Below are 576,716 nucleotides of genomic sequence, written 5' to 3' on the forward strand. Positions count from 1 at the left end.
TTCATTCAAACTGCCTGCTGAGAATAACACCTGGATCTCCCTATGTGTTGAATTCCGTCCAGTAATTATTGGGGAAAAGACTAGTTGGCATATGACAAACTCAAGCCATGTTCTAACAGTTTACTACTATAGATGATCGCATTCCATTACCTGACAACATTGACAGGAAGTGTTTAATTTAATTAAGACACAGCCTCAGTATACCATAATTTATCTCAAAATATTGATTTATGGACATACAGAGTTTCATTTTTAATATGTTATTTTGTTCAGTGTTGCAGTTCTTTGCTCTACGTTGCGTTTAGGTTTCAAAAAGTAATCTTTCCAATTTGTCACCATTTCTTTCAGAATTCCCTTGTTTTGTTAGATTTAATGTTCCTTTAAGACTGCAGTATCTATGAACAATTGTACTTTCAGTGATACTGAAAGCATCTTGATATCTGAATTTGGCATGTCCCAATATTATTTTACAAATCACTACAACTGTATCTGTATTTCTATTTGTTGTTTCTTTTTCTTTTTTTTTCTTCCCATGAAAACGTACCTGTTTCCAGGTATTGCAACTGACTTTTGCTTACGTCCTCTTCTTGTATATACCCACCCTTTCCACTTGTCTACAAATGGGAACAGAATGATTGATAATTCATCAGTATTCTGGCTTGGTTATTCAGCATGATGTGCTTTATTAAATTTGACAAATATTTTGTGGTAAGCTATGTTACTATGATCATGGAAATTCTACTGATACTGTGTTTGTTGATGTGTCAAAACTCTTGGTTTGGTTAATTGCATGAGAAATTAAGAATTTAGGGGTTTGTGATCAAGTGGTAAATTGGTTTTCTGGTTACTTAATTTTCAGAAAACAAATTGTGAAGCTTCAAGGTACCTTATCGCAGCCTTTCTACATTAGCTTCCAGGGTCCTACCAGACTCACGGTCTTTTTTGCTTAGGCATTCTGTAAGTGACCTGTCAGCAGCTCCTACATCCAGTTATTCACTCACATATAGTACATATCTGACTACAGTTCATTGTCGTAGGAAACCTAGCAAATATAACATAGTTATGATTTATACAATAACTTTTAAAAATAGAATATCCTTGAGTCATAGTGGGGACTGGCTGCCCTCTTGGGGATGGGGAGCTGCAGGGGCTCCCCATGGGGGCGGCAGGAGAGGGACTCACCCGTCAGAGAAACCCAACACCCCAGCCAGGAAGCAGGGCAGGCTGAGCACAGCCAGAGACAGACCCAGCCCTGGGCACTGGGCACCTACATGGGGACAAGGATGTGCCACGGCCATGCTGGGACATTAACCCACAGGTGAGTGAGCAAACTGGTGGTTTGTGAATTGCATGTCAACTGATTTCCTTTAACATTTTTGGCAAAGTGATTCATACAGAAATACATGAAAAATGTCACCCTTCAAGATATTTAATTTTGCATTTTTTTCATTAGGCTAGAGACTATTAATATGAGGAAAGTTAATTAACTTTTCAATAACAAATATTACTTACTGATATTTGATCATTTATTAATATAGATGTTAAGATAGATTAAAATATTGAGAAAGATTAGTACTAAAAAGTCAACTAACTAAATCAAGTGATGCACTTGATAACTGCACAGGGTATTTAAAAAAAACGTACTAAAAGTTAACAAAACCAATAGTTAATTAAAGCCAAAAAGGAAATTTTTTTCCCCTTAATCAACTCTCTTCATTAACTTGCATTAGCAGCATTAGCTCCAGTCACGTCTCAATTCATATACAAATTTTAAAATTGTCAGGACAAAGATCACACCTCCTTAAATTTTACAGATTACTCCAAACATCAGCTTGGGACACTAGCATTACACTACTAATAACAATAATCAGTAGTGCCCTATATGCCCTCTCAATCAGTAGCTTTAAAACAGATCCCTGGATTGTTTCATGGGTTCTACAGAAACTACCATATTGCTCTGGCATGAATCTTAGGCACGTAATCTGATGAACTTTTCTGTATGCTTAAAATGAGATATGCGCTTAAGTATCATTTTAGAAGAGGCATTTGTGGACTTGAGAGAAAACTTGTACTCGAGCCTCCTAACTCTTTGGGGTATTTTTGTTGGCTGTCCTTCCAAATCATGAATAAATTAATTTTTCAGTCAATGTTCAGTAAGTTTGTAGTCCAAGAAGTAGTGCAACATACAACGGTATCTGTTTTAATACCTCATCCTCAGAATATACACAGGCAGAGAAATAGTATGCAATATTATTCTTTAAATTAAAGCAAAATGCAAATTTAGGAAATACAGAACAAATTATATGAAGGAATACTAATTTATTTATTTGTGTATACTTACTCAAGGACCTATTACAAAATATACTAAAGTCAATGGGTACTGCTTCATTATTTCTAAACTGAGTCTTCAGTTACTTGAAGTTAATAGCACACTTGGAGTTAATTTAAAATTTCACAAGAAAAAAAAGAATACAGTAGAATAGATATAGCAGAAAAACAACAGTACAGCTAGAAAAGTTTCAGAGAAGGTGACACATGTGACAAAACATCTGGAACAGCCTCCATAATGAAGATAGTGAAATCATACAATCACAGAAGTACTAGTTGGGTGACACTTCTGAAGGTTATCTAGCCCAGCATTCTGCTAAAAGCAGAGTTACTGCAAATTCTAGATCAGTACAACCACGGCTTTGTCTAGACAGATCTTGAAACTTCCAAGGACAGACATTCCACAGCCTGTTTTGGTAGCCTGCTGGAGACAGTTCTAGTACTGCCTTACCCTCCCCCAGGAAAAAGGATTTTCCTCATGTCCCAATTCCACCTTCAGTCTTCCAAGCCACAAATTCTGATTGTTGCCCATGGTCACACTACCTGCCACTACAGAGGAGTTTGGCTTCAGTATTTCTGTAGCTCAGAGATTCAATTGTGAGCTGCTGCTTTGTTTGTCCCTTCATTCTAGAAGTGACTGCACAATGAGTTTCTCAGCCATGAGCTCAGGGCACAGAGCATCCTCTCACCCTCCCACGCCCCTTCTGTGAGTGTAACTGGCTGTGTTCAAGCAGTCTAATAAGAGCTGTTGTGAAGAAAAAGCAGAAAGAAGTCTTGAAGTGTGTCCGTCCTTCATTCATTTGGGAAATAAAGCAAAAACATACTGGAGCTTTAGCCCCCCACAAATGTCCTGCTGCTGCCAGAAATCTTGCTGTAGGAAAGGAAGTCTTACAAGTCCACCCAGTTAATGTTAAGTGCTCCTGAACAAGCAGAAAAACAGAAGGGGAAATAAATCCACTTTAAAAGTCTTGAGACTTTTTTTCAAGATTTCTGGTGGAAACACTGAGATAAGGTTCACTTAAGGTATGCTGGACAGAAACCAGGAGAGATGCATGCACGTCAGGAGAACAGACTAGACTTTGTTCTATGGCTTGTACAGTCTAAGGGCATGAAGAGTAACTGAGGTGATGCTGTTGAGAACAATTTTCAATGGAATGTTCATTAAAATGATCTAATTCTCCCTGCAGATGTTGTGGACTCTGGAACACTACGTGGCATGTTATGCTAACGTGAAATCCTTAAAGAGTTCATCCTTAAACTAGTCCAAGGAAAGATTATCAAGGGGATCCAACTTAAAGGGAGCAGGCTGTTGAAAGAGCATTTAGAAGAGTGTAGTATTGTTTGCCTGAAACATTGTATTAGTAACATTTTGTCCACTGGGAAGCATTTCTGAAGAGTAAAAACTTTCTATTCCCATTTCATGTGTAGGCAGCTTGCCATGCTGAACATAATTAAGTGGGTTACCTCAAACAAATGGGTAATACTGATTGCAGAGATGAAAGAACCATACTCTTCAATATACTAAACAGCTTCATTTCCCTCTTCTATTCCCTGCAGGACACATGCTTTATAGCCCTGCCCATCTCTGTACCTGTCCGCTATGAAGGTTTCTAGTTTGACATAAAATCATAGAATCAAAGAATATTTTGGGTTGGAAGGGACCTTTAAAGGTCATCTACTCCAGCCTCCCCTGCAATAAGCAGGGTCATCTTCAACTAGATCAGGTTGCTCTGAGCCCTGTCCAGCCTGACCTTGAATGCCTTCAGGAATGGGGCATCTGCCACCTCTCTGGGCAACCTAGGCCAGTATTTCACCACCCTCATTGTAAAAAATCCTTGTAAAATCATTGTAAAAAAATTGCCCTCTTTTAGTTTAAAGCCATTGCCGCTTGTCCTATTGCAACAGGCCCCACTAAAAAGTCTGTCCCCATCTTTCTTATAAGTCCCCTTTAAGTACTGAAAGGCTGCAACAAGGTCTTCCCAGAGTCTTCTCCTCTCCAGGCTGAAAAAACCCAACTCTCTCAGCCTGTCTTCATAGGAGAGGTGCTTCAGCCCTCTGATCATTTTTGTGGCCCTCCTCTGGACCCGCTCCAACAGGTTCATGTTTTTCCTGTCCTGAGGGCTCCAGAGCTGGACATAGTACTGCAGATGGGGTCTCATCAGAGTGGAGTAGAGGGGCAGAATCACTTCCCTGGACCTGCTGGCCACACTGCTGGGGCTGCAGCCCAGGATGCCGTTAGCTTTCTGAGCTGCAAGCACACACTGCAGGGTCACGTTAGCTTCTCATTAACCAAAACACCCAAGTCCTCCTCAGGGCTGCTCTCAATCCATTCTTGGATTGTTGAAGTTCATGAGGTTCGCACAGGCTCACTTCTCAAGCCTCTCAAGGTCCCTCTGGATGGTATCCTTTCCCTTCAGCGTGTTGACCGCATCACACAGCTTGGCTTCACCAGCAAACTTGCTGAAGTTGCATTCAATCCCACTGTCCATGTCACCAACAAGGATGTTAAACTGCACCAGTCCCAATACCAACCTGTGAGGAATGCCACTTATCACTCATTGCCACTTGAACATTGAGCCATCGACTGCATCTCTTTGAGTGCGACCATCCAGCCAATCCCTTATCCACCAAGTGGTCCATTCGTCAAATTCATGTCTCTCCAATTTAGACACCAGGATGTCATGCGGAACAGTGTCAAATGCTTTGCACAAGTCCAAGTAAATGATGTCCGTTGCTCTTCCCTTATTCACTAACACTGTAACCCTATTGTAGAAGGCCACCAAATTTGTCAGGCACAATTTGCCCTTAATGAAGCCATGCTGGCTGTCACCAGTCACCTCCTTATTTTCCATGTACCTTAGCAGAGTTTCGAGGAGGATCTGCTCCATGGGCTTGCTGGGCACAGAGGTAAGACTGACAGGCCTGTGGTTCCCTGGGTCTTCCTTTTTTTTCTCTTTTTGAAAACAGGGGTTATGTTTCCCTTTTTCCAGTCAGTGGGAACTTCACTGGACTGCCACGACTTCTCAAATATGATGGACAGCGGCTTAGCAACTTCATCCCCCACTTCCCTCAGGACCCGCGGCTGCATCTCATCAGGTCCCATGGATTTGTGCACCTTCCAGTTCCTTAGATGGTCTCAAACTTGATGTTCCCCTACAGTGGGCAGTTCTTTGTTCTCCCAGTCCCTGCCTTTGCCTTCTGTGACTTGGCCAGTGTGGCTAGAGCACTTGCCAGTGAAGACTGAGGCAAAAAGTCGCTCACTACCTCAGCTTTCTCCATATCCCAGGTAACCAGGTTTCCTTCCAAGAGAGGGCCCACATTTTACCTTGTCTTCCTTTCATCACTTATGTACCTTTTCCAGCCTGTTACAATGCCTACAGTTATTCTTGGTGAGCTTCATAAAGCTTCTGTTGACCAATATTGACTCCAGGGATTCTCCACTTATTATTAGCCATCAGACATCAAGCCATTAATCATCATCCTTTGAAGACGATAGTCTACCCAGTCTTAAATGCATCTAACAGTCCATACATTCAGTGTATATTTCCTAGAATAACATTCTTCAGCCTGGAAGAGATAACTGAAGATGAACATAATAGAGGTCTTTAAAATCAAGGCTGCAATGGAGAAATTCAATAGAGAACTGCGTCTTCCAGTGCAACTGTTAGAGGTTATAACCTGAAAGGAGCAGGTGGTAAATTCAGAACAAAGAAAAGAAATAACTTCTTCTCAGAATGAATGGAGAATATTCACAGGTCTTCACCAAAATGCTAAAAAATTAACTGGAATAAATAAAAAAATTGAAGAAAAAAATCGAAAAAGGATGCAAAATTCATCAAAATTAGAGCTACCATTTCTGCTTAGCAGAGTACCTGTACTACCTGCCACTTTAAAGTGGAAAAGCATAGCAGAAAAGTATGATCAACCCATTTCCTATACTCCTCCACTGACATATAGTATTGACCATTAATTAGATGGTGGGTGAGATGGGTGCTTGTTCTAGCACTCTATGCTATTCATGTTTTACAAAGACATTGTATTGAGTAAGAAAAAATAAACATTTTTTCTTATAGGAATGGAGCCTGGCAGTGTATTACTCCCTACTTTTAAATGAAGTACAGCTGGTTACATAGGAAATACAGCCTATTTTTAAAATATTTATCTACTGAAATACAATAACAAATCACTATAATATGACAGCCAAAAATATTCATCATACTCTTCCATCTTGGTCATCTGATTTGATCATAGTAAAAGCCCAGTGAAATTATCAATATAAACTACCTGCTGTTGCTTGGACTAAAGCTGCTGAGGGGAGATAAAAATGTGAAACATGTTTTTGAAGTTTTGTTTCTTTTATCCTTTCCATTATTTAATGACTAGAGGTGCTTCATCAGGAAAGAAAAAGACAAGAGATTTTCTTTGCAAACAAGAACTAACTTGTTAGAAGTTACTGTTTCAAGTGTATCCTGTTGTTAGGGTGACTAAAGTTCTAAAAATACTTTAAATAAAAAGGACATCACCTTAAAAGCTACTCAAGTAGCCATAGCAACAGTATTTTTTAGAATAAAAGCAGTTCATAGAGGGTTTTTTTCCTCCTGACCTTAAGCTTTACAAAAGTATACAGACAAATTCTTTTATAAAGTACGTGTGTTTACCCAAAGTTAGACAAAATCCAAATTAAGAATATGCTGAAGTATCCCAAAGCATTTTATGTATATATAGGCTACTAACCAACTTAAGAGCACTTTAAATTTTGTATTTTCTGTATTTCCAGAAAGTATTTTGCTGTTGCAGAGTGTTACAGCTGCTCATACCAAAAAACGCTCTCAATTTATTTGAGATTCATCTTGGTGCACCATAATAAGTATGTATTTTAGAATTGTTTTCAAACATTCATATACATTCTATATTTATCAGATGGATAATTTTCTCTATTTTTTCTCTCAAAAATAGGTGCTAATGAAATTTTACTCTCTTTTTAGCGTTAAAGACCTCCACTCCTACACTGAAGAAATAAGACTTACTGAAACCTGACATACAATTTTATTATACACCGCGATTACTCAAAACCAGTGGTTTTTTGTAAAATACTGACCCTTCTGTGTACCTCTCTATTACATTGCTCTTAAGGGTAAATTTGTAAGACACTGGTATTTTCACGTATGTATTCAGGGAGTTGTTTAAAATTTGCCTTCTTAAAGAAGAATAAGTAATACTTTTGATTGTTGTTACTACCCAACATAGCTAAGAGCAAATAAGAGGGGTATTAAACCTTCTTGCGCTTCATTAACAGAGTTGTTAAATAAAGGCCTTATTTAAAGCTAACTGAAGTCAGTATATAGGCAGTCATTGTTTTCAATAGCCTTTGGAGCAGGCTTAAAATCTATTTAGTTACAGGTGTCTCACCACAATGAAGGTTATGAAATTACAGAGTTATCATTGAGGACATAATTTGAAAGTAATGGAATTTCACCTGTAACCAAGGGCCTAATTTGGCGTGTCAATCCTTATTAGCAGTGATGACAGATACAAAGAGAAGAACACAGCTTGAGCCTGACAGCTTAGGTTGTGATTTCAGGAGTGAAATTAGAAATAAATACAATAACATTGTAAATATGCACACTTGATATCATTGAGAGGTATCAGGCATAGAACTCATGAAACAGTGACTCTTTAGAGGAAAGATATATTGAAAGTTCCCTACCATCTCAGAACAGAATATTGCTTCTCCTAAAACAATAAAAAATTCATTTAGACAAATAGTATCCATATTTGGAGTAAAGCCAGAAGAATTTAATATTAAGTAGTCTTATTTGTGCATGGATAACATTTAAGCTTCTGAGAAGTTTGAATAGAAGCAGCACTGATGAGGGATTAAGGGAAAGAATATGGGTGAACCATGCATGTGGCACATTCATATTGCCTCCCACAAAATGATTTTTGTCATATATCTCTGCAAATTATCAAAAGATTTTTATCACCATCTATGTCATCAGTATTTTAAAATGTTTATGGAACCACTTTAGAGAAATGAAAAGACTTACAGATGCTATAATATATAGAAAGATGCAAAAAACAGCATTACAAAATCGTAATCAGGTTATTGTTAATATACAACAATGGCAAAAACATCTTTGTGAAGAAGCCAGAGAAAAAGGCAGTTAGGTTGGAAGAAAGCAAATAGTAAGAGTGAAAATATAATGGGAGAACAGTTGACTTTTTCTCCATTGCTGGTAAATATATTAGTAATAGTAAATCTTATCAGTAAATATAGGCTGAAAAATCCTAGCTTATTATGAATTCTAGTCAGGAGTTGTGAAGATAACTGTAAACTGTCAGAGAACTAACTTTCTCAACAGTTTTCAAATGGTGGTTTAGACATTTCCTGTTGTTACCTTTTGGAAAAAGTTTATAGTTGCTACCAAGATTTGTAGGCTTCAGGACTTAATAGTCAGCATATTCAAAAAATTCTTGATGTAAGAATGTGACTGTATGTATTTCTTACTCTGTTAAATAAAGAAAAAAAAAAAAAAGATGACGTATTGTGAAATACTATGTTTTCCAGGCTGACAGCACTCTTATGAAGGCTTCCCCAGGGAAACCCAAAGGAATGGAACTTCATGTTATGGATCCATTTAGGAAGCAGAAGTGGGTAAGTTTTATTAGCCAGTCGATGCTTATACCCAGTTTTCAAAACAAAATAATCTTCATAGTCTTTGACAGATACACATCTCCTAGACCACATCTTCAGTCTCCTTTGCAAGAAAGGAGAGAGCTCCTTTGCAAGATGCTTACATGCGGCTACCAAATCAGGGAGACTGAGAGACCAAGGGACCAGTTTTCTCATCCCTTGTGGATAAGAAATCTGTGCTTATTTTGTGCTGGATTGAGCACAGAATAGGCAAACACAATCCTGTGAAATGGAATGATTAAGTGTTTAAAATGATGTTTTAATTCAATCAATTAAAAGCATAAACAGCATGAGTTTGATTGAATCAGTTTAAAGAATTACGCAGAAGCCAATGTGGTTGTCAGCAGGGGTGAAAAATTCATGTATCACCTACACACAGCTTGAATTCTGTATTTCCCAATTAGATATCACAAACAACCTACTCTACTCTATCACAGAACAATAGCTCTTGAGTAAAAAAAAAAAAAACATAGCAAAGCTTTCAAAACATGTGCAGTTAATTAAAATTTAGGCACTCAGCAACCACTGTCAAACATTTAATAAATATGACAGCTTGATTAGCTTTCATTTGTTCTGTGTCTTCCATAGACAATTTCAAGAAAATGTTTAACAGATTTAACATTTAAGTATGCTTTTAAGAGGAAAAAAAAAAAAGGTTTTGCATTTAATGAAACATCTGCCTTTTAAGAAAATGTCATTTTTATATTCAGTAGATTCATTCCTAAAACACAATAGATTAGAAATAACCATAAATATTTAACTACTGTTAATTGTGTATCAAGTACTTAAGAGACAGCAATAAGAGAGCCAACAAAAACAATTTGCAATTGTAATATAAAATTGTTTTTATCCTACAATACACACATTTGTATGGTAATTTGATATGATAATGTTATGGCAAGACTTTCAAGAAATGCTCAGTTTTGGCCTAACCAAGTATTTACATCAATGGTAGAAATCATTGCCTTTAAGAAAACTTTGGTTAGATGGAAAATATAGGAGACAAGCTGCTTTTAAAAAGATATGTTCCAAAAATTAACACAAAAAGATTAACATCCAATTTCTTATTGGAATGTATGCATTTAATTCCATTCACAGTTATATAAGGATAACCTGATTATTGCAGTAAACTAATTTAATTTAATCAACTTCTGCACCTTAGCTGATGTACCTCTGCTGAACATTTTTGTTCTATTAACTTTAGGTTTCATTGTAACCAATATTTGATACTTCGTTTTACCTATTTTATCAGTATAACCTTTTCAGATGGCTACTTGTTGTTTAAGGTATTACCATCATACTAATTTCTTCACAGAAAAGCTTTGATTGTCATAAGAGCTTAAAAGCATATAATTTTTAAGAATAATATAAAGAAATATACACATGGAAGCAAATAACACATTCAAAATTAGTATTCGCTGCTTTGATTCTTCTCACCTCACACTTTGTTTATCAGCTTTGCTCCAATAGCCCATCAAGTTTTAAAAGAAAAAGAAAAAAGATTAAGAATAAGAATATTCATTGGACTTACAGTGTTCATATCATTCATACGGTGATGAATACCTTGAAATGAGCTGATGTTAATATTTTAATAAGAAAATTTAGCTCTTGATCTACAAAAAGGGCTGAAGTATTAAACTGCTTCCAGTAATCTAAAATAAATAATTATAAACCTCAAAATATCTTACACGCCAGTGCAAGAGTTGTGCAAGCAAAGAATTGGTGAATTAAAAACACATCATTCAGAAGACCTTGGCAAAGAAGGTGCTCTTAAACATGATGGAATGCTATACATCAACTGGATACCATATTACCCGAAAATAAGCTATCAGAAAACATACTTTGGGGACTAATACTATACCTGAAATTTGCCTCGACCACTTATGAGATTACATTTTCAAGCGAAAAGGATCATACAAACGGTCTCAGATTGTATGAATGCTAGTTCACAAGTCAGGTCACACTGCAAGACCAGTGAAAGGTTACTGCATATGCAGTACTAAAGGAAAAAGTATAGTAAAAGACTTCAGGAACTTCAGATAGCTTTATTCTAACTACAGACAGCTATATAACAATAACTAGATGTTATACTGGGAAAAACTCTAGGAAAGCAAATTTTTCATAATTTTTATTAGTGGACTTTTACAAGAACTAGTTTCAGATACAACGAATCATTATATCTTTGCTATCCTAGGAATCACATCATTTTTTGCAAAAAGTGACCATAAATAATCCGTGAAGCAACATTTTCAGTCTCCTTAGTTAAAAATTGTGCAACTCGTGTGATCGCAGTCATCATCAGAAACAAATCTATGCATGTTTCTGTTCCTCCAACTGGGTAAAGACTGGGTTAAGTGATTTCACTTCAGAGTTTATTCAAGATTTCCTTATCAGTATTTAAACAGACACATTTAATAATTCATAATAAAAATTTTATAGCCAGGTGTGATTTGGAGGCCCATGTGCACATCACCCACCATTCATTGACACAGCAGTGAAAGAAGCAATTTCATAACTGGCCTCAGCTCTTATTTTCTTTTCACATTTCTCTTTTGGCTCTGTCATGGATAGAAATATTCGACGCAGTTATGATTCAGCAGCAATTCAAAATGTACTAATGATTTGAGGCAGATCAAGAGGTTGAATTTTAGCAGCACTCAATCATTAACCAATTTAAGGATTTACAAGATGATTTAACAAAATAATTGAACAGTGAGTTAATTACAGGTTCAAAAATTACAAGATTCGCACTGACTTCCTATAAGGTATCCCAAATCAATACATATGCATATCGGCACAAACATACAAACACACACCCCTTGAGGGGTCCCATGCACACCCCCCTGAGTCTTTGACTGCTAGGACCAAGGTCCCTTCACAGTGGGGGACTCCAGTGAGCCGAGATGGGTGCCCCTTTTGACTCCTTACGAGCACACAGACAAATGGACAGAAAGTATTTGGATCATAGAACCACAGAATGGTACAGTTGGAAGGGACCCCTGGAGATCATCTAGTCCAACCCCCCTGCCAGAGCAGGGTCACCCAGAGCAGGTTGCATAGGAACGCGTCCAGGCGGGTTTGGAATGTCTCCAGAGATGGAGACTCCACCACCTCTCTGGGCAGCCTGTGCCAGTGCTCTGCCACCCTCAAAGTTCCTTCTCATGTTTAGGTGGAACTTCCTATGTTCCAGTTTGTGCCCATTACCCCTTGTCCTGTTGCTGGGCACCACTGAAAAGAGCCCGGCCCCATCCTCCTGACACCCACCCTTTCAGTATTTATAAGCGTTGATAAGGTCCCTCCTCAGTCGTCTTTTTTCCAGACTGAAGAGACCCAATTCCCTCAGCCTTTCTCCATAAGAGAGGTGTTCCAGTCCCCTAATCATCTTGGTAGCCCTTTGCTGCACCCTCTCCAGCAGTTCCCTGTCCTTCTTGAACCAGGGAGCCCCAAAATCACACCAAGCACTGAGTAGCCTAAAGGAGGGGGGGAGGGGTGGGGGACTGCGCCAGCACAGGCTCCTAACACATTCTGCCTTTGCTTCTTTCTCCAGTACTACTTCAGGTTGTTGAATTCTACACCTGTACCCTGTTCTAATGGTTGTGCCTGATGATGAAACCTAAAGACTTAAGCATCCTGCCAAAGAATGGAATCTTACTTCATCCTACCAAATAAGCTTCAGAGATTTCATATATTTAATAAAGACTCAGGTTACTTCATTTGTAGGCCCAGCTGACAGGAATCCAGAAACCATATCCCGTGTTCCAGTTTAGCACAGCTCCTTCCGTGTTTGTACAAACTCTTGATGCACTGAACCTGCTCTGGCCTTGTTAGTTTAACACAGACTGCTAGTACTTTGAAACTGTCTCAGTAAATGCTGTTTGTTTCTGGTACAACCTTTTCCTTATGTTTTGTTTATGCTTTATGTTTAAGTTTTAAATTATTTTAGTACCTTCTACGTTATAACTGGTGCCCACTCAAGTGAAAGCTGAGCTGTATGAGGAGCCTTTGTTTAGTATTTCAGTCCCACTCCAGCTCACTGAGTCCTCTAGACTTTAAGGTCTATGTTGATGGACACAGTGTAATTGTCATACCCACAAGAATATGGATAGCAACAGAAATTTATTTCTTCGGGACTTTCTTGTATTTTCTTTGCAGCAGTTAACCAGACCGTAAGAGCCTCAAATTGCCTGTGAACTAATCTCTTCATTGAAACACAAAACTCTTATAGACCACTTGATTTACACCTTATTCTCATACCAAATAGGCTTATGTCACCCCTACGCTTCAAAATTTTAGTATTTTATGATTGAAAGTTTTACTCAGAAACTTAACAGTTTCTGAGATGGAAGAGGCTGACTCACCCCTTTTCCTACGAGAAGGTGGTTTTCTTTAAGGGAAAATCTGTGTTGTCTTGGAATGCTGTATATTGGTCATCAAACAACCCAGAAACCTAGGAAATGTATGACTTTTTGGTGCTTATCCAGAAGCTCTACATGTCCTTTTGGATAAGGGACTTAAAAAGTTTAGCTTTGATTTTTCCCCTTCCTTGACTCAGTGTTTCAGCAGAAATGACACTGGTTCAGTCAACTCATAGAGCAAAAGAGTCTAAAACTCCAGAAAAATATAAAATGTCAACTGTGTCATCTTAGAAAATGAATATTCTTTACTGAATATGAAATATTCAGGTTACTGTAATGTCTTCTACAAGAAGGAGAGAACAAAACGTATCTTTGCAAATTAGACTTTGGGTGTAAGTGTACAGCTTAGTAAAACTAGTCAGATGATAAATACAAAACCACTTTCTACAGCAGAAACAAATAATCTGAGTATTTTTTACACTTTTTTGGCCTACTTAATGTGTCCTAGACATTTTTCTGGGACATTTTTGTGTGGTATTAGGATTTATCTGATTATTTTCTAGTACAGTTGGGTCAAATCCATGTTTCCTCAGAGAAGACAGATAATCTTAAACAGCATATAACAACATTCTGGGGAGCTTGTGTTATCACCATCTGTATATCAAATTAGAAAAATTGCACTTCTTATCTGCAATAGAATATCTGTGTCACAGCATTTTTCTGGGAAGTTGAAAAGACTCCAAGAGGAGAGGACTGTATCTACAGTTTTTTGGAAACCTCAGCACTTCCTCTTGTTGCCCAGCTTAACTGCTGCTTCACTAAAGATTTCTGTCAAGTAAGCTCTCTCATATTTGTTAAAGAACAGTATGATTCATACTCAGCATCAACTCCACCCAAACAAGCAAACACATCTGGAAAAGGCAAAGTCTAACATCCTGGTCCTGTATGAATCTATAAACTTCAAAGTGAGAAAAGGCCTGACTTGCTAATCTAAATCTAATCCAAATCTGACTTGCTACACCTAAAAAGCTCCTCAGCTTCTCACACCTTCACAGTTTCTGCTCAGATTAACACAGTTATGTGTTGCCTTGCTCTATTAGCCTTTCATACGTCCCTTTTAAATTCCTTAATACAAAAGGAAATTGTAGGTGGATAAGGAATAAGACAAGGGTGACCCTGAGGTGTTTCACTAACTTAATGATCCTTGATTAGATGTCCTAGATCAATAGTGAGGTGGCACTGACAACTTTCTTAAAATGAATCCTCTTTTTATCCTTCATCGCTTTTTCAGTTTTTACTCCATTTGAGTCACCTTCTTATTCTATCCAGGTATCAGGTCATTCTGATAGTAAAGTCCAAAAAAGTAAAAGAATTTTAATAAAGTGCATGACGCAGTCATAAACAAAAGTAAAAGTCTAAATAGAATAAATGGAAACAGTTTAGTGGTAAGCATTTCACAGAATCACAGAATGATAGGGGTTGGAAGGGACCTCTGGAGATCATCTAGTCCAACCCCCCTGCCAGAGCAGGGTCACCCAGAGCAGACTGCACAGGAACGCGTCCAGGCGGGTTTGGAATGTCTCCAGAGACACAGAATGTCTCCGTTCAAATGGAGTCCACCACCATTTACTGATTTTAATTTTTTATACGTATATTATTATTTTTCTATATATAAATACATTGTCATTTTATAACATACATTACAGAAGTTTTCTGTTGTTGCTTGAAACATGTCCAAGAAAACGTCAAGTTACAAGAAAAAAGGATTTTTTGGAGGTGAACGCCTTTTTTCCTGTTTTCTATTTCTGGTGGTAGGCACCTACTTACATTACCATTTGTTGGGTTTATAGGAAAAAAGCAAAGTAAGCAAATTGCTTTCACTTATAAAGATCTTCTAAAAGGGAGGGAGTAGCTGATTTTAAAAAGTTCTGGCTAGAAATTGAACAGTAAAATCAAGAATTAACAAAACTCCAATAAAAAAATTTATATGCACCACTGACAAATGACATGACTCAATTTTGCATTGTTCTTGAAAGAATGCTGGATTTTTACACATCAATAAATAATATATTGGAATTTTAATCCAAAATTATAAGAATAACTATTTTTAACATTTTGGTTGATTTTTTTATTAAAAAGTGAAATTATGCAAGTGTTCTTCAAATTTTAGCTCATGGGAATATTTGAAAGGACTAGATGATCTCCAGATTCTATGATTCTATGATTACCCCCAAGCAATTCTGAACACCTCATGTTGTAATATATGTAACTACACACTATAAAGATCACGGAAACAGTTTTAGTTAAAATAAAAGTCAGTCTAAGTGTTGCTGTTTCTATCCTGACACCAATTAAGTACCTTAAAGGATTAGCTGATGAAGTGTTATAGCTTATTAAGCAGTTAATTATCATAAAAAATCATATTTAAACATGCAGTGCAAAAAAAAAAAGAAGTGTAAGCTGTTGTTGCTTGATGTTCAGAACAATATGGAGTAGGGTAAATCTTCCATTTAGGTGACTTTCCCACCTAGCTTAGTTGGACCCCATCTACTAACCTGGTATTTATCTTATTCTGTATGTCATTTTATATACATGCTTATCTAGTAGATGAGATACTGAATAATCAATTATAAATACGTTCAAAAATCCCCCCAAGCAGAAAGGAACACAGAAGAGACTCTGAACCAGTAAAGCAAGCTACAGCCTATTTCTTCTTATCATCTCCAACTCCTTTCCTTACTCATTAACGATAATCAAATCTTGTAGTATTCTCTGAAGGTCATTAAATCAAAGAAAAAAAAATAAATAGATTTCATCACTGTAGCTCCAATCATCTTCCTCTAATTTATATAAAGAATATACAAATCCAGATGGACAAATTCTGATTTGTCAAGCTATTCGGAATCAACATAGATAGTTACTGTAAAGTTAAACTTAGGAAACTGAATACAGAATCATACATGTGAATTGGTCAGGTTAGGTTTTAAAGATTGGCCTAAAAATATTTATCCATTCATTTTATGCAACAGTTTAGATTTTAGTAATCCATAATTCTTCACATTCACAATTGAACTGATGCTACTGATTGTTTCATTTCTAATCTATCGTAGGTCTTATTCCACCAAAACAGGGGAGCGGAGAGAAGAGGACACGAGAAGGGAAGGGGAAAGAGGAAAGTTTTGCCCTAAATGTAAAATTTAAAAAGCACATAAATAATAGCAGAATGACTACAATGGTAATACAGCGATAACTCGTGACATCAGAGGGCTTCAGACATTAAGAATTTTTACATGAGTAATTGAATTTTAAAAATTCCCCGTCTTTTCCACAAGTTTCATGTAGTTTATAGCACTAAATAAAATGTCTTTTTGTACATATAACTGTGAAGAAAGGTCTTTATGAGATTAAGATGGAAACATTCAGCTCTGATGATTGCCTTTAGCTTACTAGCTAAATAAAATCTAGGCTCAAAAGATCATTAATGGTCTTCAAATGTCAACACAATAGCTTTCTACAGCCCAACCACGGTTTTAAAAGGAAGCAAATGATCATTTGATTTTTCTTGTAATGAAAAAAAAATACCAGAGTAAACAAATAAAAAAAGCATAGGATTTTTCTTATCAGTAACATAATTGTAATTGCAGTTAGTTAGAACACATTACACTGTATTGTTCCCAGAAGTTTTTACGTGAACTTGTCCAAGTTCTATTTTCATCAAAGATCACACTACAAAAAAGATTAGGAAAAAACGTTCCAGAGTTTAACACTCCTGAAGAGCAGGAGAGAGACTTTGAAAGCGAGTTTGACGTTTGGGTTATTGTGATTTTCCTCAGGAAATGTATTCCTTTGCACTGACTTTTTTTTTTCCTATTAAGAATTACACAGATGAAAAAGTGATTGTAGAGGCCGGGGGGGGTGGGGGGTGGGTGAAGGATCAGCTTGAATTTCATGTTACTACGTATATTTTGCAGGTTTAGACAACCAGCAATCTGTTGTAAGACTTGCTAGAAGGAATTATTTGTGTAACTGGATGTTACCAGACATTATATGTCCTCAAGAACATATGTCTGCATATATGAAAATCCATCTGAAAAAGCTGGCATATACTTACTGCGAAGCACATTCTTCATTAGCAATTCTATCCTCTATGTATGGCTTACCAAACTCATGTTGAAGCAACTTCATCTCACAATCTAGAAGTAAAGAAACATTTTAAAAATGTTAGGCAGAATCATTAAAACACTTCAAAATATATGTTACTCCATATGCTATGACTGCTATGAGTATAAATGTACTTGATGTATGTTTATGGTATTTTAAAAAGTCATGTTTTAAAGTTAAATGTTAGTCCTTTTCTGGATAATTCTATCAGAAAGCTGGGGATACCTTATTTCCAAAAGTATAAAACATTAATTCTGAATTCAACAGGCTATATTTAACTGATTTATAGACATGGCATTTTTTAATTTTCTGATCTGGATATGCATGCAGTTTGGGAGGAGGAGGAAGTGATTCTCTGGAAAGCAGATCCAGCTTTAGAATTATGGTCTCTAGGAGCCTCAGACTGGTCGGTGCAGGGGAATTCAGAGTGTTGGAATGGTCCCAAGGCTATACATAGATGAGAACAATTTTTTGTTTTACCCTCTGCTCGTGGCCTAGTGTCAACTTTACTGACAGAACCTCTGTTCTTCATGCAGTTGTATTAACTATGTATGGAGTCAATGCCATTCTGTCTGGTCTCTGTGCTAGTAGGGCACACACATCAATCTTTTTTTTTTCTGTTTTTCTTGTCCTGTAGACAGCTAGACATGTTTCTTACACCATTTTCAATGACTTTTTGCTAGCACAGCTTTAAATGGTTCACTGAATTCTGCCAGCTTATTGTTCCACAGACTACAGAGCAAAACATAAGGAATTTTTTTACAGTTACATTTCCTTATACTTGAGACCTGTAAACTTTCTTACTCTAGATTAATCCCATCATTTGTTTTTCTTACTTAAGCTTTTTAGCACCTTGCCCTGCAGCCCTTTGTACAAAGCTTTTTCCTGTACATACAGTCTTTACTTCAGCTAAGCTTGTTAATTATCTCCTCCGCTGATATAATAATTGTTTCCCACATAGATACTAACATTTTAGGTTAATTGCTCTGTAAAGAGTGGGGAAAATGGGAGAAACACAGAGGATCTTGCCATGCACCTAGCTGGACAGAAAGCCTCATGATTAACAAGCATATGATCAGAGATGCATGGCTGATGTGCCTCTGCAATGACTTGCTTCTTCAGGCACGGGGTTAGTTAAAGAAGATTGTGTCTAACTCCGAAGCCTATATAAGAGTCCATTACTAGCAAATGCTGGCTGATAACAAGTCAGCACGATCACAGGAGCTGCAAAGGGAACCCTGCTGTTGCAGTGGCTTGCTGTATAAAATCCTGGCAAGAACCAGAAATAGTTCTTGTACTGAAGATGTACCTGGAGGTATCTTTGCTCTTTGAACCAGTGACTACATCTGACCCTTAATATATTAAAATTGTGTAAAATATTACCATAAGGAAAGTGGAAGATGTTGTCAATACTGACAATCTTCAGGCTGCTATAATGATACTTACTTAACTGTAAGGTCTCTTCTCCTCTAGGCCTATACAATGATCTGATACTTTACTACAAGCCATATGCAATTTTTTTGCTAAGCAGATAATCTGGTACTGTTGTAATTTATTTCACACAAAAACAAAAAAATGTAAAAAAAAAAAGAATGAGAGAACTATTATCAGTTGTAAAAAACTTTACTCAGGATGACATTTCTGAGCAAAGCAATGGTAATAATAACGTTCAGCTGGCACATTCCAGCCTGTAACACTATCAGCTTGGTTATAGTCACAAACATATTCAGGATGGGAAACTAACATCAAATGTTGGCTAAGTGCTTAGTTGGGGCTGTCCCAAAGTCTCCTGAGTTCCCAAGAGGAAATCCGAAGTGCTGAATCTCAGTTGCTTCAACAGCACTGCGACATTTAGAACAAGCTTTTGCCAGGGCTGAATAGGGTGGTGACTCACATAAGGTCTGAGGTATTCATTTAACAATCCAATAAGAGTAATATATTTCATACAATTCCCTTCCTGTGTTTTTCTTCCTTTCACAGAGAACTGCTTTTATTGAGGCCCCAATCAGATAAGTAGGAGAAACTTGTAGAAAGGAAAAGTCTAAAGACGCAACAAATTGCTGGATGAAGCTTTCTTCATTTTAAGCAAGCAGGAAGGTCGTTTATTGCCTACATCACAGAAAATCTGAATCCTTTTCTTGCCTAATCATACTTTCCTTGTATGACCTTGCATGAGTAACTCAGCTACTGCACGCCTCTTCCTCTCTACCTGTTCAAGATACAGAATATTTGTCCACAGAGGAGGAATCTAGCAAAGCTAAAATCATTCCCATGTCCTCAAGATTTCTGAATATCTTTGTATACCATTTTTTGTAACGTGTTACTTAAAACTCCAGGTTGGTAATTTCAATTCCTTTTTTTTTTTTTAATTTTAGTTAGTCATCATCTGTCTCTTTTCTGCATAACGAGGTGTAACTTTATTGTAGAAATCCTGATATAAAATAAAATTTTCATGCAAGACTACAAAGGATATGTGTTTCAATAATTAGTTCTCCCTACACACACTCCTACTGCCTGGATGGATATTCTTACTTTATTTTAGAAGCTCAGAGTGGTTTTATCACACAGCTACAAACAGGAGTTCAATTTTATTATATTAAGGTTAGCAAAACTTCTGTAAAACTTGATTAATATTCATAAACATGTAAGTAGATGTAAAATTAATTTCTTAATGGCTTGTTAGAATCTACCAGAAAAATAAAATATTTTCTGAAATGTTTAGTTATACATTTACATGAGTTTTCTCCCTTTCCCTCCTCTCCCTGATTCTAATAACTGTAAGAGACCCGCTTCATCACTGCCCAACAAATCAGAGAGGTAACATTTTTTAACCGATTTTGCAATGTTAGAAATGAGTACACAAGCCAAAGCAATGAGTAATCTGGCCCCAAGTCATATTTGCTTCAGATGCAACAAGACGGTAAGACCATTATAAGAAGTACTGATGGAACTAAAACCCATGTAGGGGTCACAGAGACAGAAGCCGATGGGCTGCACAGATGTACCTAAGAACAGAATGTTGTCTGCAAGCTTTAGCAAACAATTCAAGGAAAAGGCTAGAAGGTATTGCTCCATGTAATGTGCTTGCTGCTGTTAAACCTTTGACTTGTTAAACTCAGTTGCTCTTTTATTGCTTGACTGGTTTTTGTGAATTTATTTTTTTTAACAGAGCTCATTTCACCTGCTTTTAGTTCACTAGCTTTTGTTAATGTTTACTCCATATTATAAACCATTCTTATTAAAAACACAAACATATTCCCAACCACACTCCAAATATAGCCATGGCTTTGGTGTTGTCTAAACATTTTGGGGTTTCTATTATTTTTTTTTTAATTATTTGGAGGAAACAGGGAGCAGACTTTGTACTTAAGATGACTCAAAAGCCATTACTTTTGCAATTTGGGGCCATCTGTCTCAGGGCAGCCATTTATTTTCTGAGTGTTCTAGAATAGTTTTTCCTGCACTAAGACTACTTGAAGGAAAGGGGAAAATGGAATACTTGTTTTCTTGGAAGCAAGATGTTTAAAATATATTTAAAGCATTTGGTGTTTCTAGTATACAACACTTGGAACCAGGTCTTACTATAGAGAGACCTTTTTCTCCAGTTTTACAGTCTACAGAATATAAACAGTCCAGAAGAATTCTGCACAGGCAGAAATGGCTTTTTGAGAACAAAGGGTAGATATTCAGTTTTGGTCTTTCCAGCCAGGATAAAATATTTCGATTTAGTCTTGCCCTAACACTTAGGGTGTGACTATGATGTAGAGCACTGTACCCTTGTTTCCAAGGATATATAAGGCAATGAATTAATTGGGAAAAAAAAAACAAACGCTAACTCTGTTTTTTACTTAATCTGGGTCTCTACTAAAATATGGGTAGTCATAGAATTTCTCAATCTAATTACATCTGACTGTAGTTAAAATTATACTTCCTTGCCTTATGTCCCCTCTTCTCTAGATCATCAATAAAGCAAATGAGAGTGATTTTTTTTAAATGTGTTGCAGAGAGTGGTAAAATCTTAGAACAAACTCTACACTACTTGTATAAGGACTACTTATTTGTCAGGGTACTACAAATATTATTTAAAGTATAAAAAAGGAAAACATAATTCTTCAAGAAGTGGATCATATTTAAGAATGGAACCGCAATCATTTTACCTCAAATTAACTCATTCCCTTCTTGTCTACCTTATCTAGAAAAAGTTTGTAAATAAACAGCATTGGTCAGGATATTGAATACTCAAAACAGAATTTTTTCAACAGATAGATAACAGATAAAATCACTGGTAGCAAAATGTTAAAAAATGTTGATTTTAAAGTTGTGATTTACATGAGAAAAGGTTTTTCTTCATTTTTACATGCTTAAACTGGACGGTGTTTTCTTTCCATTTCCTTTGCTTGGGATTGGTTAGGTTGTTGGTTTGGTTTGGTTTTTGCTAAAGATTCTTTTTTCTATAAATGTCACTGAAAATAACAAAAACACAACCCAACACACAAACTTGTATATCCTTACCACTCTTTACTCCTATTTTCTGAAGGTTTTTTTGTTTGTTTATTTGTTTTGGCTTGGCCGTACTTTCATTTTCTCCTTTTTACTTTAATTCTTTTCATTATTATTGGGGTTTGCTTTTGCGATCTACTTAGTTTTTCCTAACATAACTGTTAGCATGGGTTTTGGATGAATTAGGGAGCAGCAAGAGCAGGGCTGCTCCACAAAGAAGGATGAGCCATGAGCCAAAGGTGACCACAGCACAGGCACTGCTCTCACTAGGTGAGGATACCATTCCAGGGTCTGTCTTCAGCATGCAGAACAGGGTGCTGATAACAAGATCCAGTAACAGCCCCAGTTTATCTGAGTTCTGAGTTAGTTTTAAGTAAATAGAAAATTATTCACATGCTAATAGTACTCCATTAAATAATCCTTTATGACACGGTTCATCATTAAGTGTGAACTGACCCTCCTGCAGTTCATATGTATGACTAGGAACATAACAGTATGTTACAGCACAGGAAACACATCACTTCATACACGCAAACAAGTACAAAAACGGTAGGGTAAGGCTTTGTTCCAGTGTCCTTCACACCTGGATTAGGCTGTAGTGCTCAGACTCCAAGTGCCACCTTATTTAATATATATTGAAATTACAATAGAGTACTGGATTGACCTGTGTCTTCCCACAATACACACTTATTTATTTGTATATATGCTTTTCTGGTGCACTTGAGAAATATAGTTCCTACCAGTTGCCATGGTTGCTGCCTGCAATCTTAATAAACTTCTTAAAGTGTTTTGAAGAGTGCACAGAAATACCATCCTAGGCAGGCTGCCAGCTGGAAGGATATTATAAAATACTGCACTTGCTCACCAGGGGTTTCCCACAATATCTCTCCAGCTGGCAGCCTGCCCTGCTAGACAGGAGCCTCTGGGAGGGCAACACTGTACTTGTTGCTGGCAGATTTGATCTCACAGTAGGGGTGGGAGCGTCCTAGGAAGAGCTTTTAACAATTTCTTCAAGCCTAGACATTTATGTGGTTTTACCTCCCCTACAACATCTCTGTGCTTGATAGAAATCTGCCTGTTTTAAAAATAACGTATGAACTGAAATTTTCCCCAGTTTATAGAAATCTGCACAGAATATTCAAATTTCTAAAGATTGTCACACTAGATTTTGGAACTCTAAACCTTACATTGTTAGAATAAATAAGGTAATATTGTACCTCAACCGTGATGTGTAATGCAGATGTCAAATAGTTCCCTCAGATTTCATTGGTCAACTAAATTAATGTTGATTGCACCGTGTTTTAACATGAGCAAGAGTTGCGGCTTCCTAAGTAGTTTAGGACCATAACTTTGATAGGAAGAAAAAAAAAAAAAAGGAAGGGATTTGTGTCTCACAGTTTCACCCAAACTAATTTTCAAAATCTCTCAAAACAGTTTTAGGGTTTCTGACTGCCTGTAGGACCATAACAGAGATTTCTTGGGCTAGTTTTTCATGAATGTAGATCCTGCTCTCTGAAGTTTAACACATTTTACTTTATTGAATGAAGATTCAGCAACTAATAAAAAAATTAAAAAGCAAAAGTTAACCCAAGAAATAACCTTTTAAAGTATAAATCAAAACCACTAGTGGTAATTCAGATAATTCCAAACGTTTCCATCTGTGTCTGCTGACAGAGTACAAATCTTGATAGATGATAAACACAAGGGAGAAGAAGGAGCATAACTGCCAAACTATGCACTTTCAAACATAATATTTAGTCATTGGTAACTGGGATCATTTTTTAATTCTGCAGGATGCCTTTGAGAAGACTAGTAAGATGACAGAGAGTGTTTAAATTTCATATGAATCAGGAAGTCTTGAATGCATCTCTTGGTCAGACAAGCAGGTTTCAGCATTTTCTCCAATTTGGGCAGATGTATATTCACATAAACTGTTCAAGGTGCCATTTTCTTCAGCCCTTGCAGGTATAGCACAGGTGTTGGTAGCAGAGTTTCTGATCTGATGTGGATGGCCAGATTGAGCTATGAGTCAGTCCACTGCATACGAAACAAATATATCCAATCTGGAGGACAGCATTTTGGTGCCAAGTAGCAGAGAGCAAGAGCAGGTGTCCAAAACATTGTAAAAATTAGTTCCTCAGGCAAACCATTGGAGTTTAGAAGTAAGCAGGCCTTGATTTTGGCAGTCATACTTACCAGATGATGACACTAAAAGAACTATCAGGAACACGGGCTGGGTTTCAGTGGACACTTTTTCAGGGCAAGACATTATTTTCATAATGCCTCAACAAATCAAATGTGAAAGATGTACAGAATTGTGCTTTCAAAATATTGGTTTATGGCAGTAGTTGTCAGGGAGCAACAGGAGTGGGCTGCCCCACAAAGATTGTGAGCCAGGAGGTGGGGGCAAAAGCAGGGCAGACAGAGACAGTTTCCTTACGAACAAGGGGCACAGTCCCACAATACCTAAGAAAGAAGAGCAGAACAGGTCCAGTGACAGTAACCAGGTTCAGCCAAAGGTCAGGTTCATCAGACAAGTCCACAGTGATGTCTAAGATCAACCAGGAAGTCAAGTCATCAATCAGGAAGGTATGTGGCCACGCTCACATATATCTACAGCACAGGTCACACAAGGACCACGGCCAAGGGCGTGAGCTTAAAAGTAGTTCCCATGTGCAGTGGGGAAAGCCTGACAAAGCCTCTCAAAGCTGTTTTTCCACACAGATCTTTCCTCATCAGCCTAATCCAAGGTTATATGCATAATATCAGATTTGGTCTTTAGCACGAGCAGCTAACCCTGGAAGAAAAACATTGCAGATCCTGTCGGTGCACTCAGAGCCCTGACAGTAGCTGTAAAAACCTACCAGAATGAAATGTAAGATTTTAAGTCAGAAGTCCTGGAACCAAGTTTCCAAGCCACAGGGAGGTCTACAGGAACAGAAAAAGTTTCAGGCAAATAATAATATATAAAACAAAAAAATCAGTAATAGTTTTGTATCAAATGCCTTTATTTTGGTATTTGAATTGGCAATTGCATAAGATAGCTCCACACTGTTAGCAAATCAATAATGGGCTTTACTATAGTTTCACTATCAGACCTTCACTATTTATCATACTGCAAGCAGAAGTCAGACATATATGTCTTGGCAAAAAGGGCTCTCATTTTCATTTATTTCCAAAAAACTGTGCTGGTAATACCTTTATCCTAAGTGCTATAGCCACAAAGAAAAACAACACATTCTATGAACAGAAGTCTCTTTAATGTTTTTGAAAACCCGCAAAAGGAGAAAATTTCAAATACCTTCTAATACTATACAAAACTGTATGAGATAATTGATGCCACGGCACAGAGATCAAGATCTTCCTCATTGTCCCATGAATGAACAAACTAAAAAAAGTAGGCTGACAGAATCTGGGGGGGGAGAGTTCCAACCTTTCACTTCCTACTGTGTAGGGTCCTTCAGAAAGGTCTATCTAACCAGATTTTAAAAAAAAATAAATCTACCAGCTCTTAGTGTTACACAGTTACAAGATTTTCACTTCAGCAAGAAGAAAGCCTGTCTGTTAAGTATCAAGAAATTTTAATTTTCTCCTGGAAACTGGTCAGGAATAGCCTTCCACCTGATGGGAAAAAAAAAACATTGATGTCACATTACTTGAATCTTCTAAATTTTATGATGTGATCCAAATCAGCAGAAGTAAAGTATCAGATAAAAACGTGAGAAAGTCTGAAAAGATACATGCTTCGAATAAGACACAATTTCACCTTAGCCTCCTGGGCCTTGTGCTTGAGTATGACTTGATCAGCAACATCCAAGAATCACTTTGGACAGAATCATTCATAACTTCTGCTGCCAATTGAGGATCACAATGTAATAGTAATTTAAATATGATAAATACATATGATAAAAATCTGTTCTGGGACCCAACAGGCTGCATCCAAGGGTGCTGAGAGGACCGGTTGACGTTTTTGCAAGGCTGATGACTTTGAAAAGTGATAGAAGAAACCGAGTGATACTTTCAGAATGAAGTTGCTTACTCAGATGATGTAAATTCACATATATGTGAAGCTTTCCTTTGGGATAGTGGACAAGCTGTTTGTAGTGATGATACAGGCTATATTGATCAAATACTAGCACTAGCAGTCCCTGGGACCCAGACTGAGAGATGCATTCACCCACAACATGCTGTAGAAGAATGAAGGAATATTTCAGTCTCCTTATGAATGAAGAACCCCCAGATGAGCCTCAGTTCTGCAGAGAGTTTGCAGAATGGACACAAAAGGCTTTTCTCTTTTTATTTTCTTAATTTAGGAAAAAACTAATGTATTTTATGAGTATGAAAAGTGCCGGCTTTCATGATTGGATTCTTAGCACTGTCATTGTTGTACTCCAGCCCACATTTTAAATTTGTGTCTTTCATCACATCTGATTTTATTCTAGATTATAAACGATGGAACAATATTATGTAGTTTACCACATGGTTCATAATTGTGGTCTTTGTGGGCTACCATTAATAGCCATTTTTCAATAGCTATTACGCAAAAAATAATTGAAATTAATTTAGCTTTCTGCTTCACCTAAAACTTAGTTTAAGAATTCCGAGAGCTCAATTAAACTAATGCAATGCTTTAATACCGAAGATCCCAGTATCAAGTGCATTAGTCAGGATGGCAGCCTTCAAAACACAAATAGTTCTCTTATTGCTCATAGCTAACTGACATGGAACAACCGGAGATACCTGGTGATCTTCCATTTGGGTGTTTTTGCTCCTTTGAGAACTCTGTGTGATGTAGAATTACATGAGTCAGAGAAGGAGGATACACATTTGCAAAAGTGGCCAAGGAATGGCATAATTGCATGACTTCTGGGTACACTCCATTTATACCAATTTTTTTAAAAGAGCAACTTCAATGGAGTTCTTTTAAGTGCTACAGAGCAAAGTAGAGAAAGAGAAAGGAGCACAGATGTAGAAAGAGACCAGTTACTTAGTCATTGTATTTTACAGTGTTACACACTGGGACTTGCTACACCTTAGGGCAGGCAATAAAATTTATAATCAGAGCATTAGAGAAGTCCTACGTCTACAGAGGAACTTCCTGAGTTAATCTTCTGGACGGCTCTGTGGGGTCTGTGATTAGAACTCTAAACATCTAATGCAGACCGACAGAGAAATATTTTATTTACACAAAACATGACAAAGAATAAAGCTTTTCCCACCAAAATCTGAACAAATTGTCCCTACAAGTGTTGGACAAATCAAAGAATATTGCCTTTAAATTGCACAAATTATTAATAATTATGAGACAGCAACTGACACTGCAGCAGTTACCTTGATCATAGCCACCAAAAAGGAAAGCACAAAACACCTGCTTTAGCACAGCCGTTTTCTGGGATTATTAAACTGAGCTGCTTGGATTTGGAATTTTTTAACATCATTTAACTGCATAACTGTACTATAATTACAGCAAGATCAATTTAAGATAAGTGAGTTTAAGTTTAATAAACTATTAATGATAATGCACTCCCTTGGTACCTCTATATCAACAATTCTGTCTATACAAGTACTGAAATGATGCATGTAATTTACTTCAACCTCCTTACTTATTAATTTATATGTTCTCACACTTAAATTTTTCTCTAATATGAACACTATCTTATTCATATTAGAAGAATTTTTTAAGTTCAGACACTTTCAGAAGCTTGATAACATTGCTAGAATACAGCCACTATTGATATAAAGCTAAATAATTGAAACTTTCCCATAAGCTAACACAAGATACTTGAAAAGTGGTTTTCATACCATTTCCTTTTCTTTTTTGTTACAGCTTTCTGAGAAAGAGGCATATGAATATAATATTTTCAAGTTTAAATTCAATCCTACTGAATTTTGGAGAAGCAGTTAGGGAGCTATCAATAGATATTTGAGATAAAGCTGTAAGATTATTCTGGAAGTGATTTTGCTTTATAAAAACTATTAGTACTGAGAAATAGCTAAGTCAGCAGTTAACAAACTAATCACAATTCTGTGGTTTACTTAAGGAAAAAAAAATCATAGCCTTTAAATTATTAGTCAAGACTTTTAAAATACAACAGACCCAATAAGTCCTGATCTTACCAGGAAAAAAAAAAACAAAAAAAACAAACAAACCAAAACAAGGAAATGACCCATTAATTTATATAGGAGGGCCATGAAGATGGTCAGAGGGCCGAGCACCTCTCCTATGAGGACAGACTGAGAGAGCTGGGATTGTCCAGCCTACAGAAGGCTTCAAGGAGACCTCACAGCAGCCTTCCAGTACTTGTAGGGGACCTACAGGAAAGACGGGGAGGGACTCTTTATCAGGGAGTGTAGTGACAGGACAAGGGGTAACGGTTTTAAACGGAAAGAGGATAGATTTAGATTAGATATTAGGAAGAAATTCTTTACTGTGAGGGTGGTGAGGCACTGGAACAAGTTGCCCAGGGAAGTTGTGGATGCCCCATCCCTGGAGGTGTTCAAGGTCAGGCTGGATGGGGCTTTGAGCAGCCTGGTCTAGTGGGAGGTGTCCCTGCCCAGGGCAGGGGGTTGGAACTAGATCTTTAAGGTGCCTTCAAACCCAAACCATTCTATGATACTGTATGTGATTATGTAACTAAAAAATTGTATCCTAATGCATATAGATACACACAGGAAAGTCAAATCAAGGCTGCAGCAGCATTTGGCCTGTCCTTTCCAAGTGCTAAGTAAAGCTTCCTAGCTATCATGCTGAACTATATTGCTTTGATAGTCTCAAAATCAGCAGTATCTTTATTTTTCCCCCAAATCTAACAATTATAAGTGCAACTCTATTATTTCATGGTGGCCCCAGAATTTTGGGGGGGCAATTGCATTTATAAATGCATAATGATATATAACCAAAAAACTTACGAAATACAGTGATAACTGCTTTCATATGATAATCTTGTTATATGTAAAGTTTGATGTAGCTGGTAGAGAAAGATGCATACCTTTCAAGTTATAAAATCAACTTATAATGCAATTCAACAGCATAATATAAAAATAAAAATGAAGTATGTTTAAGAGCACCATATCCATTCAGATTTAGTTAAAATGCAATTTAAGCCTGTGGTAAAATAAGGCTTGTTTGTTGGGAATGTAAGTTATAAACAGATGTATCAAAACGAACACACACAACGCATTTCAAAAATATATCGTGTGTTTGTTTTAAACAGTTTCAGAGTGCTGAGAGAATATTATTATATTGATAGAATATCTATTAGTGTTTTATCAACAGTAAACATTTACAGCTACACTATAAATGACGCACAGAAAATTACATTTAATTGTTGTAAAAATATATTCCAAAGATTAACCTTTGGACCTTAACAGAACAATAATTTAGAAGCTCCTCAGGTCTATGAAGTTATTTCTAGCTTCTGCCAGATTAAAGCAACAATTGATACTGAGAAATCTTGGCAAAATCCCAATACATTTACCGATTGCAGCTATCTAGGTATGATCTTGCCAATGTTTGTTGAAACAAAGATCAATGCTTATTTTCTTTTCTAGTTTTCCTAAATGTACATATGTTCCAAGTCCATAACACACTCTAGTGATTTCACTTTTCAAATATGTAGTTTAAGAGATTAGGGCTAGTCAGAAATTTTCTGCCAACACAAAAAAAAATTATGGGAGAGAAAGCATTTTAGCCACTGCTATTTTGCAGTGCAAATGGTTCTATTCTGCTGTAGGATGGAGTTTTAAACAGAAACAGGAAAAGATTGCTATACAATACAGTAGCCAGTGGTCAAGGAGTACGCAAGCAGGTAAGAAGCCCACTTTAAATCTCCTTATTAAGAAAGTCAATGCTTTAAATCCTTTTGGGGACATAGGAATACTTTAATCACCAGACTTATAAAGTGTTTATAAAAGGTGTCTCTCCAACTGTCTTTTGGGGAAAATAGCCTCCTTTTGTAAAAATAGTGGTAATTGTGCTCAAAAGAAAACAAAAAAGAAAAAGCTAAATAAGTGTATTTAAGTGGTTAAAATATTCAGATGCATTTTGGATGATTCCACATTTAAGACTTAAGTCACTAAAGACTGTTCAATTATACATATAAAATGACACTGGCACGAGGAAAATGGGAGAGTACAAACTGAAAATAACCATCAGTTGTTGGAGAAATGATAGGAACAGTGATAACAGCAGGCACCCAATTTGAAAGCCCTCACTTAACAATAACAGAGACTTGATGTGGTCTGATGAATCTTGAATTCCTTTTCTACATAGTGGAACAAATTCACTCGGACAAGCAGGGAATACTACAAGACAACTTTACTGTTAGCTGGTGTGTCAATCTCTTACTTTTTAGGTGAGGTTCAACAGCCTTCTACAGTCCAAGATTTTTGTATTCTCTTGTCTGACGCTGTTTTTTTTGTTTGGTTGGGTTTTTGTATTTGTTTTTTGTTTTGTTTTTTTTTTACTGTTAGTATTACCCTTCCTCCCTGTCTACGATCACCACATTGTATCAGTATAGGAGGCCATAAAGAGCAGGGACATTCCACAAGGAAGAGCAACCAAGAGTGTCCACAGCACAGGCAGGACCGTGCCCTTACCAACTGGGGTGGACTGGTCAGTGTGCTGATAAAGGAGACCAGCAACAGCACCAGACAAAGAGATGAACCAGTTACAGGGTCTCTCTAAGGAAGCCAGTTAGAAGCAGCAGAAGACAGGACAGGAGACAAGATATAACATACCTATGAGAAGTCCATTCATTAGACAAGCTACCTAAAAAGTAAGTCCAAGGTCCATCCACGAAACAGGATCAAAATCAGGACTGATACACTTAAGCCACAGCCCAGGCTGGATGATTGTCGTGGTTTGGCCTCAGACGGCAACAAAGAACCACCTGCCGCTCACTCAGGCCTTCCCAATACAGGAAGAATCGGAAGAAAAAAGGCAAAACTCTTGGGTTAAGACAAAAGCAGTTTAACAGAACAGCAAAGGGAACAAGAAAACAACAATAACACTGATAAAGGAATATACAAACACAATTACAGAACTGCCACTCACCAACCAGACCAAGACACACCAGCCCACTCCAAGCAGCAACTCCCTGCCCCCTCCCCCAGCACCTCAGGATGGGCACAGCTCATATGGCACGGAATACCAGGGAGAATTAACCCTATCCCCACCAGCACCAGGACAGTGATCAAGCCTCAGTTTAATTGAGGCTCCTGGGACCCAAGGCAGATGGTGTGGGTGGAAGCCTCAGGTGAGGCTGGTCAGGGTCATTAAGACCTATGGGTATCTTAAGAGCTCTGATAATCATAGCCTTTAAGCTTCTTCATGTGACCACAACTTAGGAATTCAGCCAAATAGGTTTCTAGTCAAGCTGGACTCAGAAACAAAAGCAGCCTAACTGTACTATCAGATTTCTTAGCTCAGGTATCAACATGAGATTGTATAGATACAAACATGACTTTTATCAGATCAGTTGTTAAGCTCCAAGTGCATAGTTTCTTTACTAGCCAAATTTCTGCTTTTGATAATACTGAGAACTCTTCCAGGAATGTTAACTAACAAGGGACTCAGCTTAGGCACAAGGTTTATCACCATCCACAAGACAGTCTATGTCCCACTTCTGCTGGAATTCTCATGGGTAAAATTATCAGATTGGTTTCTATCCAAAGTTTGGCCAAGTAACTGGGAGAGGAATTACAAGTAATATATACATTTATGAGCTTTTTAAAAAAATGTTGCAGCTGTCTACTTGGACGGTAGACAGAAAGGCTATGGGGAAAGTAGCAAAATCATTTTCAGTCTTTTCTTGGACAACAAAATGTTAGATGGCCATAATGCGAGATCTTGTGAAAAATGCACAGAATGCAATGCTACTTAGAAAGACCATACAAACACTCTTTTAAAAAGAGGCTGACTTCTTGTCGTGCCTAGAAGACTGATGCATTTTTTTTTATACATAGCAAGAGTTCATTCCCTTTTGAGTTATCTGTTGTTTTAATCCATCATGGGACAGAGAAAGTCATCACGAAAAAACTTTGTATACTGAAAAGAATACAGAAAAAAAATTTAAAAATCTGCCCCTGATTTTCTAACACAGGGCCTGTCCATTCCTCTGTCACATATTTCCAATACTAATCGTCACTTCTGCCGCTCAATATTTAGGACATTGGACTAAATACTGGTTTCAGAAATATGTCAAATGCTACCAAGCCACCACAGCCAATAACTTCATACCTAAGACAGAGAGACTTCATACACAGAAAAAACTGAGAGAAGTAGTTTTTCTTTTTGTAAAATAGACCACTCAGTCTCTCAAAAAAGCATATAAAAGACATAGGTTTACTTGACAAGAAATCAAAAGAAAGAGTTAGAATCATTTACTATGAAAATAAAAATCTTTCAAAAGCAACATTTTCCTATAAAGTTTTTAGTGCTTTTATAGCAGAATATGTGACATTCTGACCTGACAGAGCAAAACAATTGCCAGAAAAAAGTATTATTTGTGACAAATTATAACTTTAATTTACAACTTCATACATATTTTCACTATGTATTTCAGAAGTGCCATTATATTACCCATATGTCAATTTATTTACATTTACACCAGTTCTAAAACTGTAAGTTTATAACAGAAAATAGCCTTGTAAGTATTTGTGAAATCCTTTTAGGATTACAGTAACTTCACTAATAATTTTTAAAAATAGATAAATCTCACAAAAGCCTTCTCAAAAATTACCAAAATTAACACATTACAAGACTTCAGTGTTTTCTATTTCATTAATAGAAAATAAATTTCTAAATTTCATGTAATTAAGAAAATCCATGCTTTGTTTATGCTAAAGGCAACTTTTTTCTATCATGCCTATACACAAAATTTTCAACAAGACAGCTTTCTCATGAACCTACCTCTCTTTAATCACAAAAATTACCCAAAACTTTCACATTGTCAGAAATTGTCCCTTATGCTTATCCCACAAAGTGCATTTAATTTTAAATACGTATATAATTATCTCTGCATCCTCACCTTCCCAGAAATATCTCAGCCATCTCATTTTGAGCAAGAACAGACATCAATCAGTTCAGCATTTGACACAAGCGAGGGGAACAAGCATCTGAAGTGGGACTAAGGATTTCTAATAGGGGATCTTTCACTAAAGTAGTAAGTTTCAATGCCATTAGACACAAAAGCACTTTAAGAGGCTCTATAGTTTTGCTGTTGTCACTGCTTCATCCATACCCTTACGAGTTGGGCTGAAACATCTGTCAACTGTGCATGAGACCATGCTGTGCAGGGACAAAAATTTCTCCCTTGAGCTGTCAAAAGAAATGTTTGGGAATAAAATGGAGAACAGGTTAAAACAATTATAAAAGGAAAACCTGTGATTCCTTTACGGTCATTCGAAAGGTGATCATCACTTAAAAGGCCAAGCTTTGACTTTTTTGGTGAAAAACAGAAGAACAAAAAGATAATTCCAGAAGAGCAGTGAGGTATGCATCAAAAGGGTAAATTCCTCCCTCAGTATCTCAAAAGCAGCAGTGTCCTTTTCAAAAAACAGAGGTAAGGAAAAGAGATTAATTTAGCAATGTATTTAGAAGATCAAAGGGTTCATTTCTATTCAGTTTGATTTTTATTTGTCTTGAATTATATACATCAAAAGTACATACCTCAGGCTTAAGAGAAAAAGAATAAGAAAGCCAAAGCACTGAAATTAACATCAGGGGAACAGAACAGGAAACAACTTCAAGACCAATAAGTAGCTATGACTTTTTCTGTTACAAAGATAAACATTTTGACCTTTTTAAAATATGACTTCTGGAATTGCAAGGGCAACATAATCAGGGCACTTTCAAAGGACACTGATTCAATGCAATAAATTGAAGAGTTCTCAAAGAGCTGGAAAAAAGTGGAACTAATAAAATGTTAAACCACGATTTACTTGTTTTTAATAATCTTGGACATTTTAAATTCAAGTGTTAGAACACTGATAGATTTCTGTACATTTGATAGCAAATTTCAAAACTTATTTGAATTATCAATGCAATGGAAACTTTTTCAAGGGCTTTCTGTACAATGGCATTGCAACTGTAAATGTAATGCTACCATGATCTTATTGCTAAGTATATATTTCTTATTGCTATGTACATATTTTTTATGTATATGAATGAAAACATTGTTATTTTTTTGTGATGCAGTTCCAGGAAGTCCTTATAAGATTACAGAAAACACATTAACAGAAAATACCATGCTGCTCTGAAAAAAACACAGAAAACAGGCTTCTGTGAGAAAAATAGCATGCAATGGGTCACCTATCTAAAAAAAAAAAACAGAAAGCTGTCTGTAGGGCTGAGCTGAATAACAGCTGAAAGTATTTGCCTTTTCCCTGGGGCAAATGACTGATGGTTTAGAAGAATCCTTTCTCACCCACTTGTAACTTGTTCTCTGAGCATACTCTTTATTACGGAGAAGTGTGAGACAGCAGGGAACCGGGTGCCCCAGGGCATCCCCGGGCCAGGCGGGCAGGGCCTGGCAGCCAGGGCCTGTCCCACCACCCCAGCTGGGCAGCCAGGTAGCTGGGGGAAGGCAGGGATGGGCTGAGGCTGAGCCAGGACATGGGCCCACAGGTGGGCCTGGCTTGGTGGGCCCATGGCTGGGCAGAGCTGTGGGGACATGGAGATCAGTCCCCCTGCGGCGTCACTAGGGCTGGGGCTGACGGCCCCAAGGCGCTGAAATGGGGTCCTGGGCCCTGGACAGGGGTGCAGAGAGGTCCCACGTGAGGCTGGGCAAGGCCTGAGAGTGTCCTCAGGGCCCTGATGCTGTTAACCTGTGCTTTTACATCCAAATAATCTGTTGACCTAGCTTCTATTCTCTCTCTCCATGTTTTAAAGCCCTTCTCATTACCCTTTATGATTGTCTTCTGTGTCTTTCCTCTTGACACCTTAAAGCACACAGGTCCATTGTGGGCATTTTATATAGAGTGAAATCAGGCATAAAAGTACTTCTGATTTTGCAGTTGGAGGCAAACATTATTTGATATTAGAACAAATGCAAACTCTGAGGTCATTACTTACTGTTTCATAAGTAAGGTCAATGCTTAGGGGCTAACGTCACATAAAGATTCAGCTATATTTGCAAAATCTAACTTTTAATGTCTCTATGATAAAACAGAAATCTATACTTTGAATTAGGTAAGTAGTGTCATTATCTGGGAGGAGTGAAATATCTGAGAAACAAATCCACAAAGGCCAGTGAGTAAGAAAGTACTTCTATTACGCTGTAGAAAAAGTTTGAGACTCAGTCTTCAGCATTCTCCTGATTAAAAGGCAACAGAAGAAAAGATGCTCACGAGTGAGGTCCTTTTGTCCTTCCCTGTCAGCTTTCTCCTGGCCCTTTTTTCCACATCTCTTATTCTGCAGTAGAAAGGCTGGTGTGTATCATCTACCTAGGAATCGTAGCAGTTCAGTTTTCACTCCTGCCTAGGAAGATCACTGACAACTCCAAGAAAGGCATGGAAATTACAAAGCCAAAAAAAATTCTGCAGTGGGGAGTGAAGAATTTGGGGTCCCACCGGGAAAGACAAAGTTCAAATTCACCTGGCTGCAGTGTTTCATGGTAGAAGTATAGATTTCTTAGTATAGAAAAGAAAACAATGCAAGTACATTGGTCAGCCTAGTTACTGGAGTCCTCACTGAAGCAAGGATAACTCTGGTTCTAATTCACGCTCCAGTTATTTTAATGGGTTAAAAAAAAATAGCTTCCAATTGCAAACATGCTAATGCTGAAGTTTCTGTTCTCTTGAGGAACAGCTTTATTCATCCTCTCTTACCCTTGCTTTTTCTCTAGCCTCCAAAAGCGTTAACAAGAACACCTTAGACCCTCATCAACCTGTCCAATCCAGAACAAACTGACTATTCGAATACTCCTCTGAGAGCTCCTTATTTCAGGCAGAAATACAATCAATGCCAAGTCTTTCACATTCTTGATAATGCTATAACTGTTAAGATACTACACAAAGGAACTATCCTTTCTTCTGACTCCTTCTGGGACAAGAATGTTGACACAAGTATCCTGGTTTTGTCTGGGAGAGAGTTAATTCTCTTCCTAGTAGTTCATATGGTGCTGTGTTTTGGAGCTGTGACCAAAACAGTGTTGATAATACACCAATAGCTTAGCTGTTGCTGAACAGTGCTAACACACCATGAAGACCTTTTCTGTTTCTCATGCTGCTCTGCCAGTGAATTGGCTGTGGGTGCACAAGAAGTGGGGAGGGGACGCACCCAGGACAGCTGACCCCAACTGCTCAAAGGGATATTCCATGCCATATGATGTCATGCTCAACAATAAAAGCTGTAAAGAGGACATTAAGAGTTACAGTGTTTGTCTTCCCAAGTAAACGTTACATGTGATGAAGCCTTGCTTTCCTGGAAGTGGCTGAACACTTGCCTGCAACGGGAAGTAATGAAAGAATTCTTTATTTTGCTTGGCTTATATGGGGAGCTTTTGCTTTACATATTAAACTACCTTTATCTCAACTCATGAGTTTTCTTACTTTTACCTTTCCGATTCTCTCCCCCATGCCACTGTAGGGGAGTGAGTGAGTGGCTATATGGGGCTGAGCTGCCTACTGGGTTTAATAAGTAACACAGAACTTAAGTTATTTATTTGAGTAATATTGCTTGAGTAATACCATAAGCAATTGTGTAATTTTATGTAAATAAAAATCATTTCACTATCTAGTAAATCTTCTGACTAAATAATCAATAAATTAGGAAGTGCTTAGGAAATTGATGGAAATTAATATTTAAAGTTGGCAAATTAAAGAATTTCATAGGGAAAACATTCTGTAGAGGTTTTCCTTTCTACTAAGGAACACAAAGGAACTAACTGATGAAAAAAGCATAGAGGGGAAGGATCCCTCAATCTGCTGGCAACACTCCTCCTAACACAGCCCAGGATAATTTATTTTATTAGAAAATTTTAAAAATGTTAGTTTCTGATTCAGTGTCGTCCTGTAACTCTATGATAGTTTTAGTATGACTGGTCAAAGAATGACCTAATGAGTGTCACAACTGTTATTGCTTTGTAATTCCAATCCAATAAGAAGGTCAACAAATCTATTCTGCAATGGCTGCTTTGGCATTCAGTTTACAGTTTCTTTACCTTAATTTCATGACAATATTCTAGCTACATCATCTTATCCTGCACTAAATTATTTCTCTCTGACTTAATATTTAAATCCATTGGCTATTTGTAGCCTGTTAATTTTCCCTGCCCTTTATCATTGCTGAGTCAAGTTATACACACTTTCTTCTTTTTATCTTTCCTCAGAAATCAATCCTTCTATCTCCTTGATCTTTTTTTTTCTCCTGTCCTCTGACCTTCATTCAGTTTGTCAGTATGAAATGCCATATTCAAAATATATTCCCTCCAGAACACCACAAAGAGAGTTGTTTCCTTGCTGGTTGAAACCATACCAAATTCTTTGCTACCTTCTGACCGCTTTGTGCTCATTATGCCAGTTGCTAAACCATAATACACCTCCAAGATCCCTCATAATAGATACATGTATCTATCATTTGTCTAGCTCTATTTGACCGGGCTCATAAAATGATAGACTTATTTGGAATGCCACCAATGAAGGGATCTCTCAGAACTGAGCACCACCGGTAATGAAGGCAGAGCACAACAGAAACAACCTTTGTAAACGTGTTGCCTCTCTTACGCTATCTTTACATTCAAAGTTTACATCAGACTTTCTAGGTTTTGTAGTTTTCATCAAAACTACACAGGTTTCTAGAATTTGTTAGTAGTGTAAGACCACTAAGGACCCAATAGGTCATCAGGTTTATTTCCCCAGCTGTCATAAATTATATTGTATGGTAACACCTTTATGATTTTACCAGGCTCCATCTCACAAGTGCAGCTCTCCTGCCCCACATTGCAAATTACTCATAATCATAAGGCAGGGATAAAAACTGCTGCTTCTGTTTTGCAAACATGGAAATTAAATGTGCAGAGTCTAAGAGATTTTTTATTATCTTAAAGGTGTTTTCCAACCTAAATGATTCTATGATTCTACAATTTTCTGCTGGACACAAAGAATAGAATAGAGATTGCCATCTCTGAGGTATAGAACTAGGATCACGTAGGTTGTCCGTGCTAGATTTGCTACACAAAAATCAATGAAAAATAGAAAAAATAAAGAAATAACCATGTTCTTATTTTCTGACACCACTTCTTAAAAAATGCATGTGTTAAGATGCACAAATATTAATAGATATATTAATAAGGAAATGAAAAACAGCTCTAAACTACAATGCAGTTGTATTTTTTTCTGTTATAACTACTCCTGTTAGAATTGCACAGTGAGAGTAAGGAGTATCTTTTTTAGCTGTCTACTAAATCATATACCCATGCAGTCAGAATATATAATGTGAAGTAGCTATCCTTAACCTCAATTTCTTCTGTGACTTTGAAGTTAATGTAAAGAAGAAGAAAGTCTATAGAGTGATTACAATTAATCTGTATACCTGGCAGTACCACACAATTGCTAGCAGGACAAAGAATTTGGTATTATGTGATATTTAGTACATTTGCTGTATTCCTGTACTTGTACTCAAAAAAAGAAAAAAAATTGTATTTTTTCCAAACTCTGAACCCCTAATTTGTTTTTTTTTTCTGTTCTCAATCTCAATAGAAACTTCAAAATATAAATCATAAAAATATCCTTTTTCTTTTTAAAAAGGTCTGTGATGTTTTTTCCATCTTTTTCAGTCAGCTGTAGCCATTAAAAGCTTTACTATGTCAAAAGTGAACCTTCCATTTCTTTCTCTCCAGAAGCTTCTGTTTTCATTTACCAGCTATGACGATAACACCATCGTCCCTGTCATACCTCTGTGGGGTTGGGATTGCCTTCTGTTTGCTTTCCTTTATTTGTCCTGCATGTGTGGGCTATTTTCAACTCTTACACAGACTGTGACATGCTAAGCCAACTCTAGTTCACACAATCACTGAGATAATTTTGTTCATCATTTTGTTATCACTCCCTCATCTTTTCTCTGCACTTCCCCAAACACATGCAACTGCATCAAGCTGGATTTCTCAGGATATATCTTTCTTTTCTTACACAGTTTCACTCCTTTTTACTTATGCTTTCTATGTTGTATCATATATATCTCTTATACTAAAATTTTGGGGGGTTTTGTTACTGTTCATTTTGGTCAGAAACTTGATTTCTGAGATGGTCTGCAAAGCTATTTCAAGAAAGGACATTCAACAAGCTTTTGGGGTTACCAGTTGTAGTATCATACTATCTTGTTAGTGACAATATTTTTTTCTAATGCCCAGTCTGAACTCTGTGCAACCATATCAAGCTGCTGCCTTTTGTTATACTTTCTTACACCTTACCTCCACCATATCTTTAACTCTCTGTCAAGAAGTTGTGGGCTGCCATTTAGATTGCATCTCCCTCTTCCCTTCAATGTATAAAACAAGCCTGGTTCTCTCAGTCTCTCCCTGCAGGATTCTGTGTATCTGTCTTCAAGTTTGTGAAGATCCTTTTGGACTGAATTTGCTGAAAAAGAAATTTGACTTGTCATCGAGGCTGCTGGTGAAGATATAGAATAATATTAACACAGTATCAAACACAGAGATACTCTGCTCGTTACCAGCCACTAAATGGATATCAAGGCATTGATCCTTAGACCCTTGTGGTCCATCCAAATCTCTACCCATTCAGTTGTTCAGCCTATAATTCCTATATTATGAAATAAGCATATTGCAAGAAAAAATCTTACAGCAGTCAAGGTGTATTTTATTCATTGCTCTCCCATTCTACCCATTGCCATACAATGCACTGTTGAAAGCAAACAGGTAGATTACTATGTTTTGCCTTATTAAAACTATGTCAACTGTTCCTGGTTACCTTCTTTTATTGTACGTGCTTGGAAATGGTTTTCAAGAGGAAATTCTTCATGATCTTTCCAGGGACTGAGGTTAGGCAGACCTGTCTGCAGTTTTCAGGTCTTTGTTGTTGTCTTAAAGACATTCATAAAACTCTTTTTTTTTTTTTTCCCCAGTTGCCAGGAACCCTTTTTTGCCCCATCACCATGATTTTTCATTTATAGACAGCAGCCTCGCGGCAGCATCAGCCAACTCTTTTCAATGAGTCTCTAATTCATTTTCCCCTATAGTTGGTTGTACTTTTCCTGCCATTTATATCATTATTTTTAATCTACAGCCAATAACATGACACTAATTGAAGTATACAAGAAGAAAAGAAGAGCAAAAAAGTCCTTTTCCTGTAAAATCATGTATTTTATTTAAGAGCACTATAGATCTGTTTAATGGGAACATCTGGCTTATTATTATGTGACGGAAATTTAATTTACCAAAGATTTTCTGGAAAATTAAATTCCAATGGATACATGCTGGTCAGACTCCCTCAGGAGAAGGTCCTAGTGCTTTATCCCAGCATTATGCATTCTTCTGGGTCTAAAGGAAACTTCACAATTTTAGATTTCAGAATTCTAGATGTCGGTTTACAGCAGTTCATATCAGACTGGCAGCTTTCACAAGACAGGCACAATTTAAAAATTAATTCCTGAAGCACTGAGATAGTACAAGTCATCACAACTAACTCACCATAACTGATTGTAACCAACAGAAAACAGTGAAAAGGCAGATAGGATTAAACACACTATATATGCTTCTTTTGGTGAATTCAGTCCTCTGAAAAATTATTTATTAATGAAAGCCATTTACTTTCCACAGTTCAATTTAACAAATCTAAACGAAGAGCTAGAGAAGCTAGCGAAGAACTTGTCAATATATGTTTTCCTAACTTTCCCTTATGATAATTTTTGGCATTTCTAAGGGGAATGGAAAAAGAAAGTGTGCTAAAATGTGATGAAATACAAAATGGTCTGTTGGTAGCATCAGTTCTGTTGCAGCGTTTCAGTATTAAATTTATTCCATTAGTTGCTAAGTAACTAACCTTTTAGGACCACAGAACTTAATTCCAAAACAAACCCAAGGAAGTAAAATATGAAGGGAAATTTCCAAGAGAAGGAACATACTGATGTTTTTCTCACAAAGTTCCTTTATACTTCAGTTGAATTCTCTCCTTCTCAATAAATACTGATTCTTAAAATATTGCTAATAAACTTCACAGTTGATGTTTGGGCATGCAGAATTTTCACAGTTATTACAGCAGATACCTGAAGATAAAGCTTCCCAGTCTTTTTTTTTTTTTGAAAGAGAGTTATTTTTCACTATGACAGAAGTCTATCGGCTTTTTTGATCTAAGGAATTTGGAAGCTGAATCCACTACAATACAGGAGCAAAACTGCTACAGTCCAATAATTCTGCATCATTGGAAAAAAACAGAAAAGACAAGTTTTACCAATCATTCTCTATGAGGGTTTTAAATGATAACAAATTACTGGTACTAGTGCTGTGGCCAAACCCTTCCAGATGTTTATCACAGTACAAAATAGATAAGGATATGCTTTGCCAGGGTGAGCAGGAGCCATCCTTCCGGTAAGTAAGGATTTGTTGATAATATTAACAAACCCTGGAGTTGCAGCTTGCAAATAATTTGAATTGATTAGTGAACACTGGATAAAGAAGTGTACAACTAGGAAGAGGAGGGCCGAAGAGGAGTTCAGGAGGAGGTATAAGAATCAGTAATGTCTACTTAGCTTTTTTATAAGAGGTTCCTTGAATGAAAAGACCGTGCTAGCTAGATGACATCGTGACAATGGAGTCGTCTGGTGATTTGACATCAGAGGATTCAACTTTTGTGGCTTCTAAAGAAAGAAATGAGTTTTTTTTTTCAGCAGGCAAGTGGTTGTAAACACCACAGACAGATTCACTACATCTGCTTTTCTCTAGTGTGCTACAGGGTAGCAATCCTGTTTTGCTCATGAGATTTGACAGCATCAGTACATTGTTATCTGCTACAGCAGATGGTCTTTAGCTGTGACTTCCCATATTGTGGAATTAAAGCCATACAACTGAAAATTTCCTGAGCATATCTTTGTAAATATTTTACTGGACAGAATTTCAGCCACTTACCAGATTTTTATGGGTCATAAAAAAAATATCTCCACAGCAGGTTCTCCAGAATTCATGCTCAATACTCAAACCACCCTGGCTAAACCTCCAGAACCAATGCTTCAGTGCTAAATAGTTAACAAATATGTCAATACGTAGGATTATCAGGTATATGAATGGTGGCTATGTTAAGACTACAAGTACCCTCCATGAAATAAAAAGTTTCAAACAGTTCAAATCAGAGATTTATTTAGGTAACAAAAAACTTCTTGTCTTATTAAACTTAACTTCCAATTTTTTTAATTAAGAATTAAAAAAGCGACATGCTTTTTGCTTTTTTAATGGAGTTCAAACTGATAACCTGGGCAAATGCAGTTGTCTGCAGATCTCTTTAAACTGTTGCCTAAAGGTCCTAGGAGTCCTATGCTGCAAGAATTCAAGCAGTTTCTTGGCACAAGGATGTATATCATGGTGAAAAGTACTAAGAGAATTTACAGAGATTAAAAGAGTAGGGGAAATTAGGCTAGTCTTTTTTTCACAATATCCTAATTCGCACTTAATGCACTGGCAATCCATCCAAGGGATGCAAATGTGAGAAAAATCTCTATTTCTTCATCAAGTGGGTAAAAAATGGAACCTCTTTTTGGTCTAATCTATAAAAAATCTTAATCAGGTGGCCTGACAGAACAGTTCCTGACAAGGCATACTGACAGGTATAATGAGAGCAACTTTAAATTGAAGCATGCTGAGGTAAGGAGCATAGGTTGGGGAAATAATAATGTAGAGAGAATGATAATCAGCTGAAGATAAAGTTACTGTAATGGACTTTAGGACTCCTGAAACTGTGCAATGAGATGGGGTCAGAGTATATTTTTATTTGTTATCAACTGAACAAAAAAAATGGTGCAATATTGTATCATTTTAAGGTAGCTACGTGAAAGCAAACAAGTGAGAGTCAAATATTAAAAACGGGGGGGGATGAAAATAATTCCATTCTATCCTTTTTTCGCCTTTCCCTTCTGTATGCAAATTGTCTAATTAAACTGAAAACACTTCAGAACAACAACTTACTTTCATGCATGACTGTAAAACATCTAATATACTTCTGCGGACCCTACATGAATTTCCTGTAAAATGGCTTTAGTGACATTATTTAGAATGATTGAGACAACAATATAAATCATGAAAATTAACTCCTAGAACCTTTGAAGACAATAGCAAGATTTTAACCTCACTTGAGACAAACGTTCAGTACAAATATTAAAATATCTTTAAATATGGGCATATACGCCCCATAACATGCATGTCCCTAAATTTTTTAGGCTTTTCTCTGAAAGTAAATCTTCACAAAAAAACCTGATTGTTTTTTCTGAAGAGTTGTGCATTCTTTGAAGAATATATTCAAATGGAAGGACTTAAGTCCTTAAGGCTCGCATTCCAAAGAATTCGCCTTTAGGGAAAGACTCTGTGTCAACCTAAAATAGCATCTCTGAGCAGCCCAAGTAAAGCTACTGCGTCCCTAAGAGAAATGAAATTCAAGAAAGTTGTTTTTAATACATTTTCTAGGGACTATAACTCTAGGCAGCCTTTTTTTTTTCTAGAGAGTGGGATTTTTGTTTTCTTTTCTTTTCTGTGGAATCCATTGTGAAGTGCTTGTTGTTTCCTTTCAGTATACATGGAGCCTAGGTGTTCAACCCAATATTCAGGAATGGTCAGTCCCTTTTTGGATTCTATCTCGAGCACCTACTGATACATCAATCATGAAAACTAATACAAACCTTTTCAGATACAAGTCTACGCTTTTCATAAATGGAACTAGGGGAACCCAGCAAACATTTTTACCTCAGCATCTTCATCTGTAAAAGGCATTGGTAATATTCACTTCATACAGAGGAATATTGTGAAAATTAGTGTTTGCCCTGCATTTTGACCACATCAAAGGTTATGAAATGCTATTAGTATTTTTTTCCTGCTGCTTAAGAACCATTACTGCTCATTCTGTACTTGTTGGCTATTGAAAATAATTGATCCCTTCACTTTTATTATGTCCCTTTGCATTTGCGTAGATAGCTATTACATCTCTCCTTAACGTTGTTTTCTTCAGGCCAAACAAAACCAGCTCTGTTTTAACCATTCTTTCCAGGTTCAATTATCCAAACCTTTCATCATGTTTATTTCTCTTCTCTGAACTAGATTCCATTTCTACTGTTAATTTTGAACTCCTGCAATTCCTTGGTGATTGAAGGGCTGTGACTGAAGTCTACCCATTGCTGAACAGAAACATTTTTTTAAATGCACTTTATTAGATTTCCATGAGCTAGTGTTTACATTTTGATTGTTACACCAACACAATGACAAAGATTATTTTCAGCTACATCAGTTCCCTTATCCATCTCACTGCAAAGCCACAAGAACATCAGTGTTGACAGAAGAGGGCAACAGACAAAACCTGGGCAGTGGGGAAGGCATAACTGCCCCTTTCATAAGTACTGTTTCCTTGCGACAAATTAAAGTGACCAGCTTTATCCTAATACCAATTCCTATTGCCTTTCCAATCCTAAATCATTCCTGATTGCATTTCATTTTCACTTTATTTTTAATAGCTGAAACTTTCCATAGTTCATTTGTCTTCGAGGTTTCCATGTACAATTTCTTTCACAAGTTCCTCCTAGGATTTTTTGCAGTCTTTCTGGTAATAGCTCAGAAATCCTAAAAGGAGTGTTCTCTATGTCAAATGAAAGTGTTATTAAATGAGGACAAAGACGGAGGTAAATATGAAAGAAACCATAGCCCCTGGCTCTATGTTCCTGCTGGGTTTGAAAGTCAATGGAATGTGGGAGTCCTTCCTCTTCTCAGAGGCAAGATATTTCTAATCAGCACTATCACGCTCTAAGGCAATAGCTTACAACACCTATCAGTTGTAAACTCAGCAGGAAACGTAACTCCCTATCTCTCAGAGAAACAATATTTTCCCTCTGTGTGATGCAGATTATCCAGAAAAAGGGAGAGGAAGAGATACAAACCAGAGGTGAAAATCTGCTACAGTCCCATTCAAGCTGCTGTTGACAATGCATTGTACAAAAGCCATGATCCCACAAGCTATTGAGTATTTTTGACTTAAATGAATTTTGGTAGGAACAGGATTTGCAGATTATTCCTCCTGTGTGCGATGAGCTCCAGGGATCAGGAAAAGATTGACAACTGAATTTTCTACACTTCTACTATTAGGTGTAGAAGAGAATATCCTATCCTACAAATGAACACAAGCAGTATTGAAAGGGGATAAGCATGCACAAATATCACAGTAAAATGATCACTTTTTATGTGTCTAGGAGCACTAGACACATACCCAAATACATTACTGATCTCCTCAGTAGCCTTTGTTGGTAGCACAGCAAGTAAGGGCTGGCGGAAGTTTGAAACTGTTCATTTAGGCAGAGTTGCAATAAAAGCAGGCTTTGATCCTCAACCTATCTTCTTGGAATTAATTGTTCTTTTGATACAAGTATTATAACAGATTCAGATTACAGTTCTTCTATTTCAATCCCTACATAAAACATACCATTTATTATTTCTATTATTATTTTTCAAAGAGGTAGACAAGGAACTGACATGGAACAGGTCAATTTCCTTTACAAAGATCAGAGCTTGTCGGGCAAAAATATGGACGAGAAATGAGTCACAGAAGCCTTTTCTATAGAATAAAATAGTTTTCAATGAAGCAATGATAGCAACTTGAATATTTAGAATGGAGCCACCACAGTCTTTGTCTCACAAAATACTCCACAAAAATAAAAGACTGGAGAAAATGAAGATTTTTTTTTTCTACTTATGCTTGAGATAACCCCCTTCACCATTTGCCTGAAGAAACACTCATTTGATGGCACATCATTGCCTTTTGCTGAGACAGCTTAGAAAATTTCAAAACCTCATACTTTATTTCCCATCTCTTCACATTCAAATACACACTTTTTCAGCTTCAGCACATCAAACTCACAAGGTTCATTAAGTTATAACAATCTTCATGCAAAAATTTTCCTCCTCACAGCCCCCTGTCAATTATATTGCAAGAAAGCAAGAGTTGACTGAATTAGACTGCATATATGCTCAGTATTCAAATATTGTCTCCCAGCTACATGAGAATTAGTAAAAATACTTAGATCTTTGCCAAGCTAGAGAAGATTTGTGAGCTTTGTAATAGGTAGGTTTCTGGCTGGAAATGAAATTGATTACATACGTTCTTGACATTTAATGCAGTTTAGTTTTACAGGAAATATACTCCAGTCTTATTTGGGCACTGGTGCCCAAACTACAAAGTGATAATCCTGCTAGAAAGTACATAAAAATGCCATACAGTCAAGCCCTGTTACTAATATATAAAATAACAGGAAAAAAATAGAGAGACAGAGAGTGCAATACCACTGTTTTCCTCCCGCCCTTTTAAATATTTTTTTAATATTTTTTAAATATTAGAATAACTCCACAATCAGTTATAAAAAGTATATTTTTACCGAACAAGACTTTTCTATGGCTAATAAAGCAAGGAACAAGATTCATCCAAATTGGATACTTAAACAAGTTGTAAAAGTTGCTTAGTTCTTTCTGCTGATGTAAAATGGTATAATTACCAGAGCCGCAAAAGAGCTATTCTGGCTGCAAAGGAGCTATTTCCAGGAGAACCATCCAAAAAGCTCACATATTGGAAAAGCAACCAATATTTAGAGATGTGAAGAATAAAGTCAGAGGTGTAATTTCCAAACACAATGTTTTTATTGTGGGCCTGATAATTATAGCCTTCAGAATGATGGTGATACCTTGCAGAAGGTGCATGAAACGTGCAGGCACGCAGAATATTCATTGGGAGCAGGGGTGGAGTTCTAAGATTTCTGACCTGTCTGTGTGCCCACTGTAGTTTCTTCTCATTGCATGCTGCAGTGACACTACTGCATGAGGAAGGTTTATGTTCACTGGAAGCGGTTCATCTAGAAAGGATGGTCAGGTTTCCTACTACGCAGAGTAATTTTCATTTCTATATTAGGTACCTTTGCATGCCTTCTAACTGGGGGGAGTTTATTATATTGCTATACCTCCCACCTAGGACATTTTCCTTCCTGATACTTAGTTTAAAATTTTATTACTTCTAATTCAAATTATGACCTCTTTAATTAGACTATGCACATCTTTGCATGCCTCTTTTTATGGTGGTACCATAATATAAGTAAGAGTAATATAAGAAGAATTCACCCCTAATTGGATCTCAGGCAACACTTCCTCTCTTATGGGTAGGAGCATTCACCTCTCCCCTCCTTTACAAATCCTTTCTAAGATTAATAAAAGGTAGCTGTGTCATGAATCTTGTCCTTGTATACATCAGCTAAGAAATGTCAGGGGTGTCCTTCACCTTGTTCTCTTTCAAATTTTATTAAATCACTTACTATCTTCAGTGCTTTAGCAATCATCTTTCTGTATAAAATATTTTCTCAAGTGCAGTGGCATTTTTTAATGATTCAATAATTTCAAAGGATTTTAGGAATATTACACATCTGTTGGATATCCACATGCAACACATCCTTGAAATTAAAATGTTAGTGTTGAAAAATGGATATGAGGATTTTTTTCATTCAAAATGGAGAAATTCTAACAAAAATGGAGGACACATTAAAATGGCAAAGGGTGCTCAGCACAGCATGTTGAACAGAGGCAGTAAGACTGCATCATTACATTCCTATTCTGCATGATGCTCCTTTTGCCACCACTCTCATTGAAAGGCAGAGCACGACTAACAGCCTTCAAGCGAGCAGAGGAAGAAGCTGGAAAAATTCACGTTTTTATTTAGGTTTCTGCTGTTGACCATGAAGTGCTGGAAAACCCTTATAACCCAATCTCCTTGGAAAAATGGTAAAGATGAAAGTTTACAAGAAAGAGATAATGTGAAGGGCAATGAGGGGAAAAGTCATTCTTCAGTTCTTATTTTTCCTTTTCTCTACTTATGGCAGAGAGTACAAGATCAAAGGCTCTTTCCTTTATAATTCTTCATGTGAGTAACCTTCCTTCTGTCCTCTGTATTCTTTGTAGGTAGCAAAAAGCTGCTTTGTGTTAAATTCCACTTAGCCTCTTTGTCTACACAAACCTCAAGTTTGAATTAAATGTTTCCTCTGAGTGACTTGTAAGTGGTATCCTCAGCAAAGTGTAAAAGAAACATAAATGAACAAATACAATAAGCCACATGCAAAGGCTGAAGTAAAGTGCTATTTGAAAAAGTTCAAGATTTTAATGTTATGGTTATTATATTGTAACTGGTAACTATTATACAACTTATCCAAAGTCAAAATTCTTCTGCAAATACAGTGTATTTATTTGAGCGACTAAAAGAAAAGGCTTGTTTCTGATCAACAGTATTCTGACTTTGTCATTTTGAATAAACTTTACTTATGCTATCCCTGGTGATATATAGGCTCTTCTCCTGATGGATACAGTTGCATTTCCTATTTCTTTAGGATTTCCGTTTTCTATAATGTTTTCCATAGCCTAATTCAGACTGTTCATCTTATTATTGAGAATGAATTAACACATCATACAGAAGGTTCTCCACTGCAAGACAGTCACCTTAACACGTAGGTGGGCTGCTGAGGTTCTTCCTCATTCTCTCCTGTCACCTTAGAGCATCTCAGTAAACTGTGATTTTATAGTTATAGAACATACTCCAAAGCTGAATCACAATATGGCTACCCCAGGTTTCCTTATCATTGTGCTTCACGTAACCAAAAGTATACCCCTAAGTAAATACATGCAAATCTTTAAGAGAAAGAAAAAAAAAATAAATAAAAAAAGGGGAGCAAGAAGCAGGGAAATATAGTTCTACTTCACTCAAAGGTCACAGATATCTTTCGACTGCAGACATTTTATTGTAATAGACTATGTGCCCTGCTATCCCAAAAGATTTCATTAAATAATTCCATTCATAGCCTTTCCAATATTCATTTCTCTCATGCTTAGAAACATTTCTGTAACCAATAATAACCTAAATTTAGTCACAGAGAGTTTATACCTGTTTGTTCTTGTGCAAACATTGTCTTTTAGCTTAAGTCATACTTTTCTCTGGTATTTATTTCTAGAAAGCAAACATATCCTCTCCCAGGCTTCACTTTACCAAACAGACTATGTTCATTCTGTAAAATAAAGTTTCCATCCTTCTGGTCATCTTAATAACCTTTCTGTACACCAGATCTTAAAAAAGATGTCCAGAACTATGCAAAAGATTCTATATAGGACTTTACCAATGCCTTGTAAAATGTCATTACTACTTGCTTTTCTGTAACATAAATACCTTTTCTGACAAAGCCTCTGATGTGTCCCGCCCCTCACCTCTCCCCCTTCCACCTTGGAAACTCTAGTCATTCTGCAATTGCTTAGAATGTTCATTTCCTCCACTCTGGATGTTTTTGAGTAGAAATATCCCAGCTTATAACAGAAATTATTTTCATTAATACATAAATGGATGAAGACCCATGATTTCATCCCATTTTTAAGGTCATGTAATTCTTCCCATCAGATAGTCTGAATTTCTTCTGTATTGATGATAACTTCCAATTGTCTGTCATCAGAAAATTTCAGGAGTACCTTACAGCTTTTGGTGAACATTAATGAAAATAAAATTGCCACCTCAAAGATTCTTTAAGATAAAGGTAATCTAATGGATAAAGTTTTCTTGGTTTCCAAGGGCTTTGAAAAGTTTCTTGCCAAATGCATTTAAAGAAACTGAGCAGCAATGGCATAAAAGAGATTTGCAAGGTTAAATTATTAAACATAGGAAATGAAGGAAAAGTCGGCCAGTTCTCAGAGGAAAGAAAGTTCAACTACTGGGGGCCTACACTGAGCTGGTGGTGGTGAGTTACACTGATACGGCCTGTGAAAATATTCATACACAGCTTAGCAAATGGGCAACAAGCAAAGTGACAAAGTTTTCTGGTGACAGGAGTTTATTCCAGATACTAAGGATAAAGGCTGATTGCGAATAATTGCAGAAGGAACTTACAGAAACTGGGTATTAAATGGCAGATGAAGTTCAATATGAATAAACATAAGACTAAAGGCAATAACAATTGTCTTCATAATTCTAATAAGAAATTTAATAAACCATTCTAACTTCTCGTAAAAAGTGATCAGCTCTGAGCTGACAATCAACTCTTCACAAGCATGGTTTAGGGTTACAAAGCAGGTATCATAAAAAATATTAGCTCAATATTCAGTAGTGGTCATAAAAGCAAATCAGGATATTAGGAGTTTGTAAAAAAATTAATATTAAATGTCATATTTTTTCCACTGTACAGATCCAGTATTCTCCTACAGTTTAAATACTGTGTAAAATTCTGTTTCATTCTACTCAGTAAGAACAAAATAGAAATGGAAAAGGTTCAGAGAATGGAAACAAGTATGATCAAAACTATAGAAAAGCATCGCTAAGATCAAAACCTTAGTATGAGCAAAAGGAAATGCATCATAAATATTATAAATACATATAGCCAAGAATTTTTGCTCATAAAAACTGAGCAATCTCATCAGAATAAAACAAGCAATAATAATCCAGCAATGATAGTCTAAATGAATACAGAAAGCCTCATTAATATTAGTACCTTTAATTACTGTACATGAAAACTTAATTTTATCTTTACTCTGCTGTTATGCTCATCCCTCTAAGTCTAGGGATGGTCTAGGACCCTCTAGGTCCTAAGGTCAATGTCACTGGTCTTCCTCAGGCAGAAAAGAGTTGGAATCAAAGGGAACTGTCACCATCCTGAAGGGGAGGTCCCTCCTTCTTCAGTGTTGGGATCCATTTGGGTACTATTTCCTATGTTTTCTAATCACAGTCCTCTCCTCCTCACTGGTTCCCAGCTAGTTTCCCCTCAACTGACAAAGGACTGACAAAACTGACAGTTTCATCACAGCCCTGCCCTACCCCCCGCATCTGGGCCCAACCTGCACACTGATGGCCTGGCCTGGCCTCAATCTCTCCTCCACCCCTCCAGCCCTGACCAGAAATCCCAGGGCTATGTCTGACACTGGTCCCCCTCACCAGGCCCAATCCTGACCCCAACATGCAGGCTGATGTCCCAGGGGGGCTTCAGACCTCCCCTGCCACCATCAAGCTCCCTCAAAATCAGCCTGTTTCTGGCCCTGGTCACTGTCATTGGAGCTGATCCTGACTCACAGAATCATAGAATAGTTTGGGTTGGAAGGGACCTTTAAAGGTCATCTACTCCAACCTCCCTGGCAATAAGCAGGGACATCTTCAACTAGATCAGGTTGCTCAAAGCCCCATCCAGCCTGATCTTGAATGTTTCCAGGGATGAGGCATCTACTACCTCTCTGGGCAACCTATTCCATTGCTTCACCACCCTCATTGTAAAAAATTTCTTCCTTATGTCTAGTCTAAATCTATGCTCTTTTAGTTTAAAGTCATTACCCTTCATTCTATTGCTACACTCCCTGACAAAGAGTCCCTCTCCACCTTTCCTGTAGGCCAGCTTTAAGTAGTGGAAGGCCACAATAAGGTCTCCCTGGAGACTTCTCCAGGCTGAATGACTGCAACTCTCTCAGCCCGTCTTCATAGGAGAGGTGCTCCAGCCCTCTGATCACCTTTGTGGCCCTCCTCTAGACTCACTCCAAAAAGCCTTCTTATGTTGGGGGAGCCAGAGATGGATGCAGTACGCCAGGTGGGGTCTCACAAGTGTAGAGCAGAGGGGCAGAATCACCTCCCTTGACCTGCTGGCCACACTTGTTTTGATGCAGCCCAGGATACAGTTGGTTTTCTAGGCCACAAGCACACGTTGCCAGCTCATGTTGAGCTTCTCATCAATCAACACCCCCAAGTCCTTCTCCTCAGGGTTGCTCTCAATTCATTCTTTGCCCAGCCTGTATTTGTGCTTGGGATTGCTCCAACCCACCTGCAGGACCTTGCACTTAGCCTTGCTGAACTTCATGAGGTTCGCATGGGTCCACCTCTCAAGCCTGTACAGGTCCCTCTGGATGGCATCCCTTCCCTCCAGTGTGTCAACCACACCAACCACACCACACAGCTTGGTATCACTGACAAACTTGCTGGGGGTGCACTCAATCCCCCTGTCCATATCACCGAAAAGCGTGTTAAAATACATTATTGCTCAATCTAGAATGGTTGGATAAACAGACACCCTTCTAGCACTATTATCAAATCTGGAATTTACTACATCTGCAATTTAGCCAGATACAGCATTACATGAGTGTCGCTTGATCTGTTTCAGTTCTAGGTCATCCTTTTTTATCAGAAACCCTCTTTATAGGCAGTTTAGTAAATCCTAAACTGAAGCTAACGAAGAGCGCTCACATTTCCTTCTATTTTTCATTTTCTAATTTCTTTGTCATATTCATGAAGTGATACCTTGTTAGAAAATACTTTGTAGTCTTTGAGAAAGGCATTTCATTTCCCTTGCCCCTCAAATGATCATTAATGAGCAGTAAAATAATTCCAACTGCTACAGTTTGCTAGAATATTTTTTAATCCTTTCCAAGGCAAACCACAAGATGTAATTATTCTCTTAGTACTACAAGTGTCTGATTGCTAGCAGTCTCGCATCTCTAGATGCCTGTAATTATCCATAGTAATTTGTTAGCTCATTTGATTAATTCAGAAGGACTGTCTGATTCTTCTCATACAGAAATATATAATGATATGGACCTCTTACCTCACACAGTGTACTAATTGCTAAATTTTATTTTGTATAACAGTATAACAACATTTGAAGGTTCAGTGAAGAGATTAACCCCCCCAGTCTGAAGACAGAATAATTAGTCTTACAAATTAACTAGCCCTCTCTCTCATGAGTGAAGAATCTATGTAATTGATGGTCAGTTCATATACAAAAAATTAGTATCAGCTGTTCAATCATTATTTGAATATGTTTGCAGTAGCTGATATAATTTATCTGGATTTTAAATGCAAAACAATGTCAGTGAGACTGTAACATGTATTAAGCATATCATTTAATAAATGTAATTTATGAAAAGTACTGTCAGGAGTATAATTCACTGTAAGAAATAGAAGCACACAATGTACTACACACTAAAAACATATGCATCATGTAATTGCAAATTCTTTACTGAAATATTGTTTTTAAAAAATTACAAAATCTCCCAATTAGATAATTTAACACTGTGTGCAGTAAAACTTAGCAAAGAAATGCAGACATACATGCTGTAACCAGTATTGCACTTTTGAAAAACTGGACCTAGATACATAAAAGAAATTAGGGATTTAGTTACACAGAGTGTGATTCAGGCTGAATTGAAATATCAAACTATAAATTTTGTTTTCCCAAGTTCCATGCTTACGTATTCATCTGTTAAGTAAAGTTGGTTTCCTGTTACTTGAGGAACCTATCCAGTGCCTTGGTGACACTGTTATCCCTATTTATTTGATAAACCAATTGTTAGAAAGCTGCATCAAGAGGCCTTCAGGTTTTCCTTGAACTAAGAAAATTCAAACCCATGTATTTCTCACCAGCTCCATCTGCTACTGTACTTGTGGTAAGAAACAAGGTCATCATTTTCTCAAAATTGTGTCAGTACATTGAAAGGAATAGAAGATCTATAGACAGGTATGCAAGCAGAGCTCTGACTCCGCAGTTTACTTTCAGGTAACTCAGTTATAAGTGCAGAGCCAGGATGTGAATCCCTGTTCTTTATGTATTTGGCATTAAGCAGTCATTGGACAAAAGTCAGAAAGAGTCATGTCCCTTCAGAATATAATCTTCCAACTATCTGACTTTTTATGATATTTTTTCATTTGCAAAGTGACTTAAAGTCCGCCAGCAAATAGTCTAAAAAGAAGTCTAGGGAATCACCCTCACTCTTCATCTTCTGCTGTGGGCCAATCCATGTTTAATTATTTCATGCAAGACAGGAGTAAATGGGTGAGCTCCACTTAAAGCCGGTGGTTAGGCATATACTGCTAGAGAATTCTGCTAGAAACTGATTAAATTCGTCACAGGTAAAGGAAAGAACTTAAATGGCATGTCTTCCATTTAAGGTGCTCTAACCTGTATAAAAGGGGAAGGTAGTGATATTTATATAATATTTAGCTGTGATCCAAATGTGCAATGTCCAACTCCAGAACATTATTCAGGTTTATGAAATTCAACTGCAAGTTCTACTTGGTCAGACAAGTAGCGTCAATCTATTTTCTGTTCCTGACAATATGACACATATTAATCATGAACAGATTTTCCATCAGACATTAAAGAGAGAAAATAAAATTTCATTCTTTGTAAATAGCTTTGATTTTTTCAGGAGAGAAGAGGAAAGAAATATTCAATAATTACTATTATTATGAATCACTTGTTTCGCTTTATGAAGAAATTAAAGAGAACAAATATCAAATTCTAACATCTAGCTTGATTCATATTACAAGGATGACTCGTAAGCACACAAGCAGATATAAAAATAGAAACTGTTTATCAACAATTGCAACTATGTATCTAGAAAGCATGTGAAGAAAGATCAAAATTCTGTTCATCTACTAGACATGATTAGTTAAACAAAGTAGTAAGTTTTAGTTGTGTCCCTCAAAACAGGTTAAATTCCTTAAATCATTATTGTGTCAGTATCAGGGTTACCATTATCTCTGGTCTTTCCTGACATATATTAACTTACTCATGCAACTGTTAGAAGTATGATTAACAGATCTTGTGAATGTGAGCTATGAAGTTTATATTTCACAGCAGCATTTAAACATTTCCTAGTGAGGAAGCACATTGTGTCTCACAATGACTTTGGAACTTGTTAACTGGCCCAGGGAAGTAGTGGAATAGCCATCCCTGGAGGTATTTAAAAAGCGGGTAGATGTGGTGCCTAGGGACATGGTTTAATCGTGGTTTTGGCAGTGTTAGGTTGATGGTTGGACTTGATGATCGTAAAGGTCCCTTCCAACCTAGATATTTCTACGATTCTAACAGCTCAGCTAAGCACAGACAGTCATTAACTGTCTGCCATAAACCTCATATTAAAATTGTTCAGTCCATTCATAATGCAATTAGTATTTTCAAATAAAAATGTAGGAAACTGGCTTGTTGGAAATATAGCTCAAGACCTTCTTACTTGGGTTAAACAATAACAAATAAAGAGGAAAGTAAGAGAAAACTATTATTAACCCAAGTAACTTCCAGAGTGAGGAATTAATTACAAAGACATCCAGATCCGGAAACTTTTACAAAGGCTGAAGGACTATGTGGTTGGTGTAGTCTTTTTCTGCAAGTTCAATGAAATGTAGACCAGTTTGTCACATGAACCTTGAGGGGAAACAAATATTTTGCATTCATATTAATTCAGCTATCTTATGTGGTGAAATGTTAATTGTCTAAATCTTAAGCATTCTTCTCCTTTGCGTTTGAGTAGACAATCCTAAAATTTAGTTACATGCAAAAGACACAGAGGTGATGTTATGTCTGTGCTACCAAGGTAAACATGGCTGGTACCATTTTCTGACACTGATGCCAACTAAGGAAACATCTCACATTCAAACTTTCAAATTTTTTACTCTCCAAAACAGGTGACCATTTAAGGATTTTTCTCTGACCTGTGTTAGCTTCCGAACTGTGCCCAGGAACTGTTTGGGCAAGTCCTACAAGTCACACAGCAAAAGCATTTTCAGGGAACATTCTAACAATTTTAAAGTATGAATAGCAGAGTTTCAGAGCCTGGAAATGTGCCCTGCCTCTGTCTAATTTACTAGAATTTCTTTGTGTGACCTTGCTTCATTAGCAAGGAAAATCCTGTGACATGCCTCAAAGTCATGGAAAGCTAGCCTGCATCCTGACAGTGCTGAGAGACACACAAAATTCCTGCATTTTGCTTAATTTAAAAGACAATCGTCTTTCACTGGGAGCCAAAATACCAAATAAGTTCTTTAGATGGTTCACTAGCTAGTGGATTTCAAAGTGACTTTTCTCAATGTAGATAGATCCTGGGAAAACTATAAAACTATCCTTAATAAAGAAGAATGAATATTGTTGAATATCACTGGAGAAACTACATATATATCATGACAAAGTTAGAAATGCTCCATTAGCCTACGTTTGCTTTGAATCCCAGATGTTTTTTCTTTCCTTGGAATTCTATCACAAGTGAAGACAATAAGAGTAAAATATGATGTGTAACATCAAAGAAGAAAAATTCTTAAGGAGAGAGGATAATATAGGAACGGCTAGTGTGCATCATACTGGAAGCTTGTATGTTTTCTGGCAGTGGCTAGTATGGAAACGTAAAACTCCAATAAAGAGAGAGAAGGAGAAACCTACTCCACAAATTAGAAGTCATCCTAAATTCTGATAATAAAAATTGTCTTATGATATAAAGATTTATTTAGCATTAATTCCAATTTTATGGGTTTTATTCTTAAGGCCAACTGAATATTTTATATCCATGTTATAGGTCCAGTTGAGTTCTCCCCAGTGGAGAAAAAGAAAGAAAAAAAAAACCTTACATTTTTTGCAGGAATAGTGCTTCCAGATCTAAGTATTCTTAGATCTCCAGAACTGACCCCTAACAATATCATTCATGTTCTTTAAATGCAAGGTTTTTCCAGACCTCCAAATTTGTAGATAGTCCTTTTTTTTTTTTTTAAATAGTTCTTCCTTCCAGACGTACATACTATGAGACAGATACAGATGCCCAAACTTTACACAGATATTGTGTGGCTAAAATAATAAATATAATTCCACAAACAGAAAAATATTCAGATTTTTTTTTCTCTCCTTCCCCAGGAGCTTTCTTAAACTCAGGACAGTCTTTCAGAGAATACAATATCGTTCATTTTCATCTTTTCATCTCAGTCATAGAATCATTGTGTCATCACCCTTGCACAAAAAGATCACCAACTGTCAGGTAACACCCAGTCAACCTTTCCAGATAATTACATACAAATAAATCAGTTGCCAGGGAGGATCACTAGTCTTTGAACAAAAAATTCAAGTTACCTTCGAGGGTGCTTCCCTATCAACACAGAATAATTAAATCCACTATTAGCTCTCATTTGTTACCCTGGAAATGTGGGACAGAAATGGAGATAAAAAGTTGCAAAGAATCAAAAAGGAATTGTAAAGATAGCAGTGGTTCTGCGGCCTGTACTATCAAATGAAATTTCTACATTTTACACAGATGCATTCCTCCAACTGTCTTTGCTTCCTTTTACATGAATAGAGTTAAATTACTTCCCACACACCAAGGAATCCTCTTAGATTTTTCCTTAAGGGCAACCCTTTACTCTTTTTTTGGTTTAAATGTATATAACCATTCCATAAAGTAATCTAAGTATTCATACCAATATATAGTTTAATTATAATATATTAGGTTGGGTTGCGTTGACATAGGCTGGTAAGCCTTACTTCATTTCTGTGTCAGAGTCCTTAGCTTACTCACGAACTTCTAGGAGTTTATCTGCCTGCACTCAAAGCCAGCTGATAAGAATTGCCCTGAAGAAAAAGCTGGAAAAAGCTCCAGTGAGGCCCTACACCTCCTTCCTGTAGAAGCTACTTTTAAACTGAGGCCCTTTGCCCCACTTAACTACTTTGCGTCTGCATTGCCTCTGTGCCTGACCGTGTACCCCACTGACTCACATCCTAACCCTCACCCACAGACTCACTTCCCAGCTTAACCTCAGACCTGCCTCGGCAACGCAGACATTTTTGATGATCTGGTCTGTAGGCTGCCGCCAGCTGCCTCCCCTCCTTAGCCTGCCCTGCTCCCTTGCTGGGGGTGGTAGGATGAGCCCTTGCTGCTGAGGCCCCCGCCCTGCCAGAGCCCGTGGGCAGCGCCTGCAGTTCCTGGGCCCCAGGGAGCTGCTGGACAATGCTGCACCTTGACATTCCAGATAAATGCGCTGAAACCACTTTTCTGAATTACAGAAACTGAATTACAAACCACCTCAATAAACTCATCATGAGCAGGATAAACCAGCGTGGCTTCCATAAAGGAAATTCAAGCCCTCCTAATCTACTAAAAGAGTGGATAAAAGAGAACAGGTTTATATAATTTGTTTTGACCTTTAAGAAGTCTTTAACAGTGCTCCACAAAAGCTTTTACTAAAACTTCCTAGTTATGTCATGAAAGGTATAATACTGTGATGCATTATAAACAGATTTACATATAGAAAATAAAATGTTAATGACAAAAAAGATAATTGAATTCCCCAAAGGTTTGCATGAGGAATGTGGTTGTCAGATACACTCAGTACTGATATGGAAAAGAAGATGAAGAGGAAGGTGGTGATATTTGCTAGGAGCACACCATTACTCAGATTAGTCAAGATTGCAGAAATTGTATAAGATTTCTAGAGAAACTGAAATTTACTTCCATAATGACAACTGACATTTAATTCTGATAAATGGAAGTTACTACACGCACAAAGAAATAATTTCATGTACACAAATAACCTGCAGTCTTACATTAATTCTACCCAATTACAAAGTTAGGTTATTGTATCATTATGGCCTATTAAATGGAAACTCCCACTCAGTAACAATAAAATAGTAAAATGTGTAAAGAATTAACTAGAAAACATAATTTAAAATATTCTGAGGGAATAAACACTATTTTCTGACATAAAATATCAATTTTAATTCCCTAACAAATACATGTACCAGAAAAAGAGCAAGCAATTCTTCAGTAAGGCTAAGGTTTGTCTTTGTATCCCGTGTGATCAAGATAGAATCAGGAAATAGAAATAAACTATTCATATTGATAAATTCATGTGGTTTTCATATTGTATAGCATAATAAGTATATAAATGCATATATAAACACATACATTTATTTTGTTTCATTATGAAATCTGCACTGTTGCTCATGTGTGGGGAGGATGGTTGAACTTTCAAGCCCTAGTATTTCTGTGGGTTTAATTTTTACTGGTTTAAACTCAGGAGACAGAAAATAAAAACGAGATTTGCTGACCGAATTTAGTAAGTTCTTTCTTTTACCTATTTTTTTTAATTTCATCTTACTCAAACACACAAAAAACATCATTTTAATAAGCTAAGAAAATCATAGAGAAATCCGGTCTTGTTCACAACTGTGATGATGTGAAGATTATGAACTAAATTTACTAAGTGAACTGTGAAATGGAAGTTCTTAAACTTACTGAAAGAAAAAGATGGATTTTGTAGTATCCACTGACGCTTTCTTTAAACATTTTCATATACAGAAAATACTGTATATGAAATAATTTAAATGAATAAACCTGCATACACTTATGGCATAGATATAAATGGCAGATCTATCTTTACATTGACTAGGCAATTATGTAACTGTGAATGAAATGAACTATTAGTTTTACAGTTGTTTGATCTTATTGTTTTTTGTGGAAGAAATTAAAATATGACTAGATAGAAATTCACATTGCAGATTCTGTTACAGCTAGTCAATATTATATTCTATTAGCCTAATTCTTCCATTTAGAGATCTGCATTGTTACCTGAAGGATCACACAAAATTGTATCTAAAAAAATACCATTAGTGATAAATGGAGCCAGATAACAGAGAATATCGTTAATGACTCCAGACAGACAACCACATTGCATTCCTCTGATTTTTAAAAACAATCTGCATATGTTGTGCCTAAAGCAACAGTTTGAGTGTTCAGATCTCTTTTTTACCCAGGAAAAAAAATTATATATTTGTGTATTTTTAGTTTTTATTTATAAGTGACACCCTTCTAGCTGAACAGCCCTAGACTTCTTGTTAAGCTTCGCTCCTTGTAGAAGGTTAAAACTCTCAAATCCCATCTCATTCATAGAAAATGAAATACTCACTATTGATGTCTTTTTGTCTCTACCTTTGATTTCCTTGTATTACTATGAGAATTAACAATCATGATTTACAAGATCTGTAATGATAAGGAAAAATATAACTCTTCCACTCCACTAATGCACCACAAATGAATGTACGTAAGATGAAACTCAGTTTGTGGAGTAGACAGATTTTTTCTAACGGTTGCACAAGGCTCTGGAAATGTGTCTTCACTAGTTCTTTGTTATTGTGTGTTCTAAATTCAACACACATTGCTTTGACATCAGCCAGACAAATAAACCTCATAAAACATCTCATCACTACTTTATTTCAGGGTTAAAAGTTGTAGAGAAACCACCAAAAAGAATTCAATTCAGATGCTAACTCACAGCTCCAAAAAGGTTCTGGGGTAAGAATCTATAGAATATTTTTTCATTAGAACAACAATCAATTTTCTCTTCTGTTCCATTTTCAGTGTTAGAAGTATGATGTGGAGGAAGAACTATCAGTAAAAGTATTATGAAAAGAAGAAAGATACATTATTTGAAAAATAACAATTCAAACATCTTCCAAGTCATTTGTTATAGCTGGACCATATCTATATTTATGTGCAAATGCATATTTATGCATGTACATCTATGCATAAACTTCTATTTATTTTTATAAACCAGCAGCAGTGTCAATATCAGTTTTTGTTTTCAACTGAAATAATTTTTTCCCCAAAGAAGTATACATATCCAACGTGTGACAACACCTGGCTTAGAAGATGCACTACTGATAATGATTTCCCTAGAGGCAATATTATCTGGTCAAAAAGGGATAAACCAAACTACCTATCAGATTCTAATGGGCAGAGGTCAGTGTAACATCTGCCCTGTCTATTTTCTACTTGTTTCTGAATTCATGCACAGCATTCCTCTGTCCCAAAAGTTGTTCAAGCATGTAACCGCAGTACCAATGAATTGAATCTTTTTTTTTTTCAGATGATATTGTGACAAACTGTTTTTCAGCTGCAGGAGCAGCTTATTTAAGGGGGTTTTTTTCTAGCTTTGTTAAGAGTGAATAAAGTGGCCAGAGACTGTGTACGTTAGAGTCTCCTTGCTACAAGAAGTCAGTGATAATGAGCAATTTGTGAAGTGTGATACCTATGCTCTAGTATCAAAAGTAATATTATCCAACGGATTTTTCAATTTGTACAGCAGCTTCTTTGCTCCTTTTTCAGTTTTACTTTGCTGGTGGCACTAGCTTTTGAAGCCACCCTCCTTTTTAATCCTCTTTTATAACAGGAATCAACTAGTACTCAGCTTGTATGTCTACTGTAATCCATTCCTATAAGAGAACCTTTGAGAGACATAAAGAACTCCAGACTCAGCAGAAGTTCCTGTCTGCAGACCTGCAGACTGCAGCAAACTAAGTTCCTATCTTAGTTCCATTTCTGCAGACGTTGGAAGAAATTTAGAGTAACTGGAACCAGAACTGAAGCTTGTTACTATAATTAATTTTACTTCATCACTTTTACACTAATAGCTTGGTGTGTTTGGTCTCTTTTTCTGATGTGTTTTACTAACCTCCTAACAAGGCAAGAGAAATATAAGCAAAACAGTAAATCTGGTTAGAAAGAAAATGTCAAGCCCACTGATCAACAGAATGTTTTTTTCAAACAAAACCTTGGCTCACAATGCAAACATAGAAAAGTGGAATGAAATGGCAGTGTGTTAGCAGAGGGTTCCACAGTACTATGACCTTTTAGTTCATGATCAAAGCCAGTATAGTTCAATGACTTCTGTGATAGCTATGGGTTGTCCTGGTCTTAGCATATGCACATATCATACAACAAGAACAGCACTGCAGCTGACAGTAATGGATTTTGCTCTTGCAGCTTGAACAAAGATGCCAAGAGCTAAGTGAGCTTTGGAGACTGAACCAGCTGCTGATCACACCATGTCAGAATTCGCAATTATGCATGGAGAAGGAAAAAAGAAAAAATCTCTATAACCATTGGGCTACGTGAGATACACTTGCATATAAAAGCTAACAATACTGTGCTGCTTTGTAAGGCATCATTTCTCTGCATGGACAATTCACCTTCTGCCATACACATGTTATTTTGGGAAAGGCAGGAATGTGCACTGGGGATACACAGGACTAGTCTGGGAACGAGGTTTTACAAAATGTGACAGAGTCTAGGAGTGCTGGAGCATGCCTGAAAAGGTTAACTGATGCTGCCTCGTTCTGCAGCATCAGTACAAGGGTTAAAGGGACAAGGAGACAGGATTAGGGGTTAGGAAAGCATTATTTTTTCTCTCTTCAACTCCTGCTGAGTTCAGATAATTGTTCCTTTCCTGAGGGGTCTTTCATATGGGACTCTCCTTGCTCTTCTCTTTGTGGTTACTTGATGCAGAAAGACCTCAGGAAGCAACCAGGAGGTGTGAGAGAGAATGGGGAGGGACACTGCCACAGAGAAAGACTGAAGATGGTGGTCAGAAGTGAGCCACTCATCTGCTTGCTCATTGCCCCTCTACCATAATCCTCTGATTTCTGAACTTATGCTTAATTCTGATTCTATTTCTTCTAACCTTATACATTTATTTAATTTTATGCCAGTATCCTTGTGTCTATTTCCCCTGTTGCTGTACTTATTTACTCACATGCATCATCATGCATAATTGTTTGTATACAGAACCGAAGGCAAATGATGTGTCAGTGAAGGTGCAGCACATGCACAATGGCCAGGTGCAGGCATTTAGAATGAGACAAGTAAGGAGTCAGTGGCCTTGGAAGGTCTGAGAGCAAATCACAATCCACAAAGAACAACTGAGTATGAAACATAAACAGTGAATGAATGGAATACAAGTGACTGTGTCTATGCGATATGTAGAAATTAAATACTTTACATGTAAATATATGTAATCTGATACAGAATCATAGAATTGCCTAAATTGGAAGGGACCTTTCAGATCATCTAGTCCAACCATCAACCTAACACTGACAAAAACCGTCACTAAACCATATCGGAAGCACCACGTCTACCCGTCTTTTAAATACGTCCAGGGATGGTGCCTCAACCACTTCCCTGGGCGGCCTGTTCCAATGCTTAATAACCCTTTCAGTGTAAAAATTTTTCCTAATATCCAGTCTAAACCTCCCCTGGTGCAACTTGAGGCCATTTCCTCTTGTCCTGTCACCTGTTACTTGGGAGAAGAGACTGACCCCCACCTCTCTACACCCTCCTTTCAGGGAGCTGTAGAGAGCGATAAGGTCTCCCCTCAGCCTCCTCTTCTCCAGGCTGAACACCCCCAGCTCCCTCAGCCGCTCCTCATAAGACTTATTCTCCAGACCCCTTACCAGCTTCGTTGCCCTTCTCTGGACGTGCTCCAGCACCTCAATGTCTTTTTTGTGGTGAGGGGACCAAAACTGGTTGCAGTACTCAAGGTAGGGCCTCACCAGTGCTGAGACAGGGGGACCTCCAGCCTACTTGCTGGCAGGGCAGCCTTTCTGGACACCCTCAACGAGCATGATGTTAATAACTTTAAGACATTTGGGAACAATCAGCTTTGAGTGTAGACTGGGGTTCCATGGAGCTCCCAACGTTTTTTAGACAGGTGCGAATAGTCATGAAATTTATGACTACATTACAGTAAATATCTAAGTGTGTAAAAACAGTATGGAAATATCCCTGAGTACTACAGATAGAAGCTCCTCTTCCGTGCATTAGAATTTATTTTTTTTTCTTAATTAAGCTTAGTAAAGATAGAAACCTATAAATCCAGTGGACATTTTGTCTAGAAGCAGCTCTCAGCAGCCTGATGAGGAAAAGCGAAGAAGGGTTCAGAAACCACCTCTTGAAGGTACTTATATTTAAAATTATATAATTTTAAAATTATGGCAGCAAATTTTGCTATAGAAAGAATGAGATATGTCTCATAGCCACAATAACTTTCGGTAACAGAAATTTAAATACCAGCAAATTAGGAACAGACATTTAAAGGAGGCATCACTGAACATATGATGAGGGAGGTTGTCTTTTTCCTTTATTCTTCCTGAAGAATAATAATAAAAGTTGCAACAAGTACCTTAGGTGAAAACAAATCTGTTCAAGCAATGTGTACCACTTCTAGAAACCAAATGAAAAATTTTGGAACCAAGGGATTCAATGTGTATCGGTTTTATTGGTTTTATTTCTCTCTCGCTAGCAAGTAAAGGTAAATTCTGCTGTCAGCAGCATAGTGTAATGAATGCTAAACATTAGAGCTGAGCAGAAAACTGAACTGCATCACTACTGTATTCACTGCTTTTATGATTGCATAGAGTTACATGATAATTAATTTATATTTAAAGGTTAAAACAGGTGGTGTCAGGAACACCTAAGTCCTCAAAGGCAAACAGATGGCTTTTTTTCCAAGTGCCAGAGGACACGACGTGCCTTTGTACAGAGACACAAGTTAAGCTGATTGCAGCCTGCACCAGTCTCTACACTAAAACTAATGCTAATTAATATACTTTAGCAGAAAAGTAGTGTAGGAGTAAATGCAACTATACCTGTGAAGTTGTGTTTCCTCTTAATTTTGTAAAACCACGTTGTGTTACAAAAATATAATGTATGTATAAGTATGTATTACAGATTTCACAGTCACTCTAAATTGAGATTTCACTACTTCTCCATGCTTCGCATCTTACTCCATAGTATGTCCAGCTCTAAAATATACATCTAGTTGTGACATTTTACACTGATAATGTGAGAATTAAAGCACTAGTGTTCTCACTCTGAGATGAGAAACTGAGCCATACACAAGTATTTAAATGCAGTATATTATTCTTACTGTCAAAGAATGACGTCTTAGGGGAATTTGTGTTGGAACAGTTGCTTCCATGACAACAAGAACATCACAAAGATTTTAAGCAGGACTGCTGGCACCACCTATTATCAAGGTTGGTCAGTGGTTCATACTTTCAGTTGATTATAACTTTGCTTAGGTTCAACAGTCTGAACTCAAATTTTCCACGCTGAGTGAACAACTCGGGATGAATTTATTTGCACTTTTTTCCACCATAGCTGTTCAATCAAACAGATTCCCAAGAAAGTGTCTAAAGAATACAAAGCAAAATAAAATATAGTTTCCTTGTATCAAAAACTCTGCAATGCCACACATTTTGGAAAAGAGATTTTTTTCAAAGTCTGTCAAAAATGTGTCTGTGGTTATCCCATTAAAATCTTCAAATTTGCTCAAGGTATAAGCCCCTGAAAAGCTTTCACATGCTCATCATTACAGAACTGCTAACAATAAAAGCTATGTGGAACTGACTGAATCTTTCCTCAGATAACAACTATACTGCCTGGAACTTCTGACAGCCATACTGGCACTAAATTCAGGAAATTCACTTTCTTAGGCTACTCTGATAGAAAAGTAGCCTTTTTCAATGCAGAAAGGGACCTGCAATAAGTTAGAAAGAGGACATGGGAACTGGAGCTAGGAACACGATGGACAAGGAATGTTGGACTCAGCGCTCACTTTTTCATGAGAAAGAGCATGGGACTAAAAGACTGAGAGAGAAGAGGTCAGTGGGTGAACAGAAAGGTCAAACATTGAACTTGTGATGGTAAACAGAAATGACAAGGAAAGATCTGAGAATAAGCACGACAAAAGAAATGGAGATGATTGGTGAGGAGCCAGTGTATTTAGGTGAACCCTAACTGATGGCACAGAGATCCTGGATGAAAGAATAAAGGGGATAAGTGAAATAAGATGAGCTGGAAGAGAGAAATGGGAGCAGGCAGAAAGGCAATTTGGTTAATGACCAAATTATAATGGGACAAACTGGAACTCTTCACTCTTCAAACTATCAGTGCAAGCCAAAGAGATTTTTATTAACATTATGGTGGTGAAATACTCACTCTAAGATTAGGAAGACTGTGATTTCTATGGTTGTATGATGAACCAAACTATGTGATAGTTCACTGTATGTGTACCCCATTGCATGCTCCGTCTATAGGGAATGGCTAAACAACAGGGAAAAAGGCTACTTGTCTAGGCTGCTGCCTTCCCCGTTGAAATGGGGAAGGGAAGACTGCTCTTTTAAGGTGAGCATCTGGTCAGCTTGAAAAATACTGGGTGACGCAGGCAGAGACTGAGGCGGAGCCCACAGGATGAGGGAGACTGAGACCTTGTGAGAAGCAAAGGGCCTGTTAGGTAGAAAAAAAAGCCAAGCCTGGGGGGTAAGAGATTTCTTAAATGCTTGGAGGGAATCCATGGAGTTTGTTCACTCAGAACATGCGGAGTTAACCAATTAAAAAGCAAAGCTACAAAAAAGACATGCTGTAGTAAGGGAGAATTCTTTCAAACCTTCTCAGGCAATTCTGACATATGACAGAGACTACCTCTAGCGTTTATTGGGGAGGTTTTTTTGTGGTGGGTTTTTTTTTTATAAAAAAGATTACCTTGTTTCAGTTTATGTATTTTTATATTCTAAATAATCCAGCTTTAAAGACTGAGAGCCTTTGATGTCTTTTGGCGTGCTCACTTTAAAGAAAGGAACACGGAGACCTACTCCTCTCAAGGTTCTCCTCTACTTGGGTTTGTCACAGTCTAGCCATGCAAAAACTTTGTTCCGGGGGGGACAGGGTTAATCCTCCCCAGGCTCTGGCAGGGACACAGGTATTCCATGCCATGTGAGCCATACCCAGGCTGTAGCCGGGAGCTGCCGGGGGAAGGGGCGAGAAGTCGCCACTTGGAGCAGGCTGGGGCGTCCCGGTTTTGGTGAGTGAGCGGTGGGACCGTCATCGTGTTTGTACATTAATTTATCCGTGTTATTGTTGTTTTCCTGTTCCCTTTGCTGTTCTGTTAAACTGCCTTTGTCTCAACCCACGAGTTTTGCCTTTTTCTTCCGATTGCCCCCCCCAACGGCCGTGGGGGGGCGAGAGAGTGGCCGCCTGGTTCTTTGTTGCCGTCTGAGGCTAAACCACGACAGTGACACAAAGTAGAACAGTTAACTCACGCCATTTACATCAAACCGTTTTCACGCAGCAGGCTGTGAGTTCCTCCTATTCTGGATGTACGTTTAATACGGTGAATGACTAAACTGCTGACCCGCAGGACACCTTCAGCTGTAGTTGAAGATGCTGGGAACAGTACTCCAAACTGAAGGGCTAAGTACTCTAGAAATAAGTTTCTAGGTACTCAAACCAGTCATAGATTTTTCAGATAATGCATCTCAGTGTCCCAGTCATAAAAAGAGGATCATTCTATCTCTTCACCTCTCCAATCTATTTTGAAAATAAATTCAATAATATGTTGTGAGGCAGTCAAATACCATAAAGTTACGGCTGCTGTAAAAGATGATGTTAAAATTAACAAGCTTGTTAACAAACCCATTCGGAGCAGGTTATTATTAGTGTGACTTTAATAAAACATCAGACATGTTGAAGAATGCTTTGCAGTGAACAAGACCAGGAGTCGTTTGGAAAATAGAGCCACTGTTCATGTTGAAAACAGTATCAAGAGAGTGGATATTATTAATGGTGCAGAGCCAGGTAAAACAAAAAAAGAAACTTATTTACAATTGAATAATTATAAAAAAGTAGAACAACTTTAGATTTATAATTACTAAAAAGGAGCTAGATAAAAATTTTGTATTATACATTTAAATATCTTCCTTTTTAAAAGATTGTCCTTCCAAAAAAAAAAAATCAGCATCAAGGCTATTAATGTAATTAGCACTTAGCTATTAAAGGTATTTTCAAGATGTTCACAAATGTCAGAACTAATATCTCATTTTTACTCATCTAATCATATTTTTTGAAGTGTCACTTTTCTTTGACAGTTTTAGCTCTGGATCTATTTTCCAGACATTATTAGAGTCACTTTTGCTGCACTCAAAGCCTCAATAATATTACACTCCACTGAAATCTAAACAACTCCCTTCAAAGGTCTAGGCCTCGGTGTCCCAGAATTTGCTTAAGAAATTGAGTGTAACTATTGAATAGAACTTTTATAGAAGTAAGGATTTATTCACCTTAAGGACTTAGGCCCTATCTTAAGGGCTAAGTGCTAGACATAAAATAATCTGTATAGGAAAGCTGCTATCATCATAATACTTGGATTGCTACGTGCCAGATAGAAAATGCTGTATTTTCAACAACTCTTGCATCCTAAGTTTTCTTCAATGTTGGAAGCTTTGCACAACTCTACCAATTATTTTTCAAATGTAATTCATAGTAATTTGTTAAGAATATTTCAGAATCTGTAGGTGTGAACTATGATAATGTTTTAAAATCAAGAAAGAAAATGTTTTAAAATCATGACATTATCTAAGCAAAGAACAAGATTAATTTTGAACTAGAGGTCACTAATTTAAAAGGGAAAGATAGTGGCAGATTGTAGATGTATTCTCTCTGATAAGATTTGGGGATTTCTTTTTATTACAAAGATATTTGTCTGCTCTTAACTTTTTAATGAAACTACAGTCTTTTTAAGTCCAGGTCAGAAATGGTAGTTTAAACCTGAAAGAGACATGTAAACATCTGAAGACTGTAACTTAGAATGGATTAAATATGAAGGATGGAGCAAAATATAAAGGATTCAGAAGGAAGTGTCCTCATATTGTGTACGAATTTTAAAGAAGACAACAATGAACTGGCATTTTCTGAAGTGCCTGAAAAAATCAGTGTGCATTATGCTTAGAGTGTTGAATTGAGGACTTCTGAGCAAATTTCTCAATCTTGCTAATTTTAAGCATCAGAAATATGACAGTGAAGGGTTTGAGATCATAAACTTGGTGAATAATTTAAGAAATTCTGCTACTATTTCTTGTAAAGATAGAAAAACAGTAATACTATCACACAAGTCACAAGTGAGAACTTACCTGAAATTCCGTGACCAATAAGTAAAAAAACTCAGAAGTTCAGAGGAAGACTGGTGCGACAATTTAAAGATTAAGAAATCCTAGCCGAAAGAAAAAAAATCTTTAACAGGGATAAAATAAACTTTTATAATTGTTTTTAGGCAAAAACAGGAAGCCAGGAGACATTTCAAAGGATGACTGTCATCCAGTATCAAATTTACCATTAGTATAACTGACAGTCAAAACCCACACAGAATATGAAAGAACATTGCCAAACTGCTGAATAATATCGTAAAAACTTTTTAAATGTGAGACAAGAACAACAGAGATGAGGATCATGGAGACAAGAATCCTAGATTTTTCCAAGAGGAAGCCTGAAACATTCTACTTACATGTGGAGTTGTACGGAGTGGTATGGATTATGAAGGAGCAAAAGAAACGCAATCCTAGAAATTAAAGTTTGTGAAATAGCACTTCATGTGTCTGATAGTAAGAGTTTTAGCGTAACTTTTAGTTAATTTTTCTTCAAAGTTTCTGCTGGTCCGTGCAGAAGTGAGTTTTGTTGCCCATAGGCATCATTTGGCACCATGAAGAACAACAAAGGTTCACCTTTCTCTAAAGCATCGAATATAGATGACAGAAACAAGAGGCTCCTCTTCTTCATTAATGTTTTTTCACGCCTTTTTCTAAGCAAAACGATGGAAAAGGCATCAGGAATAAGTTTGGCCATATAAGATTAACAGAAACTTCCAAGTTTGAAGAGTTTGGAAGAGCAAAGGGAGAGCAGAGCCTACGACTGATACGTGTCTGCCTTCTAGGTGAAAATACTCAGATCCCTAGTATTGTGGATACCCAAGAAAGCAGTTTTTTGAGTCTTTTGAATTTTTACACTGAAAATGTAGAATTTATTAAGAGTTTTTGAGATGGATTTCATGCCTTGCAGTATGTGACAGGGTACAATGGTACCAGAATGAATATTCTCTTAGTCCCTTATCATTTAACATGTACTTGCCTCCTCTCACCTCCTGTTATTGAAGACAGAACTGAAGGACTCAGAATATCTTAGGCAAAAAACCAAAAATCTACATTTTTTCCTTTTGCTTTGTCTTCTTTATTTGATACATGCAGGTGTAAAATAGTAGTCAACTCCAGTGTTTTAAAGTTAAGAATGCCTGCACTGATTTCACTTAGCTGAATAGGAGATTTATTGTCCTGAGAGGATAAATACTGATGAACTTGTCTTCATTCAGCCTGGATAAATTTATTTTCCCCGGCAGTCTAATTCAGGTAAAATTCTCCCAAACGTTAGTACTTTCCATCTGTGAATGGGTAGATATTTTTTAAATAAATAGAACTATTTTAATTTACATTTATTACATTCACAATATTTATATAAAAATAGATCTTGATACTTACAGCAAAATGACATTGAAAAACACCTTTTCTCACCCCTCTTCCAGGCTCAACTTCTCTCCTTCACTCCCGACTCCTCTCTCCAGCCCGAGCGGCACAGGGGCGATGGGTGGGGGTTATGGTCAGGTCTCCCCTGATGCTCCTTCCTCTCCACGCTTCTCCTCAGCTCCTGTGTGGGTACACCATGGCCTCCAGTCCTTTGGGAACATCCATCTGTGGCGGCACAGATCCTCCACGGGCCGCAGGGCAATATTAGCTCCTCCATGGAGCACCACCTTCCCCTCTTTTTCTGACCTTGGTGTTCGCACTGCTGTTTCTCACTCTTTTTCTTCCCTCCTCTTCTCCCTCTTCAGCATTTTCACAGAGGTGCCACCATTTTGGCTGAGGGGCTCAGCTGGGTCCTGTGGTGAGTCTGTGGGAGCCGGCTGGAACCGGCTGGAACCGGCGGTCCCCTCACGGGGAGCCGGGGGCGGGGGGGGGCCTGCAGCCCCTCCTTGCTGCCAGCGCCTCACCAGGAAGCCCAATACTTCACGTGGACGAACATTTTTAACATGTTTAACGAAGAAGATAGAAACACAGGAGGGAACAACAAGGACAAGAACCCAGGTATCTTTCTTTCTAACTGAAAATCTTCATCGCGCGATGGCCAAAACACACATTTTCCATTCCAGGTGTAGAGTTAGCCTCAGGTTCCAGCTACCTAAAAATTACATCCATCGCTGAGGCAGCATGCTTCCATTTTAGATCTACCCTCGACATGCTTTTATAAAGATATGTTTGGATCTTAATCAGTGCGCAGAATCAGAGGCACCATAATTTTCCATTGCTGTATTTTCCTCCTAGGAACAAAGCACAATTATGGACCATCCTGTATTTCGTTGCAGAGATATTACCTACAGTTATGTAAAGTATAGGACATAATTCAGTTTGCAAGCCTAAGCCTAACAAGTAGATGCTTAGGAGCATTCCAAAATTCTAAAAGCTTTAGCAGATTTCCTTCTGTTTTCAAAACCGCCAAAATGAGCAGTGTGGTATTTCTGTCATGCAGGGCACTGCTAATGCTCAATCTAAACTCCATGGTTACCAGAATTTGATTCAGAGTTGCAGCTCTGATGCTGTACTGCTCAGCATTATTTTCATTACTGGAAGTATATTAGTCTATTAATATATTTCAGAATTCTAAAGAAAACAAAAATGTGCATTCTGTACTGTTCAGCTGACATTACATACCTACCTTGTCAAACAGAGAAGCTTTCCAGAGTGGATCCAAGCAAGAACAAAATGTCACTGCTGAATGGGATGGAGGGAGTGGAATGATGTCAGCAACAGCTGTTTATGTCTACATACAGTATGTTGTTACAGCTAGCATATTTTAAGGCAAAGCGAGACAAAACAAAAAGGTACATGACCTCTATGATTTCTTTTCCTATCGACTTCTTCTGGCAGTATAACTTAGAAAAATGAAATCTTTTTATTTTTGGTAAAAACAGGGTTACAAGTGATATTTGTACCTTCATTTCATGTTTGCATTCTATTTTCAAGGGAACTTTAGAGGTTTTTTATTTATTCGAGGCATTATATACCTTGGATGAATGTTATTCTTTTTGCAGTGGTTGCTTACTTTAATTTCTGTTTGATTTCCCCTTGGCAGATCTGTGTTTGTAAATATTTATCTGAATGTTAAGCAGTATTCTAATGCAGCTTTCAAAAAGTTTTTTGTCACTCTTTTCATACCTTCCGCATAGTTACAATATTCTTTCTCAAACGGTTGTGATACAGGTAATCCTGAAAGCTGCTTTGTTCCCTGAAAGAAGCTTGTTGGAGCTTATCAGTGTGGATTTGGAAGAGATGTATAACCGACTCTACACATGATTAGAATCTGGATCTGTATACTTACTAAACCACCTGACTCCCCTGTCCTCAGTAAAAAGTCTAATTTTTAGCACTGGGGCAGAACATGCAGTATCAGAGCCATACTTTTAAAAAATTACCTTAGAAAAATTTAAATCCTCCTACTTTTTGAGCAAACCATAACATCTTTTTGTTCACACTGGCATATATACTCCTTGTACCTGCTGTGATGATTGTACCTGCTGTGATGGCCTGCCTTTTGTCAATGGATTGTCATAATCACTCACAAGTTGTAGAGGTATAGACCTTTAAACAGAGGTCACTGTACTATTAAAATAATCTGACATTTTTTAGCACCTGAAACTGCCATCTATACTGAATAATAATCAGTGCTTTTAAAGATAGTATCAATCTCATTCTGTGGGATTAAAAATTAGAAAATTTGGAAAGTATTTTTGTTTTCAACCTTTTTGTCCTGTTGTGCAAGCCCCAGAATAAATGTAAGAGGTACAAGATTCTCTCTATATCTTCTCAATAGAAGAAGTATTTTTTTCTGTGCTTCTCACATTCACATTGCTATCAAGCTTTCATATGATATTATTTCTAATAACTTTAAAATGCATCTAGAAGTGAAAACGATATTGTTAGACTAGTGCTAAATTTGCAGACAGAAAAAAAATCTACAGAGATGTCTTGGTAACTGATTAGTTTTAGCTACTTGATATCAGAAAGGTTTTCTGCACAAAGAATAACTACTTATAAATTATGTATAATTATTTTATAATAGGTACACTATGCCTATATGAAGTCCAGGTTCAGTTTGTAAATCTGTGGATGTACAGAAAATATTTTAATGAACACTTTGCAATCCCTAGTAATGCAATTAACTAATTACTGGGAGCAATTACTTAGAGATGTAAATATGTACTACTTTGTGAGTTTATAAGTTTGCACTTATAAATATTAAATCACATAAACAAAGTTCTGTCTTCAGGCTAACTTAAATACATTAAAAGAAAATTCAGAATAAATCTAGGGAGTACTTGTGCTATGTCATTGCTTTTAGATATTTTAGGCTGTAGGATAAAGTATTTTTTATAGGGTGAGCAGAGGTAGAGCGCAGAATATGCTAATGTTCATGACTTGTATTGTATACCTTGTAATTTTCTTTCAATATTTTGCTCCAGTAACTTTCACTGAAACATTTTGGGCAACAACTACAACTGACTTAAAAACCAAAATGTATTCAACAAAACCACTAAAAGCTATGTGATGCTAAGTTTTCTTTTTAATATTTTCACAGTGTGGTGTTATCATTAGAGTGAATTTTGTAGATTGGAATAGAATAATAGAATAATATAAATTCTTAGGATTAAAGCTATGGAACTGAAAAAGAATTAATTGACAACTGGAGAGTGGGATAGCAAATGTCTTTTGTTTTGTAAGACTAAGATGGAGAGACGGACAGATTTCGGAGAAGGAGGAAGTTAAAGAAAAGCAGAACTGGATGTCTTCTAACAAAGACAAAACAAACAAAAAGAATAAATTATTCAAAAACAAAAGAGCAATTTCTACAAGTAAATAAGGTATTAATTAATGGGTAAGAACATCCTAATGGTTGGGCTCAAAACTTAACAGAAACATCTGAATTCTTTACTTTGATACGGAGTCAGATTCTTTTGCAGGATGTAGTTAAATGCTGTAGGCATCTGGAACAAAAAAATTGCATGTGATCCTTTATTATTTACTATAACACATGATTTTTGCTGGTAAAATATTAACACTAATAATTGACAAATGCAGTAAAGTGCACAGGCCTTTCAAACACACATTAATAATATGTGTTGATTTACCAAAATAGGTTCTGAACGCTCTGTTCCTTGGCCTGTCAGGATTTTGTCTGTGATCCTGTCCAAGACATCTAATTTCTTTAAATCTCCACTTTACAGATAAAAAGCATCAAGTCAAAATCTATCTAGGCATTTAATATTTCATGTATTCATCAGTACATGAGAGATGCACAGAAGTAGAGCTGACAGAAACCACTAAAACCATAACGAGTCTGTCTTTTATTTATTCTGTTTCTTTTTTGGAGGAACTGGTAGCCACCATGGCATAGTACCAGAAAATATTAAAACAGGTATTTATAAGGCATTCTAACTCTAATGTAATCTCTAATAAACTGTTGAATTTTTTTTTTTTACTTCTGTCTTCTTTCTGAAGTTCATACATTCAAATTTTTCTGCCTAAATCAAGTGAAGACTGAAATCTGCAGTTCCCTGGCTGAGTCTCTGAAGGAAGGAGTAGTACAGCAAAAAAAGACAATGGGTACTTTGTGGCGGTGTGCTCCACCGTTAACCTGACCTTTATCTCTTGTAACGCTGCCCAAGCGACAATCACTTGTGGTGGTCACAATAGGTGCATCTAGTCATGACGTCTGCATCCAGCTCAACCTGGTTTTGGGGAGACAGATAACAACACAATAGCCAAGGGCTAACTTGAGCAATGCTGGTGCTGTGGTCAATGTGCGAATACGACTATAAGTCAATCATCTTACCCGCATAAATAGTGAACAGCCCAAGAGCCCTTTGAGCTCTCCTGCACGGCAGCGGGCTGCACGCCAGCATCTCCCCTTGAGCAGGGACGCTTCTCAAGGTTACGTCTCGAGATTCAGAGATTCCTTGCTGCAACAGATCCTCAGTAAGCGACTAACAGCATGCTAAACTTTGAAATCTTAGCTGAGTGATATGAGGGATTGATTGCACATATATAATCCTTTAGACATAAATTGTTGACCAAGTCTGGGACTAGGATTGGATCCAGCCACAGCTAGACTTCTAGGGTCTCCCTGACAGCTCTGTCTGACCCCATCCTCTGTGCAGTAAATAACCAAGTGTGCCTTGCCATCGAACTTTGTTAAAACACTGTTGCATTTACTATAAAGCTTTGTTAAATCGTTGTTTTGTAACAATAAATATATTGCTGCTTCTCTCTTACGAAGGAAGTGCATCACTCCATCCGTGACATACTTGCAAGCTCCACTGTCAAGTATTAATTATTTTTATTTGCACTTCATTCACAGTTTATTAAAAAACAAAACAAAACTATAAAGCGCCACTTCTGAATACCCTGCTATTTGCAGCTGATGTTGGTTTGTCTTTTATGTTGTCAAATTCACGTGTTATATGTACCAAAAGTAAAAATCTGCTGCCAGGCCTAAGTAAACACGTTCCTCAAAATACCAGTTAATTATAATGACAAGCAAAAGTATTAGGAAAAGCAGAATTAACTTTGAGAAGTTTGGTTATCATTCAATAATAAGATATACTAATAGAATAGAGTGTTTCCAGTGTTTCCAAATTTGCTGTTTCTTTCAGTTCCTTGAAACTGGATTGGCAGAGGCTGGAAATTTTTTGGGCTATGACATATATCCTAGGCACAAAGATTGCATATCCCTTGAAAGTGAAGTTCTGAACTTACATTTTTTTTAAAGATTCGAAGAGTAGCTGAGTTCACACAGCTTTACTGAATAGACAATCTGCTCTATATTCCTTTAACGGACTGAGGGAATGAATAAAAAATGAAAATAGGAAACTTCTTAAGGCATAGTAAAGAGTTTCTGGGAAACTGAAATATCAGTATATGGATGTACGAGCTTGATTCAAATTTTAAAATACTATAGTAGCTGAAGAAGTTTCCCCTGTATGAAATTCACTGCACTCCTGCAGCAATAATTCGCGATACATGGCTTAGCATTTTAAGTATATACCAAATTTAAGTGTAATACCAACTAATGTGTTATGAAATTACCCTCTAGGAGGACATAATAAGTAACTTATAAGATGTCTCCACAATACATCTATCAGTTATTGTTTCACCTCTGTTCCTTTCCTACCAAGTGGCTCAGTTTACCAAGGAGCAAAATCTTAGCATATGGAGAGAGGCCATATGACATGTATATACTCATCCAGACATAAATATTCAGCCTCATCTCTGCATCGCAACATGTCTGCAGTTACTTTCCAGTACTGCTTTCCTCTGTAGCTACTGAAATATCCTACTTAGATCATGAGAGCATACATTTATTTTTCATTCTTATTACTGCTACTAATATTATTTCCTAACTCTGACATATGTTATATTGTTTTACTTACAAAGGGAGGTGAAAGAGACCGTTGAATATCTTTTCCTCTGAGTCTGATTCAAATGATTCATTTGATTTGGTATGAATTTATTTTACTCTGTAGTAATATGTACTGGTTTATTCTTCATTAGAACTTTACATCCAGCATTCTGTCGTCATATTCCCTTGGGACGTTGTTGCTTTTCTTCTCCCATCCCTTGATTGTACACATTCTCTAGATCTAGTTTTTGCTTGCTCTTTTAGAGGGAACGTTATGCGTTGCATCACCGCCATTCACTTTGAAAATTCTTTTTTCTGCTTTATTGGACATCCAACTTCTCAAGAGGGCATAGTACATGGAAAAGTTGAAAGCTTTACTATGCCTTGCATACCACTTTGTGACCTTTTTCTCTACCTTTCCTCATGATCACTTAATACTGAGGAGTGCTCTCAAATCAAGGGATCTCTAAAAGAGTGCTCATCTGTATATTCAGCATAAGGCAGGTACTTAATTTCCCTTCTGAAACAATCATAATAAACCTTTGTCTTTCACAGGAAAAAAAAATAATTCCAAAAGATAGGCTATCAAATTAGAATCAGGTTTTTTGCTTCGTTTTAGGTTTGTTTTCACTAGAAGCATGACATCTGAAAGAGAATGCCTTCTTAATAGGAATGATAGTTAAAAACTACAGTAGAAGCTGAACATTACTCATAAGAGGAAATAAACATGCATCTATTTGTAATGAAAAGAAATTTCATCTTCTAATGCTAAAATTGTAAGTAATTATATAAGACTAAACTACAAAAAAAATAAAACCCCATCAAAATACGGGATCCACGGATCTCATCAGGGTGGTAAAATCATGCGAATTCTTGCAGCTCAAAACTATATTGACCTGAATCTTTCTGCTGATGTAATTTATTCTTATTTATTTTGCCTGCTGGAGCCAAACACTTGTCGCTATGTGTAGCCCTAGAGCCAAAAAGAATGCACAGCTCATGTAATACCATAAGTGCTATCTCCAGTCAGGAAGTCCCTCCTGTGATATTTAAGTGCCAAAAAAAGATGATCTGCAAAGTGGAGACAAGTACATAGAATTCCTGAGTATCTGAAACTGCCAACAAGACAAATTATTTTTATAGTAAGTGCCTAAGAAACCCATTAGTAGCACTTCCACTTGGAAGCCAAAATGAATGCAACATAAGAGCCCAGTCTGTTTGTAAAGCAAGCCTATGGCAGACAATGACATTGTTGGCACCTGCAGCATAAAGGAGGAAATTGAGAAAAGTTGTCCTGAGTGTGGAGATAACTAATTCAGTACTATTAAAGTGAGCTGCATCTGTGGCTGGATTGAGTTTTACCCACACGCACACAGAGACACCAAATCCTGCAAGCTGCACAGCAGGAGCCCCGTACTCAAGAGTGCATATTCTGAGTTTCTGCCATTTTCCTTATGCGACACATTTTCAAATGAATGAATGTCAGGAAGCAACAAATACATTCAGCTTCACTGGATAAATACCTTTGCCTGATTGATGTCTCAGGTAATGAGGTCAGTCCAGAAATGGATAACACTAAACAATGAGAAAACCTCCTAGTCTTTTTTGGTTTATCTTTCACCTAGCCTTCACAGTGATTTTATCTATGGACTGTCATTCACAATATTCCTGATATTTAACAGTTAATTAGAAGCGAAAATTGAAGACATTATTTTTTAGATAACTTCCAACTATTTTCAGTTTTAACTGTCTTTAAAAAAATGCCCACACTCAAATTGTTCTCTAGTTGTTTATGTATCTTTTTGCAAAGGTCCTAGATCACTTGGATAGATAACTTTTATATAAATTCAATTATCTTTGTTGCTGTTTCAACTGGTTTTGCTGACAGCTAAGAAGGATGTGATATTGTGTGTGTTGACGTTGAAAAGTTATCCTCACAACTAAGAGGGTAAGAAAATTCAAGTTTCACCCTACAGGTTTTTTCTCATGGAAAAAAAACCGAAACAAAACAGAACAAAAACAACTGTTGAAGGACCAGGCCTTTTAGAAAGTTTAATTTGTTTGTTTTCTCATTACAAGTTTATCACCCAACACAGTTTCTCAAGAACTGGAAATCACATTATAAACTTAGTCCTCTAAATTTGTGACTTTCAACTTTGTGTTCCTAGTGTGAAAAATAAATCCAAAATGCTCTGGAAGGGTCAAATTAATGTCTCTTCTAGATTTTTCCGTTATAAATTGGTCAATATTCTTAGTATGTCCACTAAAATCATGTTTGTGCTAGATTTTTATCTATTAAGCAAATTTGTTATTTCTCAAGCTTATAGCAAAGTTCTTGCTCATTTCAGTAGGACCTGATGACATCGTTTCTGTATATTTTCATGGAATAACAGGTCTTTCACAGTGTTTAACAGATGATTCAGAATTTGACAAAGTATAAAAAACGGAGCAATAGGCAGACATTTTCTCTGCCATAGAGGAAAAATGTTATATACTCATTCAATGGAAACAGAAGAAAACCCATCTAAAACTTCTCAATATATATATATCCATATAACCGTTTTTAAGCATGTATATTTCATATTTTATAATGAGTTTGCATTTACTTGTCTACAGGTCTGGAAGAAAGGAAGAAAATAATACTCTATTTCACAGATTGTAAGGCTGAAGCAGAGAACATTTCTGACCTACAAGTCACAGAACAAATCTGCAGTAAAGCAAATACAATCTACATCTGTAAGTCATGATCTGTAGATATCTATCACTCTATAGATAGATAGATATCATACATATATCTAGATATATAGATATATTTATATATCAAGAAGTTCTAGCTGGGCTTTGTTTCTCGTATATTATGAAATATATATTCTTTTACATCTATATACATAGATATTCATAATTATGCTGCTAACATAGTACCATTTTTAAAATCAATGTATACTTTTTCATGGCTTCACAGACAATGACTTCTCAAAGTGGTATTCATTCTTCAAAAAACAAGTACGAACACTAAAAGATACAGTCAGTCAATAGTGTGTGGAGGAAGCCTGTACTGCAAGTAGCATGTTTGCAGTACTAACTCCTTGATTTTGTTTCCTATTTGTCAAGAGACATTAAACTAGAAGGATCCACACAACCACACCAGAACACACAGGTAGGGACAGTTTGTTCAAGGATCTTCCTAGTTGCTTTGTCTGCCACCTAGTGTCAAGTAAGCTGATCATTTTGAGACTCTAGGGTTTTTTTAATATTTATTTGCTGGTTATGATTCAGTTGGAGCTTCACGTTGAAGGAAACTTCTAATATTCAAGATAATATTAAATGCAAAACAAAATACATTGGGGTTTGATCCAACATCTTCAGAAGCTTCTATTTAATATTCCAAATGTAAATTTTGAAAAGACAAAAAATGGAAGAGGTTAAAAAATATCAGTCAACGTGATTTTTAGGTCCATTCTGAAATATACAGGTGGACAAAAGGGGGCTTATAGGCATGTTAAAATCTAAGTAGCCTAATTTTAAGTCTGTTGAACACTCGTAAGTCTCATTGGCTTCACGGGATTTATGGAGAGCATGTCTATTTCAGAACAGGAGAAAATAATGATCTGTGAGGAAGATCTACAGTGGGCATTCTTATTTAGTAACTTATTTTATTTCAGGGTTAATCAGATCTGATTAGGTATAAGATGTATTTTAAATATTGCACAATAATTAAAACATCTACTCCAGGGCTGCCTGCAAAATTGGTGAGGTGTCCTTGATGACTCTCATCCCTATTCCTGTAACAAGACACACATCCCCAGTATTTATTATATACACGATCTTCTCTCACCTGCTGATTACTTACGAAGAGTTTCAGACGCTGATAAGCTTACAGCCTAGGCACTGAGCTCTGTGATGTCTAAGCCCCTCCCACCTTTAAAGGGTCTTTGTCTCTTGTCCCCTTCTCTTGTCCCCTTCCAGTCTATAGAAAACTTTTCTTTTGGGAAGCCTTACAAAGTTGAGGGTAGAGCAGCATCTTTAGTCAGAAAATAGCTCAAGGGTGTTCAGCTGCAATGTCCAAAGGGCTTTCTCTTACTGTGCAGCAGGCAGCTGCAGAAATTGATCTTGATGTGACAGAAGGTGCCCAGTACAGAAAGCTAGATATGTTTTCTTTGACCAAAGAAGGATGTTCTTTGGTTTGCCCATGCCAAAATGGCAACCATCTTCTGTTTTTCATCAGGTCATTCTAATAACTTCATGAAGAGATAAATTGAATCTTTTGTCATGATCTGTGGCTAAGCTATCCAAAACACTTCATTCAGATTTTTGTGAAAGCATCCTTTTCAAAGGACTGGGCTTCTACTTGTTATTTGTGGGTCAGAAGTCCACAGTGCAAATATTCTTTAATTGACCTTCTGATATATACCTCTTAGGCTTCCAAATACAGAATCATCTGGCCTCGGTCTGTAAAAATTTCCCCTTGTAAGTCTGAAAGCAGTATGAGTATCCAAAGATTAGAATGCATCTTTCTGAAAACAAAATGTGATTTCTTTGCACACAGAAGCGGTATTCACTGATGAAAAAATGCATGTGCATACTCTCCTGCGTATGCTTGGCATTTCCTTCACATCTAGATGGACACAATTATCCCTGTCTCCATTTTGGTCTTCTATTAGACCTGTTTTCCTGTTATGTTTCTCAGCCATGTTTGCCATCCATCTGAGTGACTCAGGCAATAGTCACTGAGAACTCCCCCATGTCCTATCCTGCAGGATAGATCTGTTATCTGAGTGAGCCTTTTGTTTTGGGCTTTATTTTTAATGGCTATGAAGTGGTGAAGTCATAGAGTCAGCTTTCCACAGCTATTTATAGGGGCTTCTGTGTTCAGATGTTTGTCAGTCCGCTCCTCAGTCAATCCTTACAATGCTTTACTTGTTTCCAGGTTTTCTACATTATGTGCGAAATGCCATAGGAAATGGAAATGATGGTATAACAAATATTATTTGACATCAACAAGTGTGTGCTAATTGTCATTACAATTAAAAACTGAGAGTAACCTTCGTCAGATAAAATATTACACAATTTATTCTATTTTGTTTAAAAGTTTTTCTCAAGAAATAGTAATACAACATTAATTAGAGTAATGAATTCATCTCAACTTTAATTAAACAGTTACAATTCAATATAACCCGAAGATAATTACATCTATAGAGAAATATAACACAATAAAAAATAGTTAAACTGGTATGGTGGGAATAAATGTTACTTTGAGGATCTCTAAACATGGAACATTTGCTTACCAACAAAATAACATACGGATCCAAACAATGTGTAACTCTTTTAAAGGAAAGTACTCTTCCAGGGCATTTTATTGCACTCTGACTTGAAAAAAGAACTTAAAATATTCTGTCATCAGCAGAGGATACACATATCTCATGTTTAAAAGTAAACTAACCATAACATTGAAGTGGTTCAAAAAGATCTACCACAGCCTTAGTATTTCTCTTAGTTGAGAATAATTGCAATTGCAATTGACCAGTAATACTTGGCAACTACAACAAAGTCAAAAACAAGGGTGAGATAAAGATTAAAACTATTTCTGTTGAGTTCAAATGTAGGTAAAGCAATTGTCTGTGTGCTGTTAAAATCAATGTGAATAAACCCTGGACTGATTCATGCAATGTTCATAGAGAAGGCTGTTTGCAAGCATGGCTTCAATGATCTTTGCCTGACTACACAGAGTGTTGTGCTAGTTCACATGAGTAGCTATGAATACCTTTAAGGGCTCACTCACAATACAGCTTCATTAGCCTAGCCAGACCACAGTCGTGACTCTGAAGCTTTTAGTTTAGATTTAGTTTGCATCTGTACAAATTTAAAGTATTTGTATTTGCAAAAGATTTCACAGACGTGCCTCAAGAGTGGTTTTCTTTACCTGTGTAATGAGGGTGGCTTTTCCTACCCAAATTCCAATAGCACTGCATTTTTTCAAATTCTAAAATCCAATTTTTCTGAATGAAAACATAAGGATACACCCCCAATGAAGACATACAGGATGCATTTGTTTAAAAGTTCTCCCTCAGAGCCTTTTGTCTTTTATTTTATTTTCTTTTCCATTTTAACTACAATTAATACAAGAAAATTAATATAGGAAAAGGAAATGCATTAATGTTGTTTTAATGATTTGCCTTTAACCCAAGAAAGTAAGAAAATTCAAAGATAAGGCTTCCAATTAATCTTTAACTTGTAACATAAAAGCACTGATTTCAAGCCTTAACAACGTTGCAATTATGAAGACACAGGGGGAATGTACTGTGGACATAGGCAAAGTTTTAATCCTAAATATGTCTGGCTCTTCTGAATTTATTAGAGCTTTAAAATTTAACATCATTTCTGTGTATGATATAAACATATGTGTTCTTGACCCACTTCGAAAAACAACCACAAGTGAAATACCATTTGCATTAATCATTCAAGAGCTTTGCAAAAAGATTGGATCTCAAGAGATGATTTTTCCACTGAAGTTTACACCATTCGGCTTGGTTTCATTACTTTTTACGTATATTGAATTGCAGCAGCTTGTTGTTCAGAGCACTGGTTGTAGAACTTATTCCCATTATTTCATTCCAAAGGTAAACACTGTCACTTAATATCCTGAAGAGAAAAATTAATTTCTACGTAATTATAGTTTTACACTGACAACTACAAAAATTTCATTGTAAACTAATACCTTGCAAATGAAATTCTATTTTTGTCCTTTAATCACTATGTAATAAGACTATGAAGGAGATGTTTGTACCATATTGAAATAATAAATAGAGACAACAATTTTTCACACTTTTCACTAGATTTTTTTATTGAAATTTTTATGGAAATAGGAATCCACACATAGGAATTAGGCTCTTCTTGCAAGACTAAAGACTAAAACCTAAGATTATTATGTATTTGTGGAAATTACTTTTTCTATCCAAGATATAATGTTACATTATGTTGGAAATATTCTGTGACTGTTATTAGCACTACGATGACAGTAGTATTTAAGGAATCATAGTAAATTAATCATTGAAGCCATATATCTGAATGTTAGGCTTCACAAAATTTGGCATTTCTACGCCACAGTTTCTTCATGGTTCTAGCTCTGAAATCCTTTACTTGTGAAGAACAGAGTTAAATCAAGTTTGAACATTTTAAAATCCATATGTTATGTTTACCTGCCTGTGCAGTAAAAAGGATAAGGAGACTGAGAAATATTGATAGTTGAATGCTTGTGATGAACCTTAGGAAGCTGCCTGATCCTTGATACTTCAACACCTACGTCAAATAAGGAAGATATCCTTGATTCTTGAACTGAATACTAATTTCATTTTTTTACTTAATAGAAAATTAGATAAAAATCTAAGCTTGTAAGAGCAGGTGATGCAGAAAATCTTAAATTAAATATGAAAGATGCAAATTGTCAGGCACAAGTCTTTATTATTATGCTTGAATTAGTGAAGCTCAGTGCCTTCAGAAGGGTCTCTGGAATGATAGTGACTGCAATATTAGTTGAATACATTTCGTAAGTCCTTTTTCAAAACTAACAGGATTGGTAATATTATCCAGCATTAATGTTTTCAGATACTTTCTGGACAAAGCTATTTTCTACAGTCGTTTATTAGCTCGCTAAATGATGACATTTTGATCCACAATTTTCTTTGGAAATAAAGTGGGACAAGTCCATTTCAATTTTCTAGAAAACAGTAACTACGTGTGTTGTTTTGCTAGCGTTAAAATACCTGTGACACCTTTTCTTTGAAATGTTCTAACACCTGCCTATGTTGGAACAAGGTCTTGGAATTTGGTGCGAGGAATGGGGCTTTGTGGCAAAGATACAGACCTGAAAACAAATTCTGCCAAGTCTGGAAAAGTCCTAAGGGTGCAAGAACTGTTCATGCTGCTGAGTACTTCATAGTGTTTACCTAATAAGTTTCTGACTATTTTTTCCCTCAATAAATATGCTTTTATCACAGCTCCAAGTGTGATCAGACTGTGCATACACCAAAATACGCAGGAAATTAACATCCAGCTCAGAGGTAGGAGAGAACAGGGGGATTTTTCCTAATGTCAGTTGCTCTAGATTAAGCCTCAATGCTTGAATTACAAGATGAGAATCTGCTTCTCCTGTACCTGAGTTACCATCCACATCACTGATAAAAAGAAATTATGAAAGATTAACCCCTTTGACTCAAATACGTAGAGGATTTGGCCTGGAAAAGGCAATGGATTCCAACAAAGTCTTCCAAGACTATTAGTGGAAGTGGAGACAGGAATAAAGGGCTGAGAATTTGTGGTGGGTTGATCCTGGCCAACAGCCAAGCCCACACCCAGTTGCTGACTCATTCTCCCACCCCAGTAGGATGAGGGAAAGAATCAGAAGAAGGGGGAAAAAATGAGAGAAAACTCGTGGGTCATGATAAAGACAATTTAGTAATTGACGAAAAGAAAGAAAGAAAAAAAAAAAATGGTGCAAATGCAGTTACTTACCACTTTCCACCACCAGGCTAATGCCCAGCCAGTCTCCAAGCAATGGCAAAACTGCTCCCTTGCCTACTAGTTTTATTGCTGAGCACGACGTCATATGGCATGGAATATTCCTTTGGTCAGTTGGGGTTAGCTGTCATGGTTTTGTCCTCTCCCAGCCTCTTGGCCACCTCCAGCCCACTCCTTGGGGGAGCAGAGTGAGAAACAGAGAAGTCCTTGACATTGTGCAAGCACTGCTCAGCAGTTGCTAAAACATTGGTGTATTATCAACACAGTTTTGGTCACAAACCTAAAACATAGCACCTTATGGGATGCTATGAAGAAAACTGACTTCATCCCAACCAGAGCTAGTACAGAACTATGTCAGTTTGACTGGAAACTGCAGCAGAGGAAAACTGTAAACAGCAGGGAACAGAGAACAGAACAGATTGAACAGGAAGGCTCTTCAACATACAAAATGAATAGACCTCACTTCTGTATCTTAATTGAATGACTTAAAGTTTTATTTATTGCAGACCAATCATTTTTTTCTTATTTATTTTAATTTTTCTGAAGGGAGAATTATTAATTTATGTATTAGGTTTTCTGAATTAATTGGATGTTTCACAAGGCCCATAGATGATCACTCAACCCCAAAGCATGAGGGATGCTGCAATAGTTTGTTTTTTCTAAGTAGAAAGACTCAGAGAGTACCACATGGTACAAGATCTTTTGGAACTGAAAAGAATAAGAGCTGCCCTGCTGAATGATGGTAGTATGAATGTAGGACAGCTGGCCTGGTCAAGATATTCCCATGAAGGCTATGAAGTGCTGCCAAACATATTAGCCACACATACAGCTGCTTTGTACTGAAGCCACAACACTGCTTTTTTTTTTTCACATTCAAAGAAAATGTGGCTCCCTGAATTAGCATCTTTCTTCTCCAGTCAGCATCATGTTTTCTTGTTACTAATGGTACCATCAGTGAAACTGTGTGATGGTATGAACAGAAAAACATCAGTTTCACCCTGGAGTTACATTACTATTAAATCAAAAAGTTGGTACATTGTGAACATAATTTCTAGCTCTCATTTTGATTTGCATCTCTTAAAAAATGGTTGTTCGAGTAACAAGAATCACTTGTACTAAACCCGAAATTCACTTTACCTGATATTATCAGCTAAGCCTTTGAAAGAACATTAGAAGCACCTGTTTTTTAAATTGCAGCTGATAAAACAGCAAAGCTCTTGCTGAAGATAATGACCTAAAAAGGGATAACATCACAGTGGAATCAGACAGTGCCATTCAATTGTCTGTTCTGCCATTTGTAAAGAAATGTGCTATTATTTCTTGATTTAAGATTATGAAGAACACTGCTCAGGTAATATTCACTTCTTTTGCAAAGCTTTTCATGCACAGAATCAGATAAACAAGATGCTATCTTCTGAGACTGCTGAAAACCTATTGAACACAACAAATTCCTTTTGTCTTTTTAAAAAGTCAAACAGTAAGCTTTCTCACATTATAAGCACGTTAGCATGTGATTCAAGATCCAAAACTCAAGCCATAAATATAGGTCTCATTGAGTTTTAAGATGACTGAAAGAAGAAAGAAATTGCCTAGGGCTGTCAATGCTGAAGCAGCAAAAAATAGGACAAATGTACAATTTATTGAAAGGAATTTGTTCATAACAGAAAAAGGGTAGCCAGCTCCTTTGAAGAAAACAGCCATCTATAACTGGTTCAGGTCTATACCTTTAGACAGTAATCTTTTTCAATACTTACAGAGCAATTATACACTCTAGTTATAAAAGATGAACTTATTAATATTTTAAAAACAAAGGAAAAAAACTAAAGGAAATTCCCTATGAAATTGTTCAGTGTGTGTTTATCATCCATGTAGGTGGGTGTACGTGAATATAAGATGTTTCTTTACACTTATACATGAGGCATAACAGCAAAAAGGCACTAGAGGATGTAAAACAGGGAAGGAAAGCCCAGACTTCAGCTTTAACTAAGATCATGTTTTTTTTCTTATGCTAAGAAGAAAATAATGGCACAAATTACATCCTTTTTTCTTTTCTGTTCTTCACAGAACTGATAATCAGAAATGTTGGAGCAATTTTCTTTTGCACACTACAGATTAGTGCTGAGTGAAATACTCACTACTAAGGGGAAAATGATTCAAATTTCATCAAGCTTTTACCAACATTTGACCTCGTGAATGGTACTTTTGTCTATTAAAATGCACTTAAATAGTGTATGTTATTTCTTCAAAAAGCTAAGTGTTTTCTTCTAATCTCTGAGGTATTTTAAGCGTGGATACAGATAAATTTTAGAAAATGCTACTTTTTCCTTCTCGTAGATAAGAACTGGTTTTGATTTTCAAATGAAAGACAGATAGCTGCACTTAACTACTCTTTGTTTTAAGAAAAACCGAGATATCACATATTAACATCAGAAAAGCGTCTGGTATAACCCTTGCAGAATACTGAAGTATTTTCTGGCTTTTTAAAGAAAATTAAGAAATGAACTGTTATGCTGTCATTAAAGGCTTTATCCTATGGCTATGAAAGTTGACAGGATCATTGTTCTCAAAGTTCAAGCTCAAATTACTTTCAAAAGGAAATAAAGAAAGAGCAAAGAAAATTAAAAAAGAGGCTGGAGGCCAGGATGACTGCTTTCAACTGACAGATCTAAATTCTAGGTGTCTATCTCTGTGAGAGAGGTGAAGAGAAATCCAGTTCTTAGAAAAAACAGGGCTTAAATTCCCCGCTTCATCAATGAAGGAGGGGTGGCATTTCTGAAAATCCCCATCACACCTGTATTAAGTTCAAAAAAAATCTCAATGGTGTGATTCACTATATCCAAGTTAGGTGGCTGCCTTTTTCCATTAGGCAATTCTTTCTTTCTGCTCAGGACCGAATTTGTCTCAGCTTCTTCTGAGATGGATACCTAAAGGTGGCTCTTTTAAAAGAGATGTAGCAGTGGGGTTTTTTTACCGTTGGCTTAATACTTTATGTCAGAGCACTTTCCTAGGAATTTGGAGGTGGGTTCTGTGCCTGCTTCAGCTCCAAGGGATTTAACCTTGTATCTTAAGAAAATGCTGAAAGGGAAAGAAGCCTGCCACTTAAAGCTCTCCTATTTTTTTTGCTTTTTTTTGTGTAGCCAGAAATATGAAATTCCCGACGATAGAGTAGAATAAGAGGGACCTAGACTCTTGTCTGGGAAGGATTAAAATTGAAAAAAGTGCAGCCTATGTCCTATTCATTGTAATACATATTTGTATTGTGCGAGGCCACCACTGAAAAAATAACGGAACTATTTGCTGGGAGTAGACCCTCCTGTATGAAAGTACTTAATCATTTGGAGTCAAACCTCTGCTTCTTTCAGTACTAGGTTTCTTCACAGTTCAGTAGGAATGCAAAGGTGGCTTCCCAAACTTTAGAAGACAAAAATTAAAATCTAAAAAGGAAACTTTTAGATTTGTCTGACAAGTGCTACAGGCAGCAAGTGATTGTGAAGTAGCTGAACAGCACTACAAGCTAAATGATCAGAATTATGGCTGTTTTTTTCAGAATTCCCTTGTAGATCTGAGTGCCTGTTTAGCTGTGCCTTACTCAAGCAGAGAAATAAGTATGAAATAGATAATTATGTCCCCAAAATAAATACCTCTAAAAATGTATGAAAGCATTCAAGATGTCAACTAATCCTTTAGTTGCCTATAAGCTTAGGCAGGGCTGTAAAGGGATACACATATATGGGACAGGTGTTTAGGTAGGACTTCAGGTGCCCTTGATAAGTTTTCAGTAGAACCAACACCAGTCAGAAACACTGATTTGTTTCAAAGCTATTTTTAGAACCAAACAAGTAATTTGAAGCAGGAGATTAGGTTGTCTTTCAGATCAAGTATATCTAAATCATACCATATAGTGAAAAGTTAGGCACACAAGGAAAGAAGGCATAATGCAGCCCTAGGAAAAAGGAGAATGATTTTATGCATATTTTAATGGGTTTTGGGTACCTACTTTTTCATCCACCTATGACTATACTATGACTGAATTTTTCTAATTCTTTCCTCTTTCATTGGATTAAACAATAGCACTAATGTAGAAGACAATGGAAAATGGGACACAATCCGCAATCACTTACATTTCATGGAGTTAGCTAGCAAAATGAATGACAAAAATTTAAAGGTAAAACATACATTATTAAACTACCAAGTAGCAGTCTTATTCAATATGTACCTTTCTAAGTAATAATTTTTAAAATTGCCACAATTTTACACCATTTCTGAGTGTGTCTGAGGAGTGACTGTACTGATAAATGGACACATTCTCCAAAGTCACCAAGCACATGCATATCCTAAAATTCCTTAAGCGTAAACTTTATTAAAATCAATGCAAGGTTGAAAATGTGTTTTGATGGATCTCGTCCAACTGTGATTATCAATAGTATTCTCCCTTTGGAAAAATTACTCACCTGTTTAAAAATTCCCAAATACTAGAATGTCAGAAAATGAAAAAAAGATGGAATCTAGCCTGTTCCTGCTAAGATATAACTTTTCATTACTTGTTAGCACATACCTGACAAATGCCCTCCCCCACCCCAAATATGTAAAGATGCCCAAAAGTCAATATTTAGGAGATTGTTTTGGATGGAGTCTGTAAGATATAGCATTTTGTAATAAATCTAGGATCAGAGCACAAGTTTAAAATCCAACCTGTGTGTACACAGCACCATTCCAAAGGAGAAATGGGATCAGGCTGACTCCATCATTATCAGCTTCTTCACCACTTCTGCTTTACAGTTTCTTTTGTTCTGTGCTAATAAGGATATCTTTCTGTGTCTGTCTGCACTTAGGCAAGTGAGCGAGATAAGTAGTCTGCTCAGGGGAAAATGGTTTCACGCGTCCCCTTCTTGCCTGCATTGGCACACAATAAAGTGAACTGGTATTAATTTAAGGGTTTGACTTTTCTCTTAGTGGTGACATTTGTATTTACATATTTTATCTCTTCATTAACATCCGTTAGTATGAAAAGGTATAAATACGTCTTTCATACTTCAGGAAAAGGGTTTATGGAAATAGCTAAGAATACTTGTAATGAACTGAAGTTATATGCTGCTTACCTGTATGAATAAGGAAAAGAAAGTCAGGGAGATAACCTTTCTCCCCTTTCTTTCTCTGGTCTCTGCGGTATCTGGAGGTAGAGGAACAAGAGGGCAAAAGTTATGGAGAAAAGTAATTTTGTTCATTAGACCAACTGATAAAGTTGGCAGAGAAAAAGAAATTTTTTGTGCACAAAAGCCTTTCTTCAGAGATAAATAAGCACTGAAGCACCTTTCCCTGAATTGCTGGTTAGGGTGTAAAAGATGTGAAGGGTTTCTTCCCTGCACCCTGTTTCTGCTGCTGCACTCGACACAGCAATGTGTGAAAGTTTCAAAGTCACTTATCCCCATTAAAGTTATACTGTGGTATTGCAAATATTAATTGCTAGATGGTGCCTTGCAGGTAGAATTGTCCTTTCTGCTGTGGTTCCAGTAAATGTTACAATGACTCCTCTTGAGAATGGTGACAAAAGAACAGTCAGTCACAGTTCGTGTCCTCCTTTTCTCTGTTGTCTGCTTGCCCCAGTGCCTGAACATCTCATCGAATTTAATCCAAGTCAAACAAGACAGAAACAGGGTTTTAAAGCCATGTTTCCTAACCCAGCATGTTTACTGAAGTAATAAAAGATAGCAAGCTTGATTTAGAAATATATTTGACTCTTGCTAACACGTACAGAAACAGTACACGCTGCCTACAAACTTTACCAGGATGCACATGCATACAAGTATTCTTCAGAATATTTTCAAATGGCTATTTAACCATATTTTAAAAGACAATATGCATGTGCAAAATATGGCTTTTGAAGTCCTGCACAGCACTCAGACATCACAGTCCAGTCTTGCATAATGTGTGGAAATCACTCCCACAAATTGGGGCTCACCGTGTTCTAAGATTCTAAAAAGTGTCAGGACAATTGTTCCAATCAAATTTCTTTTACATATGGTAAATTCATTCTTGACTTCTGAAGAACCAGTTTCACACTAAAATTGGCATAAAACCTTTTTTAGCATTTTTTATTATACCCTCTGTCTGATTTTACCCCGCTTGGAGTGTTATGTCTAAATTCAGGGATATATTGGTTCTGTATAATAAAAAGAAAGCAAGAAAGAAAAAAGAGATAATAATCAGATGACTTTCCTTTAGTGCTGAGAACCAGCAAAATACATAGGATAAAATGACATTGCTTTAATACAGGAATCGTAAAGGTCTAGAATCATTTGGACACTGTTATTATTACCAAAGTTCGGAGAAAGACACACTGTGTTTTATAGATTACAGAAGTTATCTTCAGCTTTTATCCTCTGAAAGAAAAGCAGGAAAGTTCAAACAGGTCCAAATTTCTATAAATAAGCAATACTGTATTACAGTGTTCTGTGAATGTGTCAAGTCTTGAAGAGCCAGATTGTGATCCTGGCTTTGTGCCCACACCAGGAATTATGAGGCTGTTCAGCATTCGTGCTGCCTACATTTGCTGCCTATATAACTGCTATCAAGATTAGATGCAAGAAGCTTCTACAGGACCATTGATCCACCCTCTTTACAAGCGGATGGAGAAAGAACAACTGGAAAGTTGACCATAAATGGTATAGAGCTCTCCAGTACATGGGCTGAGTAGTCATATGAAGTTACCTGCTCTAAATAAAAGGCTGATACATACTGGCATATTTCCCTGCCTGAAAAAGAGAGCAGAAAAGATGTGTGAGAACACAGAAATCTTTGTGGCTTTGAGTCATGATGGGACTTTTTTTAGGCTTGTGCATTATCATTGTTGCTAACCTACAAATTAATCCTAATTTAATCTTTGCACAATGGGGAACGAACCTCATTGCTGGTATCTGCAGTTCCAACTGTCCTAATAAATGAAGGAAGTTGCTCAAGCACTAGACCTCTGTTCATCTACACCTGCTTAATTGGCAGTTCCTTCCCTAGTTATGCTTTAGACTGCTCCAAATATCTCTCTTCAAGACAAAGTCTAAGCAGGCTTTTGGAGACGGTTTACTTCATGAACTGATCCCAGAAGTCTATGCAGATGAAACTGCCAGTTTTCCGCCAGTTTTCCGCCAGTTTTCCCTCTGTGTATTCTACACAGTCCTCCAATACCATCCTCACAGAATAATCATCCAGTTGCACATCACAGATCCTCATGTCACACCTCAAAACTTCCAATACATGATCCTCTGAGTTTCCTAATACAAAATGCTATTCTAGGAAGCTGCAACAGTTTTCACGTTAGTTTGGGCACTTTAATCTGGTGGGGATGGGGGGAAACCACCTGACCCAAATCCCACGACCTGTAAAATAAAGGTGATCTCTCAGGACCTTAAGAGTTTAGCTGAAACACAGGGGCAAATACGATGCAGTGTGGATCTGGTAAACCTATACAAGACTGGCTGTCTCTAACCAGTGTGGAAAGGAGCTAATCCTTTTCACTTGATCTCAGAAACTGAGGCCCTCAATTCTCAGAAACTCTCACCCCTTGACTATTTTTCACTTAATAGTGTGAACATAGCCTCCAGTTACTGTCCATTCACTGGCCATTACTATCTATCTGTCCCCTGCTGTCTGTCTATTAATTTCTTATGAAAAATACCAACAGTAGAGCACTATCCTGAGAAAGCAAATGTGTGGATGCAGGGATCCATAAATACAAATCATAATTTTAAAAAGCAGACATTTACATCATTTGGGGGTCTTTTACACAGACACTGTTTATCATATTCTTCTTCAAATGCACTAACAGATGACTGTAACAACTTCTAGTGCTATTGTGAAAGCAGACCTCTCTTTTATAAGCTGAACACTCCAGTCGTCTTCCCACTCATTACATCCTACATGTTGTCAATCTTAGTTTCAGAAACTGTCAGTCAGAAATGCAGTGGGTGATATGTGTAGTATTTTTTTTAACCACACTAAGGTGGGCATTTCTTTGATTTTCCTTTATTCTCTTGATTGGAAAGTACAGTATGTGTCTTACGTGCATGCAAGCAAACACAAAAGTACATGAAAAACAGTATTTTGAAAACTGAAAACAGAACTTTGGTACAGTAACCATTACAGCTAATCAAAGTCTTATTGTTAGTCAGACATCATCCTGATTATTTAATACAGTGGTTCCAGATATTATAATTTCCTCTTTAGACTTAAGGTTATTGATTTAGTAAGAACAATGATGAAATATTAACAAAAGAGAGAAAATAAAAGTCACAATAATCTGCTGAAGCACATTGTGACTTCTACGGTTATATTAGTATCTGTGATCAAGCTGCCAGGAGAAGGATAAAGAGGAGAAGGAGAAGGAGAAATAAGGAGGAGAGGTGGCACAGGAGTGCAAATAAAGACTGTATTAGATGGGTGATTAATCTGACCCAGAATGGGAGTTTTTATGTTTTAATACTAATACAATAATTGCTACTATTTTTATAGATGTACAGATGTCTTGTATAACACCAAAAACTACAAGCAAAACACTGCTCTTATTTAATTCATCTATGGAATTTCTGTGAGAGATTTTTTTTTTTTTTTTTACTGTTTGAGGAACCACATTGTTGACAAATACCTCAGACAATCTCAAGAGGCTTACCTGCTGCCATTGGTATCGCTTATCCTTTAAAGCCTCTGATGACATGTAATTTAAATAACTTGCCAGACTTGCTGAGCTGGTTTGCCTCACAGGCATTAAGGCTGACCGGTTGGTGATCTATTACAGTGTTATAGAATTGGTACTGAGATTATTTTAGCAGTAGGTATACACAGAACATAAAATCTTCAACAGAGAAGAGAATAAATGAAAATAAAATTGCACTTTCTATTCTAGCGCTAAAAAAATATTTTCTTCCTGTCTTCCCGAGTAGCTGAACTTTTTTCAGTGACGATTCATAGAACTGCTTGCTGAGGTACTTCAGCAACAGGGTACATTTCCAGTTCAGACCTGAATGACCTCATGGGTCTTGTGGGATGATCAAGAAGTTAAGAACTGATGGTGGTTATTAGATCTTTAAAAAATACTCTACTTACACAGTTTGAAATAGCTAATGTCTGACAAACCTTGCTTGTAAAGAAAATATTTACATTCTCCTAACTACAGAGACTGTCAGATGTTGCTAAAATTACCAGTCTTGCACAATACTGAAGGCAACATGAATGATTGTCAGCCACTAAAAGAAACAGGTTCTGTGTTCCAAAAAAGCCTTATCAACTCTAGCTTCTCATCTTTTTAAAACTTCTTTCCGTGCCTCAAAAAGTACTGACTTTCTTTAATGGGGCAATGTTATCACTTCTCTTTCAATCCTTGACACACAGGATACCAAGAGAATAGACTCATTTTCTATTTGTCTGACTGCTGTTTTCTGCAAGTACTGTTTGAACTATAACCTATTTTATGGCTAATCTTTTTAGTTTAATTCCCTATTTATTGGCATAACTGACAAGGGAGAGGTAGTTAAATAGCATTCCAAACTCCTCACCCTATTAAGAGGCAAAGGAAGTTAAGTACCCAGAGAATGCAGATATGGTACAGATGAGCTTTCACACCCCAGTATTTTTGACACTATATTTTGGGCTTTCTCAACATTCTCATCCATAACTTGCTTTTCAAGGTTTCATTGCTTTATTTCTAGTGAGAAGCAGGTATCTGTTCCCTGTCTACAGAATGGTAGATGCAAAAATCTCTTGATTATACCTCTGTGTCCTTGTTCTCTGCGTGTCACATGCAGAAATTAGGGTCATTTCTAACAATGAAGTTTCAGAATAGAAGTAAAGTAATAGCTCACGTGACCAGAGTCACAAAGTAGGACATCCTAAAAACATACTAAAAAACTGTGGAGAAGATGGAATAGAGCTAATTTCTGAGCAATAGTTCAGAGGTTGGTACTTTCTCATACACGTTCTGAAGTGCTTCTAACCTCAGCTTGCCTTGCCTTTCTTACTTTTGCAGAGTACTTTGGAAGTACTTTCAGAGGTTTTTGGAAAAGACACTATATAATGACCACATTTTTATTTCAGTAAGATACCTATGCATTGGAGTAAGGAAGACTTAAAACAAAGGAATACAAGAATATGCAAAATTAATTGGATATTGTACATTCTCTAAGTCCATCCCTTTCCAGAAAGCAAAGATGTAAGATAATGGCATGATTTTCACCTGTCTAGAGTTGGTGAACCAAAGTGAGAGTGAGTGGGAAATAATATAATGATTTGTTGGTGGTACTTGTCAGTAACAGTCATCACAATCTTAGTGCCAAGGTGGCACAGAGTTGATTAAGACTTTCTAGAACCACTGACCTCCCCTTTGAATGCTCAAATAGGAGCAATTCCTGTTTAAATTTACTGAGTTTTGTCCTGGAGATTCACCTAGCCAGCCCTAAAACAACAGCTAAAAATGGCAATTTCTCTATTAAATGTTTGTAGAATAACCAGAAATATATTTACAAGTACTACAGAGTGGTGTCGATCCACAAAAGTGAATCTTAAACTGCATGTTAACTTTTCACTCCATAAAAGAGAGAAGAAAGTGGAAAGACAAACATAAGTAGTAGCACTCTTGGAGAAGGAGAAAGAATAATTCTTGACTATCTGTCCACATCTAATTGCTATATAGTATGATTCTTCGTAACTCAACTGAATTGCTTCCTGTTTGTGTTCCTTTAAAAACACGGTTATACAGACTTTGAGTAAATGAACTGAGAGATAGCAAGAATTTTTTTGAATTGTAAAAGCCACTGGAAAAAATGTACTGGGAATTTGATTAAATTATGCAGGTGACAAGATGAATTCAGCAATTCTTTAAAATTTCATATTTATAGAATAATCCGTGAGTATAAGGAATTTTAAATCCTTACCAAATCATTCCGCAGAGAGTAGATTGTGAAAAGGAGATCTTATTAATACAGACTGTATGGTTTTCAGCATTCATTTTTCACTCTGACAAAAGTACCAAGTAAAAGAAGGTTCTCCCAAATACTGAAATAGACTGTGGTAAAGAAATTGGCAAAATTATGAAACACATACATGCCAGATGGCTGTGTTTTCACATTCCAATGGAAGGCTGTTGTAATTCCATTCTTGACTGCAGTTCTTTACATAAAAGACACCAAAAATAGAACATATCAGAAAACCATATTCTACTGTGAGTATCAATTTTAGGAGTCCCAGTGCATAAAAGGAAATGATTGGCTACATCACAATTATTTAAAATGTTTAACATCTCTGTACAATAAAAATTGTACAGATTTAGCACAGGCTGCACAAAAAGCTATCTAAAGCTATCTAACAAAGAAACACTAAGTATAATTTTGCATTTGAGCTCCTATTCCTTTTTCTAGATGTTAGGTGTCTTGTCCAATCAGAGCAGACTTATCTTTTGAGAGTACCTAGAGAGATGAATAAAATTTGCCTTTTTTAAACAGTGACTAATTTTCCAGTTTTGCACAGCAATTTACACAGAAATTCAGAAAAGGGCTCAGCTCACCCAGAGATATTCAAACCTACCTCTCAGATCTGTCCTTCCTATCAAAGTTGCGCTACAATTCAGCCATGTATGCAGGAGTTCCCTGGCCAGAACAAGAGCATGAAATTTCTGTAGCATAGCAGACAACCACTTTGGGTATGGTCTGAATTTTGAGTTTGGTCATTTCATACCAGAGATTCACTGAACTAAAAACCAAATATGAAGAGAAGGCAGTTAGCTTGGAAATCTAGGGGTTGAGCTCCTTCCTGCCTGTTCTTCTGGCCAAAATCCTCCCTCTTCCTCTTAGACAGTGTACCAGAGATTGAGGATCACCTCAAATTTAGTCCAAAATGTGAGTTCCTCCATTATGAACTAAGGCTAATACAGATATTCTGAACAGTTTTTTTAAATGTAGGAGTCTAATTTCTGCTTAAAGTCTACTTCAAGTGTCCAATATGAATCTCACTATCAATACTTCATTCAGGTAACCAAAAATTTGTGTTGTACTACTAGACAATGTTCTTCCGATGGTATTTTAAATAGCAGAGTTTGAAATGACAGGCCTTTCCAAAATTAGAAAATACTTCAGATTTGTTACATACACTTTCTTATGGTTAAAGAAATTAAAAAAGCACGAAGGATTACAGTGGCATGTTCTCAAAAGTTCTCTCTTTTTTTTTTTTTTTAGTCTCATCTCTACAAAGTGAACCAGGAAAATTTCTATTTAAAAGAAGTCAACTATGGATTAGACAATACAAAACAAATACTGATGTAATCTACTACTGTTACTGCAGATATTTTTACTGAAATAAAATTTCTTACAGAAATTTGGATAAGGGAAATGTAAAGGCAGACATAGAATTTTCTAATAATTGGATAAAACTAGACAGAAGTAGGGTGTTTTGGCAAAAAAATGTGAAAAAATAACAGGCATGTTAAAAATAAAGTAGAGATAATAGAAATCATCACAAGTAATTTTGAAATTTCACAGTATCACAGTACACTTAGAGAGTGGTCTTTGAAAATAAGGCCTTCTTCTGGAAATAATTTTTCATAGAAGAAATTGTAATTTAATTGTTTCCATGGTGTATCAGAGATGCATTGAAAATGGAAAAGCTGAGTATTTTGAACATAAAAAGCTGAGTAAATGCAGGAGAAGTGAAAGACATTGACACCAAAATGTCTTCAAAAACAAAGAGGTGTACATGAAAGAAAAGGAACTAGTTATGGTGTTCATGTCTTTGTGCAGGAATCTTTGCAGAGTTAAGTGAAGATACGAGAATGGTGTTTCAGGGTATGTCTCCTCAGGACATCAGTGCCCTACAGAAATAGTTGACAAGATATGTATGAGCTAAATCACCTGTGCATGCTGTCAAACAACTTAGCACTCCATTTCACTTCCATCTGCAGTTCATTGACTGTTCACACTGCTTGTATGTCAGTTTGCTCCTGGGCTCTCTTTTGAAGTGTCACAGCTAGTTTTCTCTCAGGGAAACTTCAGATGGGGATAATTTACTCTAAAGTAAACCTATAGGCAGTATGCATCTGCACCACCAGTCATACACATGCACGTACCCGCCGAGTCTTCCTCAGCAAAGCCAGACCTCGACTGCCCACAAGTTGTCATGTCATACTTCCAGCCATGCAACACACACTTTTGGTATAACTTTATAAAAACACCACTTGTGGTCTACACAGGACCTTAGACTTCCCCAGGAACCCTAAGCCCTATGAGGATGGATGACCACATGTCCTGGTTTGAGTGACACAGGACCAATTTCTCTCTCAGCAATTTTACTTTCCAATAAGATCTCTTCTAATGTTTCAGAAAACTGCATTTCTAGAAGACTCTAGTGTCTGAATTTGTGAAAATATTTACTTTATAGCCAGCTGTGGTATGTGGGTTTCAAGGTCTCAGTGGTTTTGAGCCATCGCAGGTGTAGGGATGAGGGGGAGCGAGACCTGGGCACTTGACCCAGGCTGGCCAACAGGATTATTTCATACCATGAACGGCGCATTCAATATAAATTAGAAAGTATGATGAGGATTTTTTCTCTTCTATGATGGCTGCAATCCTGAGAACTTCTTGCCCCGGTGCCAGACACCTGAGGTCTTCCCTTCCTCCCAAAGCTGCAGCGCTCGCAGTGTCCTACATTTGCTGTCCACTGCTGGGAGTGCACAGCTTCCTGCTGATAGAATGGGCTCAGTATAATCCTTGTATATTTTATAGTGGTATCAGGCTCAATACTGGTTCTTTGGTACTATTAATGATAATTATTTAGTCTTATTCTATTAAATCTGTTTATATTTCAGCCCTCGGGTTTCCTTGTTTTTTCCTGATTCCCCTTGCTGGGTAGGGAGGCGTCATCGGGTGATAGAATAATTGTCTGAACGGCAATAAATTGTTGTGTGTTCCTCAAACCACAACACCACAGCAATGTAGATCACCTGCAATGCCAGAAACAGTACAGCTGTATTAGTGAGGTGCTTAGCCCAGATTAGTAACCCTCTTACTAACTGTTCTATTACGCTGAATAAATACATATTTAGAATATCCACTCCTATGCCTGAATTAATACAGCAAAGTTCATATAAGACAGGGCTTACTGGGTTCTGGCCTGCTGTATGCTGTGTACGCATACACGCTGATAGTTTCTCAAAACAAATAAGTAAAACAAAAGGTATAGGAGTTCAATATTCAACAGGAACATGCTCTCAGGGTTGCAGATGCGCGTGTTGGTGGATTGTTGAAAAATGGTTCAGTTCAGAACACAAAAGCTTCACACCGTTAGTATTATACATTTAATATTGTATGACATTTTATTACAACATATCTCAAAGTTATTTACAAAGGAAGCTACCGTCTTCCAGATACCAGCAGTACCATGAGAAAACCCTAATGAATGCGTGATGAGTTCTTCATACTCTAACTTCTTTACCTATTCACAGCACAGGGAGCCAAGGACACCGGCTAAACAGTTTGAACACACAGTCCATTCATGGAATAAATTTCCTCAAAATTCAGGGAGTATGTTTAATATCCAGGGTCCTTTGGAAATAAATGTATGTGATAATATATTAAAGACAGCATGATAGGACTAAATGAAGATTCTGCAACTATTTCTATGTGTATGAGCACTTATCTTTTAAATTATATCTTTTATTACTGGTTCACATTTACATTTAGCTAACACACAGCAATCTTGTTATCAATCTTCTCACTCAAGTAGATATACCTGAACTGAAAACTCATTTTTATAATACTGGTTGTATTTTTCATAAGAATAAGATGGTATCAGGGGCAGCACCACTATTTATGCCTAGAGCCAAAGAATTAATGTTATTTTCATTTTTTCCAAAATTTTTAATATGAAAATGCCACAATCTGAAACTAGTTAGATAGCTGAAAAACTACAAAAAATTATTTGAAAGGATTGGAATATTTATCATATTATTTATCTCTTTTCCCTAGTTATGGAGAAAACTTTACAATACTTAGATAGCAAAAACAGATCAGGGGAAGAGTACAAATCAAGAAATATTTCTGCTTATGGGACCAAAACGTACTCTGCTGTGGCCGGTTTGTCTGTCAAAAAAACAACAACAAAAACAAACTAACAAAACCCAACCCAAACCAGAAATAAGGGTGAGAAAGCAAAAAGCAAAAAATGAGGCTTCCATCTTTATGGCTTTGACACTATGCTGGCTCTCACCCAAGATTTCTGTGGAACAGTGTGCGGAGGCAAAATGTTCTGCACTGCTTCTAGGACATACACTTCCCTTTGCCAAGTACGCCAGGGCTCGCTAACATACTCACACAGCCAACACATTGTCGGTGTTTAAAGTCTAATCTAAAAAAAATCCACTCACTAATTTGAAGGGAAATCGGTGTTCACGTCTTGAAGAAGATTTGAGTCAGACCTACCTCAGTTTAAATCACTGGCTCAGAGAATTCAAACATTTCCACTATGTTTAGATGGGTAAGCCACTCCCGCCAGCAGTGCCTGAAAGAGCCATTTCTCCTCCATTTCTTCCTCTCCTTTAAAATCAGTTTCTCTCACCATAGGAAACATGCTGGCAAATTGAGAAGGGCAAAGAATTATTAAGATAAGTTAGTGAAAGAAGTGGGAATAGAAATCAGGAACTCTAGGCCTAATTTGTGTGCCTGAGGCTAAAAGAGAATTATATAATATAAGGTTTCCTATGTAAGACACCCACTATTATACATTACACAAGAAAATGCCTCTCAGAAATTTTTATGGTAATGCTTTTTCCTTGGTTGGCAATGCCAAGGTATCAGCATCTTTTAAAAAATGGAATAAGAAACTACTGTATATTCCATGCATCTTAATGTTTCAATCTATATAAAGAATTCACTAAATTTATTATACTATCTACTTGATTTGAAGGGGGAGGAATTAATGAAACGCCAAAATCTAGTGAGGCATGTTTCAAAAACTTACTAAATTACTTGTTCTGTCACTGTAATGATGACATTTGAAAAGGTCTTTACTGAGCTCAGAGAACTGGTTTTTCATCACATCTTTCTGTGGGAAAAGCAAATTATTTGCTATAATCTATATTCAATATAGTCTTTCACAACTAGAAAAATAAAGTATATCAATCAAAGAATTATTTTAAAACAGAAGAATGTGACAGGAAAGATAGTCATTCCAAAATTGCTTCTAGGCATTCAGACTCAGCATAAAAATTAATCTTTAGGAGACTTTCGCACTACACTGAGAAGTTTATTTTTCTTTTGTTAGTATTAAGGTCATTTGTAAGGCCTTTGGTGTGAAGATAGGCAGGTAGGGAGTTTTCTACTGCCATCTGTTGATGAATTAGGAATAGAATTGAAGTCCACAGGAGAACAAGCTTGCTCCTTCCATCCTTTGGTGAGCAAGAGGGAATTAAGCTTGGAAAAAAGCATCAGCTTTCCTCGGGAAGCTTTTCAGGGCTCACCAGAAATGCATGCGAATTCCACATGGCATGGAAAGAAAGAAAAGGTTCTGTTTTGTGGTAGGGCTCCGCTCAAAGGTCATGCGATTGATCCCATCCTGCCACCAAAGGTGTTGCAAGGGAATGATACAGATGTGAAGGCAACTGTACAGTAAAAGAGCACTTTGCTAAAATGGAAGAGGGGAGCAGCAAAAAAAACCTAGTTCTGGTTGCTAACTTCCACTCTGATATGTCCCGAAGATTTCAGAAGTTAACCCAAAAGTACAATGGATCGAAACACGGTTTTAAATGTGCATAATGCCTCACGGATACTGTATTGCAAAAAGACGAAGAAAAAGAGAAGCATATATACTCAAACTCAATACTTGAAGGACAGTGTTTCTAGTTGAATAAGAACATCGTTGTTTGGTAGATAGTTTTTTGCAAACACACAGACTAAATATGCTTAAATCTGTGTTCATTACCAATTTTGGACAGAAATATAGTCAAGATTAGTGCTGCAATTACTTTTTTTTAAATTTTTATAGACATAACATTCTTAGTACATGATCTTTGCAGAGAATTACAAAAATAATTTCCGTATTAAAAGCTGATCTGTAAGAAAGCACAATTTCTAGCAGAAGCCTGATAGATCTACTTTTTCTGCTTACTTTTAGCAGCAAGTCTGTAACACTTTCTTCAGTATTCACTGTAAATTGATTTAACATTCATGAGCACTTCTACATTGCTGGGAAGAATGTAGTTAATTGTCCATTTCTTTATCTTTTCTAGCAAAAAAGAAAAGTAAAAGTCTTACATAAACCTTTTTAAACTTAAAATTAATTGAGACTAGTAGAAATTTGCCCCAAGTACCAGTTTAATAGCTGCAAGATAGTGGAAAAAGTTGATATCTAGCTTCAGCTGCTCATGAATAGAATGAAGCATATTGTTTCTGTTCTGCTCTCTGCTTCACTGCTGATGTGACACACATCTCCAGCCTTACTGCTTGGGAACTGGTGATTTTCAAAACTCATGGGGTGGTAACTGTTCTTATAAACAACCGGCTATTTTGTTCTTGGGACACTTTTTTGTCCCTGGTTGTCAAAGCTTTAGGAGGCTTATGGAAAACAAGTTTCACTCAGTGAAAAAAAAATATCTCAAATTAAAATGCAAGTTCACCTGCTGAAACACAAATATTTCACATCAAACACAAAGGACTCTCAATCTTGAATTTGAATAATCACTCATTCCCTACTGCAACCAGAAAACTGATCCCCTTCTAAACTGCTTATGTGAAGACTTGATCAGTAAGTAGCGCTGAGAGACCTATTCGCCTGAGAGTATCTCAGGTCTCCAGATAACACAACCCACCGACACCAAACTACGACTAGCACCAGGCAACTAAAGAAGTGACACGACAAAGGGAGATTTGCTTATCTAATACAGTTTCCTGTGATCAGAGAGACAAAACACTGGCAACAGGCTTTTCTGAACTATTGTGTTGTCCTTTTCTCTCCCATTTCCCATTTTTTCACACTGCTGTACTTGACCATCTTCTTTTCTTCAGTTTGCTACTGCTGGCAGCGCCAGTCTGGGCACGGAGCCTAAGTTAATACATTCATCGGATTATACTCTGTTCTGTGTTTCACCTTTAATGCTGGCACGTTTCTCTGGTGAGAGCAGCCTCGCTCATTGGGAAACACTGAACTAAAGGACTAAAGTGCAATTGGTGTTTTACTAATTGTTCATATAAACCAGTGGCTGATATATTCTTCTGGAGCTTTCCCCACATAGATTATTGGGTTCTTCTATGCAACGTTGATTTATTTTTCTGTGGTTTACATGTCAGTTCAGTACCTGCATTTGCGTTAACATTGCATATTAAGAGACACAGGGAAGGCATTTTATTTTTCTAGGCCTTTTAAACGGAAGTTACAGTTAGAGGTCCTTGCAAGGGCCAAGTAGAAATTTTCTTCAGATAACTCGACAGAAAGACTACAAGTAAAAGCTTTTGATTTTGAAATTCAAATGCAAAATTCTATAGTAAAATTTGATTGTTCGATTTTCTTCAGCTTTTTTCTCCATGAAGATTTTTCTTTACAAGATTTTCTGACGTTGGGTCTTTCTATGGTAGTAGCTGAATTTTCCCAGAATGTCTAATTCTTTATGTGTCTAAGAACTACGGCAGTGAACAGCCCAAATTTGGTCACATCGTGTGTGAGAGGCACACTCTTGTAACGTTTCCCTTATTTCCTCTCCCACTACCTCCACAAGACAGTAACCTTCACACTGAATGAGAATAGCTGGATGCAGCTTCCTGCATGGCTTCTCAATTGCTGGCAATTTAGTTGGCCAGATGGGGTTTCTGTGCAGAAATGTGAAGGTTAAGTGTGCTCCTGCAGAGCTCTTGGCTCCTGCTGACTCAGCAAGTGAAGGACACAATCAAATAATATAACTCCCACCTCTTTTCTCCCCTTCTTTATATCCCCTTCTATTTTCCCTCCTTCCACTCATCCAGGGCTGTGTCTGTCCTACTATTTCAGGTGACTTTCTTTTTTTTTTTTTTTTCCCAATTAGGATCTGCAGTAGCTTGAAATTAAGGGTATCTTTACCAGTCTTACCCTAAGTTCCTACAGGGAAAATGTGAAGCCACTGAGACTAAAGTGAGGCGTGAAGCTTTAGCAGACACCCGAAGCAGGAGCAGCGTGCGTAGATAATACGAAATGGTAGCACAGAGCTCTTCAGCCAGGAATGGAGGATAGTGCGGTGTCTGCATATTGTCTCTGTATGAGTAGCAGAGTGAGGCATCAGTTGGTTTCTGCTCTTACCGATACTAGGAAAGCATTAAGAGCAGGAGCGGCAGCCGAGATATAATTTTTTTCCGGAGAAGCCTTAAAAAAGACTAAGTGAGGGCAGATATTGAGGGAAATGAGATTTAAGCCCCATTATAAATGGAAATGTCTTCAAATAGGGTAATTTTGAAAATGTGCTGAGGCACCAGTCCATTTAAAAGTCATGGGAACATATTCATTAACCACATTAAAGTGAAGGAAAATCCCATAAGACACGCTTACATTTACAACTGATTGACTTCAGAATGCCTTAAATTGGCACATAGATATTTTTATAAAGAATAGACAGCTTTGGGAAACAAAACACTGAAGAAAGCCAGCCAGTCAAACAAAACAGCATATCAAGAGCAGGCTACAAGCAAGTGGGATTCTGGCCACAATACGCTTGTACCTCAAATATGAGAGTTTGGCTGTCTGACATTCTTCTTTAAAATGGAAATGTACCCTTTTTTTAGAAAGGTATGCTTTTTTCTTCGTAAATTTATGTCTTAAATCCCATGAAACAGACACAAGATGGGAATATTTTTGTCTCTAGTTTGCAAAAAGGTTTAACGAAGAAACACAGAAATCTTACTGCTGTAAAGATAAGGCAAGAGGTGGATGTTTAAAACCTTTCTTTTCCCTTTATAAAGAGCAAATTATTATTTTAAAAATAATATTTCATGACTGATTAGTCCTCAGTCAGGCCCAGAGATCAGGTTTTTTGAACCGGCAAGTGAGACATGATAGTGGCCTTGAATGGTGGTTTTGATGAGAGTGCTTGTGTGGCGAGAAAGCACTGTTACATGGGCTGTTCTCAGTCTCAGCCCTTGAATTTCCAGCATGACTGAGGATCAGTTATGATGTTTCCATTCTTCTACAGGTAATTAGTTGACATCTAATACTTCTTGCTAATTAAAAACAAAGCTATTTTCTAAAAAGCTACTATTTCTGCTTTTAAAGTACATATAACAAAAGCAGCCTAAATTATTAGTTCTAGGTCTTTCCACTGATGAATCTAACCTGAGAAAATTGACCATATTCTGTACATCGCTGATAAATAATTTTTATGTCCTATTGACAACTCTAGCAGTTTGTAGAATTTTACACCTGTCAGCAGCTGCTTGCCAAATATTTTCTTGCTATTATCACGTAACCAAATATAAATATATTTACAAATATATACATACAAGTATATGTATATATGTTAGTTAGGAATCTCTGAAATTGGGCCCAGGTAAATCAGATTATCTGGTATGACATTTCTCCATTTCCCTCAATAGGAAATTATTCTCAGGCTTACTGACCTGTGTCCCCAAGGTGGTTTCTTCCTACATGAGATATAGCATAGTGGACAAGAGGCTTGCCAGAAGTTGGAGGAAGGGTGGAAGTGTAAATGAGTTTTGCTGGAGGAAAAGGAGGGACAGAAAACATACCTAATTATGTAGCCTAATAGGTAGGTTACTTTATTGAATATAGGGTGGCTGTATGTCAAATGACTTTAAATAAGTTTTCTAACTGCTTCTATCTTTTAAGTTACATATTCCTTTGAGAAAAACGGAGAGATCCCTGGATGAAAGGAACTGACTCAGAATCACCGAATCACAGAATGGTAGGTGTTGGAAGGGACCTCTGGAGATCATCTAGTCCAACCCCCCTGCCAGAGCAGGGTCACCTAGAGCAGGTTGCACAGGAACACGTCCAGACAGGTTTGGAATGTCTCCAGAGATGGAGACTCCACCACCTCTCTGGGCAGCCTGTGCCAGTGCTCTGCCACCCTCAAAGAAGTTCCTTCTCATGTTTAGGTGGAACTTCCTATGTTCGAGTTTGTGCCCCTTATCTCAGGTCTACTCTTACACAGATAGATGTTCCAACCTAACCTAACCCCAGTAAAATTATCGAAGGCAATTTAATGGGTCATCCAAACGTTTGTTTCCAGAAAAATATTTACATGTCATTACATCTACATTGCCTCTCTGGACTTGACCCTTTCTAATTCCTTTCATGGAATCCATTTCACATCCAAATCTTCTATCTTTCAAGTCTTTCCACTAAATTACATTCCATCTGTGAAGCCTATAAAGCCTTAATCATGCCTTCTAACAAATGTTATCACACTTATATAGCAAAAGACGCCCAGAGAGGAGACTAGAACATTTGGGAACTTTTACCATCTGTGCATCTCCGGCTTATGCTTATTCAAGAGTCCTTCCCCTTACCCCAGTTCCTTCTCCTCCAAAGTGTTGTATAGCTGAATTCATTTCCTTTTGCGGAGACAGGGAACTTTGCTGTCCTCTGCCTACAACAGAAACTACTATATGCCACACAAATATATTAGAAAGGCATTATTAGGGTTAAAAGATTAAATGCTTATTTCATAGTTAGAAAATTATCAAAATGTAGTTAGAGGTGAAATCATAGTTCCACTCACTTGTACTTGTGCCGTCTGACATAGTCTTTCATTAGAGTCATATTTTTTCCCCTCAAGGCCCCTACTTTCTTCATTGTACAGAACTGACCTTCTCTGAAGTGGAGGAAAACAATGTTTCATAGTGTTAGAACATTGTACTTTAAAGCTGGGGACTGAAACTTCCGTCATGGATTTCCCCCATGATATTAAGTCACAGAACAAAACATTTTGCATGTGATTTTGTCTATTTCTGAGCTCTTACCTGAAATCCTGAGGCTGATTTGCAGAACAGTGAGCATCCCCAGACATACCTTATGTCAGTGAAAGTTTTGGTTTGCACATGTAAAAGCTATGTATTTCTAAGCACTCCCCAAAATATGGACCTAAAAGGCTCAAATTAGATAACCTAAATCTGTGCATATTTTTGACCCACACCCTTCCCATTTGTAATACTGGAATCACAGTAACCCCCAGTATAATACAGTTCTTTACAAATTAAATAACACTTTTGAATATTTTAGACAATGTAGTAGTGTACATCATAAAAAAATCCATTTAATAATTATGTGTCTGGGATGTTATTTGAACAATGTGCAGTAAATAAGGTCTTGAGACAAACACTGAACGTGGAAAAAAAAAAATATTAAATAATTTCTTATTAACTGCAACCTTACACATTTGTTCTGTGCAATTAAATAAAAATGTGGTTTTAATTTATTAATATGTATTTGTTTAATTGTTTATTTATTATGTGTTTGTTCATTTGTGTTTAATTTATTTATTTACTTACTTACTTATTTGATTCCAAATTGAAATCCAGTGGAGAAAGAGTATGTAAACATGTAATTGGATTGCAATCAAACATTGCAATGGATGATGCAGCGGCATCTGAATTAAGGGTCTGCTGACAGTATTATTCTGATATTTTCTAACTTCTGAGTGTTTGATCTGGCAATATGAATAATGTTCTTGATGATAGTTCGGGGCGGGGGGAGTGTTATATCATTTTTTTTGCTATATCGTTTCCCAGCCAAAACCCAATCAAACAAACTGAAAACGGAACGTGTTTAATGATATGCTATCTTAGTGATGCTTACGTGCTTGTTCATTAGGACTGTATCATTTTGATCTGCTGAATAAGCCTTTGCTATTTGAACAAGAACTAAACATCTACAATGTTACCATTGTTTATGGACAGCATGAATGGGATAATTTTATAGTAAATTTCACAGTTATCTTTTTACATCATTGATACTTAGGACAGTCAATAAAGTTCCTTCATCCTTTTCTTTCTATTTCGATCTAACTTTCATCCCTCTGTGTTCAAATACAGCAGCTTCCTGCTCCACATTGTTACGTCCCAAAAGAGAGGTCACATAATACTGGAGGAAAGTAGATTCTGGGCAAAGAGCTGAAATTGTCAAGAAAGTATTAGTCAGCCACATGTTGCGCTACACTCAGTGTGAATGAAATCTTTCAGGAATTTATCTTTTAAAATGTAAAGTCCTTACCAAGCTTATGCAAAATTCAGTTTTTTAGTTGATTGCAACTTGAGCAAATTTGGGGGGAAGAATTTTAATATTCAGACAAAATACAAAAGCTAGCCTCTTGAAAGCTCAAGTTCATAGTGAAATGTATGAAAGTGCTGAAATAATTTAGATTGTCTATAAATCTCACCATTGGTAAAATTATCTTGCTTCTTTATCAGGTATCATTGAGCCAACCTGATTTTTTAAAAAATCTAACTATAGCTTCAGACATGGAAAGAAGTTATGTGCTAAAGCTCAGTAAAGTAATAAACAACTGAAAAAAAAAAGAGATATGTTATTTGAAGTGTCATGAAGTCATAATAGCTGATGTTATCCTTACTTATAACTTTCAGAGTAGTAATAATACCAAGTTAAGTCAATAACTTCTTCCAAGAATGACACATTGGATGAAAACTAGAAAACTTTTCTTCTCGTTACTTTGTGATCATGAACTCTTTGGAACTGTAGTCAATTAAATGTATCCTCTTTAAACCACACTACGAGTCATGTATCTCCCTTGAGAAAAAAAAAATTAAAAAAAATAGAAGCTTAGCACAAAAATGCCAAAATGTTTTTAAAAGAAAAACGAAGGTTAATAAATAAAAGGTAAATTTAAAAGTAGGTTCACCTGGCTGTGCTGCTGCATAGTTTTAAAATGAAAATTGGAACTCCCTCAGCTTTCTGAAATCTGCTTTTTCTCATTTCTCCCTTATAACATTTGAATTGTATTTGTTGATAAAATTAAAAAAAAACCAAACAAACACAATAAACCACTTCCTTATCTTCACCCCCTCACAATTCTATTCCTAATCTTCTCTTTCTGATCTATCTCTCTAAGCTTCTCTAAGGTACTTGACAGAAGAATCTTCATGGAAGAATATATTCTAATATCCAGATTTTGCTTGTTCATCAAGGACTTGTATATACGTCGGTACTTTCTGTATATTCAGCCTGATAACATCTCATAACTGGTAACATCCCTCTTCATTCAGATTGACCTTTGACATTCTGGACAGCTGTGTTCTTGTAAAATGCCAAACCCATGCATGTTTTCAGTTTCTTTTCACCTAGTTCTCCATCTATGCACTATTCAACTCTTTGAAGGTGCCACGCTCCTTTTGGTCAAATATAGACTCTTTTCTCCTGGAATGAACTACCTACCTTTTCACGCTCATTCTCCGTCTTTTAATATGAAGCATTCAGACCTGCAAAATAACGAACTTGGACATGAATGATGTAGACGATATGTAATACAAGACAGACACACAAACATGCAGTAGCAAAATAGCAGAATGTGTAAATAGTCTATCACCTTGTAGACTTGAATGAAATGCCAAACCTTTAGATCTTAGTCAGAGAACTGCTAAGAAAGCAACAGCTTCACTTTTACAGAACATGTTATAAGTAAGCAAAAATAGAGTATATTTATAATTATTCAACTAGAGATACCCAAATAAATTATACATTGTTCCAGCTTTCAACAAGGATGGTGATGTTGAAATGAGGAAATTGATTAATGAAAGTAAAGGTGTGGAAGAAGAATTATCACATCTGAAATAAAATTAATTCAAAAACTACAAAATACTCAAATCAAAGACTCTTCTAACCTTCACTGCAGAATCCTGAAGTAATTAATACATACATCTGAAGGGTCTAGAACAAGGATTCTTAATAAGTGTATCGGGATGAGCATTTACAGAAAATAGCAAATGGCCTGCCTACCTTTGAGATGGGAAGCTGAAGGGAGGAAACAAATAGCTCTCTCAATGTGATTTTTAGATGGTTTTAGAACACAAAGCTTCAGAGCAAATTTTGAAGCAAAGAATGAGTAATGGCACAGAAGTACAAAGCAAACTTAATAAAATCTATCTAGAGGTTTCAAAGAGTAGATGATACCGTTTACTTGATATCTTTCTTTAATAATTTATCTTCTAAGCCAAGCAAGTGGAGAAGATCTCACGTATCTGGATTTCAAAACAATTTTTGACACTATCTGATAGGAAAAGTATTAGTTAAGATTGAGAAGATAAAGAATTGACTAACGAGGAGAGAACAACAGATTGTGTTAGGTGTTTGCATCGTTACATGGTAACTGTTAAGGGGTTCTTTGTGGGGAGTCTTGCAATAGACCTTTTTGATGCTTAAAGACTAGATCACAAAAACTTGGAGCACGCTGCTGACATTTGCTGGTAAAACAAGTCTGAGAATCATCAAAATGGTAACAACGTACAGGAAGAATCAGATGACCTTGATGACTTCTATAACAGAAATGGAATTAAACTTAATAGTACAAAAAGCAATGTAATAAGATTTTCTGCTATAAACTGTGAGTTCATCAGCTGGAACTGACAGAGAAAAAGAAAGATCCAGCCAATCTACTGAAGAAGGACTATCAGCCACCAAAGCATGCTGTAGCTATGAAAACTCTAATATGGAGTATTAGACAAGGTATTTCTGGGAAAGAAAGGAATGTTTAATGCTATTACATCAGGTAGCATACACCTTCATGATGGAAATAATGAAAAATTCCTGTTCTCCGTATTAAAGAAATAGTCACTGAAAGATTCACTAAAAATGGAGTGGAGGTGAAGGGGAAGTCTGTCAGCATGATGTCAGGAATGCAGAACCTAATTCATGAGAGGAAATTGAAAAATCTTGTATTATTTTGCAAACAAAACTAAGATGGGAGAAATGCTCTCCGTAAACACATGAATGGGTAAAAAGAGCCTGCGGATGTTTATAGCGATGTATTGAACTTCAAGATCAATACCAACATAAGAATTTTTTATATATATATATAAAAAAATGAGGTTTTATAGAACATGAATGCTTGCAGTAGTGGGGGATAGGACTCGGCATCCAGTGGTCCACTGCCTGTTTATTCCGAGTCACAAACATGATCTCTGCGGTCAGGCAAAATAACATTTACACCACAAGTGGTTTAATGGCATTTATTGTCATTAAAATGCAGATCATTTTCTTCTCCACTCATCTGCTTAAGGTCTACATGAATGCTTTAAACATCATTCACTCACTAGGTGCCTAATGCAAAGCTTATTTAGTCAAAGTACTTCCATTGACTTTTGTATGCTTTGGATTAGTTTCTATATCCTTACCCATCAACCAGCTGCTGCAGGCTTCCAGTTTTATCACAATATTCGACTGCTTTTCTCTTTTCCCCATCATCTTAAAAGGCAAAGAAAGAGGTATACGTTGGTTTGCCCTGTCTGTTCTTTAATGTGCTTAGATTGCAGTTATTTCCTGCTGAGCTCTGGATGAGGTTTAGTTTGTTGAAGAGCAACTTTTTAATCATCTCACAGAATGAATGAACTGGAAGATATGTCAGGCTTCTATCAGAAGATGAAAAATGTGGAAACTTATCAGTACCTCTCTTCCTCTAGTTATATTGTAGGTCATAAAAACACACTCTGTGCAGTACTTATTACTCTTATAAAGGAAGCTAAAAATGTAATTATGTGAAGGATGATTACCAAAAAACTTTGCAAAACAGTTAAAGCAGGCATAAAAGTATGGCTGCCTGGGCATGGCAAAAAGTGCAAAGGAGGCAGCGGGAGAACAAATAATTTCAAAGACTACAGCCCCTTAACTCTTATTTTGGAGAATTAAGGTAGCAGTGCAAAACATTTCAGAAGCAAAGCTGATCAGGGTTGTACCAGCATATAGATCAGTGTTTAACAGCCAAAAATACAGGTGGCTACTGGATGGATTTGGCTTTACTTTTTTCCCATTGGTGCTTACAGGATCCTGTTTCAGGGTGGTATAAGCAGGGCCTTCCCCAGGCTCTAATTCTCATTTTGGCTAAATCTCAAAGCTCTTCACTAGGCCTGTTACAGGCAGTTACAGGCATGGATATATATGTTTATGTTTTAATCTAGTTCAGGGAAGGGTGCAAGGGACTCCACCTCTTCAGACCTGCTTTTTTTTGGTCACCTGTAACAGTAGATGGTAGCAGGTGAATAGCCCTTACTTTTTTTCAATGAATAGTCATTATGCCTCTGTTAGGGTCAAACAAAGGATTAAGGAAAAAATGGTGTGCTTCTGCACTGTACAGCTAAATAACTGTTATAACAATATGACCTCTATGGGTTCTAATACTGCACTTTTCTTATGAAAAGAAATAGCAAGTCTAACAGAAAATATCCAGTAAAGCAGTTTTAATCATTGCAGCACAAGGACAAATAGACTGTCCGATAAGCAATCAACAGCTTGGTCCTATTGTAAATTACTTTCTTTTCCACCATATTTATTTCCCTAATTCATAACAACTGTGTATTTATACAACCCTTATTTCAGCCGAGAGCAATGACTATTTATGATAAAGTAGACAGAAACATTGAAGCACCCAAATAATCAGTGAGTATATGTGTAGACTTAAAAATTACATTTTAGGTATAGCCAATAACATATATTGGCGTTAACTTACAGAAGGGAATAGAGCACCACAGAATTCAATTATCCATAACAGCATTCAGATTTTAATATCAAAGATTCTTCCTCTGAACGCTGCAGAGTTGCCATCTTTCTTGGATATTTCCTCTTCTACTCAACAGGCAGCCGACACAGTAGATTCATGAAGACATCACAGATCTTTTATTCTATCCTGAAATATATTAATAATAAATTAAAGCTGCACAGGATGCACTAGGAATATCAGACAAAAGATTTTAGGATCTGGTGATTCTCATTTAAACATGAAAGAAAACTTTAACTCACAGCAAAGAAACTTGCAGCATCATAAAAAAAAAAAGAAACCCACACAAAAAAACCCACCACAAAAAAACCACCAAATGTAGCACGTAGAAATGAAAAAAAAATATTAGGTTGAGAAGCCTTCAAGAGTGTGTGAAGGCAGAATGGTTTTAGAAAATCTGTGTACTCAGTTCTGTATATAAGGGATAGCTGACAGAAATAAGTGGGAGCAGGAGCTGAGAATAACTGTATTTCAATATATCTGTAACACTTTAGTATATTTTACTGCTATCCATCAAATTTCATGATACGAGACTTTCCTTTGTAGTTCTCTGGAACACAAACTTGTTTTAAACTCTCTTCAGAATGAGCTTGTTTGACTTTCCAGCAGTCCATCAAATAAAGCGGAAATTATTGCCATTTATTAAAAAACAAATATTGAGGTAAATCCAGACTATATTAAAAAAAATATAGAAGTGCAAAACTGTGGTCTGGCGAACTTCATCTGGAAAGATGCATTGTAAGTGGCTTGCTGGGTGACTGAGCAGGGACCTTAAGTGGGCTTACTATTGATATCAACCTTGGGAACATTATATCAAAAAATCCTACATTATTTCCAAAAGTAACTGGTGTTCTCTGCTAGTGAATCCATATGCATATCAACCGTACCCATTTAATATTTTCAGTGACAATGAATACATTTTTCTTTCTTTGTCAGTGCTACCTGGTTCTCATACATTTCATTTAAATTAAATCCACCTTTAATTATCTCCCCTGAATGTCTCATTGTATCTCTTTATGTAGAATATATACTAATGATTCATAATTTCCCTCTATTTTTGATGGGAATTCATCCAAACTCACTTTAAATGCTTTTTTTTCCTCCTATAGTTTAGTTCTCATCTAGAGAAATTGAACAATAGTTCAATTAAAAAATAAATCTATAAAATAAAGGGGCTGGATGCAGCACTCATTTATATCCCTGCAAATCCAGGAAAGCCAGCAGTTGCCTATGAAGCATAAATCTAAGCAAAATCTGCCTTCCCTCATGACAATTCATATGCTTTTTTAAGACCTTTCATTAATTTTTCCTTCTGATTTTAAACATAATTTGTCTGTCATTTCTACATGATTTTGAATGGTTAGATTTTTTGTCAGCATCTGAAAAAATCCCACTCTGTCTGTAAAAGACCTTTCATGACATTCCATAGAATAATAATTAAAACCTCAAACTCAATCATTGTGATTTGGAAGGAACATATATACACTGCAAAAATCCTAGTAAACAGAATCACAGCCACTTTTGCTAAATGTTACTTTTCATCATTCTTTATAAATGTGAGAACTCAGAAATGCTGATGGAATCACGCCTATGCAGGAACCCTTTATTTTGAACAGACCTCAAATATTACTTTAAGAATGAGCAATTATAATCATGTGAGATTTAACCACTGTTATCCAACACAGATTATTTTTGCTGTCAGCAACTTTTATGGTGCATTATCTGGTTCAAAATTCTCACAGAGAGTAAAAGAGAGAGGATTTAAACTAACTGGTTCTATGCTTAGCTGCCATCCCGTTAAATAAGCACGGATGCAGTTGTTATCTGCTTAAAAGTAAACCTGTGGTTTCCTTATTTAAACTCGTAAGTTTTAATGTCCATCAGAAAGGCTGTTGCTGCAATGAATAATTTAATCACTTCTGACTATTATGTGCTACTACATAGCAAGCAGATTTGCAAAGCTGTGAAAGACACCGGGCAAGTGTCAGCACCCCCTATAATTCAGGCGACCTCCCAGTATATTCACTGCCACCAGCTCAAGGAGCTCAGAAGCGGCCGGGGGGAGGCTGTGGTAGGGAAGGGAGGTGAAGAGATCACGGCAGAATTGCACCAGATCAGCACGACACTTCAGCAAGATGAAAGGTCAACGAGGGCTTAGTGCTGCTGCGGTGTCATTTCAGCTCTTTGTCCCTTGGTGGAGTTCTTGAGTTAGTTTCTCCCTCCCGTCAAATGGCTTTAACTGCTTTATGTGGGGTTTTTGTCCTTGTTTTTCCCCTGCTTTCGAATTTGCTGTCATGTTTACTGTATTTAACCTTTTCCTCGTATTATTATGAATATGTTACTTTTAAGCCCACCGAATATTTTATTTTTTTTCCTTCGGGAGCTTCTTCATTTGTGTGCGCGCGTGTGTGCACGCAAATAGTAATAGGTAATATGTATTTGTTAATGTACAGAGTGGTACAGATATTTAAATAATCTGTCTCTCTTTAACCCGAGATGGATTCCCACTGCAGATCCCAGACGTAATTTTCCAGCGAGAGCCACCGACATTCCTAAACTGCCAAAAAACAAGTTGCCGTGGGCTGAAAAGCGCCAACTGCGGCCGCGAGTTGGGACGCCGGCGGCAGAAACCGGACTCCGCCAAGAAATGCAGATAAACTAGCCATTAATTGCATCTGCATATTTAAGCCATGACCCCTGTCTTTCCAATCAACAGCTACAACAACGACAACAAAGCCCCGCTGCAGAGCATCGGGAAGGGAGCTTCGGGGCGGGGGGGGCGCAGGGGAGCTGGGAAGCTCCCAGGCTGCTTTAGGATTCCCCCACGTACAGCAGCCTGCGAATGTCAGCAAGACGGATTCCTTCCCACACGCGAGATGCCGCCTCGGTGGCCTTATCAGATGTTCCCTTTAAGGACACAAGCTCTTATTTCCCCTCCGTGTATCTCCAGCATCTCGGGCTATTTTATTTATTACAGCCGATTACATCCGTGATCCCGCTTCCCCACTTGATCTCGCCGGATCAGGAGGACAAACGCCGCGCCGTGTCTGAGCGCGTGTGGGCGTCTGTGTGCAGCTGGGGGGGGGCGGGGGAGCCGGGCAGGGAGAAGGCGGGGGGGGGGAGTTACACTGCGCAACAGATTTGACCAAAAGGGCTAAACCTCCCCCGCCCGACACAGCTGGGCTTGTTCCTACCGACACCCAAACAGCTGGGCGAGCACTGGCCGCGGGGCCGGGGTGGCGGCGGCAGTCGTTCCCCGTTGCCCCCACCTCCCCGCGCAAACGGGCGGGATGGGAGGCGGGGGGGAGGGACGACACACACGGTCAGTACAGCCCCATCCGTCCCGTCCCGTCCCCCGTCCCCCCCCGCGGCAGCCGGGGCACGTGGAGCGGGAGCAGCGCTGCCATCCACCATGCAGCGCACGTCGGGCCCATTTCCCACGCCGGCCGCCTGCCCTGGGGGAGGAGAGGAGGAGGAGGAGGAGGAGGGGGGGGGGGGGGGAGGAAGGGGGAATGGTAGGAAAAGGGGGGGGCCGTTACCTCTGATCCGAAATAGGAACCAATCCACTGTGAAGGACGCAGCGCTCCCGAGCAGGAAAGACATTGCACATTCAGAGGGAGATTGCATGTGAAGACACTGCAAAAAAAAAAAAAAAAAAAGAGGGGGGGGCGCCGGGGGGCGCAGACCGCATGTGAAAGGCGTAGTGTGTGTAAGAGAGGCCAGGGAGGGTAGGAAGGGAAGGGGGGAGCGATTGCACATGGCAAGAGAAAGAAATCACTCATTCGCCTGAAAGAGGCTCTCGCAAAGCAGACCGTGGTAGGAGTAGACATGGGAGACAACGGGGAAGGAGACTCAGACAAGAGGCGAGGTGTCCATGCCGTGCAACAGCCCAGAATCCGATTAAAGTTTATGGCGGGGAGGTTAAAAGCGCTTTCATTCCGCCCCTCCCCTGGCGAATACATTAAGTTTCCTGGCTGCGTTTAAAAGCACAAAGGGAAGGGAACAGCGGGAGCTTCGGGTTGCAATTGTACTGCCAGTGCAGGGAGCCAGTGTAATGCAGTATGCTGGTATTCCTACGTACTGGTATGTCTGGATCCTACACTGTGGGCAAAATTTCCTCCTCTCGAAGCTCCAGAACAGCGAGGGGGAATTTTGATAAATTCAAGTTGCTTGGCAAATATAATAGGGATTTGGTATTAATCCTACTTAACCCGCTGCGAAGATGCTGAGCTCCCGAGCCCCCCTCCTCCGTCCGGGACTGCGGCGGTGAACACTGAGCCTGCGCCGAGCCGGGCTTTCTCGCTGATGCTGCAGATATAAAGCCGAGTGTCTCCGGCATTGGCGGGGGAGGGTTTTCGTGTTCTGGAGAAGCCGGGAGAGCGGCCGGGGCCGGGGCCGCTGCCGCTGGAGGAGCAGCCCTGCGGAGCGGGGAGCGGTCACTCGCTCCCCAGCGCCGATTCCACGCGGCGTGACTCTGCCCCTCTTGTGCCTCTGGACTCCCCGAGGACAGAGGTGGCAACCTGCCCTCCCTCCCGGGCTCGCTCACCGCCCCAAATGACAAAGACGCTCTGTGACCGTTGCTTTGAACCACCTCAACACATCCGGCCGCTTGTCGCTCGAACGTGTCAGCGCGGTGAAAACACGAGACATTTCTCTTACATTCGTCCGCATGCGTCTTTATTCAAAATAACCGTTTAACACGAGGAATGCACACACGCACACACAGAACCCGCAACAACTTGTTTTCCCACATGTGTTCGCAGGAGGAGAGAGAGCAGCTGGATTCCTGCCACCGCCCCCCCCCCCCCCCCCCGCTGCGCGCACACACACACACGCACTCACACACACGCCAGTTCTCTTCCCAGTGGTTGCCCCATGCTCGCCCAGGTCCTCCCTCTCCTGCCAGCCTAGCGGAGTCTCCCTCTTTTCCCTCCGGGATCCGAGTGGAAAGGACGGGTACAGGACCAGGCATCACCCGGGGCGCAGGGGCAGGGGCACGCAAACGCCACAGGCGGTTAAACGGCACAAAGGCAAAAGGAGAAGCGAACTAGGGACGCCAGAATAAACAAAGTTGAGCGGCGAGCTTTAACGTTAAAGTTTATTTCCCACTTACCCAGGTAGGTGACGCTACATTTTCGCAATCATCGAAGCAGCAAGTCTCCGTTCGGAAATAAATCTGTTACTTCTTACATGTGTTTATTCTACTAACCCCCTCGCCCCCTTCCTGATCATCTTCTCCGAGGGATTTTTTTTTTCTTTCTTTCTCCTAGGAAACCCACAAACACGCTGAAAAGACACATTCAAATGATGGTAATAGGAAGAACATGAACACAAAGACCAAAAGGCTCGAACAGCAGTGGGAAACAGGACGAAAGTCCGAGCTCTAAGGCAGCCCCCGTTCCGCCCTGGAGTTCTATGCAGTTACAGCGACTGCAGCTATTTCACAGAAGCTCCAACACGCCAGGGGAAGGTGGGAATCTGTGCGAAACGAGTTTTCTTACCAGCGTGATTACGCAAAATGCAGAGCCCCCGAACATGCACCAGCTCTGCCTAAAAGAAAGGCGAATAAACATTTGCTTTAAAAATCGTTGCTCGGTTCACAGTCTACAGCGGAGGTGGGGAGGGAAAGGGTAGGAGAGAATCACTACGGATCACGGGTTTGAGAAGGCAACAGCGGCAACACTCGGGCGTGTAATGAGGCTGGGTTTTGAGGACTGAACTGGTGTTTTGTGACGAGCAGCTATCCCACTTGCAGCACTAGCAGCAGCAGAGAGAGGGTAAGGCTGGGCTTTCTGGAGTGCAGCGCTTGACTCGTCCTCCCTCCTCCTCCTCCTCCTCCCTCCTCCCCCCCTTCCCTCCCTCCCTCACTCTCGCTCTCTCTCTTTGCTCTCCCTCTTTCTCTCTCTCCCTCTCTCTTTCTGTGTGTATGTAGCGCAGGCGGCTCTGCTGCTGCAGCGTCAGGGAAGAGCTACCGAGAGAGGCTTCAGCAGCTCCCACCACTTTGGGCAAACTTGCCGGTTTACTGCTTCTTCTTCTTCTTCTTTTTTTTTTTTTCCCTTCCGAGTGGGAAGCTTCTCAGTTGCCATTCAACATTTTAAAGCACAAGCCGCTCTGCCGTGAAAGCGCCTGAGCCACACTTCTCTGAAAGACACAGGAGGGAATACACAATTGCAGATTTCACCCACCGTGGCGGTGCAGATCACAGGAAACAACTGACTGATATCATTTTATTTGCAAATAGAACTCTGTATTTTTGTTATTTTTTTTTTTTTTAGCCGCGTCGCGGATCTTTTCCCCTCCCCTTTGCCATTCCGCTTATATGGATGTAATTCAGAATCTGTGTTAATTCACGTGGGGGATCCAGTTACATCTTGTTCCGCTCCGGGTCTATTTACGAGAGACCAATAATCGCCTTTGGACACATAGTTTTGTTGCTAACCTTTGAACTGAAAGGATCAAGTTCAGATCTGGTTACCTGCATTGGGACGGGAAGGAAGAGGAGAGAGAGAGAGAGAGAGAGAGAGGAGAGAGAGGAGAGACTGCAATCTCATTTGTGAATCGCTCTCAGTGCTGCAGATCCAGATTGCTATAACACATGCAGTGCAAATGCAGGTAAGGCACACACACAAACTGCGGATGCAAAAACAAACTTGGGACTGTTGTGTGTGTATGCTCATATCTCCAGCCTTGCAAATTCTGGGCAAACGGCTTCTGCAGTTTCTGTATCGTTGCTTTGTGACTAATGACCTTGCGCAGAGTTGTTAAAAAAAAATCCTCTCCGGAGAAAGAGCTGAACATTTTAGGCGATCTCTGAAGATGGATTTGGGTGCTTTTCTGCCAACCAGAGGGGATATTCTGTGGACTGCTCTGTAATACACGGGGTTCTTCTCCTATCAGCTGTGCGGCTACCGACATTGTTGGGATTTTTATTTTTTTTCTTTACATTTTTATTTTTTTAAATAACTGCCCATTGCTAAGAGGATTTGGAGTTTTCCCGGACACAAGCCCTTTGAATAAAGCGAATCACATTTTTTTTTTCCCCGTGTGTGCAGAGAGGGGGAAGAATAAAGCTAATGCCTCGGTCGTAAACGGCTGAGAGAGAGGGAGAGAGAGAGAGAGAGAGAGAAAAGAGAGGGAGAGTGTGTGAATTGTAGTTAACTCTAGTGTCGAAGACGACGACCTGGGGGGCTTCGAATCGCTCAGTGCTTCTCCTGCTTTTATTGCAAACCTTGCAAAGTGATTACAGTAACATCAGAGAGGAGGAGGAGAAGGGGGAGGAGGAGGAAAATCCCATCCTATCTACCGAGATGAATCTTTAAAAAGCAAAATACACTGTCCCGTGAACTGTGAGTACATCGCAACTGGAAGGCAGGGAGAGCAGCAAAGGAGCCAGCAGCAGGGTTTTGACCACCAATTGCACCAGCCATGAGACAATAAGTTCCCAGGAACAGAAGGATTTTGTAATTGATCACCCGGACGCTCAGCCGCTCTGTTGGCTTCTCAGGGGAGTTTACTGGGGGGCAGGTGGGAGTGAGACGAGGGGGGGGGGGGGTCGGTGCGAGGAAGATGAGAAAGATGCGGACTCTCCTTGGCTTTGTGCATTGCTGCTGCTGCTGCTTCTGCTTCTTGCTCCTCCTGCCTCCGCCGCTCTGGGTCAGCCTGGCAGCGGCCAAGCAGCTCCTGAGGTACCGGCTGGCCGAGGAGGGACCCGCCGACATCCGCATCGGCAACGTGGCTTCCGACCTGGGAATCGTGACGGGCTCCGGAGAGGTGACATTCAGCCTGGAATCGGGCTCCGACTATCTCAAGATCGATAACATGACCGGGGAGCTGAGCACCACGGAGCGGCGCATCGACCGCGAGAAGCTGCCGCAGTGCCAGATGATCTTCGACGAGAACGAGTGCTTCCTGGACTTCGAGGTGTCGGTCATCGGCCCCTCGCAGAGCTGGGTGGACCTCTTCGAGGGCCGGGTCATCATCCTGGACATCAACGACAACACCCCCACCTTCCCGTCCCCTGTCCTCACGCTGACCGTGGAGGAGAACCGGCCCGTGGGGACCCTCTACCTGCTCCCCACCGCCACCGACAGGGACTTCGGCCGCAACGGCATCGAGCGCTACGAGCTGCTGCAGGAGCCCGGCGGGGACGGCGGCCGCCGCGCTGGCGGGGGCGGCGGCGGCGGCGGCGGCGGCGGCGGCGGCGGGGGAGGCTCGGCCTCGGCGGCCTCCGAGAGCGCCCTCTACCCCGGCGGCAGCAAGCGGCGGCAGGAGGCGGACGCGGCGGCGCGGAGCAGCGTCTTCGAGCTGCAGGTGGCCGACACCCTCGACGGGGAGAAGCAGCCGCAGCTGATCGTCAAAGGGGCGCTGGACCGGGAGCAGCGGGACTCCTACGAGCTCAGTCTCCGCGTGCGGGACGGCGGCGACCCGGCGCGCTCCTCGCAGGCTATCCTGAGGGTGCTCATCACCGACGTGAACGACAACAGCCCCCGCTTCGAAAAGAGCGTCTACGAGGCAGACCTGGCGGAGAACAGCAGCCCCGGCACCCCCATCCTGCAGCTGCGAGCCGCCGACCTGGACGTGGGGGTGAACGGGCAGATCGAGTACGTCTTCGGGGCGGCCACCGAGTCCGTCAGGCGCCTGCTGCGGCTGGATGAGACCTCTGGCTGGCTCAGCGTCTTGCACCGCATCGACCGGGAGGAGGTGAACCAGCTTCGCTTCACCGTCATGGCCCGAGATCGGGGCCAGCCCCCCAAGACAGACAAGGCCACGGTCGTGCTGAACATCCGTGATGAGAATGACAACGTGCCCACCATCGACATCCGGAAAATTGGGCGCATCCCACTGCGGGATGGGGTGGCTAGTGTGGCCGAGGACGTGCTGGTGGATACCCCCATCGCTCTGGTGCAGGTGTCGGACCGGGACCAAGGTGAAAACGGCGTGGTGACCTGCACCGTGGTGGGCGACGTGCCCTTCCAGCTCAAGCCGGCCAGCGAGGGTGAAGGGGAGCCACAGAACAAGCGCAAGTATTTCCTCCACACCTCAGCCCCTCTGGACTATGAGGCTGTCCGTGACTACAACGTGGTGATTGTGGCTGTGGACTCGGGCAGCCCCAGCTTGTCCAGCAACAACTCCTTGCTGGTGCGGGTCGGGGACACTAACGACAACCCTCCCGTGTTCAGCCAGGCCGTGCTGGAGGTCTCCTTCCCAGAGAACAACTTGCCTGGCGAGAGGGTGGCCACAGTGGTCGCCACGGATGCAGACAGTGGCAAGAATGCTGAGCTCACCTACTCCCTGGAGGCCTCACCCCTCTCCTCAGAGTCGCCAGGCGGCATCTTCAGCATCGACCCTGACTCCGGGGACGTGTCGGTGCAGGCGGTGCTGGACCGTGAGCAACGTGACACCTATGAGTTCCAGGTAACGGCCCGGGACAAGGGGGTCCCATCGCTGCAGGGCTCCACCACAGTGGTGGTGCGGGTGGCAGATCGCAACGACAATGAGCCACGCTTCATGCAGGATGTGTTCACTTTTTACGTGAAGGAGAACCTGCAGCCCAACAGCCCCGTGGGCATGGTGACTGTGATGGACTTCGACAAGGGCCGCAATGCTGAGCTCAGCCTCTCCATCCAGCCCGGTGATCACGACCAGGCAACTGGTATCTTCTCCATCGAGAACGACACCGGAACCATTTTTTCCACCGTCTCTTTTGACCGTGAGCAACAGACCAGCTACACTTTTAAGGTGAAGGCAGTGGATGGAGGTGAGCCACCACGGTCTGCCACTGCCACCGTGTCCCTCTTTGTGATGGACGAGAATGACAACGCACCCACTGTCACCTTCCCCAGCAACAGCTCCTACACCGTGCTGCCACCCTCCAGCAACATGCGCACCGTGGTGGCCACGGTGGTTGCCACCGATGCTGACACCGGTCTCAATGCTGACCTCAACTACAGCATCGTCGGGGGCAACCCCTTCAAGCTCTTCGAGATTGACCCGGCCAGCGGTGTGGTGTCACTGGTGGGCAAGCTGGCCCCCAAGCACTATGGCCTGCATCGCCTCGTGGTACAGGTGAATGACAGTGGGCAGCCACCCCAGTCCACCACTGCCCTGCTCCATGTCTTTGTCAACGAGAGCCTGTCCAATGCCACCGTGGTGGAGGGCCAGGTGGCCCGCAGCCTCCACACTCCCCTGGCCCAGGACATTGCTGGCGACCCCAGCTACGAGCTGAGCAAGCAGCGGCTTAGCATAGTCATCGGCGTGGTGGCTGGCATCATGACCGTCATCCTCCTCATCCTGGTGGTGGTCATGGCCCGCTACTGCCGCTCCAAGAGCAAACACGGCTACGAGGCTGGCAAGAAGGACCACGAGGATTTCTTCACCCCGCAGCAGCATGACAAGGCCAAGAAGCCCAAAAAGGACAAGAAAGGCAAGAAGGGCAAGCAGCCCCTCTACAGCAGCATCGTCACCGTCGAGGCTTCCAAGCCCAACGGGCAGCGCTATGACAGCGTCAACGAGAAGCTCTCGGACAGCCCCGGTATGGGGCGGTACCGCTCGGTCAACGGTGGCCCGGGCAGCCCCGACCTGGCCAGGCACTACAAGTCGAGCTCGCCGCTGCCCACGGTCCAGCTGCACCCGCAGTCCCCCACTGCCGGCAAAAAGCACCAGGCCGTGCAGGACCTGCCCCCGGCCAACACCTTCGTGGGCGCCGGCGACAACATCTCCATCGGGTCGGACCACTGCTCTGAGTACAGCTGCCAGGCCAGCAGCAAGTACAGCAAGCAGGTAAGAGCGCTGCGCCCCGCGCAACCCCCGCGCGGCCCCCGACGCTCACACCCGCACCCCCCCACACACACCCCCCGCGGGGGAGGGAGCGGCGATGCCCGCCTCCCCCCGCCTCCCGCACCGGCACAAGCAGGCACCACCGTCAGCTTCAATGACCCGTTCAGCCTGGCATCCCCGCCCCCCTTCCCCCCCCCCCGCAGGTAGTCAGGTGCCCAGAGCAACACACAGCACGCAGCAAGGAGAGTCAGAGATCTTTATTGTTATCATTTTTTTATCGTTCCCTCCGCTTTTCACACCCGGCAGCCAACCAGCCCGACGGTGCGGCCGCATCGACGGGGGCGGCGGGCACGGCGCCCCCCCGCCCCTTCCCCCGGCAGGCGCAACGGCGGCCGGGCGCGGGGCGGGCCGGGGACGCGGTCGCCAGCCCAGACAGCGAGCTGTGAGGCAACCTGAGGTGCCTTTATCAGCCGCCCGCCCGCAGGCCAATGCCGGCGGTTGCGGGGGGGAGAATCAGGACACACACGCACCCCCCGCCGTTCCCCCGGCGGAGCCGCGCTCCCTCCGTCCGCCCCCGCGGTCCTGCCGTCCTCCCCCCGCCCCCGGCTCCGCCTTCCGCGGCCGATCCCGCTCGCCCCCCCCGCCGTGCTGCTTTCCCAGCCTTACAGGCAGCGGGCTCCGGCCGAGGGGGAAAGTTTGGCCTCGGCAGCCAGGTGTTTTGGGGGAAGGGGGGTGGGGGGGCGGGAGGGACTGTTGCCGGCCTGACCCTTCCTAAAGCTGTGGGTGAGAGAGGGTTTGCAGCCGCCGCGCCGAAGCGCTCGTGGCTGCAATTACCAGGTCGTTCATTAGGACCAAAACGCTTAAATAATCTAGAAAGCCTGTCTGCGGTTTAATTTACACCCCAGAGATCGCACTGGTTGCTCTGAATGCGCACGTTAGCGGCCTTAGAATCGCACACCAGTATGTTTTCAGTGCCTTCCTCCCTCACAACTTCCCCCCCCCCCCGCCCTTGTATATCACATGAAATTCATTCATTCAAGTTGAGAGGCCCTAATTTGCCAGCCCAGCTGCTGCAGAGCTCCGTCTGCGGAGCGCGGCTGCCGTGAGACCTCGCAGGGCGAGGTGTGACACGGGGGACCGGCTCCGATCTGGGCTGTGGTGGCGGAGATCGGTTCAGCGCAGCTCCAAAAGCCTAAAACCGGCGATGGCAGGGACTTCTTGGCAATCCTTGAAACAAAATAGGGGTAGCACAGAGAAGGATCAAGCTCCTAAGTGAAAGCATCTGTTTTGTTTATTTTATAAGACACATATGTAGCCTGAACAGAGGTCACTCTGCTGTCGGGGAGTGCTTTTTGGGTGATAGTACAACGAGATACTTCACACCTGGTGATTTCCATTACATCTTTTCATGTAAGAGAATATTCTTAATGTTTCCTTAGCTACAGTGCATGTTACACAAGAATCTAGAGATAAATGAACGCTGATTCATGTAAATACAGAGCCAAGTCTGGAACAGGGAAATTCTGACTAGTTTGACAAAAATGCTTTCTTTTCAACTTATTAACATGCAAATATGGTACACTATGACTTTTTTTTTTTATACTTTGAAACTAGTCTGCTAGTCTACTACAATTGAAGGTTTACGGTGTGTTGCCAGTATTTGCATTCTGCTCAGAAATACTTAAAATACTGTATAAGAAAATGAATAATATGAGCCACTCAGTCTTCCAGATCACAAAAAAAAAAAAAAAAAAGTGTGATAGATGTACTATCTGCCAGTGGTTTTGTGTATGTTGTTTTACAAGTCATACAGATTTATAGAACGTTTGACACGGTAGTTTCTGGGTGATACATTTCATTAACTGTCTCCTGGAGAGTACGTTACAATTTCAGTTTGAAAATAGTCTGTATAAAATACAAACTACTAAGAAAGTTCCTAAACTTCCATCTACTAAGACTTATTAAGCACATAGTGGATTATGCCTTTTTGGTGAACACTGGAATAACAAAGTAGCAGTGGCACATATGCTAATCAGATACTACTTCTTTCCTGCTGCTGCAGTTCATCTAAACATGTGAATTATAAACTGTCAAAGTGTAATTTATTTTCAGTGTAAAAGAACGACTTGCACGCTAACTGTAGGAATGGTAAAGGACAACACCATACAACTGACTATTTTTCTTGATAAAAAAAACCTGATTTAGGATTACATTAAAAAAATTTTTTTTTAAATTACTTCACATTTTTCAAGGATATATTTTGGTATACATTATAAGGCTTCTTAGTAGAAGAAAATGGCTTTATTACGCTTTTACCTGCAACAGTCAAACCGAAAGAAGCACACGTGGAATTGCTCCAGTATTTATCTAGTTTGTTACAAAACCAATTTCTCAGCCCCGATAGTTTTCCTGTGCTAAACACTTAAGTTTGTTATGAAGGTTAGTTTACCTGAGGAGTTTATAGCCTATGTTCTAGTGCCTTGTCTGTTTTATTTTTAAATACGTAGAAAGTATTTGCACGGTTGTAAAACGGGCACGGAAGTTAAGGAAAGCGTCCAAGAAAACAGTGAAGATAGTGCTAAATAACAAACTTTAAAGGAGATATTATTAGGCACAAAACTTCCGTTACCGCTTGCCTATGAGCACTTGCCAGCTTGTTGCTGAGGGACGTTTATATAGTTTTGTTCACGCTTTTGCATAATAGTGGGGACATTAAGACGTATTTGCATAAGCAATAAGTAGACTTCTCACCTCTCCAACACTGCCAGCGCAGCATTTCCCGGTTTCTCGGGCAAAACACGTGAGGATTTTTAACACCCAAACCACGTGGAGCTCGTTCAGCCCGGTCTTTAGAGAGAAATGTGAAGCAGTTGCAGATAAAGGGTTCTGATGTGGTGTGTATCAGATTATTTTGTGTATCAGGTAGAACCAGTGGCATAGTGACGTGCCCATGCTGGGGAGACTGGTTGAAATCCCTGAGGCTGCCTTTATTTACTCATTGGCACTTCCCTTTGTTCTAATGAGATATTAGAAGGTGTATAAAGTTTTAGAACAAATAAGTGGACACAGCAGAACGCACCTGCTCTGAGTTACTGGAGATGAGAGCAATACTCATTTCCCCTTAGTGTAATTAGAATTGGTAATTGATACTTTCGTATATCTACAACATAGCAGTCAGGAAATAAAGCCTCTACTTAGGTGACCGACTGGTGTACCCCAGTGAATGCAAGTTGTTTTCATCAGGATTATTTGATACTTCCTTTTTAAGGTAATGCATTGGATTTCTTATATGAGTTCCCAAGTACGTCTCGTTGGACACAGTGCTGTATAGGAGAACTTCAGTGGAGAAAAACAATCAATTTCTAACTCTCCTCCTTCTTGACATCAGGTGTGTTATACAGAGTTTAAGTTCTGCGTTCAGTAGACTTCTGACATTTCACCGTCCCTTTTTCAGAAGATCTTTCACAAGTTTTACTCCTGTTTGTGTCTTATCTGGCATGATGCTACTCTGAAATACTCTTTTAGCTTCCCTTTTATCCATTCTCGCCTAGTCAGTCAAGCACTAACATCTACTTAACGGCAAACAAATGTTTAAATCACGTAGTATTCCGTAGCTCTTAATCACTTGCCAAAAGTTAAAGCTGTACAGAAGTGTTTTGCTGAATGGGAATGAGTTTAAGCAAGTGTTTTCCTGGATCACAGATTTAAAATCTGAACCCTCCAGGTGCTGCACGTTGCCTGTGAGGAGCCTGGATGTTGCGAGCTTCCAGCAAAGACAGCCAAAGATAAGGAAAGCTCAGTGTTTAAGAAGAATAATTCGCAGCTTGGAGGGTTGCATCCTTAATCATGATTCTAATCGTAGATATTAATTATAAATAATTGTTTATTTTCTAATGTCAGTTACAGCTATATCTTTATATTATATGCTTGCATTTCCCTCTTGTTTCACGGTGTAAAATAGTGGTATGTGAGCAGGTTTATTTCGCTGAAAGTTTTAATCACGAATATGAGATTAACACGTTAACAGCCACTGTTTGAAGAACAGGCCTTTTAAACCCTGTTTATATGTTTACATTTTTTGGTCACATATTCTCTTGGATTTTTTTTTTTTCTACTCAACCAACAACGATTATTGACTATTTAAAACACTGCAATTGTGGTGGTGGTATTTTGGTGGGTTTTTTTGTTTGTTTGATTTGTTTAGTTTTTTTTTTATTTAATTTTAAGAGGTATTGGTCACCATTGGGAGAATTAGCAGAACCCCTACAGGAATTTCTGAGCAGCATTATTTCTTTGCTTGGGGTATTGGCTTTCTGGCAATTCTGTAATCCTTTATGGATTACCCCTGTGCCTTTTCTCATTGGAAATGTACTGTTTAGTGAAGAGAAATGTTTATCATACCAGAGTGTGCTGACACACTAATCAAAACTAGATGAATTTCCTGTAAAGTCTTATTTCCAGGAAAGCAAAATACACAGAAATTAATTTTTGAAAACATTCTTTGTACGGCAGCCAGTTAATTTGTTTCACAGCGTTTCAAACATTAATCAGCCTGTTGCAATGTAGAAGCATTTTGACTAGTTGGTTATCATGTATGTGAATTGTATCTATACACTAAATGGGTCCATTTCGTCATAAATGTACACATATAACCAGCAGCCTTAATAGGATCCAAAATTCACCCATGAAGGGGGCAATCAGTTTAATCACGCAGAAAAGCTTTTTTTCTTGCCTATGTACAGACACACACATACATACAGGGGCTTATCTCAAAGACTGCTTTTTATAATCACAAAGCAACTCTTGAGTAAAGCTTTTCACAACTTTCAGCTACGCAAATGTATAATAATAATCGTAAACATAACAATGTTATGGTAGCACTAAGTGCATTGTAGAGAAAAAAATGGGAACGTTGTCATTAAGTGTAAACGTTTACATTGGCGTCTTCTTTCAGACGTTTAATTTTAATAGTGTTTGGTGCAAAGTGTACAGAAGTATAGTTCAATTTTCTGTTCTCAATTTGCATTATATTAAATACTTCACAATTAGTTTTTAAAAGTGACCCACATTTGACATTCAGTAACAAATTATGATGAAAGAGGGGCTAATTAAACATGAAATAGATGGATTGTTGATGCTTTAATTATCTATATTTAACACAAAGTGTTCCACTGATAAGTGCAGCCTTTATTTTTTTTCCTCTTCGGTAAAGTCATCTTGTACAGTGCGCAGATGACTAAGTTACCACTGAATCATTCTGTGCTCCCAGGAGATGGAGAGAGCCAAAAGGGACAGGATCTGAGTAAAGGAGGATTCATGCTCTGAATAAGTAAAGAACTGTACTATTATAGGCAAGGGGGTAGCAAGAAGCATCTTTAAAAGGATAGAATGTGATATATCAACTCAGACAGCTCTCCGGCATTGTACATACCGATACGAACCTGGGTTCTAACCCTGGTTAGCAGTTCGACGGTTGCCGTGTCAGTCGTTGTGCTGTAGCAGTGTATTTCGGAGTGTTTCTTTTTCTTTCTCTCTCTCTCTTTTTTTCTTTTCTTTTCTTTTCTTTTATTTTATTTTATTTTTGTAATGTTTAGCTGCCTTGTTTTCCGGTATTTGGGATGTTTGCTGGTTTGAGCAACTGTCAGCTGTGTTTCAGAGAAATACCTGTCCTGCAGCTTCAGGCACATTTTCCTTTAAGGATTTTCTTTCAAAAGTTTTAGAAGGTTTATACAGTTAGTGAGCTGCTGGGCTACTTTGAGATGTAAAACTTATTGAATTGGTTTTGCGTTAAAATAGAAAAGAAAATGAACAGACTTCATAAGTAGTTAGCATTATGCTTATGAGTCAATTAACTAAATCCTTCACAAGCGCTGTGAACTCTTCACTATATTTGCTGAACATTTTAGTATTTAATTACTAACCTTAACAGAACACATCATTTTCATTTTCTTTGACTATATATACAGGAAAAATTGATATAGATATATGAGCAATCCAGTACAGTATTTAGCAGGCTGGCTTTTGAAGTTTTCTAAGCAAGTCTGCTTCCAACAGGTATTTAGAAACTGTTAGAGCAGCAAAACAATTTCCTTTTTTCAGTCTTAGTCTACGTGTAATATGTTCCATGTAATTTATGTTCTACACTTCTCTTTTTACTTATTTATTACCTTTTTAGTTGTTTTTATCTCACTGTGTGCTCAGGCAATGCTATTTCTGTATTTTTCTCCTCTGGTTTTTCTTTCCTAGAAGAGTAGATTTATTGTCTGTCTGATACCAAATTTTGGACTTTACTACCTTATACAACATACTCATCAATAATTAAAACAAGAAAAAATAGACCAACAGTTACTATCCAGAATCAGAAGAAAGTTTTTAATTATTGGGTTTTTTTTAAATATATAAAATTTGCATTATTTCAATTTTTGAATCGAGATTGTAAAAGAAACTCCGATGTTCATATGGGTGTACCTCAAGTTTATTGACTGTGCGTGTTAATGAAAAGTGTCTTGGTAATATGGACTGTGCAATTCAAGTTATTCTAACAGCGTACACTGCATGGCCCAGTAACAGTATAAGGAGAACATTTAAAATACTGTTATTAAAAATATCTTAAATTATTTTCTTTCAGTTGAACTTACAATGCTCAAGCCTTGCTAGCTTCATATCCTACAAAATGCACGTCGCTAGGTAAATAGTAAAAATGAAACTCACCTATAGCCTTTCATTTTTTTCTTTTTTGTACTAAGTCGCACTGCTTGAAATTTTAAAACCTTAATTAAGTGTAAGTAAAAATAATTTGTGAATCTAAGGTCCGAGTAAAACAGCAGATGAGGTAAAATCATGGTGTCCCTTTGAGTTTTGACTTCTATGAAAAAAAAGTCTAAGGAGAGGGTAGAGAACATACGCATACAAAAAAGTTGGGACTGACTTACTGGCTTCCATATGCTTCAGGCAACAGAGACTTCCCAGGGTCGCTTTTATTTTGCTATTGTGGATAACAAAATACCACGCTAATGCTGGAGTAACTAAGGTTAGTTGGGGCATCTAAAATGTGATTTACAACAATGGAAGAAGACAGAGGAGGACTTAAAACTTCTTCATTTCTTATTTTAGTGCAATTTCCTCTATAAATATTTAACTGAGAGCAGGTCATGAACAGATGTCAAAATCTCAAAACGTGATTGGTTATACCAAAGTACCAGTCAGTCAAGTTCCTGAATGGTGCCAGTGACGCACGTTGGAGTTGTCCTATAATGTCCTATAAACTGTGCTGAACAGGAGTTGTTTGCTCGCTCTTGTGTGCCCATTTTCACTGACAAGAGTTGTAAAATTACAAGTAAAAGCAACTTTTGCCTGCATTCAAAAAATAGGGAATAAGTTTGATATATAAAAGAAATGAGCAGTGTGGAGGAATCACTTTTTTTTTTTTTTTTTTTTTTTTTTTGTGGAAGGAGAAGATGGGATAACTTAAGAGTAAAAGTTTCAGTTTTTAGAAGTTTGAAAATAAGTAATGTTCTGGACACATTTAAAACTGAAAGGTATGTAAAAGTGATATGCTTTTTTTTTTTTTTAATCAATCAAACAATCCTCTCAATTAGGTAACACAGCTGTTTTGCAAGCATTAGCTTGTAAAATGCTGCAGCGTAACCCCAAAAGTATAATTTATTTTTACTCAGAGTGGAGCACAAATGACACAATTATTAGAAGCCGAAGAAAAGCATTATGTTTGTCTTTCAAAACTTAATTTACCTTATTAACTGCTGACAAGAGTCAGTATATTTTTTTTTTAAAGGCAAACGTCGTTCTGTCAGATGAGATTTTGTTACAGGTTTTATGTTCTGAATCAAACAACCTAATGGCTAACTTTGTAACCCCTGAAATAAGATGTTGCAAGTAGCGTTCCTGGAGTATTAGGAAGCAATAAAATTAATATTTATCCAAGTATTTCATATAGGGTCTTTTATTATCTACAGATAATATGAAGTAAAATTATAGATAATGTGAATTCAGTTTTTTTAAGACTAGGTACAGAAGGTGGCTACTAGCTAACGTGCTGAAAATCACTCAGAGAATACGTGGTAGAACTAGAGTACAGAAATACTGATTCCATCTGCCATAAATTCAGAGAGAATTTTATCTTGCAGCCTTGTCTGATCCAAATCCTTTATGGTACCATATTGTAAATAACAAAATACTTGTCACCTGACAGGATAAAAATTCCTGCATTATGTCGTCACATGATAATTGTGGAGAATCCTCCACAAACTCCCTGCAGAGTAGTTTCTTGACTGGGGATGTGGCCAGGATGCTCAGGAAGTGTGTGTCTTTTGTGGTACGTGCCAAATGTTTTCTCTGTGGTAGCTCTTAGAGAGAAGCCGGAGGGGCTGCCGTAATTTATTCTGTCTGTCCATGTATAGATGTCAAGGGCTTTTCAGCCCTAGAAGAGTGTAAAATATGAGAAGTAGCCCCTACTTCCTTTGGATACCAAATCCATGTGAGGCAGAATCGCTTTAACTTGTTCTCGGAGACTTATCCTTGGGGAAAATAGTTCTTTATTGGGACAATACTTTTACAGGAATGCAACTTGATGTAGAATTGTGTTTCTGAGTTCAGCGTTATGCTGAAAATGGAACAAGAGGAAATTATGGAGACTGTCATGGTGTTCTGGGTGTGATTCAGCTGTGTAAACATAGGCATCCTGGTGTCACTTCAGATACCCTAAAGTTTCTGAGATACCTGCGCAGAGCTGCACAGACAGGCTGTATGACGCAAGGCCTGGGTGTCTTCTGGGACACTCTTCCGTAGCTGCAGCTCAAAGCCAAACAAGAAAGCAATCACTACATCCTTTGGTTTACTTAAAGAAACAAGAATTAAAGTAAAATTAAGCACTCTGTGAATGTAGTGCATTTTGGCAAGGTTGAAAATGGTTTTTCCAGCCAGAACTTCAGCACAATTTTCAGATGCGTGTGCCATACACATGCCTATTAATAGAACATGCATGTGCAGATATTTGTTCACCTATACACTGATGTTAGGTTAATAAGTTATTTTTGAATTGACACAAACTGTCTCTGTTTTCAGAGAAACAATACGGTCAGCAGGTAGCTCAACCGAACTTCCATTCATCTTCAGACCTCTCAGGCTGATGTTAATCTCGTGTTAGGTTAAACGATGGGTAGTTCGACAAAAGTCCATCAAATTCAACTAATATCAATCGCTGTAAGTTAAATCGGGTGATATAATATTCAGAGACTGCTTTATATTAGAACAAAATATATAGAAGATCAGTTTGGATGTTATGCATCAAAATCTCCCGTGTTTAACTTAGCAGCATGTATATATGTATAACTTGCAATAGGTTTTCATCAGGTATTACATCCAAATGTAAAATTTTCTTTGTAACAGGCTCTGTGAATGATGTGGCTTTGATGACATTTCAAAAAGTATGATTTCAGTGTTAAACAAGTTCTTACTCAAGCCAATGGTACCGCAAGAGTACGTATGGCGAGCTACCTCTGTTCAGTTACTTGACAGGTCACGGCGTTTGTTTGTGGAGTTGCCTGTTACCCCTCGTAGGCATACTTACGAGAAACACGGGAAAATTCATATCCATTTTATAATGCAAAACTTTATCTCTCAGATGAAATCTGGCCATTTGCTTCGGCAAATCTGTTTAATGTATTTAGGACTCCTTTTTTTTAAACGCTATATTTAACCAGAGAAAATACTTCATTAGTTTGCAAACTTTCTAAAGATGAAAGACAAGAACGGAAATATAGATAATAAAACAGCAAACTAAAGTCTTAGTTACTTCACCTGGCCCCAACATTTTCACAGTGATATTTTAAGTCCCTGTTCTACCATCTTCACTGTTAACAACTTTTATGTCTGCTGGTTTCAACATACATTTGGTGTCATTCTCCAGCACGTCACTCCTGTTCTAAGTGAAGTTACATTGTCATAAAATTTGAGTAATGAAATGGTGAATCAGTTCCATCCATGTGTTTTAAATTGGTTATAATGACATAACGTGTGCCTTGCGTGATAGTGAGAGAGGATATCCATCATTCTGTTGAATCAGACAAATGCTATTTTCAATGAGCGTGTAATTATGTTCCAGTTGCAGCACAAGTTTACAGAAGGACAGTAATTGATTTCTCTGAGAGAGAAGTATTTGTTTCCTTTCCAAGTAATGTTGTGAGTTCTTTTACAGAAGGAGTAATTGCACTGGAAACTAGAAATCTCTACTCAAGACAGGTCACTACATGCTCAGCCACTGAACCTCAGCCCAGATCTTGGGTAAGATCTGTCATGTAGATTTAGCAAATTCACTCAGAAGGCTCCTCTGACTATGTACTGATGGATTTATTCTGCTTCCTGCAACTTAAGGGCCTGAACCTATCACTTTATTTTAATGGTATTTTTCTGAATACGAATAAAATTCAGCTATTTCTGGAACAGGTGTTAATTCATGAGTAAAAGTGGGAGCAATAGGTGTGAAACAGAGCAGTACCTGTTTTTGTGGTGGCTTTCAGCTGTGAGTGTTTTTCCTAGAAGTTACAACATGTAGTCTGGCACACGTATTTTACCCAATTTATTACTATATACATATAAAATAGAATAGAACAATGTATCTGAAATATCTAACGACAGCACGGATGGGAGTAACGGCAAGGAACTACCACCGAGGTGCCGTAGGTGTCTCATCGGGATGTGGGTTCCGTCAGTAGGTTCAGACTTGACACTGGGAGCTCCCTCGAGCAGATACGAAACCAGTATAGGTTGGTGCAGCACGGTAACTCACCCTGTCTAAATCCTCCAGGTTCGTATCCAGAATTGTATGTTACTAAAAAAAAATAAATTGCTGTTTGTGGTGTTTTTATGTGCTTTTCTACATGAATTGAGAAAAATACGTGACATGAGAGATTCAGTTTAGAAGTGAAGGAAACTTGTTTAACCGTTAGCAAAACGGCACTGCCTTTGCCATTCTGTATTTAGTAGAGATCACTGGACACTTACATAATTTGTCCTATCTTTTTTTTTTTTTTTTTTGTGGTGCAACACCAGTTCTTTAAATATTTATTTATTAATTGTTGCTAGTATTCTGGATATTTTTTGTTGCTCTTTAGCGCAGAGGAAAAGATAAGCACCAGTGTGAAGTTCCTCTGGGCAGAATAAGTTAAGAAGATTTTGTTATCATTATATTGTGAAATATTTTATCACTTATGTGACATTCAAGGAGACTGCAGGATGTTATATTCAATTGGCCCTTCAGAAACTGCTGAATGAATTGAAAATTCCTCTTGGACTTTCTAATACTGAATATTAGTGCACCTTTCTAGGAACCTTGAATGCTAAATTTATGGGTTTTTTTTTTTTTCTTTTCTAGTTCTTAATTAAATATATAAACTGACTGAACCCTTCAAATTATACAGTAACCTTCCTGGAGAATTAATGTTACAGAAATATGAAAGGACTGGCTAAAGTGTCACTCTATCAAATGTTTTTAAAAGGCTTTATGTATTTATAAGGCTTCATGATCTACTATTGATGCAAATTACTAAGGATAAAATAAAATCCATCTGTTATCAAAGAAAAAAAATAAATGAAATAAGTCCAAGGATTTGAAAGACTTAGCATTAAGGACTGAGAATTCATACTTTGTGATGGGTTTATAGTAATTGACAGTAGAAAAGACTTCTTTTTAGCATTCACAATGTGTGTGGCTTTTTTTTTTTAATCGAAAGAAAATGACTTTGCCATAAAAGCTTCTCATGTAACGTATCCTGTTTCATTTCATAATTTCATATTCTTCACTGAAATGTCTCAATTAAAATATGAACTAGGCTATTTCATGTTGCATTGGGCATCGCTAGTTTTGTTGTTATTACCCTTACATTTAATGAAATTGTCTGTAGCTAAATAAACAGCATTTCATCAAGAGCCGTTGGTTTTCAATCAGCTAGGAAACAGATTACTGGCATGAGAACAGATCTAAGGCTGGTGTCTCCGATCCGCAACTAATTGTGCGCTGATAATAGTACTGCCCACAGGCAAATCTTACTCGCTGTCCTGATCTATGATAGATTTTCCTCTATGTTAATATTAAATCAGATGGAGACATTTTGTAATACTGTTACAGTTACTATCTTTAACCTTTCCTTTTTAATTTGAAATATATACTGTTTGGAGATACCGTCTCCATGTTTCATTTCTGAAAAGAAATGAAGGAAAGAAAAAAAAAGTCTCAAGGAAAGCATAATAGTCATGCTTTTTTCTTTAGCTTCTCCTCTTAAAACAGTCACTTCTTTAGGAGATAAAGTACTGTTGACACTTAAATAAGAATTTGCCTGTAAAATCACATATTTTACCGCTTGGCTCAGAGGGGAGAGGAACGTGTCTGACAAATGGCAGCAGGAAGAAGCGCTTCGCTCTGGCTTGGTGGTGGGCTAGCAGTCGTGAGTGCAGGTGCCAGAGTACTCTCTGGATCACTTGTAGACCACTAACTGTCTTCCGTACATGCAGATTACTGCATTAAGACATCATTCACGTTTTTCCAGTGTGAAAATGATGAGGAGGTACACAGGAGCCCCTGTACCGTACCGAGACTCCATCATTTCAGGCTCTTCACAAATGCAGGTCGTGCTGTTAAGAGCTGCTTTTAAACAAGGGATACGTAGAGGGTAGAATAACACGTGCTGTAGTCAGCACATTATAGTGCTCTGCAAGAATACTGTCTCCTGGTCTGCGTACGTTGTTCTTGCGAAACGATTCCAACAGTTCGAAATCTGTTTTTTCACCTTGCTAGTTATGCAAACAGCTCTTCACTTTTTCACTAAAGCAAGTGGGAATTGTTCACTGTCACAAATAATAAATAACAAGAGTACCCGATCCGCACAGCATGGAAGTGATAAAAACACATGCTTATGAGTGCTTGAGATTTCACAGCTATTAATTTTGAACTTTTTGATTGCAGTTTCTGTTTTACAAGAGTGGATGCTGTTAGGGCAGCAGTGCGCTGCGACAGTGAAAGATTATGACAACATGCATTTGTCATTACGAGCTTGAGAAATTCAGTGTAAGAGATGGTCAGAAAATGCCCTTAAACCTGAAGTCATAAAATGCATCTTGCCTTTACTGAAAATTAACCATTATTTCATTACTGCTAATAATCTTTGGTGCTAATTTAGTACTAACATTAATATGTTTGAGAAGGTTTCTTTGTGCATAATGAAATCTACATCTCTTATCAATATTAGTAAATTCCTTAACGTGTACCCCGAGGGACACTAAGAGTTTAAGTGCAGAATGCTATTGTGTATACAACATGTATTCACATACAGAAAGGTCCTTTACAAACGGTCAACAAATACTATAGCACATTTGGGCTTAAAAAAAGTCAGGAGGACTCTTCAGGCTTCGAAGAACATTTTTAAAAATTTTTGAAGGCACCTTAGCATTTAACATCTAAATTACAAGTTTTGCCTGAAAGTATGCTCCCCAACGACTTCTATGTCAATTAAAATGTCTTCCATTTTGAGATTGCAGCATCCGCCGTGTGGTAGGAGTGTTTCAAACCAGAAACCGCATTTTTAGTTTAAGGGTAGAAACAGGATTTCAGTAATAATTAGGCATCATTCTGAAGCTGTGTACTGTAAGACAGCGGAACACAAAGAATCTGAATGCTGAATCTGTAGTATTTCTGTTCAAACTTCACATCCGTAACAGGGAAAAGAGATCCTGTGGTATACAGCACAAAAAGTCCTGAATAAGGGAAGCGGTTGAATAAGAACATGTCTAGAAATGTTAGTACCTCAATTTTTTTTTTTTTTTTTTAATCTTTATCATTCTAGCGAATCCATCTCCAGCCTTTCTAAAATCCTCACTGAGCTGGTAATTTTTTTCGCATTTTCAGAATACCGTCAAAGCCATGCTAATCTGGACCAAGGGCATGTCTCAGAGTCCCAGAATCTCTGAAGAAAACATTTTGCTGTCTTTCCTATTTTTTACATAATAGAGATTCACCTCAAACTTTTTAAAAATATATAGAGAGGACAGTTGGTTTATTTACAAGGCAGGTGTTATAGGCTGCAATCAACAGTTTATAGTTCATCACAAGATTAATAAGAATTGCAGACCCGAGAGGCATATTCAGTCAGTGAACGTCTAGTTCAATAATTAGGCCATCTGACTATTGACTGCCACAATAGGTTTGATAGGTTTGACTTTGATAGGTTGTAATGTGTATCCCATGTTTAAGGCATTGTAAATTTGTAATCTGGATGAGGAAAAGCAACAATCTCATGAGAAAAGGAAACCCAGCTTGTAGTAAGTACACCTGTCTGCCTACCACTTTTTTCTGTAGTGGGAAACTGCAGGTATTTGTTCTGCCTCCCAAAGGAAAGGCCTAGCATTTAGCAGGACTTTTCTCAAAGAAAAGGAGAACAGTTGCAGTTCTGTCTTTGTCTTTTTTCTTTCTTTGTTTCTTTCTTTACCCCCTAGAATTCTCTTTGGAACTCAGAAAGAAGAGCTATTTTCTAATCATTCTAGCACTTTAGTTTCTGGCAAAGTCTTTTATGGAATAATTGAAAAAATATTTTGAGATGGCTTTGTCAAGTCAAACTGATGTTCTCTACCTTCCTCTTCGTCAAAAGCTTTTAGGACTCTACTTTTAGGACATTGGGGGATATAGACAGGAAAGCTGCATCTTTCTAGGCTTTTACGACTGCTTACTTTTTTTTCTATGCTTATATTTAGAATGATTTTGAAGGGACTCTTACATGAAGCATGGGCTAGCTAACTAATATGAAGAAATTAAGGAATAAAACAAAAAGAACCTGTGATGGAAACGATTGCTTCCAATTTTTTTTTTCTCTCTAGTTTTTCTTTTATTTAAACATAAAGATTCTGATGAAATAAATTAATCTAGTGAACCTTAAAATAATCACTTATATGCTGGCTTTATGAAGGGCTGTTGTAAGAGCCAAATGACGTCAATCTTTTAATTTTTGGGTTTTTTTTTTTTTGGAGGGAGAACTTTTATTGAGGCAACAGTAGAATATATATACTGACATATATGGGAATTTTACCATAAAGTACCTTAGAGTCCTATAGTATTTTTATTCTAATCTCAATTGTCGTGCTCTGAGGTTTTTATTCTTACCTTCCCAATGTCAGTGTGAAGATTTCTAGATTTTCATTTCAGTCTCTGTTCTTCCAATCAAACCAGTTTATTTTTGTAACATAAAAAGAGTCGGATACTACTGTGCACTATGGGGTCAAATGTTAAGAAAATGTGGAGTCTGAACATTATTTAAATTTTGTTCTTTCTGCTGGATTGTAGAAAATGTTGGAGATCTAGAAGTATGTTAGTATTAGGTTCTTGTTGGTGTTGGCTGGGTTTTGTTTTTAATCATTAGCTTCTTCCATAAAACCTTAAATATTTGAAGGTCTGAGCATATATGGTGAAAGGTAAGACAGTGGAGGCAGGAAAGATCTTCATTTACAGAGTCTCCCTGTCCCATAGAACAGCAGTGCATGTCCGTATGACGTCTTGGACATGTTTTCCCAAACAGGGATCTCTTCTCTGTTATAATAATGACAAAACCAAACCAGCCAAAAAAAACCCCACCAAAACAAAACGTTCCCCAAATCAGGCAGATTTCTGTTTCTGTGAATTGACATCCCAAGTTAAATTCAGAACCAGCCTGGCAAACACCTATGTCTGACCTATGCTGTAAAGAGTAAACAGAGGAAATGTCAGTTTTATGACTAATCCTCTGTTTTTCAAGAAACCTTTTCTTTCCAAAAGAGGCTTAAGTATTTCGAGCACAAATGAAATAGCGCCCATCTTCTCTACTTTTCCATAATTCAAGAGCCAGGATGTCTGATTTGTGAGAAGCTTATTCTGTGACTTTGTGTGTAATTGACAGTGAAGGGGGAAAATAAGGCAATGTTACGCCTTTTGCTAGCTTTTCTTAAAGGAAGGAATATACTTACTCATTAATGACCCAAGCTATGAATAGATTCATGGTTTATAGCACAGCCTTAGAGGAGGTTAAGAGAATTTAAGGGTTTGTCACACAGCCTTAAAGGGGGCTAAGAGAATTTAAAAGAAAGATATTCAGACTGGAAAATTCCGGGTAAACATTTCCCTATCTTCTTGGCAGTTCATTATTAAATTGTGTGTTGGCATTTTGGAAGCACATAAAGAAAAGAGAGGTACAGACAAAAGAATAGAAGCACACCGATGACCTATTGTTAGAGTTTAAGCAGAATAAACGATTAGCATCTGAAGTACGGAGCAGAGGTAATAAAAATCATTGCAAACTACTATCCACAGTGCATAGTGTCCAGTAACACAATTTAGTTCGTTACATTATCGCATGATGTAGTACTGTATGCTGCAGTATTGTTATACTCTCTTTGTGGTCTGGGCTTAAACTTGTTCAAAGTCTTGGACTAGTTCTAGACAGTAGATGTTTCATGATGACCTGCAAATGAATCCATTAACATAATTGTAAAATAATGAAATCACATCAAAGTGTGGGGGTTTTTTTGGGGGGTGTGGGGGTTTTTTGGGTTTGTTTTTTCTTGTGTGTTTTGTTCTTGGTTTGTTTTTTTTTTTTTAAATCAAATATTTTTATTTGTGTTTAAGGGAAGGGGGAAAGAATCCATGTGGGAAAGAATCCATGAGAAATACAGGACTTTGTTAACAGGGTGCATTCATCAGTGTCTTTTACCATAGGTTCAGATCTGTCTTATTCTAGCCATGCCCTCAATATTATGCTTTTAGGTTTCTTTTTCGTAAGAAGGGGATAATAGCATTTTTTTGCTTCACAAGGATGTTACGAGTTCGGACAGAGATCAGTAACAGAACTGATGTTCTTGCTGCGTGCAGAATTTTGTCCACACTCTGGATTCTGGACTGCAAGTCAGAGTCCAAGCGCTGTGAGGGGCAGGTTCTGTGAGCTGGTTGTGCTGTCGTACATCCTGAGGGAAGTGCAAGCAAGCACAAATTGTAAGGTTACTATATTCAGCTTTTAGAAATGTTAGGGTTCTTTTTGTAGGACAGTTTGAAAGGACTCTGATGAGATGATGTATCATATATGTTTATAGAGATGGCTTACAGTAATGGATTTCAACAGCTTAACAGAGTTTAAATATGGTTTCCTCCTGTTTATTACATCGGAATTAAATTCCTGTTTACTGATTTATGTTGACAGTGGGATAATAGATCTCTACATTCTTTACATTCTCAACCTATATTTAATTATTAAAATACAGTAGATGTTTCAGCCTAATATTATAGCATAGTGGTCTTATTTAGCACTATTAAAGTAAGCATAACTTCATGCACATTGACTGTACAGAGATAAGGTTTTCAAAAGTTCCCTGAACAAGTCTAACTCTGGGTTCCCTGCAAAGATCTAATTAACTGGGATAGAACTATGCTTAAGTCACTTGTATTAATGTATTTTAATCAACAGAACTGTTGTTAGATCCCTATATGTACATTAGGTTGAGTTCTAAAGGTAAGAATGAGGTACAAATGCCAATTTTAATGAAGAATTTTATTTTTTTAAAGTTTGCTACTTAAAGGTGTAGTTTGGCCCTTAGGCCAATTTGTCTCACCTCAGCTTGCTTGTCAACTGGCACAAGTTACTTACCCGGAGCCACTTCAAAAGAAGAGGGATAGATACCTTCAGAAGTCAGGCTATTCCATCTACTTTAGGTATGTTCTGTCTCCTGGACCTCTCTCTCCATTGATCATAGAAGAAGAGTAGCTTAGGTGGCCTCTAAGTCACTGAATTGGGATGAGATTCCAGCTGTACCGTGATTTTTCAGAAGCAGACATCGGTTATGATTTTACTGGGTGTGTGCTATATTCCGTCTGTACAAATAACTGTGCAGACCTATAATAAAAATATTTTAAGGTATTTCTGTACGTTTGGACTGTTGGAGAGTGGAGGAGTGTATTTGGTAGTGGCAGCTGGTGGCGGGAACACAGGGCATAGACCTGCCGGCGGAGTGCAGCTGTGCTTCCCTCTGCCCTCTCACCTGTTGGCTGCGAATGCTTTCTGGAAACGTGCGAAATGATTGAGGGGGTTGGGAAAGGAAGCAAAATGTAGGTGCTTTATAGATATTCTCTCCAGACACCAGGTTATATCATTATTTCTAAAAATGGTAATTAGCTCATTACCATAGTTATTTTAAGTAACAAGTGACAATGACGGAAGTGATAGCGCTGATGTGATGCTGTCCTGATATAAGAGGCTGTGAGATCGTCATCAGGATTCATGCGGGTTTCAGTTTCACCTGTGAAGGATTTGCAGATAATTTTGATGCTTTGCTTTGTCCTCTTGCCCTGGGCAAACGTTGTAGTGAGTAAACATCAGAATTAATTAAAAAAAAAAAGGACTTGCAGTATTTATTGCATGTCATAAATAACATTGATAGATTTTGCTGTTTCTGTATTCAAGCCTAGAAAATGAGGAATATGCAAACTGAGATACTAGGAAGTATTTATAGCCTTCCTAATAACTAAGATAACATGCAGCAGGCACAACTTTTTAAACTGTTTTATGTTTTGTCCTCTATTTGGCATTTATGTAACAAATACGCTTTGAACTCTTAATAGTCAAGTGAAAATACCGGGTAGATTAATTTTATGTTACGATATACACATAGAAGTTGTATATACATGTGCCAAAGACAGGGAGGTTGTTTTGTTGTGATTGTAGGAACATCTGGTTTTAATAATGCAATGTTTCTTCTTTAATCATAATGTCAGTGCTGAAGTTTATGAAAGAGGTTTGGTAAATTTACCTAAGTTCAACCTCTTCAGGAAGAAAAAGGGAAACAAGAACAGGATGGAGGTATTTGCAATGCTCATACTCAAAAAGTTAATAATACCTTTACAATTTCACCTTTTTTGTTAAAGAAGTCCAAAGAAATCAAATTCCTTTTTGTAAGATTAACCCTGTTGAGGACTGTCTGTTAGATAAAAACATACTATCCTGGCTTTGCGATAACACGTTATAGCTTTTTGTTATAATTTCTGCAGTGTTTCTTATACTGTGAGTTTATAAAAACTGTTTCTGTCATTGGTCTTTCTTTACCCTTAAAATAAACAATTTATTTGTAGAAATACAAAATAAGGTGAAAGAAGGAATACAGTTGCTCTAACACACGAAGTTTTCATTTTGAAAACAGAAAAACTACATTGTTCTGAATGTCAGATTGAGAGATTTCCAAAATCTGTGCCTGTACATTCAAAGTCACGTCCTTTTCCCTCTTTGCTGAGCAACAACTGACAGTTTTGCGGTAGAAAAAAATCATGGGGTAGATCAAGGAGATTCAACTGAGAAAATGACAAGTGTGCATTTTTCTTTCCCTAGGGGAAGAAAAAAAAAAAAACCGCCCCAAACGTGGAAATATTTGCACACAGGAATGTAGCGGCTGTCTGAACAGGGAGATAGAGGCGCATCGGGAATCTTAATAGAAATTGTTCAGAAGGGTCCATCTGACTAACGTGGATTCGTATGTCCTTAATAACTGTCTGGCTAGCTGCAGATGAGAGCTGTATGGGATACTATTGAATATGTCTTCGTGAAGGGTAAGATGCTGTGACAGAGAGGTCCTTACAGACGCTCACAGTGGCTACGGAAAGGAGCAGTAACTCAGTACCACGAGTTTTTATGGCAGGTTCTGTAACTGACTGATTTCACACATGAGTTGTGTAGGAGACCAGGATATGGTTGTTATTATCATCTGATTGTTTATACATGACCTATAGACTGTAGGCTTACTCTCCATGCCCAAACAACATAATTTGTAGGTTGCCTTTTAACTTTATTAACCTTTGTTCCTTCAAATAAATAGGTGCCTCTAGATATTTCTCACACATAAATGTTTATGTTCCATAAATAAACCTCCTCTTTCACAAACTTTTTAGACACAGTCTATGAATTTCTAGGGGTCTCTAAATCTCACACTGATAAAAAGAATTTTATAAACTGTGCAACTAGTTCCTGTGGCTGCTTTCTCTAACATTACAGGACATTAACGTCAATCACTGCAAAAAAATTCGCAAGGCCACATCTTGGTTCCTGTTCTCGCAGATTTGTCATCTATAGAGCCATAAAACAGGCAAAGGGCCAGACTGAGCGCATAGTTAGAAATGTCATCATTCTTATGTTATTAGTCCCTGGTTTAGTGGATTTGGAGAAGATCTGGAAGATTTAGTTGTGCCTGTCTCCAAGCTATTGCTTTAATGCAGGTTCGACTCGTGTTTGAACAACCGACGGTTTGGGGAGCAGGGCTCTGCTGAGCTGTAGCTGTTTCTGTCATTCAGGCTGGGGGGGGTGACCTGTACAGAGAAGATGACGATGACTGTCAAAATGGTGTAAAAGAGGTATTTTCTATCACTTTCTCTGATCTTGAACTGAACGTATTTTGAAATAAACCCCCTGTGTATCAGTGGTTTAGTATTTCCATCTCCCATTTTTAAAAACAAAGAAGCGGAGTTCACGTGTGAAACACAGAAACAAATCAAAGGCAGAGTCCTGCGTACTCTGATGAACCTTGTGTTTACAGGACTTAAGGTTAATATTTTTTTATATACTGTTTATTCTTAGACTTACTATTAAATCAATAGAGTTGTTATTTTGAATACCTAAAGCTCCAGCTTTTTCAGTAATTAATGTTTTGTCCAATACTAATCAAAAAGTGCTTTTTGTTTGCTGCCTGCGATATAGTTTGATTCATTTTATTTTCCTTAAATAATTAATTATTACTCTGCAATGTTGAATTATTTTTTGCATGACAAATTAATTATTAAAAATATTTATTATAAGTGAATATACTTATATTAATAATTATTTATTATAATAATTTAATTATTTTAAAGAGAAACGGAATAAAATATTTTCTAAAAAAGTTATTATTCTGTATTTTTCTTATCAGGTAACACGTTAAAGAACTTTTGAGACTTAGCACCCCCACATGTATATAAGCCAGTTTGCATTTATTTTAGTATAATCTTTCAACTCAAACAGTAGATAATTTAGAAGAAAAAAAGAAGTCATGTCCATATGCACTAGCAGTGTATTATTTTACCTTTTCATAGACTTAATATACTATTTTTAACCTTTGAAGCTTAATTTTTTAATCAAACTGGGCATTCATGCAAAATGTGTTATTTCAAAGAAGAGTACTCAAATGACGAGGGAACCGTGAAGTGAAACGGTTGTGGATTAAGAAGAGGCATGGGAAATATTTCAGAGCAGAGAGAACCGGGAAAAGTTTGTTGTATGAGTGTTTCTACTATTGTATTTAACATCATTGATACAATAATATTTTATCGGACTGAATATTAGAGTTACGCAATGAATAGTGTTGTTACTTTCCGCTTAATTTTAGAAAGAAACTTTTAAAGTTGTGTCTGTGTCCGTTTGTGTGGTAAGGCAGACCCTGTTCAAAACGAGAGGCTTATTGTTACTTGAGCATCAGACATGGTGCGTTAAATACCACCCCTTGTTCTCGGTTTGGTTTGTGGTTGTGGTTCTTGCTTTGTTTTAAGAAGCGGAGCCTGCCGGAGCGCAGAGCTGCAAATTCTGCCATGAATTTTATGCGCTGGTTGATCACCATTGGGTTTCGTTGGTTGCTGGTGGCACCGTCTCAGCGCAATACATTAAAATAATGCGTTACATTTCTAGCAGCTACTGAAAAGTGATGTTCTTTTGATGTTTCTGTGATGATTTAAGATTCTTGGACGTAAAAATTCCTACTGCCCTACATAAGGAAGGATTCTGGCAAGTCGGATAACTGTGGAACTGTTTCATTCACCCGCTGTGAAAGTGATCGGGGACTAAGTACCTTATGTAAGCGTCTGTCGTCTAGCTTTCGGAAATGATCGAAATTCACTGTGATACACTCAGGAGTATCCCATTCTTCCCCAGTAATCCCAGCAGGCAAAGTCCAGTAGAAGAGAACAGCTAATACAGTATCTGTGATAAGGAGTTACAAATGTCAGCATAGTCTCCTTCTAAGTTATCACGTTCCCAGAGGATGCCGGAGAAGTTAGTACATTACTCGTTGCAGTTTCAGCGTTTATTCTCTGATGAGACCTACTTGAGGTTAATCTGCATTATGCGTTCTGTGTAGGATCCTGCGGTGCAATATCACAGTAGAATTTTATTTTGATGCTATCTCGGTAGAAGAAAATTAGAGGCTTTTGCTTTCTTTCGAAATAGCCGCTAAGCCAGTGATATCTGCAGTTTGTTTCCATTTCTTTTCAAAATTTGACCTTGTGTGCTGGGGCTTTGACCTTTTTCTGTCTATGCGTATGAATTGTGATGTTACCAGAGTATTTTAAAAAAAATGTAATCTTTCTTTTTCTTTACATAAATATGCATGTACATTTATAAAATAAGAAGGTGTCTATTTCCGGCTCTTACCCCCAGGTATCAGTCAAGTAGCTAATGCAGCTACAGTTGCTGCGGAGTTTTGGCAACTGTGTTCCGGAATTACTGTTTTCATTTTGTGCTTCTTACATTTTTATGTAAAAAAAAATGTATTTAATTAGCATTATTTAATTCATAGGATCATACCTGTTCTTTGTAAGAGCAGCTACCGCGCTCCTCTCACCCTCCAGAACAGGATGGCTGGGTTCACACTAGCCATTGGGAATGGTTCCTGGCCCGTGGCAGCTGCGGAACGGTGGCTGAGCACTCCTGGGGACCGAGCGCTGGTTGGCATCAGCTAAAACTAGGCTGAAGGTCACGCCGATAATTTAGTGTTATGGATATCCACTTGTCAGAAACTGGGCACGTGCCATGGCCTTGCGTAGTCTAGTGCTATAGACAGTGCTTTGCTGTCCACTCAGAAAGCTTTTACTATATTCCAGTAATGGACTTATTTTCTTTAAAAAAAAAAAAATTTTTTTTTTTTTTGGTCACAGCTGCTTGCCAAGATCTTCATGTATGTACATATTTCCATATGGAAAATAGAGTTTTATGTGATGACTGAATATAAATATACTTAAAAGATAAAATTAGACTTTTAAGTGACTTTGCTTTCACAAATACATTTTTTTGCCCCGCACTTAGAAAAATGACTCATAAACATCAGGCTTGTGATTCTGTGCAGACTATTACTTGTAGGCTCATTGTTTTTAATTTCACATCTCACAAAAAAAAAAAAGTAAAAACAAGAACAAAAAAGCAAAGTAATACCCATAATATTATTTGGTGGGTATGTGTACTTTTAACTAGATTTAATTTGTTTTTCTGACTCTCTAAAAGCTTAATTTTTTTATTTTTTAATTTTTTTTTAGGTAAAATCTTTCTAATATACATATCACCCTCGCTACTCTGATTACAGTGCTCTACAGAATCAGGGATCTTTTCCTCTTTCCAATATATGACTATTAAGCAAAATCTCATAGGAAGAATAATGCCCACAGCATTTCCCACTAACCACTTGCAACTGCTTTTTGTAGGAATATTACCAACGGAACTGTGAACTCAAATTCTCATTTCAGCTTAGGTATAAAAGCACACTAGAAAAATTATCCTAAATTTACATTTATATAACTGAAAGTAGAATACGTCCCGTGATACTTTTACCATATATACCTGCAAAGCGTCAATTGAAATATTCCCCCACTTATCACTAAAACTGAAATCCCTACTGTCGGGTAGGAACTTAAATTCCTGTTATTGGGAAATACGTTAGCTCAGGATGGCCATGGGTACCACAAATTGCCAAGAGCTGTCCCTGAATAGAGTGTAACTAAGTAGTTATCAGCAGGCGTTGGTGGTATCGAGTGAACCTCAGGAAATTCTGACAATGTAAAGTTCTGACAGGTTCTTGTTCACTTCTTGAGGCAAGATTGTAATTTCCCATTGCAGTAAGCTAATAAAAATGCATTAGGGTTAACAGTAGGAGCTCTGGAAAGGTTTTGTTAACCTCTTCATTCTGGGGATCCTCATTAAAATGTGCTAATGCAGATATGAAAGCTCTGAAATGGCTAATACCAGTGAAAAAAATATAGTACAACTGCTAATATCACAGTTTGATGCGGGCTTAAATCGCTAAGGAAAGAAGTACTAAATCGCTTTTTAAGTGCCAAAAAAAAAAAGCTCACCTAAATATCATTCTTTCACACTCAGATAATTCCCAATTGTCTGGAGGGACAGTATTCAAATTGGGGGTGCGGGGTGGGGTGGGGGGGAATCTGGCCAAGTATGAGAGTTTTCAGCACCCAAAATAAACTGAGATTACATGAGAAATAGCTGCTGAGAATAAAAGTGCTATTTCAACCTCACCGCGTATAAAACTCGCAAAAGCAATACCCTGAACGTGGATTATTCTAGCTACATAAAGCAGTTCAGTGAGACTACTGCGGCATGCCATTCCAAAGCCCCTGTTTCTCAAATTCAAATACTTCTGGTTTCAATCAATCAATCTTTATTATCCACTTAAGTGCTTGAGATTGATCAAAACAGCTGGTAATGCTTGGAAAAAAAAAAAAAATGTATCAGGTGTGCGTGAGCTGCTGGCCTTTAACATGGTTCATTAGAATACGTCCTGAAATCCCTTTTGCTTCATGCAGGACAGGCTGTTGTACGCTCACAAGTCATCCATCAAATAGCTGGGAAGATGGCTGTCATATGGCAACTACAGTAGTGATATAAGCACAAATGTATCACTTTTTTTTCTTCTTCTTCTTCTTTCTATGGGAAAATATGTGTTGATTTATTTCAAATTGTTTGGAATCTGAGAGGTTTTCTACTTGCGAGAGTTACGAATTGAAGGCACTAAAATATAAGCTTTTAACAGGAATGAAATTCTCATGTAATGTAAGAACTGTTAGTCTGGAAAAAAAAAACCAACTTGGCAAACTCAGGGTATTTTTTGGCTGTAAAAAATGAAGATCACATGATAATACTGTCCTGGGAATTATATGAGATTTTAAAAGATTGATTATAGCAAGTATTACACACTGGTATATTTTCAGCAATCCTGGTGTTCTTATGAGGTTTTCAGCTTTAACATTGCTTTTTTTTTTTTTTTTTTAAATTATAATAAACTACTTTGGCCATTGGTGGAAGTTGACCCCAGCCAACAGCCAAGCACCCATGTAGCTTCTTGCTCACTCTCCTCTCCCACGGGAGGCAGACAAAATAAAAGGAAGGTGAAAAGATGTGCAGATTGAGATAAAGGCAGTTTTATAGGTGAAGCAAAAGCTGTGCGCGCAAGCAAAGTGAGATAAGGAATTCATTCACTACTCCCCCTCGGCAGGCAGGGGTTCAGCAACTTCTTCTGAAGCAGGGCTTCATCACGTGGAACGGTTACTTGGGAAGACAAACACCATCCCCCCTCTTTCTCCTTCTTTCCCTGAGCTTTTATTGCTGAGCTTGGTGTCCTATGGTATGGGGTATTCCTGTGGTCAGTTTGGTCAGCTGTCCTGGCTGTGTCTCCTCCCGCTTTCTTGCAGACCCCCGGCCTACGTGCTGGCAGAGCGGGGAAAAGAGAAAGCCTGGGTGCTACGCAAGGTCTGCTCAGCAATACCCCCCGGATCGGCCTGTTCCCAACACTTCTTTAGTCACAAATCTGAAACACAGCACAGTGCGGGCTGCTGTGAAGAAAAAGAACTCCATCTCAGCCAGACGCCGTACAGTCATCTAATTATTTAATTACTTTACATTTGTAAGGCTGTTTCCTACGACTCAGGTGAACCACCATTTCCCCTGCCTTTTTTTTTTTTCCTGAGATTACTAAGTTTTAAAATGATACGTTCATGATAGTGCTAGTAAAGGGTCACCTCTTCAAAGCTGTGAAATAAATGGATCAAATTCACTGTTTTGCCTTGTGTCATGAGGCAGCACTGAGCATTAGGTAGAGGCTGGTGAATGTGTCTCAGAACCTCACGTAGGTTGAATAGCAAAGCCATTGGAAGTCTTAACATTGACCTGAGACTCAGCTGGATCAGCACCTATTTAAAAGTTCACGTGAACTCAGGAAAAGTTGTTCATAGCTGCCTGTACCTACACATAGCAGAAAAAAGATGTATCAAACTTTTTTTTTTTCATTTGGATTAACTCACGGTGTATTTTTTTTCTGAACTATTCAGTGCTAGTAGTTGTGATGGTATGCTGAATAACATCTGTAAATAGTTATTTCTGAAGTCGCATCAAATGTCAAATTATATCAAACTTTGTGGCAGAATCTTTTATAAGAGAATTCCTGAAGAATTCTGTATAACCTGCAGTTGGACAGAGGAATATGTTACAATCGTACAGAATTATGATAAAAAAGACCTAAAAATGTGGTATACACTGTTCTGGATAGCCAGCATGATCATATCTTAGTATATGAGGATGCTGTCCACAATCTTAAACGAAGCTAGCTGTATGAGGCAGCGTGATATTTTGTAATACATGTGAATATTTGATCTAGTAGAGAAGGAACAATTTATTTACCTTCAGATGTTCCCTATTTTAGCCCCTGAACATTAAAGGAGCCATTTGGGAAGCCTAAGTTGATGATCGTTGTTTGTCATTGTAAACAGAAGCTCCTATTTCTGAACTTTAAAGATAAATTGCACTTAGGACATACTCAGACAAGCAATTCCAGTTTAACTGAAACACTTCTTAAACAGATTTTTTTTTTTCTTTTTAAGGAAACCATTTTGACAGAACTGATTTAAGAAGTAATTGCACATATGGTTCTTCTGGCAGATGTGAGGAGTTTCTTACCTCCAACAGGAAAGAGTAGGAAGAAGCAGCTGGTAAAAACGGGACGATAACCTCTTAGCCTAGAACAGCGTGCTTAATTGTCGTCTTGTGGTAGAAATTTCAAAGTGCATTTAAATGTAGAAATTGGTTTTCTGAAGAAAAAGGAAAGGAAGTAAGAGATTGGATTTTAACTGGGTACCATGCTAAATGTTCACTGTTGTGTTTGGTTTTGGTTTTTTTTTTTAATAGTTATGAGAAATTTGAAAGTGCTGAGACTTGCTTAATGACTTTGTGTATAGATGACTGCAATGCCTGGTTTTGGAAGGTGATCCATATTTCTTTTGAGTCATCTAATTGTAAAAGTAATAGTCCAGATATGCTTCTTGGAGGAGGGATGTGAAAAGAACTGATTTTTTGCATGTTCCTAAATGGCATGTTATGAACAGTTGATAAATTTGTGGAATAGATTTCCAAACAAAATAGTTGGCTGAAGATTATCTTGGTTATGGCAGCAAATCACAGGACTGATAGAGTAAATGGAGATCTATATTGAAATGGTAGTAAAGAAAAAATATGTAGTTGGACTGTTTTCCTTCAGGCTATAATTATTACCTATGAGAGGTTTTCCTATTAAACCAGTAACTTAAAGCAAGTCACAAATGAGGAGCCATAAAAATCCATTCTGTTTACGTTGACACTACCTAAAAAGAACAAGGGGAAGAGGGTAATGGAACAGATAATATTAAGCAAATGCTGAATGTTGGCTTTTTACATTTGATTTCCCTCATAAATGTCTCCTCTTCATTAAGCGTTTTAGCTCTACTTTTTCATTAATTTAATCTAAGGTAATGAATATTGCTTGCAAAACTTTTCCTACGTTGCCTTGACCACAGAGTTAGAAACTCACAGTGAGCCTGACAGGCACAGTAAAGTTTGTTGCTGCCCAGCACATTATTTGTTAGATATTTTTATTCAAGTAAAGGCTACAGGCCTTGCAAGAAGAATAAAAATGTGGTATTAGAACTGTAGTGTTAGATGCTGGCGAATCATGGCATAGACAAGCGTGCTCTTTGCTGGGTTAAAAACTGGCTGGATGGCCGTGCCCAGAGAGTTGTGATTAATGGGGCGAAATCCTCTTGGCGGCCGGCCACCAGTGGTGTCCGTCAGGGCTCAGTTTTGGGGCCCGTTTTGTTTAATATCTTTATCGATGATCTGGATGAGGGGATTGAGTGCACCCTCAGTAAGTTTGCAGCCGACACCAAACTAGGTGGGAGTGTTGACCTGCTTGAGGGTAGGAAGGCTCTACGGAGGGACCTGGACAGGCTGGATCCATGGGCCAAGGTTTGATATGGTATGAGGTTTAATAAGGCCAAGTGCTGGGTCCTGCATTTCAGTCACAAGAACCCCAAGCAACGCTACAGGCTTGGGGAAGAGTGGCTGGAAAGTTGCCCGGCAGAAAAGGACCTGGGGGTGCTGGTGGACGGCCAGCTTAACATGAGCCAGCAGTGTGCCCAGGTGGCCAAGAAGGCCAGCAGCATTCTGGCTTGTGTCAGGAATAGCGTGGCCAGCAGGAGCAGGGAAGTGATGGTGCCTCTGTACTCGGCACTGGTGAGGCCTCACCTCGAGTGCTGTGTTCAGTTCTGGGCCCCTCTGTACAAGAGGGACATTGAAGTGCTGGAGCGTGTCCAGAGGAGAGCTACCAGGCTGGTGAGGGGTCTGGAGACCAGGTCATATGAGGAGAGGCTGAGGGAGCTGGGCATGTTTAGCTTGGAGAAGAGGAGGCTGAGGGGAGACCTCATTGCCCTCTACAGCTACCTGGAAGGAGGTTGGAGAGAGGTGGGTGTTGGTCTCTTCTCCCAGGTGAATAATGACAGGACCAGAGGAAATGGTCTGAAGCTGCAGCAGGGGAGGTTTAGATTAGATATTAGGAAGAGTTACTTTGCTGAAGGAGCGGTCAGGCACTGGAACAGCCTGCCCAGGGAGGTGGTTGAGTCACCATCCCTAGAGGTGTTTAAGAAACGTCTAGATTTGGCACTTCAGGGCATGCTCTAGTGGCAGAGATTGTAGGTTGTTTGGTTGGACTCGATGATCTCAAAGGTCCTTTCCAACCATGAAGATTCTGTGATTCTATTCTATGATCTTGCATCTAAATTCTTTAAAACTTTCAAAAAAGAAGCATTCACTGCATACCTAGGTAAAGTGTACTAGTATTTTACAACTACTGTGGTGTTGGTTTTTTTTTCTAAAAGCTTTGCTACTGTTGCTGTGATTCTTTGTGCTCTTTAAGAGTCCTTCACCTCTGTCCCTAACTGCTCAAGCCTTCTCCTCATCTGGAGGCCACTTCCACTTGTTTTTAAATGCTTTAAGTACTTAAAAATAAATTAAAAAAAGTATGGTTTCATAGAAATATTTGACTGAGAGAAATGAATTAGAGGAATAGGAAGCAGTCAGCAGGCAGGAGACAAAAAGGGAAGTCAGTGTGGTTTGAAGAAGGCGATAAATGCGTAAATCAGCATGTTGAAACGGTAATGTGAAAGCAAGGACTAAGGCAGTTTCATCTTTACCTCTCCCTGGTGTACACAGGAAAAAGTTCTCCATTGTCCTTTTATAACATTTGGGGGAATGTTATTAGTCCTTTGATATTTTTGAATAAGCTAGCATTAAGAAAGTTAGTTTATGTTTCATGGACTTCTCATTGTTGCTCTCCTCTGGATTCTTTCTGATTTATCAGTATATCTGGCACCAGATGCTGATACGCTCAGGCAAATTCTGGTACCCAAGCTGTGCTTATTATTATAACTGAAGCTTTATGAATACTGAGTAGAAAACAATTTTCTCAGTGTACCACATACGTTCCTTTTCGTGCATTCCTGGCGTTTAACTCCTTTACTACACATCTTTGTCCATTTTTAATTGTCGTTCTGCTATAATTTTTGTTGCATTGTAATGACTCCTGTCTGTGAGGCAGCACATAAAGTAATGAATTTGTTTTTTATTTGTGTGCTTAATTTTTTTCCTTTTTTTTTTTTTTTTAGTGCTACATTTTGCAGTTTCTACTAAGTTTATTCTGTGGATTTCTCAAGCTCATTTGAATTCAAATCTTGTTTCCTCAGGTGCTCACAGCTTTCCCTGCATTGGGTCAAGTGTATTCCATTGTTCAGGACTAATGAAATATTGAGTCAAGCCCAAGAAATATTCCTATGGCATCTAATTTGCAGTTCCCCCTTTTCCTGACAGCAAACTGTTGATAGCTACCAAATGACATCTTTGTTCAACTAACTGAACATCAATACCACAGAGACACTAATACCATTGTCTGTTTGATCTGGGCAAGTAGGATCCAACCTCTAGCCAATACCTTCTTTCAGTCACTTAAGGTTCTTTCAATTCTTGCTTTGGTTTAGATAGTCTTGGAATGAACAAACCTAATGATCGTTAACTAAAACAAATAAAGCTACTGCAACTCCTAGAAAAACAAAACCAAAACACCTCCTAGAAACAAATGATAGAGTCTTGTATTTTTGTGTTTTCACTTCTAGTGAAGTGAAAATTTGCATATTCCTTGAAAAATGTGTGTGTTCAGTTTAAGAGAGTGTGGTTTAAAAACACACTAAATACTTACCAGGCCCAGAGACAATTAATAGATACTGAAGACATTGATTATATTGTAGTCATACCTTAAATAGGGATATATCAACATAACAAGTTGGTTTAGGTAGTAACAGCAGCATGGAATTCAGAATGAACTGACAAAAAAACCCACAAAACCCAAACCAAAACAAAAAACAAACCTTAAAAATATCTGTGTTCTGTGTTGTTGTATTTGCACGCAACCACACACTGCTAACCAGTTGGTTAACACTGGAACTAAGCTGACTCCATTACCTACACGACCCAGCGAGAGCAGGCCCTGCAGCATAAGCCTACCTGTACATCGGAGAGAGAACCACTGAACTTGTCACAAGTTTGGCAGTCGTAGAGGCACCGGCCTGATCCTACAGACCAAAATACTTGCTACTGCTACACAGTCTATTTATTTCCCCCGTTCTTAGTTCAGTCATACCCTTTCCTGCTGCAAACGGTTGTTTTTTTTTTTTTTTATGAGTCAATTTGAGTACTTCTGACTGTTGAAATTCTAACTCTGTAGATGTCAGCTGATAGCGCAGCTTGTGTATCGGCTGGACTTGCTTAATCCAGTTGTCTGGACTTGCTAATTAAATCCATCTGTGTTGTTGCTCTTCCTAAAGTTAGGAAAGCAGGAGTGGAGTAAATCAGCTGTAGCAATTTTAGTTTCTTCCTGCCGTGGAGGGAGACACATCATTGCTATTACCATAGTCAATGCAGGGCTTTCCTTTTAGTTTGACATGGTGTAATGGAACAGCTACGAAGAATGGATTTTTTTTTTTTTCCATGGGTTATGCCTATGAGCTTCTCACTCTGTTGTAGTGTCTGGAGGAGAATGAATATTTTATTTATTATTATTCCTTTCCTGCCCTTCAAAACTTTTTGGTTGGTTTCAGGGAGAGATCTTAATGAATTTACAATTTCTTCAGGTTTTTACTGATCGAGAAAGGGGAACGAGGAAAAGTTTTGCTATTTTGTTTCCACACCATTATTATTTTGCCATTTATTCCATTGTCGGCCTTTATCATCCTTTACAACGCTGTGGAGCAGGAAATGGCAGCAGGAGAAAAATGTGACCGATGAGACTTTAACAAAGCTGTTCACCGGAACAGGGGGAAGGGGATATCTGTTTCAAGAGATAAAACAACAACGCTGTGTCGAGGCCTCAATCTTGTAGGTATTCACATACGTGATAAGGATCTTAGCATACGCTTCAGTTGAACCCTTTTCCAAAATAAGGTCTTACTTCAAGTGTGCATATTTTTGAAAAGTAGTTTTGAAAATGAGAAGAAATTTTAAAAGAGTCAAAGTAACCTCTGTGGAAAAACCTAGCTTTGATTAAGTTCAACAGTAGAAAATTTTCTTATTAAATATGCTTAATTTTTAAGTTCCGTGTATAAAATGGGACTTGCAAACCAGGTTTAGTTTGACATACAAACCCAAAAATATTGTATAAATACGTTTCTGTACTTTTTTGTTATTCCTTTGGGTAAATGCAACTATACTTCTATGTTTTGTAGTTCATTATCTACTGAAATAACATATCTAAGATTTGTTCAAAGAAACATGAAAAATGCCTACTTTTGTTTCTTAAGGTGAAAATACCCAAAGATTTCCTCATATTTTTTCATAAAGATAATTTTGAAAGTTATTTACTCTTTCATCTTGTTTCTCATGTTTATATGAGTGCTTAGATTGTTACTTTTATTCTTATTCCGTTTGATTGCACAACCCCTCTACTTTTATTAAAATGTAATATTTGCAGATCAGTGGGAGCAGTTCAATTAAAATGGCCAACCACTAGAAAACATTCAAAGACCAGAAGAAAAGCTGTTTAAAAAAAAAAAAAAAAAGAAGTTATTTTGCCTTAGTGGTATCATTGACTGATTTCTGGTTTTTCATTTGAGCATAAAGTAAAATTCAGAGTAAAAGTCAGATAATTGAGGAAATAGAAATGAAATTAAAACGACAAAATTACAAGTCACAAAAAATAGTCTGTGAAATAAAGTTGTATTATGCCAAACCATTAAAAGCTTGCGTTCAGACAGATGAATAAAGACAATTCTCTCTACAATCAGTGAAGAGCAGTGAGTGATTAGTGCCTCCAAAGATAACTCCTGCAGGCTAGACCAGATCCATGTTAATTGTTAGGATGAGAGAATTGAAAAGAAAGAATATTCAGAGTTGGAAGACGAAATATTTACTCCAGAGGACCGTACCACTCAGCCTCTGTATATCCCATCTACAGATGATTTTATTGAAGGAAACCTCAGAGTGAATATTTTCTGTATAATGTATTGTATTTTACAACATTTTTTAAAAAGGGTTTTGGAACACAGCCTGAAGTAGGAATTAGATTTTCAGGAATTCGCCTTATGGGACTGTGGTTAGTTTAAATTTTCAAGCTGGGGATGTAAAAATTGCTTCTTTTTGTTAGTTGAAGCAGCAGTTCAGTATGCTGGAGCTGTTCCTTAGGGAGGAAAAAGAGGCAAGTGCAGACTCCTGGCCAGAGCCCAGCTGCCTGTTAGAGTTCCAGAGCTTGTCCTGATTCACTTCTATTTGTTCTTCTCTCGCTTGTTCATTCATATCCTTTCCACTGAATCATGAAACAAGAAACTGTGAAATCTTTGGATCAGTGGATTTTCGTATACTTCTGCTTCTCTAGGCATTCCGTGATTGAATGTAGTTGACGCTATTTTTAATACCGTGTTTCCTTAGAGGTTTTTTTCTGATGTATGCGGTAGTAGGTGGCAGATTTTCTGTGTCTAGAAACACGAGCTGAAACACTATCACTGACATTGTCGACGGTTTCTCCAAAATGCTAGCACTATAAAAGAATGAATACATAAATATTTCTACATACATTTCATAAACCATTTATAAACAAGCTTCATAAAATAAATATTTTAAAATCTATTTAATAAACTAAATTCTTGCCCATTACTAAATAAACAGAGTAGATCAATTTTTGTGGTGCAAACTTATTGGATTCTCATTTCTCTATGACAGTAGTCCACAGGATTTGGTCTGTTGCTAGTTGTGAAGTAATGATGGATGGACCTGTGGAACTTCGGATCTGTCTGAATCTAAAATATAATTCCTTGGCATTATGACAAAAATATTGAAATTAGCGTCTGAAACTGAATAAGTGTTCTGAACAAGCAAGTGCATAGGTTTGATCTCATAAAATACAGAAGGAAAAAAAAAGGTTTTTCTTAGTTTTGTGATTGCTAATGAAATAGATGTATGAATCTATAGAAAAGATTAAGGAAATATTACACTACTAAGATACAATGGAAGAGAGGTGAAGGAAGTCTGGATGGCTGGTATTTTGAGCCCTAGCTCGACCAGGTTTTCAAAGTCTGGTCATGTTTTCTTCTGTTGTTGTTCTTTTGGAGTCTGTAGCAGATTTAGAAGTGGCTAAGTATACCTGGGTATAAGGGAGACTGAAATAGTGTGATGCTGCTTCTGCTTCCTCCAAACACAATGCATTTGCAGTTGCTTTATACCTACTCCGCCTTACAGCTCTGATGCATGGGTGTGAAGGACTAACTTTATGACACTTAGCACCCATGTCTGTCTATGCCTTTGTCACTCCTGAGCAGCGTAATTGTTCATACAGCAGTTATTAGATCCCGGCAAGCTGAAGCCCAAATAGTAAAGAATCGATGCTCCTTCGCCTTACTCTACCAGGCTGGAAACTGCAGCTATTAGCAGCTGCCTCATCAACTGTCTTGTTTTGCAGGTGTGGGAGTAGATATCTGTGAGGGGGCAGTAAGGTGACAGCCAAAGCAAAGGTCACCGCTTGCTGTCTCCAGGAGAGCTACTCTTTGTCTTCCATCAGAAGGCCTCAGTTCAAACTCATATCTAGTTGGAAACCCTTGCCTGTTACTTCTTAGCTCAGCCAATTGATTTTAGGAAAATGTATACATCATATACGCATAATAAAAGGCACACATAAACTGCCTGAAAGAAGGTAGAAAGCAACAAGTTTGTGGCAGTAGAACTGAACTCTCTGGTTACCCCTCTGGTGTGTACTTAGTGTCCAGTGCAGGGAATCACCTCTCCTCTTCCCATCTGCATCATCTTAGCTCCCATGTAATGTCTAATATGTAGCTCACAGCGGCTTGCGTAGCACTTTGAATTTGACTGTCAACATTTAGTTAGATCACGTCAGCCCATCCTGATCTGGTGAATTCAAGTTGGAGTTGGAAACAGTTTTCCAGCATTGAGTTGAGATTTGTGTTACTATGAAGTCAAAACCTGTCATGCTTTAGTCTGGTCCAAAGACTTTGAACATATATCTTTATGCAAACTTAACTCTAAAACATCAGAAGTGTCCAGAATCTTCAGATTTTGGTTTTTTTTGTTTGGTTTTTTTTTTTTTGTTTGTTTGTTTGTGGTTTTTTTTGGGGGGGCAGGTTTTTTTTGTTTGTTTTCCCCCATCACCACCCCCGAGTGAGAGGGATAGCTATAAGAAATTCCAAGTGCTCTTGAAAGGCTCTGGAGGTCCTCTGAGGAGTTCAAAGAATCCCTTGGGTGCTGACAGAAACCATCCCTTTAGAAACTTCAGGATGTTTAATTAGTACTCCTTTCTTTGTTCATGGTTCGCAACAAAGACTCTTTGTCAGCTTTGGGTTAAACCATTAATGAAAAGGGTGTGTTAATTAAACAACTTGCTTATTTCTAATTGGCAAAAGTACCCTAGCTCTCCTGAGACTTAGAGCTAAGCACAGCAACGTCTGCTAAGAGACACTCGTGAGTTGGTAAGAGACGTCATAGAAAATATTAAAGCATCCAAGGCAAGTAGCAATAATGAAAATCTTGTGTGCTGAATGCTTCACAAGAGGCAAAACCTGTGGATATTCATATTCTCAGGGGTCTTCCTGGTTTTTTTCTTTTCTTTCTTTTTTTTTTTTCCCTACAGCATGCAATTTGCACGACTAAAGCCTGTTATTTGTAAGGAAATTGGCAAGTTCGCTTGAAATTTTCAGGTTTTATTGCAGCGTGTAGAAACAATATTCATCTCTTCTTTTTGTTGTTTTGGGTTTTGTGGTTTTTTTTTTTTATTTTTTTATTTTCATCTTTACTTGTTCTGGATGTCATTGATTGAGCGAAAAGGAGAACAGCATGTGTATGAAAACAGCTTCTGAGAAGGAATGCATTGATTTCACGCAGCAAAGTGGCAGCATTGCCTCTTCTGAGCCAGGGTTTTTTTATTGACATTCACTAATGTATTAATGGGAAGTCCTACTGATAATCCCCTCAATTTGGGTTATGTTACATAGTATCAGCAGTTGTGTTGACAGACTTCCACAAAATCATTTTATCACAGCATTTAATGTCAGTATAAAGAAAAATACCATGAGATGCTATATGTTTTAGTTAACTTTTTTTTTTAAAAAAACCCAATCTTTTAAAAAACAAAAACTGGTATCTGTGAGAAACACTGCCTATGCTACTTCCTTAAAAATATCATTCATGTTAAATGTTTTACATGCAAGTTTTTAACCTACGAGTGAAACTTCAATGCTGATAACTTTATTCTCTCACATAACAAACAAGTTGAAGAGTCACATTTATGAAAAGCATCGAAGAATCACATTTCTCCAGCAGTAATTTGCTGTATACTGAAACGTATTGTAATGAATTAATACAAAACTAAAACCTATAAGAATCCAGCTTGAATTTTGGCTTATCACTTATTTATATAGTTATTAATCTATGTTGTCCATTTGCCATTTAACTGAGAGAATAATTAATTTTCATATAGATTTGTAAGAGTTTATTTTATGAATCTAAATATTTCATGTATCTTAATGGAAACCTAAGTATCTTTTTCTTTTGAATACAGTAAATTGCTGCTTTATTTTCACTTTTAAAGGTATCGCTTTATTACAAGAAACTAACCTCTCATGCATAATTTCCTATATATGCAGTCCCACATGTAGAAAGCTCCTTAAGGACATGGAAACTGAAATAGCAAACCAGCCCTGTCATTAATACGCTAGGTGGTTAGTTTGATAACTCATGTGACAACTTTAACTTATATGTTTCTTACGTGATTTCAGTCTATGCTGTATCAATCTTTTGAATTTATACCAACCTGTATGTGATCTAGTTCACTATTCCTTTGGGAATGTCTAATACAGGCTTGCAAAAGGCTTGGAAGTCTAGGCCATAAGCTCCTACACCACACTGTTTAGCTTTTGGCAATACGGTAGGAATTATAGCATCAGTACTTCCTTTTAATTCAGTATGAGCAGAGTGAGAATAATTCTATGATGAGACGCAACACGTGCTGTATATTGTTAGAAAATTGACCTCCGCGTGCATTGTTTCTTTCTGAGCAGTATTGAGCTTTGTAGGGGAGGCGTGTAATGATTCTTTAGAAATGGCAGGGTATAGAGGATATTGGCGTGGAAAATAGCATGTTTGGTGTCACACAAGAAATGATTGCATCAAATGGCTTAAATAGCACTCAGAAAAAAAATAAAAAATTCTTTGTCCGGAAGAATTGTGTGGTGTTTACAACTTGAAATCTGGACCTGTATAGAGAAAATATAAAGGTTGATCCATGAAATTCATATTCATTTTGGGTTTTGTGATTAAAAATACCATCAAGACAGTAACAGGGAATTTTTCTATTGATCTAGAAAGTAATCAAGCCTATGTAGTTTAGAAATTTCTTACTCTCTACAGAAATACTTATTTTTGTTCTGTTTCTCTCCGGGATAGATCTGACAATATCAGTTCAATACTTACAGAAATTGTTCGTAGGCTAGTTCTTTTGCAGGCAACAAATAGTTTTGTATAATATCACCTTACTTGTTGCTCTAAGAATTAGTGGAGGAGTAAAGCTCAAATGTTAAATTTTATGTACAGAGGCCTGTATTGTGGTTTGTTTTTTTTTTTTTTTTTTTTTTAATGAGGTCTCAGAGATATGCAGGATTCCGGGAAATAAAGTATGTTGGGGGGGAGTCAAATGGACATAGTTTTGAAACTCAGAGATTAAAGAAAGAGAGTATTCTTTATTCTGTCAGCTGAACAGCAGCTCAGGAATGTCTTTTTTAAAAATGCTTTTTCTGTTAAACATCCAAGGAATCTCGGATTGGCCAGGATTCATTACTTGTCATCTTCACAAAGATGGAAGGCAAATGATCAAAATTGCTGCTTGTCTTCAATTCTAAAAATATTTTGAAGAATGAATTGTGAGAAAATACTGATGGTTTTGTCTTGTCTGCAAATTCCCAGTGTTGTCAGAAAGGTCAATAACTTTCTCTCGAGTTCTTTGGAGTGTGCTACAGAAACATTTTCAAAATGTAAGAAATTGTCTGGTCTTCCAAATAGTAGTCCCAATACTTAAATGCTCTTGTGAGAAAATGGAGGAAGGTACTTTTAGAAGAGGGTTTTGTACCTAGGCTTTGGGGTATTATTGTTTGATTATACTGGAATATTTATATTTGTATTTTTCTTATCCTTTCCTGAGAGGAGATCTCAGCAAAGCCTGGGTGGGTGATGATCTGGGTAGGAAAGAGCTGCCAAGGAAAAAAAAAAAAGCTTGGAAGTCAGGAGTAGAATTTATAACAGTGTGAACCTGCGAGTGTCCTTGTTCAGAAGAAGACGTCTAAATGACTTTGACCTTCTTTGCTCAGTTCCTATGTTTGACTGAGTGAAACTTAAAAAAAATCTTTTATTTACCTAGGACTATTTCCTTCTTAGTAAGAAACTTGAAATTGATTTTAACTTGACACATTTCTTCTCTGAAGTAATATAAAATCTTTGTCTAATAAATGTATACAGAGGCTTTGTGGCCCATCAGGGTACCATGACATTCCAGCGTATTGATTTTGCGGTATTAAAGGGTGACATATTTGGTGTTAACGGGCCATCAGAGTATTGGGATTTGAATTGTACACTGTAGGAAGCACTGATTTTCATGTAACATGACAGGCTTTCTAAAGCAGTGGAAGTAACTGTAGTCTTACATAACCCCTCATGTGTGAACTTCTTAATAAGAATTTTGTATAATCATGCAGAAATTAAATTAATAGTCAGAAAATCTTAGAAAAAAATTCAGGAAATAAACAAGAATACTTATTGACCTGTGACAACCAAAACCATTCTGCAGTTTGTCATCTGCAAAAATCTTTGACAACCAGAATTTAAAATTCACTCTTGAAAAGAACATTTTATACTTTTTTTTTTTCTTCCTACAAACTGTAATTTATATCCTAGATAAAGATCTTAACTTCTGTCAGTGTGGTTCATTGCAGCATACAGGATTTGTTTACATTTAATTTAATACCTGTTCTCTCTACTTCATATTGTTGGCTAAAGGCACCTAAGTGTAAAGCTGTAGCAATTTTGTGTTACCTTGCAGTGCATCAAATGCTGATCAAAAGATCTCGTGGACTAGAGAGGGTTAAAAATTATCATCTTCTGTTTTACTGTCCTTCAGGTGAAGTGTTCTTTTTAGTTCTAATGACCTGGAGTGGTTTCTTTGGAAGTAGCATTTTGATTATTGTTTGATTGTATTGTGTTGATTATAATTATTGTGCAGAAAAAATAAGCTAAGTCCAGCCAGCTTTGGAAACTAATCATGGGAGTACCAGATTTATGGATTTAAATGAGTCTATAGAAATCAGCTTCCAGATTTTTGCGTGTTCTTGCTGTTTCATGTACTTGAATACCAGTTGTCCTGCAAAGGAGTATAGAAAGCATTTTAGATTATAGGTTTGCTCTGTTTTCTAACAACATAAGTATTTTGCTTAAGCAGATTTGCTAGGAAGTGACAGCTCTGAAAAATTGGACACAGTGGCTGCTGGAAGAATTTCAGTTTCAGGCAATCTAAATAGTGCAGAAGGGGGAAAATGAAATATCACCATATTTTAAAGATGACAGTTTTGTCAAAGATTCCTTTTCACTCTTCAACTTAAAACAAATTGAGTAGATCAAGTATATCTAAAATCTCTGCACTCATTGAAGATGCTCCACCTCTTTAGTCTCCTTTTTTTTCCTCCCTTCCTCTCCCCTTAAAAGCATAAGGGAGAACACGGACAGTAAATGTAAAACACACTGTGGGGAGCATAATTCTTCTGGTTTAATTGTTATCTCTAAACAGTTTTGAATCATAACAGGCTTTCATGAGACATAGTTACATACTGAGAACCTAAGTAAAATCTGGTGAGAGTGAAATGAAGTATTCCTTCAGAATTATGAAATGAAGTATTCCTTCAGAATTATGAAATGAAGTATTCCTTCAGAATTATGAAATGAAGTATTCCTTCAGAATTATGTTGTTGTGCAGGAATTTGAGTATTTTTTGTTCAAATTCACTTCAGTAACACAAATTATATTTTAGGAATAAAATCAAGAGAACATTTTGGTCAGATCAGGTTTTCTAAACATTTTGTAATACTTTGTTTTAAAACAGATAATGATATCGCTGTGCCAGGTTTTTGACATGACATCCATCTCTTTAGAAGAGTGGTAATAGATCCTTGCCACATATTTACATGGTTGAAACCCTCTAATGTAAGCTACTGATTTTATTATTATTTTTTTTAGAATACATTTTGTAACCACGTTTCATGTGTGACTGCATCTCTTTGCTCCAAGACCTGGCCACTGTTACAAAGAATGTGGTTTTCTCCTGCCTGATATCAGCAGATATAAAAACTAGTGAGGAAAATTGAAATAAGGCGTGTTTCAGTGACTTTTACTTTACTCCCTCCGAGTTTCCTGCACTTCTGTGCATCAAGAATCAGGAAGGTGACCAGGCCTGCTTGTTTCAATCTTCTTGAATGTTAACAAGCATCCACAAAGACATTTTTTATAAAGACCGACCTTAAAAAGAGGAGAGGGGGAAGAGTTTATTGAAGGTGGCTTTTCCTATGTGAGCAGCTGTAATTGCTCATGATGAAATTCCTGTTCCTCCCAGTAGCAGTGCGGTGTACGTCCAGCGTATAATTCTCTCCTGCTCCATTTCTGTGTGGCAACAGACTTGGTGCTAGCGTGCGTTCCCTTCACATTTAACGCAAAAGAGAAGCAATATGCGGAAAGACTTTACTGGTGTCTATAAAGTTCTGCTGAGAGTGGATCCTGCTACCTACAAAGTAAAAGCTACCCCAGTGTGGTACCCACGGTCTGCGCAGACACCAACAAGGAGATGCCAGGGTTTCTCTTGCTGCCATTTTCCTTATGTTCCGCAATAAATCAGTCTTATTTATTTGGTACTCTGCTCCAAAAAAGGGCTCAGCTACTCTATTATACTAAAACCTGTCATAGATATTTTCCTTCATCTTAGTCCCTTCTACAATATCTTGAAATACATTTGCATTATTTTAAATTTAGCAGGCCCAAGCAAAAAAATCTACAGCCTTGGATTTCTCAGGTTCCTGCCTGATATACAGAGAGGGCTCAAGTATTCTCTTTCCTGCAAAGCAGAGGGGTTTTTTCATGGACCTAAACCATGTATTTGTTTCTTTTGAGGAACACCAGAAGTTGCAGTGTAACTCACTAATTTTTATTTTTTTTTCCCCTGATACATGATAGGAAGGCTTTAAGAAAAAGAAGGACTCCAAAGGTCTCTCATTTTCTTGAAGAAGCTAAGCCATCCCACAGCATTGAAAATAATGAAAAACCTGTAACTGAAACATTTTACCTGTTAAAGTTGCTTCTTCTAATTTTGCTCAGTGGTTACGCAATTTTTCCAAATATTTTGTGAATAGGCAGCTTTAAGTAGGGTCCTGCTGCTGCACTTCTCACAGGGAAAGAAAAAATTGTCACCTCTTAAGTGGAAATATTGAGAGCCCTGGAATAACTGCACAATGACTGAGTGGTTTATGTCTGTTTCTAGCAAGTTTCTCTCTAGTTTATGGAGCTGGTATTTCCATGTAATTTGGAAATAGAAGAATGGAAAAAAAAAAAAAAGTTGGGTTTTCCCTTTTGTCTTTTGACACGTGCTGGCTGTTTTTCATCATTTCAGTAAATGTGTGTGACAGCTAACTACAGAAAGATGTTTTTCAGAATAATTTAGAAATTTCTGCACAGATTTTTCTGTTTGTGGGCACCCCGATTGCCAAAGAAGGACTCAAATTAGAAGAAATAACTAATGAAAAGGTATCAGGAAAAAGGTTATGCAAATTTTAAGATGAAATCAGCTCAGTACTCTTGCTATTTGAAGAAAAGAGAGAGAAGCTTTTCATTTGCAAAATGTTATACTGTGATGCAGAAAACCAATTATAATATACATGAAGTATGCACCTGTTATTAATTTCTGAGGCATCCTTCTATTTGAAATCGAAACCCCAGAAATAAATATCTAGAATTGTCACCTATCAACCTTGGCTGGTGTACTCTGCTTGCCAGCCAGGCTAATCAAAGTTTCATTGGTGTACATGTCTCCAGAGATTTATTTAAAATAAATATATATATATATATATATGTTTTTATTGTTTGTGTCCCCCCCAAGATATGGTGTAGCAATTGTAATCTGTTTTACTGCTGAATATTACAACTGGTAATATGCTGAGTAGGGGCAGCTGTGTAAAAATAAACTGGACTTCTGAATCTTACCTTGATAGAGAAAAGTCATTTCACAGTATGCATACACTGCGTATTAGATGTAATTTAATATGAAAGAATCAGAGACACACTTAAGACTGTTTTGGCGTCCTAAAATAAGCATTTTGCTATTTCACTGGGAAAAAGTGCTTTTTATTTTGGATCAAAAAGGAGAAAAAAAACCCAAACCAACCCAAACCCCTAAACCAAAACAGCATATAGTGTTAATTCCATATTTGCATGTACCAATTCTCTACATAAATCAACTTGCAGTGAGGAATTTATGAGCAAAATGAGCAGTGATCACCTAATATCTGTAAGCGTGTAAAATATACTGTATTTGGATCGCCAGAGTGTGATGTAATGTGAGGTAATTTCAATGATCTCACAAATATTTGGATGTAACTTTCATTGCATTCTACTGTTCATCCACTTTGAGATATGTACTGTTAGTATGATAACCTGATTTGGACACGTGACATACTTTCACATATATAACTATTGTAAAATCTAGCTTAGTTTTGGTCATTTTAGGTTTAATGTAAAAGGATGTCTGAGAAATTAAAGGTCACTTCATTAACTGTTCATTATTCTTTCTTTTTTTTTTTCCATTATTCTATATCATATATTAAAGATAAAACCAACTTTCTCTGTTTCCATTAACAAAAAGTGAATAGAGAAGAAAAAGCAATTATTTGCTGAATGTGTAAAATCCTTATGATAATTTGACAGACTTTAATTAAACCAATCTACCACGCTGTGCTCATAAGACAGACTATGAAATAAGCTCTTATTTGTTAGAAAACACCATACTGCTCATTGATAAAGGACTTCAAAAGTTGCAACTTTTTTAGAAGCATGGAATTTTATGTTTCCTTTGAAAGGGAAGACATACATACAAAACTCCCTCTTGTTTTGAACTTAAGAAAAAGTAAGCAGTTGACAATGTAAACAGGTTTACACTGTCAGTATAGTAATTTCCATAGTATTTTGCATACGTATAACATAGTGTCTAAGGATGACTGTGTTCTTTATAAATTTAGCTCATCATTATGGTGCTTTCATAACATAACTTAAGAGAGTATTTAGGTGGACGTATGGAGTAACCAAGAATTTACAAATCTTACAAACCTTTTGACTTCAACTTGGAGGTTCACTGAAGCAGGATTCAGGAAACCTAAACTAATTTCCGTTTCTGTCTACTGAATAACATTGATCTTTAAATAATGTCATTTTATGAATCTGTCTTTTACATCCATGCTTTCTGTGATCTGTTCAAGTAGTGGATTCAGGCGATGCCCATCTAAAAGACACAGCCTGTCCCTACTCAGACATTTCTTTTCAAATTGGTGAGAGACTGGTAGCAGTGCTTACCTGTGTCTTTTGATGTATTTTCTTAGTGATCTTGCTTAATTTTTTTTTTTCTTTTTTACTACAACATACCTACAAGGTGGTGTGTTGCCATCATCAGTAAGTTTTCTAGGGTCAGTGATGCCTAGTTGTACTTTTGAATTTGATATAAAGGCTGGTAGGTCTGTCCTAGAAGTTTCCTGCCTAAGGATCCTAGAATCATAGAATAGTTTGGGTTGGGAGGGCCCTTAAAGATAATGTAGTTCCAACCCCCCTGCCATGGGCAGGGACACCTCCCACTACACCATGTTGCTCAAAGCCCCATCCAACTTAACCTCAAACGCTTCCAAGGTTCGGGCATCCACAACTTCTCTGGGCAACCTGTTCCAGTGCCTCACCACCCTCACAGTAAAGAATTTCTTCCTAATATCTAATCTAGATCTAGTAAGGATACTAAGGATCCTGTAAAAAGTAGTTAAGCCCAGCCTACATTACATCTTTTCCTCTCACTTCTTTCTATAACTTTTTCTTTTAGCTTTGGCTGCTCTGTGAGACTCTACCTTTAGAGCCCTGCTGTGCCTTTGCCATAATCCTCTGCCACCTGATGGCTGGAGTTCTATCCGCCTGGGAACGGGTCTTCTGCCACTCTGACAGAGTCCCTTCTCCACCCTGCATTATTGCATTGATTCTCCTCTCTAGTCGATCTCTTGCTGAAGCAAGGGCAGGCGTGGGGTGGGGGAGGAAGAGAAGCCCCTGAAGCCTGTCGTACCCCAGGTGTAGCAGGAGGGTCTTGGTTGCACAGGGATTACTGGCCTGGTGTCTCCAAAGGGCTGAAGTGTAAAGCATTCCTGTGAGGTCTGTTGTGCCCAGGAGATGAAAAGTAATACTTCGCATTGCAAGTAAGCAATAAATGGATCAGCTTGCTACTTCTGCCACATCATAGCACTCTGTTTTAAATATATCTGTAAAGCATTTAATTCCATGAATGATGCTTCTGTCTCTCAAAAACGCTTCTCTAGAAGTCCTCTTCGGCCTTGCATGTGCAAATGAAGACCTTAGTAAGCAACAAATTTAATTGACAGATACCATTCCATGCAGATTTTAAATTCGGCAATGATTAAAAAAGTGGTCTTTAAAATAAAATAGTTATTAATTCATCTAAAAAATAAAATTACATTAAAAAAATTACATATTTATCATTCACCTCAGTTTTTGTATACATTAGACACTGAAGTCTTGCCAATCGTTATTTTCTTTCTGTCTCGGTGACTACTGTATGATGGCTGGAGAAATTTTAAGCAAGTGTAATACTGTGTCTGACAAAGGATCACTAGCAGAGAACACAGACATTTTGCCTTTGGGCAGATTAACTCTGAGACTTGGAAAAAAGTATGGTTCCTCTTCAATCTGTATGGTTTGTTCTCTTCAGCATTGGCCTTCAGTAGCAGGCACAGACAGTGACTGTAGTGCCACTGACCGGTAGGAGGAAGGTGGGGAAGGGGACACGGAAATACTTTTCATAAACATATCTATGAGGTACAATATCTCAAATAATACCTTCTCAGAGGCTCAGATGCACAGGTGCTAATTCTGTCTACAGGCATGAAAGGATTTTTTTTTTTTTTTTAAATGGAATAAATTACATGATAGGGAAAATTATAATAATGAGAAAAGGGAGGAGAAGGGCAATCAGACAATCAAAGAGAGGTACGTTATAGGGATGGGGTCAGTATAGGGATAAAGGGCTGACAAATGTCAACTGAGATAGACATTAAAAGGACGATTAGAAGAAAACTTTGTTAAGCTATATTAACAAAGTGAGAGCAAGAGAGAAGCAGGAGCAGGACGATTATTACACTTCGAGGTGAAGGATAACATAGACGCAATGCAGAAATGAAATGAAAACTTTGCCTTAGTTTTAAACAAAGGTGATGATGTTGTACATGGGAGGCAAAAGCTGGAAGTGTCTGAGATAAAAGCAAAAGTGAAGTCTGAGGTATGTAAGTCAAAGGAGGACTAGGAAAGCATCATCACAGAATTCTGACTGATATACAACAAAACATCGCAAGTCATCTTGTAAATAAATCTGTTAGGGCAAAAACGGTCCCGTTTTGTTGGAGAATAGCAAATACAGTATTTATATTTAAGTAGTGGTGATGATTGAAAAAAAAAAAAAGTGACAAAGGTCTAAAAGTGTGACCTCATTTTTTATCAAACAGTAGAGCAGCATTTATATGAAAAAATTGAGTTGCTGACATAAAGGAAGAAGGAAGATGGGATAAAATGGAAATTGAAAATGGCTTTACTGAAAGGGGTTCACACAAACCAATCTGATACCTGCCTTTGAAAAGATAACCAATTTCATAGATAAAGAAAATTTAGTAATCTCTCTCTTTGGACTTCAGCAAGCAGTTGATACTGTGCCACCTGGGAAATTATTTGTGCACCTAAGGAAGATGGGGATTACTAGAGGAATTACAAAATATGTAAGAAAATCACTAAAATGAGATGATGGTTGGTGTTGTTGCAAAGGTAAGCATCATAAATAGAGGGAAAGGGACTCACTCAAGTCAAGCATCGGTCTTAAGGCTGATTTTGCTTTATATTTTAACCTTTGTGCACAGAGCGCAAATGTAATAATGAAACTTGATTATGAAACAAATATGATAAACATCATGGTTTGGATGAGGATTAGGCTGTACTAGGTGAAGGACTAGAAAACTTTTCAGACTGTAGCAGTTAAAATAAAACTTAACTCAAAATACAATAGCAAGAACAGGACCGTAAGTTGTAAATTCAGTTGTAAATTCACATTCAGGAAATCATCAGATGGAAGCAGTAGAAAAAGAGAAGAATTTAACGAATTAGGCAGAGTTGTTATGAGCACCAGTGCGACGCAGGTGAATATGTTTCTGCAACATAAGGCTGCATCAGGTTGTGTGCTGCTGTGAGAGAAACAGACACATTCATGTCATTCGAGGAGTCATTCATGAGACTTCATCTGAAAAGAAGGAAGAATTAAGCATACATTTAGAGATTCAGAAAGAGCTGTTTAATAACCATGGAATATAGAGTTAGCTGTGCAAGAGATGGCTAAAAGGGCTTTGCTTATGCAGACTTGAGGCTCTGAGAGACATGCTGTGGCAAGCTAAAATTGGATGGCAGAAGCTGTTACTGTCCTCAAGGCATGAATACTTGAGCCTCCTTTGAATCACTTTGTGAAGCACTGCCTGGTATATTAGGGTAAACCAAAACTGGAATTCTTTTACTTTAATACACCCAGCTGAAGACTGCAATAGTACATGAGCTCATTCATAGGCATATCATATAACCCTGCCTTCAGGGCTTTAATGCCCATCAGAAGGGTGGAGCAGATGGATGAGGGTGGTAACTATTCCTGCCATCCGGTTTTAAGCCACTGCTACGTGTACTTCAGAGCCTTAAGAAAGTAACTGGTGAGAGGAGATTTGATTGCTCTTCAAAAATATATTGGGAATAAATACCAGCAAAAGTTAGTAAAGAACAGCGTTGATATAATGGCAATTAACAGACCACTACAGGTTTAGTCTAGAAATTGAAAAAAAGATTTCAACCCTCTGGAGGTATGAGGTGATGTAAAAATATCTTACTGGTTTTGAAATTGAATTTCATCAGTTTATTAAAAGAATTATACAGATATTTTCCTTACAGTGTGTTCCTGTCCTCCTAAGAAAAGGAAAAAAAAGAAACAACACCAACAAAACATGGGCCAGACTTTTCATGCCTTGGTTTCTTAATGACGGATTAAACTATTAGTAGCATTATCTACACCAAGACCAAGCTATGTTCTGTAAGCTGTTTAAAGAGCAGCACAAACCTCTCGGCGTGAGGTTTGCAGCATCAGAGGCATCTAAGGATATCAGTACTTGCTGTTCTGTTTTTCTGTGAGACTTTTTTTTTCTTGACACAGCAGTATTACTCAGTTTTCAAGAAAGTCCGGACTGTTTCTGGCTTAAGATTGTAATAAGTAACTTAAATAGGTATCATTCTTATTATTACAATGCTTCTTACAAGATTGTATTAATGCATTAGTTCAGTAGGGTGAAGTGACAGAATTTTAATAAATGTATTATGGAAGTAATACACAAACCATATGGAAATTTGCATTATTGAGAATTTTTAGGTAGATTAATCCTATGTTATTCCACTCTGGGCCTTCAAAAAACTGTTAGCAAGTTATATTTCTGAGCGCTGTCTACCTGAAATAAGTGAATGCATATGTATTGAAAGTAGAACAATAATATCATTATACTGCATTGTAATGAAGACAGTTCTGTGCTTCAGGAATTGCAAGGCATTGTAGTAAATAGCATTAAATGTGCAGCATTTTTATTACTACAGTGCTTGTGTGAGAGTGGATGAGAAAGTTAAATGGGATATTTTATATTTTGGTTTTCATTCCTACCTACTACTAGTAGAAGGTATATGTTTATGATTAAATTACAACATTTTGGCTTTTTTTTTTTTTTTTTTTTAGAAAGAACTGATTGCTAAACAGTTAAGTATAGGTATGTTATTTTTCTTGCATTCTAAGGTGTAAATTCTTTAGTTTGTGGGCATGACTGAATTAATTTCAGGGCAATGGTATGGACACAGTCTTTGCATCTCTAACCACTGTCTTTGCAAGCCAGTAACCCGCTGGTGCTTAGCATGAACAGTGGTTGATACGTCACCGTATTACTGCAAAGGGTGACTATGAACAGAACATAATCCTAATATCTTAATAATAGGAACCGGTGGGATTTGCCAGATGCCTAAATGTTCAAAATTCATTCACAGGCATCGCGTGAGCAGGAAATCAGTAAACCAGAGAGTTTGTAAAGGTAATGAATGATACATGTTTATTTTATCAATTTTATGCTTGTAATGATCGGTTAAAAATGGTATTTTTTTTTTTTCTGTTTTTGGAATGAAGTGGAAAGTTTAGTTTTGATGGGCTTGATTTACCTTTTACGTACCATGCAGGAGTCAGCAGTAGCCACAATGAAGTAGCAAAACTAGACTCAGCTGATGCAAAGAAGTTAAGAATATGGCAAATCGGATTTCAGTAAGGTTAAATGAGAATACTTCTTTTTCTTTTCAACTTTCATCATCAAGGTTACTAATAGGTTTTCTTATATTAAGTTAGACCATATCTATTACAGAAATTCTAACGACTAAAATCTATGCATCTCTTTGTGATCATATGTAGTAGTCCTCATTCATTTCTTATTTAGACAAACTTTAATCAGTTTCAATTTGCCTATTTTTTACCCTATATATGGCCTTTAATGATTCACAAATATTGTACAAATGGTACACCCTAAAGATATTGAACATTTTATTTACTGAATCTTTTCTTTTGTTTGTTTAAGAATATGAGAATTAGTATTCCTTATTCAACATGTATATTCTACGGAATATATTCAATACACTTCCTAGAGTTCCCCATATCCTATTTTGATTTCTGTCACAAACTGAACATGAAGTTATGTGTGTAAAAGAAGTTTAAAAATAGATTAGAAGCATCTTGTGAAATGTAACAGGAAATCTATGGAGATATATTTTTGTCTGGCATTTGCTGTAGTGGGCAAAAATGAGCATGTTGTGCCTTTCAGTTCCATTTAAGACATGTTGAACATCGCAGAAACTTGTAATGTCTGAAATTTTTAGTAATAAGCACACATCAATCAGGGCAATATATAATATATACTGCAACCGTAACATATTTACAGACACAGATTTAGTGCTAAGAATAAAGTGAGATGAGTGGCAAAGAAAAAAATCAATGACAAAAAGGTACTTGCAGAAGTTAATCATTCTGAGCTTGTAGCAGTATGTTGCGTCTGTGATCATCTATACACTCTGTTAAAGTGTGGCTCCTCGCTTATTTAATGAGAAGTATTTACATATAATAGCAAATACATATCTCTAATACTAAAAGTTCACTTCCCAATGGCAATGAATATTTAAGTTAAGGAAAAAGATGAAACAGACATAAATACCCATGAATAAATTTGGGGTTATTATTACAATAATTTTTATATACTGCAGCACTGAAATTCTGGAACAGATTTCCCATTGAGATATTCATGCAAGAAAATGGTAACCTATCAAGGAAATATGTGAGGTTATACCTATGATAAACAGAAACTGGACTCGGTATGTAATAAGAAACTTCCAGGCCTGTATTTCAGTGTTATGGACTGGTTTAGCAAAAACCTGCAAGCACCTTGCTCGTGAAAACTGAGTTAGTGACTCTCAGTTCTTCATTTAACTCTTTGGTGTATTTCATGCTGGGAAATGGGAGGAGGAACAAGACAGCAATATCAATTTCCTGGAGATTAACAAGATTCTTCAACTGCCATAGAAAAGTGAGGAAAACAGCAGCTTATTTCACAGAAATTTAGAGTAGGAGAAAAGATGTTCTTGAATTTTTTCCATCAATCGTTGTGTATGGATGCATCTACATTAGCGATACGGAGCACAGCAAGGGGTTTTTGGGTGTGAATGTGACTTGAGTCTATCTTTGGAGTGCTTCTGTACATATTTTAGTGCACCCCTGATCCTTTTGAAGCATTGTCTTCCTTCCAGCATTGTTTTCAGGGTGTCATGTGGTGCGTGGCACTTGCAATGCAGATGCAAGGTCCTCCATCGGTTTGCTCCCTGTGCCTGCATAGAGTACGCCCAAGATTGGCAAGTGGCACAAAGTCTGTTGCTTATTAAGACACAATGTAGAGAGGCACAACAAATTGCACTCTCGTCCTTCCCTTTTTATGCTGCACCAGCAGGTATTACAGACACACACGCACGGAGACCACCATGATTATTTGAATTTGTGAGGGTATAATATAGTGCGTTTTTGACAAAAAAGATTCAACGCTTTTTCCAGTATGTGTCAGGTAATTGTTTTGCTTGCTTGAGATTTTCTCTTGCATTGATTTATTATTTGATTTGTTAACTGAAAAAATAGCAAGAGTATCTGTCATAGAAGAAGAGACTTCTAATTATAGAAAAAAACCCGTTATGTTTATGAACTTTTGACCTCAGAAATATCTTATGAATACACCGAACGCTCACAACTGTGTTTCTATCTTGGAAAAATATACTTAAAAACATGTTAGCAGATCCTTGTTGATTGAATACTGGACAAGTCTACTATCCCAGTGAATTCACTCCTCTTAAAGTTAGTAAAATTTATTTTTATATGAATTTGAATTACTATTGAAGTTAGCAACTTTGAGGTACTCAACGTACTTAAATTATAGGTAAAGAAACAGATTGATCAAGATAGGTAGGTAGGTAGATAGATGCATTACCTATATTTCTATAAAACTTTTTTGGCCAGTTTAGCATTTTTTTCCATTTAGTCAAGCTAAGACAATGGAAACTGAGCAAAGAGATTTGCATATAATTGGATTGATGATGAAGAAGAATTTTACTGAGGTGTAAAAATATTTCTTCTGCAACCAAAGCAGAATGTTTTGCTTGCTTGTCCCAGATGGCTTCCTGTAGGAAGATCGTATTTAGATTGAGGAACAGACGTTACTTATTTGAGGACATTTGGGAGTCTTTTATGGATTATATTCATAGACCAAAAGTTGCTTTGTAGAGATGCTTGACATTGCAATCCTACACATGTGTAATACGGTTCCAACTTTATGTATGTGTAATAGATAGAAGAAGTGATTCATTAAAATGTTGGGAAATAAGGACTTGGTAGTGAGTGATGTAAAATAAATATAAATTAATGATAATACAAAAATACTGGAAGAGTTGAAAAGACTGTCTAGTGAATATGAACCAAACATGTTATGTAACTAACACATAATGGGTTAATGTTTTTTGTGTAGATGACCTGTTTCTGAGTGATATTTTAAGAGCTGTTTTTGAAGAATATATTGGACAGAAACTTTCATTGTTTATCAGGAGACATGCCTGTCTCTTTAGTGTCTCATTTCCTTATAAACGTATTGATCAAAGTGATTCAAAGGGAGCACACTTTCCCCTAGTTCTCCGTTTTCTTTACATCCACCTTGTGGCATAATAGTTGATACCTGACGTTTTGAATAACATATGTGTTCACAGAATTGTCATTATATATATTGTATGTTGCCCTCCAAATCTGGCTTTTTTTTTTTTTTTTTTTTTTTTTTGGTGAGGCGGATGAGGGGGAAGAAGAGATGCCGGACTGTTTTCTTACAAAATTCGTACTCTTTGCCTCTTTCAGCTATCTGATATTACTAGTGACTTGCTGCGCTATTTATCCCATCGCTTCATGGAGAAAAGTTATGCTTGTCACTGATACCTGAAACGTTTATATTATTTTTCACTCTGTCTGCAGTAACTATATGTAAGAAAAGGAAGAATATATAAATCACTACAATTTCTTTGTGATTTAAAACCATCCTGTTCCTGGACATAGTTCACTTAGTTCCTCCTTTTTCTTAAACAACATGTAACGCTATTCTAACTGGTTTTGCTGCCAAATAGTGATTTTATGGAGTGTGTTTGGACCTAAGGGAGAGAAGAGGAATCTTTTTGCTCACTTGTAAGATCCGTGATACAGGATTAGGTTAGCCAAACCCTACTCGCATCCCGGTAAGCAGACATATATTTTTGTATTTTTTGTAGGTGGATACAGTGCAGACTACGCAGCACCCTGGCCACATTGAGGAATCATGTAAAATGAATGTATGTGCTCGTAAGTGAATGATTTATGAAATGAAACTCCAACTCTAAGGAATGTTGGATCACAAAATACATGAACTCTCTTTACTCTCATGTTAAGAAATTGATTCCCAGGGGGCAGGGTTACTGCAGAACTAAGTGGACCTTGAAAGCAAAGGTATTTTAAAAAAAAAAAAAAAAAAAGGCAACAAACAAACAAAAAAACAAACAACAAAAAAACTCCAACCATGATAAATCACTTTAAAAAACCCTGAAAACAAGAGATTCAGATTACATTTTGGATGCATTTGGAGAGATACGAAACAGAGTAAAGAATCCAAACCAGAAAAACAAATGGTATGTGAGAAAGGTTTGGTAAGCAGAAATGATCATAAATGGAGGAACACTATCAAATACCATCTAATTTAGGAGTATGAATAGGATGAAAAACTCACCGTTTTCTGCTTTGTTCCATCTTTGAAAGGACTGAAATTTGATTAGATGATTGCTTCAATTAGTAACTCGGAGATGAGTGTGAATGAGATTGAATTTCCAGTATTTGAATCTGTGAAGTATTTGTGATTTGCTGGAAAAAACCCCAAACTAACAACTCTGATGATGTGCTAGATAAACAAAGAGAAAAATTCATACCTCAGGACTGAATTTCTGGAAATCCATATATAGTCTTAATATTTGAAAATCTTAGTACTACTTGAGGACATGAGACAGAGGGCGGGAGAGGAATTAGGGCAAGCAGTCTTGAGTTCCTTCAGATTTGGCTGAGAAGAATGGCTCTACAAGGAAATTGAGGTAGATACAGAGAAGAAACCAAAACACGCTAAATGACTCTACCAGCACAGGGAAATCAACAGTCACTCAGATGTATACACATACAGTTTGGTTGTCAAACCCAGGTTAAGTCACTCGGTTAAAGCACTCTAGAATAGAATAATTGTGCCAAGGACTGTACAATTGCCAACATCAAAACCACACGTAGGGAGAACCTCTGACCCTGCAGTCACTATTAAGCTATACACATCATACAAAGACAAAGACTATAGTGCCAACTCCAATTTTCTATATAAATATACCAATTTTTATATTTATTATATCTATATTTGGATATTACACTGTATAGTATATCAGATTATGATTTAGAGAAGGGAAAGGCTGAATATTTTCTTCTAAATAATTTATTCATTCATTTATATCCTTCATCTTCATCATAAGGAACAACAAAAGAAGATATTTTAAATATTAATAATTTCTGAACAAGCTCATTTTTTTATGAATAAAGCATAACTTCAACCCATTCAGGTTTCTGATATAAAGCTGGTATAACTGTGTGGAGGAAACTATATTGTATTTGTAACTAAAGTGTATATTATCACTTGCCTTGCTTCATAATATGGCTTTTCAACTGTATGAACAATGCTGAAAAGCACTTTTACTCTCTTGATTGTTATGCATTTATGTCTGAATTAGCTCACCCTTTGTGTTTATCCCTTCAAAACTGGTAGTCTGCCACTTTTTTCCACTTGTACTAATTAGTTCCAAGTGGAGGAATTTATGATACAGTAGGGGCTTTGACCTCTTTATTGTACTGAGATATATTATCAAACTTCAAAGTCTGTATACTGCTACTATATTGATTTTGTTTTCTGTGAACAAAATCAATGAGCAAAATTAAAATAAAAAAATCAATTCTTTTATTTTTTGAATTGATTCAGGTTTTCTACATGTACTTTGTTTATTTAACCTTGATTGTCTGGAACTCATTGAAAGGAGAAACACATTGAGACCTTTAGTAATTCTGCATAAAAGAAACCTATGGAAGTTAACAAAATACAGAGAGAAAGGAAATGAAAGTTAAGATACAGGAATGAGAAGGGAAAAGATGCAAAAAAGATGAAGAAAAGCATTGTTCTCAGTTGGGAGACATTGTTTAAGAATATCAGAGTACCTATAAAAATTAGTACCAACATCTTTGTCAGAAAAATCGGCATACAGATTGTTTCTTTTGCATTTTCTAGCCCTTTCCTTTAATTCAATACATGGCTAGGAATGTATATGAAACACCTGCAATCCATTTCGTGAGTTCAGAGCAGTTGCAAAGCTTACCTAAAGATGAGAAAATATGACAAAAAATATTTAACATGTAACATTTTGCAGAAATAATTACATTAAGTATGCAAATATATTTGTGAAAATTTCAGCCTTTTTCTCAATATAGACATTATACTAGTTAAAAAAAAAGAAGTTTAACCTGGAAAGTGTAAAGAGCAATATTAAGGACCTCTGGTCAGCTTCTTATCTCAGATACAGAAAGTCTGTATTTCAATAAAATTATTCTGCAATCGGGAATAAAATCAAAATTGCGTCTCCTGTGTTCATTGCAGTTTCATTCTTCTATATTTAATTTTCTGTTCAGAAGCAATTACCAAGAGAGGATCCTTGAAAAATACTGTGCAACTACTGTAATTTTCAGATTTCACAAAGTTTAGCAGCCAGGTGGCTTGTACGGAATAAAAGCACTTTTATATTGCCTCCTGCTACAACACCAATGGGGAAAGGTCAGCAAAACAGTGGGAGACCGAATGAAGGATTTTTTTTCTTGCGTGACATCAACTTGCAAGACACTGGGAGTTTCAGAATTACAAGTGGTGATATAGCTTTTTTCAACTCTTTCTTTCCTCTTTGCCTCCTACGGCTGCTTCATTGTTGGGCAATGTCTCTCTTCTGTCAGAACGAGGGAGTGAAAGCCTATTTGTGACAAGTGACATTCTAGTTTCTGTTTGCCATTGTCCCGCATGGATGAGAAAAAAAAGTACATCCATATGCCTTTCATTTCCCCACCTTTTACGAGCTTAAGTTAGAGCTTTTAAAGCCAAATCTGACTTGCCTTACTCATATGAACAGGCCAAATAAACCCAGTGACGCTGCTTGTATGAGCAAAGACAACTCTTCTTTTAGTATCACTTTATTTTCGTGTCTGTTTTATACAAGACCACTAAAGAGAAAGGTATGTCAGCAGCAAACTATCAGGGAATTTGTGATACACAGTTACTTTAGCTAGTTAAAACACAAGTTAGATAAATTATTAGTAAGAATAATAGGAAGTGGCAATCAGTGGGAAACGGAGCTGTGTGGCAGAAGACCTGTTTTCTCAGTGTCTGTACTTCTGGGGACTGTGTCCTGTCACAGTTTGTAGAGGCACTCTCGTTGATGCCAATCGCAAATTTAAATATAGATGGAGAAGGAGATGTGGTCTTCTTAGCAGTACTTGACTTGCTAACCTGTCCGTCAAACCTAAACTGAAGGATTAAATTAAGCAAACTTCCACATTTTAGTCTCAGGGTGAACAATATAATTTAAATCAGTTGTTTTTACAAAGGTTCATTAAACAGTTTAAAATCTTCACTTGAGATTTCTCAGGCTTATTTAAAACCTCTGTCCCTACTCTTCCTGCAAGCTTCATTTAGGCCCACAAACACAGAGGCTCGGATTCACCCCCTCGCCATTTAAAAAGTCTGGAGTGATAATCTATGCTTTAACTGTTTGAGAGTCATTAAGCTGACCGAATTTTGCTGAGCTTGTAAAAGATAGCTTTGTACTGTCAAATGCAGTGGCTACATTTAAATTTCCAATGTATAGTTACTATGCATACTTACAAACTCGAGATAATCTCCCTCTGCATGGGGGGGAAAAATTAACCTGTTGTGCTCGTAGACCTTATATTTGACTTTTGACATTACATTTAGGGAAAACTATAATTATGTAAAATTCTGTTCCAGTTTCTATACTGTTCTCAGTATTTTACCAGAATTTACATTATGAGCATAATACGTGATGAATGCCTTAAATAACCCTTTTGAAGACGATGAACATGCCTACGTAGTTTCATTGCTTAAAATTAAGCTATGTGTTTTAGTTAGAATGTGTCTGAAACTATCAAGAAACCTCAATCAAAATACTATTCTTCAGCATACCCCGGTAGATTACTATTTCAGCAGTGAGCTTTCCTTTGATCTGTAGTTCCTGGAAATGGCATCAGAGCTATCTAGCACAGGAGAGCAGTTTGTTGCCCTTTCTAAGGGAGTTATGATGCTAATGGGAAAAAAAAAAAAGTTCATTATGTCCCCTGGCAGTTACAACAGAGCCCTCAGTAGTCTTCAGCGATGGAATTCAAGGAAGGCATTAACGTTCTCAAATCTAGTTTAAAATTAATTTTCTTCCAAATCAGATTACTTTTCACATTTAAACAGCCTCAGTTTAGCCCAGTAACACCATTTTGAATAGCAAGTGCCAGCCAAGCGAATTTCCAAAAGATTTCTATTATTTATTATTTATACATATTAATACTCTATTTATTTATATATTATCTTTGAGAAATATGACAGAGGAAAGTATTCTGAAGGATTTCAGTAAACCTAATTATGCTCTTATCAGGCTTAATTATCTCTTTATGTTACATTTTGCAGAGTCCCTATTCAGGAAAGTAGCAGGACTTTAAATTGGTTTTTGACACAAAATAACCTTTCTTTAAACTGTGAAACTGTACATAGACAATTGTTTCTGGAAAAAAAAAAGTATCACTTCTTGAATACTTTTCAGAGCAATTTTATTTTAGCAAATATGAGCAAAAGAGTGGTATATAGACTAAGTAACCTCAGAAGACTGTGTGGGCATAGTTCTACATCATAAATGCCCATCTGCTTTTTCTTCTTACTGCTAGAAGAATGATGATTTACTTGTTATCCTCCTCTGTATTGTATGTTAGAAGTATATAGGGAGGTAAGATAACTCTGGCCTGACTTGCCCCACTCTCACCTTCCACCTCCAAGAAGGGAGTTGGCCCGTAACCAGTTACACACGCATGATTTTTACAGGTGTATTATGATTTTTGTAAAGCTTGGTGCCTCATCTAACCTAGCTGTATAGTTTCACAATTGAGAGATTTTATGGTGAGAAGTAAGCATCTCTGGGTGCCCATTCGTGTCAGCCCGAGTTTTCTAACTCGAGTTTTCTAACATTCAGGATGAAACCCTTCTTGGTGTCTCTCTGCCTGAGACTACACAGAGACTTGATCTCAGAGGAACTTTAAATGTGCTCAAGCTCAAAACATTTCTGCATTTAATGTCAGTTAACACAGAACACGTTTAAGTAGAAATGTCTCATCTCACTTGATTTGCTTTAGCATACGTCTAATGATAGAAGATACTTCATGTATTTGCCTTTACAAACCTCATGATTCCATTGCTACGGAGGGGCAGGAAGCTAGGCTTCTGTTAGCTGTTGCAGGGCTAGAAACCAGGGGATTCAGTCTTCATTCCTAGGTTTGCCACCACTACCCACCTCTTCAGGGCTACACCTGTGAAAACAGAGAATATGTTTTTATTACCTCAGTGAGAGAAAATTGTTTGATCCATTTTGTTTTGTGAACTGTTTATAAGGTATGGTAATGAGATCCATAGAAACGTCTGTAAAGAGTAGTATGATATTGTAGAAATACTTTAATGTCCTCTGTTCCACTGAAGTTGGGAGAACTGGTTTTCAGAGCAAACCCTTTTTTGCTTAACATCTTATAAACTGCCTCCTGGCCAAATTGTTTGAAACAGATATTAATTTTCATCATTATGTATATGGGACAGTTCTGTATATACACTTCAGTGCACTTTCATCAAAGAATGCTTTAGATTTAACCATGCTGCATTTAAGAAAAAAAATATTTTATAGGTTACCTTTTTTCCTAAAATATCCTATTAGGGAAGCAAATGAAAGTTATTATTTTATGTTGGTTTCAAATACAGATAGCATATTTGTTTTCATGTGAGTATTTCCGACTGTGAAGTGTGAATGTATTGACATTGTTAGTGGGTAAAGACTTTCAACAAATTAAAAAAAAAAGACATAGTATGGAAGTAACTAATTCAATAGTATTGTAAAACCGTTGATTATGTACTCAGTGCTGGCAGTGCCACAGCTATACATGAGCTTTGTCCTGAGGAGCCTACGTTATAAAGAGGAAACTAGACAAGCTGGGGGAGACTCAGTGTTTTTCTTGTTCGCCTTTATCCTCCTCCCATCCCTCATTTTGAAATACTCCCCATGGAGGGCATTAGAAAGTTGTGAATTAAAGCTCCAGGGAGTCTGAAAGAAGCAGCTACAGGCAGCACTGTGGAATAAAAAGGGTAGATTTCCTGGTGCAATCCTCCAGGTGTTTCCTATGCATGACGAAGAGTTTGCAGCGCGGAGAGGAGAGCGAAAGGAGAATGCAAATAGTACAGTTACATCTGTCTGTAAAATTCATGACGTGTCGTGATGTCATGCCGTACTTTCCTTGTGTTGCAGACTCTTAAAAGCACGTGAAGTTGGTCTGAGCATCTTGCAGTGATAAGGAGTTGATAGTTGCTGGTTACCTGTTGGGTTCAGTTTGTTGTCTTGTGGAGATGATCTGTTTGGATATTTTTATGAATCTTGAGCAAAGCTGTTGCCTGTATTATGTACAGATATCAGAGCATTCTCAAAGAACTTGACATATATGCAGGGAGCTAAAACAAATAAACTCTGGAGTTTATTTTTGGAGTATTTCTTCTACTATTGATGGTGGCAATTTCTGGCATTAATATTGAAATAATAAAATAGTGAAAAATAGGTGCAATACTAATAAGCTGTATTTTAAATTTTAATCTCCCATTCAAAATGTAAATGTAGTTACTAAATATAGTATTGCATTTTAAATATGACACACTTTCATTTTGTATTACGTTGTGGAGCACTTCCATGCAGCCTTCTGCACTTTGCTTTGAATCATTCTCACTGAAATTAGAACTGTCAGTGAGCAGCACCAGATTTTGATTTCACTCAAAAAAGTTATTTCTAGTAGGATGACTTCTGACAAATATATACTGTTTTTATACATGTTGTTAGGGTGATTTTCATATTAATTTGTTTGCAGTTCCCTTTGACTGAGTTCGTGGCTTATTTCAGTATGTTACAAGGTAAAAAGCGCTTTCCAAAAATATGGTTTACCACTATGGGAGATCAGACAGTAATGTCAGGACCTCTGCTTTATAGAATTCATTACTGTAAGTGATGCAAGAAGATGATACATTAGCAAGGCTTAAAAATAGATGGAAGATTTTTGAAATGCCATTTAGTCTATTAACTTTCTAGAATTCCCTTGATGTTCTTTTTTAGGTTTCTACATATATATAATACATGCATACAATAGGACATGTTTCTCCCCTATTATGTATCTCAGGGAAGGTTGCATTTATGGCACAAGCTACATTTATATCAAATAAATAATCTGTAACAGCGTGGTTAACTACGTAGAACTGGGAAGTGGGGACTGGGGGTCTTGCATTGCGTTCTTGCTGATGACGCTGACTTGCTTTTCTGGGGTGAAAGAAGTCACCTTATCTTTTTGTGCCTTAACTTGTCTGGTGTATTAAATAGATATAAAACATCTTACGTTACTGGATATGAGGAGGATTGCTTAAGTAAATGCTATTCATGATTTGTGACTGTCAATGGGAATTTGCTGATTGATGCCCTTATATTACAAAGTTTGGGACACTCCTCATCTGCACATCTGCAGTTCTCAGTTCTTTTGTACGTTGAAGTTGAAAAATCAGAGTCTTGAGCTCTGGCATAATAATTTCAGTTTTGCTATGTTCAGAATACTGATTTTTTCCCATTACTATGATGGAAAAAAAAAAAAGGTAGAGAATAGTCCTTAAAATGTAACTGTTTCATTTTTGTCTAATTTATTGGAAATATAGTAAAAAATGTCTCTTTTAATGCACTAGGTACTGACTATGCTGAATCTCTGATATTCGGGCCATGTTGAACTGCACCAAGACAGAATTACAATAGCTATTATAGCGCACGTAAGAAATAAGGTTGAATTTTAAAAAATGCTCACTATAACATACTCCAGTGATTAACTCTTTAAAAAATATGACCCTTAAGAGTCAGTACTAGACAGATGTACAGATGGTTATCCACATCTTGCAATAACCAGTGTGAATTCAGCCAGGCGGCAGGTGGGAAGATTCTGGACATCTGTATCATCTCTCTGGCTTGTGCATCTGTCTCTCGGGGCCTGTACAGCTGCAGCGGCTGCTTCCCTACATGCCATAACCAGGAAAGAAAAGGCAATTGGAATTCCAGTCCCCAGACATGGACATCAATGGCTGGCACCTGATACCGAATTTCTGACTCACTGTGTGTATTTCATGGGTTTTGCACATCAACAGACTTTTTTATGTTTCACATATCTAATGCCTCAGTGTGCACTTCCAAATTTTCATAGTACTCCTTTGCAATACTGCATTTTATTTTAGGACAGAATATAAATATTGCTCTTTTTTTTTCCTGCAGGAAGATATAGTGAATAATGATACCTGAAGGAGTATTACTATATTAAAAAATGGAAGATCGAATTATCACTAGATCTTTTGATACTCAGTTTTACAATCCATTGAAATTCTGCTGAAGAGATTTGTACTTTGTGTAGCTGGAATGGCTGCCAATCATGCTTCCCTCATCTATTATCTTATTCAAATTAATACTAGTAAGCTTGAAATATCATAAGTAGCTTTAGCCCTTCCATAATCTACTTTTAATAGGAGGAATGAAATACAGTCCATATGGTAACCTGGATGATCTGTCTTGAATTATTTCTGGGATAAGATCAAATACATACCTGAGTTTTGGTTACATACCCAATCTCAAATTATTTTCATTAAAAATTAAACTCTCCTTTAAATACACTTTGTCTGAGGCCATCTGTTGATTTCATAAATCCTAGAGCCTCAGTTCTTGTACTGGATAAACCTCTCCTACGCTAGCTTACCACGGAGGTTAAAACATGAGAGGTGGCAGTTGTGAGACGGGCTTGGAGTGCTGCATGCTGGAGTGAAAGGGTGAACAGCGTTTACCTTTTTAAATGCCTACTTCTGACTCAAGAAAGTAAAAGAAAAAAGTGTCTCAGTGACTTCAGTGGGTTCTGGATCAGGTCTCTATGGCAAACTGTCAAATTGTCTGATGTTAAGTATGACTAGTGAGGATAAACAGTGTGCTACTCCTTATTAAAGACTTTTTTATGTAATGGTATCAACATAGAATAATAACACATACTTTGTATTTTTATTAAGTGATGTGTTTCTACTAATTGAAAGAGTAGATAATTTCACAGAGACAGAAAAAAGGTGATTTTTTTTTAATGTAATATTCATGTAAATCTCTAGGGGTTTCAGCCTTACGTTAGAAACAATAGCCCTATGTTCCTGTTTCTGAACTAGTCATTAAGAAGAATCCGCAGTAGAGCAATCATAATTTTGACTCCCCTTTATAATTACTGATCCATTTCTATATTACACTGTCAAGAGACTACAATAGCCGCTTAAAAAGAAGCCGGGCTTCAGCAATGAAAAAGCAGCACATCATTCGTTAAAGCTAACAGCAAGCACGCAAATCCTAAAATAATTTATCACCAGGGTGGTGGGGGTGGTGGTGTGCTTCTAAAATGGGGTTCCAATCAAGCTGCGTGCAGTCTGCAGTGATACAAAGGACTTTTTTGATTGTCAGAAGGTGCTATGTGTTAGTAGGTTGACTGTACATTTCAACAGCTATATGAAGCCTTGTGAAAATATTGAGTCTTAATACATATAAAATCTTCCTCATATTAATTTTATTTTTTTGTAGACTCCAGGCAGTTGAACATACAAGAAGAAATTATATTTACTTAACTTTTTCGTTAAAGTTGGTGGATTTACCAAAGATATCGCTATCTGTCACTAAGAGCCGTTGATGTCTATTTTTCATTATGATTTAACAATAGCATCACTTTCCTTAGAGTAATATGTGAGATCTGGATAGCATAATGGACTTCCAGGGCCTTTGAGAAACACCATTATTTTTTTACTGATTTTGTATTAAATAAGTACCAGCCTGTATTTGTGGGTTAATATATGCATACCATTTGGAACGTACTTAGTGACATTATGTAATTCACAGATGTTTTATTATTCATAGTACTGTGCATTCATAGCTCTCTGTAGTCACTGTTGTGCAAAATCTAATGAGGGAGATTCTGTGTGTCTTTTGCTGGCCTTTTAGACTTGTCAAACTCTCATTCAGTCAATTCAAATCACAAACAGTGGGATGTGGTGCCCTTTTTTGATTTTTTTGCTATTTAACTGATGGAGTGGAAAGGAGTAAAAATATTGATTTCTCGTATTTGTGTATGTATATTTCCTGTTGTAAAAATACAGAGGAGGACGTAAGAAAAACAAGATCTTCTCTGTCCCCTGTATTTGGATTGTACTGTAATTTATCCCTTTGAGAGGGGATAAATTATCATTAGTATGAGATAAGGGTTTTATACACACTTTTCATAGGCATAAATGAAATGACAGTGTTATATGGACGGAAGTGAACTAAAACAAAATTAGAAAGCTCCTCTGTTTCTGTTGTTGTTGTTGCTGCTGTTGTTTTAAATCATATTAGAAATGCTTTCTCCAGCTGGTTTACCAATTCACTCTCCTTGATTTCATCATCTGATCAGCACCAGGCCACTAGCTGATGAAAGAGAAAGTCAATGTTACTGATTGCAGTGGCATTTATCACTTTCTATTAATATAAAAAGCACGGTGTCTCAGTGCTGTAGTTCTACTGAGGAAATCATAACTCATAGGAATTAAATGATGCCCAAAAATCCTCACTGGAATCAGAATTTTAATTTGGAATTTTGTTAACATTTTTTTTCCTGATTAAAACCTCTGTTCTTTTTCACTTTGTTTCTTATTAGTCATACCTTTTCTCTGTGACTACTGCATTCTTCATCCCGCATTTCTGAACTAGTCTCTTATCTTCATCCCTGCTTGGTTGGACGTTTTGGACGGTGCAACTACAAACTCTGTAATCTCTCTTTTTTCTTCTATCACCATATTTTATCATTAATTTCTTGCATGTTATCATTTTAATTTTTGCCATGAAATATAGTCATTCACCTTGTAAAAAATTTATTCACACTTAAACATTCAGTGCTTTAGATTTATCTTGTGGATTTTCTGCATACAGTAGCAAGTTCTTGGCATAACAGTATTTCTTTGTTTTCCTGTTTCTCCATGGGGAAGTATTCTTCCCTGGGAATGCTTGTGGTGAAAATTTAATCTCCCTGTGTTGAAGCTCCCTGTTGTACAGGTTTGTACAGGTCTGTCATCTCTGACTACCTGCCATTGTGGAAAAGAAAGGTGTAGTCCTATGTAGCTTAGCCTATTCCCAGCTCTAATGTCTTGCAGGAAAAACAAAGCAGTTTGCAATGTTGTACCTTTCTGTGTTGCACTAGCGATAGTCTTGCCTTTGCAGAGTCTGGGATCAGGATTAGGAAAGTAAATACACTGAATAAGGAATTTGACAGTTTTGTAAATGCAGTACTTTTCCACTTTAAGTGTTTGTGAAACTGTGCTTTTGATTTATTTAATATTCAGTCATTCACTTTGATGTTCTGTTCATTTATATACCACTTCAGTAAATAAACATGTAAAGGCCTTTCGAGCAAATCATAAACTTCAGTCAAAATGCCCATAGGAGTCTGATGGCAAACCCAAGGAACACAAAGACTAATGTAAAATTTGAGACATGTATGGAAAAGTTGAGCTTTCTGTCACATTTAAGAGGAGTTAGTGATAGAAGCCAGTAGGAAAGTGATTTTTTTTTTTTTAATCTCCCATATCCAGTGAACTTCATTAATGTGAGATATGCTCTTGAAAACATCCTTCCTTCTGTGCTACCATTCTGGCTTCCTGTGACAGTGTCAGTGATTGACAAGCTGCAGTCTTCACGCTGGATGAGGGTATAACATTCCAACTTGCTTTTCAGAGCTGTGTTGTCTTTGTAATGTTTTCTAATAAGACTCTGATAACGTAAATGTTGGGTGGTCCAAAAAATACTTTGAAGTCTAGCAATGATGCATGCTTAAACTTTTCAGGAAGTTCCTGCTTTCTTGTTGAACAGAAGGGGCAGAAAACATAAAGCACTCCCAGTTTGTTTTGCTTCAAGTTGCAAAATTTATTGGAATGGCAAGCCAATGGTATTTCAGCAAAATAGCTTACATAAAGTCCCCAAATGGTGAAAAAGGCCTCTTTTTTTTTTTTATATCCACTGGAGTCCCAGTGGATATCTGTCAGAACAGGCAGGCAGGCCTGCAAGCAGGCAATGCAGTTCATTCTAATGATGTGCTCTGCTTCCGTCGCTGGTTTACTCTGTGATGAGTAATAGATAAAGGTTTTTAACAGTTTTACATCCAAATTTGAGGAGCGGCAGAAAATATTTGGTGTAAAATATAAACCAGGAATTATTTCAAGAGAGACATCTGTTCCTTGAGGGCCGTGGTACTTTCTAGCTTTTTAGTCCATTCTCTCTCCTGTCTGGGCAGGAAACTGAATGGACATTGCTAATCTCACTCAGAGAGATTGATGCCATCTTCACTCCATACAAGGACATCAAGAAGATTTCCAGTCATGGAGATCACATTATCATACACAGGAGAAATATAAGAGTTAGATTCTGTCTCTGGTTCTTAGCCAGCACGATAGCATTTTCCAGATTTAGGTCTGAAGAATATAAATGGACAAGAATATGTATTCTACACAATGTCTAAAGAAAAACGCCCAGGGCAAACTAGCTTCCATTTGGTTTTATGTGAAAAAATGTAAAAAGCAGCAGTTAGTTTCTCCCTGTGTTTCTTCCCCTAGAGTTTTTTGCTTCATTCACTAAGCTCCCCTGTTGGACACAGTTTAGGATTTTTCTATTTCAGATTTTTGCTTTTGTATATGTAGAGAACACTCCGGTGGAGGAATAAGGAAGACGGATGAGACAGTTGATATGTTGAAACAGGGCTGCTCACTGTAATGCCAAAGGAAGATAGGTGGAGAAAAATACAAATAATGAACGAAACCAAACACATGGTTTTCTAAAAGGGAACATTTTTGTCTCTATGCAAAGGTTACAATTCTCAAATTGGATCCAATTCTCCCTTGAATCCAGCACAAAATAATAATACCTCTTAAGTGGAGGATGCTGAAAGAAACTTAGCTGATTTGAAATGAAAAATTACATCCTTCACATAAATATTTGTGGTGGGTTGACCTTGGCTGGATGCCAGGTGTCCACCGAGCCACTGTATCACTCCCCTCCTCAGCAGGATGGGGAAGGGGAGAAAATAAGATTGAAAAAAACTCGTGGGTCAAGATAAAGGCAGTTTAATAAAGCAAAAGCAAAGGCCATGCACGGAAGCAAAGGAAAACAAAAGATTTATTCCCTATTTCCCATCAGCAGGTGATGTCCAGCCACTTCCTGGGAAGCACTTGTGCGCTTCAGTGCTTGTATGCTTAAAGATGAGCTGGCAGGGAAGAAGACTGGCCTGGCTGAACAGTGAACTTTAGCTGGAACTCAGGGAAAAAAAGAGAGTTTATGACCTTTGGAAGGAGGGGCAGGCAGCTCAGGAGAACTACACGGAGGTCGTGAGGTTATGCAATGAGAAAATTAAAAAGAGATAAAACTCACTAAAGGAGCTAAATTCCGTTGGTGGCTGGTCACAAGTGGTGTTCCCCAGGGCTCAGTATTGGGGCCAGTTCAATTTAATACCTTTATCAATGATCTGGATGAGGGGATCAAGTGCATCCTCAGTAAGCTTGCAGATGACACCAAGTTGGGCAGGAATGGTGACCTGCTTGGGGGTAGGAAGGCTCTACAAAGGGATCTGGACAGGCTGGATCGATGCACCAACGTGAAATGTATGAAGTTCAACAAGGCCAAGTGCTGGGTCATGCTCCTGGGTCACAACAACCCCATGTAGCGCTACAGGCTTGGGAAAGAGTGGCTCGAGAGCTCCCTGGCAGAAAAGGACCTGGGGGTGTTGGTTGACTGCCAGCTGAATATGAGCCAGCAGTGTGCCCAGGTGGCAAAGGCGGCCAATAGCATGGCCTGGCTTGTATCACAAATAGTGTGGCCAGCAGGACTAGGGAAGCGATTGTCTCCCTGTACTTGGCACTGGTGAGGCCGCACCTTGAATACTGTATCCGGTTTTGGGGCCCTGGCTACAAGATAGACATTGAGGAGCTGGAGCATGTTCAAAGAAGGGCAAGAAAACTGGTTAAGCATCTAGCACAAGTCCTGTGAGGACTGGCTGAGGGAACTGGGGTTGTTTAGCCTGGGGAAAAGGAGGCTGAGGGGAGACCTTATAATTCTCTACAACTACCTGAAAGCAGGTTGTAGCAAGGTGGGGGTTGGTCTCTTTCTCCCGGGGAAAATTAACTCCATCTCAACCAGACCCAATACATTTACATCCATGCTTGAGCGGGGAAATTGGAAAGACTCTCTCCTCTGGCAAAAAAACAATCACAACAAAATGGAGACTTAAAAAAGACTTAAAAAAACTAAGCACAAAAGCTCATGTTTAGAAAGTGAGCTTTAGATTTAACCCTCGAAACTTGGCAGTGTTGCATTTTTATATAACATAATTTAAAATATATTTTAAGTTAAATATAAGATATTAAATATAAGATAACAAATATCTTGAAGTGAGCACAACACTGGAATCCATTGACTGCTACTGACCACTGTTGATGCTGTACATTGCAGGAGGGCAGTTTGGTTGTACTCTTAAGGTGCTGTGAAGAATTACGTGGTAACATTTGAGTAGAATGATCAGGAGATTTTAACATTTTGGTATAATTTATTTGTTCTGACATAGAAACAAGTTTTAAGCAAGTTGTTTGTTTGGGAGATGCTTGGGGAGACAAAATGTTTTGTATGGTTTTACGACCTGCCTAATGGTCTCTAGAGGCTAGAAACACTATACCTCAGTATTACCAAGGCAGGAAATCTTTAATCTGTTCCTGTTTTTAATCCTGAACTACCCCTGGTCCATATAGGGGATTCATCCTCTAAATATGAGAAGTCTTCCTTTTCTTTGATGAGTTCCCCTATTGGCACAACAATTGTGTCTTTTGTATAAATGACCTCAGCATTGTTGTCTTTATTTGTTTCCCTGAAAGGGCTAGCACACTTCCAGGTGTTCAGAGAACGACTATGTATTTTGGGTTGTATCCCAAAGTTGTTGGCTTAGAGTTTTCTTTGGTGAAGACTGTCTGCTGAAACTCTTTATGAAAGAACTGCAAAATGTAACCAAGTACTTACGACACCATTATTGTTATGGGGCTAGGTATTTGGCTAAAATAAGAGAGACATGTATGTACTTAAAAAATACTGCTATTAATATTATAATTTCGGTGTTTGTCAGGCAAATAAACATAGTAGCAGAACATGACAAAGTTTTTCTTAGATCTTATTGTCTTTCATGTCTTTTGGGGGATGAATTCCAGCCTAGCAAACCTAAAGAAATTCTTCCCCTATTACACATTATGTGATGTATGAAGCATAAAGAGATTAAACCCTTTCAGTATGAACCTAGATAAAAGTACAGGAAAATAGCAGAAAGGAACTAAGGAGGGCTTGGTTTACAGAAGTGAGGTGTAAGAAAATGAAAACTCATGGATGCAAATTCTGCAAATGTTTCAAACTTAATTCTGTCAGTGTTTATGTTTGTCTGTGATTTCCACCCACTAGACAGAGACAAAGCAGCTAATTGTTATAAATAATTTACCTTTTAGTTTCAAAAAGCACTGATATTTGTATTTTATGTTAAAAAAAAAAAAAGAAAAAAAATGTACTTTAAAAGAAATGGTAAGCAGAATACTTTCATAGTTCTTACGATGAAACATTCCCCGTTCTTAGCCTATATGACAGTTCTGGCAACATTATAAATCTTTCCAACCTTCTTATTCCAATTTAGCTATACTTGTGAGGATATATGTTGAGGGATCTTAAGCATAAAGAAAACGAAGATACTAAGCTATAAAACAAATATGACAACTAGCATTTTTAACCTGTGTGGATTTGGAAAGGATTTATACTGTATATCAAAGGGTAATTCCTCTGTGCCTTTCTGCTGTTCAAGCAATTCACAGATGCTTTTTTCTCAGTGCCATGATTGTTCTGTTCTGTTTCTCAAGTCTTATGTTGTAGAAAGCTGCATTGTTGAATATTTAGGAAATGTGCAGTAGTGCCCATGTTGGCATATATGTACTCTCAAAGTATTTGGCAATTAGATTTACGTGCTAGTGTAGTGATACTGAAGAATCTCAATTTTCCTTCTGAAGCAGCAGGGAAAGCTATAGAAATAGCATATAAGCCATGGGCAGCCAGGAGAAGACAGTTCTTCTGCCACCTTTTCTTTGCATTTAACTGCAGACATACTTTTTAGCCTGGAAGGATGCTTAATTCATCCCTATGCTCACCCTTAATGACTTAATGCTGGACTTTTAAGAAATTAGGAGGTTATTGGGAAGTAGGAGGCAAAGAGGTCTTAAAATAGGTACAGCAGGAACAAAGTGAAACAGAACTTGAAGAGAAATAAACTACCCTCCACTCCCCATCAGAAGACAAAGGCAAAAAATAAATAAACGCACCAATATATAAATAGATAAACAAACCTGTATAATGCAAGTATGTGACAAAAATTAAAAGGTATTTTTTGATTCCTTACATAGTCTTTAAATGACTTTGCAAAACAAAAAAAAGTCTCATTAATATCTAAATTGGAGATGAAATGGGGCAGTGCAGTCCTGCTGTCACAGCACAGTGTCTTCCCCTTTCAGTTTTTAGTTTATTGCTAGCTATTCAGGATTTGTTTACTTTGAATTTTAAAATGAAGAGTAAGAGCAAGAAATTACGTATTTTTTTTGGTCAGAATGATAAAAGTGAAGTTTGAAACAGCCTTCCATACGGTGATACAAGCATAAGCAAAGGAGGAGAAAAATGCTTCAAAGGGTCTGTAACTCGTGGAGCAAAGGAAGTAGTGTATTTGTTGATGCTTCTTCTTAGCCCACAGAAACTCTTCTGTATATATACCTCATAATTAGGGCTTCGTGTGCCTGCGGGGAGGGTTCACAGCCAGGGAGCAGCCTTTATGCACAGCATGCTACCCTAGCAACCTGATAGATTTCCAGCAGAAATGTGTGTGGGAGTTAATGCTGATCTTTGCAGAGTTAACCCATTTTTGGAGAGAGAAGTACGCACAGCTGCTGTGGACTAGTTAGCATAGTATGGCTTCTGAAATCCATAGGAAAAGAACTCAGGCAGTCTATGTTCATATTCAGTGGAGGTACCTGGATTTTTCTTCTCTCATGCACTAGATCCCTGTGTGGAGATTAATGTGACATCAGCCACATGAGATGATGCTCACTAACTGTGCTTTTGACCTGTCCCAGGTTTGCCACTTATTTCTCACCTAAGCGTGATATGAGCTCTGAGTGTGTATTTTTCACCGTTATACCAGATTAGCCTTTTTATAAGTGAATTTCCTATTTGCCATTCTAGTGCTTCAGAAGAACTCTGAGGAACTGTTTCAGGGATAGTTGGCTTTAAAACATTGCGTTACAAACTTTGGCTACCTAGGGTCAGATTTGCACAGCTGTCCAAGCTGCAGTGGTGGGGTGGCCAGCAGACAGAAATAGCCATCTGAAACTGAGCTCTGCTGGTCCCAGTCAGAGCCCTAGGACTAATAGGAGTACGAGAAAAGGTGAATGAGCACAGAAGTGAGAAAGGAGCATGGAAAGGAGAGGAATTCTTCCGTCTCACTGAGAACTGACTCCAACAGCAACAGCTGGTTGGGACCAGAATGTTCATACCTCCTGTCCTTACACTTTCCTCCAGTCAAGAGCTAGAAAAACATCACTACTACAGAGTGGAGAGCGTGTATGTGTCTTGTGGCTGTGTTAATTGCATTCAGTACTTTTAAGGCATAGAGTAGAATATCCCTTGTTGGTGTGCAGAGCATGGGAAATTGCTTGATGGTCAAGTTTGAAAGACTGTGGAGAAGCCAGTTTTCTGAATGTCTGACAGGCTGTAGGGACTATTTGCAGTTTGTATAATTTAATTTTGAACCACCAAAGGAAGAATTTATGTGCACAATTTCTACTGTTATCCATCCCCAAAGGAAAACCGCTGCATCACAGTCTACTCAATCATCTGTTAGCGTCATTGATCAGCAGAAAAAAAGATATATATGATAGGAAGCCTATGTTTGCATGCAGTCTCAATGACACAAATCTAAAAATTCTGATTTTAGCTGCCAATTTTATTGGCAGAGTAATGAAAAGGCTTTCACCAAGATACTTGATCTTTGAGTCATATACAGCATGGAGTTAAGATTCTAGCTTTACTGAACTTCAGTGGGTTTATCAGAAATAAAAGCTGAGAGCATCTCACTGAAAGCTTCATCTTTCCTTGTACTCGCATGTAAAACCTTAAAGTTCTTTCAGCGCATTCCAGTTAGGATCCCTGAATTCTTTCCTTGGATTTACTAATCTAATCTAATCTAATCTAATCTAATCTAATCTAATCTAATCTAATCTAATCTAATCTAATCTGTTGGAAAATTCTTGAAGAAAACTGTTTGGCCTATATCCTCTGTTATTTACACTGAGAAAATTTCAATTTGGTTAAACCCATAAATTAGGTTTTTCCAGAGTTCCAAACCCGTTCTCTCTGGTAATCAGCTTTCTACTACTAGATAAAATAATAGGGCAGAACAGTAACACGTGAATGGGTTGAAGAGAAGTAGACTATTCTGTGAGAAGTTTTCTGTATGTCTTCCTAGTGTTCCTGGGATGGCCCATACTTCACCTCAAACAAGAACTATACAAGTCTCCACATAACTGATGTGTAAAGGACTGCTCGTTTGGCCCAAACCAAAATAAAACAGAGGATGAGGAGTCCTTGTGATGTACTAGTCTGCTGCAATGTATCTCCATTACGCTTAGAGAAGTCTAAGGTATACCATCTCTGTTGCTTCACTGGGAAAGAGGAAGTTCAATATTGCTTCAAGCAGAGAATGCTGTAAGCAGCACAGTATAATTTCAGTTGTTTTATTGTATATTAACCATCATTTTATTTTACCCAGTCGGAGGGTGTGAGATTGGTTTGAATTATTACAATTAACTCTATAGATAAATGAGTTTCTCTCTGTTACCCGGTTCCCTGTCAGTCTTTCTACCTACTTGGAGATTTTATATTGCTATCCTTCAATACCACCATGTATTGGATCATCTTCCACCTAAAATCCATAGCTTTGCTGAAATCCCTGCTAGAACTGAAGGACCATTCATGGGAATAGCAAGAAGGAAGGCTTTGCAAGGTTTTCTAAAGATGCCTGTCTGGATTTACCAGATCCACTGCAGAATATTATTGGCAGAATTCATTAAAACAGACTATCACTTGGACTGCATGAGAAATGGTGTTGGGTTTTTTTACTAGTGGAAAACGATGGAACTATAATATTCAAATTTTATTTTGCACCTTAAATAATTAAAATTAACATTCAATGTCACATTTTTGTCTTGTAAGTTAGAAACCTTCATGAATACAGTCTAAATGAAATTTGTACTAGTGATGGGAGGCCCTTCACGTGGTATTCATCAGTTGCTATTCTTGTTCAAAACATCTAACTAATAAGAACATAATCGTTGCTATTTAGACTAGTTCTGGCCCCTTGAAAACAACACATTAAAATAAGAAACTATTCATCTCACACCTGGGTAAGTTCATCAGGCAATTAAACATGGAAGATACAATTAATCCTTTTCCTCTTCATCATGACATATATAACTGTGGAAGTTAATTTTCTTGTTTTCGAAATGAAGACAGATATCTTAATAATAAGAAGTGCTTTCTGTATGTTTCTGAACTGGAAACCTGTATATTTATTCCTATTAGGCCTAAAGCCTTCAGTCATGAGTACATATTGGGGTTTTTTTCCTCTTTTTACCACGAAGCCTCTGATAGATCAATACTTGATGGAGTTTAATACCTACACCCTTCTCTAGTAACCTGCTTTAGATTTTTGCACTGTCTCAGTCTCCTTCAAATAAACATAACAAAGAAAAATTGTTTCTGTTTGGCAAGAGGGTCTAACAGCCCTGCATCCTTTTGGATTCAACATTTGTGCAGAATATCAGTGTTCACACTGACCCTGAACTTCATTATTCTTCACATATTTATTCTGTCATTGTAGCCACATTTTCACCAACGCTGTTACTCCATTTCTTATATAAACCCTTAGGATGAGACCTCTTTGCCTCTTTCTTGGACCGTACAATGTTAAGAAATTGATTTCTGACTCTACCCTTCATCAAATGTTGCTTCCTGCCTTTCACAAACAGCTGTAATTACCACTAAAATTCATTAATTATCACTATGGCAATGGCAGCCTGATGATGGTACTTTTCCACTGACTCCCATTCAAATTCCAAACATTTTAAAAGCTTTTCAAACATTCATCTATCTTCATTTGCTTTGCTTCTCATCCAGTTCCTCTAACACCTGCCCCATCCTTCCTACAGAGTCGTGCCTGCTGGTGTGAAAATATGTTCTACATAGTTCTGCGAAACAGCCTTCTCCTTATGCGTTTCTCCTTATGATCAAGCCTTAATTGCCTTTCCAAACTTAATTATAAAAAAACAATTTTTTCTATTTTTCTATTTGTTTCGTTGGCCTTTATTTACACACATTTGCTTTCTGTAATGCTGTTATAGGAGTATATTACGTTGTACATATTTCTGTCTGCTTTCCTATTCTAATACCTATATTTTTAATGGTGCGGGAAATACACGTGGTACGAATTGGACTGCCACTGGTTGGGCTCCACCTCCGTATTCTAGGATGGCTGGTCTCATTGAAGTGTTTAGCAAATACACTATGTATGGTTCTGTTTTGCATGGCTATAGAGGGAGTTTGCGTGATGCAGCAAATATAATCTTTCGGCAGGAGTGCCTGCACTGTGGCAGCACCGCTACATGCACTTTTACCTGTGTTCATGCCTTTTCAAACTTACTTTCAGAAGTCAATATTGCAACAGGAGAAGAGATAAGGGCAGAGATTTTGAGAGCACTTTAGGGCACTAAATAAATCGCTGGAGCACTTCAGCCAAGGCTGCTGATGCAGCCTAACAAGAATATGGGATTACCAAATTACAGTGTATGTGCTCACAGCACTTTTATGAAAGTGAGTCAGTGGGGAAGGGTTTGAGAGGACTATTTCAAATAGAGTCAGAGTGACTGAGCTGAAACACAAACTGAGTACATATCCTCTAGGTGTGGGCAAGATCTTCACTGGGCCTTTTACTTATGGCTTTACATTTCTACAGGGCCAAAAGCAAAAATAAGATATCACATATCGATTTAGAATAAAGTCTTAGCTTTACCTACAGCAACATTGTGTGGAAAGAAGACCAGGAGTGAGAGCATTTAAGATGGATCCAACTTGTAATTTCAATTTTGTTCGGCTAGAATTTAGCCATGCATACATATGGCCATCGTGAAAAAAATCACAAATACCTTTTTGGTAGTTTCTTGACAGGCATTTGCAGCAAACGTGTCACGTTCCCTGTAAGACCTATTTTCTGTGAAATTAGGGTGTTGCTTCCCTGTATTGCAGAGACTTTCTCGGAATGCCAACATCCTTTTCCTTGCCCATACTCACTTCAGTTCAAATGATGCACTACACATGTCTCATTTTACATAGAATGGAGATCAGGGTATCCCTGTCATAAGACATTTGAAGTTTTCCACGCAATCTGCACTATGAAACAACATAGTGCGAGCTGCACAGATCACCCTGTTGTGCATCTTTCAACTGGTGACATTATTCCCTGTTGTTGCGACAGTTGACAGCTCTTGCCTCAAATCAAGATTTGTTCTGCTGCGGAATAATGACACCGTGCAGTACTTTGAATGCGTGGTTCCCTTAGAATCGAGGTAATCCTTTCTGTGACAGGTTACGTAAATGCAGTCGGCTTATGCTGGTTTTTTCAGAAGCTACAGAAACCATACTGTTATTTTGAAAGTTAAAAAAGTTTGTAATTAATTCTGACACTCTGAATTTTTTTCCCAGTTGCATTCTGCTACTGACTGAGCATTTGATAAGCATGTATATCTTACAGTTAGGCATAGTTTACGTCCTCTACACCATCAATATCAAAGTCATTGTTTTTCAGTGTTTGTGGGATTTTCAGAATAGGAGGAGACCGTGTGAAGTGGTATTCATTTCATATGACAAGCCACTCTTACGATGCTCTTAATTTATAATGTTTTAATAAATTATTTAATAATATTTTATTCCATATCACTGAATGTAACGTTAATATGCCCTTTAATAAGTTTTTTTGTGAAGTTTTATATAATGCTTGAAATTATTATAAGGCTATTATGTAAGGCTTTTGTAGATCTTTAAGTCTTTCGAATACTATATGTCTGAGGATGTATATGCATCCAATTGCTTATTAATTCTTTTGCTGGCATCAAGATGAAATGCAGAATCCATGAAGAGAGAGCATAGAAGTAACTGTCTTTAGATAATGTGATCTTCACTCAGTTTAAGCAGCCATTTAGGCCCACATAGAGAGGAACAGGCCTGTAAAATCAGTTGTGTCCAGGAAAACAGAATTGCAATTTATGTTTCTTCTACTGTGTCATTATTTCCACTACACTCTGCTTACAGATTTGAAACAATCACTGTCCTTCTCACTAGCAAGTGATGTCAAGAAAAATTAATTTTTTTTTCCTTATTTTTTTTGAAAGCTGAAAGAACTAGTTATGCGACTTAAGTTGGGATGATCTAAGAAAAAAGCTTAATTAATTACATTTTAAAAAAGGAAAATAAGCCTTTATTTTCCCTTTCAATCACAGCAATAAAATATAGATGTGTCAGCAGACAGTTTCTGTTTGGTCTGCTTGACCTGTTCGAAAGCCCTTTAGACAATTTCCTTCGACATGGCTTCAATGGGATGAGACGTACTTGCCTCCTTCTTAAAGTGAATGGTATTAAAGCCAATTTTCTACTTCTAGACCCTTATCTTTCTAGGTGTTGCATCACATGTTTAAATCTATATGTAGCTGTTGTGGTTGTTCACTTTTTGAGAGTTTAATACATACATAATGCTGGGTCCCTGTTACTTGATTTTATAAACTCTTCATGGATTTGCAAGATGACAACTTATCTGATTGCTCAAATTTAGTAAACATTCCCATACTAAATTCTCTAAGTGTTATAAATTTAATCATACTTTAGATTACAAAATTAAGAAGTTGTTAACGAAGGTTAATAAATAATAAATAATGCAAGGTTCATAAAAGCAAGCAAGATAGTGAAAACCAACTGCAGTGTTGCGAAAACAAAAAACCTGCTTTATATTAGTATTTCCTGCATTGTAAATAATTTTGCACTTTAAACATGAAATAAATGTTGGATGAGGAGTTGTTTTTTTTTTTTTTTCCCCCTGGGGATGACATTAAAATGTGAGCTCATTTAAAATACTGCTTAATCTAAAAAGCAATTGATTTTTTTCATCAAATGACAGATTGAAAATCCTGTTATATGTGTCTGAAGTGAAGAATATAACCTGCAGACTGACCTGGTACAGTAACTATGTACATTTCAATCCTAGTTTGAGATGTTTAGTCCAACACTAAGAGATATGCAGATTTTAGAAAAAGGCATAAACTATGATGCTTAATGATGTACTAAGGCACATCTTGTTTTCAAGGAAATCATGAGTCACTGAAATGTCGCACAGGATTCAACAAAGATAAAATCAGTTCTCTATTTTACATATGCTGAGAACACGCTTTGTTGAGCCTACATTAATCTTTTTGCAGCTTTCCCTTCCTCTGTAACCTGAGGAAAAAAATCTTCTTAGAGTACCAGTTCCTGCTTCCTGCTCATTAAATGCCTTTTAATTTATTTTATCCTTCACTGCACTTTTTATGTTTGAAATGCAGTTGAAGTTTCATCTAGTCTGTCCCTTCTTCTCTGGTAATAATAATGATACTCCTTTTTTTTTCTTCTACACTATCCTTTGCTCAGCTAAGATTTTCTCTTTTCCATTACTGGGCCTTTATTTGAAATCAAGCACCTTAGAGTTGATTATGTTTATCATACTAGAAATTGCTTTTTTTTTTTTTGACGTGAAGATGAGGCATACTTTCAATATTTAAATGTTGTTTTAATAGTACATGTGTATACTACAATACAGCATTTTTCCTTATTTGAATATATACTGTTTATGAAGAGCCTCTGTAAAATATATAATACAAAATTTCAGTACACTTGCAAAACTTTTTTAGTCAGGGATTCCTATTTTCTTAGGTTCTTGGTTTCTTTCCAGAGATGATTTAAAAAACTCAGAATAAATTGCTTTTAAAGTATGAAAAATGAAACTAAAAAATTTTATATGTAGTCTAGAAGAATTAAAAAAATTTCAGAATATATTTGTAGAACTAGATACCTATATAATAACTAGAGATAAGAATCACTAAGAATAAATAAACTTATGAACGTACTCAACACATGGGTTTTAGTTACTTTTCTTCTTCTTCCCCATTATTTTTTCAGTTCTTTCTCCTTATCTTGTATTCTACATTTTTCAATTCTTCTTTGCATGTAATATTTATTTGACATTCAAGGAAAATTTTCAACAAGCTCTTCTGATGTCTTTTCATAGAATTTCAGAAAAATTTATACACATGTGAAGACAGAGATCGTTTGGGGGGGTGGGGGAGTTACTTTAAATAAATAGCTATATAGGTTTAATTCTCATCTTCTTAAGTAGGTGAGATGACATTCACTAGTTAATATGCAGTTTTCTAGCTGACAGGATTCTTCTAAGAAAACAGACAAGCAAACATGAATCCTAACTAATGATACACCATTCAATTGTGCAAACAGAATTATGACCAAATTTAACATAAGATATAAATCATAAAATTCTTAGCCTTGTTAATAAATCACATATTCATTTTTAGTACTCTGTCTGCATAGTAGCAGACATGACTAAAATAGTTGGAACAATAAAGATCTTTTGTTTACAGTTAAAGGAAGAACACCTGTACACAGCTGGAGAGAGTTTTAGAAAGGATGCTATTCTAAGGGCACACTAGTTAATTTTCTACAGACACACAGAGTATATAAATTGTAACAGGACAATTTGTCAGTTTACATACTCATATACACATTGAGAACGCTTTTTAAAGACCTGTGTTTAAATCCCTGTTACTTCCCTGTCCAGACTAATTCTTGCATTCAGTGTGAAACTCAATGAGCTCACTTTGACTATTTTTCTTGATCCAGAAGTATTCAGTCATAGACCAGGGCCTATTATTCTAGGCACATTAAAAACAAGTGTCTTGTGGGCAATGAAGGCATCTGATGCAGAGAAATGAAGATCATAAGCTAATGACTCTGCTAATAAAGTTGTCACTAAAACTTGACATGGATTAGAGAAGCAAAAGATCAAAAACGCTGCAGCATTAAACAAGCATTTCAAGACGAACTGTGGTAGTTTACTGTTGGTGGTTTTTTTCCCCCATTTGTCTTGTGGTAACCTTACAACAGGCATTCTCTACATTCTATAAATGTCTGTAAAGGCCTTTCATAAAGAAGTTATTCAACTAAAAAAGATACTATTATTCTTATGCTATATGTGTAGACTACCATTCAGTTTAAATAACCTAGATTGCTTTTGAGTTGTTACAAAAAATTATTACAGGGTATGGTTTGGTTTACCATATATAAATCAAAGTTGTGTATGAACAAGCATGAATAAATTCTAACTGCACTGAAAGTTCAGAACTGAGTTAAGTTAGTTCAATAGCTTGAGAAGTCTATTGAAAATTATTCATTTTCCCCCTGCCCCAGCAAAAGGATAGCTTCTGACACGGAGAATATACAAACTTTTATATTAATGGTAAATATATCAGCTTCTGTTTTACAGTATAATACTCCATCTAATAGATGCTTAAAAAAGACGTACAGAAATATAGACACCTTGGCTGGGAGAGCTGTAATGAACCTTCAAATACAGCAGCACTTCAATATCCACTGAAAGTCAGTTTTATTTGGAAAGTTAACTTAACCCTCAGCAGTGTGAATAGCTCTTATTATTTTACTGAAGGTTGGAAATCTGACTGAATTGCCTTTTTGTAAAAATAATCAGAAATACAAAGGAATAATCAGAAATACAAAGGAATGATAGCACTTTCAATAATTTTTCGTCATTCCCATTTTAGTATTTGTTTCTCCGAATTTATGATTGTTTTTCTTTGCATAATACCAATAAATTTCACCCTTACAATTAACTTTTCTAAAAGAGAAATATTTGCATTTCCTGTGCTTTTGGAGTGACACATAAGGAAATCAAATGTGGGATCAGGGAGGGCCTTGTATTGTAGAATTAAACATTTTCATAATTGGTGTTCTAAAATGGAACTTGTAAATGTAAACTATACATTGATTATACACCAATTCACACACCAGTCTTCAAAACTCACTGGCTTTCACTGTAAACAAAGCAAGGCCATGTATTCAAAGTCTACAACTTAACTCAGCAGAGCAACCTTTGGCCTTAAAATCTTGTCTGTAAAGAACCCTTCGTGAGTAAGTGTCATTTCCATCAGCACTATATACCCATTAGATTAGCATTTTGCCCTAATTGTTACTGATTTCCATGGAGTGATAAATCAAGTTCATGTGTCAGGATACTGATTCAGTGGTATGTATTTGGAACTGGCCTGGTGATGATGTGGGGATGAAGTGTATGAGGAATTAAATGCTTATGTTTGGTGGTTATATGAGAGTTTCACATTGTTAAGATGTAATTTAAATAGACAAAGTAAAAATAGAATTCTATGCCTTTTTTAACAGGCACAAATTAAATGATTCATCTGCAAATTGCATATCCCCAAAGTAAGTGAAGGAAGAAGTTAAGTTCTATGAACGAATAGGTTCAATGTGGGTTACAAAGTCTTTTTTTTCCCAAAATAAAATTGTTAAAACTTCAGAAAGTTTCCTCATATAAACTACCTGATGACCAAATTCAGATTTACATTTTGTGAAATGCTTATATTTTTTGTAAAACTCTTTACGTGAATGCTGATAGTTTTCATTTCAGCTTCACTCATCACTGTCTGTCAGTATATCGCAGAATTTTCCTGGCTAGCTTTGGTCACTGGATGATTCTTGATGTGCACATTCGCCTTAATATACCAGCACCTACAGTGGGTTGTGCAGCTAGAAGGCTGCCTGATATACTCTCCTTAGACCTGTAGAGCAAAGTGCAGGAGTTCTCCACGCCGGTGTGGTGTTCCACTATCCAGTTTTAAAGAAGATTACATTAGTCAGCAATCCTGTGATGTTAGTTACCTCCCCCTTCATTTATCACTGTTAAAGTAAAAATGAAGTATTTACAGGCAATACAGTGACAAGGACATATAAAGATATATTTGCACAGAAGTGGGAAACTAAGGATGCTTGTATCCACCTTGTATTTTTATTAATTCCCAAGGTCACCTGGCTAAAGATTGACTTCTTATGCCTTAAATGTCACATCCTGATTTTGCTTTCATAGATTGTAGGCTCACACTTTCTTTCGTACCTCAACTCAATCTCCGACGGCTATTCTGTTATCCCTATCATTCCCTCTCTTCCATACCTCTCTACAAAACATGACAGCATGACCAGTTTTGCATGAATACACAATCATATGATTTTGAAGGATATTACACCTATATTAATAAAGGCAATCAGGTGTTTTAAGGCATTTTGAATGTTAACTTTGAATGAGCCATCATGAAAACACTGAGGACAGAACAGCAGGAATACGATCAAAATATGTTTATCTAAACTACTTAGTATTTTTTCTGCTAGCAGTTTCAAGAACTGGAAGATAACTATTCTGATAGATTAGAGAGTTTATTGGGTTTTTTTTTTATTATATAATGAGACAGGGATGGCTACTACTTTGAACTAATTCATTTAAGGACTATCTAATTTCAAAGTTACTTCATAATGGTGAAAGAGAGTATTTCCCTCATGACATTTGTTCTTGTGGCCCTTGCTCTGAAGTGCTTTTGTTTCTTCATGTACATACTGAGGTAAGCAGCTGTTTGCGACTCTTCAGCAACTGTGATTGAAACATTATTTTACAGGAAAGCAGGAGAGATTCTCTTCCCATGAAATGAAAAGTGAAGTTTGTACCTTTTAACTGTCTTGAGGGACTATTTCCAGTTCCCTCTCGTCTATGTCATTGTAGCAACCATTTAATGTTATAATAACACAATACAATATGACAACCATAAAGCCTTAACAGCAGGCTTTATTGTGTCAGCTTTCTCTGTGGCTACAAAGTTCGAAAATGAAGATAAGGCTGTGCAGGCCTTATCCATGCTTCAAATTTTCATGGAGACTGGATATTGACTGATTTTTTTATACAATTTTATATCAATTAAATTATTTTATATAGGAGCACGATATTTTTTGCAATGAAATTGTATAGAATTAATATGCGTGTAGTTATATTAGCTTGCAGTAGCTTTAGTGACTCGCACTGAAAGATATCGTCCCTTTGCTTACAGCTGTATTGGTCTGGTTTGTAATCCTGGTATATCTACATCTACACTTCAGCGAAGCATGGCTTTAAGCGTACAGGTATTTTTAAAGGGATCAAGCTTTGTGTGTAAAGAAAACCAGAGTCTTTTTACAGGAAAGGGAATCTTCATAACTTTGTCACTCTCTGTCAGAAGAGCTCACTCCATGAAGGCACACCCCAGAAACAGCCAAGCGAATTCAGCATCCTCAGAAACAGAGCAGTTCTGCCCCCTCCAGCACACTAGACGCCTTTCTAGGTTCTGATACTGCTGTATACTTTTTCACCCCTCTCTAGCCAGGTTTAAAGACTGAACCGGAATGGAGTGCTGAAATAGTTTCTTAGAGACTAGCTTGAAACGATGATAAATTACTTCACCCACAGTCAATTCATTTAGAGATTAATAATATGATAGCTCTTATTTTAATGAAAAGACACTTATTTTTTCTTTTTTTTTTCACCAACTCTATTAAGAAAACAAGGAAGACAGAATTTCTGTTGTGAAGATGCATATGTTAATATATTTAAGAAAATCTCTTAAAATTTTCCCATTGCTCTTAAGCAACCTACATAGCTTTACAGCCTGTCTCCTAAATAATCATCTGGCCTGGAGAGTATAGCAGCACAAGTGTGTTAGTAGAACAGTGCATAGAGTTCTTTTCACATTTTGCCTGTCTTTAGATAAAGCATGTATGTGTACAGGAAGTTGGTATCGTACTCGAGTGCCAGTTAAATCTCACTTGAAGGATTTTTACTTTTTACAGAGTGGTGAAGCTCGTTCCCTATACACAGCTGATGGTATTGCAAAAGTGGCAGTAAATTGTCAGAGCCATTTTTATAGTCTGGCAATATTTTCTAGAGGAGGCAAGATCTCCTCCACAGTCTTGCTATGTAATCTGCATGCCGAGAAGGACAAAAAGAAGCAGATGGCAACTTCTCCTACCTTCTTGCTGCAGCCACGAGCTGGAGTACCACAGGCATGCTGTCTTAGTGCTACGCATTTTGGCAGATGGCAGCAACAGTGTTTAGGCTGTAAATATGACAGAGTTATAATGGAAATATATCCAGTTAGGAGAATATTTGATGCGGTAATGATGGAGAGTGCAGTATCTTTCTAGTGTTCTCTGGCGTCTGTATTTTCTCTTTAGCTGACACAAACTAGAAAAAAAACCTATTTAATGCACCTTCTTTTTCACTAAGCACTGCTGTGTCAGAACCTCACTTAACAGAACATAAGTAGATCAGTCCCTGTGGACACGTGAGAATTAAAGAAACAACAATATTGATTAACGAGTTTAATAAAGCTTTATTGCTATGAAAAATCTTCAATAGGAAACTTCAAAGGAAGAAAGAATGTATGCAAAGTGTCTGTTAATTACTGTGCTATTACAGTCGTGTCTGGAGTTAAAAGCATCTGCTGTTCTAATATTACTTAGCAGATTTAAAGATAAAGACTGAGTAAGAATATGGTATACCATAGACGTTTTTATGGGAAATAATGTGAAATATGGTTAGCATACTGAAATAAGAGCACAGTATTCCACATAGTAGTCCTCATGTGCGCTGCCTTGCTTATCCATACAAATGAAAGAACATACAAAAGAGTGCATTCTCAGCACCAGTGTTTTTTTGACATCAGTCTCTGTTCACATGAGTAGCCCCATTGAGTTAATGGGTCTATTCATGTCAAAAAAGATTTCTCATGTGACCGTGGTTTGCAGGGTTGCTTCCAGGTTCTAAAAGAGACCGTTATAGCAGTGCAAATCAGTAAGTAAGGGAATCATGTGTTGTTTCTTGCTACACAAGCCTTTGATTTCAACAATTTGGTAATCTGAACAAGGTTGAAACTAATTACTTGAGGCTTACTTAGTACAAAAATGTGTAAGTGGTAAAGAATGTCTGTGGCCATGAGTGACTGAGCTCTTTGAAAATGCGCTTGCCCTCCTCTTCCTTATAAATGAAATTCAGGTGTAATTATTGTTTCCCAATACAATTAATCTTCATGATGAATGACACACATTAATGTACAGGGAATGATTTGTGTTTGCCTTCTTTCTTGTAGCGGTTCTGTGTTTCTAACAGGTTGAAGAGGGGCAGGAAGTGCACAAAGTTACAGTATCCAGGAATATCCCACAGAAATACTTGCTAAACAGCGTAAAAAGAGAAAGAAGAACAAGGATCATAAACTGTATATTCCAGAGGACTATTTATGAGATTTCTGAGCTGTCCTCTGATGTTCAGCTTGTCTAAGCAGTAAATTAAGAGAACAGTATAATGGCAAATTACACAAGAATTTACTTTGAAACGTTTCTTCAGCTAATGATAAAGCTGTCAACCTTTTGGTAAGTTTTAAGAATATAATATTAACACTTCAGAAACACACTGTAAACTTTGATTTCCAAGACTTGGTGTTATGGATCTAACTCATCAAATTAACACCGTTGATCTGAAAGTCAGCATCAATGGAAGCCAATAGAAAGACTCCATGGATTTAGCAGGCTTTTCGTTAGACACTTGTTTCACTAACAATCCTGGCTAATTAAATCCTTTGGTAGTAAAACAAAGATCCCATTAGCAGCATTGCAATTTCAAAGAGTGTAAAGTTAGATATTTACTCTTGTGTCTGGCATTTGTTAGCTTGCTTTTCTCGAGTAGTGACTCAGCTCAGAGTCCAGCTCATTATATTCAAGAATGTAAGTGAGGGAGAGGGACCACAAGCAATGAATTTTTTTTTCCCCTTGAAACCAACAAATATGCAAGTGTAATATTCTGTTTAATACATTAGGAGATAGTTTATGTTTTTGTGGAAAATTAAGAGTAGGATTTTCCTTTGAAAAACAGTATTAGGGAAATGTCCATTAAGATTTTCTTTTCCAGTAGGTTCTTTAGATGATGTTGTATGTCTAAATACCTATGCATTGGATATATTCAGCCTCTTCCTCCTATCTGGAATTTGGTGATAAAATTTTGGTGAGCAGAATTTTAAAATGGAAATGCTATCTGAGATGGAGACAGATTTTTGTGTGTATAATATGACCAGTTAGAGTGCTTCTTGCCGTAACATAAGCATGCTACGAAGATTTCATAGTCTCAGTGTTTCTGGGCAGACTCCCAGTTTCAGAAGGAGAGAAGCTGACCAACACCAACACTTTGCCAGTGGTAACAGAAGCCCTTAATCAGAGTCTGGAAAATTAATTCTCTGTAGAAGCATCTGGATGCTTTTCCTACCTTGTAGTCATCTTCATTTGCAGTGCTTTATGCTTTACTTGTGGACTCTATCATAAACTGAAGTTAAAAAAAGAAAAGCAAAAGCAAACCTGCTGCCATCAGCAAAAGACAACAGATGCCTTGGTGGAAAATGAGTTTCAAACTGAAAATTAATACAATGAATGGTAGGGCTACAACATGTGCAATATAGAGTGAATTAAAAAGGGGAAATTGCTATTTCTACTGAGCAAGCTTTTTGGCATATTTTTATTCATGCATTTGATAACACTGTTATCCTAACATTGTTCTGTCTGTAAAGCTTTTCCAACCATAATATACAAGAGCTTTGTTTTTCCCTTCACTGCGATGACTCTGTCCTTCGGTATTTTTCATAGCTTGACATGAGGCAGTAATGGTTCTATTAGCTGCACTGTATCTGCTGAGCTTGCTGTTTTCAGGGAGCATGTCATCACCAGTGCCTTTCTACAGTTTCCTTATTAGCATGTGCCCTTTACTGACTCTGCAGGAGCTATCACCTAGAATTAAATATTTTCTGCTAGACCTGTCCTTACTCTGTGCAAAATGATGACAATCCATTATGCCACCCTTTTGCTGACAGCCCGATACCACTGAGATTACAATAAAATTGCTCCACATTTAAATATGATACTGGCTTGCTGCACTGAGTATTGATAAAAGAAAATGCTGGAAAAAATTCCTTTCAGTTCAGTAACTGGTGATGAACTTTTGAGAAGAAAAATGTGAGTACTTATTAAAATGATCGTATCAGCTATGCTGTAATAGTTGTGATAACCATAATAACGGAAAATGTAAAGCATTCCAATACCTTTTGCTTCATTAAGATTGCTAATAACATGGAGAATAGCACAGACCTTTAGAAGATACAAAAGCACTGTAATGGAAAACAAAAGCTTTGAAATTATTCATATTTAATTTTGCCTTTAGCACAAAAGACAAATGGAGTATTCTTCAGCATTTCCTAGTGCAAGATCTTTACACGTTGTCAAAAAAACCCTACGTGCAGACTATTGTTGAGGTTTTTCATTGGAGAAAAGTGAAACACCATAGTTGTCATTGCTGATTTGAATGTAAACATGTTCTTTCTTTTTGAGACCTATTTGCCTTCCTCTCAAGCCCTATTCCAATAGAACTTCAAAAGTCTAATTGTACAGTTATCTTTATTTTTACCAAGATACCACCTCCAGTTGTGGTAGAAGATTTTGGCGTGAGCTACTCCCAGTGGGTGTAATGCTCTTGCTGGAGCTGCTTTGGAGCAGGCAGGAATCGTTATGTGTACATAAGAGAAGGTGGTTAAGCTTCCTTCAAGTGGGTGCTTTCTGTTCGAGTATTTACTTCTAAAAATTTTGTTCCGTAAGTAAAATATTGCTTGAACTTAAAGCCTTCTGCATCACTAAACTGTCTTATAGGCAGAGTTGTGCTTACACGGCACAGTAAAGTCCTCTTTGTCTGTGAAAGCCTAAGGACCCATTTTGTAATTCTGACACTTTTTGCTTTTATAAGCATGTTGCTTTGCTTTATCTCCATCTCACACTAGCCTAAACCATTGTAACTGTGATCAGACTCAGTCCTACTATTTCTGAAGAATGCCACTTTATAGATATAATAAGGAAAACTCCCTGCCATGAAGAATTTACTATATAAACATATCAGTACATTCCTAACCTATATTTTGTAAAATGCTTTACATTTTTAGCCGTGAGGGCTGCCTTTCTTTAGCATCCAGCTGTTTTTTTCATGTTTTACACATGAACCTCCGTGCACCACAAGGAAAGATAGATCACTGTCACATTAAAATTTGTGTGCCTGCTTCATAAAAGTCATATGCTTTGTTTACATGGGATTATTTGCTACAAATATATACATATTGTATAATACATTATTTCAAAATTAATATCCATTTTGGAGAACACCTGTCTTACTATCACGGTGCAGCTTACGTATGAAGTGTTTGAAGCAGAGAAAGGGACCGGTTTGAATAGGTCTTCACAGGATATGAAAATGTTTAAAGACATTTTCACCACAGCATTTTTATATCTAAAAATAAAAGAAGTGCTATTTTGGAGATTTGCTGAATTATAAAATATAATTATAAGGCATGTGTTTTCTGCCAACCCCTTTAACATATGAAGATTGTCTCATGAATCACTGTACTCTTCTTTAGGCTGTGCTTCTGATTTCAGGGCGTTACCAAGACTTATTTCCCTAATTTTTCCTGAAAGTTGATTTGTTTCTCGTTGAAACCACTGAACTATCAATCTCTTTATATTACAATTTAAAAAAAATATAAAATTTAAATTTCACATTGTCAGGTCTATTCTTTTGGATCCAGAGTATTTTTCAAAGTCATACCCTGCATCCTACATTCACATTTAAATCATGCTGAAATTAGGCTGAAATCAAGTTAGTCATACCTAACATGCCAGGGCTGTGTAATAAAGGTTGACAGCAAGACTACCTGAACTGCAGCTGTGCCATATACAGCTTAAACGACCTCAAATGTGACTTCCTCATAGGACTCATGTCAATGGTAGGAGATCCATACTGGAGCAGGGTAATCTGAATCAAGTCAGAGAAAGCCGATCAGCAACTGCTCATTAAATCAGTATTAACAACTGCTCTGGGACCACCCTGATGCACAGAAAGCTCTATTCTGCACAGAGGCCCCTGTGAGGAAGCCTCTGAGGAACCACTGTTACCCCCTATGTGTGAAATATATCCAGGGCTCCTCCTTGACCACTGAACATGTATCATGCAGCTCTTGACCGTGTGGCATATTGGTATGCAGTCTGCAAGGTCCTGCGCCCATGGCATAGCATGAGAACTAGAATCTGTTATCTCTGAACTCCATGCAAAAATGCTATTAGAGCTCACAGATTGTACACACAAACACTGTGTGTAATATAACTGGAAAGCCTGTGTGTGTGAGGTAGGATTTCATACCTTTTTCACCAAAAACTTCTGTAGATCTAGGGTCCGTATGAGCTAGTCTCTTGTATGCGAATTGATGTGAAGATGCAGAGCAATGGAGGTGACTCTGCCTGCAGGCAAGGCACCCACAGAAGCTGGGAGCTGCTTTCCCGTTATGCTTTCTAGCAGCTACCAACACATGTCTTCCAAGTGTGTGGGAATACATCTCTAAGTGTGTATTTATTTATTTATTTTCGCTGCGCTTGTTTTGTAGACCATTTGCTGATATCTGAACTACCAGTTATCTGTAGAGCAGAGCTGTAGTAAGAATGCCTTAGTGGAGTCTGGTGTAAGTACAAAAAGTGGGTATGTATTATTTATTGTGTCTCAAATTATTTCTTTTGCTGGGTAAAGCAGTGAAATATGCTCACCATATTGAGCCACTGGAGAGAAATATATTATTGAGATATCCTGGGAACTGGTCCTAAGGGCCCAAATCAGTTGAGCTTTAAGTTCCCCCTTCACTGAAGTGAAAGCAAAGTGAAATCTATACCAGCAAACAAGGCTGGAACAAGGAATAGTGTTTGTAGCCAGCTTACACACAGGGAACGTCTAAGCATATGGGTCCAGCATTTTGTGACTCAAACATAGATGACTATCCAACTCAGGGAACTCCAACAGAGCTGCATAAGTTCCCTGTTATTTCTGTCAAGCTGCCAGTACACAGTGTTATTTCCTTGTTCCTGTGACAGAGTAGATTCACCTGGATCGGAAATGGTTGACAAAACTTGTCTTTACTAGAAATTGAATTTTTAATTCCAACTTGATGTTACCAGTCACAGGTATATTAGTTTTACCGACAGTCTTTTCAGATTCCTGAAGCACAGGCTTCCTGGAGAAGGAAGGATACACAGGATATTCTCAAATGTCATTATTAAGTGACAATAGCTTTTCTTCTTCATTCAGTCATTTGCTACATCTCTCTAGCCCTGTTAACAAAAACCAAAGTCTAAACCGGGTAAAACACTTCCGAGGAAGGGTTATCATTGCCTGTGACACATACAAATTTAAAGATATAGTTATTTTTTATGAGGGTTTTTTTTTCTGCAAAGCTGCAAAAATACAATTCAGTGTACTTTGTTATAGCCTACATGTTCACCTACTTTGTGACACTCCATTGATTCTGCATAAGTTATTTATCTTATAGATATATACATATATACGTGCACACACAGGCTAATAGTTTTTTGTATGTCTGTCCAATACAAAATTGTTGTGATGATAAGTAGAAGGTTCTACCTTTTTTGTTTTAAATTGTACACATAGTACTTTTCACGTCCCAAGATTGGGGTGACTCAGGTTTGCTGATTTCTGTTGTCAAAATTCAGGTAAAACACCACCAGAGTTGTTCAAACAACAATTAATGTTTATTAACCAAGCTAACCTTGCTGACGTGTAAGTAAACTTATGCACGTGAGCCTTGCATCGTGTTATTGAGCTGCCATTTGGAAAAATGAGATAGTTAGAAAAACAACACAAAATAGGAAAAAGGGAGGGAGACACTACCAGTCCTGGGTCCAGCTGACAAAATGGAGATCGGACTGCAACACTGCTCCAGCTGATAAAATGGCGGCCCAGTTCCTGGTAGGATAATAGGGCAGCCCCTCCCCTGGATTTATATAGACGGGCAGTCTCCTCCCTCAGCCTGCCTTCTCCTTCCTCCTGTAAATTAAGTGTCATGTGCAGTTCTTTCTAGAAGGTTCTGGAAGTTGGCTGGCGTTGGGGGTGGTCGCGCTGGAGTCCTGGGTGACAGTTACCCAGCCAGGACTCGTTGCGCTGTGAGGTAAGGAAGCTGGCCCGGGAAGGCGCTGTCTCGCTGAGGCGCTCGGTTCCCCCGGGGAGCCGCCGGGCCAGGCCGCTTTCCCCTGACCGCAACCTGTTCATCTTTATTTTGTTGACGCTTCTCAGTGAGTGTTTGAAGCTTTTTCTTGTGGTCTGGGACGCTACAGCACTACATGTCAAAAAAAAAAAAAGAAAAAATCCGGATCAGGAAGGTAAATTTCAGGAAGAAGAAGAGACAAATTTGGCAAAATTTTAAGTATTTAAATAATTTTCTGAAAACAAAAAAATGTAAAGAAGGTGCTGTTGATTTAAATAAGAGTTTTATCTCAAGTATCTTTTACATATGAATAAATATAGTGAGAACTGGATCAAACCATTTCTACTCAAGAGGAGCTGCTTTGCTTTCCAGTCTGCTCAGTTGTTTTAATATTCTTGTGCTGTCCTCAGTAGTAGTTATATTCAACTACGCAAAATGTTAATGTACAAATGCATCCTTAACTGAAGGTGCACACAAAAGCCAGCAGTTGCAGGCAAAATTTTCAGGTGATGGGCTTCTACTGCCATGTTTAGAATAAGCAATACTAAAAGGCGTTTTCCATCTTCCATTTAAATTTACTGAGCGCTATTGAGGTTCAATACTAAAAGGCGTTTTCCATCTTCCATTTAAATTTACTGAGCGCTATTGAGGTTCAACTTAACAATCCATCAGTTTCTTTTTGTATTTGGCTCTGTTGACCTTACAACACATAAAACGCATCTTTCTGCCCCGGAAGCTGGAAGCAGAAAATGTGATTGTCTTAATATTTTTAGAAAACTTAAACCAAGTCTAATTAAAAGGTACTTCTGTACATTAGCCTAAACATTGCATCATTTACATAATAGATGAACAGTCTGTTTCACACCTTGCATTTTTCTGCATAATTGCCATTTGAAGCTTTAGAACTTTAAGTAGCTCGCGACTGCAAATCAGATATTACTGCATTCCAGATGTGTATACAGTGTGTACATTTTCTGTAGGTTCAAAAGAGAAGACCTGCTTTTGAAAATATTTCCTTTAATTTCCTACTTTGTGTGTGGGGGTAGTTTCTTTCCATTCAGAATTTCTCACCTTTTACAGGTTCTTTTCTGCTGAGATATATCTTTCTTTAAGGGTAAATAAATTGAACTGCATTAAATAGGAAGAGAAATGACTGAAATCTAACCCAGAAAATAATGAATTTCGGAAAAGAGAGATTGTTTGTAAGTAATTTTAATCCTAAATATTTGGGTTATTATTGTGCATGGTATAAGGTCCAAACCTTATAACAAGAAGCAGCTTTGTTGTTACAATGTTGCAAATACTGTTGTTCTGAAATGATTAATATTTCTAGCCCTAGAAAGTGGAATTTTTCTCTTTAGAGAATGCATTTGTAAAATGAAAAAAATGCAGCAATATGTATTTGTGCATAATCTACATGCTTATATGCATTAGAATTTAAAGCATAAAGTTTGCTTTATGTTATTGAAATAAACAAACAAAAACCTTATGCGTTTCTATTTGCACTTTTAATCAAATTTGTAAGTACCAAGGAACAAGCATGAGGTATTTAGAAATCCAGATTTTTGTAATTCTTCTTTTGTATACAAAACGCATTCCGCATCTTTTAGCGCTTTTCAGCATCATGTTGTATGAAAGAAAATTCAAAGGAAAGGGAGTGCTATTAATGCTGAGTTATTCATAGAAGAGAAAGCAGAGCATAATTAGCTTGTCTTTTGCAGGGTATTCAGCAGCAAGGTAGCTGCTTGGTGGCTACCGTGTATCTGAGACTGCCAGCATTGGCCTTATTTCAAAGATCTCTAATGTAGGAATAAGCAAAGCATAAAAGCAAAGACAGTTTATTAATAAGTTTTTCACTGTGTTTTGAAGTCACTCTTAACATGTGAAGGAGTCATTGTAATAGCTCTAATTTCGTTTTCTTGAAGCATATCAAACGCAAAACATTAAGCAATATAAAATACAGACTGTCATGCAAAAGATGATTTGTCATTTCTGCAATCAGCTTTGGATTTTCCATTTTGCTAATACGTGTCTCTCCTCAGTAAAACCTGCTCTATAAATTGTGTTGATTTGTGAAAGTGACTATTATTTCAGTATTCATCTGCACTATTATCCTTGGATTTGTTTAATTTGCTGGGAGGGACAGGGTTGTTTCACTACACTACTATAGATATAGAGCTGTTAAGCTGTTCCATGAGCCTAATGAAAAAAATATCATTCCAAAATAGCGATTTTAAAAGACTGACCTTGAACTCGACGCCAGACAAAATTTTATTATCTCAGTGTTACCTCAGTTGGAATATACTGTTATTGTGTACGTGCAGCTCTTGCTTGTGTACTGATAGTGTGAATGATGGACATACGGAGCTGAACAGAGCGCAGCGAATGCATGGACTTTTTTGTAGTGAAGCCTTGCTTAATTCATAGACAACAGAGGTGGTTGTCTTTCGACTATGTGAATTAGAACTCAAGCAAAAATTCAGTAATTATGATTGGAAAGGTTCAAATTCTCAATGTCCTGTGAAAATTGTATCTTGTTTCTGCAAGTGACAAGAGCGAGGGGTAAATTTTTTTGTTGTGGCATTCATGTGTTCTCATGGGATTATATTATCTGTCTACTTACACCACTGATAATAATGCCAGCCTGATTAATGTGTCTGTTTTTATGACTCTGTTTTTGAATAAGCTTCAAAAGGTCTCAGTGTTTTACTTCAGTGCTTCTTGGAGCTGATCGTATCTGACATACTTTAGACACACTGGGTTCATCTGCCTCAGCACACTGGAATGTTCTTGGCTACTTGACATAAACGTAAAATCTTTAAAGTGTAGAAACTAGAGTTCAGTGCAATCTATATTGCAGGGACAGACAATGAGAGACGAAAGCCTTCTGTTGCTTTTAAATGTTTTGGACATTTTCAGTGGGAGTCTACAACATTCTTTTAAGTAGAATGGTCAATTCTGTGGTAAAGAAAGATGAGCGGGGAAAAAAAGGTATAAAAGGGGAAGCAAAAATCCCAGAGGAGACTTTACATTCATCTTGATTAGGTGGATTTAGACATAATTGAAGAGCTGTTGTTACTGGTGGCTGCCTGCAATGAAAAGTTATGCTCTTACGGCTTCCTACAAAGGCACGAGAGTCATTGTGGGACTGTCTGGTTTGACATTAGGTGGTATCATGAAGAGGCAGGCATGTAGAGAAGGGGGGGGTAATTAAAGTTCATTAGCAAACAAGTATTTTTGAAGACTAATGTTTAATGTATTTAACAGGATGAATAACCGGATAACTTTTAAAATACATGCTAACTTGTGTTTTTGTTTATTTCACCTCTGTGTGCTTTAGGTTTTTTTAAAACTTTTGAAAGAATATGCATTTAATATTTAAAAAGCCAGAACACTTAAATATGATGAGAAAAGCCAGCAGCAATTATTGATACAGATAATTTTAAGGGAATTTAAAAAAAAAATTTTTTTTTTGTTTGAAAATGTTTCTTTTATTAAGAATTCTTACAGTTTCCTTTGAGATAATTTTTAACTTTGAAACCTTCAACTGTTTCTATTTTCTTTAGAATCTGTTTTCAAATACCTTTTTTTTTGTTTCTGTGACTGTTACATATGACCTGGTACACCAAGATATTATTGGTGTGTCAGTATTACCTGAAATTAGCAATTGTTCTTCCTAGTGAATAGCTGAATAAGACAAGTGAAAATAAAATGGAAATTTAACATCTATCTAAAAACTTCCCTTTGCTTGACCCACCAACTAATGTTTCCTTGAATTTGAACCATTTGCTAGTTATTTTTAGTTTAATTCATAAAAAAAAAAAGAAATTTTTTTAAACAAACTTTCAATGAATTACACCCAATAAGTAGCAGAAATTAAGGAAATTTAAAAGTTGACAAAATTTTATTTAATTCCTCATCAAAAAAGAATTGCAGAACAGAGAAATTCATCAAAAGATGGAAAGGAAAGAAAAAAGTAAAAACTTCACATACTTTCATGTCATGTCTTGACAACATCTTCTGAAGGAAAAAATATAAATCTTGATATCTCTGTATCTAACATTCATCAGCCGACAATATCGATGTGGAACTTTTACATATATTTACAACAAATCACAGTATTTGTGACAGGTAAATCTTTTGTCTCTGAAAGAAATTATGTCAATGAAAAATTGACATAATCCTCAAACCAGATCTACCACAAAAAGACATGGCTTTATCTATAGTGAGCTGTTAATTTATTTTTTTTCCTATTCCTCTAAAAAAAAAAAAAACCAACACAGGTGTGTGATCAAATTTAGTATTTAGGGTACTGAATTTTAATCTGGGAATACTACACTCTAATGGAACAAAGAGGGCCCAGGATGTCTAGAAGAATTAATGCAGATGATCTTTCATGATTATCTCAGGTGTTGGATTTTTTGGGTGAATAAGTACTGAGAAAAATGGAAAGATTTTGGGAATGTCACCTTCTCCAGTTTATTGTCCCTAGTGTCACTGGTGAAAACAATGCCTAATCATGTATTAAGTGTAAAAAAGAGCACATAAATTGTGAGTAATCTTTTATCCCTAGTATGGATCAGTGCTAAAATTTGAATTTCAGGCGATCAGTTCAGTCGAAAGAGAAATTTTTTGCATGGAATCTTTCAAATAATTATGAATAGAGGATCTATTCTAAAAAACAGATTAAAAAAGTTATTCTTATAAAGATGCAGTAAGCAACCAAGATTTTGTATTGGTTATCTGCAATTCTTTTTCACTCTCTGAACTGTGCTGTATTGAACTGAGCTGTAGGACTTTGGCTATAGTTATAGACATAGATTAGATTAGAATACATACATATAGTCTTCTTATAATGAAAGTCAATGATTAAAATGAATTATAGAATCACAGAATCATTTTGGTTGGAAGAGACCTTTGAGATCATCAAGTCCAACCATTAACCTAACACTTCCAAGTTACCACTAAACCACATCCCTCAGCACCACATGTACTACCTCTTTTATATACCTCCAAGGATGGTGCCTCAACCACTTCCCTGGGCAGCCTGTTCCAAAATCTTGATAACCCTTTCACTGAAGAAATTTTCCCTAATAGCCAGCCTAAACCTCCCCTGGTGTAACTTGAGGCCATTTCCTCTTGTCCTATCACCTGTTACTTGGGAGAAGAGACCAACCGCCACCTCTCTACAACCTCCTTTCAGGTAGTTGTAGAGAGCAATAAGGTCTCCCCTCAGCCTCCTTTTCCCCAGGCTAAACAACCCCAGTTCCCTCAGCCAGTCCTCACAGGACTTGCTCTCTAGACCCCTCACCATCTTTGTTGCCCTTCTCTGGACTTGCTCCAGCACCTCAGTGTCCCTCCTGTAGTGAGGGGCCCAAAACTGGATACAGTACTCGAGGTGTGGCCTCACCAGTGCTCTTCCCTTCCCTTCCCTTCCCTAGTCCTGCTGGACACACGTTTTCTACTACAAGCCAGTATGCTATTGGCCTTTGTGGCCACCTGGGCACACTGCTGGCTTTTATTCACCCAGCTGTTGATGAACACCCACAGGCCTTTTCCACCAGGCAGCTCTCCAGCCACTCTTACCCAAGCCTGTAGCGCTGCATGGGGTTGTTGTGGCCCAAGTGCAGGACCTGGCACTTGGCCTTGTTGAAGCTCATACCATTGGCCTCGGCCCATTGATCCAGCCTGTCCACATCCCTCTGTATAGACATGTGTTTCAGACTTTATTCTTACTATTCAATACAGGAAAATTCTAATATTGTTGAAATGTAAATTGACAATGACTCTAAATTTTTTTTTATATTTTCCTTGCCATAGAGAGGATACTGTTACCAAAATATCCTTACAGATGTTTTAATCTAATTAATCAGTGTTGTTTGGTTTATTTTTGTATTTATTTATTTGTATATTTAACCAGAGTCCTTACTTGTCCTTTTTATTTTTTCCCCTTGACAACCAACCAGTGCTACCGCTGTAATACATTTTGCTTAACATGGGTGTTTTAGCAAAAAAAGCTGCTGTAAAACATCATGCTCTAACTGTCAAAATCATTTGGGTTGATTCTTACATTCTTACTCACTCTACATAGTATCTTACTCTTTAAAAAGTCATACCAATTTTGTTGTGGAAGGATTCTAAAAAATAACAGTCTGCTGCTCAGATTTTAATTTATGAAAAATCTCTGAGAAATTTCAAAAGCAAGATGAATCATTAACACTAGGAATAGAATTATCATTCATTTAGATTTTCATCCAAAATAAGCACTCCAGAGGACACCTAAGACTTTGAGCAACCTTGGCATGTATTTTAAAACATAATGTAGAGACTGCAATAAATAAAACTTCCAAAAAAAGCAGCACTCTTCTGTCCTCCCACTCTCTAACACCCCATTTAATTTCTAGTCATAAGACCCATGCACCTCCATCACACCTTCCCACGAGATATCCCACCCGTTACTGCCTCAGTCAGCTCACACAGATGGACTTTGTAGCATACCCAGAATGTCAACAGTTTATGGCTATTTTAGACCTTGGCAAGGAAAAGCATTCCAGAGGAAAAGTCCCTTGCAAAAGAATGCTTTGCCAGCAGCTCTGCAGTCTTTTATAAAGACGGGGATTGGGTTTGAGGGCATCTGCAGGTGTCAACAATGGCAATGTCAGTTGTGCAGACAAGTGCTGACCACAGCTCAGATCGGCATTTTTGCAAAAAAATCTGTCTACTATATCATTGACAGAAAACACTGGTTTGTTATATATTGAGAAAAATGGTCTCATTTTTCATAATGACCTTCCTGTACCTATGCTTTGATTACTCCCAGCTGCTTTTGATTACATTTAATAGATCATTCAGTTTTGCCTAGTATTATTTAATATTATTTCCATGTGTGATAATGTTAAGGACAAAGTAATAATTAATTTATTAAAATAATAAACTATTCTAGTAATTTGCATTTTTTGCTAGATTGTAATTGTTTCCATTGATTAGTTTCCTATTGTTTTTCCCCATCCTAATACAATTTGTATTCGTCATAAAATTCTCCTAAATCATACTCTGCAATTTACTAATATTTGTTAATTTGTAACTAAATCCAAAATTATGTGATAGAATGAGGCTACAATCCTTCCCAGATATATGTAAGCTTTGCTAGTAATCCCTTAGAACTGAGTGTAGTGCTTAAACAGGGAATTTTTTTCATGTTCACAAGTCTGTGTAGTATTTTATGTTAGCCTCGTGCATGTTAAGAGTTATAATTCTGATAGTAAAGCTCTGTGGAAGACATCAAAGACCAATGTACATGTATTGTGTGGGTCTGTGTGCATTTTAGGTGTGATTGTAAGTAAAGATACTCAAGATCCCCCTATGTTCACATATATATTTTGATTTTGTGTATGTTTTCCATAGTCATTAAAATAACTTATAAAACAGTACAGAATAATACCATTACAAGAATTGAAAGTTTCATCACAAAAAATGATCTCCTTAATTGATGGATACGATGCTCAGTTTGAGATTCTCCTAGTTGCAGGCAAAATCAAAGCAGCAAGTCATTCCTACTGCTGGAGAAGCAAAGGACCAGCCTGTCTGATACCTTGCAGCAAAGTCTGGGCTTTTGTCAGGCGTCCTATTTAACGTACTGGAGCCTGTTTAACATACTGGAGTGAATCCAGAAGAGGGTCACCAAAATGATTAGTACATATGACACCCAAGAAGAGGTTGAAAGAATTGAGTTTTCTGGCTAGACGGGGTTCTTGGATCCTATTTTCAGCTGTGTAATGGGTGGTTGAGCTGGGCTTTTCTCAAAGGTGGACAGTAACAAGAAAAAGGGACAAGGCTCAAAAGCTGCCAACAAGAGGAATTCTAATTAGGTGTTGGGAAGAAAAATTTCACTGTGAAGGTGGTCAAACAGTACAACAGGTTGCCCAGAGAACTTGTGGAACCTCCATTCTTGGAAACGTGACTGGGCAAGGCCTTGAACCTCCTGCTTTTAAGCTGTCCCAGTTTGGAGCAGGAGGATGAGCCAGAGGCCCCTCCCACCTAAATCATGCTATGACTTACTGTGCAATACACTTCATATTTCATCTGAGGCAGTGATTGGAAGGTAGTGTTCACTACAACACAGATATAAGCTCCCTGGAAAGATTAAGTTTGTGGATAAGATTTTCATCTGATATAAATTGGCATAGCTTATTTGAAGTCATTGAAGCTTGACTAATTTGATGTAGGTGAGACTCTGCTCTCTTATCCTTTAAAATATAATTTTTGGGTCATATTTAGTTGGATCTTTTTTTTTACTTCAGAGTGTTTAATCTAAGGGCTTCGGAAATACTCTGTTCTCATCATGCTGTAATGTTATCGTGCTGTTCCACATCTGCCTTTCAACTATAGAAGGTGGGATTTACCCATGAACAGGTACTCTAACTTCTTATGCTTTGTCTCTAAGAAGTCTGGAATTTTTAAAAGAACTAGGTACTCAAATCTCATTGATATTCTGTTTTGACATTTCCAGGCCAAATTCTCTCCTGACTTATAACCTATTGATTTAATTGGAAAAGAGTTGGGCTCTGAGTTTCTCAGCATCAGATGATTAAAATAATTATCCCCCTTGCCTCCCCCTGCCCCCTTTCCTCCTCCTTGGTCTTGGTAAAAACTTTTGTTTATTGCATTTACTCTAGTACCACACTCAGACTAATGGTGAATCACGTTCTGACTTTTTACGTTGTTTAACAGAGGAATCCTCTGTTCCTCTTTTAGGAGGAAGCTATCAATCTAGGAAGCAAGAACTATAAGGGAAAAATGTTTCTGCAATAGTCTGGGGTTTTTTTTGCAATTGTCAATGATGTGTAATGAGGTATGTGTGCACTCTACATCGTTTGGGCAAAGAAATACCTAAACAGTTAAAATGCTATTGCTCTGTGTTAAAGCTCAGAATTTATCACAAACTCTGGAAATAATGTAAGCACCAAAACAATCAACAGTTAAATTATTTCAGATTTTTATTACATGATATCAGAGATCCATGCACATTTTGGGAGGCTACTTTTGTGCAGGCCGTTACCACTCTGTTATCAGACATTTGTGCACATAAGTGGATACATTGTACTAATTAGCTAAGACAGTTTTACAAATGTATGTCTTGCCACTGAGCATGCAAAAGTGCTCATGAAATTCAAGTCTTTCAGTATGAAAAGCTGATCATTAAATTGTCAAGCATTAGGATTCACCCAACATAAAAGCAGAAGTACAATTCTCATCATTTTTATAGTAATAGTTTCAGTCTGTCCACATAAAAAAGTCATATCATAAGAAATTCAGCATAAGAAATATCTCAGTTCTCAAAACCTAATTAAAAATTAATAATAAACTGTGCAGAAACTGATGATAGCAGAAAAAAAATGCTCTTCCCGTTTCATTCCAGTCCCTGATCTGGAATGACAAGAATCTCTGGAGTGATGGTATCTTTTAGCTTCCTTCCTGACACAGAAGAATGTCCTTGAGGATGTCTGTAGAGGGTGCAAAGCATAAAAGGAAACCAGAGCTTTCAAACAGAGTTTTTTCTGCTTACTTAAGAGTAGGGGGATTTGTTACGACAATTCCTAGTTGTAAGAGGCAATTCAGTTCACATACATAAGAAATGGGACTGGAAAAAAATCTATTGTGTCATCAAATCCCGTTCCCTTTTTTGAAGCGCAACGTACAAACCCGTTTACTAAAGACATCAAATATCGTCTTAAAACTGTTGTTTTCCCTGACTGTTCTTAGTGGAAATAACCTAATTTATTTGAAAATTTATAAACCTTTCTGATTCTAAGTTTTCTTCATGGTTAGGTTACAACCATTTGGGTCTTTCAGGCAAATAATTCTTTTAAAAATCTTTTCTCTTTTCCTGTTTTCCCTGATATTTACAGAACAGTCAGTAATATTGTATGTATTATCAGCTTTTGTATGAAGCAAGTTGTCTGACTCTGAGGCACATGTTTACAATAAAAAGATTTTTTTGAATGATCCAGCAGTATACTTTCTATGCCTGATTTTAAAATAGTGTGAGTTTTGCCTGCTTTGGAAATGGAATGTGATTATTTGATTTCATAAAGTTTAAGGAAATGTGATTCAATGAGTTCAGGAGACACCATGGTTAATCTAAGGATTCTGTTTTGTTTTACTTGATTCAAAGTTTTATAGATGATCTGTCTTGTTTCACTTTAAGAAAAATGTCAGCTGCTCATGGCCTGCAGAAATACTGAAAGAACACCTTTTATTCAATTAGCATTAACTAAGACTGTAGCGTTCAGCCATGCATTTAAGGGAAAACAATAAAAAATCAATATACTACAGCCTATGAACAGTAAAGGTCCAAAGCTACTTTTTGTCAGTTTGCAAGTCATTATCCATTAGCGAGACAGGTGATTGCAGCTTTTCTCCTGTTGTTTATAGCAGGAACACCTGACAATAATTACACTGTTGTCAGCAATTTCTCCTGAAATGATTTAGGGTGTAGTAGCTCGGATGAAACAGGCTTGGATTTAGCACAACTGATTCAACTGTATCTTGACAACGATGAACCGAATTAAAAATACATGTCCAGATTTTCCATTCTGAGGCAATTATTTTTTTTTTTGCTTTTGGGCTAGAGGCAATTTTGAAGTGGCTAAATAAGATAAAAATTGACCCTAGTACAAGAATCAGTTTCTTAGAAATCTTTATCGTTTTGTGTGCGTGTGTGTTGATACTGTTTATTATGAGAGAACAAAACAATGCACTGGTCCAAAAAGCTTTAATAATTGTTTGGTAAATTATTACCATCGTTACAGCTGATCTTAATCTTTTTTTTATCATGTGACTTCTACTAAAAAATAAGAGGTCCTCTGTTCTGCTTCCTCATACATAGAATTCCTGCCACTGATTATTTTACACCAGTTATCTTCTTAGATGCAGGCTATAGTGAGGTATGCTTGTGCTCAGCTATATGTGTAAAAGTCCATAAAACAGTTTCTTGTATTCATGTTTGGGCAAAATTTGGCATCCCATTTATCATGGGAGTGTAATAGATTTGTGAGATTGTTGATAGCTGGCTTCTCTTTCCTTCATGAAGCCAAACTGTAGCCTGAATGAGTTGATAAATATGTTCCACGTGCTTCTGAGATTTGTGATCAACAGCCACTATTTAGTCAACACAGTGTGCTAATGTGATCTTAAAGATGAAAGCAAAGGCAGTTTTGGTTGAGATAACATCTAATTATTGACACCAACTCTTTCTGGATACCTCCTCTCTGTGATTCTCTTGGGGCTCCTGTTACTGTATTTGTACACTGTAAATGAAATGGTAATAATGATACTAATATTCAGAGTAGTCTTATTTATTTTCTTTTTTCTTACTGTTCAGTATTTTAGTCCTTTTTTCGCTGTTTGTATTTTCTCTTGTTCATCTTCATTTGACTGTGCTGTCAAAAACAGTCATTATTTGAAAAGATAATTTAGAAAGGCTTAAAAAAATACAGTTTGTATCTTTCCATTTGAACAACAATTTTGATCAAAGTTTAGGATTCCAAGTAAAGAAAACAAACGTTCTCCAGACATTCAACTTGAGATAGAATCCGTTTTCCTTATATTTTTAAAGTTTAGTGGTTTTAAAGACAGTTAGCTAATATCAGTTACAGTCAAAGATACTTTGAGTGATCTCTTCAAATGTATTTCATGACTCTACTTTATGGAGTCGTACTTGCAAACCATAGTATCAGTTCCAACTTTCCAGTTTTAAAAACGTTAAGAATGAATTTTCCAATGTAAGGAGCAAAATAAAGCCAATTCAGCCAATTAAACCAAATTAATTGCCTCCCCCCCAACCTTTGTAAGGAAAATTAGCTTTTATATACCTGCCTTGACTACACAGATAAAAAGTTCACCTTCTTTTACATGAAAGTGTGTAATACAAGAAAAAACAAACTGTGTGCAAATCAGTTACCTTCTGGAATTGCAGATCTTAAAAGTACATTATTACACAAGTCTGTACTGCTGCTGATTGCCTCTGCGGTAGTGCCAGCTCTTCTGAAAAATTTGAATCCTGTTCCAAATAGTGGGCAGAATTGTATCAGAGTCTGGAATTCTGAAATAATCTTTAGGTAGTTTCTTTATCAGCTTAGTACTGAGAATAGGAGGTGTCCTCACCATCATAAATCACTACCAGTTTTCTGGTTTAAACGCATTAGATTCTTAAGATTCTTTCAATTATGGTCACTTTAAGAGTTACCTATTAGTTTAAAAACTGTCATCCTTTATGCAGTTCCTGCCTTTTAGTTGTCAGTATATGTACTCTTGAGATAAGCGCGGACCTTACAGAGGCAAGAATCAGAACAAATGGTCCTCTCTTCGTATAGAGCTTTGACAAAGAGAAATATATTTCCATATTTAACAGTAAGTTAATTCAGGAAATAGAAGAACATATCTAGAAGACTGCTACAGGAGAAACTGTCAACTAATACCTTGTGTTAGCTGATTTATGGAAACTTTACCTGAGGACTAACCAAAATTTTGTGTTATTTGTAAGTATCTTATTTGTCTTTTGTGCCACTACCGGATAGCTCTGAATGTTATTCAGGAGATAATAATAACAATAATAGTATATTTATATTCTTTATACCACAAACTTATTGAAGAACTATAAATATAGGTAAAAAAATGTTAAAAAAATATGAACGTCAGGAAAAAACAACAAAATTTCAACCATTTCCAAATCTTACCATAAAAAAAAATATGATAGGATTTAGGATTTGCATTTGTGTTCCTCTTGAGGAAAGAAATTATGTATTTTTCCTTATCCTACAGCCTTTACATAGCATAATAAAATAATCCTTAAGCACCTAAAAGCCTCTATGTTTCTCATTCGGTTTATGAGACCAAATACGTACATCACTTTAGGGAACGCGTACTCTTTGTTTCAAACAGATTCCTTCTTCAGTAGTCCTTAGAGACAATACTGGACGTTTCTTACTCAGGTACCACAGAGGTTTAGGAAATGGTTAATGCTGGTTAACAACCGTAGGCGTCAGGGAAACAAAATCCATGTCTGTGACACAAGAAGAAAGCCCACCAAACCATGTGATCTCTTGTTAATATTCTATTTAGGCATGGGGCTGAGGAAATCATTTGCAATCTTATGCAAGGCTTAATTTTTCAGTTGGTTACATCAGTTTCATACACTGCATCTCCACTGAAAATGGAAACAGTGCAATTAGTTGACAAAAGTAATATAAACAGTTGTGTAAATCTAGCATTAAATGGATATGCTAATCAAGAAGTATTGGTAAGTTTTATCAACCCATTACTCTGTTCACTAATTGGTATATCATCCAGGTAATTCAATTGTTAGCAATAGTGTTTATGGGCCACCTGAAAAGAGTGGGTAATTTGTCAGTTGGACCTCTATAGTTGTTAATATAACTACTTGTATAATTGCATATATTAATAGCAACTATAACTCAGTTACATATTTATGCAGTCCACTTATTCAGAACTTGTATTTCCAGCCTTTAATTAATATGATCAAGAGTTCACTTGAACCTTGAGATAAAATTGATTAAAAAAATCAGTGTTATGTTTCTTGTATTCAGAGCAAACCTAATATTCAATGAGCTAAATTTCTAGTATTTTTTGCTAGTAGTTCAATTTTCAAACTCTATGACAAGGCTGGTTTTGTCAGTATTGCTTATCAGTATTGTTTATTCATGTTCATAGGCTACATACTGACATATTAGATTCTGTGTCACTGACTTAACCATTTTGCTTATCTTTTGCTATTTAGTTTGTTTCTGTAAAAAGTTTGTTTCTGTAAATGTCAGACTCAGAATGATTCTTCTCTTAATTCAGCTGTATAGTAATAGTTAGTGTAAAAAAAAAAAAAAAAAGGCCTCCCAGAAAATTCAGTGGATATTTTACAGATAATTTTATGAAGACCTATTCTACAATTATTTTTCTTCATGAAAAATTTCAAAGTGTAGACTAAACAAAGTTCTGCCGGTGCTTAGCCCTCCCTTGCTACATGGTCATGCACACACAGTTTTTTATCTTTTGTCATTTTACTGTAGAAAGAATGAAATGCATACAGAAAATTATTAAAAATAAAGCGCAAGCTTTTTGAATGCTCAGAATACAAACACTTTTTTATTTCAGCTCTTCTTAGAAGAGTTGAAATAGGAATTTTATTTTTCTTTTCAGAGCTATGTTAAAACATGACCAAGAGACATTCAAGGCACTAGAGATAAGGTCTGTCAGCAGTTCCATTTATAACCCACCTCTGTCTCCCCACACTGTTTTAAAAGCTTTTTTGAATTGATTTTTAGATGCTTTGGCAGCAACAAGCTTATCACTGGTTACGTGCAACATATAAAAATAAAATTAAAACTTAATAAGGTGGGTGATAAGTGAAAAAGTCCATTGAACTTCACAGAAGAGTGTCTGTCCTTACACAGTACTAATAGCAGCATCTCCTTAAGCAGCTGTACATTAAGAATACACTAAGGCCATCAACAAAAAGTTTATCTGAGGTCAAAACATTCAGATATTTTACCTTTTATTTCAGAGTTACATGTATATATTTACCATAGATATTTCAATCCTTTCTAGTGAAATGAAATTTAAACTTTATATAAGGATCTCTTTAACCTCAAATACTTCAGTGAAGTCCCTGGGAAATAGAGATGTTTGTGGCTCATACCATACTGTATTATGGTAAGGACTTTTCAAATTTGTCTAGGAAGCCAGACAGGTTTTATACATTTTTCCGCTTAGCTCAGAAGCACAACAAAACGTATGTTCTTAGATATGCCTGTGTCTTCAGATTCCTGTGGAGTTCGCAATCCAATCATAAAGCATCCAGGATGGTACTTCAAATTAAGGCATTCAGTGTTTTGTATTGATTTTAGACGCCGTCAGAAAGTAGCTAATGCTAGTGAGTAAGCAGCCTGGATCAGTCTGAGATACAGTGATTTGAAGTCTGTCCGAAGTTCCAGGTTTCTTGCAGAATAGCTAAAATGTGACTAGTCCATTCCGGTATCCCTATGAAACACAAAGGTAGAATTAATTTTATGTATAAAACCTGTGTCATTATTTTAGCTGGTTTTGATGTGGGTTGTAAATACAGTAGTCATTTGTGCTTGATTATAACAGGAGGCAGAGTTGCAGAAATTATAGGTGATGTAAATTATATGGCAAAAAGGATACAAATTAAGTATTTATAATTGAAAAGTGTATTGCATCCCTTAGTCAGAATTTTGGTTTTCAAGGCACTGACAGTGAATCACTTCATAAAAATTGCTTTAATGCAGTAAGCCAGAATGGAACACAAAACAGTAAATTTCTCTTTTAGGAACTAATTAGAAAAAAAACACCTCCAAATCAGGTGTTCGTTTAACACTTGTCCTATCTTTGTAATTAAAACTGCTTTATTTTTTGCAACAACAATGATTAACATATTGTCTCCATAGAGAATAAGAAGTTTGCCTTTTTACTTTGGCTTTTCTAGAATTTGTGGTTTTTTTCAGATGATACTGCCACTAAATCATACTTTATCCTGAGTATTAGTTTCATTGCATTTTCCAGCAAAGCTGCATGCAAGGGTTTCCAACAGTGCTTGAGAAGGTAAATGTTTAGATGGAATTAATTTACATAAAACATGGGAGAAAGTAGTTATTCCAGATGTGGAGAGGGATTCCAAAGGATTAGTCAGCCTCAGAACTGTGCTAGAAGAGAATATGTTCTCCAGTGTCACTGTTCTGTCTAATCAGCTCCAATTCTGACACATCTCTGAGTGTACTTGAAATGCAGTAAACTTTCTGTGAATACCGCAGATGCAGAACGTACAGAAATAGTATCTTACCAAAAGAACAGAAGGTGATCAGCCAGATAAATGCCATTGGAGAAAATGTAAAAAAGTCCAAAGTAGCAGAGATTTTGCTCGTAGACAAGAATATTTGTCAAGTTTTTTTAACTATGGTTCTTAAATAAGTAAAGCTTGTAAAATACCATTATAATAACCATGAACACAAAAATTTATGAAGCAGATAGGGTGCAAGGATAGAACACATTCTTTGTTAAGCTCATTCATGTTCCTTATGTTTTCATTATTGTAATTATTTTCTTTTAAAATTAGTATCAGGTAAAGGATTTTCTAGAGATAGGATTTTTTCAAGGTTAAAGGTTGGATTTCTTTTAAATTTATTGGAGGAGAAATTATTTCTGTCATTCAGAGCCAGTTCTTCTAAAGATGCAAAATACAAAAAGATACAAAGATGCAAAATGTTATCTTTCGTGTCCTCAATTTCTGTGGATTATTACTATTTTACAGAGAATCAAATACTGGTGTATGATTTTACTAAACAAAGAGTGACTAGTCACCAAAAATAGAACTACACATTATATCCAGTAAAGTCTCCAAATATCTGTATACCTTGCAACTCTTAAGGTGTTTGGAGATCCATATAGTTTGTCTGTGGAAAGACCCAGATATTTCAATATAAAGCTCTGAAATGAATGCAAATTTTTAGTATACCAGTACAAATTACAAAGAGTGGCAGATATCAAACCAAAACAAGACTCCTAGGGAAAGTCCAAAGAATAGAGAAAGCCTTATGGCAAAATAAATGAGATATTTTCACCTAACATAATAATATTTGTATTATATTTTTAATGGGAAAATTCTGATTTGTTTGAGCTGGAACTATTTCTCAGCCTGCTTCAAAAACCTTGTGTTTCTTTTTTTCAAAGTACATTTGAGAATAATTAAATATCCCACCTTTCAGCTTAGAAACTGAAAGTTAAATGCTTGATTTCAAAATGACTTTTCATTCTGGAAATGTGTTAGTAATAGCGGTACAGCATACACTGCAATGACGCACTTTGAATAGCTCAGCAAAAGGTTTTGATTGACTTGTTTTTACGTTTTTCCCAGTTATTATTTTCCCCAGTTATTATTTTGTAAGAAAAATCTGAATTACCAGTTTTGCATTCCAACTTGGAATGGGAAAATTATATCAAAAAACATTGAAAAGAAAGAACTAATTAACAACATCATGCTAGATTATGGCCTACATGTCGCTGGAGAAGTATGTCAATTTTACCACTTTAAATTATATATTCAAAATATATGCAGTAAACTTAATATTTCCAGTATATTGCCTCAAAGAAAAATCTTAGTCAAGGTAAAGTAACTAAAAATGAAAATAATCCATGATTTTTTAACGTAATTAATATTTAATGATAAAAGTATTATAAGTTCAAGTAACAATCGCATGCAAATTTTCACATTACATGTTTTCATATAGATTTCCTTTAAGTAGTACACTTTTCTAAGTGTGCTGACATTCAGAAGGACCCTTGGTATAAAAAAATGCAATGTAGACCTCTCTGTGGTTTATGATAAAAGACTTAATAATGGCATGTGACCACAATTCATTCAGACGTTTTTTCCTCTCAATAAATGCTGATTAGATAGAATGCATTTGGATTGCTCTCTGTGCTTATACAGCAGTATTGCAGGATAATGTAAGCTTTTGACTGAGTCAAGTGATCTTAACATAAATACAACATAAATCAAAATACTTTGATAGTGCTTTCTAAAGGTTTTTGAAATGTCTTGGTCCTTCAAATCGAATTGTTTTCTTATGTAAACCATTGTTTGCACTGATTCTTTTTACAATTTATCTTATTCCCATTTCTCCTGTCAGTGTGAAGAGGAATTTGACTGAAACTTTTTCACCTTAATCTGTAGGATGCTTCTGATTTTCACAGCTAGCACCTTCCTCCTGAATGAAAACTTTAATTCTGCAATAGCCTTAATTATCTGTGGAATAAACCCTCCCAGGAGGTTGGTTCAATTGTGACTTGCAGTTAACACACCTTTATGAAGAAAACCAGTGGGACTACATAGTAATATACTTTTAATTGTTTTTAATCTTCTAAATCGGGTGAGGTTTAGCTTCACAGTCATTGGATCATATTGGTAAACTTGGTTAAGTGTCAAAGGAGTCTTTTAGATCCTAATCCTACTCTTTTTCTACTTAAAGCAATGGAAAGTAGTTTATTGTTTGCTCTTAATAGGTCAGAATTGAGAAACTTCTGAGTCTTTTGTTTAAAAGTATGAAGATACTATGAGATTTAACCTGTACTGAGTTGTGATCTGTTAGACAGCCATTGTCATCAGTAAAGTATGTCAGCATTATTAATGTTAGAGACATGAATCAGGTAATCAGCATCTGAAAGCAATGACATGTAATTTTACCTCAGTGTAAACATAAAACTTAATATGAGTGTTTGTGGTTTGGTTTTTGGTTTTTGTTTTTGGTTTTTTTTGTTTGTTTGTTTGTTTTTATTTAATATTTATTATTCCCCTTTAGTGCCTGATTTGCAAAACTCATTCTGTTACTTCTTCATACCAACTATGATTATTCAAAAAAAAATCAAGTTAGAATTTGATCTTTCTAATGATTATTCTCAATCATGTTCATCACACTGATACTACTGTAACAGTAGTTACATGCAGATAGATATACTAAATAGCATACATGTATCACTGATTGTTGCAATTACTGGTATTTTATGAATCTTAAAGATGCAGGCAGGTTTGCAAGAGATATAATATTGATGATCTTGCAGTATCACTAAATTCCCTCATCATAACTCCTTTTTTATTCTTTTTTCTCATTACCACTTTGGACTGTTTTTACTGACTGTTTTATTGGAAGCTATTAGAAGTTAAGGCTGTCTTAAAGTGCAGAGGGACAATATCAAGTGGTATGAGATCAGCAAGACTGTAAGATTGGAGTGGGAGCAAATGAACAAAATGAGAACAATTAAACAACTGGATTTCAGAATCGTTGTCATTAGACATTCATTTTAGTATGAAATAGTACTTGATAAGAAGATCTCTCTTTAAAAAGAGAGTATTTATATAGTTCCAGCAATTATCTATGTCTATAAATGAGGCAAACTGATGACAAGTATACCTTATGGGGCTTTCGTAATATTTGTTTCCATTAGAGTAAGTAGAGAAACTGTTCTGACTGACTGGGTAAAGTCAGCATTGTATCCACAAAGTTTAATTATTAAAGAAAGCCTTTTAAAAAGGAACTATTTAATTACTTCGGATATCAGGCTTTGATCTTGTTTTAATGTTATTTACATTCCACAATTATAGTGGAAAGTGAGTGTGTGTGTGTGTGTGCGTAATTTAGAAATATATCTGGAATGAATGCCTTCTTTAAGCATTAATCTTACAAATTTTTTTTCCCCAATATTTACTTTAATTGCAGAGATCTTTCTAGGAGAAAACAGGTAATTTGCTATTCGAACTTTAAAATGTGAATATGACTATATAGGCAATATTGCTGAAGCACTGGTAGAAATTCTTTCAGAGCTGTCCCTGGGCACCCAGAGCTGCAGGGAAAGGCCGAACTGCGTGAAAGAGTGAAATAGGCTGGTGCTTAGCATAATTAAATCTCAGGTGTGTTAGTTAATTCTGACTTGGATGTGAGATAGAAAACAAGAAACACTGAACGCTAATGGTTCTGTGGCTTCCTTGAAAATGGTAACACGCAGCAGGGTGTGTGATTGTTGATTGATAAACAAGCACCTAAAGTGTATGATGAGTCACAGGGTAAAGCCAAATGTTTTCAGACACCCTTGCTAGGCAGTTGCATATACAGGTGCCAAAAGACTGTAACTGAAATTCTTCCACAAGTAGTTAAGACAAACAAAGCACCCACAAACCTTCCTCTCCTTTAAGTATGTCTGTGCAGAACATATGATAAGTGAACATTCAACTCGTGGCAGACAGGGATTTTTTTTGTTTTTTTTAAATAATGGTGTTTACTGGCGCTATGCATAATACTTGTGAGTCTTCAGGCTACTCATGACATCACTCTGTTACCTCTTGCTGCCCGTGCCAGTCAGAGTAAACCTAAAGGGTGCCTAGTCTGCTACCTTTCACTGTACTTCAAGACAGCAGAAGACCTCTTGTGCTCTGCCTGTGTAGTCATCCTTTTATTGCTGGCTATTTCAGGTGAAATACTGTGGCAGATATAACAGTGTGTTTTGGTTTTGTTTTGTTTTGTTTTTTCATGGAAAGAATGTGCCTTAGTAGCTAGAGCCTTTATATTTGGGAAAGATACATCTCCTAATATATAGCTTGAAAGTTGGTGGGGTTTTTTTTCTGAGGACATGAAAGTTTAAAGGACATCTTGTTCCCAAATTTGCACATGGGATTGTTGTTTCATATCAGACTTGTTAAAAAACTGTGCAATGAGAAGGGCAAAGTCCTCATTTAGTGACGCTAAATCCTAGGCACTAGAACAGCATGCTTTAATTGATTTGAAAAAAATAACCAACCACGGGCCCATTTCAGCTCAGACCTGGCTGTTCCTAAGTTGTTGTTTGGATTTCCTGGGTTGACCTCGAACCTGACTTATTACCTTGTTTTAGCCTGATGACAGGCTGTTGATAGTACCTATTGGTGTCACCACCCTGCCCTGCTTGCCCAGCTGACGTGCAATGGGACTGCTCCCTCTTGGCCATTGCCTGGCCTGTCTCACAGCCACCCTGGGCTCCTGGCTCACTGCCCTGTAGGGATCAGCCCAGCTCTTGCTCCTCCCAGGTATTAAGCATCTTTTCTGGCACTGGACTGAGAGGTTCCCTTTCTAGTTGACTTCAGAGACGTTCCAGAGTACCTTCTGGGCAGAGTTGGATAGCATAGTGTTATTTAACCTTAATTACTATACATTTCCTAATGGGATTTGGCAAGCACTAGAGGAGTGGGAGGGATTTCAGTATTTTGCTCTGAAGCACAGAGTCAGCATAAGAATAAATCACAATAGCTGACTAGCCAGAATTGCAGTGGTATGCATTCAACATGTCACTTTATCCCTATTGATCCTTCAGAGGGTACTTACCGTATTTATCCTCTTTGTGTTTTTATTCTCTGTGTTAAGCAGGGGAAGACCAAACTTCCTCATTAGTATTTAGATCATTGACATAGAACTTGAGGCCCATAACCAATGGTAACAATAGTAATGTCAACCAGAAAAACCCACTGTTATTGTGTGCTAGTGCAGCACGTTGAAAAATCGCATTCCCTATTGAAACGCATCCTGCAGTTTCTAGAACTGATGTCACTGGAGTTAGATAATACTGCTAGTCTTCACCCACCCCACCCCCGCTCACCCCGAGGAATCAATAGCACTCTAGAAATTTCCGTAGCAAGCAGTGTATCCAACCACAAACGATCATCTCAGTCATGGAAATGGAGGAGTTTGTTTGATTGTTTTTCAGGAATGACTCTGGATTTCAAATCCTTTATTCTAGGGAGGCATGAAATCAGTCTGGATATTTTATTCCCACAGGAGAATGAGATCATGTACTCTTGTTGTTTCTTCTGGTTTTGACGTAATGATGAACGTTTAAATAAAGAAAAAACATAGTCTTTATGGGCATAATGACCAATGAAATTTGTCTCAAAGACCAACTCCTGATTTTATAGTTTCACTTGAAACAATCAGTTTACCTGTCCTTTTTTATTCTTTGGTTTTTTGCTAAGCCTCCACATGTTTTCAGAAAAAAAGAAAATTAATCACAAAAGTCTAGGTCTATGCTTTATTTTATGCAGAAGACTTAGCCACTATGATTTTGCACCATCTTTTTCTTTCTAAAGCTTGATGTAAAAAATTGTCTAACTATTTCATATCAAAGAATGACAACATTGATCATGCAATGCACATTTCTGGGTTTTCAGCTGGCTGGTACATATCTCCTATATATCTGGCTTGCATCTGAACCAGAGTTCAGATGACTACAACTGCCTATGTCAGAAATTTGCCAATATAATTCAATAGCCCTTAACAAATACTAAGGCTTAGACTCAGTTTCTGGGTTCAATACTATCTACAGGAGAACGTATTACAGCTGCTGTAGTCATGAAGAATCCCGAGTTAATCACTACCATCGCAAATGGGTACGCATTCCTGCTCACCTACAGTGTTCAACTCAAATACTCAATCTGACATGCATTTAAAATGCAGAATAATTTGGTTTACAGTTAACAATTGTTTCTATGATACCACATGCTGTCAATATGAATCACATTATTAATCCTGTTAAGAATCCTCAGCTGCTGTGGTCTTTGAATGAGTAAGTAGTGGAGGTCTTTAGATAGAGGTGGCTATGGACAGTGTTCATGTTCTCACCTGCCTACTATTTGTGTTTTCCTGTAAGACTGTGTAGAAGTACAAGGTGTATGGGTGGCTCTGATGGATTCTTTGTAATAATAAATAAAATAAAATTACTTTCAGTGGCCAGGCAGCATACCTGTAACATGAAAAAGAAATTACATCAAGTGGAGTGTTTCCAGAAATTCTAATGGAACACTTTTATGTTAGAAATGTCATTTGTCAAGTTTAAGATAGTTTGCAGAAGTGTATTAATATTTACATTTTTTTCAGGTAAACAAAAGATTTATTACTATTGCTACTACGGAAATAGATTTTTTCATTTTAATATTATAAATAAAATGAGAAGCATCTGAGACAGTTGATTTATTCAAACAGCATGCTTTAATTGATCTGAAACAAAACATGGCAGATTTTTCCATGGAAAATTTATTCTGAAAGGAAAACGTAGTATGCAAATCAGTGCAAATCTCTGCTATAGTAAAGTTTGGGTCAATATACATGTTACAGAGATCTTGCATTATTATATTGAAATCAGACAGTGAGAATAGAAGCAATACTTTGGTGTCAGACACTTTTTACAATTTGGAAAATATTTATTGTAACTTCTTCTAGATTTGTAATTTGCCCTTTTAATGTTTCTAATGAATACCATAAAAAAGAATTAATTACTTCTATAATTCAGCTTTATAAGTGATTTTCAGGGTTTTTGTAGGCCTTCTGGGCCTGTTCGAGACCCGTAGCTCTAAGGATGCCAGGACTCTCTCTTGCTTTTCATTTTGCATCCTGTGTGCAGCCCTGCCTGCTACTCTCTCAGTTATTTTTTTTTATGCTGCCTTACCCACAAATGTCCTATTGCAGCTCTGGGAAAGAATGTGCATGCTAATTTCTCCACAGAATAGTACAAGAAATCAATGTAGCCATAAAATGTGCATGAAGAAGGAAATAGAACCGAGTATGAAAAAACCCACAGGAAAAAACCTGTAAAATTGCAGCAGATAGAAACAAATAACTTAGTGCTGTTCTTACTCACTCTTCTCAAAAGCAACAACAACAAAAAAGATAATTTCTGGAGAAAAATGATTGACTACTCTTTCCATTTAATATTTTTAAAATGCAATCCAGTCCTACTTATCTTTGAAGGTAAAGTAGTTTTTCTTAAGGACTAGCACTGAGTACCTCAGTAAACGCGTGTATTTCTCAGCACTGTTTGTCTTTCCCTCCTCTTGGGAGCCCACTCAGACACCCACCTACATACAGATGTTTTCTGACCTTGTGAAATTTAAAACATGCATTCTAAATAGCAGAGAATCGCAGTAGCTGAGGTTAATAATTAACCATGCCCCTTAAACCCCTAGGAGGCACTCACTTGCTCGCTTACTAGAGACCCATCATCCCCAGGAGACACCTGTTACTGTGCTTGCTCACTTCAAATTTAAGTGTTCCTATTTCTGTCGCAAATGTTGGAGAATAGGTTAGTGCAGACTCAAGGCGTATTGCTGCCAAGGGTTTACTTCCAATTTACAATGGCTTGAAGAGAGAGCGATCTGGAAAGAACAAGTAATGTACGAGCTTGCTGCTGCAAATGTATTTCAGGAATTTAAAATTCAGTTGCTCATTTGGGGTTTTTTTTTCTCCCTTTTTTAAAACATCATTTGTAGTTATATTGAGAGACGGAGTTAATGGTATATATGTCAAACCCCAATAAATCCCTCTACTTGAAAAACAGCGAGAGAGGCTTGAACGCATGTAGGCTGGCAGACAGAACAGGTTTCTTTTGATCCTCACCTATTTCTGTATAAACAAGAAGGTAAAAATTGTGTTATTAATTATTAATTATTTTATTTAATTATTAATTATTAGTTATTAAGCTGAGTATGACCTCTACTTAGACATCTCAATTCTAATACCCCTCTGTGGTTGTTCAGAGTCTTAGTAGCTCCTAGAAATGCTCGTATTTAATCTCTTGTGAGGTGTAAATCTAACTCACTACTGGTTACAATGTGCTTTTTTCATTTGCAGCCTACAGAGGAAATCAGCCCCCTTTAGCCATTGCTCCTTCCCTGAGAATATGTACGGCAGCTGACCCATCTCTTCTGCAATCTAGATTGTTCTGTGATACCTTTGGGAAGAACTAGTTGTACAGCTCTTAACACTCCTGTGGCACTCCTGAGAGCTGCTTAAAGGAAAAAAGAATTCTTGTAACTACCCTTTCAGTCTAGCCTTGCCATGTTTACATAGAACAGAACATATTACGAAGGCTGTTCTTGGTAGATATGGGAGGTGGAATAAAGTAGAGATTCTTTGCAATTTAGAAGACTGATTTTGACCTCACTCATGCCCTTGTAACACCATCATAACTTCTGTGAAGTCACCGTCTGATTTAAATTGCACTGAATACCAGAATCCCTTTCTGAAACTGTCTCTTATGTCCCATTTTTGTCAATGATCTTAATCTAGGAGCACAAAGGGATTATTTTTTATATTTATCTTAACTAGTAATGCCACTAACTGAACAGGAAAAGAGATGTTATTGACCATCCATGAAAGACCACAGTCAGAGCTAAAGCTTGACTGTTTATCAACTGGGCTGGAGAGAGCAATGCACTGTGATACCCTTGTTATGGCATATGAATTAAAATGAATTAAAACATCTGCCGCTGCTCTGAAGATTCATATATCTTATGCTTTTGCTTGCTTGATATAGTTGCTTAGAAATAACAATCAGAGCTTACTGGTACTCATTCTGAATTACCTGTAAATTACAATGTCATAGCCTAGTCTAAGATGATAACTTGTCATTCAGAAAAGTGAGGTATTGACAAACGTCTTGATAGCTTTAAAGTGCAGGTACTTCTTTACTGCAAGAGAGCTATGTCAAAGAGTTGTCTTTATGCTGAAGCACTGGACAGTAAAAATGTTGGACATAAACTTTAAGAGGAAACTATCCATGATTCTGCTATTGCTGAGTAAACAGGTAGCAACGTCAAACAGTTGACAAAATATCTGTAAGTATGCAAGTGACTTACGAGTCTATGAAAAGCATAGGAATGATATCGTGTTTTCTGAGCTTAGTTCCTACAAATCGTTCTGCTCTGATTGGATGTAATTGTAGCATTTTTCAGTATGTTGACAGCAAACTTGGCCATCTGTGTTGTTAACGTTTGTGCCCATAACACCAATTTTCTGTCACCACAGTACTTTCTTACCCTTTTTTTAAGTCTGAAAGTGATTGAATCTGCTACTTCCTTGTCAAGTGTAGCTCCTGTTTAGTAAAGAAGTCTAAAATCTTGGTTTGATTGGGAAATATCAGTTTAAGAGCATCCAAAATGGAGATTAATATAAACCAATAAAATAGCTATAGATTTCATTAGTCTTAGTTAACAATTAAAATTTAGAATTATGTTCTGAACTGTGTGTTTCTCCCATTCTGATAAAGTGACTTGGAAATACATGTATACGAAAGAAATCTTAAGTATTACAAAATGCGTTGCATAACTGCTGTGTGTAGAATCAACTGTTTACTTACTGAAAAATCTCCATTTATCATGTCATTTGCAAAACTATATAAATATCTTCAGTTTTATATATGTATTAAAGATTCATTAGCAAGACAAATAATGCGGTTAGTATAAACAAAACCAGTAGTACATGGGTCTTTGCTTCAGAGTTCTGCATGAACATTCCTAGAGGCTTCAGGCAGATTTTTAATTTTACAAGTTACATTCCATTCTAACTATAACATCCATACAGACTCAGATAAATCTGTTTAACTATTTGACTGTCTTAGAAACTTGCTACATTTCTTTCTGTCTAAAACCCGTAGGAAGCAACAGTGGCAAAAACTCCTTAATTGTCCTTGTGTTTAGTCACAGAATGTGGTTTCTCATCTTTGTATTTTGGATTGTATATGTTCTCTGTAGTTTGCAGGGGCTGGAGGTTAATTTCCATGTTTTTTGTTATGAATTTTGAACCCTAAGCATTATCTTAGAGATAATTTTCCTGCAGTACTGCCATGAATTTTGGAATCAGCAATGCCAGTTTGGTTTTTTGGTTATTATTTCCCAGAGATAAATTCATAGATGTCATGGGAGTCATGTTCTTAGCAATCAGTTGGTAATTCTGGAGTGTGTTGTTGGCAGTGTGAGCTGGACTTGAGCCTTTGGTAACCATTTGGTTTTGTAATTCCCTTGCCAACGGGTATGATGGCTGGTTATCCCTCTGAATCTATTTTTTAGTTAAATGTGCAGGGTAAATAAGATAAAGTTGGAGGAGTGTAATTTTAAAGGAGTCCAGTATAATTTTCATTGTGTAAATTGTATTCAGATACTATGTGACCTTATAAACACATATTGTAATAACAGTAATCAAAGCAAGGGTGTTAACGTTCCTGAAAGTTTTCTCCACTGTTACTGACTTCTTATTTGATCTTAAGTGTGAAATGAGCATAAAAAAAGAATAATTTGTCCATTTGATCAGCAGTGGTTTTAACCTAGTTACCTAGCATCTTGCCTTACTGGATAGTTCAACATTAAACATTGCATATCACATATATACTGTATTAAATTATTCTGTACTGGTATGGATTATTACATGTTGGGTTATGCTTCACACATGGAAATGTTCCATATGTCCATTAAATATGAGATTTACCATACCTCCGTGACCTATGCACACTACATATATGCAATAGGTCGAATGTACCCAGATTTTCTAGAGAGAAAAATGTGAACACTGTAGTTGGGGAAATCACTTTACTTTTCTCAGCCTATGTTTATTCCTTGATGAAGTAATCTGTAATGATTTATTTATAAATAATGCTATATAGTTAAAAGAATTTGTATTTCTGAAGCACTCTGAGCTTCTCAAATGAAAACATACTGTATCATTCCATTATTCCTGGGAAATACCTGAGCTTGTTCATATTAAGTATTTTTTATGTCAGTATAGTAATGTATTTAATATTGCTTAGTATTTTCTGATAAATCTCATAAGAGATTTACTTCAGTCCAAAATACACATAATCCATAGTGTTTTGTTTTATCAACAAAACACTATTTGGCAAGAAATAGATATATGGGTAGTCAGACATTCAGCTTACTCTTTTGCTGCTGTCCTTGCCTTTTTACACTTTTGTCTTTTATATTACTTGTACTGAGGAGCCCATAACTGGACACAGCACTCCAAATGTGGCCTCACCAGTGCTGAGTAGAGGGGAAGGATCACCTCCCTTGACCTGCTGCACCACTCCTCCTGTTGCATTTCAGGATCGTAGGATACTTGACAAGGCAAAAGGCAGTAGGCACAAACTGAAACAAAGGAGGTTCTCTCTGAACGTCAAGAAACACTCACTGTGAGGGTGACTGAGCACCGACACAGGTTGCCCACAGAGGCTGTGTGTAGTCTCCGTCCTTGGAAGTATTCAAAAGCTGTCTGGACACAGTCCTGGAAAACTGGCTCTAGGTGACCCTGCTTGAGCAAGAGGATCAGACAAGGTGACCTCCAGAGGTCCTTTCCCACCTCAACAGTTCTGTGATTCTGTGATTACTTACAGCACAGCCCTGAGGTAGCAAAAGCACATAAAAGCTAAAGGAACTCGACCTTTTCATGTTTTTGTCCTTGCTCTTAAGCTACAAACTGATCTTAGATTCTCTCTGACAGATATGTCCATCTGTCAATAGGCAGTGGAGCACCAGCTGGGTTATGGCTTTTGCAACCTCTAGCACTGTCCTGTCAGCTGACCCAAAGACCAGCACGTCAGACATACACAGAAGGGTTCATAGAAAAGAAAGATGGGAAGCACAAGAACAGTGAATGTGAGAGAAAGGATTGCACAAATGATTCTCTTTGTAAATACACTCAAGCCCAGGGGGCGTGTGCAGATTTATGAAATTTCTTAAAGGTTATATGTGTATATTTTAAATAAAGTTGCATGAATGATTGTCTCTGTAGGATTCAGTAGAGAGGACTCTTCTATCCAGAAAATCTGAGGGCACTTGATCTGTTGCACGTGGGTTGTATGCAGGGATCACTGAAATGTAATAGTCCTGTACCTTATAAAAACTGTAGGGTTTTTCCACTCATGATGAGGAGGGAGAAGAAAAATAAGAAAAAGGAAAAAAAAGAAGGATTTATCTGAAAAGATATTTTTTTCTTATCAAAATAAAAACTTAGGGGAGACAAAATGGAATTAGCAAAACATATGTGTGTATGTGTTGAAAAATGCCTACTTGTGGCATGTTGTTAGAAGCTTATCGGGCCAAATTTAGATGATGAAGTTAAAGGACAGTGCCAAAGAATATCTAAATATCTAACTAAGGCTTGATCTTAAAATTAGAATTTGAAATATTAGCATAATTGTGCAGTTACAGAGACTCCAGTTTTAGCTATTTTCATAGTTCCAAGAAGTTGAGCCTTGTTGAAAGCACATATATCCATTAAAAATTCCACTGAGACAGAGTAGCCTCAAAATATACTCTTGAAGGATGGACACAGTCAATGTTTGTGATGTCCTAGTGATGTGCCCCTCACGCTCAGTTATTTTTGCTGTATTTATTTACAGAGGCTTGCACTGTGGAAACAATTGAAAGATAATTTGCATAATGAGATGCAGTATTGGAAAGATTATGTCAGTGATATGTTTGCATATTTATAGTAGTGTTGCTGGCCAGAAATTTACATATGTTTTTGTTCCAATTTCCAAGCAGATACATAGAAAATGATAAGTATGGAAATCAGCAGTATCCTCTGTGTTCTGGATTCTTGGGGTTGTTGTGGACCCCAACAATAACTTCAGTTATTTGAAATACTATTACATTAGCTTGTGCAGTTTTTCCCATCTGTGCTCCTAACAGTCTCTACCATAAACTTACACAGTCTGCTTACAAGGTCAGGGTAACCATTACGGGAAGGTAAAGGGTAATCCTTGTTTTGAATCTACAGGCAGGTGAAAGACATTGCCAAAGCAAACCATAACGTTTGTGCTGAGCTGGGAATTAAATACAGACTTTCCAACATCCTTTTCCTTTCAGCTTCCTTCCTTCTATCTACAGAGTTCTGTGATAAATGTAATTACATGAACACCACTTAATTATTATACAATTTGAAAATTGTGCATTTTCTGTCACCTTTTACATAATGCTTAAAAAGGGTATAACTTTGTCTTTGAAGGCATGAAATAATAATAATAAAAAAGATTAGTCAATTGATGTAACTACCTCTAAACTTTGTTCCATTCAGTTCTGAATAAGAGCTGCATGTTCAATTATACACAGACTACAGCTTTATATCTGTTTTGATCCAATAACCAAAATCATATGGAACAATCTGAGAAGGCAATGTCACTTAGGATGACGATATCAGCATAAAATCAATTATAATCCATTTATTCACATCAAAAATTCAAAGTAGTCCAAGTATTGAATTCATTTTTCACTTTAAAGTTCTTGAATTTTTTTGGAAGGAAGTTCTGCTCAAAGTTTTTTTTTCTCCTACATCTGTCCAGACTTTCTGCTTTGTTTGTCCTGAACTGGAAAAGGAAACATCTTTTTCTAGCACTTATCTAGGAGAAATTTTGGACAAACCTCAAATGTAAATATTTGTGCTTTGAAAGTAACAGACATAAAGCTGATACAGCGCTAAATAATTTTGTTGGCCAGATGGCATAGTGGCAGCAATAAAAGCAGCCAAATGGGAGAGCTACATTTAATTCTGGACTTTGCAATATGGGTCTGCTGTTGGTGAGATTGATACTTTTTTATTTTTAGAGGGCATTGACCAGAAAGTGTTCTTGCTAATGCCAGCTGGCTTTATGAAGTGCTCGCTGCCTCATCCAATCAAGATCCAAGACTGTCTGCAGCCATGAAAATATTGTTGCCCATTATGTTGTTTTGTTTGGAAAAAGCAAAACATCTTGGTATAACTAGGGAAAGAACAGACGCCTAAAGTCAGACAACAAGAGTACATTGATTTATATCAGCTGAGGATTTGACCTCTGTAATCTTACTCATTCACATGAAGTAAATGAAGAATAAATAGTGAAATTAATCCTGAAAGTTGCAAAGTTCAAAATGGAAATTGCACGCATTCATCTATATAGTGTTGTATGAATAGAGATGCAAAGCACTTAAGAAGCTCACAAACAGCCTTCCATCACCATTCCTTTAGGGTTGGCTCGGGTGACTTCACACAGCAACACAATTTGCGATGTAGATATACAGCAAGGTTGAGACTTGAGCCCAGATTCCTGTGCCAGAAAGGCTATTTCTGTTATGTGCGGAGAGGAAATTGAAGAGTTGTGCTTTCGCTGGTGAATCATAAGAATGACCATCTCCTGTGAGAATCCCAGTGCTGGATAACAGTGGAGTCCATCAGAATCTGCACGCCAGCCTGACCCTGTGGAAAATGGCTGTGCTATTTAGAGAGCATCTCTGGTGGAGAATTTTGATATTTTCATTACGGATTCTTTTCTAAATGGCATGATGCTTTCATTATGTGATCCTGATTTCTTTCTGAATGACAATATTGTAAAAACTCTGTTGTAGAATGAAAAATTCTGATATTTTATTTTACTTAAGTTTTGATAAATAATACCAAGTTACTCTTTTCATGTGACACCTAATTATCTCAAAACCTACATTTTGTGTTCTGCATGACTCTGTACAATGGAAGAACAGAATGGCATGCAGTGTCCAAAGCACTTTTTGTTTTAGTACTTCCCATACTTTGGTATTGGAGAGAAAGAGATGTGATTAGGCAAAAACATTACTTGTCTATGTGACACCTCTTAGCAGTAGAACAGATGAAGATTCATTTCACCTTGGCACATTTTTTTAATAACATCTTAATATTTAAAACTTCTTTGGAACTGGTAACAAGCATCAGTCACAGCATTAAACACGTTCTTAGATGAATATTTGAGAGACTGCATAATAAGAATGAATCTGGCTGTCTGAAAAGACAATGCGGACTACTTTTAATCGTCTTTCAATCACAGTACACTTCTGTGGGCCTGTGGTTTCTTCCAGGAAATCCATCAGGCTTTTTTCTCCTTGCGACCTTGAAAGTTCCCCATCTGGTCTATAGCTAGGAAATAAAAGACCATGAACTCCAGTTTGTAAACTCTTTTTAGAATTTTCTTGAATCTCAAACAGTGTATTCCTGGACAGTGTTGGTAATGTTTTTATGATCAAAAAATATCTGTAAACATGTGATTGACAGGGATGACTATGCAGTGACTGCTAAAAACGTAGGGTTTCATGAATTTTAATTTGAACTCATTCTTCATCAACCACATAACAAAATGTATCATAAATCCTTTGTTGTCTGTTGTATTTATGTGAGGCATGCAATCAAAATCAGACATTTATTAAGGCTAGAGTATTTTTCTTTCTACGTTATTCTCAGAATGCCTTAAAGAGACTAAAGGAACAGGAGCTCTAGCAAATAACAAAAATTCATGCATCTTTCTCACAAGCAAAAAATAAAAAAACAGTCTGAAGAAATATTTGCCACAGTGGAGCTGTGCTGGAAAGATCTTGGAAAGGACTGGAACAAATTACCTCAACCTTTTAAAAACGGATCTTTGCACCAATCTGTAGCTCTCATCACTGAAACGCACGCTGCATTCCTCAACAGGGCAAAGTATTTTTCCATATTTAACAAATTGTGGCTTATTGATGGCTATCATACCTAAAGTTTTACACTTCAAATTTGTTAAATTGGTGATGAAATGTTACACATGTAGCTATGTTTTTAATTGATGAGGTAGTTTTTTTTATGCTAACCAGTTCGAGAATACTTCAACTAGCTTTACTATTAAACCCTACCTGTAGTAAGGTTATACTTACGAAAGTAGATCTATAAAGTTTTAACTCAGAACACTTTATTGAGTTTAACTACTTTTATTATAAGCCATGCTTTTCTGTTTAATTTTTACAGTATTTTATGCATAATAATTTGATATTTCTTCAGATACATAACTTAATGATTTTGTTAAATGTATGATGGAAATCTTTTAAGTGATTAACTGATGTCTTTCATTTTCCCGTCCAAATTTGAAGTGAAAGATAAAAGTGATTTTGATTTGGAATACAAAACTGAAAATGAAACTGCACATGTGGAAATCAAGTCCTAGGATAATAAAAGCAGGCATATCCAAGAAGTTAGCAGAGTCCTGACTGTTGTTTCCCAGGCAATCATCGCATTGCCTCCTTCAAAAGTTAAAAAAGTTGAAAAGCTTTTAATATTAATTGGCTGGAGCATGTATCGACAAACACATACCAGGATTATTTTTATTGGAAAACACAAGTTAAAATTTTTTTCATAGAATTTTACCACTAGGCTTTTGAAGAAAAAAAAATAACCAAACATAAACAAACATGTTTTTCTGTGATGTTGCACTGTTTTCTCATTCAGTTATAATTGTATAACAAGTTGATGGTTGTAATCAATTCCACAGATAAATATTCCAGTACTTCTTATGTGGCTGTACATTTAAAACACCTTTACTGTGTTAACTACATTCTCAAATAATTACTGACATTTTGAGTCAAGTGTAAAGTAATAGTTTTGCATTTCAGCAGCTCATACACTTCAGCAATTTGCTTCAAATGACATCACTGACAATTACAAAGTAACTTTTAACCTGAAGGAACAGCCATGTTGTTGCAGTTGACCCTAATAGGAAATAAGCACCAATATCTCCATATAAGTAGGTTTGTAATTCATGTAAGTAATTTTTTTTTTTAAAAAGAAATATTTTGTGTATTTGCAATATTTTTGCAACAATTAATTTACTGTCAGCTAAATGTCTCTTTTTAATTAGTGTTTTAAAATACTCATCAAATTCTATATTTTTTTGGAGACTACTGCACTTCAAATGTTTTCCTACACTCGAAGAAAAAGTATATTCTGATTTTACAGTAGTGTTACAGTTTTAAAGGGTTTACAGTATGAAATGTGAAAAAAGAAGCAAATGAACAAAACCCCCACATCTTCGGCATGAGTTTTAATTATACAAGGTGGCTATATAGATAATTAGCCGTGGAGTATAGTTCTGGACATGGACCTCATCTGTTATTTTGGCTGTAACTACCTTTTTATCAGTTTCCTCTTCAATTACCTCTTTTAAATGTATTTCTTCCAACGATCTATTTGTCACAATGAAAATGTATGTAACCCTGATTAGAATGAAATAATGGGACAAATTGTACTTTTATGTTCTTTCATGCCTCTTTTGTTTTCCCCATCAAATCTATAGTGCTTTGTCAAATACCTAATTTCTGAATAAAATTAACTGTTTTCCCTTTCAAGACCTTGCATTTTGAGCCTGTGGCATATTTATTATTATAACTTGCATAGCTACAGCGTTCACCAAGAACAGCATTTGTTTCATCTAACTTGAGTGATCTAAAAGTTGTGTAGCTAATTTAAATTTGTCAATGTTTAGTATAGAATACTTCCATTGTATGAAATATCTTCCTACACAGGATATATTTCTATAGTTCTGTCCTTCCACGTCTTGTAGAGACGTATAGTTGACTGTCTGAGATCTTATGCCTGTTTTTATTGTCTATTTCATACAAAATGTATGAACCCTTCAAAAATCACTATGCCTTTAAGACTAAGTTTAGAGAATAATTTGGACAACTTAGATGAATGAACAGTAAACAAACATTGGGAACTACATGATGCATAAGAATATTATAAAGTACTGAGTATATTATCTAATTTTGGAAAACATTTCAACTGCAGATTTTGGAAAATAGGTCATCATTGATGTAGGTGACCGTTATGAAAATCCTTATTCCTAATCGCTCACAAAATGCACGAATATCTGTATTTGCATATCTGCCCTATTAGACCTGAAGTGCCTGGTTTATGTATTCATATACATTTAGAAATTGATCCTATTCTTCCAAGAGTTGTTGCTGAATTTTCCCAAAATTTGATGCTGTGACTTTCCCTGTTCATGTTGGGCTAGAGACTTTTCTTGTGAACTGCTACTAATAAGAAAATGTTCTCAATAGTATTAATAATTAACTTTTTTAACAATGACAGCAGATAAAGTCAATCAAAAGGTGAGACTCAAGACCCAAAGAGTTCTACTTTGATGCAATGTATGTATTAATAATTCAAATCTTTATTGATGGTTATTTTTTCCCTGTTTATCTAATGAGTTCTATACAGAACACTGTGGTCTATTATCATTATAGTCAAAATGTTTCATCTAATCTTAGCAGCAGGAATATTTTTCATTACTTAGAAGAAGACATTACATCTTGTGCATCGGTGCTTTGTTAATACTAAAGATTGGTGTTTTGAGAGGTTCATATATGCTTTATCTGGATCTGGGATTTCAATGGCATTCTGGCAAAGATCCTTTTGCAGACACAAGCTTCTCTTTGTGTAGGGAAACAAAACATAGAGAAAGCAATTTTTATAAATTGCTATGTCTACGTTAGCAAATAGAATGGCCCAAGAGGAATTAATCTGTATGGTGAAACAGTGTGTGCTGAGGCTGATTTTCATATTATATGCATTTTGTAGAGATTTACTGTGGACTAGTTCTAGTCTGGTTCTGTGAACTGAGTTCCTGTTAGTTCAAGTTACCTAGGTGGGCTTTTGGATCATATCCTGCATTTGAATTGTATCCAAAAAGAGTCCAATATATTTGCTTCAAGATAGTGCTTCCAAGGATAGCAAAGTACAATGATTGGGCATGATGAGGAGATAATTTCTGTAGCTTATACCTTATATGAACTAAAATGTTAATGTAGATTCACACAAAATGCTGTATAGAATATAACAATTTATATCTAGTGTGAAGTATTCTGTATTTCTAAAATATTTTTCTTTTTTTATATAAATATATATATATATATAGGTAGATATACATGAAATAGAATGGTGTGCCAGAACGTCAAGTGATATTTGTGCATATATGAGTATTGCTTAATTGGATTGTTTCTGTCACATCACATTGTGACCCACTTGGACTACAGACAATTAAAGGATCATCATTCTATAGCCTAAGAAAAATACGTGTGGATAGTCTTTCTGGTTTCATCCTTTCTCTAAGGGCAGTTTTGTGTAAATGACTTCGGAAGTAGACTTATGAATGTTTACCTCCAATTTTAGGGCTTTTTAGTGCGTGATAACTAGGGTAAAGGGTTACATGCGTTTTCCTTTCAACATATTAAATTATTTTAATAATGTTCCAGATTCAAGAGAAGCTGCTGAGGTTCTCAACCCAAATATCTGTGTGATTGAGCTGATAGGATGGAAATGAACGGTTTGTTTGTTTGTTTTCAGAGAATAATAATCGAGCCAATAAGAAACTTTAATGAAATAGTGTAGAAAATGCACAAAGACAAAAATTTCTCATGCTGCAAAGCAGGAGCTAACAGACACAACAGCCCCTGTGAACTAATATGCCTGGGCTAGTTTTTGGCAGCAAATTCTCTGCTGAAAAACAGAAGGAAAAGAAACTCAAACTCCTGCAGGAAAGACAGACTCTCCAAATATTTCAAGAAAAGAGAAAGAGCTGATCACAGAAAAGTTTGAAAGTGAAGAGAGTTAGCCATTGTAAAGGTGTAAGTAGTGATAAGATACCGGAGTTACACTTAGCTAAATGAATACTGTTCCAGTGCCTTAGTAGTAGAATTTGGTCAAACAAAAAAGTATTCAGAGGATTTTAATGAAAATTATTAGAGAGGGTTGGAGTAGAATACTGGAATCTAATGCAGTGAGTTCAGGAAAAAAATACTAGATTCACTGAAGTTGTGTTTAATCCACACGAATGATTTAGGACAAGAATTTTTTTAAGTAGAAAGAAATATGATAAAAATCTTGTTTCACATTATAATTGTTCTTGGGAAGACAAAGTGCTACTTCATCCATTTCTTTCTTGTAGTAGAAAAATAAGAGAGCACTTCAGGGTCGTAGATGCTTGGTTTTTGTAATTCTCAAACAATGGGATACTGAAGTGATAACAAAAGTATATTTTTATGAGCAGGCAAAAGAGTACAATAGAATTATTTTGACCATCTCTGCTACAGATTCTCATTTATTCTCGGTTTCATTATGCTCATCTTTCAGTGGGTACCAAGAAGAGCTCTTGTGAAATGCTAAGAATATTGGCTTCATTTAAAAGCCTTGGAGATCTTTTTTAATTTTTCTAAATGAACGTGTGTGTTATATTTTGATACGAGGATTCTATCACAAAAGAGTATTGTATCTTTGAGAAAAGGATGTTCTTCATATTATTGGTGTCTTCTCTGATGATATTCATGGAAATAATAGGCATGCCTTTTATTTGTTTACTTGTAACGAAGATGAGAGTTATTAGGAATCTACTTAATGAACATAGCTAGGTGAATGAAAAGGACTTTGGCCTGCTCAGAAGTTGTTGTGTTTCAGAAAGGCAAATTTGGATAACAGGCAAGAGAGGATATTTGAGAAAAGCACTGAACTTAAAAGGAAAAATGTATGTTTGAATGTTACAGTAAAGATGCCCATAATGTAAAATGCATTATGAAATATTATTCCTGAATATCAAATCTTAACATGTAGCCTTGGGCTTAAGCAAATAGATATTAGTGGATTTGTATTTCATATTCTTACAGAACAAACAAAATACACTCTGGTTCATGACCAGGAGCCCGCTACTGCAACTAAAATGAGTACAAATGCTACCTAAATAAATAGCAGTAATGATGGTGAGTCTTTCTTTTGTGTGTAGAATTCTTACTGGATAGCTGAGCCAATCACAGTTCATCACAGGTGATGCCTGCTACAGAGCTGTAATATCAGAATATTTTTTAGTTTATTCAACTCCTGTTTAAAATTGCAGTTGTTACTACTTTTTGCTAAATTTAAGAGAAAAAGTTGATTATTCTTAGCAGTGTGTATCTCCTCTTTTCCCCTCCTGTTGTAATACTTGTCTCAGGTATTTCAGTCTTGTCATTGGAAAATAATGCCTCTTTAATTTAATTTCCTGCCAATTTTGTATTAACCACAATGATAGAAATTTAGAACAGTAGAAATATGTGATTTGAATGGGGGAAAGAGTTGTGTGGGTTGAAACTATTCATGCAGAATAGCAATTGTTCATTAATATTTTGTTTGTCTTCCAACAAGCTTCCAACAATTAAGAATGAATAGAAAGAAAAGGATAATGACATGTTTTATCAAAATTCAAGTGCTAAAGAAACACTTTGAATTTATGTGATGAGTTGGTGTATCTCTTCTGCCTATTTTTCAGATCTAGCCTATACATATCTCAGAGTCACTGTGATAGTCTTACAAGCAGCTTGACATTGATTGACTTTCTGAAGCTAACAGGAATTATAATATTATTTAGGTTTGACTCATCACCAGAGCTTTTTATTCCTTGGCGCAAACTGAAATAGAGAAATTCCATTCAAACATAAGAAAAACCTTCTTTATTGTTTGCTCAGAGATGCCGTGGAGTCTTCATTCTTGAAGATGCTAAAAACCCGACTGATTACAGCCCTGGGCAAAGTGCTCTAGGTGACCCTACTTTAAGCAGGAGGCTTGGACTAGGTGATCTCTGGAGTTGGCTTTTCAGCCAACTTAAATCCTAGTGAATAGCCCAAGATACCACAAGTTGTTAAAGTGGGAAGTCACTTGAATTGAGAGTTAGGGAAAAACAAGAACCAAAACCAAGTTCCTGATCTTCCAGGGTTTTGGGTAGTTCCCAAGCTAATGCTGAGTGAATTATCAGAAATATTTAAAGCAATGTAGCTTGCTCAGTTTGGGTTAATTTTTTATGCTTCTCAACATACGAAGTTGCTTCTTGGATAGCATTTTACAGTTGTTCAAAATGTTTTCAAAATCCTGATTCTTTTGAGATGTAGGTGTTGTGACAGCAGGAAGGACTGATAGAATCTTACTATTTTTATCCAAGTGTGAAGTAATTAAGAGAGAAAATTGCCAACGCTTCCTTGTTTCACTTTAATGCATCAACTTTGTATCCAAAATCAATTGCGAGGTATCTGGCTGAGAAAGGGTCGATGGTTGCAACCCTAGCTCTCAGTTAAACGTAAAAAGAATTCACCCTTCCACCCCACCACTATAGTCCAAATGCACTAGGATTTGAACCAACAGTATTTACAAAGTTGATAGTAATTGCTATACAGGAGCCATGAAAGAAGATAATCCATAAATAATGTGAAGTATCAGGAAATACAATGCAAAACTAGACATTTTAGGAAACGAAAGGAAAATCCCTCTCATACTGGCAAAAAAGTGTCATGATTAAGCCTCATGCAGCTGTATGATTATATTGATTTTGACCAGGTCTCTCCACAGTCTGTCCCTCATGCCAAGCTCTGAAATTAGGGTTCTTCATGACTTGAAAGTATAATATGATTTTGCTTTCTAACTTGGATAGGAAAGTTAATTAATACAGGCTAAGATAAACACTGTACCATAGAATAAGTTAATAGGGCTCAAATAAGACAGACTGCAAGAAGTATATGTCTTCTGTATTGTAGTGATTTTTGTTCTGCTGGTGAGGAGAAAAGAAAATTTCTGGTTTATGAAATACATTTGAAACAAGGGAGAAGTGGTGATTTACCTTTGGAGTATAACACAAAGGTGTATCTTTTCTCTGTGATCTGATAATCTTCATGATCAGATATAATTAGGAAAAATTCCATATGCTGTTAGAAAATATCAGTTTTCAGAGGGAGAAAATTATCAGACCTATGGCATTCTTCCTAAATGTGAATCTAGTAAGGAGTATCCCTACTAAGGGACTAGTAAAGGCTTAGGGTTGCTGTTTTGCTGGGAAGGACAAATTAAACAGCCAGTGGGTTTATTTGGGTAAAAGCAGCTCTACCATGTTGATTCACAGTGCTGGCAGATGGAGATGTATTAATGTTGTTCACTGAAAATCAATAAAGCTAAACATAACCCTCTCCTCTCCCCTTGTGGGTACGTGCCTTATTTTGTCAGCACTTGGAAATTTCTCTTGTCCATTTCTCTGTGAAATGTTACTGATGTAATTTTATCAATGGAAACACAAAATTAAGGACGTAGTCTGTTTCTCCTTATTAAAGTGCAGCTTATATCCATGTTTATGGAGGGTGTTTTTTTTGCATTCATAGCAACTGATGCATAAATAGTACTTATTATGTATCAACATTCTAGTGCTCATAACTTTCTTGATAGGGATGATGTCTTATTTAACTTAAATGTCAGTAATGATTAAAGGATTACTATGAGTTACATAACCAGTAACATGCATACATATACACAGTTTTTTTCAGAGTTATTTTATAGTAATCTCAGACTTTCGTTTTTCATCAACTTTATCTCTAAGATGTCATAGTTTTTTGAGTGTGAAAAAAGGTGCCATAATTAGTCTAGCGTCAATTTTCAAAATATCTTTTCTGACTGATAGTTCTGTTATGACTATTGCTTTGTTTATCTAGATTATACTGTCTAAAGTATATGATGTTTTACGTATCAGAAAGGATGACGTGTCAGAAGGGAGACAGTAAATCAGTGTGGATGTCCAATTTTTTTCTGTTCTTAAAATGCATTAAATTAGGCAAATGCAGCGTTCCTTAACTATGCAGGTAGCAAACATATATTATGATCAAGGTCTATTTATTTTTATCAGAAAAGCACAGGCCGTGATGTTATTCCGCGAGGCATGATGCATTCAAAATTTGCAGTACATTTGCCTGAGAAGATCTAGTTCTCAGAAGCCATGCACCACAGAGGTCAGAACTCTGATGTTTGTACTGGAAGTAGAAGTGTAATAAATGCTGCAGGATAACAACATGCACATCATTGTTTCAGAAAGGATTTTGACAGCGTTACATCATACTCAGTGAAATTCTGTGGCATGGGCTGAATTGGCTCTACTGAACTGAAGACTATGTGTGTTAGCTTTGTGTCAGGTAATTCCTACTCGGTACAGCACTTAAGGAAAAAAGCAAGATGAACACCCAGATCTGTTTAAAAACTCATTATTAATAACTTCGTAAAGGCACATCAAATTTCTTTTTCTTTAGAGGATAAATAACGATATTCTTAGGGATTTTGAGCCTTAGCTATAAAACAGCCCAACTTTGCATCTGTCACAGTTATTCTTCTCTATATGCCATCTAGAACTTCTCTATATGCCATCTATATGCCATCTCTATATGCCGTAAGGACTTATATCCTTAAAAGAATATGGGAAGAGGAACAGGATGGTCCTAAATCTTTGATAGTTCTTTCCAAACCTTATTTTAAATAATATGATTTCCATTCTTGTGGTAACTGCAGATGTGATGATGTCTTATTTAGTGTTCAAAGCTTGTGATCTAGTTGGGACTGATTTCCAAAAAATCCATGGGAAAGGGAACAGAAAGTTTTAAATACTTCATAATTTTTTTTAATTCCCATTTTAAGTTGCATCACTCTGTTCTTGTAATAACTGTAGATGATCCATAGTGCTTATGTTGCAGCATATCTTTGCCACAAAGTGACCCCAGGCTGGTGATTGTATCTGGAAAAGTAGGTGGAATTGATTCATCACAGTCATACAATAAAACCTGAAAAACCTTTAAGCAGAACCCCAGGGAGGGTGTGGTAATATTTGTCTCTTCAGATTAAATCTCTAATGAGAATTTTCAGAGATTATACCGAAGTGGTCTTTAGAATACTTTGTAAGTAGGAGCAACATATAGGTGTGTGGTAACCACATTTTTGTGGTTTTGCATCCCACCCTTGAATTCTGCAAGGTCTGTGGGCGTCCCTAAATGTCATACTCTCCAGTTATCCATGGTCAAAGCTGCAGATGTGTTTTTCCAAGGAGAAACCTGAATAAGGGGCAGGGTGTTTGTGTTTTAAGGGTAGGTTCCATTGAGCTTAGATCTGAGTTATAGGGTGTAACTTTTACTACTTCACAGGCAATCTGTACCCAAAGGTCCTCAGCATCTTTTAAAAAGCGGTTGCTAAACTGTGGCTTGTGGTTCCTTGAGAGTCTGAGAGTTATCAGGTTACCATATGGCTGTCAGATCGATAGGGATTTTCAAATGTAGATTTTAATGTTTCCCCTGGAAGGTTTGATAACAGGCAAACATAGCAGTCTGTGGGAAATTACAGGAATTGCTTCCTTAATTTGCATGTTTTCTCAACTTGTCACAGTATCTGTAGCAGCTAATTCCTTCCTTGAGAGATACTATGATATTCAGGAATAGGTGCGATTGACCCACCTGAGGGATGGAATGCCATCCAGAGGGACCTGGGCGGGCTCAAGAAGGGGGCCCATGTGAACCTCACGAGGTTCAAAAACGCCAAGTGCAGGGTCCTGTACCTGGGTCAGGGCAGCCCCTGGTATCAGTACAGGGTGGGGGATGAAGGGACTGAGAGCAGCCCTGCCGAGAAGGACTTGGGGGTGCTGGTGGATGAGAAGCTCAACATGAGCTGGCAATGTGCGCTTGCAGACCAGAAGGCCAACCGTATCCCGGGCTGCATCAAAAGAAGCGTGGCCACCAGCTTGAGGGAGGTGGTTCTGCCCCTCTGCTCTGCTCTGGTGAGACCCCACCTGGAGTACCGCATCCAGCTGTGGAGCCCCCAGCACAGGCAAGACATGGACCTGTTGGAACGAGTCCAGAGGAGGGCCATACAAATGATCAGAGGGCTGGAACACCCATGCTATGAGGACAGGCTGAGAGAGTTGGGGTTGTTCAGCCTGGAGAAGAGGAGGCTCTGAGGAAAGCTTATTGCAGCCTTTCATTGCTTAAAGGGGGGATTATAAGAAAGATGGGGTCTTTTTAGCAGGGTCTGTTGCAATAGGACAAGGGGTGATGGCCTTAAACTAAAAGTCGGAAGATTTAGACTGGATAGAAGGAAGAAATTTTTACAATGAGGGTGCCGAAACATTGGAACCGTTTGCCCAGAGAGGTGGTAGATGCCCCATCCCTGGAAACATTCAAGGTCAGGTTGGATGGGGCTCTGAGCAACCTGATCTAGGTGAAGATGTCCCTGCTCATTGCAGGGGAGGTTGGACTAGATGACCTTTAAAGATCTCTTCCAACCCAAACTATTCTATGATCCTATGAATAGCCTGTGGGACAGGGTTTAAGTAAATCCAGGTTCTGGGATATTCACAAAGTTTGCATCATTGGGCTAGAACTTAATTGACATGTGGTGGGTACAGGAGAGACCTCCAGAATAATAAAACCGAGTGAAAGAGGGTCCACCTCAAGGATGTCATATGTACAGAAATGTACGCAGCCTGGGAAACAAGCAAGAGGAATGGTAGGTGTGTGTGTGGTCTCAGAAATATGTCATTGTTCAAGTTACTGAGCTGTGGTGGGACAACTCATGCATCTAGAGTAAAGGCTCTTCAGGAAAGACAGGTGGGCCTGCTGGAAAGTTCTGTCAATGGTGCTACTTATAGGAGGTAAAACTTGATCGTAGGATCCATCTGTATGTTGCTCCAATGAGTTAAGTGTGAGTGAAGTGAAATTATTTTCTAATGTCCTTAGACAGCTCCCTGAGCCGTTTCCTGACTAGTAGTAGAAGTACAATTCAGATTGTACTGTCAACTTTGGCATACTTAGTAAATGGAGAATCCATATTTTCTAAACAAAAATATCTCATTTCTAATGTTAGCAGGAATGCAGCTGGTCACCTGATATGGTAATAGTATGAATAAAGAAATGTATCTTCAGTGTCAAGACAGTAGAAAGATCCTGTGAGTTTGGTCAGTGTTATGAGACTAATAAACTTTGCTGGACTAGTGAAACCTTAACTTCTACTTGCAAGTATTCTTAAATGATCTGAGAATAGTCATATTGGAAAGAAACAACAGAGCCTGTTTACAAGATATGAAATAACGTCTTTGTTTGACGTCTTTTTATATAGTTAGAAGTCCATCTGTGGGAAGCACATAAAGGGAAATCACTACTTCCGTAAGTTAAAAAAAAAAAGACAAAAGCAAATTGATTGCTTACATCTAAAACTATAGCTTAGATAAAGACACTTTACCTTTCTTTACATTTATTTAGTTATTTCTCTGAGAGAATGAACATGTGTAAATTACCAATAACACAATACAATTGAAATATGAAAATACAAATACAAATGGCACAGACGTTTTGCAGGACAGACGATGCAGAAGGGCTTTATCCTTCCTGCCTGATTCAGAACCAGTAGGAAAGCTTTTAGAATTCCTGTGTGGTTCAGCAAAGGCGTTCCTTCTGAACACTCCTGGAAGGGAAAGATCTCACTGAGCATCTATGGGGAAAAGATACTCCAATTGTATATTGTAGATATAGGGTCTCAATATAGCAGTTCTAATCCTCCTCTATGCTTTCTACTATTTCCATATTAGTGAAAGGAGCAGCAACTATGAACTATTTTAATGTGCTCTTTTAATGTTCATTATTTGTACTCTCCATTCTTTTGCTTTGCTCCCCTATTCTCCTTGCATTTGATATGATACGAAGCTCTAAATTAAATTGGTATAAAAGTGCTTTGCAGCTGAATAATAGAAGGAAACTTTAAAAGGTCAAAACCTCACCATGAGAATACTATGACTCTTCCCTTAGAATTTTCTTGTATTTCTAGCAACACTCACATTTATAAACTTTTGATGTACTTAAGCCAGGAAGATTTACTGATATATTTGTAGTCCAACTGATTTATGATGAGGACTGAATATGTCCTCAAAAAAAATTGTAATAATTCTAACTGAAACTCCACCCAAATTGTAATAATTCTAACTGAAACTCCACCCACCCCTCTACTTAATGTGGACTTCTATTCTTCAGGCCTTGTGGAAGTGGTTGTAGTTGCTGCTTCCTCCCTTCTAGCCTGCATAGACGTTTCCACCCTACAGGGACCAGAGGTGCCAGTGGGGTGGTGTGTGCCTGTGTCTCATTCTAACGTAGGGCTTGAAACACATCCGAATCCAAAGGTGGGCAGCACTCTCAGACCTCACATTTTAAACACAGGCAAATCTGCATAGTGTCTTATAAAATGCATCAATTGGTGTTCGTTTTGAAAGGTGCTTTCTAGAACATCAGATAGTTCTATGGTTTTCTAGCCTTGCGAACAGTAAGTTATTTCAAATGTATCATTCAGTTATTTGAAATGTATCATTACTGTTTGAGTGTAGTTCAAATTGTAGGAGAATCCCCTGGTTTCTTACTGAAAATCCCGCTTGCCCTCCGCGTCCTCTGAAATGTGAAGGATCGACTCTCCCAGTTCTGGGATGCTCACTGGTGCCAGGGTTCAGCGTGTAGCCTTCCAGAGCAACAGTAATATCTGTCATTTTGAATGAACACAAATCTCTAACAATCTATGTTTGTACAGTCCCGGTGGAAACATGTGGTGTCAGCTGTGCTCGCAGTACTTTAAAGGCTTTATTAAGTCAGCTGGCAACACACCCTGTCTCCAGGCACTGAATTTTATGGCAAAGGAGCTAAAAGACTGAACCCTTCCCCTCCCCTCCCACCCCGCTCCGCCCCAAACTTTTTTCTCTTTTCTCATGTCAACTAGCTTTCAAAACCCCAGGAAGTTATTGTATGAAAGGCTTACGGGTGTGCTAATATCCACAATATAATTTACAGGTGAGCATTTATATCCACCCACACAGTCTTACACATACACACACACACGCTGTCAAGGACCTTTATGCAGTCTGATATAAACTCCATTCAAATTATTAGTATTGAGTGAAAGAGAAACTGTACAGAATTTATAAATAATTATAAACCAGCTTTCTTAGCTCATGCAGCCATTTGAAAGGAGGCTATGCAAAACTGCATGAAGGTTCTGGACCGTATGTCACAGTAAAATTCCACAGATACTCTGTCCAGTGGCCATTCAAGGACTGTACTTGCTGTTTGCTTTAATTTTAGACAAAATTGTTTAATTGGTAAATGTTAAAATGTTAGTTTGCTTAAGTCATGTTTTGAGAATCAGTTGTTCGCAGACTGAACTTTTCAGTGACATTCAGAATCTTTTCTCTTGCAGCCATTTCGTAGAGTGACGTTTTCTGTTGTGAGTCAGCCTCAGGACCCACATCAAGGGTCATTGCAGAGTTGCTATGACAGCGGTCTGGAGGAGTCAGAAACACCAAGCAGTAAGAGTTCATCAGGGCCAAGACTGGGTGCCCTTCCACTCCCAGAGGACAACTACGAAAGGACTACGCCGGATGGCAGTGTTGGTGAGGCAGAGCATATGGAAAATGGTAGGGGCAAACACGACATTCACACACATAATCTCACTAGCAAGTGATACTAAGTAGACTTTTGAAAGGTCAGTCCAAAAAAAATAAATAAATATATTAAATAGTTAAAATTGTAATTATTTTATTTTAAAGTTTGTTAAAATGCAGATATACAAAATAATGGAACATAACACTACTAATAAAACCAACACTTTCTTCTCTACATGATTTAAAAACTATACTGCAGAAGCAATTAAAATGTTGAAAAAAATACCAGTAGAGGGCTGGGGAGATGGTACTTGAATTAAATTCCATACTTTTCATTTTAGATAAAAGACCATAAAGGACATTTATTCTCTTTTCCTTCCATTTTTCTTTCAACAGCTACTTAAGCAGTTTCCCCGAATGTAACATGTATAGCATCAACAAAAGAAAGTAGGATTTAAAAACCCCACTCTAGAGAATTCCCTTTACCCAAAAAGTTATATAGACTGTTTTCAAAATAACACTGAGTGTCGAAGTCATTCTTCGTTATTTGGAAAAGAACATTACTTTCTTTTTCTTCACACTTTGTTTTGTCCAGTACTTTTAGAACATCTCGTTTAAATTCAGGGGCTATTTATGTAGAAGGGGAAAATGATGAATTCTTTTTAATTCTATAGTAATTCTCCAGCTATTAAAAATTAAAGGTGAATTAAATCACAGGTTTTGTTTTCCTTTCTGTCTAAAACTATATAGAATTTAAAACAATCTTTTCAATTTGAAATGTATTTTATAAAACCTGAATGTTTTACTGTTCTCCACATATTGGGCTTCATCTAAAAATTTATGAAGTCAGACATAGACTTCATTGTTTTTTAATCTGCCCATAAACAATAAAATAAATTATTCTATTTCAAAGCGTACAGATTTTTGATAAACAATGAAATAATGGGTTTGCTAATCCAATTGGAATTGGTGGGTGTGTGCAAGAAGGGCGGTGTATTTTCTGTTATAGAATGAATAAATTAGTTTGACTAAGTGCATGTTTTAGTTTTTCAGAGATTACAGCACCAGATAATTATTCTTGGGTTTTTGTCTTTCCTGAGATAGACATGCCAACCCAAAAAAAGTGTGTTATTCTCCATGGTAAGATGTTGCCAAACCTAGTATGTGTGACTGAAGAATGGCTACAGCAGTCTACATATGCTTATAATGTATATCCCAACAGCAAATGACTAATTGACCAAAAAGGAAGATGGTATTATCCATCTAAAAAGAAGATATATTAGGTTATGTATGTGTATATGTGTGTGTCTATATATTCTCCTTGGTTATTTATATGAATATATATCTTTACATTTAGTTTTTCTGGGTGTGTGGTAGTGGAGAAAGTGTTATCACTAGATATCACTGGTATCACTAGAAAAATGACAGAAAAAGGTTTCTAGACTTTGTACCTAAATTGGGATGATTATTTTATGGTCTGTTTTGTAGTGAGGTTTTGTGGTTAAGATAATGAAACGAAACGATTTGTTAATTCCCCTGGACATACAGCAGTGTAGTAGATTGCTAGACATGAAATTCTGAGTTCAGGAAGTATGCTAACATGTAGTATGCCTGAACCATACTGGGAAAACTGTAGAGCCAAAAATGAGTATGATTTTTAATATATTCAGTAGCCAATGAAAATCATCACACTTACTGAAGTATAACTGAAAATGAAGCGAGATTGAGCAGTGGCAAAAATGAAAGTAAACCAGTTTATTTCAGTTTTTTTGTCGATGCGAAAACTGGCATTCCATTCTAATAATTAAAGTATTTTAGAGATTACTTTGATTTTTTGAAAGATTATGTTTTATATTTGGTAGGATGAATTTCTTGGATTCAGTTTTAAAAATAGTATTGTATAGATAGGATAGAAACCTAGAGCTAGATAAATATATTATTCTGTGGGTAAGTGAGTGAAAACAAAATTATCATGGAAAAAAAATTATATGGCAGGACTTGCATATAGTAATCAGGAATTCCTTCTCCTTTATAAAACCTTGAAACTGAGACCTTTGAAAGGTGGGTGACATTGTGATGAAAATTATACTCTACAGACTTTTGGATTTTGCTGTCACATTTTAAAAACAAGATTTCAACATTGGCATGTCATCTGCCTCCAGAAATTTTTGTTAACATTAATCTATAAATAATGACAGAACAGGATGGAATGTACTTTTCTTCCTTCATATATGTAATATCTGACATTTGAGTGAGAGTTTTCTGTGATCTGATTCTTAAGTCCACTTTGTATTTTAACTATTTTAAGCACAATTGTATTGTCCAAATTCTAATAATATAATCTTCAATATTAATGGATCATTCTGACAGAAATAGAATTGGAATTGAAATCTGTCAAGTGTTCATTTGTCACATTTAATTGGAATCTAGGTAATCTGCAGTGTTTAACCTGGTTAGGTTTTAATCAGAATTTATACTGGATTTTCATGCAGATTTTCCATGGAAACAGCACTTTGGAAGCTGTCTTCGTTATTAATTGTTATTACTTCAAATATTTACCATTTAATTTCAGTTGGTGTGAAACAATGCAGTTATAACTAATTGCTTTGGATTTCCTTTCATTTTAAAGTTTGAAATTATAATTTTCTGCACAGTACGCTAAACCCTCTGATATATTTGATACTTTTTTTTGCAAGCTAAGATGACTAAGGAAAGCAATTTTTATAGTTAAGGCAAATGTGAGAAGGCCGAGTCCACCATCAGAGTAAATAGGAAATTCAGCTTTCTGTTTGCTGGGAAGAGGCCTCTCTCTGTTTTCTCACACGAGAATAAAATGCTGGAAAGAAAAAAAGGGTAAGGGGGTTGGTTTTCTTAGAATATACTGTACATTACCTACCAGCCTACATGACTGTCAGATGTAGATTGAAGTCTTGTTCTGATGATTAGCTGTGGTGTCAGATGCAGGAGAAAAAAAAAAGGGGGGAAGAAAAAAAGAAATGTTAGCAGATTGACTGTGAAAATTCAGTATGCAAAGATCTTGTTAATTAGTAAAATCTGCAGAACCAGAAGTAACTTCTGAGTTAATTTATCCCCTGCCCTTGAAGCTTTCCTTACAAGGAAATTCTGCTCATATGTGCAGCCTTCTTCTCTACTTTTGCTGTTAGAGTGGCACTGTCTTAACGTAAATTGCACAATAATTTTCTTGAGAACATTTTTATTACATTTGTATTTGTATATCAGAGATAAAGACATTACCATGGCAAATGAGTTTCCTGGTCTTTAGTCATAGCCTTCTGTTTTTGACAATGCCTAATACCACGTATCTCAGAGGAAAGTTAAAAAAAAAACCCTGTGGCAGATACTTCCAGAATTACCTATCCTCTTGACTCTAACAGTTAACATTAAGCATGTATTTGAATTGCAATTTTCTAAATAATAATAACAATTTAAAAGAACCTAATTTATCACAAGTCATTTACCCTCTTCAGGTTACTGGCCTGAAGGATATCTTTCAGCAGGAAATTCCTCTGAAGGCTATCAAAATTGGTTTATTTTTATTTGCCTTCTTCTCTTATTTAACAGTTTTAGTGACTACTCCTTTTTATCATTATGAGAAAGAGCATGGAAGTATTCCATTTTACTTTTTAAATACTGTGGATTGCTATGTTTTCTTATAATTTATCTTTCCTCTGAACTCTATATACTCCTAGGTTTTTCAGTCTTTGATCAACATATAACTGTTATTTTTTTTCTTTCCATGAACTTCTGTTTCTTCTAATGAAGTCAGGTGTAGCTGGAGATGTATTCTCACCATTTGCGGAATGGACAATGCAGCCTTTTTGTATTAATTCCTGTGTTATTACTTACACATACGATCTCTAAGCAGAGCTCTTCATTGTTCTGTTTCATGTTCATTCACATGGTTCTGTGAGGTCTCTCTTGTGTTTCTTGCAGCCTTCGTAGCAATATTTCTTTATATTCCCCCCCTGCCCCGATTTCTGTATACTTACTATTTATTTGTACATGTATTGGCCAAATCAGTTTCATTTTTTGTTTAATTTAGCTAGAGTACCTTTAGTGGTGAAACTGTAGCACTGTAGATTTTGGTCCGCATGTTCTTCCCTAGAGATTTGTTTCTGTGGAGTCATAATTAGACTGTTGGCCACACCTGAGATACCTGAGATAAAGCCAGCTCAGGTATTTCTACATGAACATGTCTTTGGTCTGCAGCACAGTATTTTAAGTTAGCCCATGTTTCAGTGTCAAATATGTAAGGGTTGGAGAACAGCAGTCCCCTCTGCGAAAGAAGGAAAATAAGGAAATGGTTTACAGCTTCCATTTTTGCAGGGGAAAATGGAGTAAAGAAAGATTAAATGATATGTCTGAAGTCAGAGAAGAAGTAAGGGGCACAGCTTGAAAAGGAGCTCAGAGTTTTTGTGATTCAGTTACTTGACTCCCACAAAGAAATCAGTAGATAAATCGCACTCTGGCTGACACATGCAGAACTAAAAGGCAAGGAAGAGAAGTGCATTATCTCAGTTCATATAGTCTGATAATATGCTATGTTCTCAATGACAATTTCAGATTTAGACTGTAAGTGTCAAAGTTCCACTGTCAATATAGAGAAGGAGTTCATGGTATGTGAGATGATCGCTTGAAAATGAGAAAGGAATTTTGACAATTAATAAATGTAATTAATTTTGTCTATAAGACCATTCTCTCACTTCTATTTGTAAAATAGAATATTAATCTGTTCTCAGGACCAAAGTGTTAATAAAAATAAAAAAAGAATCCATTAGTTTACAGAATCCATGTTTACAGAATCCATTTCCCTTTAGCTTTTTGCAGTGCAAATAACACAGTATAATGTTCTTGAAGACTTAAATGTTCTTGTTGTAAACATTGCGAACTAGACAGTCATTGAGTTATTCCATAGAATTATTGTACTTATGCAGTTCGCATTATTTTCAGATGTTCTGTTCTCTGAATTCAGGCCCTAAAATTGCATGTGAATAATTTTGTTTTTACAACTGTGTCCTGAAAATGTTAATGCAAGTAGTCCATCTGAGAGGTTGAGTCAGTAAAGGTTTTCAATGTAGTGATAACATGCTAATAGTTCTTTTTTTCAGTTTGTTTCTTCTTTCAGTGCTGCTACATCTACTTTTTCTTAAAGTTACCCTGCATGCATGAACCCAAAATACCAGAAAGTGTTGCACAAATTATTACATAATACACACACATAAGAATTCTTATCCTTGTTTCTGATAAATCCTAACCTATAATTAGGCACACAATGAACTCTGGATTCTCTAAACCTAGCAACTTATATGGGTAATGTTTTGGAACACACACATATTCCGTGATGGATTATGTCTTGAACCAGTTTGTTTTCAGAATGGAGTATTCTGATAAGATCTGTTAAAAGACATTTTATAAGAGGAAAAAACCCAAACAGTTCCTAAGACATAAGACATAGTGTGCAGGGATCCCGGTTATACTAGTGTAGTCATACGTAAGGCAATGAACCTGGCTGGGAACAACATTGGCTGTTTTCCTCCTTGATTTTTTTTCCATTTTAGTCTTTTACGATGTTCCTTTAGGTGACCTTACCCCATATGTCTGTGAGTTTCTTCAGCAGTGAAATATGTAGTTTGCTAACTTATATGCACAGCAATACCATATAGTTTCAAAATTATATGGTATTTATTTGTTCTTTAAGAGTTATTGGCATTTTGACGTGTTATATTTGTACGCTTACAGAAGAAAAAAGGGAACCATATTTCAATTGTTACAAATTCCTAGTGCTGATATATGTATTTTTTACATATATTTTTACTTTATTAGGTTAATAACATACTACAGAAGGATGAACAATTATTTTAGGTTTTGCATTGTACTTCATTGCACTAAGGGATATTGCGTCTTATCTACTATTCCATGTTTACATTGTACTTCAAATGCATAATGCAAAGTAAAGGACAAAATACAGGCCAACTGTGAGCAGAAATAACTCTGCTGAAGCTGACAATAGTATATTGTTTATGTCCTCTCTCCTTACCTTTTTGTTTCACATGACCGTTCAGAGAAATACCAACAACTTCTCTATTCATGAAGTACACCTGAGTATCGCTGTGAATTGTTTTCAGCTTGATCAGGATTTTGGCTGCTCAGAGAATGTATGCTTGGATCTGCTGGAATCAAAGAAAGAATGCATATTTCTGTACTGGAAATCCACCCCTACACATTGATAGCAAAATTAAAAAATTATTCAGCATTTTTCTGACTTTCTGAATAGTATTATTTCTGTTGCTGTTCTCTGCCAGTTGCTTTCCTATTGTATTTTCTCTAGTTCCCTTTGTGCTTTATAGTGAAGAATAGGATACGGCTCTTTTAAAGGTCTATGACAAGATTGCTATTTTTTTTTTTTTAAAGCTATATGACAAGATTGCTTCCTTCACTCCTGATTTCAGAATCCTGCTTTTAAAAAGAAAATACATACATCAATAACTCTTCACTACTCTTAAAAGCAGTATATTGATATCAGACGACTTGAACTGCCATTTACTAAAACTTAGCTTTCTTTTATTACCTTTAAGAAAGACAGTCCATATTTACATTCCATCAGTTTTTAATCAATAATTTGAAAATGGAGAAAGACTTTGGATTCTTAAAGAACCATTGCTGCAGTTATATCTGTTAGGATGAAGCCGTGAGGGAAGGGCTTATATGTGCACGTGGGTGTGCACGCATGTACACGTCTTTGTGAGTCAGTTCTTACTGCAAATACTCATGAGATCTAGAGAGTTGCAATTACATAACCTGCCTCATCTATGAATTTCAAATCAATTCACTGAGGTGGCTATGAAAGAATGTACTAAACTGAGAAGTGGAGAACTAAATCATCTGAAAGTGAAGCCGTACGTCCAGTGTCATGCTGTGAACTGATCTTGCATCTGGTAGTTGATCCAAACACTGACCACCCCTTAAAAAGTAATAATTTGGACACCACCTTCCAGTTTGCAGTCAAGTTGATGAGGGTTTTGCTATTGACTTAGTGGAGTTAGGCTTTTGTCCAAGTCCTCCGTGCCAGCTGCTAGCTCAGGCTGCCTCCCACTGATGCAGACTGCAGAACTCCCTTTGATACTGACGGAGTCCTGAATGTAGACGGAGGACATAACGCATTCCAAAATTTACAGACTCAAGGAAGAAGAGACATCTGGTTTATGAATGGAATATTTAGCAACCTTTGCATCCACGGCAGCCTCTTTCCTGGAAAAAATCTAATGCACATAGTCAACGGAAATTTGTTTTTCCTCAGTTCAGAGGAGCCCTTTCAACATGCTGTATTTCCCCTGTTCTCTATTTGTATTTAATGACAGTTTCTTCAGTTTCCTGGACAACATTAGATCTTTCTGTCCCTTCAAATCTTCCAAGTATAATGAAGATCCGAAAGAAGTCCTTTATAGGGGTATTTCTTCTCTGTTTCAGTGAAAAATACATTTTGTTCTCTACTGCTGGTTCCCAACTACTGTTCTATTTATTTATTTATTTATTTATTTAAGATTCATTGCAGCAAATGACAATGTTTATCATATACTGCCTTTATAAAATACATAACCTTTTACTTTTGTCTTTCTCGTACAAGTTTGATGCTTTGGGTTTGATGTTTCAAAAGCTGGGGTAGTTTTTCCTGTATGCAAAAAAAGACTGATGAAATTAAGAGAAGAAACTGTATCTTTTCCTTGAGTCCATTTTAAAAAATACCAAGTACAAATTATTGATCCAGAACAAAAATTTAACTGTATTTTCAAAATGGTGTACTGGGACTGAAGGGACAAGAGCATGTCTAATTGGCCACTCAGTTGAACCTAAAGGAACATTCACGAAGATCTGTTTTTAAAAATCTGCAAACAAATTCAAATCTCAATCCTATTAAACCGGCATGTGCCCATCTATGTCATAAAGAAAAATTTAAATGTTATCTACCCTTGTTATATTAAGACACTGAGTAAAAGTGGAGTGCAAGTACACAGAACAGGTAGGTATTACCCCAAGTTATTGATATATACACTAGTTTTGTAAGTTGTTGCTTTTTCTCATCTAAGTAAAGTCACTTCTTCAAGTGTTCTCTTTTGTTTCTTTGTAAAAGAATGTAATTTGTAATAAAGATTTGTAAAATGTAAAGTTCCCTGTGACAAAGCATAGAACATATAAAAAAGATAACGACTTAATCTTGCAGTTCTTTTGACATCCAAAACTGCAATTTTACATTTTTTTCAGTCTGTAGCTTATCTAAGCAACTCAAAACAGTTTCCTGAAGGCAATTTTTTTTTTTTTTCCTTGCTGATGTGTGTATTCAGAGTTAGAACAGCAAGTCTACTTATCTAGTTGCTACATAACTTAATTCTTCAAGTCTAACCACAATCTGGAAAGGTTCATGATCCTGGCAACATTCCTGTGTGCCAGCCTTCCACAGAACTATTAATGAGTCCCATAGATGGGAAACCCAAACAATGTGTAGGGTCAAACCAAAGATCATCTGCTGGCCAAAACAGGGTGCTTAGGGAAGAATATAGCAGGGCAGATAAACTGATTGATCTTTCAAGTATTCTACAACCAACAGTTTGTGACTTAGATTCCCTGAGACACAGTGAATTAAATAACCTTTATGGATTTATATACACAAATTTGTCCAGTTTCCGTTAGAGTGCATGCAACTATTAATATCTCTTTTTCTTAACGAGGGTTTTTAAGTGATTGTGTGTCCCATTAAGCTTGGATTGGACAAAGGAAAAATAAACTTGCTGGCCTGGTAGGGATCAGTTGATACGAATTTTCTAATGAGAATGTTTTGCTTTGTACCCACAATGGTCTTTGCTGTTGTCTCTGGAAGTACTTTTTTCTGTTATTTCATTTCCTGAGGACAGCAAGTAATTTATACAGAAAAATAGAAATAAATAAGGTCCGGAAAGCAAAGACTGAAAGGAAGTTTGTGCAATTTCTTACATATTTTAGCAAATATTAATTTCAGGTTAGTATGCCAAAATCTACAGAACGGTATTTAAAGGAATTAGAATCCCCAGTACTGAGTTCTGAAGGCTCTATTTTATATGAGGTAATTGCTTTTCAGAGAAAAGCGGATATTTCTTTATCAAATAGAGGATTTCAAGGACAGCATAATATAGAGACATTTAAGAATTTCTGAATATTACTGTAGTATCATCTCTGTGGTATTTTTGCCTCACAGCATCATAGCATTCAATGTGAATGTAAAATGGTTGAATACCTAGAAAAATAATCATGGCATATCCTAGAACAAGATGAATATTATGATTTTAAAGAAATTATAGTAATTTATTAGTACAATAATGTAAAATAAAATTCTAGAGGAGGTTGACTTGTTTTGGGCAAGGTATAACAATAACAACAAAACCTTCACCAACAACAAAAAAAGGATTTTAGTCTCCAAAATAATTTTTATGCACAGATAAAAGCAAAAAGCAAAGTCAACATTTAATATGTGAGAAAGTGTATTTTAGTAATCTGCTTTCTTTAAGGTTTTTTTTTTATTTCTTTTTTTTTCATATATACTTCAGACTGCAGTCTTAAATTCTAATACTACTAATTTCAAACCTTGACTTGATGACAGTTAACTGGGAACATGCCCTCAGAAATAAGTTTGCGTCAATGATTGATCCGTTCATGTTTAAAAGAGCTGTCCATTCTCGTGCTGCTTTTAAGAATTGTGGAAAGGACGAACACATCTCTCAGTAAATAATAATAATAATTAAAAAGGTAATTTTTTTGACACGTTTCAAATCTGTGCTTCTTTCTACCATATAAAATTACTGAAATTAAGACAAGAGTGTAAATTTCTGTTTAGATGATAGAAGTAAAATGGAAAGACAGCGAGGAAGCACAGTAGCGATGGAGTTAATTTATTTTGATGGTTGCGTGCTGTCCTGTAACCAAACAAACATGCCCATACCAGCTTTCCCAACTTGCTTGTCTGAACCTGTTTTTCGCTATATCTAAGGAACAAATCAACCCTAAAGAGCCCTGCAGGGGCACTTGTTCTTTTACTAAATAATCTGCATTATTTCATCAACAAGGGAAGTAAAATCAAAGTGTATCATATCTAAAATTCCATGTAAAAAAACCCATAGGACAAGCTTGTACCAAAGTGATTTTTTTTCCTATGTTTTTATGGCAGACTTGTTTTCTTTATCCAAGGATTTTTCTGTATTTTTCTGAGACTATAATGGTGCTACAAAGATCAGTAGTGTCCATAGAGGAAATCTTGGGAAAAGGCTTTTAAAATTAAATCTCAGGAAACCAAAAAAGTGTGTCCTGCTGTCCTACTATCTTTAAAGTATTTCAGCTGCACTGTAGATTGTTTTCTTATGTAGAGTTACTTTGCTCACAATTAATTCATATTGTCTTTGAAGAGGAGAATCTGTGTCCCTTTTTTGGGGCAGTGCAATGACATTTACATTATCATAAGATGTTAAAGTAACATTTATCAGTGGAATTTGACATTGCAAGCTTTTATTACAAAGAGAAGGCAAAGAGATCTGATGTAATTTTGTCTTCCACTGGTGTTAGCTAGTAACAGAAACTTCTAAGTGCAGAATAGAAACCTTTTTGTTTTCTTTAACAGAATAGTTGAGAAATAAACTTAAGTATCTATTATATGTTATTAATATCTTTCAATGTTTAATTCCATTAGCAGTGGCCATCATGCCCTGCTACTGAATGGCATAATTTGTGCTAGCATTCTTTTCATATTCTGCCATGCATTGCAATAATAATACAGGGTTTATTGTGATACGCCAGCAGATTTGACAGCTTTGGAAATGTGTTTGTTTCTGCTGTCTCATACATAGCCACAGTTCAAGTACCTGAGGGAGTAATAAAATAGTTAACTTAGGTTGTTTTCTAGGTTTCTAGTGGGTTTTGGGGACAGGGGGGTTAAGCAGGCAAAAGAGGAGGGGAGTAACCATGAGTGACATTACTACGTATGCTGATTTTTAAAATGCAAGCCTTCTAAGTATTTTAGTTGTTTTTGTAGATGTCTGATTCAATGCCCCACAGCATGATTAAGATAATTGTTTTTAATGCAGTTTCATTATTCAGTTGAAATGTTTTTTGGGGAAAAAAAAGTGTAAAGATAGTTAAAATGAAATATTCTGCTTAAAAATGTACCAAAAGTTTTTATGCTTACTGAAAGTTTGGAACAGCATGATTATGGAAATTTTGTAATGACATGTAAAGCCTATAAGAAAATATTTAAGCTGTCCTGGAGCACTGAAAAAATGGTGATCAATCCATTTGCCAATATGCAGAATTAAACTTTGGGAAATAGCAGTGGCATAAGAAGCTGGCTCATGGACAGACACTGAGGAAGCACAGCAGTCTGAGAGTCAAAGAGGAAAACATATGAGATTTTATAAATGGCAATGCAGAGGACAGGCTCTATACTGCCACAGTGCACCGTTCCTAACAAAGAATGTTCCTTTGAGGCATAGCTCACTTGCCAGGAACATAGATAGGGAAACTTGAGACACAGTCAGATCTAATCTCACAAATAGTAATGGGAGAACGCAGAAAAACTTAAGATGCCCACAAAGGTTTAGATAACTGAATATTTTTCTCCTGCTTTTCTCTTCAAAAGGAAACAATTGCCTCTAGCTTTTACCAGGTAGTCCCACATGCTATTGCTCATGCTATGAATTTTAAGTGGAAAAACTTTTCCGAAATACAAAGACCTTATCCTGAAGTTTCTTGATAAATGCCATATTAACAGAGGAACTTTAAAAAGTTATAAAACTAAATTCTTTTCTCTAATACAGTTCTTTATCTGGGACTGTTGTTTTTCCTGCCACATGTAACTGACTTGTAGAAGGTGCTTTTTCAGAAGGGCCTAAGTAAACAAACTGTACTGACAAGACAAATTTGTTTATTACTGTGAAGATAAATAGTAAAAGAATTGAATCAAGCCCAGGTCAGTAGTGATATAAAGTCATTACTCTAAGGTGGCAGTTAAGTGGCTTGTGTAAAATGAGTTAGCACTTGGAGAATATTACCTACTGGAGAGGTGCTTATGCCCCTCAAAGCATTAACTAGCATCTTGGTTGAGACCGTCAGCTAAGGAAGGAGGATGGCTAAGAACAGCTAAGGAAAAAGGATCTGATACAAAGTCCATTAGCCTTTGAATGGCAATGGCTGCCAAATGTTACTGTCTTGGCTAGCTTTATATCATGAACAGAATGTTCTGTCTACTCACAACCTGGCACTTCCCATCAGCGCTGTGTTTATGTGGGAATAGAAAATCCACCTAGGATTGAACTTCAACAATGGATTACCAATAATTTTACTAAACAGAATAGTAGCGAAGGAGACTAATCAAGGCATAAACTTCAAAGCAGAATTGGTTTCTGTATTTCCTAGCACTTATATTAACCTAATTTTAAATGTTCTTAAGTGAAGGGACTCCTTCAAGTTCAGACCACCCCAATATAAAGAGGTTTTCTAATGTTACTAGAATGCTAACTTTTGCCTCCTGGAAAGTAATGGTATGTTATAGTAGTGGAACTCAGAAGTGCTTGCATTCTATTAGCTGAAAATAAATTCAGTTGTTCTCTCCCTAGGAAGGGTGGAAAACAGAGTGGAATAAACAATTATGTTTTTTTTTTCCTAGTCTCAAGATTTTCAATCAATTCTGCTCCTGGAGAAAGGAACTTTTATTCCTAAATTTTAACATACTGGTTCACTATTTTCTCTAACACCTCTTGAAACCATCTTGTGCAGTGATTTTCCCACTGCCTTGACTACCGCTTTGATAAATAATCCCGTCTTTGTCCAATTATATAAATACACGTATATATGCATATAAACATATACAGTGTAGTTTACAAATGGGTCTTGAGAGAACAATCAAACATGAAGAAACCCTATTAAAAGTGCCTTTTAAAATGTTTTTGCTGTGTTCTCTGACATATTCTTGGAGAGTAAAGAATCCCTGTGTTATGCCTCATAACCTCATCTCAAAATCTGTAATGTCTTGAGCGTTGAGTGGGCTTTCTGTGACTTGCCTGCATTATCTCTTTCACTGCTAATCCCGAAGGGATTATTCATTTACAACAATTAAACCATAAACTCATTTAGACAATCTAAATCTGAGTTATTCTTACCTTTCCACATCTCATACAGGACTAAAATTTCCTTAATGCAATGCTACAATAGTAATTTCTTTTTCCCTGTGAAATACAGTCTGCACAACAATTGAAGTATTTAAGCATATAGTATTTCTGAGATTCAGCTATAAAGAGAGAGATTAAAACTTCACCCACACTACTATAGAAACTGTGTGAAGAAGGGAATTACAACATTAGAAATAGCTAAATACAGTTCCATCCTTAACGCTCTATATTTTGCAACTGTTCACTTAACTAACGCTTCATACTGGGACATAGTGAAAACGCTACAAGTGGAATCTATTCAACCAGGCATGCTATTACTTAAGGGCTGCAGATGACTAGATTGTAACTAATGCGATCAGTAAGGGTGTAGAATTGTAGGAAATATCCAAACCTGTTCTATTTTATGCTTATTTGATACAAACGCTTTGGACCAAATACTAATTATGTGCTAGAACATGTTGTCTAAATCCTACAAGTCTTGAGCTGCTCACGTATAGAATAGAATAGACTATTAACATCAGAAGTTATGGAAAAACCCCACAAGAAAAACAGACAACAGATTGACCTCAAAACAACATATAAACATATACAAATTTGAGATAGTTTTTATTTACCTTCATATACTTTCATATTTATTTTCCATATTTCTGCGCAGCATTCCTAACACCTGAAGACTAGATTTTGTGTGTGTGTGTTTCTCACAGAGATGTGACTTTAGCAAAAATAACAAAAGCCTGCAAGCTGATACTTCTGTATGTGCCACAAGACACCTCTCTGGGAAGTATAGAATAAAAATCTGTAGTTGGTTGAGATGATTAGTCAAGATAATTATATTCAGAAATATCTTGCTATAAAATAATGTCACGTGTCTATTGCAAAAGATCGCTTACATTTTTTAATTCCATCAGTGATCTGTCTTAGCTATGTATACAGTCAGTTCTGAAACAGCAAGACTTTTTCTCTTTTAGCATTACATAAAATGCTGCTGACCTTAGTGAGAGTTGCGGTGCTTTGTGTTCTGGAAAATCTGGCAAAATATGCAGTATCTGTGCCTTTCAAGCCTCTGATCACTGGGATACATCCTGAAAAGAATGACAAATGTTGAGATACTTTTACAATTATTTTTAAGGAAAGCACAGAGAGAAATATTTGTTTTGGTTTTCCTCAGCTTTCTAGAAGGTAAGAGGTTTGTGAAAGGTTTAGTGTATTTTCTAATCTTTGAGATCTGAACTTGGACAGCCTTTGAAATATTTGCAGTTACTATAGCTAAGTAGAGAGAACTATTTTTATCACCTTAGTAGAACTGTCTTGCAAAGACACTTCCTTTGGTGAAATGAGAGAATGAAAACAGAAACACTTTTGAGGCTTCTCTTTGAAATAATAGGTTTTAAAAAATAAAAAACTGGAAAATTATTTACAAGTAAATAAAATGATACCTTCATCCAAATGGTAAGCAAACCATTAATCAGTGATTAATGAGCAACTCAGGTAGCCAAATGCTAATCTTTTCAGGGGATGCAGTTGCATCATGCTGCGTCAGCAAGAAATAAACTGTTTCCACCTTTGAGTCCGACTTAAGAGTTCATTTCACAGCATGAATGGGAATAGATACGGGGAGCTGGAGAGTCTACATTCTGCTTTCAGCTCTGCCAGTCAGTGTGAGACAATGAAAAAAATTATTAATTATAAAACAGATGCAAAATTCATTTCATAAAATTAATAGGAAGTTCTTCATAAAGATCAGTGAGCTTTTCAAAGAGAGCGCTGCTGATAATTGCAACTCTCAGGTATGTTACTTCCAAGTTTTACCTTGATTAAGCTCAACCTTTGCCCTGACTATTGTTATCATCCAAAGAATTTCTATATTCATTTTGTTTTCCAAGCACGCAGTTGTTAACAAGGGACTAAAATATTAAAACTGAAGAAAAAGGAGCTGTAGTGTCTGGATATGGCCCAATACATTCATTTTCCAAAATAAATATTTTCCCTCAGAGATGAGAAAAGTGTATTAAGTAAGCTAAGCTCTACATGTCTTTCCTATTGATTTTAGAAATGAATTGGCAATGCTTAATTCAGACAGAGTTGCTCTGGTGTGTGTGGGGGGGGAAGTTTTCAGTTTCTGCTACTCCAGCAGCATTCCTGAAAGGCCTTTCCTTTCTTAAGTTTAACACTGAACTCTCGTGCAGTGCAGTAGTTTTCAGGAGAATTTGGAGAAGTTTTTACTTTAGGTGCTTTGAAAAAAATAATCTGTTGAACAATAACTTACTTTTAGTGTAATATATAGGAGCACTATTGCTAGTAATGTAATGCAGGTTATTTTGCTGAATGTTTTAGTAGGCTTAAGAAATATTTATCCTTGTGTCACACATGAAGAAATAGCTAACACTGTAATTAAGACAATGTTAAATCATCCTTGTAGGTGTTTTAAAAATATTTTTGAAGCTTTCTGAAAGTGCTGGATTTCAAATCAAGAAGCAGTGCCATTAGTGAAGATGTATATTAGTGAAGAAGCTGCTTAGTGCTTCAGAAAAGCAGATTTGTGTTTCATTTTGGGTTTTTAATAAGTTTAAATATCCTATGTCTTCTGCATAGAAACATATTAGCCAACATAGTTCTAGCTTTTTAATTTTTATAATTGTCAGAAGAAATAAAGAAACTTGCAGAAGGTAATTATATGACAACAGTATAACCACTAATGTGAAAATGACTTCAACAAAAGTAACTTTCCAGCATTAATTATAATAAATGAGATTCTTTAGCTGGAGAGAATGAAAAGGGCATTTTATATTTATACTAGGATTATACTTAGCATTTTTTTCTACATTTTAAACTGTCATAAATCTAGCATTTTAAATTATTTATGTTACATTCAATTAAAGGTTAAGTTCAGCTAGCTAAGAAGAATCATAATTTAAAGGAGAAAAAATTTTGCATTAAATGCTTCATTATGCAGTTTTTAAAAGAAAACGGGTTTTAATGATTTCAAGCACATAGATACTTTGATGTACACTGCAGTGTTTTTCTATTCTGTCTATTCTGTTGAATTAGAATAGTCTGTTTTCCTTGAGTGGTAGATAGGGCTCTGATTTCAGAAACCCTACACGCTTTCCTTCCTAGTGCGTCTTTAGCTCTCTATCATTATTTAGTTATTTATGGAAGTGCTTATAGGATCACAGCCCTGGTCAAAGAACTAAAACGGTGTTCATGTAGATGAAAGCTCACTTGCTCTTCTACATTTTTATTTCTTTAAAATAAGATTTTCCTGTACCCAAGGTGGTATTTTTTAATCCTTCAGTAGAGGTAGTTAATTAAAAAAAAAAAAAAAAAAAAAAACAGATGAAAAAAAAGATGAAAGAAAATACTTTCCCTACAAGAAACCTGAATTCTTAGGAGATATCAGCATTCTAAAAGTGTGGGGGGTTTTCTTTGTTTGTTTGTTTGTTTCCTGGAAAAATTACTTTTTATTTATTTTGTTTCCTGGGAAAATTTACTTTTGTTTTAGTCAAACTTGATTTAAATCATTCATTTCTCCAGAATTGAATTCTATGTGTGAAACAGGGTAGTCCTCCTTGATATTTCAGGCAGTAATAACCTACAGTATATTTTTGTATGATATGAGCTTGTTTGGGTATGCATACTGTTGAGGTATTAAGACTCCAATCCTTTCTTTTTTTCCCCTCTTACATTATTTCAGTACTAATGTGGATTATTTTTGTTGACATAAATTTTGGAGTTAACTTTACATTTTATAATTACTTTTAAAGTATTTGTATTGTTTCCCTTTATTTTAATATTATGTGAAAAAATGAAAGGAGAATCCAATTAATTTATAATATATTTTTCTTCTCTGGAAAACCAATGCTTTTTAATTTCTAGTTATATTTGGTAGCTATGTAGGTTTGGAAATCCTTTGGGCTTTTCTATCTTTGTTCCATAAAGATTTTGTAGTCAATAGTTGATTATACTAATGGTAAAGGAAATGATTTGACTTCAAGTATAATAAATGGCAAAATACTTACGTCTCTTGCAAGTATTACGATCACCTTGTGATGATAATATATCATGTAGCTTATTAGCCTTGCAGGGGTACAAAAATAAAACAGCAGGACATGCTGCAGGAGAAATATTTATATCACTGCATGGTGATTTCGTGGCTTATAGTAAAATATCATGCAAACTACTAATATGAAATGAAGATATCTGTAAAAAATAATTCCTAAGGTTTTTTTCCCAATTTGTTTTGAGCACTGAAAACTAAATCTTCAGAGCTAAAACTAACATAAAGATAACAGCTTTTAATTTGTAACTGCCATAACCAAATCTAGCATGAAAAAATACTACTACACATATGATCTAGTAGATCACCTGATTCTTTCCTTTGCTGGATCATTCCCTAATGTCTATTCTTAGGAGAAAAGGAGGAGGAGGGGCGATCTCATTGCTCTCTACAGCTTCCTGAGGAGGGGGGGTGGAGAGGGAGGTGCTGAGCTCTTCTCTCTGCTATCCAGTCACAGGACACATGGGAATGGTTCAAAGCTGCATCGGGGGAGGTTCAGACTTGATATTAGGAAGCATTTCTTTACCAAGCGGGTAGTCAAACACCGGAACAGGCTTCCTAGAGAGGTAGTTGTTGCCTCAAGCCTGTCAGTGTTTCAGAGGCGCTTGGACAATGCCCGTAATAACATGCTTTAACTTTTGGCTGGACTAGATGATTGTTGTAGGTCTGTCTCTTCCTACTGGATCTATTTGATTCTATTCTATTTTAATTTCAAAAACCTGTTCTTTTCACGTAGCACAATGGAATGTTGTGTGTAGGGAAAAAAGAGGAGGAAAGAAAACCAGATCTATATTCTAAACTATTTGTCTATGCTTTTTTTTTTTTAATAGTACATTTTCCAGATCTATTCGTTAAGGATGATCAGTTCAGACTATATTTATAAAGCTGAGATTTTTGTAAATTTCTGTTTAAACAATGAAGCTTACTCAAAGGTGACTAGTTTTTGTTTTCAATACAATCCACATGTCGAATCATGTTGGAATAAAAACATTCTTAAAAGATATAGGAAGCATTTATTTCATGCTGCATAGCTTTAATGAAGGAAACTACAACAACAAAAAATGCTTTAGATGTAAATACCTTTTTTAAAAAATTATTATCTTTGAGATTTATTTTTTTCATAAAATAGAGACTAAGGACTGGAAGAGGCCTCCCACTCAGCTGTCCCATTCCCTCACAGATGACTTTATAGTATACTTTGTGTTATAAATTTGTTAAGCTCCAATTTAAAGCCTCTGCCATAAAAGGAAAGCCAATTTCTATACCTCTGTCGTGAGATAGAGCGGAACTATGAGTTTGAAGACGAAAAATGATTGTGCAGTCAGTTCATTCCTTTTTGTACTTATGCCTTACAGTTTTTCCATCTCAGCATCTCAGGGCTATGAGATAATCCAAATTTCTAAGTACAAAATGTTTTGCTGTTCAAGCCTTCAACCAGGCTGGATCAGTGATCTCCATGCTAATGCTGCAATGTTTCTCATTTCCTATATTTGTGAGATGTGAGACCAAGCTTTCCTCTTTTTAATTTTTTTTTCCCCCTAATTAATATTAAAATCCAGACTTGGAAAATGGTTCAGAAGGTTGTGGATGAAGACTTGCGCATGCAGTCTTCTAGCTGAGTTGTTCTTAACACAGATGAGTCCATGTGTAACGTGCAAATGTATGTGCGTATATGCATTTATAGAGAGAAAGCATGTACACAGTAGTAAAAAGGTTTATATCAAATAGATTAAAAAATTAGAAATAAAAAGTTTTTATCTGGACTGTGAGACAACAGCAATCACCACCTAGTAGCTGAGACTACTACATGCCTAAGTGAATGATCCTACTTTGCTCTACAAATGGTTCAAGGTAAGCTGCAGTGTTTTGGTTGCCAGTTTCTAAAATCAACCAATTTATCAGAGACTGTTAGCAGAATTTAGCAGGTTTTTTAACTCCAAAAAGCACATGACTTCACTAGAAGATACTAATCACGGCTGGCTTCTGACAACAAATGAGTTTGAGATGTATTGCTTTCCAGCTAGAACCTTCACCTGGACCACAGAATCAACAACAGCTGTGCCAAAATCTATGCTGTGATGAAGCCAGGTTCAACATATAACCTAGGCAGAGCCAGTACTCCTCTCCATTGTTCACTTGTAGTTACATTCTTTCACAAACTCCTTGCTGCTGTTTACAGAAAAGCAGGGCTCCTCATCACTGAACAAAAGCTACGCTCATTATCACTGTTCTTGACCCCGACAAGCTCATTATCACTGTTCTTGACCCCGACAAGCAGCAAAACAAAGCAGAGCCAAATAGTGCTAGTCAAGACTTTTAGCCATAGCCTTTTCCCTTGATTTCAGTACTAGCATTTGCAATTCATTCCCTCAGTACCTATCCCCAGACCACTGAGGCTTCTAGGAGGGCATAGTTCCTACTATTCCTTTATATTCAGGGTGGAGTGTAATGAGCCACAGCTGTCCCTCTGAGTCACCAGTAAGTAACCCGAATCTCTCTTTAGGGTTCTAGCATCTACTACTAGGATAATAATTTTGTTGGATTAAGCCTTTGTGTTTCCTCCCTTACTGAAAAATGTGAGAAGCAATAGGGGCATTTTTCATTTTAGTCAGAGAGTATAAGATGACCTTTAGAAGTCATGCAAGTAGTCTTTATATCAAAATAATGGTCATATTTAAGGCATATTTAAGATATGTAAGGGAACAAGTACCAAACTGAGCCGAGTCTTTCTGAACATGGCATTGTTAATAGCAAGTTTATTAAAAGTAACATTATGGGAAATGCTGAAATAAAAATACATGCATCTAAGACAAGCAGCACAAACTAGGCCAGTCGCATAGGAGGGAGAGCTAGTAGGAGACTCAGGAAGAAGAGATACTTGTATACTCATCTTTTCAGGCAACCTCAAGAGAAGACTTCCAAACTCAGACCTTTGTGTTTTGTAAAGGTAACCCTAAACAAATAAATGAACTAATTAGGGAAAACAAAACCAAATACATGTGCTAATTGAGCTTTCCAAAACTAGCCAATAAAAAACTGTGGGCACACCTACAGAGCCTCAATTTTTTAAGCTTACACTCATAAGCTGGAGTGGAGGCAGATGTTATTTTTCATGTGGGATATAGAGCACAGAGTTTTCTCTTTATGGTAAGTACATTTTTGGTGTTTTGGATTTTTGTTTTGTGCTGGGTTTTTTTCTCATAAAAAGAAATGATTTTGAAATGATAGGAAGAGTATGGTAGCCAAGACCAAAGTTTATATTTTGTATGATGATAATTATATATTGTTTTTACTGACTGATTATTAGAATATTTACATAAGAAATAGATTCTATTTGATGTTTCTTCAAGCTCCTTTTCTTCTTTTATGTGAGCCAGTAGGGTTGGGTGAGGCTTCTCTCTGTACTTGAAGGTGTGACATAATGCAGAAAGGAATACAGAATTCATTAACTCAGAATAAAAAATATACGAAAAGAAATGTAATCCTTGTAGGTAGGATTCCCATAGGTTGTGGGAATCCTGATTTCTGAACTGCACGTTCAGAAGCCCATATAATTTTAGTATGTAGGTTGTAGCAATGTGGGGGTTGGTCTCTTCTCCCAATTAAGAAGTGATAGGACAAGAGGAAATGGCCTCAGGTTGCACCAGAGGAGGTTTAGGCTGGCTATTAGGGAAAATTTCTTCAGTGAAAGGGTTATCAAGCGTTGGAAGAGGCTGCCCAGGGAAGTGGTTGGGTCATTGTCCCTGGAGGTATTTAAAAGATGGGTAGATGTCATGCTTAGCAATATGGTTTAGTGATGTTTTTTGTTAGTGTTAGATTGATGGTTGGACTAGATGATCTGAAAGGTCCCTTCCAGCCTAGGCAATTCTATGGTCCTATATATGTTGTTTATTCAGGTACAAAGTTCTTGTTTATGTTGGAGAGTCAAACTATTGAGTTACTTCTGTTTCACCCGTAACTTGAACTATTCAGGTAGTTATAAACAAAGTAGCATAAACAACGTTCTAGTTATGAAGACGTGTTTTTAATTAACTGAAATACTCTCAGATTCAAACTGAAATCTTTATGAAAAAGAAATAAAGATTTGGATACACAACTGGGGAAGGCTTTGTTGCTGGAATTGCTTCAGTTTTGACTGTTGATTGCATTACAGGAAGAAATAATATGGGTGTGCCATATGGATTAGGACAAAATTTGCCCTAAAACAAGTTTGAAAAGCTTATATTCATACCAGTAATATCACTGCTATTTTGTTATACTGCTAGCAATGCTCAGTGCTCCTTTAGGCAGTTGCTTTTTTAATTACATCAAGTGATTGTCCAGCCATATGTACTTGTTCTCGCTGAATGACTTTATTATTGCGGGTATTCACTGTTGGTTGATTTATTCAAACTATTTGAATAAATTCCACAGTAGTCCTGTTAGCGTAGTAGGATTTTTGTACTAAAAAAGAAGATAAACCTATGCCAACATTTTCTGTGACTAGAAATTATTTGTTGTTTCCAGGTGAGAGACCTCTTCACTGAAGTATCATCCCATTTAATATATACAGTTCCATTTAACATATACAGTCATATATTTAATATATACAGTTAACACAGCTTAAAGGTTAATCAAAATATGACAGTGCTAACAATGGAGATTTCAGTTTAGTTCAGTGTTAAACCGTGCCGTTTAGGTGGCTTAAAATGAACAATTCTCTTCCCCCAACTTCTGATGTAACATCAGATTGATGAGATGCAAAGCATTTCACCACTTCTGGCTTCATGCCTAAATCTAGTCAGTCAAGACTAAGACTTCCAAGTGTAGAATGCCGTGCCAGATGTTGACTAAGCTTATGTTGTGAGGCTAGGAGTCATTAGAGATTTCATATCATCAGTTAACGTAGCCAAGTTCTATTTTCTTTTGAAGAGAAACATGGACTTTTTTTCCTATGCTTTTGCCTCCATTTACTGAAATGACCTATTATTTCCTGTTGAAGGTATCTATGTTATTAATGCAATTTTCTGAAGTAATGATTCATAAAGAAGTTAATTGATTGTGTGGTGTTTATAGGTTGCATACTGCTGCTGGTTTTTTTTCCCCCTCATTTTCCTTATAGTTTTTGACAAATAGAGAAAGACGTTTATCTTATCGTGCAAACGTACTCGTACCAGTGTCTCCTCTGCTGTAACAACTTTACAAAACTTGCCAGATATGAAAACAGAGATGGGAATGAGGTGGTTGTTTGGTTGTTGTTGTTTGTTTTGGTTTTTTTTTCTTTTCTGATTTTTATCCTAGAAAAAAATTACTTCAATTTGGCTCCAGGCAGCTCTAACTTACGTGACCCACACTTAGGCAGCAGATTGTTCAAGGTCTCATTGCCTTTGGCGTCCAAAAACCCAATTGCTTTTATGTGGATTAACTCTTTTGGGAAACTTATCTAGCACATGGGCTATCTAACGTATGCTTTTCTTCAGAAAGGGACGTGCATGTCTTATCTTTCTACCTAATTGTTCCTTCAGCAAATATATTTATTTTGGCTACTGAATGGAAAATGGGATTTTTCACTGAATGCTTGAGTGAGTTTGCGTATTAGCTCATGTTACTGATGGAGTAACTGATCATGCACTGCATTTCTCTTGGCTCTTTCCCAACTCTCTCTTTTTAAACTCTACTATTCAGAATTTTAGAACTGATCACTGGTGGTGTGCAATTATTCCTTCAGTGAGTGCGCTGATAGCAGAATACTGAGTTTCATTGTTTGCAGCTTTGCAAGTGTAGAAACAACCTACAATCAAACTGAAATGTTTACACAGATAATTCCAAATAATGACTTAGGTTACACCCTTTTCCTCCCCCCAAAACCCCCAACCAACCCACAGACACATCTTTTGGAGCATAGAGATGTCACCATTAAGAGCATCACTATAGTAAACTGACAAACTCCTCTACCAAGTCTAGTTTATTCTTTCATAACTTTTATGTGGAATATTTCATGTGAATATACACATATATATATATGTTGTGAAGTCCTCAAATGTCTATTAGAGAACAATTTTTCTATTACATGAATACACAGTGATCTAACATACACATTCTTTTATTTTTTCCCACTCACATAATTTTGCCTTACATGATTGTCAGAGCAAGAAACAGCATTTTTTCTATTTTTTTTTTGTTTGTCATCATTCCTGCTTTGGAGCTAGTAATGAGAGTAGGCAACAACTTTTCAGTTGTACATAAAGTTCTCAGACTTTGTTAAACTTTTTGCCAAAGCTCCATAGCATAACAAGAGAATGAATTACAGTGTAGAATTTAGTAACTTTTTATCTAATCCTTTAGACCATTCCACAGATGTCACTAAAACTTATTTTTAAGATTATTTTTATCTTACAGTTATGGTCAGTAAAATACATTACATCCTCAAGTTATTATAAAGTTGGCAGGAAGAAATCTTTCTGTATTAACACCAACTTCTGCAAATCTTTATTCAAGAAGTTTATTGCTATAGCAATTTGAAATAAGCTACGCTTCCACTTTATGAAGCTTTTAGTTATTTTAATGATGATTCAACTATTTTCTAAAAAATAATTACTTACCTCATGTTCAGTTATCTTCTTTAAACATAACAATCTAACTCCAGTGGGGTTTTTTGAGATTTTTTTTTTTTCCAGAGTTTTTGGTTTGCAGCGTGTGGTCCTACTGTGGAGAATTAGTTCACTGCTGCACAAGGTTAATGCTTACTTTAAATAAAAATATAAGATTTATAAACCAAGTTGGTAGTGGCCATAAAAATTCAAAATGACATTTTCAATTTAATCTGAAGCAAACTACTATTAAGTGGGCAGAAAAGCCTTTATCTGGGAAGCAGTTTTCAAGTTCTATTTTAAATGCTTTCCTGTGTACCCAGTATTAGAGACGTATTAGTTAGGGCCCAAAGAGGAAAAGGAACTTCAAGATCACCTTTTCCGTTAACCTTTATTGGATGAGTGTAATATACTGGCATGGCATGCATTGTTCAGAGAAGACCTACGCTATTCTCCAGAAAAGTAAAACTGATCTCAGGACTGTCTACTTAAGATGGATGCTAGTAAAATGTGAGATAAACATCAATAAATTGCTAAAAAATAATATAATTCTAAGAGTGTATTTGTCTCTAGAACACACAAAAAACCCACCATGAACTTCCCTGTATGTTTATTGCCATTTAAACTTGATCTTAACTGGAGAAAAAGATTCTGACTTTATATGGAAGCAAATCAGAGATGGTTTTTTTGTGTTTATATGCGTGCCTGTTGATTCTGCTATAATAACTTGACTCTGATGATGATTTCAGCTAAATGTGATTGCAGGATAGAAGTTCTAATGTTCATGAACAATACACCTGTAAGTTTCATGAAAATAGTCTGCTTATAAAAGAGAGAGATCTTACGGGGTCGCCAGTTATCAGGAAAATCTGCTGTCACCTTCAATATACACCTGAGAACCTCCAAAGGGCACAAGTGAGGGCAGTCATGCTTATAAATTTTACAGTGACTAGAAAAACCTTTGGGCGGTGCTTAAACATTTTTAGACACCATGATAAGTCATATGTGAAATACAGGATAATTCAGGTTGGAAGGGACCTGGGGAGGTCACCTAGTCCATCCTCCTGCTATGAGGTCAGAACAGCTTGCTTAGGGCTTGAACAAGTCTGGCCTTGGAGACCTCCAAGGATGGAGACTGGACTATGTCTCTGGTCAGCCCGTTCCAGTGCCTGACTGCCCTCATGAGGGAGAAGGTTTTTCAGTTGGGACATCTTTCAGCTTAAAGCTGTTTCCTCTCATCTTTCCACTATGCAGCATCATGAAAAACCTGTCTTGAACATCATTATTGTAATAAGCATCATTTATTATGATGTGTGAGCAAGAACTTCCTAAAAATGGTAATGAAATGGCATACCGTAGAAGCAATTTTGAGATAATTATATTAGGAAAATAAAAAGGTAACAACATCAGTTTTATTCCTCAAAATAATAACTGAAGCAAAAAAAAACCTTTATAATTCAGGAGAGGTAGAGTCACATCATTTTAAAGCAGTTGTTAATCAAATAATGACAACTGAATTGCGTAGACATGTTTTTAAAAGGGTGACAAAAAAGAACGTATGAAAATGGCCAGGTTTGCAAGACAATGTTTAGAACATTCTTGAGATCCTTTTAACTTTTTGAGGCTATATGATAAAAGTAACTTGTTTTAATGTCATGCAAATAATCGTTCACATGTGAAAGGACTTTTGTTGGTTTGTTTTTTGGTTTGTTCTTTTTTTCTGGAAAAACTGATAAATGTTTTCCATTTTACAACACACTTATTTTGAAATATAACATACTAGTAAGTGATACATTGTGGTATATTAAAGAGAGCATCTGTCGTTTGCTTAGTGGCCAGCCCAACCCAAATAATGACATATATAAAAAAGCTTGCAGTGGTGGCAGGTGTATGAAAAAGCCATGTATCTTCCAGGAGACTCATAGGAGTGGGAAGGATGATGGTAAGGCTTTGATTTACAATCATCATCGTCATCATCTTGCATTTAGACATTTTCCATAAATGTAGCAATATGTAAGTTTTTAATTTTATATATATATAGTATATTTTTATGTGTGTGTATATATATATATAAAATATGTTCCTGGAATCAGAAGTGTCTGAGAACTCAGGGCTTGCCTTAAGCATTATGTAACTATTTTTTTAAGTGCTCTTAGAACTAAAAAAAAACCAAATGCAATAATTATTTGCAGGCACATGTTAACTTGCTGCCGATGGAAAAAGTCATCTACACTCCCAGATTTGGGACCTGGACTAGAACTACAGTGAGATATTGAATGAAAAAGATTGCTACTGCTACAAATTCAGTCCATTAAGATTCAAATTCTACAGCTTTGTTACAGTTTCACTTTTTTTATTAAGCATTTAATGTATTAAACTGGGTGTTTACTGTATCATTGTTCATCAGTAATGTAAAAATCACCTTGCCCATTTCTGATTTACTGTTTGTCATCTGAATGGTCTTGGTTTAAAACTGGAGTATAGATAAGTGGTTCCTGATATTCCATAACAACACAGGGCTTGAACTTAGTTGTTAAAGGCATATCATTGTATAAAACTCCTCATTTCTGAATTAATGTCTGGAGGAATCCGCCTCTTTCTCTTGGCTGTAGAGGACCAAAAAATTATTCGATCCCATCAATAAGTGCTAGATAACCCATATTGCGTTTATGGTTCCTTGTTTCATTTAAAAATCTAAATTATTTATTTATACATGTGGAATATACATCTACAAAACAATATTTGAACATTTCAGAAGTCTGGTTGTCATTTCCTTGTCCATAGAATCAATTCACACTGGAAGACAGTTTGTCAAATCCATTCAAAGGAGGATCAACCCTGAATTCAGACCGAGTCCTGATCAGGTCTGTGTTCAGCTGGATCTTGAAAATCTACAAGGACAGATTCCAGAAACTCTCTGGGAAACTTGCTCCAATGTTTATCTTCACAGTTATGTTCTTTTTCCTTATACCCAGTGGGAACACCCCCTCTTTCAATATATAACCATTGCCTCTTGGTCTCCCACTGTGCATTTCAGTAAAGAGCCTCATGCTTCTCGGTAACCGTATCTTAAGGTCTCTTCCAGCAGATTATCCAGTAGAAACACTGGAATTCACCTAGTTGTTTATTATTTGCAAGTAAAGGTTTCATTCTGAAATTCATGAGGGGGAAAAAAGAGTGTTACTATAGACTATAACATCCTCAACTTCTTCAGTCAAATAACTTGCTAATTTTTCAGTAATGCAGATTGAAGCTCAGATGAGAGGCTTTTCTGTCTTGTCTATTCCTAGCTTCTTGTGAATTGTTAAAGTATCATCTGTAGCATATTAAGCAGCAGGTGGTCAATAGGCTATGCACTGAAACACGTCATCAGGTTGCTGCAGTGCAGATTATTCTTGGTCATCCGAGAGAATATAGATATCAGAGTTGCTTATCAAAACCCCACACACAGTTAATGAACCATGTTTCAATTTTCACAGCCTTCACTGCATTGATACCAGCTAATGGGTTGCAGCAAATTGCAGTCAGGTTATTTGTTTAGTCAGACCTTTTCCTCTTTCAATATAGTTCATCTTGGTTTACCAGTAAGGTCAGAAGGACATTTGCTGTATCACTGTCTGAAATGTCCTCATTATATCAGCATCCATTGTGGTGGGGTTTATTTGTTTGTTTTCTTTTTCTTAGTTCTTTTTGTTTGTTTGTTTTGTGGGTTGGGTTTTTTTTTTATTTATTTTTAATGTTGGTTATTATTAATAACCTTTCATGTTCTCCTGTGAAGGAGATATATCAGCATGAGTGTAGTAGTGACCATCTGGTATAATAAATGATTAGACAGAATCAAAATTTCTTAATCTTTGTGTGTTATTCTGGTTTTCCTATGGAGGCCATGAATTATATTTTACTATTAAATAGTTCTAGAAAAAAACATTTTATAATGGTTTCTACAGATTGATAACTAGCTACCATGAAGTAGGCAGCCTTTTGTCAAACACTTCTTCACAGAAAAAAAAGGTAAGACAAATAACTTATTTTTTGGTTAAATTGTAGCACATCCTCAGTTTCCAAAAAAAAGACATACAAGAGGTTACTTCAAAATGTTTTCTGAATGAATGTTTTCAGCTCATATGCATGAGAAGATAGGGCTTTCAAGACCATACAATATTGCCTGAAGCCTGATCCCATTAAAGTCAGTCACCATGTTTCACTTTTCGTGTGATGTAAGTTAGCATGATTACAAAAATTCAGCCACTTTCTGTTTTGTCTTTTTGATGACTTGACGATTAAGAGGCTTGAAATAAGGTGTGGCAGATGCAAAATAAGTTCCCATCATTAAATTTGAAAAAGAAAATCAACTGCCAAGACTTTTTTGGATTAAAAGAAGTAGAATATTCTTGTGAAAGAAGAAAAGATAGAGGCCTCATATGAACATTTGTAATTGTAGAACAAGGAACATCTTTTGCTTGAAGGCTACTCTGTTAACCCAGTAGGCATTTCTAGAATTATTTTATGATAAATAGTTATATCTACCAACTACTGCTAAGATTTTTTCAAAGATACGTAGTTGTTATCTCTTTTCTTTAAGTACTCATCTATCATTTAAGTGTCAGTGATAGCTTCAAAACAACACAACTGAATCTAATCTTTTGAGCATTTACCCTCTTATTGGTAGATATATACAAAGGCATTCAATTGCTGCTACCTTCCTACACCCTTAAGCTCTGGTGTTAAACAAAATCCCCAAACTGTGAACAAGGATTCTCAGAATAGCTATTTTCCTTCCCTTTTCTTGCCTGATTCCTTTAGCTTGCTCTAAGATCTTCTACGCCATCTGTATGGGTTTCTATTATGCCAGCATAGATCAGTGACGAAAGAATTCAGCTGTACGGGCAAACTGGGATTCAAGTCTTTTTAGTTTTAGCAGAGCCTTGAAATTCATACTCCCACAACCCCCAGGAGTGCCTTAACCACCAACCGTTATCCAGTGACTGTCTTGTGTAAAATGAATAAAGAACTGCTGGGCTGGGATACAAGATTCTCCATCTTTGACTGCTGTAATCACGGGTAGGAGTCCCGAATTGTAGTTTCTGTTCCCAGGACTGGATCAGTAATATGTGCTCAATAACGGTTAGATGAAGTATACATAATTTACAGAGAACAAGGGTTCTGCCTGCCCAGTTGAGAGTCTAGCACTAGGACACAGATTTCTGCTTCCTCAGACTCGTGTTTTATCTTTAACGCTGTGAGTTTGTATTCTTACTGCAAAACAAGAGCACACAGTGTGCAATCCTTTACGGGTTCTTCAGCTTAGCTTGTAACTTTGTGGTTAGCACAATCTCCTGCGGCTGGGATGAAAGTCTTAACGACATTATACTTTGAAAGAAGTGAAGTGTTAAATGTCAATAGATCGGCCTTTACTTTCATACAGAGGATCAATGGAAGTTTTTTCTTTAATATGTTTCCTTTAATCTATTAATATAATTTATGTACATAGAAAAATAATACTTATTTCCTTTACTCCACTTATAAAAGGATTTCCAGCTTTACATCACAAACAGCTGGAAATTTGTCCCTACACCACAGTTTGGCTGTGAAATAGATGCCTAATTTTCTTATGGGAACTTCTTAAAGTCTACAGAATAACCCATGTTTGTATTTGCTGATATTCTCAGGTGTGAAGGGAATATCTTGCATACAGATTTTTTCTATAAAAAAAAAAAGTAAAATAAAATTTAAATTTTATATTTAGGATAAGAATAAAAGAACAAAAGTTGCATCTGAGAAGAGAAAAAATGAAAGGGATAAGAAAAGCAGTTATCTTTGGTTGACATCATTCCGCCTGTGGCATAAACCTGAAGAGATTGTAATACTTCTTGCACCATTCTGTAGTTTTGATTTTGTATTTATCCTTTTCATTTTAATTTCCTACATCAATTTATGGATTTTATATAAAAATAAATTGTAATGTGTTAATTCATGATGTTATTTTTTCTATTAGTAAAATATAAAATGTAATTTCCAAATTCAACATTGGATTTCTTATCTTACGGACATGACAGATGTTCAGCTTGTCATCAGGATTAGCAATATGACTTTTTTTCTGTTAAATGAATCTCTTTTAGTTTGGTGGGGTTTTTGTTAGTTTTGTTATGGTTTTTGATTTTATTTTTTTTTTTAAGAACATGTTGTTAATGAATATACCAGCTGACCTGAGTATATTTTTGGTAACTGAAGTGTTCGTAACACAAAAAGAACACCTACGTGTTTGCTCTTAACGGATGTAGTTGTGCATTAAATGAATGGACTGTCTATTTGAAGATTACGCTTCCGTATTATTTTCTAAATAAGACAGAGTTATGGAATTGGAACCTTAACCTTTGAAGTAGTAGAAATTGGCTAAACAAGTAATCAGCATACACTCTGAAATCATTTAAGTTGAATACACTTTAAAATGAAAAGCAAAGGTCTAAAATGCTTAAGTATTAACTTAATGCTAAACTCTGAAGTATAACTTACTGACTACTGAAAGCAGAGAGTAAGCCCCTGCAGATAATAGACTACCACTTTACACGGTTGAGCATTGAGTTAGGTGCGTCATCTTGGGGATGGGGAGAGAAGATAGAAATCTATAATTTTACTCTTGGTATTAAAAAAAGAACAATAAAATTGGCCAATCAGAAAGGCCAATGTAAAAAACCACACAACCCTCAAGCTAGTATTCACCTGCTAACCACTGCTGTTCTAGCACCCAGCAAAACCTTAGTCCCTGTGAGCTTCTCTTAACTAATCGCACTGCATTATCTGGCCATCTGCGGTATCTGCCAGAAGAGCAGCATTCCTTTGGTGGTCATTATTAACAGATTTCATGCTTCGTATTTTACTTGTGCTGCCTGCTGTTGTCTACCAATCTTTCATCCTCAAAAGAAAAGTGGAGGAAAGAAAAATGGGTGGAAATCCCATCAATCAGTTACTCAAGGAAGATTAGCCCATATAACTAAAAAGATGCCATGTGAGTTATCTAAGAACATTTTTTTTTTCCTGTAGATTTATGGTCAATGTTTTCAACCTGTTTATCTTAGCAGAAAGTCTGCATTCAGTTCATGCCCAGTGACAGAAAAAAGGAAAATGTTTAAAGAAAATTATGTATCTTGTTTACTGGCTATTTCTCATGCATCTGTTACCAAGGTATCTACGTAACAAGTAAGTTCTGTAGGTGCCTTGGCATTTCTAGATGGGCATCACTTACTTTTTCAGCTCTGCTGGGCGTTCTCTGGACACCAATAAAGTGATAGGTGCGCATGACTTGCAATTTCTCTTTTATAATTTTTTTTCTCTCATGGGGAGCTCAACATACTGGAATACCTGAAGGGTGAAACTAGCTGAGTGTATAAACCACAGTCCATGTTAATCTTTAGCGCAATCCCTTAGACTTCTGTGAAAGTAAAGTGTGAAGAAATTTGGCTTTTTATTTGCAGGGACTATTACAAGTTCCTCTAAACCACAGCTAAAGTACAGACATAATCATCAAAATAGCTTTCTGGCTATTGTATTTGTTGTGCTATTTCACTGGCATTTTCTTTGTTGTGGAAAAAAAACAACATTGATGTTAGTAAAAGGACATGAGTATGTGAAACATTAACTCATGTTATGTTTTTCATTTGTCTAATGCAGCTTCCTTCCTAGCTCAGCGTAGGTTAAACAACTGGGATGTGATATGTGCAGGAAAAGAATCCTTCATGGCATTCTTACAGCTGTGCTGTAGTTTCAACAGACAGTAGTTTGTACTTGCCAGCTGGATAGCTAGCAGACAGATTTTGGGGGCAGACCACCCAGTGTGGTTAAGTAGATAGAGAAAACAGAGTAATTTACTAATCCTCTTTTACAATTCAGCTGTTTTGTTCTCATCCTTTGGGGGTGTAAGGTGGAAAAAAAAAAATCTAGACTGTTTTACAGATGAATTATTTTGAAACTGTACTTAAGGCTGGATAAACTAGCCAAGATCCCTCAGCACCTCCTAATGTTTCTGCAGCACCTTAAGGTGTCCATTCAGAATTTATGCTGTGCAGGACAAACACAGATGAAAAATCTGTTTGTTCTTTGTCCGAGTTGGTGACATCATTTCTTCTCTGATTCATTAATATATTAAAAGACTCTTTCCTGATAAAATGCATTGAAAGTGCTAGTCCTCAAGGTATTACTAGTGTAAAGAAAAAAACTAGGTCAGTGAATTTGATCTGATTATGTTAGTTATTAAACTTATTTCATTGACTACCATAAATTGTTTTGGGAGTGGAGGATGGGCTTGCATTAGTCTTCAGATAAATGACATCCAAATCCAGCTCGCCGAGTTTGCCAAGTTGTTTCTTCATGCTAAAGTTATTATGAAACAAAAAAGTAATAATATTTATGAGCAGCTCTGTACTTGCATGTGGGAAGTGAACGTCTCAGATTATGATCCCTGTTCCCATGGCTATTTTTGTTTGTCTATCGTACAGTTGTTGGATAAAATACTAAGATAACACGGAACAAGATCCCCTTTCATTTCCATTCCTGCCTCTACGGTATATCAGGTGTTCTAAACACTTATCTAGAGACATGTTTTCTGTGTTTGGCATTTCTCTTGCCCAAATAGGCTTGACCTCCTACAAACAATGTCCAAACTTCAGCAAGAGGCTAAGGTCATAGATGTAAACTACACGTGGTGTTTGTGTGTCATTGTCGGGGAATGAGGACATACGGTATTTAACACCCTCTGACTAAGAACTGAATCTTTCTTACCCGTATCAGAGTGAATGCTGTGAGAAGGCCTCCCTTCTCCTTGTATGTAGAACAGCACCTGATTTTCAGAAAGTGATTAGATGCAGCTTGATGCCTAGTTCATACATACCTACCCCTGTCAAAACCATTGCAGTTCTGAGCGTGCCTGGAGGTGCGTCTTAAAATTTCCAGGCTAAAAAGCAGAGTTCCTCAAAAGGCCAGATCAGTTTAGGTGTTTTGCTCTTTGGGTATATCTATTTAAGTATTATACTTTGTACAAGAGCATGCTTTTAAACCATTGACTGCCATGACTTGGAGAGCTTTGCTTCCTATTGCAGAGCAGCGTTGCAGTGTGAGGAGTGGATTTCTTTTGAGCGAAACTAGGCAAAAAGATTCGTTCCAGGAAAAAATGTAACATGCCTCAACTGCCAGTATGTATTTAGTTCATAGGACCAACATACTTGGAAGTAAAATTCCCTCAAAGTGTATATTTTTTTCTGTATTTTGATTAAATATTTAATCAATAAAAGTCTCCATGATGTTACTGTCATATGAGTATCAGCTGACCCTGGTGACTGGCTAATTTACTTATACAAATTCAGTATTTTTATGCCATGTCTATAAAACATACAGCAATATATGAAGTGACATTTTGCTGTTCTTGTTCCAATCCTTTTAGTGCACATAAATGCAGCCTTTGTGTATAATAATTTATCAGTCATATATAGAATTAAGTGATCCTGGTTCTTTTGTAATGTGATGACTTTATGTATTCAGCTGCAAATCACACTGGTCTTTTGTTTCATGGCATAAAGTACTGCAAATCCGCACCTAATTTACTGTGCGCTTGTTACCAAATTTCTTCTGGTATTATGTATTTTCCAATATTTTTATTCCTATGTAATTTTCCTTTCTGAGTTATTTTCATTCTTCTACATTTTCATGCTGAATCTCATTTTGCAATTTTCTGTCCATGTGACTAATTGTTTCCTAATCCCTATGATTTTTTCCCATGCTTCCCTTTAAGGCAGGCGAGGGATTATTACTATCTAGCTGATTTAAAATAAATAAATAAATAGTTCTAATCCCATCAACTGCCATTTCACTTAAAATATTTCAAGAATAGTTTGTACAATGAAAAATTATGATGGCTGTGTATCTCAGTAAGAACATAGAACATGGATGGAAAGACTTTTTTTGAGGTATTTTTTTCAAATGTTAAGAGAACTGCATCCTCTTGTTAAGGTAAAGATACGTTCTTGAACACAGACTAGTGCACTGAATCAAAATAATTTAGAATTTATATTTTGAATGCATTGTCAAGAGTAATGTGTGTGTGTTTGTCTGCTGACAATTCTTTTTCTTCATTTTGACAATAAAAATAATACTTAGAAGTGTAGCTAAACCACAAGCAAAATTTAACCAAAACCTGTTTTATGGTATAGTGCTTGTTCCTTATTTGGAGCTAACAGCTTATTTTAATTTTTGACAATCAGTGGATAGTTCCCTACAACTGTGACAAACAACAAATACCTGAGTGTCAGTAGATTAACCTCATTAATCCACTTCTTGCCCAGTAATGGGTTACTTGAGGTGAACACCACAGGTGTCCAATTTACTTTACTTCCTTAGTTTTTAATACTGTATGTATTTGACAGTAGGACTAATCACAGTTTAACACAGTGATGTTAAACCAGAGCATATTGAAATGTTAGCAAACACCTATCTACCTATCTTTTGTTTTTGAACAGCACACGGTAACTCAGTGTGTATACTCCGTTTGAATTCAAAAGCGTGTAGAAGCTTAGTCACTCTCCTTCTTGAAAGGAGGAGTCAGGCAATAATGGAGTATTGCATACTAGCTTCTCATTTAGTCTTCCTTGATGTGTTTTGCTTTTTGTTTAGATCAAGATATTTTGTATATTCTCTTCTCTGTGATCTGTAGTTCTTCATTAGAAGAGAGAACAGCTGCCAGTCACATACCAGGAGTTGACTCTGCATCTGCCCACCCTTCAAGTACACTGTGGCAGTGGGTAAAAGAAGTAAAGATATACTTATGAACAATAAATGTATTTAAAATCCATCTATGCAACAAATTTCCCTTGGCTGTACAGAGACATGTGAATGTGTTGTAAAATGAGCTAGTAACAGATGCTGGCTTAATGAATTACCAGTGATAATTTAAAGGATGAAACCATTTTTTTTTTTTTCCTTTTTAAACAAATTTACTAAAGAAAGATGAGTGGAATAAATAAAGGAAAAAAACCCTATAAACTATGAGATACTATTGCAAGATTAAAAGAGGAGTATGTCACCATTTATTTAACTATTGGATATGATATGCCTACTTCTGACCAGATCATAACAGCAACAAAGTCATAGTGATGTGAATTTGGACGGGGACAGCCAATACATAGTAAAACAGGTCTTGGGCTTCTAGTTGCTGCATTAAGACAGGCTATAAATAAGGCCTAGAACTTAGATATGCACACAGTATTTCACATTTTGCTTATTTTGCTGGATTAGTGCTACAAACCCTTACTTACAGTAGAAGGTCCGTTCATTTAAATAAGAGTAAACATAAACATGAGGATATTTTTATGAGCAAGCGTCAGTACGGTTTGGCTGTAGTAGTATGGAAAGTGTTAGATGACCTATTTCAGTTCAAGCTTAGCTTCAGTAAGAAAGCGAGTACTGAATGGCAGGCAGCGCTGTGAGTCACTGTGAACCAGCAGAGTGTGGATATTACCAACCTGTGAATAGTCTAGCAAGGCCAGATGGAAACAATATAGGCAACTGGTCATTTTTAATCTCTGCCACATGAGAAAACACATGGGTGATTGTATTAAATTCAATTACAAGTTTTGATACTGGGATATGTATTGAAGAAGTTGCAAACAATATGGTATTGCTGATCTGAATTCAGGCTAAAGAACTGATAGCAGCAGAGGCTTGCCTTCATAAGTCAAGCCATAAGTCTTCTGTCGCTCTTTGAAACCTTTACACAGTTTGCATAAGAAGAGCAGAAATGAAGATGCAGCATTTTAGCAACTGAGTGATGAGACTGCACCATATGCCTTTGCAGTAAATTACAAGATAATATGGTGTATGGTGTGTTATTACCATCACATAAGATTGTCATGAAACTGTCATGAACTCTCATGGAAATATTGTAAGACAAAAATATTTTTCCAGTCAGTGTTATCCAAACAATCCTGTTCCAGTTCATTCTGCTCAGAGATCGTATGACACTTACTTTTATAGGAAGTACTGTAATACAAGTTGCTAGTAAATAATATGACAATGAATAAACTATTCTGATCTGAGTATTTGATCCTTTCCCGTGCCATGAAATATCCAGAATTTTCATGTATTTCAGAATGAGCCCAGATCCAGGGAATCTAGGGAAAAATATATCTTTTCTGCTGGATAAACATCAGATATAAAAATAAATAAAATAAAGTAAATATGTATAATCTTGCATTGTTCGTGTTGCTTGGGCTTTAAAAGATTGGTCCTCATTGCATAGCATTGTGGTGGGACAAAGTAACTGTAATCTTAGAGCTGGCTTTTTCATAAAGTTATGCATGCACTGTTCTTCTGCCTCTTGTATATGATTCGTTTAATGTTCTGAAACTTCTGAACTGATATTGGAGTGATTATCCTTTTATAGTAAAAATATAAGTTGATTCTTTTTCAGAAATGAAAGAAAGCTTTTTGATTAGCTTTGTGCAGGTGCTATATTAAGTAGCACTTTGATCTTGGAGACCTGATTTCAAATAACACATAATTTTTAGATAAATAAGAAAAGAATCATAACTTTAGCTACGTTTGCGTTATCAAAATGCTGGATTGGTGTTCGTGAGTATAATATAAGTGTATGAGCATAACCTAATTGGAGAACCATAGTACTTTTTAACATAGCTTTGCAGTTGCTGGGAAGGGATGATGAAAGATGAGTGAAGGTTTGCGTATGTGAGATCTCAATAGTATTTACGCATTTCAGTATTTCACAACATGGTCTCTTGTGATCACACCAATGTTCTTGCCTTTTCCCTAGCATTACCAATTACCTTTCACAATAACTCATTACAAATGAAGACAGAATGCTAACAATGTAATTTATATTATTTCTAGAATAAAGTAAGAAACGAATCGTAGTCCAAAAGTTACATCAGTATAAACTCTATTCAAAATACAGCTTGTTGGTTTTTATCCTCCTTAAATTATTTTTTTTCAGTGAACGTTTCCATAGAGTTGAGGTAAAACTCATTAAATGTAAATCAGAACAAGCTGTATGTTGTAGATATTTTAAAATAATAGACGACTTGTTTACTTTCAGAAACAAATGGTAGTGGTGTGAAAAAAGAGCTGAGATTTTGGGGAAGAAAGAGCTTTTATTTTTATACACAGTCTTCATATAAAATGATACTGAAGAAGTTTTATCTGTACAGTTCTTTTGGTTTCGTTTTTAATCTAGATTACATAATTAGTAATACTCAATAGCTTGCCTTTTTTCTTTCCAAGATATGCAGCAATGCTTACAGTGGAAGGCAAGACTGAGTTCTCAAATAACTGATTTCAGAAAAGTCTACCCCCACAGATATCACTAAAAATATTCCTAGTTTTATTTCTAGATTTAAGAATAAAAAAGACTTAGTAGTCTCAGTCTTAGAACTGCTGAAATCTTCCACATGTTTAGAAAATGTTTCTTTCATTCTTTAAACACAAAAACTAGTAGGTTAGTAATTTTTTTGCTATTATTTATCCTTTTATTTATTTATTTTTATTTGACAAAAATCACAACCTGCAGTAGTTTAATGTTACTCTTCTGATTTTATTAGGCCACCTATATTTATAAAGTAGCTGTAATCAGTATGCATTCCACGTGGAACTGTAACAAAACTGACATTTTGAAATATGTAATTTCATATTCAAAAGTGTTAGTGGATATGCTATAGCCAGAATAAGATCCTGAAACCAATTACTGTGACTTCATTTATCAAATGTATCAGAATTGTTATAAATACTTCTAATAGAGTCATAACAGTAGATTTGCATTTCTCTGTAGATATACAGCGTTACAGAGTTACACTATACGCTAATGTAATGAAATCGTTCTTTCTTGTCATGATTTGAATATAATCGCAGCTGTTTTCCATGTTGAGGAAGCTTCTGAGAGCTGTCACATCTTCCAAATATTGCTAAGACCATGAAAGTCAAGGAAACCAATACCTAATGTAAATATACTCTGGCATACTGTTATTTGTATTTTATTTTACCCCTTCCAAGCAAAAACCTATGTTATATAATAGGGTAGGTTTAAGCGGTCATGCTAAAGTTGTAAATATATAAAGATTTATACATTTAATAACAAAGATCATTCATAAAACAGAAAATGAATAATAGAGTTGCATAAAGTTTTTACTTCCTAGGGAAACAGATCACTTTATTTTTTCGGTTAGCTCTTCTATGAAGTCTTTGAATCACATAATAAAAACAAATGTAAAAGTGTGTCAGAGAGGACATAGAATCATAGAATATCTCAGGTTGGAAGGGACCCATAAGGATCATTGAGTCCAACTCCCTGTTCCTCACAGGACTACCTAAAAGTAAACCGTATGACTAAGAGCATTTTTCAGAAGCTCCTTCAACTATGACGGGCTTAGGGCTGTGACCACCTCCCTGGGGAGCCTGTTCCAATGACCAACCACTCTCTCAGTGAAGAACCTTTTCCTAATGTCCAATCTGAACTTCCCTTGACACAGCTTCATTCCATTTCCTTGTGTCCTCTCACTGGTCACCAGAGAGAGGAGATCAGCACCTTCCCCTCCACTGCCCACCTTGAGGAAGTGGTAGACCATGATGAGGTCACCCCTCAGCCTTCTGTTAGACCATCTTGATCAGAAAATGAAAAACAGAGTTTGCCAAATAGTCTTTTCACTGTCTGCAAAGATCCTGCAGTTTAATTATTGCTTCTTTGAATTTACAGATATTGCACCAAAATCTAGTATGTTTTAAAAATTCTGTAAACAGTTTGATGCATCCCTTCAAAATAGAAAGGTCTTCAGAAACGTGAAGATCAGAGACTTTTGTGTCACCCAGACCGCACATACCTCCCTGCTGAGTGAATTTTTGCATTGAAGATGACCTGTTGATTTCAGAGGAACATGGTATATTATTCCTCAAAGAACAGGGTAGAATACAGGACTTAAATAATTAATTTTCATCATTTACCACTTAACATATAAAACATACTATATTGCAACACAGAGATTTAAGAGTAGCATCTAATTTTTATTTCTTCAATTACTGATAATGTTTGTGGTTATCTTTTTTTGGTTTGGTTTGGTTTTTTTCTTTTTAACAAGTTTAAGACTTTCTTCGCATGATTTTTAGAAGTCCTCGGCATTCCCAAATACTGAGTTAGTGGGGGTTTTGAGAATTAAGAAAACATGTGAAATCAAGGTGAGCTCCCAAATTAGCAAAAATGGGCTGCCCCAAATTTAAAAGCCCTTAAAATCAGAAATGGTTTAATAAAATTTATATGAATAATACTGTAAAATTGCAATTCCCAAAATGTTTTAAGTAATACCAAATCACTTTAAAGGTGTTAGACTTTTTAAAAGAGCTTCCTACAGGTGAAATTGAGAATGCTAATAGAAGCATTTAATAAAAAGAACCCTGACACACAAATCAAATTCTGTGCACTCTACTGAACAATTAAAATAAAAGCATAAACAGCAATGAAATTGTTAGAACTATAATACAGATTACTTCTGACACTCAATATATAAAGACTGTCACTTTTCTAACTGTTCAGCTCTAACTTTTTAAAACACTTTAGTCAGAATGAAGTTGAAACAAAGTTTTGATAGAAAAGAAAACCTAACATTTTCCATATGCACTGTCATATTCCATCCCTTTTCTAATATTCATGTTCCATTGACATTCAGTATTGGATGAATCTAGGCTTGAGGATACAAAAGATAAAAACAAGCTAAAGTATTTCTGACTTGTTTTGATATTTGCTATCTATACAGTATTTGCTCAGCCTAAGCCATCTTGTTTTATGAAAAGAAAACAAAAATAACTACAAATTCTGAGGCAAATAATCAAAATCTTGATTTATTATGCTATTGGATATAGAACTGCCACAGAAGCATACTATGTTGGCAAGATTGAGATTTACAACACTAAACACTGCTACAGCTTTGATAATTTCAATGCTAGAACTTAGAGTTGGAAAATCCTACCCTCGGCGTTGAGAGTTAAAGATAACAAATGAGACTGGGAATGGAAGACCTCAGTTCACCTGCAGGCTATCTACAGCAATGGTAGTGTTAATGCATGTTTTTCTGTGCTAGACATAAACTAGCTCAGTCAAATCACTGTCTTTCCCAGAAGTTTTGCAGAAAGGTAAATGTGGAAGGTGTCTTGAGAAATCAGTCACTGTTCTTTGTATGTCTTTGTACACAAAAGGAAGTTATACTAGACAATTCTTATTATTTTTCTATTTTTAACTGAACCTATAAACTTTTGATAAATTCATTAATCGGAAACGGATTTTATAATATTTGGCAGACAATTTTTGCAAATGGCTGTGTGTATTTCATAAAATCTTGCATTAATTGTACAAAGATAACTCTCATGAAAATCAGTCAATTGCAGATAAAACACGGCTAACATTTTGGTACATTAGAAGTACTAAGCTATAAATTCTTCATATCTCTCAACTGCAGAAAGCCACAGATATTTGGTGGAGTATTTATTAGCCATCTAATGGGGTAGCTTATTTTTCTTTATGGTTAGGAATTTTGGTTTATAAGATGTTAAATTAGCAAAGGATCAATTTATTATTCACATGATAAGCGTTAATCATAGCTGCAATACCTACCACCTGTAGTGTGCCTGCAGCAGTGCATGTTCTGTCGGTTTTATATGCAAATATTGTATGTCTGTAGTGTGTCTACAACTTTCTGTAATACACCTGTGTGTGTGCTAACTAACCTTTCACAGGTGCTGCAACCAGTCTTACCAACTATCCAGATTTTATCATGAATCTCGCAGTATTTGGTGTGTGTGTGCGCTTTGTTTATTTGATTTAAGTTGGATTTTCAGTCCAGTCTCATAATTATTGATAGAGAACACGTATACTTGTTCTAATTCCTTGTGAATATGTCTTCCATTACTTTCATTTTGGGCTAAAGTCATCAAGATACCTGCTATTTCACTGTGCTTTCTGCCTTAGAAGTGAGGTTGCCCTGACCCAACACGCTTACCATATGCCATTGTCCTCAGAGCCACCTTTATATAGATCATTAAATACTCAGGCAAACAGGGAATGGAAACTGAATCTTCCACAATGAAGGTGAGTGCCCTAGACATTTGAGTAAAAAAAGTTAACACCCTTCTGCTCTATGAACCTAGTGAACAGTTTGTCATTATAAAAAAAAAAAAATGGAAGGGCAGACATACTGAAGTGCTCTCTTATTCCTGTGACTGCTGGGCTGCTAAGAGAGATTATCCTTCTGTAGCCTTCCCTTCAAAAAGGGCTTACCTCACTGAGCGCCGTCAAGCAAGAACACCTGCAATGGGAGTAGTCGTATGTGAACACCCCGCATCCAGCTGGAATATGGTGTTAAACTCCAACCTGTCTTACCGGCATTTGCTTCTGGCTTGCTTTGGCAAGTGCCTTCTCAACTTTGTGTCCTCTTTAACTAACGTACATAGTTACCTAGCTCTCTCCACACGCTGTTCAGGGTAACACAGCACCACCCTCATTACAGAGGCTGATTTAAGTTAACACGTATTCTGCAAGTCTTCAATAGCCTTTCAAAGGAAGAAACGGTTTAAGAAAAAGAAGTCCTTCTATGACTGATTGAGCGTATGAAGATGACCTGTAGGTTGATACAGCTTTTTTGGTGTCAAATATAACTGATTCAGGCTACAGCCTTGCTTTGTGTGAGGAATTCTTTGGTCTCTTTTGTCCTGTTTGCATGTAAATGGTGGGAACGTATAATCTGTGAGATAACTACCATGTTGTCAGATAAGGTGTAGATTGACTCCAATATTTGTAAAACATTAAAGTTTACAGAGTGGGCACATAGAATCAAGCGCTTCAGGAAATGTTTCCAACTATTTTGTGTGTATCACCAACTCTCAGCATATTCTTTAATTAATTTTAATATTTTCATATGTAAACACTTAGCCAGGAATATAACATCATCAGTAAGTAACACAAAATAGACCTTAATTAGACATTTAAGTGATTTTTTTTTTTTTTTTCCAGCCAAACTGGCAAGATGAGCAATAAAATAGAATTTTTAAGTTACAGAGGATCTGAGTTAGTAACACACTGAATTATGTTCTGGAAACTTTAAAAACATAGATGTTTAGAAATGGTGTGGGAGTACAAAACCTGGTTTATGCTACGTAAGAAATTTACGTGAATCGGTTAAATTTGTTAAAATGTTGGGCTTTGAGCTTTTTTATCACTCTGTCATAATGATAAATTAAATGTATTTTGTATTTCTGGATAAAAGTAAAAACAATTTTTTCTGATCCCTACACCAAATTTTATTTTAGTCTTTTATTGATTTCAAGCATTTGAAAACAAAGGAACAAAAAGAGATCCTCTGAGAGGAGGACAAGGATCTTCACAGGTATACTAGTGAGATGTGACAATAGAGGAATTCTTCTGCAGGTGCCTGGGTTTTATCGCTACTATCATTTGTAGGGATCAAAGAAATGATTCTGAAATTTATCTGGAAGAAACTTTTCTCTGGATAATAATGCAAGTCTCAGCAATATTTTCTCCCTAGCCCCTTCCTGCAAAAATATTACGTTTTCTGCTAATTTTGTTGAAGAACCTATGAAATCTCCAAGCAGATGAGTGTTACCATTATGTGTATCTGGTATTACGTACAGTCACAACACGTGTTTGTAGACATAGCTATGTTAGTTGTGTTAAGAGCTGTTGTGGTTTAGGTCCTCAAACCAGGACAAGACTAGAAACTGTTATTTGAACAAGGTGGCCATATTGACAAAAGTTTATTCTGTAGAGGTTGTGGTTTTAATAGTCTGATGTAACAAACAGTTTTCATGACATAGCATCTCTTCCCTGGGTGTGTTTTCCTGGTATACTGAAATATGAATATAAATATGAAAAAAAAGGAACATCAATGAATGCAATTCTAACAAACAAAAACCACCACCATCCCCTCTTCCTCCACAGGAGAAAAACTGTCTTGGCCCTGCCTTCCTTGATCAACTTTTCAAATAAATTGAAAGTTAATCTTCTTGAAATGTACCAATTCTCATGGTTGGCCTGAAGGAATAAAAAAATCCCCCCTCTCAGGCATTTCACAAGGGTAAGAGATGAAATTATGAGACCTTTTCTCTCCTAATTACCAGTCTTGGAAATATATTCATCTTGTATTTCATTTTAATGTATTATCACTGGTAATAAAGTTTGTTCAGAGTGAATGGTGCTCGATGGTGATGATTAGGGACCATACTTCTGTTTATTCTCTCAGGAACAACTTAGTCCTGCTATGATAGTGTGTAGCTGAAAGAAAAGCATAATAAAAAGTTAAAGCATGTATAAAAGAACTTAAAAAACAGAATTTGGGTTTGGATTCCAAACACTTCACATATTGATTAAGTAAATCTGATGCTTTGATTTAAGACTACCTAAAGGTTAGATGCCAGCATAATATTTAGGTTTCTGTCCAGGAATTACAGATACAATTTTCTCATTAAAGTTAAATGGTTCAAGGATACAGAAAGATGAGATTTTTGTTCAGATCTGTATTCAGTTGCTTTTATATTCCAGTTGGGTATTTTCTTAATGCAAGTGTATACGTTTTAATGGAGAAGAAAGATTTGCTTTTTGTTTCTCTGAAGTAATTAACCTTATTTTTATTTTTTTTATGCCTGTGAGGGAAATTTACAAATTATTCAAAAATTTTCAAAATACTTAGAATGTGCTGAGTGTGCATTCCTTTTAAAGCCAGCTGCTTAAAAATGTTCCAGACTTCAAGGAATAAAATGTACGAGAAAGGATTTTTGAAATGTGGATTCTGTATTGGCAAAGTAGTTGATACAGTAGAAGGGAACATTTTGATAGTTCGAGACCATAAGCAATTTCGTGTTTAAAAAAGTAACAGGGTAAAAAGAGAATAGAAAATGAAATGAAGGATGTTGAAAGTACAGTTTCCCTCCTGTTCATAAATTATAAATGCTAACCCATAGGACGTTTGCAGGTGCCAGGTATTACATGTGCCAGTATTACTAAGGATGTTATTATACAGACGATAAAGAGTGATGACATGTAGCTAAATATAGTATAGTTTAAGCCTTTAGGCTTAAAATGGATATAAAATAAATATATGACTATACAAAAGATGCAATGATATGTTAGTAAAAAACTAATGACATGCACTTTTTGACATTTGTGCATGAATGTATATCCTAGAAAAGTCAAATGTATAGAAGTCAGTTAGGTGCCCATACACTTAATGAAAATGTTCTACTCTTTACCTTGGAAAACTTAACATAAAGGTATTTAATAAATATAGGCTAAGTTAGAAGATGGAGAAAGAAAGATCTTAAAACCAAAACAAAAAAGGATGCTTTTTGCTGCTTAGGAGCCGCGTAAGATTTCAGGTATGCAATCAATTAAAGGAAAATAAATGTCAAGGGGACATTAAGTAACTGAATTATTTCTTTTATGGATACATTTAAGAGTGATGTCATCTAAGTGTTCTCACTAATGCAAAGCAAAATCTTGCTTCATACAGCATATAGGAGAGAACCCAGAGTGCTTTCATAGAGGTAAATGCATTACGTATTCATTGGAACAGCTTCGCTTGCTCTGTGAAAGCTGAAACAATTCTAGGACTAAATGCAGGTCTTGATGCTTTCTCTTACAGGATCTGAAACCATCAGTGTTATTTTTGTTCCTTACAATCAGAAAATTAAAATCCAGGATGATGGATAGGAATTCTGTTTTCAATCAGGTCATACTTGCTTTTAGCAAACTGGATGTCAGGTTTATCTCAAACTCTCAATTATTCACTAAGGTACTTTCAATTTCCCTCCCAAAAGTAAATTTAATTCTTTGACATTGGTTTAGTTTTCTTAGAGGATGAAGTGATAATTAATTGTAATCTTTAACCTTTCCATTTTCCACATAACAATGTAATCTACTGTACACCATAAGGGTACAAAATAATTACTTGCTAATACATGGATGTGTGTAACAGGTTTGCTGCTTTCTGCTTACGTAAACAATTTTAAATTATGCTTGTATAGTAGCTCCTCCCCTGCCCCCTGCCCAGTGACTTAGCAAATCTTTCTTCAATCTTGACTTTTAATGAAACTGGCTTCTTTGATCTGTATTTTTCAGACTTCGTATTAACTGTCTATGTATAAAAGAGACGTTTTTGTTTTCAGACAAGGCAGATTTATTTGTGTGTGTAGTTCCTTAGATGTTAAAGACATGAAGCAAGTAAGACAGTGTCAGGCAAGGGGAATTTCTAAACCGTTTCTAGAACATGATTTGTTTATCTCTTCTTGGTCTCTTTTCTAGTCCCTGTTTTTAGTAATTGATTTCTTCCATTGTTCTTTCTCTTTTGTAGGACTGTTACTCATGGACATAAGGGTGAGGGGAGTGGTGGGGGTGCATTTATGTTTGAAAAGTGCGTCAGAAGATTCCTCTGATTAGGAAATAATGTGAAGTTTGGGGTTTCTTAGTTCTCTAAATGTGACGTAATTGTAGTTTCTACTAATTTTCTTGAGATGATTTTATAATACAAATATTTATCTAAATAAATTGGAGACATCTTCACAGTGTATTTATGTGCAAGGTTGATTCAGCATTGTTTGCATTATTTTCTTTCTTCTTGCAATGAAAATGATTTAAACCAGAGCTGGGAAAACAGTTCAATTATTATGTACTCTGGGCTATAACTATCTGGGTTCTTCATTGCCAAAGAGAACTAAAGTAATAAAATTAGTGATCCCTAAATGCACTGCTATAAATACTGGCACAGTATTTATTTGTTTCATCATGAACACTTACTCAATTAAAAGCAGTTTCATTTTTTTCAAAGTATTCTTTATAGTTTTCTTGCTGTTCAGCTGTTTCAAAGGAGTGCTATTGAGTTTAGAGTTACATTTGCTTAAGTAAAATGTATCTGTAAATATGAGATCCGGAAAAGAATGTATTTTTAGAATACAGCCTAAACTATCTGATTTTAGCTAAAACCTTTTTTTCTAAACATTGAAAAAAATTCTCTGTTGAAACACTGAGGTTTAGGCCAAGGGCCATGAAGTGTTATAATTTATTTTAAGGTTAGAGAAATATAACTTGGGAATTCCACTGATGCAGTCTTAATTCAGCATTAGGTTTGGGACTGTGTTTGTACTGAATAAAGATCAGCTGCCCAGATAATTGTTGCTATTCAAAATTTAAGAGCATACTAGCTGAACCAAGATAAACGATGCTTTTATTTATGCCACAGTGCGAAAGATTTAAGGAGACAGTTCAATGTTTCTGAAGAAAAATGAAAGGTGCAAATGTGGAAAAAAAAGGCTGGTTCCCGGTGTTGTAGAATTAATGCTGCAGGCACCTTTTTGTGTTTGTTCAGTGAGGTACAGCAAGGTGTCTTGGGCAGGATCTGTCTTGTAAGGTGCTCACGTGTGGCACAGTGCACTACCATAGATACCCACTGACGTTCTGAATGTAGGTATTAGGTAAATGAACTGAATACTTTGCTAAATTAGGTGTTCAGCAGGATGAATAGACAAAATGTGATCTGTGCTTTAACTGGAACATACTAAATCCACAAATAACTAAAATTAATTTTGCCAACTACTTTTTATCACAAACAGAAATAACCTACAAGGACAGTCAGCTATCATACAGTAGCCAGATGGCAGAGCAGAATTTCTCCTGTATACAGGAATGTTAGGGATCTGCACCTTGCTGGGGGCAAAAAAAAAATAGTGTAGGTTTCACAAATAGCATCACGTTGTGCACATACAGAGTATTTTTTGATTTTTGTTTATTTGTTTTTAGGAGGTTTTTTTGTTTTAAATATTAAACAATGGCTTCCTCTATGGAAGGTGCTTTTACGCAGAGCACTTAAGGCAGAACCTTAGGTGGATTTCACATCTTAATATATAATAACATACTGAATAAATATTGTACTCCTAATGATAATTAGACAATGGTAATTGAAAGTAAATTTAGGCAGTGATTATACTTTCTCAATATTGTTTGGAAGAATAGACTTTAAAATATATTACATTGTCAAGTAAGATGTTAATGATATATTGATGCATTCTGAACCATGCAATTTAAATTCTAATTGTAAAAACAATTCCGATAATCTCTCAGTGAGATGCAGCAAACGTTTTCTTTGGAAAAGAATCATGAACAGAACATAGCTTACCCTGTACTGGCATTTGTGTTTTTAATGGCTTAGTAATAAGTTTCATGCTTAATGAATTCCCAGAAATTTCAATATGGAATGAACAAAACAAAAGGTATTAATTTTTATCTATCAATGATAAAGATTTGTCAAATATGCTGCATGAATTTTGTCACTGGGAGTTAGCTGATGTTGATTGCACAGCATTCACACTCTGTGCAATGGTGGGCAACTGTAAAATTTGAGATGCATTTTTACATGGTAAATCGTAGGCTAAAAAACTCCTTTATGATTCAGATTTTTTCCTTAGATTAGATTTTTAATATAACACCTTCTTCATATAATAGTTGTAGCCCCAAAAGGGCTATGTAAATGCTGTGTCTGAATGTAGTTTTAGCATTCTAATGTATCGGTTTTAAATAAAAGTAGCTACAAGCTACTATAAAAGTTGGGTTTTTTATAGTAGCTTTAGATAACTGCAAGATGTTATGAGTATTCTCAATTTTTGTGAAACCTATGAAATTTCTCTGAACCTAAATCAAAACTTGCTACTAGAAAACCGTAGTTTTATATTAAATGCAAAGTGGAAGTCCAATGAGAAGTGGAAACGGAGTCAACTTGCGGTACAGAGCAAATTCACAAATATTAATTTTTGTAGTTCTCCCTCTGTAATTGTATCCTCTCACCTGTCGTAATATTTCTGCTTTCATTGTGCCGTATTCTAACTTGGTTTCTCTGATGCAGCAATTATACCTTTTGCCCAGTCAAAAATGTCTATTACTGGATAGGTATAATATGAATTGTCGCGTTTACTCAGTCAGAGTAAACCGAGCTGGAATTCTGCAACAGAAATGCCACAGAAGAACGAGACATGCAGAGAAGGAGGTCAGCAAATATTTATGAGTTATGAGTGTGTGATTTCTTTTTTCCTGTTTATCTTTTTAACACAACAAAACTATTTAAAGATGAAGTGCTACTGCAGTAAAAATATTTTCTTCGGCTGGAGGAATTCTTTTCTTTCCTGTGTATACAGACGGTGCTTGCTTGCATATCCAGAATAGGTTTAATATGCCTAGACTGAGGACAGAATCAGAGAAGAGTTGAGTTTTGGGGTATTTTAGGTTTGTATTTTTTTTTTTCTAGGTGCTTTCTTATAAGAATACAAGCTTTTCTTTATACAAATAAAGTTACAATTCAGACTAGTGATATGATAATGCCATACAGAATTGGTCTTAAAGAAAAAAAAAGGTTTCTATTAAAAACAGGTTCAACTAGATGTGCAAAACTGCACTGAGAAGGAAAGGTGGTGTTCCTTTTCAGATACAATGTGAATCATTCTGACTCACTTTTCAGAAAGCACTGTAGGAATGGAGAAATGTACAAGAGGCATCATGTTTTGATGAGACACCTTTTAAGGTCTGTGAAGTTTCAAGACTGATATATGCTATCTTTAAAGCAGGCAGGTAATTGGGGAGTGATGTAAACAGCTACAAAGACATAACAAGCCTGGGCAAAGGCCCATTAACACTGTGTATGTTGTGGGGTTCCCAGGGTGTAGCAGGTGAACTTAAAAGCTTCGCAGTAAAATAATTAAACTGATGGCTAAATATGCCAGCTTCAAGGAACTGAATTATGAAGAAGAGATAGGACTTAATAGCCCCATGAGGAATGTAAGAAAGTTGCTAAATCATCCAAGTTGTTTTAGCAAGTTGGCAGATGACTTGCCCAAAGGCAGAGGCCATTGCTGTGTGGTAGGCCTGGTGCAAGATAAAAGAACACGCAAACATGCTATCTGGAGGCAGAGTGAAAAGAAGGAGGTTAGCTGAAAAGTTAAAACCAGGACTTGGTTCAGTTAGGCTTTTTCTGATTAATATCTGTGTAAGCTTTCCCAGGAACAGTAAAGAATTTTATCTCCTGAAGTGAGATGTATAGAAACATAATATTTTTTATTTCTTATGGTTTATCTTTGTTAATATTACATTTTTTCTTATGTTAGATCATTTCTTTCACTTAAGATGGATATATTTATTTATACTTTTCTAGTTTAATGTCAGTGCAATTCAAGATAACGTTGTGTCATCTCTGGCTCAGTGCTGAGAACACTATCCTGCTTCTGCTAACACATTCTGGCCATAGACATAGGAGAGTAAAGATGGAGGTTTTTAAAAGATGGGTAGACATAGTTCTTAGAGATGTAGTTTAGTGATGGTTTTTGTCAGAGTTAGGTTGATGGTTGACTAGATGATCTGAAAGGTCCTGTCCAACCTAGGCAATTCTATGATTCTGTGATTCTATGACCCATCACCATTGCCTTTCAGGCCTTGTATTTTCAATATACAGAGGTGCTATAAATTACAGGAGCTCAGAAATTAAAGATGAAAATAGAAATATGGTGGGTTTCTCATCAGATTGTCTTCTGATATTAGATACTTGTCTGAAAAAAAAAAAGGCAGATAGAATTGAGCAGAATTTACTTGTGTGCTTTGACTAACAGTGAAGTTTCCACACCACGCTGAACCATGCTGGGTTATAGCATTCTGTGAAGCAAGTAACTCATTTGGTATCAAAATGTTTCTAAGCTTAACACAACTAAAAATCAGATTTTGAATTTCAGTACAGGTAAAAAAAATTAATACACCAGTTACACAGTGGATCTGTAAGAATCACATTGTGATGTTTATTTCAGTGTATACAAACCTGTCGTCATAAGGGCATGACGGGGTCCCTTTAGCATTTACTTTTATTTTTAAACTAGAAAGGCACGAATACTACTAGATAATCTTATTTTTTCCTTAAACACCTATTTCATTATAAAGCATCTGACATTTATTTGGAATAAAATTTCCCACCGTAATAACACTGAAATATTATTATACTAATAGATCAGATTCGAAGAAGCAGGGAATTTCTGCTTCTGAAAGGTTTTTAGAGATTAGTGCTAATTTAACCAGGAGTTTTGTATGTAAATGATTTCCTAATTTCCTAGAGGTCTAGGGTAGTGTTTGTGTAGCAACCTTGTTTGTAACATTAATCCAAAAATACTATTTTAAAGTTGTTCCTACAGTTTATAAAGCAGTTTTCTGTTTATAACTCCATTTCCTGCAGCAATTATATTTTCTTATTCTGTTTTTTTCCCCTTTATACTTAAGCTCCACATGATCTAAACAGTTCTTGTTGTGCTGATTATCACTTTTAGATCCAAAATTAAATTCCTTACACTGAAATAATAATTTGAGCTTAGGTGAAAATGTGAACACTTTCATATTTCTCTCCTGAATCATAGAATAAATGCGGAGTTATAGGCTGGCTTTTGATTGCAATGACATGCCAACAGTTTAATGACACACCACAAACAGAACATAACGTATTGGTGTGAAGTAAAGACAGATGTGGCCGAAAGTGGTCTTGTTCGTGATAATGAGTACCTTGACTTTTTCTTCCAGTTCTTATGTCCTGTATAGAAAACGTAGACTTTTCTTTTGATGTATTATTTGTTGGGCTACCTCTTTGATAGGTTTCTTCAACAATGCAATTTCGCCTCTAGTGCCAGAGAGTTGAACATGCTATGGTTTAACAGAAGTGCTAACTAGAGTGTTGATTGTTTTTTGTCTTGTTCAGGCAACTTCACCTCCCTTTTCTAAAAGTTTTCTGTAAGTTTTCCAAAGCCTTATGATTTCTGCCTGAGACATTCCTTTGCCCTTTAAAGGAAATTTCTGTGCAAGTACAATAGTATTCAGTTGTCTTGGAAGGCTCTTTTTTTGTTTGTGGCCTTTTTTTTTTTTTTTTTTTTTAAAGATCTACCATGATCAGGAAAGCATCAAAAATATTTTAAACTATAATTAAATCAACTTTTAGTTCCAGTAGAATTATACTGCTGAATTTTTGTGGTTTATGCAGTCTTGGAACAGGTCAGGAATTTTACAGGCAAAAACCTGTGTTTAACACTCAAGTGTTATTTACCTTCTCCAGGAAAGCCTCTTCTAGAGCTTCAAGATCTGGACAATGGTGTTTTCAGTGCAATTGTTTCTGCTGTACCTACTTCATTTTCCTTTGACTGACTAGTAATGTTAGAGACACCAGTAAAAAGTAACCCTTTTATTTCTGGGAAATGATGGATACCAATTGCATTCGTCTTTAGCACCAACTCACAAACTGAGGAAATTATTCTTTTTATTGCCTTGTTTTCGTTTCTATAGGCTAAGCACCATTTGTAAGTTTTTTTTAAACTTGCATTGAATTTTTTTCTAAGCTAATGGAATGTGGGTCTTATTCCAGTTGACTTAAAGCTGCTGATGTCCATTGGCCAAACTTTTAGCGGGCTTACATTTAATACAAACAAAAAAAAAACAAACCCAAAAACTAACTCCCAACAAGCAAACAAAATAAGTCCACAAACCCCACCATGTTTGAAGGCAGCAGAACTAGCTAGTTTCTTAAAAAGTTGAACCAAAAATAGTTTGAGAAGTATTTTGGGGGGAATTTTTGGTCGATTTTAGTAGTTTGGGGTTTTTTTCAAAGCCAACTAAGATACGACTCTATCTGTTGAATAAAAAATAAACTATTTGTGTATCGTATAAACACTGTATTTCTGGTAATAATGTGTGTGATCTTCAGTGGGGCAAAATTCTTTTATTACCCTGTCCTTTGTTTTCCTTTGCTGCTTTCAAATTCAGTGTGTAAACTGTGTGCAACATATGCAGTATTATTATTTAGTTTCTCATTTCATCTTGTGTTGACTTGAGATTCCAGCCTGATAGGGAAAAACATTGGTTTATTTTGTAAGTTGGGAAGAAAAAAGAAAGACTGGTAGCCGACTCTATTGTATTAGCTATCTAAATGGTCAGAGCTGTGGGCTTGCTTATTACAATTCTTTTGTTCACAACAGCGTTTTGGAATGCAGGCAAATGTGGTATAAAAACAATCAACAATGAATTTTGGGAAAATGTTGGAAGAAGTTGAGAAGGAAAAAAAAAGTTTTGCATAACTCAATAGAAAAAAGGTATATTATGTTTAAAAAAAGATAAATTTCAGGAGTTTAAATTCTATGTAAACATCAGTTGTAAAAATTGCTAGATAGTTTTTTCCATTACTTTGTACCTGTAAAAAGCTATTTTTTGCTGTTCCCTGAACCTTTCATATGGTGCATTGCTATCAGGATTAATTTCAGGTATAAAATATAGCATAGTGCTATTTGTATAAAAAACATTTCCAGCAACTGAGCCTTGCATGTGATCAGCCTGGGGACGAAGTCCAAATGCTAAGTCTTTATACTGGTCTTGGTTCATTGCCCTACAATTGATGGAGGTGCTTCTGTTTCTAGATATTAATATAAAGGGTTGAATCTTATTTAAAAAAAAGAAAAGTTGATTTGTCTTGCGTGACTCTCTCGATTCCAATTTCTTTCTCCCCTCTCTCATGGTCTGGCACTGCTCCACTATCTTTGACCTTATACACTGCTTGGGTTTTAAACTATGCGGTAATTCTCAGTAAATAAACAGGCTTAGTTTTTCTAATCTCGCCTGCACAGTCTGGCAGAGCTTTTGCCTCCTGATCTGTCCAGTTACCTTCTGTTGTGCCTGTTTATATATACTAGAAAAAAATAATGCATTACTGCTTTTAATCCTTGTCTTCTCACAAGTTTTTCAAAGTCTTCCTCTCTTTTTTTTTTTTTTTTTCCCCCCCCAATTATACTCAGCTATTCTATCTCAGTTTTATTCAGTTTTGAATCCCCCGGAGCCTACTGCTGGAATATGTTTCTGACATGCAGATATTGTACTGGTCTAACACATAATTCTGTCATCAGCCTGTAAAATACTTTGAAGTTCCCTGGCATTCATTTAGGAAACTAATGAGCAAAATTAATAATTAAATTATTGAATATTATCGATAAAAGGATTTGCACCCAGATAATAACTGTTTCTACTGCCTAAGATAATAAACACGTTTTGATAGGCCCTTTCTGTTTATTCAAGTGATTTGTGGAAGATCAGCATAACAGTATGGTTTTCTTGAAATTGAGGCCCAAGGTCAGTCCACCGTTTTTATATGCACTGTTACTGCAGTAAGAACACGTTAATTGAAGAAATTTTTGCACTGATAGATACCAGATAGACATCAGCAATTTTCTTTGATGGTTTGTGCAAATACACGAAGACCTTCAGCTTTCACATTGTGAAAATGAGACCCAAAATATCTGAACTGTGATATTAACTGAAAGAGTTGTATAATGCTGTCTCATTTAGCACAGTTCCTACCCACAGCAATTTTCACAAAATAACTTCATGTCTCATAGCACAGGTAGTGCTTCTGTCTTGTGTGATACTACCCATTTCTCAAAAATATCTTAAACCTGGAGACTGAAGCATACAAATGTGTATCAATATAATACACAGAGGGAGAAAGGCATGATAAATGCATCCACCTGTATTGTAGTCAATAATTCATTTATGATGAGCTTCACTCCAAACTGCATCTAATATAGGTCACTTAAAAAAGCCTCTCTTGAGAGCTACTCCTGAATATTTCGGTGGTGATGACTAAGCTATATTTATGTCAAGGGAGAGTTTAAACCTGAAATTTTAAGCAGAGTTCAGGAGGAGGTGCATACAGGCTCCGTGTGCATTTGGTAGTTACACATCTGAAAAATGCCCATGAATTATTGTTAGGTGACATCTCTGCCAAAATCTATCCTGAGGATAAAGGATGTCTTTTCCTCGATACTGTGTGCACTTGTAGAAGTCCATTTAGGCCAATATGTGTTGTTTTACCTTAATGATAAGAATATATGAATATTTTAGAAATCATTGTGGTAATAGCAATAAGAAAACAATACAACCACATCTATCTGTATTAACTTCTATAATATTATATATACGGAAGTGTGCAAGCACAGAAGGAACTCTTGGGAGTAGAGAGGAAACATCTGAAAAATACTTTGCGGTTCAAGGAAATCTTAAAGTAACTTTTCAACCATGAAGCAAGCCATGTTAATGGACCAGTAAGTCAAATGATATGACAGTTTTCCATTATTGAGCTCAATTACTACATTATATACCAGTGCATGTGTAAAGATACATTGACAAATATTCTGCGTGAGAAATTAATCAGCAGTACAGTAGAACCAATATTTTGTTGAAAGTTAGTGTCATTTTTAACTGATATTCTGTGATTCAACGTGCCATTTTAAACTTTCCCTTGGAATTTTGTTTTTTCTTTGGCTGCTTCCCCACCTGCCCCCCCACTTTGGAAAGAATGTTTGCATTCTTCAGTACTGGGCGGAGAGGATATGAAGATATGAGGTATGCCCTTCCTTATGTGTTTTAACTAGAGGCAGGCATGTTTCCTTGTCTCTTAATTGAACTTAGTATGCAAATTAGGACACACCTGCACTGGAAACAGATAAAAAGAATTGAGAAAGTAACATTGGATTGCATTTCTTTGCAGACTTTGTGCAGAGCATCATCTTTAATCCTCCCTCACCGCCTTTTGCTAGGTATAATCTAGCCCTAATTAGATAGTTCTGTATCTAGCCATGCTATATGACAGAAATAAAATGAGACAAACAATGAGACTCCTTGTAGAATTAAGTCATTCCTAAACCATAAGAAAAGGGAGTGGAGGCTCTCCTTTTTAGGCAAAAAGGCTTGGATAAAATTTGTGTGCTATGGGGGAAGTTATACTGGATACTGCTGGAAGGAGTAGGAAAAAGGAGCTTTGTCAAAGCAAGGACGTAACACATATTCTCCAATTCATCTATTTATCATTAATCCTCCGCTATGTAGGCTGAGCTACTTCTGATGGAGTGGTGGTGGGAGGGTGGGCTAAAGTTAATGTTTTACCTTCTTATGGCCAGTTCGGTTTCCTCTGCTTACCACTGAATACTGTAAGTCCTTCCAAAGACTGAGCAAAGTGTTTTTCTCTCCCTCCCCTCTTTAGGGTGAGATACCTGAGTGTGGGGTATCAGTTATAGCTGCATTAAACCGTGGTTTCCGTGTGCGTTTACTTGTGCTTTAGAGCTATAACCCTGTGGTAGTTAAAGGGAGCTGGAGCGTCCATCAGGTTATATGGAAATGGACTGGGTATTTTATGGACTGTAGTATTTATCAGCAGTGCCCATGTGATTTTATTTCTGTATTTTCCCTTTGCTGCTTCCAAGCAAACAGCAGCTGCAATAAAATGAAAATAGAGGTGGACAGAACTGATACTGTTAGTAAGGGAGGCTTGAATATATGTTGCTTTAAGTTGCTTTCTTTTGTCACCGCTCTGAAATAAAGAAGAAAATAATACTTTGAGGATCTTCTGCATGTGACATTGGCATCTACAGTTTGGTATGTGTTAAGTTTTTTACAGTAGCCAAATTATGAACTGCAGTTCACCTAGGGAACAGAAACATTTCCCCACCCCCATACTTGAACTGGAAATGGAAGGGAAGCTTTCTGTTACTTTTTTTATACCTTTGTTTTAGGTTAATTCTATTCATGTTGTAACCTAATTTGCATGAAGAACAGTTTTCCCTGAATCTATCAGTTGTATGGGAAAATAGATATTATTCATATGAGTGGAGCTTAAAGCTCCTGAGACTGAAAAATGTTTCTGGGCAACAAATAATACTTAACGTGAGCACTTGAAGTCAATGGGAATTGGGAGTACTATGCTCCATTTAGAATGTGAATAGTGTTTCACTATGAGGACTAGGACCTCATTTCATTCGTATCCACCAGAAGAAAGAAAAATAGTTTCTGTATCTTCATCTGTCATAGTCTGACAGACCTCAGTTGAGCTTTTGAAATTTTTTACGGAATCATTATGAAGGAGGGTGGAGCTATTAAAAATGAAACTCTTCTAATTTAAAAATGTCTTCTCCCCTCCAAATCCATGGTGTATATTTTACTTATTTGTTTAGAATGGGAAGTGAGATTGCTATCACTTTTCAGCATCTATTTGGAAGTGTTTCAGATTTGGAGAGATATTAGGCCATGACATTTTTTTTCCTTCTCAATTTACTCAAATAAATAGAGCAATGAAAAGAGATTTAAAAAAAATATTGAGTTTTCTTGTTTTATTTTTAGAGTTCTGCTTCCTGTTACCTGCTTGAGATTTCATTGGATAAATAAACCTATTTATATTAGGCTTTAGAATGTACATTATTCCTGTACCAAAGAGAGTAAGCTTTGACTAAAAAAAAAAAATAAAAATTAATTGTTTAAAAGCAGAAATAACTGTTGCTGCTGCTCAACTAAGTGGAGTGAGAAGTTTGCCTTTTTACATGTCCTGAAGTATTACAATTTCTAAAGTTATTGAGAATATTTTTATTTTTAAAATAGTACTTAATGATAAATTCTAATCAGATCTGCATTTTATTTTAGAAATCAATGGAAATACTCATCAGTAGTATTTCTTGTAACGTGATACATGGTATATAGTCCTTGCTTATGATTAATTATTGTGTGTCTTGGTAATATATCATTCAGAGAAGCTATTTGCAGCTGTAAGTGTATGAATCTGAGTTTAAGTGAAATTGGGATGAGAGGAGTGGATGTAAGCTCCCAGGCTTTAGTCACCCAATGAATTGCATGCTTGGCTGGCTTACAGGTATGCAGGCTGAAGGAGAAAGTTGTTAGCTATGACACACACTTTATTTTTCTCTTGGCTTTGGAGTATTTAGAGGAAAAAGTCAAAGTGCAAAGAAGCAGCTGGGGACACTGTGAATTTTCAGCACTGTTATAAGGAAGAAGGAGAAGGAAAGGTTATAGTCTTCTTAGGCTCTGTTTTTATTCTGCTCTCTCATGTCCCCAGTAAATCCATGTGCATATAAATTGAAATTGTAGTATCTCAATCTGACAATTTCTTAAATCTGTATAGAAAACTGAAAACCCAAGAACATTAATTATATATGTATACACACGTGTTTCTGTATGTTAATGTTGTATTTTCCATTAGTAATGTGGTATTAGAAGTGAGCGTGATTAACTGAACTCTCTTTTTTTGAAGAAAGAGCCTATAATACCATGATTGGATACTTTATACTCATTTTGTATGTGGCTATTGAGGTATGTTTGTGTCAGATTATGCCAGCTGCACATAAAGAGTAATGTTTCATTCAGAACTCTTTGTGTGCTTCTCAAAGGGAGTAACTTTTCTTCTCCTTTCTGGTTGTGTGGATTGCTTTTAGCAAATCGGAATATAGTATCTCTCCAGAACTATTTTTTTTTTGCTTTTATTTTTTAAATAAATGTGAATCATAAAAGTTAGGTTTAGTCAAGTACATGTTATGATGAAAGAGTGCTTAGGAAAAACTTCGCTTTATTTTTTTAATATTGCTCAGCCAAAATGGCAAAACCTGATCTTAAAACCAGTTTAGGGAGCAATAATATTTTTTCAGCATTGTTTAAAAAAAACAACAAACCCAAACCAAAAAAAAAACCCACTCTCTTTTTTAATGATAAATCTCCATATGTCTTTTGGTTTGAAAATTATGTTACAATAAGTAAACGTTTTTGTCAGGGGAATATATGGCAATGCAAAGATTGAAGATTCTTCAAGTCTGCCTATTTTAAATCTTACTAGAAAATCTGTGAAGACCTCTAGTAAGAATATATTATTCTGCCAGGGCAATAGCTATGATGAAGTGTCATGGATTACATGTTTTTTAAAAGAATTACAGTGTGTATATAGCACAAGAAACATTTTGATAAAGTCTCTGCAAGTGTAATCCTGAGATAAAGAGGTTAAATCTAATTAAATGAAGTGAGATACTTGCATGTTTACAGTAATATAAAACTACACCGCAATGTTCATAAAATGTTTTTGTTTCCAAATCTCATCTGAGTACTAACAATAAACAAATGTATTTCACCAAGACTTTTGCAAGATTTCCAGATCAGGCTTTGTTTTGAGATTGGGAATGAAAACAAACTGAAAATCTCTGTGAAGGAAAAGCATCATGGCTTTCTTTCATGTATCAAAGCATTTTGTTTGTTTTCCCCTTTTGCAACAATTTTATTTTAAAAGGGTAAGTGTTGTGATATATGAAAAGGGTTGTAGAGCAATGAAAAGTTTTAACAATAAACACTGAAACAAGAAACAGATGGCTTAAGTCTTTCTCCTCAGAAAGAAATGAATCATATTCAGACCTGTGAAATTTCTCATTTTTACTTTTCCAAGTGAATCGACCTAACAATTTTAACAAATACTAACAGTTATTTATTATTGCTTCTCTTATGTAAGATTTGCCTAATTGTTAACTTCTCTATCATATAGTTTGTTGCTAATATTCCTGGTCTGTACTATATCATACTGCAATATGATATCCTCTACTTTCCCAAGCATCCCAGAAAAGGCCCTGGGTTTGGAGAAAGGGTATGACCCATGTGCGGACTGATGCAGTGGCAGAGATGAGTTGGAACCAATTGTGTGAAGGTGTGCAATGTTACAGGCCATGGAATATGCAACACACAGCATAGTACTTCCCACATATTTCAAATCAGATTCACCTAAAAATGTATTTGCTTGAAGATGTTGAATCACTGAGGGAACTAATAATTTTAAAAACTTGGTTTGTGTTTATGGAGCTTGCTGAACTATGTCCATTGCCATTAGCATTAATAGATTGTATATAGAGACTGTTGTTAATACCACTTAGTAGAACAGAATGGAGAGACTTCTGTGAACTTCAGTAGACTTTTAATTAGGCCCTTTTATCACCAAAACAATTTGTGAAATAAAGACAAAGTAAATGAGAAAATATATTTCTGTGAATCAGGGAGTTTATTGTTATCCTCATTAACAGAAAAAAAAAAAAAAAGAAGACCTGAGGACAGCAAGTTGGAAGTGGTATTTGCTATGTTCAGTACAGTAAACCCCTACAGTTCCTAGTGAAGTCAATGAAGATAATGTCAGAGTAAATTAGCCTAAGGATTTGTCAGTCTTAGCTAGGATTGATATAACTGGTGACTTCCTGCTATTTCTGTAAAACAACAAAAAATGCTCAGTTATTGGTGTCACATTAACAAGGATTACAACTATGCTGCAGTGTTTAAATCATTTTTGAGAAATGGTGTGAAATACTGTTTCATAAAACTTACCATACAAATGGGAAGAAATCATGCGTTTTATTTGTGTTGTTTGTGTGAACTGCAGTTTGCTAGGACTAACGCCATCTTCATACTTAATCTGCATAGTCCTTATTACATTGATTTATTTTTGAACATTATTTTTTCAGAGAGAAAGGTCAGTGTTTTTGCCTAGAAGACCTGGATCCCAGTCCTTGTTTCAGTGAATACTTGATTTAAAATTTATAAAAAACTTGTATCTTTGATCTCTATGTTCCTAGGAAAGTGTCCAAATAAGTCTTAAAGCCAGGGCACAGGTTAATCCCCCTGTTTTTCTTATAATTTTATGTTCCCTGGAAAGCAGAGAGGTGTGAGCAGAGAGATAATGTCTCAGACTTTGTAACTCAGTGAGAGCACTCTTGAAGTTTAAAGTGTGGATCTGTGTTTCCTTGGGCAGGGAAGGATTTTGGTAATCTACAGCCCGAATTGTATGTCTAGCAATTTAATAGACAGATGGAAAGGACAGTGTTTGCGTGACATTTCATCCTCAATCCCAAATCCTAAAGGCAGAATACAGGAAGAGTTTATGTACCTCTATGATCAAAATTATCTGTGTTCAGGCTGTGGCTAGGGCTAGTCATTGAAGCTGCTACAAAACAGTATTAATGGCAGTTTAGGTCACAAATGACTCTTAATATCAAATTGTATTTTTAAACATCATATTTACTCTACAGGTAATTAGCAAAGTCCACTTAGTCCTTTCATGTCTCTTGGGTTTGCTTTCTCTTGAAAGAGTATTTTAGGTGCAAAATAACACATTGTACAAACTAAGTGGACATCAGGTGATGAGAATCTTAAGGAACTTCATAAAGCTTGATGGGAATGATGGCTCAAAAAGCTACCTGAGTATACAGTTGAATCTGTGTAATCTGAATTTTTAGTTTCAGTGTACTGTAACAGTGATAGATATTCTTTCTATACTTGTATTATTTTTGAAGTTTCTTTTCATGATCATCTTTTTGATGATATTTTTTTGTTGATATATTTCCATTTTGTTTTATGGATTAACAGACAATAAGCAGGATGTGTATGTGATTACTTTGGGAGAACAGCATGGCTTTAATTGCTGTCATTAAATAACATGAGTGGTGTTTCCTAGATTTCTGTCCTCAGACCTCTGTCTGACTGAAGCTTTGCTTTTTGTTTTAAGGGGAATGTGTTTCCACAAATCTCAGTCAGTAAGTTGTACTTGACTGGTGTTTTTCTGTTAGCTCTATGCAGCTGTGCTGTCTGCTTGACGGGAGGACTTGCATGGATTGCATCAGAAGAGTCTTCTAATCCAGTTAGCATCTCTACAGATATGCAGAACATCTTGACTAACTGAAATCTTGTCTCAAGAGTACAGTGTGGAAATAATCCATGAGCTGTGAAAATGAACTAGATAGTGTTCATAGAACCTCTGTGCTTTTAATTACTTTTCAATTGCTCTTTCCAAGATTTGTTGGGGGGAGGAACACTTTATTAATAGCTAAAATTCATATACAGCGCTAAAAGAGAATGATTAAGAAATTGTAAGTTATAGTCTTGATTTATTTCTGTAGGTGAAAAATGTATATGCCTTTTTAAGTATTCTATCAGATAATCTTCTAAACTTAATTTCTGTGAAATTATTTTAAAATTTTACGGCAATAAATCTTGCTCTATATTGTTGGCATTGTAGGTATTGTACTGAGGTATTTTAAGCTACATTTCTATCATACTTTATGGAATGAGGAAAAAATGTGGAAAAAGGATCATAACATTAGCTTTGAACTTGCTTTTATAGTGAAAAATTAATGGAGAAATTGGTATTTGAGTATCTTCTTTTGCAGGGGTGGAGGGGGAATCTTTTCTCATTCTAGAGGAGCAGCACCAGACTTTTTTCTTGTTAAGCAGTTTTGCACAATGATGTCTAAACCACATAAAATACAGTCCTATGTGATACTTAAATGAAAAATACTGCAGCAGGAAAAGTTGCCCGTTACTTTTTAAGATAGCATTCTGGTGGAATATTGGATATATTTGAAGTTAGAAACTACTTCTCAGGAAAACGCATGCTTTTTGTACATTCAAGGAATGCTGTTTTACGCTGGTAGCAGCTGCTCTTCTGTTGCTACCAGGGTCTACTGGAGAACTAGCTGTAGTCAGCTTGTGATCCATTGGGGCATAAACAATCTTCCGAGCAGATTAGCTATTGTAGTTCACTGACCACAACTGTCACCCAAAGGAAATTGTTTAACACAGTGTAAATATTTGGTGTCCTCTCCATATAGCTGAGTGATTCTTTATTTCTGTACATAAGCTTAGTTTGTATAAACAGTAAAGTACTTTTAAAAAAGAGTTTTCACGCAGTGGTGATGGTGGTTAAAGTCTTGTCAGACATGTTTGGGGCTGTACTTTGACTGAAGGGCATGCTGGTAATTGTGAATTCTGAGCAACACTGCAAATGCAGTACATGTATGTATTTGAATAACTCTCATACAAAGTCCTTAGGGCTACTTTTAATTCTTTTTCCTTAGATTTACCCTGAGATTTAAGAATTTACAGCCAGATACAGTGTCACTGTATCAACTACATCTGCTAAGCATATTTAGTTGTTTTCGCCCCCAGTAGAATCCGAAGAAAACCTCACTGACTTCATTCCATATGTCTATTGTTACTCTAATGCTTCCTGGGTAACCACAGGAATTGAATAAAGAGAATCAGAGAAACTCAAGAATAGCTGCAGCAATTCTGATCTCATTTTAAAATGATTTTGCAATTACTGTTGAAGAATAAGTCATTCAGCACTATTGGTTTTCTACTGCTGTGAGGCACTCTGATGCTGTTGTTTTGATGTGAGTTTGGATTGTTCACGCAGTGCTGGAGTGCTCAGAGGAGTCACTGAAGCTGTGATAGGGAGAGCCCTGAAGTATTGGCATGGCTAAGATCATAGCGCCCTTGCTAGATCATGCTTTTCATGATAATTGCAAACCACAGTCACTTTGGAGTTGACGGTGCTAGTCTAAAGCTATTCACCGCTCGTCGTCGTTCTTGTTTCTCTGAGGCGAGTTGAGATGTGTCATATGCTGGTTCTTTAAAGCAGCAAACTCCAAGTGGGGATTACACTCCAAGTAAAAGGTTTGCAGTGTTGTGCACAACAGCATGTGGGCTGGAAGCCTCATGTCCCTCTGCTAGGCGTGGGCGAAAGAATTCTGGCTTCTTTAAAAGCAAGTGAGCAAAGCCCCCCATCCAGATCTTAGTGTGTTTTGGTCACACATTTATCTAACTTTGGAAACAACAGCCCTGTGTTCAAAAGAAGACCTGAACCTCTTGGGTTAGTAGCCCCCACCCCACTCCTGCATGTGTTACAATCAGTAAAAGACTTTGATTTCCATTGGCCACTCATACATAAAGATTAATATTTAAAATTAATATGTTTTTCTCTCTTTTTTTTTCCTCTTCCCCTTTTAATTAACAAATTAGAAATGGAAAAGGAGACAAATGAAAATATTTCAGATTGTATCTATTGGCCTTCTGTGTGGCCAACTCAAACTAATTTTAAACCCCAGACATTGGTTCCATAAAAGTCATTATAGAAGGAAGCAAAGACTATAAATTGGTAGTTTCTTTAAGGAAAGGGAAAAAACCCCAACAACCCATCCTTGAGGGAAGTAAATCATCACGAAACAAACAAGGCCGAGGACCTCGTCTTACTAGCAAGATTTCTTATGGTCTGAACTATTCAGATTTTGTGAAAAGGTTCAGATGCTTCTGTTGCATGATTAAACTTTTTGTTGTTTTTTTCTTTCCTAAGAGATTGTGCTCTCCCCCACTGTTCCCAGTGGAACAGCTTCCGACCCTCCCACCCTTCCCTGCCCCTCACCGCCCTTTGAAACAATTTCTTAGGAACCCAAACAAGTTTCTTCTTCATTCATTTTCTTGCGTCTGTCTGAAACAGATTTTATTTATTAATCTTCAAGTTGTCTCAGGGAGAAATTCCGTGTTACAGTTGTGATGGTCTAATGCTTTCTGCTTCCAGATGACTGGCCACTGCCAGTCATACTTGAAAAGTACTATGTCTTCCCTTTCCCTGGGTCTGGTGTTCATGTTGTTTTCTGTAGGAATGACTCAGAACAAGCCTCACAGAAGGATAAAGAATCCATCCCTGAAAACTTCACATCCTCATTTTTGTAGAAACGAGCTATTGTTGCTTCTAGCCATTAACTGTGATCCTGTTTTCAGCGCAGCTCACTTTGTCAAGTGTTTCATTACCAGAATGTGAAAGTGGTGGCTGAAAGAAATTAGTGTTGCCATTAATTTAGTTGCTATTTAAAAATAGAAGTGAGAATTGTAGTAAATTCTTGATGGAGTCTCATTTTTTATGAACTCCTGAGTTTACAAATGTCTTTGTTATTCAAAAAAGTAGCAGTAGCAAGAACTACTACAAACAAGTTACAAGTTACAATTTTCCTGATCCTTGGAAGCTGACCACAGCAGTAATGTAGTCCTGCAAATATATAGCTTCTACTCTCTTCTGGGAAGAATAAATACAATAGATTGTTTAGGAAGAGCGTATGAATGTATATAAATGATTTATTTTTAAAAGTCTTAATAAAAATAACAAATAATTACATTATGGTATATTTTGACATATCTGCACACGTCAAGATGGCTTAGGAAAATAGTAAACAGGAAAACATAAGACCTGACATGATAAAGCAGTAAGACAGCATGAAATAAGTGAAACTCTTAGTTTTTCAAAGCTATTAAAATTCACGCTTATTTAGCACAGAAAATGTGACTAATTTGTGCATCTGGTAACTTTAAGGATTCTTTTTAATCATTTCCTGATGAATTATTTAAAATACAGGTAGAGGTCAAATGACCTGATTTCACATATGTTGCATTACTCTTATGTTGCTCTTCAGAGTTCAGGGAATTTAATTCCACCTGGAGGTAAACAATGCCAGTGGCAGACATTGTGGGCCACATTCATCCTGTATGTAATTCTTTTGAAGTGTATGAATTATACCACAAGGAACCCAATGCCTTGAAGGTATTTCTTAGTAAAATATATTTTAGGGGCAGCTTTGCTGGCACAACAAAAATGCTATGAAGTAAAATATGTTATGCTTAGACATAGTAATCCGTATGGAGATATTATACAAATATTCTGTTTTCTTTGAGCAGAAAGTGCTACATTTCCCCCCAAAAAACTATAGCTTTTTTCATTTTAAGGCACTGCTGAACTAGTAGAAAGATAACATCCAGACATTAGAAGGTGATAACTGAAGTAATTTTTAATTAAAAATTCTTATAACAGCATTATTGACTGAAATAGAGTGGATATACTCATGGTTTTGCCTACTGTTCTCAGAACAGCAGTTCACCTAGATATTTTTCTACCTGTGAGAGCCTTTATACTCAGATGCCTATGTATGCGTGAACATGAGTGTGCAAACAATGGTTTATTGCACATAACCATTGTGTTATCAGGACTGATTGATATGAATGTATGATGTTGCATAGATTGTGCCTACTTAGCTGCTGGTTAAGGCTACAGCAGGTACTGACTTTAAAAGAACTTTAAGTGTAAACTGGTTTGTTTTTTTTTAATTCAGTCATTGTGGAATGTGAATGTGATAACAGACTTCAGTATCTTTGTAGATAGACAAGCGTAATGTGTCAGTTTCAAACATCTTGGGGAAACAGAAGCTAGCCTAACCTTCAATATGCCTCAAGCATGCAGTCCTCCAGTCTGGTTAGGAGAAGTTTGATGGAAGACATTGTTTATGTTATTTCTAAGTGATGGTGTTAAAAATACCGAGTTTTCCTTAAGGATGACATTGTGTGTGCTTTTATGCAAAGATCTGGTTTACTCCTAGAGGAATCCATTTTCTTTCAGAAAACAAAGTTGATCAATAAAGATGGATTAGCGTGATTGAAAATCCCATTCTGACTTAATAGGAGTGCAGCTGCATTATAACGCTTCATAAACCAATCTGTTAAAATTGACCAGAGCCACCAGTCGTTTCAGGCTGCAGCGTGGCCATTTTGATGTAAGGCCAAAGAGACTGAATCTGCCTTTAAGCTCCTTGTGAAACCAAGGCCTATAAAACTTTAACATTGTACACTTAATAACTTGCTTAACTAGTTGTAAATGGAAATACTGCGGTGGATTACCTCGCCTAAAATATGTTTTTGCTGTCTGTAAAGGAAGTTGGAAGCCAAAACTTGTTGAGCTTCCCATCCTAACCACCTCACTCCCCTTGAAAAATTAGATTGGAAGGAAATGAGCAGCAATTAATGCAGAGAAAGTGATTACCTGGTTAGGAAGAAGAATTGACACCAGCAGATGGTTTTGTTTACAGCTTTTCACTGATCGGTTACTGGAGAAGTAGACACCAAGAACAGAGACTGTGAATACAATCTGGTTCTGTAAACAGCTAGGCTTGCCCGTTAGCGATGCCTGGCTATGAGACTTAAAAACTACTATACTGACTCATCTAGCCCAGTGTGGCAGGTGCAAAACTGTGTGAATGTTGAGGATGCCACTCAAATACTTGTTGGTACAATAATGTTCTTTGCCAGTTTGTAATTCTTTCTAATTCTATTTGCTTTTTAGTTAGTAATGAGAAGGTATAGTCAAAGACAGATATATGGCAGCCTCAGCATCTCATTCCTGAATGCTCAGCTAAAAGCCCTATCCCATCACTTTCATATACAAGTTAATAATATTTTATTCTGTGCTTTTTCCTCCATCTGACTCAATATTCCAAGGAATGGAAGGAAAGGGTAAAGGACACGTGCCTGCCTGCATGTTTCTTACATACAGCCACATGCCTTCATAATAATTACTTTTAATGTGTGTGTACGTATTTATGCGTGTACACATACATACATTTGTATATATGAACACACATTATATAAATATTTATGTGTTTAGTGAAGAATTTTGAAGTCATTCCAAAGTACAGGAAAACCATGGCAAGATGCTCATCTTCAGAAAACTAATTTTGTATGAAGTTCTAAATAGATTTGGTGTTTATTGTTAGGTTAGCCTAATGTGTCTCCTTACTTTCACTTTGTGCTAATCAGTGATGTAAAAAAAATGAAAAGGATATAACGACACCACTACACTGTTTCTGTCTTCTTGAATATGGGAGCTTTGGAAACTAACTTATCTTTTCGTATTTGTCTGCTCACTAGAGAATTCTTTTTCTGCCACCTAATAAAACAAATGTTACTAAGAGTTTTATAACGCACTTGTTTCTTAATGTAGCAGGTGGTATGGTTTGAAACAGGTTTGGAAAAAAGATCTGAATAAAATACTTCAAAAGGAAAGAGGAATGTTATTTTATAAATTGTTTTCAAATGCTTGGCATCCTTTCAGATGATAAACCTATTTTTCATTGTTTCTTGACTGTCAGAATCTTGCAAAATGGCCTTAAGTCAATGAACTCTTGTGTGTTACAATCTGAAAGGAGACAGAAGAATTCAAAAGAGTTTGATCACTGTAGGGGAAAAATCAGTGCCTTTTCTTAGATTTTTCTATTTACAACATATGCAACAGATGGCAAGATTTGACAAATAAAACCATGATGTATATGTTGTCTGTTTATGAATTAGTTATGCACGATTATTGCTCAATTTCCATGCAGTTGTGCTCTAGTTAAGCTCTTTCTAATGTCTACACAAACGCAATTTATCAACAGAGGTGGCTTAATGTGGACAGGGACGCTTACCTAGTGAGCATCTCCTGGGCACATGCAATGATACTGGCACAGCAGGCAACTTATGCTTTCACTGACCTTGGCAGTGTTGCAGGGATAATTCTGCTTCCACAAGAGTGAAGTTGGTATTAAACAGTGTCTTGAATTTATTAGGAATGAGTATGCTTGCCTTAACCATCTGGAAGGTGTGTTTGTTTGTACGTGTTTTACTGCCCTAGTGAAAGAAAACAAAAATTAAAGCAGAACCTTCTCCATTGTAGGCTACTTTTTGTGTCTTCCCACACACAATATTTTCATATACTGTTGAGTTCTAGTATTTGTCTGTGATATCTGTTCTGAAGTTCCAGTGCTGTTTCGTTTTTTTTTTTTTCATTGGGTTTTGGATGCTTTGACCAGCTCTGTTTAAGGTGATATCTTAAGCTGCGTTCTATTTATTGGGCTCCATCTGTGCAAATCACCTCTAACCTTCTGGTTCAGGAAGACACTTGAAAAGATCTAGGTGTAGTCTAAAGTAACATTTTGCGAATAGAAAAGCTGTACGTAGTGTGAGGGGTGGCATTTTCTCAGTCAGTATGCTTCACATGTGCGCCCCTCTTACCTACCCGGGGAATACAGAAGCCTCTTTCTCTGAAACTGGCTCTCCCACAGGTTGTCAACTCCAGCAAGTAAAGAGGATCCTAAGACCTGTTTATTCCTTCATAATGGCTATTTTGAAACTATCAAGTTACTTTAATGTAAGAATCACAGTATGCATTTTAAAATTGGGAAGAAGTCTTTTTTTTTTTTAATCTGTTATCTGTTATTTTGTTTTTCTTTGAGAATTTTGTGTGTGTTTTAAGGTCAATTGAGACCTAGTTATATGAAAGTAACATTTGTGCATCCGTTTGTCTGATATGAGTATAATTTTCCATGTGATGCGGGAATCATTAACCTTTGCTACTACTTTCGAACTGCATAAGACAGTGGGAGTTAGCAGGGAAAACTTGAAGGTGTTCATTAAAATGTTGAATTTTCAGAAGTGGAAGGTAAATATTTAATGACAATGGAGCTGCAAAAACAGATTGAATATAGTCAAGTATCTACTAAGTTTGTTATCCTGAGAAAAATACTCAGTATGCAGCACCTTCAATAAATTTCAGTAAAAGAATAAAAATGGAAGACTACCTTGAGAGTTATATATGCTAATAGTCTTAATGCCTTAATATTCATGCCTTACTGTCTTGGTGGCTAGATCCAAAGTTGAAGAACTGCTTGTGGATTTAATGTGCTTTGGGTCACATTTTACCAGAACAATCAATGGAAGAAGTCTATTTCATTTTCACCTGACTTCTACAATATGCTTATAGCCCATTTAAGTACCTTTCTTTATCCCTGATGTGACTGAAGCGAGACGTAACAATTCTAGAGCATATGGTATTTCAAACATAACTAGAGCTATTAACAACTATTTGTAACAAAATCATTCTTTTGCAGGGATGAGAACTTGTTTTGTATTTTCGGCAAACAGAGTTGTTGTTAGCCTCCTATCTTTGGTGCATTCAGGCACTTTATAGGCAGAATGAAGTGAGATACATAACCTGTATGGTACATAAAGCCTGTATTCTGTTTCCAGAATGGAGAGTGTATTGTACCACTGAACGTTTTGAGAAAATTTGTATATGTAGCCAGAGAAACACTAGCTTTTACTGCTTCCTTCCAACCTCATGCACAGTACAAACAGTGGGAGGTTCTGAAAAATGGCAGTCATTACAGTGTAAAATTCCAGAAGCAGATGGTAAATATTTAATAGCAAAGAAGTAAGAAAAGGAGGTTCAATGCTATCAGATAGCTACTAAGTTTTAATGTAGTTCATTGTGAAAATTCCATTTCTTAGCTATTTTTCAGTGAAAGTGTAATAGAGGTTAAAATGTGTTTAGTAGGCAGACAGCAGTTGTGAAAAAATAGAACTGGTTTAGATTATCAGTTTTAGCAGATTTCACAGGTTTTATCATGAGTGTATTTGATTTTGACATGAGATTATACAGGTAGTCACACAAGTTTTTCTTCTTACAGCGATTTAAAAAAATGTTGCAACTTTTTAGAATTTTTTACTTCCTGCCTCTCAAGCTTATTCTGCTCATCATGGCTTATTGGCTCCATTCCTACAACCTCACTCAAACTCCAGCTAAACTGAGGAGACATGGGAGCGGCTGCTCCACCGGGGTATAACAGCATTTGTTAGCTGGGACAGAAGTTCCAGATGAATTTGCATTGACCTTGTGTATAAAGCTTGTAGATCAGCAGAGCATCTATGAATTTATTGGGCGACAGGAGTCCTTACCTTATCAAAGGAAACACAGCAGTTGCCCAAGTGCAGAAGCCCCTGCTTTTCACTGTTGTATCAGGAGTTGGTGTCATCTACGAAGGCAAGATACCATTCATTCTATATGTTTGTGGTTCTAGATAAGGTACCATTGTTGTTTCCTGGATTAAGGCTGGGTTTTGTACTGAAGGAAAACTCCGCAACGTATTCTGGTGTTACCATTTAATTTAACTGCCTGATAACGTACTGCAGCCTATACTGAACCTGCCTACAGCATCTTTGTGCTGTTCATTCAAAATAGTGGTGTTTGCAGAACTACTAGCTTCATAAAACACATGAGTTGTCATTATAAATTCTTGAGATACTAAGGGAAGTTATGTCTCCCTCAGTTTCATTTACAAGTTCAAACTGGTATTACTTAGCTTGCAGTAAATGGGATAGAAGCACATATATATGGAGGAAAAACATTTCCTGAAATACGTAATTTTTACCCATTCCAAGCAGTTACCATAAGTAAAAGCACAGCAGAAAAATGCTTGGGAATAGTTCTGCAGATTCCAATTATTTATGGCTCAGCATCAGTAACTTAGAACCTAATTTGTCCAATAATGAACTCTCTGTTGTTGAGATAGATAACAAATGGCATTATAATATTCAACAGCAGCTACTTGTTTCAGTGTTGAGGAAGTTGCTGTGAATAGTGTTTGTCTCCAGCATTATTTAAACTGATGAATATTACATATGGCTTGATCTTAGAGCAGTGGAACACAAGATCTGACAGGTTAAAATGCATTCCATACAGCTGAAGACTAATAGAGGTTAAGGGGGTTTGTGTGTTGCAATTTTCTTCGCACAACTGTAATGTGGTAGTCAAGCTACAAATAGTATGTCTCTTAAAACAAATTGCTTGTGTGAGTAGTATTAGAATAGCACGCAAATAAGAAGCCTAGGAAACACCCTTTTTTCTTTCCTCTAAGTGGCAATGCAGAAGCGCAGAAGATTGCAGATGGAGCCATTTGAGTTCTTGATGAAATGTTGTCTAAAAAGATAAAATCAATTTTTCTTTATTGTTAAATAGCTTTTTTTCCCTCAGAGAAGAAAATAATCAGTGCTCTTTTTCTTTATGAAGATGTCTGTAGTAAACTTAGAGCTGCTGTAATTTCACACTTTAACTTGTTTTCCACTCTGTCTTTCAATAAATATGACTGATGCGCATATGTAGCTTACCAAAGGAATCTAACACTTCAGTTCCAGTTAGAAAGGGTCAACCTAAAGCTTACTTCTCTGTACCTTGAACAGTCAATTCTTTGTTATTTGTGGGTGGATTAACTGGTTTGTAGAGCAACCGTGCTGCAGATGCAGTGACATCAAGCTGCTCTGTTTCTGCCAGGTTGATTAGGTTAGATTAAACATTGTGCAAATGCAGCCATGATGCCTTTAAGATCACATTAAGTCTAGAATAGTCTTACTGCTTTAGCACGGCATGAAAATTGAGCTAATAAAATCCGCAAACCTGCAAATTTGCTTGCTTACACCTGGCCATTTCTACTGAGTAGCATACTTTAGGTCTATTTTGATGGAGGACACAGACACTTGAATGCTTTTGCTAGGGTCCAGTTCTAACTGCTCGAAAACCCTGACTTTGAGCTGAAAACACCAAAGGCAAGAGGGGTCCATAAAAAATCTTCTGGTTTTCATTCCTTCTTACTAATGTTTTTCTTCCTATTGTTCAGGGTATTCCAGTTCTTTAGTACCCAAGTAATGAAAGCAGTGGTCTGGCAGGCCATTTTAGTTAGTTTGTCTATTTATTTATTTATTTACGTCCTTATTTTAGTTTAGTTCTTTTGTATGTTGAATTTAAAATGCCTCTGTATAACCATGTAAATTAGTTTTATAATTCAATGCCAATACTTACATACTAAGTATTGATAATATCGGAACTACAGTAGTTTGACACACTTTTTCTGTTTATGCGAACTCCATAATTTTTGTGTTAAACATGTTTTGCATAGATTTCAGTATCCCTTGCAGCTACCACTCCTGGGATCACCACGTGGCTTAAACTCATCTATCTTTCTGTCTGTAAAAGTGCAGTTATCAGGAAGAAACACAAGTAAAAATTTCTGTAGATTTAAATCAGTGTAACTTTAGTCTGTGTCCTGAAAGCAAATATTGTACTTTAGGAATAATGAAGGGGAGACGTTATGTACTTATGATGATTTTAATCAATTTGGACTGGGATCTAGCAAATGACCATGATATGTAAATTTTTAGAGAATTTGTCACTGAATTCACAGTCCCGTATTAAACATCTCAGCCCCCTATACAATGCGTAACATAGACGAATAAGAATGAATTCTGCAACAATTGGTATGCAACAACAGTCAGTCAGCTATTGAATTAGCTGATAAGAAATTCAAAGGATATTACTGAGACTTTAGGAGCCTGAATGCCTGAGCTGCAAGAAGCAAACTCTTCTGTTAAGAGCTTCAGGTTTGAACCATTTGCAGGGGTCAGGCCCTGTCAGTATTAGAATTCCGTCCCACCAAAACACAGCTGAAAGGATTTTTGTATTTTTCAGTAGTTTAAGTAAGTGTTGCACTATAGTTACGTGGGTTTCTAGGTTGGCTATGTAGACTTTTATGTGCAAGGTAGCTAATAACTCCTATTTCCATGATGCACTTTTTTGTACTGAGATCTACACACAGAGAAGGGTTTTCAGGTGAGTGAAGATCATATTTCTGAAAATACCAGTGTAAATAGAAAGTCCCAGTTCACCTCAGAAATTATATGCAAGGATATAAGCAATTGTTGTGGTATATATGATTGTATATAGTATGATATCTATGTTCATGCAATAGGAAAATGGTGGACATGGAAATTACGAGGGTTATCTATTTCTCTTCCTTTTCTTAGATTACTTTTAAAATGGAACATTATACTGCAGTTTATAAAAATAAAAAAATCTTCAACCTGTGATTCCTTAGTGTCTAAGCAAAATTTAGGTACTCTCTACGTGAAAAAATCAGCAGCTTTTTCGGAATGCTTTCCCCTTTCCTTCCCAACTAGATGGTACTTAAGTCTTATCATACAACCGTTTTGGGTGTGCCACAAAATGGGATTTGAAGAATTGTACTCCCTAAATAAAAGGAGTGGCAATGTTTTGCAATTAAGAACTTGTGTGTCTGCGTTCCCCTTCCCATATTCCTTTAGGATGGAACTTAAATGCTAAGTGTGAAAATAGGAAGTGCTGAGCAAGCACTTTCTTTTTCTAGAAGTTGTTCTGTTCCAGAGACCAATTAACACAAATACAGTTTTGAAGTCAAAACTACCCATAGTCACAAAAAATAGATTTTCAGGGTGGAAACAGAGTTAGATCTTTGTTGAACTGTTTCCAGAAATGCAGCCTGAAATGTCGAAGATTTAACTACAAGATTTGCGCCTACTGATAAAGATCACAGACAATTTTTTTAGGAGTGGCTAACGTTTTGGGAGGTTCTGCTTTTCAGATACCCGGTTTGGGATGTTGCCAGTAAACCTAGTTTCTTTAGAGAGTACTAAATATTTGCTCCCTGAAAATTGCTTTCCCTTGTGCAATGTGATATGGATATCTCTTTAGACAAAACTTTGAGATGGGTTTGCTCTATATATTTAATGGTGCAAGGGTATCATTCCTTCCTACATAGCAAAAAGAACAAAATAAAAAAAACCAAACCTCTAAAAATCCTCACTGGGTTTAACATTTCTTTCCAGGGAGCTCCTACATATTGACAATGTTATTTAGAAGACATTCCAAGGTACCTGTAGGCCGATGTGTTCAAAGATACTGAAACAATTTTATTAGGCAGGGAAGAAGTATCATAAAAAATATTAAGCAACAGTGCCTCTAAGAGGATTCATATGCAATAGTTTTCCCCAAACTATATATGCTCTGGGAGCAAACGCCCTATTTGTTGTGCAGGGTTTCTCTGTCCTACCCAGTCATGTCAAAAGTGCATGAAAATTTTTGACTAATGAATCTGCCAGATCATCTCCTCCAGCAGTAGTCATGATAAATGCTGTACACAAAACCATGTTTTTGTTGTGTTTGTCTGGGGGACGTTCTTTGAGAATGGCCAATGTGGCTGTCACAAAGTAGACCTTTGAATCCCAGTAGAAAGTGTAGTGACCAGATTATAATGCTGTGAATAGCTTGCCAGAGCACAGCAGTGTTCTGATACCAGGATACTTCTCAGAATTTCTTCCCCTCCCTCCAGGTTTCTATTTCAGCATTTCTAAGGAGCACAATCATGCTTAGCATGTCAAAATCCAGTCACTGCTAATTACTGTGGTTGCAAATTCTAGCTTGACAGGTGGATATCAAACCACATTATTTGGTGTGCTGCAGGCTACACAACAATCCCTTCTTGTAGGGAATCCACAGGATCATAGTGAGAGAATTATGCTGACTAAAGTCACTCTTAACCTGGCACCAACTGTGTTTTCAATTCAAGTAACAGCCTGAAAGCATAATTTAGGTTTTGCTAATGTAACTAGTGTGCTGATGTACTATTAGTTGTACCTAAGTACTGCAAATAAAAAACAAAAAAAACCTACTGAGAGAATTTTTTGCAAATGTTAGATGGTATACGTGCTTGTATAATTTGATACTCAATACCTTTAAAATATGTGCAATCTCAACTTGAACAAAGCCACAACAGTAAAGAACGTGCTTAAGACACAAAACCACTAAGAAAAGAATTTTAGAAGTTTACATTACCCTCCTCGCACCCCCCAGTTTATTAAAATGTTTCTGCTAAATGAATTCATGAATATCTAACATTTAATAATTTAATATGCAGAGCAACTGCACTGTTCTTTGAGGAACAAGGTTTGTTTATCTGTGGTAGTGTGTGTGGCTCATCAGGATATCAAAAGTAACAAAAGGAATAGAATAAAGCTAATTTAAAAGGTGATCATGTGTTACCTTTGCAGAGCCACCAGTTTTTCTGATCATCAGAACCCCTTCCGCATGGGGTACTGATGGGCCTGTCAGCTCTGTAAATACCTGTACTTTGGGTTACTGGGGTAAATGTCTAAGCCTTAGCTTGTAGAGTTGTTGTTCTGTTAACATTTTTCTCCTGTATGGTGTCCATCTAGTTTATGAAATGCAAGACTAGAAAGCTTGGTAAAGATAATGGTATTTCTCCTCATTAATTGCAACATGATTGATTGATTGTCTGCTTTTGGCATGTCAAAGAAGGATTGTATCTCTACTGTTCAGCTGTAAGCATGATAACACCGTTGCCAGCTTTAATAAAGAATTGTCTGGCAAAGAACAATTCCTTCTTTAGTAAAAAATGTTCGATGAATAGTAAGAGCAAACAAGATGCACATTTCATGGGGGGATAATCAATATCATTTTGTGTTGGGAGTTTAGTGAGAGCCGCTTTTTTTTCCTTCTCTCCTTTTAAAGTGGAAGCTATGGAAAGGATGACAATAGACATGATACAAATATAAGTACAGCTTTTAGAAGAAAGATTTTAATTTCAAATATGTGCTATTTATGTATCTTGAGGGCCTGTACGTTGACTGAAGCTGTGTTGGAATGGGATACTGAAATGGGGCTGATATTTTGTTCGTTTTATCATCTATAGACTCCATGAATTACCTGCAGATGCAGAGTACCAGTTACTAAGCTTGACATTAAAGTCCTTTAAAGCATAAGAACTTTGTCATCTCATGTACAATGGTAATACCAATCAAAAATTCCCTGTAAAGCTAATTCCCATTATGCTTTATGGAAGGTAATTATTGGGTTCTACCCAAAAAATTATTGGGTAGAAGATGCATTACGGATGAGGATATTAATAAACCAATACATGTAATAGTGTAGTTTGCTGCTCTGCAGACTACGTTAGATGTTTCCACTCTCTAAGGACTGGCAATTCTCACCCCTTGATTCTAAAACTGTCCACATTAGTCACCTTTTTTGTACACTCTCCTCTGTTTTTCTCTTGTGTCTCTAAAGAAGCAAAAAGCCATCTGTGTTTTACCTTTTCCCTCCTGTTTAGCTATTGTTGTATTTCATGTGTGTCCTTGGACTGTTGGTGAAACTTTTTATCTTTCTTACTACTTTCACCACTGTTCTCCTAAATATTGTATGTCTGCAGGAAGTCTTTGACACTCTATTGACATGCTGGCCTTTAATTTTCAGTCAAAATAGTTTCAGTGGTGAAGTCTATCTGATGAAAAATTTTGAGTGTTCAGTGCTTTTATCATTTGCTCTTATCAGTTTGACTCTGAAGATACCTTATGAATGATCCTGTCTTGATTTGGATATATCGAGCTATAATTTTCAGAGATATTTGGGTGTCAATATAAGTGAGCATCTGGGAATAGATGTACAGAAGTGTATCATTCAACCCAAAAGCTTATTTGAAATCCTGTTGTCTGTGGAGCTTACCTTTGATTGTCTGCCTGAGCTCTTTATACCTCTCTCCATGCAGTTATCTGATGAAGAGAGAGACTTGCAGAAGGCAGCATTTTGAGTGAAACTGCCCTGAGGTAGTCAGTAGGAAATAACTGAGGTGTCACAGAAATCTACTTGAGGATTCAGCAGCTTGAGTTAAGCACCTTAGCCCCATCTTTCAATACATGGATAGAGAAGATGGATTCTTCTCCTTTTTTTCAGTAGTAAAATTGTTAGAGCACGTGAATTTCTTTTGAGCAGTTCCAGGTTCCTCTCTCTGTCAAGCTCTGTTGTCCATATGATAGGTTGGTGATCGGAGTACTTATTTGGAGAAGGAAGATGAGTAATAGTAGGTTAACTAAGCTGAACTAGGTCTTGGGCAATTGCAAAAACAATTTTGAGTACATATCTACATAGATAAGTGATTAAGTATTTTTCAGAGTTTGGAGCTGCATGATGAGGCATGGCAGAATCTGTTATCTGATTGTCTTTTGAAGTTCCTGATTTTCTACATTTTTATGATGGTGATGTATGAAAGTCATTTTGGAAAGCATACATGTATATGTAGTTTGGCAACGTACTTTTTTTTTTTTTAATTTCAGAATATATCTTGGTCATAGAGATGTGAATTAACTACAAATCTGTTGCTATTCTTCTGGAAATTATAATAGATATAGACAGGAAAATATTTAATTCTGAGGTAGTTCGCTAATGCTTACAATTTATGGACAGCATAATAAAAGTCTTAAGTCAGTGTGACGGCATCATCAATGATATCAATGGCATCAATAACATCAATGATATCAAAAAATCATGATATCTCAGGACATGATTCTGTTCTATATTAACTAGGGACAACTTGGTTTATTGTTGTTTTGGAGAGGTGGAAGCCTTGTGTTAATGTTGAAGTTTGCCATATGTAACCAACAATTTAAGGAGTAGGAGGGTCCAGACAATTTTCAGGTACTTGAACTCACTGAGGCATTTTCTGCAAATAATTGATTGTTTTGTTCCAGGACTTAGCTGTGGTCATCAGTGTACATGAGATGCTATGCCAGGTAGCTATGTTTTCATTCAGAGGTATATCAATAGGATGGAGAAATGGGCCAACAGGATGTGCAGTATCAAGTCCTGCAATTGGGGAAGATAACCCCATGCAGCAGGACAAGGTGTGTGGTGACCAGTGGCTTTGCAGAGAAGAACTTGGGAGTCCTGTCAGACAGCAAGTTGAATATGAACCAGCAATGCACCCTTGTGGCAAAGAAGGTCAGAAGCCTCCTTAGCTGTATGAGGCAGAATATAGCCAAGGGGCTGAGGGAGGTGGTCCTTCCTTCTACTCAGCACTGGTGAGACACATCTGGAGAGCTGTGTCCAGGTCTGTGCTCCCCAATACAAGCGAGACATGGATGTACTGGAGCAAGTGCAGCAAAGGGTAGCAGACAGCAGACGTGATGCACAGGTTGCAGGATCTGTCATACAAGGAGAGGCTGAGAGAGCTGGAATTGATTAGCCTGGAGAAAAGGTGGTTCAGAAGTACCTTATCAAGCTGTATGAATATCTGATTAGAGGAAGTAAAGATGATGGACCCAGACTCTTCTCAGTGGCATCCTGTGAAAGGACAAGGGGCAGTGGGCATGAATTGAAACACAGAAAATCCTGTTTAAACACAATAAACCATTTTATTGTGAGAGTGGTCAAACAATGTAACAGTTTAAGCAAAGATTGTGGAGTGGCCATCCTTGGAGGTACTCAAGACCTGACTGGACGTGGCCCTGAGCAGCCTGCAGTATGTGACAGTGGTCTGAGCATGTGGGTTGGACTAGGTGACCTCCAAAGGTGTCTTCCTACTTCAGTGATTTTGTGAATATATGTGCTGCAATTGCTGCCTGGACTAAGACTGTTCTTCAAACTTTGCATCTTTAAAAATTTGTGTATTGGCTGAGAGAGATCTTCACTGAGAGTGGGTCTGAATGGATCTCAACCCTATTTTCTAGGTCCCTCTGACTCAAAGTTTCAAACTATATAGTTATGAGTCCACTTGTAGAAGTTGTGTAAATGTTTATACGTATGTCCATCAGTTTGGATGTGCTTTGGGTATTATCTTATCCCTAAGAGGTTCTGAGGTTCTGTGTTAATCGACACCGGTGCTATGAACTGAATTTGGAGACTACAAGTCTTTGTTTTATGAGATTAAATACTCTCTTGCAACAAGACAGAGGTGGTGCTTCTTAGTATGTATAGAACTAAATCTGTACAATTTATGGAGAAAAAAAAATCTATGATGGTTAAGAAACTTCTGAGGTTCTGAGCTGTTTACTTACCATATTTGTATAAGAATTTAAAATAGTAGCTTTGGTTTCCAAATAACTCCTGCCAATGTGACAGTAGTAGCTGTAAGAATATCACTACCAGTATTTTTCTTTGAAAAAGAAAAAACGCTAACCCTCCCCCTGCCCCAAAAACAAACAAAAAAAACCCACCATCACAAACCAAACCAACCAACAAAACAAAAAAACACCATGTCATAACAAAATTTGTTTCTTTGCAGGTAATGGTACCAAGATTGAGCATTTGCAGAATGTAGGAAGGAATGTCATGCTTCTGTAATAATGTATAATTTGCCATGGTGGTTTTTTGCTATGTCCAAGACCTCCAGCGTATACAGACAAATACACAGAGACTCAGACCAGAAATATTAGCACAATTACAAAACATGCTGGAGCATGCACACAGTTACAAGAGTAACTTGGCGTGCCTGTCTCATAATTATCTGATTGTTGCTTCTTCGGCAGTTAAGTCAATTCATCAGCATCAGTCCCTGGTGTGAGATTGACAGCTTCGATATCCATGTGTAAAACTGGAATGTTTGCTTCTGCTCACAGGGTCTGGTGGTTTTGGCCTTTTTTCCCCACATCAGGCCTTTAGGCTTCTCTCACAGTAAGTTATCATGTCTGGAGAGCAACGTTGTGTGTTGCATGTAATTTTGAGAAGCATTGTGAGAACATTCCAAAGAAATAAAATGTTTCCAAATTCACAATTGGTAGGTGTGAGTTTGTTCTTTTCCACACACAGCTCCAAAGCAAGATGTGGGTAAACTTTCCAGTTGTGGATATATATTCATAATTTGACTAGTGTGCATATATGCTGAGTACACGTAGACATAATTTTTGGCAAACTGTGTTTCTAAACCAGGATAAAAAGAAGAAAAAAAAAAAACCCAAAAGAACAAGTGAACTTCTCTTTTGTTAAGATTTCCCAATTAATACTACTATTTTATGGTAAGGGATTTATGCCTATTCCTCAGGCTTGATGCCAGTAAGAATCTTTCCATGTCAGTGGACTTCAAGACTAATTTGCTGTGATTATCAGGGAATTACTTTGTCAGACTTCCTGTTCACTTTTGCAAGGACAGACCTGTTAATTCCAACTCATTTACTTTATGTGGGATGAAAAGTAAATTCACCAAAAGTGGTCATAAGCCTCAAGCTTTTACTAGTAACAGTTGATGTTGGTTCTACGTACTGTAGTCATAGGATAAAACATCACAACTGTGCTTTAAAAATGTCAGAATGCTTAATTCATCAAACAAGGGCATTATGGCACTGCAGCAAAGGAAATGCTTATAGCCAAGTGCACACGGAGTTTTTCAGCCAAGAGGTGCAGCAGAAACATTAAATCAGAAGGTTGTCTTAACAAACCATCTTCTACAGACGGTAACGCAATAGGACAGAGTGCTCCCTTACAATTTGAAGGCATTGGTACACAGGAAGGACAACCAAGTGCATGATTTACATTTCAGTTTAAAACCAAAGGTTATGAAGCAGAGAAAACATTGAAGAGCGCAGGTTTAAGTTCCTGCCACGTTTAGAATTGCACGTGACACAAGAAATTCAAGCTGAAGTGGAGATGAATTATTATTTCAGTAAAGTCAGCTCTTTTAAAGTTGACTGTAATTATTCATTTAAGTAGCCCTTTTCTTTAAAATGATGATACTGTGCAGTATTGGCATCCAGTATCATCTGATTAGCATTTCTGGATATTTTATAATTAATCTTTTTTAAAAAAAATACTTATTTTTTAAACTGAATTCATAACTCAGTTATATGGTTATACAGATTTTAATGAAATGTATTTTGTATATTATTTGTGTGATCTGGAATATTTATTTTGAACTTTATTTAGAACGACAGTGGTTAGTTGCTTGCTTCAAATGCTGAGAGGGAGTTGGAGAAAGAGGGACAAGTGCATTCAATTTAGTGCTTAGCTTTTGAAAGTGTTTACTATCAGTGGCATATTTCCCCCATACTAAAATGGATAAACAGAGATCTATGTTTTATAATTGCAGTAGTAATCGCTTGAGTTGACAAATTAATCACATATTTGAGCTTTAACCTATAAATCAATGAAGCTTTTAATTTGAAGGTTTAATTTTAATACAGATTAATAACTGTAAATAAAAAATTGGAATTTAAAATTAAACAGAAATATTGGTTCTGTGCCATATTTTTATTTTTCTGGTTATTTCAGTCTTCAAAAACGTGTGTACAATCATGAACACAATCAAGTATTTTTTATTGAAATCTAATATGCAGCAGAAATAATTCATCTGTGTTCTTTTTAGCTGAGGGTAAAACCATCTGCATTTTGTGTTATCAAGGAATACATGTTTCAGTAAATGAATTGTTTCATCCTTAGGTATGTTTTTCATTTTTATTTTTTGTTTGTTTAGGCAAAATAAAAATTACTCTATTTCTGCAGTGTTTTGGGTTTTTTGGGGTTTTTTTTTTTGTTTTTTCTTCTAAGTTGTCATCATGTGATCATAGAATCATAGAATAGTTTGGATTGGAAGGGACTCTTAAAGGTCATCTAGTCCAACATCCCTGGCCATAAGCAGAGACATCTTCAACTAGAATGGGTTGCTCTGAGCCCTGTCCAACCTTGAATATTTGCAGGGATGGCACATCTACCACCTCTCTGGGCAACCTGTTCCAGTGTTTCACCACCTTCATCGTAAAACTTTCCTTCCTTCTATCTAGTCTAAAGATGTGTCGCACAGGGGAGAAAAAAACAAATTGTAATCTTTGTTCTGAAGCAAATGGTGCAGAGCCATACTAGCAGAAAAATGGGTCAAAGATTTTGCGTATATTTCAGTTGTTATCTTAGGGATAAGTTGAGAGAATGTAGGGAGAAGTTCAGAAAGATGACGGTGGTAGCTTTTTCCATGTGGAATCCTTCATGGGTGGTTTAAAACAGCCTATTAAAATGGCAGACAACCTATTCCATGTGGTAACTAAAAGCTCTCCTGAAAGCGTAGCCAACTTAGAGAAATTTGCTAATGGTGTTATCCAGTCAGGTTTTAAGCATATTTCACAACCTGCCTAATAATATCTTCCAATATTTGACTACCCTCATTGTGACTTTTTCTAATATTTAACTGAAACTTCCCTTTGCTGCTTGGTTTTTTTTCTGTGCATCTTCAAGAAGAGTATGTCTCCATCTTCTCCATATTCTCCTGTTTGGTTGTTGAAGGCTGCAACAAGATCTGCCCTTGATCTTCTCTTCTTAAGATTAGACAGGCCAAAGTCTTTAAGTCTCTCCTCTTGTAACACATGCTGCAGTCCCCTAGTCATTTTGGTGCCTCTTCTGAGACAAAACAGTAAATAATTATCTGTTTTGTACTAAGGAGACCCAAACTAGACACATACGCCCTCCTGTAACATGCTGAGTAGCAGAGAATGATCACTTCTCTCAACGTGATGTTGATGCTTTTAGTGGTAGAGCCAGGTATGTGGTTGGCCTTCTTTGCCACAAGGATATGCTGCTTCTCCTGCTCAACTCATCCAGAAAGACCCAACCCTCTAGGTCCTTTACTAAAAAAATAAGTGAATATGTTTTAAAAATAAAATAGGAAGAAGGCTAATGTTCTATTTTAAGTAGAAATAGAATTCTATAGCTTAAAGCAACTGCTAGCATAACTGCATGTGGATAGAAAATTTCTATACTGTTGAATACAGCACTAGTATGACCTTATCTGTAATGATGTATGCTTGTCTAATCATCCGTGTTTGGGAAATGTACTTGAAGTAGTAAAAAGTGCAGGAAAAGACAGAAGTATGAATGAAGGAGTACAAAGCATGTCTTACAGCAGGAGAAATGAGAGACTTGGAAAAGACAGAGAAAAAGATGTTGCTAGTTCCAAGTGTTTGAATTGCAGGGATTGTCAGGCGTCTTTATGTAGTTGTGTGCTATATTAATTATCTTTTACCATTAGGTGGTAGTATAATAGCAGATATACTAAAAACTTAATTAAAATGAATAGATTTACTTTATAAATATGTTACATAAAATATAAATAATGTTGTTAGTGCTTTTCCTTTCAGATGTTGGTATTTTACTAATAATGCTAATAGTAATATCACCTATATCAGTGCTTCACTATAATCTTAAAAATCCTTTATTATAAAGGCATATTTTGGCAATTGCTAGACTAGATATACGATTAGAGAGTTCTAATAATTCCAAAGTGATCTGAATAGGGATCTTATAATACCATGGGCATGAGTGTGTGTGTTCTGGCTGTACTGTGAGCAGTGTCGGCGTATGCAAATCATGAAGAGCAGAAGAAAGTACTGGAGTAAGAAAACCTCAACACGAGGTAGATGAGTGCATTTTCAATAAATGATTCTTTGTATCATAGGCAAGTCTCTAGAAAAGCAGTTATAAATCACTAGCTTGTATCTTTTTCTTTATTACTGCACGAAAATACTATCATGACATTATATTTGTCTTTAATATAATATTTAGCATTCACCTACAATAGACCCACATACTAGATTGCAATAATACTAATTTTCCTTTTGGATTTAGTCTTTTTCATTACTTTTTACTCCAGACTACATACAGTCCTTTCATTGTAGTATTTTTCCCAAGCTCTCCACTCTGTCTCGTGTCCATAAAGCGGTATAGATTTTGGGTGAGGGAAAGAGTTGTTTATTTTTGCTTCTCTCTCTTTTATTAGATGTCATGTATTGTATCACAGTCTTTTCCCTTTAGATGTTTCAATTACGTAAGAACAAGGTGCATTTAAAATGTTATTTCTGTTGCCCCGTTTTATTATAATCTGTTATTTATCATCTCAGCTCTATGCACGTCATCTCTTTTTAACTTCAGAAGCACTTTTCCTGATTTGTTCTAATGTAGCTTTTGATTCTGTCCACATGCTTTTATATGATTCCAGGCTTCTAGGGGGTTTTTATATCTCAGTACAATTAGTGGATTATTTGGAATGTAACAGCTTGGTTTTGACTTGCTTCATTATTAGTGCTTAGATGGTGAATCACATTTTCTATAGCAATGTACCCATCTTGTCTGGTCTTATGAATCAGAATGTACCATCTTGTTTGTTTTGCTCTGATTTTCTACTTTTTTTTTCCCCCTTAAGCAATTTATGCTTTTTGCTCATTTGCTTGCTTTATCAATTCAATTGCTTGTGAAGTGCAGGAGCGTATGTTGTACATGTTCTCATTCTTGTGAAGGTTTTGGGAGCCCTTACTTAACTCAGAATATTGCTTTCTGATCCATAGTTTGAATCTCAGATGTGAAGCTGAAATGATTATTTCTATGCTGTAACAAAGACAAATCAACGTCTTAAGGTGCTTCTATCATAGGAAACTCAGCTGCATCGTGTTCACCCTGTATCTTGAAAGATACTGAAAAAAGCTAAGCAGGCTTTCTACCTCCGTAAGAGAAGACTCAGGGAACAGCAAGCTTCTTAGCCTGTATACTAGCTTTATGTATTAAGTGCGTAATGTACAGCTCCAAAGAAAATGTTCAATAAAAATAGAACCACCAGACTGGGTTCAGAATTCTAGCTGAAAATTATAATCTTACAGAGTTACATTAACATAATTTTTACACCTATCCATGTTAATACGTGTTATTTAACTTCCATATTTTTTTTTCTTCTTCTAATGCACATGTCCATTATCTCTCTATACTGCTGCTAATCTAAATATTTTGAGGATACCTTAAGTTTTGAACTGGAATGATGTAGTTGTTGTTACAAGATAACATCAGTTGGTTTTGAAATAAAGGAGTTATGTTATTCCAGAATAAGTTCAGAAATAACTTATGCACACACTTTCATTTCTGTTCTATATGAACTGTTCTATTCCCAGAATTCGACATGGTTGATCTAGTATTTCTTGTCAGCTTCTGTCTTATCTATCTCATCTTGTCCATTTCCTGCCTTGAAAATCTTGAACTAGTTGTAACTCCTCAAACAGTTCTAACATCAGTATCTGTTACCGTTTCATTAACATTCATTAAAAGTTTCATTACTTTCTGATTTAGGCTGTTATTCTTCATGCTATCTCAAAAGTATAGCCATGCTTTAAAAAATCCTGAAAAATATTTTAAAAATTTTTGTTACTGAAGTTTGCTGAATTCCTGTGTTTGTTTTCAGAATGTTTAAAAACATTCTCCCACCCCACCTCTAACCTAAATCTGTATACACAAAAGCTGTAAGTACCTGCATGAAGACATTTTGGAACCCATTAAACATTTCTCTTAGTCAAACTCTACTGTATGAGTACTGTCTCATAGCATATGTTTCAACAATATGCTTTCTAAAGATCATTTTTTTGCAGGCCGCATGCCGGACTTAAATTCTGGTTAGATCTGACTTACACACAGTGAACTTCCATACATAATCTAATTTAACTGATCTAACCTGTTATCTCTTGTTTAATAAATTTAGCTGTGTAACTGTCAGTTAAGGATTTTAAATGTTGCTTTAAATTTGCCCTGCCCCACATAGTAAAGTTAAATTGTGTTCATGCAACAATAACAGACTTTTCTTATCAACTGTATTCCCCCTGAAATTCTGTTGTGAACTGTGTCCTTTGGAAGATGGTTATGGTTGGGTGATTTGGAAATTAATATCTAGCTTGCTGCAGGCTGATTTAATGTTTAGCATTATTTTGGTAGAATGTGTGCAACAAACTTCTCACTCTCAGGTTGCTTCCTGTTTTGTGGCTCTTCAATTTGTCTTTAAGGGTAAAGCAATCATGATTTACAAACTTTTTTTTTCTCCATTGTCATATTTAAACTAGTCAAAATGTGGGGTTTTTTCCCCTTTTCAAATGAAAATGAGCTTTTCATAAGGGCAGAATCCTGGGAATGATAAACTATACAAAGCAAATTGGGTTAAAATTGTCAAAATGCATTCAGAGTGAAACAAATGAGGCTGTAAAATTTCAATGAGGCATTTTACTCAGAGAGGTTGTGGAGTATCGCTCCTTGGAGATATTCAAAAGCCGTCTCGATCTGTTCCTGGGCAACCAGCTCTAGGTGGCCTTACTTGAGCAGGGGGATAGGATGAGATGATCTCTAGAGGTCCCTTCCAACCTCAGTCAACCTCTGATTTTTGCTTGCAGCTCTTTCATCATTACTAAGTGATAGAATATCAGGATGTTTCTTCATGCTATCCATCTGTCTTACTGTCTTACTGATTATTATCAATTTTGAGTTCATATTTATATATGCCTGCTGTAATACTTCATATAATTTCATGTAAAGGCATCATCTGAGAAGAGGAGAAAGACAGCAGATTCCCAAATCCAAAAATGCTAAAAATCCAGATACATTAAATGCAGGTAAAATGTTTTTGACAATACTCTTGGTAAAAATTTTGATTGTGACCTGATGCTCAATATCTTTGGACACAATTAATCACTCTTGAAGTATAGTGCAGCACACAAGCATCAACCTGCTCTAACACCCTGGTCAGTCCCCAGCGGTAGTTGCTTTTGCCTTATACTGTCACTTAGAAAACAAAGGGGTCACTCACCTAGAGGAATGGACTTTCAGACACATTTGCCTCTGCTTTCTTTTCACTGTTTTAAATATATGCATTTGACGTATTAGTGGTCTTGAATTTCACTTCTGGGCACCTCCTTCTTTAAAACTTTCAGTTCATCTTAGGTGCTGTGAGGGTTTTTTGTGTTCCTTTGTTTTTCTTTTTTTCCCAAGCATTGGGCATAGGAGTGCAATATGTCATCTCTTCTTTTTAGGAAGTAGAACGCTAATAGGCAAGGCGATGCTGAGCATTATTGCAGGGATATGATTCCCAAAGGGAATCTAATCTATTTAGAGGGGAGCAGCATGTTCTAAAAGTCCATTCTTTTTCAACTTTTTTTGGGGGGAAAGGGGAGTGATGTCCTCACCTTTGTCCTAGATGCAAAAAATGTTTAATATACAGTTAAATCTAGACGTGTTTTCAGAATTTTCAATGCTTATTTATGAGGCACAGGTTGCAATACTTGACTATATTCTCTCTTCATTCACCATGGTGATCATTGATGTTCAAGGGATTTCCATACAAAGAACTGGGAGACAACATAAGATTATGTAGCATTTCTTCTGATAATGTTGACTTATCATTAGGGGAAACTGTGTTAAAACTAAAAATTCCTTTGGTTTCAGGTAAAACTTTATCTGAAGTCATCTTTTATTCCAGTTGCTTCTGGTTAAGAAGCATGCAGCTCTCTTGCTAAAGATGAGACCCTATGTATTTCAGTTCAGTTTTTTAGAAGTGTTAAAGATAGTGTACTGTTTCTAAATTCATGTATCTTTTTCTGTGACTTGTGCTTAAAACTGAAATTTAAATTCTTTACGAACCATACAAATGTTATCTTCCCCCCCTCCCTCCCCTTATAATCCTATAGTTTTGTACCTTGTTGTTAAGGAAGAGAGTAAAATTGCAACCATTTAATAATAAAGTAGAAAGGGAATAGAAATAGAAAAAGTAATGGAGTCAGGAGACAGGGAACAGCCCTGAAAAAGCACTGCTTTAAACAAAATAAATTATACATAGTGCATTATTATTGTGCATTATGAACTGTTCCAATTCCACACACTTTCTCGTGGATGAGGCAATTCATTACACAAAAACCATGAATTCATGTCTCAATTCACAAGCCACTTCACACTAATTTTACCTCAGCAGGTTTCCACTGTCCTTTGTGGAATTATTCTCAACGTACATAAATGTAAATGAGGATGCAATCAGGCCTTGTGACTGAGTCTTGGTCTTGCAGAGTGAAGCTATCTGCAAACTCAAGAACACAGAGAGAATAATAATAATCTATTATGACTGCAGTTTTGTAATGTCTCAGGTTTAAATAGGAAAGGATCAAACAGTCGTTGCACTGTATCCTGATAAACCTGAAGGCACAGCAGTTATTGCAATCTACCAGCGTGATCCCGGATCAAACTGTTCTAGAAGAAGCTAGAGAATAAAAATGTTACATAAAATAAACAGCGAAAGATTCTGGTGTCCTGTCCTGTAAAGACTCATAATAATGCAATGGTCATAAGAATAACTATTACATACTTTACTTGCTCAAAGAGACAGCACGTGAAGGCTTTACTGTGTGTTTTGTGTAGCACAACACAGTGTGATTCTAATTCTACCTGAAAGCACAATAACATAGTAGTATTCATTCCGTATATTATATAGGGACAGCACTGGTTCTGTATAATATTAGCACTATATGTCAGATTGTATCCCTAGTCTTAAGTTTTTTTCTCATTTCCTTTAATGTGTATGTTTGATGTGATTATTATTATTTTTCTGTTATTTCTTCTCCATTTTCTTTTGCTAGAAGGATAGACAGCAGGAAAATGCTAGTAATTAAAAGATGAGAAACAGACTTTGCCTGGGCTGTGTGTAAAGCTTCTTGATGAATTAGGATCTGCCTTTTATAAATATAATCCGTGTGTTATGAGCTCCACTGCCAGGGGAAATCAATAGAAACGATTTCCACCTCCATTTATGATCTACTCTTCACTGGTTTCTGCTTCTTATTTTCTGGATCTACCTTTCGAAAATGCCACAGGGCCCAGACAAAGTGAAACAATTTATTTATTAATTTTTGTCCTCTGACTGAATTCATAGCGCCCAATTTCTGTTTTTAATTTCAAATGTCTTTGTGTCACTTTGAGTATGCAACATAACGAAAAAATATATATTCCTTCATGGGCTGAGAGATCCAGAATATCAACAGCTGGTGCTCATCTTTTGGGTATACATATCAAGCTTTTGAGCTCTGGGTCATAGGAGTCAACAAAATGAGGTTAAGTCAGGGTCTGCATTTTTACAAGGTTTAGAGAGTACATTTGTGTGACTCTGAAGGGAGATAAATGTGCTATTATGACAAATAGATGCAAGAATCTGCATTAGCTGCAGATGTTTATGTGCTAACAGAACAGAAAAAGCTTGAAATTACATTGACAAGACTTGCTCGTAGGAAAATTCCTAAAATCCTATTAAGTATTTTGCATGGTTTAAAATGTTTCTGAATTTACTATTATTTATAATAAAATTCTGGTTGACTGAGCTAGAAACCCCCCACCCCTTTTTTTTTCTCACTAGTTTCTCCTTTGCATCAATTGCCAATTGGTGCTGTATATTTTTCCTTGGAGATTGTAGGCTTTTTGAAATCAATATATTTAATAGAAAAATCAGCAGCAAAACATCTTGAGGGAACAAGATATGTATGTGTGTTTATATATATATACAGAAGTTGTAGGTATATGCAGATATTTGGCAGTACAAAAAGACTGCTCATGTGCTGAATCTATCAACTGTAGCTTCCTCCAAAGCAATCAGGGTGTGAGGAAGGCTAAAAATGGATTACTGTTTTATTATTTTCAGTTGTCTGGTGTTTAAACACTAAAATGTCTGTGTTCTCCTCATCTACATTTTTTTGTTTATACAAGTTCCAACTGACTGGTTTTTTTGGTGAGTCTAGGAAAGATGTGCTCTGGAGCAGAATTTACCCTAGTGATATGACTGTAGTGAAAATCTGGAAGAATATAGAATCTTTGACTTTAATGGGAAAGAATCTACCCTGTGTTCAGGCACGTAAATCCTGATCTCCATTGGAGGAGGTGTGTCTTCTGTAACACACAGGATTGCTCAGTAGGGAAGAAGGAATCAAAAGAAGGAACCAGGATCGAATGTAGAGGTTACAGAGCACATACTTGGGGAGTAAGCTCAGGTGATGCTATTTGCTGTAAAGTAAATTTAAATGATAGTAACATGGGTAAAGAACTTGGGTTTGGGTAAAGAACTTGGGTTTTGTTAAATGGTTGACTGTCCTTTATAAAATTAATGTGATGAAAATTATACTAGCAAAACCCCTAAAATAATATTTTAATATTATGGTAGTAAAAAAACCCCAGCAGTTGAAATAGATTTCATTTTTTTCAACAGAAAAAAACAATGAACATCAAGAAGAAACAACTCCATAGTTAAGACTTCTGCTTTGAGTAAATTTTCTATCTTTATTTCGGCATCTTTCAAAACAAAAAGTTCTCTCTGTAATCAATCAGTTAACTGTATGGAGAAAATAATTGCCTCAGATTATGAGAGCCACGGTTTCTAGTTACAGAAAGAGTGCTAAATAACAGAGTTCACATCCTCTGGCAATGTACTGTGGGGACAGTAAGTCACAAGCAGATTTTGTTGACACCTCAGCGAGAAACATTGCACAGGCTATGAAATTTCCTAGATTTCTGTGGGGTTTCTTTACAGTAAATGTCGACTTTTTATTGACAGTCACATCAAATGTATAATGGAAGTGTAAACCTACAGAGGAAAAAAGGAGACTGTTCTTGAAACTCAGTGTTACCTAGTCTGGATAAGAAATGAAAATTGAAATTCAGGTCTAAGAAAGAAAAAATTTTCTTCCCTTAAATGGGCCTTTTGTGTATTTACCACAAAGTAGTGTCTCTGTCAGCTGCAGCCCATTCGTATCAGGTGGGTATTTTTTCCTCCTCTTTTCCTGACAACTTACCTTTGTATTTTTTTTCTGGTCGCATTTGGAAAAAAACCCACCACCACCAAAAGACGTTGGCTCATAAGTTCACATGTTTATAATTTGGGAATAGTGTTGTGTGTGTTCGGAGTACAAGGGGACGCCCCTCAGATGGAAGGGATGTGCTGCGCAGGAGAGGTAACATCTGTTAGCAAGTTGAGGTAACACATACTGTCTGCTGTGTGGTGACACGTTAGATGAAAAAACTTCCTATTTCCTTTGCCTCCTTCCTTCACTGCCCCCTTTCTCTCTGGAGACCCTGGGTGAACAAACATGGCACAACATGCTGTTGTTCCTGCTGTGTACATGGCTCACCTCCTGTCCTGGAGTCTATTAACTCCTGATAATGACAAGCACAAGTGGAAGCTGGTGATTGACGATACTCGGCACCTGCCCCATCTGCTAGGCAGATGGCCGCACATATGAATTTATTACTGCGTTGATGAAGGACTTGCTCTGTAGGTAGGGAGCTGCAGAAGACAAGGTGGGGAAACGATGAAGGGACAACCTCTGCACCAAGACAAACCAGTATGTGGTTTTTTTCCTGTCCCCCATAATCCCACTGGTGCTCCATTTTTGTGGTATACTGTGTCTGTTTATTAGCAGTATGGGCTTTTTGCCCTTTTTTTTTTTTTTTTTTTTTTTTTTTAATTTTATCTTGGTGCCCTATAATGCACTTCAGATCCTTAATAGGCTGCTTAAAGTTGAGAAAGCAGCCTCTCCTGTTTGTTTTTTCTTTATACCTTACGTTTGCATTTGAGGAAAGGAGAAAAGTCGGAATGTTGAAAATTGCTGGCACCTTTTTATATTTTGTGTTACTTTTGAGGTACGCAGATATCGTTTACGGGGGAAGGAAGGAAGAAAATTTGGCAGAGGAACTTAGATCATGTCATAGGGAGTAAATGAAGCATTGTTTTTACTCCATGGGGCAATCCTTGAGCTGCTGGATCTGCATCTTAGTGGAACATTGCAAAAGAGACGCAGTAGGGGGTAAGAAACTAAGCTTTATACAACTCTAAATGATTTACAGACATGCAAAGCTGTAGATGCTATGCCCATTAATGAGATGTTTGCTATTTAAAATTCCTTCCTTTCATGAAGTTACGCCTTTGTGCATAGACATCCATGTTTTGTCCTCTTATTTATAATTTGTCTGCTGAAATAAATCAAGAAATACAGATTTATAGTTCCCATGAAGTTTCTTAAGCATAATTACTCTGTTAAAAAGAATTAGATTCTTTGGTGGGGGTGGCAAAATATTAAGGATGCAGTTTTCGGATAAGTTTGTTTTATGGTTAAGATTTTCCATAAAATTTACTTAGCATGTACTGATTTCTAAAAGTGCCCTGAACACTGGGGTTTGTCTTTTATTTTTGTGCTGCCTAATTGAAGAAGTTCATTAACTTGGCTTGTCAGATAACAGAATATTGTCAAAACACAAAAATCAGATAATATGAGAAACAAACTTGCTAAACAGATAGTGATTGTTATTCAAGTAACAACTTCCCTTTGCCTGTGACGTGCTGTTCAGCGGTGATGTAGCTGTATATAAATGTTGGCTTCTGGACAGAATATAAAGCAACGTTTATGTACAAAGGAGATGAATGGGTCCAACAAAGGTAACATCTCATGTCTGAAGAGCGGTGCGTTGTAAATAGAGTGTACTGTGCCGTACGTTCCTTTAAAAGGGAAAACTGTTCTTGCCGCTACTGATGGCAGCATGCAAATTTGCTAGATTGTGGGTCAACTGTGACGTGCCTCCAAGTAAGCATAACTCAGGCAACCTCCATGCAAGTCAGATGGTGTAACAAGGAAGTAGCTGCCAGCCCAAGGCTTGAGTTTTGCCGCTCACTTATCCTATGAGCAATATTGTGTATATGTAGAGTGGTGGGTTTCCTGTTCCCTTCTTCCGCACTCTCCAAACCCAACCCCAGCTTGGTATTTCTGTGTTTATAAAAAAAAAAATAAAAAAAAGTAGGAAGGAATTTACAGATTGTGAATTATTGGCTTTTTAAAAAAAATATATTTTGTTTCATAAAGTACCACTGGAGAACTGCATAGTTTGGGGTGTGTCGTGCTTAATGACTCATCTGCAAAATCTGAAATTCTGTAGGATTACAAAATAGTTTATGAAAGTAACAAAGATACTATGGCCCTATGAAAGCCGAAGGCTGCTTTATTTATATTTGTTCTACAGTTTCCTGGTAAATTAACAATGATACAGTTAAATCTTTTCTTTTAAGTACTGAACAAATGAACTACAGCTCTGTCTGAGGTTCTCGGGTTCCAGATATGCTTCAGCATGTTTTTGTCTGGCGGGTCAAGTTAGTGATCTGTCACACTAGCAAAATCAGTCTGCAACGTAGTATTTGATCTCTTTCATTAAAGTGAAATAGCCTTAAGTATTTAGACAGACATCTGATGACTAAGGCTTTTCAAACAAGTTGGGGAATGTTCGTTGTATTCATTGATCTTAAAAGATGCTTTTTGTTGTTAGTGGCTTTCTGTTTAAATGAGTAGTCACTGCAGAACATGCAGCTCTGTTAATGAAAGGAAATTTTTAGTGTTTTAGACCTATGTTTTCAAGGACGTCACGCACCTAGTAATACTTACAGAAATGTACGTAATATAAGTGTGATAGCTACTGCATAGGGATAGATTTTCTACAATAAACTAAGATATAAATGGACATACTAGATATAGATGTTAATACAGAAACTATTTTTTGTTTGTTTTTAGCCGTAGTGTTGTTAACTTTTTAACATAGTTTAAGTAATGCCTGTAAAAGTGAAAACTACTGAAAAAATATGCAAATCCATTTCACATCTGTATGTCTTGAAATTGGAATTGCTCTAGATGCTTGTCAGTAGATAAAAAACCCTCAAATCAATAATCCCAAACTGAGTTCCCATTATTGCAAGCTCAAAATGAAAAAAAGAGAAGCTTAAACAAAGGGCATTATGCAGTGTTTAGCTGAGCTTGTATTAAGCGCTGTAGATGTGTTCAATCTCACCTTTTGTCTCAGAGCAAAGCCTTGTTCTACTGAAGTGAGTTCAGAAGCCTTTCTTCTCTGTATTTGCTTTTAGAGACTTGTTCTTTTGGGAGGGTAAATGGGTTTGACAGAAGCGAAGTAATTCAAAACCTGTTCACAGGTAGAATTGTTTTAGATTCTTACAAGGAGAAAACATCCCTCCATTTTCTTTATTGAAAAGCGCTAAGAAAGGTTAGTGCTAATCTATTTGGAGCACATTATCCATCCAGCTCTGAGACAGTTCCCACTGAAAATGTGTTTAGCAGCATTAAGCAGGTGGTAGTGGGTTTTGTTTCTTTAAGAGCAGAATGATATACTGGTGATCTGAAACATAAAATTTGCATAGAGGTGAAAGAAAATTATTATTATTTGGTGTGGTAAGGGAGACTTACTGAAATCTCAACCACTTGAAGCCTAACTCAAGATTTAAGTGTTTTTATTTACAGAAGTAGAAATGCTTTCTTCAGCATTGTTCCTCAAATGAAAAATCTTTGAGGCTCTAAATTATTATTCTGATAATCTAGCACATTTTTTTGTGTATTTTGGAGTTTTATTTGGTTTGGTTTTTTTTTTTTTTTTTTTAACAAGTAATTACTTGGAAAACCAAAGCACTAGTTTACGGGAGAAAAAAATTGTCAAGGAAGATTTAAAAGCCCATTCTGCTTTCTTTGCCAGGGCTAAGAACACTGTAGAATAGCTTTTTGTCTCCCACGCTTTCTCATTCCATGTCCTATAACTGTACTCCAATATGTATATATATTGATGGGTCTTATAAATTCTTATCCCTTTGTTCAACTCCTGCTCTCATACATTTCTTCTTGATGCTGTCCTGTTTGAAATAATTCTTAGTATGCTGCAGAAGTAGCCAGTATGTAAGCAATGAAAATGAGCAGAAATTGTTTGCATCTGTGGGATCAGGACAAGCACCATTTCTGTCCTCAGTAAAAGACCAAGTACAAGCTGCCTGCCAAGAAAAAGTGTCTTTTTTTTTTTTTGGCTGTTTTTATTTTACTATAGAAATACCATACTGAGTTCGTTTTCAGTTTGATTGTCATGGTCTCCGAGAGAGGGGCTTTGAGACTGGCCTGCCTTTGATCACAGGTGTCTGGAGAAGGTATTTCAGAAGACACTGCCATCCCTTTAAAATTCCTGACTTAGAAGTTAGAATACTAGACCCTCCTATGTACAATATCAAACATGATGAGAGATCCTGATAGGAATAACGGAGTCTGAACTATATTCCACAGTCTGTGAATCTGCTCCTGGGAATAAGTGTAACAGTAGCTGTCTTCTAAGTATTAAGTGGCATGCATGCCTTTTCTTTGAATTTATATTTAGAGTTCCGTACCTCAGACATTGAGAGAAGTAGAGCTCTGTTACATATTACAAACAGATTATAAATTTGCTGGTACTTAGGAATATTTCAATAGTCTCTATTCCATGAGAATATACAGGCTTAGACATAGTAAATGGGGTGGAAAAGTTATTTTAGGGAACATGATAATGAACAACTTGTTGCTGAGGAGAAGTACACATTTTTTTGTGAGTTATAGTCATAAGCTGCAATACAATTAATTTTTTCTTTTGTAGCAGAATAATTTGTACTATTGTTTACGTTGCTGATCATGCAACCTGCAGTTTCTTTTTGTGTCTTTCAGTTAAAAAAAAAATCAGAGTAAGTGGTGAAGCATACTTTTTTCTTGAACATGCTTAAAAACAGATATAAACTTCAATAAATCAATATGCTGATGCTGAAATAAATTATATAAATTGCTGTTTAATTTGTGAAGCATTTCAATGTATTTACATTTGCAAGATATGAAACAATGTATTATGTATTTCAAAGTTAATCCTTATTACTTATTCTGTAATCAGGCTATTAATTGATGTGATAGAAATAATAATCCTAAATAAACTTCCATTTTAGAAATATTTTTTTATTTTAAAAATAACTAAAAATTCAGTCTGTTACTGAAAAATTTAATCAGAGATGAAAATATCACTGAAGGCTCAGAGATGAAAATATCACTCAGACTATTTTGTGATTTTTAGCTAATTTTACTTAGTGTAGACTATTTTCTTATATTAATGAAGCAGCTATATATAAAATGAACAAACGTATCCAGTACATAAACAACTGTCCAGATACTGTAGAAAAGGATCTTTATTTTGGCATGGATTTTAATGTGAAATCTTTAGAGCTACCAAGCTGTTCGGCAGATGACCCTCCCAAATAACTGAGTAGCATGCAAGTTAAACCAGTCAACCCATTTCATTGAAGGTTGACATTTATTTATTATTCATTTATTGGGTGGAGTTTGTATGAATAATGTGGACTATTATAAAAGTCTTTTGGCAAATCACAGATACATTAAACTTTAGTCCAGAGTGCACAGATACCACTTTTAACGATAAAATGTACAGCTGTAAACTGCATTTATTAGGATGTGGCAACTTAAGTTGCACAGTTTAAACAAGTTGTATTAAAGTTTAGTTTGATAGCAGTATCTGACAAAATTGACCCTGTCAAGAAAACTTGTGTCTACACCTACTGCCTTAGGGTCGTGTAGCTGTACTGCAGAAAAACATGTATAGCTACACTGTCATGGTAAATGATAAGTTCTCCAAAATATGTCGACAGAATATGTGACCACAAGCTCAGGTTAAAGTCATTTTGTCATACACTTGTCTATAAAGAGCTGAGGGGAAAAAAAAAAAGGTGAGCCAATTTGATAGGAAACTGTGTCTTTCAGTTCATAACACTAATCTAATTTTTTAGAAATGCAGTAATTTGCCAAGCTTGATGGCCATCATGAGTGTTCCCGTATCTGTCTGCCACATTCAATGAGAATGAATGATGCCTGTGAATATTTCTGGCTAACTTGTTGCTTGGACGCAAATTGACTTAAGTGCTGGTATTCAGACAATGTTTCTCTATGTCTGTGATTATGTGTGTATTTTAGGTTTTTTTTTTTTATTGGTGTCTTTTTTTAAAGTCATCTGTGCCTCTAGTGAAGTGGAAAAGAAACATTATTATATAGTAGCATTGTGCGCACATGAACTATAGAGTCTCACTTTATTTTTCCCTCCATCTAAAGCTCCTTGCAGCATGAATATAGTGGCTAATATGTACCCCTTTTATTTTATATGGGGAGTTAGTTACAGTATTTCTGGCAATAAAATAATTCTTATAACTGTAACATAGTTTGATCATGCTTTTATCAGTGTTCCTGAAAGGTCATTTTTTTTAATTCTATACTTGAAATTAAATTTAAAAGGCGAAAGGAAGAAACCTAACACCATCTCTGCTTCCTCGCACTACCCATTGAAAAGACCATAAGTATTTACACGTTGAATTAGTTGTTTTTCTGCATTTGCTTGTAAAGACTCAATTCTTCAGTAAATATGCAGATACTGTAGTTTAGCAAACTTTTACTTTACTTAACAAACTTACTGTACTTTAACAAACCATGTGATGCTAAATAAAAATTTGCAAAAGGGTTCATCTGGTTTTGGAGTGAAGGGATGGGGGAGTTTGAGGAGGGTTACTGACTATAATTTCTTTACTGGAAAAAAAAAACCAACAACAAACAAACCAGTTTTAATTCTGAAAGCTTTCTTTTCTGACTCGTCCTCCCATTACTATCATGGATGAAGAGGCATAATCTCTCCTTGTTTCCAAAGGATTATTTGAGTAGCATGATAAGAGTATGAAACTACAATGAGTTACAGAAGACTTCTTATTTTGTGACAGTATCTGATTCATTTCAAGGATCTCTGCAAATTGATTCAACTCAAATTAAAAAATAATTTTTATTTCTTTTGAAACTCAAGATATATTTTAAACTTTATTGAAGTTCAAAAAACCCCATATTCCTTTCACTCTTTCTTTTTCTTCTCTTCCTGACTTAGATTGCAACAAGAAATTGAAAGAGGTAGCATATGAAAAAACTATTCTAATGTTGTTTTGAAAACAAAACATTTTCAGACTGAAAATCAATGCCATAGAACTGGTCCCAATTCAGATGAAACTGAGGAGAGAATTATTACAGCTTCTGAACTATGTTTTTTGAAGAGACTTGATCTTGTGGCCTAGTCACAGGAAAAATTCCTCCTTCAAACCACTTCAAATTGTTCTAAATAATTGTTGTGCATTTAATTGGGCATGACTTTGCCCTACTCCAGCTCCTCAGTTAGTAGAAGGGTGTAAAAGGAGTCTCTGTTCCAATTACTGAACTCAGTATTCATTTTCACTCCTAAGTTATTAATGATCTATAGTCAGTCTGAGTTAGTCTTCTGCTTTTTCTTCCATTCTTGTTTTCCAGCTAGTGCAAGTTGATGAGCTTAAATGTTACTCTGAATTTTCTTATTTTCTACAATCCCAAATGAACAGAAAGAATACTTTTCGTATCTGTATGCACTAAATATATCAGAAGGTCTTGCATTTGCATGAAATATCCCAGTGTCCCATTAAAAATATAGGGAAAGATACAAAGAGAAATTTAGGCAATGGTATAGCTCCCTAACTTTATGTAGCTTGTTGCAGAGCAAGCTCACTGTACATTAAGCAGGGAGCATGATGTTTCCCAAAAGGAAATTGTTACAATCCAATGCTAGTAGCAGAAATTATGCTTGAATTACTGAGGTTAGCGAGACACTGGATTGAGATGCGTTTGTGTCCAGTAAGTGTTCATAGGCTCGAGTGCCTTCTTTAAGTTCATTGTTCAAGAGGCAACTGTCATGTGCATTTTTTGTTACTTTTAAAATATGGTCAAAGGAAAAGCTGCTTCTATCTCCTGTTATCACACCCAGAATACTGTTGGTATGAGTTGGCTTTCTTTTTCTGTGTTGTAGCTTTGAAAAAACCCTTTCGTCCTTGGAGGCATCACTAGCAGGCTGGTTACAGAGTAAACTTATATGGAATAGTGTCATTTCTGCTGCAACTTTTCTACATGGTTAAGAACAATTCATGTGTTTGAGAACTGGAGCTATACCACATGTTGCTGTAGCCCAGGATGCTTACTGTAAGGCCAAAAAAAAGGCTTGGACTTCAAACTCAATTTCAATATGTATTTTATTATTTTTCATAAGCCTAAGAATATCTTCACTAGTAAGCCATAGAGCCATACGTTCACTCCCATGAGGGCCAGGGGGAGGAAAACAATGAATTTTATTTTACGTAATACAGAACGTTCACCAGGTAGGAATATGAGTATGTGCACAAACACTAAGTTCAGAACAGCTGAAGGCTGAAAAGTAGCGCTATATTTTGAGCAGAGGATGTAACCGAATGTGTTTTTCCAGTGTTATTAATAAGCATTAAAAACACTGAGTTGTAACGTGAAATGTGCACATCTCCACCATCACTTTCTTTAGCCCCAGATGTGCTCTGAAAACGCCTTGATCATGCATTGTTCTTTCTATAGGTAATATATGAAATGTGTGGGTTAAACCCCAGCTGGACTTCAAGCTGTTTATGCGGAGGCCTGTCTGTTTATGAACAGAAACAGATCTTAAGACAATTACGGAAATTATGTTCTTGCTGCCTGAGTACCTATTGACTTCTTAGGCTAGTTAAGAGCCAAGCAAGAGGTTTTTTTAGAGTTTATGTTTTAAAGCTGAGTTTTCAAAAATGTGGGTGCATATGAAAGACAATCAGAGATTTTTTTGTATGCTTTACTTACTTAAATACTCCTATATTCTGAAAACTGTCCTGTCCTGTATTTAGTACCCTGCTCTTCTGTCCAGAGTGTGCATTTATTTATACAAGTGATTCGGTACCTTTCTAGATAGCTTTCAGATTGTTCATGAAAACATTTAAAGCAGAAAGGATATAAAATGCCCTCATAATTATGTGATTATTTAGTGGGTTTATGTATAAGCGTTGATAAAGCGGATGGGAGAATTTGAAGTGAAAACCTAAATTTTCAGCATAGATACGTAAGAAGTTGTTCAGTACCAATTTCAACTTTGAGTCTGTTTTGTTTGCTTTTTAGCTGCATAAAATAGTATTTTAAACCTTGTGATATTTATTAGATGAACTCAACCTGTCAAACAATTTAGTGAGAAGAACCAAAGTGAGCAGAGATTAATATATTTACTGTGCTATTTATGATACCTAGTTGGAAAATAGTCATGAAGCATTACTGGTTTTCTGATAACGTAAGAGGTCTTTTTAACATCTCTCTATTGTAAATTCTCCCGATGTGTTAAATTACAATCATTAACCTTGTGTCTAGAATACTGGATATTAACCTCTTGTGGGAAAATTATTCCCCTAGAGGGATTACTTTTATACTTCGTTTAACTAGCGTTTTGCTTGTCAGTGTAAGGAAAGGAAACAGATGAATCATGAATGTGTTGTGCTTTGATAAATAGGAAAATTTCTTTTGTGAGTAAAAGAAAATGAGAATATAAATATGTAATCACTGATAATATCCCTATTCTTCATGTTGAAAACATTATGTGAGATAAATTCATAATTTAAACTAGTCTAAATATTCTGCATTCCAGATATTTGTTAGTGATTAAATAATCTTAGTTCTGTTAGAACGGAATAAAAATTGTTCTTAGAATAACTTTCTTATAAACTACTTCCTACTCCAATAGCTGCTCTACATGTTGAATTGAAAAGGTTTGTTTCACAGAATAAGGAATACAGTTACTGGGCTATGAAGGCCTGCCCCATCAAAGCTCGCTCCATGGTAGAATCAAAAACCAGACTGGGATCTCTAGATTTAGCGTTTGCTGCCGTAAGAGAAAGATGAAAACAGGATTTTTTTTTTTTTTTTTTTTTTTTACATGCGATTAGCGGAAATCAGATCTATGGTTTCTGCTATTATTCACTGTGCCCTGAGTCCTAATACTGTAGAATGTTGAAGCACAAGTAATCATTTAGGCTAATATTTTCTTGGCAACCAAATATAATAAATCAGGTGCATTATCTCGGCAAGTTTCATTGACACTTGTTTCTAGAATGAGTCTAATCTTCCCTCTGTTAAAGCAACCCAAATTAACTCAGTAATTCTAAGGATAGAGAGAAGCATGCAAAAAGTAATGGGAAGGGAAATTAGCTGCTTCTACATTATACAGGGGCTTTATATATACACTAATGACATTTTTTTGTGTATGCATTAATATTTCCAAATGCAATGATACTGCAAACTACCTAATCAAAAGATACAAAAGATCATTATTCAGACAATTATTTCTATCTCCTTGATCAAGTGAGATGGTTGTTCAGCAGCTGAAGGTCATGCATGAGTGTCAGTGTTCTTCATCCTTTATCATAAGATCACACAATAATTCAGATTGGAAGGAACCTCAGGAGATCCCTAGTCCAAACTCCTGCTCAAAGCAGAGCCAGCTGTGAGGTCAGATCAAGCTACTTGCGGCTTTATGCAGTCTGGTCTTGAAAATCCTCAAGGAGGGAAGCTGAACAGTCTCTCTATGCACACTGCCTACTATTTGGCTGTCCTTGGGTGAAAAAGTTTCTACTTATGTCCAGGTGGATTCTGTTTTGTTTCGAATCATGGCCGTTATCTCTTATCCTCCCTCCATGCCTGTAAGCAGCCTGGCTCTGCTGTTTTCTCGACCTCCTCATAAGGACTGCTGTTAGGCCTCCCTGAAGATTTTCCAGCTCCCTCAGCCTCTCCTTACTGGGCAAGTGCCCCATCCCAAACACATGCTAGTTTGTCAGTGTCTCTTGTAGTGAGCACGTGATCCAAAACTAGATGCTTGACTTTAGTTTCACAAGTGTTGATGAGAGGTTGTAATCACTCCCATGGACCTCCTGGCTGGGCTTCTGTTAGTGCAGCCCGTCTTTGCTGGCTCATGCCCAGCTTGCCATCTACGAGCATCTGCAGGTCCTTCTCAGTAAACCTGCTCCAAATCCAACAATGTCCCAGCCTGTATCACCTCAGGGACTCTTGTTGCCCTTGCTGTCCTGTGCAAGTCTTAACTCCACTTGAACTTTGGCTTTCCTGATGCTTTCTCTACATGGCCAGGTATCATTTGTAAATTTCCCTTTTTTGTCTGCATATAGCTTGTGACTTTGATTAATTTCTGAAAATTAAATTAGACATATATTTATGATTCTATATATTAACTATGCTATGTAATAACAAATTTCTATGTTAAGAATTACAGTACAAAATCCTTCTGTTCAAGGAGAAGAAATAATAAACTGGGTTAGAAGAGATCAGAAAGATCAGTTCATGTTATTGAAGAATATTTCGGTAGTCCCAGAAATGGCAGAAATGAACGTAACTTCAATTTTATGTTTTCCTCTTCCCCTCTTCAAGTATTTTAAAGGTACAAATGTAAAACAGCAGAAGATCAAAGAAAGTTGTAGTTAAGCACTTAAACGAGAATATTTCACAGTGGAACAGTGGATTAGACATTCACTGACTATGTGAGATTTGTTTGTGATGTATAAAAAATTTGACTGTGAAACAGTATAGAATACTGCAAGTCCATTTTTTTTGCTTTTGTTAGCTTACTGCTTCCAATATTTGCTTCTTTGGACAATATAGGAAGTAGGCCACTTCCCTAACATATCTCATTAACTTTAAAAGCTTGTGACATTCATGGTGTTGTATGACTCTGGTTAATGCTCCATCTCTCTCCTCCTCCCCCTACCTCCTGCCACTAAAAAGTAAGGATGTCTGCTCCTTTTGCCCCTGCCCACACCCTGCCCCGGAAGAATATAACTTACTTGTATGGTAGCCAGATATCTGAGGATTATGTTGTTAATTCTGGTGTTCAAAGACAACATTATGAGATGTTGTAAGCGTTCCAAAAAGATTAAGTAAAACCTGCAGAATCTCTGGATTACTCCAGCCTGTCTCCAATATGCTAATTTTTCAGTGGCAAAGAACCACAGAAGTTATTTGAAGTCAAACTTCTAGATTTTGTCAGATAAAACTGATCACAGAAATCCTGTTCCAGTTACTTTCGTTAATCCATTATCACAGTTCATCCAATGCGGAGATGCCAAAATACCTTGCTAATAATGAAACCCACAGAAGATAACAATAGCACTGAGTTAAAAAGCCACCAATTAAGCAAGAATTAAAGTGAAAAGACTCCAGGATTCTGAAATCCACAAATTGTGTTATGAAATATTCACTAAACAGGAAAACTGAAAATCAAATGCCATGGATTCAAATCGAAGCTGGCAAGCTGCATTTGAAAAATTGCGAATCTTTTCAGACCTGAATAATGATGTAAAATGCCTTAGGGATGATGATGATGATACTACTTTACATGTAGTCTGAGTTACATGATATGCAAGACAATAAGAAAGTAGAGTCTTAAACCTTAAAGTATCCTTACGATACCATTAGGAGTGGATTTGTTTTGCTCAGTTCTCAGAAAAGTCATTGTTAAGATTCAGAATACTGAAGGCTAAGTAGTAGTAGGTGTGCATGGAATAATGCTAATCAATGATGACAGCAATGTTCGTGATACTGAAATGTAGTGTTAAGTACTATAGGACTTAGTCTTAGTAGGAGAACATACTGCACCAAACATAGCACAAAATTCCTACTCTGTGAAGCAAGTGTGCAATGTTTTTATAGCCCCTTTCAATAATCCAGTATTGTCTGACCAGAATTTGTTAGTTCACTGGATTCCTGTTTTTACAAAGTAGAAGTCAATTCGGGAGGTTTAGTCAGTACGAAAGAAGACAGAGATCCAGGGAGGTGTCACATTATTATTATTTATTAAACAACTATTTTATCAATAATATGGCTAATAATTCTATAATTGCAGTTATTAAAATATATAAATTATCAAAACCAATGGTAACTTACATTCCATGTTTACACCAAAAATGAAAAAATTGAGTGCACTCTCAGCAAGTTTGCAGACAAACCCAAGCCGAGTGGTGCGGTTGACCCGCCTAAGGGACTATATACTATCCAGAGGGACGGGGACAAGCTCAAGAAGTTGGCCCACATGAACCTCATGAGATTCAGAAAGGCCAAGTGCATGGTCCTGTACCTGGGTCAGGGCAGCCCCTGGTATCAGTACAGGCTGGGGGATGAAGGGATTGAGAGGAGCCCTGAAGAGAAAGACTTGGGGGTCCTGGTGGATGAAAAGCTGGACATGAGCCAACAATACGCACTCACAGCCCAGAAAGCCAGCTGCATCCTGGTCTGCATCAAAAGAATCATGGCCAGCAGGTTGAGGGAGATGATTCTGCCCCTCTGCTCTGCTCTGGTGAGACCCCACCTGGAGTACTGCATCCAGCTCTGGAGCCCCCAGCACAGCAAAGACAGACCTGTTGGAGTGGGTCCAGAGGAGGGTCACAGAAATGATCAGTGGGCTGGAGCACCTCTCCTGTGAGGACAGGCTGAGACAATTGGGGTTGTTCAGCCTGGAGAAGAGGAGGCTCTGAGGAAAGCTTATTGCAGCCTTTCAGTACTTAAAGGGGACTTACAACAAAGACGGGGACAAACATTTTAGCAGGGTCTGTTGCAATAGGACAAGGGGTAATGGCCTTAAACTAAAAGTCGGAAGATTTAGACTGGATAGAAGGAAGAAATTTTTTACAATGACTGTGGTGAAACACTGGAACCAGTTGTCCAGAGAGGTGGTAGATGCCCCGTCCCTGGAAACGCTCAAGATCAGGTTGGATGGGGCTCAGAGCAACCTGATCTAGTTGCAGGGTAGGTTGGACTTAGATGACCATTAATGGTCCCTTCCAACCCAAACTATTCTATGGCTCTATGATTCTATGAATCTGGCAAAATGGTTTATGATGTCAGGAAACTATGCCTGGTTTAAGTATCTTCTCAAATTGTCTCTCTTGCATATACTTATATTAAGTCAATTCAAGAACCATTTCTTTCTGTAAACAGATGTTTCCTTGTAGATATTATGGGGTCCCCTTGCCTTACTGATGAACTAGAAGCATGTGCACGTGTTGCCATTAATCATATATATGATTTTGGAAATGTTAACTGAATAGGCTTTTTTCTAACATACAGGCTAGACATATGTTTTTTATCTTTTCTATCTTTCAGCTTTCTAGATGGATTCTATTACTTGCATGAATTTAAAAAAAAAAAACAAAACAAAAACCACAAAACAAACAGAAGAAACAAACAAGAAACGAACAACCCAACAAAAACAAACAAACAAACAAACCCCCAGAAAACAACAAAAAGGACCGCCCTGATGTGGTCACCAACATGAACAACAGATAATGCTTTGCCTCACCACTTCCTGTATACACAAAAAAGGAAGGGAACTATGACTGTTGGTGTCATTCCCACTTTATTTAAAAGTAATTTCACTCAAGGACCTAAAGGTAAAGGGAAGCGTCAATGCAAACAACAAATGACAAACTTTGTCATGTAGGAATGCAGCTTGCAGTTCAAAAAATCTCTCTGGATAACGCAGTTCATAGCAGTACTCTTTGCGGTGTTTAAAAACATTTAGTTCTATGTTTTCGTTATCCATCCATGTAGGAGTCTGTTGAATGAGAATTAATAAAAAAACCACAAAAATTGGAAATGCTGTTACAGGAAGCCCGTAGCCTCTTACCTCTGTGCTCTTCAGGTTTGGAAAATAAAGGAAAAAAACCCTGTACAAATATGATTTGGTCTTTGGGTTTAAAAGGTCATCTGGTTGCGGGGTCGGCTTCTCAGCCTGTAGCAGTGCAGGTATGTTGAAAATTTTCTGATGAAGAAATAAATATTAATTCTGTAGAAACTTAGACCTTTATTCTTCCCTACCCATATGCAGGATTAAAGAACAGAGTAACAGACTTCCTCCTTCACCTGGCAGATCAAAAGTACAGATCTCAGAATAATGTCTGAAGGTGTCAGTGTTCACTAAAGGTGAGAGAGAACGCAAGGAAGCGTGTATGTCGGATTGGGATTCGTTTGCTAGTTAGGAAGTGATTGGCAGAGAAAGAGGTATTAAGCACTCAGGCTCAGAGAAACCAGAATGAATGTACAGCCAAGATTACCATCTGTTGAATATGAAATGCTTGGATCAAGACATTAGAGATACATTTCCCCAAACAGCAGGGACAGCAGTCTTTTTTGGAAACAGTATCACAACAGGGTAGGGAAGCATTAAGATAGAAGCAAAAAGCTGTTCACTAAATTTTAGAGAGCAAATTACTTTATTGGTGCAATTGAACTGTATTTAAATTGTGCTGGATCTGTGAAGGACTTTACAACCAACCTCTAAATTAACATGTTGGATTTTTGACAGTTATTATACAAGCATATTATTATATTATCATTATTGCTAGGTTTTGGGGGATCCAATCCCAAGTGGCCTCTAAGCTGTGGTATGTGACCTTTTAGCCTGAATAAAGCCAGAGATTTTTATCACTTTCAAACCTCCATTTCCTGAACTAGCTGACCTTTGACAAACACTAGAGCAGTGAAAATCATTCTACTTCCATATTCAAAGAACTGTTGCAGGAGGTAGAGGGTAGCTTTAACTCATGAGGGTAATGACAGTTGTTTGTCTATGCAACTACTCTTTTCTACTTTCTTTCTTTAGCTGTAAATTGGAATATTGAAACCAGAACTACTTCTTCATCATCCAAGATTAATCATATCTGTGCAATCAGCAGCTCAGATGGTATCAGGAGCATGTAGACTTCCAGAAGGATTAAAGGATCTGCTTTGTCCCTTTTGGTTCTTCCTCACTTCCAGTTTGATTTTTAGTTAGATAACTATATTATGCAGAGTCCCATTGCCTTTAGCATTGCTGAAAGATCCACCAAATGAGTTGAGAAATGTAAAAGTACGTGGATGAGTGTGATAGGTGTGATATATTTTTACTTCTTCAAGGTTTTGACTATTGTTTGATATTGTCCTAAGAAATCTAGGGAATTATGAGCAATAAAGCTGGTGTGAAGCAGGTTACACCTGGTTAGAAAACTATTTTCAGAACAGCTGCTGAAGTTTTTGTGTAATATTCTAGAGAGATTTGTCCCAAGTCTGGAATTGCTAAAAGTTTCATTACAAAGTGGGATGAAAGAAGGGTGTACTCTTATTAAATATCAGATGGTATTCTGGGAGAGACTTGAAATATTTTAGAAAAGAGAAGTAGAAACCAAAATGATCTGGGGAACAAAAAAAAGAAAAAAACCACTCAATAAATGATTTCATAAAGGTATATGCAAGATTGGCTATAAGATGTGTTTTGTGATCTTTCCACTCTACTTGTACCAGTGAGGATTGAGTAATGTGTCATCATTTGTGTATGGCTTTTTAGGAAAGATGTCAGATAAGTGGAGAAAATCTGGGGAAGAACAACAAACTCTGATTACTGAGAAACACGATACGCAAGCAGAAAGTGAGAATAAATGGGTTTGTTCTAGTCTAGATCACTAAGACACTAAAGACACTAAAGAGACAAGATGATAGCCTTCAACCATGCAAAACCATGGCAGGAAAAAACGTTGTGATTTGAAGCACGAGGCAATTACTTGTTATATTAGAAAAAATATTCTGATGCTAGGTAAAGCTTAGCTACGCTAGATGACTTAGGAAAGGCAAGTAAGCTCCACATTAAACATTCTGGAAATCAAATCAGATAATTTCTGATAAGTATCCAGCCAGAGTGTTTCTCTCTTGCGACAAGAGGAAGAATAGATGTTCTTTGTGCAATTTTAAGAATATGTATTGATTAATTAAAAAATGCATTTCTTCAAAATCCAAGATAAACATGAGTTTTCTTCATACAAAGCAGTAAAATACTTTTTATCTAAGTTTTGCCAAACACAGTTGATGCAAGACCTTCCAGAGACAAAGTGAAAATGACTGTTTTGGGGAGGGAGGAGAAAACCTTTCTAGGAAGGTCTCAGGAATACTAATAATTCAGGACACTGAACTCAAGAAAATCACAACTTTTTTATTTTTTTCAACCCTACATTTTTTCTTACTTGTTTACAGCAACACACCTTCCCCCCCATTCCCATCTTATACTTTTTTATAGTCAGGGGAAAAAAAAAATTACTGTAAAAAATATCTTACTGATTCTGTATGGCTTTTTTTTTTCTTGAATCTATCCATGTTTTGATAAATCATTCTGTTTTATATCAATTGATTAGCAGTAATACAGGTTGCTTCCAATGGTGAAAATTTTGTGAAGCAGCACAACAGAAAAGAGCTGCAGAGCGCAAACTGCAGAAAAAAAAAATCATTTTTAGGCAAAAGATCTACAGCAGAGTAGTCAGGAAAAGGATATTTATCTTTATGTCTTTATGGTTAAAGTTAGCTGTGGGAAATGTTCTTCATTATATAAAGATCTGTTGCTTGATACTGCAGTTAAACAGACCTGAAATTGTCGCCAAAAGGCAATGTTTTTTCATGTTTTAGAACTGGAGTTCTGCAAAAGAAAGTTTAATTTTATGCTACTTTCTCCAAAACGCAGAATCACGTGGTCACCACAAGGCTGTTTAATTTCTTTTAAAAATACTGAAATATTTCAGACTAATATTAATTCTAATTCTCTGGGTTTGTAGGATAGATGCTAAAAGGATACGGACTAGTATTTCAAGGGTTGTTGGTGAGAAAGCCTTTAAAATCAGGATGTGTAGGAATTCTTCTGCCTGGTGAAGCAGAGTCAGTAAATGTTAATTCAAGACGATACTTGCAGCGTAGCTGGCAGAAGTGTGGCTGGGTGGCAGGCGGTGGGAAAGCTTGAGTTTGCTCAGAGTGGGCAGAGTGTGGTTCTCCTCTGAGAGGTGCAGTCTCTCAGTATCTGCATGAGTGTGGAGCCAGCTCCAAGCTAACATGCCTCGCTCCTCAGGATGTTTTCTTAGGCCAGGGTCAGCATCGTATCGATGCCGCTGTTCCACTTCCAGGGAATTCAGAAGTCTTGACAGAGGGAGGTCAAATTTTTCTGTAACACAGAATGTAGACACGTTTGAAGACAGACGGTTTGTTTCACTTAGGTCATCAAATTCTTACGTCATCTGAAAGTCTTCAGATTTTCAAATAGCAAAATTTTGCTGACATAATTACTAGCAAATCAACCACTTAGCTGATAACATTGTGCAATATGTCATGACTTATGTCTGTGTGTACATAGGTTATAAGATTACGACAGCAAGGTTTTGTTTCTAAATTGTTGACATACTTATCCCTGTTCAGTTTATATACGACTAAGTATTATGAGCTTGTAGTATAATTTAAGACCTTTATTTTTATGAACTCACAAACATACATAAGTGTCGTCTTTTCTGCTTTTAACAAAACTTTGATTATCCAACACTCTGTATCGTTTCAAACTGTTTTACTTTACTATTGAAAGAGCAGGCAGTTGAATGGACGTAGAATATTTTCTTTAGCCAAGAAAGATGTGTGTTTGCTTGGTAGCTTTCCATATGATGCGGATTTACCATTACCATTACCTTCTTTACAATGAGGGTGGTGAGACACTGGCACAGGTTGCCCAGAGAGGTGGTGGAGGCCCCATCCCTGGAGACATTCAAGGCTGGGTTTGATGAGGCTCTGAGCAACCTGATCCAGTTGAAGATGTCCCTGCTTACTGCAGGGGGTTGCACTAGATGACCTTTAAAGGTCACTTCCAACCCAACACATTCTATGATTCTATGATTTACCATTAAACTCTCATTGTTAAAGAGTATGAAGAGTGAAATTAAATGGCTGGAGAAAAACTGCATGGTGGCATTTCTAAACGATAGCGTTGTAAGCTAGCAGGTCATGGGGAAGAACACTTAGGTTCACCAACTTCACAGCACTTAACATTTTGCTTACTCTTGGTATAGCCTGTGAGCATTACAGCTTGGATTTCTATTTACAGTAAGCTCTTGATCCAGATCCTTATCTGGTATAAAGAAAAAAGTGCAAGTGAAGCAAAAATACCTTCACTGGAAATATGTCAGTTTACACCAATGGAGCAGAATCCCCATTATGCCAAAAATGGTTCCTGATAACACTTTGTTGCAGCTATATTTAAGTATATCCTGATTTTATTTCTGTCTGTGTAAAGTTAGAAATAGGCCATTTAAGTCAATTGAGTTGGAATTCATGCCAATAGAAATGGAAGGGAATGATATCCTGAATGCTAACTCTCCCACCAAGAAATGTTTCTTAAAGTTTTTTGTTTTCTAAGTATTTTTATTAACCACATATGGTATATTGATTCCAAATTTCACATTACAGTGTGTTGTCTTCTGCATGCAGTGTTGGACAAAATGAACATATGCTATTTTGTAAGCAGGAAAGAGATCATGCTCTTGAGAGAATCTTGTCAAATGTGATTTGATCTACCAATTATCAGAGATCCTCTGAGGGTCAAAAAGAAAAAAAAGTTGACTCGTTTATTTTGTTTGTTTTATACACGTTAGTCATACAGCTTCTCATGCTTTCTTCCCCTTGCTAAAATCAACTGGAAAAAACCCCACCACCTTTACATGGGATATGTATATCTATGTGTTATTCATCTCAGAGTTTAAAACAACTCCAGTTCTCAAGTCTGTGGCAGTTTGGTACTGTCCAAGTCTTGGAAATATACAGCTGTTCAACTCGGATACAGGAAATATTTTTAGATGAAATCCCAAAAGAAAATAAATAATCCTGTTTATTAGATGAAATATGTTTTACATATGTCTTGTATAGTAGTGGTGTATTTTATTAACCTGGCTTGGAAGTAGTATAACCTGATCTTTGTTTCTCTTTTTGATTTCACTGTGCTATGCTCAATTATGGAAAAAGCAACGGTAATTGAGACACTTAAAGTGAACGGACCAGAGTTAACCACCTGTGAAGAATCTGGAGTATGATGAAAGGGATTCTCCAGAAGGAGTTTAATAAGAGATGTCATTCCAGCCCTGTCTTGTGCTAGAAAGGAGGCAGAAATACAGGAGTTATGTAATAGGGTGTTATGTTGTCCCTTCTACGACGTTTGTTTTTGTGCTATTTGCAGAAGCCCAGGATAGTGGAGGATTAGGACAATTAAATGTTAGAACTGCATGATGGTACTCTACATGCTGGTATCCCACTCCTAACAAGGCTCTCCATCTTTGAAAGCAGGAGCTGCAGAGCTGGGCAGAGCCTACACAGTTGAGCTGGAAATCAGACAGAGGTAATAAAGGACCAGAAATGCTCTCTGAACCAGTAAGATGTAAAAGTAACCATTTTTGTACAGAGCTTCCACATTTCTTGGAGATGAGGGTTTTTGGAATGTCAATCCAGAATTTGGGAACAAGGAGCAGAGGAACTGTATTTCATGCAAGTCGTTACTTACCCTTCTTACTCTGCTTTCAAAAATGGAGCAGTGTCACTGACTTCAGGAGTCAACCGAGTGCTGGCAAGAGTCAGTTTCATCAGGCGTTTATGAGTCACATTCTCAAACACTGGAAATCAAAAAGCTTCGTTCGTTTTAAAAAAAGCAAAAGCAGATGCAGACCTGAACCCCTTAATTTAAGGATATGCAGGTAAATGGGAAATAATTCCTTCTGGTGGGCCAAGGGTGTGACTTGGTCAGTATTTTGTTATTCGTTCACCTATATATTCATTCTAAGTCCTCTTCCTTATTTCAGGGTGCGTTTCTGCCTAGAACTTGTCTGTACATGTCCTCATTACATCACACTGCTGAGGTCTTCAGGCGTTCATCCAGCCTGCAGATGGGTTATGATCTACTAGCTGCCACCCCTGTGGATGGTTATATATCTGGTATAAGTATAAAAGAAATCAGTTGAGCATGTATAATATCCTTTTTGTATATTTTCTATATATATATTCTTTTAATAAAGCAAATATTTTAACTCCCCATTTCAAATAGATTAAAACATCCCCCCTGATGTATTAAAAAAAAAAAAAAAGATGAGATAATGTATTCTAAATTTATTTGTACAAATGTTGGCTCAGAGCCCTGATCTTACTAACAGATGTTGCTACACCATTAGCTAGGGAGACTAGAAATAGGAGAGTAAAAATTATGTGAATAAAAGCTAAAATAGGATTTGAAATGAAACACAAGTGAGTGTGACCAAAGAATAATCTGGTATTTAGTCTTACAATGTATACAGACAGCATTTTGACTAATCAATTTTTTTGTGAATGGACAGAAGATAAATCAATATTTAAGCTGTGATGCATTTACAGCATCGGAATGTTTGTTCAATCTGATATTTTTCCATAATATGCATCTTTATTTTTGTCTCTTCATCCCGCTCCACTTTACTGAAATCTGGTTGCTGTGTTATACATGAGCTCTCCTTTGTAGACACTGTAAGAGTAAGTTTCAAAAGTCACTGTCTGGCACAGATTCTAGTTCAGTAGCTTGTTTTATAGAAGGCATGATACATAACATCCTATCACGTATATTGCCAACTCCTTGCAGACAACTGGTCTTGACAAAGTTCGGTGCATTATTCTCAAGGTCTGTCATCTTAAAATAGAGATATCAAATTCACAGTAAAGCATTGGCAAATACAGATTACAAGGTGATTTTTCAGCATACTGGAGGGGATGGAGAATTAGTGGGATTCTTCATAGGGATAAAAATTTCAAAGAATAACCTGCACGTGGTGGTGATCTTTCCATTTCAACATTTGAAGCTCTGGCTTGCAGCTTTCTGTGGCTGAGTGTTGGCTCATCATGTGCACCTTTGCTTCAGCACGTTGCACCCTTGGTTCTTTTATTGCTATAAATAAAAAATAAAAAAAAAGCTTGGTTTGTAAGGCAGCATACAAAGCTCTGGCACAGAGTGTAAGTGATCTCTAGTTTTTGTTATGACATGTTTAGGGCCCCATTGATGGTCTCTGAACTCTACATACTCCCATTGTCTGTTTCAAGTATCAAGTATTCACTTTTAGTTTGTGTATTGTCTCAGATTATAGTTTTCAAAATAGCTTATTGTCCAAAGTTAAAGCAAAAGAAACCAAGTGCCAGGACAACAGAACTGTAAGTAGTGTGGTCTGGAGCAGACTTTAATCCTTCTTCTTGAAAACTAGTATGATAGAAAAGTAACATTAAATGTGGCATTGAAATAATATTCCTAAGGTAAATCTAAAGCTCATTTGAATTCATGTCTTGATTCTTTTCCAGATTTAAGGAAGAAACAGCAAATAAGTCTTATCTGTCCAACTAGCACAGTGTCATGGTGGCATCTCCACTAGGGTCTCGTTGCCAATTTCTCAAAGGGTGCGTGCACTCTTATCACCGGAGTATTTGAACTCAGGGCATACAGCTGCATTACATTTCAGTTTAGAGATGCACCATTTAAGTCTCACAACTATTTGATCTTATTAATCTTTTCTAAGTATATCTGAATTTCTATTGCCTTATTGTGATAGTACTCTAAAAGGAAGAAAGATACTCCTTCAGGATGGTTATTTCTTCACTCCCTGCTTGTTTTACTGCTGTTTCAGGCTACTATGCTAGAAAAATCAAAGAAAATCAGAGATAAGCTTCAGGAATGAAGGTGGCATGAGGTGCTCTGAGGATGTATGCAGCTTTCCCTTTTCCTTTGCTTAATAAATAGATACTGATATCCAGAAAAGTTCAGCACTTGCATAGGACAGTTAGATTGGGAATGAGGCATGAAGAGTCTTAATGCAGCACAGGTAGTGGCATATACCTGCTCTTTGCAATGTAATAATCTTCACAGTATTGCTCAAGCCTGCTGCTCGCAACTCACTTCAGAGCGAAGAGAACAAAGCTCGTTTCCTCGTGTTGTCATTAGAGTTTTTGAAAGTGCAGACATGAGACACAGCTATCCCTGGGCTTGTTTATTTTTTGTTCTGAGTTCTGCTTGTTTTTTCCCTCTGTTCATAATTTCTGCTACCACTGGAAAAGCTCTTCCATGAGACATACCTGCAGTTTTCATGCCTGTTTCCCCCCTCTGCCCTCTTAAGTATGAAGCATTTTGCTTTCAGCATTCCAAATGCTCAAAAATCTGCTTTATTACATAGCAAAACCATGTTACAGGAGTTAAAAACAAACAAACAAAACAAATAAACAAACAAACAAAACAAATAAACAAACAATAACCCTACTTCCCTACTTCTTCTTTAGAGATCTATTTTTTAAAATATAAAAAAAATAATAATAATCAAGAAGCCTAAGTTAACAGTGGCAGATATAGAAGAAGGGCAACAATTATGGATGATGGTAGTTCCTGGTTTCTAGCAAGAAGAGTTGAACTTGCTTACTTAGTATATTAATAGAGACAGCCTGAATCTCTTTTCACTCACCAGTTCAGAGAACATTCCCTGAAATGTTGTTGCAAAACAGAATTTTCCTCTCCATCTCCTTATTTGAAATTTTATTTTATTTCATTTTATTTAATTTAATTTTATTTTATTTCATTTTGTTTTATTTCATTTTATTTTATAGATGGAAAGGATGCAGGAAAGAGGTGATAACCTTAAGAGAAGTCTCTGGAGAAGTCAACGTTCTTTACTAACCTAGGCTTTTGCTAGTGAGGAACAAGGCACTACCAGGGCAGAACTGGCAACTGCTTGAGCCATTAGTGCTTATGGTGAAAACAGAACCTGCTTTATCATAGAATCATAGAATAGTTGAGATTGGAAGGGACCGTTAAAGGTCATTGAGTCCAACCACCCTGCAATGAGCAGGGACATCTTCAACTAGATCAGGTTGTTCAGAACCTCGTCCAACCTGACCGTGAGTGTTTCCAGGGATGGGGCATCTGCCACCTCTCTGGGCAACCTGTGCCAGTGTTTCACCACCCTCATTATAAAAAATTTCTTCTGTATATATAGTCTTAATCTACTATTATAGTAATAAATACACAAGCTGTCCAAAACATTGGCTTATTTAGTTTTATTTTTGTGTTTCTGAGCGTAGTTGTTATAAGTAGATAAAGTGGAGAATGGGATTGATGCCAGTTTGAGACAGACTTTATTTGCATATGTTATAAAAAGGAAAATGGATTGGTAAAATCAGTGATTAATCATTAAAAGGGACTTCAGACGTCTCAGAGAAAGGTGAATTTATCCAATAGAGAAGAACAGCAGATCAGGTAAATGATGAAAGGCAGAGCAGGTTTGCAGGTAGCGAGTGAAATGTTGAGAGTGCTCCTCCACCTGTATCCTCTTACACATCGTAACAGGAGGCAGCGATGGTGAGAGAGGGTGACACAGTTAAACCCTGCCTGATCAACTTGGCTAATTTTCTGCCATTAGAATGTAATGTTTCACAAGAAAAATAAGCTTCAGTCTTGAGAAGAAGGTGATTGAATGCCAAAAGATTTGTTATCAAAGGGGAAAAGAAAAACTACAGAACAGACTAATCTGTAAATAATTTAGGAGACAACGTAAAGTAAAAATCAGCAGATCTTAAAAGCATGCATGTCCAGCTCATAATACAGGAATGACTGACTTTGCCATAAAGAGAGTTTGGGAGCAATTCAGTTCATTTTAGAGCGTAAATGTGGTGTAAAATGAACAAGGTGAAACAGGCAGATTCCTTTATTTCAGAAAACGGAAGATGACACCTTGAAAATAATTAAATATGAAACAGGAATGAATTATTGCTGTATCTATGATAACATTTTCCTGTGGAATGATAGGATTGTTTTCATTTTTTGTTGGATTTGTTGGTTAAATCGTTGTGGGTTTTTGATAAATATTAGGTCATTTAATTAATGGTATTTCTTCTGATAATTCCCATTAAATTCAATAGGAAGAAAATGATTTTCAGTATTATTTAGATTTACAATCCAGAATAGCATGAACGTGGTCTTAAAGACATAAAGAACCTGGAGAATGGTTCTTGCGTATTTGCGCAGTGTGCATATACACTGAGCAATTGCGGGAGAATGTTGTTCTTTCTGAAGGCTTTATAAAATTATCACTGTCTCCTGTATTTTTATGTTTGCTAGCCCTGTTACTGTTTGTTTTGGGGACACTCAGCAGAGCTTCACTGAGAAGGACAGTGTTTGTTGTTTTATACTTACAGGGAAGAATCTGATACCCCATGAACAACTCCACTGTAAGTGGTAGAATCAGTATGCTCACCCCAAATGTTTTTCCCTCTTAAAAAAGGCAACACCCCCGCCCCCAAGCAAACCAATAATAATAATAACAAACAAACAAACAAAGAAAAACAAACCCAAAAAACAACTCCAGAAAATTTTATTGAAAGGCTACCAAAAATATTTTCTGTTACAGCTAAAACACTGTAAGCCAGAAAGAAGTGACTGCGTAGAAAGAAGAAACGCTGCAATTATCTCAGAAAAATGACAAAATAAAAAAAATGTCAGGGCTGTATATGTGACTTTGTTTACAGGATCTTGACTTTTTATGGATTCCATTGAAAATTTTTGGTATTTGGGTTTTGTTGTTGTTGTTCATATATTTCTTTTTTAACTTTCTGAAATAAGCACCTGGTAGTTGGTTTTTTGCCCCTTATATTTACATAAATGTACCTACTGTAATACCAATCATTTGAATGTGCATGAATATGGAGGAATTTAATCATAAGTAGTCAAAGTGGTAGACAAATTCTCAAATTTTTTAAAAAAAAAGGAAAGTCAATTTTGAATTCAGGACTATATTTGAAGTTGATAGAGCAGCAGAAAGAGGTATAGAAGTCTGAATCACTCTTAATTTCAGTGGAACTAACTATCGATTCAATTCAGCAAAATAGAGAATGTGAAGTTACACTTGGAGGCAATGCCTTTCTTCCTCCTTGTTTGTTCAACTGTCAGAAAAATGCATTTTCTGTTAATTAAATGACTTATAGAAAATTAATGCACAACAGACCTAAAAACATAGTTCATAGCACAGTAATTTATTTGCGTATGATCCTAGTAGTATAGTGTCAGAATTGATCAGATTAATTTTACTAGCAATTATTGTCCTGGCATTAACAGATCATTCTTTGAGGTCATCAATTACTTACACATATGGCTACAGCTGAAAGATTAAGGGAAAAAAAAAAAAAAGAGTCTTTCCCAGATGTTTCAATGTTGGCTATCAGGTATCACTAATTCCTTTCAGCAGGCCTAACTCTAATTTGTATGAAAATCCAGATAGAAATGAAAGTAATGTATTAGCTGTACTGGAGAAAATGTTAAGTCAATTATACTCCTGCAAGATTTATAAGAACTAAAGTGAGTTTAAATTTGAATTGTCAAAGGAAATTTTACATGCATTAACCACTCAGTAACATCCATCCCATGTATTTAATTATGTACTGGATTTCGAACCACCATCTCCAGAGCAGTATAAAAAAGTTTTCCTAAACTACTGTTCATAGACATTACTGTGAATTACACATGTCAAAGGCTTGGAGTTTTGAAGCTGAAGTCTCACCAAAAAAGAACCTAATATTAATATAATTTTATTCCTCTCCTGGTGATATGTATTACAGTGAGATAGACTTCACCCCATTCCCTTGAATGTTCAACTAGTCAAGTGTTTCAAGTAATTTAAGGTTAAAAGATTGCATATGCACATCCCAGCATATTTGATATTATTTCACTTACTAGGATAAGCAGAAAAACATAATTTGGTAAAAAGTTAGGAAAGCTGTCTCTGGCATGATGAAACTCATTTTAATCTGCGATTAATAAGCCAAATAGTAAGGCAATATTTTTGCAACATAACTCCTATCTGTTATGAATCATTAATGTTACAAAAATATCATCCATTACTAATGCAAAACAACTTAAAGCAAAGTGGAACTAACGCTGTAAACAAACAAACAAAAAAATCTCTTAGAAATTTTAAAACTTGTTGCACTTACGTGTTTTAGGTTCTTTATTCAACCTTCTCATCTGCTGTTTCAGGGGTGTATTTTCCAAGATCTTTTATAAATTCTCAGTGAAATAATTTGCAGCCTAAGCCAAATTTCCCAAATTCAGCCTTTAAGATGATCTCTTTTGCTTGCATGTGTGGACTGTATGCACTAAGGGCATAGTCAAATGGTAACTCTGTTTGTAGCGTGCTGCTCTGAATAAAATGGCATTGATGCAAAAGGTTTATTGGATTCAGGGGGGTGTTGCAGGGTCACACATTTGCAGGATGCGTGTTTATATCTATTTGACATGAGTACTCTTTGCAGTACTGGACCAGAAAGGCACAATGGAGAGACAACCGCAATGTAAATGCAAAAGAGTTTGTTTTCCTCAAGCTTATAGTATTGATACAAACACTTGAAGATGAGTAGGCTGAAGTTCAAATAGAAAAATGTTAAAAGATTGGTTCAGCACACTCAAGCTGTGAACAAGCACAATGCAAATTCAATTCACCTCAATCAGAACATTTCATAGGAACTCACAAGTTTTGATGGAAATATTGTTGATAGCTTTCATAGCTTAATTCCCAGACAGAATTACAGGTTATTATAGGAGAAAGTCGCCCAGGCCGGAATAATTCCCATGTCTGAGACAAACTGCAGATTTGAAACTCTATGTTCCTACATCCCATATATAGATATATGTAAAAAAAAAAAATAAAAATTGGGGGACAGAAAGAAAACTACTTGGCATTTAAGGCAGTCCAGTATGGTTTGTCTGGAATTCTTGGGGCAGAAATAAAAAATTAATAGTATAAATGTATTGTGCCCTTTCTATCTATGTTTCTTGGAGATTTAGCTAAGGAAATTATATTAATGTTTTTATTTGTTCTGTGGACTCACGATTTCCTATATGTGATGAAATTAAGACAAGAAGGCTTGTTTTTTCTCCTGTAGCCAAATGGTGTAGCAGTAAAAGTCCTGTGTCCAGTACATCTCACTGATTGCATTTGCTATTGCTATTCCATTTTTCTCTTTTTCTTTAGACAAACACTCTGTGTATAAAAATATATTACCGTGGATTCTGTTTTCCAAAGCATTTTAAGTAGCTACTTATTATGATTTAATTTGAGAGACTCCTGTGCCTAATAAGCTTTCCGGTTAAAATCCAGGCTCTGAGCTTTATAAAAGCTACGTGGTCTACATGTAAACACTGTGTAAATAGCATCTGAATAAAAGGCAGGGACGCGCATTAGGAGCTGCCAGAATTGCGTTTGTTGTGGCTGCCCTGCTAGCTGCCGCTTGAACAGCTGAAGTAGAAAAGTACGGATCGGCTAGTGCCAGCTAAAGCGAAAAATATGCCAGCGGAGGGAAAAGTTAGAAACAAACACAGAAATGGGTGCGAGGAAGCGCGTCTGTCTGTTGGTAGAGGGGCAAGGCAGAGCCATTCAATATGTGGTTGTGAAATAAATGTTTGCTTGTGATTTGATTTAGTAGAGAAATAGAGAATCAGGTTCTTAGATTTAGGATCTGTCAGATGATGCTACTGCGCGTGGTTTTACAGAATCGGATACACCATTCTGACTGCGAAATTGTTTGAAAGGTTGTTTTATGTTTATATAATCTCATTTGTTGCTAAAACACGATGACTGAAATGCAGGTTGTTTCATATGGTATAATACAGCAGGAATGTGTGTATAGCAGAGGGGTTGTTCTGTCTAGAAACAGTCCACGATAAAGATGAATGTGGGACTGCAATGTCTAACATACTATCTAGAGAACATCTATTTAAATGAGAAAAAGAGTTCTTAATTGCTAGTTATGGATTGAAAGCTTCTAATGGCTTTTCCCTCACTGTCCAGCTTTGTTATTTGCTGGGAAGCTGCATGTTTGTATTTATCCTCTCTAAGCAGCAATTTATGTTTTACTCAGAGAAATTGAAAGTAATCAAACATATGTTAATATCAACTGGCAAAGATTAGTGTGTTATTTACAATAGAAAACTCTTAAGGAAATTGGAAATAATAATAGAAGTTAGATTATTGGTTTTTAATGAAGTATTTGTGAATCCATTTGTAGGTGTACTAAACTGTTCAGGTAGCATACCTTTCACAAATTGACATCTATAGTAAGTCCGTTATAGTATAAGTATAGTAACAGTGTAATAAGGCTTTCAGGGTAAGCAGTGATCAAACTATTTTTTTCTTATTTTTTTCTTATTTTTTTCTTATTTTTTTCTTATTTTTTTCTTATTTTTTTCTTATTTTTTTCTTATTTTTTTCTTATTTTTTTCTTATTTTTTCTTATTTTTTTCTTATTCTTTTCTTATTCTTTTCTCTCTTCTTTTTTTCTAATTTCTTTCTAATTTCTTTCTTTTATTTTTCTTATTTTTATTTATTTTTTTTTAAACTTAGTAGTAGAGAACAATATTGGAGAGATATATACAATTAAATTTTATTGTCTGTCACATAAATTGTTGCAGTAGCATGGTTTAGTTCAGAGACAACAAAGGCATCAGAAAAGCAGAAAGAACGATTTGTGCAATTAAAATTTGAAAAAAAATTTTCAAGAAGTTGCCTTTGGATGTGTGTGATAAAATGGATTGCTGAGATGCTTATTTTTCTTTAAATAGGAGGAAAACATTGGTTTTAATGGAAAAAGTTGTTCAAAAGATCTTGAGTTCTTTTGGAAATAAAACTGCAACTAGCAATTGAATCTTTTCCTGTTTACAAATAGTTTTTAAAGCCTGGAAAAATGCCCAAAGTTCCTGAAGGTATTTATCAAGTTAGATCTTTCTGTTAACGTAGGGAAATGCATCCCAGTTGATTCTTTTTCAACTGTGATTGTTCTTTAGAGGGCAGAAACTTCTTCATTAAGTAAGAAAGAACATGTATAGGAAAAGGGAAGGATACTGCAATGTGTACACTTATACGGTAGGATAAATTTTTCAGTTTTGTTAGTTTCTGGTACATAACAAAAAGATGAAACAAGCTCCTCCAAAGAAGAAGAGTAAGGGTAATTAAAATAACAGTTTACTAGGGGTATGTAATAAACCCAACATTGCTTGGAGTCTAAAAATTACTATTTTCTAGAAGACACATTTTTATCTTGCTTCTGGGAGGGTGAAGATCTTCAATTTATGCATTCAAGGAAGACCATAATGGTACCTTCTGGCCAGAGAAATTGGCCTGAGTATTTTTGCTGAACATGTTTCTTTTTATATCAAATAAATACTGACATTACAATGCCTTCAAGTAATTGAATTAGTGATAGTTATGGAGGCTTAAATGTACATCCTGACTGATAATACTAAATTCTTTTGACAAAATTTGAAGGGTTAAAGTCATGAAACTCTTGATGTAATTTGTCTAGCAGTCTGATGGGAAATATTAAATGAATATTGGCTTAGTCAGACTGCTTCTAATACTCTTGCAACTCATGTTCAATCATTCTGGTTAGTGAGACATTGATTAGTGTTGGGAGACTAGTGATGAGCTGAAGAAAGTAGAGTATGACTGGAACGGAGGAGAAACTGCTTTTCATGAACTAACACGACTGATGCTGATCCCTCAGAGACCTTCAAAATGCCTAGCAAGCAGCATGGTATGGGTTCACGAAAGAAAAATTTGGCCAATCAAATGGCTTGCATTCATTGTGTTACTTTTAGATCATGTTAATAAGTGAATGACAGCCCTTATTTGCTCATAGCAATCACATAGTAGAAAAATATGCAAGGGTTTCATTTGTGCAATTATGGAAAGTAACGGACTTGAAATTCAGCTAGAAACAAAGTGTCAAGTCTTCCTGCTCAAGCTGACAGATCTCTAATCAGTTGTCATCTTATATTTACTTTAAAAGACTTTATTGCAGGATATTGAATATTTTGCAAGGAGAGCTGATAGCTGTGGACTTCATGTCATTAATTTGTTGAGAACAAGGTGGTAATAAGCTAAGTTCTAGTCTTTTGAGGGGCAAAGACTTTATTAATAAACCCAGCTGAATTTTAACCATCTCTTTTTTGAAATGTTATTGAAGGTGTCATACCAGTTAATTAATTGAAATAAATACTTGATATTGAGCCCTAGAGAAAACGTTGGTAATTATTGCAGCTCAAAATTTAGTATTCGCTTTAGAGTTTAATTAACAGTATTATGATTTGTGTCATAGAGCAGCTCTGGACCTTGCCATTTTCAAACTAAAAACCTTAGCACTGCTTTGACAGTTTTGGTGACAGACAAAGCTTTTATGACCGGTTTGTTCAGGCAAATGGGAGAGATCAAGAGGACCTGTTTTGGCTTTGGAGGTGGGGCTTGGCATATGTGCCTAAGAAATAGTTTCAAAAAGTTAGTCTTACACTATCTACCTTACTCTAACTGTGACTGTGTTTTGAATCACAAAGTTACCAATGAACGTAAGTTAAGATTCACCACAGCAAAAATATTTCATCTGGAAATCCATGCTCTGGTGACATCCAAAAATAAGGCAAAAAAGATTAGTTAAGTTCTGAATGTTCCTAAAATACATGAACTCAGCATATAGCTTAAAGTCAGAGTAGGAACCACAGACATTTTCATTCAAGCTTGGCTATTGACTTAAAATCAAAGTAGAAACCATAGGTATTTCCATTCAAGTATGGCTGTTGGAAGTTATAGGTACTATATTTAGCCTAAGGGAATTCAGGTCCAGAGCTTCCAGCTCTTCCTGGTGAAAGCCATCATCACCCTGTAGCTGCGTGCTGTGCTACCGCTGTCAGGAGTTCCTGAAAAAGAGAGAACCAGGGTGACCTTGACTCTGTAGTCTGTTAGGCATTCAACTAGGGATGGAGCTCTGATTTCTAAAACCTGACCACAGGTTGCTTCCTCCTGTTTACCACTGAGTTATAGAGGTCGAGCGTGTTCCTGATCTCTCCCATAATCAAGAAGAAAAGAGAACACTTGCATGACATGACTTGGAAGGGAGTGAGGTTGTGTATGAAACACTCAAGTTTGAACGCAGACATGATGACTTGAGCTATCAGTTACATTAAATAAAAAATAAAGTTAAAAATTGCTATTAAGTTCTCTATTCTGGGATACAAATTCTGTACTTAGATTAAGCTAAGCCCCCACATGTTTTGTCTGTGCACCTTTCATCTTAGTAACTCTTACTAACTACTTGTAAACCAGAATACTTTCATGACACCATTTCAGTTTGTTTTGAATCTTGAAGAGGATCAGTACTGAGAAGGTCATGGCAGATAGTATAATAAAGAAATGTAATAATGAAAACTGTCATAAACTTTCTTGTTCCCTGAAATCTGCTGATACAGTTTTCTAATGTTCTTTTTAAAATTGGTGTGCGTAGCAGAGCTCAGAAGACATGTACTTTCAAAACAAGTTAAATGTTTCTAATAGTGAGTCAGTATGACTTTTCACAGACAAACAAGCAAGTCTGAAAATGTCTGCTTTTGCCCGAAACATTTTTCTCCATATCTTGGTGTTTCCACGGAAGTTCTTTTCTGCATATAGCAAAAAAGGCACAGTTGTTTTTACTTCTACTTGCAACATTTTTTATTTCTTAGCGTTTACAATATGGGAAGTTGAAAATATGCCTTTTAGTTAGGCATTGGAAACTCGTACCTTTTCACAATCAAAATGCATTTGGTCAATGGAAGACTATTTTCCTTTTTAAAGGATTGTGCAGTTACTGATAGTGAGTAATTCATTTGGGAAATTATCGTGAAAAGCTGCGTTCTCAAATAAGTCTCTCTACCTAGAAAAGGGTTGTCTATGTGTCTGTTACAAGCTGTGAGGTGTTACGATATTCTGCTTTTCAGAATGTATGAGGCAGATTTCTTCTGATGTTTATCGCCTTTAAAATAAATTGTTTCAATTCTCTCAGAATTGCTTCCTGCAGAGAAGAACCTCGTAATTAAAAACAGAGCGCAGGATAGAACTGCAGTGAAAGTGCTTTGATGTGTTGGATACCTGATAGATTTTCTTGAGATAGGATGACCCATAGTTATTGGTAATAGTTTTCTTTCTAAGCCAGATTTGCAAACTACTTGGAGTTAGCTTGTTTTGCATTTCATTTGATAAACAGCAGAATATGAAGCATAAAGGAGGTAATGTTACTATCCGGAGTAAGTCAGGTTTACTGTCAGGGATGGCTATTTAAAACACTACATAAATTTCATTATAACTGCTTATCTCCTGTTTAGGTAAAAGTTGATTTCCTTTAAACTTTAATGATTTTTTTTTTTAAATAGGTAGGCAAACTTTATAAGCATGAATGACTCTTTTATGTTCTTTTTAGCCTTCTTTTGCTGTCCTTAAAATAATAATAAAAAAATCACCAAAATCAAAACACACCTGACAACATCCTAGTAGGACAGAAGAAAGTTCAAAGTAGAACAGTATGTGTAGTACACAGTTGTAAGTGGTGTTTGTATTTCAGTTTCATAGAAGACAGAGAAGATTGGTGAAAACTAGTCTTAATTACTTAAAATAAGTTTTCCCATCCTGTAAACTTTAGTTTTGTTCTTTTTCCCTCTGTAATCTCATATGACTCAATGTTCTTCTACTGCCAGTTGTGTTCCACCAGCAAGTAGGCATACATAACTTGCAATTTGTATGTTCAATAGGTTGAAACGTAATATTTGTAAAACAGGAATGATATATCATAGTAGACATTTGCTTTCTTACAAATTATTTTTTCCTACAAATTCTATGCTGCGATATTTTCGGTATTACTCCTTGGTTAGGATTAGGTCAAGTTTCTATTACAGGCATCCTTTTGAACGTTGTATTAACATCAACAAATAGATCACTGCAATTTCAAAACAAAAGTTTTGTGAATATGGCCAGAATTTATTTTGTTTCATCAGACTAAGTTTCTGGGTTAGTGAAGCCCCAGGTAAAACAAAGCTGGTATGGCTCCATAGGTAGCTTCAGCTTCATTTTATGTGCTATCTCTTTAGAAATTAGTACTCGTTGATTTCCTAATGTTCCTTTGTTTATATTTTTGTTTAATGGACTGCTTGGTTCAGTCTTGCAGTGTAGGCAAGCCCAAAGCATCCTTGTCTCCAAACCCCTATTTTTTTAGATGACCATTAAGCTGACCTTTAGATGACCGTTAAGATGACCAAGAAGATGACCATTATTTTTTTTTAAATAGTGAAAACAAAGAACTTGTGAGTGAGACAGAATATAAAGGTCTGAAAATGCATCTTACCACTCCTCTTTGACATCCTTTCCTTCCAGACTATTTATTCAAACAACCTTCAGCGGCTTCCTATATGGAATAAACTCTACAGTCTTCTCGAAGCCTCTTTCCATCACCTGTAAATGTAGAGTCTCTGAGGCAAGGGCACAGTTCCCCCTCTACGCTACAGAAACTTCTCTCGGCTAAGCCAGTTTAATTGCTCTTAAGAAAGGAGCAATCTTCGTTTTCCTCTAGAGTTACCACTTGACCTGAAGCTCATCAGTTAGAAAAACACACACGCTGCAGCTGAGCAGCTTTGCTGAGCAGCTTTACACTTTTGAGCTGAAAAATACATTATACAGTATTTATATGACAGACTAGAAACAAAGAAATCTTTAAATTGTACTTTCTATCATGGTGTTTTATCATCTCTGTCCTTGTAAAATTGATAGTAGACGTGCAGTCAAATGTAGTAAAAAATTTTGGTACCTCTCTGAGGACGATCTGTTATCTTTTTGGACACAGAAATTATCTATGATTTGGGTATGTAAAAGTTGTATAAATCTTCATCTGCTTTATAATAATTAACATTTAAACCACATAAATCTCGAAAGACCTAATCTTCTCTTTCTGTTCAACTGAAATTGTCAGTTCCTAGCCTTGGAACAGATCTCGATCAGCTTTACATTTATTTCAGATTTGTGGCATGCCACTAGCTTTAGTTGATTACTTTGAATTTGCACTTCCCATTGTTGACAGCAGTATCAGATTCAAAGGATGTCAAAGCAGTATGAGGTCAGTCTCTGAATATGCAAAATATTTGTGCTTTTTAGAAATTTAAATGAAGTTGGATTGACCGGATTTCTAAATGCTGTGTGCTAATGATGTAGTGCATCTTGTGAAAGCTACGCCTTAGGTGTATATTACCTTTCCCTGAAAGACATATTACATAAAAATGAACCAGTGAGAAATTCTCCCAGAGATTTATAATTAGAGCCATTGCTCACTCCTCTGGCAAGTTTGTGTAGCTGATGTCTTAAAAATAATTTTAAAATTCCTAAGGGAGTTTTCAAAATACAGATTATTGTAGAAAACTGTATAAGCTTTATTTTGCAGAATAAGAGATGCCTGCAGCTAGACAAATTTTCATAGACTGAAGTATAATAAATGAGAGAACCTAACAACAGAGAAGTTAAACGATACTTGCTTTTTATGACATTAGCAAGGAAATTTTATTCCCGATCTGCTCTTTCTTCCTTTTCCATCACTACCTCTTGAAATTTGACATCTAAGGTATTTCTGTAAATCTTAATTCAGGTTAAAACCTCCCTATGAATAAAAATATTATAAATTAACAAGAAGAATTGTTCTCTTATAGCACGATGAGTTACAATAAGTATTGTAACTCATTGTATGCGTTACAATAAGTACTGTAATTGTGTCTGGTACAATAAGTATTGTAACAGATTGCTATTTTGTTGTTCCAGAAGAAGATATAATTATTTTCAAATAGTTTCAACTGGAGGCAAGATATTTCTCTACTGAGTTTCGAACAGATGGTGGTGTAAAATACATTAAGTCCATAGAATCACTTAATGACAGGCAAAAATCTTATCATCTCTTGGAATTTAATTGATACAGCATCTCTCCAATGGCTTTCAAACCTGTGGGTTTAGTACATGCTATCAGTCATAAAAGCAAAAAAACCTTGCTTCTTTAATCTTTCTTTGGATGCGGTGTCCAGCATTTTATATGGAAAAAAATCGTATATACACAGCTATTCTAGTAAATTACTTTGATGCAGAGTTACACATCTACTTCAGGTTTTAGTTTCAAAACAGATAGACGCATTGGGCAAATCTTTATTATCCTTCGACAATTATTTGGATGGTATTTGCACCCTGCTAATGTTATCTGTAGAGAGTTAGAGATATGTGTGCTTGAGACAATAAAGCTGGGGGGGAGAAAAGCATTCATATTAAGTATTGAACTATGTCAAAGATGAGATAACAGATTTTATCTGGGAATGACTGACATGAGGAATAAGGGTGTAGGAAATACAAGTAAAACTCAACCTATTAAGTCTGATCCCTTAAAGGGAAATAAGGGAGACCTGTCTCTGTCAAACATTTCTTGGAGCATGAAAATTGTTTAAAGGGCATCCTAATTTATCCAGTTCACAAAGCTATCTGTGATGGCAGGAAAAGATCTTTTCTTGAAATGGATGCCTTATTCTCTTTCTCGCAGTAGCTGTTCAGAGACTTTTGTCTATTTATATTCATTATTGTTGCAGTAAGAACAGTGCTGGTTTTCATTATTTCATTGGCATGAGAAGCCCTGATTCAGTTTTGCTGTCAATTTTGACCTCTTTCTGTACCTCCTCTACTTTCAGTGACTAAAAACGTCAGTAAATAGAAACAGAGAAAACCCCATAAAATACTTCTGCAGCAGCACAAAGTAAGTTTAACAACATTCAAGACATCAGCAATTGCAGTTCATGTCTATGGTAGGGTACAGCATGCACTGATTGTTTAGCTGTTTCTTGCATTGCTACATACTTAGTGTGTTTTCACATACTGGTGGGGAAGAGATTTGAGAGTATACATAAGTAGTCCATTAAAAAAAAAAAAATTCTCAAAATACCGTCACACAAAGAGCAGAATAAAATCAATGATAATTTTAATGGTGGTAAGTATTTTCTGAGAACACATTAATTCTTCCATTTATTTTCTATCTGTATCACTCAAAAGTAAACACATAATTTTCAACTTTATCTAGCCAGACACTTGTCTTTGACTTAAAACCAAATATATCTCTATATGGCCATTGTTTTACCAGTCCAATGAAATTAATTAACTTGAAGCGTAAGTTTCATAAACTAATCACTGTGGACTGTGAGTTTATCCACTGCGCTTAGTCTAATTTAAAGGGACCCTAATTTAATGGGTCACTATCGGAGGTGCTTTGTTTACAAAAGGGCATGAAATATGCGCATCAGCTCTCTCTGCTGCTCACTCTTGTACGAGGACCATGAAATACCCAAGTGTGATGCCCAGTTTCTTGTAGGACTTCATCAGCTTTGGTAGGAGCATGCCATTCTCTTTGAACAATTCTCCTGGAATAATTCCATCCTCTGACAATTATGAGGGCTCAGGTGATTGATATTCAGGCACACAATTATTTGGCTCAAGTTGCAGCTTCAAAGTTGACCCGAGTAGAAACCAATTGTACCATCCGATAGTGAATCTATTATACGAATAAATTAGTTATACTCCAGTGCATCATGTTTTGCACTCACAAGAACTGCAGTCCCAACTGGCATCTCTATTATGATCTCGGCAAGCAGACAGAGACACTGTGCAGAGAACAATTTTCTACTAAATATTTTTCATTCAGGAAACAATATTCTGAATGGCCTGGAAGGAAGAAACATGCGCAAAGTATGCACCACATGATCTAGCTATAATACATCGTGGGGGCAACAGTAGGCAATGACCATTTATAAAAGGAAACTAACAAATTATTAAAATCTTGTCTGAAATAATAATTGCCAAATTACCAAATTAATCCTTCCTCTTTAACAATAATTGACTTTCAAGTCAGATCAAATCTGCAGATTTTGTGTTTTTCTGTCTGATTCAGTCTGATAAACTTGTTTCATCTTCTACTGCTTTATGTTTTGCCCAACTCCTATATTTGCCATCTTAACCACTAGTTTTCTGTGTCTTCTTCAGATTTTCAAAACAATCCAGCAGCTGTTGAGTGATTTTGACCACTGCAACTGATACTGGGTAGATTAGCAGAAATGAGTCTGTGGATTTACACTGGGAATAATCAAGAGGATGATTTTTATTTCCCTATACTGTAGTCGATACATTTAATACACTAATATCTTAATTTTCTTTAGTGTATGTACCCTTTTAAAAAAAAAAAAATGTTTAACCTCCCTGTTAATATATTTTGCTTGACTGGGTTTCATGCTATCCTAGCAGATGTAATTAGGGATTTTTCCTACCTATTGTCAAGAATTTAGTCATGCATTGCAAGTGGAGCAAGCTTAACATTGTCTGGTTTCAAATCTTCTGTCAGTTTTACTGGAGTCTGAGTGAAAGCATAAACTAATAATGCAAGAAACTTCTTGATATTCAAATAAGTAAAACAAGTTCAAGATTATCTGATTCATTCTTGAAAAAGTAGATGCCGGCTATGAAGAAGTAGTACAAAGTATATGCAGTGGACTTCTTGAGAAATCTGGAAATGTCACAAACTGAGGAATAATGGAATATTTTCTGAGATTTAAAATTTTATGGGGACAGGTATACACTTTGGCAACCAAGCCAAGCAAAGGCATACTGACTAATTTTAATCTTGTGCTGCAAAACACAAGAGAAGACAAATTGTGATACTAAACAGTCTTAAACCAAGAGAATGGGTTCATTAAAGAGTACTTCCACGGGAGTCACTTCTGAAAAAATTATTCCATTTTTACTTGGGGCTAGGAAATATTTCACATATTTTGGAGGAATATATCAAGAAATACGTAGAGGTATATGCTCAACTGTTCGCTCAAGTATGTGGCTTAGGCAATCTGAAGAAAATGTTTCCTAGTAGCTGGTGAAGCAACCAAAAACCCAGTATCTTCATCTCGGGGATGGGAGATCGATCCTGACTAATATGCTTAGACATCCCCATTCAAGTCCAATCTTGCCTTTAACTTTCATCAAGACGCAGTTCTATTTGTAAGGTAAGAATTCACTCCTATAACTGTTGAGTGATTGTAACACTGTAGGATACTTAGGGTTAAGGGCAGGGGTCAAAAAACTATGATACACACTACAGGCTCCATTAGATTCCCCCTCCCACATGAAGGATTGAGTCTGCTATTTCTGACAGGCTTAGACTTTGCAAGTAAACTTGATTTTTTTATCTTCTCAGTTCTGTTTCATTCCGATATTTTCTATACTTTCCATTAGTATATAAAAAAAAAGTATACTTTTCCATTGTATAGGGAGATAAACAGTGATACCCTAATATCTTTTAGTATAACATCCCTATGATTCATGTGTATGCTTACAGTCTTTCTGCTGTACATGCACAAGGGGAATTAGTGCTGTGCTTAATACTTAATTACTAATGGACTGTAACCCAGATGAATCTGTCATAAGCATGTAACCATTCTGAGCCTATGTTTGTAATTAATTCGCTAGCTGTAATCTGCACACAGAGCTGAAAAATCAATAAAAGAATTTAATGAAAAAAATCCCTCTGAGCAGGACATAAATCACACTGAGAGATTCATTATCTTTTTGTATTTTTTGAGGTGTGAAGACTTTTCCACATACTTACTATAAAAACAACAATAACAACAAAAAAAACCCTCAACACTCCCCCTCGCCTGCATCGTCTCAGTGAGAAAGCATCGGCACTTATATCAAAACTACAAACTTACTTAGGTGGATTAGTTTCCGGGTAAGAATTCTTCTTAGGACAATTTGAGAGTTCCAGAACAATTGATCTAAAGGCCAGAGTGGCTTATGCCACTGACATGGAATAAAAGACAAGAGTCTGTAACTAGTTAATCGGTAAACCATTTCCTTTCCCTGTGACGTGCGGTAGTATTACCATTTACTCCTGAGTTGTGTGAGGTTATACTTCTGAAGTATACTTCTTTATAGTTTCATTAATCATCTTCATGATTAATGAAGATGAGCACTATATTTTATAAAATTTTGACCCATTACCTCTGGAGTATGCTTATGTAAACAGGAAAACATGTGCTTTAATACAGTAATCTTAAAATGGTTTTTATTTATATTTTTAACATTAATTTAGGTCTTGCATCATGTGGATCTTCTGCTAAAGGAATGAAAAATACGCTCTTTTTACTTTTCAATTCACTGAATTGAATTAAATTTTGTTGTTTCCCAGATCTTGCTGGTATGATTAAGTAAGTAAAATTACAAATTTATGTGTATATTTGTGAGAGAAACATGTATGACATGAACAGATAAGTGATTAATTTTTTCCATTGTGTGGAATAAAGTTCCCTTTATGTGACAAAAAAGGTTAAATGAATCCTTCACATGATGGCTGTATTTCTTCTTACAACTTCCTCTTGACAGCTACTAAAAAGACAAGTAGTCACAAGTTATTTGTTTCTGCTTCATGCTGAGCTCTACATTATTTAGATGATCGTTTACAAGCAGAGCATGGAGAACTTTCTTCTTCCCCCCATTTGAAAATAATGTAATATAAATTAGTAGAGCTTTAGCACATTTTACAGTTACTGTTCAAGTTTAACCTTTGAGGTTCTATGACAAAACAAACATTACGTGACTCACACAGAAACCCTCCTGGGAACACAAGTGATTCCTTTTTTGTAAAAGCAGTACTAGTATTTAATATATGTTATTATGTATTATTTTATTCTCTATATGGGGGAATGAAATAAGATCCAGAATCCAGCAATGTGTTGCTGCATGAAGTAGAGCTGTATGAAGCATTTCATTTTCAGGAATGCAGTGGTTCTATCAAGACAATCAGTTCAAGTTACTATCTCATGTGGCAGAGGAAGTCTGTAAGAAAAAACTCGCTGAAAGATATGAAAGTATATCAAGCTTACAGAACAGCTTGCCGGTCTCCCAAGTCACTGATTATCGATTCTGGATATCCTCTGAGGTACTTGTGGGATATCCGTAAGATCTAATGACATTGAACATTGTTTAGGATTGTGCTTTTAGTTTCTAAATGGCAGCAATGTATTCACTAGTATCCCCTAGAAAATGTTACTTGGAGTATCTCCAGAAAGAAGTTGCTTTTTGAATGACATGGGTATGAATTGTAGGGAGATGAGAGGAAATCACGTAACCTTGTTTGTCTCTTGTGGCAAGAGCTACCCGGTGCGTCCATTCCTGATGAAGAAAGTACATTATTATATCCTTACCACCAAGAATTGCAATAAAGGGGAGACGCACTATACAGCTGAGATAAGCTAATAATGGCTGTTCGCTACTCTGTTCCCTTAGAGCTCCTGCAGTCCCATCACTTTGGCATAAATATCAAGGAAATTATGTCGACTTTTGAGCCCTGATTCAGACTTATTCTTAAGTCATCTTTAAGAGAGCTGACATTCTAATTGCTCCACGAATTTTTTCAGCTCAGAGTTTGTTAAGCACTGACACATTTTGCTGAAAAAAAATAAAAGTATGTAATTTGACACAGTGACAGATTAATACTTTAGCATCAGCTTGGCAGAACAATTAGACAGCTTAAATGTTTCCTACATCTTAATGTTTACGCTACTTCAGGAAGCCATAGTAAGTGTAAGTCCTACTTTTCTGAAGGATATGTTGCCATTTCAGTGATAGAAGTAAATCAGGCTATCAAAGGATTTAACAGGATTACAAGGAGTCTTGTAGCAATTACATTTAAATCTAGAAAATTAAAATCTAGGGAAATTAAGTTCAGTGTGGTGTATTTAGCAAAGTACTTGCCACTGCCATCACATAAACTGATACTTCCTGGTCCTCATTATATGTATGCAATTGGTCTTGTGAACAAAAATGAAACTATAAAGTCTGAACTACAGGATAAATACAACTTAAACAAGAGAAAACTATGTGTTTCTAATGTGCTTCCTTTTGTATTATAATATAATCAAGGTTTTAAATTAGTATTTGTCTAGACTTAACTCTGTTGAATTTTATTGCACTTACACGTAATACATATGCAAACTATATTCTGGTTCTCCACTGACAGTCAACGGAGCAATATGATTTGGGCCTGGAAGAGTACAACTAGTTATTTGGTTGGGGAGGGGAACAAACCACAGGTCTGTTTTTTGTATGAATAGTCTTTAAATCAATTGTGAAATATCGGTGATTCCTTGATGATCACAGATGCAGTACTACTGAGCTGGTACAATCCTTAATTTTGGTAGGAAACTTTTTTATGGAGTTATTCTATAATTAGAAGAACAACTACAGAATATTGTATTTTAATCTGCTGGGGGCAATTGTGATAGAAATAACCATGGAATCTAAGCCAGGAAATTTATTGCTTGGGTAATATTTCTTTGGTTATGTGTCTGAGTCATGTTAAATAGCTATACAGTCTGGTATAGTCTGTTAAATGGAACAAAATACATCAAAATCTTACACATTCTTTATCTTATTTGACTCTGTTCTTTCCTAAAACAAAGGCAGGTATTATGCAAGGTATTACGCAAACCGAAATTTCATGTAAGAAGTAAACACTGTTGAAATTTTCTGCTTTACAGAGTCTCTCTTACACCAGTTTCAGATTTAATGGACTTCAGAGGCATGATATTTGTTTTGCACCACTACAGGTAGAAGCAGTATTCAATTTTTAACTTTTTGATGAAACTGTAAAATGGAATTGGATGTGTTTGGACTCAGGCAAGAAGATTTTATAAATGTTAGGTTATCATTTTGGAACTTGAGAGTGTTTGGGTTTTTTTTAGCATTGGTGGCTTTGTTTCTCTATTCCTTTGATTAACACCTGTCTTAAATGGTCCGGCCATTTGGGGGTTTCGTTTGTAATTCTATTAACATAAAATTTTAAGGAGGACGTTATTCTAAAATGGACTTCTGGCTGAACCTAAGCCCAGCTTCTAAGGTTGATTTATTACCAAATAAGTCAAGAATCTTAACCCAAAGCCAGTTAAGGATTGGATTGAGGCCAAAGTACGTAAGTGTTAGTAATCACATTAACAGAATTGCAGAGTTGAAGGGAACCTTTAGAGGTCATTCAGTGCATCCTTTCACAAGGAAGGATTAGTCACGTTTATGTTACCTTGGGAGAAGTTTTTCTAGACATTCGTAAAGCCCTCCCAGTGGTGGAGACTCTCTAAGCTTCCATCACTACATTTATCCTCCAGGTTTTTTTCCTAATTTCTAACCTGATTTGTCATTGCTACAATCGAGCCATTACTTTTGGTCCTTTCCACTATGAGCCTGCAAAACGGGTTGTTCCCACTCTTGGCTTTACTATAGCTTTTTAGGTGCATGAAAAGTGCTGTTTTCTGCCTCAGCTGCCCTCTCTTTTAGCTAATTCACTTTCATTCATCTAGCATGAACTTTTTTTCCAATGTTAAAGCATCAGTTACCTGTTTCTATTTTTTTATTGTGATGTTTTGTTTGCTTGTTTTATTTTTACTAGTTTTAGGGGTAGAGGACTGTATAGCATCTCATGTTTGCTTTGAAAATTCCCTCTACTCTCTTTTGAAACCAGCTAAATACTTGGACCTTTGACACGCTACAGTAGTGAGTCTTGCTGTTCTTAGGAATTGTTTAAGGGATACTTTTATTTTACCATTTTTCAAGTAAAGTCTTGAAAATTCTCACTTTCATTCTATGTTGCTTTTTCCTTGCATAACGAAAGAATAAAAAGGTTCAGAATTCATTATTTTATATCCTTCCTCTCACAGTATTAATCAGTCAATCACTGTACATGTAAGCCTTTCTGTACTCTGAATTATTTTCTTAAGCACTGAAAAGAATTTCAGAATTGGGCATGATATACGTGAAATTATTCTAGTGCAAAAGCAATTAATATATTAATTACTTCAGTGCAGTTGGCATGTCTCAAACAGTGGATTTGTGTTTGACTTTATTCAGTAGGACTGTTTGAGAGATGGCATGCTCTGTCTCTGCGGTACACGATAATGGCACATTCAGAATGACAGCAGTCCAAGCCTTGGGGCACTAAATGCTTCTCGAGATATGTTCAATTGCTGTTTAACTGTATTTAGCCTAAGGTGCAGAGAAAGAAGTTGCTGATGCCTTCAAACGTGTTTAAGTATTTTAATAGGGTCTTGGCATGTCAAAATATGCCACAGCACTAACGGGGGTGCAGTTCCTGAATTACTGCAATTAGGAGACAGTAATTTCAAAGACAGTACTGCTGTAGCTGTGTATCACTATAGCTTAGCTTTTGTTGCCCCCTTAAACAGTGATTTTCTGCAATATGTACCCTCTCGGCTGTTTTCTGCATTATTGTTCTCTGATCATGTAGTCAATACTTGTTATGCTTTAAGAGCTCTATTGTGTCTCCAATCACACAGCTCATAAAACAGACAACCATGTAGTATAAAAGCTATGTAAATGGACTCCTGTTTAATTACATAGCCTTACTGGTGTTTCACTTGAATTTTGGATCGTCCTCTGAGTAAAATATAATTTTGTACAGAGTGCGGGAAAAGATGGGATCCAAACCACAGCCTCTTATCGTTACCATATGACAGTTGCTGTTCCTTTTTCTTCTCTCACAGTAGTGTGGAACAACTGCACGGGCATTCTTTACAGGTCCTCAATGACTGGAACCATGCAGGGATGTTATGGGTCCATCAATGGGGGAAGGCAGCAAAATCTGCATGTAGTCATTGATTTGTCATAGATACTATTTAGAACTCACCTGCCAATGACTCCTCAGATCCTGTGGACCAAGCTGCACGGTTTACAGAAGTACTGTTGTACTGCTGTAGTACTGTATGGCTACTGTGGTCATGTACTCCTCAAGAAAAGTCTACAGCTAGGAATGCTTTCTGGGCACAGAGTTCTTTCTGGGAATGTTCAAGTTATTGTATCTAGATAGGGTGTCAGTATTGCTCCGAAGGGTTTTCCATGACCACAGATAAGTGGAACAGAGCTCTTCGCTACTTAAGTACATCTAAAGATTGTTACCATAGGTTCTGTGTGTGGTTTTCAAAAGATGAGAAAAAGAAAAGCTCCTTGAATCTTTCTCCAAAAGAGTGTATGTGCTAGGACCATGTCATGAATAATTGATAAAGCTGGGTTTGTATAAAATATATTGTGCAAGAACAGTTGTTAAAAAATAGGTGGAGCGGGGCCAGAGTGAGCGTGCATCCCTCATTACATTTCTGCAATGTGTGTGTACAAAAAAGCACACAACTTGTAACTTGTACTCGTTGACTACTGTGTTCATAACGCTTTATCTGTACTTGATGAAATATATTGACCTTCTTTGGTAAGGAATGGGAGGAGAGAAAATAATGCAAAATTGCTTGGGTAGAATATTTCAGTTGTTAATTTTTTTGGCTCTAAACTGGATATCAAAGATCATATTTCCCCTCTCCACACTGCTGTGGTAGGTGCCTTCCTTTTTTGATAACAAGCAATTCTTCTAGCCCTAAAGCAACAGTCAGCTACAATCAACAGAAACATAAGCATACATAGAAATAACTCCATTCATTTGCATGCTTTCATGCAAAGTTTTATGGGAAATATAAGCTATCACATCTCAGAAATTAATGATAAATTTTTAAAAATTTCTTGGATTAATGATAAGTATAATTTGAAAAAAAAAAAAAACTTTTATCAGCTAACTCTGGAAATCATTGGTGGAAGCTTATATTGATGCAATGAGAAAGTAGATTGTGAGACCCTGTAAATTAGTGTTCTCCAATTTATTTTAAGCCGAAGTCTGAGCAGTTGCAAATGAGATCTACTTTATAAGTAGTCACTTTTCAAGTCTCCATTTACATGTATACCTAGAAACTTGTCTAAATATCTGCATTTTGGGGACTGGGTTTACAACATCTTTGTAAATAGTCAAGCAATAGCTAGTTCTGATGTAGAGACACAGTAAGAGGGTATGTTTGAAAATAGGTTACATCTTCCATTGTAACTCTGAAGATAATTTTATGCAAATAAAAGTTTAAATTTGAGTAGTCTATGCGTAAACAAATCTACAAATTTCTGTATTACAAGAAATACCATTTCACCAGGTTTACTTTCTCACTAATTAGCATTGTGATGAAATTTGTTTGTTAATAACTGGCATCTTAAGCATTTATTTTAGTCAGTTTCCAGATATGTAACCATGGTAGAAATCTCTTGTACTCTTCCTTGGTGATTTGCCAACTGTGCTAACAAATCCTTTGCTGTGTCATATTCCATTAGGTTTGCCAGCTAGTAGGGTGGTCGCTACTAAAACTTTTAAACTAAAGAGTACTTAAAAAAACATGTCAGTTTGAGATAGTTATGTTTGGATGTAAATAATGCTAGAGGACAAGATTAACTTTTTTTTTTTTTTTTTTTTTTTAATTCAGAGATTGTTCATCTCTCCATGGGCTAGATATTGTAAAAAGGAGCATAAAGTCAGTACTCTGCAAAAGAGGGTCACTGTTCAGGGAGTTAGCAAAAATACATTTAATTACCTTGTAGCTGAAGTGGTGTGGCAGTTTATTTGAAATGAAGGTTAAATCTCTGTTACCTACTGCAGTGTATAGAAAGTACCCGAGTTGCCCTTAAATGACTAGTTTAGGTACTGGTAATAACTGACAGCACAGGATGTTTTACCTGTCTTCTGATATAACACTGCCATGGTTTAACCCCAGCTGGCAACTAGGACCGCACAGCCGCTCGCTGACGTCTCCCCCTCTTCAGAAAAATAAGGAGAACTCCTGGGTTGAGATAAAAACAGTTTAATAAGTAAAGAAAAAGCTGTGCACGCAAGCAAAGCAAAACAAGGAATTCATTCACTACTTCCCATCAGCAGGCAGGTGTTCGGCCATCTCCAGGATCACAGGGCTCCATCAGGCATAATGGTTACTTGGGAGGAAAAAACGCCATAATATCCCCCCCTTCCTTCTTCTTCCACCAGCTTTATACGCTGAGCATGGCATCATATGGTATGGAATATTCCTTTGGTCAGTTGGGGTCAGCTGTCCTGGCTGTGTCTCCTCCCAGCTTCTTGCGTACTCCCAGCCTACTCGCTGGTGGGGCAGCATGAGGAGCAGAAATGGCCTCGAGTGCTTAGCAACAACTCAAAGCATCATTGCGTTATCGACATTATTCTCATCCCAAATACAAAAAGTAGCGCTATACCAGCTGATAGTAAGAAAATTAAGTGTATTCCAGTCAAACCCAGGACAAACACACACAAAAAAAACATTCCCTCCTTCACTGCACCACCTTTCCCTCACCTGCCAAATGCTGAAGTTATGTCCGTCTTTTAAACAGAAAAGCAGTTAAATACAATAGATTACAAAACATGTCAGATTAAATTTGGGTTTAAATGCTGTTCTGATTCAAGCTCTTAGAACAGATACAAGAAAGCAATGGAGTAGATGGCTACATTAACTGTTCGTGCCAAATACTAACGAAGGGTGTTTTATAGGAAAATGCATCACACCAGATCTAACAGCCTGAGGGAGGCGAGGCTGCTGCCGCTGTTCCATGTCTCCAGGTCCAACCAGCAGCAAAGATGGAGATGTATTCCCAGTAGGCACACACAGAGAGCACACATACACACCAATTATATACACAGTTGACCACACAGATCACAGGCACTCAGAGCACTCACACGAACACAGACAGCACCAGTGGCCTCATCCTGCTCCCCTCTCTGTCTGGACAGGATGGAAGTCCACCAGTCAGACTGGACGTGCACATATGTATACATGCACACATAATAAAGAGCACGTATCTAGGAGTTAGAAAGGAATTTAATAAGAAGATAGGACAGATGGGGCTGATCGGGCACAGGGGACGACCAGACAAGCTTATTAGTCAGCAAACTACATGTGACTGACCCTTTTATCTCCTTATCTCTATTTTCTCACCCTTGTTCCTCCCCAAATCACCAAAACTCCTCCCTTGTCCTCCCTTTGGTTCCTCCCCTAAACATCATGTAATAAGAAGTCCTGTGCTATCTCAAACTGCTTTTCCCCCATATCCCATAATGTGTCCTACATACCCAGGCAGCAATTCCCCTGTTAGGCAGAAAGATGGTCTGGAGAGCAGCTGCCAACGACTTGTGTTGAGTTTCACGCCCAGACAAGGGGGCTGACGGCTCTGCTAGGATAGCCTAGGAGGGGCCCTTCATTACAAGCTGGTTGTTCCGTCCAAGTCCTTGATTTGTGTTCCTGTCTGCCACTGTACGCCCCTGTGCTCCTCTGAGCCTGGGCCAATGGACCTTTGATGGGCTGATGGCCCCTGTGATGGGCCTGGGAGTAGCCTGTGGATGTATTATTTGGGCTAGTATTATCTTGTCAGTGTCTATCTGAACTCTTTTGTGGGTGTGAAGATGAGGTTTATCAGATAACCCAACAGCGCGAGTCAGCCACATGCTGACTTAGAGGTTGCCGCTTCATAACACAGCGCTATAAGGCTGAATTGTAGAGTAAATCCTCATGCTTTACAATAAGGAATTCCAATATTTGTCCAGAAGTGAATAGTGGATGCACTACAGTGCGAAATGGTAACTTTTGAAGTGTGTGATTCAAGGACCACTAGCAAGGCAAAGATTTTTATCAACTCAAGTAATGCTGGCTCAGGACTTGTTTGCATTAAAAAGAAACCATCAGATATAATGAGGTATTAACTGTTTCAGTCTGGGAAAAGCAAACAAACAAACAACAACAACACCCCCCCCCCCCCCCCCCCCCCCCCCGTTTTCGATAAACACATCCTCCTATATTTTAAATAAAGGTCAGACATATTGCCATGATAAGCATTTGCTAATATTCTGCCAGAGTAATAATTGAAATACTAGTAGCAAGCATAATGCTTAATGGTCATTGTTTGGAAATAAGGTGCTGTTTGAAGAGTTTATTGAGATTTAGATGGGAAGGGGATTTGCCCAGTTTTTCTGTTTAAAAATCACAGCACGTTACGTGCAGCTCAGCAGCTAATTATGCTTCTTACCTTTAGGGAGTGCCAGAATAATACTAGATTTAGCTGACAAATAGAGAATTTTCCTGTCACAGTCCACATCTTCTGTCTACATCTCCAGAACACAGTCATCTGAAAACTGATAGGCTGATAACTGTCCGCAGTCTTTGCATTCTTCATTGCAAAGAATTGGGAATCATGGCTGAGTCTAAATGCAAAAGTCTTAAAAAGTACAACTGGAAAAAAACAAAACCAAACACCAAAATAAAAACAACAAACCCAAACCTCAGTTCCCTCCTCCCAGCCTTATACATCTCAGCTACAGAGTTAGTTATCTAAAAATCAGTGCTGTTTTCCTCATTAAAATGAGTGACATATTGAAATATGAAATATTATACAGTCTTCAGAATACATACAGCAGATTATATAAAATTGTTGATAATTAATAATAAATAATATGTATATTCTTCATGATACTGCAACAAATTACTAATTAAATGAATGTTTAAATGCATGAAAAAATCAGGACAGGATGAACATAAATCTGACTTTCAGGGGTTTTTGCAATTCTATCAGGGTTAAATCTGCAGATGCTAAAATTAAATATGTTTTCTCTGCAAGCACCTGTTCTAAATAATTTAAATTAAAACAGTTTATTCTGGAAGGGGCAAAGGATTTTTAGTTGCTTTTTTTTTAAACCTCAGTAGTTACTAATTTATAAAAAATTCACAGTTGGAACTGTCACTGTTTGAGAAGGTTATGTGGCAGCCAAAATCAAAGAAAAATAGGCAAAATAGAAGTAACAAAATGAAGGCTAAATAGATCTTTGAAAGATATTTTATAAGGCATAAGTTATTACTGGTAAAATTACTGTTCTCATGAATTTGGGGAAGGTAGAAAGTTGCCACAGACCCTATGAAATACCTGATTGTGTTTCCATGCTGAAGCTCCTTGCTCCTTTTCAAGATAATCTGTTTTTTATAAAAGAAACATAAAAGTTTCATCAAATAAGTCGTATCACATGGAAGTCATTAAAGAAACTGGAAAAATTCATTTACTTACTGACTTTTGTTCTTTGTCAACTTTAATTGTCTGAATATCATGTTATTACTTTGTAGGCAGCTCCAGCTGTTTCTTGTAGACCATAAAGTACAATATAACTGAATAAAAACAAGGTTTCAGAATCTTACCCAGTGCTTAAAACAGTTGAGGTAGCTTTTTAATTCAATTGCAATGCAAGTGTCAAAATATGAATATTAAAAACTACCTGTGTTTTTATCAGGTGGGATTCAGTCCTGCAGTCCCCTGAACTTTGCTAGTTGTCAGTGAAAGCTCTTACAAGGACAGTAGCTAGAAAGCTTAGGCACAGTGATCTGGAACAGGACACCTTCGAACACACCAAGCGACGTATAAAATGTTCGTGTATCTATTCGGGCAGCACTCAGATTCTCCCTGTCGCTTCACATGCAAACACAGCACACAGAACAGCTTTACCCATACATAGCAGATTACATTTATAACCAAAAGCAGGTTTTTTTATATGTTCTACTAATCATTGATTGTACGATTCATATAACGTATTGTGTACTAACAACTAACGCCCAGTCCTGAGAAATACAGGCAGAGGTTTACACGATATGCAAATTGAGTCCCATGGTTAATAATAGAGCTGCTTACTTGCAGGGAGTTAAGCATGTTCATGAGTATTCGCAGGGTCCAGGGCCTCGGGTTCCTTTCACATGAATTACAAGTATTCTTTACAAAAAATTCAAAGAAAGGTATTTTTAATAATTTCAAGAAAATTGGCAGTATGTAACTGAGTGCTTGTTGGACTCTTTTAGACATCAAAATTCATTCATTACCTAATGTCAAATGCCTTTGAGATGGATTTACAAGCGCAGGAAGTCGCTTAATAGTCTTGTTTTTTAGTGCTGGTGGTTGAGGATAACTGTACAGAGACGTTTGTTGCCTAGGCCACATGCAACGTAAACCAAACTATTACTGAGGAACTCACTGCAACATTCTTGCCAAGACCTTTAAAAATACCTTTTGAGAATTTAAAGATTTGCAGTTTCACTGGAAGTCATTGCAATATTATTCATTTGTAAAGACGACTCTATTTTACTTTCAGATTCAAGGCCTCTACCAGATGTAGCCCTGACAGGGAAGTGTACCCGAGAATGTGATGAGTATGGCCACTCGGACTCCTGCTGGATGCCAGTTCGCACTTCTCCTGAAAGAAAGCAGAAGAGCCAGCCAAAACTCTCCACTTTCATGCCTGTCGATGAACGGGGCAGTCAGGAAAAGCTGGCCAATGGAGAAGCCTCCCTCATGGGTGATCGCAACAGAAACCTCCTTAACAAAAAGTTGACCTCATCCTATGAGACCTTCAGCGCGGCTAGTTTCAGCAAAAATGAAGAAGGCAATCCAGAGGATATCCCCCTTACACAGACAGGGGAATACAAGCCATCTCCTGTCAATACTCTAACTAGAAGAGAAGTTTACCTGTAGGCTAAAAAGCAGCAACAAAGTTCTTTCATGTTATAAGAAAGAAAAGGGGCAAAAGTCTTAAAATCGAAACAATTTTAACAAAAACGAGAAACAAAAAAGAGGGGGCCACCAAAGAGACAAAAGATCTGCCTGCCACTTCTGCCTCCATAGCAGGCATTTAATTATACTGTCTGCCTGACTATACTGTACAATGTAGAAAACATTGTTGTTACTTGCATGTCTAATTCCCCCTCACTGATTTTTATTTTCCTAAATCTATGGTTGCAAATTCCTCCCATAGTAACGAGCTTGATTAAAAAGAACACAACACACTGTTGTTTCCCCTCTGCAGAAGCATGAGTTAAGCCACTCATTTTGTTTGATTGTCATCTGGCTTGTTGAGGATAACAGGTCAGGGAAAATGTATTCAAAACATATCATCTGAATATTGCTGATCCCCACCAGGGACAATCCTTCAGAAACCATACAGACATAGAGATAAATATAAAGGAATAATCATTAATAGGCACTTTGTGAAGACCACAGCTTTAATATTCTCACCTCTCATCTGAGGCTGGAAGCAACAGAAATACGTTCAGCCTGAGACTGCAGTCAAAACCACAGCATACTTTACGATGATTCATGAACTCTGGTTCTGTTTTATCCATAGAACAAGTGTGTTCTTGCTGTGTCTCTTTCTCTCCTTCGCTTTCATTCTCTGTAATGATTACTTCAACGTAAACACAATTAGTAACATGTATACCGTAGGATAGTAATGATAAACTCTAAAAATCATTATTTTGGGCAAGACTAACATCTAGCTGGGAAGATGGTAATAACAAAAAGGCCAAAGATCACACAACGGATCAGGGGAACTGCTAAGTATTGGGGCTTGGCGTAGAAAACTAACATATTCACAAATACACACATGTACTCATAACACGCCTTCAGTTACATTTTGCACAGCAGCACAGTTCACAAGCCCAGATGACTTTTGTTTTATTTTCCAGTGCGGTTCAGTCGAATGCCCAAAGGAACTGATGTGGGTTTTTTTTTTTTGTAATGACATGCTATGTTGCAGCAGATGCTGCATATGATATGCTGCATATGCCAGTTCCAGGGAATTTTTAAGATCAAAATTAAAACCCAATAGTAGTAATAGAAGGCTGTGTTAATGACGGTGCTTGGTGGGATGGAACGGGTGGACAATGGGATGATGCAGTGACAAGAGGCTATTACAAGTCAAACACAAAACCTTCTTTTCAGAGTGCAAGGAATGATTGCTAAGTTTTTTGTCATTGGTTACCAGTTGCTTCAATTATGTCAAAGATATAACGCAGGTTTTCTTGAAACACAAGTGCATTAAACCCAAGAGAAGTGCAATACTAAATGACATCAAAACTCGGAACATTTAGTCTGTGTAGAAAATGGTCTGATAAACGGTGGTGTGATACTCACCCAGCAGATCAAGATGAGTCAAAAGGAGTCCAAGGCACCATGATATCCAAGAGCTTTGGGCTCTACCGATTCTCATGGTGAGCGCTTCTGGAAAGGGAAGAGGAAACGAAGCAGGTTTTTGTGCAATAAAAGCAACAAAATTGCAGAATTTCAACCAGTTGCTTTGTAGTTGATGCTGTAGTAATAATGACAGACTGAGCTCAGCCATTCAGATGAAAACGACAATCGAACAACACAGCAAGGACAGCTCGAGGAGGGGGGAGCATTCAAATCCCTGGCTCTTTAACCTGGCATTAAGGCATGGCTAGATGGCTCTCTAGTATACTGTAGTCACAATGTAGCTTTGGGTAGTCTCTTGCTTTGAAGAATTGCATAGAAATAACCTTAAACAGCCTAAAGTAGAGGTTGGTAAATCAAGACAACTCATCACATTTATCTTTTGAATTCTTTTCTCCATATAGTGGGATGTGCCATTATTGGCCATTTCGTTCTCCTCCCTCAAGTTTACTTTCTTCAAGTAACATTAGTTTGTGTCTAGCGGTTATGATGAATGGGCACATTTTAGAAAGAAGATATTAAAATCAAAGATTAATAATGATTGAACATTTTTATGTTTAATTATTTAAGTATATGGAGAGATGCAAACTAGTACTTTGTTATGAGACTGCATACAGCAGTTACTGCTTTGTATAATCTGTAAGTACCTGTTTAAAAATGCTTCTAAAAATGCTTATGTAATGTATACACATTTTTCTTGCACGTTTCAACAGAATACACAATTGCATAACACAAGTGTTCAACAGAATTTCCTTTAATAAGATTTTATTTAATATTACACATACAAAAAAAAAAAAATTAGGTAGCTTGGTTCCATATATTCTTAGACCCTTTTTCTACAAGGCTAATAATACAGGTCACGGAAGACCTTCAGATTAAATGGATCAGCAGTCACTCACCAATTTTTACACCACATAAGACAGTCAGTCATTAAATACTTTACTTGTGTGCATCTCCTTATATCTGAAATGGGTGTGAAAGAGGTTTTTTTTAAATTCTATCTACTGTAAGTATTCACGGTAATTCTAGTGGAACTAGCCACTATTAATATGCTGATTACTCTTCTGACCTGGCATGACACACAAATATATTTTGTGTTTGTATTTTTCCTCTTTATTTGAAATAGGTTAAAACTGGTGCCACTCCATAAATAAGAGTGCTTTTGTATAAAAATAAACAAATAAAACTATAAAAAATAATTAGGGTGAATGCGAAATATGCAACTGTGCCTTTTATACCTAATATTATGGTAAAGTGGTAGTTGGGTTTGAACACTGAGGGATAAGGGGCTATTCCCAACTTTTTTGAACCTGTATATTTACTTGTGTTTATTTTCTGAGAAATTATAAATAATATATTTAAAAACAAGCCTTTTGCCAAACTCAGTTAATGGACCAGTCTTAAGCATTATTAACACAAGGCTGTGGTTTAAGTAGGTCTTGAGGATTTTTTTTTATTACTATTTGTGTGGGATTTGGGTTTCTTTTCATTTGTTTTTAATTCTGCTGCCTGGAAAACTACGATCAGTCTATATTATAGTTATTTAGCAAGGTGTCACCAGTTCATGTTGCCAGGAAAACTGTCAATTAAGTTGGGTTTTTTTTAATTGCTTTTAGCTGTCATCACATTTCGGTTGTACAACATAGAAATCATCCTTTTATTTCCTTCCATGGGAAACTCAAACGAGCTTTGCATGTATTTTACATTAGGGCACCTTTATAGATTGATGCGTTAATATATAACTTTATATGTATTAGACAATTCAATAGCTTTGGTCTAAAATCTAATGCTCATTCTGGATCTCAGATCCACTATGTTTATTCAATATGGTTTCTGACTGGCCTGCTGCCTGAGTTTCAGGAAAAAAAAAAGTTAAACATTATTTTTATGTGGGGGAAAAACTTAAACGGGATTGAAATGATTGGCTGAAAGGCTACCCTAGGAAGTTGTCAAGCAGGAAAACCAAGAATATGGATAAAGACCTTGCCATAAATCCAGCCGTCACCAAACATTTGTAAGGAACTTGAACAGCGAAATATTTTTCCTTCTGTTTCATTGGTGATAAATACACGGTGTTTCCTTAAGGAACGAAGCAGACGAAATAGCAATAGAAATGAAGGTGCATCAGTTAAGTTGTGCTACCGACTGAAGAGCATAAACACAAGGAAGAAGACAACATTCACCAGCTACCTGGGTATGCTTTCAGACAACTTTTTCCTAAATTTTAAAGCACTTGCATTCAGTGTGGTACGATCTGTTTGTAATATTAATCATTGACTATTGTTCTGCAACTTGGATGTTGATAGTGAAGCAGAGAACAATTTATCATTGTTTATTATGAGTCACTATGCACGCAACTATGCTAAACATGGCAAAATGTATTAAACGCTAGTCCACCTCTATTTATGAAATATTTACATAATTTAATTTGCTTTTGTACAGTTTTATGTAAATAAATTGCTTGTCATTTTTGTCTCTGCAAATTAAAATATAACATGTTCAACTGGTTGCCCATTTGCCAGTGTACTTTCTCTGACAGGCTATTCCACTTTTACTGGATTAAATCACATGATAGTTTGCATTTTCAACCTATGTTTTGCATGGCAAAGATGAAACTGCCTTTATACTGGCCACATCTGCAGCTGCTGACGTCGCTGAGGTTTTACCCGTCTACGGAGTGAAACTCAGTAGAGGTTATTGTCACTCAGGACAGCATACAGCTATTTTTGCAGTAAAAATAATGTAAAGACAGCAGTTGTTTCTGACTACTGTTCAAAAGGGCTTCTTATTAAGATGTGTTTAAAACCTTCATATTAAGAGGAATAACAAGTAAAAGCTCAGGTATTTCCATTAGGGAAAGACAATTTTCTAATTATCAGCAAGGTTGTCATTTTTTACAAGAAGTTTAGAAATATTAACAAGTCCTAAAATGTCAGCGAAGCATCAATGCTGAAAAGAACAACACAATGAATGCAGCATTTCAGAGCAAAATGTGAAATAAAAACCTCCAGTTCTTTCTAGCTGTGAATCAAATTATCCATCTTAGCATAACGACAGATCAAGAACAAACCCTCCTCAAGAAAGAACATCTAAGAAGCAGAAAGAGTTTATTCCGTAGCTGTCTGGATCACATACTGCTTTTTTTGTTTATTTGTTTTTAAAAAGCAGGTTCCAAAACAGCCGTTAAGTTGGGATTTGCATCAGTTGTAATATGTGAAAATTATGTTTGTGGGGGAGAGGGCTCGAAGGTTAAAACTCACCCCCCTCCCTGTTGTTTTCTACAGAATACAGTATTGCTACGAACACCCTGCAAATCATTGTGTACAGTTTCCCGCTGAACACCACAGAAAGTGCTGTTTCTATCTTTTACCTTAGTTACAGATTAGGCTTTGATTTCTGTGAATACAGGCTGACCAGAACTTTTTTTTTTTTTTTAAATAAACTTTACATTACAAATTTCTTTCTCTGACTGTGCTTTCAGTTAACATTGCCTGGTCTTCTTTAACGAACGTGTCAAGGAAGATTCTTCCTCCCGTAAGCAGAGGTCTGAATCTGCATGCCCATGGAGAGCGTTCAATCCACCAACTGACCCCCGTTCTCCCACATCGCGCTCGAACGAGCTACCCCTCAACCTCTTTCAGCAGTAGCGGTATTTTAATGAGTAACTTCAATCAAGCTTTCATGTTTATTTTATACGAGATGTAGTATGCAAGGCATGACCTTGTGTTTGTTTATTTTGTCTTTTATCTGCATTCTCCTTGTTTACCAACTGCATCCAGGAAGGTGATTACAGGAAGATAAAATAAATTTCCTGAACCACAGAGAGTGGTAAGAGAGGATAATATAAACTGGCAAAAGCTAACAATTTATGCTCCCCTTTAACCCTGGCTTCATTTCTCCCTCCTGCACTGCAGTAAAATGTAAATCTTGTGCAGAGACTGAAATTAATAAATGTGACCTAGGCAGAAATAATTTCACGTCTTCATTGAGCCTCCTGAGGGGAGTGTATAGAAGATGCTTAATAGTTCATAAATGTGCAAATCATCTAGCCTATGCAATAGAAGAAAGCAACGCCACAGTTAGACAAGAATATTTAGTATATTGCTTAGTAAAATGATAGGATTCCAGTCAGTCGGTTCATACAGCTATTTATTCTAAACCAAGTATGACTGGTTTAAAGACTTAGATATACTTACCAAGAAACAAGGGAAAAAATGCAAAATACCTATTCTGTAGTGGCATGGAATAGCCTCTGGGAGAAGAGGGAACAAAGAACAGCAAATAAGTATAATGTAATTGGCACAGAAGTGTTAGAAATAAATCCCTTTAGGACTTTCAAACTGATTTAAGGATCCTAAAATAGGGAGATATTAATGCATAATTTGTAGCTATCTACAGTACGGTACTGTAATTTCTAAGAAAGAATTCTTGCTAATTATAAGGCATGTGATTCTATTTTAGGTGGTGTTTTTAAAGATTTAATTAATGGTTAAAAATATTTATATCTTAGTATTCTTCCTATGTAAGCTTACAAAAGCAAAATTCAGCAGGCTTCTACAGCATTCGCTGCAGGAGAAGGCACGTTTGGAAAGACCAAGACAGCCAAGATATAGTTTTCATGTGTCTGTTCTGTTTTCAGCAATGCAACCAACATCTTCACGTTTACACTACAATCATGAATAAAAAAAATAAAAATAATAAAATCTAAACCTTTCAACTGCCACTGCTTTCCAGAATATTGCAGAGGGAACAAAGTAGCTTAAAAGCAGATCTAGTATACCACGTCAACCCGCGCTTTGGTAAATTTTACACTCGGCAAATTCAGTGTCATGGAGAAAGCAACTTCAATAAGAATGAATCACGAAGTTTCTCCCACTTCTGTGGGGAATCAGAGAAGGAAGGAAAGACTAGAGCAAAAGGAAAAAAAATGCTGTCTCTTTTTATTACCTACCTCTCATGGATTTCCAGAACCTACAGAAAATCCCATTAAGGAAATCTCTAATACTGGAGTCTGTCTTTTCCCCTCATGAGTGTACACCTCCACTTTTTTCCAGAAAGAACTTGCAGGTTTTATAACTTGTACTAAGTCTAGTTGGGGTAAACCATCTTCTTGATGCTTTCTCTTCCTTTATAGTAACTCTATTACATGATTACAGAAAATGAAACTGATTCTAACTGAGACAAGATTATGGTGGCAGTGGTCCACTCTAAGTTAGTTGAATAAATATTTGATAAGACAAGTAGAAGTGAAAAAAATCAGAGTGAGATGAAAGGGATCCCGTTGGTCTAAAAAGATCCACAAACTGCTGCACACACTGTAATGATTTATTATTTAGGTCTGATCAAAACAGAAGAGGCTGAAAATTTCATAAGCAAAAAAGAGAGAGGAGGATTTAAAAGAAAATAATTACAGATGGAGACCTAATACCAGTTAAGTGTATGTACATGTATGTATGGTGTATGTATACACACACCCCCCCCTCTCACCTCTGGATTTTGAAGCAGATTTTAAGATACTCCTCAAGATTCCAGAAAGTTGTCTGCGTCTGAAACTGAAAGAGGGGAGATTTACATTAGATATTAGGAAGAAATTCTTTACTGTGAGGGTGGTGAGGCACTGGAACAGGTTGCCCAGGGAAGCTGTGGATGCCCCATCCCTGGAGGTGTTCAAGGCCAGGCTGGATGGGGCTTTGAGCAGCCTGGTCTAGTGGAAGGTGTCCCTGCCCAGGGCAGGGGGGTTGGAACTAGATGATCTTTAAGGTCCCTTCCAACCTGAACCATTCTATGATTCTGTGATTCTAGTTCTTGTCAGTGTCAGAGAGACAGAATACTGGAACCTGGGGACTTTCAGCATGAAGCCCTATATCTATTCTAAGATTTAGTAAGATAGAACAAAATACATAAATTAGTGGCTATCATTTCGTGTGGCAGGGTATGGTGATCACAGAGTTAGAAAACAGCAACTACCAAACTTGCTTCAGTCTGTCTGCAGCCTCCTGTCTCACGTAAGTTGCTAGAACAAAAGCCAGAGCATTTTTTAATCTTAGTTGGTCTCCTTTTACTGTCAGTTCCTGGAATCAGCTTGGCACCTACTTAGCTTTTGCCCACCTTGTTCTGAACTAGGAAAGAGCCCTGGAACAATAGGTGAATTTCATATGCTTTTTCTGTCTGACCTCTGAGCATCTGGGAGGTGTCATGTTGCCACCCTTATCTTTAGGAGCATGAAATCACGGAAGACTACCTCACACATACCTCTAAATATGAGTTTGAATATTAAAAGGGTCCTTATAGGTGGTAGAACAAGAAGTATGCCTTGAATTTAGAATAACTGGTGCTATGCTGATAAAAAAAATATCCTGAATTCCAGAGAGGATTGAAAAGCTGCTGTGTGTGATAAAGAACTAACCGCATGCTGGGTACAACCCTATAATAACAAGCACTGCATTTCTTCTTGCTCTAATCTGTGCCTTATGTAGAGATGAAAGGAAAATGTACAAATGCCCAAGGTCCCTCTCAAGTGCAGTTAACACTGTTTCGTATATACAAGTAAGAAGGAATCCTCTTTTGCCCAGCCCTGGTAAGTTAAGCTTGTTTCCAATCAGTTTGGATGCCTCTGTTGAATATTCTGATTATGTTTATGTGTCATCTGTACAATGATAACAGCTAATTAATGATACAGCTAGTGTGACATGCTCATTTAGGAGAGCGTAGAATTGATGAAGGGAAATGGTGTAAAAGCGCCTCCTGCAGAACAAGGCCTTCAAACTATAACTCCCATGAGGTGCTATAATGTATCGGCTAGATACATTATTAAGTATTAATATGAAAGTTAAATACCATTTTTCAGTTCCAAAGAAAACTCGGCTAGTGAAAATAACGCGTTCAGAAAGAAATAAAGGAAGGTGAGAGTTTGGTTAGTCATAGACTGAGAAGGTCATGTCTGAGAGTTACAGAATAATTTTTCTGTATTGAATGACTGCAGCTGAAATAAATTTAGCAACACTCAGAAATAATACATCTTGTCTTTTCTTACACAGCGATGGGAGCCGAAGCTTCAAGAAGTTTACTGTTCAGTGACACTCAAAAAAACACAGAATGAAGGCTTAGAATTAAGGAAGGATTATCAAACAGAACAGATTCTGCTACTTAAATCAAGATGCAGGTGCATCATGAATATTTTGCACAGTTCTGACCTCCACCCCTCCATATTAAAAAGGATATAAGTATTAGAAGAGATGCAGACTAGGGCGATCAGAGCTCTAGAATGAATATGAAAGGAGTCTTCAGCCTAGAGAAGTGAACTCAAGGGTTTGATAACGGTCCATATAAAGTCACTAATGGCATGAAGAGAAGTGGGGAAAACTATCAGTTTTGCTTAACAAATGGGCTATGAAGCATCATATGAAGTTATCAAGCAATAGGTGCAACATACATGGAAGATGGTGTGTTTTCTCACAGTGCAACAAAGCACTCAACTTATTTTCAGAGATCGATTTTTGGGATGCACCCCATGAATCTGCCTCACATAAAGAATAAAATAAAACCCAGAAAATTTCTAGATTGATACTTTTTATGACTAACTTGTTAAGAATAACATAAGTAAAAGACATACCTATTTGTGTCTCCTGCTCTCTTACCTAAACAGACACACTAACAACGTGTGTCTGTATTCTGGAAGCAGAATACTGAGTTGAAAGTTATCTCTTGTTCTAAAAAACCCCCAAACCAAGCCAAACACACACACAAACACCCAGAAAGACCCACGAAAACCCCCAGCCCTCAACACCACTGTTTTGTTAACCAACATGGTGAGAAGCTCTGCTTCAGGACGTTCTTATGGATACTCAATGCTTTTGATACTGTTTTCCTGAGAGAGTGATGAAAAATAATCTATGCGAAACCACAATTACTCTTTGGAAATTCTCAGCTGTGAGAAAACTTTAAGTGGGTGAAAAAAAGAGTTAGATTTTCTTTTCTCCAAATTTTAATAAACTTACCAATTGAACTCCAAAACTCCGTGCCTCAGGAAACCCATAGCTGGACTCACAGAATTATGTAGGTTTTAAGGACTAGAACAGACTGTTACTGGGTTTATTTGGACATGTGAACAGCCCATTACATGGTTTTTCAAAGATAGTCATGTATTTAACCCCTGCTGAAATCAGTGGCAGGCATTTATCTTGCTGTGCACTCCTGATCCTGGACATTCATATAGACAAAAATGTGTGGCAAAACAAACCACAAGCATTTGCTTACAAGTTTCCAAGGGTTTGTGTTGTTTCAAACTTTACAGTTCTTGAACACACGTACAAAACAGAAGATAGTAGAAAATACTTTAAGAACACAGTAATATGCAAGTTTCTGGTCTTTGGAGTATCTGGAGACATCTGGTTTTCCTAATCTTCTAGCTACAACTTTTAGCATCAGTGATGATGCTAAAAGTCAGTGTAGAACTTCTGCTATATCTTCTGATAACAATGAAAAGATATAGTAATTTTTTTTTTTCCAAAGCCATTTAAAACAGTCTTATTTCTTCACCTTCCCATTCCATTGGAGAAAGCAATTACGTATTAAGAAAGGACTTCAGTTTGGAGTCATTAGGATCATTGCAGGTTATTCTGCAATGTACTAATAATTTCATTTCATACTATTTTTCCTTAAAATTAAATTTAAAAACTAGATTGATGCTCATGAAGCTAATATGCATAAGAGAAATATTTCAGTGAAAACAAGTTAGTAGTATTTTAGTTTTAAGAACTAAGTCATGCAGCAGTTTCTAAAAATCACATGGTAACATGACCGGGAAACACAAGATAGGGTAGCTTCTTTTACACAAATATTCTTTTATGGATTATTCAGAATACTGGAGGAGTTCCTCATCTATGTAAAAATAATCCTTTGGCAGCAATAGCACTGCGACCTCATCAAACTCCAGATGTGGCTTACAAACCAAACTGCTCCCTGCGCCCCATGGAGCAGCACAAGTTGCAGACCCGGAGAGCGCATGCTGTTTAACCTTAACATAAATAAATAAAAACTTAGCGTTTACACAAACTCATATAAGCCTTAAGCAAAGTGCATTCTGGTCAAAGTTGAGAAACTGGACAATTTGATTAGGCTTAAATGTGTGTATAACTGGAAGGCTGTAAAGAAAGAAATGCAGTTATTTAAGTGACCAAAGTGAATTAATACTTAGCTTTCAAAAGGAGAGAAATACCACTTTATTCCTGTTCTTTACTGTTTTTCCAAAACATAGTTGCCACCAGTGCTACACAAAAACTACTACTAAAGTTTATTTACCTTAAGGATGAAAAGAAAAAAGCTTTTTTCCCCCCTAACTAGGTTCTTCAGCTCTCTCAGTATTTGAAGTTTCTTGTACTATCATCAGTAATGTCATCAAATGTCAAATCCGCAATGTCTCTTCAGAGACAAGTTCTGGTATTTTTTTCAGCATGGAAATGAGCAGAATCCCTTCTCCCTCAAAGGATATTGCTCCTGTACACAAAGCAACACTGCACAGAGACGTTAACCAAGTTATCTGATACGTGACTTGTACCTTACTCAAATACTTCAGCACTAGTTGCTGCACCTTCGTACAGCTTGAGAAAAGGTTTGTTTGCGATGCGTGGCCCAGGGCTCTGGCCTGTGGTACACTCTGCAGAAGATTAGACAGAAGAACCTATTTTAACTCTTAAAACCTGCACAACTTAAAGCGTACAGTTGGACATGGAGGAGGTGTACTCTAACTCCAAAGATGTATTACCACCTCTGTGAGAGCACCGATTTACTGTAGAAAGAGCTAGGAACAAATGTCCAGCCTCAACGGACCTCTGTCTCTGAGCAGCAGAGTCATAGCGGTCTGTGCAGGCTCTTGCAGCTTCTGTCCTTTGGTTTCACGCTACAACTATGGAAAGGAAAAGGCATCAGGTATGCCTAAAAGATCTTTGAATCTACCTTCTACTCATTTGTGAATCGATCAAATCCTTACCAAAATCTTTTAGAAGGAAAAGGCTGTTAATTTAAGAAGTGAGAAGTTATGGGAGTTTTCACGCCCTGTGCTGGAGAAATCTGCACCACCTCTCAGTCATAGAAATAAAATTTTGCCTTTGGATCACTACAGCAGAATATACACGCTGAAGAATTACTACCCAAATTCTGCTTTCAATTTACCCATGTAACCAGAACGAACATGCACAGGGACCAATCTGAGCAAATCTTGTCCCAGTATACTCAAATTACAAGGAAGGGGGAAAAAATAGCCAGCCTTCTTTGTATTTTTAATTTTTTTTCCAGTAAATTCTCTTCCTTGCTAGACATACTAGATTCTAGTGCACTCTAATATAGCCTTGGTTGGAATGCTAAAAATGTAAAATCTCTCAAACCTTTCTTCTTCAAAAAGAAGTCTCTTAAAACTACATTGTGATGATTTCAGAGCCCCCAAAGGTCTGTTGAATGCATGATTTTATTGCAATTGTAAACTATGGGTGTGTTTTATTTTATTGTTTATTGATATATACCATTGGTACCCCATTACATTGGCAAAATATCCTTTGTCCAATAGACAAAGGAAAACAAAATTCCTTTGACAGATTTTTGTTGTTTTTTTTCCCCCTCAAACTTTTCCAGAAACTTCTGCTTCTGCTTGCTGACCTTAAAGTCATTACAGAACATTTACCCTCTTGCTCTCAATAGCACTTAAAGACTTTAAAAAGTACTTCCTGGGGAGAAAAAGCAGCAGTCAGTGTTGGATTAACACAGCAAGGGTTGGATGTACATGACAGCAGTATCTCAAGTCTCCTCTTGCTCCCCTCCCCAAACCACATGAAAGAAATATAGTGACCCAACAGCAGCAGCAATTTCGTTCAAAGAGAAAGTGCAGTGAGATTTAAAACCTGTCCTGAGAAATTATAATACCTTCCAATACCAATTGCATCCAAAAACGCATATAAACATGCTATTTGGAGATTTTTTAAAGCATATATTTTTAACCTATCAGGAGTGGCATGGAGATTTGTTGGACAAATCCTCAGCTGCAATAAATCAGCGCATAACCTATTGAGATAGGTGAGAAATCCATTATCCCTAGTGTTCTTTCTGGTTTGGATGATGATATTACCACAGCTTTTATTCAGTAGCTGGTTCATCAGACAAATTTGCAAACTACAGTACACAGTCTCAATTATTTTAGGAAATTGATTAGGGGCTGATGTAGCTGATGTCTTCAACAGTGATTTTGCTTTTAGACTACAGGACCCTCTTTTTGAGGACTGAAGACAAAGCTGGCAAGAGCAGCTTTGCCAGCAGACTGGCCAACCTGATGAGCAGAGTTCTAACCTAGGAATGGCTGTGGACGGAAATTACAACCCACAGTCAAGGAAGGAAGTGGCGGGCAGGGGTGGGCAGCAAAGGGTGCAAGGTGGCAGGTACAGGACAGACCTCCAGAATAATCAAAGAGGATGAAAGAGGGGCCACCGCAAATGTGTCATATGTGAAGAAATGCAAGCAGCCTGGGAAACAAAGAGCAGGGACTGTAGCTCTGCATGAGGTTACGGAACTACGACATCATTCAAATTACTGAGCTGTGGAGGGACAACTCAGACAAGTAGGTTATTGCAATGGGTGGATAAAAGCTCTTCAGGGAAGACAGGTCAAGAAGAGGATGAGGGAAGAAAGAGGGAGGTGATGGAGCTCAGAAGTATGTGAGTCCTTCTGTGGGACAGACAACATTTTGGCTAAGAGTTTACAGCTTACGATCAAAGGAGAGTCCAGCAAGGGAGAGAGAGCAGTGGGAGTTTGTTACAGTTCACCTGATCAGGGTGAGGAAATGGATGAAGCTCTTTTGAAATAAGGAATTCTGTATCACAAACCCCATTTCTCATGGGTGAACTCTTAGGCATCTTCTGGAAGATCACCAAGGCAGGAAAGATTTCTGGAGGGTGTAAGGGACAACTTCTTGATACAGGTACTGCTACCAACCAGGGGTTATGTACAGCTGGATCAGCTGTTCACAAACAAGGAAGACCTGGTTGGGGATATGATAATCAATGGTAACTTTGTCTGGAATGACCATGACCTATCAGAGTTCAAGATCCAGAGGAGAATGAGAGAGGTAAGAAGCAGATTCTATATCCTGTACTTCAGGGGCGCAGCTTTCAGCTCATTCAGGGAACTGGCAGGTAGGATCGCATGGGAAGAGGCGGCTCCGAAGGGCAAAGCTCAAGAAGGCTGGGAAGGACATCATCGAAACACAAGAATGGTCCATCCTTGTTCCCAGGAAAACAAGCAGTTGTCTCAGGAGGCCAGCCTGACTGAACAGGGAATTCATGGTAGAACTCCAATGGAAAAAAAGGGCAGTATACAAGAAGTTGAAGCAGGAGAGGTAGGTCAACCCGGTCAACACCTAACCTGTATTGGTGCATGGGATTACACCTCCCTAGGTGCAGGACCCTACACTTGCCCTTGTTGAACTTCATTAGGTTCCTCTCTGCCCTACTTTCTAGCCTGTCCAGATCTCGCTGAATGGTGGCACAGGCTTCTGGTATGTTAGCCACTCCTCCCAGTTTTGCGTCATCAGCAAATTTGCTGAGAGTACACTCTATCTCCTCATCCAGGACATGGATTAATATGTTGATCAAAACTGGACCCAGTACTGACCACCGGGGAAGGCCACTAGTTCCAGGCCTCCAACTAAGCTCTGAGCTCTGCCATTCAGCCATTTCTCAATCCACCTCACTGTCCATTCATCTAACCCACTCTTCCTAAGCTTACCTATGAGGGTGTTATGGGAGACAGTGTCAAAAGCCTTGCTGAAGTTGAGATAGACAATGTCCGCTGCTCTCCTCTCATCTACCTAGTCATTCTTGTCATCAGAGAAGGCTATCTGATTGGTCAAGCATGATTTCCCCTTGGTGAATCCATGCTGACCACTCCCAATAATGTGCTTTTCCTGTACATGCCTAGAGATGACATCCAGGATGAGCTGTTCCACCACCTTTTCAGGGATGGAGGTGAGTCTGACCGTCCTGTAGTTTCCTGGGTCCTCCTTCTTGCCCTTTTTGAAGACTGGAGTGATGCCGGCTTTCCTCCAGTCCTCAGGCAACTCGCCTGTTCTCCATGACTTTTCAAATATTGCAGTCATCTTCAAAAAGGACAATATTTCAATTTCGGAGAACTATAGGCAAATCAGCTTCACTTTGGTGCTTGGGAAAATTCAAGGAGCAAGTCTTCCTGAAACACAATTCTGGGCATATGAAGGACAAAGTGCTTGGGAAGAGCTAATATCAACCAAGTGTAAACGGTTCTTGAGAAACCTGTTTGCCTCCCGTGATAAAACAAATAGATTTATGGATGAGGTTAGACCAGGTACCTTTATTTTAATTAGGGCTTTCACCACTTTCTCCTGCATTATTCTTATATCCCAGTTAGAACATTATAGTCTGGATGGATGGATGAATAAAAATAAATTTAAAAAAATCTAACTGGATTAAAAACCCCTCAAATCTGTCAAATCTGATAGAACTCAGAGGGTGGTAATTAATGTGTCTTTCCCTATCTGGAAGGCAGGGAGAAACGGAGCTTTGGGGCAACCTAACAGCAGCCCCCAAGTGATGAGAATGTCACCAAGAAAACAGAGCCAGGTTGTTCAGAGGTGCAGTGAAAGAAGATGAGAGACAACAGGCATAAGTTGAAATGCAAGAGGTTCAGACTGGATGTAAGGAAAAACTTTTTTCCCCATGAGGATAGTCAAGCACCGGAACAGGCTACCCAGAGAGGCTCCGCAGTCTCTGTCCTTGGGCTTTTACAAGAACCAACTGGATTAAACCCTGACCAACTTTGTCTGACCTCATAGCTGACTCTGATCTGAGCAGGAGGTTGGACTACGGCTCTCCTGAGGTCCCTTCCAACCTGAGTCATACTGTGATACTAATACTTTCCAGTTATTTTTTCAATACGCAGTACTAGCTTGGCTGTGCTTCCACAGAGCTGAGTGACATAACTTGGAATCATAGATGTTTAAACGATTGTTTAAAAACACATTTATGTCATGTTCCTCTAAAGATGTGTGAATATGTATATTCACTTATAGACACCATAATAAAATCTATTAAATTGCTTACACTACTAGGATCAAATCCTCAGAGACCCTCAGTGACACAGCTACATTGCTATATGTCTAGTTTTCAAAACTAGATTTGTGGTTACCCAGTCCTGCAAATCCTACTGTTCTAAGACGTATCATTAAACATTTTAATCTAATTTATGTCATACTGCTTTGGGCACGATCTATTGCTACCCAAGACACCCTGCAGATAGAAGAATCATATAGGATAAACTAATGTAAATGCACCAGCCTGAAAGTTGATGCAGAGACTGACTGCACTGTGTCCACAGATACCTTGGTATGTCTAGGACCTCTAGGTAACACTGGAGTGAAGTGTACTACACCTTAAGCCTCACGCTCAGGAGAGGCTGTACTTGCTGAATACATAAAAATCAGATATGAAACACATTTGCAGCAGGTCTGATGTGTTTCCAGCTGAATATACGGCTGATACTGATATTCCAGACTTTGAAAGTAACTCTAAGATTTCAAGAAAGCCTCCGAATTACAGATGGAGTCATATGCAGTTTTCCAGCCATCATAATACCTTGGTCATCTCCTTGCCTTTTGTAGAAAACCAGCCTTCTGCTTCTGCCTCTCCTTCCTGCTTTGTTTCTTGCAAACTCACAATAAGATCACGTTGTTTGGTGTTAAGAATCCTTTAGCTGAAATGAGGAGAAATCCTTCGCATCCAAACTGTACAATGCTGTTCCGAGCTGAGATACAAATAAGCAAAGTAGTGCTGCTGTGCAGACAGGACTGAAGGCAAAGCTATGACTGATGAAAGCGCTACAATGCTGTCAAGACTCTCACCAGCACCTCTGTACATCACCGCACTGCTTTGTGTAAGCAGTCCAACTTGCTCAGGGCCAGCTCTCGGGTGTCTGTATTGTTTGAGATAAAAACACTGCATTTCCATCAAATGTTGTGCCAGGGAGCAGGAAAGCATAACACAACCAAGCCTTAAACTAAAGGGAGAATCAGGCGCTTAAGGGCAAGCTTAACTTTAGTTGGAATGAGCTACACCGAACAGCATAGCATAACTGCTCTCTATCTGCTCATCTATTGCTTGGCCAGTATTCTCTAACATCGAGCACCGAAATCCATGCTACGTACACGCTTACCATTAGTCTGGCATTCACAGATGCCGTGTCACAGTGGATCAGGAGCTTTGAAAAAAGCTGACTTTACATTCATTAATCACCATTGTGATCGGAGATTTACATGCACACAGACACAGACTGCATATGTAATTATCTCTTTACAGCATCAAATGTGCAGTAAGCAGGTATACATACAAATGCATAGCCAAGGAATGGTAGATCAAAATCAGGTTCCTAACAACTATAATGGTGAGCTGCTCCAGGAATGTCGACTTTCAGTACCAATTATGCTGCACAGCCCTTGAAGTGTTGCAAAGTGGCAGCCGTGCACCCTTAATCATATTCTTTGCTTACACACTATATTCAAGCTTTCAAATCTTCTTGTGCTGGAACTGCTTTTCAAGGAGTCTTACTGTTTGCTTGGTGGGGGTTTTTTTTGTCATCATTATTGATGTTTTTTTTGCTCGTTATCAGCATATTATGCAGTATGTTTTGTATTCTGCAGCAGCTCATATGTTAGAGTCTTTGTCCCTCAGACCATCAGTGGTGCATTTATGGACCCTCCAGCTCATCCGTACAACAAACGCAATCACAAATTCATCAGTACACTATCATAATTTAAAATTACATTCAAGAAAGGTGTTTTCCTAACCTGCTCTGGTTTTATTTTTCAAGGTCAAATTAAATTTCTCAAGAATTAACAGTTTTTATACACCCCTCCCCTACCATTTTTCCAGCCAAACATTTTAAGTTTACAAAATTTAAATCAAGTAAGACTGTCTTACTCTGTGACATATCAAAATATAATTATATATTCTGGTAGTCAGCTGAACTTTGTCCCTAATTTGCATCTTATCTTGAACAATTTATTTTCCCACTTGTCATGAAACCTATGACTGGAGCTGATCTTTTATAGACCACTTGGCAAGAGTGAATAATTAGAAATACGGTTCCATCTGCATTAGAATGGTTTTTGTCCAAATTTTGGATGCAGGCCCTGCTATATGCCTCCCTAAAACTCCCTAATAGGAGCGCAAGAGATAAAAACATTAAGACGAATACAGTGAACTACCATCTTAGAAATTAGTAAGCCTTATCCTTTCTAATGTAGTATGTAACTACTTTATTCTCATTTTAGATTGATTTTACCTGAATTAGTGTCACTGGATCTTTATGATCTTTTTCTAGTTCTAAGGAAAACTAATTTATTCCCATCACGATACATAAAACATTATATTCTTTGAGGAGAGGCTCTAGGATTTTGGTTTTATGTTGCTCCAGTCAAACTGTGTTTAATAAAAGAGGTTTGAGAGAATATATCACTTGTCAAGCATAGCAAACCTGCTGTTTAGAAGTAATGCTAACAAGCCCCTTATTGTATTCTGTAAAGCAGATATTAGATATTGTCCTAAATTCAGGCAGCACAGTAGTGTTCAGGATATTCCAAGAGTTTGAGAAATGCGATCAATTATGTAACAAGATATGCCGAAGGACTTCATAATTAAAAATTAGGGCATATGAGACATAATTAAAATGCAGTTCTTCAACAACATTTTTTTTTAAATCTCAGTAAACTACACAGAAAATTAAATATGAAAGGCTGCAGAGTTGCCAGGGAATTATATAATACAATTAGAAGTGAATATACTCTTGCTCAGATCAGCCTACGCAACAAGTGACAATTTATCACCTTTCTTAAAACAAATGCACTTTGTACTACTATTTCTCCAGATCAGCATAGGGCACGATCAACACTGCAGGGGGCTCAGGGAAAGGCTGCAAAGTGAGAAATTCCCAAAAATATAAAGCTAGCGTAAGAACATTCAGTGCCACTCACTCCACACCATTTGAGTTTGTTATGGAGTTAGAACAACTCAGAACGGCCTCTGAGCTGCAGCTAGAGATCATTTCCCTGCTCACAAAAGATTACAGAGGTGATGTTAACTGTCCAAACACTGTTCTGTTGGATTCAGCGAGGACTAGGAGTAGCATATCTCTATGGTATACCTACCAATGCTTCTCCAACGTGCCTCAAATCTATTCTTCCTCACAGCTTTTATTTTTTGAGGTTTTTATTAGGCTACAGCACCTTGCTTACTTGGAAAGACAAGAATGAAGTGCCCTAATTACAAATGGAATTTTCTGGAAGATCAATGAATATCGAACAGACCAGAAGCTGCATTCTCTTCCTATTCATAGAGGTTTACTTCCCTCCTTCTACCCCCATAAATCATACAGCTTTATGTTTACAGTTCTTTGATGAGAATGGGAAGATGTGGTCACAATCATATCTCAAGAATCAAGAAGAGAAATTGTTTTTCTCTTATTACGAGGTTGTAATAGAATAGTGGTACCAAGCAGGTGAGAACTTAAGACTTGAACAAATCCAAGATGGGACCGCTTCAGGTGTTTGAGCTCCATGGGAACTTGTTGGCAGATGGCTTATAGCAGCACCTTCTGACCCTTAAGTTGTGGAGCATAAACCTGAAGAGATTAAAAAAGCTACTCAAAACAACAGGGCAAGAGCTAGAAATAGTATTGCTGCACTGAATTTACGTGTGAGGGGATCATAAATGTTGAACTTAACTTAAAAGGGGCACAAATTAAAACAATTAAGAAATTTCCAAAGCTTGATAGGATTTTGAGAATTTAAACTCGTCTTAAGCACATGAAGTGGGCAATGCCCTCTTCAAAAATACATTTAGCACAGAATCATAAAACAGACCTGTCGCAAGTGAGAGCAAATTAGTAAACACGAGTTGTACAGACATCAGTGTAAACCCATTCAAGTTCATTGGTTTCCATGATTTATGGGAACATAGCTGCTGATTATGCAACCAAAGCATTTTCTTAAAATTTATCCAAATGGAGCTTCAGAGCTGCCTTACATAGAACTATGATTCTATGTAGCTCAGGTTGGACTTCTGGAAGTCACCTGGTCCAATTCTGTGCTTAATGTTAAGCCAATTAGATGAGATTACTTAGGGACTTGTCAGGTCAAGTTTTGCATATGTACAAAGGATGGAGATTCCACAAGCTCTCTGGGCAACCTGTTCCAACATTTAAAGAATCTTGTTATGAAAAGACTTTTCTTTATAACTAATCAGACTTTTCCACATTCCATTCATTGCCTCTTGTCCAATGACTGGTCACCTTCAAGAATAATCTTACTCTGTCTTCTACATAACTCTCGCATTAGGTAGTTAAAGATAACAGCAAGATCCCCCTTTGTCTTCGCTTAAGGCTGAACAAACCCACTTTTCTCAGCTGCTTCTTGTGTGTTATACATTCCAGACCCCAAAGTGGCTGGGAAGTCCTCCACTGGACATACAGGTATGTCAATGTCTTTCTCATACTGAGGAACCCAAAACCTGACATGGTATTTAAGTTGTGCTCTCACAAGGAGTGAAGAGAAACAAAGACTTACTTTCCTTAATCTGTGAGCTCCACTCTTCCTTATATAGTCCCCTTTGTATTGGCTCCTTTGCTGTAAGGGCATAATGCTGACCTACTCCATTTTGTTGTTCATAAGTATCATCAGCTCTAGCCTGTGCTAGACTGTGCTATTGCAGAGGGTTAGCACATCCCAGATGCTGGACTTCACATCTGCATTTATCTTTACTGAACTTGATGAGGGTCCTGTTCATACATTTCTCCAAACTATTGAGGTCTCTTAGTATCAGCCCTATCCTCTAACAAATCAGCTGCTCCCTCCAGTTTGGTATTGTACCTGAAATTGTGGAGAGTGCATCATCCAGGTCATTAGGAATGGTGATGGACCTCACATTTATTCTTGATGACCACCACTTGTAATGGGCCTACACTTTGGCTTTGTATTGCTGCTTACAACCCTCTGGGCCAAATGACCCAGCCATGCATCTTATTATCCATTTACCTAGTGCACAACTAACCAACTTGGATATAGAATATCATGAGGAACTAAGCTTTACTAAAGATAAGGTATATAGTATCTCCTGTGATGTCCTGCTCCAGTTAGCCGTTCATTTCATCACAGAAAGTTATCAGTGTGGTCAGACATAATTTGTCCTTGGTCCCAATAATCATGTCCTTCAGGTGGTTGCAAATGGCTTCCAGGTAAATTGCTTCATAATCTGCCCAGACATTGAGGTCAGGCTGACCAGCCTGTATCATCGTGAATCCTCCTTCCCGTCTTGAAGATAGGTGTGACATCTGCCTTTTTACAGTCATCAAACTTCCTCATGAGTATCAACATGACCTTTATAAAAGCTTATAAAAAGTATAATCTTTTCTTATAAAAGATAATAAAAAATTGCCCACTAAGATCATTACCCATCTTCCTCAGCACCTTTGGAAGCATACCATCCAGTCCCATGCACTTGTGTATATACAGTAGGATAAGGTTTTCCCTACCTTCCTCCACAGTAGAGGAATAGCTTCTGCTCATCTACTATGAGTGTAAGGGGCCCAAGAGACCCGGGGTCATACTTGTTTAGTGAGGGCTGGAGGATGGGAGAGGTGGGGATGGAGGGAGAGGAGAGGGAAATCAAGCAGCGGGAGGGCTTTCAGCCCCTTGGTCTTTTCCCTGTCCTTGGTAACCACCTCACCTGCCCTGCTGAACAGCAGCACCTCCTTTTCCTTACACTTCCTTTTGTTGCTGAACTAGTTGCAGAAACTCTTAATACTGATCACATTGCTCCCGAGCTGCAAGTCCAGCTAAGTTTCGGCTTTCCTAAATTTATTTCTGCATGCTCAGGCAAAGTCTTTATGTTCTTCCAAGTAGCACATTACCACTTCCACCTTCTGTGCACTTCCCTTCCATGACTAAACTCAGTGACCACGACTGATCATATCTTGATCCCTCACTGAGCGCATAACAGCATTAGAATGCCAATGCTTCTTAAACTTCCACACGCATCACAATAAACTGAGTAATATATCAAGATCCCACCAAAAGAAAGAATTCACCCCACTTCATTTTGCAGCTTAATTACTGATCAAAAGTCCGTCCTTGAAATCTCACATTCTCACATACATAAAAATGATCCTGGTTCTTTGTTCACTAAAATCAAATAACAAGAATGAAACATTTATGTAGAAAAAGAAAGTATTTGTACATGAACTTGAAATAATGAAGTATGAGGACAGAGTAAGAGCAGGCAAAATGTTTTCAAGTGCTGTATAATGAAGAAAAGTGCTTCATAGGCAGATTCATTTCTAAAGTAAAAAAGTGAAAGCTGCTGGGTCTGGTTTGTGTTATTACGGTTGTAATTATTTATTACAGTAAAGCCCAGAGGCACATTATAGCAAGTATTGTGCAAAAGCGCAGTTTTGTAAGATGAATCCAAAAGTACATAAGTACAAAGGGATGCTGAGGGGCACAATCCACGATGGATTATTTTTCCTTTACTTATACCCTGGTTTTCTAGTGCTCGGTAATATAAAACACCGTCGTACTACAGCAGAAGATGGGGTCCTCAGTTCAGGATTGAGACTTCATTGCTGTGGGTTCTGTATGGACGTACAAATCTGGCTTTTTCTCAGAGAACATAGGGTAAAGTTTGTACCTCTTACAGCTTTAAGCCTATTTGCCAGAAAAGCAGTCCTGTGCTCCCTCCTCCCCTTTCCACTAGCAGTCATTTGACCCTTTCAATTGTACCAGGTAAGTGAAGTCACAAAAAAACCCAAACAAACCACCCAAAACAAACACCAAACAAATAAACAAACAACCCCCAAAACCCCACAGAAACCACACAGGAAAAAATACACGTACACCTACAAAAAACCCCACAAAACCAATATAACCCAAACACAAAAAATTCCCAAACCACCAAAAGAAACCAAAAAAGAAGAGTTCTCTGACAGATTGGCAAAACTGAATTGACTTACTGTAGGGAAAGACAAACAGAGCCAGTTGAAAGAACAGGAATAAAAACTATCTCCTTTCAACACATTTGGGGCATGAGTTCAGCTCAAGCCACATCATATAATTTCACCCTTTGGCTAGATTTTAGAAAGTGTTTAGGCAGCTGAAATAAGAGATATCTGTTGAAAGCCTTAGGCTTGTGTTGGAGGTTAGGGTGCATGACAGCCACTGTTCTGCTAGCCAGAGAAATTCGAACTCAGAAAGTTACAGTAGTACACTCCCGTCAGACATCTTACATGCACACACACTTCCACAGACCAGTCTTTGAGAATAACCTAAACCTCCTCATTATGTTTACTTCACATTACTCTGGGCAAATGAATCCAGATATCTTGAATAGAAATGAAACACAGCTGGAATTGAGGCTGCATAGACTCATAATCATAGCAGTCATAAAACACAGAGAAGAAATAGAATGTGTGTACTACCAAGAAAAAAAAAATGTAAAAAATCACTTATGCATGAAGTCAACTGTAGAAAGCAAATCCCGAAGTATCGACCCTTTCAACAGCTGAAGCCATAGCTGCTTCTATGTGTTATTTTCCCTGCTCCTAACACATCTGGTAGATGACCTTAAAAATTAGTTGTGCATTTTTGATATCAGCCTGTGGAAAAAACTATGCACTAAACCTCATCTCATGCTGCGTGGATGCAAGCCACAAGCAAATGTTATTATTTAGAGGGCCTGGAAGAACAGAATTTGAACATGGTTAACTAGAAAAGAAGAACCCATGCATAGATGTCCAGCTTGAATACAGGATATACAGTGTCATTCTGTCATTTAAGATGTCTGCAGAGATCTGGAGGGTCCTTTGCCATCAAACCTCAATAATTCACTAAGACAGATGGGATCTGTACACAACCTGAGTTCAGTCTCCTCAATGTTGTGGTGGCATATAAATTAGAAGCACTACACTTTTGTGGAGGAACCCTAATGGCTTCCCCTTGGTAAAACAGCCTGAGTAACAATATCTGATAAGACAGGAATGTGAATGTAAGCAGTGTATATGAGTGGAATACTCAAAGCTGTACTTGAAATACTTGCCAACCTCCCGCCCCCCAGCAATGACTAACTAACCAAAAAACCACACTGATAGCAACAAAGATGATGAACATCTGTTGGGTTAAACAACAATTAGGGAATGACCGTGAAAATTTTGGGTGAAAAAACCAACCAAACAAAAAAGATGAGTCATCTTGAGAAGAGATACGAAAGAATCATGAAAATTTGTACAACTGAGAAGAGAGAAATGTCCTTAAAATGGTTTGGTGCTGCCAGAAGTCTCCCTGGGGCATAATGGCTTTTGCCCAGGCTGGACAGAGCAGCCTCCCCATTGGATACTCTGAGGAGTCTGCACCAGATCCTAGTTTAACGTTACGGGGCACAGTACATAGGGAGCCACACCTTTAGGGACTGGGGTGGCCTCCTTGGGGGGGGGGTTCGTCACCTAGCAAGTTGCAGGGAGTGGGCTGCATGGGTATGCATAAAGCTAGAGCACCCACATCTCCAACGCTGGTGTGTGCAAGTAGGGTACTGCGCCGTGCCAAGAGACGGGGCCTAGTTGTAACCCACGTGTTCTGAGGCACAGGTGGAGTGCATGTGACTGTGTGAATGGGTCCATGTCAGTAAGACTTTGGAGCATTTGTTAAGGAAGAGTGTTTTGTGGTCATTTGTGAACATTTTTCTAAGTATCTACCCAACGGCATATCTGCTGCATTGCTGACATTGATCCTCAATGTACAGTTCCCTCATTGCTAGTTAATCATGTATTGTTAAAAAACAAAACAAAACCAATAAATTGCTCTTATCCTTATTTGGTCCCATGTGTTATTATTTCTTGGAGTTAATTATTTTGTTTGGACAAGCTGGCTTTGAAGCAGTGCAAAATATATATAAATATATATACACATTTATTTCATTGTAGTTTATTTAATATCTTTATCAATGATCTGGAGGAGGGGATTGAGTCCATCCTCAGTAAGTTTGCAGATGACACCAAGTTAGGTGGGAGTGTCGACCTGCTTGAGGGTAGGAAGGCTTTGCAGAGGGATGTGGACAGGCTGGATCAATGGGCCAAGGACAATGGTATGAGGTTCAACAAGGCCAAGTACCGGCTCCTGCTCTTGGGTCACAACAACCCCGTGCAGCGCTACAGGCATGGAGAAGAGTATCTAGAAAGCTGTCCGGCACAAAAGGACCTGGGGGTGTTGGTCGACTGGTGGCTGAATATGAGCCATCAGTGTACCCAGGTGGCCAAGAAGGCCAACAGCATCCTGGCCTGTATCAGAAACAGTGTGGTGAGTAGGGAAGTGATCATCCCCTGTACTTGGCACTGGTGAGGCCCCACCTCGAGTACTGTGTCCGGTTTTGGGCCCCTCAAGTGAAGGGCCCAAAAAGAGACACTGAGGATCTGGAGCAAGTCCAGAGAAGGGCAATAAAGCTGGTGAGGTGTCTAGAGCACAAATCTTATGAGGAGTGGATGAGGAAACTGCGGTTCACTGGAGAAGAGGAGGCTGAGGGGAGACCTCATCACTCTCTACAACTACCTGAAAGGAGGTTGTAGAGAGGTGGGGGTCTTGTTACTTCTCCCAAGTAGCAAGTGACAGGACAAGAGGAAATGGCCTTAAGTTGCCTCAGGGTAAGTTTAGATTAGATATTAGGAAAAATTTTTCACACTGTAAGGTTTATCAAGAATTGGAACAGGCTGCCCAGGGAAGTGGAGGAATTGTCATCCCTGGAGGTATTTAAAAGACAGGTAGATGTAGTACTTAGCGATATGGTTTAGTGTTGTTTTTTGTCAGTTACATTGATGGCTGGACTTGATGATCTGACAGGTCCCTTCCAACCTAGGCAATTCTATGATTCTGTGATTTTTTCTAAGTTTTCTAAAGGTACTAAGAATGTGACTGTGCCATTAAATTAAGAAACTGACAAATGAGTGTTACACCTGTTTACATCTCTTCATTTGGACTAATGGCAGTCAGGTTATATCAGTGAGCAGAGAAAAACAAACACAACTGATCCTTTTATTTAGACTACAGATTTATAGCAATTTGCCTGGATAAGAAACAAAAGCTCTCTAAAGTTAGAAACTGAGAGCATACTTACTACCAGCAAGCTAGCTGCAATTTCTGCAGCGTTCTCAAAGCTAATACATCTTAAGTATTAATTAGTAAGAATAAGAAGCAATTGGCTAATCTAGACTCCAGTGAATTGAGACATTTGTATAAAGCTGTAAGACACCATTGCTAAGTCATCCCTAGAGGTACGTAACTGTCTACACTTGAAGAGCAACTTCCTAGGTTATGATGAGAGGTGATTATCTTTCAGGAGATTAGTCTCCATTTATTAGCCAAGTAACTCTCAGTTATATTCTCTTCTCATACATGTACTGTTGTAAAACAGTCATGCTCTTGCTGTTGTCACACCATTAACAACTCTGTTTTGCAGACCTGCTAGAATTCGACCTTATGCAGTTTACTCACAACATCATTGACTAACTTGATAATGCGATTTTGGTCATCTGGGTTCACTAAACTAAGACCGTTCATACTCAAGGAAGGTCACATGCTGGACACGTTTAGAAAACTTAAATATAAATACATATACTTACTTGCATATATAGACACACGCATATGCACATACTCATATACACATAGACATACATATTATACATGTATGTGTGTACATATATGTATGTGTGTGTGTGTATAAAACCCCATCACACCCAAGTACACTGCTTCTTTAAAGCTAACTTATTCAGTCAAGGTAGCTAATTTCACATAGTCAGGAAAAAACCCCACTGTATTTAAACAAATAACTGTTTTTTGTACTAGAAGCCTTCCAAAGGTAGTCACAAGTTGATATTGCCTACTTCAAATACCTTTATGAGTATTATGCTTTTTTAGGTAGACAGAAGGCCAGAGAGCCTGTTAGTCAAGAGCTCTCTTTCAGCATGCAGTAGAATGCTAATTTGCAAAACAGATTTTCCAAATCAGATCTTTGTGCAGTGGTAGTTAAATCAGGTTTTCCCTAAGAACATTGGCTTGGACCTATTGAAAGAATAGCTGGTTAGAAAGTGTTTGCGAGCTTGTGCATGACTTTAGGCACCAATGGTTTGAATTTACTGTAGCTAGCTTTCTGCCGGCAGATATATACCCAAACTATGAGAGTACAACACTGAAAATAGCAACCAAGTGGGGCTTCTGATGTTAAATGTGGCATCTATGTGAGTTGTTTAATGGCAGTAGCTGCAATTAAACACAGAGGGCTTTATCCAGTAACCTGTTTTAGAGTTACCTCAAAGTTTTAGTTGTCACTCGATACACAAGTCATCCTCAAGCAAAGACAACACATGACTAAGTCGGCTTCGGAACACAAGTTTATCACACACACATATCCTTCTAGAGGGTTTCCACACTCAAGTCTGAAAATTACATCAACTCCCAGACATTTATTACCTGCTAAGTATTTATCAAGCACATGTTCCTATATGGTGTTACTTCAGTAACAGAGGTAGAAAAGTACACTTTTTTAGACTTGAATATTCTTCAACACTAGCAACTCAAGTGTATATCAACATTAGAGGTAAATTGCACTGTTAATTAATTTGACCTTGGGGAGTTCAGTTTTAAATATTGGTACCTGTGGTCTACCAATATTCCTGAATTCAAATTCAAACCTATCTGCAGAGCTGGCCAGTTACTTAATAATTCACAATAGGAAAACAGATTATCTGAGAAGAAGGAATGGAACTTGTTATTTTTGCTTAATTCTCTGCTTTGCCCACTGAAACACCACTATTCTGACACACCACTGCTTCACTTTATTGATGGATGAAAGGATGAAAATTAGATTTACCTTTGCTGCTCACTTGTTCAATGTAAGAGTGCCCCTCTTCTCCCTAGAGTTTCTAATATCCTCATAAGCCAACTGTAACAGTCATTACAGGTAGTAATGTAATGATCAATATCTTTTTGTAGTATTAAGGGGTCCAGATGCCTCACCTGTACATGAATATCAGGAAGCAAAAGGGAACAGTTGCTGCTCCTGTCCTTTGCTCAGAGATTAGTCAGACAGGAGAAGCAGGAAGGGGGAAATCAGACAAGCACTGTGAAACAAACCTACGGTCACATAGAGAAAGACACTGCATCTCTATTGGGAGATCTTTTATGGTATGAATAAGCTATTTTCAGAGGGTCAAAAAACTTCTGAAATAGCAAAGACATACATTTACTAGTAATACAACTTCAGAAAGTTACACAATTTTAAGGGAGTGCTTCTTAGTCATACTTTAAATGCTTAAGTATCTCAGTTAATTTGAGATTCTGATCAGAACTGCTGTTTCTATACTGAAAAAAACATCATCAGCATTAAAAAAAAATAAAATCCAAGGGAAAGAAGAGGCTTTGGGAGGCTTTGTTTGCCAACTTTAAGCTTTTGAGAAACTGTCAGGAACACGTTCCCAACAAACACATGTAAAATGTTTAAAGAGAATGCTGACACAGCTGAAAAAAATCTTATAGTAAAAATCAATTTTCATTTATGCAGTTTAAATATGACAGATTGAGTCAATAGAAGCATTTAGCCCACCAGACACAACAAGTGGGATTTCAATAGGCAAATAGAAATTCTTTGGAACAGACTTTCTATATATCAAATAGGATCATTATAGTACTTTTCATTTCCTTCAAGGCAAGTGTTAAGGCACACTCCCATCTATTAGAGCAGACATCCAATAAACAGCACCTGTCCTGCATCTTAAACACCATTTCTCTCCACACCTATCTAGTCACAAAACAGTTCTGCAGCAAGGTGCTCTGACTTACTCCATTGAATCTTGCAGAACTGAATATTCATCAGGAGAGATAACAGTCATTCTTTCTTTACTTAACTGCCCTACCCCTTAGAACAGAATTAACCTCCTGTCTCATTTTATATAAAGGAGAGAAAATGAATTTCATTTGGAAAAAAAATAAATAACAGAAAATCCTTCCTGAAGTCTCTTACAGCTTGATAAGCATACTCTTTTACAAACTGATGAATGTCTATTAAAATAGTGTCATTAAGGATCAAATAGCATTAGTTACTAGTTCCTGTGGAAGTGGTCAGCTTAGTGACTCCTTGGATACTTCCCACTGATTCTGTGACAGAGATCAGCTGTCAATACCAACTCGTTTGGGTGCTGAAATGCAGTCAGAAGAAAAGTCCTTTCCTATAGTCTAGTTCCTATTGGAAACATCTATGCCTCTCCATAGGAGTTAACACAGGCAAGTACAATATTAATAGTTTGTCATGGTTTCAGCTGGGATGGAGTTAACTTTCTTCCTAGCAGCTGGTGTAATGCTACGTTTTGGATTTGGGATGAGAAACAGCGTTGATAGCGCACTGGTGTTTTCGGTTGCTGCTAAGCACTCAAGGCTTTTTCTGTTCCTCATACTGCCCTGCCAGCGAGCAGGCTGGGAGTGCGCAAGAAGCTGGGAGGAGATGCAGCCGGGACAGCTGACCCCAACCAACCAAAGGGATATTCTATGCCGTATGATGTCATGTTCAGTATATAAAGCTGGGGGGGAAGAAGAAGGGGACACACACATGGCATTGGTCTTCCCAAGTAACTGTTACGCATGATTGATCCCTGCTTTCCTGGAGACGGCTGAACACCTGCCTGCTGAGGGGAAGCAGTGAATGAATTTCTTATTTTGCTTTGCTTGCACGTGTGGCTTTTGCTCTACCTATTAAACTGTCTTTATCTCAACCCATGAGTTTTTCCTCACTTTTATTCTTCTGACTCTCTCCCCCATCACAATGAGGGGGAGTGAGCAAGCAGATGGGTCTTCGCTGCTGTTTGAGGCTAAACCGTGGTACAGTTCTATTCTGTTTGTTACTACAGATAACAAAATAAATAAATCAAGCAAGTCATTGAAATATGGCCATTTTCTCTGGAGTTACTGAATGTGGAGCTTGTGTGTACAACATCAACACCAGTACTAGTTAAAAAAAAAAAATTCTTTTTTTGTTTGTATGGGGCTTTTCTTTTGGGATTTAACCACTACATCACAGAATTCCAACTGAGCATCGCAATCCTAGCGGTTTTATGTTTCTTTCTACAAAACAAGCACTTCAGAAGAAGGCAAGAAAAACCCATCATTTGCTCTCTATCATAAACAAGATGTGAAATGGGTTTTGATCCCCCCTTTTTTTTTTTGATGATAGCACAAAACTCTGATTTTTTTTTTTCCCCTCAGCACACGTTCAAACCAGTAGATTGCTAGATAAAAGCTAGGCTGACACACAACAAAACAGAAGCCAATATCACGTGATAAGTTAAAATAATTCATTAATTCATACCAGCCATGATTTTTGCTGAAGCCTTCCCAAGATCCTGAAATTGAGTGGAACAGAACTAATCTATTCAAATCAGAGTATACAGAAGGAAAACAGAAAACTACTTAAGAGATTTCAAGTTAACTCAGAAAATTGGGTAATTTTTTTTTTTTCCGGGTGTGTGTGTGTGTGTGTGTGTGTGGTGTGTGTGTGATGTGGTGGAATATAATTTTTGAGCAGTTAGATACCCACTTTCTCCTTGCTTTAGCAAAAAGGAAATATGCAATACTAAAAGCAAAGATAACAGACTCTCAAAAACACATAATTATCTTTTGAGTTATTATGCCAATGCAGTAAGAATAATAATTCAAAATAAATCCTTTGTAGATACATAATAACAACAGTAAGATTCACAGTTTCATTACCAGACTTACTTTGCTCTGTGTGCAACCTATCTGACCTTCGCCTCTTTCCTTTAGGCTAGCTAAACCTACTGCCAGGTAGCCCAGCTGCTTTAGCACCCAACGCCTTAATAAGCTTGAGCAGATTTGAATTCTAGATAGAGAGCGAAACACACCAGTAACTTCATTTACCTGTCTCCGAAAGGAAACTAGTCTTCAACTTATAGAACACGCAACTTCTTAGGAAACAACTAACTTAAAACCAACCACCTTTACTTGAAGGAAAACACCTCTTATAGTGTATTGAAACCTGCCAAATGACCGAGCCCTCCTGATTTCGTTTTTCTCTCAAAATGGAACCAGCTGCTTGTCTGAGGGTTTAAAGGGCCCCTATACCCCAGTACACCTCTACGTACAAGTTTTAAAGTAAGTCTTGATTTAGCAAGTGTTTAAGGCATAGATAAAAAAAAAAAAACCCCAAACCGAAACAGAACAAACAAACAAAAAGCAAACCCAAAAAAGAGATAAGTATCTGAAATGGGATTACCATTATTAACCTATTAGAGTATCTTGGCTGTTTAGAATTGTCTGAAATGAGGATTCAGAATAGTCCGAGAGACAATGAAATCACACAGAAAATGTTTAAATCATTTAAGGAAAAAATAGAGAAAAATGTCTAATTTTCTCAAAATTAGAGAAAAATCTCTAGTTTATTTTCAGCGAGAGTTAGACTATTAAGCTACTTCTTAGATATTTTTAAGTAGGAAATTGTGTATAGGTGCTTAAATGGCACACTTGAATATACTTGAAAATATGACACCAAATCATGTATAGGGTCAGGATTTTACATTTTTGTCATTTTGCTCCACCATTAAAATGTGCATTGATGCGTAGTTACTGAAGTATCTCTTAACAGAAATAACAGGGAAAACTTGCCTGATTTAATATGAACATACAGTGTAGAGGAAAAGTGAAAAATAAAAAGTGATTTAATTGTACAGACCTTTCAGACTGAAATGAAGTTTCTTTTCTGACTAGCAGCAAAAGAAAAAAACCATCCCAGATAATTACTGGGATGAAAAAAAAAAACAACAAAAAACTAAAAAGACTTTAATTAACGAAAATTGTTGAAGATTTACATTATATTTTTTGGCAATTATCTTCAAATTTTAATGCTATTTAGTAGAGCATTTGAACAGCATAATCATTTGCCATTTACTGAGCTGTGTTTTTAGCTCTGTAATAGCAAAGCAAAAGGGGAGGTTGCAAGAAACAGAACAAATGACAAGAACGTGACATGTAATTTGTGATGGCATGAGACATACTATATTTGAAGATGTTCATTATGTGGGGAAAAGATTTGATATCACTACCAATGATAGGAAAGAATCTAAATGATTGGGCTCATGGCACAACATTGAAAAGAAACACTGCAAGAATTTGCATAGTTAGCTCATAACCTGATAATCATAATCTTGCAGAGATCTCATAATCTCCCAGGAAAGATACCAATCTGAATTCATTGAGAATAAGAGCAGCAATGAACTGTGGTCTCCCAATTGCTGAAAGAACATTTTCCCCTCCTGTTGTGGGTTAACCCCAGTGGGCAGCTAAGCACCACACAGCTGCACCCTCACTTCTCCCCTTCCCCCAGTGGAACAGGGGAAGAGGACAGCAAGAATAAAAGCAAGAAAACTTGTGCATCAAGATAAAACGATGGGCAAAGGAGTCCAGGAAGACTGGATGTTCTTCGAGAAAGTAGTCTTAAAGGAGCAGGAGCAGGCTGTGCCCATGAGCTGAAAAATGAGCCATCAGGGAAAAAGACTGGCCTGGCTGAACAGAGAGATACAGTTACAACTCAGGGAAGGAGAGTTTGTGGCCTTTGGAAGAAAGGGCAAGCCACTCAGGAGAACTAGAGGGATGTGGTGAGGCTATGTAGGGAGAAAATTAGAAGGGCCAAAGCCCAACTAGAACTTAATCTGGCTTCTGATGTTAAGGACAATTAAAAATGTTTTTATAAATACATTAGCAACAAAAGGAGGACTGAAGGAGAATCTCCATCATTTATTAGATGAGAGGGGAAACATAGTGACCAAGGATGAGGAAAAGGCTGAGGTACTTAATGCCTTCTTTGCCTCAGTCTTTAGTAGTAGGACCAGTTCTTCCCTGAGTACCCAGCCCCTGAGATAGAAGACAGGGATGGGGAGCAGAATGAAGCCCCTATAATCCAAGGGCAAATGGTGAGTGACCTGCTACAGCACTTAGACACACACAGGTCTATGGGGCCAGATGGGACCCACCCAAGGATTCTGAGAGAGCTGGAGGAAGTGCTCACCAAGCCACTTTCCATCATTTATCAGCAGTCCTGGCTAACTGGGGAAGTGCCAGTTGACTGGAGGTTAGCAAATGTGATGCCCATCCACAAGAAGGGCTGGAAGGAGGATCAATGACCTGGATGAGAGGATTGAGTGCACCCTCAGTAAGTTTGCAGATGACACCAAGTTGGGCAGGAGTGTTGATCTACTTGAGTTAGGAAGGCTCTACAGAGGGATCTGGACAGCCTGGATCGATGGGCCGAGGTCAATGGTATAAGGTTCAATGAGGCCAAGTGCTGGGTCCTGCTCTTGGGTCACAACAACCCCACGTAGTGCTACAGGCTGGGGCAAGGGTGGCTGGAGAGCTGCCCAGCAGAAAAGGACCTGGGGGTGTTGGTTGACTGCCAGCTGAATATGAGCCAGCAGCGTGCCCAGGTGGCCAAGAAGGCCAACAACATCCTCGCCTGTATCAGGAACAGTGTGGCCAGCAGGAAGAGGGAAGTGATCGTCTCCTTGTACTCAGCACTGGTGCGATCACACCTCAAATACTGTGTTGGGCCCTTCACTACAAGAAAGACATTGAGGATCTGGAGCAAGTCCAGAGAAGGGCAATAAAGCTGGTGAGGGGTCTAGTGCACAAATCTTATGAGGAGTGGATGAGGAAACTGCGGTTCACTGGAGAAGAGGAGGCTGAGGGGAGACCTCATCGCTCTCTACAACTACCTGAAAGGAGGTTGTAGAGAGGTGGGGGTCTCGTTACTTCTCCCAAGTTACAAGTGATAGGACAAGAGGAAATGGCCTTAAGTTACTCCAGGGGAGGTTTAGGATGGATATTAGGGAAAATTTCTTCATCTAAAGGGTTATCAAATATTGGAACAGGCTGCCCAGGGAAGAAGTTGAACCATCATCCCTGGAAATATTTAAAAGATGGGTAGAGGTGGTGCCGAGGCACATAGTTTAGTGGTGGTTTTGTCAGTATTAGGTTAATAGTTGGACTCAAAGATCTTAAAGTTCCCTTCCAAGCTAGACAATTGTATGATCTTATGATTCTATGATTCTCTGAAAATAAAATAACAATAGTTTAAGAAGTGAAGGATAAGTGGAAGAGAGAAGAAAACAAAACAAGCAATGCAAAGGTAATCATTCACCACCTCCCATCGGTAGACTGACACCCAGACAGTTTCTAAGAAAAAGATGGCTAAACTTCCTAAAACCCTCTCTTTTCCCTTTTATTGCTAAGCATAATGTTATATGGTATGCAACATCTCTTCAGTTAGTTCAGGTCATCTACCACGTTGTGTCCCCTACCAACTTATTACACTGCCCCAATCTATTCAGTGGGGGGACAGAGCGATAAACAGAGATGGCCTTGATGGTGTGCAAACGCTGTTCAGCAAAAGCTAGAACGTTAGTGTGTTATCAGTATTGTTTTGGTCAAAAATCTAAAACACAGAACCATATGATCTGCTGTAAAGAAAATGCACTCAATCCTAACCAAAAGCAGTACACCTCCACAATTTTTCATAAAAAGTAGACAGTAGCAGGCTTTCTTTTCTCCTCGTCCAACTTTAAAAGTAAAGACACTGTTGAATCCTTTGAGTAACCGGATGTAAACACCAAACATCTATCCTCTTGATAAAATCCAATTTACAAGTGGGCAGAATCTCCCTGTTGTCCTGATTCAGTTGCCCAAGGATATTCCTAAACTATGTTGCTAATTAGCTCTCCTTGATATTAATCTCAGCTATGGCACGTTAGCTTGTAAGTCAAATTTAAATCCATGGCTGATGCATTTGCATGCACTAGGCCTATCTCTGATGTAAGAGTTGGCAGTTACAGTCTAAAAAGCAGTGAAAAAGGAGCAGCTGCTTTGACTAACTGATCTATACCTGACAATGGTATTCTTCTAGTCCCTTACCGGGCAAAGTCCAATGTATTACTTTTTTCAGCTAATATGGTAGGGTTTGCACTTAAATAGAACAGAAACTCAACCAAAGTCAATCACCTGATCTCAAATGGGAACTGTGACTTCAGCTGACAGGAGTAAGGACATGCTTTCTAAGCTGCCACTGGTCAGTAAGTAGCAGGAATAGATCCTTCATCTACTTTATTTGCATCCATGTGGCAAATGTTTCCCTGTAAATCTTATCAACTTTGGTAGTGTTTTTAGCTGTCCTACATTAGTGCATTTATTGGGTAGCTAGTCAGCTTGCAGCATGTACATTGCTGCACTGAATGACTGAGACATGTAATGAGAGCTGAGGAGAGGTGTGATTTCAGAGTCTTCTGCAGTATTCTCTATGATCCACTTCTAAATAAACTGATGGGCAAGTAAATCATTATTACTTGGGCAGTAATTTGGATTACCGTTTGGAGGTACTTTGCTTTTGTCTCATCGAGGAGCCTGACCACCTGTTACAGGATTTTAGGCAAGGCAGTGCCTAAAAGGTAAGTATTATGATATACGATCTGTAAATGTCTATATATTCTACTGAATCTAGCCCTTTCTATTATTTTTATTGCAGTGACAAGATAGCATTGATATTTGAAAACATAAAAAATATACAATGATGTATTGACGCTCAATCATAACCGTATTTCCTCAACATGACCTCAGATGAACATCATGTTTGTGACGACCTTAGCATGAAAAGCAAAAGATTCTGTTTCTTTAACACGATAAAGTAAATCCTTTATTACTCTTTCTCTTCCCTTTTCATTGTTAAAATCTTAATTGCTAAATTCAGGATGGCAAGGAAGTAATTTGTTTCAGTGTTGAGAGAACAATTTCCTTGCATTCTTTTTAATTACACAGTAGTCATTACTGTTTTGCTTAAAAGCTTTCATAACTGAGATTATTGTGGTGAAAAGGAACATTATTACTAAGACTTCTTACTCAGTGACTATGCGAAGAGAGCTCATGTAACATCAGGGGATATCTTAAATGCTTTTTTATACAGTTCATATGCATGTCAATGTATTTGCTTCTGTTTCAAATTAAATTATTTCTTTATTTTAATAATGTTCTTCTCAATATATGGCATAGATGACATTGAGGATTGGGGTTTTAAATTTTTTGGGTTTTTTAAATTTTATTTTTTTTACGTTTTCTTGAAAGCTGGAGGCTTTAAATAAGGTACATAAAAGTATTTACATGATTTTGATGCCAAGCCTGCAGCTGCTATAGTTTTGTTGCTATTTGTCATCTATACAATTAAAGCAAGGGTGAGACAAAGTTTTTTCTTAGATGGGATCTGAATAGGCCTTAATTCTGTTAGATAAACCCATTACTACCTCTGCTGCTGCCGACTAAGAGAACGTGTAAGTCCATGGCAGTGAGAAGAGTCAACTGCAAGGACAAGGAGGACTGAAGTAGAAATTGCTGGTAGCTGCCAAGTCTGATAGCCCAATAGATCTGAGGCTTCTGCAGCTCCACACATACACACACACACACATACACGAGTCCCTCATCCAGGAAAATAGTTAGAAATGGAGTTCAATTAAAAGGTAGGACAGACTTTGGTGACCAGGTGGAGAGTACAGGCACTCAATCATACTGACCAACCACCTATTTACACGTGACCAGCTCCTCATATACATCTACTTTCCCATGATTGCTCCCTCTCAAAATGTCTTGATCTATTCCTTTTCCTGCCTTTGGTTCCTCCCCTAAACATCCCATAATAAGTCTTGTACAGTCCCAAAATGCTGTTCCCCTCATTCCATAATGATTCCCACAGCCCTGTACGCAATAACCCCCAGTGATCCATAATGTCCTTCCCTTGACTCATTGTGAAGGGTGTCATACCTGGGCCATGGGGTTGGTAGCTCTCCTCTCATATCTCCAGGGCCTCCATTTGCCCTGAGTTGTTGAGTTTCTTCCATCTGTCATTGTTGTTCCATGTTCCTTCATGTTTTTGAGATAAGTCTTTAATCACATCACCAAACACAAGTAGCAAGGTATAGGTGAAATAAAGTGGGCATGAAAAAACATGGGGTGAGGTACTAAAACATTTTACTGATCATTTGTAATATGTATATGCCAAACTAAGACAGAGCTGGATATTAATATTTGTTTAAATCTGACCTTAGTCTCTAAATATACAGCTGATAATAACCATTTGAACTGTATGAAAATGATAAAAAAACCAAAGTTTGATCCCTATCTTCTTTCAGCTTTATTGGGGTCTGCATTGAGGAAGGAGGCCCAGCAGGCCACGAACCGTTTTGATACACTTACTGATCCTGTAGTCTCTATGTTTTTGTGTTTTATTTGTTTATTTATCTTCATGTCAATTAATTTTTGATTTCTAAATGCTCACAAGTTCATCACAAGAGTATCCATGCCTATGTAAATAAGTTAACACAATTCTAGTTATTTTAGTGTGAGGAAAACTTCTACCTGATGAATGAATTTTCTCTGTATCTTCTTCCTATGATGTAAAGACTTGACACCTAAACATGTGGTTATGCTGTTCCAGAAAGTTCACAACGGAAAGAAGACATTGCAATCATAGTATCAAATGGAGCTTAAAGAAGCATTTGTGCTTGCTAAAAGAGGAGGGTAGAAAATAAACTATTAGAAAGACTGTCAATGGCAAGTGATGTTTCCCTATGGAAAGATTGTAAATACACAGATTGAAGGCAGAATCACCGGGAAGGCATTAATTATTTCTATAAGAATACATTTCTACTTAATTGTACTGTGAATTATGGAGCCAAAACACTAGCATCTCACCTTCTACATCTTAAACCAGTTCAAGAAGTAGTGATCCAGTCTGTTCAAAGATGCTTCTAGCTGGGCAAAGTTGGAATTCCCAGTATGGCTTGTTTCTGTCATTTGCAAATGAAAAGCCTTTTCAAACCTTCCTCGCTTCTGTCATGCTGAATAGTCTGGCTGTCACTCTTGGCCTGGATTACATTGTTGAAAGCAAATCTGTGTCACTGACCTTACCAGTAAGGTTGAGTATGCCACAAAATGTCATCCCAGGGGACATCATTTAGAAGTTCTCTGTGAGACTTGTTGTCACCGACACACTAACTATGAGGTAGCGATGATAAATTGTCAGAATTAATGAATGTTGAAATATGTTCCAAGAGACGTTTTGTACTGAGGGCTGCAAAGGGGGTTAAGAGATAAGCAAGCCAATTAATGCTACTGCATGTATGTCATACACAAAAAATAGTTTTGGAAAGGAGATGGAATGTTTTTTGGCTTTCCACTTGGAAAGCTCATTTCCAGCATCTAACAGCTCAAGTGAAAGATTCTGAACACCTAGCTGTAAAAAAAAGCTGGCCATTAGTGTACCCAGATAAATAAGGTTTTAGGAACATAACCTGAAGTATCTGTTTTGGGTTTATAAGTGTCTCTTTCATATTAAATTGGAAAAGCATTTTGCTAAATAGGAACTTCCTTGAGGGTATCCCATGAGTAACACAATTAGGGGTAGGTACAGTATTATCAATTATTAATAATTCTCAATATTTATTAATAATTATCAGTGAATGTTTTTACTGTACAAAATATGGCAATGCTGTACTCTCAATAGCAGTGGGTGAAACTTAAGAAATAGTAATTTCAACCTTTACCACACTGCTTTTTATTCTCCCCTATTCTCTTATTGTTATAATTATTAACCACTTCAGAGAAGAGTTTTATTTTTTTAAAGTTCTGAATAAGAAAACTTTAGAACAGGGAGTATACTGCGTGCAAATGATTCAGCATTAAAATCTGAAGTAGAATTTGGAGAGAGAACAGAACATTAAGACCTTCAGCTGTGGCAATGCAGAGAAGAGATTAAGAGGTATCATAAAACAAAATTAGGTCTAAATTGTATAAAGTCTTCAAGAAGATGAAGATCTTATATCTAATGCACTGTGGAAGAGGGCATCAGTACCTGGACTCTTCATTGACATGTAACAGACGAAATGGGAGATGAGGAAGACAACTTTAGCTGCTGTGATTTGAATAGATTAAAGAGCTAAAATTAGCATCAGAGAGACTAAAGGAGAAGTTGCAGTAATCAAGATAAAAGTTAATCTGCCACTCATGTAACTAGCAATGGTATATGGAATTAAATATCTCAGTCAATTTTTTAGCATTTAAGATTGAAGCTTTTACTGTAGCTTATCTTTAAGGACATTTATTCACTGCCATTATTTCACTTACGATTCTTGGGGCTATTGGAGAAAGGCATTAATGCTAATCAACATATAATTGACTCACTTTATGTTTATATTGTAAAAGGGACATAAGCACCACTAAAAGTAGAATTTGCCAGAGTTAATGCCACTGAAGAACAAACTTAAATAATTGGAGTATTTACTTATGACAAAATGACTGTGACTACAGTGCGTGTTAGTCTACAAGTACCTGCTTGATGTCAATCATGTAAGTACCATAACTATCAATGAAGATACCAGCTTCAGTTTCTGCTAATGACCCTAGCACAAAGCTGCTTGACCATTATAAAGACGTCCCTCCTGTATTCACGCTGCCTCTTTATTAGCTCACTTAAGCTCATGTAACTTTGTTACATTTTTTTTGGAACCATACTGAGGAAGCATTCAGTACATTTTACTGAATGACGCTCATTTCAGTCAAAGAACCACTGACTGGAGTCACAGCCTCTTTGCATCACTGACACATGCAGAAAAAGTGCACTGTGATAACACACCGACCTGCAGCGGCTGAAAGACATTGGCAAAAGGGACTGCTCTTCTACGATGCGTGCACTGCAGCTGAGCTTCGTGCCTCTGCCCAGCCCCTCCTTTCTGTGCGGCTGGAAGGGGCCTGAGTAAAAGGGCTGTTTTGCTCAATCCCTTCAGACCAAGGTAATGCTGCTGCCTAGCAGCGGTTGTAAGCCAGTTACAAAACGAACACAATATTTATAGCTAATGCATTTATAATACACTCAGTTCTAGCAAAATCTTTGTGTTCACAAATCAAAATTTGTGTCACAAATAGTAAAATATGGTTTTCCCTGTCTAAGACGTTTTCTTGTATTTAATAAAATAGAGGTTAGATTTATCAATAAAATAATTTTCCACTGATTAAAAGAACAACAAGCTGAATCTTCGTTTCTTACATTCTGAAAAGTCTGGATTTTAATAGGAGGGAGGATTTGTGTTCTGAATAGGAAGTTTCAGCAATACTTGCAGTTTGCTTCCTAAAATCCTCACATCTAATTGCACTAACTTAGATAAGGCTCAGGTTTGATACCAGCTGATGAATGTAAGCAAAAGTGTCTGCTTATATATTGCTTTTACGACAGTTTTCCTTTAGTTAGGGCATTTGTTTGGATAGTACATGTGGAACCTGAGACCTGATGCAACATCAATATTTTACTGGCACCATGACACTAATGTGGATGAAAAAGCATGCTTTGAACAAGTATGGCAATTCTTTCTAACATGTGGCTCAAACAACTAACTCAGCTTCATAATGGTGTCTGTAAAGCCTCTTCACTTGTGAACAAAACTATGTCAATCAGAGATCACATCTTTTACCGCTATCAACTGCCTAAAGCTATAAACAGACGCCTCTGCAGGTGCTGATATAGCAGTAGCAGTTATCTGTCCCCTTTTTCACCCCTTTCCGCACCTCAGCTGGTAAAGCGTTTCTGGCAAATTCTGTCTAATGCACGCTCAGAGGAAAGCCAGCCAAGTCTCCAAGTGATACAGAAAAACACACCAGCCCACTTATAACAGAGACTACCACAGAATCTGCTACCATCAGCTTAACATCTGAGCTTCAGTGGTGTGTATGTGGGTCTCAGCTGTCTCAGAAACATCTACAACTCAGCTGGGTATTCTGAGTGGCATAGACTCCAGCACAGAGAGGACTAGGAACACCAACTGTCAGCACAGCTAGATCTGAAAGAGGATATCTGTCCTTACCCTCAAGCCAACTATTTAAATTGCTTGTGCTCACCTGGGTGATTTTGCTTGAAGAGGATGAGGGATCAATCGCAGGAACCAGTCTGCTGGAGGTTACTGACCTCCCAGTTCTGCTGGCAAAAGGGTAATAACGAGCAGCTGGAGGGCATAACTGTAACAGGGGTCTTCCACCTGCATGCCAATTGTAGCGTGATGTCTGTCTACAATCTGTTTGACTGACATAACTATGCTAGCTTTAGCTTGTAATATAGACCTAGGTTAATTAAAGTTGCTTTCTAAGTTGCTCTTTATATAAATCCTTAAATTCCTATAATTGAATCTGTATTTTTATTTAACTGTATTTTCTGGGTGAATGATCCTTTATATTAGTTTAGATTATTAATAAATAATATAGTATGATTTATCTTATTGCAACACGAAAAGTTTAGATAAAAGCACATAATATTGTGATTTTTCTACTAAGCTTGATGTTCCTCCATTGCTGTAGGACTTTGATCTTGCCAACAGTATTAAGATAAGGAAGAGGCAAAAAGAGGGTGAAAAGGAACACGAAGTTGTCAGTGCAAGATCTGTGCAGCTTTACGCCAAGGAAGTTATTAAAATATCTGTTCTTATATAAACTAGCTGAAAACTGGTCTCAGTAGAAAAAGCATACCTAATGATCACAGCCAACTTTCAGCACAATAATCAGTTGCTTGTTTAAGATAACTTTGTCAAGATTCTGAGATGGGTCACAAATAGCTGGATTCAGTATTCATTGTTATTTGGTGATGGGCAGCCACAGCCAAGCATTTAGTCTGTCATTTCACAGTACAGCTGAGTGATCTATGTCCAGTCGCATGACAAAAAGTTCACCTCCACACACACAGGAGCATGGTGGAGCAACGGCATGTGTGAAAACCCAAATAATACCCTCATGCAGCCGTTCCCAGGCCCATCCCTGGAGAGTGAGAAACCTGTAAAAGGTCCATCTTCACAAACACAAAAGAGCAAGAAAGAAGAACAACATGTGGAAGAAAACCAGTAAGCCAGTCAGAGAAATGGACACCCTGCATTTGCCCTCCCTGGGCCATCTCAGGGGACACCAAGTCCCAGTGGCCAGCTGTGACACTCATCAGGTAAGGCAAGGGGAGCAGCTCTCTGGTTCACCTTTTGGACTGAGGGGGCTTACTGCTTACAAGGGTGTGGGACTTGTGATTGGATGCAGGAGAAGCACTTTTGGGGATTGTACAAGACAACGGACCAAAGGAGAGGAAATGATGTTTGAGGTGTTTTGGGGAGTATCAAGCATGGAAAAATAGAATCACAGAATCATTTAGGTTGGAAAAGACCCTAAGATCATAGAGTCCAACCATTAACCTAACACTGCAAAGTCCACCACAAAACCATGTCCCTAAGTGTCGCATCGACACGACTTTTAAATACCTGCAGGGATGGTGACTTAGCCACTTCCCTGGGCAGCCTGTTCCAATGCCTGATAACCCCTTCACTGAAGAAATTTTTCCTAATATCCATCCTAAACCTCCCCTGGTGCAACATGAGGCTATTTCCTCTTGTCCTATCACTTGTTACTTGGGAGAAGAGAGCAATCCCCACCTCTCTACAACCTCCTTTCAGGTAGTTGTAGAGAGCAATAAGGCTCCTCTTCTACAGACTAAACAACCCCAGTTCCCTCAGCCACTCCTCATAAGACTTGTTCTCTAGAGGGAGAAGGGGATAGGAGGGACCGGTTGCTTGTACAATGATGGTCATGCCCTGCACTTGCCTGGCCGTGCCCTACACTCCATCAACAAAGTCTGTCCTGTCTTCTCATTAAATTCCATTTCTAACTATTTTCTTGGGTGAGGGGCTTTCTTGTGTGTGCATGTATGTGTATGGGAGGTCTAAGTGACAGTGACTGGAATGCCAGAGGGTCTGTGTGTCTGGGCCATGAGCAATGATGATGAGTGTGGGTACATAAGTCAGTGTATGATCACTAGCAATATCAAGTCAGACTAGCTACAGAGTAGCTGGGACCGGACATAAGTGTGCGTGCGTGCGTGTGTGTGGCTGACGCAGCTGGAGGAGGTGGCTACTGGAGGGACCAGTCAACTGCTGGAGAGACTGTGGGCTTTGGAGGTCAATGGTGAGACCCGTTTGTAGGTATGAGTATCTATGTGGAGGACAATGGCGGAGAGGGAGCATCCAGTACTATTGCATCTAATACCACTTACCGAAGGGATACATAGTGTGGATGTGTGCGTGTGTAGGTCTGAATACCAGCAGCTGGAGCGGGGTTGTGGCCTTGGAGGTGGCATGCCCAGGCGCCACCAACGGGGGAGGCTGGGACGCAGGGGCAGCAACTAGGCAGACTGTCTGATCCCAGCTGCTGGAGGGGTGAACATTATACACTTGTATCTGTTCCCACTGTGGGATCTTTATCCTGCCAGTGAAGGCAACAGGATGAGGCTGTTGGTGCTGTTTGTGTTTGTGCAAGTGCTGCATGTGCCTGTAGGTGTTGGCCTGTGTGGCTGGCTATGTATAGAAGTGAACTTGTATGCTTGTGTTTATGTGCGTGCCTACTGGGAACACAAGCTACTGGCTGGACCTAGGGGCAGGAAGCTGTGGCAGCCGTGCTGTGTTGATGTCATATTTGGCAGTTCCCTAACAATATATGTAAAAAATATCATATAAAGTCTCTGAGATTTAGATATGCTAAAAGTCATTTATCTACACAAGTTGTATGCATGCAATTTTGAAGATATGCATTAATTTTTGGGGAGGGTATGTAATTTCTTTTTTTGCATAAAATGTTTTTATTACGTATATATTTTTAATAAAATATTTCTTGCACAGAGTGTTCTTCAGTACATGGTTAAGCTACAGAAGCTGCTAAATCATTATGTGTCACTATTTTGAAGAAGTAGGCCCAGACATGGGAGATTTTAGTGTCAGTAATAAGGTGCTCCCAGCAAATGTCATAAAGATTGATAGCGGAGAAGGGACTGACAGACAAGACAGGGGGTAGTATCACCTGAAGTACTACCAGCCTTACCGACACTAGAAGACCCCCCTGATATGAAGTAGCAACAGCCTTATTGCCACTGGAAGAACCCCTGTCTTCAGAAGTATCATTACCACAAATGGCAGTGCCACAGGAAATGAAGGTACACCTGAAATCATGCAAGGAATTTAAATAGTTTTTCCTGGATTCTTGATCCAAGTCCAAGTCCCCTTGGCCTGTAACTGAACAAGATGAAATCTAATTAGGCATTGTGCATATGCGTCTGAGAGAGCATAGTAATATCTCTATTAAGATGAAATATTATATTATGAATATAAATTCATTAAAGACTGTAATTTTCCCCTGAATAGGGGGAAAATATATATTTGCTTCAGTAAGTATTACAATTCTTCTATCACTCTTAAAATGATCACATGCGTGACTTCAAACTGAGACTTCTTAATTGTGGGCAATAATTGTATTATTTTAAGGTCAATTATAATGTGAAAACATTTTAACTTTGCTTAGAGATAGGTACGTAACTATGACTTTGTTACTTTTTTTTAGTTTGTCTGTTTAAGAACCAGCTTTGTACAGAAGACCAAACCTTGAAATATTTAAATGTGATTAAATTGATTTAATATATGATAGTCCCACCTGTATGTCATTTCTGATGTACATCTGCCACACACAAAATTAAAAGATAAGTAACATGATTACAATCAGATTAGTGAGTCTACGCAAGTAAATGAGATTGCAAATCTATGTGAGTGAAAACCGTGCTTCCTAGTGAGACCACTTTGCATCACATTAGCTTAAAATTTATTTTCAGCATTCATATAAGACACTAACTGGAAAATCCAGCCTTTGTAACAATACTGTACAAGTCCAGAAAACCTTCCCTCTGTTGGGGCACAGACTACTAGCTATTTCCTACTAGAACTTTTTGTCTGGTATTTAGTTAAAAGCTGAATCATTAATCTAGATTAATTGGTGACCAAATTAGAAGAATTAGGCTGTTAGGGGACAGAGAATTTTTGTTTTCACTGTGTTTGGGCACCAGGGGTAAACAGAAGGATCAACATTTTACTGAAGAAGTACCATGTATATACCCAAATACAACTATGTATGCTCAAAAAAGTATGCAGCTGCATCGGGGTGAGTAAATTAAGGGACAGTAAAGTATATATATTTAAAAAGTTGCTTTCCCATGGAAAAACTCCATAAGCCAAAAGAGCGGGTTGAGTTTGCAGTCGTGGGGAAGAGATTGCTTTGAACCTCAGAGAACTTGCTCTTCAATTATGGACTTCTGATAGGTTTCAATATTAACTCTAAAACTTTCGTCCACCTGTACGTGTAACGGTTTTAGACATCACAGTTCAGTTCAGATTATATGCTGTGTAAAATGAGTCTAGTTGTGCTCCAGTGCCAATGAATTTTGACACTAGCAATAAAAAAGCATAGCTGGACAGAGCCAGAAATTCTGACAAAGAAATTCCTGGGGATTTCAAACTAGAGTTCAGCTGAATTCTAAGTTTTGTTAAGGCATACCAAAAAATGAATTATTTTTAAGTTTGGTATTTATCATCCACTGCTTTGATCTCAAGAAAATCCTCTGAGTTTTAACTTGATAAAGCTTATTCCAGGCTAAGTTGTTTTTAATAGACTTTATTATTAATGTAATGAAAAAGCTTTAAAATTATGGCATTTAAAAATGGATTATTCATCACTCCAAATCTTTATATCAATATTCACTTCTTTGCAAAGATATGCTCTAGCTCATCTAATATTGCAGGTTTAACAGAGAAATTATTATGGAAGGTATTTTTCCTGAGTGTCTTCCTGCTTTAAGTTGTGAATTTTAGAAAACACACTGAATTTCCTTGGAGTGATCAAATCACCACATTTCCAGAATGTTTTGTTCTACCTAAAAGAAATACACTCTTTTTTTTTTTTTTTTTTTTCCCCCCAAGTGCTTCTCTGTTGGGGAGAAATTATATTCACTACCTTTTAAGATGGTTTTACAAATTACACATAGAGTGAGCATTTTAAAGCCATTAAACCCATAAAAGGAAGAGAAGTGACCACCACTATAGGCTTAAATGGCTTTATTTATTATGTTTTTGTGTTTCTTAGTTCAAGAGAATCATTAATTTTAGATTTGAATGATAGTATCACTGTGTACTGTCACTTTATTAGCAGGAATTTTATTATTACTTTCACATTATATTATTATTTCCTCCCAAAGCATTCAAATTTATCCAAAACTAAGGATAAGCAATATCATATAACTTATGCAAAGCAATAGTTCAAAAGCAAATTGTTTCACACAAAAGAGACTTTTTTTTAGTTTATTAATATGTAGGGAAGGTATAGAGAGTTGCTTTGCCTTTTATATATTCCCATAAAACTAGAGAAACAAGAGAAATGTGAATCAAAATATGTTCTGTTACTTTTAGAAATCTCACTGTAAGAATCTCTGTGTCATTAAGGTTACCGATCAGAACAGAGTTTGAATGTTTTATGGGAAATACCAGTTTTATGCATGGCATAAAAGAGAAGGCCTACAAAGAACATAGTCCTTGCAAACATCAAGAAAGAGTGAATGCAAAAATTTCATAGCTGTTAAACTTAAAGGGAGGCTATATATCTTCAAAGATTATTTTTATGTAGATATTATAAAGCTAGAACAAGCTAGATGGCCATATTCTTTTATTTATATAGATTTTTAAAAGTAAATCCTGTAGCTACTCGAGTATTACATTAATTTTTTGGCAGAGAACATATAGAAACATATCACTGTCTCTAAAATCAATACCATCCCAAAATAGCTTCAGATGGGGTTAGGGATATAGCTTTCTAAAGGGTTCTCCTAATGGCAAAAAAAATACATTTATCATACCTAGTTTAACAACACTGTCTCTCAAGTGCTTTACCAGCAGGTTTACACTCTTGGAAATGTACATCAGGACACTCAGAGTATTTCATTTTACTGTGTTACAAGGTCAGAATCTTTATACCATTTTATTCCACTTCACAGTGGTAAGAGGATAGCAGTTTGAATAAATAAATGAAACATAATGTGAAAACAGTGAACTGCTATATTAGCTGAAAGTTCAGGATAGTAGTCTCACTTCAGGGTCATATAAGCATAATTTATTTGCGGCAAACTTTTTATATTTAAGAATTATAATTAATAAGGTCACAAAAGCAAGTCAAGCCAGTCTAAGAATCACTTACTCGTTGCTTTTGATATGTATAGACTGACAAGATTCTGCTTGTCACCCACAGTGGAGTATAATACAAAGGATCTTTTTTGTGAATCGGTGGCAATTATTAACAATAGATCAAGAAATGTTTACAGTAAAATCAGAAGGTGGGATAAAGGGGAAAAAAAGTCTGAGGTAACTTTTCAGGTGGAAGATCTTCATCTTCAGATGTGGAACTTGTGGGGAAAAGCTAAAAAGCATTGCAAGCCTCGCTGATAAATGGCGGGGAAAAAAAAAAAAAGAAAAGGAGGAAGAAGAGGTATGCTAGGAAAAGTTACTACATTTCAAAAACTTGAGTGTATTATTTTAGTTTAACTTCAAGGAGATCTCTGCTCTGCTGCCTTCCCACATTGTGTATGTCAATGACAAACTCCTCTTCTGTTTTCAGGCTCACAGTATTTTATTCTGAATTCCTCAGATGCTAGAGCATAGGAATTAAGGGCAAGCATTGTAGATATCCTGTCACACCAATAACTTACAGAGTTTAAGGACTTATAAACAATTCCAGACTGCATTATTAGAAAATTAATGTCAATATTATAAGAACCACTCACTTAAATGACACGCAATAAGATATGGGTCAAGGTTAAATGAGAAAATGTCTCTCATACAGGCGTGAAAGCTTAGGGTGGTTCCTATAGGGAAAGCCCTTAGGCAAATAGAATTTAAATTGGACACAGACACCTACCTGAAAAAAAACACTGAAGTTACTGGGTTGCAACATGATGTACAAGTACTGGAATACAGAGTGTCAAATGGAGTTCATTGCTTGATGACAAATTGCCTGTAGCATCTCAGAAAGAAAATAAAGGCAGCAAAGTTTAAAGGAAGTTTTTCAGAGTTTCTAGGAAAAAGTAGTAGGATACTGTGAACTGTTAAGATTAGGGGGCATTAAAGGAAAGAAAATAAGGCACTAAGAGTAGTATCGCTTTCAGAAGTTACAGAAAAGTTTGAAAGATAATAGTACTAGGGAAACTGCAGCAAGTAGTTAGATTCTATGATAGAAGATAAGTAGTAGATTCTATGATAGAATCACAGAATGTGTTGAGTTGGAAGGGATCTTTAGAGGTCACCCAGTCCAACCCCCTGCAGTAAGCAGGGACATCTTCAACTAGACCAGGCTGCTCAGAGCCTCATCCAGCCTGGCCTTGAATGTCTCCAGGGGTGGGGCCTCCTCCACCTCTCTGGGCAACCTGTTCCAGTGTCTCACCACCCTCAGCGCAAAGAACTTCTTCCTGATGTCTAATCTAAACCTACCCTGCTCTAGTTTAAAACCACTGCCCCTTGTCCTATTGCTACATGCCCTTGCAAACAGCCCCTCCCCAGCTTTCCTGTAGGCCCAAGATAGCTTCTTGTAGGCCCAGATATCTTCAAAGACTTGAAGTTCTTCACTTTAGCAGTGAATATCTTAATTCTTTTCCTAAACGCATTCGATCACGTATTCAGACCTTTTGAGTTTCAAGTGGCAGCTATCTCTAGGTTTTTTCATTATTTTATTACATATTGTATACGTGGAATCACATTGGGCCGTTGTATTTCGAGGAATTTATTCCAAACAGTTCCCTTTTAAGTTTGCAAGAGCTTGTCTCTGTGCAAAACTATAACTGGAATGAAAAGATGTCTCTATCTTTTCTGAGACTCACTGGATAGTCTAGAGAACAGTGTGATGGATGAAAGAAGCGTGAGTCATGTTAAAAAATAGTTGTTCTCTCCCATCCAAAAAGTAAAACCCAAATCACAAAAAATAATTCTGACCTGAACAGTAATGAAGGACTAGATGGAAAGCTCTGTGACTGTAGTAGACGACAAAATTCCTGAACTCTCTGAACGTAAGCCTCTGCTATGGATGGGTCTGTGTAGAGCCACCGGGTCTGTGTAGCCATGGTGCAAGACAGTATGATTGCCATTGGGTCTCACCATCATGGAGCATGCATTTCCCTTGTCTGTACCCACCCATCATCATATTTTTTAACCATAGCAACTTTATTCAGAGAGTTTACATGGAAAACATAAACCTATAGTGAGTGTCTCCTGTGCTACTAAATCCAGTTCCATACTAACCCCACTATACTTATTGTCTTTTTTTTTTATTTTCCAAATTTGGTTAAGATCTGTCTTTAAACTGACTTGCTTTTGGGCTTCTTTCAATCCTTATATAAGGCTGATGTAGAGCTGGGATTTTTTTTATTTGCTTGGTTTTAGTTTCCAGCTATTATTTTTATCTGTAGAGGCCATTTTCTTCACAGACCCTTGGCATTCTGTAGTTTACCTCTTACAAGCCCAGCTGCATTACACTCTGTGCTTTTGTTTAAGCTTCTTAAAAATTTTTGCTGCTTACAGATTGCTTCTACCCTTGTGCTGTGTGGAGTAAAATTCATCAGGAAAAAAATAATTAAAGAATAAATTTCTTATGTGAATAGTATACCTGATTAGTTTGTATACAGCTAGTTGAAATAATTCTTAACTCTAATTTTATTAGGTCATGTAATCTTTTATGCTTTGTACTACTGTTCTCTCAACATCCTCATCATTTATGTGCTTAAATAATTAAATCTCGTATTATACTGGTTTTCAGAAGTTAGATTCCCGTTCCCAAGGAAAAATAGCGTTTACTGTTAATTGAAATATTCAGTTCAACTAATACAGTTGATTTGACAATTAAGATACTAAAATCTGTTATTCAGCTAATGCCTGAAATGATTCAGTTTTGAACTCCATTTTGGCTTAGTTCAGTGGGCCCCTATGTCTATGCAACCAACAATAACAAAGTTCTTACATCTAGTCAGAACCCAGAAATTTCTCCTTGTGACCTCTTTGTGAGTCTTAATCTTTACCTTCTACATTTTCTCACAGCATGCTTAGCATGAGGCTCCCTGCTGAGCTGCAGGTATAGCTATTGCTTTCTATATCAGTAGGGCAATTATGGCATTGTCATTACCTCTACTTTTACACCTACAGTGCTTTTCTCACCGAAGAAAACACAGAGCCAGAATCAATTTCTTCCCATTCACCACAGCCATGTTAAAACGTGTTATTCTGCAGAAAAGAATTAAAAATACTTTGTGTTACAGAAGGAATCAGTGGTCCACCAGCAGATGAAAACAAACAAATTCAACTTTTTGGTTTAATGTAAGAAGTACACGAATTCTATATTGGCTGAATAAGAACATTATCTCCCTTTACTAAGCTGTGAACTATAACGGGAAAGAGCAAAACCGCATCTAATCATGTAGCCTGACTGACTGTCGACTGGAGTTGATCCCTAGCTGATACCTAAGGAAATGTATAAAAAAGGGCAAGTTTATATGATCCTTCCTAGATAGTCTCCTAGTCTCCTGTACTCTGAGAGTTCTGCTAAAGTCACCACTGAAAGAAGAACAGGTAACGTGATTAATTTTGAGACCAAACCTAAAATTCTTAAGACTGTCCACAAATTTGCAGCCATTGCATAAAATATAGAACAGTTAATGGAACAGGGAGAAGAATGAAGATCTTTATTCTTCTTGATGAGTGTGCTAATTACATGGAAAGAACTGTTTCCTCTACGTTTTATTTCTGGCACAAATAAACTTAATTGGATCATGTTTCATAATAGAATCCAGAAGCGACACAGCTTTAACTGGAAGGTTGCAGAATGTTCCTCTAACCTCAGAGTACTCTATAGCCAGGGGGCTGGAATGTGGCAAGATACCGAGCTGAAAGCCACCAGATTGAAAACATTCCTGGATGAGGGCTTCAGCCATAAGTATAGTGAGACACATGAAGCCATTTGCAAAAAGCATTGGTCCTTTAAGAAAAAGGTTTGGGTGGTAGTTAAAGAGAAGGCTAAAGTGTACGCTCAAGTAAAATGTCTGTATGGTAAGATTCAAAGCTTGTCTCTGCTGTTAGTTGGTTCATACCAGTTAGCTCTGTGCACTGCGATCTCCCAGACTGACCTCAGCCTTCACGGAGAATTAGTGAAGAATGACTTCACTAGAATCACTTCATCAGTCAGCAGAGAAAGAGCAGGACTTCCAGAAGGTGGTTCACCCTATTCTAAGATTGACCTCTAAAACACGTGGGATAAAAACTTTTTTGGTCGTGCTTGTTTCTCTACTATGCCTCTTGGAAAAATCTTCATGTTTGATATGCCATCGAAAGTTAGATGAAAAGACTCCACCTTGGGAGTGCAAGGTCTAAGCGTCTTCTTACTTACTGAGATAATTATTTTGGATCCAGCTCTAAGGCTCTTAGCAGTTTCTCTGAAATATTTAAATCTAAATAATAGTCACAGAGTATTGACTTCCATTCTGTAGAACAAACTCCTAGAATTTAGAATTTTGGGACCTAAATACTTTATGATTTTTGTTTTAGCCTACAGTTATATTGTATCTGATAAGAGACAGTAAATTTTCCCAATTCTAAATGTTATCCTCAGCCATTGCCAATCTACTCACAATCAATATTAAATTCACCTCCATTGAAAAGGTGTCCTTGTACTTCTCTTCTTTCTTTTGTCTGAAACCTTTCTTAGGGCAGTAACTTTTACTGTTTTGGGTTTAATTGGTTTTCTTTTAGTAACTTTTCCCATTATTTCAATGTATTTTTAAAGCAACCATTGTCTATTATCATTATTTCACCTGACTTCCTGTATGCCATGGGCAAAAATACTTCACCTAATTTTTTATGGTTTTTACTCATATCTTGTGGTTGAACCACAACTCACTTGCATTTTTTTTTCAGGGATTTGGTTAAAATTCCTCGGATAATAGAAACTGATGTCTTGGCATGAACATTAACTTCTGATTGTTGTCTTTCAGTTCTATTATACAGAGTACTTTTGACTGTCTCCAAGGAGATATATCTGATAGTTCAGCAAATTAAAAAATCAGGGTATATCCCACACTTGCAATAATTCTAATTTCAGATAGTTAAAGTTTAAATAAGGACTCTTCCTACTCCTACTCCCAGTTCTATATTCAGTCCTTTCACAAGCTTCATTGTATAATTTAAGATAGTACGTGGATTAATTTTGCTGCATTCTTACATAGAAAAGAATTGGGGTGGTGGATTTTCTGTTCCTTATATAATCAATGGAATATTTTCTTAATTTAGGATTAATTTGGGTATCCTTGCTTGCAAAGCAATGCTAATTGTACATGTATCATCTTGGAATTAGTCCTCTGAAGTCAGGGATTAGTCATTGGGCTATTCTGCATGCATAAAAATTTGTCTCTCAGATTATGACTGATGATATTAGATTTACTACAGAAAGTTTCTTTCATTCAAATCAAGCCTTTAAAATGTACCAAACAGCATTGGGCAGAATATCACTTTCTTAGTCTAGTTTGTCTTTTTTCTAACTGAGCTATGACATAAAACATAAACCTCACCAAGTCTGCATTATGTACATAAATTTCTTCCTGATTGTCGGGAAATAAGGACACCATAACTCTCCAATCAGAATTATAAGTTAATAATCCTGTTCCAAGTGTAAAGAGCTAAAAGGACATTATGAATTCCTGTATTCAGGCTTGACTTGTTTTTCTTTATGTTCATGAAGTTAGAAATGTATAAAGTCTAATAAAGTGGCAGACATGAGCAAAACAGCTTAAATTTTCTCATCAGAGGAAGTCCTCTTTCTACTACAGCTAGCAAGAAAAAGAACAGCTGAGATCTGCTATGTAGCAGAGATGATGTGATTGCCACAAATCCTCAGACCACAACTGTTCTACATTTCTTTATGAAACCTCAAGTCAATGAGCTAATTTTTCTCAAGTATCACAGCCCAAATAATGTCAGGGAAGGTCGTGTATGTGTGAATGTGAATAAAACTGGTGTTTTAGAGCTTCAGCTGCCAAGGAAGCATCTTCGTATGCAATTTTATTTTATATTTTGTCAAGTGTACATTTACGGAGAAGGATAGAATCTCTTTGTGCATGCACGATTTATATATAGCTTTGTTCTTTCAGCTAGGCTGGTCAAAACTCGTCAGTGAACATTCAAAGGAAGCCTTGTAATATATAAAATATCCCTAGAGGGAGGGAATAAATGCTGTTTAAGATATTGAATTGTTGGAACAGAGCCAGTAAGGCAATTTTTGTTCAGTTACATTTTTAGATGACTCAACAGATCTTCTGCTAAACTCTGCTTTGAGGCTCAGGGAATATGGACTTTAAAATCTCCTGAATATAAGAAACAAAATCTTTTTTTTTAAAAACAGAAGAATCTTTTACACAAATTAATAATATTATTGATTAATAATATTGCGGAATCTATTTTAATCTATTGAGGATCTGTTTCCCAATGTGATGCAGTAGCTTGTACAATGCTAAATCTAGAAAGATGAGTAAACACTCCAATACTATTTCCTATTTTCCCAGGGAAAATGAAAAGGAAGAACAAAAATTTGTGCTTGGCTGTAACAGTGATGAAGCAACTGACCCCTGGAACTAATTTAGAGCAATTAGTTTTGAGAAAAGAAATCTTCACTATAAAAATAATTTATTAAAAAGAAAAAAAAAGGAACATATACGTTTATTTTTTGCAAAGCTTATGTTTTGTTTGTGCCTCTTCCATTCCTTCCAACTGCTGTTCTACGATAATGGTTTCTCCTTTTTTGTGTGCTCACCCATTGTCTTTTAACTCCTCTGTAAATCAAACAGCATCTTCACATTGCTTGTTGCTTAGCTTCTCAAACACTGAACTAAAGAGATCTGGCTTTACCAAAGTCCTTGTCAGCAACATTGTCACTTCCGTGTCAATGAATTTATCCATTAATGATATAAGTGATAAAATTGGTCCTTTCTTACTCCTTTTTTTCCTTCATTTTTCTATTTTTAAGGCAACCAACTGTATAAACAAACTATTACACAGTGTTAGGCTTAACATGGGAAGAAATCAGTCTAATCCATTAGTGTTATACATTTTACAATGAAATGAAAAAGAAAGGAAATTGGCTTCATTAGTATAAAAAGAAAAAGAAAAAAACATGATAGTGAAGAACACTAATGGCCTCTAAGGAAATGGTGTGGATATTATTTTTTAAATTACTTATGTTTCCACCTTAGCAACAAAAACCTACAACGTGAAAAGTAATGTGAGTCTGAGAATGCATGATGGCAAAAGCCAAGATGGAAAACATCCCTAGGGAAGGTTTCCATTATTTTTGACATATGAAATGCTTTCTGCTTTTATTCATGAGTAGTGGAGAAAAAGGAAAGCTTTGCCTGCTGAATTTAACTATGTGTTCTTCTCTGTAAAATGAAAATTTTTAGTTCATTCTATGTTAAGCTGCTGGGGGGCAGGGTGAGGAAGAAACCTTAGTTCACAGGCAGACGTTATAGTAAACTTCCTTCTAGGACTAGGCAGATGCTGGTTGGTAAGCTGAGCTTTAATTCACCTGTTCAGTTTGACAGGAAGTGGTCAGGACATTGGCTTTTCTGCTATTGACACATACCTCCACTGACTCCTGCCATAAAGCTAGAGTTTCAATGATGATCTGATGAATTCATAAAATCATAGAATCATAAAATGATTTGGGTTGGAAAGGGCCTTAAAAGATCATCTAGTTCCAGCCCCCTGTCATAGGCAGGGACATCTTCCACTAGATTAGGTTGCTCAAAGCCCTATCCAATCTGACCTTGAACATTTCCAATGATGGAACATCCACAGCTTCTCTGGGCAAACTGTTCCAGTGTCTCACCATGCTCATTGTAAAAAATTTCTTCCTTATATCCAGTCTAAATCTACCTTCTGTTAGATCAAAACTGTTACCCCTTGTCCTGTCACCACAGGTCTTGGTAAAAAGTCTCCCTCCATCTTTCTTATAGGACCCCTTTATATATTGAAAGGTTGCAATAAGGTCTCCCTGGAGCCTTCTCTTCTCTGGGCTAAACAACTCCAACTGTCTCAGCCTTCCTTCATAGCTGAGGTTTTTCCAGCCCTCAGATCATTTTCATGGCCCTCCTTTGGACTCACTCTAACAGGTCCATGACTTTCCTGTGCTGGAGGCCTCAGAGCTGGATGTAATGGTCTAGGTGGGGCCTCACAAAGGCAGAGCAGAGGGAGAGAATCACCTCTCACCACCTGCTGGACATGCTTCTTTCTATGCAGCCCAGGATACAATTGGCTTTCTAGGCTCTGAGCACACATTGTCAGATTTTATCTAATTTTTCATCTATAAATATCTCCAAGCCCTTTTCTGCAGGGCTGCTCTCAGTCCATCCATCTCCCAGTCTGTACTGATACTGGTGATTTCCCTGACACAGGTGTAAGGCCTTGAATTTGGCCTTGTACTTCACGAACTTCACATTGGCCTGCTCCTCCAGCCTGTCCAAGTCCCTCTGGGTGGCATCCCACTCCCCAGGCAGGTTAACTGCACCACTCAGCTTGGTGTTGTCTGCAAACTTGCTGAGGGTGCACTCGATCTCACTGACTATGTCATTAATAAATATAATGACTAGCACTGGTCCCAGTACAGACCCCTGAGGGGCACCATTTGTTACCGATCTCTTTCTGAACATTGAGACATTAACTGCAACTCTGGATGCAGCCATCCAGCCAATTGCTTACCCATTGAAAAGTCTATCCATCAATCCCATATCTCTCCACTTTACCGACAAGGATATTGTGGGGGATCGTGTTGAAGTCCTTAGAGAAGCCAAGGTGGATGACATCAGTTACTCTTCCCTTATCCATTATCCTTATCCTTATTCCTTATTCCCTTATCCTAATTCAGACCGATTGTTCTTTTTTGATTCTCTGCCATCATTCATAGCAACAAAATAAAAATGCTACATTGTCAATTCAAAATATATTTATATGATTTTTCTCAGAATTATATCTTTATATTTGCATTCTTCACCCATACTTGAAAATAGGTAGGGATCTGCTGTTACTCCAGCTTTTCAGTTGAGAACTGGAGGCAAAGAATAGCTGAATTGCCTATACTAAGCATTACCAAAACAATGCCACGGAGCAGCAGCAATGGGGCTGTTAAGAGCAAGGGGTGGTAAGCCAGGAGCCAAGGGTGACCACAGCAGAAGCAGTGCCCCCACAGACAGGGCACTCCCAGAGGGTCTGAACAGAGTGAGCACAGCTGTGTGCCGATAGCAGGGTCCATTGATCAACCCTGGCAAGCCAAGCAATGAACAAGGCTCAGGGTCCATCTAGAGAATCCAGCCAGGAGCAGAGATGGAGCCAGAGATGGAACTGAAGATGAGGCTATAATGTGAGTTAAAGTTTTCCAGGTGACAAGGCTAGAGACGGGGCTACAGCGTAGAAGAGAGATCCATCTGGGAGACAGTGGCAGAGAGGGCTGGAGACAAGCACACTCATCATGTAGTTCAGACAAGGACTGGGCACCCAGGCCTATAAGTAACTGCAGTTACTGGGCAGCAGGTGTAGGTTAAGGCCCCAGGTGAGATTGTTCAGGACAAGTAAGGCCTATGGTGGCCTCAGGATTCTGATACTGAATATCAAAGTTGATTTACTCAATTTTATGATAGTTCTAAATAGTTTACCAGCCTGTACCTAGCAACGCTTCACTGGGCTCATTTGCATGCAGACTTCATGGACATCTATTTGTGTCCTGCCTTTAGTCTTTTCTGAGCAAGCTCTTGGACATGGAATGTATGTTATACATTTTTTTTCTGTGGTAGGTGCTAATTTGTTTTATTGAATATGATTGGTAAACTTTTGAGTTCCAAGGACCTTCTGATTTCATTAGAGGTGTATTCTCCAAGCTGTGAACATTCAGCCATGGTTATGAGACAAGTATCTTGTTCTAAGACTTTTAAAACCAGTGCAGAATCCCAACCAACTATCATGGTTGGCAGACCTTGAACACAGGGAAGATTAAACAACACAGAGACAGAGGGATTATTCTATAGCTTTATCATCTATCTGAACCATCAACATACGCTGTGACAAAAAAGTGCCTAACCAAACAGGTTCCCATCTGCAGAGCCATAAATCCAAAGCAAATTTCCAAAAGATCCCAACCTAATGGAATAAATTAGGTAATAGATTTAATAGCAGGAAACTGATAAAAATAAATCTACTGTGTATAGCCCAGATATACCTATTCTAGCCCTGATACCTACCTTCTATTCTTAAGGTGGGAAAGAATGTGAAAACGGTATTTAAAACAGTAGTTAGAGAATAACCTAGTGAAAAACATAAGTCTGAGACACTAACCTTGAAGGGAAATGAAGCTAGTCAAAAAACAAACAAGCAGCCCACCCTCAGGAAGACCATAGCCTGATGCTCTGAAAGGATTATGTTAACCAAGCTGACTGGCAGACATGGATTCAGAAAATTCAATGCATATGAATTGATTTGAAATTTTGGGAACATATGTAGCGATAACTTCCTGGAACATAAATCATGTTTTCTGGTGATTTATGCAAGCTATTTCTGAAATTCAAACCATTCCTGGAGCCAAAATTATTAACCCAGAACTTTTGGAACACCCTCACCTGTTAATTAAGATCCACAGCCTGAAACCATACCATAACACCCATATTTCGAGAAGAAATGGGGCATAATCCATTGTTTGTTTTAATTGCACCCATAGGAAGAGATACAGTGTTCATCATCAGTCTTTTATACAATGCCTAGTTATTAGATCACTTGCCCAGGAAGAGGACATTTGGTTTCAGGGCCTGAGGAAGTTTGGTTCTTCATCTCCACAACGTCAAAGAGCACTGTCAGTTAATTGTGTAGCCTGGGTGGAAAAAAGGCAGTCTCTTTATTCATTTTAAATAAGTGCCAGTGTGGAGGAAATAGTTAGAGATTAATGCGGAAAAAGGAGAGCATAAACAGGAGTATGATTCTGTAACTTAACCATTAGGATAGTCATTGGGAATTAGAATTGCTGCTTTGGTTGTTCTAGTCTTATAACTTTGTATTTTATCTAATAACTTAAGGAAAACATGTTTATTTTGTAGAAAACAGAGCTAAGAACGTGTTAGACCACTGAGTACATAATATTGTCTTATGATTTTTCTTTGACATAAAAAAAATTATATTCTGTTCTGTAAGTTCACAGCTTCAAGAATGAAGTTTTGAACTTTAAGGCATTAAGCTCAAGTTTTTTGCTCCTCCAGTGAATAGCTTAACCACAAAGTTATTAGGAAATAAATGGGCAGCACCGAAATTTCCAAACAATTTTAAAAGCAGATGGTCACAGCTGCATTTTGAATCAGTCCTTCCAGTATGTATTAGATATATTTAGTACTTCTAGTCATGTCACTTTTTCAAAATCACCTCTGCTCATTAATTAGAAGTCGTATCTTATTGTATATTTTATCAAAGAAAATAATGAATATATTATTTCATCTTTCTAGTGCTGTCATTAGTTCCTTATCCTGATCATGTCCTGTCAACACAAAATAGCAAAAAATAATTATCATCTTGGATTGATAACTCATGATTTACTAATCTGCTTCTAGTGTCATCTATGCATCATATGTTCATGTGGTCATATTTTGTAGAATACAATGCTGATTTAAGTTTATGGACAGAAGGAACAAGTCAATGTGGCAACAACATTTTTCTCCAAACATAAAATGATTCTAAAATGAGCGTTTCCAAAAAAACTATTCAGCCACAGTTGGTAAATAGGTCTGGATCAAGCCAAGTCTACAGCAGGCTATAGTTCAGAAATGACTGCATCCCTATGACAAGAAAAACCTGGAAAATTAAATATGTGATATTTTTATTCAGAGAACTACAAAAGCCTTTAGAGAAATCACTGTAGGTTTATTAGAAAGAAGCATTGATTATGCCAAGTATTTCTATAGTGAAAGAAGATACTGCCCAATGTTGACACCACTGGTTTGTGCTGTCAAATAAGATTGTTTTCTGTATTCATTACTGAAAAAGATAGGTGGAACGGCTATTGATTCACCTTTTCAGTTAGTGGTGTATTATCTAAGGTATTTCCATTCATTTGTCTATTATACTCTATCGGATAGACTATAGCATGCTTTGACCAAATTTTTCTCTCTGTGAAGGATTTACTCTTATTTCTCTCTTGTACAAGCAAGTTGTAAATATTAAAATGGCACCATAACTTGATTTAGTCCTTAATTTGGAGGCTGTATTTTGCCCAAGTTTATCTGAGGTATATTACTACATCTATATAGACATAACGCTGAGATAGTTAAGAAAGACTATTAGAATAGGTTTAAGAAATGTAATATGCAATTTTGGCCCTGCTCTACAACCCTAAAGATCTATGTTTGTTTCTGGCTTCCTCATAGGCTTTGCAAAGCTTTGGACAAGTCCTTAATAACGCTGTAATTTACCTTATTCTCTATAAGGCCTTCTTATCTGGAAAAAAACAATAAAATAAACAATTTAAGAAACATTTATATGTTCATATAATACTGGGATGAAAGACCATATATTTAAATAGATGGATACATCTTTGAAATATTTTCTGAGAAAAGGATTGTATAAAAAAATTACACAAAGAAAAGTATAGACAAGAAGAATAAAATCTGCAGTTACAGGTATTAGCAACAATTAAAAAAAATTTCAGATACTCCCTAGGGGATGTGACTTATGTGTCCGTTAACACATTTCACAGTGTAAACAAAGGTTATTAGCATTTCTCAGTTGCCCAATAACATTAGGGAAGTTGGACAACTTCTGAGCTGTTTCTACTAGCAAAGCAGCTGGATTTTATAAACGTTGAAAAAGCACGAACTAAGCATTTTAGGAAGGCAGTATGAAAAACATCCTAGGTAGAATTAATACATTCTACTAGTTAATAATTGACGATAGCAAATAACATTTCAGTTATAAAAAAATACACACAGCCCCAAAATTATATAGACCATGTTACAAGCATCACTGCTTGTATTCTCTATTTCCTCCATTTCCCCCCTCTTCAAATTACACATGCAAAACCATTTCTATTCACATAAAGCCTGCATACTCTATGTATGTGCATATACAGAGGTTTCCACTTGAATATTACGTAAAGTATGAGGCAAGCTGTAATTCTTTCTTAAAGAGATTCTCTTAGTTCCCATTTCAGTAGTTTAATTGTCACTATGGGCAGCTTTTGTTTATAACGTACCCTGTGGTGCAGTAAGCACTAGTGGCCATAGTTCCTGAAGAGAAATAAATAAATAAATAAATAAAAATTATAAACAAGCAATGAACACCTGCTGAAATTATTATTGTCCAGATGACAGAGATACTTTTATATAAGGCTAGAAAGAATAGACATACTTTTGCTCTTTTTAGAACAGGGCTGTGGTGGTAATGGTATAGCTATGTCAGGAGGTAGAGCAGAAAAGAGCAGAACTTCTCATGCTCATAATGACCTGCACTTACTTAAAAAAAAGAAACAAATAAATAAATAAATCATGGCTTCCTTTGTGTGGTGTTTCCTTAGAGGATTCCTTACAACAAAACACATGTTCAGTGCTATCAGTGTTTATGCTACCTACCAGCTTTCAGTTGCAACAAAATCTGATCTTTCAAATAAACAAAATGAGAAAACAAACATACATAAAGCTTTTCAAGTTATTTTAAATGATTGTGAGTTTGATCTACCTCAGTAAATTTGTCTTTCTGAGTTAATGGGATGGAATTCAGTTTGTTGTATGACAGTCGGCATTTAAAAGGTTTTATTATACCCTTCAGTAAGAATGATTCTGTATCTTTCCTTTGTTTTGAATCCTACTGGGAATATGAAGCTTTGTTTCCCTCTTTTTGCTGACAGTATTACTTTTTCCTCTGGCACATTTTCACTGAAGAGTTAGCCGTGACACATAGCACCAGTAACTTCCCTCCTCTTCACACAGAGAGCTCTTAGATCTAACTTGAGGAATAGTTTGCTGCTCAGAAAGCTGTGGTGGAGTTAGCCTTGTCCAGCAGCCAGATGCCCACCCAGAAACTTTCTCTCACCCTCCTCATCAGCACTGGGGGAATAATAGGATGAGAAAACTCATGTCTTGAGATGAAGAAAGTGAGATCACTTACCTCTTACTGTCATGGGCAAAATAGACTTAAGGGAAAAATTAATCGTATTTATTAACAGAAGAGATTCAGGTACTGAGAAACAAAGACAAAAAATTTAAACCAAAACTTTACCCTGCCCACACCTCCCTCTTTTTCCAGGCTCAGCTGGTTTCCTCCTGAACAGGGCACTCCTGACTCTTCTCCCTGCCTTAAGCAACACAGTGGGATGGAGAATGGAAGGCTGCAGTCAGTAGGTAACAGTTCCTCTCTGTCATTCCTTTCTCCTTACACTTTTCCCCTGCTCCATTACAGGGTCCCTCCCATGGGATACAATACTTCGGGATAAGACTGCTTCTGCGTGGACTTTCCATAGGCTGCAGATCCTCCAGGCAATGTCCACCTGCTCCAACACGGGGTCCTCCCTGGCCTTCAGTGTGGGTAGATGTCTGTTCCACTCTGGTCCTCTCCGTGGGCTGCAGGGAAGCTCTTGCTCTGGTGCCTGCACCACCTCCTCCTCCTCCTCCTCCTTCTCTGACCTTTGATGTTCGCACCACTGTTTTTCACTGTCTTCTTTTCCCTCCTTTTCCGCCTCAGTGGTGTTTTTGCTTTTTCTTAAATACGTTCAGAGAGGTGCCACCAGCTTGACTGATAGGCTCAGCTGTGTGCTGTGGTAGATCTGTTAAAGAACGGCCTGGAACCAGATGGAACTGGCTGTGTCTGGCACGGGGCAGCCCCTGGCCTCCTCTCTCAAAGGCCACCCCTGAAACCTGCTGCTGCGAGCACCTTGCCATGGACACCCAATACAAAAACTCCTCTTCCAGTTTGGTTGGCTGCATGTTTCTTTTTCTCTTTGACCACAAGGCAAAATACGTTTTCATTCAAGTACCAAAGCTGTTTGGTTTTGACACTTGAGTTGTATTATTTTAGTCTTGAGGGACTCCCACCATGACATTGCAGCACTCTACCATGTGCCTAGAACAGAATGTCAATATTGATCAAAACAGTCATCATAGAATCATAGAATGGTTTGGGTTAGAAGGGACCTTAAAGACCATCTAGTTCCAACCCCCCTGCCATGGGCAGGGACACCTCCCACTAGACCAGGTTGCTCAAGCCCGATCCAGCCTGGCCTTGAACACTTCCAGGATGGGGCATCCACAGCTTCTCTGGGCAACCTGTTCCAGTGCCTCACCACCCTCACAGTAAAGAATTTCTTCTTAATATCTCATCTAAATCTACCCTCTTCGAGTTTAAAACTGTTACCCCTCGTCCTATCATATTGGATTGTTAATTTGCTTTATTTCTGCAGCACAAAAAACTGTCATGAGACATCACTGCATACCAGGCAGTCATGAACACTTTAGGTTTAAAAAGATGCGTAAATATGAAGGTCAATTTAACTGTTCAATGGGAATGTAGGTTACGATGGCATAGAAGCTTTTTTCCAGCTTTGTAAGCAAAAATTAATCTAAACCAGAGTAAAGTCATTGAGTCAAATGGACTTTCATCAAGGCCAACTTTGACATCGAATTTCCTGATGTTCAAATTTAGAAAGGAAAAATAGATGTGTGGTCTTTCGTAAAATTGTTCAACATAAAATGCTTAGGTACTCATATAGAATCAGATGTTCCTATAGACTGTAGTTCAGAGCACTTAGTTGGGAGAAGCATGTCCTGAATTCTCACACTTGAAATTGTAAAATTCCTCAGGGCACATATACAGACTCAAACCCAACACATGAGTTAGGAAAAAAAACAGTTTCATCTCTGAATAATGCTGGTATGTAGGCTTAAAATTGGCATTGAACTGCTTGGTATTTTTGAGACTTGAGAAATTCTGTATGCTCCTAGTGGCTGTACAGTCAGTACTCATGGTGGTATTTTTAGATTCCTTGGAAATTTAGGCTTCACCATGGATGTTTGTTTGTTTGAGGTGTTTAACTTTGAAATTAGATGCTGAATGTAGCAGTTAGGTGTTGGTGTCTTATTTCTCAATTGAGTATTTCGTCTTTATTTTCCATGTCAATAACCTTGGCATGTAGTCATTCAAAATAAAAGAGTAAAGATTTCATAGTAACTGCTGCATAATTTGTACTAGCCAGACTTTATAATAATATTGTTAGACTGCATTATCTTAATATCTCCTCTCGTAATTTACATATCGTCTAAAACTAAGTGCTATTCATTAATGCAGAAATAAGTTTTAATTGGGAAGTCAGTACCACAGGAAAAATACCCTCCTACTATTGATATTTAGTTCTTTTCCTGCAGGCTAATAAAGATCTGACAAAGTCTGACGGACATTTTCACTACCTGTGAGTAGCATTACTGAGATGAGTAAGAACTCTGAGAAAAAGGAAAATAAAATTCAATAATCTCTGAATACTCAGTATAATTTTTCAAATTTGCTGTAAATTTTAGGGCAAAAGGATGTTAAAATTACCTCCTTGATCAACCTTCTGGAAATGGAATATGTATCAACACAGGATCAAGCAATGTGCTTGAGGGCATGCCTGAGTGAACCTAAATAACCAGTTAGAATGAGCTCCCAACAGGAGATATCTGAAGTAGTTCAGCAAGTAGACACCTCTGTAACTGCACAACAAAACCTACTACTTCTCAAAACGATTCAAAAGGCTTTTCAGATATTGATGCCTATGGAAAGCAGTGCTACATATTCATAAAGAGTTTGCTCTAACTGATCTAGGTTTTTTTTGCATAACTTAACCTTGAACAGAACTAGAACAAATCTGTAGCTATTAGAAAATGTCTGTCAGTTAAATGGTTCTTTATTTTCTGCTGTTGTTAGAAGAGCCAAATATTGCATAATACCCTATGCATTACTTTAAATTTGATAATCTGTTAGGTTATTTACACATTTCAGATTAGATCAATTAATTTCTGGTAGTAGCATGAAACATGTAGAGATATTTTTGCATGCCACGCATGGGTTCCGCCGGAGAAATCAAAGAAAAAAGTAGTGTTTTACATAAACGTAGATGCAAATTCTTTCAGAAATGGTGCTCAGAACAGATACGATTAAAGTTTAATTAAAAATGTCATTTCACTTCTTCTGGTCTGTTAAAAGCATATCATTTTACCCTCAATAAAATTTCTCTGGGTCTTCAATTACTTCAGAAAAATTTATCAGAAAAAAAAATAGTAAGCACAATACAAAGTAAGAGGATGAAGACAACCTTCATATTTCCTCTTAGATAGGAACATAAATGAAATCTCTATATGCACATGGTGATCTGCCAGTTCTCTTATGTGGATTAAGATACTTTATCTGCAAAACCTTAACTGGAAGTGCTTTATACACTATACTATTTAAAAAAAATATGAAGAAATATCTTCATTTTCTGCTACATGCCATGTTTGCTATTTTAATAATTTGCAGCTGTATTTCCATCCTGTTCTCCTTATGTCCAGATCTCAACCTTGCCACTAAACAGGCTTGAGAAACAGAAAGTATTAATGAAATATTTGGTCAAAAATACTGGTTTGTTGTCACCTTTCCCCATTCTACCCATGACCTTTAGAACGAGAAATAAGACATATCTTTTTCTGTCCTTCTGATAAATACAGACCTTTAAATTGATAGAATACAATCATAGAATCATAGAATAGTTTGGGTTGGAAAGGGCCTTTAAAGGTCATCTAGTCCAAATGCCACTGCCAATGAGCAGAGACATCTTCAACTAGATCAGGTTGCTCAAAACCCTGTCCAACCTGACCTTGAATGGTTCCAGGGATGGGGCATCTACCTCTCTGGGCAACCTGTGCCAGTGTTTCAACATTCTCATTGTAAAACATTTCTTCCTTTATAAATCTACACTCTTTTAGTTTAAAGCCGTTACTCCTTGACCTCTCACAACATGCTCTGCTAAAATGTCTGTCGCCACCTTTCTTATAAGCCCCATTTAAGTACTAAAAGGCCACTATAATGTCTTATTTATCCATTATGTTCTTAAACATCTCAGGACTTTACTACCTGGGCACAAGTATATGTGATCAACTTAGTTTGCTTCCAGCAGAACTTGGAAGAGAGAAAGTGAGGTAAGATAAGTCAGAGTATTAAGTTAGCTATTCCAGGCTAGCAATATCATAGACCATTGACAAGTTCTAAATACAGTGATTTCATTCAGAAGCCTTTTGAATTATCTTGGCCAGATTCTAAATTGATTATTTTTTGTAAACTTACTTGTCATGAAGTGAAGAGGGATGCCTTAAATGAAGATGGCATCTTCATGTTAGGGCCAACCTGATATCTAGTATTACTGTGAACTGTTAAATAGCTGCCGTGTTCCCTTGGGAAATAAATTTACTTAATACAGTCAAGTTGACTCATCAAAATATTCTGATAAAATCCAATAATCTTAGTACTTATGAAACTTGATTTGCCATTCTGCTACACAATGTTTGTATTATAATCATAAGTCAATGGAGATGCACCAGCATGAAATAAAAGTAAATAAAGAGAGAATTGTGCCCCATGTCTTATTAATATGGAACCTATTGTAAAGTAGTACTGAAAATAAAAGAAACGGAGCCAAAATAATTCTTGTTTGATATAGTTTTGGTATCCACATTCTTTGTTCATTTATAATATAACATGGTGATTTGAAATATTTTGTTGCAGTAAAAATAGCACACAAATATGAAAAGGCTTTCCCTTGTTATCTTTGTTGGCATCTGAGCCATGCTATCCATTATAGGCTAAAAACTGATCCTTCTGTCAAGCATGAACACACAAAGACATATAGAATCTTACTCTTGATAAGGACATATTAAGAAAATAATTTGAAAAATCTTCTCACATCCTTGTAACTAGACTGTTAAGACTAGTAAAATATAATGGGGGAATACCTGGTGAAGCGAGCAGAAGTGTCCTGGATTTTAAAATTCATTTCCTGACATATCATTGCCCAAGATACAACTTTATTTTTAAGTGGCATTTTCTTTGCAGGTAGATATGTACACATGCCTGTAGTAGTTCCTGGCATTCAACAAAAAATGACCTTTGATGTACAGCTCTGGCTACCGAAAACTCTAACTCCAGAGAGGAACAAGGGCAGAAAGAATGTCTCAGTAGGAGACTATTGTATAACTGCAGCCAAAAAAAACCCCGTAGTGACAGCAAATTTAATAAAAGGCCTATAAAAACACCAGATCAGTGACAGCTCTCAAGGTAAGGTGCTACGATAATTTTATTACTTTAACAATGCATACATTAAAAAAACATTCCTGAGTTACAATAATAAAACACTAAATTGCACACACAATGCAATGAAGTTTAAGAGTGATGATAAAATTTAAGCAATTACCAAGAAAGTAATAAAATAATAAAACAGTACAACTAAAGGCAAGGTATTCCTTGACTAACAAGCAACAAGAAGTAGTTCCATACACAATATAAAGTGTACTTCCAGAGTATTAACATGGGTGAAGATGTTGATTTTTTTAATTCCTGTTGCTATGATTAATTCATGTTTCAGAAACTACTTCCTGAGAAATTATCTGCCTCTCAGCTGTCCCGGCAGAGCACAACAGTGACTCAGATCAGTGGGCAGAATTACAGTAACTGTGTTTTTTCCAAAGAAGCTATAAAGCATTATTTCCTGCTAGTTACAGAAACTTTGACATTCTGGCTACATGTATCTATGTTGTTAGTGTGGGATTTTGCTGACTAATCTACATGAACAAACTAAAGCTTTGAACACAGTGTTTATACAGCTTTGAAACCTGAATTTGAAAGTATTTAATTACAAAAAATTCTGCAAAGCTTTTACTTTCCTATAATCATTACATTTGCTGAGAGAAGGAATGTTGTAGACTATTTCTAGCGATAAACTTTAAAGCTAATAAGAGTTTCTGTGTTATCCTGAGCTCACAGGCCAAAGGGATCTTTAGAGTATTAAAAGCCACCTGCAAGATAGTCTTCAAGAACAAAAAAATCTCCTCTTGTGTTTATCTTCCAACCTCATTGAGGCTCTGGGATTAGAAAAAACTTGTATCTAATTGGACTTCAATGAACATTATAGTAATTAAGCTTGATTCAGCGTCTGTCATCTGATACAAATGTTTATCCAGATTCATGGGCAAGCATTTTCTCTCTCCCCAAATCTAGGGAATTTCTATCATCATAGTTTCTATTGACTAAAATAGCTACTTTTCTATCATTCAGAAAGAAGGCACAAATAAAACAAAAAAAGTAACCAAAAAACACACAAAGCAAATATTGAAAAATAAATTTCCTGATTTTCTATTTGTAGAACACATTTGCAAATATATACATTAACCATTTGTACTCTTTGAGAAACTATGTCCCTGAGTCTGTATTTTATGCGATGGAAACTATTTAACTCAACTTTATTAACATCAAAAAATACGATGAACGTAGCTGTTTGGACAGCTACAGCTGGTCTGAAAACTATTCACTGTGCTATCCCATACATTACTATAAGATTTTCTAGAACCCGAACCTCTCTATGTAATACTCAATAAAATGTATTTTCCTTCATGTAATTCTATACACAATACTAGAAAACTTAGTGCGAAGAGAAAAAAAAAAAGAGAGAAAACAGTAAAAACACCACCAAATGTCATTCAAAATTGCTAGGACAGTAGGGAATGTTACAACTGGAGGGGAAAAAAAAGCCACAAAACCCCCAAACCAAAGAAATGCTATAGATCTCAAAGGCATGGAACAAGCCTTTATGCTACAGAATAACACAAAATATTCCCTGTGATATTGCTTTTACAAACTCGTATCGTATATCTGTGTATTTTCCCCCTAGTCAAAAATTTTGAGAGACAAAAAAACTTCAGCCTGTCAGTTGATCCTGGACTCTCAGTAGTGCAACTCTCAGTAATGTTATTAGAAACCACTAGAAATGCACATGTGCAAATGAAGACATAAACTAATAGTAGTTACTTGGAAATAAAGAAGAAAACATATTTATGTCATAATAAATAAAATGACAATACCGATTTCAGAAAACAATTTGTAGAGATAGAAATAAAGCTATTGTATGTCTACGAAAAGTCTCTGTCTCCCTGACAGAGTTCTTCCACTGACAGAGTTCCGTGGAAAACTTACCAGGTTTGCTTTGGAAAAGTTGTCACTGATTTATTCCAGTGACATTTTCTGCTCAGTCATTGTACTGTCAGTCTATTGTCAATATTGATAAGCATACTGTTTTCCAAATGCTGAATCATTCATTAATACCAGCTTTTTTTCCAGGAGAAACCATTTTATAGTTTTCAATATTTTTATTATTATTGCCAGATATAATGCAACCTTAAAAAGAAAACATTAATCCTTAACACAAGGCAGTTGAAATCAAGTGTTAGAAATTGTGAAATGCTTATCTCCACACTACTTGGTGTTAAACTTCCAATGTTCACTTCTAAAACAATCCCCTTAGGATGTATTGAATTGCAAAATCCATGAACCGATAAGTTGCTTGCAGTTTATTTCAGTAGCTTTCTTGGTAGCGCTTTCATTTGTAACTTCAGTGCTATCCTTACATCCATTGTTTCCAAATCCCAAGAACAGCATAGCATATGCACAGATAGTTCACTGACTTTCACAAAGTCTTTATGATCCCAGTCATCATGGCAGGGCATTTTTCCCTTTTCCTACCTCTCACTTTATTTTATTATTTATTGATTTTTTACCAAGGCCTTAAGCTTTAGCTGTTGCTTAGATTATCAACCAGAATATCCACAAAACCAAAACATGCTTCCCAAATGCTAAAGGATATGATATTTGCCTTTTTGTCAACTGTACAAATCTGAAGCAAATTTACTGAAGTCGATAGCATACAATTACTACAGCGATCAGAATCACTTCCACAGATTGAGGCATGATGCTACACCATAATTTAAATTTTCAGTGTATGCTACACAGCCTGAGTTTCATGTCATGTATCCTTTCTATGTCACTGATAGATCCATATATTTTGGATTTGTTCTAGTGTAACTGTAATTTGGTTGCTTATCATTCCAACAGATGCAAGTCTTCAAATGTATCGATACATAATTCCATTTGTGTGCCTAATAAACAAATTGAATATATTAGGAGTCATAGCTCCCTATATTTTGGGAGCCCTACCTATAAAACAGATGTGATGTTTTCCAAACTAACCAACAGTGTGACATTCTTTCCCTTCTCCCTACACACTCCCTTTTTTGCTCATCTACTTTTGTACTCCTTATAACAGTATTTCAAGGTCAAATTCAGACAGGAGTAAAACAAACTATTTTAGATAGATGTTTTACTAATACTTTTTTTTTCCTTTTAGTCTTAACATTTATGACTTTTGAGCTTTTTTTTGTGACTCCAAATGGAGTCGCGATCACGGTTTGAGAAATCAAGCCACAGAACCTTGGGAGGTGTACAGGTGCCACGATAACTGAATAAGAAATGCCTTTTAAAAGTTTTTATGGTATTGCATAGTTTTGTCGTTGTCCCGGTTTGGGGCGGAGCAGAGCCAGCGGCCTGTCCAGGGAGAGGCCCTTGCTCACACTCGTTGCCGTGGCAACCAGGGTCAGCTGACTCGGGTGTTTACCCTGTGGGCAGGTCAGGTGACCCAAACTGACCAATGGGGTGCTCCGTCCCATCTGCCATGCTCGGTGTCAAAGCTGAGGGAGCAGGGGGGTCAGGTTGGCTCCTCTCTGAGGACCTTTCTAAGGGCTCTTCTTCGATGTGCTCTTCTCTATTCATGAAGCTCCAGACAAATCTCATGGAAAGGTAGGGCATGTACCTTTATAAAAACTAACTTTGGCTTACCTCCACAACTATATTCTATATAAACCATGCAGAATCAGCAGCTGACAAGAGGATGTAGATGGAAATCAAAACAGTGTAAGAACTGCCAGCAAAATAATTTTTGTTGTCAAAAGTAGCATTTCAAAAATAATCTGCCACTGCACCGATTCAATGTGAATTTTGCCAGAACTATGTTTCCAAAGATTTAAAACTTTCAGTCGACTTTTGTTCCTATATTATTTGAAATCTGGGCTTCTTTTTTTTTAAGTTAACAATAAAAAGTAACAACGTATATCAAGTGACTGATCGTGCAAGCCTTTCTCACATTAATCATCCCCACTATGTCTATAGCTTTGATGGTTTCTGTGGGAGGAATTACATGAATGACAGTTACAGGATCTATTCCCCTATGACTGTTCTCATATTATTTCCTATTGAGGAATAACTGGCATTGTCATGCGATGGTATGGTTTCATGAACTTTTAAACATAAGGAAATAATTTAGACTTGGATCATTTTCTAAATTAACCTTTTAAAATATTTTCTAGCATTAATTGTTAGCATGAAATAGTGGAATAGAACATACGTTTTTTCTACAGTTCAGTAAGTGAATGATGTGTGTCACCATTTCTGTTATGCAGAATTTTATGTAGCTTGATATTCATATTGATAGCTGGTGGCAAAAATGACCTAAAACAGATGCCAAAGCAAACAAAATAGTTTATGTGGAAAAGGCCAGTCTTCTGAGGTATTTAAACTCACCAGATAATGCCTTAAGAGGTGAGAACTACCTTGGCAGTAAGAGTGGAAGTTGTTACCTCACTTGATTAAGACTGGTATTGGTGTTGACACTTTACCACATGCTCAGTTGTACTGCGATTCATTTATTTATGGCACTGGGAAACACTTTCACTATAGCCAAACAGAAGTAATTTTTAATGTTGAAGCACACATTAAAAGACCCCAGGTTTTTTGTTGTGTTTTTTAATTTTTTTTAATCTCTTCACTCTTATTCTCTGCTTCAGTGCAATTAGAATTAGGCAAAAATAATAAATTGGTTTGCAAAATATTCCGAACTGTTCTATCTTTCCTAAAATGATGCTAAACTATGACATTTTGGGACACTTTCTACTGAAGCTTTGGTGAAATTCAAAAAGCCACTCTTGCTCAAAATATCAAGCTGTTAAAAGCCATCTGCTACTAAACTGAGTTGTGGAGAGAAGCCTATCCCTAGTTACAGACTTCTGTGTTTGGCATAGACACTGTATGGATTTCCACCCTTGGTTTACACCTATACTGACATAGAATAGAATATTTCAGTTGGAAGGGACCTACAATGACCACTTAGTCCAGCTGCCTGACCTCTCTGCATTACTGTCCTCCAGTCCAGTGCCGTAGTCTGCTGTAATTGAGATACACACATGAAACTTTTCCTATCTATCTGCTCACCTGGAATCTTGCTTTTCTGTTTATGTATAGGAGTGTCATTAAACTACCAAAGAACTCCAGACAAACCTGGATGTAGGGTCTAATATGTAAAGAAACCCTCTGTCTGTAGTGCTGTATAACACAGGAACTTCCTTTTGTCAAGGAGCTGCCACCTCTCTACAAGAAGTGTCTGGTAAGTTATTAGAGAGGAGGCTTAGTCCAAATCTCTATAATAGCAAATAATATCCTTGACACTGTAACTGATGAGAATAAATAAGGCAAATGGCACAGAGTATACTTCAATGAGGAAGTGGAGACATAAAATACTACTGTACAAGAAAAATATTTCAGATAGTATAAAATACTTGAGTTACAGAGCAGGCAAAGTAGACTCTAACGCCACAATTGAGGTGGGTTTTGTTGTGGTTTGTTTTTTTTTTTTTTCTTTTTGAAGGACAATTCACAGACTATTTTCTATTATGTTACTTTGTATTGATGTCAGTCTTGTTAGTTTGAATGAAAACATAAACCAGAGTTGTCAACAATATAGAATTACTAAACAACATCTTGCAGAAAGAAGAGTGTAAGACTGGTTTGTATTAATATTTCTAGCTCATTTGAATTTTCCTTATGTTTCTTACATTCTGCCCAGTCACATAAAAATTTTAATATTAAGAAAGGCATTAAAGCAATTAGTGACAGTCCCCATGTCTTCAGACAACTGGCATGAGTCATTCACATAACTTCTTTCATACAGAGAGCCAGTGTGTCTGCTGCTGCTGAGCAGTCAGGTTGTTCTCTCTGATCCATTCTCACTCACAACAAAGGAATCCCACTAGAATTCAGTGAACATGCCCATTAAGCACAAGGCCTCCGGTGTCAGCTGCTGAGTTGTTATCACATTAATGAGTTAAAACCCAGCTACATTCTCAGTAATGGCCAAAGGGCATACAGTGCCAGCTGAAAGGTGGAGAAGTAAGTGATTGCACACAAGAGACATAAAGCTCAACTTTGTCATTGCCTAATTCTAGGACACTGGGATATCTTCCAAGGGCTAAAATGGCTTTTTGAATTAATCCACATAATGGCCTCTCAGTTGTCTTTGCCTCTGCTTTGGCTCTGCCTCCTAAGCTGTCCATTTCATGAAAATATCTGAGGAGCTTTAACCTGTTCTTGTGCCCTAGGAAAACTTCCATATACCAGGACAAACACAGTGAAAACATATGCAATAGCTGTGTTATTCTGTAAAGAGTAGAAGTTGTGCATCTTTCACAGACAAATATGTGCATTTGAATAAACCACACGACTTAGAAAACATTACTGGTTTAGCATTTTGACTGCTGTTGCTATTCTTTTCTTAAAATAGAAACTTAATCAGAACTACTACAGGATATACACCTTAAATTAAATTACAGAATTATATACAATCCCACATATTAGAAACTTAAAAAAATGTATTTTTCTCTTGGGTAACTAAGATAAAATTATTTTTTTTTCCACTGAGAACGTGACTCAAAATGGCTTCTGTTAAAAACATGATTTAATCTGAGAAAAGAAACAGAAGGAATACTAGACATCCTCACATGCATGAAATTCAACCTACCTTGAAATTAAGGTACACAAAGTCAACATTTTAAGTAAAACACAAAATTGTGCACACACTGCAGGAATACATTCATTTTTACAAATATTTAGTAAGTGAAAACACTGTTTTGCTGAAGAAGAGTTGTGATGTGAAAATGGAGTACTTAGTGTTACAGTGTGACATAATGAAGACATAAAATATATAAGAAAATACATACAAAAAATACATCTAGCTTTGGTCATTAGATATGAGAAAACAAATCGCATGCTGAAATATAACCCTTTAAACATAGGCAGCTTTCCATAAAAGTAAGTATACTTAGTGTTAACATTTATATGGTATAATATCACATATCTGTATTTCCAGCTTTTGTACATTTGCAGGATGTTGAATGATTCATGACAAGGAAAAAGAGATACACATCTACATAGAAATTGTCAGTCAAAACTTCTTGAAGAATACAGAAACATACTGAAAATTATCAAATTGTGCCTGTATTGAAGTGATACTACAAGAAAATAGGGAGCTGAATAAGTGCATTACCAGAAGGTGTATTTGTTGATTACAATAATTGTGAAAAGAAAAGGGTATTTGAGTCTTGTGTACTAATATCCACCTGTGTAACATGTAACTGTTGAAACAATGCCAAATTTTATCAGAGGGATGGTGGCTAAACAGGTACACCGGCTACATACCCTGTTCATCTGAACAGTTCACAATTTTGTGAGTGTTTTATATGTGTGACAACTTATTTTCTCCTTTGCTCCTCCAACTGCTTTTGGGATCAGTGCACTTTTTTGATGTTCCTGACAAGGCTCCACAGTTAAACAAGAAATTGGAAGTGGGAGCATGCCAGAACTGTACAGTGTAAAAAGGAAGAATTATTAACTATTTTAATCAAATACTGAAGACCAACAGCAAGCACATTTATGATTCAATATATAACAGATATAAAAAAGCTAGAAAAAAAAAATGTTTCTTGTATTTGATGGTTTTATTAATTGTTGCAATTTTTCTGCCTACTGTTATGGTCATAATGGTCCTTTCTGGGTTTGATACTGGGGGAAAGAAGGGTTTGCAAAACCAGATGCTTTCAGTATGAGCTTGGAATGGAATGTTGTACATGTATGGAATGTGAAACTTGCACAGCCTTTGAAAATCCCTAACCACACGCTGAGCATAATGCAGTGCCTGAATAATACTTACCCATGCAAGTAGAAGGACAGGGAGTTTGCAGCATCTAAACGAATAATGGTATTCTGTCAGTTGTTAATGACAACAGAAACTAATTGCTCTATGCGGTTTCACACTTACAGACTTCATCATATGAACTACACTCACAGAAGTAGGGTACTGTTTAACATAACTTACCACAAACTGTGTATAACAAGTGAATGCTTATCAACTGGAAACTAATAAATAGCTCCAGTCAAATGCACTGTTCATATAATAGCAATTAAGCTCACCATAGGAATAATAACCAAGTAGAAAACAAGTAGAATTTTTAATGAAACACTTGAATAATGCTTAGCCTAAAGCTGGAGTTCTCAAAGAACTGGCCATATTCTCTTCCTGTTACACAATGAAAATTTACCACTGTCTTTAGTGAAAGTAGAATTAGGTCGTTATTACTTTTGAGAGATTCACTGCTAAATGATTACTAATATTTCTTTTCCAATTTATCACTAATAGAGTAGCTATCATTGCAGTTCACAGATGAAAAGTATTTGATACATGACTTTAGTTCTCTTTATATTAAACTATAACATTCTGCGTTGTATCACTCCCAATATAGATTTATTTTTTTTAATGTTAACTGTTCAGTATTCACAGCACGTGAATTTGTGAATGATCAGTCCAAATAGCAAGATACCTGAAGGCTAACACCATAAAGAGGACAGAGGTGTTAAAGGGCTGGAGCGCCTCTGCTATGAGGACAGGCTGAGAGAGCTGGGTTTGTTCAGCCTGGAGAAGAGAAGGCTTCAGGGAGACCTTATAGAAGCCTTTCAGTACCTAAAGAGGGCCTATAGGAAAGATGGGGAGGGACTCTTTATCGGGGAGTTGAGTGATAGGACAACAAGGGGTAATGGTTTTAAACTGAAAGAGGGGAAATTTAGATTACATATTAGGAAGAAATTCTTTACTGTGAGGGTGGTGAGGCACTGGAACAGGTTGCCCAGGGAAGTTGTGGATGCCCCATCCCTGGAAGTGTTCAAGGATGGATGAGGCTTTGAGCAGCCTGGTCTAGTGGGAGGTGTCCCTGCCCAGAGCAGGGGGTTAAAACTAGATGATCTTTAAGGTCCCTTCTAACCTGAACCATTCTATGATTCTAAATATAGAGCTGTTAAATATGTAATATGTAACTCAGGATCTACCGTCAGAATTTCTGTTTTATGATAAATCTGAAAATTGAGGTCTGTGTTACTGTTGTAGTTTGTTGTTGTTGCTGTTGTTTGCTGTTGCTGTCATCATCATCTCAGGAACAGCTTATTTATCATGCATTTTTTAAATACCAGGTCTTGCAAACACTCAAGATTTCTTTGGGAAGATTGGTGCATCTCTGTAACTGTGCTAATTCTCTGGTCAGTGTGCAAATAATGCCACTATGAAGACATTCCCATTTCTTCATATGATGAGCATTATTCACCAACATAAGGAAGAGACAAATAAGCAAGATATATTAATTATTTATTTAGTCATTATTTCTGATACAATTTCATGTAAAAGCAAGCCCAAAGGAAAAAGGGAAAAAAAAAAAACAACCCCATGCTTTTCAAAGACCAATTTGTGGGTTTGCTATTAATATATACTCAGAATGTTTCTTACCACACAGCTGCCACTCTGACATGTCAAAAGCAACCAGAATTTTCTATAAATGGGTCTATTGTTAGCAGCTCTCCACTGAAATTTGTTACAAAAGATATTGTTCAGAGAGACCCTTAATATTTTTTCATAATATGGGAAGAGCTGCCTGTCTACTTGCCTTCTTTCACAGCAAAATAGCAATTAGCAATAGTAATAGGGAAGGTAGACAGGAGGGATGGATTATGCTTGAAGTAGTAAAAAATAAGGCATTATTCAGATACTGTATATTCAGTCAAGATGAAAGTTGTTATATAAATGTAAGCTATTTATTATCATCAGTTATTTGAGTTATTTTGTCCAATAATTTGTATATTGTAAACCTCTAATAGAAATTAGCTAAAAAATTACAAGCTATGACCCAAGAACGTATCTTCAAGAAATTAATAAAGAGAATAAAACCTGACATGCACTAGAACATAGTGGTTTGCATAGCTATAGTATAAATTAATTGATTTGTAATTGATAAACATCCATCCTACCCATGGCTATTTTCCAAAACCTCGGTAATTACCATGTTTGACTTTAGAGAGGTAATCATGATAACAGATTAACAGATAAAGGTAATCTCCTTTAATAACTTTTCAGACTCCAGTAAAACCTTTATATTCTCAAAAAGTATTATTATTAGTAATTATGGATTTCAACCCCTAAACTAATAAGAGTGTTACATTAGTAAAAACTTTAATTAGCAATAGGACAAGGGGTAATGACTTTAAACTAAAAGAGGGTAGATTTAGACTAGATATAAGGAAGAAATTCTCTACTGTGAGGGTGGTGACACACTGGCACAGGTTGCCCGGAGACGTGGTAGATGCCCCATCCCTGGAACCATTCAAGGTCAGGTTGGATGGGGATCTGAGCAACCTGATCTAGTTGAAGATGTCCCTCCTCATTGCAGGGGGTTTGGATTAGATGACCTTTAAAGGTCCCTTCCAACCCAAACTATTGTATGATTCTATTATTCTATGAAGTTTCAAAAGCCAACTGATACTTTTCCAACTTTCCAAATCAACATAAACAATTCAGAAGTTCTGATTTTTTTAAGAGTACCTAAGCACTCAATCTGTCTGTACCATGACGCTTTTAGCTTTCTGTAAAGGAATATACATCTATAGATTGCAGGCTTTAGGAGATAATGGAGGGCAAAGGAATTTTTGATATTGTCCCTTACTAGCTTTTTGATAATGCTTGTTGAATTTTCTATGGCTCTAAGACTCTATCCTTCTTGGAAAAAAACGTATTGCTAATGAATTTAACTGGAGAACTTACTCTGATATGAAACAAAATGTGGCTTCTAGTGCCATGAATCACCAAGAATCATGGCTCTTCCTTAGAAATGGACATCAAAATGATTGGGTTTTAGCCCTGTTTCATGTTATGACTCTACGTAACTGGGAATTAAGGCTTACTATTTTTGTTAGACTTGGAAAACAATTGATGCCTAGAATAGGTTTCACTGAGGTATGCAAAGTACTTAGAATCATTAGTACAGTTAGCTTTCTAGATTTTGTTGCACTATATGAAAATTAATGTCCATTCTCATCCTGACTTTGATTATGAACCAGTGGGTACTTTTAATTTTTTAAAAACTTACTGTATTGCTTTTCAAAGTAATTATTAGAAAGGACACCGAAATTCCATAAGACAGATAGCTGATCCATTGTTTTTTTTAATGCTGGGAAATATATACATACATAGAATAGTTTTGTTAGAATTTACAATCTTTGCAGCAAATGAGGAATAATCTGAACACTGAAAAACAGAGGAAAAGAACTGATTCAACAAAAGGATAAGAGTTATGGAAGGGTATGGTCTGTGAGAATATGAATACGGAAGAGTTCAGGATTCCTGAGTCTTCACATTCTTCCCATGTTGGCATATATCTGTGAAAACAATTGCCAAATTCTGTTTCATTCTTTTCTTGTGGTTGAACCACATACAATTCTATCCTGCTCGTGTGACCAAGGAGTGAAAATAAGCCCTGGCCCCCGGTCAATTTAAACCACATGCTGGCTCAGTATTTCACCAGAAGACTTATTTTACATCCAGTACACAGCGTGCTTATCTCTGTGTATTGCCTAATCCACACACAGTGGGTTATCTTACAGCACATTTTAAAAAGGGAAAATGTTCGTGTCCACAATGCTATTTATCATTGGTTTCACAGTCATGCTCCCTGATCCAGCCTCCCGACAACACAGAATACATGGAATCCACCTCATCCAATGGGATGATGTAGGACAAGCCTGAATTGGGATCAATCATAGCAGTTTTTAGGAACCCTTTGGTGAAAGTTCAATGGCAAAATTTGAGGAATATGTGATATACATGCATAGGAGTTTTTATGATCCCAAGACTAAAATTAAGTCTACTGTGTTTTGTACACCTATATTATAAAGATGGTGAGAAATTCATTTATAGCTGAAGGGCATCTTCCCTTTAGCCTATGCAAGGCTTTTAGATACTCTTGGGGGCCGGGGGGAGGGGGGGGGAGATGGACAGCACTTTCATGATGCTACTTGCATACAGGTACTTCAAAGCAATAACATAATCATGAAGAAAAAAAAAAGATTCTGAGCCTTCACAATCAGAATGTAAGCTGCCTGCAAGAGTGCATAAAAGCACTACAAGTAACAAATAAAAAAATGCATTTTTATATCTACCTCTAAAATGAGTCCCCAAATAGTAATAGACATTCCTTTTCCACCACAGTAAGGAAAAAAAAATGGAAACAAAAAAGTTATTTCCCCCACTCACTCATATGCTCATAAACTATAAATTAGACTTTCTCTTCCCAAACACTTAATATTTATGAGCTCATTCTTTCTTTTGAATCTGTTACTACAGGGTCAGATATGGATTATGCAAGGTACTCCTACATGCTTAACAGATACACAGATATAGTGCAGATAGGCAGTAATTCAAGGAGACTTCTGCAGCCCTCCCACACAGCCTGAGCGCCTCTGCAGAGCCTTCATCTGTGACTGACCGCATAGACACACAGGGGAAGGAAACATGCAGAAGATGACGTACGGGTCCCTATAAAGGAAAAACACACCACAGTACGCTTAAAATAAAAATACTTAAAAAAAAAAATAAAATCAAAAAATCCTAAACCTTACTAGGTTAGCCAATCTAGAAATTAATATGTAGGAAATCTGATCATTGCCTAAACCAAAGGACAACAATTTTCTCTCTGTATCGTCCACCCTGAAAATATGCTTACCGGTCCACTGTCACAATGCTGGCTAGCCGGCTACTGGACTTGTGAAGAGGCAGACATGGACCTCAGCTCCTCCAGGAGGGCTGGTGGACACACTGGAGGAAAGAATGCGGAATCCATCTACAAACAAGTTTAAAGAAACTTTTAGCTCCTTTTGTGACCTGCCAAGCACAGGATTGTTAGAGTAAGGTGCACAAGAGGAAACTGCGAATGAGCTGAAGCACTTGATGTTCCCTGTCATTGTCTTTAACATGCACTTACATCTTTTCCTTCTATGCTTCTTTCCTCCTGTGTGCAACTGGACCAAGAGTGAATATCTATCCTGTTCAAAGTTTATGCCTTGAAGACCTCCCATGAGCAGTGCAGTTTATAAAAATCTATCCTTCTGGATTTTCTATTTATCTGGCTGTTGCTGTGCTCTCCTAGGTCGGAGGCAAGGTTTTAGTCTGTATACAGCCACAGCCGTGACCTCTTTTCAGCTAAACCTGTAGAATACAGGATGATTGGAGTGTTTGAGGGTACTACTTACAACTCCTTCCTGAAGACACAAGCATACCATATTGAAAGTCTGAATGCGCTAGAGTTATTTTACTGGTTTGCGCTGGGATAGAGTTAAATTTCTTCATAGTGGCTTGTATGGTGCTGTGTTTGGGGTTTGTGATGAAAACGTAAGCTTGCCAGACAAGTGATGGGACTGTTCTCTTTTTTTTTTTCATAACATGACCCTCACAGTGTGGGATGCATGCATTTCAAGCATTGCTTGTGGATATGATATGATACATGCTAGAGTAACGTTGAAGAATTGTCCCAAGCGGAGAGAATGAAACCTGATCCATCCTTAAGATGTGGAAGATTTACAGGGAGAAGGTTCTGAAGCCAAGTATGCTTTCAATTAATTTCCTTGAAACAAGTTGTTTCATTTGCTTCAGATAGGACGCTGGGATCCAAGCAGAATATAGAGAGCGTGGATAGACCTGGAGGGGAAATATGGAATGAGCCAAACTGTTAGTGTGTAAAAAATACTGAAACATTGTTGTAAACTGTAATATTAATGTAGAACCAAAAGAAATTATAAATTGGAAACACAAAGGGCAAAGTACCACTAGACCCATTTATTTTCTTCAGCCAGACGGCAGATGTATGAATGGCCGGTCTGCATCCTTAGTGTAATGTGGTGAATCAGGTGGATAAATTGTAATGATACATGATAACATTTTGCTTTAAAGATAGTGTTTTATATATACTGGGATTAAGAAAAAAAAAAAGAAAAAAAGCATTTTGTAGTTTGCTGGCCTCAGTGTCTCTACTCTGGTTTCTTATCCTCTGTGTTAGCTACAAGAGTAGAGGGTTTTTTTCCATTTTGCCTAGATATGTATGCCTACTTCCTATCCTCACACGACATGTCCAAATCATGCCAAATTTAAGTAGTGATATACCAATATTTCCTATAGAATCATGCTCGTCAATTTTAACAGGGACAGTCTTTTTCCTTATACATGGCTAAGAGAAAAGATTCAAGAGCTGACATATGACAAGGTTTGTTGCAAGCATTAAGCAGCATCTTGACAATAACTATAATTAAAGTTGCCACAGCTTTGACCTGATTAAACACTGAACAATACAACTGCCACTCTTTGACTACCTTAGGCCGGTGAGCATCTGATGATATATAATATCTTTTGGCAGCCAAGTTAATTATAACATAGTTGAATGCATTTCTTCAGAGGGGAAATATTTAAAGAAATTAATGGGAGAGAAACTGTAATGAAAGCTGTCAGAGTAATTCTAAATATTGCTAACAAGCATACCTAATATTTCTGAAGTATGGTAACTTCTTTTTTTTTTGCATATTTTTATGTATTTTTAACCCTTTTCTCATATAATATAAGAATTTTACATCCCATGTATGAAGATTTAAAAATACTGAACTTTGCAGTGTCAAAGCTCATACTATTTCCCAAAAGATTCACAGGAGCTGAAAGCTGAGATAGTCAGGCACTCGGGGGACCTGGATGTTAATTAATGGGAACTGAACATTCAAGTCTCTTAGGTAGCACTGAGAATCATAACCAATGTGTTTGTTTCAGCCCTCTGTATAAAGATGCTGACATTGGTGTTCCAAACCTATTTCTAACACTGATATATTAACAGCTGGATGGATGAGGTATGTACAAAGCAATTATATGCAAGTAGCACTAATGAGTATCATTGTAATGTGGGATTTTTCAGCATACTCTGTGACACTTTTGCTGAATCGTTGAAAACTTAGGAAACATACATCACACCTGAATATGACCAGCAAAGATTTTTAATACATGCTGATGAGCACCAGATTAAGAAGGATCTCCTCTTTGTCACTGAATCTATCACAGATAAATAGATGCAGTACTTTATGAAATATAAAATATCTCCCTTACAGTTCTCATAAACAAGAGCTTTGCCTACAGCTTCAGGCGTAATAAATGGAAAGTTCCCTGTAGCATGCTGACAATCATTTTGTCTCTCTAATTATTATTATAGGGAACTTTAGTGAGGTATGCATAATTCTTATTAAAGTAATTTAATTTGTATTTATGTACCTGATTAAATATTTAGACTTTGTATCAGACTGGAAATGAAGAACATTACAACAAATATCTTTCCTGAAAACCATCTTTCTTCAAAAACAAGAAAACATTTTAGAAGTTATTTATAACTTCTTCCAAAATTCTGACCTAATTCACTCAAATTTTTCTGAAATCATATTTTTAAGCGTAGTAAGACCAAAAAGTGCTACTTTTTACTTGGAATAGGTGAGCCTTTTGGTGTAATTGCACTCTACACCTTCATTGTACAGGTATGAATGACATTCCAGAGAGGCAGGCATTGGAGGGGCAACATTTTCTTACTCAGTGCTCATTGGTTTTACAAAATTCGATGCACATTTTTTATAACCTTTACATTTTGTAGCTGGAAGTTTGTTTAGCCTAGATGGACTTACTAGAAGTAGTTATTTTTGGTTTTTCCTTCTTGGACACATGAATTGTAGGAAACAAATACTATTTTTCCTCTATGAAAAATTATATTCAATGAAAAGACTCAGAAAATTATATTCAATGAAAGGACTTTCACTAACTGTGCACTTTTGGACTATAGGACTGCTAGTGCATGGCATGTGGTCCGCAAAGTTCCACACAGCTCTCATGTCTTTATAAGATACTTAGTTCAAAGGTGATGTGAACACTGTAAGGTTGTATGGATGACATGTAAAATTTGTCCGTGACTGCTGCTTTAAAAATTTGGAAATTGCTATTAGCCTTTTATGATGAGATGACCTGCTTGGTTGGTTACTTCTGGCAAGAGGGAGCCATCTGCTAGTGTGATGTACAAGAAAATAGAGAATCCCATAAGAGATTTGTTAATTGTTTACATTGAAATACATTATTCATGTTTTTTTGTGACATTGCCTGTAATGTTTTCACATTGTGTTTCTTCAAAATGTAAATCAAATTATTTTCACATTTAAACATTATCATGCATTGATAAATGCGATTTGCCAAAAATAAAGCTTTCTCCCATTGCCATGTTTTAGGAAATAAAAATATTCTTCTGCTATAACAAATAAATTACTTATACAGCTTTTACAATGTAATTTAAAACGTAAAAGAATATTATGTGAAAAAAAATGTGTGCAAAATAAAATAGGAGTTTTTTTCCTTTATCTTCTATGTTTTCTAAATTTAGTGAAATAGAAGAAGGCTAGTTCCCTTACGTTTCTTTACTAGAAGTTATTTGCTTTTGCTTGAACTGGAAAACTGTTGAAATTCCTCCAAAAGGTATCATTATGTATTGAGCTTCCAAAACTACTTCCTAAGGCAGTGAACCAAGCCTGTGAGTTACCCTGAAGTCTGTAACAAGGCTCAATTATTAATGTTACTTTGTTTTCACAGAGAAAATGGGTATTGAAAGATATACAGATTCTGTCTCATGTGAATTTGCATTGCTTTATCTTCTAAAATTATTATTTTTTGTTATCTTCTGTAGCTAGTGTTTCTTGATGTGGTTTTGCACCCACATCTTGGTTTTTATACTGCAAAGTATGACACTGAAAAGAGGACTAATCATAAAAATAATCCCCAGATAGAAAGTGAGAGGGATTTTGTCTTTGACAGGTGCAGAAAGAGGATCAGAATTTCTGGCTGTGTACAGCACTTTTCTAGATTAAAATTTTGCCTGCAATAGCTTTTGTAACATCTACGACTGACCATTACAGTCACTGATGCTACTATTTACTCTATTCCTAGTCTAATGTTTCCGTTATCAAGATTTTTTTTCCTTTTTAAAAAATATGATGGAAATCAAAATGAATAACTCAAATGTAGATATTAAAATCAATTTTCTACTTTCTACAGAAACACTAGGAACTTTGGATATTTATTTGCTGCTAAAGATACATGGGTCATAGTTTTAGGGAGATCTGTACTTCATGATGAAATATCTCTCTTTTCAGGAGCAGAAGTTCCGAGTCCAGTAAACTATATATGGAATAACTAGGAAAAGAATTGCCCTTTATGCATCATTAAAACATATATTTGGAAAGAAATTATTTGTGAATAAGATTTTTTTCCTCAAAAGTTTCTGCTAAATTCCCAGAAATTAAATCATTCTATAAAATAGATTCTTTTAATATGAATTTAATAAACATAATCGGTTAAAAAATATTGCATAATAATTTTCAATAGTTGTTGAGAAAGGTTACATTAGTAAATAAGAAAGCTACATAAATGCAACAAGTCCAGAATTATCTGCAAATTTAAAACAACGACAACAAAAGATCAATACTGCCAGGAGTTTGCCTTTTTGGGCATTTTACAACATGTTATCAGTCTATTGAGTAAAGTGTCCCTTGCTGCCATTTATGTGTATATGTATATAGACTTTTGGGTTTATTACATTCAAACTGATTATGAAATTAGTTTCAACTAGTCATCATTTCAGAATCTTAAGATTCCTGAAGTTTGGTAGAAAACGATAATTTCATAAAAATTATTCCTTCACAGAAGAAAGAGGTGCAATACAGTGAGAATGTATCTCTAAATGCAGTCTAATATTTCTTTTGTAGTACTCAGTAATACCTGGAAGAATGAAAATACAGACTTTTAAATTGCTGTTACTCTCATGCATGGTCTTGGGATGAGGACCATCTATAATAACATTTAAATGGTCAAAGTGGCCCAAGAAGGACTGGTGAGGAAGGAAAAGATGTATGTAAGAAAGAAACTAATGAGAGCTTTATTTAGTCGATTTCATAAACTATGCCATTTATTGACCCTCCTGACCTTTACTAAGCTTTATAACATTCACCCATTAGGCACTGGCATTTCTCATCAGACATGTTAAAAAAAAAAAAAAACAACAAAAAAACAGTTACTGCTGATTCTCAGAGGAATAACTACCTTTTCTCTTCTGATTCCATCTCATGCCCCTCCTCCCCCAGCCAAATGAGCTGGTACTTCATCAAAACAACTATAAGGTAAATGAAAGTGGAACAAACTAGCGTGCTGTATGTGGGAGTAACTCATCACGCTGACGTGTCATACCAGATTTGCCCTGTAGCCATTCCCTTTTGTAAGACTTGCGATCTTCTTTAGTCATAGATACAGCATTTGATACAGTATTATACAATACAGTTTTTTCAATTTTTTGTAGTCACTCCGTTTCAACGTAGATTAAGCCTTGAGTGATTCCAAGACATTTAAATTTCTCTACCGCCCTGGCTAGCAATAACACCAGAAGAGGTCAACTTCATTAGCAAGAGAATAATTCAGTTTATCGTGACATTAATGCATTCAACAAAACATTGCTCCTGTGCAGCCATATTGCCATGGGCTCTGATTGTCAGGTCCTGTAAACTAAGTAAGATTGGGTTGCCAGCAGCTGGATTCAAGAATTCATAGAAAATGAAATGAAAAAAAGGAAGTGACAGAACATGAATATTTTTTGTGTTTTGGACTTCATTCAAAATATATTCCTAAATTTTTGGTTTTGAAGGCTCTTCTTCATTGTTTATTTCATTCTACTGTCTTTCTGATAAAAAACCCTATATTATTTCTTATGATTTAATAAAATAATGAAAAATTGTATTAGTACTTCTTCTAATTTTTCCCTTTTATGGAATAAAGAACATTTGAAAATAAATAAAATCTTCCTGTAGGTTGAAGAACTGTTAGTGTAGAAGAATTTTTACTATTCTTGAAGTAAAATGATGATTAAAATGAGAATCTAGGAGAACAGCTAAGTTAAACATCTTTGGAAGGAGGTTAAACAAGATTCTGTCTGGATCATTTTTTGTCTACAGTTGATATTCAGCACCTTTTCAACAAATAAAAACAGATAACTATAAAGAGGATGAAAAAAACTGACTATACACAAAGGATCTGGCTCCTGTTAAAGTCCATTTCCTTAATTTTGAAGCAGAGTTAACGCTGCTTCGAGGCAGCAGCTGAAAAGTACACATCTTGTACTGGTGGAATAGACAGGTGGCCAATATGTGCTGGCTGGAGGGAAGGAGCTGAAGAAATTAGTTCAGAAACCCATTCATGCCTCTCACTCTCCTATCTGGGCATATTAACATTTATTCTGAGAAACTTCATTGTATGTACGAAACAAACACAAGACATGGAAGCGTAAAGTATTGGATAGTGCGTTATGGTAGGTTTTCCTGATATTTAGAATAGTAGTAGGTAAAATTTCAAATATATCTTCAAGTTAACAAAAGAAGCATTTTTGCTTGTAAAAAAAACCATTTGACCTTTTGTTTTCTTCATATAATGAATGCTCCTAGCATGGTGCATATGTAATAGTAATCTTCCAAAACTTTTAGCTATTTCTTCAGGGAATTAAGAGGTTATTTACTTATTTTTTAAAAAGTAATTTAACATGAGATACTTGCACTATGTTCTCCTTATACTATGGTATTGTTTGGCTCATAAAATGCTATTTGTTGCATATGATTTACATGGAGAAAATAGATTTTTTTTTCATTTTCATTGCGTATTTGTTAATCCATTTCAAAAAGTATTATGCTAATTAGAACAGTGTGCTTCGCATTTAGCATCTGAATTGCTCATTTTCAAGGGTTTTTAAAAAAAAAATGTAATCTGTTAATTACTTGTTTAATGGAGTGTGTAATTACCTACTTTAAGTTAGAAAACTGTTTCCATTTCAAAGCAAGAAGCCCGCTCTAGAATTGAAAGTATGTAAATGCATTCCTTCCAGATACAGTATATAACATTTTTGCTTCAATAATTGTTTCATTTGTGTCTGTGAATAAATTGTTGCCTATCCTCTGTCTGTAGTTATCATTGACACTGTGTCCTAGGAGATTGAGTCCTTACATAAGAAAGAAGTATTCCTTTAGCAAATATGTGGAGAAGGATTAACATTGAAGAATGTATTTTTAAACTAGAAATGAGCAAGAAATCATTTTCTAATCCTATGAGATTTCTTTGGTGACATGAAAAAAAAGGAAAAGGCCAATTCTTCAATTTTTGTAGATTAAATTTTTTTTTGCAAAAATCAAACTGAGTCTGAAATTTATTTAATTAAATATTTGACGTTAAAAGTAGTTTTGAAATAAAACTTAGGAAGGTAATGTACCCAACTGGCTATGCTTGACACTTGATTGTCACCTACTTTTGGATAAGCCAGATGCATTTTTTTTTTATTATTACTAATTCTACTGAAGTCTTCCAGTGCTGAGAAGGAAGTCACTAAATTGAAGGGCCAAAATTTGGGATTCCTTCTGTCAACCTCACTTGCAGGACCGCATACCTACTGTTAGTCTCAGAATATATACAATTGCTGATGAAAAGAAATCCCATGAATTATAGACAACAATAATTCTCCATCTCAATGTTCACTAGTTTGGTACATTGAAACTCATCTGAGAATGGACAGATTCAGTGTGAGGAGGCTGAAATTTACATTTTTCTGTAAATTACTGAAATTACTTCCATTATATAGAATTATGGTGATTCTTTTACAATCTTTCCCAATTAAATGATTTAATTTCCCATTCCATAATAAAGAATTATTTGAGGTAAAGTAAAACAGGTATAATAATCTTACAGGCACCAGATAAAAATTCAGAAAGTTAAGGGATTAAAATTCTTCCCAAATAACTGCATCTAATATAAATTTTAAAGGAGGATGATTTGGAGTCCATGTCTCCATTCTTTGAGGAAATAACATGATGACTGAGTGTCCACCTCATTATATTCAAAATAAAAGAGTCCAGCCTGATAGACAGAGCTACTGACTGCAAGTCGTCAGGTGAAGAGTAAAGTCAGGACCCTGAATTTTAGGAAATCAAACATCCAGCTCTTCAAGGAGTTAGTCAATAGGACCACATGGGAAGCTGCTTTCAGGGAGAAGGGAGCAGAACAGAGCTGGCAGATCTTTAAGGATGCTTTACACAGAGCGCAAGAACTCTCGATCCCCAGGTGTAAGAAATCAGGAAAGGAAGGCAAGAGACCTGCATGGCTGAGACGAGACCTGCTGGTCAAACTGAAGGGCAAGTAGGAAACGCGCAGGCAGTAAAAGCAGGGACAGGCATCCTGGGAGGAGTATGGGGACGCTGCCCAGTTGTGTAAGGATGGGGTCAGGAAGGCCAAGGCACAGCTGGAGTGGAACTTGGCAAGGGACGGAAATAATAATAATAAGAGCTTCTACGGGTATGTCAGCCAGAAAAGGAAGGTCAAAGAAAGCATATCCCCCCTGATGAGCAAGACTGGCAAACTGGTAAGAACAGACTAAAAGGCTGAGGTACTCAACAACATTGGGGGATGACGGGATTGGGACTAGCCCTGCTGAGAAGGACTTCAGAGTCCTGGTGGATGAAAAGCTGGACGTGAGCCGATGTGCACACACAGCCCAGAAGGCCAGCTGTATCCTGGGCTGCATCAAAACAAGCGTGGCCAGCAGGTCGAGGGAGGTGATTCTGCCCCTCTGCTCTGCTCTCATGAGACCCCACCTGGAGTACTGCGTCCAGCTCTGGAGCCCTTAGCACAGGAATGACATGGACCTGTTGGAGTGGGTCCAAAGGAGGGCCACAAAAATCATCACAGGGCTGGAGAACCTCTCCTTATGAAGACAGGCTGAGAAAATTGGGCTTGTTCATCTTGGAGAAGAGAAGGCTCCAGGGAGACCTTGATGCAGCCTTTCAGTACATAAAGAGGGCTTATAAGAATGACGGGAAAAGACTTTTTAGCGGGTCCTGTTGCGATAGGACAAAGGGTAATGGTTTTAAACTAAAAGAGGGAAGATTTAGTCTAGAGGAATAGTTGGAGAGGGAATTTTTGCATGGGCATGTAGTGATAGAAAAGGGGTAATGGCTTTAAACTGGGAGAGGATAGATTTAGATTACATATTAGGAAGAAATTTTTCTCTATGAGGGTGGTGAGGCACTGGAACAGGTTGCCCAGGGAAGCTGTGGAGGCCCCTTCCCTGGGAGTGTTCAAGGCCAGGCTGCATGGGGCTTTGAGCAGCCTGGTCTGGTGGGAGGTGTCCCTGCCCATGGCAGGGGGTTTGGACTAGATGACCTTTAACAATCCCTTCCAACCCAAAGTATTCTATGATTCCATGATTGGGAGGTAGGAGATGTCCAAATACTGCTTCTCAAAATGTCTTGATTTTTCTTTGCTTTTTGAAATAGGGGTTAATAATGTGATTACTGAATTACTTAATAACCTCCTTTATAACTACAGTATATAAAAAAGATACAGACTTGTAGTCCAAGTAGAAAGCTCAGTCTTACTCATGTTTACTGCTGGTGAAGGAAAAATTCTGCAGTGGAAAATGATGTAAGAGACATTCCTTTTCGTTTTGTGTTCACTAATTTAGGTAGCTCCTTGCTGAAGATTCATATTTTTTTTGAATCTCTTTCCTATGTGCTTTACTTTCCACATACATGGAGCCAGTTTAAACCTATGGATTCTTCTAGGCCTCAGAGGAAAAGCTAAATTTTTCTTAAAGAGCAAATGTACTCCAGCCCCAAATACAAGTTTGCACACAGGTTAACTGTTGTGCATGAGTCTAAAAGAGCCAACAAGTCTTCCTGGAAGATAAAATCATCCCTGGATGGTTTAGTCCAGCTTCAGTGTTATGCTTACAATTAACTGAAAACTCAATATTGTTTACCATTGCTGGATTTAAGTTCTTCTCCAGGATTTGCCCCAGCTTTGTCTCAGAAAATGGAATATGTATGTTACTTGCTCTGCAAAATATCAAGAAAAATAATCAATAAAAAACAATATATGAAAATCTGAAACTTTTTTTTCTGCAGTAGTTGTTATAGACAGTCTCATAAAAGCCAAAAAACCTCAATAAGGATGGCTGGGTAAGCGTTTTGGGGATGAGAGTTTAGTTCAGAAAGTCATCTCAAAAAAATGGTACTTATAACCAAACAAAATGCATTATTACATGAAACAGAACTAGAGTTCCCTAAAAATAAGTTTAAAAAGTACAGTGATTATATATTTTAGCTCAATTATATATAGACCTGCTACTGTTTTGTTCCATTTTGTGTATATGGCCTTACCATAGACACTGATAAAACATTTTTAATGCTTTTTTTGTCTTACTATAGTTCTCAAGAACCTTGTTATGTTTCTTTTTTCAGAGAAATACAGACCTATGTAAATATTTATCACATGAATAACTTTTGTCTCGTAATTTTTTTGTAGGCTGTTCAGTTCTTGTGTTCCTGTATTTCAGGTTTTGCATTAAGGTATTTCTTTTCCCTGAGTTTCTTTTCCTGTTAAAACTATTATATTTAAGCCTTAACGTCATGTTTCTCTTCCACTGAAAGAAGATTTGGAAAACACATTCCAGAGCTTATTATGAAAGGCCGTTTTCTGAATTTACACAAAATCATGAAGAAGTATGCCGGGTTTGAAAGCTGGAATGGGGTTAAATGTGCTTGTTTTGGTTTGTTGGCAGCCATGTTAAGAGGTTGAGGGTCTTTCTTTACAAAAATATCTTCTAAAAATACAATTGTTAGAAACTACCAGATTAATGAACTAGACTTTCACACTGGAGGCCTATGTTCAAATTCTGTTAAATGCACAAATGAGTGAGTTTGGTGGTCTCTGTCACATTTGCTGTGAACATCTGTCTGTGTCACTAAGCCATTCACGTGGCTTAGCATGATTGGCAGCTCTGTCCAGAAGGGACTCAGAGTATGACAGCTTGAGCACTGCAGATCAGGCTGAAGGGGCACTGAAGGTGTACGGAACTTCCATGTGATTTGTCATTACTTTGCCGTGCTGCATTAAATCAAAAACATGGAAACCTCCAAGAAAGTACCTTTTGCTATAGATGACCGTACACATTTTATTTGCAAGGACAAACTCTTTGGAAATAATAGCTAGAGGGAAGGTTAATATTAAAAGCATTAACTAATCCCCCATTCGATTTCTGCATATTTATTAAGTCCTAAATCTGTTTGAAGAAATTTGCCTGTGTGGATATTTTTGTTGCTCTTTTCAACCACGCAACTCAGTCTCCTGCTCTAATCCCTCTGTTACAGTAGCAATCTATGTTAATTCTTAAAAAATTCTAACATGTTCCAAATTTTTAAAAAGTGCAAAGGAGAAAAAAGCAAGCAAAACCAAACTTCACTTGAAAAGATATTATCAAGAGATTTAGCATTTGTCAAAAATAAACAAACATGCACAGAATCGTCAAATGAAGACCATGTATTTTCTCTTCTTCATTCTCTTTTCCAAAGGAAGAAAGGAGAGGGGTCTTTGGGGATTTGACTCTTTTCTTGCCCTTCACAAAGATGGATGTTACTCTATATAACTAGGCAAGCAACCTGGCAAAAGCAGTATAACAATAAAGCTATATTTAAACAACTGTAGTTTCAGGTACAGATACCATAACCTCTTTTCTTCTCCTACTTCATCCTCTCTGCAAAAGGCAGCTTTTTGACCTAAATGGTACATTTTAAAATAGCTTTTACTTCATAGCAGGAAGTCTGCTGGTTGTTTACACTCTAATATCCTTATAAGCACTTGTTCCGTGGTGCTGACAAAGGTTGAGTGCTCAGTTAGAGACCTCTTGGTAAATGTGTCATTTTTTTATTGTGCAAGCAACCTAATTTTGTTATTTTAAATAATATTTGCACCCCATTTTTGTGTCCAATAAATAGCAGGATATAAAAGACTATTTTTTTTTCTAACATCCTCATGGACCTAGGGATGCATATAGGCACTGGTTTTACAAAAGCACTTAACTGAATTAAGAGCTTAACTCCTGCTGACTTTCAAAATACCACACATATTTATGATGCATTAGATTCTAATCTGGTGTAGCACATAGATTTCACATGTTTATTTTTAAGCAAGGAACATTCTTCACAAGTGCTTTTCTGAATCACGATTACACGTTCATTTGTTCCTGCAGGCAGTTGTGGACAGAGAGAACAATGAATGTTTTGCAATTCTATCTTAAAAATATTTAAGTGATTAAAAATTATTTTATTTCTAGAAAACTTTAAAACCCACATAAATCAAGAATACTTCAAAATCAAAATAAAATACTTCATTTCAGTAGAAGAGTTTCCACTTCATCCACTTAAGTTTTATTCAGTTTACTTGTTCATTAAAAGCAATGTTGCAGTTTTCACTTACATTTATTAAAAATATTTTCTAATCTTTTTGTTAAATAACTGCCAGTGATCAGAAAATCAGCTATTCCCATGTATCTCCCACTTATCAAGAAAACTACATTTAGCATTTTTTTGTATTCAAAATGCAAAATAATTTGATGCTCAACAAGAAAATTGATCTTATGCGTCATACTACGCATCAAGTTGTTCTTTTTAAGGATTCCTAAAATAATTTTAACTAAAAGAGTTTTACTACCTTTTGAAAATATTCTGAAGTACAATTAGTTGCCACAGCAAGATTTAAAAAGGCCTGGGCCCTTGGTATTTTGTAGATGTTCATAAACATGACTTTTGTATGTCCTGACATAAAATCTGAGAAAATCCTTGTTATTTTGCTGCACTGATAAATCACTTTAGGAAGTATTCTTATTACTAAATTCCTTAAAACTCTATAAAATGTATCTACTGACATTTGCTTTGTAACATTATGCCATCTCCAGTCTCACAGATTCTCTGATCTGGGACTGAACTCCTGAACAGCACAGTATTAAATTAAAACAGGCTGATCTTTGCCTATTTGATTCACTGTCTTTTCATTGTTTGCTTCTTAAAAGAGAAGATTAAAACAAAAGATCATACTTTCTGGTTTTCCTTTATGGTAGAAGAATGAAGCATAACAAGTGGAAGGATTCAGACCATCATTATGTAAAAATAAAAGAAACACTTTTATCTCTATGGTATTTTCACAAGCCTCCCATAAACATAACTACTGGAAGGACAAAGATTAGAGCTTATACAAAAAGCTGCTAAAAATTGAGAAGCTATTTCTACTATGCACTCAGTTGCAAAATTTAATTCTCGTCTATATGTTATTAATTAATGAGTTTGAGTTGTGAGGTTTTTTCCTTTCTCTTTCGTAGGAAGAGAGTAGGCTTATTACAGGAGAAGGTCCTAAAATTTACATTATAGAATATTCTAAACTGATAGGCAAAGGTAAATAGCTGGGAAAAAGGTCATAAAGAGTAGCGTGTCAGAAAGACAAACATGAGGAATAGACAGCAGAGTGTTGAATAAAATGGTAAAACTAAAACTAGGGGAACATCTATTTGTGGGTGTGAACTTGAAAATTGATATGCAGCATTACAGGTAGCAATTGAACAAAGATTCACAGGTCCTTTGAGCTTATTCCATATAATTCTTTGGCCAACGACTATAACAGCGCTATTGGTCTGTTTTGGACTATTGAGTATTGGGCTACACTATGCTTTTATTTTCCTTACATGTTTTGTACATCCCTATGTGTTGACTTTTTTTTTTACTCCACATAAATGAAGTGAAGGAGCTCACAAGCCACATCTGTACACGAGAATTGTTTAAAGAAACTATAGGAAACCAAAATAAAATTATTACCAGGGTAATGAGAGCTCTAGTACTGACAAAAATAATCTACAAGCAGTCCTACTTTTTTCAGCGTAGTGCAAAGAAGTCAGGGACAAAATAATTAAAAGCTTTTATGTGGAATTTGAATAAAACTGTATAAAATCAATCTCTCAGTAACTAGATTATCTCTTGCCTTTTATTGAATTTAATAACTATTTTTTAATGAATTCGTTACTACTGTTTTTGAATCTCCCTTTGTGTTTTAAACAAATACTGTTTGCATATTGGATGCATTCCATCATGTAATTTTTTTAAAAATTCATTTTGTGTTGTGCTAGGTATTTTCTTTTCTTCTTCTTGCCATCTGTGTAATTATTAATGCTCTTCTCATTATATTACTGCATCATGCTTTTGTATTGTACAAAAACATGTAATTGCAATTTAGTGAGAAAGAATGCCAAGTGAGTTATTTATGAACTAAGCTGCCCTTCATTATACCTTTGGATACAAAAAAGAAGCATTAGTATAACAAAACAGAAGCAAGAATTTACACAGTTTCTTCAATCTCAGAACTGTAATGCAGAGATGCAGAAGTAACAGATAAAGTTTTTCAAAACAGTTTGGAATGCGACTTCCTTTAATCCATCCACTTAAAAGACATTTATGTTTTCAAAACATTGCAAGGTACTTTTCAATACTCTAATTTGGTTTTAACGTGAATGTCATTCCATTTCTTGAAAAGTCCTACCCTACACTGTTTCCTGAAGAATCAAATCCTTAAAAAACCCTGAGGAGTCTCCTTACTTCCTTTTGCTTAACTAGGAAATGGATTCCATATAGCAGAACATTTGCACATAGACTACATGGCTGTGTCCTCTAATGCAAAAAAAAAATGGGTATATTCACCACGGGATCTTTTTAAAGATAAATTTTTTAAAAACTATCTTTGAAAATACATCCCTGAAAATAAAAAATATTTTCAGTAGGGTTTATAAAATATTGTTTTTGAATAAGACACGGACTGCAATAGATTTGAGATTCCTACAGCACTCTGTTGTTGTTATTATACTGCATGTAGGCAAATTAACCAAAACTAAATTAATTTAAATGTGGGCTTTATATTGTAGCTGCTGAACATAGATAACATCCCATAGTAACATTATTGAATTTATTAGATTATTTAAGCATAACCAGAATCTTTAAGAACAGGGTCTCCATAAATGTTGACCTGGTTTAAGCATTCGCAGAAGCTCATGAAGTTAGCAGAGGGAAAAAATAATGGTCAAGGTCTTCTAAGATAAATAAATAAATATCATTAAGAAGATATTCTATGGCATTATGTGACCTCTACATTGTATGGTCCTGTTTCTACAAAGGATGTAACATGAGGTCATCACCTCACCAATGTTACAGTTACTGGCTGATGATATCTGTCTGTTGGGGGATACGGCGGGTCCGTAGACCCCTTGACAGAAGACATAAATATTGCAGTGTACCCATAAGAAGGCCGCGAGTTGCGTCATGTAAGGACAATGTAACAAAAAGGAGAAAGAAGAAGATTGCTTCAGAGAACAAGGAGGAACTAGGCTGTGAGAAAGACGGATTTTGAGCAATGTAAACAGGATTTCAATAACCAATCGCATTGTAGCTACGAGCGCGTGCGCTATGTAACCTAACCAATTGAAAGCGTAAAAAGAACGCATGAATGGAGCGTGAACAAAAGATTAGCTATATAAGAAAGCCAAGTTTGCAATAAAAAGAGCTTAACTTAACCCTTCAAGGAGAGTCTTGTCGTTTGTCCGTCCCGACTGAAACGACATCTGTTAAAGGTGGAGGTGCTGAGATTTCCAAAAAGTCATTTTTATCCAACTGAAATACTTTCTATCTATTTTTTTTGTAGCTTCATAAACCACCTATGGTAAAAATGCTAGATTACCATGGATCGATGTGTATATAGTATAATCATAATGTTTTTTGAAAAGGGTGTCCATCTGTCTATTTTGGAAGAGTCTTTTAATAACTTGGTCTCAATTACACAGCATGGCCAGTGACACCTTCCACTAGATTAGGTAACTCAAAGCCCCATCCAGCTTGGCTTTGAACACTTCCAGGGAGGAGGCATCCACAGCTTCCTTGGCAACCTGTTTCAGTGCCTCACTCCCTGATCAAGAGTCCTTCCCCATCCTTCCTGTAGGCCCCCTTTAGGTACTGAAAGGCTGCTATAAGGTCTCACCAGAGCCTTCTTTTCTCCAGGCTGAACAACCCTAACTCTCTCAGCCCATCTTCATGGGAGAGATGTTCCAGCCCTCTGATCACCTTCATGGCCCTCCTCTGGAGCCACTCCAACAGGTCCATATCCTTCTTATGTTGGGGACTCCAGAATTGGACACAGTACTCCAGGTGGGGTCTCATGAGAGCAGAGTAGAGGGGCAGAATCGCCTCCCTCGACCTGCTGGCCATCCTTCTTTTGATGCAATCCAAGATGCAGTTGGTATTCTGGGCTGTGAGCACACATTGTAGGGTCATGTTGAGCTTCTCATCAACCAGTGCCCCCAAGTCCTTCTCCTCAGGGCTGCTCTCAGTTCATTCTCTGCTCAGCCTGTATTTGTGCTTGGAATTGCCCTGACATATGTGCAGGATCTTGCATTTAGCCGTGTTGAACCTTATGCGGATTGCATGGGCTCATGTCTCAAGCCTGTTCAGGTCCCTCTGGATGGCATCCTGTTCTCTCCAGCATGTCGACTGCACCACTTTGCTTGGTGGTGCAGGCAAACTTGCTGAGGGTGCACTCAACCCAACATCGATGTTGCCGACAAAGATGCTTAGCAGTACTGGCCCCAGTACTGACCCCTGAGGAATGCCATTTGTCACATGTTGCCATTTGGACATTTATAATACTGGTGCACATAACTGGCACATAGGTTTCATCTGCATCCTTAGCACAGTTCAAAAAAAAACATAGTTCAAAACTGTGTCTTCTCTCTAACTGTTTTTCCATACTTTTCATCATTTTCACAGCTCACAGAAGACCATACGGAAATTTGATTTCTAAAAAAAGTATTTCAAGAAACATTAAAGAAAATCACTGTTCTTGTGTTGTTTCTTTATTACTACTATTTCTCCATTATGATGTCTTATCTCTTATCTCCTAAAGAGGCACCAAAATCACTATAATTTAAATTGTAAATGTATAGGCAATTGTCTAAAAACTTTAAATAAAGGCTTTTTTTATAGTTCCTCATTAATCACTTATAATTATTCTTTATCTTTTGTTTGTTTGTTTGGATACTCAGGTATTTTTTGTTGTTGTTTTTAACATTACTTTGCAATAAGACTATATTCCTGCCAAATACTTGAAAAACTGTGTTTCACCAAAAGTAGCAGTTATCAGGCTTAAAGGACAAGAAAATTTTTAGCTTTTTTTTCTTCTGTTCTGTTACATTTTGTTTATTTACTTATACTTGAGGATATGTATTCATAGATGACATCTGGGAAATAAATGATAGCTCAGTATCTGATTGGAAACCTCTGTAATAGAACTAGTTGGAACATTTTTGTTGGAATTTTTTTTTATCATCTTAACTACCTTATCATGAAAGAGAAAATCTTTCTAACATCATATCAACAACTTTTGTTTAAAAAACTAAAGTTTTCACACAGTGAGATAAATAATCTTAAGTGACAATATTTATGAACAAGACATTTATTTATTTAAGTCTTAAATAACTTCGCCTGTGCCTCATCTCTTATCATCCCATGGCTGTACTCCTCTATGCTACATCCTTTGTCTCCACTTCTCAAGGCCCCTGCTATTGTACCAGGTCTGTATTTCTCTACCGCATTGTGCTAAAGTTGTAAATATGTCATTCTATACAGAATAACTGCTTGTTACTCTCTATAAAACTATGCTTGTACCATATAAAGATAAACACAAGTAAAATAAATTAGCCATAAATACCTGCTCAAATAGAGAAATTATTGTCACAGTGAAATAAAGTGAAACAAATCTGTAAGGCAGTTCAAATAAAGTTCAGGCAGAGCAAGCCTGACAAGCCGCAGTCCTGATGCCTTGCAAATTCAATACAAAGCTTATGGCCTGTTAATAGCCATGGCAATGCTTATTATTGGGCTACATGATCACAGCTGCTTGTGCTTGCAAACAGCTATCCATAGACTGTACATCCTCATGATTATTCAAACCATATTATAGCAAAAGCTGATGTGCTAATTTTATTTGGAAGTACCATAAAGTACTACATTTTATTTCGGGTCTGTTGTTTTCATGATTTGCTGGATAAGCCAAATTTTTTAATCTGTAAGTATGCATTTCATATATATATTATTTTTTTAAAAGATGCATGGGTTTATATATTATTATCATTATTATAATACCTATATATGGTTTATACAGAGAGTTCTACCTGGGAAGGATCTATGGAATTTAAACAATGACAGCAAAATTTTTAGTAGAGGGCATTATATTTCTTACATCATGGAAAACTGGATATGAGGTATTAAACTTTAGCTCGTGATGCAGCAAAAAAGAAATAATTCAGGACAAAAATGCACCTTCAGTTCTTCACTAAACATTTAAAGTACAAAAAGCCAATAGAAATGTAATGCTTTAAAAGAATCTCACCAAGCTCTGCAGCAGAGGGATGCTGCAGCAGAGGTTTATTTGCTGAGTATCTGGTGATCAGAGGCAAAAACCTGAACTTTTTTTAGCCAGCATAAAAAGATTTGTTCACTGGAATTCATATCTCTTGAGAACAGCTCAAAGCAGCTCAATATTCTTTGGCTGCCAGTTGTTGCTGATGGCCATTTTCTCTGTCAGCATGGCTGTCAGAATGTGCCTTTAAGAAAGATTTATTTGGTAAAGAGGGTAGGGTTTTTTTAACAAACAGGGATGTGGGATCTACTTTCTATTTCTTTGTCTTTTTCTTAGCTGAGCCTTTTCTCCCTCTGAATGCAGTTTGGATGGATAACTGATGAATATTTCCTATCAAACTATTTTTGGTTAAACCCCTTTAATGAAATGCGCTACAAAGCAATGCAAGTTGTACATTTGACACTAGCATTTATATTTTATTTGATTTCTATTTATTTTAACACCTACCAAACATACAAGCCTTCTCATTTTTTGTTCAATAATGTAATAATAGGAGTGTGGTAATTGGAGTTATACCCAGTTGGTGGCTGGTCACAAGTGATGTTCCCCAGGGCTCAATATTGGGGCCTGTTCTCTTTAGTATCTTTATCAACGATCTGGATGAGGGGATCGAGTGCACCCTTAGTAAGTTTACAGACACCAAGTTGTTGGTGTTGGTATGTTGCAGGTATGTTGATCTGTGTAAGGGTCGGATGGCTTTGCAGAGAGACGTGGACAGGCTGGATCAATGGGCCAAGGCAAACGGTACGAGGTTCAACAAGGCCAAGTTCCGGGTCCTGCATTTGGATCACAACAACCCCATGCAATGTTATGGGCTTGGGGAAGAATGGCTGCAAAGCTGCCCAGTGGAAAAGAACCTGTGGCTGTTAGTAGACAGCCATCTGAATACGAGCCCAGGTGGCCAAGAAGGCCAATAGTGTCCTGGCTTATATTAGAAATAGTGTGTCCAGCAGGACTAGGGAAGTGATTGTTCCCCTGTACTCAGCACTGGTGAAGTCGTACCTCGAATGTTGTGTTCAGTTTTGGGCCCCTCAATACAGGAGGGACATTGAGGTGCTGAAGCATGCCCAGAGAAGAGCAACAAAGATGGTAAGGGGTCTAGAATCATAGTATCATAGAATCATAGAATGTGTTGCGTTGGAAGGACTTTTAAAGGTCATCTAGTCCAACCCCCCTGCAGTAAGCAGGGACATCTTCAACTAGATCAGGTTGCTCAGAGCCTCATCAAGCCTGGCCTTGAATGTCTCCAGGGGTGGGGCCTCCACCACTTCTCTGGGCAACCTGTTCCAGTGTCTCACCACCCTCATTGTAAAGAGCACAAGTCTTACGAGGAGCGGCTGAGGGAACTGGGGTTGTTCAGCCTGGAGAAAAGGAGGCTGAGGGGAGACTTTATCACTCCCTACAACTACCTGAAAGGAGGGTGTAGCCAGGTGGGGTTCAGTCTCTACTCCCAAGTAACAGGCAATAGGACAAGAGGAAATGGCTCAAGTTGCGCCCGGGGGAGTTAGATTGGGTATTAGGAAAGATTTCTTCAGTGAAAGGGTTGTCAAGCATTGCAACAGGCTGCCCGGGGAAGCGGTGGAGTCACCACCCCTGGAGGTATTTAAAAGATATGTAGATGTCGTGCTGAAGGACATTGTTTAGTGGTAACTTGGCAGTGTTAGGTTAACGGTTGGACTTGATGCCTTAAAGGTCTCTCCCAACCAAAATGATTCTATGATTCTAATTTTTAGTAGATATGCTCTTGAGAGTCTCTGTCAAAAAATGGCCTTTATGTCAAGGACTGGCAGGTAACTGTTCCTGTGCTTAGTGCTAACTGAAAAACGAATTAATTTGTGATATCAAGCAAAAAATGGGGCCAAAATAACCACAAGTATAGAAACCTTCCAGCCCCCAAGCTTTAGCTTCCTCCATTACCACGCTTAGTTCAACGTATTTTGTCCTTATTTCAGGATGTCTGGAAGCCTCATTGGAGCATCGCTTCCCTTAGGTTTTTTGGTGTTCAGAAATCACAGATAAATACATACTGCAACCCACCTGATCTAGTCAACTAGTTCTTTCCTATCTGCAAATGTGATTATTATAATATAGAAGTAATAATGACCAATGGCTGATCACATTTGTATTTGGCTCAAAGCTCAAGGATTGCAGTGACAGTTAGCTAAAAAGGAAGGGCAGGTTGGACTCTTTCAAAATCCTGATCTGAAAAAAAAAAAGGGAAATAATTATTCCCTAAAGCCTAATGATTTCAGTCATTTTTTATAGATCACTTGCTTTTCTGAGCAAATGGTGATGATGGGGAGGCAAGTTCAGTGGAAGTAGAAAATATTATCTTGTTACCTTACTATAATATAAATAATACTTTGAAGTTCATGGTACTGTCCCAGTTTGGGGTGGAGCAGAGCCAGCGGCCTGTCCAGGGAGAGGCCCTTGCTCACACTCGTTGCCGTGGCAACCAGGGTCAGCTGACTCGGGTGTTTACCCTGTGGGCAGGTCAGGTGACCCAAACTGACCAATGGGGTGCTCCGTCCCATCTGCCATGCTCGGTGTCAAAGCTGAGGGAGCAGAGGGGTCAGGTTGGCTCCTCTCTGAGGGCTTTTCTTCTTTGGGTCTTCTCCAGTGGGCTCTTTGTCAATGGGCTGTTTCCTCAATGGCTGATGTCTGAGGTGGACAACCCCATCAGCTCATCTGCCTTTTGATCCTGGTCAGTGTGTTCCAGTTCCCATTTGTGGTTTTGTGTGTATTTGTATATATTGTCTCTATTTCATTATTTCCTTTTTAAAAATTTTATTAATTTTTCATTGAAGTAGTTTATTTTTTTCTAAATGCATAACTCTCTTTATATCTCTTCTTCCTTTCCTTAGAGTTAGAGGGGGAGGAGAGCATCTGTCATCTTGTCATTGGCCAACCTGGCCCAAACAACAACAGTTACACAGTTTAAATATATAATTGACATTAGTATTTGGTTTAATAACTAGACATTTGACTTTAATGGTAACTATTAAGTAAATGTAACTAATAAGTGTATAAATAGAAAGTAATTAACTTTTTTTTTCCTTTTATTTACATTTTTAAAACCTCCAGGTAGCGGGACTATACGTGAAACATGTATATGATAAATGATAATAGTCCTTTGATAACCAGGAAGTAAAACTTCTGAAAAAGGGAACCTAAGCATAAGACAAAATGAAAGTGAGATGGCTGTTTTTTAAATGAGAAATGATAAACATTCAGAAAGTAGACAAAATACCTCTACTGTAAATGAAGTAAACAATATCCCTGGCATAAACCTTTATAAAATTATTTTAATGTAATATTAAGTTTCACCCATTCAAAATGTTTAATATATCATTTATCTCTTTTCCTGTTTCTGTCTGTTCATAGCTTATTCTGAACTGCATTATTCTATATTATTTTTCAGTTTTAAGATTTTTTCCAGAAGACAGTATATAAAAATAAATTACATTTTGTTTGTGAAATACTGAGAAGCCTTCTATTAACAGGGGTTACTACATAATTAAACAATACAACTTAGCTATTTGTTACCTTGGACTTTAGGTCCATGTTAATTTTTTCAGCTACCTGCCAGCACATATATAAGAACAAGAAATTATGTTTACAGGTTAATTTTTAAAATATAACCCTCTCAAGAAGGAAGTATAAATGAACAATATTTCATTTAATTAGATTAGAGAAGATAAGATCACCAAGCCTAAACAGTGTAACTCAGATGTTACATTGAACAACTGTTTAGGTTTTTATTTTTAATTGGACACAAACTACAACAATAAGATTTTTACATATTAATATATTCATATAGAAACTGTTCATTGACTAGAAATCTAATGAAGAATCCACAAAAAAAGTATAAATAAATCGTGGAAGTACCCATGGTCACCAATGGGATGTTTTATTCCAAAAGGATTATAGGTTGAAACTGGAGTTTTAAAGAGCTTTGCATTTAACTGAAGACACTAAAATAAAAGTGTGTAGTATTACTTGGATGTCACAAATTATCTAAGGTCAATTTAGAGATGTCTGGAGGATGGGAATGGCTTTAGGAACTCAAAAGATCTTTCACAGCCGTTGAAAACTGTTTGAATATCTTTAAAAGTATATATCTTTACCTATGATTTGTAAATGTCCTTCTATTTTGCAGTACAATATCATTGTAGCACGAATACAGCATCTCACTGTAGGAAAACAGTTGAATTTAGACGCCTAATATTGGATACCTATTTTGTCTTCCATAAAATGCCCGATTTCATACCACACTGAGACCGGATAGTGAAACTGACTTCTTGGGAAGACTTTTCTTATGAAAACACAAGATGTAAAAAGAATCAGTATCAAAGATAGCACTTTTTGAGGTCATCCAAGTCTTCAGATTACAACCTTCCTTAGAAGATCCACTGATCAAGGTCTGACACTTTGTGGAACGGTGTACTAGCTATCTGGCTCCTAAGTAATGTCACAGGTCTCTCATGCATTCCTGGTGAAGCTTCACAAGTTACTTAAAGACTTAACTACTCAGAAAACTAGAAACTGGTAATGAGTAACCTAGTCATTAGACGCTTGGAAGTTTGAATTTCAAGTCTCTGTTTCAAGAAGACTTACTTATTGTAAATCAATGCCTAGTAATAAAAAAATTTAAATATTCTCCAACTGAAAAGGCAGAAGATATCCACCCTAGAATACTGTTATTGAAGCCTGTAGAACGGTGCTATGGAAGCCACTGCTCGAGACAGGCACCCTGCAGCCTCCCTGCACTGCAGACAGCTCTCTTGATACCGCAGGAGCAGAGTAGCAAGTCTGTGCCTCTCCTGCGCCCCTCTGGAGCACCCTGCTGCCTGTTGCTGAGACTTGTTTGCCATTTGCTTGGAATTTGGAGCACACCTATAAGAGTAAGCACAATAAAGGAACAGCTAATCTCTGGGGCTAGGTAAAAAGGTTGAATACACAGGGCACATCCAATACCCCTGTACTGGAAAGTGATAAATACATATTTGAAGATCTTAGTCTTAGATTGTTAGATGCAGGAGCCTAAAGTGGCGCTTCAATGCTTTATTTTCTTTGATAAAACCCATGTTTTCCCATTCTAGGTAGAGTATCATCTAAATCCTTTCAGAACTTGTGTTTCTATGCATGTGATTGACTGGCACTGAAAATGTTCAGTACCATTACTATCTGCTTGTTTTCCATTTAATTTAACTTGGAAAAAAAAAAAAAACCAAACCCAAAAACCATAGTTGCTTGGAATCAGAAGCTGGAGTTTCTTACAGAAGTAGTCTTCAGAAGTTCCTTATTCTATGTCAGTTAGCTGCCAGAATTCCTGAAAATGAGTTCCACTGATGTGGAAAAGCTACTTGTCAGAGTACATAGAAACAATTTTGCCTTTCTGGAATTGTATATATATGAACTAGTTTTCCACCTTTCAGACATAAAGAGCATAAATACTAGATATTTTACAGTAGTTAAGTGGCCTTGTGTCTCTTCCTGTGCATTTCATTGGTTCTTCTTGTGACATTGTTAGTTCATATAATTTTTCCTTCTTCCAATTATTTTTAATTAGTTCCTTCCCTTTGTAAACCTCCAGTTTCTGCAGAATTTTAAATCTTTAAATCCATATCGCAAGCAGAGTATGAGAAAAAAAAATGTATAAAAACCTAATTAACATCCTTTATTAGGAAACATTTCTTCACCAAAAGGGTTGTCAAGCATTGGAACAGGCTCCCCAGGGAAGTGGTAGAGAGTCACCAGTCCTGGAGGTATTCAAAAGACATGTAGATGTGGTGCTGAGGGACATGGTTTAGTGGTGGTTTCATCAGTGTTTGGTTAATGGTTAGACTTGATGATCTTGGAGGTCCTTTCCAACCTAAATGATTCTATGATTCTGTGATTCTTTCAGGAAGTCACTGTTATATTATTTTTAGCGGATTTTTCCAGATGAGCAGATAAGCACTTATGGTTAATGAAATTTTGAAAACACCTTGTGGGTTCTTATTTTTTAATCATTAAGATATAGAATAGCGTATTTCATTCTTTTGAATCAAGAGAAATACAGTGTAATAAAAAACAGGGGATGTAAACAGAAAAGGGTAGTGCTGTGTGCTGTTGCTAGCCTGCAAATCTAATCGCAAAATGGCAACTGACACTGAAATAAGGAATGAAATTTCTATTTAAAAGCGTCATGCAGAAAACAATGAAAGCAACGCCCTGCAACAGTCAGTGTTTTAACAGTGATTTAATACTGTGAGTACATACCTATTCCTCAGTATTTTTCCATTAAAAGTGCATGCTTTTATGGCAGGAAAAATTGTTATCAAGTTTATGATTACTATTTAATTATTAAGTAGAGAGATAAAACAACAATTGCAATAAGATGAAGGCATGTTTCAAAAATAAATGTGCCATTTTGTTTTGGAAATAAAAGTGGTGCTGTTCTGTTGTTTCTACTTAAAAAGAGAATAATGAGACTAGTTTTGTCTCATCTATGCTCACCACCACAATATATAGGTTTTAGAGATTTAATAGTCCTGTTCAGATTTCATTAATCCGCATATCCTATAATTTGTACCACCCCAAAAAATGTTTCTCTATTAAGATCTGTGGTGAGAAAAAAAAAAAGCATCATCCAACATGTAAATACCCTCAAATACTTTCAGTGGAGCTGTGGATCATACAAATGACTAGTAAATATTTTGTAATTAATAATTCTATTTTTCTTGTTCATTTGCCTTGATACTAATCACACTACAATTGCAAGTCCGTAAGAGTTTTACCGTTTATTTCACTTAGCGTCTCATAATAAACTTCAGCCGTTTACAGTGGGTCTCCAAGTCATTAATGTGAATTAGCGAGGTTCTTCGGTATTGCCGCAGAAGTAATGAGCTTATGCCTCAGAGTATTTACAGTTTACTGAACATCTCTTCCTTTTTGTACCCTGCATATTAAGCAACATTTCCCTCTTGGAATGGTCTTTATTTTATCCATTGAACCTAATAATGAAAAACATATAATTACATCTAGCCACCTGAATTATTGGATAAGAATTGAATTTTAATTAATTACGGTAGGACTGGTCAATTCCCTTTCCTGGGAGTGGTGAGAAAATGAATCATCCTAAAACTAAGAAAATGTTCCATGACTACCTTTTAGCATAACCTCAGGGTCTTGACTAAATTTCAGTTTGGATGTTCCTTCTGCCTAAATACCGTCTGCAGTTTCACTGAAATTCAGTACTCATTGTACTGAAGCAGCACGATTAAGCTGCTTCTGCAAATTATTTTAAGGGCAGCCTTATTTCAACAGGGCCAAAAAAGGTTTTTATGAATTTTTGTTCAGTTTTCTTTGTTTTCCAGAATCATAATATGCAACATAGAAAATATTTTTTTATATATATATACATGGGGAGAATTTGCCATAACTCTGATGCTCCTTTTTGATTTGTGAGTCAGGTGAATTTATTTCTTTGTCATAAGCTCTGAAAAACTATAGAATGCCCTTCAATATTTTGATCTTTATGTGGGTGACAGCACTGCTTACAAATTTTATAAATACATTTGAAAGTCATGTATCAAATTCTGTGGCATTCTTTACTACACTGAATTGTCGTAGACACTACTAAGGATTGCATATATACAATAATATATTAAAATTATTATTATATTAAGCATAAATTGAGACTTTCAACTAGTTTTACAAAACTTGAAATAAATGTATATTGTACTGTAGAACTGGGATGATATTCAAGCTTAAAATAGACTTGTAATTCCTTTGTGTGAATGCAAGTCCCAATTAATAGATTTTTTAATTATCATATCAAAGGAGAAAGTTTAGGTTCACACTGCCTATGAGTCTGGACTCCTGCATGCACCTGTACTGTCGGCAGTATGGGCCAGCCTACCATGAGATTCTTTTTTATTGCTCTGTCCTCATGCCATAAGGTCCTTTCTAGAAGTGAGCCTGACGTAATATGAAGGTGCAATTTTTAAATAACTTAGAGGTTGAGTTGCCATTACAAAACAAAGGAAAATTAATGCTGAGTTAGGTTTCCACATCCCACTTTTGTTTCTGGGCGTACGTAGCGTTCCACCTGGTTCTTGCGCTAACAGCCCAGCTGAGCTTTCTCAGCGCATTCCAGTGTCACTGTAGCTACTGGTCCCGTTGATCTGGGTATGTACAAGTGCAATCTGTAAAAGCCTCTGAGGTGCTAAAATATGAACCATAGTATTTTAAAGAGCTGATTTAGGAGGTGTTAGAGAATTCCCTCCTTCTTTTTGGGGTTGTTTTTTTTTTTTTTTTATTTTTAAACCTGGATGTGACTGTACCCTGGATGTCATTGTCTAAGTACAAGAACTGACCAATTTTAATTACTGACTCTGATACGCAAAGTGAGTAGGATATGAAAGAAAGATGGGAGAGTCACATAACACTGGAAAGGGAAACAGCACTCAGCTGAAACAGCACTTTTCAGTCTGATTTGATGCATTTGTAGAACAAGAGCTTGGTCAACAAGAGGCTGACAGTTGTGTACTGTTTCAGAGTCTTCATGTTTGTGAGAGAGAATAATGATCTTGCTCCAGAAGTCTCTCCTTGCCACTGTTTCCTTGAGAAAGAAAAAAATTTAAAAAAATTGCTGCCAATCCTGTTACTGGTAAAGAAGGGAAAAATATTAGAAGGAATGATATTTGGTTTATATAAAAGACAGAAAGGACAGAGATGACAAGAAAACATTAAGTTTACATTAAGCATTAAGATTGGGAAAATCAGCAGGTAAGACATGAAAATATCACTATTTTTGTCACCATAAGCAATTTAGAATGCAAATATTGAGGCCTATATGGGAAAGCATCTGTTATCTTTTAACTGAGGGTCCTGAATTAGATAACGAGAATCTTAGAACACTGTGAAATATACCTGAACTTATAACAACAATCTAAACTATACCTTATAAGTAACTTATTCTTGATGTTATAAAACAGAATTACAGACTTTCAGTAACTCTGTTCATAAAGTTGAATTTTGTGTCCATACTGTGATTCAAGTTAATAAATTAACTGGTTGTTAGAACACTGAGTTAGGTTGTATCTTTGCAAATGCTAAAATAAATAATAGACGGTCTCAATATCATACACCACTGCAATAGGTTGTGCTTTTGAGTGTAGCGATCAAGCCACTCCTTGTAGAGTGTCACCTAAGGAAATCTGAACAAGTGCTCTTACTCATTTCACGAAGTGACAGGATGACTACGCGATCAAAACATTTAACATGATCAAAAGCAATCACTTACTTCCACAACATAAAAACACTGTCATCTCCAGGACTATAGCAACACTTCCCTGCTACTCAAGCATGGACAACTTAGTAAGGCAAGCACTTCATCTATAAAACACCATTTTTGTTAATTGACTGACAAATGTTATTGGAGCCAAATAATTTTCCAATGGCACATGAGACACGAGTCTTTGCTTAAAATGTAAGTGTGCACATCTCCACATTGTCTAGCAGTGGAGTTCAGCTGATAAGGGAGAGGCTGAAAAGAAAATGAAATGGAAGGTAGGTAACTCAGTCCTTGTTATCTTCAGGGATTATTAGTGTATTTTATGAAACTGCAGAAATATAACTAGTACAAACCCCAGAGTTTGCAAGACTAAGACTAATATCTCTCACATTAACCACCTTTGGTTTTAATTTTTTTTCCTGTTTGACATTCAAAAATCAAGCTTTCTAACTGTCTGATGCTCTACAGTACTCGGATAATTCAAATACCATTTTGTCTTTGCTTTTAGGACTATAGTTAAGAACTTTATATTTTGCAAGTTTATTTATCTCACTATATTATGTATTTATATTCAAAATTACGGTGTTTGTCTTCATCATCTTCATATTTTATCCCTGCTTGGAAACAATGATATGAAAACTACAGATGGTCAATATTTTAGCCTTCAAATATTACTGATGATGACCAAAATACAATGACATTTTATGATTCACTGAGATATGGATAAAAAAGCCAGGTATGTGGCAGGTATAAAAAAAGCTTTGAGCTGAACATGAATACAGACTGTTTCTGTCTTTTCCCCCTACCCCCCGCCACCCCATTTTGGAAATTAGAGTATTTGGAAAAAGAGTATTAATTTGTGTTAAAGAATTTTAATATCCCTGCTCAGATAGTCTCTTCTGAGTTAGAAAGCCAATTCTCATTATCAGTACCCTAGTCTTCTAACATCATCTACATTTCTGTATGAGGTGACTAGTTCAGTGTCACTAGTAGCCCTAATGAAAGTATTTTTCATGCTAGGAAAAAAAAAATAATCACAATTTGATTTGTTTATAAAGCTGCAGCTAAAGAATAGCAGCACAGAAAACAACATATAGGGGTCAGAAAAGCCTTCTAAAATGCTTCAAATCATAGGGAGTTGCTATTTCAAATAGAGTATTGGGCCATGTTTCCTTCCAGAAAGGGACTGCAGAGTTATTTCTAGAGTTTATAGACTCCTTCATTTCCATTTACTCCCTAGCTGTCTAGTTATACTTTATAGTATAACTCTAGTTATAGTTATACTTTTCTAGTTAAGCTTTGGCTTAACTAGCACAACACACACACACACACACACACACACACAAAAAAAAAAAAACCCACAAAAAAAACAACAACAACAACAAAACCACACAAAAAAACCCCAAACTAAAAGACAATCCTGAGACAAAAGCAAATTCAAGGCCAGTTTATTGTATTTTAATTCATAATTGTTCAATGATGGGGGAATTAATTTTAGTATAAGTATTTTTTCTAATTTTAGTAAGATAGTATTTACTAAATATGCTTAAAAGGGACCTAAAATACTTGTTTACAGCTAAGTTGTTAACGTTTATTAATCCAGTTATTTTCAGTGGTGGATGTCAGCCAGAAGGAAAAAGATTTTCTCTTGGCTCTGCTCTGCCAATTCTGTTTCCATCTGCACAATTTTATCATGCCCTTTAATAAGCGTAGTTCTGCTCAATCATATCACCTCTTTGACATCTGATGTTGCAGGAGTGTAGTTCAATGAAGCGGCCAACAATAGAGTACAGAAAGAAGAGTACAAAGAGAAACCCCTAGATTTCTTTTCTTCTGTATATCTCTTGATCACAGTATGCCATTCACCTTACCAGGTTACGCTCTTTTAAGAGCATTTATTAATTTATCTATCTTACTCATATATGCAAATCATATCACCCATACAGTATTTCTAACCTGTCAAAAATTTCAGAAAGCAAAAGACTAAATACTGCAGTGGCTTATGACATAGAAAAATGCAATAAATTAATTACCCTAGCAGCCTTTCCTGCAAGTTGAGTGTGTACAGGCATTTAAACATGAAATTCTTTTTAGTCATTCATATTTGTACACACATACACAGAACGCCAAACAAAAAATCCAGCTAAAAACCCAAACAAATCTGTCTTCCATAAGTTTCAAATAATCCGAGTCCACTGCCTGAAAAACCTGGAGACCAAAAAAATTGTGACCTTGGCAACCTTGGTAGGTACTGTGAAATACTTTGTTTTTATAAAGCACTAACTTTAATCTATACAAGACAAGTGTTTAAAGTAAAATCAGGTATTTCAAAATGCTTCTGTCTTGTACCTCAGCTTGTCATAAAATTTGCTTGTTGTATATGAAGTTTTGCAGACTCGTTCTCACATAGAACTGTACCTTTGGAAACATAAAAATACACAAGCAGGCAGAGCTACATTTAATGAAATGTATAAGTGGACCATGCATAAGGACATAAAGAATCATTAAGGAATCATTCCTTGAAAATATGGTGTACAGGGCTCATGAGCTGATCACAGCACAGATTCACTTTTGTTCTACAAAATGGGTTGCCAAGAAGTTTGACACTCCTAAAAAAGGGATGTGTTAGTATTGAAGTCATCCATAAACACCATAATAGCTCTTTTTCAGAGCTGAAAGAGTCTGCAAACCTTCCAGCTGAATGTAATGACGAGGCCATTGACAAGATGACATTCATTTGAGCAGCAGGCAGCAATAGATGGATAGATAAGTCAGACAGATTCCTTCAGCTGACACAGGCTAAATATGCAGTCGTAATCAGTATTTCAGAACAGTATCTCTAATTTGACACTGATGCAGAGAGGTTTCTATGCAGCTTTCTAAAAATGGACTTTGTTGTCACGTTGGCGTGTGTGTGTGTAAAACATGCTGTCACTCTCCCAACCTCTAGTCCTGACTCTTGATGGAGCTCCACTTATTTTCAAGGCACTTATGAATAGAAGAGAGAATGCAAAAACCACACTTGCAGATTTGTCCTGAAGTGAAGTGTCAAATTCAATGTGTGTTGAACTGTCTTTTTCAGGAGCATGAACAAGACAAAGCAACCAGCAGAAGAAACTCTAGCCTTTTTGATGCTGGTTATGAAAAGGAAAAGTCTTTCTCTACAGGCTTTTTGTTACCTTGTTCTCACTGAAGTTGAGAGGAGGGTTTTGGAGGTAAGAGGGGGGAGAAAATTTTACTTTTGTCAGCCTAAAGAACCTATAAGCATTTATAAGGGGAGTATATTCCACGTTTTTCTTTATGGAAAAAACAGTCAAATTTTTTTGTCTCAGTAGCTAACATTTTGATAAGTTCTAGTGACATATAATCGGATGGAGAGCAACTGTTTAAATATGAGGCATAAATATTTCTTAAAAACAACAAGGAATAGTAAAATTTGACACTACTATATTAGAAATTAAAATCAGCAGATATGGTATTTTATATATATTTATATATATATTTATATATATATTTATATATATATTTTATATATTAATAGTATTTTGATAGTATTTTCAATTCTTTAGTGTTCCTACAGATGTAGTAATATGAGTTTTAAAGCCCCACCATTCAGTCTAACAAAGAATTCAATGCAAATGCTGCTAGGCAGTCATTGAAAAATTGTGGAATCTGTGATCTGAGCAACTGCATCAAAACCTGATTCTAGCAGTGATTCTTAATAGAAATGTATCCTATTATTCATATATTCAATTTAGAATATAAAATTCTTCGAACTGTTCACAAATAATGTTAGTTTTGGTTTTGGGATTAGATCTGCTGCATGCTGAATATCATAGCAGAAACCAGCATTTTTCATATACAGGAGTGCCTCAGCCGCAACTTGTCTGAAAGTCTGGGGTTCAAGAATGAATTGCAGCTGAATGCGAGACCACTTAAGAATTCCAGGTATTGCAGTAATTTGCCTGTGAGCATCCAGTGACAAATGAAGACATCATGAGAAAAAACAGCCAGAAAAAACAATTTCTGAAGAGAGAAAAACAGGGAACCAGAAGAAAATTCTGTTTGCAAATGTGTTTGATTTTATGACAACATTTTGATTTTCAAAATAAAAATAAATTAGAAGTATGTGAAATCACTTTTTTTCTAAAGTCATGACAAAGAACAAACAAAGCATCAAGTTTTCATTTGTGACTACACGTTTTCGGCGGAGGTGAAGGCGTCATTAATGAAAGACAGACTTGACACTTTTTAAATGAGCTATTTTTTTATTGGAGGCAAAATCTAGTGGACGACCTGTTGCTACAGTAATAACACACAGCCTCTTCCTGTCCCCTCATTGCTAGAGAACAAAGCAGACACATCATTGTCACATCTATATTTCTCAGGGGCAAACTTACACTACAATTAATAGTCTTTCATGTGCATGCTTAATAAGTTAACGCTATGCAGTAGTCTGTCAGTTACAGTTTGACGATATATAGTTTAACAGTTTTATGTGCAAAGGTGTGAGGCAGAATACGTGAGCACGTGCAGTGAAACTCTTATCACTGGGGCAAAGATACGATTAGGTACTCTTTGAAGACCCCAGCCAGGTAGAGTTTTGGGTTAGTTCTGCTGACAAGTTTCTCTTAAAGTGAGGACATTAGAACCACTCGAATTATTCTAAGCTCTAAACAATTAAGCAAAAAAACTAGAACAAAAATCTTTAAAATGGACAAACGCAGAACTGCAGGTGAGAGGGTGAAAGTAATATTGAAGATGTTTGCTCGTGAATCTGCCCTCTGGGGCCCTTATTCACCGAGTCCTATTTATTGGTACCGTCCTTAATTCAAAAACCTTTTGTGTTCCCCTAGACTGTAACAAAATTTATCCAGCTTCTTGGCATTCCTGGAAAAAGTGTCTTCTGTTACTCTGCAGGTATGTACACTTGTATGCCTTCTTGCTGTATTTCTCCCCTTTCTACCTGCCTGAACACTGCACTCCTGAAGGTACCCTCGCTTAGGCATTCAGATTTGCTTTTTCTAAGAAATTATATTCCCTCTATTCCTAAGGATCCAAGAAAAACACAAAACCATATAGATTTAAAAAACTTTTTAAAAGGATGAAATAGTAAATATGTTAATCTGGTGAAAAATGGGATAGAACCCCCTCAGAAAAGATGATTTGTATGTTAAGGAAAACAAAGGCACAGATATAGATACTCTAAATCAGCGTATTTGAGAACGTGTTAGTCCCTTTGCATCGGGGTCGTGAACTGAAAATGGAAGTATTCATTTATACTGAAGCTTACAAGTATATTGAAAATATTAATGCAGCCTTATATAACAATACATTTTTCAATATTTTTAAGTACAATTGGAATTTGATCTTGTTTTAATCAAAATATGTTCTGAACTTTGATTCAAATTCATTAGTAAGCTCAAGCGTTACTTCATTTTTGCAAAGCAACTGTAGTTTGCCAGTGATTCAGAAATGTATCTGAGTTTTTTTCCTGTGATTCCTGACATAGAATTACTGCCTCTTCAGTTTTCATTATGTGAACTAAATTTTTTAAAGCAAAACTTTTCAACCCAGTTCTGAAGTCTGAATTCAATGTAACTTGTGTTGTCAAGGCAGAATCTCAGCTGAAACAATAGAATCCCACTTCATCCACCCCCACAATGGTTCAGACTAGTATCTGAGAATCTGAAGCTGCAGCTGAGACTCACAAGTATTTATAAAAATAGTCTCAGCGTTAACAGTGATAAATTGCAGTAGCAATTACAGCATGCTTACCGATAACAATGAAGTTGCTCTAGCAATTTTTAAGTTGCCACAAACTTTATCAACTCCATACTTTTGGGCTTTTTTGCAAGAAATTTTAGTAAGTTCAGAAAAATAAAGAAGTGATGACCCTCTTTATGGAGTTAGTAACCTAAATGTGCCTTTGGTACTTACCTGAGGATTTCAGCAGTGAAAAGAACAAGCAGATGTGCAACAATATGAGTGTGCAAAGACAGGAGAACACTAGAGGGAACTTTTATTTTGAGAATATCTTTAGCTGAAGAAAGGCTTGTTCTTTTAATGTGGAATGACAGATACTCAAAACGGAAATTAGAAGGCTAATACTCTTAAAGTAGGGTGAAATTCCCATTACCTGAGCGAACACCTCTGTATCTTCTGCTGTGACTGGGTGTAGTTAAATAGAATCGGAAGAATAGAATAGAATTGGCCAGATAATAAAAAGTTCCTGTGTGCTACTGATTGGTACCGATGTAATTTGTGCTTCTGAATAGCTCTCTTAGTGACTTAAAAACCCAGGAAAAATGAAGAGGAAATTAACTTAGGTAATTTTCTTGAATTTTAGGTACCCTTGTGCATCTGATCTGATAGATGCAGTGGGATTCTCTCTGGAACAAATAAATGGCAAAGTTACGAACAGTACTTGTCAACACCCTGTATGAACAGTGTTTATTAACTGACAGATATAGGATGTGTATGAACTGTTCATTGTTTTATAGTGGATTTTTTCTGTAATGCTTTTGTCTTAAATAAAATGTATTATTATTTTTGGAAGCTGTTTGGCCACTGGTTAAGTTCCCTCATTTTTCCTGAGATAAAGTTGGAGTCTGGGTGTTAAACTGAATTCACACTTGCTGAAATAATCACAATAAATTATGAGAGGATTATACCTTTAAAATGCTGCTCTGAAGAGAAACCCTCAAGTTACTGCCCCACGAAAAATGAGGGCTGGAGGCTTAAGACTTAAGGGCATTCTCCAGAGAAGGTCACAGTCTGTCAGAGATGCAGTTAACCCTGTTCAGCTAACAGGTAGGAAAAGAAATTCTTACTTCTGTTGCTCCTGAATATAACAATTTTATGTGACATGCAGTACCTCCTTTAAAACCAATTTGATTGACATTAATGATATTTTTAGTGTCTAATTCTCTATTAACGAAGTCCTGAATTTAGATTGAATTATTTTTGTCAAGAATGAATGTATACTTCAGTCTGTCATTTCTGGATCACCCTTCTAAAGTGCCAGAATTTAGCAAATGTTATGTTGTATTCTGCATTTTCCCCCCAAAATATATTTAAGATTAGCTTCACAGCTATTCCTTTGCTATACTGAGTGCACTCAAGTATCCATATCTAGTAACTTGAAACACTTTAATTTAGAAGAGTCGTCTTTTACAACTCTTTTATAGATGGCATAGGCAGCATTCTAATTTCTTATGTATCCTGTTCCTTTAGTCCATACTCAGCATAAAAAATGATATTTTTTCCCTCTTAATATCAATATCTGGTTCTTGTTTTGCTATTTTAAAATTTTTTTTTTTTTAGCTTCCTAAGTTATTGATAGATCAGTGCCTTCTTCAGTCTTCTTTGTCAGCCATGTGCATTTTTTAAAAAATTCTGTCTTTTTGCACTTGTCTTGCATTTGTACATCTCTAAGTATTCGACAAGTTTTAGTCTGTAGGGTTAAAGCACTTCTGTTTGTTTTGTTTTCTGAACTGCTTAAATACCACAGTACTAGTGCTGAAACTATAGAAAGTTGTTTTTCTTCATCACTTGCATGGGAAATATGTACAAGCATCTCAAAAAAACTGGTTCTGCAACAGATCTCAAAATACTGCTGTTAAAGTATCTTATTTCTCAGAGAGCTTCTACTAGAATATTCCAAAGAACCATTTTTTAACTGGTGTATTGATTAAAATACCAAAATCCAAGGCTGATTTAAAATCTAATTAAAGTTTGGTGGGATTCTTAATAATGAGTAGGACAGGTTATTGCTATAGAAGAACATCTGCATTGGCTGGTGAAGTTGCTAACAATCCAATATACAGCTGTTAAACTAAACCAAAATCACAGATTATGTCTGCATCTGATGGATATATATCTTGAAAAAGAACGATACAGATAGGGATTTAGGAATCACAACAAAATCTTCTCAACATGTATTGTCAGGATAAAAACTAAGGGAAAGGATAGATGGAGATGCTGAAGGAGAGAGAAAGCTGTAGTGATCATCAGATATATGTTTCTATATATGTAAGAGTTTCAAGAGATCGAAGACCTTCAAACACATTTGGTGTTCACATTTGAAAGATTTGAAGACACATAAGATGTGGAAAAGATATGTAAGAGCACTTCAGCATCTTAAACGTGTTAGCCTTATTTGGGCCTTGAGGAGATGAAATCAGCCATCTTATTGAAGAGAAAGTTGAGAAACAATTTGGTCTCTGTGTATAGTTAAAAACACATAGAAAATGGTAAAGGGAGGCTTTTCAGCCTTTTTGACTAAGGTATGAAAGGATTAAAGTCTGTTTCCTGGCTTTAAGGTTATCCACCAGTGCAATAATATGGCAAGTGATACAATTACCAGTGTTCAAAGTATTTTAAAAAGAATTAGATAACCTTTTAAAAGATGGTCTCTAATACAGTTCTGTGAAAAGTTCAGTGCCATTTTTGCAATATGGTCCTTTCTGGCACTGGAAGTTGGGAATTCTGGAATCAGCATCTTCATTCCCTTTTTGCATGCCTCAATGAACAGAATTGGCTGTGTGAGCTACATGCTTACAATAGTTGCAGCTCTTAGTTAAAACAAAAAAATCATACTTCAGCAGATCAGCTACTAGCCTCTGGGTTATATATCTTTTGTGTGTATGATGCACAATCAGCTTGTCATCTATTCTGCTCCTGTCAGATACTGGCCATGATAAAGTCAAGAAAAGACAGATCAGTAATCACAGACTGTTCAAGGAATGCTTTTCACGTTGATGACTGGCTGGTGTTTCTTTCTCACCTCCTTAGGGACATACTGACAACTAAATTTCAATCTGAGCAGTCTCTTCCCACGGCTCCTGAGAAATTTTGAATAAATTATCTTCTAAACTTGCTCTCCCTCTATTCTCCATTCCTTTCCTCCTCTCCGTGGTGCGAACATGATTCGGCTCCTAGAATTAACTGGGTGTGTTTCACCCAACCGATTCCCTGCTATTGCAAAGGCTTCAGGCATTTCAGCCTTACCTACTTTTGGAATGTTGCACGTGGGTAAGTTCTCTATGAATAGATATACTTTGCTTTTCAGGATTTGCATTTTGTTGAAAATAATACAATTCTCAAAGAAAGGCAATTGGCTTAATTATGTCATATATTTGGTCAGCAGTAACCTTTCTGGTAAAATATTTTCTATCTTATGATTTGGAGGTCAAATGCGAAGGAAACAAGCTAGGATGCCACACAGAAACACAGAAACTTACAGCGTCATATACATTTCTAAGGAAGACCTTTTAGACAGGCAATATAATCCATTTCCAATTTACTGGCATATTTTGTACACAGAAATAACCTGTGTCCCATTGATTTAATTTTTATGTGGCAAAATGATGGCCAGACAGACCTTCTGAACTTCCCAGGCAAAGCAAAACCCCCATTGTTAAGGAAGGAATTTTCTTCAAATCGGTTTTGAGCCTTCAATAAAGAGACAACGTGCAGAGCCTCAAAATAAAGACAGAAAACCAAAACAATGAAAATAAATAAGAACAAACATACAGCAAGAAATATCCTGTATAATAATGTTAGACTGTCAGCTTTGTGTAGCTCTAAGTCTGTAACACTACTCAACTATATTTGCAGTGAAATTCTTTTCTACAGTTTTGGGATGATTTAGATAAATGAAGTGCTATTTAAATTTCCTTTTGCTATGTTTGTATAGGTTATAAAAGAAACTGAATGAAAGCTTTGGTATTCATTTAAGACATTTAAATCATTCTACAGATACAGTAAGAGAATAGCAAAGGATGGGGAATGGTTTATTTACCAAAAGTAGAATAATGATTTTTTACGATTTCTAAGGACGAGTTTTTCTTATGAAAGTTCATTTAATTACAAACCTAGATGCTGAACTGAAGATGAGTGCTGGCTGACAGAATCACATCAAAGGAGTCCTTCAGAGGAAATAAATTCTATGGTATGGTAGAAATGGAGCTGTTCCACGTAGCATTTCAAATTGGAAGGTCAGAAAAGAAGCCTCATCTATCAGATGTAACAGAGAACAACACTGGCTTTTGGAAAGTTGGTAATATTGCGTGACTGACACATAGATTTTTTTTTTTTTTTAAGTCTGCTGACTGCAAGCTACTGTTAGGATAAAGAAACAGAAGTGAAAAAGGTAAACAGTGAGAAGATGAAGTTGCAGTAACCATTGAGATGAGCAGATATGTTGTGCATCTTAGTAAAGAAAATAAGTCACATATTCCTAAAAAAAATTAGGACTCAGAAATAAGCAAGATACATAGAGATAATACTGCAAATCTCATTGATCGTGCCATGTTGCTTGGTGTTCCTCTTCCTCTGTGGCACTCTCATGTCATGTAGTTAAAATCTGATCTTACAGCTATGAAGATCTTACGACACTCTTTCTGAGTGTCCATTCTCTTATATTCCACATTATAGAGATGAGAAATGTGTTTCTCTAAAAAAATGCCATCCCACAAAACTGATTTTTTTGCTCATACTCATAACTATTTTTTAGATTCATTTCACATAAATCTCCTCATATTTGGGTCTGAGTGATATTCAGATGATCAGTAGAACTGATGTTTTAAATGTTTTAAAATCTAATATCTTATTTTGATTTTTATTGTTTCTTTCCCCCATGTATTCACACTTTCCATAAAATTCTTCTAATCTACGGTATTATTGCCTCAAATGAACAAATTCAGGGTGTGTATAATATTTATTAATATGAACAAGCATAATGCAAGTCACTTCCTAATTTCACAGTGAAAAAAAAAAACCCATATTCTCTCAGATACTGCAGAATTCATGAAACATATTAATAGATAAAACATTGACAAATATTTTCAAGGAAAATGTTAGACTACAATTGTTCCTTCTTTCCAGTTACATCTAATGACACAAAAACAACAGTTGAAAACAAAGCTTCGCAAGCACTTTACAGAACTACGACTTCAACTAATTTAAGTCTTTATTGTTCCATTATTTTTTCACTTTGACCAAGTGTTATAAAAGTGTTTGATTTTGCTGAACATAATGAGAATACTGTAAAAAGACCCAGATATAATGTGTTCTACTCTACACTAAATCAAAAGGTCAAAAGGGTTTTTTTGTACTAAACAAACCTCATCAGTGTAGTTTATTAATACAATTAGATGAAGTACTTTCATCCAATTTCAGATATCAATTTACTCTTCGACACTTTCTGCTTTACTTAATCAAATTGGGAGATTTTTTCCAGCTATATAATCAACACGTAAATTAATTTGTAAAGAATCTTAGAAAAAGAAAGTAAATTATTTTATCGGTTAATTTTTCCATATGATCTAACTACAAGTCTTTATTCAAAAAGGGAGGAGGGGAAACACACTTTGGGTAATACATATTTTCATTGTGTTTTTCCTTTCTAGAGTATTACTATCATTAACATTATCATGGCAAGCTAGTAAATTGGTATTTTCATTTTGAGACAAGGGGCTTATACTTATTATGGGATGCCAGCATTTTAATGGAAAAGATGATTTGATGTAAATGATAAACAGATCATTTAGTACTGCTAATGCTCTGCATTGTGTACTTCATTAATTGCATGTCCTATGTAGCTTACATTTAAGAATACACAATTACGTCAAGCTCATTTATTTAGCTGTATGTGCTGGCACACTATAGGGCTGCTATCTGTCTAATCTAAAATCTGAAGACCATACTCTTCAGCTTTCAATTTATACACAATTAGAATAGCTTCTATATATGATATTAATGCAGAAAAAAATGAGCACTTACATGGCATTTTATCAAGGAAGTTCAAGAACAGTTCGCTTAGAGTTTATTTCAAGAACTGTTGAAGGTTAGTGGTGAACACAATATATGAACTATTGATCTAACACCCACACAGTCTCTACAGGATAATCATGGGCAAATTCATGTACCTAGCATGATGCTAGTTTTCAGTCTTTTGGCTATGCAGTGTATTTTCCTGAATACTGACATTCTTGTAAAGGAAATTACTGAAGCTTCCCTTTAAAGAAGTTATTTAAAGTAGTATTACTCAAATAACTTAGAATTTAAGCTATGTTTTTTCCATCAATCATTCTCCAGTCTTGACCTTGAAAAATTATTTAGTTTCTTGTTTACATTTTATATCTCTGATACTGGAAATGTTACTTATCTTGCAGCTGTGAAAACTGATATCTGGGACAAAGAAGTTGAGGGTTTTTTTAAGCAACCTGCAGCTAACATTTAATGCTGTACTTAGGAGTACTAGGCAATACAAATACTGTAACTTTACGTATATCATCCTATCTCTAAGATTCTCCATAATTCTCAAATACTGCTTACCAAAAGTAAGTACTCAAACGATGGGGAAATGATTCTGTCTTGTGCAGGTCATTATGATGGGAAGATAACAAAGGCTTCTGCTCTTTCCATTTAGGGAAGAGCTCTGACTATACGTTTCTCTTTATAATATCTTTTGGAGCCCCAGTGACTTCAGCTAGTATTCTTACAGGCACAGTTATCAGCATTATTGTGCTGACAGAAATCGGAAAAGACTTTTAAAGACTGACAAGGACCTGCTGAATGATGAAGGTTCTTTTTGAGAAGGATGAATATAATTAGCTAATAATATTTTTTTTTTTTTTACTTTACAATCTTAAAATAGAAATTATCTGGTTGTCAAAAATCAGATAGCTTTAATGAATATGGGTAACAGATGAATGTGAATAAAAAACTGATACATTTCTTTCCCTGGTTTTGTGGATATGAAGAAGAAAGGAAGAGTGAGTAAGAAGGTACCAAACATTTCCATTCTGAACACAGTATTTTGAAAGCAGTCACAGATGGCTTGTATGAAGAACACAAGCCTGTATAGCAAATTTCAGGAACAGAACCGCATCGTGTCTAACAGTTCATGTGTTAGCGAGTCAGTTTCTCATTCTTCCAGGATATGACTCTTGGAATTCTTGGAGATATTTTTTTTCCCTTCATATGCTTCTGCACAGTTTCTACATGATTGCTGCCTGCCTGACTATTCAAAACAGATGAAACAAAATACTGATCTCATAAAACATTTTTTTTTAAAAAGCTGTAAGTAGCCCATCATCATGCTACAGTTGCCTTCATCTAACCTGCAGCATTTTTCAGTTTGCTCTCGAAGTCAAATTCAGAGAAGGTATTCAAGGGTCTGAAACAGGGTCACTTTATTTCAGAAATATGTAAGTTATCAGAATCTAAAAAGATGTTTCCTCTGCGGTCATCTGAAATGTACAATATATTGTATCTAATTGACATTGCACAGACACCCCATATTTGCTCATGCAATAGCTATGTTCTTACTTCTGATTCTGCTGAATACATATTTTTTTTTCACTGTGATCTTTTCATTGTTTGCTCTCTCCTTCTTTCTTACATCATTTTTGTAAACAAACTTAGCCCATCCATGCTCTGGTGACAGAGATTGTAGGGTTGGTAGGGTTGTGTTGGGTTTTTTGGTTTTGTTTTTTTTTGTTTTTTTTTTTGTTGTTGTTGTTTTTTTTTTGTTTTGTTTTTGTTTTTTTTTGTTTTTTTTTTTTTGTCTATGGTTGGATTCGATCTCAAAGGTCCTTTCCAACCATGAAGATTCTGTGATTCAGACAAGTTTGAAATTAAGCTAGAGAAGCTTACTTACTCAAATGAAGATACTTGTGTCTTAAATTTCTATGAATTAATGTTGTAGTTAATTAACTGAGACAGATATCAAAACAGGAATACTGCAGGTAATTATTTGTTGACCACGCCAATGGCATTTCTGTGATTGAAAATGGACATTTTTACTCCGTGTTTGTTATGCCCATCTTCTGTGCCATGTGAAAGACAGTACCAATACTATACAAATTTAAATAACTTCTAATGTCTCATTTAGGATTTTTCCTTACATCTAAAGATGTGATCAAACATTTTGAGTGTTTGGTATCTAATTCTAAGTTAAACAATTTCCTGAATATGAAAGAAAACTGCATGCCTTTGTAATAACCTGACAAGTTTACTGATTTGCTGATCTTAAGTCTATTGATCTTAAACTTACCACATAATACAGTTGCTTAAACATAAACATTGTAGAAATAATGTCTTTCTGGTATTCTTTAAAAAAGTCCTTAAAGTAAATGAATGCAAGCATATAATTTAGTATCCCAGAAAACAACATTTTGACATTTCATATCACCATTAAGAGTGACAAACTCCTTTCAGCTTATTCATCGTTTGTCTTTATAAATATTCATCACTTTTGAAGTGTCTGGAAAACACTGGGAAAAGGTCTTTGTTCAAAAATCACTTTTAATTGAGTAAATCGGTGAGTGCTTTGGTACATGGAGAGAACAGATATTAACGTGGCATTTGTAAGCATAGCCGTATGGATATCTTTCAGTTCTACAGTGAGCTGAAATATTCAATCAATAAAAGTAATTTTATTTCAAAGAAATGATGGGGCAACATTGAAATGCAAAGGGTTAAGTAATTTGAAAGATTCATCATAAACAATAAATATTTCTATATTATTTAAGCAAAGACAGACAGGTTATGTATCAAAATAAGCCATTTTGAAATGAAAACAGTAAATTCAAGCAGCATGAGTTATTAATGAAATCTAGTTTCTCACTATTACTTCTGATATTTGCTTGTTTTTGAAAGCATTTTCACCATGGAGATGAGATTCTAAATGCTGGTTTTCATATTTAAAAGTCAAAATGCAGGTAAGTGAATAAATACTACATTTCTTCTACTTCTTGTGCGTATGTATTTGCATGGTGGATTCATTGAAATATTTTTACAACTGATATACTTACCATTCTCCCCTTCTCTCTGTCCTTCTCAGTTCCTTGGCTGGGATAGAGCTTCTCTTCATTATGTTATAACAGTGGGTCACGTGATTGTTTTCTTTACACATTTTCTCTCACCATCATGAGGCAGCTGAACTAGTCATTTTATTCATTTTCATTTTTCAAGGTGCTGGCCAGGATTTTCTGACAGACAACCTCTTATTCATTTCTTGCTTTGGCTTTTCTTTTAAACTAGTCTATCTTGGCGGCTTGCAAGACTATCACAGGGTTGCAAATTCATCAGCATGTTTTAAACCTTGTCTGGGGTTTTCAATTTTGGATAGCAACGTCTACTGCTTCTCTTCCCAGAAAAGTACACCTCTCAAACACGTCCTTATCTTTGTAGATTTCAGAATCAAAGCCAAAATAAGGGAGAGCCAGTGACTGCTTCCAGAATACCTGTTTTCCAGTCACACACATCTGCAATGCCTTCTGCAGCAGATTCCTCCATCTTCCCACATTCATTTATTACAACAGTAATACCCAATCGATACCAGTAAAACCCCAAATAAATAAACCCCAATACTCTTAATACCCAGATAAGTTTTTTTCTTATCAGAGTTCAGAGCACCCTTCTACTGAAGACTCAATATATGTAAATAGCAGTTTAATCACACAGAGAGAAAGGAGAATGAAACGCTACTTGCCTAAGAATAGAGGTGCTTGCTTGTGAAGACTAAGGCCTAAATTCCAATCATGGGATCTGTTCAGAATCAATTATTCAAATTACTCTCATCGAGGTGATATTCCAGTTTGTGTTAAGGGAGGGAAAAATATCACTGTAGTTAGGTATTGCTCTATTTTAAATGCAATTCAAGGACTGGTTTTGAACTTAACAGCTCAAACCCCTGATATGGGATAGGTGGTAGAATGCCTGTTTTCTGTCCCAAGAGCAATTACGTGGTGAATTACTGATCTCTTTTCAAATTGAAGCAGGAAATTAGAAAATGTAGGTCCTTGTGCAACTTAGTGACCTCAGGTGTTTAGTGCTAGCTGAATAGGAATTTTAAAGGTTTAAGTTTTGTATATTTTGCTTATATAGAACCGGCTTCCAAAACACCTCTTTGTCTGAAGCTCCATTGTCTTCTGGAAATGAATGCAATTCTCAGAGATGGGGAAAATGTATTAGCAATTATTAGACTCTCATGTACTACAGAGATGGAGCTTAAGATAGAAAAAGACTCATGTACTACAGAGATGGAGCTTAAGATAGAAAAACTACAATTTATTTGAGGATTGCGCCATTAATCAGTCCCTCTCCCTTTTCCTCTTCCATTGGCAAAGCATTTTCTGTCTAGGGAATAATAAAAATGCAGTTTATTTGTTTTAGTCAATAATAATGTCAAGTTTGTGTTTTGTTTTCATTTTTTTGTTGTTTTGTTTTGTCATGCAGCCATTTCCTCATCCATTGATGATCCATCATCAAACCCACATCTCTCCAATTTAGAGACATGGTTTTTGTGTGAGACTATGTCAAGGCCCTTACAGAAGTCAACATAGATGATATCAGTTCTTCCCTTATCTACCAATGCAGTCACTCCACGGTAGAAGGCCACTAGATCAGCCATGTGCAATATGCTCTTTTTGAAGCCGTGTTGGCTGTCTGTAGTCACCTCCCTGTCATCCACGTGCCTTGACATAGCTTCCAGGAGGATTTGTTCCCTGATCTTGCTGGGCATAGAGGTGAGGCTGACTAGTCAACCTTTAAACTTCAGTGAAAGTGACACAAATCCAGAGTTGCTCTTTATTTAGCTATTTCTTCTTGGCTTCTGTTTACATGTATTTTAACTACAAAAATAAAATGTCATTTTATATTTCACTGCAGGTTTTTTATATTGCTTGCACTAACCTTATGCAGTTTGCTCTTTCTTTTTATCTAAACTTTTCTGAATAAGTTAGTGCAGACATTTTTTCCCCTCAGTCCTTGTGTATTAGTTGTTTTGATAGTGACTTAGCTTTAATGTTCTTTGTCCACTCCATAAATGGGAATGTGACAACCAAGACTTTTATGGAAATTGTTTTTAGTAATCTGAAGATTATGAGTTTTTATTCAAGTCACACAATTTCTTCTTTGAACACACAAGAAGAGCAATATAAATAGAATTTCTGTCTCTCTGGGTAACAAAAGTATATGGCCATTACAAAGATATTTCAAAGGTGAAAATCTATCCAGAATTTTCAGAGGTAAAATAGAAGGAGGAAGGCTTTCATAGTTTAATATAATTGAATTATGGTCTAGGTATTTAGAGATGTTCTCATTAAGAATGAGGCATCACCATTAAAAAAAATTCAAAGGTTTGGATTTTAACTTCATAAGGTCACAGAGAACATTCAGTCCAGGAAAAACAAGTTTTCCAAACTAGAGAAAATTAAACAATCAAACAATAAACCCCTAAAACACGCCACAACACTGTATCCATTTATGCACTGCTTGGCTGAGTGCAAATCAATAGAAATCAAAACAACAGAGAATACAAATGGCTTTTACATTTTGTTCTTTCTTTTCCTTATGTAGACACTTTTCAACATACACACTATTATAATTTAGAAAGATAATTTTAAATACATGCTAAATTATTCCTAATTAGGCTATATAATCTCCACTAGTTAATGTGAGAATAAAAATTCTTTTTATTTCTATAGTTTGTTTTGCCAATTTTGAAAATTAAAATACTTATATTAATTTTAATCTAGAAACAAAAAAGATTTCTAGAAATTCCTCTGATAAAATTTAAGAATAAACAGGCTGCAGAATAATGCACATGAACAAAAGGTTTAAAGTTTAAAACCAGAATTTAATCCAGATACAACTGCTACTACTGCATGTATGCCCACTGAAGCTGAAAGGATATGTTTAAATTCATATATTAATATCATATACATGCATCTGTGTATAAAATAGATCCATATCCACATGACCATGTATATCTGGAATAGCTTAAGGAAATGTGGCAGTATGGTTTGTTTCTTTTGATGTATTTCAGTAATAGCACAATTTAAGCAGAAATAGTCCACTTAACATGACTTTTTTTTTTTCCCCAAATCTTCCATTTGATTCTTCAATATTGCATTAAAAATGGGTAGGCTTTCTCAGTAGCCTTTTTAAAAAACAGATAGTCAAAGCTAGTTTTAAATAGTTTGCTTTCCTGAATTTTCAGGCTGTCATCTTCAATCAAGCATGTGGATTTGATGACCTCTTATTTTGGTTTGGTTGGCTTGGTTTGGGTTTTTTTGTTGTTGTTTTGGGGAATTTTTTTTTGTTTGTTTGTTTTTTGTTGTTACTCACCTGTAAAATATGTGATGCGGTAGTCTTTTATAAGAGTTTAATAGAGTTTTCAGGAATGTGTTTAAATAAAGGCCTTTACACGCTTAACTTTATGCACAAGAGGAAATTAATCATTATTTAAGAAAATACTTAGGCCTTTGTTCATCTTACCCAACTTAGTGAAGTGCCTCAATTAGGGGCATACTTAAATTAGTCTACAGTGAAGGAAGACAGGTCTCCCGTGTGATTCAACACAAGCAAAACCAGAGTCATCCTCTGATAGCCTTTTTCTCCTTGCAGAAATAATATTCCCTGTTCCTTGCAGAGGAAGCCTGTTCTACATACAGATATGGGTGTGCTTTCACTTACCACACTGGAAGCCTACTGCTCATCTCCAGTGCCTCCATCATTATGACCTTTGATGTCGACTGTTTACAATCTCTGTCAAAGAATGCTGGACGAAATCCCAGTGTATATGCTGTTCTCTCCTGACATGAAGGATCAGCATCACTGGTGTGAGCTCTATCAGCCAGAGCTCCCCGTACTGTAGGTAAGTCTGGCTGGCATCATCAGGCCCTATAACAGCACTTGTGTGCTGTTTGCAAATAGAAAGATGTATTTAACACACTTTAAGAAAAGCCAAGTCAGAGAGATTCCTGAGCTTAATGCACTCCTGTGCAAGACATACCTGGTAAAAACTAGCTTGGTCTGCAGATGCTCTGAGCAAAAAGGACACAACTTACCACCTAGTCAAATGTGGTATAATAATAGTAGTACTATGCCAAACCCAGACTATAATCCCCTGAAATCTCAGTGGGGGAATGATTCAGGTTTGCATCAGTCCTAACAGCTTCGGTTGGCTCAGAGCACAGGCTGAGCAAGCCTGTGTCTGATGGCAGCGTACCATGTCAGCTAAAAATAGTCACATCCTGAAACGCTTTGATAGTGAGGCCTTAGTGCATGCTAAATGGTATGAGATTGTGAGGTTCTTCATCAAAGGCCACTGTGGTAATATGAAGTAGCATTGTTTCTTTTGTTAATTTGTGTTAATATTAAAATAAAATAGGGTTGTTTTGGGGTAATGCCCTACTGTTCTTTTACTGCTGATGAGGTTTTGTCTTGGTGTACACTGACCATGCCAAATAATCATTAGTTATTTTATTTTATATACATATTTCTAACTAGTAGGCCTATAGTCAGCATTAGAAGAATTTCTTTAATGAAGTTCAAAGCTTAGTATACACACATTAGGGTGCCTAGGCACTTACAGAGTAGTGAGCACATTCCACAAGTAATGAGAACACCTCTTAATTCAGCTGAAGCCAAAGCCACAAGTGAGTTATAAATGTATTTGTTCCCCAGTTAAATCGATTCCATGCAGTGCTGCAAGTGCTTATTATGCCTTCTGTTTATTCCACATGGAGGAAAATAATAGTTCTCTTCCCATTCTGCTAAAATACCACAGTACAAGGCAGCTTATTTGGTTTAATTTTAAGTATACCAATTTCACTTCTAATCAGGTTCTGTGTGATGCTTACAGTGATCTCTCAACTGCTGCTGGATTATTGATTTCTATTAAGAAATAAGAAAGAAGCTTCAGTTCATATGTCATGAATGCTATTTTACTATGTAGACAGCTGGGTTTTTTTTTCAGAAGGAGATCAGAATGTGCATTTCATACAAGCATGCACATTAGTTACTGATGTGTATCACTGAGACAAGATTCAGGATCTTATATAAAATTACTTTTTTTGTAAGTGCAGTTCTCAGTTGATAATGTCCGAAGATAGCGTATGCTTCTACCAGAAAGGATATTAATAGGCTTTCAGATTGCTGAGGGAATCTATATTGCAGTTCCCTTAGACACTAGAATAACTTGACGTATCAAAGAGAAACCACATTTGGATGCTGTTTCTTCAGAAGCAAATGAGAGAATTAGAACTGTGATAAATTCACTGCACTGTGTTGTGATGTAAAATCCTGATTCAGAGTAATCTTACGCGGTCATTTTACAAAATGGACCATTTTTCCAAAGATGCACATGCTGGTTATCATGCAAAATAGAACAGAAACAGGCAATGTAAGTACTCATTCCTTCTTTCCTTCACATTTTACATTAGCTAATTAATGACTTGAATAAATGTCGTTACAAAAAGGAAAGAAAACAAAGAAACATTTTACTTTAAAAATAAAGAACCTCAAGTGGATCTGAATAGTCTTAGGCCTGTTAAAGGGCTTTGACAGAAACACAGCAAAATACTGGAACAAAAAAATTGAGAATCCGGTTATAGATACTAAACCAAACTCTATTTTGAAAAGCTATTGAGGACTAGTCTAATTAGACACCCTTCTCATAATTATTTCCTACCAATACTTACCTTGAACAAGTTTCTAAAGTTTAAAAAAACTTTTGAAATCCAAGTAATCAATCAGTTTCAATATTTCTCAGCCCACTTTCTGCCAAAGAACTCTTCATCATCTATCATGTCTGTCGTACCAAATGCTTGGCTGGAGTGCTCAGTGTATTTGACCACCAATAAAAAAATGACAGCACTGGACAAATCTGTCAAGCTTATGGACAAGGTTGAATTCCCCTCATAAAAAATGCTCCTGACACATTTAGATTTCTGTGTCAGAATTTTATTTTAATTCACTCACTGACTAGGGAGCAGTTTCTTTTCAACTTAGACTTTTAATTTTACATAATATTTAATAATATTCTGCTATTAGTTATAATCATTTCAGAAACTGCACATGCCATTTTACATGGCACAATTAATTGACTATCTGTTTGTGTCCTCATATATTAAGGCAAAAGGAGTCTCAGTACCTCTAGTGACAGAAAAATAAAACGTCAGGCACAGTAAGGGGAAGAGTGGAAGAAGACTTTTGAGAGGATAAATATGCCATTTTATCTAGAGATGAATAGTTGAAGTAGGGCTCAAAATTTCTGAAAGAAAGGTCTAGAATATAAAGTCATATTTTCATATGAATGAAAATATTTCTACAGAAAACTGCAGTGCTGAGAAGGAAAAAAAAAAGTTGTTCTTTATTCTCCTTTTCAGAAAATAAAATAAAAAATTATGCATCCATGTTTATAGGAGGATGTGACTTTAGACACTGCATGAATGAATTACATTAACATAGTTAGGTTAATATGGAACCTGTTACATAAATATTTTTTTACAGAATTTATGCTCAGCAACATCCTTAATATAGTTATATTTTGCTCTTTGTCAGCCCATATGAACTCCAAATCATTCTTGGGAAATTAATCATCCACTAAACATGCTTTTCATAAAGTTCTGCATATGAATATCTATTAAAGGTGATTTAAGAACCCATGGAAAAAAACAACAGAAATAATAAAAAGAACAAAGCGTGTGTTAGAATTGACTCAGAACATGATGTGTTAAAGGAATTTGCACAATATTTTATTGAATGTGGTGCCAGACAAAAGTCAGTAATATTATCTAGAATCCTAGAGCAAATTCAAAACATGCAATGTTATTTTGTGAGTGTTGGTTAACGATTTAGTAAGACAGGATCAGATATCACTAGTTATCAGCACTAACTGTTTGCAGGTTCTATACAAAAAATACATGGATACCAATGTTTTTGGTTATCGCATGTATGAAAATTCCCTTTGGGAAAAATACTGCACCTGGGTGCTGAACCAGCAATATCCTTATAAATAGGACTGCTCATGTGACTAAGGTAAAGCAACTGCTTGATTAACCTCAAAGATTAAGTCCAGAGTGTTATATGTATTGCAATAGTTTTACTATTTCCAGCAGATTATTATAAAAAAAAAAATAGCCCCAAAATAATTTTTGCAATGAGTTTAGATAAGTTTAAGTTCTAGAGAAGTTGAGGAAGAAAGAGAGGATGTTACTGGAAATTAGAAAATTAGGGAAAAGGAGAATCACCTGAAGGGAGAGTTAAAGGTGAAGATCAAATATTTACAAAACAAAAATAAAAAGATGTTTCATACAAGCTAGATGTAGATGTCAAAATTTGTTGACTGCTTATTTTCTCAACAGATATTCTCAGTGATTTTCTGTTTGCAATCTGGAAGGGAAGAGATCTGCTCAGTCTACTTTTGTTACTTCTCTTCTTACCTTTCAAGACTGTTTCTTTTCTTCCTGTCTTTAGCAATTTTTAATCTTTCTTTTCGTTTTATTTCAATGTCTTTCAATAAAAATGCCATTCAGGATTGCATTTTTATATATCAGTATTTTGTTTAAAAAAACCCTCAGAGATTCACTGGAAGGTACAAATGAAGATAGGGAGGGAGGGGAAGCAAGTGATAGAGAAAAAGGGGAGTGAAAGGAGAGATTTCATGTGTGGATTTACCTGTAATATAGTGTCTAAAATATTCACTTGTATTATACAAGGAAACTTGGATTACAGATTTTGCTCATGTTAGTATAAATTAGTTAAATACTAATTGGAATAGTAACTGCCTTTCCCTGCTATAACTTCTCTTGCCATACTTGCCTTTTCCTCATTCAGGAGGGGGCCTAATTAAAGGGGAGAAAACCAGTATTGCACTATTATTATTACCCTGCCTTGTACGTATTGAATTCTCTGGTTGCATTCAGCATCTGTATCACTTCATATGTACGTGTGGAGGACTTGCTCTGCTCTTTCTCCCTAGTGGGTAAAGGCTAATTCCAATTTCCTATTGGTTAAACCAAACAAGCTAAATAGCATGGAGTCTATGATAAGAAAAATTCCTCCTCAGCTGTTATGCCGAATATCTTCATAAATCTTCTCTCCTGGTTTAGCGCTCATTACTGAGCAAAAGAGATAACAATATATCGCTTTGGGAGGTTTTAAGAGCATTTCCCTACTAGTCCATCTAATTTAAAGTGACTTTATGCTAGCAGCAATGTGTAAGCACATCCCTTCTGTTACGCTAAGCGCTGTAAACTGTGGTACATGATAAAAATGGTAAAATAATCAGGTCACCATTCGAAGAGTCAACAGTCACTGCAGTGTCTCTGAAATGCTTCTGTTTTGTTTTAACCAAGCAGTAACTGTGCCAGCTGTGTGGCAGTCAACGGTATTTTAATGATGACCACTGCAACCTCAAAAATAGTTTAAACAAAGTATTCAAAAAGGACTACTGACTTCCCAGTTCATTTTAATGAACGCCATAATCGTACTATAAATTGCAACTCCTCTTAAGCAGAAGTGTTTTATAATGTCATATTCATGAAAAAGAAAATCATAGGTGCCATGAAATACAAACACTTTTTCTGACTCATGAAGTCTGCATTCATTAAATGCTTGTGTAACTCTAGACAATGGATATGAGCTATTAGGAGATAAGACACTTCCAGATGGAGTCATTGGCTATGTGTACGTTAGGAAGTAGTGTACGTACATGGGAATGGGTCTAAAGATTAAAACAGTTGGGACTGACGACCTGAAATCCAGACTGTACATATTGAAAGCACTGATGAATTTGGATTATCTCTAGTTGGGTCCCATAGGCATAATGCACGTTGAAACCTGGAATGCGCTAGTTCTGCTCCTGAAGCAAATATTGTAGTTCCTGCACACTGAAGCTGCTCCACAGTGCAAAGCTAAGCACAGTATGTGGGGACTACTGGGGGATTCACTTTAAAAGTGCACTGCTGGCCTTCATTCAGTTATCTCTGTAGAAGTATCCATGAAGGCCACTCTTCAGCTTCTGAGCTATATTTATATACTTTTAAGTTTTACTGGATGTAAAGATGTCTGCAGCTCCCAACTGTTTGACCATTGTAGTGATGAGTTTGTTCCTTTATTGTTTTGTATGTTGTGATACTATTTACTTCTGAACAGACTGAATGTAGGCAAAATACTGAAATATTGCATGGTCACAATGACAGCAATCTATATTTTTTTGCAATTACTTTGCCTTGGTTTTGTAACCGCTAGAAACATTGGTAGTGGAAACTCCAGCCATTGTCTGTTAATACAGACTTAGTTTCCTTCGTAACTCAGACCATTACCAGGGCAGCTTTCCTAAGAGAATGAAAGAATATGTCAAAGTTACAAGACCGGATTTTTCATCTGAGGTGCATGTCAGTTTTGTTGACCGTTCAAAGTACTTTTCATTCAGCAGATCTTCAAAAGTAACTCTGTTTGATGTATTTAATACTCCATAAGCCCAGGGTGACTCATACATTGCAACAACTTCAGGAGATGTGAAGATGTTACACGCAGGTGACAAGTTCACTTGATCCCATGAGAGTATAAAAAGTCCCAAAGCTCAAAAAAATTGTCTTTAAGTATTTAACTTCTTTTGCTTCCCAGAATCTGTCAGTTATGGTTCAGTCTTCTATTGTTTAATATTTCTTTTCATCACCTTTAGTTTGGTCTGCACATTTGTGTGGTGTTGAGAATTTGATTTAATCCGTAAAATTTACGTGAAAGACACCAACAGACAATCATGGAGCCTAGTATGACCTAGTATAAAAGTTAAAGAACGGTTAAAAAAGTAACAGAAAGATGAGTGTTACCTCTAACAGCTATGTACAGATAGTAATTAAGAAATAGAACAGATTGATATAACATACAACATAGAGCAACGTTTAACATCAACAGTGCCCAAGCTCTGTAAAGATGTGAGGTGAGAACTACACAGAATGAGGTAGGGTAAGGACTTCAGAAATGCCAGGACCCATTAAGTAAAAAAAAGGAAATGATAGGAGTGATCTTTTTTTGTGATTTTAGTAGTCATACACATGCTTAAAGGAGCAATACATAACAAAACCAACTTTATTTATTTATCCTGCACAAGGGGAAAATACAGCCAGCTTGAACTCAGCATCTAATTCCCTTACACTTTTTATTTTGCTTGGAATACTTTGTAGACATTACAGTTGTTATGATGATTAATCTCTTTTTTCATGCTGATTAAGTTAATTTGAGATGAAGACAGTGTATGAGAAATACAGTGGTAAGAGCTAAGGTTTTAGAGGGATATTTCCAAAGCCGAATCATGTTTATGTAGAGCAAATGACATTACTGTGCATAGCTAGTTATTTTGCAATGTAGTCAAATTTTGTATGGGAAAAATATACATATATATGGAAAATGTACAGCTATACATAGGTTTGCCTTGTACCACAACTACTCTTGATTAAAAACAACAACAACGACGAAATCCAAAGTTGTTTCTGTTTCTATAGTGTAGCCAAAGCAGAGGTGTATGAAAATTATGAATTATAACTGGGTTAAATGACGGATATAGGTCTGGATATAGGTAATACAAGCTTGTCCCTGGCACATCCATTCCTTACTGTCCCTGCTAGAGATAAGAGACATCCGAATCTAAAGTCCATTAAACAGAAGGATGTTGTATCTTTAACAGGAAATGTCTCTTCTGCTAATAAACATCAGGATTATGGTCCTCTATCTCCACATGATACATTATGTAGGATCATACAGCTGGGAATGTATGGGATTACCAGATGATGGGAGTAGAAATAGCAAATTAAAAATGCAGCTAACATTTTGTCATCATTTAGCTTCCACTTATGTATTTCGTCCTAAACCAATGACCTTTAGTGAACAGCGGTAAAGTAAATACATAGCTGCTGCAGGAGATGCAGTAAATACACTTAACAATGCTTAGTAGTCCTTCTAATTCAACATATCTGAATATTTTTTTTAAAAAAAGGTTACAAAGTTAGAAGATGTGCGGAATGAAATTCAAGTCTGATGCAGCAAAACCAAAGCCATGCTTTTTTTTCCACAGAAAAATCATGAATCTAATAATGATTGGATTATTTTTGTTCTTAAAATATCTTCAGTGGGGTTTTAAATTATAATTTGCATAACAGTAGCGTCTTTTAGCCAAAACTGTATCAGAGTCTTGCTTTTCATGCATCATACATAATAATGAGCAAGCTTTGTATTGGAGATCTGATAATCTGAAGAGACAGGCTGGTAGGAGGAATAAAATTACTCCCATTTTTCTGATGAGGACTTTGGGCCTGAAGACATTAAGTAGCTCAGTCAGGATCACATTTAGAAGCTGGAAAAAGTGTCAGGATCTGTAGTCTCCTCTTTCCGACTCACACTTCTGTCCGTAAGAGAACATTATTTTTCTTGATTTATCTATGATTTCATACTTTGTATCAGGCCTTAAATGTTTCAGATCCAGCTTCACACGTCAGTCAGACTCTTTGATGCTACTGTTGTAAGTCATTTGTTTATGGGGGGATACTTGCTATGGAACACTCATAAGTACTTAATACATATACTTCAGAGATAAAGAATGCAAAGACACAAAGAGAAAAGAAATAAAACCATTGAATCATTTTTCTATAACTTTTGAGAGACTTTGGTATAAACTATAGTACAAATGATTACCTGTGCCAGAGACTTTAGTACAGACAGACACAAAATTGATTACCCTTTCTGAGCACGGATATATTTCTCAAAGAAAAACCCTACTATTGGGAAAAAAAAAAACCAAAGGGAACGTATCTATTTACCTGGGGGATGGAACTTTTCAGGATAAACTCTGAAAATTAAGATTCAGAGAACTGAATATTTCTTACTTTATTCTAAAATATAATATACTTAGTCAACCAGTTTTAAAAGAAAGACATATATTACTCAGTAGGTATTTTAATAGTTAAATCAGTAATTATTGTTTTGAAGTTTGTATAAAACTATAGTCAAACTATAGCGTTGAGTTAGTGTACAAAAGTGTGTACAACAAAGAGAAGATGGGCAATTCGATATGATTTTGTTTCAAAAAAATTCTCGGAGCAGAATTAAAAAATTTGAAAGTTCAAACTTGTTTTCAAACAGGTATGTTATCTGCCAATTAGCTGTGTTATTAAACAAATATCTAGGAGGTGCGACCTGTCTACCTACTTGAAAAAAAGTTGAAGTGAAGCAGGAAGAACTGAAAGAAATCACAGTCTTCATGGCCCTTGTTTGAAAAAGCAACTGAGCTTGTGTGTGTCTAATCTCACTTCCTTCTACTGTGAATTTAATTTTAAGCTCCAGTTTAATTCCCATTGACTTCATTGTAAAATGGTGATTTTCTGCAATGAGACCCAAGCGCACAGAATGGAATCTTAACAAGCAGTGAAAAGAAGGCAGAAAGAAAAATCACATACTTGGAAACTAAGTGCTTGAAGGGCAGAGACAGAAATAACGAGATGAATCTGTGGTATGAAGAAGAATGTGCGCTGGAAGTGGAAGGTCAGTGTCATTAAATAGACAATCATTTCTTGCACCTGATGATTAATATATTATGTGATTCTCACACGCCAAACTTGTTTAAATTCTGTTACTGTCAAACATACTGTAAGCAAAAGTTAAAATGTATAGGGTCTATGGAACAGCAAAACGTAACTCTGCTTTCATGTTTCAGAAGTCATCAACTGCATGACAACTGGGGCACATAAGCATTTGCATTGCCATCCCTATTTCTCCCCCCCCCCCCCCCCCCCGGTAATTTGGGATATTATCCTTCTTTAGGAATGACTTTGGTCTTTTCAAAAATCTAGTCTATGCTCCTGGCCTAAAGGATATATGTGCAACAAAGTTTCACATGGTATATTTAGATAGTGAACATGATTATTTGCAACCATACGATTCCTTCAGAGTGCTTTCGTTATTCTGAAAAATGATATGCTTCTTTATGGATATTAATTGTATTTTCTTATGTGAGGGACTACTTAGAACTACAGTTACCCTTTGCATGTACATGAGTTCATTTACTTTTATATCCTGAGGGCTATTTATACAGCTTAACATACAGTGGTGAACATCTACTTCTCACTGATGGAGTCTATTTGAAACAGAGTAATTTCATATCATGCATTTGTAAGTCATTCACTTATGAAAACAGGAAAGTTCATATTGCATATATTTATTAAAGTGAAAAAATTATCCTTTAATTCTTTACTATATTACAAATATTTGCCTCAGACAGCATTATTTCAATATTTATATGTGTGTATATATGTAAATCTGATTGTAGAAAAATGTGCTACAAAATGAGCTAAATTGCAGGGAAGTTTTAAATTTCTTAAGTGGGTAACAGGATTTTATTATAACTCTGTTTAATGTTAACATTTGTGCATAATACATTTTTTGTCTCATAGATAAGAGAAGAAAAATGTTTTAAGACTGAATTTCTCTTTTTCTTTTTTCCCCATAGAAGAAAATTTCAGGATCAAGTAAAGGCCATTTAGCTCATCAAGGACAGCTTCTTTCCTCAGTACGTTAGTCCCTCTGGGTGCCATCTGTTTTATGAAAAGTTCTGTGCTTTGTTTCTCCAGCCTGGCTAGTATGCCAGTCTATAAATTAATAATTTCATTAGGACAGGATACATCTTCTTGCATTTCTTTAAATTTATTTTATGACTATTCCCTTTTTACTTAATCTATGGGAATTTAACAGTAACATTTAGTATACCTTTTCACCAAAAATGTTTGACTTCTGGCCTATAAAAATACATAAGAGATTTTAAAAAAGTATTTCATGCATTTTACATAGCAGTAGGCCCCAAAGCTAAGCATATTTTACAACGAATTAATTACCATTATGATCTGAAAAATAAGTCATTCTAACATGTCACATCTACTTAGTTTTTTACCTTCGCTTGTCTTCTCTGTGTAAGATTCAGCTCAACACAGCTGTACACCTCAGAAATATTTATTAACTCTTCTGATTTGTAACTTTTGAACATTAATTCTTTTTAAAGTACAAATAGTGAAATGATAACAGAGCAATAATAATTGGAACCTTACTGGAAATCATCTCTTTTTTTGAGAAGAATATAACAGCTATATCTTGGAATTTTAATTTACTTCTCCGATTTAAATGTTAGCAAAAGATCCATCCTAACTTCTTCATTCCTGTAATGGACTCATACATTTTTAAAAAAATGTATTTAATTCTTATTTTGATCACTGAAGCTAATGTATGCATAAGCTCACAAGCTGGGAGGCTTAGAAGGGCTGAGCTCTTTGTCCTCAATACAGGCAAAAAGCCGTGTCTGGGCAGCCTCATTTACATTAATTATAACGTTGCTTCACCATAGTTTCAATTACTGTTTTTTATTGCTTCAGCTGGTATTTAGTGGATTGTTTATGCCCTTGCTAGATGTGTTATTGATCAAGGACATATGGGATAGAAATCCTATCTGAACAATGCTTCTCACCCTTCACCTAACTAAGAAGGTCATTAGTTCCCTATCGCTCACAAAACAGCTCTGCCAGTACCAGCAAATCCCAGTTATCACCTAACTGTCTTCCCAATACCCTGGTGTAGACTCCAATAATGCAATGTCAGGTATCGTCCTCTGTGCCAAGAGAAATTGTTCCTACAGTTACAGGCACACTTTCTTGTACGCTTTGTGAGTATGATGGATTCACTTTCAAGGGGGCACGTAACTGAGGTACTTTTAAGCAAAATACTGCTGACTCTGATCAGAATTTTTTAGGCTGAGGAGACATTTCTGTTTTAAACTCTGACATAACAATTTTTGCAATATATTTTAAATCACAACGTAGCTTTGTTTTGCTCTCTAAGTACATGAAAAACAACTAAAAACTGGCAAGGTCTCTCAAGTTTTCTAGGACGCATTTATGTTTAGCAGAAGCCCATGTGTTACAAAGACTTTTATTCAAGCATTTAGACGTTCCATCTAAGATTCCTATTCTAGCATCTGCAAGAGGATATTTGGAAATCAATGGAACCGAATGAATTGAATTTGTGGCAACAGCATAGAGAAACCTGTCAAGCTTCACAGAAGGTCGTACTTAAACCACTAGCAGTCATCAGAGACAATGTAAAGCTGACATCCCAAACCATGACAAACAGAAGGAAAAAAAAAAAAAAGACTTTTGTAGATTTCAAAAGGCAATAGCAATGCAAATCCCATTTCCGAGTAAGAAGAAATTATATTAGGAATAGCAGCAATGACGTCATAGAATGGGATAGGTTACTTCTGCATCAGAGAAGGACTCTGCAAAAAGTCATTCCACATGTCTATCACGCCTATAAAAACCAGTTTACCTAAGTGGGTGTTTCTGTGCAATTATGCTTGACCCCACAGGACAGATGAATAGTAACTCAGTGTTCAGTTGGATATATTCCTAATGTGGAATTCATGGATTTTGCTTGTTTAATTAAAAGTTAATATCATTATACTGTGTTTTTTTGTTTGTTTGTTTCATTATTTTTTTCCTCCAAGAGAAGTTATATATGGTTTTATATTTCTATAGGCACTATAATTTTGGATTATGAGGTTTGTGCATGGGAAAACTATTTCTAAAGAAGATTTTATTTCAACACCTCAAAAAATGGCAGCACAGTGCTCTGTCAGGACTTTCTCCAGGGTGCTTAGGGACATGGTTTAGTGGTGGGCTTGGCAGTTGTACTCGGGTTGTACTCGATGACCTTAAAGGTCCTTTCCAACCTAAATGATTCTATGAATGTGACACCTAAGACTGATGGGCTGATCAGAAATCTGAAGTACCTTAGGGAGAGCTGCTTTCACATATAGCCATGTTTTCACATTTTTGCTGTTACAGTAAAACCTGTTTAATGGAAACCTGTAATTTTGATTATTTTTTAAAATCAATAATCAATAAATGTAAATAATAATGATAATAAATAAAAAACCCCAACAAATAACATTTAAAATAGGAGTTGTCCAGACCACCTTCTTTCCAACAATTTTAATAGACGGCAAACAGCATACTTTCATCCAAGACAAAGGCAAAGGCAAGGATGTTCAAGGATCAGAGTTTTGGCAAGATATTATTTTGGCATATTAGGATGCCAGAAGAATGTATAAGACCAGATGGCTCTTCTGTTTAAGGAAACCAAGTGAAGAGGCTGGCAGTCAGTTCAGGGATCTGATTCCTAACTGGCATAACTAAAAGAGCTTCAAGACATGAAAGAAGGAAAAAGATTTTTTGACGGCAATGCTTCAAAAGAAATAGATGGCCTTTTGCCCTAAGAAGGACAGAGGGACATATACAAAGGAGAATATAGGAAACTTTTGTTTGAGTAGGTTTTGTTGTTAAATGCAAAGGATATGGCTTTTATGGTTTTTTTGACTGAAAGTAAAATACTGCTTCAAAAATTTGCATGAGAGTGTTTGGTACACGTGCTGTATTTAGTGGTGTCAACCATAGCAGCCAGGGTAATGGGTAATGACGGAGGAAGACAACAGAGAGTCATCTAAACAGGGAGATTTCTGGGCCAGAGAGTTTGAGTTGTCACTGCTCGGTACTTTCTTTGCATATTAGAGATAAATTTTTTTCCAGTTAGAAGAAGAACCTGATTCTGAAAAGTGGGAAATGGGTGACAGTCCACACTAGACTTTTGGAAAGTCACAGAAGTGCCACTACAGGCACTTTTGGAAAATCACATTATTTGGTTATTGTCATCTTTCAGAATTGCATTTATAAATGTTGCTGTGTGTTTTATCTCTGAAAGTCTTGGACTTACTAAGACAGCTAAAAAAATTAAAGGGTAGTAAAACTGGAGGCAAATCAGCACAAAATTTTATTCACAAAGGCCTGTGGAATGGCTCCTGAACTACTCTGGGCACACTCTTGACCCAAGACAAAACACTTCAAATGCTGTGTACTTAGTGTCAGACATGCTGAATTACATAAGATTAAGCATTCTATTTTATGAATAAGAATGAAATTAAATATGTTTAAATTCTAATCTCATTTCAGTGCTAAAAGAACAGGCGTTCTTGCTTGTCCATGTTGATCTGGATTTCATACAGTCCACTTTGCAATGACTGTTGACTTTGTCATATTTACTTTATTACATCTTCCACAATTTCTGCATAGTCGTCAAAGCTTTATCTATTCCCTGAACAAGTGTGTAAGCTGGGAGAAAAGCATTTCTATATTTTATTGTTAACTTTCACACTTACCCTTGAATAGACAGATTAAATCATATTTGTCATTTTAGTTTCCACACTACTTACATGATAAAAGTTATTTAATAGATTTTATGAGGCCAGAGAACAGCATGACAACCATTTAGTTTGATCCTGACCAAAAAAGACCACAGGATTTAGTGAGGTTACACATTTAAATCGGTAACCCTGAGCTATTGCGTATCTTTTCACAGAGCTTTCAGACTTTAAGTGATAAAGAATGATTTTGGATGCAGTTCTTATGACTTAACACTATAATAACAAAAACAGCAAAAAACACTGGAATTTAAAAAAGGCACAGCATCTAGTCTGAGATGCTGTAGATTTCATACCTTAGCTGACATCTTTAGTAAAATGAGAAATGTCTCCCCATTTAGATACTGGTCAAGTTCCTTCTAGTTTGATAAACAAAAATAACTTTCTTTGCCTCAAGTAATAAGGCAATCACTGTCAGCAAGCAGCAAGAGCAGGTCTGCTCCCGAGGGAGGAGTGTGAGGGTTGGTAGGGTGGCCCAGGGCAGGCAGACCGGTGCCCTCTGCGGCGGGGCACAGTCCCGCAGCAGAGCAGAGCAGAGCAGGGCGGCTGCAGCAGTGCATCTGCTGACAGCGCAGCCATCACCGGACAAATACGAGGTGAGGAGTGAGATCAGAGCTCAGTCTGGGGAGCACGGTCAGCAAGTCAGCATGGGCAGGAGCAGGGCTGAGCTCGGGGACACCTATGGCAGGGCTCAGGCAGGTGCCCAGCGTGCAAACCCGAGCTTAACTGGAGCCCCTGGTTGCAGCGGCAGGGGTGTGTGTACGTATGTATATGTGTGTGTGTTTACAGGGGTGTTTGGGGGAGGCGATTAAGGCCCATCAGGGCGCTCAGGGCCCTGACTTTCAACTTCTCAGAATATTTTTGTAGCTCTCTTCTAAACTCAGTTTTTCAGCTCTCTTTTTGAAGTGTAGGCATCAGAGCTGGATGCTGTATTCCTGTGTGATCCCATTAATGCCAAATTTAGTTAACAGTGTCTTCTTGTTGAATACCCCTCTGACAATTTAGAAAAATAAAATATTCAACCTCAGAGCTACTATGAAAGGTATCATGTGTTCAGTACCCATATGAACATGAATTCCTAATATTTTTCTGATGCACAGATTTTAAGTCTATATGTGAAATTTGTGTTCCTAATTGTATCATCATTTAATAACTTTATTAAAATACATGTGTGACCCTTTTATTTATTTAAAATCCCTTCATCTAACATCCTGTTTCTTATTTACAAACACAATACATGGTCTATGGTTTATTTATTATAGAATTCTAATATGCCTGTTGATTTTTTTTCAGGGATTCATACTTAGCATAGAACTTATTTAGTACAAGAAATAAGAAAAATTATGTTAGGTTTATGACTTGCTGGTAACCTAAGATAAGAGGAGGTTTTAGTACTTATCTGATCTGCAAACAGTTCTTTTTCCACTGGCAAAGGCAGTCCACCTGCTGGAAGATAAAGTTGATGGAGTTTGTATCCTCAATTCAGCTCTAAGACTTAAAATCAATTCAGTTAGGAAAGAGTGATAAAATCATTCTAGTAAAGGTAAGATACCATGGATTTCCACATATACGTGAACAAGCCCCCAGCTGCTACTGTGTCACAGCATTCATATCTTCCATAAATTCTTGCAAAGATTGTTGACTGTTAGTTACCTCTACTATAAGAAAAACATTTTTATAACCTGCAGATTTGTGGATTTATTTAAGTCCATTTTGCTTCTCTTAAATTCTTAGCTATGAACTACCAAAAAACCCAACACACAACACACAATGCACAGTTAATATCTTGATCTTACAAATAAAACATGAATGAAGAAGACGCACAGGTTATCTATAACCACATAAAGCTGTACAAAAATGGTAATAAACACATTTTAAAAATATTTTGCAAAAGTAAAGTTCATATTAACCTTATTTCAGTCTTTTAATTTGTGTATCATTGTATGTGTCATGAGCATCAGATCACGTTTATTCAAAATTATGCACAACACAAAAATAGTTTTTACCTTTATTCATACATGAATTGAAATGGATACCTGAAGTTACCTTATGTTAACATAAGCATATTATAAATAATATATAATATGTAATATGGCATATATTTTGCTATGTAATACATATGTATCATATATAATGTATAATAGATGATACATTAAACACCTAGAACTAATTACCAGTTACTTTGGGATTTGGGATTTTTCCACAAGATTTCCTTAGAATCATGGAATCACAAAATCATAGAATCGTAGAATCATAGAATGGTTTAGGTTGGAACGACCCTTTAAAGGTCAACTAGTCCAATTCCCCTGCCATGAGCAGGGACATTTTCAACTAGATCAGGTGGCTCAGAGCCCCATCCAACCTGGCTTTGAATCTTTCCAGGGATGGGGCATCTATAACCTCTCTGGGCAACCTGTTCAAGTGTTTCACCATCCTCATCATAAAAAATTTCTTCCTTATATCTAGTTTGAACCTACCCTCTTCTAGTTTAAAACCATTACCCCTTGTCCTGTCACTACAGGTCTTACTAAAAAGTTTGCCCCCATCTTTCTTATAAGGCTTAAGTGTTGAAAGGCTTCAAGAAGGTCTTCCCAGAATATCCTAAAATTAAAAATAGTAAAATATAACTAAAATTACACAAAAATAATTATTGCAGTTCTGGAAACAATTGGAAAATTTAAAATGAACACGTTATGGGAGGAAAAATACATTGCAGTGTATTCAGAGTAGCTTTGTGAAGAAAAGTACCTACTAAACTATGACGGAACATAAAGCAGATGCATAAGTTGAGCCTAAGACAAAATGACAGATTCATTAATAACTTCTTGAAATTCAGGTGGCACTAACCTGTAGGGATATTTTCTTCTTTTTTTTTTTTTTTCTTGTTCATTACACAGATGTGCACTCTGTGACGGTAACGCTCATATTTCTCGGACTACCATATTTTTCAGACTTCCACCTTTCCTTCCATTCAGAAGGTACAGTAACTAAAGATAACTGAAGATATACTAAACTACTAGTGTGCAATCAGGTTTAAGGTTTCATAATTTCTAATTTGTATTTGGTTGAGGTAACTATATATATATATGATTACTAATGCTTGTACCTGCCCTTGATTACATTTTTATTTGAACATATCTGTTTTATTAATAAGAAATCATATAGATAATAGGATTTTTTATTTTATAAAAGTGGGCTTCTGTTGTCCTAGGCACTCTATACACACAGTAGATCTAGATAGATCATGCTGCTCAAACAACATACAGCCTACACACATAGACTAGAAACAGAGCTGCACATCGGAGGTAAACATAAAGTGATTCCGTGTCAGTAAAAGCCACGTTGATCATAAATGTAAATGTACAGTGTGAACAGAGAGAATGAGGAGAATGAAGAATGGGATCAACTAAAATAAAAGTGGAAAGGAAAAACAGTAGGAGCGATAACATAGGAGAAAAGAGATGATGCAAGCATGAGATCAGGAGAGGAAAGTCTAGAATTGATCAGAACAAGAAGGGATGCCTCTGTTTATTTAATGCTTAATAATTTTTTCTTTACAGTTTTAACCAAGGAACATATGGAGGAGGAAGTGGAGGCAAGAGACAAGCAGACAATCTATCGCCTGATGTTAGTATAGCCAGACTTAGGAAGCCAGTACTTAAAGCAAATATTTCCCTCACCCTTTCCCCATGCAACGGTGCTTAGTTTTGCCAGCTTCTGCAAGAACTCCTTTCAGCGAAAGTCTAATTGGAATCAACTTACCAAAAAATCAGGTACATTTAGACTTAGTACCTCTAACACTTTCAGAATAATAAATAATTATATGTTTCCAGACCAATTATTCTAAGTGAGAACAATATTACCTAATTATCAGACATCAAACATATATGCTTGCTTCTTGATTATCTCAAGAGCACTCAAGCATGACAACAGCAACACACACAGACAAGTTCAGTGGACTAATTAGCAATTGGTAATGAAAATATTGTCGAGGACTCTCTTGTATATAAGCTCATATGTTGGTGGGTGAAAAGACACTCTTGTTTCTATTATAGTATTTGTTTCTCTCCAAGATAGTTTAATACTGTAATATAAAAATAATTAAGTAAGCAGTTTAGAATTTCAGCAAACCTCTTGCCAGATTTGACAAAATTTCTTAATGTAATAAATATCCAATGCTTTTGAATTTTATAGAATTTTCCAGGTGTAATAAAAATTGTGAAGAATCCTACTGGAGTGATATGATAACTACAGCTAGTGAAAGATGTGAACAATGTTATGTTTAGTGAAAAATGTGGTAAGTTTTATGACTATTTTAAAGAAAAAATAGGACTTAATTTTGTACTTCTTTTCCAGACTAATGGGAAACCTAGAATACAACATGAAATGAAGACTGAGATGTGTTTTATTTTTATACAATTATATTTCCTGGTATTATCTCATTACTGTATAATTTCTCATATAATACCCAGTTCCCTGACAAATCTAAAACTCTAAAAATGCTTAGTAAGCTCTTGTGCGGTTGACACTTCAGCTGTCCAAAAATCAACTATATGCTTTTCTAGAATTTACCTATTAAATTATCTTCTGTCAAGCAGCTGTAATACTAAAATATTAACACGGGTAAATTATGAAGCTTATAAGGCTCAGACTGACCTAGACTATAAATTAAACCAACCTATCACTAGAAGGGCTCGGAAAAGCAACAGGACAAACCCAGCTACGACATATGGATGTCTCTCCTAGTAAAGTCTTCCTTCTATTCCTTTTCTCCTATATTGATGATAAGTTAGAGAGAAGTTCATAAGTCAGTAGTCTTAATTTTTATTTTTAACAAAATAAGTTCAATTTGAAAATATTATCTCATTATCTCAACATTCTGTACATTTGTAGACTCATGACTAGTCAAGTTGCACTAAATATTGATACAAATGATACAACTTTTTTCTGCTTCATTATAGTTTTCTGAACAAACTGAAATTCTACTGTCAAAAAAAATAAATGAGAGAAAAAACATTTCCAGTTTTATGTCATTATGTATTTCATCTCATGTACATCTTAGAAATGTTTTGATTTTCTGAACTTTATCCTAACTGAACAAAAGAATATACAAAACCGCTGCTGAAGACAGAAATGTAAAAGGAAGCTGAAGGTACATTGTACCCTTCCAACAAAACAAACTCTAGTTAATGTTAGTGAAGAAGAAGCCTGTGACAGACAATAGTTTGTGTGTCCAACTATGTGTATGAGGAATGTATAGCCACAGGCAAGCCAGTGTCAGCAATAGCACCTGGGGACAACAATGAATCACAAAGAAAGGAATCTGAAAGAGAGGAAGGCCCAAATTGTGTACTTGTGGCTTAGAGACAGCAGTCAGCCAACAGCAGTATTTAATTCCTTTTCACATGGGGCAGAAGAAAATGAAAGACTCTGCAACCACTTTCTCCTTCTGGAAGAATCCCTCTTAACAAAGAGAACAAGCAAGAAGAAAGAAAACAGATGTCTTCCTACCATACTCAATGAATTTGTGTTATGTTAATACACAGGCACCAGGCTATCAGTAGTAATGTTTTTAAAAGGTATATTTTACAAATAAAACAAACTGTAAGAAAATAGTCTCCCTTAAAAACAAAAATCAACATAAGCACAATAGAGGTGATCTTCTAAATTTCATAGGTTGTCAGCATGTTGCCAGTCATTTTTCAATACCTCTCTCTTCAGAGAATCACAGAATGGTTCAGGTTGGAAGGGACCTTAAAGATCATCTAGTTCCAACCCCCTGCCATGGGCAGGGACACCTCCCATTAGACCAAGCTGCTCAAAGCCTCATCCAGCCTGGCCTTGAACACCTCCAGGGATGGGGCAGCCACAGCCTCCCTGGGCAATCAGTTACAATGACTCACCACCCTCACAGTAAAGAATTCCTATCTCCTCAGGAGCCCCTGGCTCGTCCCCATAAGACTTCAAGTGTGCTGCAGCGTACCCAGCACATCTTGGAGCAACAGGTTGAGGGCTTTCACTAGTGACCCACTCCTCAGACCTTGGAGCATCGACCCTTGGTTTGTCACGAGCAAGCTGTGTAGCATCCCCCTCCCCCAACAAGCCTAGTTTAAAGCCTGGTCAATGAGCCCCGCCAGCTCATGAGCAAACACCCTCTTCCCCCTTTCAGAAAGATGAGCCCCGTCCGATGCCAACAAGCCTGGTGCCATGTAGGCCATCCCATTGTCAAAAAACCCAAAACTGTGGTGGTGACACCAGCCACGGAGCCACGTGTTGATAGATTGCACACATCTGTTTCTTACAGTGTCCCTGCCTGTAACTGGGAGAACAGAAGAAAAGATAACCTGTGCCCCAAACTCCCTTATTACCTTCCCAAGGCCCTGAAGTCTCTCTTGATTGTTCTTGGGCTATGTGTTGCCACCTCGTCACCACCCATGTGAAACAGCAACAGCGGGTAGTAGTCCAAGGCCTGAATCAGACTGGGAACTTTTCGAGTGATGTCCCTGACCCGGGTCCCGGGGAGGCAGCTGTCACGTTAAAAGGACTGTAGTTTCGACATTTGTCTGTCAGAGTCCCAGGACTTTCACCGATTTACTACCAGAGTCCCACCAAAGGACTTTCACTGAATCAGATTCACAAATAATCGAAATCGGTTACTTTATTGAGAGCGACAGTCGGAGATTTAAGATTGGTGTTGATAAATTCACTAACTACAATAGCACTAATTACTTAAGGTTAATATTGCTAGCAACAATAACGATAGTACAGCAACCCGGGGTAACATTCCCCAGAGGGTGAAAGGCGCAGCGCTTACCCAGAAAGGCGTCCCTGCCTGGGGTGGAGGAAGAGAACGCAGCCCGTCGACTGGCCCGTCAGGTGTCAAGTTTCTTCTCTCCCAATTTAAGTCATTTTCTCCATCCTTTTATCCCCAAAATTATTACGAGGTTTCCCTCCCCTAGGTGATGTGTAGTATGATTTGGGTGGAGAGACACGTGCTATAGTCATATATGTTTAGCATGATCTCTAATCTTCATTAGCATATGCAGGGTGTCAGCTTCAATATGCATTTCACAGGTAATGAGGCAAAGGTCCATCACCAGGCATGGCAGCCTCTCAAGGAAACAAAGAGCTACACAAAGTCTCTGTTATCTTGATTTTACTGTCTCTGCTGACGAAAAGCAGGGCTGTGCTGGCTCCCCATGACTACCCCGTTATTTATGTATCCTGTGATAGCCAGACAAGCCTTCATTCCCCTGAGTTGCACAAGAGATAGCAAAGCCAGTCTTAATTGCTCTTTGAGCACAGAGACTTCACCTCATTATCCAAATTCCACAGCAGCATACCTCCCTGTCAAGAGGGTCTGCCGGGCATATTGGGCCTTCTTCCCCCTCAGAAGGGAGTCTCCTACTTCTATAACCCGCCTCTTCTTCCTTGTAGAGGCAGTTTTTAAACTGAAGGTAGGCCTTGCTCGTCCCGGCATCTCTTCTGGTGTAGCCAAACCACCTTCCATGCCATCCATGGGTTGGCCTGCCTCCTCAAGAGCCTCATACCTGTTGCGCAGAGGCACCTGGTTAGGGGATGTGGGCAAGGAGGGAGTTCACTTGCCTCCCCTAGTACAGACTAGCCTCCATTTACTAGCCTCCTTTCGTCCTCTGCCTTCAGTCTGCCAGGGGGAAGGTACCAGATCTCCTTCAGCTCGGGGTTTTTTTGGTGGGTCTTTGTTTTTTTACTCAGGGAGGTCAGAGTCGGATTCCACCAATCAATTTCTTTCCCACTCTCCCTGATGCTCCTCAGCCTTTCTACTCCCTCTTTTAGCTCTGCCACCAGGCCGAGCAGATCATCCACCCGGTCGCACCTCACGCAGCTGTCACCTCTTCTACCACCCGCTGGCCCCGAGAGGTGAAGGCTTCCCCGGGAGCTCAGCCTGTACGGCCACGGCTGCTCTGGCACGCGCCGAAGAGGCGGGAAGCCGCGTCCCTCAGGCAGAGGCGGCGGCCGAGCTGCCCGTCCCGCGCGCCCTTCCCGCGCTAACTGCCGCGCCACGCCCTGGCCGCTCGCGCGCCCTGGGGCCGCCTTTGAAGGGGGTGGGTCTGGCCGCTGCCGCTGCCGCAGGCTCCGCGGGCTTGTCCCGGCCTCGGAAGAACTCGGGAAAAGCCCCGTTTCACCGCGATCGCCCGGCTCCGCTGCCGGCGTGCCAGCGCCGGAGCTGTTTGTCTCGGCGAGTGGCCGTCGGTGGCGGTTACGCCGCGTTTAAATCTGCCGCTGCCGGCCCCGTCCCCGCCTCGGCAGCCGCTGTGGCAGCGGGTCCCGGCTGCGGCCCGGGCTTGTCCCGGCCTCTGGAAAACTCGGGAAAAGCCCCGTTTCACCGCGATCGCCCGGCTCCGCTGCCGACGTGCCAGCGCAGCCGTTTGTCTCCGCCGGTGACCGTTGTCAGTGTCTCTGGTAGCGGGCATCATACTCTTCCTGAAAAGAGTATGTTAAAAAGTTGTCTGTGGCCATTTTTTATATACTGATATATGTCACACTTGTATTTTTTTTCTTGTAGTAGTCAAAGAGCTAGTAGTCAAAGAGCTTCTGAGAAACTGTGCGTCAACATACCCTGAATTAAAGGCAAGATATTTCTTTAATTATTATTTTAATGGCTTTGCCTCATTGTTGATTGGAGCAGCTGTAAAGGTGGCCTGGTTAGAAGGGGAGAATTACTGAGCAAAAGAAAATGTCTGTTGAAAAATACTGACAGAGAAAGGACTGCCAGCCTGGAACCGTCAGCCTGGGAACTAGGCCTGAAAACCAGAAACATCCTTGAAGTACAGCTGGGTACCTAGAAACTGGACACAGCCTGAGATACCACTGACAAGCACAAAAACAAGGCACTGTAACAGCAACTTATCATCTGAAAAGGTAGAAAACAGTCTGGAGAAATGAAATTGATTTGAAAAGAACAGAAAAACTCATCATCTATTGGTTGTTACAGATGAAAGATCAAAATTAACAGCATCTATTGGCTGCTGAAAGCAGTATGTCCTATGCCCTCTGATATCTCTATGTTATAAAAAGGTCTTCATTTTTATCCAAAATGAAGCCTCTCTCTCTCTCTCTGAAAACTCCTCATGCTGCCTTTTTGTAAACAGGTGAAATTCTCCACGTGAACTTTCTATGAGATCTTGGACTCCCACTGGGGACTCCTGGGTGACTCCAGCCTCTCTGTTGTCTTATTGGACCACACTTTTGGGGTCAGTTTAGTTTGTCCTCCTATGCCTGGGGTGGTTGGGTCCCTCTCTGGGATCAGTTTGTCTTCCCCTTTGAGATGGTTTGTCCTCTTCTGAAATCTAATTCACTTGATAGTGATGATATATATATATATATAGCTGACAGTAATTTGTAATAGTTTGACCTATATATACTGACTTTATTAATCATAGATATACTTGTTAGTGGTGATTGATGTGGTATTTGTGGTAATCTGTAAGAAAGCAGAGAAATTTAGAGGATAAAGACTCTGTGTTCTTGTGTATTACAGAGTCCTATGAACCCTCGGACACGATCTCTATACATCTGCAGAACAGGTAATCATTTAGGTCATGACAGTCATTAAACTCAGTGGATTCAAGTTTCATTGTCAAAAATACAGACTAAAGTAAAATGAGTAATTCCCTAAATATCGTCTCTCTGAGTACTCACAAGGAACAATTGAAACAAAGATGTGCTGTCTTTTTCTTTGATTTATCAGGAGTTTGAGGGTGTATTATTTTTACATCAACTGCTTCACAAGAATAGCAATAAATATAAGTAATTTGAATACAACATTTGATTATTTAAAAACAGGAGTAGGGAAGATGGAGTTAATGGGATAGGTAACAGAAAGGATTAACTAAGGCTAGAAAGGAGAGAGGATTAACTATTATCCTATCTATACAGACACCTACACTTAGTGTAGCCAAAAAATATAAGATAGACCAAATCAGCTCTGAAAAAGGATTTTTTTTCCTCACTGCTAAATTGAAACTTAAGTCAGATTTATTAAAGCCTGTAGCTAAGTAAATCACATACTACATGAGCTCTCAAATGAGTAGTCTAAGAATATTTCTTACACTATAAAATTTCAGAAAACAAGGTGAATATTATTTTTAAAAGACACTTAAGACATGCTATTGAGTTCAAAGTTTATGGGTAACCTAGTCAGTGATACTTATGTCTGTAAAAAGCAAGTTTCATTTAAACCTTAACAGTTTAAAGAAAGTAGAAATCACAGAATTGGTTCAGTTGGGCAGCAATGAAGACATCATAGCCTACTACAAGTTCAAAGGCATTGTTTCATTCAGTACATTAATATGTGACCAAAAATTATCTACATCATGACTTCAAAGGTATGATAAAAAATCCCAATAGATATTTAGAGCAAAATTTAATGTATGAATGTATACATGTGTGTGTGGGTGTGTTATCATATTCCTTGCTAAATTTGTGGATTTTATGATTTTACCCTCGTTACAGAGCTTTTGACCACTTATAGTAATTACATGTGTGTGACTTGACTTAGTACGGTACTTTGTTTCTAAAATGTCTCTGTCATTCTTTCGTGTTTACAGGGAGGTCCTAAACCACTTTATGCATTCCTCATCATAGAAGGTTATGCATCCTCAAAGTCAAACGCTATTTATCTAACATTACCACCACTTAAAATAAACTCCATTTAAACTAAAATGAAATAGATGAGACAAACAACAATATTACAAGAATCGGTGATAAGGTCACCCAGCTAGTGGGTGAAGGGAAGGTGGTGGATGTAGCTTTTCTGGGTTTTAGTAAGGTTTTTGATACTGTCATTTACAGCATCCTTCTGGACAAGCTGTTCAGCTGTGAGATAAGCAGGAGCAGAGTGCGCTGGGTGATGAAATGGCTGAATGGCAGGGCTGAAGAGGTTGTAGTGAATGGGGCTACATCTGGCTGGTGGCCATTCCACTGGTTCTGCTATCCATGCATCCTGTGGTGGGCTGAGAGTAAGCCCTTGCCAGACAAGCTTCAGCTCTTTGCACATCTCTCTTGGCAGGAGGTAGCATCAGGCACCAGGGAAGCCGTGGGGGAAAGTGACTCTGCTGCCTGGAGACATCAAAAAGACAGCCTATGTGTCCTTCTATGTGCACTACCTCTGCTTTGCCTGCATCTGGCAGTGGGCCAGGGCAAGACATATCTGCCCAGTCTGCAGGCAGCCTTTTGAGCAGCTGCTGCACTCGGTGCAAGGGGATGACAACTATGAGGAGTATGTGCTCGGCTTGCCCCCACACCTGTGCAGGAGGATGGCCATGGAGAGGCCCCGCAGCTGGTCCCCACTGTGTCACTACAGCCTGCACAGGCGGCCCACTGGCAACCACCTCTTGAACAGGCAGAAGCAGACATGAGGGAACCGACCATGGAGAGAGGCAGGGCACAGCTCCAGGGCCCTCCAGCACCGCCTCTCAGCAGGCTCCCATACCCAGTGCTTCTGGGGAGCCAACACCACCGAGTGCAGGCGATTGCCTGGCTGTCTGCTGCTGCTTCGTACCCACGCAATGGTGTGGTGTGTCATGGTGTGGCTTTGGCCCCTCAGCATCCATGTCTTCTGCATCCAATAAACACCTTGATGCTTTCCAGGGCATGTATGTTTCCCTGCAATACACCACAGGGAATGCTTTCCAACACTGTCTCAGCAGTGTGGGAAAGCCAAAGGGGAGAATTTCTTGGAGTGCACCATGATTTTATTTCACCAAAATGCTACACAGGTGATGCATCCCTTGTGCTCCCCCAGCTCCCCACTCCCGAGGACAACAGCAGGGCTGCCAAGGAATCCTTAGCAGCGTTCCCTGTGAATCTTCCTTTGAGGGCCTAGTGGTCCGTGAGTGCTGGTCAATTTTGAAGAACCAATGTTTAAAAGCACAGGAGCAGGCAATCCCATTGTGTTGCAAGCCAAGCAAGCAGGGCAGAAGACCAGCTTGGCTGAACAGGGAGGTCCTCTTTGAACTCAGGAGAAAAAGAGATTGGATGATCTCTAGAAGCGGGGTCAGGCTTCACAGGAAGGTGTGGTTCGCATATGCAGGGAGAAGACATGAAAGGCCAAAGCTCAACTAGAGTTGAAACTAGCTTTTGTTGTGCCAGACAACAAGAAAGGATTTTTAAAGTATATTAATAGCAAGAGGACGTCCAAGGAAAACATTGGGCTGATACTTGATGAGTATGGTCCCCTGGAAAACGGGGAAGCAGAAGAAGCAGAGGCATGGAATGCTTTTTTTGCCTTAGTCTTTAATACCTATGAAAGACCTTGGGCTGTCTGATCCTCTGAGTTGGAGGACCGCAACTGCAAGAAGTGACTTTCCATTTGTGGACATGAAAATTTTAAGTGGCCAGCTATATTAGTTGAATGTTTGTAAGTCCACGGGGCATGGTGGTTTTCATCCCAGAGTACTGAAGGAGCTAGTGGATGTTATGGCAGGATCCCTCTCAACCATCTATCAATGGTCTTGGGAATCTGGGGAGGTCCCCACTGACTGGAAGCTAATTTAATTCTCATTTACAAGAAAGGCACAAGGAATTTTAGAGTAGAGTAGAATGGAATAGAATGGAATGGTGGAATGGAATGGAATGGAATGGAATGGAATGGAATGGAATGGAATGGAATGGAATGGAATGGAATAGAATGGCATGGAATGGCATGGCATGGAATAGAATAGAATAGAAAATATGACTAGAATATGTCTCGACCTTGACTTTGGTAAGGCTTTGACACAGTCCTACACAATATTCTTGTTGCTAAAAGAAGAGATATGGGTTTGATGGATGGACTCCTTAATGGATGAGAAACTGTCTGTATGGCAGCATCCAAAGAGCTCAGTCCATGGCTCTGTATCCAAATGGAGTTCCATAGCAAATGGTGTCCCTTAGGGGTCTGTACTGGGACTAGTACTGTTCAATATATTCATCATTAACATAGTGCATCATAAGTGCACCCTTAGCAAGTTTGCGGATGACACCAAGCTGGGTGATGCAGTTGATATGCCAAAGAGAAGAGATGCTGTGCAGAGGGACCTGGACAGGCTTGAGAGGTGGGCCAATGTGAACACCATGAAGTTCAACAAGAGCAAGTGCAAGGTACTGCACCTGGGTTGAAGCAATCCACAGTATCAGTACAGACTGGGGGATGAATGGACTGAAAGCAGCCCTGGGTAGAAGAACTTGGGAATGTTGGTATATGAAAAATTAGATATGAGCCGGCAATGTGCATCTGGAGCCCAGAAAGCTAATCATATCCTGGGCTGCATGAAAAGAAGTGTGGCCAGCAGGTGGTGAGAGATGATTCTCCCCTTCTACTGTGCTCTCATGAGACCCCACCTGGGTACTGCATGCAGCTCTGGGGCCCCCAACACAAGGAAGACATGGATCTGTTGGAGTGGGTCCGGAGGAAGATCATGAAATTGATGAAAGGGCTGGAACACCTGTGCTATGAAGAAAGGCTGAGAGAATTGGGGTTGTTCAGCTTGAGAAGAGAAGGCTGCGGGGGGACCTTATTGCGTCCTTTCAATCTATAAAGGGTCTTTATAAGAAAGATGGAGAGAGACTTTTTTACCAGGGCCATTAGTGATAGCATGGATATAGCTTGGATAGTGATAGTTTGGATATAAGGAACGGTGGTGAGACACTGGAGCAGGTTCCCCAGAGAAATTGCGAATGCCCTGTCATTGGAAGTGTTCAAGGTCAGGACCGATGGTGCTTTGAGCAGCCTGGTCTAGTGGGAGGTGGAACTAGATCATCTTCAAAGGTTCCTTCCAACTCAAACCATTCTATGATTCTAATTTTCTAAAACCTAAAAACATGAAACTTGTTCTTTTTGCCCTTTCTCCACCTTAATAGATTCCATTTCCATTCTCTCTCTCTCTGTTGTAAAAAGCAGTCTAAAATACAGGTTAGAGTTATAGATTTCACTGGGAAGAAGTACTAAAACTAGCCTTTGTGAATCTATCCTTGGTCTCAATGGTTCATGTTAGCAATCCCCGCAAGTTAATTATATATAGTGTATCTGCTATCACTTAATATAATCTTTCAAGTATTATTGAAAAGATTACATGAGAATACTCTATAACCTTCACTTTGACCGGTACTTGGAGTATTCTTTCATTGCAGTTTTCACAAATACCATTATTGTTTACATTGATACATTGGTACCTAAAATTCCCAGTCTTCTCATAATAGGTTGTAAGTGTATAACAAAGCTTTGCTTCTATCTAAGAAGAAATTTCAGTGTAAGATGCAAGCTGAGAGACACTGCATGAATAAAACACTGTGAGGGAATAAATGGAAAAAAAACCCCAAGATAATATGTAGCATCTCTTATTTAACTCCAGTTTATACTACATTAAATTTCTAACTTGCTTGCATTGGCCAAATTAGCCATTATAATTCCATTTACAGTTAAAAAATAGTTTCAAAGATATACATACAGTAGAATAGAAAATAATTCAAATTCAATATAGAGTGTATCTTTTCTGAGCTATGTTTACTGTAGAAATACAATCCAGCTTACCAGAATGTAATATGATCAATGAAGATCTTGCAAATAGCTGTGTCTCTTGAAGATATCAAGTACTGGAAAGGATTTTCAACAACTTTATGTAATTAATTTTTCACATGGTTAAACAAATACAAATCTAGTTTATTTTCTGATCTATGTTATTAAATTATTTCACATTTTTTGATATCAAAAATAAGCATGCAATAACGACAGGAGGTTAATTATTGATCCTACTGGTTTGGGCTGGAATACAGCTAATGTTCTTCATCGCAGCTCATATGGTGTTATGTTTTTGATTTGTGACCAAAACGGTGTTGATAACACACTGTTTTCGTTCTTACTGAGCAGCGCTTACACAGCGTCAAGGCCTTCTCTGTTTCTCACACTGTCCCCTCAGGCTGGGGGTGCACAAGAAGTTGGGAGGGGACACAGCTGGGACCACTGACCCAAATTGACCCAAGGGATATCCCCTACCATATGACATTGTGCTCAGCAATAAAAGCCGAGGGAAAAATGAAGGAAGGAGGTGATGTTCTGAATTATGGCATCTGTTTTCCCAAATAACTGCTACATGTGATGAAGCCTTGCTTTCCTTGAAATGGCTGAACATCTGCCTGCCGATGGGAAGTAGTGAATGAATTCCTTATTTTGTTTTACTTGCATCCACAGTTTTTGCTTTACCCTTTAAACTGTCTTTATCTCAACCTTTGAGTTTTCTCACTTTTACCCTTCTGATTCCCTTCCTCAACCCACTGTGGGGGAAAAGAATGAGTGGCTGTGTGGTGCTTAGCTGCCCATTGGGGTTAACAAACCGCAGTCCTTTTTGGCACTCAATGTGAGTCTGGAAGGGTTTGAGACGATGACAGATTTGAGTATGCTAGACTGAATTTATAGCTGTTATTGCTGTTCGGCTATTAGTTGGCAGGCTCCTGTGCTTGCCATGGGGTTTGCTTGCCTTATCGTATATTGGAGTCTAGTGCTTGTTAGTGGCTGCTTTTGCTGTTTGCTGTATCGCTTATCATCTTACTCTGCTGTGCTTGGGAACACTTTGATAACACAATGGCCATGCGCCTGGGCTGGCAGATTGCCAGGGCATTGCTGCTGTTCCTGTGCTGCTATAGTGGACAGGCTAGAACTCCAGTGTCAAAGTCAAAGGGACTGTGACCTGTGGATAAATCCACACGGGAGCAAGGGCACCTCGAAGCATCTGGGGCTGTGGATAAGTCCATTTTGGAACACGCCAGTGTTCAGAGTTAAGTTGTTTGTCTTCCCAAGTAATTGTTAGGCATGATGAAATCCTGCTTTCCTTGAAATCACTGAACATCTGCCTGCTGAAGGGAAATAGTGAATGAATTCCTTATATTGCTTTTCTCATGCATGCAGCTTTTGCTTTAATAGGTTTAAGCGATAGGGGAGTGTGAGAGCAGCTGTGTGGTGCTTAGCTGCCTACCAGGGTTAACCCACAACAATTAACAAAGAAGAGACTTTTAAGTAAAAATGCTTCTTTTTTGTTTTGCCTGTTATTGTTCAGATTTGTTGCTATCTTTGTTGATAGAAATGAGCTTTCACTCTCTTCATGTCCAGCTTTTGATAAACTTGCAATGAAGTAGTGACCCTGTGTTAATTAGATGAGTTTGTTACTATGGTAATGGCTGAAGAGTTACAAATTAAAAGTCTGACTTCATCACTAAATTGAAATTACAGATGGTCTATAAGGTATTCAACCTTTGTTTAAATCCAGATATCTCCAGTAAACTTTTGGTCTTATATTCTGTGAGAAACTAACTAAATAGGAATGTTTACAATATATTTCTTTAATACAAACTTGTTTAGTGCTAATTGTATGTCTAGAGAAACACATATGTGAACTGAGGGCACTGAGACCTTCTAACAGTTTGCATACGTGCTATCTCAAAATCTCAGTGCACTCCATCTTTCCTCTAAAAAAGCTAAATTGTGGGTTTATAACATGATATATGGATTTGTTTAATTTCTTTTATATTTAGATCCATACAGCATTTAGACACTCTTCCCTATTTTTTTTTAATTTTTATTTTTAATGCGCTGTGTTTCATTTTTAAATGTAATGTTAACTTTCCCATGACAAAGGAAAGGCACGACATGGATAACTCAAAGTAGTGCTCATTTCAGCGTAGGTAGCAGCTTAATGTCAAAGACAGTGGTGACTAATAATAGCGCCCGTGCTATTATAATGTCTGCATTACTGCCACCACCATGATGGGCTGCTCCTCCAATGTGCATGCTGGGAATCAGGTTATGATTGTATGCCTTCACTATCAATATTGAGCCAATCCTGAAACTGGATGGATGGATGGATGGATGGATGGATGGATGGATGGATGGGCTGCATCAGAACTAGATCTGCAAACTCAGATCTGCTGAGCTCTGCGTAACTGAGCATGCAATTATGCTGAAATCAGCACAACTGCAGTAACATTGCACAGCCTTTAAACTATTATAGCAATAATTCAGGAAGAAAGGTATGAAAACCTGAGTCATCTGCACTTGAACCCAAATGGATGTAACATTTTAAGTAGGCACCAGATCCACTGCAGTAAGTAGGCATTCCTGCTAGGGTTTCTGTCACTATTGAGAGCTCTTTTTTTAGTATTTCAAGGTGTGGCATCATCTTAAAAAGGTTCACATCCAGATGGTAAACGTGGTTCAGATCCATAAATGGCTCAGATCCATATGATAAATGTTCTTGCATGTCATTTTCCAAAGAGGTTTATTTCTCATGTCATTTTCCAAAGAGGTTTATTTCTCATGTCATTTTCCAAAGAGGTTTAATTCTTCTCCCAAGCCAAAGAACTTCTTTTTCTCTGTTTTCAGCAGTTGCACTGTGTGTGCCCTAAGGTGAATTCTAGTTTGAGGTGCTCAATTCTTCTAATGTACTAGTGTGGGACCCTAATGATTTGACTTAATCCAGGTCCCCAAAGGTGGGGAATGGTGGAAGGAAGGAAAGAAAGAAGCGGTCAAATCACTATTCCAGAAAGCCTACTGAGGCATATTCATGAAGTTTGAAGTAGTGTGGATATCTGAATTCCCAGCTAGAGATTTTTAATCGAGGGCCAACTAGATTACAGTGGATTTGTTTTAGCACCCTACATAAATTAATAAAGGACAAATAGCTAAGTTTGATATCCTAGTGTCACTTTCTCTGTGGAATTTTTAAGGATTCTGTGGAAAAAATAAAAAGGTACGGAGTACCATTGTTACTGATTTAACAAGTGTACAATTCATTACAATTTATTTCAGGCACCCATGTCTGATTTTATTTGTGCTTTGTTAATATATATATATATATAAAAACAACAAAAAATGGTTATTTTTTTTAAGAAGTTCTTTGTTAATTCAATTTAAGTAGTTTTAAATTATTTCAGGGGATTTGATTATAGAAGAAGAGACAGTTATAAAAGTCCAGGGAAGCTGTGTCCATCAAATGCCAGAAAAGTGACTGTTACATTTAAAAAACCCTCATATTTTATTAGCATTACACTGTACTGATCTGCATACCAGAGAGTGTTTGATGAGATGCAACTTTCAGTATTATGACACAATCAGACTTAATAGAACGTAGCAGGATACAGAATACTTCATTCTTTTTGCATCAGTTCTATTTTAACATTATCATAAAGTCAGATCAAAACTATTATTCAATAATTTGAAATGCATGTAGCATAAAATAAAAAAACAAGTTTCCCTTTAGTGACCTAGAATTAATATTTTCAAATAGAAGCTTCAAGACAGTGAAATGATGCCTTTGACTTCAAAGGCACAAGAGCAATACTACTAAGATTTCAGTTCTGTTATTTCAAAGAACATAATTCATTCTAACTTGAACAATAATGTTCATTGGTAAAAAGGTCGTTTAAAACTATTGTGGGATGTTCTTGCTTGCAGCGTAATCAAATTTCTCAACCATTATATGTCAGATACTTAAAGAATACTGGTCTGTTTAACATTGGTATGTGGAAAAAAAAAAGCTATATAAATCAAACACGACAAAACCCAAGATGCACCCTGAAAGCCTACTTGTCCTCTGCTGTCTCCTTCATAACTGCAACATGTATGATTGCTAATGTAAGGGAATAACGTACTTTTCAAGGTCATTGGTGATTTGTCTGAATACCCAGTATTTGGACAAAATGAAGAAAGGATGCTGTAATTCTTTCTGGTTTGTCTTTGCCTATCTTTGCCACAAATAGATTTTGATTTTCTTGAGTTTTTTGACTTATGAGAGATTAATGCAGCAGGTGTCGTAGGTGAATAAAAAATTGTCATCTTTAAGTGTTGTGCCATTTTTACTTTAAAAACCTCACAAAACTCACCTCCCTTGTAATGATTACTACCCCAGTTTTTCACAAATACTGAAGAAACCCAGTCTTTGGTCACATCCTATTACAGTAGATATTCTATAAATACAGTTTAAAAAAATAGTCTCTTCCTCAAGTAGTTTATAAGTATTACAGACAAATTGACAGGCAAATAAACCATATTATTTGACAAAACCTACATTGAGATGGGTGAATAGCACGACATAGTAACAGTCTAATTCTTTAAGATTTTTTCTTTAGGGTCAATGAAAAGAAATAATTTCAAGTGTAGTTACAATGAGAAAATAACAAGAATTCTGGAGATATTTGAGGAGCATGACTGAAAGATACTCGATAAAAAAATTTAGTATGTGAGAATTGGAAACTAGCACTGTGGAAAAGTTTATGGACGTTATTATTTTGGTAGAACGTAGGAATTAATTGGATAAAGGAAAACCAGAGCTGAGAGCCTTGAAACTAGTAACAGACATCTTCCATTTATTTGGAAGATGCAAAACAAACAAAGAAACAAATAAACAAAATCAGTGAACAAGTTGAAAGAAATGGATGACATGGAAAGAGATAAAAAATTAAAAAGTTTTATTTACAGCAATAACACCAATGACTTCCACTAAAACAAGATGTCTATCCCAAGCACAGAATGCTGCTCTGGAAAATATCAGTGAATTTCAGAGTTCATGGCAGGTTTAGCTATGTGATAACAAAGCTAGTTCTCAAACTGCCTTGAAAGCTGATTGGGCTAAGAAGGAAAAGGGATGGTTCATAAAAAGAGATGAAAAGAAATTACGACAGATATTGGTATAAGAAGATAGACTGGGCTGTAGTAGAAGGAAAGTGAGTTTGAATATGTTTTTATTTTTATATATTTTACTGAAGAAACTAAACCTCCTTATTGAATTACAGAACTAATTTATTAATTTTTATGCATTATCATTCTCTGTGTCTCAAAGAAGTGCTCATCCTTACTTTCATAAGAATTTTTATTAAAGTCTTTTCTCTGTCTTTTTGTGGTGTGAGTTCATAGCAATGTGGAACTGGAAAAAAAAAATCATCTAGATGAAGACCCACCTGGATCCCTAGCTGTGGATGAAAACAACCTTGGTGCATCATCACTAAAACAGCCTCACCCGTTTGTGTCTGGGCTTAATTCTTTGCCTTAACTTACAAGCTTTTCTTTGGCATATAATGAAAAATTGCTTCTACCTGTAACCAAAATCCCCTTATATTTGGCAGTTCAATTTTTGTTTCTTCTCATAAGAGTATTTAAGAGATAGAGACTGAAAAAAGTGGGAAAGTTAATCTGATTGACTTTAAGTGAAACTGCATGAGGAGAGCAAGGAGGAAGAATACGGGTTCTATCAAATTTCAGTAAGCTTCAAATCTTCCCAAGGGAAAAAAATTCTCATAAAAAAAATGGTTAATCATATATAATGACATTACTGATACCAGTTAATACCTTCTAGAAATTAACTGTTTTATAGAGGGAAATATCTATGGGACACTTGCATGTGCAATTGAGCTATTTGTGTTTGCAAATAGAGAATTTGAATGATGACTGGGTTACTCAGGCGACTTCCCTACAACTGTACTTAGCTGCGTATATTGTTTGTCTTAGCACCTAATTTCTCCCTTTTGAGATAATACTGACTTGATTGTTCATTGCTATTTTGACATGGATTCGTGAAGACTAAATGTGCTTTCTGTAGTTACTGATACGCTTCGCCCTGGCAGAATGCAAATTGTTTAACTGCTGTTTTGAACTCCTTATTCTAGGCTCTGGTGGTACATGCCAATATCACATTAACTTGGGATTTTACTTGTTAAAAGGCTCTCCTCTCATTTAGGCATCATAAAAGCATCAAGAGGTTGGTCCTTATGGGGTTTTAGATCTTACTAAAAATATTTTTATTTTACTAAAGCATCAATTTTCTTTTTTCCATGAATTATTTCCTTTTTCTATTTTATTTATATTTTCATATTTTCCTTATGTTTCTACTTTTTCTTTAATGTTTCTTTTTATTTTTATAAATTTGGTATGAATACTTTTTAATTTACATTTACAGTTAATGTAGCGACTGAAAAGACTGAAAACCTTTGCTATCTGAAAAAACTACTATATTATGTCCTCTTATAAAAAAATATATGTCTTTCAAGTCTTACATATTAACTTTGAAAATGAAAAGAAAAAAAGTTTGACATTTTCTAAGTATCATGAGGGCCATATTTTTACTTGGTTAATGAGGATATGATTAATACATGTTTCTTATGATCTTCTCTAGGTTACTCACATGTGTTCAATAGAAAAGAGGATCTGATTAGAAGAGGATACTTTGTGATCTCTTTGACAATGGACCATTTCAGGAAGACAAATTAAATGGGTCCAGGAAAAACCCTGTAATTTCAGGAGTTTTTTAAATTTTTGATTGTTTGGTCTTGTTAAGTCCAAACATGGTGAAAGTGCAGAACTCTTCTAGAGGATATGATGAGGGTTTCATTAAACAGGGTTAAAAGTGGACACAATGTTCTTCATTGAAACATCGCAAAATATAATTGGGGGTCACTGACAAGCTCTTTTTTAGAAAACAAAAAAAAAAGGAGATACTGTACATCTATGTTGTTGACTGTATTTTTGCAGTGTGAGGAAGTTCATCCTTCTCACTGAGTATTTCTATTTACTTTGTATTTCTTATATCACAGAAATGAAAGAAGTATTATGTATGCTCCATATGCCATGGCTAATTTTTTAAAGAAGTCTGGCATGTAGAGGGGAGCCTCATGTATTTAGAGGAAAAAGTTAAAACATTTATTCAATTTCTACAGTTTTTATAACCACTTCAACAATGCACACGCAACATTGGCAGCCAACTAATACAAAATTGGCTTTTGGTTAATTTCATAAAAAGACAAAGGGTATGTTTGTACAGTGCCTGAGGTGCCTTAGTTTCAGTAATACTGAGGGTTTGCTATTTACAGCTCTGTAACTTTTCACCTAAGCTGTTGTAGTGTTTTTCCAGAGTCTGTGTGGCCATATTCCCATGTGTTCTCATGCTGCTATTCTGGTGCTCTCGGTCTCAGGGGCTTGCACCTGCAAAACCTTAATATTATTGCCATGGCATGTTCTCATGGGAAGCAACTACCACTGGCATGAGAATCACCCCTCTTCATCCCACTTCATTTTTTTGTTTTGTACATTTTACTTTGTGCTCGAGAAAGCCAAACACAGTGCACAACAAAGTAGATAGTAGTCACTGAAATTCCTTATAAATAATACCCAAGAATATATGTGAACAGCAATAAATATGCAACACTTATGTTCCAAACAGTTCTAATGGCATCAGAAACAGGAATAACAATGGGGACTTTGAGCAGGTTCAAATGAAAAGAGAATAATACTAAGAAAAGGGCATGGTGAAAATCATCATCATTGGCATCTCCTGCACTTGGAGGAACCTCTCAGGGGAGGATGCTTATCTGGGTTCCCTCCCTCACATCATTGCTCTTCCCTTTTCTCATGGGCATTTTTCCCCTTACCTTCTTTCATTCTCTCTCTCCTTTATTTCCTCCAAGATAACCTTCACAGTTATAGTTGAAGTACGCCATTAGCTACACGCTCTGCTATTAAATGTTCCTATATATGAACTTGTCTTAAGATTTTTTTCTGCAAAAAGAATAAGTTTAGTTAGGAAGTCCCAATAATTTTATGAACAGGAGGAGAAGATGGAAGGTTACAGTATGTATTGTTAAACTTATTTCTTATCAGCCCCTTAATACAGTTCAAAATGGGCAAATCTTGAGCATGGTTCTGTCTGCCTCAAGTAACTAGACACTTGAGTTCAGTTTCATGGTTTTTATTTTGTTTGAACGGTTTTGTCTGTTACACCCCTGAAGCAATAAATCATCCAGCTTTCCTAATTGCCCTTCTTGTCATCTGAGAATTTGAACAGAAATATTAGAAACACCCACCTCTTTTGATCAGATCAAAGAATCCTTTAAAAGCTTGTATACTGATTTATCAGCAGGAAAAGACATGTTTTCCCTCTGTGTTTTATGAATTATTTGGTTCTTTAACTTTCTGCATTTTTCAAAAGGCCTTTTCTCTCTTTCAATATCAAATGAGATCATACCTTTTTAATGTGGAAAAAACGTGCTAAAAATAAGTCTTACATACCTAATCGATTGACTTGAAAGTCATTTGTATTGTAATTTATTCAGGTATACTTACATATTAGCTTGAAAATATAATTCCATATTTGATTTACACAATGAAAAAAGCTGAGTAAGGAGATAAATTAGCTACTAATTCTGTTAGGGAAAGATTCAATTGCCTGATTATCAGGTATTAATTTTCACAGGACATATACTGTACCGTCATTTCAGAACATGTACTGTTTTCCAATTAGCTTTTAATTGTTTTAAATATTTTTGGGATGCTTTTTCTCTCCTTTTTTTTTCTCTCTTCCTCCCCCCCTCCACCGCCCTGCTAGACTAAGATACAATTATCTTTCTTTTTGCTCAGTGATGAACAATTTAGCATTTGTTTCTTAAACTTCCTGTATTTTTCAGAAAAGTCTTTTTCCTCTCTTGTTTAAAGGGCAAGGAATATTTTCATTAATGTGTTTTCAAAGAGGAGTTCTCACTCCAGAACATATAAGTAGATTGGAAGATGGTAAAACACATGATGATACATTTTTTTGTTTTCAGAAAATGTTAAAAGAACAGTAAAGCTTCTTTTTAGAGAGCATAATTAAAACAAAGGCACCACTACCAAAAATAAAAATTCATCAACAGAAAGAAACTAACTTGCATAATCAGATAGGACTGCAGCGTGGTTTGAATGTGAGCACAGAAGACTAGGAAATATTTATGGAGCTATTTTGTTATGAGCAGATATAAAAATACTCAGAAACAGACAAAGAAGCTTCCTTACGCGACTGAGAAAGCTGAGGGACAACATTTTGGTCAGCATGCTAGATAGGAAAAAGCATTAATGAAAATGCACCGTATGGCACCAGGTAGAATAACTCATCTCATCTTATGTGATTTTCTCTATGTTCTTTATAATTAAAAATGGTTAAACCATGTAATCAGATACCTTTCTAAAGAAACAGCCACGAAACTCTAAATACTGATTGATTCTTAGGTAAAAATATGGTAACTGCTTTAGATATCATCCAACAAGTTGACTTTCTGGGCAGCAAAGAGCTTTAATTCCCCAGGATATTGCTTTTCTTTCTCCCAGGATTTCCCACACCGCCCAGGTTGCTTCCAGGGAGTGGGGCTCCTCCCCAGAGGAAGATGAGCGAGGCACCACCAGGGATGCCAGCACAGGCTCATCCACCAAAGGCATAGTCTCACGGTACTTACCAGGGCTCTGCTGGTGAAAATGACAGCTTCCATAGATAGCATCAGACAAGCCAAGGTAATGAGGTACAGATCCATCCAAGAAGTGCAGCAGGACCAGCAAGGGACAGAGACAAAGCTACCTGTAACTTGAGTCAAAGAGCCATCCAAGACACGCAACTGGAAATAAGACTGGAGACAAGGCTACCTACAATGTACGTCTATAGACCAAGCAAGAAAACCGATCAGTAAGTCAGAACAAGAAAAATGGCTGAGCCTTAGTACCAAGGCCTGAGCTTAACAGGGCCCACAGGCAGAGAGGATGGGTGGAGAGCCCAGGTGAAGCTGACTGTGGCAATAAATAAACACCTACAAGACAAGAAGGCCGTGAGGAGATGAACAAGGGCTATATGATCATTGAGATCAGGAAAGACTGTAGGGAGTGACTGGTCATCCCTGTTGCAGAGAAAGCTGAATTTATCTCAGCACAAAAGGGGGCCTTTGTTTTAGATAAAGGGTCGTATCAGTTGGATGGATGAACAGGTTTGTAAATGTCCCTGAGTTAACCAGAACAATCTGTCTTCCAGCAGGAGGGAGGAAGGATGTTATACATGCCCCAGCCCAGAACAGTATAAAAACTGAACAAAAAACCCCCACAAACAACCAACAAACAAAAAAACCCCAAAACCAAACCTTTGAAGAGAGAAATGGGCTTGAGCTCGTTTCAATCCATGTGTTTCTTCTTGGAGATTTGGGTTACCTGACACAGTGATTGTGAACATACTCTGGAGATAAGTGGCTCTTTATGTAAGTTGAGGCTGGAGCTGGCTACTGTGTAATTCTCCAACGTTAGCTGGGAACTAGGGAGGAGGAAGAAGATCATGATAAGGAGAAAGAAATACCCACTATACTATCATACTCTTCAATGTGCTGACCTTCACATCATCTTCACCGCTAGCATGCTGTTTGAGGAAGACTGATGTCTGCCTTAGAATCCAGAGGAACATTCAACAGGTGATCTTTCAAAGTGATCCACCTTTTCTATACTCTCTTCTTTCTGTTAGATAGCTGAAAATAGCAATAAGAACTAACATTAAACTTTCCTTCCCTGGTCTGAAGAAGTCCGTATCTCTCAGACTCTCCTGGCATGTTCTGTGCTCCAGCCCCCTAACCATTTTGATGTCCCTCTGCTGGAGTTGCTCCAGTCTGCTTATGTCTTTCTTGTACTGGGAACACCAGAAAGGGACATGATACTCTAGGTGTGGTCTCACTGGTACTGAATAAGGGGAAAGAAACACAGCCCACGGTTGGCCTTTTTTTACCACAAGGACATAGGGCTGATTTGTGTTGTCCTAATTTAGTGTCTGCCAGGACCCTCAGTTCTTTCCTGTAAAGTTGCTGTTTGTGCAGATAGTAGAAGTCTGTATTGTTGCGTGGGATTATTTCATATGAAATGCAGAACTTTACTCTTGACTTTTTTGCACTTCGTGACTGTCTGTCTGTGTGAGCCGATGCAGGCAGGATGTAGGAACAACCACAAAACCATGGATGAAAGGCAAAGAACAAGTTTAATCTCGATACCGCACAGACCAGGGAATCTCCAAAGCAACACCTGGGCAGATGCACGCAAGCAGGGACCGTGGGCACCGCACAGTGAGAGAGAGTCCTTGTTAACAAGAGTCCTTGGCAGCGAGAGAGTCCTTGTTAGCAAGAGTGCGCACAGACTCCCTGTTCTTGCTGGTATTTAAAGGGTTCAAGCAGGTGTAGTTTTCCCACTGTGCTTTGATCTTCTTCAAGAACAGGCCAGGATTCTCAAGCGGCTAGATAAGGTGTCCCTGAGTCCACCGCAGACTTATGTTATCTAAATGCAAGTGTTCTTCTTGCAAGCACCCAAGACTGAATAACAATTAGTGTGATATATGTGTTTTCCAGTAGCCCAGGTGCGAGTCACTTGAGCGTATTTACAATCCTCCTCGCCGATCTGCCGTTGCTTTCCCACACTGTCTATCTGTTGAGCAGCTTACCAAAGTCTTTCTGAGCAGCAGCCCTTCCTAGCAACATCCCCTCCAGCTGCCAAATGGATATGAACCACGGATGACAACTTTTTTTCCAAGCTGTCCACTCATTCATCAACCACATTGTTAAATACTTATGCAAGCTTTACCTCACCAAATTGGCTATAGCATGGTATGGGAAACTGCCAAAAGTCTTGATAAACCTAAAATAAACACCTTCCCTCATTTACATTGTTTTGGATAAGAACTAGCAGAAAGATTTATAAATTCACCTAGTTTAATAAGAATTAAGTGATGGCAGTTTATGATTGCTTTCCAACATACCAGATGTATTTCTCTTTGGATTAGTTTTTCTAAAAAAATATTGTGAAATCTCCATGTAAACTTAGATAGCCCATAATGGACCCTCATCTATAACTATATACATTCATACCTATAATAAAAAGATTTTGATAAAGATATAATTTCTACTCCTGGACAATGTCTATTTCAAGGAAAATCTTAGTCAGTCAAAGATTGGATTTAGTGTTTAACTTCAAATTTCTTTAGATTTTTGTGTTACCAAAGCATGTGACTGAAGTGTCCTCATATTATACAAGCTACACGTTAACTATGTGTACATTATTTCTGTGGAGAATATAGAGAAATTGCTGAGTAAATTATAACATCAGACATGATGTTTCTTCATTCGAACCTCTAGAAATTGTTTTTTTTTCGCTTTCTAAAAGGACTGCCTGCAACATGACAAAGCAGAATCCTATTTTTCAGGGAGTTAATTTAATTCAACACTAATTGTTCTGAGGGCAAAAAAAATTCCCCCTCTCCCCCAATAAAAACACAGGTAGTGACAGACAAGTGAACTGGATTCTAATGCTCCTTATATGCTGTCTCCCTACATTTCAATAATGTATTTGGAAAGATATTATTGCATTTCATCCACTTCATTGTAACCAATAAAACTGGAAAAGAATATGAGAGAAGCTACCCAGTAAGCTGTAGAGTCCTTTTTTAAAACTGGTTATGTGATCTTGTTCATCATCTATGCTGTGGAGTGAAAAGTGTCTCTGTATAGTTCGGTTGGTGCTAGGATCAACATAGTTTAGCCTAAGGGACTATTTTTTCTCACCTTTTGTATTTGTTTGCCGCTATGATATTTGATAGTAGAAAGCTGTTAGAACATACTGCGCACAGTGAATGAGAATGATTTACCAGGTAAAGAAACACAGACACTCTTCTGATGCACTGTTAAATCGAAGTATCTAGTTTCCTGCACAGACACACACACACACACACACACAATAAATACAGATTCAATCTCTTCTTCAGCTAGTAAAGTAAAACCTTCCTTGAACTTTCCTTTTTTTTTAATTTATTTTGACAAAAGCTTCCTTTTTTTTCTAGGTCTACGAAGTTATCTGTTAGGCAAGTAAAAATAAGCTAAAGTTTTTACTTTCATTTTTGTATAAAGGACATCTTGCTACGAATTAACAGTGTTCTAATCTAAACCTGCAGAAGTACATTGTTTCTAATTGACATACGGAAATATATAAAGGAAAGACGTTACTTTTTAATATATTTTTATAGTACTTCAATGTATGGGTACTAAGATAATTTAGCTATGCAAAACAAAATTATGTGTAAAGTTACCTGGAGTCCTTTGCAAGGAACGTGTGTGCATATGTATTTATATATACATATAGTGTGTATATATTATAGTACGATATATAAATTTATCAGACATTACAATGGTTAAATATTACTAAGGCATATCTTTTGATGTATGTACTAGAAAGATGTAAGAACATGATGTATACCTTTAATCCAAAATCTGTCAAAATAAGAGGAATTTAAGACACTACATTATTTCTTTTGCACAGGTGAAATCCATCCATTTGGCATCTGAATGTGGTTAATAACTGGAGAAGCAACTGGACTCTACCACTCCGCCACTCGCTGGAAGCACTTGGAGCAGACGAAGAAGCAGAATAAATGAATGTCTGCATACATCTGAGAGCAGGTGAAACACTCTCAACACGTGGGTCAAAAATAGCTTGAACTTTCACTCTATGTTTGAAAATGCATGTTGAGAAGAGATGAAAAATGCAAGTGCAAGTACAGGGAATGACACACCAAGAGGTATGATGCTCAGGCTTCCTCCAGCTCTATTCTCTGATAGCTGTATTGCCTGCAGACTCAAAGAGCCACCGTCTGCTGTTTTCAAGGCAACCAGACCAGGCTTCCCACACAGCTGACATAGCTGAATTTAGCAACAAAACGGATATAAATTTCAGATAAAGTCTAAGCCTTTACACATTTATTTCAGGACATCACTGGGTCTGAATTGTTTTTTTTCCTTTCTTTTCACCTTTTTTTGTACTCCTGACTCAGTTTTTTCTTTTTATTTTATGGTGCTTTTGTTTCCAGATGTTCGTTGTTAGACAAAATAGAAACATAAAACACAAACCGTTACAATTTTTTTTCTTCAAATGAATCATTGCCATTTAAAAACCAAGCAATTACTCACAATGGCACTGAATCGTCAATAATCGTTCATTGCTTCACTCACTTTTAAGGAGGATCAATCTCTCATTGAAGTTAATGACTAAGCTGTAACTGTTTTCAATGAAAATAAAATCAGGTGTCTTTAGCATCCAGGGTGTCATATATCTATTGAACATGCGAAAGAAAGAAAAAAAGATGTGCCAATCAGAAAAAAAATAATCTACTGACAAAAAATCTTCCAGAAAGTATACTGGACATCTGACAATCCAAATAAATTCTTGTGTGACCATCTGTGTCCTGTCTTGCTCTGATACAGTTTTTTCCATTTCCTTTTATATGTTTCTGCTGACTAAGCAAATAGATTGGGTTTAAATGACCATTTCTCTTTCTAAAAGTAATCAAACTATGGCAAATCTATTTTTTTTAAGCCCCCAAGTAGTTTGAATTTTGTGATATGAAAACTTATTGAGGAAGACCTAAACTTCTGCATTAAAACATTTTAGAAAAATAGACTTCTGTTTCCACCAAGACTTTTAATAAAACACTTCAAGGATCAATAGGAAGTAAGAGACAGGCAAAAGGCAGCCAGACATTTTATTTTCTTTCCTTACAGTTAAGTCATCATCATTTTACAAACGTAGTATCATAGATATTGATATTATTTATTATACAACTACTATTGAATCTAGTTGTTCAAATTAAGCAATAATTAAGTTTGACAGAAGCATAAACACTGTAAATATTTCCTGTTTTATCTCTCAGTCATTTACTTGAATGAATGTTCAGTACGCTTACCAAAAAAATTGTTATAAAAGACAAATCATGAATATCAAAAGGCAACAAATCACCTCTTACATGTATCTCAGAAATGTTAAAATAGTTCATTTTGTGGTGCCTAATTTTTATGTTGCTTAATGACTCAGTTATACATTTAGTCAGAAGACAACTCTGATATTTTAGCAAACACTAGGTCAAATAATTTACTTCTAATTTCTTCTGTCACTAGCCAGTGTATACAACAAAGAAAAGTTCATATGTACATATGTACTCCAAAAAAGTAATGGAAATGTGTTTCTTCCTTCAAATCATTACGAATTACTTAATTTTCCACATACGAAGCCGCTTTCAAAACATCGTTATATTGATTAAAAAAAGAGTAAAATTATGCAAGGTGAACACATTCATTTAGAAAAACAGTGCACATCTAGAATATAGAGCTGAAATGAATGAATCCAAGACTGTTAAGAGGAATAAAACCAGAAGATGTATCTGAGAAATGAAAGATACCGATGAGTTCTGTTGACATTCTCCTAGTTGAATGTAATGGCGGTCGTTTCCTCCACAGCATTTTAATCATGTACTATTATTTATGAACAACTATAGCAATAGCGTTCTGTCAGGCAGTTGTATTTTCCATTACTGCAGTCTCTCCTGGACATTTTATGATCATCTGTGAAATCAGCTGTGCCTGAAAGAAAGCTGTCTGCAGTAAATTTATTTATCAAAAAGTGGTGGCAAGACTTTCTATAAGAAAAGAAGGATGAGAACATAAAAGGGGTCAATTCAGTGAGAAAAAAACACCAGCCAATGCCAGGATTGTTGCTGCTTTTAAATGTAAAAATCAAATCCTTTTTTAACAAACAGGCTAAGAAAAATAAAACTTAGAGGTTTTCAAGATATTGCCACTGACTTGTTTGACTGGCTTATTCTCATGCAATGGAAAGTAACCTGCAGTTGCCTGCAGTTCCACAGACCAAAGAATGCATGGCCCCTTTACTGTCAATTTAGAAGACCTAGACTCTTCAGAACTATATATGGCGAAGACATCAATCTGCATTTCCTGCCTCAGCCCATTCCTATGGACAAAATAAAAGTTACAAGGTGGCATCTCAACGCACTTTGAAATACTGATTTGTTTTTTCTTTACATGTTCTCAGTTTTCTAATACATTTCTGAATCTTTCCACAATTTCATTGTAAAATAGTCCAGTTATACACAATTCAATGCAATTCTACATAATTCCTTAGAAGGCAAATTTACTTCACCTATTTTTTTCTTGTGTTTGTCATTTCATAGGAAATCCAGATGACTTCAGTATAAGCATGGTTCAACCTGCCACCCTTACTACTTTCATTTTGAGTATTATATAAATTAACATGGACTAAAGCACGAAGCGAGGTGAGTAAATTAGGAGTTCTTTTTCAGTATTGTCCTTTTTCACTGATACAGAATAAAATAGAATGCTCAAGGAATTAATTTTTTAGCATCTCTAAAGCTCTGTAAGGATGGAGATTCCATGACTCCCCCCCCCGCACCCCTGGCTTAATTATGCTTCATGTAGCCCTTTTTATTTCCTAGTATTTAATCTAAATAAAATTTGGGAAAAATTAAGCCAATTCACTTTTTTTTATACCTCAAGGGAATCAGGCAGGCTCTAGCATGTATACTGAGATATGACAAAAAGACTTATATACTAAGATTAGCAATATTCAAAACATTATAAATGCAAATTGTTTATATAGAAAACTTTTATTTAAAAAATCTTATTTTTAAGAAGCTACTTATATAATAACAATATAAACTAAATTAGTGTTTAAAAGATCACATTTCAGGAATATTTGGACTAATCTACTAACAGCTTATGGACTTGAAGCTGAAGTTCTGTGGAGTATGACCAAGACTGTGCTCTTAATTCTAGAACTGGAACATGTCTACAATGGAATGTACAGGATTGTAGGATCCAATATCCAAATTTATTATTTAAAATAAATATATTAAACTGAATCAGTCCTGTTATGTGGACGCATTGATTCAAAATTGAATTCTCAAATTTAAAATACATTCTGGAAGAATATGGCCACATAGATCCCTGAATGCAGCTTACTAAATTTTCTTAAAAAATATAATTGGATGCTGTTGCCTAGTTTTTACTGTGTAAAAAAGCTTTAAATCAATATTGCAATTTTGCTCCTATCAAACCTGAAGTCTACAGAGGTGCATATACACATATGTGTATCTATATATGTCTACATACATATATATATAAAAATATATATTTATGCATATATGCATTTTAAAAAATGTATCAGCCAAGACTTTTATATAACTCCAAAACATTCAGTTCTTTTGGCAGTGTCCATCAAGGTAATTAAATAGCTTTCAGAACATCTAAAAGTCACACCTTAACTTGAGAAGGAACTAGATATATATTAGAGAGAAATATAAGAAAAACAAATACCAAAATGAGATGCTGGTGTTAGTATTTTCTGATTTGACAGTAAGTAATCTAGTTGTGGACAAACAAAAAAATCCATGAAAGAATAGATGATACTGAACTAATTTCACTCATGTCCCACTTCAGTGCCTGAACCTGGAACCATACATTATTTGTCTAATTCTGTTTTGGGAACTTTGTATTTATGTATTCCTTTCTTTTTTTTTTAATTTTTATTTTAAGCCCTTTTAAAAGTTTTTTTAATGTGTATTTGCTTTTTATTTTCATTTTTTAAAGTTTCTTTTCTTTTGCTTTTTTCAGACACTTCATTCTCTCATCAAGTTATAACTTGCCTCTCACCAAGTTATAACCTGCCACTACTGTATCATTGCCATCCATTTGTCTCTAAAATTTATTTTCATTAAAGACTCACATAGGACTGAGGACTTTAAACTGCCATAGAAAATGGTTCAAAGATTATATATTAAAGAGAGTCCAATCTTGATGTGACAAGCTAGAAGAGAAATGCTCATCATTTAAGGACAGATTGCACCAGAGAGATTGAAATATAGACAGCAAATCATATATACAGAAAAATATCCCTCACCACCCTCATTACAAGTAACCAAAAATCCTTAAAATATCTTTTTTTGTTGTTGTTGTTGACAAAAATCATGTATAAATTATTCTGAATTCCAAATGCCCATGAACCTCTTCAAGTGATGTATATACTACAGACATTAGATTCAATAAATAGCTCTTGTTTTCTGTGTCTGCCGTGATTGTCATGGCACAGGTAATACCACTGGTACCACATTGTCATTTCTTGATGAATGCTAAATGAAAGAATTTTTAAAGAATGTTGGCCATTTTGTTCTACCTCATTTCCATAGGACCAGGACATAGGACTTCAGATGCCCAATTGCCAGGAGCTTTGGAGACTGCCAGTTGTTTTATTTACCTCACTGCATTCAAGTAGACATATAAAATGAAACTTCTTTTTTGTACAGAAATTAAAAGAACTTCATAGGATCCTTATGTATATATTCTAGAATACCATCGCTACCTAATAATTTGCAATGTCCCTAGGTGCTTCTGTATTACCTAGATTATGTCCCAGATTTTATCCAGAACATTGTCTTCTTTTTCTTCATCAGACAAAGTTTATGCCTACTTTAAAGTACCCATATCTCTTCTTCTTTGCATCCATTTATCTTTTTACTGAACCCATTCCTCAACAGAGCCTTTCTATTGAAATGACAAACAAGCTGAACTTTGTCTCTTAACTTTATTTGAAGTGATGCAATATAGTCTCCTGAACTTTGTTAAATCAATAAGTGAAGCATACCCTTACATTTTCTCCTCAAAATGCTGAAATAAATAGGAAAAGCATCGGTTGGTTAATCTCCAGTTCTTGTTAAAGCTAATGAACAAAATATTAACTTGCATAGACTTAGATTTGGAACTGAGAAAAATCTCAAGTACGGAAGGTACAAACAGTATGACTTAATTAAAAACTACCTGTCCTATCTGAAAGCAAAATTAAAAACCACAAAGAATTCTTAAAAAGTAATAAATCATTATATTCTGTGCATAGATGTCTTCTGCAAATGTGTTTCACAGTAGTTTAATATCATGAGTCATTAGTGTAGCCCCATTCGTTTTGTTGCGAATCATTGAGAAGGCGAAAAATGTGTATCGGTCTGATGTGACAGAGAAATTACATTTTTGATAGTTACACAGAAGATAAAAATAGTTAGAAAAAGTCATCACTGTTTCCTGATGATCTACAAGAGTCAATAATTTAAAAGGATTTCCAAAATGCGAATTCAGACATCCCTTAGAAGAAGGGAGGAATACCTCCTCTAACCCCTGCTATTTCTGTGAACTGTGTGTGAGAATGATTAGGTAATCCAAGACATCTGGCACCCCAACAGGCACGGACAAATCCCATCTGCAGGTACAAATGCTTCTCTGCTTGCAAATGACAATGCACACTAAACTGTGGTATAAACGCAAAGATATTTTATGATTTTTTTGCCTTGTGTATGTATATGAGTGGGTTCAAACAACAAACTTAAACACCTTTCTTGCTCCTTTTTCCACAAGTTCAATTCTTAACTCCTGTAACACCAAGTGCTGGCACTTGAGAAAGCAGAAAATTACATCAGGATTCACGTAGTTAATTAGCAAAAGTTAAAACTGATAAATTAAAAAATAGATGTGTGTTTTATCTGGGGCTGGTGTCACAAATTTAGCAATCACGGGGAAGCTTTATATCTTGAGGTCTGGGCAACTAAACTCTTTGCTCGCAAATTGGAATGATTGCACGCACCTTGGGTCAGCCAGTTTCTGCTCCTATTCAGAGTTCAAGGGAGAAAGTGGTGGGGTTTTGTCCTTTTGTGCCTACCTTTGAGAGTAAGTTCTATTGACTTTTTATACGAAGGACATTTTCCTCATGCAGCACAGGTGGAGTAGGACTAATGTCTTCAGTACTCGGAGTGTCTTGAGCATCTTTTAGTTAGTAAAAATAGTTATACAACACAAGATTATTCTTTAGAATGACTGCCTTATTCATACTCTGGTTTCTGCTTGAGATCACTAGCTCCTAGAGCAATAGAAGTAACATATAATATAAATAATGTTAATAATAGCAAATTCATCATAAATAATTGAATAGGGGCCAAAAATAGCCTGAAAATGTGTGGGAGTTCACATGGATATTGGTATACTTGAAAAGAAATTAATCAGTTTGTCCCATTTCTACTGTTTTCTACTGTAAATTTGGAATAACTTTTACACTCACAGACTAAGGTTAATGGTTTCCGCTTCTGCCTTGCAAAGCACTGTCAATGTCTCCAAATATTTCCCTAAGAAAAGAGAGCTTTGTGACGAGAGGAAATACAAAAATAAATTATTTCATTGTTCTTGATAGTTAAATAAGAGTCTCTGCAATCTACATTTATATGATGGATACATTATTATCTACATTTTAAAAAGGATATTATGAGACAAAATGTGCTTATTCAGTACCTGTTGATAAAAACTAAAAATACGCTATCTTGTGCAAGCTCTATTTTCAGTATGGTTTTCTCTTTGATGTTAGCAAACAGCTAACGTTACATATAATCAAATAAACTTTAAAAAGCATTAGGAAAAATAGGCAGTGCTACTGCTTTTACAAATCTATTTTAAACTATCTATTTAAAATATCTATACTACAAATGCTAAAATCATCTGATGTCCTAAAAATCTATGAAACCCTTCCTGCTGCACTAGAAATCTATTGTTTCTGCACATTTACAACTTGTTTCATTAATTATGTATAGCTAAATTGTGTAAATATTAATCAGTCAATCAAGCTTCTCCATTGAACTCAAATAACTGAAAGTAGATTACAGGAAAAAAGAAATAAACGCAAATTAATTAACTAGCACAGATCTCCTGCTATTTTCCATTTTCACAGAATGGTTCGGGTTGGAAGGGACCTTACAGATCACCTAGTTCCAACCCCCGCCTGCCATGGGCAGGGACATCTCCCACTAGATCAGATTGCTCAAAGCCCCGTCCAGCCTGGCCTTGAACACCTCCAGGGATGGGGCGGCCACAACTTCCCTGAGCAACCTGTGCCAGTGCCTCACCACCCTCACAGTAAAGAATTTCTTCCCGATATCCAATCTAAATCTACCTTCTTTGAGTTTGAAACCGTTACCCCATGTCCTGTCATTACACTCCCTGATAAAGAGTCCCTCCCCATCCTTCCTGTAGGTCCCCTTTAGGTACTGGAAGGCTGCTATATGGTCTCCTCGGAGCCGCCTTCTCTTCTCCAGGGTGAACAACCCCAACTCTCTCAGACTGTCCTTATTTTCTTTATCTTTCCTTTGAATTTGCTGTAAAGTTTGTTCAGATGAATAACCCTATATAAAGTTTGTCCAAAGCCCACTGGAGAAGAGACGTTTCTCTGGATTGATTGGGCAATTTGTCATTCCCACTATCATCTTTAAAGCTCTTCACATCATATTTAGTGATCCAAAACCTAAGTGTCATGACACTCTCTAAGCTGTTGCAAAATAAGTATAATATTTTAAAAATATCAGCTCAGCTATTGCCATCTTTCAGTGATGACAAAAGTTTAGATGAAAGTACCTGAAAAGAAAATGACTAGTTATACTCTACTGTGAGAGTAATAGTGATAAATGAAATAAGATCTGACAGTTTAAATTTAATCAGTATGTCACTGTTTTGTCTTAATAGAGGAAAATCATTCTATGTTGAGTGTTTAATTTACTATCAGCAGTAACAGGGATAATGAAAGTAGAATTCCATCACTAGTTTTGTGCAGAGGGTTTGGCAATTAGGGCTGCAAATAACAATTCAAATTAGATTTGAGTGGTGGTAAGCCTTGATAATTTAGATGAGTACAAGCTTAGGAAACACTGTAACCTCAATATAATAGGTTCAATACTGAATATATTGAATACTATATTTTGTTTATTACTGTGTAATTTTCTGGTGTCTGTGACTTTTCATGTCTTTTTCATGTATCTAATATGTAAAGTGTTATATATTCTATGCTTTTCAGGGAAGAAATGTGCTGTTAAGAATGCCCAGTCTTATTTTTTCTACTTTTTTTCTTTGCATAATTTGCTGTTTGGTAGATGTGATTATTGGTCTCATGAATTTTGCCTCTTAAAAACTCACTCGCATCTTGATATCATGTTTTAATTTTGACGTGAAATTGTTCTGTCAAAATATCTAATCAATCAACAAGTAATTAAGCTGTAAAAAGTGTATTTCCTGTGGAACGTGTTATCTGAGGTTTTGTTGCCTTTTTTTTTTTTTAAGTAGGAAATTTTACCTTATTTGTGATACTCAATAGGAATAACATTTATCCTGCAGTTATTAACAATATCCTACTTTATCTGAGTGCTAAGGCAGAACAGTGTAAGCTTTCAAAGACAAGTAGTAAGTAGTCACACACAAAATGAAGTAGCTCCAGGAGTATATTTTATCATCATTAAGACCAGTCCCACTACCATCGAAGTCAAAGGGGTTTTTCCCCTTACAGTGAATATGAATGATGAGTTAGGACTCGCTGATAACAAAACTGTGAGGCTCAAGAAAAAGGCAAGAAAGAAAAGCTTCTGATATATTCCTTTCTGAAAGAAAGAATGATGCAATAATTGAGCAAAATTTGTTTTTGATAGTGTCAAGCTATTGGTAGTCTGTCATGGTAGTGGGGCTTTTCAAAGACTTTTGAATGCATCATGATATTTTTAACTAAGTCAATGTGTAAATTTTCTGTAATTCTTTGGTTAAGGTGTTGAGATCTGTCATCTCTAACTGTCATGGTTTCACCCCAGCTGTTAACTCAGCACCACACAGCCACTCGCTCACTCCCCACCAGCGGGATGGGGGAGAGAATCAGGAGAGTAAAAGTGAGAAAACTCGGGGGTTGAGACAAAGACAGTTTAATAGGTAAAGCAAAAGCCACACACGCAAATGAAGCAAAACAAGGAATTCACTCGCTACTTCCCATCAGCAGGCAGGTGTTCAGCCATCTCCAGGACAGCAGGGCTCCATCATGTGTAATGTCTACTTGGGAACACGAACACCGTAACTCTGAACGTCTCCCCCCTTCCTTCTCTTCCCTCAGCTTGCTGAGCATGACGTCATATGGTACGGAACATCCCTTCGGTCAGCTGGGGTCAGCTGTCCCAGCTGTGTCCCCTCCCAACTTATGGGCACCCCCAGCCTGCTCGCTGGCAGGGCGGTATGAGGAGCAGAAAAGGCCTTGACTCTGTAAGTGCTGCTCAGCAATGACTGAAACATCCTCGTATTATGAACACTGTTTTCAGCACAAATCCAAAGCAGAGCCCCATGCTAGCTACTATGAAGAAAATTAACTCTGTCCCAGCCAAAACCAGACGACTAAGTGTACTATTGTCTGGAGCCTAAACTATGTTTCTGTCAGGTAATTTTACTTCCTGGCAGAAAGTTAGTTACTAAGGAGCATCTGAGACTTTCATATTATTGACTAGGAAGTACTTTTGCTATGTAAGTAAATCTTAAGTGGCAGATGATTAAGAATAGAAGGCTTATGATTCAAAATAGACACTTTGCTGTGTCCAAACTCATACCTTCAAAATCTTCATGCTCGTTAAATAATGTATCTGGAAATCTGTTGGCTAAGAAAGGATTTTTTAAAAAGCACTTAATCTAAACTAAATATAGGAATGTATTGGAAAATGGCGGGATATACATATTTCTAGGGGATCTGGCCAGAAAGAGGTTCATATTATCAGAGTTCTATGTTAGGCTGGCATCTGTGAGGGAATCTTTCACCAGTAAACATCTCTCAGGACTTAATCCGCTTGTCCACTCTTCTAGATGAACCGAGTTCTGATGTGTCTCTCTTCATCTCATATGATGGAGTGCTCGTATTATCTATAAAAGTGATTTGAGGCCAGTTAGAAAGAGTCTGAATCTACAGTCCAGTGGTTTGTGTGCTCAGTGGAGATGTGGAGGACTGAGCTTCATATCTTTCTGCCAAGAAGTGTTTACTTATGTAAGACTGAGAAGCTTCGAAGTATTTTTAAACATTACAGAATTCAGCCTCTGAGCTGTGCTTTGAAGAATACCACATAGGCCAGACATACCAAGGAGCGGTGACAGTGCTCCTCCCTTCCCTGTGGTATTCTGTGGCTTTGTGTGTGTGTTTTAATTGTTATTTATTTATTTTAATGTATTTATTTTTGCGAGAAAAAGCATTGCCCCCAGTGACAGTCCTGAGTCACTACTACAGCTGACAGGACTGTCAGTGGCCAGATGTCTACGTGTCACCCAGTTTTTCAAACTCTAGTCTCTCGCTGCCTCACTCCCTCTTTCTCCATCACTCATCTTTTCTTGGTTGTCTTTCTGTCACCAACTGTCTGCTTTTACAAGTTTATTACACTTTTATGAAGCTACTGAAAAAGATAATTGAAAAAAATGCATACATTACAGTAAATAACCTATTTCTTTAATAATCTAATTTAAAATCTGATTTGCATGGAAACCTATGTTTCTACCTTCATAATCTAAGGAAGGTAGTGAAGCAGAATCGCATTTTACCTCAGTCCTTAAATTGGTGAGATTTGGCTTCCATTTCATCTCCAGTGATAGTGAGTTTTGTAGTTAAATATTGGTCATGCAGAATATTTTGCCAATTTAGCCTGTTTCAGAATGAGTTTCTGCCACCTTTCCTACATAGTGCAGTCACTTGTTGAATCATTGTGAAGGAAATGATCTCTATGATCTTCTTAGAAACATTTTGTTAGAGAGAAACCACTGAATTGTGACAGTAATGAGTAAGAGACTAAATGTGTGACATGCTTTCGGTGGCTTGTTTTTTCAAGGTAATAATTTATATAAACTGGGATTTTCATCGAGTTTTTTTACTCAGCACTGGGAGGAGTGAGCTGTAGTAGTTTAACAGAGAAATAAATACATGCATAGTGTAAATCAGTACTTCTTTTAAAAGAAAGACAGAATTTTGGAAGGAAGCAGAAGTTGGAACAGACTTTATAGTACCGTGGCGCCTTTGATAGGAAGAGGAGTAAACGTTCCTGCTAGTCTCATGCAGTTTTTTCCTTTTCAGCTGCGTTAAGTGCAAGACAGCTTCATTTCTTTCATGTTTCTCTTAAGGTATTTTGACATTAATGTGAGGATACTAATGTTCCACAGAGCTACAGCCTTTGGTATACTGATGGAAGAAAAATATTTGGAAGCTCAGAAGCTCTCTGTAAGCCTATATATATTTGCTGAGTGTTGCAAAAATCAGTGTTTCAGGATTATGTGTGTGTAGGATCCAAGAAAAAATGATATGCCATTGCTCATCACATACTTCAGAGAGCTGTCAAAGGAGAAAGAGCATGTAAGTTATTTGTTTTTCCTGGCATAGTTGTAGACACCATGTCTTTAGATATCTAAATTTCTCGAAACTGAATGCTATTCTAAAAGCGTAACTTTCACTTGCAGATTTAAAAAACAAGTCCAAATACGTAGCAGATTAGAACTGTGTTTTATTAATAGAAAAAAATGTTTAAAAAAGAACACAATTCTGACTGTTGACCTTACTCAGACAGACAGACATTCTATTTAAAGGTGTCAGCCCGTTCCAACTGAGTGGGTATAAAGTGCTATCTATTGAAGCGGTATTTTCACTGTTGGGGACCAGAGACTGTAGAGAACAATATTGATTCTGATATACTAAGAACATCACTTAAAAAGAAAAAAAAAAAGGATTCCTAAATTTTGCTTACATAGTCTTGTCTTTCTTTTCTGGATGCTTCCCGTAGTCCTACCTCATCTATCCTTCAGCTCAG

The 576,716-nt window shown here is 36.9% G+C and overlaps 1 protein-coding gene and 2 long non-coding RNA genes across 16 annotated transcripts; 2 read left to right on the forward strand and 1 right to left on the reverse strand.

Moving 5' to 3' along the window:
* Window positions 1–98,997: 98,997 nt before the first annotated feature.
* Window positions 98,998–117,011, reverse strand: LOC134516754 (uncharacterized). Of its 8 annotated transcripts, none has more exons than XR_010071418.1 (8): window positions 116,456–117,011; window positions 115,914–116,010; window positions 112,327–112,503; window positions 109,044–109,087; window positions 105,251–107,764; window positions 101,784–101,900; window positions 100,100–100,248; window positions 98,998–99,223 (listed from the first exon to the last, which is right to left on the reverse strand). It is a non-coding gene; the product is annotated as an uncharacterized LOC134516754 (long non-coding RNA). The 8 variants fall into 8 exon arrangements; XR_010071421.1 differs by lacking the exon at window positions 98,998–99,223 and having other exon boundaries at window positions 99,232–100,248; window positions 105,251–106,257; window positions 106,375–107,764; XR_010071422.1 differs by lacking the exon at window positions 98,998–99,223 and having other exon boundaries at window positions 99,232–100,248; window positions 105,251–105,349; window positions 106,163–107,764.
* Window positions 117,012–119,948: 2,937 nt separating this feature from the next.
* PCDH7 (protocadherin 7) lies at window positions 119,949–401,668 on the forward strand. Of its 7 annotated transcripts, XM_063337314.1 has the most exons (4): window positions 119,949–123,153; window positions 256,930–257,038; window positions 382,896–382,960; window positions 397,292–397,417. In XM_063337314.1, the coding sequence occupies exons 1-3, from the start codon at window positions 119,950–119,952 to the stop codon at window positions 382,916–382,918; spliced, it is 3,336 nt and encodes a 1,111-aa protein (XP_063193384.1). In that variant the 5' UTR covers window position 119,949; the 3' UTR covers window positions 382,919–382,960; window positions 397,292–397,417. The 7 variants fall into 7 exon arrangements, with proteins under 7 accessions (XP_063193384.1, XP_063193381.1, XP_063193382.1 ...); XM_063337311.1 differs by lacking the exon at window positions 382,896–382,960 and having other exon boundaries at window positions 256,930–257,146; window positions 397,292–401,668; XM_063337312.1 differs by lacking the exon at window positions 382,896–382,960 and having other exon boundaries at window positions 256,930–257,122; window positions 397,292–401,668.
* A 105,593-nt stretch (window positions 401,669–507,261) lies between these two features.
* On the forward strand, window positions 507,262–510,786 carry LOC134515865 (uncharacterized). The gene is made up of 3 exons (XR_010071131.1): window positions 507,262–507,502; window positions 509,144–509,207; window positions 510,637–510,786. It is a non-coding gene; the product is annotated as an uncharacterized LOC134515865 (long non-coding RNA).
* The last annotated feature ends 65,930 nt before the right edge of the window (window positions 510,787–576,716 follow it).

This window comes from Chroicocephalus ridibundus, chromosome 5, assembly GCF_963924245.1.
Source record: "Chroicocephalus ridibundus chromosome 5, bChrRid1.1, whole genome shotgun sequence".
Taxonomy (NCBI): domain Eukaryota; kingdom Metazoa; phylum Chordata; class Aves; order Charadriiformes; family Laridae; genus Chroicocephalus; species Chroicocephalus ridibundus.

Coding starts and splice junctions, on each gene's coding strand:
- PCDH7 (XM_063337311.1), top strand. CDS start 119,950: ATGCGGACTCTCCTTGGCTTTGTGCATTGCTGCTGCTGCTGCTTCTGC. Junction 123,154..256,929: donor GCAGCAAGTACAGCAAGCAG/GTAAGAGCGCTG, acceptor TTTCTCTTGCAG/CCATTTCGTAGAGTGACGTT. Junction 257,147..397,291: donor GGCAGAGCATATGGAAAATG/GTAGGGGCAAAC, acceptor TTTTACTTTCAG/ATTCAAGGCCTCTACCAGAT.